This window comes from Jaculus jaculus, chromosome 12 (genome assembly GCF_020740685.1).
Source record: "Jaculus jaculus isolate mJacJac1 chromosome 12, mJacJac1.mat.Y.cur, whole genome shotgun sequence".
Classification (NCBI taxonomy): domain Eukaryota; kingdom Metazoa; phylum Chordata; class Mammalia; order Rodentia; family Dipodidae; genus Jaculus; species Jaculus jaculus.
Window position 1 is genome coordinate 16,136,292 of NC_059113.1, and position 511,482 is coordinate 16,647,773.

At 45.6% G+C, this 511,482-nt stretch overlaps 2 protein-coding genes and 2 pseudogenes across 2 annotated transcripts; 1 reads left to right on the forward strand and 3 right to left on the reverse strand.

Annotated features, from left to right (window-relative positions):
• Window positions 1-28,487: 28,487 nt before the first annotated feature.
• On the reverse strand, window positions 28,488-276,498 carry Ebf2 (EBF transcription factor 2). Its single transcript, XM_004665826.2, has 16 exons — window positions 276,354-276,498; window positions 273,732-273,888; window positions 272,575-272,638; window positions 272,243-272,298; window positions 271,602-271,675; window positions 265,171-265,239; window positions 97,982-98,063; window positions 78,179-78,296; window positions 76,326-76,456; window positions 75,498-75,624; window positions 50,883-50,971; window positions 49,290-49,355; window positions 49,023-49,200; window positions 45,433-45,618; window positions 36,106-36,273; window positions 28,488-31,217 (listed from the first exon to the last, which is right to left on the reverse strand). Exons 1-16 carry the CDS (start codon window positions 276,482-276,484, stop codon window positions 31,186-31,188), a joined length of 1,728 nt encoding a protein of 575 aa, XP_004665883.1. The 5' UTR covers window positions 276,485-276,498; the 3' UTR covers window positions 28,488-31,185.
• LOC123453664 lies at window positions 64,708-69,219 on the forward strand (annotated as a pseudogene).
• On the reverse strand, window positions 196,673-197,725 carry LOC105944591 (annotated as a pseudogene).
• A 136,033-nt stretch (window positions 276,499-412,531) lies between the features above and the next one.
• Window positions 412,532-413,245, reverse strand: LOC101594693 (spindlin-1-like). The gene has a single exon (XM_045131798.1). The coding sequence runs from the start codon at window positions 413,243-413,245 to the stop codon at window positions 412,532-412,534; it is 714 nt and encodes a 237-aa protein (XP_044987733.1).
• Window positions 413,246-511,482: the final 98,237 nt, after the last annotated feature.

Consider the following 511,482-nt stretch of genomic DNA (forward strand, 5'->3'; position numbering starts at 1 on the left):
TAATTTTTATTACAGGTTTCTGGGAGATTGTAGAAAATCTACTACTAGGGATTACGAAGAACAATTGGCAGAGCTCACAACACCATGGGAAGCAGCCATGTTCCAACTGAGAAACATCCATGTTCCAACCAGCCAAATTAGAGGAGCATTGTTGAACCCACAGTATTCAGAAGAGACTCCCCAGAAACCACATCTTAGAGATATGACGAAATTAACTTTAGAGTAAAGGCTACTTTATATTTCCTACTTACAACATTCAAACAAAGCTATAAACTGATTCACAAGCCATTGACCTGCCTTTCAGAACAAGACTCAACAGTCCTTAATGGAAGATAACAAAATGTAAATACTTCAGTACATTATATTTACAATATCCAAGATCCAATAAATAACTCATGAGCAAAACACAGACACTGAAATATATGACCCATAACCAGGAAAAAATTCTGTTAGTAGAGAAGGACTGGAAATTATAGATAGAATGGAATTAGGACTTCAAAACGGTTATTATAAAACATGTTCACACATTTAAAGGAAATTATGATGATAATAGGAAAAGGGAAGGCATAAAAAAGAATCAATTAAAAGGCTAAAGATATTTCTCAGTGGCTAAATGTGCTTGTTTGCAAAGCCTGACAGCCCTGACTCATTTACCCAGTGCCCACATAAAGCCAGAACGCACAAAGTGGCCCTTGCATCTGGAGTTTTACAGTGGCAGGAAACCCTGACATGCCAATAATCTCTCTCTCTCTCTCTTCCTGTCAAATAAATAAATATTTTTTAAAGAACCTATGAGAAATTTTAGAACTTAAAATGCATTATTTCAAATGGAAGAAGTCCTGATAGGCTCAGTATCACAATATAAGACTTGGCAATAAATTTGAAGGTGCAGTAACAAAACTATTTAAACTGAAAAATAGAGAGATAAAGTTAAAAAGAAAAGAACAGAGCTAAGAGGTTTGTGGGAGAATATCAAAACATCAGGTAACTGGATTGTCTTAAAGCTGTATTATTTTACTGGGAAAGATTTGAAGCTAAATAAATGGAGGAACATACAATATTTATTTAAAAAAAAACCTCACTCAATATTAGGAAGATATCCATTCTTCTCTAGTTAATAGATTTGATATAGAGGGATTTTGAGTAAAAATTAGTGTTTCTACTCTAAAATTTGTATAGGAAGACAAAAATAAAGTAGCCAAAACAATTTTGAAAAAGAAGAGTTAGAAAGCCGATTTCAAGACCTACTATAAAGCTTAGTGATTAAAACAGGTGGCATTGGCAAAGCGTGCATATGGAGACCAACCAATGAAACAAATTAAAAAAAAAAAAAGAGGTCTACATCAAACACATGCTCAAATGATTTTGACAAACTGTGAAAGTAATTTGATAAGGAAAATTTAGTCTTTTCAATAAAAGGTGCTAGAATAATGGCTATCCATGTAAGAAATAACATAAGTGAACCACTACTCTTATTTCAAAACACACAAAACAACTTGAAGCAGATCATATGAAATATAAATCTGTAGCTGTAAAAGTTCATAAAGTAAAAGAAAAGAAATCTCAGCAACACTGAAATAGACAAAGAACTTTTAGGATCCATAAAACACTGCCCATAAAGTTGAAATAGACTGGTAAATTAGGCCACCAAAATTAAAGACCATTACCCTCTTATATCAGTTACTTTTGCATTACTGTGAGCAACTGTCTGACCAGAAGCACCTTAGCGTAGAAAGGGGTTGTTTTGGCTTTCACAGGGTGGAGTCTGTCATGGAGAAGGCATGGCAAGTCCAATCAGACTGGAGGCAGAGGACAACCTGAAAATGGGATCAGACCCCAAAAATTTAAGGCCTGCCCCAAGTTGCCCACTCCGCCAGCAAGGCTTCAAGTTGTAAAGATACCCTAGACTTAAGTTTCATACCCTTTGCAGGATATGAGCCCTAAAAGTAAAACATCAAACTATTGACCTTAAGGAGAAAACTTGGGGAAAATAATTCTCCAGTATGTAAATAAAGATAAAGAGGTGTTGGGTTTCATACCAAAAGCACAACCCATAACAGGCAAAAGGAAACTTTAGATCCCATTAAGTTAATATTTTTTGTTCTGAGCATGAGGGGAAAGACAGACCAGGAGAAAATATTCGCAAACCACGTGTATAACAGAGGACTGCTAGTTAGAATATATAAAGAACTTTCAAAACGCAAAAGCAGAAAAGAACTGAAGTAAAAAAATGAGTAAAACCCATAAAGAGGTATTTTACTGGAAATGGCACTAATATGGAAACAAGAGCATGAAAGATATTCAACCTCATTAACAATTAGGGAAATGTAAATTAGCATCACAGTAAAAATCACTATATGCCTATTGTCAATGGATAAAATAAAAAATAAAATTTGGACACAAATGTTGACAATAATGTGGAGAAACTGGTTCTGTCATATATTACTACTTGGAGTACAAAATGATATAGCCACTCTTGAAACTGACTTGGCAGTTTCTTATGATACTGGACATATGATTACCATATAACTTAACAATTGTATGCCTGGGCATTTATCCCAGGAAAATGAAAACTCGTGTTAAAAAAAAAACACACCTTGTACATGAATTTTCATAGTAGTGTTATTCATAATAGTCCAAGCTGTAAGCAAACTACATGACTTTTAATGAGTGAACATTGAAACAAACATGTATAGAATACTACTAAGCCTTTAAAATTTTTTATTTGTCTTTATTTTTTATTATTATTTTTTTAAATTAATTTATTTATTTATTTGAGAGCGACAGACACAGAGAGAAAGACCGATAGAGGGAGAGAGAGAGAATGGGCGCGCCAGGGCTTCCAGCCTCTGCAAACGAACTCCAGACGCGTGCGCCCCCTTGTGCATCTGGCTAACATGGGACCTGGGGAACCGAGCCTCGAACCGGGGTCCTTAGGCTTCACAGGCAAGCGTACTAAGCATTTTAAATGAATGGACTATTGATGCTTGCATCCATTTCAATGAATCTCAGGGGAATTTTGAGAACTGGAAAAAAATATTCCCAAAGACGGGATACTTATGATCCGCTTATACAGCCTTGTCGACGTGACAAACTTACGTAGTTGGAGACTAGATTAGAGGTTGTCAGGCTCTGGGACAAGTGTGGGAGAAGGGAGGATGCTGGACAGGTGTGGCTCTCGAGAGGGCAACCCGTGCTCAGCTGGTCGTGGTAGATACACAAGCCCATACATGGGATCACATTGACCAACTGACACACAGGTTCCTACGGGTACACAGAATGGGAGATCTGGGGCAGATGACGTGTTACATCCATGTCCATTTCCTGGTTGTGATATCTTGTAGTTTTTTCTAGCCATTCACACTGAGAGAAGCTGAGTCAAGAGAACATGGGGTTTTTCCATACCATTTCTTCCAACTTCATCCTACAGTTGCTCCAGAATAAAAATTTTAATTAAAACACATTCCAGATCCTCCTGCCTCTGCCTCTTCAGCAATTCCCCTTCAATCAGCATGTGCCACCACAGCCAGCTGGAAGGTGGAAGAACCTTAACTTTAAAAGCATGGACTCTGGCCAGGAAAGCCTGGGCCAAGAATTGGGTTACCCCCCCACACACACACACACAGTGAGCTATTGGCCAGAGAGACCCATTGTGCTGGGTTGATTCAGGTGTCCCCTATAAACTTAAGTGTTCTGAATGCTAGGTTCCCAGTTGATGGAGATTTGGGAATTGATACCTCCGGGAGGAAGTGTATTGTTGGGGGCGGGCTTATGGGTGTTATAGCCAGTGTCCACTTGCCAGTGTTTGGCACACCCTCCTGTTCCTGTTGTCTACCTGGTGCTGGCCAGGAGGTGATATCCATCCTCTATTCATGCCATCATTTTCCCTTGACATCATGGAGCTTCTCCTTGAGTCTCTAAGCCAAAATAAACTCCTTTTTTTTCCCCAAAACCTGCTCTTGGTTGGGTGATTTCTGCCAGCAATGTGACAACAGTAACATTGGTAACTAAAGTGGTGTCATTGCTGCTTTAAACCATACTGAGTAGCTTTGGCCTTTAGAAACTGTTTAGCAGGAGGATGTGGATGAATTTGAAACCTTGGCCTAACAGATGCCTTGCAGTGCTGTAAGTACAGCTTGATGGACTATTCTGGTCAGAGTTGAAAGACCTGAATATGTATCTTAATTGGGTGGTACAGATTCAACAAAAACCATCAAACTGTACATTTTGGAAGGTGTATGTTAATACATACATCACAATTCATTTTACAAGCAAAACTGTTCTTGAATAGCACATGTAGTCTATAAACTAGAGAGCAAACTTAGGATGGTCTCCTAGACTAAGTAGAAGGATAAAGAAAGAAAAACAATGAGAGAGAGAAAAAAAAAACTATAATTATGAAGGACAGAATACAGATATCCAACACATAACAATTAATGTCCTGAAGAAGAGAACACATCAAAATGAAGGAGAAAATTATAACTCAAGATGAGGTAAGCTGCACATTATATAGTTAACAACAGGAGTTGGATAACTTCTCAATCTTGGAGAAAAAGAAACCATGATGCATCCATCAAACAGAGAACAAAGGAAATATCAAGGCACAAAACCCAGAACATAGAGTGTCTAACGTGAGACTAGGTATACCATTTATAATAATCATGAATCCTATGCATAAGAGAAAAAAACATCTTGGCCTTCTGAAATAGCAACAGATTAAACATGGATTTTTAATTTCTCTTTGATTTTAGCTGACATGGCTGAAGGGATGCAGACTGAAATGAAGTAAAGAAAACCCACGCCAGTCTAAAATGTTAGGAGAGGAAACAGTCCACCACAGACCATTAGCCACTATTTGATCACTGAGAGCCGAGAATCCCAGAGAGCAGAAACCATCTAAACTCCTAAAGTGGGCTGGAGAAATGGCTTAGCGGTTAAGGAGTTTGCCCGTGAAGCCTAAGGACGCATGTTCAACTCTCCAGAGCCCACATAAGCCAGATACATACAAAAGGTGACTCAAACGTAAGGTCACACATGCCCACTAGGTGGCGGAAGTGCGTGGAGTTTGATTGCAGTGGCTGACACCCTGCCAAGCCAATTCCTGCTCTCTCCCTCTCACTCTCCGATAATAACAATAATTGATAATAATAATAATAATAATAAATTCCTAAAGCTCTGGAGAATTTGTGCTAGGTCCCTAAGAATGGGTTCGAATTAAAGGTGATCACATGAGCACAACATTGTGATTTACTGCCAAGGGAAGCTTTCCAAGTGGCAGACAGAGGAGATTTCAGAGCCCACGAATAGTGCTTCTGCTTTTAGGGGTCCTGCGGGTGGAGGCACAGGCCGCAGCACAGGTGGAGCCATTCCCAATACAGGGAATTCAGTCACGGCTTTTGAGTGATAGACAGAGGAATTATCTCAGGAAAACCAGAAGCAGCCAGGAACATCCTGCCAAAAGTTAGTCCTTACGGGAAAATGGGTCCGTGCAACCTGTGAGAACAACCCTCTCAGGCCTTGATATAACTACTTAGTAAAAAAAAAAGAATGACACAAGCCTGGAAAAAAATCTCAAAACTGTAAAATCAAGCTAAGGAGTATCTCTCTGCCTTAAGCAACTGCATGTTCTCTTTCAAGGTACTGAGCTGTGAGCTCACATGTTGGTACCCTGCCCCAAAAGGTGATAGGACTAGACACGGGGACTTCGCAAGGTGATGAGGCCATGAGGGTGGGGCCCTTGTGAGTGGGATTAACGTCCTTATAAAAGATGCCCAAACCGGAGAAGTGGCTTAGCGGTTAAGCGCTTGCCTATGAAGCCTAAGGACCCTGGTTCAAGGCTCCATTCCCCAGTACCCACGTAAGCCAGATGTGGAAGAGGGCACACGCATCTGGAGTTCTTTTGCACTGGCTGGAGGCCCTGGCATGTCCATTTTCTCTTTCTTCCTCCCTCTGCCTCGTTCTCTCTCTGTCTGTCACGCTCAAATAAATAAATAAATAAAATAAACAAAATTTTAAAGGATGACCAAAGGAGTCCCTTGGCCAGTATCTGTGAGTCAGGCAGGGGTCTTCCTCAGACACAGAGTCTGCCAGCATGGTGGTCTTGGCCTTTGCCGCCTCTATAACTGTGAGAAAGAAATCCCTGTCATTTACAAACTTTGCAGTGTTTTATAATTTTTATAGCTTCCTGAATGGATCAAGACATATCTCACCCCAGAAATTACATAGACCACACCAAAAAAGATTTAAGGAAAAAAATAAAGAAATTAATAACTAGGTTATAAAGCGAAAATCCTCATTAGTTAAAAATTATAGAGCTGGGCATGGTGGAGCACACCTTGAATCCTAGCACTGGGAAGGCAGATGCAGGAGGATCACTGAGAGTTTAAGACCATCCTGAGACTACATACATAGTGAATTCCAGATCAGCTTGGGCCAAAGTGAGACACTACCTCAAAAAAAAAAAAAAAAAAAAAAAATTAGAAAGCACTCAAGTAATATATGAGTCAAAAATGCAAAATCCAAGTTAAGAATATTCTATCAGTTCAATGTTTTTAAAAAGTATTTATTTATTTATTTGCATATGTTTGTGAGAGAGAAAGAGAGTACGTATGGGCTGTCTAGGGACCCTGGCCACTGCAAACAAATTCCAGGCTCATGCACCACTTTGTGCATCTGGCTTTACATGGGTACTGGGGAATTGAACATGAGTTGGAATGCTTAACAAGTAAGCGCCTTTAACCACGGAGCCATTTCCCCAGCCCCTAGTTTTATGTTTAAGTACAAAAACTGAACAAATCCAACCGAATAGGAAGATATATGAAAAGAATCCTGATGAAGCACAAAGAATTGATGAGATGGATGAAAAGATCTCAGCAAAGGTGAGCCAGGTTAGTTTAGGGTTTTTATCTATAGACGGTAATGGTACCTTGCTGAGGTACATGGCTCAACTGAGTAAAAGCAGATTCCGTAACAGTGATAATTATTCCAGCTCCATAGAAGAGAATCACTTAAAACAATGGGATTGTGCAGTATTCCATAGTCAGAGATAAAATAAACACCGTTCGATGATTTCTAATACGTGAAATATAAGTGAATTTCACCTAACCAAGGAAACGTGTGGTTGGGAAGATGGCTTGGTCAGGAAAGTGTAGGCTGCACAGTAATGAGGAGCTGGGTTTGGGTCCCCAGAACCCAGGTAATTCCTGTACATGACAGTGGCACCTGTAATCCCAGAGCTGGGGACATGAGAGAGCTGATCCCTGGGGCAAGCCGGCTAGCTAGATGAATGACTGAGGAAGACGTCAAATAAGGAAGACACCTCTGGCCTCCACAGGCACCTGTGTGCACGCCTACACAAGTGCTCCTACATACATAAGAACACAGACCTACGCTGCACACACATCACACATACATGTATCTTCCAAGAAGAGAGTCATGGGGGCCTGGGGACATGGTCACTGGTTGAAGAAACTTTCTTGTAAAGTCTGCTGGCCTGGGGTTCAATTCCCAAGCCACCCTCGTAAGCCCAATACCCCCCCCACACACACACAAATGGCACAAGCATCTGGTGCTTGTTTGCAGTGGCAAGGGACCCTGGCGCACCCCTCCCAATACACGCACACAAATAAATCATTTTTTTTTTAAATGAAACATCGCCACTGAGCCATCCTCCAAAAGAACACTTATGAGAAAAAAAAGACAAAAGCAAACTTTGACATATTACTAGAGAATTAGTCATAAATGTAAGAATCAGTTCTTGGTGGGGGAGGTGGTGGAAATGTAGCCCATCAGCAAAAGTCTAACAGATATACTAAACTGGTTAAGAAAAAAAAAGCAACTGCATGTTATTTTATGCTAATCAAGTGGAAATTTTCAGTGCAATTTTCATTTATTCAGAAGAGTGTCAAGTAATAAAGCTGACACGTGATGAGATCAAAATTCAGGATCAGTAACAATCAGGAAAACACAAAAACAGACTGTCAGAGAATTATCTCCAAAAAAGCCCAAGCCCAGTTCTTTTGAGCAAGTTTTAAATTTTTTCAAGGAAAAAAATTATGAGCTAGAAAAACAATCAGATTATTCAAATTTATCCCACAACACTTACAAGAAAGTAAGCTGAGTGCTGATAAAAAATAATAATAATAAATAATAAACCAATCTTATTTTTCACTTGACTAGCCAATCAAGTCTAGATTATTTAACCAAAGCACACAGCACAGCCAGGAATGAAAACATGGTCTGGGATTCTGTCGCTGTCGTTTATGTTCGATATAGAATTACTCACAAGATTATCACACGCGATGCCAAAGTACAAGTGAGAATTTTCAATATAATTGCTGGGTTTTGATAAAAATTGTAAACAGAAATTTCTTGGCAACAAAGAAACCTTTCTTTACCAGATAAAGAACATTTATGGCAAATAGGATGATGTGACATTTACTGGGGAAAACCAAGATCTTGAAATCGTATCTTGCCACAGAACATGCCATCATTACATTTTTCAATATTTTCTTGGCACTCTTAGTCATAAGTATATCAAGAGAAAGAAATATGAAGTGAAAATGTTGGAAAGGAGAGAAGGCTTGTTTGCCTCGGAGGTGACAAGGATAACATCCTTGACAGGCTAGGATTTCGGAAACCAGACTCGAGCTTTCTGCTTTCAGCCCCTTCGCGCTGCTCCCGGAGGGGAAGAACACGTTTCCTTGTAGCTGCCTGAAGGAGGGAGTGGGAAAGGGTGACGTGTTAGCAATAACACAATGGAAAACTGGAAATAGCTCAAAAGATGTTTTACTTATACAGACACATCAGTAAACTCATATGTTAAAAAAAAAGTATTGAGCATATCCATGTAAGTATTAAGGGGGGGGGGGCAGTGCTGGAGAGATGGCTCAGCAGTTAAGGGCACTTGCTTGCAAGGCCTGACTGCCTGGGTTCAATTTCCCAGTATCCCTGAAAAGCCAGATATACACACTGACACATGCATCTGGAGTTCATTGCAGTAGCAGGAGGCCCTGCTCCCTCCCTCCCTCCCTCTCTCTCTCTCTGCTTAAAAATAACTATAAATTTAAACTATTAACAAGCTTATTTCTTTTTTATTGTTTTTAAAAATATTTATTGATTGCCAGGCATGGTGGCGCATGCCTTTAATCCCAGCACTCGAGAGGTAGAGGTAGGAGGATCACCATGAGTTCAAGGCCACCCTGAGACTACATAGTGAATTCCAGGTTAGTCTGAGCTAGCATGAAACCCTACCTCGAACCCCCCCCCCCAAAAAATATTTATTTATTTGTGGCAGAGAGAGAAAGGGAAAGAAGCAGAGAGACAGATGGGCACACCAGGGCCTCTAGCTGCTGCAAACGAACTCTAGACGCCTGTGCCACCTTGTGCATCTGGCTTACGTGGGTCCTGGGGAATCAAACCTGGGTCGTTTGGCTCTGCAGGCAAGTGCCTTAACTGCTAAGCCATCTCTCCAGTCCAACGAGGCTTATTCTTAGTTGCACCATTATAATTGATTGTATTTATTATTTATCGTGTGTATGTGTGTGCATGAGGTGTACACATGCGTCTGTGTCCCTGTGGAACCCCATGTGCTCACCTTCATGGGGTGAGCTCTCCTGCAGAGGCAAGTCAAATGCAGCACCCCACTCGGGGCAGAGTCTCAGGGCTCGCTTTCCCCTGCCTCTCCTGCTTCTGTGACTCCAGGGCCTCTGCTGTGACTGGGGTTATCATAGGCGTGTGTGGCGGCCACGCCCAGCTCTTTATGTGGGTTTTGGAGATTCAAACTCAGGACCCTTCAAGTCCTTATGCGCACTCAACCACTGAGCCATCTCTCTAGCTTTATTTGTTGGCTTCTTAAAAACAGTCTGTGTAAGCCGGGCGTGGCGGCGCACGCCTTTAATCCCAGCACTCGGGAGGCAGAGGTAGGAGGATCGCCGTGAGTTCGAGGCCACCCTGAGACTCCATAGTGAATTCCAGGTCTGCCTGGGTTAGAGTGAGACCCTACTTTGAAAAACAAAACAAAACAAAAAAACCAGTCTGTGTAGCTCAGACTGACCTCAAACTCACTATCCTCCTGTCGCAGCCTTCTGAGTGATTTCATTGCATGGGTGTGCCACCATGCCAGGCAGTTGTTTTATTTCTTTATGCTTTTCCGTAATTTCTAAATTTTTCCACGGTAGACGTGTATTACTTGTGTAGTCAAATAAATATTATTTTTCACAAACCAAAGCTAAATCGGGAATGGACAGGTGTTAAAATTGTAGCAGAGATGGGTATGGAGCATGCCTAAATTCCCAGCACTGAGAAGGGAAGGCGGGATGATCGGGAATTCAAACCCAGCCTGGGCTTCTTGGAGAGCCCCTGTCTCAAGAAGCCAAGGTCGGGGGTTGTAGCTCTGCGATGCAGCACACGCGTGTGTGCAGGAACGCCTGCGCGTGTGTGTATGTGGGTGTGAAGGGCGGAGGGTTATGTCCGGTGTCTTCCTCAGTCCCTCTCCAGCTTGTTTATTTCAGAAAGGGTCTCCCACTGAGCCTAGATCTCACTGGGTCACCTAGACCAGCCAGCCAGCAAGCCCAAGGTGGTCTCCCGTGTCCACTTCCCCAGTGCTGGGATTACACGGGCGTGCCACCACACCTGGTGTTTCTACGTGGGTGCTGGGGATCCAAACAAAGCACTTTACCCCCTGAGCCATCACCTGTCTTGGCAGGGCCATTTCTTAGGCCCTGGTGGGCAGAACTGTGCCTGCAGCTTTAATTCTACATGCCAAGCATCTCAGCAGTATTGTTGGCACCTATCCGTGGAGCACAGAGGTGTCTTTATGTCAGGCACAGGTCTGCGCGGTGTGTCGCGTGTTCCGGAGACCTTGCAGAGATTCTTCCTGTCCCTCTGCATTCTATCGGAGAGGAAGAACCCATGGAGGGATTAAACATTTCGTTGGATTCACGTGACTTGTTTCAGCCTTCAGGAGTCCACCCTGGTTCGGCTCTCAGTTTGTTAACTGGACAAGCCTCGGGTGTGATTTTTAGATTTTGTGGCTTCAGTCACAGGTTTTTTCTCCTTTCTCCAAATAACGGCCGGGCCTCTGGCAACACGAAGCGTGGGACTCTGAAAAAGTCATTTTACTTGGATAACTGCTCTGGCAGCTGGAGCGTTCTTGGGGTTCTGCATCTTGTGGAATATGAGACCAATACTGTAATAATCTTATGTGTTCTATTAACTCTTCGAGCTCTTTTTTGAAAAAAGATAGGGCTCCTGAGAGGCCAGGCAAGAGCCACACCCGTTCCCATGGAAGACGGACCTGGCCGCAGCTGCCCAAGACGTTAGACCAAGGCTCTCTGGTTGAGGCTGAGCAGGGCTGGAAATTGGGAAATGAAATTTTGGACATTCATTTCTTTGCATATCAAGTCACAGGAAAATAAAAACTTGAGTTGGACTTTAATTTCTTTGGACTTTTCCTCCTACATGTTAAGGAAATTTAACTTTGGATCGTAACTCTTTTGGATTTGAACTCGTTTGGACTTTTCCTAGAAGAGGATTTAAATTTTTGGACCTGTGTATCTCACTTGGAATTTCTAAATGGGAGTGAGTTTACATTCAAATTTGGATAATGTTATTGAGTATATTTAGATTGCTATTTAGCCACACTGTAGGATTTCTGAAGAGTATTATGTTAGACAATATGGCTGGTGACTTGGAAGTGGGAAGAGTAAGGCAGATTAGGGAAAACATTTGTGTGTTTATTTAGCTAAAATCCATTTAAAGTCTCTGAAGGTAAACCTTTTTTTTTTTTTTTTTTTTTTTTTTTTTTTTGGTATTTCAAGATAGGGTCTCACTCTGGCCCAGGCTGACCTGGAATTCACTCTGTAGTCTTAGGGTGGCCTCGAACTCTCAGTGATCCTCCTACCTCTGCCTCCCGAGGGCTAGGATTAAAGGCGTGCACCACCACGCCTGGCTTTTTTTTTCCCCTGAGGGTAAATTCTTAACTGTCCTTCCTGGATCTCAGAATGATTCTTTAAAGCAATAGTCTGAAAAAGGACAGGAAAGTTCTAGAAGGGAAAACATGCCAACCCCAGTGACTGAGGAGAACAGAGAGTTCAGATGATATTGGGAAATTCCTCCTCTCTTCCCTGGTTTGTCATGTGTTACCACACGAGGAGTCCCTGCCTGGGATACTCGCTTTATTCCTCAGTGCCGTCGAGCTTGTCTTGCAAAAGCCTTGGGTTTGCTGTCTGGCCCTGGACTCCTGGTCAGCTGTACTTTCATGGGTCATCCCTGGCAGCCATGGGACTGTGTCTGTTATGTTCCTATGTGGAGGATATCAATGTAATATCAATCACTGAGCTCACTGGCTGCTCCCCCCCATGCTCCCCAAGGTCTATGGTTAAAAAAAAAAAAAGCATGCCTTTAATCCCAGCACTTGGGAGGCAGAGGTAGGAGGATCACCATGAGTTTGAGGCCACCCTGAGACTACAGAGTGAATTCCAGGTCAGCCTGGGCCAAAGTGAAACCTTCCCTCGAATAACCAAAAAAAAAAAAAAAATCTTGATATAATAAGTCTTTAAAGATTAAACAATAGTTCAGTCTTCCCTCAAGCAATGTTGTATTCTAAGGGTAATGGATGGAGAAACATTTTGTAAATTGCTAATCCTTTAACATATTTTGGCCAGATCACATGGTTCTTCTAAAAGGAGCCTTGCCTACTTTGCAAATTGAAAGTTAACAGAGCTTGAGAACTGTGGAGACAGTCCATTCAGTACAGTGTACTTTGCCTCACAAGTTTGAGGACCTGAGTTTAATCTCCAGTCCTCACATGAGATGCTGGTTGTGGTCACACATGCCTGTAATTCCAGTGCTGGGGAAGCAGAGGCAGAGGGATCCCCGCGGTTCACTGGCCAGCCAGCCTAGCTTCTTTGGTGAGTTCCAGGTCACTAAGGGAGCCTGTCTCAAAAAAAGGTGGACGGTGTTCCTGGATTAACACCTAAGGTTGTCCTCTGGCTCCTACAAGTATACCCACGCCCTCACACATGTAGAAATGTGTATGCACGCCACACGTATATGCGCAGAAAAGTACAGATAAAAATCACAGCTCACCCTAGTGGATCGGTAGTGGGAATCCATCCCTTACTGACTTCCATGCTGGGCGCGTGAAATCATTTCTCACACTGGGCAGTCCTTGTTGAATTGGAATCACAGCTGTCCTTACAATGTTGAGAGGAAGTCCATGAGACATGCTGAAGGGTATGCTAACAGGATACGTGGAAATTTTAAAATAAATCCAGGAAAGGAGAGTGTTATTTATTTATATCACCTTAAACAAGGAGAGTTGTAAGCAAGGCTGGAACGGGGCAGAGGGTTACCCACTTCCTCTCTTCTAAGTTGATGTCTTCGCTTGTCAACTTCCCATTAGCTACTCTGTCACCGTGCCTCACAGCCCCAGCTGCTGGCTGAGCCCTGTCCACCAGGCAGAGATAATGAGCCGGTGTAACTTATATAACCTGGTCTGATTAGAGTCTCGGATCTTTGCACCTCAACAGCTGTGTGTTGGCACCAATGGAAATTTTTAACTCATCTGCCAATTCCCTGGTCGCCCAAATAAGTGGCTGAAGGAGTGGCTGCTGTATCATCGTTTATTAGGGTGGAATCTAGGTTCTGATAAGTCCTAATGCTGAAAATTAGCTCAGAGGAAACTGCCACGGTTGTGCTTGGTTCCCTGGCTGATGGGAACGTAGAGAATGTATTCAGGTGGGTGTTATTTCTTTTAATCCTGTAGCCAGTTCAGCACACAAATTACCTTAGAGCTATTTTTAAAAAATGTAATAGGACCAATACTTAGGAGAGCCAGGCGCAGTGTGAGGAGGTTCAGAAAGCGTCTATTATGGCTCTGCTTTCTCCGGCCCACAAAGCCTCTGGTGGTATTGAAAAGGCTCGGTCCTCATCTTGTCTGTGACTTCACACGTCGCCAGAGTCCTCAATGTGCTTGTGCAAGTGGCCTTAGGTAGGGAAGTCATTTCAGCCTGCAAAGATATGTTGAAATGAGACTTTCTTTTAAAAAAAATATTTTTATTTATTTATCTGTGAGCAGAGACAGACAGACAGACAGACAGTGTGGATGTGCCAGGGCCTCGTGATGCTGTATAAATGAACTCCAGATGTATACACGGCTTCGTGCATTTGGCTTTATGTGGATGGCTGGGGAATTGAACCCAGGCCAGCAAGCTTTGCAAGCAAGTGCTTTTAACTGCTAAACTATCCTTCCAGCCCTTGAAATGAGCCTGTTGCTATCAGCAAAGGCCTGGGTGTCACTGGCTTTTTAGACTGCAATTTACACAGCAAGGTCACCTCCAAGGCCCCATGTGGGTGATTTCTTTATTCTCTGTTTTGACACTGGGTTTTTCTTTTTGACCTCTTCATAGAAAGGCTTGGTAATGTATTTGCATGTCTCACACCCACCTGAGACAATTAAAAAAAAAAAAAAGAAAAGTTATTTTTAAAATTCATTCTAGAACTTTCCTTCTTGTTCATGATCATGGTACATGACTGACAGATGTATTCCAAATATGCTATGTTCCTACCTGGAATCAGGAGGGAGAGGAAAGATTGTGGAGTAAAGCTGTAAGATGCAGTTCTTGGTTTCTGTAGAGCTTACAAAATTCTTTCATTTCTTCCCCTGACCAGGGAAAGTTCTGTTTTTCTCTCCCAAGCTATTGCTCATTTTGGCCATGTCCTTCCATAACCTTTCCAAGTTCTCTCAATTCTTTCTTCACTTCCAAGGCCCAGCTTGAATCTAGTATAGGAAAATAATAATCTTATTTTAAAAGATTTTTAATTCAGAAAATATAACATCTTGCTTGTATTATTTTAAAATGCAAGTGGGAAATCAGGGGAATTAGAGGCTGGGTTAGGTTCTGGCTCTGTCACTGCCTGGCTCTTGACTTTGGCGATGTCCCCAACCTGTCTCAACCTCAGTTAAGTCCACTTGTAAAACATGGATAGCGACAGCTGATCACTGGCTTGGTAGATGCACTGGAAAGGGAATAGAAAAGAAAAGCTCTTGTGCTGATTTCCTTTTAAGTAAAATAAATAAATAAATATCCAAAGACTATTATCTTTTTCTAATTTAAAAAATATTTTGTTTTTATTTACTTATTTGTTTTTAAATTGCAAGAAGCCTTTCCTTTTCAAAAATAGCATCAGTGGGCTGGACAGATGGCTTAGCAGTTAAGGCGCTTGCCTGTGACGTCTAAGAATGCATGTTCAAATCTCTCCGTCTCACGTAGCCAGACGCACAGTGATGCAAGTGTGCAATGTCACACATGTGCACAAGAGGGCACATGCATCAGGAGTTCATTCACAGTGGCTGAAAGGACTTAGTGCACTCATCTCTCTTTCTCTCTCCCTCTTTCTCACTCTCTGTCTCTCTAAACTAAAATCATAAAAAAAATACCAGCAGTACACATAAGACTTTGTGTCACTTGGATTTGTCCTTCTAGCTCCCACAGACCTGGACTTCATGGCTCCCTGCCTCTTGGGACCTCCCATGGCTGTATGTCTGGAAGACTGTCCCATTGTGAGGCCCCAGGGCAGTGCTGTGCACCTGTACATTTCGAGCACGTTTCATGGCCTCTCAGCCTCAGCCTCCATTCACAACTATTCTCACAGCATCACTGTTTGTCCAGCATCAGCCTGTTTTACAGTGAATTGGGTCTGCTCAGAAAAAAAAAAAAAAAAAAAAAAAACAGGTAATATTCACACAGCCAAAATATGGAAACTTGAGCCAGGTGTGGTGGCATAAGCCTTTAATCCCAGCACTTGGGAGGCAGAGGTAGGAGGATCACTGTGAGTTCGAGGCCACCCTGAGACTGCAGAGCAAATTCCAGATCAGCCTGGATTATAGAACGACTCTTATCTTGAAAAATAAAACAACAATAACCATATATATATATATATATATATATATATATATATATATGTATGTATGTATATATATATATATTCACTTAAACAGGAATCTTGATCTTTTTTTAATGTGTGTGTATATGTGTTCATGTGTAGGTGGGTGTGTATGCATATTGGGTGACGGTGTGTGTGTACAGGTCAGAACACAACTACATGTGTCATTGTTCTCTGATGCTGTCTACCTTTTGGGAGAGACAGGGCCTCTCATTGGCCTAGATCTTTCCAATTAGCTTGGACTAGCTTGCTGGTGAGCCCCAGGGATCCACTTACCTCTGACCATCCTGTGTTGGGACTACAAGCCCAGGGCACGATGCCCTACATTCTACACATGGGTACTGAGGATGTGACTGGAGTCCTCATCTTGCAAGGCAAGCATTTTACAGACTCAACCTTCACCTCTGAAGCTTTGAACTCCAGTTACCCTCAGGCGGGCCAGGGAAATACCCACCGAGGGGAGGGCAGCCATTTGCAAGCCAAGGAGAGAGGCCTGGGGGACACCAACCCAGGCATCATTTTATTTTGGATAATGCTGTCTCCCTCTTCCTCGTCCCTCCTCCAGGGCTTTATGTATACTGGGCAAGCACTCTAGTTACAAGCTTCAGCCACAGCTTGGTCTACACACTATCTGGTGACAGCAGAATGGAGCTCCCTGGTCACCTAGTCCTGGGTTCTGTGTGTTTAGGGTTAGATCTTCACTGGCTCCTCCTTCTGCCCTGGAAGAGGAATGGGTGTCCCAAGTCCTTCAGGGTGTCCCTGGTACTCTTCTTCACAGGTTTTCTATGAGGCCTCAGGACACCATGGGGTAGGAAAAAGGGGAACCAAATGGGCCACCTAGACCTTCTGCTGAGCCTCAACCAGTTTTCTACTTGGACTTATCTTTTGTATGTCTTTTCCTTCTTTTTTCCTTAAAATGTTTCTGTTAAGATTTAATTGTGGGCTGGAGAGATGGCTTAGTGGTTAAGCGCTTGCCTGTGAAGCCAAAGGACCCCGGTTCGAGGCTCGGTTCCCCAGGTCCCACGTTAGCCAGATGCACAAGGGGGCGCATGCGTCTGGAGTTCGTTTGCAGTGGCTGGAGGCCCTGGCGCGCCCATTCTCTCTCTCTCCCTCTATCTGTCTTTCTCTCTATGTCTGTCGCTCTCAAATAAATAAATAAAAAATGAACAAAAAATATTTTTAAAAAAGATGTAATTGGCACACAATAAACTGCACATATTTAAAGCATGTACTTGGATAAGTTTTGACATTTGTAAACACCCATGAAACCACAACCTCCACTAAGGGACCAGGCACATCCATCACCCTGAGCGTGTCCCCAAGCCCCTCTGTCCCTTGCCTGCTTCCCTGGCTACCACTGATTTGCTTTCTGTCACCATAGGTTACTTCACAGGTTCTTGAGTTCTACATAAATGAAGTTGTATGGCCTGTAGTTTAATGTAGAAACAATAATTTATTCGGATATAATTTACACAAAAAATTATTTAAATGTATATATTTGTCAGTGTTCTCCAGAGAAATGGGACCAATAGTGTGTGTGTGTGTGTGTGTGTGTGTGTGTGTATGTGTAGAGAGAGAGAGAAATGATAAGCAGACACTGACAGATGTGTTTGTTGTAAGGAGATGGCTCCCACAATTTTGGGGACTGAAAAGTCTAAAATTTGTAGGATGGAGAAGTCAGCCAGCAATGGTGGCAGAAGTTGATCATAGAATCCTGAGGTTGAGTTTCTTTTTTCTCTGGAAACCTCAAATTTTGCTCATAAGGCTCCCCCACAACACACATTATTAAGGGTAAGCCCCTTCACTCAGAGTCAACTGATTGCATATGTTCACACATCTACAAATGCCCACAGCGCAACACACAGGCCAGTGTTGAGGTAAGTAGCTGGGCCCAGCGGCCCTGTCAGGGGGACTAGCCGTCAGTGACGTAGCCGGTAGGTTTTATCTGGTCACACTCCAGTACACCACTGTGACGCATCGTGGTTTGGGAGGAGCTCATCAGGGACCTGAACACTTCTCTTGGCTTTAGCTTGCTAAGCTTCTCTCTCTGTCTCAAAAAGAAGAAAGAGGGCTGGAGAGATGGCTTAGCGGTTAAGCGCTTGCCTGTGAAGCCTAAGGACCCCGGTTCGAGGCTCGGTTCCCCAGGTCCCACGTTAGCCAGATGCACAAGGGGGCGCACGCGTCTGGAGTTCGTTTGCAGAGGCTGGAAGCCCTGGCGCTCCCATTCTCTCTCTCCCCCTCTATCTGTCTTTCTCTCTGTGTCTGTCGCTCTCAAATAAAAAAAAAAAAGAAGAAGAAGAAAGAAAGAAAGAAAGAAAGGAAGGAAGGAAGGAAGGAAGGAAGGAAGGAAGGAAGGAAGGAAGGAAGGAAGGAAGGAAGGAAGCAACGATATCTGTCTCTAGCCTACATCTTCAACTCCTCCAGCCTAATACATCTCAGCAAAGGTGTTACAGGGTCACCTCCTGGTTACCTGCTACTTACCAATGCATTAGACATGAGAAACCACCACTCTTTAAAATCTGATGCTGCCATGACTCACATTCACCGATCTCTACTGGATGCACTGAGTCTTGCCCTTTTCTGTGTGTCTATAGGAGTCACTTCATTTTATTTTATTTCATTCTTATCATGATCCTAGGAGCTATGGAGGCATTGGCCCATTTCATGCAACAATTTCAGGAATTCCAAGAGCAGACACAACCCATCAATCAGTGGCCTGGGATTTGAAAACAGTCCTAACTTAGCATGGCTTGAATGTGGTGTGGAGAGCATCCCCAAATGTGCTGGAAGCTTCGTCCTCAGAGTGATGGTGTTAGGAAGGGACAGAAGCTCTAAGCGCTGGAGCCTGGCGTGAGGGAATCAGGTCACTGTATAGCTGCTCTCAAAACATATGACTGCAGGAGCTGGGGAGATGGCTTAGTGGATGACGTGTTCAGCACTCAAGCCCAAGCACCGGAGAGAGTTCAGTTCCCACACAGCAGGCAAATGTTTGAAGTTATGGTGAGCTTACACGGATGGTGGGATGGAGGGGCAGACCAATCAACAAAGAACAATAATAGCAGAAGGAGATCGAGAGAGAGAGAGAGAAAGAGAGAGAGAGAGAGAGAGAGAGAGAGAGGAGCAAATGAGGTGGAAAGACCAGGACCAACCCAAACATTGTCCTCTGACCTCCACCTATGTGCTATGTCACGTATGTACTTCTTCTCTCTCTTTCTTTCTCCTCTCTCTCTCTCTCACACACCCACGGACAAAACAAATAAATAAAATATTAATTTCAATTCCCACAAAACCCTCATTGATTTCCATAAGACTTAAGTGTCATAAAACCAGCAAGCCTGAGCCCTGGATCTTTCCAGCTTTTTGTCTCAGCATGTCATCTTTTCAACATGTGCTTTGTCCCTGTGATGTCGTCCAACACCAGGGATAAACAGAAGGGAATGCCCTATGTACAGTGCCAGCCTCCCAAACTGTGAGCTAAGTGCATTTCTTTTCTCCATGAAGTATCCAGCCTCAAGTAATGTGTAATAGTACCAGAAAAGGGACTGAAACATTGTTCTAAGTCCTTCCGCTACAGCCCAGCCACCTCTGGTGAATATGACTTGCCTGGCAAGCTTGAAAGGGACTAATTAGCATGATATGACCATTAACAAAACCTTGCCAAGGTTAATGCAGGGACCTTGACTGGGAAGTGGGACCACCTGGTATTTCAACTTACATTTGATAATAAAACATGAAGATTTTACATATATATATATGTACACATATATATACACTTGGCTGTTTTGGCTTTTGGTTTTAAAGTTTATATAGTTTTCTTTGCTGGAGCCCCTGGATTTTAGAGAGCTAGGTGAGTATGTGCTGGGAAAGCCTGCTTCCAGACATTCCCTCTTGTCTTTCTCTTGCCAACACAGCCTTCCAATAGGCAGCAGGCAGCCCATGCTTCCGTGTGACCTGGCGCATTTGCCTCGGGTTCTGCATCTCCTGTACTCCTTCCCTGCCTCCTCCAGCTGCTGCCCCTGCCACAGGCTCCTTCTCCTCTGCCATTGTGATGAATGTCCATGCAAGATTCCACATTACGCAGTCAGTTCCCGGGTGTTAGTGCCATCAATCATGTCTCCCGTGTTCCCACAAAGGAGCAGGCCCCTCTCCATTCCCCATTTCTGAATATATCCTACAGGATAGAATCTCACTGCTTCCCGCTTCTCTTTCATGTCTCCTTCCTGGGTGTAAGTCCTCTGACCATTTACCTAACTGAACTTTCCTTCAGCACAGGGCCCAGCTCTAAGCCAGCATGGATGGCCTTGCTAGAAAATCCTTCTGTTCATAGTTTGAACATCAAACCTATGCCCTGTCATCTTTTCAATTCACCTCTTCTGCTCTCATATTTCTACCTAAAAATAGCAGAAGACAGGAAGATAGTTCAGTTGATAAAGTGTTCCTCTTACGAGCATGAAGATCTGGGTTTGATCCTCAGAACATGCATACAAGTGCCTGGCAGGGGGCTGGAGGGATGGCTTAGTGGTTAAGGTGCTTGCCTGCAAAGCCAAAGGACCCAGGTTCGATTCCCCAGGACCCACATAAGTCAAATGCACAAGATGGTGGCGCATGCATCTGGAGTTCGTTTGCAGTGGCGGGAGGCCCTGGCATGTCCATTCTCTCTCTCTCTCTCTCTCTCTCTCTCTCTCTCTCTCTCTCTCTCTCTCTCTCAAATAAATAAATAAGTGAATAAATAAATAATATTTTTACGTGCCTGGCATGATGACATGTACCTGTAACCCTGGCACTGGGGAGGTGGGGGACAAGAGGATCCCTGGAGACCAACAAAGAAAACCATATGAACTTTAAAACAGAAGCACTGAAAGCACAAAACAAACAGAAATATATATAAAACTTCATGGTTTTGAAGAGCAATGGCAGCCAGTAGAACATAAGTAGTGAGAATCCAATGAGAGACCCCATCTAAAAAAAAAAAAAAAGATGATGGCCATCATTCCTGAGGAATGATACCAGACGTTGTCCCCTGGCCTCCACAAATGTGCACAAATATGCACGTGCACCTGCACACACATGTGCATACACACATGACCGTGTACACAGATTCACACACTTCTTTTTAAAAGCCAAGGGGCAAGCCAGGTGTGGTGGTGCACACCTTTAATCCCAGCACTCAGGAGACACAAGTAGGTGGATTCCCATGAGTTCGAGGCCACTCTGAGACTACATAGTAAATTCCAAGTCAGCCTGAGCTAGTATGAGACCCAACCTTGAAAAACAAAATAAAATAAGAAGCCAAAGGGCTGGACAGATGGCTTAGCAGTTAAGATATTTGCCAGCAAAGCCAAAGGACCTGTGTTCAATTTCCCAGTACCCATATAAAGCCAGATACATAAGATGGTGTATGTGTGTGTGTTTGGAGCTCATTTGCAGAGGCTGGAGGCCCTGCCACCCCATTCTCTCAATCTCTCTCTCTCTCTTAAATGAATAAAATATTTTAAGATTTAAAGAAGTCTAAATATGGGCTGGAGATTGCTTAGCAGTTAAGGTGTTGGCCTGCAGAACCAAAGGACCTTGGTTCCATTCCCCAGGACCAATGTAAGCCAGATGTACAAGCTGGTGCGTGTGTCTGGAGTTCATTTCCAGCAGCTGAATGCCCTGGCATGCGTGCGTGCTCTCTCTCTCTCTCTCATAAATAAAATAAAAAATTTTTTAAAAGCCAAAACAGTCCAGTAGAAAGGAGAATGACAAGAAGGATGGGAACCACCCATGCAAATTATCTCAGGCTCACAAACTCGGGGCCAGTGAAACACGAATCAATGCAAAAACAGCCAAACCTGATACAGGAGTGTTTCCCAGGGCTCCCGGAAAAAAAAAAAAAAAAAAAATCAATATGCCAACACTGCAAGAAGAGAGGGTCAGTTTTGTACAAGTTTATTATACACAAAGAGATGTCCACTTGGTTTTCCTGCAAAGCGAGGGGTAAGTTTCCCAGGAGAACTGGTTAATTTCCGTGTTCTTCTCTCAAACACTCAGTGAACTCAGGGAAGTGAGAGGTTCTAGGTCCTCCACTGGTTCAGCAGACTTCAAGACAGTCGAAATATGAACAGTTGCCTTACGTCGTCAAAAACTAGAAGGAGGACGTACCAGAGTGCGTGATGTGTGTGGCTGGTGCCATAGAAACCTATATTGGCTGATTCTAGTTATATTTATAGTTGTCATGTCACAAGTTCTGTTGGTCGGCTGACAAAATATGGTCACCTTGGCTACAGGTGAACCTGTGCAGTGTGGGGTCATTGTGGAGATAATATTTCTTGGATGGCGTCAAACGTGACTGAGTTCTACCAAACAGTGCACAAAATGAGTCATATGATTGAGAAGATACAGGTGGTTCTGCTAATAATTAGAAACACATTTCTATATTTCATAGGACCAAGGAAAGGAAAACATCACCAGGAGAATGTTACATATGGGGACAATTATTCAATAGGCCCTTGGCTGGGATTTGTGGATACAAACATAATTCAGAGGCAAAAATGAAATACTTGGAATAATACACTTTCATTGAAGCAGAGTTACAGAACCCAGAAATCAAGATTCTGCCAAGTCTCGATCGCTCAAGGAATGACGACCCAGTTGTTGATTACCAAGCTTTTCCTCCCTGTTCTCCATTCCCGAAGTCCAAGGGCTTCTCGAGTTTGAGAAATTTATTTGAAAATTAAGAATTTCACAGGAGTGAAAAATAAGAAGAGAAATCCATAAAAGGCCACCTTGTTTCTGAAGTTATATTATCATGGTGCTACAATGTGTACGAAACTCAAGGTCATGCCTTTATATATCCTTTTTTTCATAAAAAGTACCTTGAGCACCCCCCCAAGCCAAAAACAGGAATGCACAAGGTGACAAGGATCAAAAACCACAGAGTAATACATTCAACATTACCAACATTAATTCTCAGTGGTGGATGATGTCATTTTGCTGGACCACATGGAAATCTGACCTTATAGTGGAGTCAGAAAGCAGAACCAAGCATTACAGGTCAGCACTGGAGCTGGAAAAGAACCCATGCTCCTCTCCCAAGGGTTTCAGAGCTCTCTAACTTGAGAGGAACCGATTTCATCTGTGTGAAGTTGCTTTTTGTACTTGTCAGTATCCCAAGACTTCCAGTGTGAAACCAAAAAAAAAAAAAAAAAAAAAAAAGGATCATGGAATCCCCCGTTATCTGTAGATTTCAATTCAACAACTTTGGGCTTTCTTTCGTTGGTTCCTCGGGTCACTGGATAATAGTGGTTATCTCTACTAATTCCTCTCCAGAGAGGCCCGCCTACTTAACAAAGCGGGCTGTTGCATGATGAGCAGGCGCATTCCCCTTCCAAGACCCACGCTGATTACCTGATTACCGGGGTGACGGAACAACCCTATTAGAACCTTACTTTGTCAATGGGTCCACTTGAAAGAGCAGCCAGCTCATATATTGTGATGTAAATAGTATTCCCACATTCAGCATTTTTATCTTCTAAGTGCTTCGCATATACTGACTAATTAATAATCCTCTTTTCAGGGCTGCCAAGGAGTTGTAAGGACAGAGTGGTGGGTGGTTTTTCAGATAAACACATGTTAATTTTTATCCTAAGCTAGGGGGAAAGAAACAAAACAGAGAGAGCTGCACACTTGCTGTCTTTGCCATTTTGCCATTTGTTATTTTATTTAAATCTCACCCCCATCTTGGCAGGAAAGGGATCTTGGCATAGAGGTCTCCTTATCTCCATTTTGACAGATGGAAAGGTTGTGGTTCATAAATATAATTTCCTGATAATCAGCTTCAACGAGGGGTGGAGATGAGATTAGAACCCAGGTCTTCTGGCTCTCGATTCGCACACTCATTCTTCTGCTCCACAGTGCGGGGAGTGGAGGTCTAGAGTTCCCACGGTATTAGCCATGATTTTTATTGTTGGCAACAAGTGTTGTCGGCATTTAACAGCCATGACACTTCTCCTGGATGCAGCCCAGGCTCTGCAGCACTTACAGGTCTGTGAAGCTATTCTGCTCTGTTTGGAAATGGTAAGTGAGTTGCATTTGATAGCAGAAGTCGTTTTGTCTCAGTCCAAAGCAATTTTTCATCAGTTTAAGTTCTTGGGCTTGTGAAAATCTAGAATTGAAAATAATTGCTTGCTTTGTCCTCAAAAGTTCTAGCTATGGCATCAGATGTCCCAGTCTGTGATTTAAAAATGACTAATTTTCAATGGAAGAAAACATAGGCGGATGCTAGAACACAGCTCTTCTCTGCCTTTTCTACTCATTCACTCATAACTGGGACCATGGCTTCTGGGGCATGTGCCACTGCCACCCCGGTCCCCTAGATGCCAGAGCAGTACTTCCTGGGCACCTACTGTGCTAACCTAACTTTCCTAGGTCAATAGGCCAAGTCCAAAGAATGGTCCCATTGCTCTTCATTCCTTTGTCCATAAATCAACCAACTGGAGGATACCCTGTGCCCAACAGCTTCTCTCCTCAGCTCCAGGAAGATAGATCCCAGTAAAAAAAATAAAAGCTTATAGAGCAATTAACACCAAGAAGTTCCTCATCTTCAAATACGAAGACTCTTTTGGCCGGGGCAGCTGAAGCTGTGGAAGGACGATGCTAATTGACCTCAAGGCAGGGCCAGACATTGCAATTGGGCTTCTCTCAGAGATGAACCAGCTGGGCGTGGTGGTGCACACCTTTAATCCCAGCACTCAGGAGGCAGAGGGAGGAGGATCGCCATGAGTTCAAGGCCACCCTGAGACTACATAGTAAACTCCAGGTCAGCCTGGGCTAAAGTGAAATCCAACCTCAGGAAAAAAAAAAAAAAATCGAAACAAAAAGAGATGAACCAGAGAATGCTCGGTTTCATTGCTCTTCCCTCCTAGCTCTGGCAACAGTTAGGGGACGAGAAAGCTGGGATTCACATCAAGTCTGTGAGACCCCAAAAGTCCATGCTGAACTTATTGCTGTTGTTGAATTTACTGAGTCTCTATCACATGTAGGAGGTGTAGATATTCATTCAGTTGTTTCGGTTTTTATTGGATGCCTCTTGATTTCTATGAGCTGGGAATATAGCAATGAAGTAAATAGCACTACTATATATAATCTCCCCAAATTCAACCGTCACTGAGCTCATATTTTCTAAAGTACATACACATTTTCACTTAATGCAAATAGCTGCATGTTGTATATACAGTCAGTTACAAAAGGATGAGTGGATAGTGTATATATGTGTGTATATATATATGCATGTGAATAAGTAGTTACACAAATTATAAGCATTTGTGTGTTTAGTTATATATTGACATGGGTTTAGTTATATGTATATAGTTATACATACATACATTGTACGGTTATTAGGCATACACATATATGTGTCTGCATGTATAGTTACTATAAATGCACACTGTGTGTGCAATTTTTGTTGTGTATGTTTTGTATTTTAGAAAACTAGCATTCAGTGCAGTGATTTGCTCAAGATTACATAACTGAGGATGTGGCCCTCACATTCAAGTGCAGATCTCTGAATTCTGGCTGTTTTTCATTTTACTACAATCTTCTATTCATAAAATTTTTTAAAAGGAAAAAAGGGGGGAGGGCACAGAGTTTTTTATTCATAAGGGCACACCCACAATCACAGCACAGGGGAGGTAGAGGAAGTTGCATCCCTGGGTCTCCCTAGCCGCTCATTTAGTCGAATTAGTCTCAAAAAGAGATGGAAGGCGTTCCCTCTGGCCTCCACACATACACACTTGCACACATTACACAAACCCACACACATATGAATATGAATGCACACTCAAAGAAGTTTCCAGAAATGCTTGAAGACTTGACTCTGCCCAGTAAGAAGGAAGATAGATCCCAGTAAAAAAAAATAAAAGCTTATAGAGCAATTAACACCAAGAAGTTCCTCATCTTCAAATACGAAGACTCTTTTGGCTCTGTAGAGAGCAAGGCCGAGCTCTTGCAAGTACAGTGACCATGGGATCACCCCCGTTTATATCTGTGTCCACTTTGTTTTAAAGCTGCATGATTTTGGTAGTAAATTATAGGCTGGACTTACTAATACAGGAGGATTCCTAGAGAGGACAAAGAAAAGACAGGCATGGCTTCAGACATCACGACAGGGACACTAGAATGCAGTGAAAAGAACAAAACAAACTCCTGTGATTTCCTGAAGAACGTGTACTTCCAGAGACTTTATACCCAATCCAACAGCAAACTGGAAAAGAAACAGAGTAAACAATTTTTTTAATGTATGCCAACCAAAGAGTATCCAATTGTCCTTCTCTGTATTGAATAAGTTCATGAAGAACAGTCGGGACTGACTAGAAAAGGAGAGGGAAAAGGTCACCGTAGTGTCCAACTTAAAATCATTTCATTCCCCAACATGGTCCTTTTCTTCATACTCCAGTTCACGGTGCCACAAAATCTGACCATCTCCCTAGCAAGCTTGGCCTGCCCTACTTACCCCATGCTCCTCATTCCCACATCTGACTAGTTAGGAAAGTCCTTCCGACTGTGTGGATGACTCTCATATCCTTTCTCTACTTCCCATCTCTAGTGTGAGGCCTTAGCTGTGGGATGAGGGACTCTTGTCTGGACCTTGGCAAGAGTCTCCAGAGGTAATCACTAAGAATGTGATGCAAGTACACCAATCAGAATGAATGCCATCCAGAAACTTCTTTATGTCAGGATAGGACGTGGATCATGAAGTGAGGTGAATAGGTAGGAGTCCCTCTGTCTTGCAATCCTGATGTAACGTGTTTTTATACAAATATAAGGTTTCAGATGAAGACCGGGCGCGGCAGGGCACATCTTTAATCCCAGCACTCAGGAGGCAGAGGTAGGTAGATCACAATGCCACCCTGAGACTACTTAGTGAATTCCAGGTCACCCTACCTCAAAAAACAAAAACAACAGCAACAACAACAAAATAGAATTAAAATGAAAATTTTGCGAAGAATTTTTTTTTTAAAAAAAAAGGTTTTTCTGTAATATAAGTGGAAAGGCCATCCTGCTAAGACACCCAGATTCTCGGTCTAGAATTCATTCTGAATGATAGGATCCAATGTAGGAGAAGCTTCAAGGTCAAGGAGCAATGACACCTGACCTATAGGTGGACAACCAGAGAGCTCTTCCTCACTCCCCTCATGTTTGAGTTTCCTTTGTTTGAAAGTTAGAAGCAAATTACATTGTACTCACTTCACAACTTTTTATTACTTGAGTAACAAGATCATCTTTGAGAAGTAACTCTCAGTGTGATGTCATTGGTGGGAACTGGCTACCTTTCCCATGTGATAGAGCACAGCTGTCTCCAGCAGTCAGAAAGGAGACTCACTCTTTCAGCCCTTCCACAGGCATTGGTGAGAACTGGGGCACTGAGCTCAGCTCCACACTCGATGCTGACAACTATGCAGTCCCTGCACTTAGAAGCTTTCAGTTCCAAGTGAGGTCAGACAACTCACCGGGAAACAAACACAGGAACACATATGTTGACCAGGACACAAACAGAACTCAGAGATAGAGGATAAGTGGAGACTCCTGCATTGTGGGAAGTCTAAGATGGCCTCCCATGGAAGGTTGGGTAGGCACTGACCATGCCAAAAGCAAAGGGAAAAAGAGATAGTTGTCCCTAGAAAAGTCAAAAACCCAGTGGCTTTTCTACTTTATTGTTTAGAAACTCTTCATGCCCTTATATAAGGAAGCTATTTATGTGACATAAAGATATCTTTATCCTCAGAGTGGAATGTGAACCTGTATTTGAGTATTCTGGCTGAGACTCACAGGTAGGATTAAGTTCTCCTGAGTATGTTTTGTGAACTTCCTTTTATGTGTCTTTGATACTGTGCCCATCTGGGGCTCCTGCTACAGACTTCTACAGCATTCCTTGAAGGTATGGTCCAGACCAGCCTCCCTGGTGGAAACTTCACTGCCAACATTCTGTGAGGGCTCCAGACCTTCTCTCTCCCTATATGAGTTGTTCTCTGGTTATTTCTTTCCAGAGACACCTGTCTTGCTCCTTTCCCATGATTGGAGAATAGGCATTGAGTCTTTGGGCCTCCAATTCCTCAGACAGAGACTAATAGACCAACTGACAACAGCTACGTGAACAATTTCATACTGTGGTAGACTCCCTGGCTGCCACAGAATTCCCTGCATCTAACATCCACAGAGTATAGATTCTTTAAATTTGGGAGATTTTCTGAAAGAACTCGATAAGGTAAATACCAAAAATTGGCCTTACCTCATAGTCCCTCCCTCTTTTCTAGGTAAGTTCCTTGGCATACTTCCAGGTAGACAAACATTAACAGTAATTTCCCATAACCAGAGGAGAACTCAGAGACTAGTAGTCAAAAGGAGACCCCCCGCCAAGCTAAATTTCTCCCACTTAACAAAAGAAAGCAATGGTCACTTTTACAGTACAAAAATTTTATTTTTTTGTTAGGATAATTTAAAGTTTAAAACTGAAGTAGACATATTCATTTTACAAACAAGATATTCTTTCATAAGTAAGACCGTTAAAAACAGTAAACAAAAAAGCTGTCTTTACAAAAAGCTCTGTGCATAGCAACTTTATACTGTATATAACCGACAAAGCAAACAATAAAATGAAACTATACAGTTTGAAAATGAGACCTTGCTGTACAAAAGGTAGAGAAGAAAATGGTTTTTAAACCATGCATATTGAAATGTGCAAAGAAAAACTGGGAAGAATTTCAATGCTATAACAAAAGATGAGATAAATAATGTAGTAAATTGTTCCTTTAACTGGAAAAAAAAAATCTTACACAGCTCCTCTTACAAAGATAGGACAGAATTTTGTTATCACCTATAGAGATACTTGTATTCCAAGTGGCACAGGAATAACCTGGGACCGGAATGACCCAATAGCAATAGCTAAACAAGACAGAGTAACTTTGTTTTTAATTTATTAGTACACTAAAAATAATCCTTACACACATTTGTACAATTAAATAGGTCTGCTGCTGCCGAGGTTCTAGCTGAGTGGTCAAGGATGTCTGGGATTTAGTTACACACACTTTTCGGTGTGAAGCTATCGACAAACTCTACAGTCTTTCTGGAGACAGTATGGCGCTTGTTTTCATGCAGGAGCAAAATTCACAGGTTCTAAAAGCAACGCTACTTTAAAAAAAAAATCCTTATGTTGGATTGGCTCAAATCCAGGTATAAACATGCTTAATTTGGTTCTGCTTCCACTTTTGGATGGTAACATTTAGATTCTATGTGTTCCTTCCTTGTACCAGATTGTTCGCTGGGGAACTGTTTCCACGTGTGTTTCCATATATTTTGGCGCATTGAGCCCTGACCATGAAGGACTATCAGCAGTGATTATAAGCGTGCCAAGTTCCCAAAATCATGGATTCTCTTGTGCATAGAAAAAAATAGGGATTGTATTGGGTACTTCCAAATTAAGCTAAAGTCAGGTAAGAGAGCTGAAGGCTGGATGGGTGTGGGCATATATAGCAGTGGGGCAAGGAGGTCATGTAAATGGGCTCGGAAGCGCTGAAGATATCTGTCTGTGAGAGCTGCATCAATTTCTCATTTCAGATCCCTAACCAAGAAACCCAAGCTAAGTCTGTGGTGTCCATGTGTTAACAGGAGACTCTGGCCTGGGAAAAGATGACATCCCACCAGAAACCTGGATGTATCTCTGGGATCACACAGGCACTAAAGAGTCAACCACTATTAGCAGCTACTGCAAGATTTCCCCCCTAAGAACTAGGTACATAACTACAGGAAGCAAGCGCACTGGGCAACCACACTACCTAGAACACCCCTGCCCCTCATCCCTGAACCACCCACGGATCCAGATTTCCATGTCTTGGAACATAAGGAAGGAGGTTCAGGGATGTTTTCATTCCTCTTCCACATCTCGTTCCACTCTTCCTGGAAACAGTGGCAGGCAGGATACATATTTTTCCAAGAGAGTTTAATAGCATAAAAGGTGAAGGATTTGGACATTCGAAGACTGACTTTTAAGAGGCCAACAGAACCATCTTTCCCAAACTCTGTCTCGGGCCAGGCAATCGGGAGAGGCAGAGGGTGGCTCTGGCAAAGAACCCCAAAGGGCCCTTGGTCAGCTAAGACGTGAGGTTTTGGCTTGTCTTGAAGACACTTTTCCTTGGGATGCTCAAAGCTTGAGACACTGATGTGGGGACTCTCTGCGTTGTTCATGGAAGAATGCTGAAAAGCTGAGGAGAGGTATTAGAAACACTCTAGCAAGAGTGAACGCTGCAAGGGATCTACAGGCTATTTAGGAGGCAGAAAGGAGCTGGGAATGAAGTGATGAGTGGAGGTATTTGTGCATGGGCATTTATTTGCATCTTTTGTTTTTGCAATGGAATGTTTTGTAGGACTCTCCCTAAGTTATATGTTCTTGAGCATGGGTCAATAAAATGGTGGAAAAAGAAAGGGATGCAGGATGGGGGTAAGACTCTAATAAGTAACCATAGTAATAATCACACACCTTTAAAACTTGTTACTACATGTTTGCGTCATTTTCATTTTACATCAGGAAGAGAAGGTCCTCTCTTCCAAAAAAAGATCTTAAGTTCTACTTCTACTTACAATAAGTTACACGTTTATTTATTTAAATAATTGTAAAACATTTTAAAACTTTTTCCCTTTTTGTTTGTTTTTTTTTTTAAAGAGATTAAACTATAAGCAAACACACATACATTTCCTCATTCAATTCAGGTTTCCCGTTAAGAAAGTCTTCCATGCTGGTACCCTGTTTTGTTCAATTTTTTTTTCTGCATAAACTAAATTGGTATCTGAAAGGCTTCATAGAAAATAGAAACTTTCAACTTTTTTTTCCTACAAAGAAAAACAAATAGTATCCAAAATATTAAAGCATGAATTGTTTGCCAATTTTTTTCTTAAATATTTTACAAACCTAGGAAGGTGGTTTCATAATGTTCATAACAAAGAATTGCATTTCTGCTCTTAGCACTGACCATGTCAATGGCAATTTTTTTTTTTTGTCCTTGTCTCCAAGGGGGTCAGTTTGAGTGGCTACTGTCAGAGGTGCAGGAGAAACGTGAGACCAAGATGACGGCTCTCTGCCTTCCCAAGTCTGTCCATCGCGTCCACTGGGGGACACAACTCTCCCCAGAGAGTTCAGAGTGCTTCCTTCATTATTGGTCCATTGGAATAAGTAGTTCTGTGCTATAAGAAAGCAGTTCTTCCTTCACTTTACATCGGGGGTACCACAAGTCCCGTCATGGCTGTAAAGGAAGAGTGATATAGGAGTGAGAACTGGAGCCTTTTTATGGTAACGATGCTAACAGAGAGGAGGATGGGGTGATACGGTCCAGGGCATGATGCCCCGAGCTCATGGACAGGCCAGTTTTTTTTTCTCAGTTTGGCCCAAGAAACTGAAGCCTGAAGGAATCCCTGAAGCCAAATCTTGCTGCAGTTTTCCCTGAAACTTGGGAATAACATTTTGTTTTGCTTTATATGAATGGATAATCTAGGGGTAATAATAGGCACAAATATGCATACTGAGTTACAATATATGCATGCTATACTTTTCATTATTGGACTGAAACAATTTCCAGAGTATACTGTCCTAAAACACTTAGGTGTGACAGGAAGGGAAACTCCAGGTGAGGAGCTTGTGGACTTACTAGATACCGTTTCTTCCTTCCCTTCCCTTCCCTTCCCTTCCCTTCCCTTCCTTCCTTCCTTCCTTCCTTCCTTCCTTCCTTCCTTCCTTCCTTCCTTCCTTCCTTCCTTCCTTCCTTCCTTCCTTTCAAGTAGAAAGTTGTATGGATACATCATTTCCCTCCTACCTGTTCCGCTGAAAGCCCTCCAGACTTTACCAAAAAAAAAAAAAAGGCATGTGTGGGGGCACACTGGCTACAGTACACGTGTGGAAGTCAGAGAACACCCGTCAACATGCTGGTCCTCTCCTTAAATCGTCTTCTATGTACCTTCAGTCTCTATGCCCATTCTACCCTAAGTCAGATAGGGGCTTGCTTGCTTTAAGTAGCTCATTGCTACCTGGTGCTCCCTGCTCCTATGCACTTATCTACAGAGAAAGTAGAGTGAAGTTAGCTCCTACTGTGGGAGTCAGCCTGGGCCTCACGTCCCATCCAAGTGTAGCATTCATGCTCCTTCAGCTGGTCAAGAGGATGCTGACATCTATCCTAACAGAACCAGGGCCAAGGTTTTCCTCCAATGTGGGAAATAGAATGGCATGAGCCAAATGTGCAAAAAGTCACATGCATGACAAAATGTATGCCTTGGCCTTTGTCTGGGTCATGAAGAGCCCGGAGAATTTTCATATTTTTGGGAAAATAACAAAATCGTTCCCTTGTATCCAAACTTAAAACCATATCTCAAAATCTGATTTTGAAATATGGAATTGAAGAATTTCAATTGTCTATGTTACACTGAGGTCAATAAATAATATCATACAGGCATTTTGCTGAGCAGCACTTACTATACTTACAAGCAAGTGGACAAAATTCCTATTCTTTTTCTCTCTTCCTCCCTCCCTCCCTCCCGCCTCCTCTTTCCCCTCCTCCCCCTCTCTCCACCCCAGCTAGCGTAGTCCTCTTGGGCAAAATTGTCAGCCGTCTGTTTCCCTGCCCATACAGCCTTTATTGAATGTTTGTGAGATCTGGATTAAGGTCTTACACAGCTAGCAAAGCCTTAATTATTTTTGCCTGTATTACTATATATTGAATCGATGTAACTTTTCAATAAAGGCAGTTCAATTCTGGACACTCCCTGATGATTTGGAGATATAGCAACTCGAGTAATTATCCCAGAGTGTAGAAAGGTGGGTTTTTTTTTTTTTTTTTTTTTCCTAGAGGGAGCTGGAAAATGAATCAGACATACAGTGTATATAATATTATCTTGACAATCTATACTCTTGAGCTATAAATGTCTGATGAATGAGGCAGAGGGTTGGGCAAGAAGTGCAGTAGCCACAAGTCTTGGGTGGTAGAATCTTTGCTTATGTCCTCATCTTCCCCTTGTCTGTGTGGAACACTCTTGGCCCCTTCATTTTTCTGGGTCTCAGGGTTATCAAAGCAACACTGCCCTTAAAGATCAATTTCTCTTCATGACGGACATCACCTATACCCTTCTCCCTGGTCCTATACTCAATAGAGTGGGCTGGATCTCTGCCAGATGGTGACCTTGACTTTATCCTTGTGGAAAATGGAGCCAACAGACACAAAGGTAGACATGAGAGAGAGGGAGAGGAAGCATCTTCATGAGTGGTGGTGGAGGTGCCTAACTGCACTTGGATCGCCCAGTTTCCTTGCACCTTTGGAAATCGTTTTCACGGGCTGCAATGACAAGGATGTTTTCAGGCAGCGATGGGGTGAGTGAGTGAAACGCTAGCTTTGTCTCCTCCTGCCTTGCAACTCATGGCGCCTGCGCTGGGCATGGAATTTCCGTGCCCCTGGTAACAAACGACTTCAAGAGGAGGCAATGTGGTTTCTTCCTGACAGGCTCCGTGGGAAACTCTCTACCGTATTTCATTCACACGGATCAATTCACAAGGTTCTTTGAAGACAGCTGCCCACCTTCCTGTGTGACGAGCCAGGAAACTGAGGCTCAGAGATGATAATACTAGACAGATTAATGGGGCCAGGAAGAGCAGATCTTGAACTCCAACATACACCTGAAGTTCAGGTCTCATATCTGTCCCTCTGGGAACACTCGGAAGGGTCTCCTCAGAACTCGCCTTTCTGTCTCCACACACCACTTCCCAGTTTCAAAATTCTCTGCAATCCTTTTAAGGCTGCAACCTTAAATCAAGTATATCTCCTCCTCCCCCTCCTTTTCCTTTTGAAGGTTCACATCATCGGGGATATCTGAAAGGAATGGTAGCATTCAAAGAGGTTTGTGACTTCAGTGACTATAAATTTGAAGCTGGGGCTGGGGAGATGGCTTAGCGGTTAAGCGCTCGCCTGTGAAGCCTAAGGACCCCGGTTTGAGGATTGATTCCCCAGGACCCACGTTAGCCAGATGCACAAGGGGGCACACGTGTCTGGAGTTCGTTTGCAGTGGCTGGAGGCCCTGGCTCACCCAGTCTCTCTCTGTGTGTCCATCACTTTCAAATAAATAAATAAAAATAAACAAAAAAAATTAAAATGGAAGCTGGAGCCTATAGCCTATGTCCATGTGCAGACACAATCAAGGGCCCACGGCTCAGGCGTCCTGCCAACCTACACATCCTGAATGGCAGTGGCAGGGAGTGCGTGGCTGAGGACTCTGGAGAAGGATTTCTGGTATTTGTATTCCTTCTACTCCCACAAGGAATCTAAGACAGCACGTCACTCCTCGTGGTTGACACTAACATTACTTCGTTAACAGTGTAGGGCGCTTGGCAATGTAGCAAGAGGGAAGGTGGGCACTAAAAACTGTCCTTGGCTTGCCATAGTCCAAGAGCCAGCCTGGCTCAGCACTAAGTCTCTAGAGACACCAAGGATCTCTGGCAATTGGCTCTGCACCCCCAAATTCAGAGCATGTGTGTGAGAAGAGGTAGGGGAGTACTGGCAAGTCGAAGGAAGACCACTGCTCTCCCTTCAAGTGAAATAGGACATCATTTCTGAGCCACCAGAAATGGGAAAAGCACCTCCTGTCCTCCAGTCAGGCCAGGGCAGAGGAACAAGGCTCCTGCGTGCTTCATCTCCCCTCTCTGCCTTCACCCTGTGTTTGCCTATGAATGAAGCCACCACCAATGTGTCATCGCTGAAGCATGTGTGGGGACAGGGAGCTGCAACAAATATGTCGTACTGATCATTTCCTGGGCTGGAAACATGACCCTCATGGATTAAGTTTCAGCAATCCCCGAGAGATTGGACAGAGTGCAGCGGTGCCTGCTGAGAGACAGGGAAGGTGGAGGCTCTCAGCTACAGCCGGCAACGCTCCTCCACTGCTTAGACGTCTGGATGGGGAAACGAGGCCCATCAAATACACAGACGTTTCCCACCACCCACCACCCGGGCGGCAGAGTCCTAGCTGGCTTGTCTAGTTGAAAGAATGTTTCGCGGCTGTTCTGAGTTCAGGATTTACAGTGACATTTTTGACAGTTTCCCCCGTCGTCTCTGTCAATATGTCACAGGCCCGGAGGGGGAGAGTGCACAGGAACCTAACCTACCACCCAGCTTGTCTCAGTCATGCGCGTGGGTACCCGCAAGGGGTCTGGAACCTCCACCTGCTCATCAAGCCACCGAGAGTTGGCATCTCCAGGACAAAGCCCAGCCTGGCCTCCGTGGGAAGAGATCACTGAACCTTGCTCCTTTGGGTCTTATCCCACACCGCCTGTTGTGAACGTTTGCAACGGCAAGACATTGAGAAACGGCCAAAAGTGACGTGGGTCGCCCGTGGGCCATGGCACTCAGCAGGTTCCAATTTGCTCTTTTGCCATCCGCTGCCTCCCGTTCTCGATGGGATGATTGGATTCTCATGTACTCATCCTATTTGCGCTGCGTCATGTCATATTACATTTTAGGACACTGCTCAGAAGTGGGCTTGACGGGTGATATTAATTTTCGTTCTTAGAAGCAGTATGTCTTTTTTCCTCTTCCTTCCCTACCTAGGCCCTGATCACACACCTGCTACCAATTTGGCTCGCGTCCACTCAGAGTTCTCATAACTTGCTGGTTGTTCCCGGTGGATCGTTCCCTGTGCACCACAGGAACGAATGTGCAGGGCAGGAAGAAAGCCTGCTAGGGAACCGGGACGTGGCATCTGCAGGGGTGGGTGACCAGGCACCCTGGAGGAACAGGAGCACGGCCCTGAAGAAAGCGTCCTGTCCAAACACTTCTGGGTTGTACATATGACTCTACCACAGTGAGTTCCGTAACACCCAGCCTCCTGGCTTGTACTCCGCCACCCTCTTCCTGTCGAGTGCAGGACTAGCTCAGCCACAGCTGCCATTGGTGACCCATGAGGAAGGCGCTGCAGCATCCATCGGTTGACACATGATGAGGGCTATGGAATGAAGCTGTGCTATTTGCTGTACTTTGGAGGCCCCATAGCACCCAGATGTCTATCCGCTCTCTCCCCCCCACCCTTCTTAAAGACACACACACACACACACACACACACACACACACACACACACACACACGTGTTCCCTTTGCTTACCTCTGAACCCATTTCCATTACCACTGGAGCAGGCGGGTGAGGGGGAGCCTTGGGGCCTGATGACAGGGGCAAAGGCACTCTTCTGTTTGACAGCAGGAAAAACGGAAGAGGAAAATGGGAGGATGGAGGATGTGCTGGAAGATCCAACTGTGGGACTCGAAGACATGACTGGAAAACAGAAGGATCGTTCTCTTTAGAAAGAAGAGTTCTAGAAATGATTCTTTTAATATATACATTCTCCATGCTTTGAGAAATTTTGAATTTCCAGTCATTGGTCCAAATTCTAGGGATTTTTTTTTTTTTGTTTTAATGACGTCGAGGACCCACCATAATGAGCTCCATAGTGGCTGCCTAATCTCCCCTCCCACCAGCAATGTGTGTTTCCTTGTTTTCCACACCCGTGCCAGCGTGTGATATTTGTGTCCTTGATGATAGCCTTCCTGACTGGGTTGAGATGGAATCTCAGTGTAGTTTTGATTTGCATTTCCCCTGATGGGTAACGATGTTGAACACTTTTTTCATATGTTTACTGGCCATTTTTTGAGAACTCTCTGTTCTTGCATAAGCCCATTTATCAGTTGGGCTGTCTGAATATTATCATATTAAGCAAAACAAGTCAGACACAGAAAGGAAAATTGCTCATGTTTTCTTTCATTTGTCAGACCTCTACTTCTCTACATATATATGTATATTTACATGTATGTATATATAATATGTATATGCATATATACATATATATATGTGTGTGTATATATACGTATATATATGTGTGTATATATATGTATATATATATATATATGGCATATGGAAGGAAGTATGACCAAAATACATGATGCGCTTAAAATTGCTCATCTATACCAGCCCCAGTATCTCATATAAGGTTAATATAAAAGAAAGAAGACCAAAATAAAAACTTGAATGTACCAGTATTCCCCTGCCCAGTGGAAGAATAGACTTATAACAACTCTAATGTTAGAGGAAGGAAGGCAAGGCAGGAAGGCTGTTTGTCTTCCTGGCATGTCAGGAAAGGAAGATATCAACAGGCATGATGTCATTCATAGGTTTTCATCTTTATGGAAATTGCAAGAGAAAGCTCAGAGTGAGTATGCTTAAGGAAAAGAAAAATGAAACATCAAATCTATTCAACATGGAAGATCTCTCTTTTTTGTACCCTAGAAAGAAGTCCTATCTGAGGCTATCTGACTCTTGGAAACTTGCAGGGCCCACCCAAGAGGCTTGACGAGCTGGGTTAACATCTCTGCAAGGGCCATCTCAGTGGACTGCGTCCTCATTAAATGTAGGAGTTTATTAACATTTAGAAGATTACTCCCTCTCTGGACTTTTAGTGCTCCTGGGAAATAAAGCTGCAACTGAGCCTCCCCTGACATAATGTTTAGGGAAAAACACTAATATTAACAATATTAACATTAAAGTGACCATAAGGGGAGCCAAAAGCCAAGTGTGGTAGTTTCCAAGAAAAATAGATGCAATTGACACAATGAAGTGCCTTGCCTCTTCATGTAAGATATTTCAAGTTGCATCAGATAAGACATCATTTTATTTGCTGTTATACTTTCTCAAGAGGGGTGCATAAGACTTCACAAAAGGGGGAAAAGAGGAAAAAAATGCTAAGAACAAGGTGAATAGAAGATTAAATATTTTTGGCATGCTGAAGTATACGCTTCCCTTTCTTACTCTGTATATCCAATTACGTTTGGAAGCCTGATCACTCAATTGCACATGTATAAAGCAATCATCGACGGTACCCCCAGTATGATGTATTTTGCAGCAGAATAATAAACCAAGACGACCTCAAAGAGCTTTCTCAGAGGCTGGAAAGATGGTTCAGCAGTTAAAGGCACTTGTTTGCAAGGACTGACAACCCAGGTTCGCCTCCTCAGTACTAACATAAAGCCCGATGCCCTAGGTAGCAAAAGCATCTGGAGATCATTTGCAGCGTCAGGAGGCCCTGGCATGCTCTGTTTCTGTCCATGTCTCTCTCTCTCTCAAATAAATAAATAAAAGTATAGGAAACAAAAGAGCTATCTCTAAAACATACTTCTCCTTAGTCATCTGCTTTTAAAAGCTGTGTGGAAGAAAACCTCCAAGCACATCTCTGTCCTCCCTCAAAATAAATCAGAAGACATTGTAAAGGAGCATGGAATCAAGAATCACAGGTAATGCTTGAAAAAATTGGACCAATTCCCTGTAACAGGACAAGATGCAGCGCTGAGCACCGCATTGAGAGTAGATCTTGTTCATAGTTGCCAGCCACACCTCCTCTCTCAGCTTCAGTGCCATCAATTCAATAGAACAGCAACAGAAAACCCTCTTCCCTTCTTGAAGGTGCAGATTTACAAGCCAAGCAGAGGCTCAGGAGGCCCTGGTTCTGACGAAGGCCCAGTCTCACTCCATGACATCATCAATGCAAGCACCAAAATAATAGCCCCTGGGCTTCTGCAATAACGGCGGCTCTGCTCATACAGTATGATAGAGAAGGGTCTTACAATGCTGCCATTCACACACATGTACACACGCGCGTGTGCATGCACGCACACACACACACACACCATCCTATTTATGTCCAGGCCAAATCTCATTTTATTTATTTTTACAAACCCTTTTCCCCCAGTAACACATTCCCACTTCAGGGTGGCTTATATGCAGTTGCTTCTCCCTATAGAGGTTTTACAGTGACATAAAAGAAGTGGGCAGCGTTGAGTAAGTGCAGATGACTGTAAATACTTTTTGAAACTCTGTGCACACAGAAACTTTCATCAAATACAATTTAAAATTCAACGCAACTGAAACCGAAATCTTAAATGGAAGTTTGACTATTTCAGCCAAGATGGTTTCTAAGTCTGTATGTTTCAACGATGACAACCTTGCAGAAAATTTTGTTAAAAAACTTTTAACTTGTAAAAAGAAACAAAGATAAATTTTTTTAACTTGGAGAGATGGCTTAGCAGTTAAGACATGCAAAGCCCAAGGACCTGGGTTCAATTCCCTAGAACCTACATAAGCCAGATGCACAAAGTGGCACATGCCTCTGGAATTTGTTTCCAGTGGCTGGAGGCCCTAGAGTGCCCATTCTCTCTCTTTCTATTTAACCCCCCTCTACCAAATAAATAAATAAAAAATTTTAAATGTTTTAACTTGTAAGAAGAGTACGGGTCATATACATTAAAATTTATGATACAACCTTTATTAAAAAATAGTAAAGTGTAACTGGTATTTCTATGAGAAAATATAGAGAAAGATAAAACTGATAAATTTTTAAAAAGTCATGATAAATCTAAACATCCTAACAAACAAATAATTAAACAAATCCTTGGACTGGGGGGGTATTACAGGGTTCAGAAATGGACATGGGTATGTATATGAGAATTGATACTTAATAAAGGTGATATTTCATGTTGTATTGATGGGAAATAAATGCACAGAAAGAATATGCTCACCAGTGGGAGACTAAATCTAAATTTAGACTGTTTCCTCATGTTTAACAACAAAGTAAGTCTACGTGCATTATGGAGTTATTTGCAAAAATGAAATTATAAAAGTGGTAGCAGAAAAATTAGGGTGATATAATTTGTATAATCCTTTGAACCCCAAAACCAAAATAGAAGTTTGCAAGACTGACTTGCTACATGATAAAAAACATTCAGTAGCATAAGTTTTATAAGGTAATTAGGAATAGAAAAACCAGGCCAAAAAAAAAAAAAAAGAAAAACAGAAAAAAGAAAAAAGAAAAATGGCCAGGAGATATGAACAGCAGCATCCCAATTTATTAGTAGTAAAATGATAGTGAAAATAACAACAGAATATTATTTCTCACTTACTAAGCTGATAAACATAAAGGAAAACTTAACGGGGTAGGGAAACGTATACTCTCTCTTTTCTGAGGGGCAAGTCAATCTCTCTGGAAGGACTTAGGCAATGCATAGAGAAGTATGTTCAAATGGGTGTATTCTTTGACCCACTGATTTAATCTCTAGAAATTAATCCCAAAGAAATAGACACAAATGTGCCAAAGAAATATACACAAGGGTGTTTTTATAACAATTTAAAATTGAGAAATATATGACCCATAGCAGAGCAAACTATATTAAGTCCATGCAATAGGATGCTAGGAAAACCTTTAAATGATTGTTTAAGATGACTATTTAACATGTAACTATATCCCATCTCAGATAAAAAGCAGATTAAATAACAATTTGTGTATCAATACCACTTTACTTTAAAGAAGAAATGCATACAGCAAAACTGTGTATCTCTTGCCAGTGAGATGATGAATATTTTTTTAATTCCTCTTATTTTCCATATTTTCAGAATGTTCTACAATGAAAATGCCTTATTTTTGATGGAATAAAAAAGGGGAATCTCTATTTCATTGGTAAGAATTAACAGTATGCATTAGGACTTTCCTGAATGTCAGTTTTCTTCCTTAAGGTTCTATTGCCTGTAAACAAAGTTGTCAGATACTCCTTAGATAAAAGAAAATCAGAGACTAGTCAAGGGAGGGAGCGTGATAGCGTATGCCTTTAATCCCAGCACTTGGGAGGCAAAGATAGAATTTACATAGTAAATCCCAGGTCATCCTGAGCTAGAGTGAAACCCTACCTCTAAAAACAACAACAACAAAAAAAAAAAAAAGAAAGAAAGAAAGAAAGAAAGAAAGAAAGAAAGAAAGAAAGAAAGAAAGAAGGAAAGAGAAAAAGAAAAAATTGGAGAGTAATAAATCCTCAAATGATGGTAATGATGGTAATGAACTTTTTCAAAGCAAACGTCACTCTATTGCTTCTCCTCTCTCAGGACTCAGGTATGCATCACTGAAGGTTTCATGGAGTCTGTTTTGTTTCTATGCATAACCAGTAACTCATCCACCTTCTTTCTACCCTCCTTTCATTGATCTTATGCCACAATCTTATTAGTCTTGAGTAAACAGTGCATCCATCCATGACTGGAAATCTGTACTTTAAAAGTTTTATGGCTGGGCATGATGGTGCACACCTTTAATCCTAGCATTTAGGAGGCAGAAGTAAGAGGATCACGGGGACTTTGAGGCCACCCTGAGACTACATAATGAATTACAGGTCACCCTGGGCCAGAGTGAGACCCTACCTCGAAAAACCAAAAGAAAAAAAGTTAATCATGGTTGAACTGGGGATATAGCTCATTGGCAGAGTATTTGCTTATCACGCATGAGAGCCTAGGTTCTACCCACAGCACTGGCCCCTCCCCAAAAGATGAAAACTTAACAGTGGTTGTTGCTACATATAGATACAGCATGCCATTTTTCTTCTCATCTCCTTTTTTGCCTCGCATGCTTTTCAAAATGTTTACACTCGAAATGCTTATGATTGTAATAAGCTCTTATTTTCTTTACCCCAGAAAAATGTGATAGAAACGCATCAAAATATTTTTCACAGGGAGGGAATGTACTTTCTTTTAAAAACTATTTCCATATGTTATGCATTTTCTATAATAACCATTTAATGTTTTATAATAGCAAGTGTCTTAATATTTATTTCTGAAAATATAAAAATACTAAGGCCTGGGGCATAGTCTAAGAGTGTGTAAATGAGTAGATTGGATGACTGCCTCCATGGGTTCTGTTCCAAACTTTGGGTTGGCTTAGTGGCTACTCTGCTTAGAAAACAAGGTCCCCTTGGGTGTTGCAGGCTTGTCCAGCATACCCAGTTGGGGACAGTCGAGTTTAGTGCTTTAGGAAAGCAGATCACTCATGCTTCCAACTGAGAATTTCTCTGGACATCTATCTGTCCATGGACAGAGGCCAAAACCAAGGCAAGCACATCTGGCCGAGAAATCTATCTGGACATGGAGAGTTCAAGACAAACCACTTTTCTTTTCACAAGGATTGATTGGCCGGCCCAGCTGGAACCCATGGGCACAGGTCGGCCATTGCATCGAGCCGTGGCAGTTGCTGGCGCTGAGGGGGTCTGACAGCATTTCATTATAGCCCCCTATTGTCAGGGGCTTAGCATTCAGCCATGAAAACTCACACTGAGCCGGAACTTGGCACACACAGCTATCGCCAGGAAGTGGAGTTTGTATGTGAAATTGAAAAAACATCTGTTTGGCCATTTTTGAAGTCGTGTGAGAGCGAACGCAAGGAAGACTGAAGACTTGGGATACTCTGCACTGGTTGGAATGCAAGGCGGACTTCAGAGAGAGATTTGGCTCCTCGTGGCATCGTCCACCCACACCAGATTCATTTTAAAGTAAATAACGTGAGAAATCATAGAGCTGTGCTTTCAGACACAAGCAACTGGATTGACGAAATCTTTTCCCCCGGGCTTTAAAACATATTTCCCAGAGAAGTGAAGACCTTGCTGGTTAGAAATACAGGTCAGGTGCAAGTGTAATGAACTCCATTGGGCATTGGGGATTTTGATTGTGTTGGATACACTGTTTGGAATCCCATTCTCAGACCCTCCCTTCAAAATTGAAGGTGCAAAAAGGAAGGAGCAAGGAGGGAGAGCCTTTTAGCAGGCTGTATGCCTCTCTTCCTTTTCTGTATATACTAGCCATCCTGTTCTAATGGGCAGCTTAAAGACTCGGGGTGCTGTTGTTTTTCCTGTGGCAGTGGCTTTGAGTGACCACGCAGTGGAAAAAAAAAATTCCTCTCCTGGATGAATTATTGCCTATGAAACATTAAGCAAATAACATCCACTGGGCATTTCCATTCTCTCTCCCTTTTCTATGTTTTTTTCCCTAGCTCTACACTACATACTGTGTTATTTTAAAACATACAAAACAACAATCTCGTGTGTTCCACCTAAAACAGACATGAATGTATGAACGTACCCCATGAAACTAATGTTTCTGCAGATCAAAAGTTACCAGATAGAGGGAATTTCATAAACTTCAGAATACACTGTAAACGTGTTCAACATTTTATATTATTGAATAATTTTAAAAACGTGTCATTCTGAGTCTGGTGACAGGAGCTCAAGTCCCAATTTTGCTGTTTCATGGCTATGATCCTTTGAGTAACTCATTTAACACCTCCTTACCTCTTACAAGGGAAATTGGTAATATGAATATAATAATAATAATAATAACAACAACAACAACTATTATATCTGTGTCACAAAGTGGTTGAGAAGACTCTAGACTGGGCCATGATTTCTAATCTATAAAGCCAAAAGTTAATTGTTAATTACTTTTATTTTTCTTTCATCATTATTATGTGACATTATTTATCCAGTGGCTGTCTTCCTGCATGTCTCATGGGAACCATTAAAGGGGTGTCCTCTTTACCACACATGTCATGAGGAAGTGGGGCACAAATTTCCCCAAGGTCTCAGAAACAGAAGTGATCACATCTCTTCTCAGCGCCTTAAACCAGTAATTCACAGACATAAAAATTTCAGAAGAAACAGTGTTTCTTTACATTTTATAAAACTGGAACCAAATTAATGGTTTCCCTGCAGAGAATGGCACTGATGTTTTCCCTTGGATTCATCTAATTTTCCTAAACATATTTTTAAATATTTTGCTTGTTTATTTACTTGAGAGACAGAAAGAAGCATAGAGAGGGAGAGAATGGGCACTCCAGGGCCTCCAGACACTGCAAAGTAACTCCAGATGCATGTGCCACCTTGTGCATCTGGCTGATGTGGGTCCTGGAGAATGGAACCAGGATCCTTTGGCTTTGTGGGCAAATGCCTTAAATGCTAAGCTGTCTCTCCAGCCCGTATTTTTCCTAAACATATTTTTATCGTTTCCCTCAGTTTCCTATTAGTTTCTATCTTACACATTCATACTACCTATTGACTATTCTAATTTCCCCAAGACATTCTTGGAACAGAGTAAAAAAAAAAATAATAATAACAAAGGTAAAAAAATCAACGATAACTTATTTCCATAGAATCTGGGCCATCTGACAAGATACACACAGCGACAAAATTTCAATCATACAGACAGAAATGATATGGGCTCCTCTGCTACTTGGTGCTATGGGCCCGTCACAATGTATAATATTAATTGTGTGGCTTGAACACATAATTTGGAAATAACTCAGAATGCGTGTCCCCTGGGGAACCAACAGCTCAAAGGCTATGAGAGGCCACCTCTGGGACCTGTTGTTTCCTGAGCCATGGCTGACAGGGTTATGTGCTGTCCTTGACACGTCCTTGTTCTTGGCAAGAGGGAGCCACTCTGGGTGAAGAGAGGGCAAGCCGTGGGCCTTGCGACAATACCCAGCGTTTCAAGAACACTCTACTCAGTTACTCAGCATGTCCCCTGGCCTCAAGTATAAGAACACATGCTCTCCTGGGCTCCTGGGAGGATGGTGTAAGTTCCTAACTTAGCTCCCAAAGCAACCCAAAAGGGTTTTCACAACTTCCCAAGGCATCGGCCAGCTGCTGGGCCATAGATTAAGACGTTCTGTCTCCATACGTGACACTGTGACACCAGTCAACCTCCACCTCTCTGAAGGTGCCAAGGGGCAGAAAGAACCACCCCACAAAGTCCCAAAGAGCATGATGTGACAAAAGAACTGGAAGTCATCAGTGCTGTGCCTTTTATCACTCTGCTACATTCTAGCTATGTTATGGGGGGAAAGTTGAGTAACTTACTCCCTAACTTCTTTGTCTATAACCTCAGTCTCAGGGAGATATTCCAAAGGTGAAATGAAATATTGCCTAAGAAAATGCCTAACAAAGAATACATCTGCTATTAGCCAAAACGGATTCCTCTCTTCCACAGACACAAGCCACACACATTGTTGCCCTGTAACAAGGGATAATGGTTACTTTGTTGTTGCTAGAACAAAATACTGGAACAGAAGCAACTTGTGGAAGGAAAAGGGCTCAGTTCAGCTTACAACAGCCTCCACTGGAAGTTTTGTCATAGCGGAGAAGGCGTGGCAGGCTAAAACAGGAAGCCAGTATGGCCTTGGGTAGTCAAGAAAGCAGAAAGAAAAGAAGTGGAACCTGGGATCAACCTTCAAATCCCCCACCTCCACCCCAAGTGACCCACTTCCTCCAGCAAAGAAAGCTCCATCTATATTCTAGAACTTTCCAGGTAGCACCACCAGCCTGGAACCAAACATTTCAAACACATGAGCCTATGGCAGACATTTCCCATTCAAGCCACAACATAATGAGATCGGTTCATTCTATTTCCCCAGAAAGTCTTGAGTAAACTGGTGAGTCCGAGTCCAGATAAAAGAATAACAGGCAGGCAGGACATCTCATCAGAAAATGGGACTGTCCCTTCCAAGTCAGCTGTCATTTATAGAAAGCTCGCCAGTGAAATCCCAAGATGAGGAGGTTTGGATGGACGATGAGGGTCACTTACTTCCATACGGGGAGCCCGTAGGTGAGCCGTTCAGAAATCCTGGTGATCCTGGCACTCCCAGGTTGGCCATGGGGACATTGCTGTAACCGTTCATACTGTTACTGGAGGTGCTGTAATTAGACTGCTGGGGCGTGGAGCTGGAGGAGTACCCCCGCGGGGAGATGCTGCTTGTGTTTCGGATGTACCCTTGACAACAAAGAAACAGACCAGGTAAGTACAGCGCTGCCCACAGTTGAGCCACGTGGGCTGCAGTCATCATGTCGCCACCCCTGGGCAGCAGCAGGAAGTGGCAAGTTGTTTTCACCTTTTGTGTAATCTACATGTAATAACTGCACATTTCCGTGTGTACAATACAATATAATGACACATTTATACCATAGGCAGACATGAAAGGAAGGCAGCTGGCATATATGGCGCCTCAAACATTTATCATTTCTTGGTATTGGAAACATTCGGAATCTTCTGTCACAACTATTTGGAAAAATACAATAAGCTATTGTCAACAATTATCACCCGGCTGCGCTAGAGAACTCTGGAACTTACTCTTCCTGTCTAACCATATTTTAGTAGCTGTATTCTAGTCCTTTACTTCTTTTAATTTATTTGAGAGAGAGAAAGAGAATGAGCACACCAGGGTCTTCAGCTTGCTGCAAAGAAACTCCAGATACATGCGCCACCTTGCACATCTGGCTTAAGGGGATCCTGGAAAACTGAACCTGGGTCCTTTAACTTTGTAGGCAAGTACCTTAACTGCTAAGCCATCTCTCCAGCCCAAGTCCTTCACTTTTCATACCTTCCTCTTACTTCCCCATTTGGCTGAGGCCATGCCCCTGACATACCTTTCCTCCTTCTTTCTTTCTTTCTTTCTTTCTTTCTTTCTTTCTTTCTTTCTTTCTTTCTTTCTTTCTTTCTTTCCTTCCTTCCTTCCTTCCTTCCTTTCTTTTTTCTTTCTTCCTTCCTTCCTTTGTTTCTTCCTCCCTTTCTTTCTTCCTTCCTTCCTTCCTTTCTTCCTTCCTTCCTGTCTGTCTGCCTGTCTGTATTTTATTTCACGATTTGGAGACGTGATCTCACTATATTCGTGGTTGGAACTTGCTATGTAGTCCAGACAGCCCTGGAAATCGCAGTCCTCCTGAAGACCAGGACTACAGGTATGCACCGTCTCAGCATCTCTAGTTCATGCCACAGAGCTGTACACAGTGTCCCCCACGCTGCACCTCACCTGACCATGCAGTTCCGCAAGACCTGAATTGCTATCACTGAGAAAAGCATTCTGTGGTCAAGTAAAGCTGGACAGATGGTACTGGAGCCACTTCTTGAAGATTCACAAATTACAGACCTAAACATCTAATCTGATTTAACTTGACTAATCTAGTATTTCCCAAATTTAGCACACCCTAGCATCCTTTCTGAAGGTGTACGGGAGTCACCCTGGCAAGACCTCTGGGATTATCTACATTCTGCAGAATGGCTTCCCTATCTGGTACTGAAAACCTAATCAAAAGCTGAGAAGATCATAGACCCTAGTCGGAGTTGAGGGGAGCTACTATTGTTGTTTGATCAAATACATAGAATGTATTCATCAAATTGCCCCTAAAACATATATTATGTTTATGTCCATAGATTAGTGCTACTCTTACCACTGGCCAGAGAAGATTCTCTTTTTGCAAAAGGCAGTCGATACTGGGGAGACCTCAAAACTTGACAAAATGCTGAGAATAAGTGGCTATTGAGTGCTCAGTGCTAAAGGAGACATATCCACCATGCCATCCAAGGCTCAGGGAATCTCGTATGAAGGGAGCAGAAAGACTATAAGAGCCAGAGAGTGGAGAGGATGAAGTTGGGACACTCTACGCCAAATATGAAGTGATGGTCATATCTATGACCTCAAAGCTGATGTTGGCTGTCATAATCTCTCCCTAAGACCTGTACAACCTTGAACGCTTCAACACTTCCACGTGGATGACAAGAGGGGGCCAAAATCGATATCAAATAGAAGAAGGTCTAGTTAGAAATAAGATTGGAAAGAAGGAATTCGGTTGAATTGGTTGGGGACAAAAGAAGGTAATGGGAAGGGATGATGATCAAATTACAGCATATGCAAGTATGAAAATTCTAAGGAAAAAAAAAAGTTGGCACCATTCCCTATGTGGGGCTAGAGATTATTTTCAATCAAAAAATATTCATGGGTTCAGCTACCCATGTTCTTTGACCCAGCACTCGGAGGCATTAGCACCTGTGTGGGGGGCATGGGTCAAGGAGGGATGGGGAGTCTTCTCGTGTTTCCCAGAGCCTGGCACAGAGACCTTAGCAGTTCATGTAGCCCGAAATCAAGCACTGGGATAACCATCTCTAAAACTAGTTAGAGCTGGGGATACAGCTCAGGGCTAGAGGGCTTGTCTAGCATGTACAAGGCCCTGAGTTCAACCCCTAACACTCTAGCACTGTGTGTGAGTGTGTGTGTGTGCACACGTGTTTGTTAAATGTCAAACATGGTGGTGCACACTTGTAATTCTAGCATTTGGGAAGAAGAGGTAGGATATTATTGTACAAGTTCAAGGCCAGCTTGGGCTACATATTGAGTCTAAAGCCACAGTTTGGGGCTACATGGTTTGTCCCTATTCCAAAACATCCAAGCAGACAAACAAGTAACAACAACAAAAACCCCACAAAACTAGTTAGCAAACAGTCCAAATATATCAACAAATTAAAAAATTTAATATACTGTTCATGGGTCCCACGGCTAAAACAAATAAAAATAATAATATGTTCTACTACTCCTTTGTAAGAAGACCTCACCCTGGGCAAGAGAATTAGGAATTCTCTGGCCGTAGATGACTTAAATTAGAAATAAAAGTACCCTGAGGTTAAGGACATCATTAGGAAAATTTACTCTTTTCAGAAAAGATTTATGATAGATTTAGGCAAGGCATTTAACAATAAAATCAACGTATGGGAAAAAATCTTTGTACAATGTGCTTTACATGTAAAACTGCAGTAACTATATAAGTTCATTACACTGTAGTTATACAGGAAATAATATACCACAGAAGTTACCAAATAAAACTAAGGCATCTCTTCTCAGTCACCAAGGAGAGTTGAGTTTAATGAATAGAACTGGTGAAAGCCAGCTTCTTTTATTATCAACAATGCAAGACAAAACTTATCCAGTTACAATAGCCAATCTTTTGTTTTGTTTTGTTTATGTTTATGTTTTGTTTTTCTAGGTAGAGTCTCATTCTAGCTCAGGCTGACCTGGAATTCACTATGTAGTCTCTGGGTGGCCTCAAACTCACTGCAATCCTCCTACCTCTGCCTCCTGAGTGCTGGGGTTAAAAGCCAACATGCCCGGCACAATAGTCAATCTTATCATTGAATATGTCCACTCAAAAGGGCTTCTGCTTGGTACCTAGTGAACTCAAAATCTACCAATAAGCTACCATCATGTTAAAATAACCCAATCTGTGATGGTGTGGCTCATCTGGGGGCATGGTCTATTGGATGGTTTATGAATCACCCAACTTGTCTCATTCCAGCAAAGCCAACCTTTTGAACTGAGAAGCCATACTTGAATTCTATCAGAAAGGCCATACCTTGGTTATTTCCTTGTGTTGACTCTGAGATGCTGACCCCGAGCTGGCTGCCATAAGAGTTGATGCCCATCATGCCACTGTGGGCTGGGGAGCTGGAGAGAGCTGGAATCTGGCTGGGGTTCCTGGGGACACTGTACAGGGCTTCGGCAATGTCTGCAGCACGCTTCAAAATGATGTCCTAAGGGAACGCAGGTTGGGATGAGTGAGCATTGTATCTGGCATGAATAGCCATAGAACTCAATAGGGTATAAGATGTATATATCCAACCTGGTTATTGTGTGGTGTGCCATAAAGTGCTTCCACTAAGTCTGCAGCTCTTTTCAAAAGCATTTCCTGGAAAAGATGTCAGGGTGGAGTACAATCAAGGGTAAAACTCCAAATGGCAAACTAAAGAAAACTATAGATAAAAATTGAAAATATCATACATTCCCCCCCCCCGGCAAATATAAGTAATAAGCCAGGAGCTCCAATAGTAGATGTGACAGATAGAATATCATTATATTTAATTATGTATTATATATGTAATTGTGTATCAGTATGAAATCACTGTTATAAAATGGCTCCATGATAGTTTGTGCTACTCTAACAGCAAAACAATCAAAATGAGGGTGAAGTTGGTTAAAACTGGCAAGGTTCTGGATATTTTATTAAAAGCTACTTTCAGAATAGGGTTAAACCTGGTGTTCTTAATTAATCAAGCATTCTTTAAAATGATAGATAGACCTCAGTTTAGCTGCTTGCCAAGGACTTGTCCAGAGTACTGAAATTATCTTGGCAATGCCTTCTGTAAATTCTAATTCTAATAAAGATGAATTCTTTCAATAATATTTCCCCTTGTTCACTTTAACCAGAGAGAATTAGCAATCTCTAATCCCTCTCCTCTCGTTTTGTCTTTTCCACCTCCTGTTTTTTTTTTATAGCCTTTTAAATTGCTATTAACCTACTTTCCAAATATCATCTAATTTAATGGTGGGACTGGGATTTTTTCCAGAAGGAAAATCAAGGTGGGCTGTAGAAGCAAATGGCACTGCAATTTTACTCACAGTACAGAGTAGAGAACATGACATTTTATGATTTACATGTTTGAAGAGAAATATAAAATTTTTAAAAAAATGTAGCATTTTCCTTAGTGATAACTAATAAGTGGGCATATTTTTTAAATAAAGAAAGCCAACAACATAGGTCAGCCATATAGTGAAGTTGGTATAAGGAAGCTCATTCTTGAGTGATGTATTTCATAAAAATTTTATATGCATACATTTTATTATCTCTCTTTTAATAAAAGAGATTTGTTGTTGTTTTTTTGTTTTTCGAAGTAGGTTCTCACTCTGGCCCAGGCTGACCTGAACTTGACTATGTAGACTCAGGGTGGTCTCGAACTCACTGCGATCCTCCTACCTCTGCCTCCCAAGTGCTGGGATTAAAGGCGTGCCCCACCACGCCTGGATATCTCTCAATCCTTAAGTATATAGATAGGCCCTCAATGAATTCTTGATTTGGGAACAGCAGATCTCCTTAGTAAGAGTATATAAAATCATATTTAAACACAAAGAAGCAAAAACTTACATTTTAAAGTAATTATGCAAATATTTACTTTCATAAATCTGGCAATGTTTTATAAGCTGGATATTCTTGTAGTGTATCTGTTTTATAGGACCAAACTTCCAGATTTCATATTTCCACAGAGATAAAACATAATATATTTCATAGTTAGTGGAAACTTTATGTTCATTTTGTATTTAGAGCATAGCCAATTTCAAGGCTTAATTAATTTTAATGGGACTTAAATGGCTGGATTTGTCTGAATCTGATGAGAATCTACAGAAAGATTTCCACATGTCAATTTCCCATGTATTTTACCTTAGCTAATCTCTCAGGATCTCCTGGGTGTCTTGGGATCACTTTCTGCAGTCTCTGGAAGCCATAGTCTATGGTGGGCTCGTTTAATGCTGGAAGACAATACCCTCTCTTTGAGTATGTACCCAACCATAAAACAAGTCTTTCACAACTGTCAGAAAGGTTCTCATATTTTTTTTCAGATTTGATACATTATGATACAATTAGTTAAGGGGCTTTACTGCTAACATTGGTTAATTCACACATACTTTTGGAATTTATAGTAATTCTGTCTTACCATTAGAACAATAATTCAAGATTTCAAATAGTATTGCAATTATGCTATCATTTCTGCCTTAAGTACACACCATGAATCCTCTGATCATTCTAAAGTCATCACAATATTAGCAAACGGTATCTCAATTTTTTTAGTCTTGTATCAGTGCTGGGAATTGAACGCAGAGCTTTGTATACTCCAGGCAAACACTCTACCATTGAGCCACACCCTCCGCCTAACCATATCCCAGTTCTGTATGAAGATAATGAACTGCCTTTGTCATATTCCCCCTTTGCTCCATCCTCTCTTCTCTTTCCCAAGTAAGTCTTTTCGTCTATTCTAAATACTCATATTTCTTTTTTCCATTTTTTTGGGAGTCTTGCTCTAGCTCAGACTGACCCGGAATTCACTATGTAGTCTCAGGGTGGCCTTGAATTCACAGAGATCTTCCCTACCTCTGCCTCCCAAGCGCTGGGATCAAAGGCATGTACCACCAGGCCCGGCTTAAGTATTCATATTTCTTAGTCACAACAGTCCATGGGCAGGCACTCATTTTATCTCCCCACCATGTTCTCATGGAAGACAAGCCTGGCATGAATCAGGTACTTAGTGTATGGAATGATAAAATTAGCGAGTGAAGACATACTTCAGTATTTCTGCCATTTCAAAAAAGGTCTTCACAATTGGTTCTTTCTTCCTTTGCTTTATTTTCCCCTTTCTTTTATGTGTGTGTGTGTGTGTGTGTGTGCGTGCGTGCGTGCGTGCGTGTGTGTGTGTGTGTGTGTGTGTTTATGCCTCTGTGGCTCCCCATTTGCTTGCTTGCAGTGCGGCCACTCATCTGGGGTGACCTGTGCTATCATCCTTCTGGGAGCTTGCAGGGCTCTGACTGTTCTCGAGTCTCTGCCCCCCTACAGGACTGGGGTGACATGTGTAACGCGGGACCTGGAGATCTGAAGTCTAGGCCCTCACAGGCCCCTCCCTCTTGCTAGCGCAGGAAGCACACTTAACTACACAGCCATGTCTCCTGTCCCCCCTTGCCTTTAGTTTTAAAGTGTGTTGTTCAAATCTGATGATTTTAAAACTACTTCATGGTCAAAGTAAAGAGAAAGATATAAGAAAATAATTGCCTACATGCGGTTAGGCAATGACAGACACAAGAGGCTTCCCTTTTTATACATGTTTTTGAATATGTCACTGCTATGCTACCAAAATGACTCAACACAGAACTAGGGTTATCATCTTTGCTTCTATCTTCCCAGATTTAAACACACACGTACCTAAAATTATTCAGATGCATGTTATTTATGCTGTTACATAGCCTACTTTTTATCTACTTATCCATACTGTATATCATACCATTTCTCACAGGTTATTAAATATTCTTTTATACCAGTATTTTAAATTCCTGCATATTTTTCCATGACATGTTCTATAATTTATTTAAATGACTTCCTTAAATGGGCATTTAATGTGATCCTAATTTCTCACCATTATAAAAATCAAAGCAATAATTACCATTTATGCATAACTTTAATTATTTCAATCAGAAAATGCCAAGATTAGAATTACTAGACCAAAAAAAATATGATTTATATTTAAAGCTTTTTCACTCATACTGTCAAATCATTCCTTAAAAGAATATATGGATTTAAACTCCTTACAGCAACGCATATAGACATTGTAACCTATAATTCTTTACTCACAAGTGAGGTTGAAGATTTTTTTTTTCTTATATTTGTCATCGTTTCAATTTTCATTCCTTTGTGAGAGTTTAATGGTTTCTGTAATTCTTTTCTAGTGGACATTAGCCTTGTTTGCTTGTAGGAATAATATCATTTGGTTTGCATTCTCCATAGGCTCATGTGTTTGGACAACCTGTGCCCAAATGGTGGCACTATCTGGTGAGACTGTGGGGGCCTTTGGGATTGTGGCGTGACAGAAGTGAGCTTCTGGAGGAAGGGCTTAAAGGTGACACCCACTGTGGTTCCAACCCAAGCTCTCTGCTTTTTTTGCCTGCTGTTGTGATGTAACCAGCTGTCTTATGCTTCTGCCAAAGTAAAGTGCACCATGCTTCCCGGTCCATGGTGGATTTATAATCCCTGAAACTGTGAGCCAAAATAAATATCCTTTAAGTTGCTTCTGCCAGGAATTTTGTCAAAGTGACCAAAAAAAAAAAAAAAGTAGGAAACGTTACAGAGGATGTGGCAGATTAAGTATACATGTTGCAGTCACCACTAGCCTGAGAACCTCCTCCAGGGAGATGGCATAGACACTGAGGAGACTCAAAACTCATGGAAGCAGAAAAACAGAGGCTGCCGAGAGCTCAACTCTAACGGAGACTTATAACACACACTCCGAGGCCCAGGGAACATTGTGGAAGAGAGGGCAGAAAGAATGTAAGAGCCACAGGGTGGAAAGGTGTTTTCTGAGACATTCCCCCCCCCCACCCACACACACAAAGACCTACTGGTGCATTCCTGATGACCTCCCTGTGAATACCAATAAACCCCCTGAGGAGGGCCCTCAGTAGAATGAGGGTAGAGGAGAGAGAACATGAGTATAACCCAATGGAAATATGACCAGTATGCAAGAGGTACACACAATAAAGTTCTCAGTTTTAAGCAACTAATACGATTATATATTATTTTTAACATGTGTAATCATGTTGCATCCTCACATCTGTATTTGACCCTAAGTACTACTTAAAGACTACCCTAACTCCAAGATCTGTTAATTACACATACACACACACACACACACACACACACACACACACACAGAGAGAGAGAGAGAGAGAGAGAGAGAGAGAGAAATATACAATCATGTACCACACAGAGTTTCAAGTAATGACATACTTCATATACACTGAAATAGATACCATGTATTTAGGTGTGTAGTGGGGTAAGCCAGGCTTGTTTGGTGAGCATGCTTAGAGAGTCACACAGACAAAATCACCTAACTATGAATTTTCAGAATGCTGTACCATCATTATGTGACATGTGACTATATATGTATACAACACAGCATTACATACATACATGAATTCTATTTTGCAAGTGTGTGTGTGTCTGTGTGTGTACATGTGGGGTACACATGTATGCGTGTATATGCAGAGGCCAGAGGTTGATATCAGGTGTCTTCCTTTATCACTTTCCACTTTATTTACTGAAGCAGGGCATCTCAGTTGAACCCAGAGCTCATTAATTGAGGTAATCTAGCTAGCCAGTTTGCGCTGGAGATCCTATCCCGGCCTCCTGACTTCTGGGGTTACAGGCAGATCAGCACACCTATTTAGCATTCACATAGATATGGGGAGGGGGGTTCAAACTCTGCTCATTATGCTTATCCAGTGAACACTATCCACTGAGCCACTCCCTAGACCTCATACATGAAATTCTGAAAGTATTTAACGTATTTAGATTTTGTTTTGCTGTGTAACTTGACAGGATTTAGACTCATCATAGAAATAGATCTCTGGGTATATCTAGGAGGGATTTTCTAGGTGCTAAGAGCTACCCTAAGTGTGTGGGGGGGTGTCATTCTATAGGCCGGGGTTCTGGATAGTATACAAAAGACAGAGCCAGCTGAACACAGGCATTCATCTCTGTCTGCTCCGTGACTGTGAGCTAAATGCGACGCCCCGACTCAGGTTCCTCCCGCTGCGTCTTCCCCACTGTGATGGACTGACCATATCCTCAACCTATGAGCGACATAAACCCTTCTTTCCTTAAGTTGCTTTTGTGAGGCGTTTTGTCACAGCAATGAGAAAGATAACTAACATGCCACATTTGTTTGTTTCTGTTTCCTTGAACACACCCCCTAATATATTCTGGGGTGAGAGGCAGCGAGACACCTGCTGTCAGAACACACACAAGAATAGCTGTGTGCACAACTGGAATCTCCCTGCCCTCGGAGCGGCTGTGGCACACAGTGATAGTGATGAAAATTCTTATTACCATCGGTGCAGTGCATGGCAGGGTCGCCACATCATGGGAATTCTGCAAGCCCTTTTCAACCTTTGCTCTTTGCCCCTCTTTGCCATGCTCGTGTTATCTGCACTTTAAATGCAGTCGCAGGTGGTACTGGACAGGAGCGGAACCCTGACTTCTCAAACCTCAAAACTGCTCTAACCATTTCTGCTCCAGGGGTACAGGGCTGGAGGCATGCAGTGTAGAACTTGCTTAGGCCGCCTGGCTCAGTCCCTGAGAAGAGAAAAGGCATCACTTGCTAGTAGCCAGCCAATACAACAGCTGTCTGATGCTGTGGGGCAAACACACGTGCAAGAAAATTCCACAAAACCACCCATAGCTTGTCTTTTGTGAGCTACGCAGTGTTGTTCTCCAAAGTGAAGGTTTTCTCGGATGGAGAGAACTGGAGAATTATAGACGTAGGCATGCTCACAACACGCTGGATGCAAATGAAAGTAATTCCCCAGGTAAGGCCTGACCTCTCCCAGACTCCACTTCTGCCCTGTCCCTTCCTCTCCCTCGGCATGGTCAGCTCCCGCGGAAGGCGTACACTGCCACTCTAGAGAGCACAGTGGTCCCTGCCACTAATCTCTTCTTTCTGGCTCTCTGTACAGCTCACAGAGAATGTGAGGAAGCTGGAATCCACTCAGCACAAGAAGCAGAAGGCACATGACAGTCCCTCTGTGATAGAATATATCAGACCTTTGTTCGCAATTTTCTCCTGTAACTGAAAACCACCAGCACACCAGTCTGAGGCATCTTCCCTCTGCACAGCTGCCAGCCCCCGACTTAGAACGAACATGGCATCGTGACCACAGTAGGTGAGCAAGTCACATTCTAAACTAAACAAGTAGATTAGGTCCCATGGTCTACTTGTTACGCTGATTGTTTTTGGTAGGTCTTTGCATATACAGTGAGACAGAACATGTTGCATCCGGAGGAGACAGGATAGAGTGACACAGTGTTATTATGAGTGTTGACAGGGAATAATCACTCACACATGCATGCACATTCACACGCACACACACACATGCACATACATGTCATTTAATGCAGTGCATGTTTGAAGTAGAAATCATAAGATCAAACCCACTTCAGGCTATGTTCAGTCTGCACCAAACCATAGAATATCTGCCTTCCATGTATCAAAGTTGAGTTGGACAACTTTTACATTGGTTGTCTTCTCTAGAATCAACTTCGCCTCAAATCCCAACTCCCCCCTCCTTACTCCCCCCCCCGACCTCCCTGGGTGTTCTCTGGCTTTGGTGGCCTGGGGTGAACCAAGCTAACCTCAATTAGCTAATGAGGTGCCCAAGAACCAGCACCAAGACTGTCTCGAAGGACCAGCCAGGTCATTAACCGCCATCATCCGTGTAAATTTACAACCTTGCCTACCACATGGAGAGCAGGATGCTGTGAAGTACTGCCAACCCCCTGGCTGACAGAGACAGACAGAGAAATAAATGCTGGCAAGACAAAAACAGAGTAAATTAAAAATATGCCTCAATCTATAGGCTCTATTTATCTATGCCTTTCTTTAGTAATATAACATTAAGGTAAAAGGTCATATCCCCACTGAAATATAATTTATATTTACCTTTTATTAAATAATTGTGGCATGGCATGAAGTTAAATATTACAGAAGCTAATCAAGGGGGAATTCAATAGAGAAGTCTCCGGCATGAGAATTCCGTCTTTGCTATACATAGAATGTCTTAATCCTCCGGTGGGAGTCATTCGGGTTTGCTTAAGGAGTTTAATAATACACATTTCAACTGCCACAGAATCTAAATCCCATTAGGATCAGCCTTGAAAAACTTTCATCAATACCTTGAGATTTCATAATATTTCTCCTGAGAGCTCACATCTGATGTGTCATTTCTCATTTTGATGGTGAGTATAATATATGAGCTTACTAACTTGCATATCTTGAGCCCAACAAATAGCTATAACTATAAGCAATGTGTGAAGCATTTCTTTTTTAAGTAAATAGTATTATTTAACTAAAAATATCTGCTTGGGAACCACTCATTTAACAAACAAAAAGCTAGCTGGTACTCAGTACTAGTTTTCCCACAGGACTGATGAGACATAAAAATTCTATAGGGGTTTTTATTTATTGTTTTATTATTTTCCAAAGAGGAAATTCCGGGAAGAGATAAGGCTTGCCCAAGATTACACATCTGCTTCCATTGGCTGGATTATAGGGGAAAAAAAGAGGTGCTTGTTGATGCTCTGGTCAGTCCCCATCAGCAGAACACTGTTATTGCCGGAAGTTATTTATACCTGCTCACTACCAGTGAAAGTTACAAAGATGGCAACCTCGAGACATGATGGTGTGTGTGTGTACAGATGGGTATGCATTGTGTGCAGGCCTAAGGACAACCTTGGGCGTCATTCTTCAGGCACAGTCCCCCTTTTTTTTGAGACAGTATCTCTCATTGACCTGGCTCACCAATTAGACTATATCAACATGATAGTATGCCACAGGGATCCGCCTCCTGGAGCTGGGATGAGAAGTGCAGGCCACCACACCAGCTTCTTTTTCTTGTTGTTGTTGTTGTTGTTTGGTGTGTTTATGTGTGTGATATGTGTGCATGTGTATGCATATTCATATGTGTGTGGGCATAGTGTGTGCAAGTAAGTGTGGGGGGTGTATATAGGTGAGAGGCTGACATCCGGGTCTTCCTCAGTTGTTCTCCACATTATTCAGGGAGTATCACTGAACCAAAAGCTCATCAATTTGGCTGAAATAGCTCAACAGTGAGCCACATGGAGTCCCTGACTCCATGTCGTTAATGCCGGGATCACAGGCAGGTGCCACCATGCCTATCAGCTTATGTGGGTGCTGGGGACCAGAACTCAAGTCCTCATCTTTGTCTGTGAGATTTAGCCATCCCTCCAGCCTCACACTTGCATTTTGATCGAGACTTGCACGTGTGGAATTCTCCACTCCTATTCTCATATTCATGATCAAGGAGGTGTAGATTTTGGAGCATTTTGCAATTCAGGCCTGTGCGTTAGGACTGCTCACGCTGTATGAAGCCAGCATGTTATAATGCTCCTGAGGTGAGGTGGAGATGCACTCAGCCTGTCAGGGGATCTGCCCTAGGTATTGACAGTGACCAGTGATGCCACCTTCATCCAATCACTGGTCCAGGTGGAGCTGTGCGGGACTTCTCTACAGACACACGTTTGGTTGAACTGTCCTCAAAGACTTGCTCTACAAATGAATGAATCTTCTTTAACGGAAGATAATATGTCCTCCAGAGTGAAGATGTTGCCAGTTTTTGTTCGTTTATTTGTTTGATTTCTATGCTTGATACTTTGACTTGCCAAAATTTTCCTTCTTTTCTCTCCTTTCTCTTACCCCTCATTTCCTTTCCCTCCCCTTCCTTCTTCTCTTCCCTTCACTTTCCTTTTCTTCCCTCCCTCCCTCATCCCTCAGTGGGTCCCTCACTCCCTTCCTGCCTACTTAATGATTCTAAGGCTCTTACCCATTTGTAGCAGGAACATTCTCCTCTGAGAGAGGCAGAAGTGGCAAGGACTGAAGTCACAGACTGCTGAATTACATTGACTTCACCTTGGTGACACTTTCCTCTCTCCTTATACCCCCCTGGATTCCATGTAGCCAACGTGTGGCATAGCCAATTAGAAAACAGAAGGAATGAAGATAACACAGGAGCCCATGCTTGAGAGGTGGCACCTGTCTTTGTAGACACAAGAACATGAGGAGAGAACCAAAGGTGCACATGCGAAAGATTAGACCAAAGCCTTTGATATTTAATTTTAAATGAAATATTAACTTAATATTTAATTACACATTGGTTTCAAGAAAACCCATGGCCTCAAGACAGATTGTTTGAAGAAGGGAGTAATATACACAGTTAAGGAGGCAACTGTAAAAATTAAAGATAAATTTCAAGGGTACACCTAAATGCCACAACGCAGCAATTATGATCCGTGCCTGTTCTCCGTGGTGTGTGCTCAGACTATCATAGTCAAGAGCATCCGTCCATTAAGGAGCTGGGTGAGGTCGTGGCTTCCTACCCTGGGGATGATGGTGGGGAGGACGTTAGCCTTTCTGCTCAGTTGAAGATGTTATCTGCCTGTAAACCTACAGGAGATCCAATGATCTAACCTGTTTCTAGTTTGAAGAGGGAACAGCTATATTCTAGTTGTTTTTTGATATCTGAGTTGGGTTTTTTTTTTTTAACTAAAATTCAGATTCATTTCCTCAATGGGAATCATCCCCCGTGATAATGTTAGGGGGAGAAATGAACAGATTCAAGGTGGATGAGTTACTGACATTTGAAATCCTGTTTTCACATCTGTGTGATAAATCCTTTTGGAGGGGAGACCCTGGGCTTCATGCAGAAACTTGAGGAGCAGGCTGAGTGGGATTTGATTGGAGGATTTGTGGGGTAATGCAGGTCACCTATTTCTCCTCCTGGCTGCTGCCTCTGAATATTTTATCCCAAATAATGTACAGGGGTGATTAATCAACACTTTGAGGCTTTGCTGAAGTTAAAGATAGGAAGTGTGTAAGGGAAGAGGTTTAATTAACGTGATTTCTTTGGCTTTCCAGCCCAGCTGTCACTGTCCACTTCTAAATTTAACTGCACAGCTTGTAGAACATCTGCACACATCTGGGCCAGCTAGGACTGTCTATCTTCTGTTCCTTCGGTACTCCCTTGACCCCCACCCACCATCACCACCTGCAAAGTCCATGTTCACAGAATGCCTCACCTTCTTTATTCCCTGAACAGTACTAATTCCTAATCTGGGCTGAGAGACTGAAGACATGATGTGGTGGGTCGTTCAAGAAGAATCCACATTTTACAGAAAAGACTCACACAAAGACCACTGCCGGTCATAGAGCAATGAGGGAGGAAGTCATGGAGACAGGTCACATCCACAACACGTCTTATCTTCATGTCAGATGCTTACCAAAGTGAATTCTCTGTCTACGTAAATATCTATATGCATCATTGTCTTTGTATGTACAACTTTATCATCGCTATAAAGTCTCTCTCTCCCTCCCTCTCTCTCTCTCTCTCTCTCTCTCTCTTTCTCTCAGTTTTTAGAAGTAGGGCCTTACTCTAGCCCAGGCTGACCTGGAATTCGCTATGTAGTTTCAGGGTGGCCTTGAATTCACAGCAGTCCTCCTGCCTCGGCCTCCTGAGTGGTGGTATTAAAGGCGTACACCACCACACCTGTCTGTATTTCTCTCTTTTTAGGTTAGAAAAGCTGTGCAAAAAAAAACGAAAAAAGGTATAGGATTTTCTCAAAAGTGGGGATGCAAATCTCAGCCTCTTTACTGAGTCACTGCGTCTTTTACTACCCCCCACCCCCCAACGTCACCCTCCAGTCTGCTGCCTGAAATCCAATATCCAAATAGCATAGTACTGGGAAATGTGGTCAAGGGCTGAAGTGTGGAACGACAGAGCTTGGATTGAATCAATTTGGTGACCATGGGCAGGTGACTTAATTTGTCTCTGCAACAGGATTCTCACCTATGACGCTGAGATAATACTAAAAACGTCATCATAGGGAGAGGTGGTGACTATGGAAGTTCTTAGGACGGGTGTGTCTTCATGTGCTCGGCAGATAACAGCTGTGATTACCGAATGGCTATGTCCAATTTGTTATCGTGTGTGTGTGTGTGTGTGTGTGTGTGTGTGTACTTAAGTGTAGGCAATTTTGGTGACGGTGTTTATTTGAAGGAAAGCTCTTTATTCACCACTGTGTATGCTAGGTGTGTCGGCCTACGAGTTTTTGGGGATTCTCTTGTCTCCACCCCTCGTCTCACCGTAAGATCACTGGTATCACAGACATGTGCTACCACGTCCAGCTCTACGAAGGTTCTGGGGGTCTGAGCTCAGGTTTACACACAGCAAGTGCTCTAGCTACTGAGCCGTCTCCCCAACGCCCATTTTGTTTCTCCCAGGTTCTGTTGTATGATAGAGTTTATCAGAGACATAACTTGTCATCAGGTATGCAGCCCAGATTCTGCAAAGTCCACAGGTGGAACCATGAAAAAAAAAAAAAAAAAAAGGATGTTCTTGTTCTCCTGGTCCACGACCACCTCTGTCAGTTTGCGCATCCCGCTCTGCACTGGGATCTGTAGGAGGGCGCTAGATGACAGTCAGGTGGGACAGTGCTTCGGCTCCCAAATGCTGTGGTCTGCATTCTCTCCTAAGGGGCTTCCTCAAGTCAAGGACAGCTGAGAACTCACTGCCCTGCCAACCGCTATGACCACACTGGTTGCATGATGACCTTTCCTCACTGCCAGTTTTCTGTGGAAAAGTTTTCTACAGCAGCTAAGGAGAGCCCTCCTCCTCCTCTTCCTCTTTCTCCTCTCTCAGCCTCAGCTGGCGCATCGCCTCCAGGTTTTCAAACTACGCAAAGGCAATTGGACTCTTCTGATGTGCTGGGTCCCGTGTGGCCCTCTCCTCTCTGCAGCAGCAAGACGGGTGTTAGTAAACCGTGGATGAGGGAAAAAAACAGACACGCAGAGCCACATTTGTGAAGAAAGCGTGTTGTTTTTCCGAGCCCTGATGTTGTTGATGCTGGACGTGGCAACAGCCACCACGGGGAGCTGATTAGTGAGTTCTACTCAACAAGAGCAGGTGCATTCTAACCAATTCAGCTCCGTCATGGGGGAACGTCCCTGAACCACCAGCAGCTAGACGACGGGCCACAGGTGTGTGTGGAAGGGTGCGGGTAAAGGAGAAGAGATATGCTGAAGCCTCCCTCCCTGCCTTTGGAGTTTTAAATTCCCATCTAGAAAGTGCCGCTTAGGAGTGAACAGTACTGTTGTGCTCTGTGATGAAATGCCTTCATCTCCTAAGAGAACCCTGGCAATTCCCCGGAGCCACAAGCAACAGCTTCCAGAGTAGAACTCAGGTCTCCACAACTCATTTCTTTAAAAAAAAAAAAAAATACATGTTTTCAGGCTGGGTAGATAATGCAGTCGGCAAAATGATTGTCACACAGCATGAGGACCTGAGCTCAGATAAAAGAGCTACATAGAAATGCTAGGCATAGGGCTGGAAAGATGGCTTAGCGATTAAGCACTTGTCTGTGAAGCCTGAGGACCCCGGTTCGAGGCTTGATTCCCCAGGACTCACGTTAGCCAAATACACAAGGGGGTGCATGCATCTGGAATTCATTTGCGGTGGCTGGAGGCCCTGGCATGCCCATTCTCTCTCTCTCTCTCTCTGCCTCTTTCTCTCTCTGTCTGTCGCTCTCAAATAAATAAATAAAAATAAACAAAAAAAAAAATGCTAGGTATAGTAGCCTGAGCCTGTAATTCCACCTCTGGGGAGATGGAGACAGGAGGTTCCCCAGGGCTTGCTGGCCAACTAGTCTAGCTGAATTGATGAGGACCAGGTTCAGTGAGAGAGCCAGTGTCAAGAAATAAAGCTGAGAGCAACCGAGAAAGGTACCTGACATTGACCTCTGGCCTTCAAATGCATGTGTGCACACCTCCATGCACACGCACATGCACACACACACACACACATGCACATACCAGTGCCCACATACACACAAACGTGTGCATACAGACTCCCAAGCTCCAGCAGGGCATGCTTTGACATGTCTGCAATGGCTGTGTGCAGGTTTCCTCATGATTAGTCAAATTAGGAACGGGCTTATGGGTAACAGTATAATTAGTATCCAAGTTTTAAAGACAATGGGACTCAAGGAGAAAAGGACAAACAAGTGGTCAATGTCCCCGCAGTGTCCAGAGCAGCCCAGGTCATTGACCCACTGCATCCCCTCTCAGATTCACTCTCTTCCCACCAAAGCTCTCTGCGTTTCAATCTTTTCTTTTGTACCGCAGTCCTGACTCTGTGTGTGTGTGTATGTGTGTGTTACTATTGGAGCTGAGTCTAGACTTAGAGTGACCACAAGAACCATTCCACAGTGAAGCCCCCCAGATATGGGACTGGAGTTGTGAGGTGGTCAGAGAGTGTGGCCCACAATACGCACCCCAGTCCTCAGAGGCCAAGTCAACTAGAAACCCAAGAGGCCTTTATCCACCTCCCCATGGGAAAAGGCCACAACTCTGTGGGCCAGCTACAGTCAGGAGTTGGGTCTAGGTAGAGGATTGTTGTGTTCTGTCACTGGAAGGAGCCCGTGGCTTTCTGATTGTCAGGCTGAGATGAAATCAACACATTGTCAACAATGTCACTGCAGTGGGAAAGACTGGAACCACCCATCCGTTTCCTGCGGGGCCTGGGACTCGCCATGCATGACATCAGCTTCTTTTCTTTTGACCTCATGGCAGAAATTCCTCTAGATATGGCCAGCTCCCTGAGCTGTCCTAGGCAGTGTTGGCATTTCTGGTTTCTTCTCTGAGAAAGAGGAACCTCCCAGGACCCGCCCTTTCCACTCCTGCCTCTCTATGCTCTTTCCTCTCAGAGGGGCCTTCTGGAGCGAGAGACCTTCATACCTGAACACCGCCCATTGTTCTTCTAAGTCCTCATTAAAATTATTTAATTTACTACAGGGATGGAGGAGAGATGGTTTAGCGGTTAAGGCACTTGCCTGGGAAGCCTAACAACCCAGTTTTGATTCCCCAGTACCCACATAAAGCCAGTCACAAAACGGTGCATGCATCTGGAGTTCGTTTGTAATGGCAAGAGGCCCTGGCATTCATTCGTCCATTTTCTCTCTCTTTCTCTCTCTCTACCCTTACAAATGAATAAATAAATAAAAATTAAAAATAATCCAATTCACTACAAAGTAATAGAAACAAATAACCAACAAGCATTTCAGCTCCAACATCCAATATCACAATTGTTTGCATTTTGGTACAACTGTTCAGTTTTCATATGTGTAAAGGTTAGATCATACCAAGCATACTGTTTTCAAGGGTTTTTTTTTTTTAAATAACAACATTATTTTGTATTCTTTGAAATGGGGTCTTATTATGTAGCCCATGCTGGTCTGGAATTCATGACCCTCCTGTCTCAACTTCCAGAGTATAGGGTGTAGGCATGCACCATTATACCCATCTATTGATATTTAGTGTCTTTTTTTTAACAGGGTCTTGTATTATTCAAGCCAGCCTCAAACTCAATATGTAGCCAAAGATGACCTTGAACTCCTAATCTGCCTACCTCTACCTCCCACATGCTTGGATTACAGGTGTATACCACCATGTCCCAGCAAGCTATATCTAGGTTTTTAAAAAACTTATATCACACGAGTCTTTCATGCTAATAAACTGTCATTGATGGCATTATTCCTTATTAAAAAGAGTAAAGATGTTTCATTATTTAATACATCCCCTACTGGACATCAAGGATGCTTTAAATTTTTCACAGAAATAAAAAGCTCTCCAATGAACAGCCTAGGGTAAATTCAATGATTTCCTTATCAGACATTCCTGACAGTAGACTGGCTGGGTCACAAGGCATGCAGATTTTTAAGAACAGAACCACCCAGGAATTCTTCTTTAACCATCTACCTTCCTACAGGGGTGAGGTAGAAAGTTCTAGCCTTTTGATATGGCCCAGTGGATAAAGCACTGGTCACATGAGCTGGAAGACCAAAGTTTGCATCCCCAGCACCTATGAAATGCCAGTGTGGCATGTTGACCTATGAAGGCAGAGACAGGAGCAATCGAGATAGTTACATCAGCCAAATCAGAAAGCTCTGGGCTCAAGTAAGAGATGCTAACTCAGGAAATAAAGGGAAGAACAATTGAGGAAGATACCTGACACCAACCGCTGGCCACCACACACACGTGTACCTATCCCTGCACACATGCACCCACATATATACGAACATGCATGCCAACCCCCCCAAAACACACACACCCACACACACACCCCACCCCACCCCACACACACACACACACACACGTCCAGCCTTCTAGTTTTACCAACCTGGATATTTTCATTTATTAAAAAAAAAAAAAAAAAGCCTGAGATGGGCATGGTGGTGCATACCTTTAATCCCAGCACTTGAGAGGCTAAGCTATAAAGATCACCATGAGTTAAAGGTCTGCCTGGCCTACAGAATCAATTCCAGGTCAGCCTGGGATGGAGTGATAGCCTGCTTCAAAAAACAAAATATTGGGGCTGGAGAGATGGCTTAGTGATTAAGGCATTTGCCTGCAAAGCCAAAGGATCCTGGTTTGACTCTCCAGGACCCATGTAAGCCAGATGCACAAGGGGGTGCACGTGTCTGGAGTTTGTTTGCAGTGGCTGAAGGCCCTGGTGTGCCCCCCCACTCTCCCCCTCCCTCTCAAATAAATAAATAAAATATATTTTTTTAAAAATTGCCAACTTGATAAGGAAAGATGACAGTACTCTTGTGGCCTTAGTTTTCATTTGTATGATTCTTAATATGATTGGAATTTTACATGTTTAGCATTTAACTATATTTATTCTAATTATTTCCAATGATCTTTGCTATCTTTCTTCTGTGTATTGGTCTTTTTATCCTTAGTATGCAGTATATCTAACATTCACCTCTTTATCCACATTGCATAACAGAGAAGTTTACCATAGGATCATGCAATGAAGTTTTGCTTAACAAATAAATAAGTCCTCTTGTACCTAAGATAATGCGTCCTCCAGAGTAAAGATGTTCTCAGCTTGTTTGTTTGTTTATGCTTGATACTTTGGCTTGCCAAAATTTTCCCTCCCTTCCAGTTCCTTCCTTTCCCCTTTCTTCTCCACCCCCACTCCTCTTCCCTCCCTTCCTTTGCCCCCCCCCCCACTTCTGTGGTGGCTGTGAATGTAAATGTCCCCATAGCCTCATGCATTTAAAAAAAAATTTTTGTTTATTTTATTTATTGGAGAGTGACAGACAGAGAGAGAAAGAGGCAGATAGACAGAAAGAGAGAGAATGGGCGCGCCAGGACCTCCAGACACTGTCAATGAACTCCAAACACGTGCGCCCCCTTGTGCATCTGGCTAACGTGGGTCCTGGGGAATCAAGCCTCGAACTGGGGTCCTTAGGCTTCGCAAGCAAGTGCTTAACCGTTAAGCCATCTCTCCAGCCCCTCACATATTTTTGATTAAGCCTCCTGCTAAAGTCCTCAGCAGGCAGAGCCCTGCTGGAGGAGAGTGTCACTGGGGGCAGATCTGGAGTGTAGCCTGCTGTGTGTTCAGAATGAGCTAGTGCTTGCCGGTGATGGATGTGTGATGAAGTGGGCAACCTTCTTCTACCACAGTGAAGCTATCCCTGGAATCTGTAAGCCTAAAATACACCCTTTTCCTCTATTAGCTGCTTCTGGTCAGATGTTTGTCCTAGCAAAGAGAAGAGAACTGCCACGCCTTCCCTTCTGTTTTGTTTCGGCCCTACCAAGGATTGGACCCAGGACCTCGCACATGTGACACGAGTCTTCTGCCACCAAGCTATGTCTCCAGACCCCCAATTTTCCTTTGACACCATCCCATCTTTTAAAAAAAATTGTTTATTTTTATTTACTGATTTGAGACAGACAGACATACAGAGAGAGAGAGAGAAAAGCAGAGAGAAAGAGAGAGAGAGAGAATGGGCACACCAGGACCTCCAGCCACTGCAAACGAACTCCAGACACAAGCGTCACCTTGTGCATCTGGCTTACGTGGGTCCTGGGGAACCAAACTGGGATCCTTTGGCTTTGCAGGCAAATGCTTTAACTGCTAAGCCATCTCTCCAGCCCACACTCCCATCACTCCCATCTTTTTTGCTTGGTGGTCTCTTTTCATTGTCAAGGTGAGCAAGGATCAAGGGATAATTAGTTTTCTGGATAATCTTGAAACATCTGTATTTTAACAGTATTTAGTTTGAAGATATTTCAAGTTACATGAAATGAATCTTTTCTTCTCATTAAGTCTTAACTAGTTGGCCCCATACATTGTTGCCAACCTTTTTCATCTTTCCATACCGACCTGAGAAAGCCTCCTCACCACGCTCACGCTGAAGTCCAACACACTCACTATGTGCAGAAACAGTTTAGTTTTAGATTTTTCTCTTCTGTTGCATGACATTTCTACATGTTTCTGCAAGACCCCATATTCTTTTAATTATCGAAACTTAAAAATAGTTTTAATGTCTGCAAGGGCAAGGCCCTCTCATTTTTCAAAATCAGGGCCTCTATTTTAACACCTTTCCAGGTGAACTTTGTAAAGTTTCCTCGAACATGTTGTTGGTATTTTGTTTGGCATTGTATTAAATTTATTCATTAATCGACATCTTTACAATATTAAATCTTCCCACCTCTCCGCCAGCTGGAAGTATTTTGTCCTTCCTTTGAACTCCCCTAGCACTTTATACCTTTTAAAAAAATGCACTTTCTAACTTTGCCCACCCAATTTTTCAACCCTGAAACTTGAGTATTGTCCCCATCCCTCCTCTCCCCAGCCTTCACCCCATCCAATCAATCAGCAAGCCTGTCATTGCTACCTCCTAAATTTCGTCCACTTCTGCCTGTCCCCACCATGAACACTCTCGTCCAAGCTGCTGTCATTGCAGGTCTGGGCCACCATCCTGGCCTCCATCTGACCCCTCAGCACCCACAATAACTCGAAAGCCATCATCCATGCCGCTGCCAAAAGGGACCTTTAAATGCAGATCTGATCATGACAATATTCCCCACAGCACTTGAGTAAGAGCTAAGGAAAGGGGCTGAAGAGATGGCTTAGCGGTTAAGGCACTTGCCTGCAAAGCCAAAGGATCCGGGTTCACTTTCCCAGGACCCACGTTAGCCAAATGCACAAGAGGGCGCATCCGTCTGGAGTTTGTTTGCAGTGGCTGGAAGCCCTGGTGCGCTCATTCTCTCTCCCCCTCTCTCTGCTTCTCTTTTTCTCAAATAAATAAATAAATAGAGCTGAGGAAATAGTTCTGAACGAGGCCTGGCCCCCACACTTTCTTCCAGCTTTCACTCTAACTCTTAAATGTTTGCCTTCTGCCTCGTTCGTTCGTAGGGACAGTCAATAAAACTTGCTCTTTTCCACCCCAGGGCCTTTGAATGTATTGTCTTGTCTGTTTAGACTGTTGTAAGTTCTCCCTGTCACCTAACTTTAACAAGATCCAGTTCTAGCTTGGAGGCGCACAACTTGAATCCCGGCTCCCAGGAGGCTGAGGAAGAAGGACAGCTGTGGGTTTGGAACATCCTGGGGTTACAGAGTGAGTTCCAGGTCAACCTGGACTAGAGTGAGACCCTGCCTCTGAAAGAAAAATAAACAACATAATAAAAGGAAAGAGATGCTGAACTCCCTCGTCAGGGACGCTTTTCCTGTCTCAGCCTCCTCTTTCTCCTCTCCCTGAGCATTCCAGCCCCTACCTCGGTATTTCCGTCCCAAGCTGGCTGCTGCACAGCGTGTGCTACAGACGTTTCAGCAGGATGCACCATAACTCCTGTGTAAAAAGTCTACCAAACTAGCGCCCAAGGGAACTAAGGCCAAGAGTAGAAAGAAAAAGAACAAAGAGAAGAGAAAATGAGAGGAGGATGAAGAACATCAATTTGATATTGTTGGAATCTGGTGGACTGTGTCCAACTTCCATGAAATGTCAGGAAGCACTGCCATTGAGATGGGTGAAGGAACCTACGTTATACACTTGACAGAGGTCTCCAGGACCACCACATAAAGCAGCCAATGAGGGTCTGGGACCTCCAGAGCAGTTGACTGTGTCAGACTGTCTGACTCCTGCACTGACATCTGGCTGTGGAAAGTATCTTGGTATAAGCTCAGGTGGACTCATTGTTGAGTCCTTCAGATGCAACTGGGCCAAGAGAACAAAGGTATTCCACGATGGGAATGTGGCTTTGCTGGCCTCAGGTAGCTGCTTTATTGGATGTAATGAAGCAGGAGATGCAGAAGCAGAGAGTGAAATAGCAAGAGGAAACAGAAATAATAAAGATCAGGTCCTGGGCAAAGAGAGAAGCCCAGAAAAAAAAAAAAAAAAGATGACAGCTCAGAAGACAAAGGAAATATAAAACAGTGTAAAATTAATTATGCAAAGAAATTTTAAGAGCTTCTAAGACCGAGAACTTAAAATAAGTAAAGATGCCAGTAAAATTCTTTAAAAAACTCAGAAAGATGAATTTTTACACAAGATGCTTCTGGACAGGAAAGGCAGAAAAGCCGACAGATACTGCAAATGACTGGCATTTCTGAGCTCCTGTGATTTTGCTGAATGAAAGTATTCGGGACAAGTGCAATAAAAAATTAATTTAAAAAATCAATTTTTTCCAGAACTTTGCAGACTGTGGCAGGAAGATCCAAGGTCCAATGCCAGTTTGGATTACATATCCAGACTTTATGTTTAAATAAGTAAATGAGGGCTGAGGAGATGCCTCAGTGTATAAAGCACTACTTCATAGAGGAAAACCAGAGTTCAGAACTCCAGCACCCAGTCAAATGCTGGGAGGACATGATGCTATACTTATAATCCTAGCATTGGGAGACAGACACAAGGGACCCCCGACACAAGCTGTTCACTATAGACTAGCCAAATCAGTGATCTCTGGGTTCAAGTGAGATTGCTTCAGTAAATAATATGGGGCATAATCAAGGAAGAGGCCTGAGATCAACCTCTGGCTTCCACATGCATTTGCACTCACATGCATACAAAACACATATACATATGTCCACATATGCATGTCCATGCGTACCACACACACACATGCATATACAAAACAAAAGAAAGAAAGAAAAGGGAAAAAATTAAAATAATAGGCAGGCATGGTGGAGCATACCTTTAATCCCAGTATTTGGGAAGCAGAGGTAGGAGAATTGTTGCAAGTTCAAGACCAACCTGGGACTACATAGTGAATTCCAAGTTAGCCTGGGCTAGAGTGAGACCCTGCCTTGGATAATATAATAATGATAATTCTCTTAGCACATAATAGTTGTCCTATTTGCAATTCCTTGCTCAAGTCAATGGCCATGATGAGGACATTAATGACAATAAAAGTTGTCTGAGAACACATATTAAGCAGTGAGATGCTGGTCACTCTCTGTCCCCTCCATCCCGAGTGCCTTACCTGCTAAGGTACGTTAAACTTGACTTCCCCAGCCTGTGAGAACAGGCAGTTAAGTCTCCAGGAACCGGGTAAGGGGTCCAGTGACACGCACTAGCTTGAAGTCACCATGGCAAAGAACATTTGCATGATGAAAAGTAGGAAATGCTGCAAACCACACTTGTTTGGAAACATCTTTTCCTGGACTGTCACTTGATCAGTCTTTACCAGTTTGTCATTGTCTGCACACACAGTCACTGTACCCTGTCTCAGCTCTGTGAAGTATATATCCCCTTATATAAGACAGGGAAAGGATATCATGTGCATGTGTGCATGCAGGTGCACGTGTGTGTGAGTGCACAGGTATACGTGTGCATGTAAGGGCCAAAGGATAACCCTAGGTGTCATTCCTCAAGAGCCCATCCACCTTTTTATTTTCGGAGACGGGGCCTGGAACTTACTAAGTGGGCTAGGCTGACAAGGAAGCAAGTCCCTGGGGATCCTCCTATCTCTGCTTCCTAAGCATTGGGATTGCAGTCACATGCTGCCACGCCTAATTTTTTTTTTTTTTTTTTTTGAGGTAGGGTTTCACTCTAGCCCAGGCTGACCCGGATTTCATTATGTAGTCTCAGGGCGGCCTCAAACTGACAGTGATCCTCCTACCCCTACCTCCCAAGTGCTGGGATTAAAGGCATGAGCCACCACGCCCGGCTCCTAACATATTTTTTTTTTTACATAAGTTTTAGGGATTCAACCCAGATCCTCATGCTTGTAAGGCAATCATTTACCACCTGAGCTCTCTCCCCAGCCTAGGTGGGGAAAGGAGTTCTTCAGAGAGTAAGACAAGCTGTGAGCCCTGGCTTGCCGATGCCACAGTATGAGCAGGCCACCCTTAGGTCACAGCGTCTCTGAAGGTAAGGCTCTACAGCTCTGGTAAGTCGCCAGGATCTCTGGCATGTAGCACTGTGTTTAGCATTATATGCCTGCTCCATGTATACGTTAGTCATGAGGAAGTCAGGCATGTCTCAGCATGTCAATAACCACAGAGCACATGTTTCAGCACATAAGACGGGGGGATATTTGCTGACACTGACATGAAGCCAAGGCAGCACCATAGCTGTGATCTCACAGCTACATGGGTTTCTCCTTCGGTGGGCACCATGTTTCCAAGCGCTGTAGACCTACAACTGGAAAGTTCCTGCCTTGCTTTCACATGTCCCTGTTTTGTTAACCTCCTGTAGGAATCCAGGAAACAGATTCCCCCAAATTGGTCACTCTCTGCTACAGATTCCAACAGAACTTTTTGTATGAGATGTAGCCTAACGGTTGTGATTCAAAAGCAGCCATCTTCTCTTGGAGACGGCTAGGGTGCTGAGGAATCCTGGTATTACTGGTTTTGTTCTGGAACATAATTTTGAGCATAGATTCATTTAATGAATGTGCACTTCTGGAGATTCAGAGATTCGGCTCAATTGGTCTGAGGACCAGCACAGGCATTCGTGACTAAAAGCACAGCCAATAGTGGGAAGCTCGAGGAAGGAAACACACACACACAACACTTGGCTCCAAGTATCAACAGTCCCCTGAGAATTGAGAACATTTCTAACTTCAGGACAGAGCTGGAGATTGGCTGCAATGTGCTTGATATAAAACCCACCAGTATCCTTCCAGGCCAGACCCACCATCCATATCCTGTGAACCTGGGTGAATTATCAGAGATGCGATGTGTGGTGGTTTGAATGGATGTCTCCCAATAGATTAGGTTTTTGTAAAACTTTAGATCTCCAGCCTCCTGGCTAGAGGAGGTGTTACTGTGGGCAGATCCCAGAGTCCAGCTCTAAGGTGTGGGGGCAGACCCCAACTCCAATCTAAAAACATGCAGAAAGCTTGACTTCTGCCATTGTGGAGTTCCTGGAGGGTGTTTGCTTGTGTTGGTGGCAGTAGATTTTGTTTTTTTTTCTCTCTCCATGGACCTGTGAAAGGGGGCCAGCCTCTTCGGCCATTATGGAAATTCCTTGCTAGCTGTAAATTTCAAATAAATTCTTTCCTTCCATGAACTGTGTCTGGTCTGGAGGTTCATCCTAGCATGTGAGGCTGCCTGCTACACCATGTATGTGGAAAGTATCCTGGAGTGACACCTGACTTCAGAGGCTGCCCACATTTCCACGTTCCCCTTATCCCAGCTGCTCCTTCTCAGTGTCCTGCAGAGTCCTCCTCAACACCCTCACTGACATGGTAATGCTCCCAAGGGACTATCTTCAGCCCCCCACATCCTGCAGCCACACTCCTATCTACGGTGATCTCTTGCCCTGCAGCTGTCTCTCCTATCTCAATGTTCCCAGACTCAGCCTCCCCTTCCCCTGTCTACATTCTCTCCCCACTTCCTACCACACTCTCCCTGTAGGCTCCACTCGACCACACTGACATCCTTTCTGCTTCCCACCTGTTGGCCCATCACCTTGATGGGTTCTCTGCTGGTGACAACCCACCACACTGACAGAGCTATGGACTTCTTGGCGAAGCTCCAGCAGACACTGGCTACTCGCCATCGATGAGGGCTACCAGGTGGTAGGAAAGCCCTGTAAGTGGATCGCAGAAGAGAGGTGGAGGTAAGGAGGAAGGGAGGAGGTTTCCATGGCTTGTTCTTTCCCAGGAGGGGGCTTTGCTATAGATCCCTTCCTCAGAGTGGCCTCCTGCAGCCCTACCGGAGCCCCCTCAATCTCCTTTAGTTGCTTATCGTTATCTGAAATCATACCATTCATTGCCTTCCCCATCTGCCTCATCTTCTAGATTGTTCACTCAGGCTGGAGGGATAGCTCAGCGGTTAAGGCATTTGCCTGCAAAGCCAAAAAACCCAGGTTCGATTCCCCAGGACCCCACGTTAGCCAGATGCACTAGGGGACGCATGTGTCTGGAGTTCGTTTGCAGTGGATGGCGGCCCTGATGTGCCCATTGTCTCACTCTCTCTCTCTCTCTCCCTCTTTCTCTGTTAAATAAATAAGACACTTGCCTGCAAAGCCTATGGACCCACACTGGATTCCCCAGGACCCATGTAAACCTGATGTACATGGTGGTGCATCCATCTGGCATTCATCTGCAGTGGCTAGAGGTCCTGGCATGGCCATTCTCTCTCCCTCTCTCTTTCTCTATCTCATAAATAAATAAAGACAAGTTACAGGATCAGCAAGAGACTCTGGCTCTAAATAAGGACATTCAGAAGAGCAGTGAAACCTGGCTTTCCACTCTGGCTACTCTAGACTGGGGCCCAAGGGCACATCCATGTGCAGACACCACATCTACACATGAGAAAAAAAAAACAAAATCCCTAAAAGATAAAAAAGATAAATAAATAAATATATAAGACACTGAGTTAAGCTGGGCATGGTGGCGCATGCCTTTAATCCCAGCACTCGGGAGGCAGAGGTAGGAGGATCGCCGTGAGTTCAAGGCCACCCTGATACTCCGTAGTGAATTCCAGGTCAGCCTGGGCTAGAGTGAGACCCTACCTCGAAAAACCAAAAAAAAAAAAAAAAAAAAAGACACTGAGTTATTTTCACATCAGGAGAGAAGTTTCAAAGGCAAAATTTTAAATGACTATACCTTAAAAACTATCTTTAACTTGTGGCTAACTCATACCCAGCCAGGCACGCATACTTTAACAAGAGGAGACTGGATCTGTATGAGAGAATACATTATACACAAGGTAACAATGTCAACATTGGTGACATGCCTGAGATAACTCTTGGTTTGCCCATTTCTCTATATTTCTGATCTTCCGTTTAAAAGAATAATGTTGTGGCTGGGTTTTCAATTGTTTCCTCAGGTCAGGCACTTGTTTTGCCTAAGGTAACACCTTGCAGTCACTCTCTTTTGCAAAGGGACCCTCCATGTCTTGGAAAAGTAAGTCCAAACACCCTCAAGAAGGTTTCCCTTTCCTTCATTAAACAACATTAGAGTAAAATGCACATAAGAGAAAAACTACCATTTTGACCATTTTAAGGGAACAGTACACAGTGTTGAATACACATTTACATTCTCCTACAACCAATCTCCAGAAACTCTGCATCCATTAAACACTAGTGACTCACGCCTCCCTCTCCAGCCACCCACGGTACCGGCCGCTCAGCTTTCTGTGTGTACAAATGGGACGCCCCTGGTGCCATGCAAAGCTTTTAAGCTGTTGTACGGGTTTCCCGTGCTAAGGATCTGCTCTAAGTTCTACAAGGTACACTCCCTGCTGACCCAGGCTGGCATCCTTCCGCACGCTGCCGTCCTCACCTCATGGTGTTGCCTGGTACATGTATGGATTTCCCAATAAGGACTTCCTCTTCCTTCTCTTCACCTACCCACATCGTCCCCATCATTAAAGGAGGCCTTCAATGTCCATCTCCTCCCCCTCCTCGGTCCCCGCAACTCATCCACTTCTCTAGTCCACAGGGAGCTCTCTTCCAGAAACTCAGCCCTTTCAGTGGGAACTTCTTATGTTTTAAATCTAAACACGCTCCATCTATGCTGTACAAAAGGTCACTTGCCCCTCCCAAGTTTCTAAGCCTTCAGGTAAGGAAGAGACCGCGTCTTATGAGTCATATATATCTCCCACTTAGAAAAAGCAGGTTTCTATCTGAGGAAGATACTGCAAAGTAGACGTCGAATAAATATCGGATGATTTGATGATTTTTTAGAAAAACTTTTATAAGATTTTAAAATACTTTGCATCATGCTACAACATAGCTGGGCAGCTTTCTCATATGGGTAACGTGTATGGTATGCAAACATATGCACATGTGACCCTCTGTATGTGGGCAGGTGTGCACGTGTGGGCATACGGAGGTCAACATCAGGGATGGGCCTCTACCACTCCCCACTTTATTCTTGGAGACAAAGTCTCTCACGAAACTAGAGCTCATTGACTTGGCTAGACTAGCTAACCAGTGAGCCCCAACAATTCCGTCTCTGCCTCCCAAGTGCTGGCATTGCAGATGTACACCGGCATAATCCAGGGCGCTGGGGATCCGAACTCAAGTTCTCATGCATGGCGAACGCTTCACCCACTGAGCCATTTCTCCACTCCCTGGCCAACTTGCTTGAGTCGAGAAAATTTATTGATAACCCACAACTTTGTCTGATAATTTTCATCTGATTGCTGGAATGAAAGCCTATCGCAGCGTGGTCCCAGCAGAGAGAAGTCTGTAGGGGTGAGCTCCCGAAACTACCTAACACAGCCATGGTCAGACCATGCAGAAGTTGCTTAGTACTTAGAATTGCATCTCTACTTCTTCATTCGATGCCTGTCGCTCAGCCCGGGTTTTTCCCATACTACCAGGAAGACCTAGAAAAATTTGTTTTCTTATAGAGATATTGGTAAGTGGGGCAGAGGTGAGTCAGGAACCTGCTGCCCTGGGCATCATTTTCTCACTTACCTGTGTAGATGAACCTTCCCGGGGCTCCCTTGCAGAACTGTTTGGATTTGTAAGATAATGTCACTTCCACTACTCCAGGGATGTGCCGGGGAGGGGTCTGCACCCTGATGGCATGTGGGGTGATTAGCTGAGGAGTGAAAAAGCATGGAAAAGCCATCACTACATCAGCCACTAACCAGGACACTGCTTAGGGCCTCCCGCAGGATAGCGCTGTGACCGTTTCCAGGCCCAGCTCAGCACTGTTACTTATCTTTTTGTAGCATGTTTAGCTGTTTGCTGATTATAAATTATAACTAAAACATGTCCAATTGAGAAAACTTGGAAATTGCAAACAAAAAAAATATGCAAAGAAGTATAACATTGCATAACCCAGAGACAACCATTATCAAGATTTGGTGTACTTCCAGGACATTTCTATGGCTGTGCGTCACAGAATTAGATTATGCACAGGCACTGGTATCCTGATTTTTTTTCCCACTTAGCATCATAACATAAGCATATCCCTTCTCCAGTATCATTAGAATTTTTCCAAAACATAATTTTCAATGGGGGAGGGATATCCTATCCCCCCCCATCACCGTCCCCTTCCATTCTCCTATAATCCAACAGGCTTTAATTTTTCACAATACTGCAATGGATATTGTCTTTTTAGGGAATCTACCCCCTAAGTGGTCACCACATCCATGTTCTGATACCCTGAGTGTCTGATCCATAGTAGGTGGGCAGCACAATGAGTTTGGGCTGCTGCTGCCGCGGAAGTTATTGGTTTCCTCAAGTCAAAACAGTTGGGCCAAAGGGAGGCTGAGGAAGCAAACTGCCTTGGCTTACCTCGCTCCACACAAGCATGGTGCCAAACACCACCTGCAGACCATCGAAGAAGTTGTCGCCAATGATGATGACCATGGCTCCTCCCGTGGTCCACCCTTCGCTTGGACTGATGGCTTTGATGCAAGGTGTAGCTAAGGAGACAAGAAAAATCCAGTCAGTTCTCTGTCTTTTGAGGGCTGAAGTTTGGGGTATGTTGGTCATTCCGAAAAGTTCAAGGTAAGCTATGTTGACTTGCCATCCTTCCCTAATTGGTTGTTGGTTTTAACCAGGTCATTAAAGTCTAATGAGTTGACCATTGTGTATGAGAAAGCAAAACACTTAGCTAATTGTGCAAAGGGTGTTTTTAAAACTCTGATGTGTTTGCCCATATTTTTGTAAGTTGATCACACTAGAAAAGTGTAAATCCCTTTTCTCTCCCCACCTCCTCCGCTCCACGATGTTAAGATTTACAAGGCTGGTTAATGTGCTCAGAGAGAAGGAGGAAACAGAATCTGCTGTAGTTGAAGGGTTTGCTTGACTATCAAGAGACAATCTCTAATCACTCTCCTAGTCTTGTAGGAATGGTTTTTTCGCCCTTCTTCCATATGTTCAAGGCCTCTGGACTTTACATCCCGACAGGAACCCAATATGGTGTTCAGGCCATAACTAAAGTCAATCCATCACTCCATTTCCAAAGTTGACAGGGTCAAAGGTGGAGGAGAACTTTGGCAGGACTCCAAAAACACGAGCCCCCTTTGAACAGCCAGTCAATCACATCCAATCAGTCAAAAGAAACTCGAGGGGCTCTGAGCCCTGAACTCCAAGACTTTCCTCTTCCCTTTCAGTGCCCACTGTGGGAGAATTAACACCACTCCAAATTCTTTACCGATTCAATCATTTTCTTTCAGTTCATTAATTCCTATTTAAAATGATATAAGATCCATTTTAAGGGCTGAGTTGGGAAAGAGGCTGGTGGGCAACATAATAACTAAACATAGTGAAAAACATAGCTGCGTTCAACCATTCGTTCTGTATTATAAGTTCTTTGTACACTGGTGATTTGGGGAGTCAGGATGGAAGGGGAGAAAGTAAGCTGAAATTCACTTAGGTTTGTCAGTTACATTCATCGATATACTTTAATTTTTTTGGACAAGTTGAAGTTTAACAGTTACCAGTATTTTTAATTACTTTAATGCACTTGGAAAAGTACCCAGAGCAGCTCATGATTTCTTCTTGTCCAAGCAAACAAAAATCAATTAGTGTCAGTTTCATTCTGCACATTGTTTTGTTTTGCCCACAATCTGTTTAAGGGCACATCTGACACTTATTCATACACGTCTGGCACTGTAATGTGCCTGTTTAACTAAGATGTCATAAGCCTTCTTTTGCCTGAAATGCCCGTCTAGCTAAAAGGAAAACACAGAGCTGAACGGAAGAAACTGGAAGGTGTAGGGACCTGAGCGCTGAAAGGGGCTGATGATGGGACAGGCTACACTCAGTGCTTGCTTGTAGCTTGTAGCTTATAGCTGACAACCCACAAGGAGCTGGGGTCTAGCTCAGTGGACAGAACGCTTGTCTGGCATGCTGGAAGCCCTGAGTTTGATCCCCAACATAGCATAGACCAGGCGTGGTGGTGCACACCTGTAATCTACTTAGGAGGTAGAGGTAAGAGGATTGGGATTTCAAGGTCACCCTCAACCACATACAGAGTTTGAATCCAACTTCAAGACCCTGTAGAAGAAGAGGAGAAGGAAGAGCCCACATGGAATTGGGTACTTTTTTCGCCTTGGCTCTAAGACATATATCTAGAATTCAAGTAAGGAAGATTCTGGAGAACTTCAGTGGTCTGCCCTGCTCAGTCCCAATAGCCCTACCTTCAGATGGATCGAGTCTTCTTGCTCTCCGTCCATGCTTGGAGTTATTATGAACAAACATGTTGTCAGAAACGGCCAGCACATGCCCATCCACATTGACTGTTGTTGACAACACAACCTGGGTTTAGAACAAAGGACAGGGAAGCACTGGGGTTAGTGTCACACAAAGTAGTAAACGTAGCAGGATTCCCTTGGGCCACATTTCCACAGGACAAGAGATGGACAGAATAGGGCTTTGCAATGACCCATATTCTTAACAGCTCAGCAGGCTGGGACTACAGAACTTTATGGAGCCAAAGAGGCAGCCCTTGGCCCATAGGCTGTCATGTACATGTGTCCAAACTTTGCACACGTCACGACGCAGGGATATGGCCCTCTGTGTGCTGGTTCCAGAAACACTTTTCTCTAACAAAGGCTCAGGCCATGGTCGCCATCAGGACTGTGCCAGCTGGGAGGTCCCTTTCCAAACTTGGGAACAGGATCTTGTGCTTTATGTGCGGCCTAACGTCACTGGATGCTGGGCTTCTGGGTGCTGGCTGATCAATTGTCTCTGTGTCTCTGGTGGTGTCCCTGTTCATTCCGGAGCAGTGGCAAACAATGCTCTGGTTACCGCTGATGTCCCCGGCACTCCGTGTGGAAGACGCAGAAGTCTTAATGCGTAAGAAGGACAGGGATGGCCATGGGGTATTGAAGCGCCAGGAACTAGAATCAACCAAGTTCTAATCCCGGGCTGCTGCTTCCTACCATAAACTGTGGACAAGTGACTGAACATGTTTAACTCTTTTCAATCTGTAAGGCATAAAGAGTGCTGCCTGCCTCGCAGTCCTGAGTGAGAAAAGCAGGTTAACATGGGTGAAGTTTTCTGCAGAGCACTCAAGACCGGCCAACTTCAGATGGTTCCTGTCCTCCTGGCTTCGGCCCTGCCTTGCTTGGCCAGTGAGTAATGTGGACGACATTATCCAGCAAGCTTCTTCTATGGTGTAAGCTCGGGAGAAGAGTGCTGGTGAGGAAAACACGGGCGCTAGGTAACAATAGCTAGAAGGCATGGCCACTGCCTGTCGTGGGCCACTGCCATGGTAGGGACGCATACAGCGGGCAGGATGCCAGCAGCATGGAACTGGGCTCCACCGCCTCCTACAGGCCAGAGTACGGGCGGGGCTCAAGGGCAGAGAGTAAAGACAGGCAGATGAGAGCCCACCTGGCCAAACCTGCCACCTGCCACCCACGGACTTGTTGCAAGAAGAACCTCCCAGATGGAAGGCTCCTTCTCGGCTTGTGTCAGTTATGTATGGCATTAAAATAAATAGATAAATGAACTTATTACTTACATGCTCATGTGAACAGACTTTTGAGCATGGGTGTTGACTGGTCACATCACAAGGAGTCACGCTTTAAAATGACTCTCCTGGGCTGGAGAGATGGCTTAGCGGTTAAGCGCTTGCCTGTGAAGCCTAAGGACCCCGGTTCGAGGCTCGATTCCCCAGGACCCACGTTAGCCAGATGCACAAAGAGGCGCATGCATCTGGAGTGCGTTTGCAGCGGCTGGAGGCCCTGGCGAGCCCATTCTCTCTCTCTCTATCGATCTGCCTCTTTCTCTCTGTGTCTGTCGCTCTCAAAGAAATAAATGAAAATGAACAACAAAAACGTTTTTAAAAAAAGTTTAAAATGACTCTCCTGTCTGCGCCCCAGGTGCAATTTGTTGATATCCTACATGTAATAGTTCTGTCTCCCCTTCCTCACTTAGTCTACGAAGAAATGACTTGTCCTTGCTGATATCTTAACATAAAAGAACTCAATGTCATTTTTAAAATTTATTTTATTATTATATTTTTATTATTATGAATACGTTCAAGCAAACCAAATAGAGTAGCAAAATGAATCTCTAGAATCCATCCTTCAAGGTTTGTCAGGATATCCGTTCTCTCTTTATTTACACCACTGTGCTCTCCCTCTCGTTCTTTCACACTCTCTCTCTCTCTCTCTCTCTCTCTTCACTTCTATTCTATGAAGGTGATGATCACCACAGATTTGGAGGTGGTTAAGATAAAATATGCTTGCACTGAAATACATGAAACTGAGCTATGTAATCTATGCCCCTCTCGTGATATGAAATAATTCATCCCTCCAGAAAATTACTTTGTGACCCTTCCCCTTCAGTCATAATCCCCCAAGTAATGCTTTTCTGTTTCTTTTATTTTGCCCAACGGAGAGTTGTGGATGGTATCTTGAACATTTTATAAATGATTTGTGATGTAATAGGTTTGAGGGAATCCCTAAGACCCATGAGTCCACAAATTATTTCAGACCGCCTCGCTCCATGGGTGTTATGTAGCATATGTGAAATGTGACATGGACATAAGTGGGTTTCAATCATTTCACTCAACAGATACTCATTGAGTTCTGACTACAAGTCAGGTATGACAGACCCTGGGGACTCAAAGAATAAACTTAAAGGAACCTCAGTTGTCATTCAGAAAATTATCACCCATATAATTGCTCACAATTCATGGATGTGGCCTGTCTAGCCTTGGGGTCTGTTTCCAATTGTGTCCATGTTAACATGCGAAAGTCTGAGGAAAAAAAAAAAAATCCTTCTAGATAGTCCCTATCATGTGGCGGCAACAATAAAACAGAGACATCCATCACTCTAGGGAACTCACCAGGCATAAGTTCTTATCAGAGTGTCCTTGGCAAATACAAGAGCCCAACCCAGTCAAAGGGACACACGGCACCAGCTATAGGGATTCTCATCTGTGGACACACTCCCTCTAAAAATAGTAAGATAGATGGAAGAAAAAAATAGCGGGGCATCAGGCCCCTCTTACAAAGTTACAAAAGGAGCTTAAAGTCATGACTGTTGTTTTCTGGAAAAACAAAATTAAAAGTCCCAAACAATGAGAGGATGCTTTGGGCTTTTACCCCTAATGAGCACTCAGAGAAAGTCAGACCCATCCAAGGATCACACGGACAGACGGAGCAGTCTCTCAGAAGCCACATTAATTCATTCCACAAGCTTTCTGTCACACTGTCCATTAATGCTCCTCTTGCATTCCTGCCACGAAATATGGAGTTTTCACGAGCCAGCAGATTTCATCATTGTCCATTTGGGTGGAGTGAGACTTAGTTCCAAAGCGAACATTTCCCAAATGACATACCCTTGGTTGTTCAGATGCACTTCATTATTTCCTATTAACAATGGAAATAAATTTTAATCTTTCACTGGCTAGCGCTGGCCTCTCATGACAGCAAGGGAATTAACCTGAATTATTTCAGTGTCTGCAAAATTTATTACAAGATTTTAAATTATGTCCAAATGTATGTGTGTGAGTTTGTATAGATAGATAGACAGATAGATATGAGGCAAGTTCCAGTTTTTCATATTCCAAATATCTTAGGCTGTGAGGTGATTCGAAGAGCTCCCAACTAAGCCAGATTTGCAAGATGTGGTGTATTTTATTCCCAAATTCCACCACATGAAATCAGAGACGGGTTCTTGTTTCTATCTGTAGAAACTCACTCCTGGAGCTGGCTTCTCTGTCTGGCCCCTCTCCTTCTGGAAGGGTGGACCGCATCATGGAGGCGAAGATCTATTTGGTTCAGTCAAAGCTTCGAATTTAACTTCCCTCACTGTTTTCTGATGAATGATGACAACAGGGACACTATTCTATTCGGAGAAGTTAAAATTTCTGGATGTTTTAAGACGAAAGGAAGTGGGATGTGCATTCCAACATCATTTCACTCCCAGGCCTTCCCCTTCCACAAGCCAACTTCTTTCCCCTAGTGAGTATTTCCTGGGTCATGAAGGCTGACCCTTTCCATCTGGAATCAATCAGTCAACCCCTGACAACTTCCTGAAACACCTCACTCCATTTCCTGTTCTCTCCCCCTTCTCGCTTTCCCCTGGTTTCTTTCACTCTCCAAAACTGCAGGCCACAGCGGCTTAATGTTAGAGGGTCAGGCACAGTTAGACTCCGAAAAACTACACAAGAACACCTTTGACCTTCAAAAATCTTTACATCTTAGCTAAACAAATCAAGGTCAACATTTCTTACCATTACCTTAACTGTTTGTATGCATCTTTACCAGAGCGCTTTCTGTGCATGTAACCACCAAACCACTTGTTCTCCTAAAATCATAAACAGATCTGCTTTAAAAGAAGGGAATTTGGGGCAGATAAAACATGCCATTTGGAGGCACCTTAAACTAAAAATCAGCAGTATGATAACAACCACATGAACAAGAGTCCACACAAAAAAAGTTTCTCGGCCTTACTCGCGTCTGCTGTCACCCAAATGTGAGACCTCATCTTACAGCTCTCCTGGCACTGCCATTGAGCTGGCACAGCCCTGAAGAATGCCAATTAGGAATACAGATGTCCGTAATTTGTGAAGGATAGACCCTGGCTTTTTCTGCTCACGGTACTGACAACTTTTATTTATTTCTCACAGCTGACATATCTGTATTTCAGCTCAAAACTCTGCTGCAGACCTGAGTGTGAAGCCATGGTAGATGATGGCCCTCCTCCATGGACACCTTCCAAAGCAATAAGCCATTCATTCATCACCCCACACCCTGGAGCCAGGGTGCCAAGAAAGAAGCTGGGATCCCAAGAGAGTGTTTGCATTTTCTTCGAGTGAAAGTGGTTATTTGCTTTTTGCTATTCCTTATGTTGACCGTGGTCTCTGATTTTAGACGAGGCTAACTCAGTGAGCGTAGACCTAACAGACAGTGAGTGACAGCTATAGGTTTCACTGTGAGCCACTCAACTCCAAGACAGTGTTGGCATCAAGAGCAATGCAGGCAAAATGCTGGTATCACCCCTTGCAAGAGGAAGTTTTAAGAATGGAACCTACAAATAGGTTAGCAGTTTGCTAAAAGTACTTATGAAAACTGGTTGGCTTTCCCAAATTCTAGTTTGCTTTTCATTACCCAAAACGTCTCTCTTGTCACACTCTAATAATTTATACAAAGCAGGAGCTGAGTTGTAAAATGTTCTTTCCTGCTCATAAAAGGCCACTGTGGGAGTCACCCTTAGGTGGGCACATCCGTTACTCTGCCTGTACAGTCAATTTTCCAATAGAGAAGTGATTACTTTGCTATCAAGATGATAACACGTGGCACACAGACCTTCAGATGACTCATTGCTACCCATGGGTTATTTTTTGAGCCTCGCTCTGAGATGCCTTTGGCTTTTTTGGAACACTGCATGTTTGTGGTTGGTTTCATTTATCCATCCCAAAGTTCTAACTGGGCTCTTTAGTTGAGTTACTTGAAGTCAGAGAAATGGCCAGCTAGGGCCTCTCTTCCCAGCCAGCCTTTCTCCACTCATACCCAGGTCTTCCTCCAAAGACCCTGAGTCCTACACAAAAAGGATAAAGGAAAAAGAGAAATCAGAATGAAAAGATGGGTAGGATCACTAAATGATCTGCTCTCCAAAACAAACAACCATTCTGTTTTCTGCATTCAGTAGAGTGTAAGCACACTGATTAGAACCTCCTCACCCTCAAGGCTCACAGGTCTTGCTCTAAAATCACTCCAAATTCTGCCATCAGTCAGACATGTTGCTGCATTTCAGGGAGGGCCATACACCTCCAAGCTCAATGTGGGGCCCGAGCAAAGCCCTGACACATAGCATTTATAACACACTCAGTGTTGAGGACTCTCTGATACCATACTTAGGAACATGCGTACATGCAGCTAAATAAAATGGTCTTGAAAATTCCTGTTATTTTGCCAAGTATGGAAAAAAATTCTTTATGACATTTTACATCTGGAAATGGAATTAAATTCATGATGTGCCTTTCCCTTATAACTGTTCGGTTGCTATATATGTTATTTCAGCTTTCCCAAAGCATAACTGCTATGTGGGATTTTATTTTCCACCTGTGGAAGGAGGAAAGAGACATAGAGACCATTAAAGTGGGAGAAAATCAAGACAGACTTCTGGCTATGCTGGACAACGTAGTTGTGAGTCCACATTGGGAGAAGAAATACGCGTTGGCTTTCTTATGCACTGGTTAATTCCCACAATTGACAAGGAGAATCTAATGAAACAACCTTACCTAAGTCTTGATTGATTCAGACCAGGCTAAGAACAAACAAATTGGCTACCGCAATTTGTTTCTGCCTACCACTTTAGTCTTGGCACACGTTTTATTTTCAAACCAGATTCAAGCCCATATTCTTCTCTGTTACTGGACCCCAGAGTCTCCAAAATTACCTTTAAACACCTCCCCCACAAGTATGGATTTTTGTTATTTAAAAAAAAAAGAATTCCCAGAATTCTTAGCGAGAGATGTTGTTTCACATTCTCTAAAGCTAAAGTTTCTGTTAGTAAGTGAAGTATTAAGCCCCAACTAGGGAAATCTAAGATTGGCCACCACAGAAATACACAGGGGGTTGTTCTGTGATTGTTCACACCAAAACCATGGCAGTGATGGCAACTTCTTAGAAGACACTTGGAGAACCAACGAGGCGGTCCTGTGTCTCGACCATCACCGGGTTGTTCTTGTGCATCACAGGCACCAGTGGACACACTTCAAGCAGCCTACCACGCAGGGGTGGGGGTACAATGAGCATGAGGCATAACCAGCCAGTTACTGTGTGCTGGGGGACCCTCAGAGACTGGACTATGTGGCCACAAGACACTCAGGAGCCCAGGGGGCAGAACAGTCAACCTGACCAGTAGTCGGTGAGAGACATTTTCCTGAAGAATTAGAAAAATGGACTTATATAAGCGAAGTGACTGAGGAAATTACTCTGGCATTTTATCAAAAGAAAAGTTAGCGCAACAGACATCTTTTAGGGTTTAATTTTTAAAAATCCAATCGAATGTGCATATAAATAAAGTGTCAAAGTTTTTTTTTTTCTTTTCTTTTTCTTTTTAAGCCACCTTTTCATGTCCCCTGAGAGCCTGAAGTTTATTCCGCTGCTTTATAAGTCTGGATCTCCCTTCATCTCAAGGGCAATAGACTCCAGCGGTTCCCACCCCTCCCTCACTTTCTCACATCACACCCATGGCTTTCCCCATCCAAAGTGAATGCCAAGAAGGACGTAATAGTTAAGGGCAGTGTTTTATTAGCAAAGGTGTGGGGAGCCCCAGGACAGCCATGCAATGCACTCACTGAAGTTTTTTGCTCTGAGTCCACCATTCTCTCCCACCACATTCTTTCCCCAAGGACCTCATAAGTCACCTGTCGTCCATCAAACATCAGAGGTGAATAACCCTGATAAGCGGTTGAGGATCCCCACTTGCAGAACCATGCTTTGTGTGTTAGAAAGCTCCGTATATGGTTGTGCTGAAACGGAACCCCTGGCTAGGGCTAAGTGCTCAAATGTGGGTCCTCTGAGACAGTCGACTTTTAGAATTTGTCTTCAACCATCTTACCTGAAAGTTATTTAGGGAACTAGCCACTTGTGGGTGTGCTCCCTTTTCTACTACGAAGAACTTAAAACCCACGAAAATGTGAGTCAGTCAAAATTTCAGGACTGAAAAGATGGCTCAAGGGTTAAAGCACTTGCTTAAAAAGACAAATCACCAGGGGTGGGGGGAGTTGATTCCCCGGTACCCACATAAAGCCAGATGCATAAAGTGGAACATGCATCTGGAGTCATTTGCTGTGGCTAGAAGCTCTGGTCTCTCTCCTCTTGCAAATAAATAAATAAAAAATATGTTTAAAGGGCTGGGTAGATGGCTTAGCTGTTCAGGTGCTTGCCTTGGAAGCCGAAGTCCCTCTGTTCGATTCCCCAGGACCCACGTGAGCCAGATGCACAAGGGGCCACATGAGTCTGGAGTTCGTTTGCAGTGGCTGGAGGTCCTGGTGCACCCATTCTCTCTTTTTCTCTAACTACCTCTTTATCTCTCTCTCTCTCTCTTTCTCTCTCTCTCTCTCTCTCTCTCTTTCTCAAACAAATACATAAAATATATTTTTAAAAACTATAAAAAATATGTTTTAAAAACTTGCATCCACCTGATTCTTGGCCTCACTGATGACACCAGAAGTCCGGAATGGGAGGACAGAAGGTTCCCCCAGCAGCAGCAGCTTGGAGCAGAAAGCATCGTATTGCAGGAAATATCCTCAGCCTCCCAGAGGGCTTCGGGCTCCACAGAGGCCATTCCCTGAGGTACCCGGTTTGCTTTGTGACCAGATCATGGACTCACTCCATGACCAGAGAGGCCCGAAGCCAAGGGACGTTCACTATCTGCTCTCGACTGTGGCCCGGTAGCACGGTGGCTCTCAGATGGAATAAGAGGGGAGCTCACAGAGCAGATGGGGGGTTCTCAGACCCAGAGGTTGGAACTGAAGAAGCCTGAAGGCAGCTGGGGCTGTATTAAACTCCTGCCATTTGGAGTCAATTTAAACTCTCGTTTCCCTCTTCAGCAGTGTGAGAGAAACATTCAACATTTTTTTTTTATTTAAGGAAAATGGATGGTGGTGCCATTAAAAAAGTTTTATGTAAGAGCTGGGGGGTTTAAAAAAATTATAAGGGGTTGTTGGATGGATCTTGGCCCCACTCCAAGACATGAGTAGCGGTGCCCTTTGCTCCGACTTCATTCAGTCAAACAGACGAACGGCGAACGCCCGGCTGTGTGCCCGGGAGACTCTGTCGGAGTTGTCAACTGCGCCGTCCCCGTGTGCGGCTGTGGCGCTGGGCACAAGACCCCTCCCACTGTGCAGCTGTGCTGGGCCTGTCAGCCAGTCCTCACGAGGTTGACCTGTGTGTCCCCGGCTCCATCCTCTCCACTCCCATCCACTTCTTCTCACCTCCTCAGGGGTCTGGCAGACCTGCCGGCCATGCCCTCACCAAGCACCAGCCGTGCCCTCAGTCCCTGTGAGTCCTATCAAGATGCTGGTCTAGTTTGCTTAGAAAACCTGCTGGCCCAGGTTCAGTTCCCCAGCACCCACATAAAGTCAGATGCACAAAGTGACACATGAACCTGGAGTTTGTTTCAAACAACCAAAGGCCTTTGTGCACTGTGACTAATACGCTCATGCACCCATTCTTATTCCTCTCTCTCTGATTGAAAATAAATAAAAATGTTTGGTTAAAAAAAAAAAACAAAAACGTGCTGGGGACTGGAGAGATGGCTTAGCAGCTAAGGTGCTTGCCTATGAAGCTGAAGGACTCATGTTTGAATCTCCAGGTCCCACGTAAGCCAGATGCACAAGGGGGCGCACGCATCTGGAGTTTGTTTGCAGTGGCCGAAAGCCTAGGCGCGCCCATTTTCTCCCTCTCCCTCTGTATCAAATAAATAAATAAAATATATGTTTTTAAAAAGATGTCACGTGTGGTAGCACATGTTTGTAATGCCAGAGCTGGGGGGAGGGGGCAGGCGTCAAAGACAGGAAGTTCAAAAATATAAGGTGGAGATTAACTAGGGAAGACACCTGATATTGACCTCTGGCTTCCACATGTGCATAAACACACACAAAGCCACACACACTCACGCATGCACACCTATGCGCACAACCTTGGATGCACATACGCAGCTATACCACACATATGCACGTGAATTAATAAAAAGAAGAAGAAACTCATATGCCCTCTTCTGTATGTGCTGCTAACATTTCTTGAGGTCAATAAGGGTTTAATTTTCATGAGGATACTCTGCCTAATATAACTATTCCAGTTAAAAAAAATGACCATTTGGGGGCTAGAGAGATGGCTTAGTGATTAAGGCACTTGCCTAGGAAGCCTAAGGACCCAGGGTCAAGTCCCCAGTACCCATGTATGCTGGATGTGCATGGCGGTGCATGAGTCTGGAGTTCATCTGCAGTGGCTAGAAGCCCTGGTGTGCCCATTCTCTCTATCTGCCTCCCTCCCTTTCTCTCTCTCACTCTCAAATAAATAAATAATAATAAAGGAAAAAGAGGGCTGGAGAGATTGCTTAATGGTTAAGGCACTTGCCTGAGAAGCCTAAGAACCCCGGTTTGATTCCCCAGTACTCATGTAAGCCAGATGCACATGGTGGCACATGCATCTGGAGTTCGTCTACAGTGGATGGAGGTCTTAGCACACCCATTTTCTCCCTCTCCCCCCTCCCTCCTCCTTCTCTCTCCCTTTCTCTTTCAAATAAACTTTAAAAAAAAAAAAAAGAAAAAAGAAGGCTGGAGAGATGGCTTCGCAGTTAAGGTGCTTCCCTTAAGCTTAAGGTCCCATGTTCCACTCTCCAGATCCCACATAAGCCAGACACACACTGCAAGTGAGCAAGGTCTCCCATGCACACAAGGTGGCACAAGCATCTGAAGTTCAATTACAGTGGCTGGAGTCCCTGACACACCAATTTTCTCTCTCTCTCTCATAAAAAAAAAAAAGGTTAAATAAAATGAATAAGTTAAGGAGTGATTTCAAGACACCGGAGTTTATCCTAATCAAGCCAGCTCCATGTTGGAATGCAGGGCTTCAATAAAGACTCTTTGGATGTGGGACATGGTTCAAAGCCACCAGTGCCAGAAGGGCTGGATGTCCAAGCTGGTGCTGCCCTTGGATGGGAAACACCCCGGCCCTCCACAGTGATCATGCCCGTACAGCCCTTTTGAGGAAGCGGGTGCCCAGTGCTGAGTGACAGGTCAGCTGAGTTACAGACAATGCCATGGAAAGCTCTGGATATGGCTGCGAAGGGCACCCACACTTACAAGCATTATCATAGTGGGTGCTAAGTGCCAACTACACCGTGCAGGGTTGCAACTGTCTCAGGGCGAATTCCTTGAGGATCTCAGAGAAGCAGGCCTATGCTTGGGAAGTCACTGGTGCAGCCTGTTCCTTGTGCCTCCCACTGGGAAGAAAGTGGCACCCAGGGCGGAGGTTGTTCCTGCCTTGCTTGGACTTATTCTCTAGAACCTGCCCGGGGCCTGGCTAGGAGAGCACAGCATGCTCTGTGGAAGCGAAGGAGGACTGATTGATTGGATGAACACATGTAGGATTTCTCTATGATCTACACCAGACCTAGCCAGCCTCTTAATGACACTGAATTGGCAACAGTGAACCAATGGCCACTGGACTTTAATTTTATTAAATATTTTATTTATTTATTTATTTGAGAGAGAGAGAGAGAGAGAGAGAGAGAATGGGCGTGCCAGGGCCTCTAGCCACTGCCAACGAACTCCACCTTGTGCATCTGGCTTATGTGGGTCCTGGAGAGTCGACCCTGGGTCCTTTGGCTTTGTAGGCAAATGCCTTAACCATGAAGTCACCTCTCCAGCCCCGGAACTCTAAAATTTAAATGTGGCTGAGGTAGAAGCATTGCCATGAGTTCAAGGTCAACCAGGGCTACAGACAGAGTTCAATCTAAGCCTGGACTGCAGCGACTGAAAAAGGAATAATAGGGGCTGGAGAAATGGCACAGTGATTAAAGCACTTGCCTGTAAAGCCTAACAACCCAGGTTCGATTCCCTAGTACTCACATAGAGCCAGATGCACAAAGTGGAGCATGCATCTGGAGTTTGTTTGCAGTGGCTAGAGGCTCTGGTGTGTCCATTCTCTCTGTCTCTCTTCTATCTCTCTCTGCTTGCAAATAAATACATAAAAATATTTTTTATTATATTTTAATATTTTGTTCATTTTTATTTATTTGAGAATAACAGAGAGAGAGAGACAGAGAGAGAGAGAGAGAGAGAATGGGCATGCCAGGGCCTCCAGCCACTGCAAACGAACTCCAGACATGAGCACCCCCTTGAGCATCTGGCTAACGTGGGTCCTGAAGAATCAAGCCTCAAACCGGGGTCCTTAGCCTTCACAGGCAATCACTTAACAACTAAGCCATCTCTCCAGCCCCATAAAAATATTTTTAAAAGTAAAAATAAACAAGGCTGGGCATGGTGGCATACGCCTTTAACCCCAGCACTTGGAAGGCAGAGGTAGGAGGACTACTCTGAGTTTGAGGCCACCCTGAGAGCACATACTGAATTCCAGGTCAGCCTGGGCTGGACGGAAACCCTACCTCCAAAAAACAAAATACACAAATACAATAAATTTGAATGTGGGAAGTGGCAATGTGCTCGTCTTTCCTTTTTCCAGGATGACTTTCTTCTGGATTTTATAACTGCCTGGTTTTGATCCACATGGCAGAGAAATGAAGAATAAAGCTTATTGTGACTTGATGGGCCTGTCAGCTCACAGTAGATGCAAACGGCTCTTTTTTTCCACTGACCTGTTGATTTTGGTGTTTCCCTCACTGTCCCATTTCAAGGAAAGAAGTGAATTTTTACATGTACTGTGTGTGGATTCAGAATCTTCAAAGGTCTCCTTCCTGCCTTCTTTTTTCTTTCTCTCGTAAAAGTCCAGTGAATCACAGTTTGTTGAGCCCTACAGAGTGTCTAGATTGTGCTACATACGCAGTGAGAAATACAGAAAGGAAGAAGACATAGGAATGACTCAGGCAGCTTGTGTTCTATTGGGTGCTGGTGAGTAGAGAGATCTACAGAGAGAGGCGCGCGGCCCGGCAGGCAAAGGAGCTGACAGCCCTGCTGGAAGCGAGAAACTGCCCAGGGAGGTGACACACGGGTGTGGCCCTGGAGCATGACAGGGAGCCCCAAGTTAGAAAGTGGTGAAAGATTCATATAAGTGTGGGAAGTTTCCAAAGTGGGACTGCAAACAAAGGGACATGTGTAGATTTGTGGAAACTTTGAGAGGTGGGTGGAGTGGAAGATGTGCCTGGGACGGAAGATCCAGAAAGTGGTCTTATCAGCTTTGCCTTTTAAAGTCTGAACTTTGTGTCCACAGTCAGAAGTCAATCCGTGACATGGTTGCTTTCGGTATTTATTTTGTACATGTGTGTGTGTACACGTGTGAGCTCCAGGGTCTCTTGCAGCTGCACATGAACTTTTACATGGGTGCTGCGGGAATTGAACCCAGGCGGACACGGTTTGCAAGCAAACACCTTTAACTGCTGAGCCATCTCCCCAGCTCCCCATGACATGGTATTTTGTTTTGTTTCGGTTTTTGTTTCAAGGTGGGATGTCACCCTAGCCCAGGTTGACCTGGAACTCACTCTGTAGTCCCAGGGTGGCCTCTAACTCATGGCGAACTCCTCCCTCTTGTGACATCTTTTAAAAGTTCTCTTGGGAGCTGGAGAGATGGCTTAGCAGTTAAGGTGTTTGCCTGCAAAGCCAAAGGATCCCGGTTCAACTCTCCAGGACCCATGTAAGCCAGATGCACAAGAGGATGCATGCATCTGGAGTTTATTTGCAGTGGCTGAAGGCCCTGGCATGCCCATTCTCTCTGCTTCTCTCTCTCTCTCTCTCTCAAATAAATAAAACAAAAAGTTTAAAAAGTCTTTACAAAAAATAAAAGATCTCTTGATACTAGAGCTGAGGAGAGAGTAAACAAAGGAGAAGAGGGAGGGATCACAACACTCCACGAGAGAGAGAGAGAGAGAGAGAGAGAGAGAGAGAGAGAAAGGGGGGGGAGAGAGAGAGATGGGTTTAAGAGACACTTAGAGGGAGCTGGAGAGATGGATCAGCAGTCAAGGCCTTTGCCTGCAAAGCCTAATGACCCAGGTTTGATTCCCCAGTACCTACATAAAGCCCAATACACAAAGTAGTACATGCAACTGGAGTTCGTTTGCAATGGCTAGAGGCCCTAGTGTGTTCTCTTTCGATATCTCCTATATCTCTATGTCTCTGATTGCAAACAAGTAATTTTTTTTAAATGACACTTTGCCAATGAAAGAGGAGGAAGTGAATATGGAAGTAAATGCTGAGCCCTGTTTGAACGTGAGCTCATTCATTCTCTGAGGGAAGATGCCAAGGCAGGCAGCAAAGTTTATGTCTACAGCTCTGGAGAAGGCAAAGTCTGAGGCTATGTAGCCAAGAGTCACCTGGAAACAGGTGGCATTTGAAATCAAGAGAATGGATGAGAGATCAGGGTGAGGATAGAGCACCACCATCAGAGATTAACTTACATTGAAGGTGCCCATGTGGGCTTAAGTCATCAATTTCTTTAGATCAAGGGCCTGACCCTAAGTCATGTTTCAAGTGTTCGGGGGAGCCCCCAAAATTTTAAGCAGAGCTTTATATAAATATACTTTCATGTTGGGACAGAGATTATCGCTTTTATCAGATTGTCAGGGATTTTAGTAAAAAAAAAATGTGTTAGGACTCATGTGTTTCAATCAAGTTTTATGTCTCATGATGATTGAATTTGAGCAGCACAGAAAAGAAGATTAGGCAGAAGGTATAGCTCAGTGGTAGAGGGCTGACATCGCATGTGCAAGGCCCTGGGTTCAATCCCCAGCACTGAAACAAAACAAATAATAATAAGAATAAAACTTCACAAAAGGAAATTAGTTCTGGCTCAGAAGCAAACTTGATATAATGATTTTAGGTCTCGCTTGACTGGTCCTGAAGAAAGGAGTCCAGGATCTCCCATTCTTTTTTATTTTTTTTTAGTATATGCGCTGCCGAAGCGAGCACAATCTCCCATTCTTGAGAGAAGAGTCCATGACTTTGTTAGAAATGTTTGTGTTCAAATCTTCACAAAGGCACCCTCCACATCTAACATGTGTTTGATTGTTTAACAAAAGTAATCAAGTGAAGGAACTGTGTGGTCCACAATGATCACCCTTGTCGCTATGATGGAGGTGCATATTCCAGGGGTTCCTAGGGTCACCTTTTCTGTCAGTTGTTCCCCCTGCCAACATCGGGACCTATGGTCTCTGATTTTTTGTGTCATGTTTGAAATTTGATCTAACTTTCTTAGCTGGCCATTATAACATAAAGCCTAAGTTGAGAGGGAGAAAAAGAAGCAGAGAGAGAGTCAGAGAGAGAATGGGTGCACCAGGGCCTACAACTACTGCAAACAAACTCCAAACGCGTGTGCCCCCTTGTGCATCTGGCTTACGCGGGTCCTGGAGAATCAAACCTAGGTCCTTTGGCTTTGCAGTCAAGTGCCTTAGCCATCAAGCACTCCCTGAGGACAAGCCTTTCTTCTTAACAACCCTCTGTGTGTGGAAGAGCTTTGTTGGAGAACAAAGTTATTGTGCATGTTCGTGGTGTGTGTAGGCACAGTTTATGAACATGTGGGCAGATGTGCTCTCCCCTTGGAAGCCATATAGAATGTCTGGTGTCTTCCTCTATCATTCTTCTACTTGTTTCCTTGAGACGGATTCTCTCACTGAACTTGGAGTTGCTGTTTTCCATCAGGCTGGCTAACCAGGGAGGCCCCAGTCGACACCTACCCACACATACCCGCACACCCACCGACACACACATGCACGCACAGGACTGGAGTCACAGGCATGTATACACGAGTGTTAGGGATCAAACTCAAGCCTTCATGCTTGTGCGACAGGTGCTTTGACCCGCTGAGCCATCTCCTCAGCTCAGGTTATCCTCTTAAGAAAATCTGAGTACATTTAAAAAGTTACCAATCCAGGCTGTGGGGACAGATCATCGATCAGTGAAAGGCACTGGCTTGCAAAGCCTGATAACTTGGGCTCAATTCCCCAGTACCCATGTAAAGCCAGATGCACAAAGTGGCACATATGTCAGGAGTTCATTTGCGGTGGCTCATATAAATAAATAAAAATTTTTGATGTTGTTGTTTTCTCAAGGTAGGGTCTCGCTCTAGCCCAGGCTGACCTGGAATTCACTACATAGTCTCAGAGTGGCCTCGCTCACATCAATCCTCTTACCTCTGCCTCCTGAGTGCTAATAAAATAGCTAATAAATTTTTTTTTTAATTACCAAATCACACCTATGAAAAAGCACCAATATCACAAGTATATAATGATATAATAAAAGACAACCCAATTTAAAAAAAAATGAGTAAGCCATGATGGTACAACACATACCTTTAATCCCAGTACTTGGGAGGCAGATGTAGGAGGATCACTGTGAGTTCAAGGTCAGCCTGAGACTACATAGTGATGTCAGCCTGGGCTAGAGCAAGACCCAACCTCAAAAAAAAAAAAAAAAAAAAAAAAAGAAAGAAAGAAAGAAAGAAAGAAAAGGAAAGGAAAAGAAAAAGAAATGAGAGAAGGATTTGAAGGGAAAGTTCTCAAAAGGAGCCATAGAAATCATCAAGAAGTGTTTGAGAAGATGTTCGTCTCGTGATCTTCAGTCACCAATGAGTGACAAACCAAACCAAGAGTGAGATGCCACTTATACCCATAGGATGGCTAGTTTAAAAACAACAACAACAACAGAAAATAAGTGTTGACAAGGAATTATAGAAACTGGCATCTTCACACATGACTGGTAGAAATCTAAACTGGTGTAGCCACTGTGAAAAACTGTTTGGCAGTTCCTCAAAAAGTTAAAGATAGAGTTACCCTATGATCCAGAAAGTCTACTCTGAGTTTTGTTCCCGGGAGAATTAAAAACATATGCCTCCAAAAACAACTTGTTCACAAATATCACAGAAGCATTGCTTCTAATTGCCAGAAGGTGGAAAACACATGAGTGTTCATAAACTAAATAATGGGTGAACAAAATGTAGTATGTATAATAAGGTAATGTCATGTAGTGTGTAATTCCATACAGTGCAGTATCACTCAGCTATAAAAGGAAGAGATGCAACAACAGAAATGAACCTTGACAATATTATGCTAAGTGAAAGACCCCATACATCATGTAGGCTTTAATTTATATGAAATTTCCAGAATAGGCAACCCACAGAGACAGAGAGTAGATCAGTAATAACTGGGCAGAAACAGGACTTGAGAAGGAGGGGTTCATTTGTGGGTGATGAAAGTGTTCTGGAATCAGATGGGCTGATGTTAGCATGACACCGTAAATAGACTGAAAGCCACTGAGCTGTTCACTTTAGAGTAGGTACAATGGAGAACTGTATGTTCTATGACGTTTTCATCAGCTTCAATAGAAAAAAAAAAAAAAAACCTCCAAGGAGCTGGAGAGATGACTCAGCAGTTAAAAGCATTTGCCTGCAAAGCCTGATGGTCTGGGTTCGATTCTGCAGCAACCATGTAAGGCCAGATGCACAAAGTAGTGCACGTGTCTGGAGCTGGTTTGTAGTAGCTGCAGGCCCTGGCACACCCACAGTCATCCTCTCTCTCTCTCTCTCTCTCTCTCTCTCTATCTCTATCTCTCCTTCTCTCTGCCTTTCTCTCTCTCAAATAAATAAATAAAAATAATTTTTTTTTTTTTTATCTATTTGAGAGTGACATAGAGAGAAAGAGGCAGAGAAAGAGAGAGAGAGAGAGAATGATAATGGGCGTGCCAGGGCTTCTAGCCACTGCAAATGAACTCCAGGTGCATGCGCCCCCTTGTGCATCTGGCTAACGTGGGTCCTGGGGAAGAGAGCCTCGAACCAGGGTCCTTAGGCTTCATAGGCAAGCGCTGAACCACTAAGCCATCTCTCCAGCCCCAGTAAAAATAGTTTTAAAATACTGCAGAACGAAATTGCCAGGTGAGGTCAGGAGAGCCCTAGAAATAACAGGATATGAAAATTCACAAAATTTTTACAACTCTTTATCTATGGAAATACGAAATATGTTCACCTAGGATGAGGGTTCCCCATCACTCTGATAACAGTATTTATTCTAAGCCAGTTAAACACAGACGCAAGGAAAGCCTCACTTAACAAAGACCAGAGACAATGTCAGCATGTACTTGCTTTGCGAATGCTCTAAAACGTGCGCCAAGCCATTCTAGTAGAAACTCTTTGACTCTTACGGGGAGGTGGAGAGGGGAGAATAAGGATCCAATCTACTTGCTCCTTTTCCCTGCCTGTGTTTCTTCCAGAAATGGAGCTAGGGGCTGTGGAGAGGTGGCTCAGTGGTCCAAGGGGCTTGCTTACAAAGCCTGAGGGCCCAAGTTTGCTTCCCCAACGGCCCCGTAAAGCCAGATGCACAAAGTGGCGCCTGTGTCTGGAATTCACTTGCAGTGGCAGAACCCTCTCTGTGTGTGTGCCTCCTCTCTCTCTCAATATGTAAGTTTTAAAAAGAAACCAAGCTAGAGCTTTGCTCATGGGACGCTTCGGGATTCTGTTAAACTGCATCTTCTTTGGTCGAAATGATTTGACTTGGTATTTGGAACACTGGGCACCCTGGGTGAAGGGCGCCCCGGGGAGGCCAGCTGCGTCTCTGTTCCTCCTATCGAAACACACGGGGGAGGGGGGACTTCAGCCGCCTCCGGGGAGCCTGATTGGAGGGTGAAGTACTGTAACTTTAACACCGCATTCCTGGTCATAGTGAAATCACTTGATAACCATGATGTCGTGCTTTTTTTAATTAGAGAATTTGTGTGTGTGTGTGTGTGTGGGTGGGTGTGTAAATTAACTCACACTAACCTCATGCATATACTGTTAGCTCTCTTTCCTTTGCTTCACTTTGATTTCCTTGCTTCTCTTTCCTTTCCCGACCTGTCCTATGTCCTTTTCATTCTCTCCTTTTCCCTTTCCTCTTTCCTTTCCTACCTCATCTTATTCCTCTTCCCTGCCTCTTCGGATATCTTTCCCATTTTTGTCTATCTTTTTCATTGTTGCTTATGGAACCCAGCCAGAGCCTCGGAAGCCAGTCAACTGCTTTAGCACCGAGCGACACTCAGTGCCCTGTTAGGTCTTCAGTGGCTCTGTCCCTAAGCAACCTTCTGTGGAGGACCACACCGCAGATAAGGGACTCTGTACTGAAACCCCTGTGAAGTCCATTATAAAGTGAGCAGGTGCCACTCCTTGATTCAAAGTGACTGTGGCCGGGCGTGGTAGCGCACGTGCTTTTAACCCCAGCACTCGGGAGGCAGAGGTAGGAGGATCACCATGAGTTCAAGGCCACCCTGAGTCTACATAGTGAATTCCAGGTCAGCCTGGGCTAGAGTGAAACCCTCCCTCAAAAAACAAAAAAGCAAACAAACAAACAAAGTGACGGTGAATTTCAAGACCACACCCAAGCATGTGCTAGCAGCTAAATCGAGCTGCACACATCCACAATCTGACGATGTTTGATGACAGATTCTCCCAGCTCTGTCACCTTCTTTTTGGGAACGGGGACAAGTTGTTTAACTTCTAGAACCTTCCGTCCCCTGCCGTATGAGGCTAGCCATCCTTCAGCCTTGCTGAGGAATTTTCTAAGTCTTAAGCTTGACTAGCATTGTTTAATACATTTGATATTTTCCTATGGCGGCGGGGGGATGGTGCCCATAGTCAGGGTGGGCATAAGTGGCAGAAGAGACATTTGTTGAGTTAAATGTGGGACCTTCAGAGCCTCGGGATGGGGGCCTAGCTCTCTTGACTTGCTCCAACCCTACACACTCTGCCTTGGTCTGTGTGTTTATTAGCTCGTCTCCTCAGCACGTCAGTGGCAGGGGTGATGAAACCAGTGGCAGATTTAACTGCCAGGCAGCTGGGTCACTGTCCCGTGGGTCTTGTTGTCATGCTGTGGTCTTAAAGTGACCACGGCTGCTTGGGCTGCTGTCTTCCAGCAGGCTCGAAGGGAGACCACGGAATAGTTAACCAGTGGGAAAGGAAGGCCGGAGCTGCTGCTTGCCAGAAACACAGGGAAGCAGCTTTGAAAAATCCCAAGGTGACTGGATATCAAGAACACAGCTCCTGCTGTGGGCAGCTGTGTGTGCAAGGGGCAGCCTGAGGGCTTAAAAATCAAATCTCCCTCGTGGTTTTGCTAGTTGAGGTGAAAGAAAAAAAAATACATCCCTAACCAGTACAAAATGAAGAAACCCCAATCTTGATGGAAGAGGGTTATCATTGACAGTTATCTTTTGTATTGCCTGCAATATCCACAAGTGATGGTTTTAAGAGGAAGAGAGAGAGAGAGAGAGAGAGAGAGAGAGAGAGCGCACAAATAAACAGAGTGAGTTATTTAACACAAGAAACCTACAGGCCCCTTACCTGAAACCGTCTCATATCCCTGGGGTTGCCTGCTGTTTTCAAACAGTTCTGATTGCACTTGAGGAAAAATTTTAAAAAGAATCTGTGAAGAGAAAGCAATGTGTTACTTTTTTTTTCAGTAAACATTTTTAACGGAGACTATATCTGCATTCTATTAGATTTGATTTGAAAAAAAAAAAGGTGATTGTATTTCAGGTCTGGGGAATTTCAAGCAGCCCTGGCTGTGAAGGAACATTGCTGACCCTTTGCAATTTACAAATTTGGATGTTTTCGATCGCAAGCTCAGAGCGCCTTTCTCCATCACTGTGGGGGACTGTTAAGTGGTTCACAAGCTGGGCTCTGGTTTGCACTCGGGGCCTGGAGTTCTACAGAATTTTGACTGCATTAAAAAAGGGGGCGGGCTTTAAATGCAGCAGTGACCCCTTCTGTAAAAAAAGTATTGCTCTGGGGTTAAAAAAGGAGAGAGAGATAGAGACAGGACTTGATTCAGGATCCCAGGACTCCTTAGGCATGCAGCTCTCTGCCGGCCACACACACCTTCATGGTCACATCTGAAGGTGGCCCTCATGTTTTCACCCAAGATATACAAAACCAGGAAATAGTATTCATGTATCCAAAGATTAAGTCTGCTGAGCAGGAATGCATTGGGTTTTTATGATTAATAACGATGTGAATGACCTTTCAGATCATCTAGAGATTATCCAGAAATATACAAATCACAGTCTGCAGATATTGTTTGTAAGCCATAGTTCCTTCAATGATCGATCTAATTTTAAAACTGTGCATCTTAAATCCGGCAACTACATCAACCAAGAAACATGGAGAAAGCAGCCGTTGCTACAGTTCACCCTGTTCCTATTTTAAAATTTTTGTTTCAAAATACAGTAAGTTTTTCATTTATTTCACTTGCAGAGTCCTTTTCAAAAAAAAAAAAAAAAAAAAACACAGCTTTTGCAGTGTTAAAGTCCCAGGTGAGCTAGGCCTATTTCCCTTTCTGTTACTATGACAACGAAATTTTACCGCAGTCCCAAAGTCCCTTCAGAACTCTCACATCCATGGCTTGAATTAGAACTTTAAAGGAAAAGATATACATTTTTCCCCAGGATTTACCAACAAAAATAAGTAGAAATTCGACGATGCTTCCAAAAAAAAAAATTTCTATTTTAAAGCATTCATTGGTAAGCTGCTCTCGCTGTGACCTTCTGTTTATTTTTATTTATTTTGTAACCATCACACAAAAGAATTTGAAAGCACTCCAATTAATGGTATGTGTCACTTAAAAAAAAAAAAAAAAAACCTGATGAGACGATAAACAGCAACAAAGGACGGGTAAGGAGAATTGACTGCTATCTGCTCTGTATCTTAGGCAAATAAAAATATTTGGTAACATAATCCTGACCCAGTCTATGAATGAGATTGGCTGTGAATTTAGAAATAATAGCTAAATATTTTCCCATTGTTTAACATCTGCTTTGCACTCGTTTCTTGCCATCTTTTATGGGGTGCATGGGAGGTCAGGCGTGTTGTGGTCTTGATCGGAGTCCCCTCGGATAAAGGAGAGGAAACCCTGCTTCCCACAGTGTGCAAAATTCACAACCTACTACAGCCCTCAAAAGCGAGCGAAGACGCCTGCCTGCGGTTAAGCGGAGTGTTCTATTTGGGCTAAGAAGCAGAATCACGCATTTTCCTTCTAGAAAGGAAAGCATTGCTCTGTTTGGACAAACACGAGCCAGCTACAGCTACTTACGCACCCAGGACTACTCTGAAGATACGCTGAGCACTCACACCAGCTCCTGTCCCACACTTTTCTCGTTCTCCCCCCAAGTCTGCCCCAAACACCCCCAGCAGCAATTCACATAAACCAAGGCGAGTGCTTCGTCTCCTTGACTCCTCAATTTTTTGGAAAGTTTTCTTCTCAACCACTGGTCTCTTTATAATGCATGCTATGTGCTACGCTTCCCTCTGCTCCCCACCCACCCCACAGAGGATCTGGTGAAAACATTAGTGTTCGGGAAGGCATTATTACGTGAATGGTGTGGTAGGTGAAAAAGTGCAAAAGAGATAAAATGTTTACATAAAATCAAATTGATTTAGGGTAACGTGGAGTCTGGTGAAAGGCTTTATTCATTTTAAATTAGGACCTTTAACAGTTCTTTGGATGGAAAACACACAGTTTTGACTCTTTTGCTTATCTAGGGGCCGCGTTTGTAACCTGCACGGACCCCTGCACGGGAACGATTTAGCATGTGACTCATAGGGGGAAAAGGAGAGAAAGAGGGGAGGAAAGAAAGGAAAAGGAAGGGAGAGAGGGAGAGAGAGGAAGAAGAAAGAGACTGGGAAATAAAGAGAGAGGGAAAGCAATAGAGAAAAGGGGGAATAAAAAGAAAGGGAGAGGGAGAAAGAGAAGAGGAGCAAAAGGGAGAATTGTAGGGAGAGAGAGAGAACAAGAAAGAGAAAGAGGGCTGGAGAAGATGGCTTAGCGGTTAAGCGCTTGCTTATGAAACCTAAGGACCCTGGTTCAAAGCTCGATTTCCCAAGACCCACATTGGCCAGATGTACAAGGGAGCACATGTGTCTGGAGTTCGTTTGCAGTGGCTGGAAGCCCTGGTGTGCCCATTCTCTCTGCCCTTCTCTCTGCCCTTCTCTCTGTGTCTGTCGCTCTCAAAGAAATAAGTTAAAAATGAACAAAAATATTTTTTAAAAAGAAAGAGAAAGAGGGGAGAAAGGCAAGAAGGAAGAGGGAGGAGATCTTGCATTACATAATAAAAATATGTCACCATTACTTCCAAATGGTTGGCACCAAAAGTTATGGTCTGGGTGACTTTACACATGGATTTAAAAATTAGATAAGAAATTCTAGGACCTACTGACATCTCTGAGTTTCTTTCCATGTTTTTACTGATGTCTTCAATCACACACACACACACACACACACACACACACACACACACACACACTTAACCCAACCACTCTTCTCAAGGTCTTGGTATAAAACCCTGTACTATCCACACATCGATCAGCCACAGGGTACCTCACAAGGAATGAATTCTCTTGGAATCCCTCGGGTCTCTATCACTCCAAAGCCAGAGGAGCCTGGAAAATGTCAGCTCTCTCCACTCAGAAACAGAAAACCCAAATGAATTACAAGATTTGGACCAAATGTGCAGATTCTCATCAGGATGGGAGTGATTTCCACCTTCTCCAAACAACATTGACAACATAAATATTATAACCAGTTGGCCAGGCTTCTGACTGCATTCCTGGGGACTGGGCCCTACAACAGGTATGTGTGTATGGTGGTGGGGGTGGGTGGGGATCTTTGGTTTATGGATAATAGATATGGAGAGGGGGGATCAAACCCTCAAATTTCACTGAAGTCGCTAGGTCACCAAGGCAGTATGAGGTACCCTACAAATATGCACTGAAGTATGCTAGCCTTCACTCTGTTACCTCACTTATCTGGGCCTCAGTTTCTTCAACTGTGAAAAGACAGGCTTAAGCAGATTGATTACTCCAGAGTTCATTTCTACGTCAATATTCTATGATTGCAAAGAAAAACAGGCAAAGCTGAAATCCCTCCAGGAAGGGTTACTTTGAGGGAAGAGCCTGCTAAAGACAAATGTAGAAAAGGAAACAAAAACACAAAGTGGCTGGGGAGACGGCTCAGCATTAAGGCCACTTGCTTGTAAAGCCTGCTGGCCCAGATTTGATTCCCCAGTACCCACACCAGATGCACAAAGTGGCACATGTGTATGAAGTTTGTTTGCAATGGCAGGAGGTCCTGACTGGTGTTCTCTCTCTTTCTCTCTCTCTCTCTTTTTCTCTCCCCTCAAACAAATAAATACTTTTTTTTTTCCCAAAAACACTCACCCTCCCCTGCCAAAAAACACTCTGCAAAATCTACATGGAGATGTGGGTCAGGATGCACACATCTCCCTCGCAATTAGAATCTTTTTCTATGCTTCATGGGTAGAAGAAGGTGTGTGAGGAAGACCACAGTTCTGGGGCGAGTGGCTGAAGGAGGGGGTGCACTGAGCGGAGAAGAACCTGCCCTCCTTATCTTCGAAGGTTATAGACACCAACTCCTGTATATTCCTATCTAGTCATGCCTATGATACACTTTCATTTATAAACTGGGCACAATGAGAGATAACTAGCCATTAACAAAATATAATGACCATAACAATAGAGGGTGGTAAAAGTCATCTCAAACTTACAGGCTGTTCATTTCTGGAAGCTTCCATTTCATATCTTAGGGCTATGGCTGATTGAAGCCTAGCGAAGCGAAAGCCTGGAAAGGGGGACTATCGTGTGCTGCCCTTGGTACCCAAGGCCTCATCTAATTCCCACAACTCAAGCGGCAAGTCAGCCTGCAGGTGGAAAAGGGAAGACTTCAAAAATTCAAACATGTGCCAGTCGCCACTGTAGAGGACACAGGATCGGAACCTGAATCTTTCTGACAACAGCGCCAGCTGCTTCCCGCGGCCAGTGCTACCACGGAAACCACTGGAGTGCATACTTGGAAGGGTCAGCTTTATGCTAGGTAAATGGCATCTCAGCGAAGCTCCTAATTTCCTCCCAAAGTGGTCTAAACGTGGACAAGGACAAAACAAAGAGAAACAAACAAAAAAATAAATAAATAAAAGAAAGAAAGCTCTGGCTTCTTGAAAAGCATGACCATCTGCGAAGGCAGCGTGAGGTCAGAGACAGTCACGGAGCAGTACACGCATGATATTGAAAGCTTGTGCTGGGGCTGGAGAGATGGCTTAGTGGTTAAGCGCTCGCCTGTGAAGCCTATGGACCCTGGTTCGAGGCTAGGTTCCCCAGGTCCCACGTTAGCCAGATGCACAAGGGGGCGCACGCGTCTGGAGTTCGTTTGCAGAGGCTGGAAGCCCTGGCGCGCCCATTCTCTCTCTCTCCCTCTATCTGTCCTTCTCTCTGTGTCTGTCGCTCTCAAATAAATAAATAAAAAAATTTAAAAAAAAAAAAAAAAAGCTTGTGCTGATTTCATTTCTACATTCTTTTAATCAGTGCATGCTCTGTGCGCTTTGGATGTCTCAAAGGTTCAAACATGGTGGTGAAGTTCTTGACTTCATGGAGCACACAACCAAGCTCCTCAAGATACATTTTGCAGGAGTCTGAACTGACCTAGAAACTCCTGGGCTGAATAAGATACCGGCACGTCACATGGTAAACCAAGCCTTGTGTGCTATTATACAAACCTAAATAAAGTTTAATTTATAAAGTAGGCACCATAAAAGATTAACACTCTCTATTAAAAAAATGGAAGAACTGTAACAATACACAATAACAATAATGCAAGTTGTTTAAAACTTATGATAAATTTATCCTTCCCCTTTCCACCTCTAGAATATCAGAATATTCTACATTGTTCAAGAAATAATGAAATTACGGGCTGAGCAGATTGCTCAGTGATTAAAAGTGCTTGCTTACAAAGCCTGCAAACCCAGATTCAATTCCCCAATGTCCACATAAAGCCAGATGCACAAAGTGGCATCTGCATCTGGAGTTTGTTTCCAACAACAAGAGGACTTGCCATGCCCATTCCTTCTCTCCCCCCCTCTCTATATATATGCATATATATATATATATATACACATAAATATTATAAAATATGTTATGATATATAATATATTATTATATAATATTATATTTTATTATATATATATATATATAATTTGTGTGTGTGTGAGAGAGAGAGAGGAAGTGACTGTCAGGACATGGCTGAGGCATGTCCTGCACCATCTTGAATAAAATGTGAGTTTGAAATTAGATGTATAATTCGGTTGTGAGGTTAAAGTCCAGTGGTAGGAACAGGAGTACCTTGAAATCACAAAAAGGGCAACTACCTAATATTCTAGACTCTAGAATTATGACCAGTGGTTTGACTATAATAACACCCAATACCTTATTTCCCAGTATTTATGAAAGAGAACATTTAAATTGTCTCCAATTTTAAATCTAGGCTATAATCTCATTTTAAAACTTTTAGTGCAAAGAAAAACTTCTTCAGGCAAGCACTATGGAAGGATTCAAAGAGTCCAAGAAAAGTGTGGACAGAGATGCTCATTGAAGACAATGAACTCGGCAGTAGTAACAGCTACCATATATGGAACCTACACCATGTAAAATAATGTGCAAACTATCCTTCACTTGAAAACTTGCTCCCTTAAAACAAACAAACAAACAATAAACATCATTTCTTATACTCTAGAAAACTTCTGTTATAACATCTTACGCAACACATACTCTGCAAGATCCAATAGCAATGATGCTATATCTTGTCCACTTTTATCTACCATGATGGTCACTTAAGCAGGTGAGATCTCTAACGGTTGAGCTAAACATCCACTCGCTACAGCGTCACAAACCTTGGAGGTACTTAAAGGTCTGCATCCATTGATTTTTAAAGAAGACACCTTTCATCTGGATTAGCTATTAAACCTTTTTTCAGAGTCCAGTAAATCAAACTACAATTGACTTTGCCCATGCATGATTCTAAAACGATGATAGCTTTTTTCCCTTAAAGCACTCTCAAATCATTTTAGTTATCAAATTTAGGGGTGATTACACTGGAACCCTGAGTTCTGCTGGAAAGGAATGGCATGCATCCCTCTTCTCTTGGGATCTGTCAATAAATTCACATCTTCGGGGCATTGGGACATCCAAGAACTGGCATCGGTGTGAACAGCTATGCTGGATAAACACATTGTTTCGCTCCATGTCCCTCAAGGCAGTGAGAAAAACCCTGTGGAGCTGGCTTCCACTTGTGACCAGTAAAAAACACAAGTGCTCTGGTCTTAATCAATATCTTAGCTTTTCTGAACCTTCCAACAGCAGCAAGGACACACTTGCTTTCTGCAAACAGAATCCAAACTCAGGCATCAGAAAGCTCCAGCCTTGGCCTGAAGACAAAATACCCTTGAGAAATCTGATCAGTACTTGATCACTGAGGTGTCTACTACGCAGGCTGGAAAAGGCCATGAAGCTTTTAAGGGCCCAGTGAACAATGTCACAAGAGTCCCTGGAATTCCAGGGTCCCAAAGGGTACTTGTTACCTCCTAAAGTAATCAGTCAATGAAGCATCGGAGATGTTGGCATCTGAGATCTGCTTGGCAAGATGACAATGGCCAGCCCACAGGACCAAGAAGACCCCTGGATAAAGTATATGATCTAAAAGTTTGGGTCGACTGACTTCTTTATGTTTAAATCAAATATATACAGACCTGAGTGGTCACCTGACAATGCCAGTAGCTGTAAGGGCAGAGTGGACCTGAAGCCAACCTCTTAAGAATTCTGAGGAATGACTGTATTCACTTTTGTAAGCTGATGTTCTATCTACCCCATTTATATTTTTTCATGTGTGTATGTGTGTGTGGAATAAGTGTGTGGTGTGTGGTGTATGCATGTGTGTGTGCAGTTGCGTGCATCCATATGAGTGCATGTGAAGGCCAGAGGTGAACAGCAGGTGTCCTTCTCTTAACACCTCTCTTTGAGGCAGGGTCTCTCCCTCAGCCTAGAGCTGCTGTCTCAGTGAGACCTTCTAGTCTCCAGTCACCACACATAAACTGGGATTTCAAACATGTGTGGCTGACCAGGAATTTCCCCCCAGTCTCAGGGTAGCCTTGAACTCATGGTTGATCTTTCTACCTCTGCCTCCCAAGTGCTGGGACATGACCAGCTTTTTACATAGGTTCTAGGGAGTTGAACTGGGCAGTCTCTGGCTCTCATGCTCAGTAAGCAAGCATTCATCAGCTGCTAAGCCACCTCCCTAACCCTCCATTGATATCTTTAAAACTTAATCTGTAAATATAAATACATGAGCAGAGAGGAATAGGGTCTCCATTCTCCTCAGGTGTCCCTAAGAAAAAGATACACTTACTCATTGAATTGTTTCCATGAAAGGTCTTTGGGATTCAAGAATTTACATGTAACAGAAAATTTTAAAGCAGCCAATTTTCTGACTTCTAACCAAACTCAATCTCCCAAACTCCTTGTGGCTAATAGTATATGATAATGTAACAACAACAATAATAATCGTGGCCCAGTTCTTGGACTCATGTTATATTATTTACATGCATGATTTCATTCAATCCTCCTAACTTGGAAGAGGCCCATTAAAGTTTCCATTTTGCAGAAGAGCCAAGACCATCCCAGAGGTCGTTAAATTATTCTCCCAAGGTGAAGAGGCTACTAAGTGGGGGGCCTAGGAGCCCACCGGAGCGAGCTTGGCCAAGCTTCTCTTGCAGGAAAGAGAGAACGCAACTTCCAAACTTTAGGGACGAAAGCCTCGCCCATCTCTGTGTGGATCGTGACATTTCTTTCTTCTACCTCTGGAAGGGTGTGTGAGTTTAGCTCTCACCTTGCAAATCAAGCAAACAAAAACATCTATCATTTCTCGCGGGGACCTCAGGCTCTAAACATCCCGTGTCTACACTGGGTCAGGGGTGGCGGGGAGGGGCGTATGGAGGAACTTGGCAACTTTTATCAGACATGCAGAAGGCAAGACTTCTAAAGTACCCAAGTAGTCCAAACAAATTATAGCCCCTTGCCTGTGAAAAAATAGAGACTGTTCAGTAGATGAGAAGAGACAGGGGCCCCCGTGCTCGCCAAACTGTAAGGAGTTTTAAAAAAGAGAGAGAGAGAGAGATCACACTTGACACGGGAAGCACAGTTTGAGAGCCAGGTCACCCAAGTTAAAATTTGGAAGTGTCACTGAAGGGAAAGCAAAGGATCTACTATGGTGGAGATTTTTGAAGAGACCAAATACCACATTAAAACAGCAAAGAATGCCACTATTAACTATGGCAGCTAATGGGACATCCCCACCAAGCCAGTTCCACATGTTTTCAAGGCCTCTTCTGTTATCATTGTGATTATTGTTGCTCAATATTTATCATAAATATTAGTGACCTTCCAAGGCCAGTATTAGTTATCCATGTAAAGTGTTTTGGTTAATACCTAGCAGATAATAAGTTATCATCTTCACCTTTTACTAGACATATTTAAACATTTTCATGTATTCATTTGAAAGCAGAGAGAAATAGAGGAGAGACAAAGATAGAAAGAATAGGCACACCAGGCCCTCCCGCCATTGCAAATGAACTGCAGAGGCGCACAACACTGTGCATCTGGCTTTACGTGGGTCCTGGGGAATCGAACTCGGGTTGTTAGGTTCTGCAGGCAAATGCCTTAGCTGAGCCATCTCTCCATCCCCCTTACTAGACATATTTATGTTCCCCTGCTCTATACTACACTTTCCTTTCTCTTATAGAAATGTGTGTGTGTGTGTGTGTGTGTGGCATTTGCATGTGCATGTGCAGATGTGTGTGCCTGTGTGCATATGTGTAAAGACCAGACAATATCGGGTGTCGTCTGGTACTGCTCCTGTGCCTTATCTCCTTGAGAAAGGGTTTCTCATCAAACCTGGACTTAGCTGGTTTTTGGCTACACTGGCCGACCAGCGAGCCTTAACCATCATCCTGCCTCCACCTACCTCTGTGGTGGGATCTGAACTCAGAGTTGTGGTCTAACCCAGGGAGCCATCTCCCAAGGACTTCTCCCACTATATTTTTAAATGGCCTACTTTGTAAACAAAATCATTCTGGAGGAATTTGACACTAATAAAATCTGATCTTCTCAGGACAGGTTATTGCTCCAATATTAATATATACTCAATGTGAGCAACTTCCCTTGATTGTTAGGAAGAGATATTAAAAAGAAAGAAGAGCGTGTAATTAGTCCATTCCCACGGGTTACCGGGAGGAAAACAACAGCCAAAAGATGGTAGCACAATGTTCTATGCACCCTGAATTCTGGTCAGAAAAAGACCGCAGAGCCACGTACACAGGGTGCTAGCTCCTACCTGGAAACAGGCCCGCAGGATCATTTTCTGCTGCTTGTTCACCCCGTGGCAAGCTCCTGGAGGTAGCTTTTCAGTACTGCGGTTGAGCTTCCCAAGTAGGGCCTGTGGTATTTGTTTAAGCGCCAGGAGGAAGCAGGTCCCTCCACTGTGTGAGTCTAGTCAGTGTCAATGGACGTCATTCCAAAGCCTTTTCCTGAGTCCTTCTGCAGGGGACGCGACCCTCACCACCAGTGGTGAATAGCTGACAGGCAAACAGCTCCTTCGATTCTCCACTGATTTCTGACCTGAAGGACCTGGGCTTTTGTATGGGGACGTTATAGTTCCTTCTATATCCAGACACATCTTAGCGCCCCTGAATTCCATTACCTGGCACCACGAGGCTCTGGGGAAAAAAAATCTCTGAGGAAACGTTCTTGTTTTTGCACTCAGATGAAAATCTGACACCATTAATGAAAATAATCACAGAACTCTTTGGGCTTGAATTGGAATGGAAGCCAATGCTGAAAGCGTGTTTGTCATTTTAATTATTTCCCCAAAATGTCTTGGGGACATGTTCAGGTTCATTTTTCCCTTCAGTTTTCAAACCAGATCTTTCTTTGCCATTCTCTTCCTTCCCCTCTTCCCATCCGGAAAAGGATACAAGGCCCAGCGAAACCAAATCCCTCTAGACTTCGCTCGCACACAGGAATGTCTGGGCGAGACTTTGGAGCATGAGACTATAAAACTCCTTCCCTGCCTAGTACGATGACTCCTCAGCAAAGAAGAGAAGTGACGTTACCAGGCAGCCATCTACTTAATGGGCCCTTGCTGCCCTGTCCGCTCAGACCCAGTCCTCCTCAATCCTGTTCCCTGCCCCCCCCACCCCCCGGCAAAGCTCATCTATGCTAGGCTGAGCAGTGAGCACCAATTACACCAAGAGCCCTTTGCTGCCGCCTGGTCCGCTGGTTTTACTGTTTTGCCAGATGGTTGAGGCCAATGTGTAAAACTCTCTACCCTACCATTAATTCATAACTCAGTAATAACTTTCCCACGACTCCGGGAAATTGAAATGAAGTGCACATGTGGATATTTGGAAAGGGAATCAAGGTTGGACAGCTATTTTACACCTGCCAGGCTAGATATTGCTGAGCAAAAAAAAAAAAAAAATTAAAAGAGAGAGAGAGAGAGAGAGACCTATTTCCACAGGCTGCAATGTTCCTTTCCCAGAACCAGTGACAGAGCAGCAGATACACACTCCTGGAGAAAGTGACGACAAAGTTCAGAGCCGGTGTGATTCCGACCGTTGCTTCCTCTCTGTGGTTCCCTCTCCGTTTATACCTATTGCACCTGTGGTTCACTACTAATGACCTTGAACCCCAGCGTCTGCGTAACATTACAGTCTGATGACACATTCCTAGATTAGCAGATATGAGTGCCTTCTCTTGCCAAGACAGGACACCATCCAATGTTTGTTAGCATCATTAAACTAAAACTGACTTTTCACCTGCTCCCATACCATATGCAGCTGCAAATTTTTAAATTAAACTATGAAGCCATGCATAAATTTACATATATTACGGACTAGCCTCTCCATTTAACATGCAAATGTACTCCAATGTTTCAGAACACCTTCTGTCGCTAATTAATTTGCTGAATTATAATTAGACTAATCCTGCATAATTAATAAGCACAGATTTTTTTTTAATTTGTAAGCAGCTTGAGGAGATCATTCACTTCCTTCTATAAACTGCTAAGTAAGTGTTAAAAAAAAATCTGGAAAGAACATGTGTGAAAAGGTATGTTTGATGTTGCATACAAACTCCAGCTAGCGTGGAAGATACAGAAGTCAGTGTTGATAATGGTACATATTTGAAGCCAACACTCAAACAATCAAAAAACTCACATTTGGAGGACAGGGACTAATTCTCCCTTTGTCTCCTTGTATATAGTGTCTTAGTCTCTGCTTTCTATCCGTCGGATCTTCCAAGATCACAGAGGCGGGAAAGGATTAAAGTAACCGTATGTTGTATTAGGAGAGATAATGATATTAACACTCCACTGTATATCAAAACACTCTGTGCATGCTGGGGGCTTATAAGCCTCTTTGATGGTATTTGGAATCATTTTCATTTTGGCTGCCAAAAGCACCCGAGATCCATCTAGTGGAAACAATTAAGTTCTATTAGCACTGTATCCATTCAGTAATGATTACTATGAAGGGCCCCTCTTTAATGATGGAGAGTAGATCCTCCAAAACAAAAAAGCAAAAGATGAGTGTGTGCACTAGGAAAATGTGAAGCTGTAGTGTTTTTGTAGCCAAGCATGAAATGTAATCAGGGTATAAGTAGATGACTTGTAAGAAAAGTTGGTGCAAGGCAAGAATGGGGAAGGTCCAATAGTCAGACAAGTTGAGAAGACTCTAGGTAGACAACATGGGAAATGTATGTTCAGGCACGCAGGCGTTAATAACCCTTCAGAGAGGAGAAGAAAGTAATTGTAGAGAAAGTGCAGAGCTCTTCCAGTCAGTGAAATCACTAATACCAATAACCAAAAAATTGTTCAGCCAAAAGAAAAGGACAGAACCAGCTGAAGTATGCCTGGCTTTTTATCACTGTGCTTTAAGTTTTGGGTTTTTTTAATATAATGAAGGTATCATGGGAAATGTCTTTTTTTTTTTTTTAAATTACATATCTTTTTTTTTTTAATTTTTATTTTTTTATTTATTTGAGAGCAACAGACACAGAGAGAAAGACAGATAGAGGGAGAGAGAGAATGGGCGCGCCAGGGCTTCCAGCCTCTGCAAACGAACTCCAGACGCGTGCGCCCCCTTGTGCATCTGGCTAACGTGGGACCTGGGGAACTGAGCCTCGAACCGGGGTCCTTAGGCTTCACAGGCAAGCGCTTAACCACTAAGCCATCTCTCCAGCCCGGGAAATGTCTTTTTAAAGAAAGATATTTTATTTATTTATTTGAGAGATAGAAAGAGGGAGAGAGAGAGAATGGGCACAACAGGGCATCCAGCCACTGCAGACAAACTTCAGACGCATGTGCATCCCCTTGTGTATCTGGCTTATGTGGATCCTGGAAAATCGAACTGGGGTTCTTTGGCTTTGCAGGCAAATGCCTTAACTGCTGAGCCATCTCTCCAGCCCAGAAATGTCTTTGTAAGAGAGACAATCTTCCCAGGTTTGTTGAAAAATACACCTTCTCAGTACCAAAAAGACAACTTCTGTGTGGGAGCCTGTGTTTTTGTTTGACAGAAGTATGATATAAAACTAGTTTGGGAGTTAACAAGAAACAAAAAATCAGCACCTCCCCTATGGGCCAAAGCAGGGAGCTGGAGCCATGGCCAGGCCTGCTCTGAGGAGCCAGCTCCTCCTTCCTGGATAAGCACTCCCTCCTGAGGCCTTCTCCCCTTATCTGGAAGGAGAACTCCAGACAGCTATCTCATGGGGCTCTTGCAACAACTAACTCGAATGGTGGGGGTGGCGTGGGGGGGCAGTTTGGAAGCACCCTGAAAAAGCCATGTAACAATTCTTATGAGCTAAGCAGTATGGATGGTTTGGAAACATGAGGAATTTGTCTAAGCCATACGTTAGCCCTTGATGCTGGGTCTCATCTGAGGAGATGAAATGACCAGAAAGATGTTCCAAAAGCTTCTTTTGTACAGGGTGGAGGGGGATGTTTTCTGTCTTTACTATTTCTCTGGAAGGAGCACGGCAATAATCATGCATTAGATCGTTACATCTTTAATAATGTCTTAACCTTTCATGAAAATTCATCTAACAGCTGGGCGTGGTGGCGTACACCAAGTCCCAGCACTTGGGAGGCAGAGGTAGGAGGATCACCATGAGTTCGAGGCCACCCTGAGACTCCATAGTGAATTCCAGGTCAGCCTGAGCTAGAGTGAGACCCTATCTCAAAAACAACAACAAAAAAAAAAAAAAAAATGAAGAAGAAAACTTATTTAATATGTGGAACTTTTTTTTTTTTTTTCAGATTTCTAGTATCCTAAGTGGAAGACTACAATGTCTAATTTCTCTGTAGTCTAAACAGTGAGAGTATTGGTTACTCAAAAGCTTACTGGTTAAACTGACAAGGTAAATGTCCCTAGGCTTTCTCCTATGAAGTGTTAGCCTGGCCCTTCCTGAACTTTCTGGAAGAGAGCTGAATGGTGAAAAGAGCCAGAGGGATCACCCAATAAAATCCCATCGATCGATGGGTGAACCAGTAGTTTTATTTAGGGAATTTTTTTGGCACTAATCTTTGCCTACCCAATTTAAAATTATGTCCTTGCACGAGAGAATTGAGGGGAAGCCATTGTGACCATGTGGCATTGGCTTTTGAGCCACTCCTGTCATCTTATTAGAGAGAAAGAGAAACCTTGTGACATTTAAATGCTCAGGTGCAAAACTGTTCATTAAAGTCATAACGTTGGCCCAATATGTTTCTCCCTAATATGCACATTCCAGGAAAGTTCTCTAATTTTATGCTTTGGCAGGAAGATTCCATCCATGAATACTGCTTCTCACTTATTCCTGTTATTCATCCTCTCTCCCTCCTTCTTTTCCTCCTTTCCCCCTTTCTCTCTCCTTCTCTTCCCCCTTTAGTTCTCAAACTCAAGTGACGTATTTATTGCTTTTTAAGTGCTACCTAAACTTGGTGGGTGGGGGTGGCAAGAAAGTGGGGAGTGAAGAAACCAGAGCGACAATAGCCACTCTCCACAATCTCTGACAAATGTGACAGCGTGCCCATTTAAGCCAGAAAGACCCACATCCACAGCTAAGGTGACCTTCATGCCAAAGCAAAGGAGAAGGAAAGAATGTGTGCCCTGACAGGTAGCAGGTGGTACATATGGAATTATCATTGGCTATTAACACCAGGTCGGGTATCATATTAACCACCTTCAGGCTACATTTGCCAAACCCACATAAGAAAAAGTATAAAACCATGTATTTCAACATTCTATCACTCCCTGAGCAAAACAGATTTTCTTCTATTACTTAGAGTTAGCCAGCTTTCATTATAAATTTTGAACTTTTTTTTTTCTTAAAGAAGAACTAAACCGAGATGATATAAAAGAGAAACTAGGACAAAAATCAGGTCAGGAATTTGATACAAAAAGCCTTTAGATAAGGCTGATAAGATTCTTAGTGTTGTCAGTTTTGCACACCATGACCACATCAGTCTAAGCTGACCCCACCCCTATGCCTGTGTGAGATGCATTTAGTTTCAATTTGGTTTTGTTCAGACTTTATTATTTCTAGAGCCTCCAGGAAATATGCAGGAACCATCATCTTTGGGAGATTTCTAGATCTTAGTGCCAAAGCCAGAAACTTTCCCTATACCATCTTTTATTCAATTATCTTGTAAAATATTTTTATTTATTTATTTGCAAGCAGAGAGACAGAGAGAGTGAGGGAGAGCTAGGGAGAGAGAATAGGTATGCCAGGGCCTCTAGTTGCTGCAAACAAACTGCAAACATCTGTGTCACCTTGTGCACCTGGCTTAGGTGGGTACTGGAGTATCAGACTTGGGTGATTAGGCTTTGCAGACAACCACCTTAGCCACAGAGCCATCTCTCCTGCCCTTATTCAGTTATTTTAGTTGAATACAAAATAATGGGTTTCACTGTGACATTTTCATTTGTATCCATATATATGATTATATTTTGTTTTCCTTTGCTCCCGACCACCCTCTCCTTTCTCCCTCTCCCCTTGTTAGTCTCCTTTCCTTTTCCCCTCATATGGTCGCTCCTTCCTTTTTTTAAAAAAATGTTTTTTGTCTTTATTTATTTATTTGAGAGTGACAGACAGAGAGAGAAAGAGAGAAAGAGGCAGAGAGAGAGAGAGAGAGAGAGAGAGAGAGAGAGAGAGAGAGAATGGACGTGCCAGGGCTTTCAGCCACTGCAAACAAACTCCAGATATGTGCACCCCCTTGTGCATCTGGCTAACGTGGGTCCTGGGGAATCGAGCCTTGAACTGGGGTCCTTAGGCTTCACAGGCAAGTGCTCAACCACTAAGCCATCTCTCCAGCTCCCTCCTTCATCTTTTATGTCATGTATATTCCACAACCCATGCTTATCTCCTTTACTCTCTTCAGATCACTTCCCACCCTCTGTCTCACAATTCCCTTTCTACTTTCATAACATACACACACACATAAAATATAAAATTTTTAAATTATTTTCTGTGTGTAATGTGCATATACATGTCTACGTAGGTGCTCATGTATGTGCACGTATGTGTGCACAGGTGTGCATGTGAAGACCACAGGTGCCTCCTCTATCATTTCTCCCCCCTTGTGTTTAGGAGATAGGGTCTCCTTCTGAACTTGGAACTCGCTGATTTAGCCAGAAATCCTCTCATCTATGCCTCCCCAGGACAAGAATCGTAGGCACATACCACCATGCCTGGCTTTGACATGCGACCTGGAGATGCGGGTTCAGGGTTACCGCTTGTGCATTATTCACTGAGAAACTTCCCCAGCCCTGTGCCACACTTTTGTATGATGTATAAAACGATTTCACTCTACGCCAATGCTAGTCTTTTTCAGAGACTACCAATAACTTAAAATTCATTTCTCCCCGAAGTGAATGTCCAGAATTACTTCTTTCATTTTCTCTTTTTCAAACTGAGGTTCAGGCTCAAGAGATGGCTTAGCAATTGCGGAGCTTGCCTGTGAAGCCTAAGGACCCAGTTTTAACTCCCTAGAGCTCACGTAAGCAAGACACACGAGGTGACATGCACACAAGATGGTGCGTGCAGCTGGAGTTTGACTGCAGTGGCTAGAGGCCCTGGCACACCAGTTATCGCCCTCTCTCTTTCTACTGCTCACTCTCAGAAAAAAATAAAATAAAAAATAAAAAACTGGGGCTGGAGGGATGGCTTAGTGGTTAAGCGCTTGCCTGTGAAGCCTAAGGACCCCGGTTCGAGGCTCGGTTCCCCAAGTCCCACGTTAGCCAGATGCACAAGGGGGCGCACGCGTCTGGAGTTCGTTTGCAGAGGCTGGAAGCCCTGGCATGCCCATTCTCTCTCTCTCTCCCTCTATCTGTCTTTCTCTCTGTGTCTGTCGCTCTCAAATAAATAAATTTTAAAAAAAATAAATAAATAAAAATAAATAAATAAAAAACTGAGTTTCATTGGCTGGAAAGATGGCTCTGTGGTTAAAGGTTCTTGTTTGCAAAACCTAGCAGCCTGGGTTCAACCCCCAAGCACTTATGTAAGGCAAGATGCAAAGTGGTACCTGCATCGGTGATCCCAAAATGCCCATGACAATGGGAGGGGAACCAGGAGAATCCAAAGCTCTCGGGCCAGACTCATTTGCAGTAGCAAAGAAGTAGGAACGCAGACCCCACTGGCCTCTACATTCATGCCATGGCACATGTGCTGATACACACACACACACACACACAAACACACACAAACTATTGCCAGGCATGGTGGCACACACCTTTAATCCCAGCACTCGGGAGGCAGAGGTAGGAGGATCGCCATGAGTTCGAGGCCACCCTGAGACTCCATAGTGAATTCCAGGTCAGCCTGGTCTAGAGTGAAACCTTACCTCAAAAAAGCAAAAACTAAATAAAAACCTATGTTTTTAAAAGAAATGAGACTCCAGCAGAGCCCCATGAGGAAATTGGAGCCCAGCACGACCCGGGCTCCTACTTGGAGACCATCTCTGAGCACTTCTTCTGGACTCTTCTAAATCTCTAATCTTCCTTGCCTTACCATGCCATATTGTCGCTCTAGGACAGAGGGAGACTCAACTACCTTATTCCAAAATTGGAGGCCAGGCAAAGCACTCCCATCTTCTTTGAGTCAGTGAGGTTTCTTAGCCCAGGACCAAAGAAAGGCTAAATATGGACGGCGTGGGTTCCTAGACTTCCCAAGCCAGCTCCAATTTGCTGACTACAGGAACCTGAATATCATATTAATGTTTCTAAAATCCTTCACCAAGCACAGCACAAACTCTAACTTCCTAAATAACTTCTAAATTGATAAAGTCTTTGCTTGTTTTGGTTTGGTCTGGTTTGGTTTTGGCTTTGTCTTTTTGAACCTGGTTTTATATTACAAGATGCTTTTTAAATTCGGACCACTTCTAAAGATTTTAGGTATTTATTCCTACCTCCATTAAATGAGATCGACCCCTGAAGCCTGGTGCATTCGAGCATGCTTGTGCATCATATGTCGCCTTGACTCAAAAGAAAAAAGAAAAAGAAACCTTTGTGTGTGTGCGGGGTGGGTGGGGGGGAATAATGTAGGCACTTAGATATCTATACAGAACAGAAACTTTGAAATAGTTTAGTTACCCACTGCCTTTTCCAGATCAGACTTCTATATTGAATCAAAATACATACATACATGCATGCATACTCACACACACTGACAGTCTCCCTCTCTCTCTCTCTCTCTCTCTCTCTCTCTCACACACACACACACACACACACACACACCAAAACTAGGAAGTTACATCTAGTTCCCAGAACTCTGTTAAGACTTTTGGCATCACTGTTGGCTTTTCTCACCCTCCAAAACTGCCTTTGGAAGAAGCGTCCATAAACCAAGGGACAATCTTAACTTACTTTGGGGTAGAGAGGAGATTTAAATAAATGACTCTGTTTTTAATTAATACAGAAGTGGCTCCTGAATTAGCCACTTGCCCTGTACACAACAATCTGAAAAAGTTGGGTTTACCCACAGCCACCTTCTGGGCCATGCAGTTTGCAGTTGAGGCCATGCTTTCTCCGTGTGTTATGCATGATGGAATATGACCATTAAAGAAAAAAATTCTTTCCCTTGGGGAGTCTGTGGATGACCTGGAAGTAAAACATCTCAGCCCTTCACTGCAAGGCCAAAGAGCCGGCTCTGTGTTCTCAGGGAGCAGTGCATGGAGCCTGGAAGCATGGGAAAAAAAAAAAAAAGGTCTCTGCTCCCTCGGGAAGAAGAGCTAGCTCGGCCGTGCTGGGAGAGAAGCCACGCTGAGCCAGTGTCCTCTGCTGACTTGGACACCAGGGACCTGACATCAGGCTTTCCCTACAAACCCATCAGCAGGATTGCCACTCCCAGAAATGGTTCAGGAATGGCTTGGGCCCAACACCGTGACAAGGAAATCATCTTATCTCATGCATGAGTCAGAATTTATCGGCTGCTCAGTTGACCTAAAAGGAAGCTCTCACTCTACCATTCCTCCTGGTGGAAGCCTGCCTGGAAACCGGACCGAACCTAAATATGCAGACTCTCCTTCTTCTTTCCTTTCTTCCTGCTTTCTTTTTTCTTTTCCTCTTCCTTTTTCTTTCCTCTCCTCTCCTTTCCTGTCCTGTCTTGCCAGACCTTAGCATGCCAAGGTCATCACAAGAAAGTCACACTGAGCAAACAGCTGGTAACATAACATACTCACTTCAGGTCTCTCTCTCTCTTCCTCCGTGTGTGTGTGTGTGTGTGTGTGTGTGTGTGTGTGTGTCTGTCTGTCTGTCTGTCTGTGTATCAGAGAGAGAGAGAGGGAAAGACAGAGAGACAGATCCTACAATGATCAAAAGATACTCTTGTCACTCTGTTTTGTTGGACAAGGTCCCAGGGGATGGAGGGAGCATTAAAATCAACTTTGGTAATTAAACTGAAAATTTCAGTCCTGGTGCCCACACCTATAATTCCAGCAGCTGGGAGGCTGAGACAGGAAGATTGTAAGTTTACAGCAAACCTGGGCTACATAGCAAGGCTCTGTTTCAACAACAATAGTAATAACTGAAAAGTCCAGTGAAGTGTAGGCAATTACCATTCACAATTTGTCCTCATCTCTAAATTTATAATTCCATTAGGAGTACACTCTAACTTTTGGCTAGCCAAGATTATCATAGCCAGTGCTTTTATTGGTAATCAAAACAAGGCACATAGAGTTTTATATTATAGTTTTCTTTTTTTAATCAAGACAGAACTTTGCCATGTGAATATATTGCATATTGATCACATTCCCATCGGGTTATAGTCTTATGTTCTCTCTCTCCCTCACCCCCATTCCATGGATGGGCCCTCCTCACTGAGGTTATCAGTCATCACTGTGGGGTCATGAATGCACCAGCCAATCTCAGTAAAGGCCACAGGGCCTCAGAATACTCCCTCCCAACCTGTGGCTCATATATTCTTTCTGCCCCTATTATTCTTTTTAATGCATGTGGTTCGTGTGTGCATAGCATGTACATGTGTTCATATATGTCCATGTGCACATGCTGACTACTCACAGCAATAAATGTGATATACAGGCCATGCAACCCAATGGCCAAAAATAAAACAAATGGAAAGTCGGGAGATTCTGTTCAATCACCGCCTAAATTCCCCACAATATTGTCACCTCTCTGTCCCTCACCAGCACACACTCACCCCTCATGCTCGCTCCCTCTAAAATTGGGTAATGCCTCCGAGAGATGCTGGGAGAATTACTTAAGAGCTTTGGGGACAACTTAAGACACCTTCTACAACTTTCTAGTGAAATAGCAAATCCTGCTAATGTTCTTACCATGCCTCAGCCTTGTGTAAATGACCATGACACAGTTAGTCAATTGTCTTCCACTCAGACACAGCAAAGCCACCCTTTCTCTTGAGATTCAGTAGGTGACCCTCCACCTAAGGGGCTGTGTTTATTTCCAGAGAATAAATGACACAGTTCAGAGTAGCTAAGTCATGAGTTAAGGAGGGATCAATGCTTACACCATGGGCTAAACCCAGTGCTGATGATATCAGGAAGGAATCTGTGTTCCCTACTCAGCTGTAAAACAAACGGGGAATTCTGTGTGTGGAGTCTGAAACATCACTCAAAACACTAAATCAATTTAATGTCAATAATTGCCAGATATATGCTAGATTAAATGAAGCAATGCAGATAGCTTTGTTCCCAAAGAAAACACGGCCAAATGGCTTTCACGAGCATGACTAATTCCTAAGTTCTGTGGTTCCATAATCAGCTGTCTAAGCTTCAGTTTGGACTCTTGTAATATACAATTTGGCATGGAACATTACAAGTCCGGCAAAGCTTCTTTGTGCCTTTAATACACATGCTGAATATCAGAGCCACAAGGTGACATTTAAACCACCAGTATGGACTACAACTTCGCCCATTGGGACTCCAAAACACACCAGACACATGGAAAATAAGGGTCTTGCTCTGAGATATGGGCTGAGGATTTCCCAGACCCCTTTTAGAATGATTTGGACACACCTGTTTTGGCCTTGGGGGGACAATCTAAACAGTGGTTCCAAGACCCCGTCTGCTTTCATGGCTCTGTAACCTGGATCACTTTCTAGAGTTCTGACTACAGGACCAGACAGGGCCCTACATTGCAGAAGGCCCCAGAGAGTCGTTCCCTTTTTAGGAATTCTGATATCTCCCCTTATAACTCTTTCCATTTAAAAAAGTTATACTTCTGATAAATTTTATTCCTAAACTGGCCTGTGAATTTCAGAAATTCTCTCAGGTTCTTATAACTAAGAAAGAGTGGCTTTTTCAGAAAACCAGAGGTGGGGTGTAGGAAATGAGCTGAGGGAAGTCATCAGAGTGAACAACGGGCATGAAAACTGGTGAATTGTTGGCGAACTGGGCTTCACCAAGAACTTGGGGTACATCACAGCCTATCTACATGTGGATCAGAGAGGTGGCAAAGCATTTGCAACCTTTCCAGGGGTCCCAAGAACATCCTTACTGGCCAACCGCCTGGTGCTCTCACTCCCAAATCATTTCCCTCCCCTCCCATCTCACCATTACATCATTTCCCACCTGTGGGAACACACTTCCTCAACTACTGCATGCATGAGTATGCATGCATGTGTGTGTACACGCGTGTGTCCCCTGCCAGAAACATAGATCAGTGCTCCAGGGCAGTCAAGCTCCAGATAAGGACTTTCAGAGGCCTTGCAGGAGCCTCAGGTCAGAAAAGCTGCTGCTGGGTCACAATGAGCTGAGGAGCCCCCAAGTCTCTGTCACTTATCCATGTGCTTCCTTGAGATGTCTTCTCATTAATCCTGGATCTGCTGTTTCCACAAGCCCCAGAAATTCTGTAGAAATTTCTGATCCACAGACCGTATGTGGCCACGCCCAGCTGCTTACACGGGTGCTGGGAAGGCAAACTCGGGGTATACATGCTATTTCATAAGGCTGGTATTTAGGAGACAACATGTCCAGCTCAGGAAGTCTTGTCTCATCACCACCTTGGTTCTATATACTTTCTAAGTTTGCTAAGAAATACCTAATTGTTGCTTGGGTAGAGCACTGATCAAGTACGTCTCTTTGCTCTAATGAGAGGGAAAACTCATATCTTTCTGTCTTTCTACCTCATCTGTGACAAAGTGGACATAGCTTTTTCTTAAATCTTCTCTGGATTGGATCACAGCTCTACAGAGGTTTCCATTAGCCAAAAATCAGCATGCATCTGCCCTTCTCCAGCTCTCGCCTTGATTCTTGCACATGTTCCACTCTCTTAAGTCCAGAAAACTGACACCTGAATCACAAAGACGTGAGTCTGCTCCACACTCCTAGACTATTTCCTAGAAGATTTTACCACCCTTCAACTTAAGATGCCATGGACGGACGAGATCTGAGCAGAGGATCTCCAAGAGAGAAGATTATCTCTTGGATGATGATAGATATCTAGACAAGCTTTTAGGGCCAGAAAAAATAAAGGACTTAGACTTTGCAGAAGAGGCAGAGGTAAGAACCAAAGGATGGGGAGGAGTGCTGTGGAATGTTGTCCTTCCAGATGCAAAGCAGCTGCTGTTACTTGTATAATACCTAGATAATATTAGGTCCCTCAAAATGTTGTCATGGGTGATGGAAGAAGACCAAAATATACATACACACACACACACACACACACACACACACACACACATATATATATATATCAAACTATAAGAAGGACTAGTTGGAAAGAAAAACTAAGACAAATTGTTTTTGAACAATGTCATAATGAATGAGACTAAATCTCTGCATGCCAATGAAAAAAAAATAAAAATACACTTTAAAAAAATGTACAAGAGGGACTAGTTGGAAAGAAGGAGTTTGTTGGAAAGGGGATGTGGAATAAGAAAATAATGGGAAGCAACTATATCAAAATACATTAGCACAAAAATTACCAATAGAAAAGTATGTTTAGGGCCAGGCATGGTGGTGGCACACCTTTAATGCCAGCATTCAGAAGGCAGAGTTAAGAGGATCGCCGTGAGTTCTAGGCTAACTTGGAACTACAGAGGGGTGGGGGGGAGTGTACAAAGGCTGATTTTTTGTTTTGGGTTTTTTTTGGGGGGTGACATTGTTGTTTCTTTGGGGGGTTGTTGTTTTGTTTTTGTTTCTTGAGGTAAGGTCCTGCTCTATCCCTGGCAGACCTGGAATTCACTATATAGTGTTAGGGTGGCCTCAAATTCATAGCAATCCTTCTACTTCTGCCTCCCAAGTGTTGGGATTAAAGGTATGTACTACCATGCCCAGCAAAAAAGTTTTTTTAAAGAGTTTATAATGCTGGGATTTAGGGACTGAAAAAGATTTCAAGACAGATGGTCAATCTGCTGAGTCAACTCAGCCAAGGGATGAGATCCAGGGACTGGGTTTAATGCCAAGCTCTGAAGGAATGCTGTAGGTGTGGCTAACATCAGTGATTGGCTGATACCAAGTCACTCTCACTAACATGGGGAAGTGGTGACAGTCATAAAGAGAGAGAGAGTTCACAAGGTATTGCTATTTCTTAGCCCAGCCAGCCCAGTGTATCAAGTTCTGTATTTTCTTTTCCTTTTTTCATAAATTCCCTACTTTTCTAGAAAGGTTATATCACTGTGATAAGAAAGCCTTATCCAGCCGGGCGTGGTGGCGCACGCCTTTAATCCCAGCACTTGGGAGGCAGAGGTAGGAGGATCGCCATGAGTTCAAGGCCACCCTGAGACTACAGAGTTAATTCCAGGTTAGCCTGGACAAGAGTGAGACCCTACCTCGAAAAACCAAAAAAAAAAAAAAAAAAAAAAAAAAAAAAGAAAGCCTTATCCAGATAAAACATGACCTCCACTGATATCAGTGAGTAACGCCAAGAATGGTTTCCCACATTGAATAAAAATGGACACATAAGGAATATGCTCATCCTATAAGGAACAAGGCTCACCCTCCCCCTCTTGTCCACACATCTAACAGAGAAACGGTCAGAAACGGGTTTCCCCTAATTAGTAGGGGAAAGAGAAAGTGGCTAGAATCGGGAAGAACTAAATGTTTATCTTCATGGAAAAGCTCAAGTACTGCAGATTTCTAGAACATTCACTCTGCTTTCTTGGGCTGCTAGGCATCCAAGATGTTCTCACTGGACTGGCACCTGCTGCAGAAAGGAACCCCTCATGGATGCTTGGTCTTGATAACCAAAGAGTCGTATCTGGGTTGGCTTTGAAGAGAACAGGAGAACCTATGGCGACCTCTCAAGGCTTCCACCTGACATCACTACAGAGACGGGAGGGAGAAAGAGACCAGAAGACTTGCTCCTCTTCCAGAAAGATCACTTTGGCTTGGCCAAGCTACAAAGAGACAGGAAGCATTCCCTCCTTTCTGAGATGTGTCCTGTACATGGGACGCCCCTACTAGGCAGCGTGCTTGTGAAAAGGAAATAAAACCTCTTGTTAAGCGTCAGTAACGCACCTCTACATCAAGGCCTAACGAGCGGTAACTATGACTGTTATATTAGTGTGATTAGTTTGCAATGACTTGTGCAGAGAGGGGTTGGCTATAAGGTACAATGCCAATGCCTACGGAGTGTTGGCCAGCGTGATCTACTTGCATTCATGGAGATTTCTATTTTGTGGATATGAGGGAAGTAGGTAAGGAGAAGCGAAGAACTTATACCATTTCACACAGCTATCAGACGGTGGAGCTGGGATATGTTTAACCAACTTCTATTAGAAAGGAAAAGACATGGGCGCAATTTCTTAATTCCTGAAGCATTCTGTACCACTCTACAGTGAGTGAGAGTCCAAGGTATAATGTTCACTAAGAGCTAACACTCACTGAGGCTTTCTTTTTTTTCTTTTTCTTTTTTATTTTTTCTTTTTTTTTTTTTTTTTGAGGTAGGGTCTCACTCTAGCCCAGGCTGACCTGGAATTCACTATGGAGTCTCAGGATAGCCTTGAACTCATGGCAATCCTCCTACCTCTGCCTCCCAAGTGCTGGGATTAAAGGCGTGTGCCACCATGCCCGGCTCACTGAGGCTTTCTATTGAGAATCACCTATGTTTCCAAGCTTCTCTGGTTTAAGTATATATTAACTCTGGGCCTCTGTCCCTTTCTACTGAATACTTTCTCTTTTCCTGCCTTTGAATTTTGGTTAAGTCCTAGACCTCTATCACAATTACACAAATGCCTTCTGTTGTATAAGTCTTGGTTCTTTGGCCCACAGTGACTCTCCCGGGGCGCCTGCACCCTCTCATGAGGAGGATCCCTGCCCTCCCATGAGCAGCAAGCTTGTTCTCCCATGCACCCTGTCCACCTCCAAGCTCCTGGGCCTTTCAGGTCTGGATAACCAGAGAGAAATGATGGCATCCTGGCAGAAAGGGCTCAAGAGAGAAGAAAGTGAGGAAACGTAAGGACAGAATAGGAGAAGAGCAGTGGAGAAAGAAAATGGAGGGGTTAGGGTTTGGGTATGGCTAAGGGTGTCCCCCAAAGAGCCGTGTGTTGAAAGCAGTGGTGTTAAGAGGTGGTGGGACCTTTAAGAGGTGAGGCCTAGTGAGACATTCTTAGTTTACTGGAGACATAGACATGCCCTTGGAAAGGCTTGAGGCTATTCCCATGGGACCCTGGTCAAATGCCCTGAGAGGATTGTTAAAAAAAAATTCCTAGTCCCAGGCTTGGGGACATGGCTCAGTGGTCAAGGTGCTTGCCAGCAAAGCCTAACAACTGGGCTCAGTTCCCCAGTACACACATAAAGCCAGAGTCACAAAGTGACACATGCACTGGGAGTTGATTTGCAGCAACTAAAAGGCCCTGGCACCTCCCTCTCTCTCGTTCCTTGCAAACAAAACAAATTAATTAATTTTTTTTAAAAAGAAGCCTAGTCCCAGCCTAGACATCCTCTGGCTTCCTGTCATGTCCTCTCCTGCCGTGGTCACATCTGGCCAAAGAGGCCCTTACCACGGTCCAGTAAATGCCAGCACCATGATCTTCAACACCCTAAAGCACAAATTAAATCAACTTCTTTATTTGAGAGAAAGACCAGAGAGGGAGAAAAAAAAAAAAAAAAAAAGAATGGGCGCCCGAGGACTTCTAGCCACTGCAAATGAACTCCAGACTTATGTACCATCTTGCGTATCTGGCTTACATGGGTACTGGGTCCTTAAGCTTTGCAAGCAAGAGTCTTAACTGCTAAGTCATCTCTGTAGTCCAACTTCTTTTTTTTTGTAGGTTTTTTTTTTTTTTTTTTTTTTCGAGGTATGGTCTCACTCTAGCCCAGGCTGACCTGGAATTCTCTACAGAGTTTCAGGTTGGCCTCGAACTCATGGCAATCCTCCTACCTCTACCTCCCAAGTGCTGGGATTGAAGGCATGCGCCACCACGCCAGGCTCAACTTCTTTTTTTTAATAAGCTTTGAGTACTTTGTTATAGTCACAGAGAAGAAAGTGAACAGGAATAGTCTTCATGCAGCTGAGATATGAAAGAGGTGGGCAACAAAATAAGAAAACAAATCCAAGGAATTCTCTTGCTGTCAGTGGTCTTTGGAAGATACAGAGAAAAATGACCATTACTTTAGGGTATTTTTACCTACTGAGGTACAGACATATAGGCTTTGGGTTGTATTCAGATTCCATTTCCAAGGCTCACCCAGGATCATACCTCCTTCCAGAATGGACTATTTTGGGAATTTAATCTGACAATGACTTACTTTGTCTCAAATAGTATATAATAAATAGTTCTGGGACACCCAAACTAATGGCTTTGTGACTTTAAGGAAGTTATTGAAACTCTCTGAGCCTCACTAACAATATCATGTAAGATGCATGTAAGACAAAATGTAGGAAAGTGTGTCTGTCACTAACCAGAAAGTGCTCCATAAGTGTTACCAAGGCCCAGTGCCTTGCAAGACTCAATCAAATCTTATCATTCACTCTGGACAGATTCCTTAAAAGTTTGCTCATTTAGTTGAGAAAGTGACAGTTATATGATTCAAGTGACATCCAAAAAAAAAAAAAAAAAACCACTCATCCTTGTAACAGCCTCATCCAAGGGATTTTTAAGATTATAATTTAGTAATTTAGTTGCAATGTAATTGTTTTGTTGTTTTTGTAATGCTGGAGATGAAACCCAAGGCTTCACATATATGAGGCAAGCACCCGGCCCAAGAAAACCTCTCCCTACTACTCAGTGAGATTCACTCCGATTGGGAAATTGAGCTTAGCACCAAGAACAGAGGATGTTAGGCTAAGGAAATGGCTTAGCAGTTAAGGCATTTGCCTGCAAAGCCTAAGGACCCTGGTTCAATTCCCCAGGACCCACGTAAGCCAGATGCACAAAGGGGTGCATGTGTCTGGAGTTCGTTTGCAGTGGCTGGAGGCCCTGGATTGCCCATTTTCTCTTTCTCTCTTCCTCTTTCTCTCTCAAATAAATAAATAATAAAATATTTTTAAAGGGATGTCATCCTGGACGCCTACACATCGGAAGATGGGAATCCCAGATTCTAAACAGAGGGGGAATGCCACCTCCACTTCCCAGGCTCCAGATCCTGTAATCTTAGCATTTGGGAGGCTAAGGTAGAAGGATCAAGAGTTCAAGGCCAGCCTTACCTATATATGGAGTTCAAGATTAGCCTGGGAGGAAGAAGAGAAGGAGAAGGAGGAATGGAGGAGCAGGAGGCAGAAAGAGAAAGATGGAGAGATGGAAAGAAAATAGGCACAAAGGAATGAAGGGAGAGAGAAAGAAAAGAAAAGAAAAGAAAAGAAAAGAAAAGAAAAGAAAAGAAAAGAAAAGAAAAGAAAAGAAAAGAAAAGAAAAGAAAAGAAAAGAAAGGAAGATAAGAATAAAGAAGAGGGCTGGAAGGATGGCTTAGTGGTTAAGCGCTTGCCTGTGAAGCCTAAGGGGACCCCGGTTCGAGGCTTGATTCCCCAGGACCCACATTAGCCAGATGCACAAGGGGGCGCACGCGTCTGGAATTCGTTTGTGGTGGCTGGAGGCCCTGGCGCGCCCATTCTCTCCCTGTCTCTCTCTTTCTCTGTCACTCTTAAATAAATAAATAAAAATGAACAAAAAAATTAAAAAAAAAGAATAAAGAAGAAAAGGAAGGAAAGAAGGAAGGAAGGGAGGAAGAAAGAAAGAAAGAAAGAAAGAAAGAGAGAAAGAATGATTATTACCACTGACCAATGAGAACTTCAGGAAGTACCTCCAAGCTGACGTGTTCTCATAAAAACGAAAAGGACTTGAAGTTGAATAGAGTTGAAAGCAAATGAAACTTCAAACTAAATTTTTATTGAAATTCTCTCCATTGTCAACCGACATTTTCAATTTTCATTTCCCTGCCTCAGCCCATTTTGCCATAGAAACTTGGATGTTTTCATTGAGCGGTGGCCAGCAGTCTAGAGGGGCATACTATAAATTTGGAAAAATAAATAAATGCTTCAGAACTTCCACTTGAAAAACCACAGCTAAAAATGAAATCAAATCTGACCCACCCCTTTTATTTCAAATTGTGGGAACAGATTCAGTCTCCCTCAATTTTTAAGCCTATAGTAAGTTTTACATAAGCACCTTGGAGATCAATGCCTCGGCCCACTGGAAAGTGGGTGTGGAACATTTGACTCAGCCAGCAAGGTTTGGACAACTTGAACCAAAAGGTACCATCCTCCTGCCTCAAGTTCCTGAATAAACAAGGGTGCTTAAAAATTAGAAAGGGAAAAAATGGTTCATAGACATAGAAAGAATAATTCACTCCAAATAGCTCCTTTGATGAATGTGGACAAAAGAATAAAATTTGTCACCCAGGTAATATTAACATCAATATTTTGTCCAGCTACATTCTTTCCAATTTAAAAACAGTTCAATATTCCTTTTACCTTCAAGTAGCAACACTTAATAAACAGTGATGGATGGTTTTTATTTTTGTTCGCATTTCAGTCTTCTGTGCTTCTGTTACAAGGGGACTATTTTGCTTGGGGGAAATGTAGATCTCCGGTCTTTCTTGCAATGACGTGTATCCCTCAAGGAAAGACGGCCATATTTAATTCATAACCCCCACCGGCTACACAAACATACAACTTCCCATCAATTAGGCAACACAGAGATGCCGTTAAAAATCAATGAGCTTATTATTAAATATATTTTTTTCATGTAGCAATAATAGTTATCGCTACACTATTGTTCTAACTGCAATGTCAGCTGTTCAGACGGCTTTCGAAGAATTTGATTGGCTTTGATCTGGCTAGCAAGACATTCTGTGAAATGGGGGATCCGAGTGCAGCTGCCCTTGTCTTCTGCCATATTTAGAAGCCATCAAGAGAAGGGCAGGGAAGGCATGCTGTGTGATGGCACAGAGCCCGGATTGGAGGCAGAAGACCTAGGTTCTAATCCCAGCTCTGCACATAGCTAGCTGTGTGACTTTAGGTAAGTTCCTTCATCCTGAGGCTGAGCTTCCTCATTTATTCAAAACAAAAGGATTTTCTGACATGATCACAAAGGGCCCTTCCGTGCCCAGATCTAAGATTCTCTAATGACTTTTGCTTTTCTACCGAAAGATGCTGGCAGAAATTCATGCAATTCGGTAACTCTCCCTGGTTCCTTTTCAAGACTCTCCTGTTTTTGTTTTTGTTTTTTTTGTTATTTGGTTTTTTTTTTTTTATTTTTCTTTTTTAAACCAGGGGAGGAAGCAGAGCTAGAGAATACCACTGAATCTAAAACACACAGCTAACCGATCCAAAACCCAAATCTGCCCAGATTTGTGTTTTCATTCTCGTTGTGTGTGTTTATTAGAAATAATTTTGATATTTTGACACATGCCACGACTGTGGGAGCCTCCTGCCTACAAACAGAGATATTAAAATCGTGCCAGCACATGCAAAGGTTAAAAACAACATCACACCGATTTTGGCAACTACATCCGGCGCTGTCTGGCCGCAGCTGATCTGAACTGAGTCCCCCATAATTACGGGAGAAGGTGGAACAGGTTTGCTGCTAATTGGAAAATTCAGCAAACGGCAGCACTGAAGTAAATTGACAGTCGTTAGAATATTAGCAAAATGAGAATACTGATTAGTAAAAAGCTCAGATGTAGACTCTTTTTTTTTTTTTTTTTTACTGCCAGAATCTACTGGCAAATTGATAATAAAAGCTGAACTTAATAATAACAGCTGTTATTTGACCTGGTAATTTTTTTTTTAATCTGTTGCTGTTCCCAGACCAATAACACATAAAGAAGGTTTGTATCCACTGTTGCAAAATTATTTTTGAATCCCAAAAGGTAGATTCCGACACAGGGAAAGCAAACCATGTTTAAAGGGGCAGCCATCAATATTGGGGCTCCGATAGAAGGACCCTGCTTTGAAAGCTGGGGTGCTGTTTCATCCCCCTCTAACAGGTCCACATGTGGGAGGGCTACTGTGTCCTTTTTAGAACTAGGTCTGGATTCTATTTTTGGTTTGCTCTAAAGCTGTGACTGTTGAAAATGTCAACGTTAACTTATTTTTCATTTTAAACTGACAGGGAGGAGCGCAGGGTGTTGGCAGAAGTTGCACCTTTTATCAGCGCGGAGCCGTTCCTGCTTCCATTTTCCCATCACTGCGGCGGAGAAATACAGATGGGAAGGGACTGGGAGGGGACATATTAATTAGAAGTATGCTGAGAGCCCACAGAGAAGGGCCTCAGCCTTCCCCACACATACGGCCATACTACATCAGTAAGGTGACTATGCCCGGGGGGGGGGCTTCCATCTCAGAGTCTTCTGGTGCGATGCAAGTGGGGGAGGGGTGGAAGTTGGGGCAACCTTTCTAGCTGCGTGGCAAAATGGATCAAAAGCTTTAGCAGGGCCTATAGCTGTGGGCCCAGGAATTCTGCCTCATAGAGGTATTTCGAAGAAAGACTCATTCACGTGCCCAAAGTGTTACCTACAAAAGATGTTCTTGGCAACATTGCTTGCAATAAGCAAAGGGGCAACTGTATTGGTCCTGAAGTGGATCCTCATGGGGTCACAAAGGAACGCTACGTAAGCTCTTGTAGGGTTCGTAAGGTGAGAGCTATGAAACTGAAAAACAGGTTAGAACGATTTAAACAAATACAAGCTGGGCATGGCAGTGCGTGACTTTAATTCCAGCCCCCAGGAGCTGAGGTAGGAGGGCTGCCATGAGTTCAAGGCCAGATTAATCTATAGACTAAGTTCTAGTCTGCCGGAGCAGAATGAGACCCCTCCTTAAAAAGAAAAGAAAGAGGGGCTGGAGAGACGGCTTAGCGGTTAAGCGCTTGCCTGTGAAGCCTAAGGACCCCGGTTCGAGGCTTGGTTCCCCAGGACCCACGTTAGCCAGATGCACATGGGGACGCATGCATCTGGAGTTCGATTGCAGTGGCTGGAGGCCCTGGCAACGCCCATTCTCTCCCTCTCTCTCTCTGCCTCTTTCTCTCTCTCTGTCACTCTCAAATAAATAAACAATAAAAAAAATTTAAAAAAGAAAAGAAAAAGAATACAAAATGGTAAACATAGGATAACCACACCCTTTTTTTGTATGGGGTGAACAACCATTGTTTGTGTCATAAAATTCACAGAAATTATTTTTAGAGATAAAATCTATGCAGTGGGGTGGGGACAGGGAGGGGAGAGGAGATCTTCCTGTCTCCACCTCCCCAGAACTGGGATTATAGGCGCTTGCCACCCTGTCTGGTTTTTATATGGGCGCTGAGGATTTGAACTTGGCTCCTGATGCTTATGCAAAAAGCACTCTGCTCACCAAGCTGTCTCCGCAGCTCTCTCTCTTTTTCTCAAAATTAAGTTTGTAGGGCTGGAGAGATGGCTCAGCAGTTAAGGCGCTTGCTTGCCTGTGAAACCTAAGGACCCAGGTTTGGGACCCCAGAACCCACATAAGCCAGACGTACATGGTAGTGCAAGTGTCTGGAGTTCACTTGCAGCAGCTAGAGGTCCTGGCATGCCCCTTTTTTCTCTTGCTCTATCTAATAATTTTTTTTAATTAAGGTTTTTTTAATTTAATTGTCTCTACCCATTAGCAATTAAACAATCTAAAATGAAATAAAAAATTCTTAAAAAAAATCTATGCAGCATTTTGGCTGTTATCACTGGAAATCTCAGTCTGTAGTACTGAGAACAGCAGTTGTCCCCAAGGGCCAGAGACTTCTTCCATCTAAAGTTCTGTACCTTATGGGATGTGGGCTCACCTTCTGTTGGGAAAAAAAAAAAAAAGCTAGAAAATCTTAAAACTCTAGTGAAAACTTGCTGGAACGTACAGTGAATGTACATACATGCGTATGCATTCACACACACATACACACACACCCCACCTTTCTTTTAGATATCTATTTTCTGAGAACATAGGTCAACCACACTTCAGGCCCCTAGAGAGCCTCTTTGCCTTTTATGGCTTTCAACTTCATTCTCTATAATTCTGCCATTTTCTTTCTTCCTGAATAGGATAACACACATAAATTGGTTCTGAATGGGTGTAACGGGGAGTCATTGCTGTTTTGGAAGTTTGACTATTCACCTGCATCTGGATCCACAGCCCGGGACCTGACGAAATGGGCCCTGTCCGCCTACTCCCACAGGTCAGGTTCCTTCCTCACTCCGCGCGGGGCCCCGTTTGCAGAGCTCCGCGTGCTTAACGGAGGCAGCGGAACGCTGTGGCCTCTACTTAGTGCAACGACACTCTGGGTACTTGAGCAGCCGCCAAGAAGTTGAGCTGTAACATTTCAGAGCTGGCCACAGAGCACGCGCGTGTTTTGCTGGAGCAACGAGGGATGCCTTGCGTGTCCCATCAGGTCTGCTCTTTTTTAAAAAAAGAAAAATCTTATTAATATCCTATGGCACCATTGCCAAAAACATAAAATTCCGAAGTTAAATCCCCAAAGTGTTAGCGCCGCCAGCACTTCTCCGGCCAGGCTTTGCTCGGGGGCTGGAAACGAACACAGTTGCTCCTAGCGCGGGGACAAAAACCCATCCCACTGGCTTCAGTCACAGGGCCAAGCGACTCTCAAGCTGTTTCCTACCAGGAGTGTGGGTGGGCAGTGGGCAGGGTCCCAACGCGGCAACTAGACGCAATTGACTGTAACCCAGAATTTTTTTTTTTTTTAAGTAGCTCCTTTGGATGGTGGTACCCAGACCCTCCACCCTCCTAACAGTTACACATCAGGAAAACAAAGCAATGTGGAGGGGGAGGAGGGTGTAGCTGCAGCCAGTTTGTGCCAAATACAGTTAAGGGTGGAGAGGGAGGTGGGATTGGAAAGGGGGGGGAGAAAAATCAAGTCACTTTCAATCAAGTGTCACACCTTTAAATAGTGGTTAAATCTTTGCATTATTCCGCTCATCCTTTTACAACATGGGGTTCCCTTAGAGAATTCCCTGTTTACACTGGGAATTCCTCCAGGGCCGCATCAATAAAGCTGAACAGATGTCGGGGTGGAATGCCAGCGGCGGTGGCTGTTGTCAGGGGTACTGGGGAGGCAGGCGCAGAACAATGAACGCCGGCGTCTGCTACACAAAGCCCTTGCGCGTGGGTCAGGTTCTGCCAGTGCGTAGAGATTCCACCCTACCCTTTGTCTGGGCACATTGCCTTTCTTGTTTCTCGATGACAAGGGTTGACACATGTCACCCGGCCCTATCAGGAGTGGTATTTGTTTGCCACTTGCATATGCACCAGTGTTTCTGGCCTCCTTGCCTCTCTCTCTCCTGAATGCATGGAACCGAGCTGAAATTCTCTAGCCCCGAATCTACGATTTCATTATGCACTTTGAGTGGAGAGTGGGATGTAGATGTCCTTCTTTTTAATTAAAAACATGATTGATGAGACTTAACTGACAGTAGGAAATGCAATTTAAATATTCCTTAAAGAGGCACCAACCCTGTTTGTGCGGAGGACCTTGCATTCCCTTCCAAAACTGTGACCAGCAGGAGAGAGGAAATTAAAATAAAAGCCCGTTCAAGTCGGTTCGGAGGCTGCAGAAGGGTGGTAATGTTAGACAGCAACTGCAGCCCTGTAACCAGAAACTTCTGCACATTAGGAGCTTATGTGAGGTGTTACTCTGTAATGGGAATGTTGAGTGTGATGAAACGCAGCCGATGAGAGGAACATGGTATGAAATCCTAGGGAAGTCCAAGCGGCTAATTCACTACGTTCTTGTAGGTGATAAACTACTTCCACCAGACCTCAGACCAAGACTCTCTCCATTTCTCTAGATCCGTAAAGTGGTTTGCCCCTCATGTCTCTGTAGTTGAGTTGCTTGTTTTGGACCGGACAAAAGCTGTACCTTTAAGGCAGAAAAGAGTGTGTTTGCTACTTTTTTTTTTTTTTTGAAAGGTCTATTCAGATTCACTCCCTCAGTGACTGCTAAGTTACTAGAGAAAATACTTCAGACCACAGAATATAGTAATGCACAAATCACATGGTCAAGGACAGGAGCTAGTTTCTCTAACGGCAGGGTCCTTCCTGCTGGTATTTTCAGTCTAGAAATAATGAATGAAGTTTGAACCTTGGTCTCTATCAAATACTGACACAACAGTGGTTTAAGATTTATTTTTAAAGTAGACGGTTCTCTTAGCATCCATTGACAAGAGGGTTGTGCTTTTTTTTTCTTGCTGCAGGATGTTTTGTTTTGTTTTCCATGGAAATACTCATTTTCTGAGAAATGACAACTTAGAATTAAAAAAAGGAATGCTAACTGTATGTATAAGAATAGCCTTGTTTATGCCAGGGAGTCTCACCAAGAGCATAAACTTCGTATGTGCTCTGTGCCTAAAGGTTTTATTCTAGGATTTCAAATGCCCTTAAAGAGCAAGAGATCCCACATATGCAATTCTTTCCTCCTTAACACCTAATTAAAGGCTGATATAAAGAAAAGGCTTTTATTGAAATTCTTGGATTAGAGGAAAAGGGCTACAATTGGAGCTGATTTTTTGGGTAAGTATTTAACTAGCAAAGGTTAATTAGAATTGTAGCAATGAGATGTAAAATAACAGATCCTGGTCAATTGATTAATGAGGTGTCAGGAAGTATAAAGATTCATCTTTGGGAGAAATATATTAAAAATGAAATATTTTACAAACCCATGAAGTCTTCTCTTTTACTTTTAAAGAGCTGTCAATGTTTTTCTGTTAATAATCATGTATAGGAAATGAACTCCCCTAACACTCACTCTCTCTCTCTCTCTCTCTCTCTCTCTCTCTCTCTCAAGCAAAATCAGCATTCAAATGTTACCTTCTACCTGAAAATCTCCCTTGACACCCACAAAAATGAGCCAAGACTCTGCAAGAGACCAAGTCATTAGTTCTGCCTCCTCCTTCCTCCTGTATCATTAGAGTCAGATTAGTTTCAAGAATAAGTCACTGCAAAATTGTGAATTATTATAATAGGGCATTTAAAAATGCCCATCCATTCACCTATTCCATGTCAATTTCACCATCAGCACGGATGCATCACCACCAGCGTGGGTGCCGCACGGAAGAAAAAGTGTCACAACTGTTTTTTCTTCCTTATTTGCTCCCATCAAGCAAGTATGTCTTCCTACTTGTGGCATAGATGCTCCTTGTCACAATAAACCATCATAGATTGTGTTTATATATGTCCTTTGGTTATGTCACAACAGTTTGGCATTCTGAGCGGCTCTACCACTGTGTACATTAAATAGTCATGTAGTTACATTAAACAGTAGGGAGTTCACACTTCACAAGCGCTCAGTGTTTTAAAACAGATGTGGGCTGTCTGTTGTCAGACGCCAGTGAAAAAGCTTAGAAGGATCTTGATGGGAACACGATTTCCAAGTGACTAAGGGATCCCCAAATTTCTCACTGAACTTCCTTTATACCCCCACATTCAATGGTGTCAGTGAGAGAAAATAAGAGAATAGGAAGAGAAAAGAGAGATGGAGAAGAAGCCAGAACTTTTATGTCTTACAGCACAGAGATCTGAGGGGGGAAAAAAAAAGAATTCAGAATTCGGAATAGTTTGTGGCAAGGAATATTTTGAGCGGGGTGGGCTTGCTGGGGTATCGTGGGATTTACTGACAGGAGAATTTTTGACAGTTGATGGACAGATGAATTCCGTCATGGAAGCGTTAGTCGAAAGCGGCAAGGCCAGATGGAAACTCACAGCTTGTCTTTAATATTAATTTTCTTTTTTTTTTTCAAGAGATCAGAATTCCCTAATTCCCTAAAATGTTTCAATGCATCTTGAGGTATTATTTTTCTGATGCTTTTCTCCACCTACTCTTAGTAAGAGTGATCCTTTGTGTTGATTTATTTTTCCTCCAGTACTCTGAAAAACTAAAAGCATACATTTTTCTCATTTTCTTTTCCTTCCCTTGTTTTTCCTCTATTTTTTTTTAGTGGGGGGGGGGGGCTGTTCTTATACAGTTGTTAAAATTCATCCTCCATTTACAGCAAATATAGAAGATAACTACCAAACCTTATAAGCACTAAATTTAAATATGAGAAATGTAGCAAGAACAATTGTGACTTTGAGATGTGGCAGGTCACTGGTGGGGGTAATAAAATTTTCTTTGTGGCTAAATGAAAGGCATAATGCCAGTGCTTGCAGAAGGATGGGTGGTGGGACTGTTGTTTTAAGGTGTCTTCCTGACTGTAAGATGAAGTCACCCACTGTGCTCATGGGTCAGTAAGGACAGGCAACGGGGCTACAACGCAAAGACCAGAGTTGGAGTGTTAGCCTTGCCTGTTAGTCACTACAGCTTTCTGAGACCTGATTTCCTTATATAATATGGTTGGTTTGAGGAGAAGGACAGTGAGTCCTAAAAGATCTTTACTTCTCCCTCTAGGATGTTCTAGAAATTTCTACATGACAAGCAGACTGACCACATCAAGATGGCAAGGGTTGCTGCTCTTCTTCCCCTTACTGCTTCTTCAGAGACTTGGCCATCTCTTCATGGGCTCCCAGGCAGTGGGACAGTAACCCACCTTTCAGTCTCACCTTTTCCCTGCTGTTCCACATCAACACAACGGCTGGCCACTGCACATTTTTCTGTATGGATGACCCCACTCTTAAGGCAAAAAGGCAAAAAATGTGGCTGGAGAGATGGCTTAGCGGTTAAGATGCTTGCCTGCAAAGCAAAAGGACCCAGGTTCGATTCTCCAGGTCCAACGTAAGCCAGATGCACATGGTGGCACATGCATCTGGAGTACATATGCAGTGGCTAGAGGCCCTGGTGTGCCTATTCTCACTCTCTCCCCACCCTCTGTCTCTAATAAATAAATAAATAAATCTTTTTTTTTTTCCAAAGGCAAAAAACAGCCGGGTGTGGTGGCAAACACCTTTAATCCCAGTACTCGGGAGGCAGAGGTAAGAGAATTGCCATGAGTAGTCTCAGGCCACCCTGAGACTACATGTGAATTCCAGGTCAGCCTGGGCCAGAATGAGACCCTACCTCGAAAAAAAAAAAGGAAAGAAAAGAAAACACACAAAATAAATCAGTGACATGATGCCATTTCATATTCTAACCAACAATGCTCAAATTTCTCTAACATTTCTATCTCTGATCTGTAGCTGCCTCCTTTCTTTGATATCATTGGGTTCATTCAGGTTGAAAGCATTGCTTTAAAACCCAGAAATATGTCCTCTATGCCTCTGTGTTAACGATTTTTTTCTCATCTTGTTCAAGTTTAATGTACAAATGTTAGCACATGACAGTTTTCCCCAGTTTTCTGACAGATCACTTTGGTTACACATTTGGGTGTTTGTATATGTACTGTGTGAACACGTGTGCATATCCACAGTTGTGTGTTAATGAGTTATTCTGCTTCAGCCAGAGAAACCTTTCACCATTATTGTAATGAAAACATTTAACTAAACCAAGGACTCCAGTGCAAAGCAATGGCCCTTGTTTGTTTGCTGGTTAAGTAAATCGGAAGCTTCCCACGTTAGTGGACAGCCCCCTTCCTTGTGGCTCAGGATGGTTACTGGCAGCCAGGAAACCTGAGAGCAGTAGCCTCTCCTCATACGGTGGCATAACCTACTCCCAGTGCACCCCAGGATCAGTCACCTCACTGTTGTTCTTTGTCCTTATCTGTGGGGCACAGAGAAGATGATTAATCCAGACAGTGAAGAAATTGATATGGGAGTCCCACCCATAGTTTTAGATGGCCCATGTTCCAGGAAACAGAAATAAACTCAGATGGCTAGTATTTACCACTATGAAGACCTGACTCAATTCAGGGAAGACCTATGACACCATCCCACTGCTCAAGGTCAAAGTCACTGTGTTGGAGGACATCATTCCCATCATCTTCATAACTGACTGTCTTCAAGGCTGCCCGAAAGGACTTCCAGGGGACTGAGCAGCTCAGACTGTACGATGTTGAAATTTTTTTCTATTCATTAGTATACATATAAAATACACATAATAAATAAATATGAAATAGATGATGAACATATCAATATGACCATAATTATATATTATCATATGCAAATATATGTATATGTCCATAGATACATGCATATAATATACATGATGATTGGATGCCCCACAGATTACCCGTGGAGTGCTTCTCAAAAGCATTCAGAAATATCACCATGAAAGAACAAATTATTAAAACTGGGCTGGGGGGGCACATGGCTGAAATTCTAGCACTTGGAATGTAGACACAGAAGGAGCAGGAATTCAAGGCCAACCTCAAGTACACAGGAAGATGGAAGGTAGCCTAGGCTACACGGGGTCCTATCTTAAACAAACAAAAAGGTCTCGAAAAGAATTTCAGAAAAAATATCTGGGAACCTTTGCATTGCCCCTGAAGTTGATGGCAAGACTGGGGTTAGCAGTGACTTATGCCTAAGGGGGTATTTTTCAAAGACTTTTATCAGCCCTCTAGCTGCACATTTTACTGATGTGGAAATGGAGAGAAGCAAGATCAGGGCTGGGCCTTTGGGGAGGATCCATCCCAAACCTGCTCCCTCATTCCTTTAGCATCGTCTTTCTGGAGGTCTCTCAACGCTTCTCTGTTGGTCATACTCCCGTCCACATCATCCTAGGGGTACATTGTGTCACTAGTCCTAAAGGCTCACTGATTACCAAAGATGGACGGCCATCTCTGTGATCGGGTCCTTCCACCCTTCACTTTACGAAAAGGGAAGCCAATGCTGGCAGATGTAATTCTAGTTGGACCATCTAAAATGAAAAGCTTGATTTATGCTTGACTCCTCAAAGACCTTAAAATAGGCAACCCTTCCATTTCATTAGGCAAGTCATGATTTAAACCAGGTGAGTCCAAGAATGATTTCATTCACTGCTTTTTCCAGGTCCCTCGCGAGGAGAGGCATGCATAGATGGAGAGAGACCCCCCAGCCACCAGTGGCTCCGCCCGCCCCCACCCACAGTAGACCAGTAAATATTTAAATGCTAGCAAGGCTCACAGCATAGATTATTTTTCCCGTGTACCAAACAACTTCATCCTAAAAGAAATATTTCACTCGGCAAGATCTAATAACAATTGTGAGGACAGTTTAGCTTGCTCTGTATGTACTCTGTGTCTAGAACACTTTTTCAAGCTTTATTTCATGAGTTACTTGATGGGGTGTGACTCGAAACCTCACGGGTATAAAGAGTGGAGGATAGTAAGTGACAGGAGTGGAGGCCACCCCTCCCCAGCTCCAGGCACCTCTCCTCCTCAATGATACTACGAAGCTAGATGGCCACCGGTGTCCCCAAAGCACAGATGTCCCCTCCTGTCTGCTCGCTTTTCTCATCTGACATTGTTGGAGGGAAACGGGGCATAACACAGAGAAAGCAAAGGAGTCTTCGACGAAGAGAAGCAGCAGCCCAAGCCATACTTCCCCATCTTCCCTCGGTGCTGTAATGCATTAAGGAACGTTAAAAACTCAACCCAGGTCGATAAGGATCCAGCAGCCATCTCGGGCCACTGGCACGTCAGAGCACCCGAACCACGTTCTCCTCGTGCTGGTGAGCCTTCTTCCCACCCACTCTCACCAAACCACTGTTGATAACACCTGAAGTATTTATTATCCGTTTTCGCTGTGGAGATGGTCCAGGGTCTGCTTCTTTATTCAGCACACATTTCCTTGGGTACCTATTGCCACTAGAGTGCTAGAGGCTGGAGACGGAAAGGCACAACGCTCCCGTCCTCAAGGGACTCGCGGGACAGTGGAGGACATGAACACTGGAGAGAAAATTGTAAGAGGATGTTCTGAGAACCACCACCTCGTGCCCACAGCGCACTAGGAACACGTACGAGAAACAATGAAGTCCTCCTGGGTCGCCGAAAGGGTGTCAGAGCACACCTTCCAGTTTGAAAACACATTTACAAGCCCCCCTCCAGCGACCTGCATTGTAATGAAGCCTTTTCCTAGTGGAATTTGGTATGTGTCTTAAAGAAAGAAATCTTGTAAATCAGCGCCTTTCTTACCGAATGCACAGTGCAGTTGCCTGCAGCCCAATGCTTGGCCCACTGTGGGCCCCACCATCTTCGGGGTGAATGGCGTCCAAAGAGAAAGTGCTGCCAGAAAAACCCAGACGAACTGGACAGCTGCCCCACTGTGTGGTTAAATACCGGTTGGCGTAACCTTTTAAAGATGTTTTGTATTTACATTGGTGGCAGATTGTTTGGACACATTCATAATTCAATGTGTTGAAAACTGCTAACTGTAAGCACATCCACTTTGGAATGCTGATCGCTCGCTTGCATTATGAATGGGCTGAGCACCAGGTCTGGGGACGTCAGTGCAAGTCCATTTCACTACTCAGCTGTCACTCTGAGCGCTCACTCCACGCCGGTGCAGAGACACGAGGCAACGGGACACTGCAAACAACTGGTCTTCCCGTCTGCCCTCACACACTTCAGTCCTAAGCAATGGAGAAGGGTTCTTCCAGATGTTCACCACGTCCTAGTGCCTGACATGAGTGTGCGTGTGCATAGACGGGTGTACACACACCCCATTTATTTATTGTGCAAACGTCATATGTGATATACGACATGGGATATATAGAATAAATATGACTCCATATATGTTTGGGGGGTTAATAAATTCACTATGATATTAATGAATCATGGGGACTCCTTTCCCAATGCTCTAGATTTGGGCAACAGTTCCAACATAGAAAATGCACCTTCAGGGCTGGAGAGATGGCTTAGCGGTTAAGCGCTTGCCTGTGAAGCCTAAGGACCCCGGTTCGAGGCTCGGTTCCCCAGGTCCCACGTTAGCCAGATGCACAAGGGGGCGCATACGTCTGGAGTTCGTTTGCAGAGGCTGGAAGCCCTGGCACGCCCATTCTCTCTCTCTCCCTCTATCCTTTCTGTCTTTCTCTCTCTGTCTGTCACTCTCAAATAAATAAATAAATAATTTAAAAAAAGAAAATGCACTTTTAGGGCTGGGGGATGGCTCAGTGGTTAAGGCACTTGCCTGACCCAGGTTCAATTCTCCAGTACCCACATAAAGCCAGATGCACACTGGCACACGTGTCTGGAGTTTGTTTGCAGTGGCTAGAGGCCCTGGTGAGCCCATTCTCTCTTTCTCTCCTCTCTCTCTTTCTTGCAAATAAATAAAAGTATTAACCAAAAAAAAAAAAAAGAACACCTCTTCCCTCTGTCTTCTTTCTTGTATCATCACACTCCTCACTCCTACCATGAATTCTCCTTCTTCTTCCATAGCTGAGCTCGGTTACCCAGAAGTCCCTGGTCCTGGGTGGAGAGATGCTCTCACTCCAAAGCCTTGAGGCTGCAGAACCTTGAAACCATGCAGTTTCCTCAAATCCCGAAACCATGCAGTTTCTGTCCTCTTCCCTTGGCTGGGAGAGCATTTTTCCAGTACTCAGGTCTGTCTTGCCTTTTACAGTCGTTAGCAAATGGACACAGGCCCCACGGGGCCTTACGCCCTCCCCCATCCCACCCCGCCAGGCCTTTTAGAGAGGCTCCATGGGGATTCATTGCTGCCTAAGGGTCACCCAGAGCAGAGTCATCCCCACCCCCTCACCCCTTCCTCAGGAAGCCTCAGAGCTAGAGATACAGAAGTCACTCTAGAGATGGGCAGAAGTCACTCTAGAGACGGTCAGGAAAAGGCTTTTTTCTGCCTTGACCAGAAGCCAAAATTGGAGACTCGGCACATCTCTCCTACCTCGGTGATTCAGTGAGGAGCTGGAGGCAAGCGGGAGGAACAATGGCTGGGGGAGTTAGCCACCCCTGGGCCCAGGCTGCCTGGTCACCTCTCAGCCCAGGGCCTGGTTCCTGTGTGATGTTTCCACCCTCCACACTCTCCCACTGCCCACAGAGCACTGCGGCAGGCCCCGGGCTAGAGGACATGTGCTTCGTAGGTATTCAGTGTGTTGTGCCTCTGAGAAGAACCCATGGGACAACCGGTCACCTTCCTGCCACGCTTCACAGGGCTCTTTCCTGTCCAGTCTGCAACACCTGACTCAACTCCGTAGAGTCCAAGGGGAACCAGCAGTCAAATGTGTTTGTTACTTTTATGGGATAAAATTACCCAACTAGAAAAGATTTCTGAGGCCATTGGGTTAGAATTGAACCACCTCTTCTTCAAAGTAGAGGCTCCATTTCTTTTTCTGTCCCATAGTGCGTTAGTTTCAGGATGACAGTTTCCTGTCCTTTCAGACAGAAACTATGGGTTTCAGTGAGAAGCAGGACAACCCCAAACAATACAATTCTTTTCCTGATAATCCCAGATGACTCGGCAACACCAATGAAAGGATTTTATTTTGATCTAGAACATTCTCCACTTCCCAATTCCTCACTGGAATTAGACAAAACAGCCCAAAGGCTCTTTCTTTTAGTCTTTTAGTAAAAGACTGTCTGAAAGATGAAATCTAAAAAGATGTTATCTCCATTAAAACTGCAGCCCCGGGCTGGAGAGATGGCTTAGCGGTTGAGCACTTGCCTGTGAAGCCTAAGGACCCCGGTTCAAGGCTCGGTTCCCCAGGTCCCACGTTAGCCAGATGCACAAGGGGGCGCACGCGTCTGGAGTTCGTTTGCAGTGGCTGGAAGCCCTGGCGCACCCATTCTCTCTCTCTCCCTCTATCTGTCTTTCTCTCTGTCTGTCACTCTCAAATAAATAAATAAATAATGAACAAAAAATATAAAGAAAAAAAACCTGCAGCCCCTCTGCTGTTGCTCAAGTTATCCTAAGCACCTGTAATTAATGGGGCTCATACTGGGGACGCCATAGAGATTAAAAACAGAAGAAGGCAGCAAGCAGCATCTGAGCTCTTGACGGAGCCAAAAGCTCAGCTAAGAATAAGAGACAAGATGACCAGGAGCTAGAAATAAGTTACCAAACAGGGTTCTAACGTGGCACTCTGTGAGCGATCCTTCTCACCTCGACCCAAGAGCACGCACTGCGCACAGCGTAAGGCTCTGCACACTGCCTGGTTTGCCGCCACTACTCCTTCTCCTGACGAGATGAGCGTGCTTATAAGCCGAGGTCAAAGTGTACATCTGGAACGCCCCCCCCCCTTTGTAATTTTTTTAATGAGAGAGAGAATGGGCATGCCAGCGCCTCCAGCCACTGCAACCGAACTCCAGACATGTGTGCCACCTTGCACACGTGTGCAGCCTTGTGCGCTTGTACCACCTTGTACATCTGGCTTACGTGGGATCTGGAGAGTTGAGCATGGGTCCATAGGCTTCAAAGGCAAGAATCTTAACTGCTCAGCCATCTCTCCAGTCCTAATCCCCCGCCCTTTGAATCCAGCACAGGACCTCGGATGTGGTCCGCGTTTAGGAACCCACACTCGTGGATGTTCAGTGAAGTGGTCTATTTAGCAAAGCATCAAGGTAGCCTGGTCTGACAGGACAGGACACAGGTACTCAGAGCAGCTTTTTAAAACATGCCTGACCCCTCTGGGCTTCAAGGTTCTCAAAAGTATAACAAAGCAATGAAGTGGACTGTGAGACCAGTGGGTTTGCTGGTTTTGCTCAGTGATGCCAGTCGCAACTGCTGTGTTGTCTATCCTGGACTCATCTACCCAAGCTTCATCTTCCCTCACTTCTATGACCTGGACAATGGTTCCTTCTCCTGGTTTCAGGGTCTGCATGATTCCAAAGGCTCTCCTTTGGTAGCTGCCTGGTTTGTAGATATTCCAATGCCGTGGCCACCCGCCTCCCAACTCTGAACCCTATATGGATATCTGGCTTCACATAAGATCCTATTCGACTATTCATTCCAGATATACATGATAGATCGGGCCAGAGAGATTCGAATATCTCTTCCCCTCTGCAACTGTGTGGGTCGCTGGACTCAGAAGCAGCTGAACGAATGGAGCCATTAAAGGTATTTCCCTCTACTTTGTTTTCCCTGCAGTTTCTTCTTCAGATTTTCACCTCCATGAAGCTTCTTGTGCCACATGACTGGAAAAGCAGAAAAAGTCCACCCAAGCTTGTCAGTACTCGGGGGGAGTCTCTGGACCCAAATATCAATGCGTAGTAAGAGGCAAGTGTTTCGTATGTAGAATCAACTGTTTCTCTTCCTGCCCCCACTTCATGCCCTTTTCAGCTTGATCAAGGGTATGGCAAGAGCCTGTGGAGTTTGATACTGCTAATGCAATCCACTGAGGTCCCTTAACAATGGGTCTATAACTGGAATTATGACCCCCCCCCCAAAAAAAATGTAGTGTTAGAAAGAAGGTAATTTTGATTTCAGCTCTGTTAAATTTTTTATGCAGCTAGGGGGTAACTAAACTGATTGTAGGGGAAGTGAATTCATATTTCTGATGCTATATAAAGATTTAGGAGTCCCAAATCTACTAAAGTGCCTTTCTTTCACCCAAAGGTTGGAGAGCCTTGACTATTAATAAATTATGCTGGCATGTGGTATCAAAATCCACAAGGGCTTGCAACTGTAAGGGCTGCCCAAGGGGACAGAGCAGCTGCCACCCCAGTGACCTGTCTGTCAAAGGACCAGCAAGTCTTCGTGCCCCCAAACCACCTCTCGCTGGCCAGCAGGATGGGAAGTGCTACCGCCACAAGTAACCTTTCTGACAAGACTTCCTCGGCCACCAGGATCTCCTGCTGAACTGTGCACACCTATAATCTCAGTGCTTGGGAGGCTGAAACAGGAGGATCATGAGTTCAAGGCCAGCCTGGGCTACATCATGCTATCCTATCTCAAAAAAAAAAAAGTAGCAAAATGTATCTGCTCACAACTCAAACTCCTATGCCTTCATTATCACCATTGAATCTGAAAGAATGCAACAACTAAGGAAGAAGTGTTTTGGGGAGTGAGCCTCACGATTTGATTAAGTCCAGGAGTTAAGTACATGATCAAGCCCAGTGTGTATGTACACACCTGGAGAACAGCAGCTGTACCTTACTCATGATCAAACGCCTGGTATGGCCTTTCACACCTTATCTAAATATGGTGGCTGAGAGAGAAGCAACTGGAAGAAAGAAAGAAGGAAAGAAAGAAAGAAAGAGTTCGCCGGGCGTGGTGGCGCACGCCTTTAATCCCAGCACTCGGGAGGCAGAGGTAGGAGGATCGCTGTGAGTTCAAGGCCACCCTGAGACTACATAGTGAATTCCAGGTCAGCCTGGACCAGAGTGAGACCCTACCTCGAAAAACAAAAAAAAAAGAAAAAGAAAGAAAGGAAGGAAGGAAGGAAGGAAGGAAGGAAGGAAGGAAGGAAGGAAGGAAGGAAGGAAAAGGGAAGGGAAAGGAAAGGAAAGGAAAGGAAAGGAAAGGAAAGGAAAGGAAAGGAAAGGAAAGGAAAAGAAAAGAAAAGAAAAGAAAAGAAAAGAAAAGAAAAGAAAAGAAAAGAAAAGAAAAGAAAAGAAAAGAGAGAAAAAAGAAAAAAGGAAGGAAGGAAGGAAGGAAGAAAATCAGAGAGGCGCCAAAGCCATCTCAGCTTCCCCAACAGTCTTCTGAGATGCCCTGGGTGAGGGAAAACTGCAATGCTACTACCAGAACAGATGTCATCTCCTGGACTCTACAGCAACGGCATCATTTCTCTTCCTTTCACCCAAGCATCCTGTGTCCATCCCCCAAAGTGGCTACACTCCTCCACTGAGCGGCGTCACCCACTACCCGTTGTGCACAGGTTGCGTGTGTGTCCCTAGACACTCTGTGTGTTGCAATGTAGTAATCGTTGTACTAGGTAACTAAGGTGTGAGAGGTGGGGCCTTTGGGAGCTGATTAGGATAAGATCCTCAAGATGGAGCCTCACCACTAGATAGCAGGGGCTGCATAAGGAAAGAGAAAGAGGGGCTGCCAAGACGGCTTAGTGGTTAAGGTGCTTTCTGGCAAAGCCAAAGGACCCAGGTGTCATTTCCCAGTACCCACATAAGGCCAGATGCACAAGGTGGTACATGTTTCTGGAGTGGCTAGAGGCCCTGATGTGCCCATTCTCTCTCAACCTCTCTCTCTCTCTCTCCCTCCCTCCCTCCCTCCCTCCCTCTCCTTTTCTCTCTTTCAAATAAATGAATAATTTAAAATAAGAAAAGAAAATAAAAGAGAAAGATCCCCTTTCTCTCACCATGTGGTATGTGGTGCCCTGCACCCCCACAGGACTCTGCCAAAGCGGCCACCATCGGGGCATCTCTGAAATGAACCAGAACCATGAACCTCTTTTCCTTATAAGGTTACTCAGTTGTGGGTATTTTGTTATAGTCACAAAAAGTTTGGCCCTGGGCTGGAGAGATGGCTTAGCGGTTAAGCGCTTGCCTGTGAAGCCTAAGGACCCCGGTTCGAGGCTCGGTTCCCCAGGTCCCACGTTAGCCAGATGCACAAGGGGGCGCACGCGTCTGGAGTTCGTTTGCAGTGGCTGGAAGCCCTGGCGCGCCCATTCTCCCTCTCTCCCTCTATCTGTCTTTCTCTCTGTGTCTGTCACTCTCAAATAAATAAATAAAAAATGAACAAAAAATATTAAAAAAAAAAGTTTGGCCCTGATAACTCAGAATTCCTCCTCTGTCTCACTTTCACATTCAACCAAACTCTGGTAATAATGCCCCAGAATATCCTTCAAGCTCATCATCTACTCTGAAGCTCCCCGTGCTGCTTTGTTCTGGCCTGATGGCTGCCAGTGTGGCCCCAAGCTACCTGCCCCGCCCGCAGGTTCTGTCTTCTAAATCCTACCAGAGATTTCCGCACCCCGGCCCGACTCAAGGACGAGTTCAGTCAGGTTTCACACCCACCAAAAAGCCCTTAACTCCACACCCGACACCACCGCCCTCAGAACAGAGTCCTTTGACCATCTGGCTGTTCCCGCTTTCCACCCGCAGTGCCCTGTGTCCTCTGTCAGTCCAGTGGACACTTCTGCACTGTGATACGCTTCCCTTCTTCAGTGCACGTCACTGTACCTTCCATCTGGTACACTATGACCTTCTTCTTCTTTTTTTTTTAATTTTTTATTTATTTATTTGAGAGCGACAGACATAGAGAGAAAGACAGATAGAGGGAGAGAGAGAGAATGGGCGCGCCAGGGCTTCCAGCCACTGCAAACGAACTCCAGACGCGTGCGCCCCCTTGTGCATCTGGCTAACGTGGGACCTGGGGAACTGAGCCTCGAACCGGGGTCCTTAGGCTTCACAGGCAAGCGCTTAACCGCTAAGCCATCTCTCCAGCCCCACTATGACCTTCTTAATCCCTCTTCATCTCTCACCCACTCTGTGTGACCCCCTGAGGAAAGAAAACAAACACAAAAAACTCACACATTCCACTCCCTCCCCCTCAAACATGATGGCCTCTCTTCCTGTGAATTTGACAAAGACCAATAACCCACATGGTCTGTCAGGGGTGCTTTCCTCAGTATATCTCAGGACACTAACAGGCCATGGTGTCCTCAGAACGGTCTTGTCACACAGATGACACACAGGAAATGAACGTGAGAGATGCCAGAACATTCTCCTGAAGGGCCTGGTCAGCCAAGCACTCCTACGTCCCCAGAGCCGTTCTACGTGTCTCTTCCACATTGGACATGGGTGTTCCTCGTGTCCTTCAGGAGCAAGCATTCTGTATGACTTGGTTGCCCCCTGGCCTGACTAGAAGAAGCAAAGATGACAACCTGCAATGTCTCCCTTGACCATCCCACCCCCAATCAAGAGTTCTGTGGGTGGATATAAACTCCCACTTGTATTTCTCGAGAGTGGGTGGTGTCACCCTGGGGTGTGAGCAAGTTCTGTGACTCACGAAGGTAAGCTGCAAGGAGTAGCCTCGGATACGAAAGCCCTTTCCAGATACCCTCTGCTCCAGAGGAAGCAAACTGGCGCCTTGCTTCACCCTCCCAAGTTACAATGTCTTGTGAGGGATGGGCCCAGAGTCCCACTGTAATTATGCCCTGTTTGACTAGGAAATGGAATTCCTGATCGTATTCCTAAATCTCCCACGGAAGCGACATTTATAACTACATTAGAAAGGAAATGCACTTTGCTGTGTGCCTTCACTCAAGATAATTGGACAGGGATAACGTTGTTGAGGGGCCTGAGGCCCTTCCCAAAATGACAGAACAGAGCCTTGACTCATAAAGTAAAGGAAATCGTGGTTCCCTCCTTCAGCCTCTGAACACAAGGGAAATAAACGGAGCCTTAACTGAAAGATGAATACGTCTCTCAGAACCCCCGGGTTTTGGAACCCTGGGAGGCCTCGGTCTGATCTGACAGTGGTTGACTGCTCAGCTGTCCCCTGCCTATAAAACGAGGCCAGAGACACTGATGCCTTAGCTCAGACTCCAACTATGGCTGCAAACCTTCAGCAAACTAGGGCTTCTGACAAGTCATCCAGGGATCCCAGGATGCACCCAATGCATGCGCTATAAAAATAATGACAAGCTGGGCGTGGCAGCACACACCTTTAATCCCAGCACTCGAGAAGCAGAGGTAGGAGGATTGCCAGGAGCTCGAGGCCATCCCGAGACTACACAGTGACTTCTGGGCCAGTTTGGGCCAGAGCAAGACCCTCAAAAAAGCGAAATGGCCAGGTGTGGTGGCTCACTCCTTTAATCCCAGCACTCAGGAGCCAAAGGTAGCAGGATGGCCATAAGTTTGAGGCCACCCTGAGACTACATAGTGAATTCCAGGTCAGCCTGGGCTATAGTGAGGCCCTACCTCAAAAAACCAAAAAGAAAATAAAAAGCAAACTAACAATAGCAAGCTTTCCACAAACATGCTTTGCTACTTTTCAAATGCTGACCGTCCTCATCCTTATCATTATCACCATTCATGATGCCATTTATGGAGGGCTAACCAAATGCCCAATCCTTTCCAGGCAGCATAGGCACACCAGCTTCTTTAATCCCCACCATTCCAGTGAGCTGTGCTGCCACGATTGCTTCCACTGTATAACTGAGAAAACGGGTGCAAATGGCCAAGGAGCTCCACGTCTGTATGATACTTTCTCCTCCACTCCCAACTAACAGCTACTAAAAAGCACCCTCACAAACATGCCAGGGGGCTGGAGAGATGGTTTAGCGGTTAACACACTTCTCTGTGAAGGCCAAGGACCCAGATTGGATTCTCCAGTCCTCACCTAAGCCAGATGCACAAGGTGGCACATGTGTCTGGAGTTCATTTGCAGTACCTAGATGCCCTGGTGTGCCTGTTCTCTCCCTCCCTCCCTCCCTCCCTCCCTCTCTCTCTCTCTCTCTCTCAAATAAATAAAATGTTTTTAAAAAAGAAAAAAAAACATGTCAGGAGATAGATGATAGATAGTTGGACAGATAGACACACAGATAGATGGTAGAAATGATATAAGTATATACATAAACATAGACAGCTGGATAAAGAATGGACAGATGAATGATAGAGAGATAGAGAGATGATAGATAGATAGATAGATAGATAGATAGATAGATAGATAGATAGATAGATAGAGCTATAGGTAGAAGATAGATAGAAAGACACATGGTAGTAGAGATTGGATGAACAGACAGACAGATGGTAGATAGAGATAGATAAGTGGTAGGTAAGTAGGTAGGTATAAAGATAGATAGATGGGGGCTGGGAGATGGCTTAGCAGTTAAGGCGTTTGCCTGCAAAGCCAAAGGATCCAGTTCTACTCTCCAGGACCCACATAAGCACATGCAACTGGGCGCATGCAACTGGAGTTCATGTGCAGTGGCTGGAGGCCCTGGTGTGCCCATTCTCTCTCTTTTTCTATCTCTCTTTCTCTCTGCCCCTTTCTCTCTCTCAAATAAATAAATAAAATATAAAAAATTATAAAAGATAGATAGATAGATGATAGATAGATAGAAAGATAGATAGATAGATAGACAGACAGACAGACAGAAAGACAGACAGACAGATAGATGGATGATAGATCTAAAATGTAACGGGCCGGTGTGGTGGCGCACGCCTTTAATCCCAGCACTCGGGAAGCAAAGGTAGGAGGATCACCATGAGTTCAAGGCAACCCTGAGACTACATAGTGAATTCCAGGTCAGCCTGACACAGAGTGAGACCCTACCTTGAAAAAAAAAAAGTAACAGGCATCCTCAGTTTTGGGAAAATGAAACGAGTTCAGAGGCTAACCTCTAATTGGGATAAGAAGGTTTCCAAACCTCAGGCCCTGATAAAGCATCCTGCCTGCTGATGCCTACAGCTCAGAGAGTCCCTCAGGCTATCAAGGGGGCCCCCCTCCTCATGAATTACTGTTGAAATGTAAGTGCCCCCAAGAATGGCAATATACCGCATCACGACCTTAGTATAGTAAGGCTTCCAGATCATTCACTCACTGTCAGAAAATGTACTTGGAAATGAGGAGGGGCCATGAGAGAGAAAGGAGAGGAGGGGTGAGGAGCGGTCACTCTGGGGGGCACCCAGGCAAGTTGGCAGTGGTCTTGGCCTATTTCACAGTTTTGCCTAGAGCTGGCCTGGGGGCATTCATCAGTACCACACAGGATGATGGTTTTGGTGAAATATGTTGTATCACTTAGGGACCACATCATTGTTTCTAGAAATATTAACTGCATCATCTTTCGAAATAATAAAGCACCAATAATCATGAAGCCAAGAAGACATGGGCTTTTAATTAAGGAAGATGATCCCATATATTTGGTCAGTCTAGCATAGCTTAATGAACATCATCTGAAGACCAGTGTTGGTAAAGGATAGCCCCTAATCAGAGCAGCTGGAGTGAGCCTTCCAGCCAGATGTTTTCTCTCTCTCTCTCTCTCTCTCCCTCTCTCTCTCTCTCTCTCTATTTGTTTGTTTTTGTTTTTGTTTTTTGAGGTAGGGTCTCACTGGCCCAGGCTGACCTGGAATTCACTACGCAGTCTCAGGGTGGCCTTGAACTCATGGAGATCCTCCTACCTCTGCCTCCCAAGTGCTGGGGTTAAAGGCGAGCGCTACCACGCCCGGCTTGTTTTCTCTTTTGTTGCTGACTTATGAACACTGTGCTCACTAGTTCCAGGGGGGTTGGTAAAAAAAATCCCTCTTTTCTTTTCTTTTTATTTATTTATTATATGTGTGTGTGTGTGTTCATTTGTGCGCAGGAGCACATGGGTGTGGAAGCTAGAGGTCAACATCAGGTATCTTCCACATCACTCTTCATCTTATTTCTTGAGATGTCTCTCACTGAACCTGAAGTTCGCTGATTTGGCCAAACTAGCTGGCTAGCGAGCTCCAGAAACCCCCCTATCTCTGTCCACCCAGTGCTGGGATGACAGGGGCACATTGCTGCAGCCAGGTTTTGTGGAGTGCTGGAGGTCACAGCCGGGACCTCATGCCTCTGGGGACAAGCACTTTGCCAGCTGAGGCGTCTTCCCAGCCCCAGTATTGCTCTTCTTTAAACTTCCTCCGCGGCCTTTCAAATTCCATCCTCTCCTAAAGCGAGATGGTTGCCCTCAGTGGCAGCCACCCACATGGGATGTGCATAGTTTTAAAAGAATGATAGAAATGGGGGCTAGAGAGAGATGACTCAGCAGTGAAAGGCGCTTGGTTCATGAGCCTTGAGTGCAATTCCCCAGCACATGCAAAGCTAGACACAGAATGGAACACAGGTCCGTAATTCCAACATGCCTATAGCAATGAGAAATAAGGCCCGGAGAAGCCTGAAGCTCTTGGACCAGCTAGACATCCCATCTCAAAAGAAGGTGGAACCCCAAAGTTGTCCTCTGACCTGCACGTGTGTGCCATGTGTCCATATACGCCCATGCACACTGAAAAGAATTACAGATATGTACAATTAAATGGCAGAGAACCCTAGCAGCACCCACATAAAGGACGGGTCTGCAACACACAAGGCCTCAGACTACCTGTTTCCTACCTGTTTCCATGTTCTAGAGAGTTCCAGGTAACTAAGGCAGTGAGCACCACACAGTTGACCCTGAACAGCCCCATCGGTCCATTGCTGCTTCTAGATGCTAATTGAGTAACAAGACAAAGACTTAGACGGGGAAATGGAAACCCAGAAATCTGTGTCTCACCAGGGAACAATGGGTTAAAGTCTGTGAAACCATCGACCCAGGTCAAAGATGTCACCATAATTGTCCCTTCTCTGCCTCAGGCATGTACCCATAGTCCAAGGGCTTGGGCAACCTCCAGGCAGTCTTAATGCCTTGGTGCTCCAAATAATGCTAGAAATACATAGTTCCCAGGCCAACAAAGCTGCTCATGAATGAGGCCAAACTTGTACAATTTTAACACAAATTGACTTTTTTAAGGTTTTATTTATTCATATGAGATGAGAGTCAGAGAGAGAGAGAGAATGGGCGCGCCAGGGCCTCCGGCCACTGCAGACGAACTCCAGATGTGTGTGCCCCCTTGTGCATCTGGCTTACATGGGTCCTGGGGAATCTAACCTCAAACCGGGGTCCTTAGGCTTCACAGACAAGAGCTTAACTGCTGAGACATCTCTCTAGCCCCATAAATTGGTTTTCTTTTTTTGTTTAAAAAAAGCAAAGACTCTTGTGCAATTCAAAATGAAATGAAAATAGAATTATTATTTTCTTCACCATTTTGTTACCTGAGCTGGGGGTTTTTTGGTCCAAGACAAAGTGGTGTTGATGGATATTTTAAAGAAAAATAAAATAAAACTCTCTACCTAGGTATCTGACAATTTTAGAAATGAATTTTTCCAGGCAATTAAGTTATCTGGTAATTTGATATCACCATCTTATGTCACTATATAGAACACATGTTGAAATGACACACAGCCTCATTTTCATTTATAGTTTTTCACAATGCAGTGCTCATAAGAAGATGTTGGATGGACAGTGCCAGAGATTAGAATCTTCACCGCCCTGCCGGCTGAAGGAAAGACTGAGAAGGACTCGCATGAGCTGGTGTCCCTGCCTGTCCAGCTGCAAGGAAAAGCACGAGCTGCCTCCCCTACACACAGCCCTTTATTCTCTGCTCCAAAACGCAGGCTGGCCCACCCAGCAGGACAGGCTACATGAGGCCACCACTGGACAGAATCCACCCCCTCCCTTCCCAATAGCCACCTGGTATTTCTATGATGTCTCTGTCCAAAAAATTTTTAAGTGCAGCCCAAGTCATGCAACTCAATTCTCCAACCATCATAGACAAGCACAGATCTCCAAGAACCCAGAAATTTATTGGGGAGCCAAGAGGATGGGTCCTCTTAGCTAGAGAGAAGGTAAGGAGGGCTTTCCTTCTCTGTAGAAACCATAGTATTACTTTCTGCCAAGAGAAGGAGATTAAGGACTCCTTTTAGTTCCATATGTTTCTCAAAGCAAAGGAAAGCACTTTGTGCTGACCCCTTTAGTACATGAACAAAGGCTGGATGTGGTGGCGCACGCCTTTAATCCCAGCACCCACTCAGGAGGCAGAAGTAGGAGGTTTGCCATGAGTTCAAGGTCACCCTGAGACTACACAGTGAATTCCAGGTCAGCCTGAGCTACAGTGAGACCCTACCTCAAAAAAACAATAATAATAACAATAACAATAATAATACATGAACAAGCAGAGGCGCAGAAAGGATTTGCAATGGCTTCAGAGGTGGCCTGGAAGTGGAAAAAGTCAAGGTCTAGATTAACATCCAATGCTAAGAAGAGATGACACCTGTTAAAAACCAGACTGGAGAGATTGCCTAGTGGTTAAGGCACTTGCCTGCAAAGCCAAAGGACCAAGGTTCAACTCCCCAGAACCCATGTAAGCCATATGTACAAGGTGGTGCATACATCTGGAGTTTGTTTGCAAGGTCTGAAGGCCCTGGAGTGCCCATTCTCTCTGCCTCTCTCTCTCAAATAAATAAAATAAATGATTCTTTTAAAATCATTTTTAGGGATGGAGAGATGGCTCATGATTAAGGCATCTGCCTGCAAAGCCTAATGACCTGGGTTCAATTCCCTAGTACCCACGTAAAGTCAGATGCACAAGGTGATGCATGCATCTGAAGTTCATTTGAGGTAGCTATGGGCCCTTGGGCGCACCCATTCTGTCTTTCTCTCTTTATCGCTCTCTCTCTCTCTCTCTCCTCTTTCTCTCCTTGCAAATCAATAAATAAAATAAAAATCAGTCAGGCATGGTGGCGCGCTCCTTTAATCCCAGCACTCGGGAGACAGAGGTAAGAGGATCGCCGTGAGCTCAAGGCCATCCTGAGACTACACAGTGAATCCCAGGTCAGCCTGAGCCAGAGCGTGACTGTTCCTCAGAAACCACCACCCCCCCAAAAAAAAAATCATTTTGAATATGAACACTTCAAGAGTAAGAAGGTTCTAAAAGCACAAGACAGCAGGCCAGCACCAACCAGCACCAAGGTCCATCCTGGGTTGGGGGGTGGGTGCAAAGTGCCTGAGAACTTCCAGGACTATTATAGATTGTCAGGCTTCTGGATCGTCCCAGCTTGCCACACTTAACGCTTTTCTTGCAGGCTTTGCTGATCCCCACACATGCCCGCCACGCCCAGAGTCCTCCATTTGCCTTCCATTGCGCCAATGCTCTGCTTTATTAAACCCCCGAGTGAACATCCACCTCTCCCACACAGCTCTTTTGGCCCTGTCCACCTCATGCTGCTCTTTCCTTTTTAATTTCCTTGGTTTTTAATTCCATGTGTCACGTGACAGAGCTCTGTTCTGCAGAAGCCTTTGGAGGTTTTCCTTCTCATTCTGTAAGTGGGAGGTTCTTCCCCACACACACACCTACCCCTGCCCCGTTATGCCTTCAAGCCCTGGAAGGCTGGGAATTGTCTTACATTTCTTCTGCATCCACTAGAGGCAAACTTCACACCTTACTTGGGATGTTAGGAGAACTTCACAGAGACCAGCTACACCAGTTGCAGACAGAGAATCGGATTGTGAAAGACAACAAGCTTCCCTAAGCCCCACAGCCTTATCAAGCCTTGCCCCAGGCCCACCTGGCACCGTATGTGCCTCAATGTGTTGCATATACTGCAGCAGACTTTCTTAATGTAGTGACTAGGCTGTGGCCACATTGACTACACCCATGGTGTCCAGCCGCCATACTGCCAGCTCCTGCAGAATTCAGTTGGATTATCATCATATCCTCAGTGGTTTCCATAGGCACCCAGTGAGGGTTGGAGTAAAAGTAAACATGGTTTTCCTTGAAATATTAATAAAGATACTTGCTGGTTTTAATTGGATTCCTGAGACTTAGTCAGGGGAGGAAAAGGAAACCTGCTCAGCCCTGGACTAGCTGTGGAATCACAATAAGGATGGCTGGTTCCTGGCAGGGGAAATGCATTCCCGTTCACCGTCCATCATGTGTCACTCCGCCGAGGAGCAAAGGCATTGAATCCGAAACCAGGGCAACTGACTTGGGAGTCTGATACGTCCCGTCTCCATGTCACTACGAGCAAGATATTGCTCAGAGCTTTTGATTCCCCGTCCGTGATACGAGAGAGAGTTCCCGGGCTGTGGAGACCCCCTTCAGACTCAGTGCCTACAATCCCAGGCCCACTCAGTGGGCATTACTCCACACAGGTGAATGACAGTTCCTAGGCAGGGGACATCCCACAGGACTGGACCCTCAGACCCCTACTGTCCTGCGGGTGGACAGTGTGGCAGACAGAGCCTGAGTCCTCTTCAACAGCTTGGACACTGAGCCTCCTGGAGGATGCACGTTAGGGTGTGCCACAGACAGATGGGATGCCGACTTGAGACCTCTTCAAGGTGGAGACCTTTTGCTTTTATTTTTTTTTTTATAAACCACTGTCAAGGTGTATTAGTATCTCTTCATTTAAACAAGCTCCTTAGCTTTGGTACATGGATCTGGGGCTCAAAAAAAAAAAAAAAGTAGAATAAATAATCTATCATGCTAGCAACATAATTATAAGAACATATGTTAGCGCCAACGAGCTGTCTTCTAGTCGAAGGGGGTGTGTGGGAGAACAAGATGACAGCAGAGCCTCAAAATAGTTCAGGCGGAGGAAGAGTGTTAACGGGCTATGTGGGAGCCCGAACCTGCTCCCTGAGCCAGGGTTCTGGAGCGCAAGGCATCCCAGCATCCTGGAGCATGCCCCTGGGTGTTTCCTGGAGCTATGTGGTTGCCTGGGGGGTGGGGGGCCGGGCAGCATGGTGCTGTCAATGCCACCTTAGGCAGCAGGGAGCAGCCTGTCAGCACTTCTGCCCATGCAGATGCTGAGGCACTCAGAGATGGCACCTGCTGGGCCAAAGATCCTCGGTGGCCAGGATGAGGTTCTCGTCAGTCCTCAGCCACACTGGAGAAAGAAAATCTATCAGCATATTAACATGGCCTTAGGTGACATATATACACAGAGAAAATACCATGGGCCTTCGGTCGCCTCCCCTCCAAGATCTCCATCGTTATTAAAACTGTCGACACCCTGCAAGGTTCTTAGCCAGAGCACCTCCACAAAGACTCCAAAGTCGCCCCACCACCCATCCTGGGGCCCTACAGGGCTCTGCTCCACCTTCCTCCCTCCACACAGATGGGGTCCCCTAGCTACTGCTGTCATAGTACCCCAAAATTCCAGAGGAGCCTTAGAGTCCTTGCACTTTTATATTTTTTGTTTATAGGGTCTCACTCTAGCCCAGGCTGACCTGGAATTCACTAGGCAGTCTCAGGGTGGCCTCGAACTCTCGGAGATCCTCCTACCTCTGCTTCCCAAGTGCTGGGATTAAAGGCGTGCACCACCACGCCTGGTTCCTTGCACTTTTAAATATGAGATGACTGTCGTCCCACATGGATGGCTTCCCAGAGGTGGAGCAGCAGCCCACCTGCTCCTCACAGTGACTGTGGAGGGACAGAGTCCTGGTGGGGGTGGGGTCTCTGCTGTGAGGACACACACGAGTCACCCCAGGAACCGAGCTTCAGGGCACTGGGGGATCACAAAAAGCTCACAGAAGAGGGGACCATTCTCCTAACGTACTGTGGGGAGGCCAGCATTAAGGACAGGTCACACGCAGTCCCTGTTGCCAAGGCTATCTGAAGAGATCTGGTGTGCGCTCCAGAAAATGAATTCCGGGGATACAGAAGGACCTGGAGAAAGGAAAGCAACTGGAACTTCATTATATCCACACGGTGGAAGAGGGGAATCTACATTATTGGAAGTCTCTCTGTCAGAGACGGAGAAGTTTCAGGGACATATTGAGAGTTCGCTGAGCATTTTGTGAGACACTAAGAATTTGGTTCAGAGACTCAAAAAAATTAAGAACCTAGGGACTGGGTAGATAACTCAGTTGTTAAATTGCTTGCCTTGCAAGCATAAGCACTTGAGTTCAATCCCCAACACCACTGCTAGGGGTCAAAAAGTCAGGTTTAATGGATGTGCTTGAAATCCCAGGGCTGGAGAGGCAGAGACAAGCAGATCCCTGGGGCGTGCTGACCAGGCAACCTAACTGGCCAGGCAGTCGGCCTTCTTGGAAACTTGTAAGCCAATGAGAAGGCCCTGTCTCACAAAAGATGGGCAGTGCCTGAGGAGCACCTGACGCTGTCTTTTGGCTGGCACACATGTGAGCACACACACACACACACACACACACACACACACACACTTAAGGCTACAAGAGATTTAATAAAGATTGACTGCTCTGTTTACCAAAATATGTACTTCTGTGTCTAGAAACACAAAAGTGAAAACAGATTTTCATGAAAATATAGTTTCAAATATTATCTTAACATATGTCTATATTTGTATATAGCCTATTGATGTTTGCACAAGAGAAAGAAATAAAAGGGGAGAGGGAAAAAGAGGAAAAGATCTGGGAGGGTGGGTCAAGTGCTTGGACCTTCCAACCGTGTGAAACACAAGCCACGTTCAAGGGTGTTTCCACGTAGGTTGGCATCTAAGCCGGAGCCCTTTAGAAACTCTCCTTCCGGCTCTGTGCAAACACTTCTTCCTGTGTTTGATGACACACGTATAGAATTAAGGTGCTCATGTACACACACCTCCAAACACAATGCCACATGTTCAACATGTCGTGACCAGGGCTCTAACATGAGTGGGGAGCCAGTGCATCTGTCCCAGGATCATCAGAGAGAGAAGAAGAAGAAGAGACAGAGCTCTTACAGGGCAGATGACATGCTGTGACAAGGGTGTTTTAATGGTCACCCACTCTCCAAGTCTCAGTTAATTTCTACTCTTCAGTGCTAACATTTAAACAGCATTCTCTCCCAAGACGACACACAGTGAGACTTGAATGTAGTCCAGACTATTATGTCAACAGCGCTGATATAGAAAACATGACATTTGTGCTTATCCCCAAGGAGACGCTGCTCATCAAGAGGAGGAAACCAGATTGACGAATCACCCACGGCCGAGCGCTTACTGATATCCATATTGATCCGCTAGAGATGCTTGGCAAGAGCCAACCTAACACCGCGCCTTACACTGCTTTCCAAGTGTCGGATGGAGCCACAGCAGCACTCACTTCTAGTCTTTGCAAGGAAAATGGTAGTGCAGGGCTGGAGAGATGGCTTAGCTGTTAAGGCACATGCCTGCAAGGCCAAAGGACCCAGGTTCGATTCCCTAGGACCCAGGTAAACCAGATGCACAAGGGGGTGCATGCATCTGGAGTTCATTTGCAGTGGCTGGAGGCCCTGACATGCCCATTCTCTCTCCCTCCCTCCCTCCCTCTCTCTCTTTCTCTCTCTCTCTCTCTCTCTCAAATAAGTAAAATACATTTTTTAAAATGTAAAAAAAAAAAAAAATAGCAGTGTGATTTTTGCATCCAACTGCCTTCCTGCCTCATGACATCCTGCCTCTTTGCCAAAACTACTATTGCCTCAAGAACAAATCTTTCTGCTCCGTAGATGAGGCAGAAGACAGTGCGTTGCCAAAGATAACGAACCCAAGGTATTTATATAGCACTTCCAAACTTGCTTCCTCACAAACAAAGATGGCTCTAAAATGCATTGGGTGGTGGTTGTTAGTCCCAATGGGAAAAATGAGACCCCCCCCCAACATCAACGGACCGGCAAAGTGACTGTATCAGGTTTCACACCTCCTAGTTCAGAACTGGAAGTTTCCACACCTCTACCAGCATGTCCTCACCATTCTGCTTCCTCCTCTCTTATCTCTACTGCCTGAGGCATCCAGGAGGAGGCTACGGAGAGACAGATCAATGAGTCAACTACGTGTGTGTCACAAGCATGAGGATCTGAGTTTAGCTTCAGTGCCCATGCAAATGCCAGGCGTGGTTGTATGTGTCTGTCATCCCAAGTTAGGGAGGTGGAGACAGTCAGATCCTTGGAGCTCTCTGATCAAACAATCTAGACTAGTCAATGAGCTCCAAATTTGAGAGAACCTCAAAAGTAGATAGATGGCATTTGGGACGAGGACTCCTAAGGTTGTCCTCTGGTCTCCACATGCATATGTACACACATATGCACATACATCTGCACACACATGACAATATTTGCAAAAAAAAAAAAAAAAAACACAGGGCTGGAGAGATGGCTTAGCAGTCAAGGCACTTGCCTGTGAAGCTTAAGGATCCAGGTTCGATTCTCCAGGTCTCACATAAGTCAGATACACAAAGGGCCACATGCATTTGGAGTTCATTTGCAGTGGCTAGAGGCCCTGGTGTGCCCATTCTCTCTCTCTTCCTCTGTCTCTAATAAATAAATAAAAATCTTTTTAAAATTAAAAAAAAAAAGAAAAACATAGAAAGAGGAGCAATGGCAGAGGCGAAATCCAGCCTTCCTCTTAGGTCAGCCCGGGGAGTGGCAGCGATCTTGTTCTGTTCTGTCTGCTTCTACCCAAGGGCAGTCCAAACTAGCAATGCCACTGTTACATTGGGGGAGGGGGGCACAGGGGCAGAACCCAAATAGCCAGGCTTTTTTTTTTCCCCAGTCAGTAGAAAGGGTGGCCTTGCCAGACCCCTGAGTCGCCTGCCTTCTCCTGACACCCCCTGACAGTCACGATCTGAGTTCTCCAAGGTATTTCTGACCAGAGAACCGAGCAGGTCCCAAGCCTCCCATCAGAAACAGCCCAGGCTGCCCAGAGCAGGGAAAAGGTGAAAGTAAATAAACCTTAATCTCTCCCGTAGATTGGAACAATCTGAACCAACCTGTAATTTCATCCAGACCTGCAGGGCGAAAAATTCTAAAGCCTTGCTTGAACATAAATGTCCCCTCCACTCATTACAATTTCCCCGGCACTCCTTCTTCCTGCCCCCATCCCCATCTGCACTTTATTCAATGAACACATCTGCATTCCTTCTCTCTCTCTTTTTTTGGCCAGAAACTCTATACAACCTTATCACTGACACCTCTCTGCAGTTTCAAATTCCAACTTTGTGCCAAATCCCTATTTCCTGCTGCTTAATTTCCATTCATTTACTCTTGTTTTTGCTTCTTCTGCCATTCCCAGCATGGACCAGCTCCAGCCCAGCTTCTTGTAATTTTTTGAGGAAGGCTCCCCATTGAGTGCTATTGGAATCTGAGCCTCCGCTCCATGCCAGTGGCTCTCCATTGTTTATACTAACCTAACGACGGTTGCCAGTAGGCCTGCTTCTTGCTCTTTCTTTGTCTCGCTCCCTGAGTGTGTATACTAAGGCCCAAGAGAACTTCTCCCCACATATGGTGACCCAGTAGGTCTAGTTTTGTTATTGCTTCAGTCGGCTCTAAAGTAGCCTCTCTCCATTTTGGTTTCAAGGGGAAAAATAAAATTGAATCTGGAAGCTTTGTTTACCCTATTCATGTGTGTGTGTGTGTGTGTGTGTGTGTGTGTGTGTGTGTGTGTGTGTATTTGAGAGATAGAGAAAAAAAAGGCAGAGAGAGAATGGGGTACAGGGCCTCTAACCACTGCAACTGAGCTCTAGAAGCAAGCACCACTTTGTGCATCTGGCTTTACGGGGGTACTGAGGAATCAAACCCAGGCCATCAGACTTCGCAAGCAAGCACCTTTAACCGCTGAGCCATCTCTCCAGCCCTGATGACCCTACTCTTGATGGCCTGGCCTGAGTCCATGCTGAACTGCTGTCAGGGCCAGGTCTTTGGGAGCCTCATCAGGTGGGGCTCAAAGAGAGGATAGCAGGGTGGGAATGGGGGTCCTATGAGGCGGTGTGCTGAAGGTGAGCTTGGGGGGAGAAGGAAGAATACCACTTGGTATTTCTTGGGCTCAGTGAAGTTTTCCATGTGTCAGATGGTCCATAAAGCCAGGATCAACTGAGAGTGCATTCTCTGGTTGCCAAAGGGAGGACCTATTCATGGGGAAAATATCCTTTTATAAGCAAATCAACTGCAGTATGAGAGGCAACTGCCATCTTCCTATAGTGGGATTGGGTCTAGAGAATCTGGGGAGGTCTTGGTTTTGGGTTTTTGTAATAATTAACTAATAATTCATTAATAATTAATTCATTAATTTAGAGACAGAGTTTCATGTAGCCTAGGCTGACCAGATGAGTATGATTTTGAATCCCTGATCCTCCTGCCTCTACCTCCCCAGTGTTGGGAATACAGGTTTAAGCAGTGCTGCAGATCAAACCTAGCATTCTGGGCAAGCCCTCTACCAACTGCACTACATTCTCAATGCCAGTTTTGACCTTGTCTTGGCAAAGTGCATCACTCAGCTACCTGCTCTAGCCTTCACACTACAGCCAAGTCTACGATCGCTGCCAGTCTCTCCGCCCGAGGCCCTGACGTGTGTGTTCCCCCAGCTCTGTCCCTCATCCTATTCTGCCGGGTTTCACTCCCTAAGGTCTGCATCTCCATAATCCCATCTAAAACATGGCATCCAAAATGGAAGACAGGGCTGGAGAGGTGGCTTAGCAGCTAAGGTGTTTGCCTGTGAAGCCAAAGGACCCAGGTTTGATTCCCCAGGAGCCATGTAAGCCAGATGCACAAGGTAGAGAATGCATCTGGAGTTCATTTACAGTAGCTGAAGGCCCTGGCACACCCATTCTCTCATATTCTCTCTCCCTCTCTCTCTCCCTTTTTCCATCTCTCTCTCAAACAAATAAAATAAAATAAAATTATAAGAAGATTAAACATCAAAATGGGCAGGCAAAGAAAGAGTTGACAAGAGGGATGCCTCCAAAGCAAACATCATAAGAGGCAAGAGAAGAAAATCGCCAACTGCCACCAAAACTGAACGGTCCTTTACACAGTCCTTTCTTTCTCTCCTTCCACTGTCTGAGGCAAACCCTACATGTTGCCCATGGAGCTGCCTCCTCAGAATTGTGCCATCCTGAGATTCATTTCTGGCCACCAGACCTTTGGCTCCCAGCCCTAAGTTCTCCCAGGCTGTGTTCCTTCTCTGAATCTGCCTTCCAAGCATCTTGTACACAGGAGGGCACTTTCACTGCACAGAGTTCCCCAATATACCCTCCTTTCCCAGGTTGCACCGTAGCTACCCATTCCATTGTAGACAAGCCAGCAGTTTTCTTATGTAGTTTCAGAAGTCAAATGTGAAATGTGCCGCAAAAACATAATTTTGCATTGATTCCCTTCATTCAGATTTTCAAGAGCAAATCCATTCTTCCAATACAGCAGATTTCACTCATGTCCTCTTGATCCAAAAGCGTCCAGCAGTCTTTACAATAGTCCATTTTACACTTGTGTCATATGAAAGATCTCAATGTATTTCACTGAGGCAAATTTTTTAAAACTGCAATGGGGGCTGGAGAGATGGCTCAGCATTTAAGGCACTTGACTGCCAAACCTTAACACCTGGGTTGGATTCCCCAGAACCCACATAAAGCCAGATGCACAAAGTGGAACATGTGTCTGGAGTTCATTTGCAGTGGCTGGAAGCCCTGATATGCCCAACCTCTCTCCTTCTCTCTCTCTCTCTCTCTCTCTCTCTCCTTGAAAATCAATTTTAAAAAATTTTAACTGCACACATGTTGCCTGTGTGCATCTGGTTAGCTTGTCTCAAGAAAAGTACGGATGTTTAGTAGTACTGCCCTAGTCCACAGATGAGGAAACAATAGGTTGGGACACGCACAGGGGCTACCTTAAGGTACAACACGCCCAAGTCACGCAAGTCCAAGTATGCTTGCTTTTCCTGGTCTTGGGCAAAGGGCGCCCTTAACCCCATCTGTTCTATAAAGCAATGATGGCCAAGTGTCTATGGATGGAAAGAGCAGGGAGCCCTTCATGTCACCCAGAGACTGAGCATCAGCCCCCGCCTTGCCTCTAGCCACTGCTGTCACATTCAGCCCTGGCCACACAGGGAATAGTGCCACATCTGGCCACACCTGCGCTCCTGCATGAACGAAAGTCTGCCACCAGCAGGCAGTCTATTTCCAAAGAAGTGGAATGCCAGCTGGCAAAATCCACTGCCTTGTGGGACCCACAGTGAATCACTGCACAGGGTTGAAGCATAGAGCCCCCACAACCAGTTTATGAAGCGGGCAGGGCTGCCTATCCGTGGTTCCAAGAACAGGAGGTGAAGCAAAACCACTGCCTTTGAAAATAAACTTCACGTGCAAGATACTCAACAGAGGACACTGCAAGCCTTATAATTGGCCAGCCAGGCCAAATGAGCCAGTGGGTGCAATAGTGGCACCTCTGTCATGGTGGAAACCAACTGCCCTCTAATTGGACTGGAGGCCCGCTCCAAGGGAGGGAATACATCCCTGATACTGAAAACTTAAAACAGGGGTAGTCATGAGCCCTAGGGGTGTAACATCTGCTGATGTCTGGATTAGTGTATATACTATGCTTATCAAACTGCCCAGTAAGCACTTCTCTTAATATTCATACCCTTATATTAATGCTACTCTCACTTTGGATAGAGAATCTTCTCTTTTCAGATGGCAGTGACCTTGGGACAACTCAGAAGGTATCATGGAGCTGGAAAGAAGTGACTAGAGTACCGAGTAACATCTCGATCACACCTTCCAAGGCTCAGGGACTAATGCAGAAGAGGTGGCAGAAAGAATGTAAGAGCCAAAGGAAGGGTTGGACCCCTTACCACGTGCTCCCTTCAGACAAAAAATTGGCCTTGATATCCATGACCTCATAAGTGCCTGACCCTACCTACACAAGACCATCGTAAGAGGAGGGAAGGATCATGGCATCCAAACACAGGAGAGACTTATTGAGCTGGGGCAAGGAGAAGGGAATTTCAAAGGGGAAAAGAGGGGAGGGGGGTATTACCATGGGATATTTTTTATCATCATGGAAAATGTTTAATAAAATTGAGGGAAAAAAAAAGAAAGAAAATAAGCTTCACGTGCAAATGAACAAGCGATGGCTGTCACGTTTTTCTGCTTTGCTATATGGGACACTTAAAGACATTGCTCACGCGAGATGGGTTGATGGAATAAGAAACGGTCTTTTGAAAATGGTTTTTCTCTGGGCTGGGAACATAGTTCAGTAGGTGGAGTGCTGGGCTCAGTCCCCAACATAGCACAAAATGGATGCGGTGGCCCAAGCCTGTCTGGTGTCCCAGCACTTGTGAGACAGAGGTGGGAGGATCAGGAATCCAAGGTCATCCTGAGGTATGTGAGGGCAATCTGAGCTACAGAGACTCTGTCTAAAAATGCAAAAGAAAAACACGTCTACTCATTGTCCCTTTTCCTTCACACCACCTGGATGGCAGTCACACTCCTAGATCAGGGAACCACTCCACTGGCTCCTTTTGTTATTTACAATGTTCTTGAAGGTTCTGCTAAGAGGTGCACTTGCTGGGATGGTCAGAATTTTTTCTAGAAAAATCATTTATAGAGTCTTTAGAAGGCTAGAATATGCTGTCATTCGGTCTACTTAAAAGGTATCTCCCATTTCTTCCAATTCTCCTGTTTAAGACTCTTAAAACTAGGTGAGGAGATTGGAGAGATGGCTTAGCACTTAAGGCCTATGAAGCCTAAGGACCCATGCTCAACTCTCCAGATCCCACATAAGCCAGACACACAAGATTATGCCTGTGAAAGGTTGCACATGCTCACAAGGTGGTACACACATATGGAGTTTGATTGCAGTGGTTGGAGGCCCTGGTACACCAATTTTCTCCTTTCTCTTTCTCTCTCTCTCTCTCTCTCTCTCTATCTATCTCTATCCATTTATCTATCTCATAAAAAAAGAAAAAGAGGTGCCAGGCGTGGTGGCGCACGCCTTTAATCCCAGCACTCGGGAGGCAGAGGTAGGAGGATCGCCATGAGTTCAAGGCCACCCTGAGACTACAGAGTTAATTCCAGGTCAGCCTGGACCAGAGTGAGACCCTACCCCCCCCCCAAAAAAATAAGAAAAAAAAAGAAAAAGAGGGGCCTGGAGAGATGGCTTAGCGATTAAGGTGTTTGCCTGCAAAGCCAAAGGATCCCAGTTTGATTGTCCAGGACCCACGTAAGCCAGATGCACAAGGTGGCACGCGTAGCTGGAGTTCGTTTGCAGTGGCTAGAGGCCCTGATGTGCCCATTCTCTTTCTCTCTCTTTCTCTCTCTCTCATAAAATAAATATGCTAAAAATATTTTTAATTAAAAAAGAAAAAAGTAGGTAAAGATAATGTTACCATTATACACATATGTATAAATCTATAAATATGCACATTTATATGTGCACAAAAGTGTTAAGTGTGTGTGTGTTCATAAGTACTTGTATGAACTGATAAGAAAACATGATCCCAAACTCTAACTTCATTTTATGCATGGCACATGTTAGGAAAGCGATATGCACAGTCACCTTTAACGTAATGATGTTTTGGTCAATGGCACACAACATATTCGGTGGTGTTCCTTGGTATACAGCCTGGCGCCATCATTTCACTCTTCATCTGCATCAGTTCATTGAAAATGTGAAGAAAAAGTTGGGGTGCCTATGAAAATCTTGGATGATCTGGTATGTAAAGATCCGCTTATTGGCTGTTTGATTTTTATGTGAGCTTGAAATTTTCCACAACAGAAAGTTTAAGAGATAGGAATTCAATTTCCCTGGCATAATTAAGATAAATCTTATAATTTGATGTTTATGGGACATGTCAGTTAATCAACAACACAGAAACAGCACTTCATTATGTGGCTTTCCTAAACTGCTCCAAAGAAGTTTTTATCAGAAAAGAATAATGAGTCTTTTTGCCAAGGGCCCATTCACTGGAGGTGCAAATAACTAAAAATAGATGGAATGGGAGTCAAGGAGTGTTGTATCATTTTTTAGATAAAGAATGAAGTTTCCACAATTCTTATAAAGTTAAAAGCTCATTTCTAAAATTGTCTTTCTGAGGATTAAGGCCTTTCCAAACTGTCCTTAGAATATTCATAAAGAGAAATAACTTTTTTCAAGGTTGCTGTACTATGACTTCAATGCAATGACAATTAATAAAGACTAATCATTTACCTTTTGTACTAAAAAAATAGTTTGCAAGCAGGGCATAGTAGCACCTGCCTTTAATCCCAGCACTCAGGAGGCAGAGATAGAAGGATCATTGTGAGCTCAAGGCTACCCTGAGACTACATAGTGAATTCCAGGTCAGCCTGAGCTAGAGTGAGTAGAGTAAGACCCTAACTTGAAAAAAAAAAAAAAGTTTGTAAGGGTTGAAGAGATGGCTTAGTTGCTTAATGGTTAAGGCTCTTGCCAGCAAAACCAAAGGACCCAGGTTCAATTCCCCAGGACCCATGTAAGCCAGATGCACAAGGTGGCGCATATATCTGGAGTTTGTTTGCAGGGCTAGAAGCCCTGGCATGCCATGCCCATTCTCTCTCTCTCACTCTTTCTCTCTCTCTCTCTCTCTCTCTCTCTCTCTCACACACACACACACACACACACATTCTCTTTGTCAAATAAATAAAATAAAATATTTTTTAAAAATAGTTTGTAAGCATATACTAAAATGCCCTTCATAAATTATAATTTTAGCATGTTTTATGGAATTATATAAAGAGAAAATCTTGGGCTAGAGAGATGGCTTAGCGGTTAAGCGCTTGCCTGTGAAGACTAAGGATCCCAGTTTGAGGCTTGTTTCCCCAGGACCCACGTTAGCCAGATGCACAAGAGGGCGCATGTGTCTGGAATTCGTTTGCAGTGGCTGGAGGCCCTGGCATGCCCATTCTCTCACTCTCTCTCTATCTGCCTCTTTCTCTCTCTGTCTGTCACTTTCAAATAAATAAATTAAAATCAAACAAAAAAAAAAATCTTTAAGCCACGTCATGTTTTCTATAAGTCTAGAATGTTCTTTCACTCATTGCCCAGTTGATCTGGACATAAGGAATAGCAACAGTTCACTGGAATAGCCATATATAAATCTGAAGGGCGATGAAGGCAGGGTGGGGGAGGCATGTGCATTCTGAAAGCCAAACACAAATTACACTTGTTTACATCTCTGCTCACACACATACTGTGAGTTAATATGTTCCTACGCAAGAAGGGGGGGGGGGGAAGAAAGAAAGAGGGCTAGAGAGATGGCTTAGTGGTTAAGATGCTTGCCTGCAGAGGCAAAGGACACAGGGTCAGTTCCCCAGGACCCACGTAAGCCAGATGCACAAGGTGGCGCATGTGTCTGGAGTTCAACTGCAGCAGCTGAAGGCCCTGGCATGCCCATTCTCTCTATCTGCCTCTCTCTCTTTCTCTCTCTCTCTCTCTTTCTCTCTCCCCCTCTCAAATAATTAATATAAAATAATTTTTAAAAATTTGAAAGAAGAGAAAAGAAAGCACCTGAATCTCTATTTAAAACCCTATCCAAGATCCATTTCCTTGAGCAGAGGGTATCCACACTGGTGGCTCTCTACATGCCCATTGTCTGTGGACCCAGTTGTGAAAGGGCTGTTTTGGGTAACAAGTAAGCCCCAGGATAATAACCCTCCAGCAGCAAGAACCACTGGCCCCAATGTAAATAAGCCAAGTCCCAAGAGATGGCAACTCCTTTGGATCAATTTCCAATATATCTGGATCTAACCTCTGAACCTCAAAACCATCCATGACATAGAACACCACACACTTTCTGGGATCCACATAGCCTGATCAAAATTTAAAAAGAAAAAAAAAACCCTGCAAGTGTGTGACATAAACATGTTTTCCTCAGCTAACAAGCTTCTCCGTTCACCAGAAGCCAAAAATTTTAAGTGGCTCTTAAACAAAGACAGCTCAACGAAGAATAATGATGTCAAATCCAAGCCACAGTTTCGTGGTGTGAACACAAAATGTGCAGGACCCAAGTTCAAAATGATTTACAGACGGTTTGATCAGAGTCAGATGTAACATGGTGTCTTGCTGGAGACAGGCCAGCGGCTATCAATCCAAATCTGCTACAAGCTGTGTCATTAGTCAGAATCAATACATTATGGAGACAATTTTCTCCTTTGTCTCTCAGCCCCGGGAATTCTCTGCGTTGAGCTTCATCACTCGATCTCAAGGCACTCACGTTACAAAGTGGCTGTCAGGAATCACAGCCACCACTCCCTCGCGTGGGCCTCTGTGAGAAAGGGCCAAGGCGAAGTTTCAGGAATAAATCCAATTAGATATGGAGGTCTCAGCATAACAAGTCCAGGACCTTATTGGCAGGTTTATTTCAAACTTAGGTAGTTTGTTCCTGCTTATTTACACCCGTTTGATGGGCATGACTTCTGACTCGCAGGTGTTAAAGTAACAATGCCACAAAGTGTTTCATGGCAGACTTATCACGGGTGCTTAACTCACCCCCTTGGCTAGGCCTAAAAGGGGGAAAATCACTCGGGATCAAGATAAGGCACACTATAGTTTTACTTCTCTTTGATACCATATTTCCTCCTGGGACTAACTTGGTATATGACACAGCCCTATACTCACCTATAAGATCTTCATGTACCTGGCCCTCACCAGACCTTAAGAATGACCACAGTGTCTGGAAGATGTGACCAGTTGGCTTGACAAGATCCTTCCCAACTGTCCACCATGGTGACGGCACTTTTTGAGTCACGAATGTCATTGGAGTATTTTACACAGTGGCTTCAGTGCTATCCTTGTAGGATCTTCTAAAACCCTCTTAGGATAGGATAGAGATAGGAATGCCAGGCTGGAGAAATGGTTCAGTGGGTAATAGAGTGCTTGCCTCACAAGCACGAAGACCTGAGTTCAAATCTCCAGCATCCATGTAAAATCTGGGCAGGGCATTGTACACCCATAACCCCAGCTCTGCGCAGATCAAGACCGAGGGGTGCCCAGGCTTGCTGGCCAACTAGTCCAGATGAATTGGTGAGCCTGGGTACAGTGATGGGAACATCCCCCAAAACAAGGTGGAGGTGGACTGAGGAAGAAACCAGCCATTGGCCTCCACACGCATGGACACACGTGGGTGCATGCTCCCATACACACATGTGTACACACGCTACACATATACACGTGCAAAAAAAGGATAAAAGTAAAAAAGAGAATAGAAGTGAAAATACAGAAAAATGTAAAAATAATAATAGTGAAGGTCTCATTTTCTTATTCCTTCAAGCTCTTCCTAAAGAAAAATTCTCCATTCCCTCCCTTGTGTTACTCTAACACATGATATTTTTCCAGCTCACTGGTATTTCATAAACACCATTTGTTGTCATGTGGTTAAATTAAAACTGAGGATATCAAACATCAAACAGTATGTTAATGTCAAGTACGCTTGAATAAATAGTAAGAGTTCAACTGAATGGAATATGTGGATTGCTAGCTAATTAAGCAAGAAGCAGGTGTGAAAAAAATCTAATTTAGGCAATTTTTTATAATTAATAATGTTTACTTGTAGTACCCTTCTAATGGGGCTCCAGTTTAGCCTCTTGTGAATTGCTAGGAGTTTACTCCAGTATTTTAAAATTATAATTGAATGGAGAATTTTACGTGATATCAGGTTTCTTTTCCAACTGAGGAAGTGCTGTCTACATGGAAGGTTCGTCAAAGTACTTTGTATCAGTAGGATCAATTAGCAAATTATCCCAGCAATTAAAGCTTAAAATACACACACACACACACACACACACACACACACACACACACATCCTGACTCCTGAAAGGTCTCCTAAACCCTCCTCACCCCAAGCATGAACAGAGGTGCAAGTGAACTTGGATGAACCGACTCAAATGAAGATATTGTATTCAAAACAATCACTGGAAGTGGATGGTGAGGGCTTTGGTGGACGTCTGCAAGGAGCAATGACACAGAACATTCTGCTACAATTAGAAACAAAAATATTAAGATCCTTTCTAAACTGTCCAGGCGAGTTGCACATGACCAATCAATTAATCCAAGTATACATTTAAGCTTGGTTTGCTTTCCAAGAAGCCAAATGGACGCTGAGGAGGAGAACATGGTTGCAGATGTGCAAGTGGACCTGGACTATTTCATGGACATGACATATCTACTGTATTTAATTAAAAGAAGAATGTATGAGAACAATGTCTCATTCTCAATCCAGGCCGAGGGACCAAAGCAGGACTGGATTAGATAGGACAACTGTAATCTCTAGAGAATGGCCCCCATTTAATGGGAGCGCCACATGTTTGATATGGAGGGAAGTAAGTGGGTGTCCTGGACACAGTCCACTATTCATCATAATACCACAGCCCTGTTCATTCCCAGAGAGGAGACTTGAAACCATGAAACCATATGTAGAATATTAAAAATCATTTAACGTTAAAATGCACATTAAGAAGGCATGCACTCTGGACAAGGCTGTGGTCCACGGGTGCCCTGAAAAAAATTCCAGTCCAGAAGATAATGTCTGTAAAGGTAAACAGGGTTTTTCGCACAGATGCTTCTGTGGGCATGCACACATCACACACACTCACACACACACTCACACACCACAGAATGTCATCGAGATTCACACCTCCTCTCTGCAATACTGCCTTTTATCACTCTGGTTTCCTTACCAATTTCTATAACAAGGCCATTATCAATAATTGATGGAACTGTATACCAAGAATATGAGCACATTAATTTATAATTAAAGATGAGAAACACCAGTTCCTCTCCTACCACCAATCATTTGGTATTAAAGCATATGTATACACACACACACACACACACACACACACACACACACACATGCATACACATGTGGCAGATAAAAATTTTTTTCTCAGAGTCAATAACCTCACTAGGTTTTCATGGTCTTTCATTGCCACTGAATTAATCACAGCCCTGCCCCTAACCACATGGAATTTTATTTCCCATAAGAGCAATGTTTACTTGGGTTTACTTGTTGGAACTCCCAGCACTTATTCAGTCTATAAAGATTTGGTGTAACATATTTTGCTAAGCAGCATTAAACGCGCTCACTGCGTACAGCGTGGCCTGTATGCAGATCCTCTGCGCTTTGATCGCACCTCGCCCGCTAACAAGGGCCAGGCGGAGTCCAGCTCCAGTAATGCACAGAAATGCTAACAAGGCTGGAGACTGGGAGCCCTATTTATTTTCTCAGTTGCCAGAAATAATATACGAAGAGAAGAGTGAATGCAAAAAACTTAAGCACGCACCCAGGGAAGAACTCGACTTTGTTAACCGCCAGCAGGAGACGATAGACCTCGGAGTTGATGCCCGCCTTGCTGGATCTTTCTATGCCAACTAAATGCACAGGAGGACACTTGCGGGCATTGCAGTCCCTGCTGAAAGGGGACCCTACCCCACCCACACATTCATCAAAGGACCCTAAAATCTAACCCTGTGCTGATTGCCTGTCCCTCAGAGTAGAGGACCAGAAAGGCCTTTCTGATCAAGTGAAATGGAAGGCAACGGTGTTCAGCACCTGACCAAGACAGCTGGCCGTGACCACCTCTAACAGCATATTAGCAGCGTGTCCTGTGCTCGGTGACACTGACTACGGTGGCCCGGGTGCTCTGTGGACATGGGGGTAGAAGAGTGTGTCTCCTCCCTAAATGATCAATGGGGAGGGATTGTAACTGTGCCAAGTGGGAGAAGCTGCACAGAAATGAGGGCGGGTGACTTGGAGCCATTCCTGCCATAGGTACACATTCTAGTCTGCTCCAGGTGTGGCTGGCTCTTTCTCAAAGGGAAAGATGGCTTTGGCCCAAGGCTTGGGCCTCAGGGACAGCAACACATTTCCAAGCCAGAGAAGGGCTTCAGGGCCTCGAGTACCTTCTCTGGAGTCACTTGCAGCTGTTTCTGGCCTCAAGGAGTTAGGAAAGGAAGGGAACAGTGTGGCCACATAGTAAAGGGGGCCGTCTTCTTCCTTACTGTCCCCGTTCCATCCAGGAGCCTGTCCTAGGAGTCTCTGGGACCTGAAGGAGTCCTATCCACACTTCTGCAAACAGCAGCAAGTACATCTTCAGGGAGTTTCCAGAAGGGCAATGGGCCCTGTGGACTACCAGGAGACTCTAGTCCATTCCACCAAGCTCAAGCAGGAGTTTCTTAACAGTTTATGCACAAGCCTGCATTCCTTCTTAAAATCCCCATGAGGAGTAGACTTGGCCATCTGAGGAAAGACAAAAACCCATTCGGCTCCAACCCACTGCTTCGACCTTCTTGTCCCTTAGCTGATAAGAGCGTCACTGACCCAAGGCAAAAAAAAAAAAAAAAAAAAAGTGACCTCAAGCCTGCCTCCCCAGATCCCGACAAGCCGGCGGACCTGCACTGTAGCAAGCCTGGAACCTCCCTGCCACACGGTGGCCGTGGCCGGGGGGGGGCTCTGCGTGGGGTTAGAGTGCGCCTGTGTGAGAATGCCTGTGGAGGCAAGAGCACAATTTTGAGTGCTGTTCCTCAGGTGCCAAGCAGCCTTTCCTTATTTTTTTTTTTTATTTTGTTTTGTTTTTCAAGGTAGGGTCTTGCTCTAGCCCACGCTGGCCTGGAATTCACTACATAGTCTCAGGTTGGCCTCAAACTCATGGCAATTCTCCTACTTCTGCCTCCCGAGTGCTAGGATTAAAGGTGTGCACCACCATGCCCTGCCAACATTTTTTTTTTTTGCACACCCGCGCACGCATGTGTGTGATGTATGCTCATGTATGTGCCCCAGTGGTTCCCCGTGCCCTAGCCTGTGGCAGGGTGCACTTATTTGCAGTGGCCAGAGTGGAATGCCACATCACCCTTCTGCCAGTTCTTGAGCCACATTCTCTTCAGGATCCCGGAACTGGCCAGGGATTTTTTAGTTCTGTTTTGTCTTGTCTTTGGAGGTTTGTTTTCAAGCTCAGCAATTTGGCAATCTCTGCTCCCCTTACAGGACTAGGGTCACCGATGTGCACGGCTATGCCCAGCTGTTTAGATGAGCCACGTCAGTGGTCTCTCAGGCCCTCACGCTTCTATAGAGAGGACTTGTAACCACTGAGCCATCTCTCCAACCCTGAGGTACTGTCTGCAGAGCATGCAGCTGCAGGAGCTGAGGAGAAAGGGACTAATGAACAAGCTTCCATGGTGATGCAAGGCGCTGCAGATGGGCTGCATGTTTGGGAAGTCAAATCTCCCATTAATGGCTCACACAGCATGTTGCTAAGCGCGAGCTGCCATTGGGCGGAGGCTGAGAAGGAAGCAGTGATTGATACATGTTGCTTACATCTCTGCTGAAGACGGAAGACAGAGGCAAGAGGTCTTAAGTCTCCTGTACAGGTACAGGGGAGAGCGATTTCTCGGGGGGAGCACAAGCGCGTCAGTGTGTATATGATGCTGTGGCAGATTAGTTTCCCTTACACAGTCTCTGTGAGACGCAGGAAGACAGCTGTTCGGACTGACGCTCTGGAGTCAGAATGTTTGGGTCAAGTTCACGTGCATCTACTCACTAATGGAGACAGATTTCTTGACCTCTCTCAGCCTCAGTACATGCATATGTGATATAACGACAGTCATAAAACCTGCCACAGAGCCTAGTCATTGTGGAGATTAAATAAGAGCTGGGGAATCGGGCTCAGTGGTAGAGCACTTGCCTAGCATGTGTGAGGTCTTGGCTTCAACTCCCAGCACTTAACAGTAACACCAAAGGAGAAATGAAGCGGCCTGTAGCTAGCAAAGCACTAAACAGTGCCTGGAACACACAGTGCACACGGGAGCACGCACGTGCACACACACACACACAATGTACGTGCATTTAGTGGGCACTTAAAATATGCAACCCAACTGAAAACACTGGGACAAAACTTTTCAAAAGCTGCTGAAAGACACTCAGTGAGACATCTCTATCACACCCTCCGCGGCTCAATAATCATCGCAGAAGGGGTGGAAAAAATGTAAGAGGACTGGAGAGGTGGCTTAGCAGTTAAGGCACTTGCCTGCGAAGACTCACGACTCATGTTCGACTCTCCAGGTCCCACATAAGCCAGACACACAGTGATGCAAGCACACAAGGTCACGCATGCGCACAAGGGGGCGCATACATCTGGAGTTCAATTGCAGAGGCTGGAGGCCCTGGTGAGCCAATTCTCTCTCTCTTTCTCCCTCTCTCCCTCCCCCCACCTCTCACACACACACACACACAATTTTTTTTAAAGTGGTCTATTGGACTTGCCTCAAACAAAAAAATAAGTAACAGCCAAAAGAAGGGGAGGAACACTTTGTATTACTGTCTTCCAGACACAACGTGGCCGTTGCATTCATGACCTCAAAGTGACTTACGCTACTTACCCAATATGATAGGAGGGGGAGATGATGACACCAAAATAGCAGAGAGAGATAGCCAGGTGTGGTGGCGCACGCCTTTAATCCCAGCACTTGGGAGGCAGAAGTAGGAGGATCGCTGTGAGTTCGAGGCCACCCTAAGGCTACAGAGTGGATTCCAGGTCAGCCTGGGCTATAGCAAGACCCTATCTTGGAAAAATAAATAAATAAAAGAGAGAGGAAAAGGGATTCTGTGAAGAGAAGATTTGGGAAGGGGAAAAGAGAGGGTGGTGGGAAGGGATTATGATCAGGGTGTACGTATTGTCTATATATTCAGAGGTTGTCAAAGGTTTTAAAAGGTGCTAAAAGAGAGGCTGTCGTTGGTACTTTTTCTGTATTGCAGTGGGCTCTTGAATGAAAGTCAGGGCACTTACTAGACATGAGAGAGTCTTAGTGGCTCGTGGCTCAGCCATTTTACTTTTGAGGATCTCCCTCAAAGGAAGAAAATTTGTACACCCAGATTCATAGAAGCACTTTCACAAGAGCCAAGCGGCGAAGGGTCCACTGACAAATGAAAGAATAAAGAAACTGTGGCGAAACCATACAGTGGGCCATCATTTGGCCTTTAGAAAGGAAGGAGGGAAAGGAGTCAGGGAGAGGCTCTCGCCGCCCGGGCATGAGTTCCCAAGGTTGGAACCTCAGTACCTAACTGAAAAGCCAGGCCCGGTGGCAGGTGTTTGTAATCCCAGCCGCACCTCACAGGCGAAAAGGGAGGCAGAAACAAAAGAACCCACCAGAAGCTTAGGGGCCAACTAGCCTGGCAGAAGAAAAAAAAAAACAGTAGTGAATGAGAGAAACCCTGTCTCAAAGGAGGTGGAAGGTCAAAACCAATAGCCTAAAAGTGGTCCTCTGACCTCTACATGCAAGCTGTGGCCATGGCATGGACACATGAACGCATCCACATTCCCCCCCCCCTCTCTCTCTGTCACACACACATACACACAAATAATAAATAAAGGAAGGAAATTTTGATATGCTCCTACATGGACGAACCTTGAGACCATTATGCTAAATGGAATAAGTAACCTTGAGAGGACAAATACTTCTGACACTGGGATATTGGAAGGCTTCCAGTGCCTACAGAAGTCAAATTCACAGATGCACAGAATAAAGTCATTACCAGAGACGAGTGAGAAGAGAAGTGAGAGCTCTTGTTTAATGGGTGGAGGATTCTGGATGTGCCAGTGATGGTTGCAAAACTGTGAGCATGCCTAACAATATTGAACGGTATGATTCAAGATGGTTAGGAGGGCAAATTTTATGGTATGCATGTTTAACCACAAAGAAAGAAGAAATTTAAAAATAAGTCTATAGCCTAACCCTGATGTGCCTGATGTCCTCTGATCTCAGGTGGTTAGGATAGTTGGGACGGAAAAGTTTAAGGATAAAAAGAATCTCAAAAAAAACAAAAACAAAAAAGTCAGGATTACAGAAAAATCACACAAAAGGGCCCATTACAAATAGAGATTAGCAGCCACCGCTCTCAAGATTCCCCCTGTATCAGAGATTTCTCCTCCTGTCCACATCAATCACCTGCTTCAGAAAATGGAGGTGAAGAAGCCTCTTGTCTCCACTGGCTTCTACTTCTGAAAACAGGAGCTGGGCCACTGCTCCCTACAAGCTCCTGGGCTTCTGCCGCCCACAGGAAGCACGGTGCAGCCTCTGTGAGCCTCTGTTCTTTTCCTTCTTTGTGTTTCTTGAGACAAAGTCTCATGTCACCCAGGTTGGCCTCTAACTTGCTAATGTAGCCAAAAAATAATCTTGAACTTCTGGTCCTCCTACCTCTACCTCCCAATAACTGAGACTCCGGGTGTGTATCACCACCCCTAGTTTATGCAGTGCTGGCGATGGGATCCAGGGCTTCGTGGGTGCCAGCTGGGCATTCTGTCAGCTGAGCTATATCCCCAAGCCCTAGATACCTGGGAGGATGCTCTCTGTGGAGACAGCAGCAGAACAAAGAGCAGGTTCAGTCAGTGTGTTTGCTCAACCTCTGAGAGTGCACACTCGTGTGCCCCCGCCCTGCCATGCTCCCGTCCACACTGGTCCCACCCACTAGGCACTTGTGAGGTGGGGTGGCTGGAAGCGTGGGTTTGGGGACCCGATGGAACTGGGTTGCTGGGTAACTGCAGCAAAGAATGCCATCTCTCCTGTCACCTACTCCCTCATCTAGAAAACACAAGTGACAAACATTGCCTATTTCTCAGGGCTGTGGTAAGCTCTATGAGATGATGTATGAAGCGGGCTTCGTCCAGCCTTTGATACCCGGCAAATGTTGACCACTGTTACTTATCAGGCACAGGACAGACCTGCAGAAGCAGCTTGTGTTGGCCCTACAGTCAGCAAGGACTCATCAGCCACAGCGATGTGGTTAAGATGACAAGGCATCCTCCATGTCATGGCTTCTGACTCCCACCCCTTCCTGGCCTACTTAGGAAGGGACGGGTCCTTCTGACACATCCCACCCCACTGAAGCAAGTGTAGTGAGTGAACTAGAGAGGCAAGTCTATCTGCAGGCTCTAGTTTCCAGGTAAACCAGGAAGCTGCCACTGGATTGGTTGCTGAGTTTCCCATCCTGCAGTGGTACCCAGGAAGATATGCACACGTCTGTCCCCTGCTCCTCCATTCGGCCCGACAGGAGCCCTCATCTGCTCCGCCTTCTGGGACAGCCTGTCGGTCTCGGAGCCTGGCGCAGAAGCAGGTGTGGGCATATTTTAAGCTCCAGCAAATAACTTTAATTGAGCTCTCCTTAGACATATGAACCCACAGAGCAGGGTTTTTTTTTCCCCCTTTTCTAATAAAAAAAAAAGACCCACAACAAACCAGATGGGTCTCGGTCTCTCCCAGACGCCCCCTCCCCACTCTTCAGGCTCTCCTAATAAATCTTTTAACTCTAAAGAAATTACTCCTCTTGAAGTGGGGGTCTATAATTTGGTGACATGAGTATAGCCATGCTGTTTCTGTCGTCTGGTATGTGGGTCAGAAGAATTCAAGATGCAGAAATGAGGCCTGCTGGTGCTGGCCTGGTTGGTGCATGTATCCCTCCACCTCTGGAACTTTCCTGCCCCTGGACCTGCTTCCCTTAGCTTTGCACAGTTCTGTTGGGTTAGAAGTGCGGCCTCACCCCGGAGAAAGTTCCCTTCTCCTGGGGTCCTCACAACATCGCCAGCTCACCTGGGAGAATCCGTCGGCCCAGAATCCCCTCCACCCAAACCCAGCTTCATTCTTCCCCGTGGGTCCAGGAAAGCTGATGGAAAAGGGGGGCCGGTGCCTTCTGTCACCAGTGACAAATAACCCCACAGATAGGTGGGCAGAGGAAGATGGAAGTAGGAACAAAAAAGAAAAAGGACAATGTGAATGGATTCCAGACCTCAAGAACAGCCCAGGGCAAGAACGATGCCACACGCTCTGGGTTCTAATTTATGAGCACTGACTTTTGGTAGGAGGGCCCAAAAGGAGTCATTTACAACAGAAATTATTGCAGGGAAATGTTGGTTGGTATATTAAATCACCCACTAATATTGATAGGTTAATGCCTGTCACACTTACTTAAGGGTCATGGAGGAAAAAAAAAAAAAAAGAACTTTATCTTGGGCTCGTTACCAGCTAAGTATAATGATAGATACACCTTTTTATGTTTTCCACTTGTCCTCGAGCAAAGGCTGCTGTATTATTTATGATTTTCTGAGTCACCGGCTATAGCCTGCATCTGGATTTTAAAAGGTTGATTTGCAAAAACACAAAACCAGGGCACCCGTCTAGGAGGCTGGTGGGATTCGGCCTGCCGGTGCACAGAGGCCCCTTGGAGGACCCGCGGCCGTGCGCTCGGTCGGCCAGGCGCCTCGGGCTGCCGGGGCCAGATGGCGACGGCGTATTGTTCCCTTTCGGGTGACAGCCCTGCTGTGGCAAATAAAGTTAAATCAAAAGGTTAGGGCTCTGCAAGGGGTGCTAAGGCTGGCTCCAGCTGACAAGGGCCAAGGATCCCCAGCAGTGAGTGTGTGGATGGGCAGCGCCTGCTCCCAGGAAGGACCTGGGCTGCAAGTGTAAAAGAGGCCCGTTCTGGTCAACAGAGGAGATGCAGGCCTGGACTCCTGCAGGCTGGCTGACTGACAACCAATCCAGACGGCCATCCTCTCCTGCACTGGGCCTGGGAAATACCAAACCTAAGCACACCCCTGGCCTGTCAGAGAGCAGAGACTGTAGGAAGCCACCTCTCCTTGGGTCTCGGTGAAAAAAAGCCACCTCTGACTTGCCCCAACCACCAATAAGAAGCCTGAGGAGCCAGGCGTGGTGGCGCACACCTTTAATCCCAGCAGAGGTAGGAGGATCACGGTGAGTTCGAGGCCACCCTGAGGCTACATAGTGAATTCCAGGTCAGCCTGGGCCAGAGTGAGACCCTACCTCGAAAAACCAAAGGAAAATAAAAAGAAGTAGTAGTCTGGGGTGTAGAGAGGTGATTTGGTGTCATCTGGAGAGTATGGCATGGTTTGGAGGCACCACATGCGACAGAAGTTTTTGTTTAAACGTCTTCTTCCTAAGACATGTTGGAGCTGCCTGGCAGTTCCAAACTGGTTCCTGTCCTTAACCCTCCAAGGCCCTGGCACTCCCACCGCACCCCTCACAGAGACTGCGCGGGCCTCAACCACAAGCTCCTGTGTTCCTTTGCACTGGGTTTCCAAAGTGCAGCATTCACCCATGAGGCCATTTCCAGGCCTAGCGTAGTTAGGCATCAACAGAGCATTTGTTATTTACCTGGGAGAGCCAGGCCAGCCTTCCGTGCCAATTGGTCTCCCAGGTAAACAGGAACGTGGACAGACTTTTAAAAACTAAATAAAAGGTAAATAGTCAGATATGTAGTAGGGGATCTTAAGGTGGAGAGTCCATCTTTTCAGCTAAATACTTTTTTTGTCCCTGCCTGGGTTTCATCCCCTGAATGAAACATTACTTCTGCCCCCTTTCTGTCCTTCCTAGGCCTTGCTCCTGTGGCCCTATTTACAGGGAGAAACTTTTCCTTCCACCAAACCAGGTTGGTGTGAGTACACGGTTAACTAATGCCTTCATTTCCCTTTGCACAGTGGCTTAGGAGCAGGTGATATTTCCAAAGGTTTGTGAAATCATTGAAAACAGTGTAGCTTGTGTAAAATGTGACCAGCATTTCAGTTAAAAGTGATTTAAGCAATAAAAAAGCAACTCTGAAATCTAATTTTTATCCTCAACTCTGAAGTTGTCTTACCCCCTTGGAACTAGTGTATGTTTTTCTTCCCTCCCGCCCTCCTTTCCTCCCTCACTCCCTTCCTTCTTTCCCTCCTTCCTTTTTCCCTCCCTCCCTCTTTCTTTCTTTCTTCAATTCAAAGACAGGATCTCACGAAGCCCAGGCTGGCCTCAAAGTCCCTATGTAGCAGAAGATAACCTTGAACTCTTGATTCCCCCCCCCCCCCGCCCGCTGCCTCTTTCTCCCCAATGTTGGGATTTCAGGCTTGCACCACCCTGCTGGCTTAGGGTAAGTTTTTCACTTCTGTTAGAAAAACCTTTGGGAAGATCTCAATTCATTTCCCACGAAGGTAGAGTCTAGGGGCCACAGAGCTGGCTGTGACAGTGCCGACGGAAACTACTCTAGATATGAAAATCCTCACCCGCAAATAAAAACTCTGGTTTTCACAAAGAAGGTCACTGAATGATGTGTTTCAAGTCACAGATAGAGTGGGTAAAATCCAGGCCAAGAGCCAGATCCCAAGACGCCAACTCCAGTGCTCTGGTCAGCATCCCCCACCCACTTCCCGTCACCCTGCTGAAGATATGAACAGCCAGTGACTCCCCTCTGCAGTCTTGATTGTCCCCAGAAGCAGGATCAGTAGTAAGTTTGGTGGAAGTCCAAGGCAGCCCCTATATTTGCTCGGACTATTGACAGGGGGAAATCCAAGATTTCCTAGTAAACACATCCTTCACCATCCCCCGACTTGTTTGGGAAAATCCTACTTAGATGTGAGGTAGTGGCTACAGCTAAAAAAAAAATTAAAAATTAAAAAACTGCCGGGCATGGTGGCACACGCCTTTAATCCTAGCACTCGGGAGGCAGAGGTAGATAGATCATCACTGTGAGTTCGAGGCCACCCTGAGACTTCATAGTGAATTCCAGGTCAGCTTTGACTAGAGAGAGACCCTACCTCAAAAAAAAAAAAGACTGAGTAAACTATCAGTTTGAACACTTACTGGCATGAAGATTAAACACAGCACAGAAAATTAGAATTTCACTACTCAATTAAGTGATAGCATGCACAATAGAATCAATTTATTTTCCAATTTCGACAATATACAAATATGTCAACAGTAGAGAACCTAGGGCTGGAGCCTCAAAGTGAGGAGGAGGCCTGGCTGCCCAGCCCCCCCCCCCCGCACACGCGCACGCACACGCACACACGCTCACACGTGCACGCATGCACGACTCCCCTCTAGCTGAAAAAAATAGTTTTCCAAGAACTGCGTTTTTTTTGTGTGACAGTTGTGCGTTGTGAGGTCCAGGGAGACTCCCCACTTTCCACACTCAGCACTTGGAGGGTCGCGGGGTCAAGGCACCAGTATTCCCCGCAGATCCTCGACAGTTCATCCAGAGCAAGCGAGCTCCTGACTCCTCTACCTTTCTTGTTACTGAGCTGACATCCATTTCTCAAATAAAGTGTCGCTCTTATTGTTTTTCCAGAAGAAATACAAAACAAAAACGAAACCCAAATCTGAGAGGCTACCCAATCAAGCAGCTCAGAGGCTCAGCTCTAAATCCCCCTTCTTAAACACCATACACCCCAGCTAGGAAAAAAAAAAAAAAATGAAAGGAAAGCAAACTTCGCACTCCATGCTCACAAGCTTCCGTTAACCCACAAACTACTGCGCTGCGAAATCCGTCCTCCACTCAAGACGGTGAGCCGGGACTACAGGGGAAAATGAAAGAAACAATACATGTTTCAAATTTTACAGCAATTTGCATCATGCAAAACTGAAAGGGCCTCAGAGGCTTCATTCGCCATGAAGTTTAGTTGGTAGGGAGTCAGCCGTCTCGGGCAAACACACCACAGGCTTACAGCGCTTTGCAGGCAAGCCTTTGGAAACAGTATCTAACCAGTTTCTCGCCACTTCTGTCTGCAAATACCTCCTGATTAAATAACATGACACGGTGAAATAGACATCCAAGCACTTCTAAGCTGAGTAATACCCTTTTGCGGGTTATTAATATACTGTTGTTACACATTAGCATTATTAAATAAAATATTCAACACGCAGAGTCCCCCTTTTATTTCTAGCTTTAAAATTTACGCTGGGAGAAATTGTTTTTTTAAAGTACACAAGATTCTTAAAATCATCTTACCTTTTTCTTGCCTACCCCCAAAACTGCAAGGTTATGATAAATGAGTTCTTAATTTCCCAAACAACATTTAAAGCCAAAAATAAATAAAGTTTTCATTTCCACCGTAACTTGACAGATCCTAAGTCAAAAACTGGCATTGTGTACATAATTACTGAGAAGGATCAACGTGCAGAAAATTGGGGCCCATCTGAAATTCTGTCTCAACAAAGCTGGACACTAGTGATGAGCTCAGGGTCTGCACTGCTGCTGAAGGCAAGTTAGAAATGACATCTAAAGGGTGAACAGCTGGGACCAAAATCACACTGCGGTGCTCATCTTCATGAGTAACTTCGAGGGTCCCCAGACCAATGCCAATCACTTCCAACATGACGCCTTCTACAGAAGCAGTCAAAGTTGCCATATCCTCAGCCCGGGGTGTTTTCTAGCATCAGTATGAATAAACCCTGTTAACGTTAAAATTAAAAAAAAACTCAGCTCTCGCATTATGCATTTTATGAACAGGAATTAAAATGCCTTCATTGCTTTTAAAGGATGTGGTTAAAATGATTAAATTATTATTGAATCTAGGTCTCAAAAACCACTTGCAGCTTTTTTTTTTTTTTTTAACCATGTCCTGGCACATACTTTCCTGGGGATGTTTACAATTTTGCCCATTTGGTGAAAGGTCCAAGAGATGGTTATTAAGCATGGCTCAACTGGGAAGCTCTTTTGCTTCCAGAATATTCTGTAGACCCCTACAGAACCCAGCCACCTTCCTCCATCTCAGAATTACTCATAATGTTCTGGGCAAAACCTTAGGAAAATGACACAGAGTTAGGGTTGGCTGCCAAGAGACAATATATTTCAAATGAAGACTAATAATATTTGGAAACCATTTCCTGTACTTCTTCTCTACTTATTTGTTAATCTGATAGGGTTTCCAGGGTTTGGAAGGTCCATGCATTTTGTATTCTAAAGAGATTAGGGGCTTCCTGGTGGTGGGGGGGAATCAATTTACTTTTTCTAGACTGAATCTTACTCATTCAATGTTCAAGGTCTTTTAACCCTTCTAAGTAAACATAGATGTGCATATATTAGTGACACTTGTTTTGAGAGAGAAGCGGCGAGAGAGGAAAGAGGGAGTTAGTTTTTCTCCTGTAAATATGGACCCTTAAGCCTCTAAATGATTTGCCAAACTGAATCGGATAATAAAGGGTTTAAACTTTGCCACTTTGGGGTTAATGTGAAAGGCTTGTCAACATCAGATTGTTTAGACATTAGAAGGAACGCGCTGTGCGCCTCCCTTTAAACCCCGCGTTCACTGGCGTTGCTGCTCCCAGTGAATTTACCCAGCTGTAAGTGATTCCAGATGCGCAGCAGTGACAAGCTTCAGTCTCAGGGTACTTATTCATTTCACATTAAAATCTCATGTTCCCAGGTCTGAGCTGTTATCTGACTGAGATCTGATTAGGGAATACAGCAAAGAGGCTTTTCCAAACCCCGAGCCTGCCCTCATCCCCTGGCCCCGGATCTCCAGGAGGCATGGGCTGAGCGTAGGGCAGGGGCTGCGAGCTATCACTTTAATCCACATCATACCCCCCAGGAGTCAGGGCCCATGCCAAATACTTCCACATCGCCTATCTCGTTCAATCCTACACGGAGCTCCAGTCATCCTCGGCCTCACAGAGCCTAATTCCTCAATCCAATACAAGCAAGGGGTCGTGCCTGCGAGTTTGTATTTCAGCTTACACAGCACCCCACAGGCAGAGAGAGGGGTGCCTGCTAAATGCATGATGAGTGGTGACTGACTAGGCAGGCCCATAAGCCCTTTAATTCCCTCTCTTGTCCTGAAGTATGTCTGGATCATGACAGACAGACAAGGCGAATGGAAGAGCAAGGGAAGAAGAGAAGAGCCAGAAAGGAAGTAGAGAAACATGGTAGAGCACTTAATTCCACCAAGCTACTCGCACAAGCCTTTGTTTCCTCCCGTACAAAGGCAGTATGGTCCCCTCTCAACCACGGCATGAGCAGGGCTCCTTCCCAGTCAGTCTTAACTTCCTTACCTGCAGTGCCAAAACACAGATGCTATTGGCTGGTGGTTTCTTCTATGGCACATATCAAAGACACATTTTTTTTTTCTAGCATCACAACTATAAAGTGGGTTGGGAATGGAGGACAGAGACTAACGATAATGAAGCAGATGTGAGAGAATGGAACCTTCATGGTGCCCACTGGAGGGAACAGTCAGATGCGTTATCAGTTTATTATTTTCCTCTCTAGCCAGCCTTTTTGTTGTTGTTGTTGTCTGCACTGGGCTGTACTGTGATTCTTCTTCCCTACCTCGTTGTCACTTTGAAAAGGTAGATAGCACCATGAACCCCCAGCTGATCGACTGTGGTCACAGGCTGCTAGGCAGCCCCAGAGCCCGTCAGAAGCTCCTGTCACCAAGATCATCACACTGGAAGCCCCAGAAAACATGCACTGAATACTTCAGCCCCCTCTCCACGTGCTCCATCTTCCCCCCACCGCCCCCCCCCCCCACCGAAGAACAGAAAAGAATCACTCAAACCTCACACTGGAAAGGGAGAGGGTTAACAAGGCAAGGAAACCCCCAAACCCACCTTGGGGGGCTTGAGTAAAGGGCCAGCCAGCCAACCACATGGAAGGAGAGCAGTGGCATTTGGCTTGGCGGTGGGCAGATTTTCTTTTACGACTGCTACATGCCTATCTTTCTCCCCAAGCAATTACCGTGCTGTTTCCCATCAAGATGGCTGTTAGCAGTGGATCTCCAAGTCACCGCGAGTAAATCAAGGATGCTATTGGCAGCTGTCTTGGAGAGTGGCCTGCACAATCACCCTGGCTAGTCCATGATGGCAATGAGGGACACCCTAACAATGGTCTACCCTGAGATATTTCTTGCTGCTAAAGAAAATAGGAAGATGGCCTCTGGGTGCCCCACATGGGTAAAAGAAGAGAGATACACTGTGACTTCTCACTGCAACATGAACACGCTTACAAAATGTGGCTTCTGGGCTGGAAAGACAGTTTAGTGGTTAAGGCATTTGCCTGCAAAGCCAAAGGACCCAGGTTTGATTCCCCAGGACGCGTGTAAGCTGGATGCGCATCTACAGTTTGCAGTGGCTAGAGGCCCTGGCATGCCCATTCTCTCTGTGTGTCTATCTGCCTTTTTCCTTCTCTCTCTCTCTCTCTCTCTCTCTCTCTCTCTCTCAAATAAATAAATAAATAAATTTTAATGTGAGTCTCTCCACTCTTGCCCAAGGAAACATGCCCACATCACCCTCCCCCAGCACATGGTGTGGCAGAAGGCTATCCTTACAGTTAATTAGTAGTAACACAAAGGGGTGAATCCGTGCACAACGAAAACTTGTAAAAGTGAACGTTGGAGGCTCACGTTAGAAACAGAGGGCAAACGGGTCCGACACAGGCACGTTCCGCCCTACAACGTGCAGTGGCTTCTGGCTGCAGCTCAAGCTGCCATGCAACACGGTTCAGCATCTGGGGACATAGAGTGCTTTCCAAATACTGCCACCCATTTTCATGTTCAGGGACCCACACCTACATTTAAGAATATCCACAGAAAGAGACCTTTGATGAGGAGCTGCAGAGATGGCTCCACAGTTAAAGGATCTTGCTTGCAAAGTCTGACAGCCTATGTTTAGTTTTGCAGTACCCAAGTAAAGCCAGATGCACAAAGTGGTACATGCATCTAGAGTTTGGCTGCAATAGCAAGAGGCTACGGCATACCCATTCTCCCTCTCTCTCTCTCTCTCTCTCTCTCTCTCTCTCTCTCTCTCTCTCTCTTTCTCTCTTATTCTCACTCTCACTATTGCTCTCTCTTCCATCTCTTTCACAAGTAAATAATATTTAAAATAAAATAAAGAATTCCTCAAAAAAAAATCTTTGATAAGAGTCCTGTGTAATTGCACAAATCTCTGCTCACTTTGCTATTGTAAAACTCAGGTTTCACAAAAGCCATCGCTGTACCAGCAAGTTGCTATATGGCTCACAAATGAAAAAAAAAAAAAATGTGTGTAGGGGTTGGGGAGGAAAAACGAAAATAAATAAATAAACCTTCCTTCCATGACAGTGTTTGGGAGTGAAATGAGAGTAAATGATTTGGGAACCGTGCCAGGGGTGTGTGGAGGCCAGGTGGGCTGTGTCCTCAGAGGGCAGCATGTCCCCATGCAGTATAGGCTCTGTGTACCAGCTGCAGCCCAGAGCCCTGCCCCCCAGCCGCTGAGTCTCAGCGCGTCATGCCACACAGCACTCAGACCAGGAGCCGGCTGGGGCGCGCTGCGTAATAATTTTAAAAGCCCATTTCCCTGTCCGAGGGGGAAGCAGGTGGAGAGCAGCGCCCCTGAAGGGTAGACCCTCTGAAAGGCCCCACAGGCGAGGCTCCAGAAAAAGAGCCGGGAAAAAGCTGGCATGGCTCCCAAGCTTTCCAACTGACCTTCTCCCTTGATCTGGGACTTAATGCCTCCAAACCAAACTAATTCCAAAAGTCACCTTCTCAACTTCTCTCCACAATTAAAAAAAAAAAAAAAGAAAGAAAGCTCAGGTACAGCCTCCCCTTGCAGCCCTTCTGACGTCCTTAGCAGCTCAAATTAAATCTGAATGGTTCGTCTCTTTTTATTATAGATGGGCCATATGTCACTAAAATAAAAACCCAGCTGAAATCCCAGTACAGATAAAGGGCATGGAAAACTGTTCCGGCCACAAAATAGGGACCCTGTTTAAATCTTATTAAACAATAACACCCACCCAGCTCGCCCCTCCCCCTCCCCGCTTTGGACTAAAATCAGGAAGGAAATTGTGGTTAAATCATCTCACAGTTTGGCAAAAAGTTCTAACTCTGAAAAATGAAAAGAAAAAAAAAAACAAAAACTTTGCTCTGCTCTGGACTCACACAGGCTAATAAAAAGCAGGACTGTATTGCTTCGCACTGTAGCTGTGAAATGTGCAGCAATGAAATACAGACTCTGACTGTCTTCGTCCCTGGAGTCCTGCCCCTCAGACCACCAGAAAGCGAATGGTGGGGGTGGGGTGCACGGTCCCCTTGTCCACAGTGAGTCTTGTGTGTTGCTTTGTGTTGGTTTGCATTTTTGTTGTCAGGACTGACTATCTCTTTTTCTTAAGGAAGTTGCCAAGGTTATGATTAAACCCAGCAAGACACAGGTGAAGGGTGGCTGCTCAAAGAAGCGAGTCTTCTCCAAACATCCCACGCACACTTGCGCTCACAGAAGCATATGGATGGCCTCAGTGGTGTGAGAGAGAGAAAGAAGAGAGGAGAGATAGAGGAGGGAAGGAAGCAAAGAAGGACGGGGGGAGCAAAAGAGAGAGAAAGAAGAAAAGAAAAAGGAAGAGAGAAAGATCAAAAAGAACACAGCATTTCCATTTCACAAGGTCCCCCAAGTGGTCTCCATGACTCCTCCTCCACCATCAAAAATTCATAAAGGGGATCAGCATTCCTCACCGAATGGATCCCAGTGGCACCATAGACCTTGTTGGGGAGAGAGGCAATAAATATCAAATTATACACCTCATGGGAAGAGAGCAATGAACCCTGGGCTTTGAGGCCTCCACATGGTCCCTGGGGGCACTGGCTCCAGACTCCAGGTCCAGCCCAGAAAAGAAATGGGTCAAGTGTGTCAATTTCTAGACCGATGACCTTTGACTTGCTTAATGACAGTTGGAGGCCACCACAAAAAAAAAAAAAAAAAAGAATGTCACATGCCTTGGAGGGAGGAAGTGGGGGCGGGGTGTTGGGGGGCACAAGAGAGCTTGTAACAGCAGCACTGTGGTAGGGAATGGTCCTCTTTACACCCCTGTGACTCTTAGTGGTCCTTGGAAAGCTGTGACTCCATCACTCATGCAAAGTCAGGGGCAGAGAACTTGAACTACAGAATATGCTGGTTCCCAGCTTCCGGAGTCCCTCAACTTCCGTCCCAAACTCGGAACCCCATGTCCTTTGGTTCCACCTGCAAGCCCGCTCTTGCCCTGCTCCAACCTGGAAGCTTCCTTCCTCTGCCCTCCCAATGGCTGTCACCTGTGGCTGTCGCCCCTGCCTTCTGACCAGCCACGCACTGTGTGGCCTTCATGCTTTGTCTTGGCATGGGCACATGTTTGTCTTTCTACTTTGTGGTGGGGGTGGGGGGTGGAGCATCCAATCCAAGGGCCCCCACCTGCTGGGTAAGTAGGCATCCGTCCCCCTGAGGGACACCCCCAGCCCTTACTTCTAACTTGCAAGCAGCGAGAGTGACCTCGATCTTCTCCACCACCACCCGGTCCTAGTCCGCCTTGCTCGTCCTCCAAGAGCCCAGAGTGCTAGATCAAAATGCTGTGGTTGGGGGCTGGAGAGATGGCTTAGCGGTTAAGCGCTTGCCTGTGAAGCCTAAGGACCCCGGTTCGAGGCTTGGCTCCCCAGGTCCCACGTTAGCCAGATGCACAAGGGGGCGCACGCGTCTGGAGTTCGTTTGCAGAGGCTGGCGGCCCTGGCGCGCTCATTCTGTCTCTCTCTCTGCCTCTTTCTCTCTCTGTCTGTCACTCTCAAATAAATAAATAAAGTAAAATATTTTTTTTTTAAATGCTGTGGTTGGTGCTGATTTTTCTGCAAGGCAGACCCAAAAAAGGCCGGGTTCAAAGAGGAAATGGAAGAAGCCATGAAAGTCGGGGAAAAGAATGAACACAAGTAGTCACGCGGCTTCTGAACCTCCCCATGGAAAGCTACGCACGCACAGCTCTTGCCGCCGCCAACGTGACGCGTGCATAGGGACAAGTTCCCGTCACCTTCACCTTAAAATGAAGAATCGGGATTTAAATGTTCAAACTACTGTCACTGACAAATGCAAATTAAGAATCTCACAATTTCTTAATACAGTGGAATGGGTTTTTCTATGGACCAGACACTCAGGGAAAGCCTCTTAGAACTCCTGGACCAAGCTTTTCAAAAATACTTGGCCACAGTCCCCCAGAGGGAGGACTCCGCCGTCCCAGCCCCTCGTCTTATATATAAATCTGACCCAATTAGGGGTGAGTGTGGATGGCATTTTTAGCTCTGTGCTCTCAGACACCTGGGCTCACATTCTCGTTTGGGCTTCAAACACAGTGGAAACTCAGCTTTCCCATAGTCTAACTTTCTGAACTCTGTTGCCAATTCCGTGAGCTATTCCCTCAGACATGTGCTAAATAGCAAGTGGTGAGCAATCTTCCTAGAACACCCACACTGAGCTCTTCCTACGCAGGGTTCCCAGAGCGCCGGCTGGGTGGGGCCATCCTAGCTCACTCAGCACCTCCCGGGGCAGGCTCCTATCCAGTTAGTGTGGCCCCCTCTTTCTCCTCACCTCTGCTCTTCCTCCCTGCCTCTGACCCTCCACCAGAAAATGGCCTTTGGAAGTGAAATGTGAGGCTCTGTTCATCCCCAGGGGAACAGTCTGAAAGCCAGACTTCATGGGGGGGGGGACACTAAAACTATTGGGGGGCTGTGTGTCCCTCATCCATCTATGTTTACGCCACCCTCCAAGACCACTAAGTTCCCCTGATGACCCCTAACCTTTTGGGAGGGGCAACAGCCTCTGTTGCATGATTGTTCTAGCACCTTCCTTCCCTCTCTCCCCTGTGTGGAGAAAAATATATATATATCCCTATCTTCATTTTAAATCTGAAGTTGATTTAAATTCGTTTGGTTTCCAGAATACAAAACTCTCATCAACATAAAGAGAAACAAACACATACACACAAAATATTTTATGTTTATATGTTATAATACATATGGTCTTCTATATATACTTAAAATATTATATATAAACATATAATTACAGCAACGTAATATACTGTCTTTATGTCTTATTATATTTATATGTTGCTAATATGCCTGTCAATAAAATAAGTAAGATAAGCCGGGCGTGGTGGTGCACGCCTTTAATCCCAGCACTCGGGAGGCAGAGGTAGGAGGATCACTGAGAGTTCGAGCCCACCCTGAGACTATAGAGCGAATTTCAGGTCAGCCTGAGCCAGAGTGAGACCCTACCTTGAAAAAAAAAAAGTAAGATATTCTTGATTCTATGGTGCAAAAAAAGCAAGGAGCTCAAAAACAGTTTGGTAGCTTCTCACAAGTCCCCACTACATTCTCTTTTTTTTTTTGTTTTGTTTTGTTTGGTTGGTTGGTTTTTCGAGGTAGGGCCTCACTCTAGCCCAGGTTGACCTGGAATTCACTATGGTGTCTCAGGGTGGCCTCGAACTCAAGGCAATCCTCCTACCTCTGTCTCCCGAGCGCTGGGATTAAAGGCGTGCATCACATTGCCCGGCAACAAGTCCCCACTACATTCTGTTGATGAATCCCCACTCTAAGGTTCACACCCCAAGTTTTCCATAGGCACAAGTATGATCACTGTGGCATTTTTAAAAGGGAAAACAGCGAGACCCTTATCATGCCAAGAATACCATTGAAATGGCTGGCTCAGCAGAAAAGCAGTCAGCCATTTTAAAAAGGGTCAAGAAACTGGGGCTCTGCTGGGCATGGTGGCGCACGCCTTTAATCCCAGCACTCGGGAGGCAAAGGTAGGAGGATCCCTGTGAGTTCGAGGCCACTCTGAGACTCCATAGTGAATTCCAGGTCAGCCTGGGCTAGACTGAGACCCTACCTCAAAAAACCAAAAATTAAGAAAAGAAATTGGGGCTCAGCAGATGAGGTGCTTCCAGTGCAAGCATGACTACTTGAGTTCGCAACCATAGCCGGATGCTGTAGCAGGTGTCTGTAGTCCCAGCCATACCTACTGCCAAGAAATAGGAGAACCTGCCAGAAACGTGTACGGCCAGTTAGCCCAGCAAAAGCAGCAGTGAACGAGAGGCCCTGCCTGAATACAGGAGGATGGTGAAAACCAATGCCCAAAAGTTGCCCTTGGACCTCCATACATGTTCCAAGGCCTGCATACATCCACACTCACACATACATGCACTCATCACGCATACACAATACACACGTACCATACCACATAAAAGGGGGTAATGGGGCTGGAGAAATGGCTTAGTGGTTAAAGTGCTTGCCTGTGAACCCAAAGGACCCAGGTTTGATTCCCCAGTACCCTCCTAAGCCAGATGCATTAAGATGGCACATACATCTGGAGCTCATTGCAGTGGTAGAGACCCTGAAGTGCCTGTTCTCTCTCTCCCCCTCTCTCTCTCTCTCTTTCTCAAATAAATAAATAAAATATATAAAAGGGGGGTTAATGGTAGAATTGGAAAATAGGCACAGTTGAATGTGAAACTTAAAATAACAGAAAACAAAAATCATGTGTGCTCTAACACATGTAAAATAGTCCTACAGAAAAATACAGAGGGAGCCGGGTGTGGTGGCACACGCCTTTGATCCCAGCACTTGGCAGGCAGAAGTAAGAGGATCGCCAGGAGTTCAAGGCCACCCTGAGACTGCATAGTGAATTCCAGGTAAGCCTAGGCCACAGTGAGACCCTACCTCGAAAAACAAAAAGAAAATGAAACATACAGAGGGGTTGGGTAGGCACCAGTTCTGGCCGTACTCCTGTGGGGCACATCAGAGAGTGTGTTCTGTTTGATGCATAGAATACTAGGGAGAACCAGGACACGTCCACACATCAAGAAGAGCCAGGCGACTCTGCACCATGAGACAGGCCATCTCCATCCCATCTGCGGGGCTCAGAACTCATTCCAGGGGGAGCAGTGACACGAGTACTGCTCTCACAGCTAGCCTGACAACCAGTTCCAGAGAGACGACGACAGACACTGTGATCACCCAAACCTCATCAGAACAGAGGTCCAGAGACTACAGAGAAGCAACACTAAATCAGATCTCTCTCTTGCCTGCCAAGGCTTAGGGAACTTTGCAGAAGAAGGAGCGGAATGATCGTAAGAGCCTCGGGGTGGGTGAGAATAGCCTGAGGTACTATATCCCCCTAGACTGACTGAGACCTCTTGGCCCCCCCCCACAACCCAACCAAAGAAGACCCTCAGCAGAACTGGGGCATGGGTGAGGGGGTCTAAGAGTACAATCATTTTATAGAAAATCAATAAATAATAAAAAAAATTAAACTTCACATAAAATTATAATTTACTTATACAATTTGGCAAAAAGAACTGAGCATGCACTTTCAAATGAAATGACATGATTTTTAAAGAAAAAATACAGAGGAAGTGGGAAACAGTCAAAGAACATTTAGGCCAAGCTACCAAAAGTTACTGCGATTTTTTTTTTCTCCCTCTTTCTCTTTTACAGACATTTCTTCTGTTTGATCATTTCAAGATTGAAGGATTTAAATGCAAGTCCCCTGACTCAGTAAGACCCCTATTCTGTTTTCTTCCAAGTCCCCCTCTGTGACTCAACATGCCCCCAGGAAGCTGCAAAGCAAGGAAAGCCAGCTCCAACTCCAGAGTTCACCCCACACTGATGTTAAGCCTGGGCTATAGATATCCCCGCTTGCAGAGAGGGCTTCTGAATTATGCATACTGCCAGGGCGTGCCCACGGGGGCCTGCAGTCAGGCTGAGACGCCAGAGCTGCAGGTATGACGAAGGTTATCCTCCTTCGTATGAAGGTCAATGCATAAACTCCAAACTTTGCCTTGTGAGTTTTATCCTCTGTTATTGGGGTTGTTTAAAAGATAACTTTTCAAAGGCTGGAGAGATGGCTTAGCAGTTAAGGCATTTGCCTGCAAAGCCTAAGGACCTCAGTTCGGTTCCCCAGAACCCACATAAGCCAGATGCACAAGGCAGCCCATGAAGTTTGTTTGCAGTGGCTGGAGGCCCTGGTGTGGCCAATCTCCCATTTTCTTTCTCTCTCTCTCCCTCTCTCTCTCTCTCTCTCTCTCTCTCTCTCTCTCTCTCTCTTTCTCTCCCCCTCCCTCCCTCGCTCTCGCTCCCTCCCTTAAATAAATAAATTTTTAAAGAAATTTTAAAAGGTAAGCTGGGCATGGTGTCACACACCTTTAATCCTAGCACTAGGGAGGCAGAGGTAGGAGGATTGCTGTGAGTTTGAGGCCACCCTGAGACTACATAGTTAATTCTAGGTCAGCCTGGACCAGAGTGAGACCCTACCTCAAAAAAACAAAAATAAATAAATAAATAAATAAAAAGGTAAGTTTTCAATTATCGCTTTAAAAAACAAACTGTCCGGCTGGAGAGATGACTTAGCAGTTAAAGACTGGAGTTCAATTCCCCAGTATCCACATAAGCCAAATACACAAGGTGGTGCATGCATCTGGAGTTGGTTTGCAATAGTTAGAGGACCTGATGTGCTCATTCTCTCTTTCTCTCTCTCTCTCAAATAAATAAAGTATTTTAAAACAATGAAATTTCACCTTTTAAATATTTTATTTTTATTTATTTATTTAACAGAGAGAGAGAGTAGCAGACAGAGAAAGAGAGAGAATGAGCACTCCAGGCGCTACAAAAAAAACTCCAGACATGTGCGCTACCTTTGTGCATCTGGCTTAAGTGGGTTCTGGGGAATCACACCTGGGTCCTTTGGCTTTGCGAGCAAGGGCCTTAAACACTAAGTCGCCTCTCCAGCCCTGTCACATTTCTTCAATGGGGAATACATGGTTTCCACATTGGCCATACTGGTTATATTAAATTCTCTCCTCCAAACGTTGGGTGCCAAGGTCAGTGAGGATGAAAGGAAGGTAACCTTTATGTGCTTGCATGTGTATGTGGGTGTACACTGGAATCCAAATAAATTGTTTCTGGTATGAGAAGAAGGAGAGCTGGATCCCCTAGATTCGTAAAGACCATGAGAACATAAGCCCTTCCCAGCCACAGCAGCCAAGGCTGGTTCACGGGACAAACCGTCAGGTCTGGGTGGCTGCCAGCTTTCCACACAGTTGCACCGGCCACATAATTGGAAGTGTATGTAACTAGACCTTCAGATCCATGCATGCCAACATCTACATACCTGGGAAATATCAGTGCAACCCGTTACCCCGATTTCACCTCAAAGCCCCAGTTTTCAGTAGATAAAATTTACCCACGGTTCCTTGCTGGCTATGTTTTGGGAACAACTTGTAGCTCCTTCTTCCCATAGAGCTTGTTAAAGAGTTTTACAGAAGGAGCTCAGAACTGCTGCTACCCTTCCTGGGTGTTCACAAAGATTCTTATCCACCCACCTCCCTTAAACTGAGAAACTTCTCGAAAAACTCAGCTTCTGCCAAAAAGAAAAAAAAAAAAAAAAAATCATGGCCAAGCCAAAGGTACCCTTTTTGCTGCCTCCAGAAGATCTCATGGATAATAACTCTACTCTTAAAGGAGACAGGGGAATTGTTGATCTTTGAAAAGTGATAGACCGGAGTGTGGCCAAGCCTACGCTGCAGCTGGGGTGGGGGAAACCTGCCAAGCAGAGAGCTCCCCTATCCACCTCAAGGCTCCAGAGAATTCTGGAAGTCCTCCAGGGCTCTGCGGCAGATCCCCTCTTCACTCCTCTGCCCACACTAGGTACAGGACACCCTTCAGAATCAGCTGGTGCCTTCTCTGAAGGGCTCGGTGGCCGCATAATAAATCCCCCATGCCTCACCTGACGTGGAGTGAAACTACATGCCATCAGTACCTTCATGTGGGACGCCCACAAGGAAAACGATCTGGGGGCTGCAAGGGTTTCCAGAATCACCTTGGCCCAAATAAAACAGCCAGGCACACACTTGAGAAGCCAAACTTCTGGGCAGAAGAAATGGATATCATGCTACCAATTACGAGCTGAGTGACTCTGGATAAGTCATTTAACTTCTCTGGGCTTCGGTTTCTTCCTGTATAAAACAACTATATAGTAGAGGTCATGCTCAAGTTGCTGACGACCCTCAAAAGGCTATTTATTCTTGGTTCAGCCAGGAAGAGGACAACTTTAGATGTCATTTTCTCTCAGGAGCACCATTCACTCATTTTTATTATTTTTTGTTGTTCATTTGTCTGTCTGTCTATCTGTCTGTTTGTTTGTTTTTGAGGCAGGGTCTCTTCATAGCCTGCAGCTGGAAAATTAGGCTAACTGCCAGGGAATCCTCCTCTTTCCTCAGCACTGGGGTTACAAGGATGCACCGTCACATCCAGCCTTTTTCTGAGGGGCTTAGGGATCGAATTTAGGTCCTCCTCCTTGCAAAACAGACACTTTACTGTCTGAGCTATCTCCCCAGTCCGTCTTTTCATTTTTCATTTGAAGACCAGGTCTCAAGATGCCCAGGCAGGCACTGAACTTACGATGGCCCTGCCTCGGCCTCCAGAGTAGCTGGGTTTACAGGCTTACGCCACTAGGCCAAGCCCTATGCACGTTCCATTCCCAGCTCCCTTGTGGATTTTCATTTTTGTTGTTTTTGTTTTTGAGGCAGGTGCTCACTCTATCCCAGGCTGCCCTTGAACTCATAGCGACCCTCTTTACCTCGGTTCTCCGGGTGCTGGAATTTAAAGGTGTGCTTCACCATGCACCATGCCCCTGGCTCCCAGCTCCCTTGTGAAGCCTTTTTCTACCACTAGTGAAGTCTGCTCAAACTCCCATCCCTCAGATATGTGGCCTTTGGAAACAATGCCACATGTGAAACCACATCACTTGAATTAACTGTCCTAAGATTGCCATCCTAACTAGATTACAACTCTCCAAAGACAAGGACCACAGGACTGCGCCTGCAGGTTTGGCGCATATACTATGGCCTAGATTTACCCGCTTCCCAGTCAGTATTCCTTGCTTGAGGCATGGCTGTGTGAAGATTCATTTGAACTTAATGGATTGCACCCTGGTCATCTGATAACTGATTCTCCTGTCAACCTGTTTCCAAAATCTTTTCCTATTCACCCATTTTCTTCATGCAATACACGAACAAAAGCCGAAATTTCCTTCTGCCATGTATATGCATGTGCATGTATGTTTGGGTGCGTGTTACATATTGTACATGCATGTAGAAGTCACAGGAGAACCTTGGTGTCAACCTCAAGAACACTGGCCACCTTTTCTGAGACAGGGTTTCTTGTTGGCTTGGAGCTCACCAATTAGGCTGGACTGACTGGCTGGTGAGCCCCAGGGATCCACCTGTCTCTGCCTTCCCAGTAGAACTGGGGTCACAGGCCCATACCACCATGCCCGGCGTTTACATGAGTTCTGGAGATTTGACCTCAGGTCCTCATACTTGCAAGGTAACCACTTTAACCACTGAGCTATCCCTCCCCAACTCCCAAAAATCCCTAAAATTGTCTTCTTTGGTGTTTGGATGGCATGTGGGTTTATGATTCATCACCTCACTGCCCATGCTCTGTAAACCACACACTACATGGCACAGAAGATTCAGAGACTGGAGTGGAATCTGAGCGGGCTCAAAGCCAAGGGTGTTATGTTTCTCAAAGCAACTGAAATCTTGAGTTAAATAAGAATCACAAACAATCCGGATGTGGATCAAAGCTCTGGCAAGCCAACGTGGCCTCCCCCACATCTTACCTATCAGCTCCATGGTCTTTCTCTGACACCCACGAGGGGCTGCTGGGCATGGCCCAATGACCTCCACTCCAGATCTACCCTGGAATTCAATGAGACATCCAGGATAACTCACAGCTACCTCTTAGCAGAGGAGGAAGTTAGAGGCTGAGCTGGGGCAAGGACGCGGACAGCGGTGGTGTGGGAATTTCATTTGCTGAAGACTTCTGATCACTGGGCAGTCTAAGCTACAGGAGACATGCCTCGTGATATGGATGTAAACATCATAGGCAAACTAAAGTTTTACAACAAGTCAAAAGTCTACATTGAGGGCTGGAGAGATGGTGAAGCAGCTAAGGTACTTGTCTATGAAGCTAAGGACCCAGGTTCAATTCCCCAGTGCTTACATAAGCCAGATGCACAAGGTGGTCCACACATCTGGAGTATTGTTTTGTTTTGTTTTCTGCAGTAGCTGGAGGCACTGGTATGCCCATTTTCTTTCTCTCTTCTTGCCTCTTCATCTCTCTCTCTCTCAAATGAATTAATTAAATATTTTTAAAGCCTGGCATGGGGGGTACACACCTTTAATCCCAGCACTCACACGGGAGGCAGAGGTAGGAGGATTGCTATGACTTCAAGGCCACCCTGAGACCACATAGTGAGTTCCAGGTCAGCTTAGGCTAAAGTAAGACCCCACCTCAAAATATACATATATATATATATATATATATATATATATATATATATATATATATATAAAACATAAGAATCACAATCACATATATAAATGTGTGCGTGTGTATATATAGAGACCCTGATCTTAGGGTCTGCTGACTTGAGCTTAGGGTAACAGCCATGTGTCAACAGACTCAATTATCACAGAGGCAGGCCATGGTAATATACTAGTGCTAATAATAATACCTTGATGACACCTACAAGTTGCTAAGGTGTTTTTCCCCATGATACAGGGAATCTTATAAATCTCTGAATTATTACATAACACAGGGAGCTCCTGAGGACAGCTTGTGACTGTACAAGATCACACAAGTTCACATGTAAGTCTGTTCTGAGTCCTCATGTCTCTATGGACATGAAGGTGCACGAAGGAGCATTTTCAGACTGCTGAAACTTACTTCCAGGATGCCATGAGGTACGTGGAGATGTTATGCTTGGGGCAAAAACAAGAGGCCAGAGTGGCACCATCTCAGCTTTCAGCCCATCCATAGATGGTTAGCTCCTACACGGAGTCATTTCTGTGCCACCGACATTATGCCAAGTTACAGAAACAGAAAAGGTGGTATGCATGACCCACCAAGTTGGAGTGAGCAGTCAAGGGGGATGCCTTGTACATTTTCGAGAGGTTTTTTGTTGTTGTTGTTAGCGGTGGTGGTGATGGTTCGTTTGTGACAGGCTCTCAGTTGCCCAGGATGACCTCAAACTCATTGCGTAGGTGAGGATGGCCTTGAACTCCTGGTCCTCCTGTGTGCTGGGATTGCAGGCACACACCACAACACCCAGCTGCTTTATTTTACAAGACACCTTCTCCACCAGCTGGGGAAATGGTTCAGGCAGTTCAGTGCTTGCCTGCCCAGCATAAGGGTCTCAGTTTGATGCCCAGTATGCACATAAAATGTCAACATGGTGGTGCATGACTGTAATCCCAGCGCCGGGGAGGTAGAAACAGGAGAATCCCCTGGAGCAAACGAAATGAAGAACATTTCTGAAAATAACACCCAAGGTTGTCCTCTGGCATCCATGTGTACACGTGTACCCATACACGCATGAACACACAAAATACATGCACGTATACCCACATGCATATTGCACACGTTTTAGTTAAATTTACCAGTGTTTCATTTATTAATTTATTTATTTGAGAGCAACAGACACAGAGAGAGAGAAAGAATAGGAACGCCAGGGCTTCCAGCCACTGCAGACAAAGTCCAGACATGTGCGCCCCCTTGTGCATCTGGCTAACGTGGGTCCTGGGGAATCGAACTTTGAACCAAGGTCCTTAGGCTTCACAGGCAAGCACTTAACTGCTAAGCCATCTCTCCAGCCCAAATTTACCAGTTGTTTAATTAGGGTCTTAGTAAGAGACTGAGAACACCAATTTGTGAGGATAAACTCCATTCGTTTATTAGAGCAAAAACCAACCATGGGTAGCCCTGGAGCTGCGGAACAACTTTGGTCTTTGGCGAAATTTGTGAGTGCCCAGCTTTCTAACGGACCTTGCTCTGGTCTGTCATCTTCTGAGTTTTGTTATTGTTGTTTGTTTGTTTTGTTTAGTTTTTTGAGGTAGGGTCTCTCTCTAGTCCAGGCTGATCTGGAATTCGCTATGTAGTCTCAGGGTGGCCTTGAACTCATGGTGACCCTCCTACCTCTGCCTCCCAAGTGCTGGGATTAAAGGTGTGTGCCACCACGCCCAACCCTGCGCTGTGACCTCGTGTTTCTCCTCCTCCGAGTCAAAGACCTCACCCTCCTGGTGCCCGGGCCTCTACAGCTGCTTGAAGTGAGACCAGTGAGGTGTTTAGAAATTTTGACATTGCTGATACCAGTTTTTGTGGAGGTGGCGATGACAAGCTTCTGGTGCGTTCTACGCAGAGAAACTCGATTGAGAGAGAGGGGTCCAGGCACAAGGAGCAAGCCAGTGCCCTGCAGTTTCAGGACCACCACGCTCTCGCCGGGTGGCATCCCGTGAGGATGACGGATCCCCAGGAGTGACGCTGGCCCGCAGCCTTCTCACGTGCTGCCCGAAGGGGTAGCAGCCATGGCTCAACAGCTTCCGTGGCACGTCTTCAGTAGGATGATACCTGGGCATTTTGTGAAGCTTACCCACCTGGGTACCACCGTTCTTGTCACCACCAACTGGTGGTGTGACGGTAACAAGAACCTTTTTGCTTTTCTTCCTTTCCACCTTGGATTTGGCAGCCGGGTGCTTCCCCCATCCCGAGTCTCGGAAGTGCACAGCTGATCGGGAGACCCACCCATTCCTCTCACCAGGGCGGGGTTCCGGCCGCAGTGGGGTCCCTTTCTTTGCTTGTCAACCCCAGGACCCCCTTTCTAGCCTTGCCTGTGGCATCAGCCTCTTGACTGCAGGTTTCTTGTCCTCAGTGTCCCGTCTCAGCCTTCTCTCCACCATCTTGCAAAAGGGGAAAGAGCCACACACACACGCACGTGTGCACACACACACACACATACACACTTTGTAAAAAGCATTTTGTCCGATGCCCAGCCCTCAGGCAGCACAAGCCATCTACTCTACGTATCTCCATTTTGCAGATGAGGAATATAAGGTTCAAAAGTGCTTTGCCCAGAACCCTGTGATGAAATAATCACCAAGCAAGTGTTCCCACACAGTACTCCAGTCTATGATCACGGCTCCTTCTGAGAGATGACGCTGGGTCTATGGACCAGGACTAAACCAGACCGAACTAACAGAATGGGATCATTGGGTCGTGTTCTGTGCCGTATCCAATAATGAAGCCAACCTGAGACACAGAGAAAGTCCTTTGTGCTTAGAATGCAATAGCCCAGGCTCTGCCTATTGCAAGTGAACTATATTCAAGTTCGTTCAAGTGCTACCCTCTTTAGGAGTCATGGGGTCCAGTAAAATAAGGATGATGGCAGCCCCTGCTACAGGTGACAAACGTTGTTTGTGGTGTGTGTGAAGATGCTTTGCAGACAGAAAAGAGAATGTGGTGGCTTGGATGTAAAATGTCCCCCAGAGGCTCAAGGACTTGTGATTAAGCCCACTACCCAGTCTCCACAGGGAGAAGCATTTGGCAGATGGAGCCTTGCTAAAGTGTGGGGCTGGGGCCAGACCTTGAGGCTTACCAACCCAGCCCTGCTGAGTACGGAATGCTGACTCACTCTGACGCTACCTCCTTCCTGCTGCTGTGACAACATATGATGTCCCAGCTGCCTGCTCCACCATGCTTTCCCCTCCATGAGGAAACGTCCCCTTGAAAATGTAAGTTGAGGGCTGGAGAGATGGCTCAGCGGTTAAGTCACTTGCCTGTGAAGCCTATGGACCCGTGTTCAATCTCCCAGAGTCCACATAAGGTGCACAAGGTGGTGCATGCATCTGGAGTTCATTTGCAGTGGCTACAGGTCCTGGCATGCTATTCCCTCCCTCCCTCCCTCCCCTTTTTAAAAAGGAAAGAAAATGTGAGATGATATAACCCTTTCCTCCCATAAGCTGCTTCTGGTCTGGTCAGGTGTTTCAACCCTGCAATGGGAAGGTAACTGCTACAGGGAAAAATGGGCTCAAGGACCACATTCACGAGGTAGGATGGAGTGGAATGGAGGCAGAACCTCTGCTGAGTCCCCACAGGTTAAAAAGAAAACTCTGAGTACAAACAGAGTGCCACATTCCAGAGGGTGTCACTATGCCCACGTGGAATGCAGGGTGAGATTTGGGCTTGTAATGTGGTCAATTGTGGATTGCAGAGATCTATGTGAGAGAAAAACGCATGAAAAAGGTGCTGAGGAGATGGCTCTGAGGCTGCTTGCAAAGCCTGCCAGCCTGGGTCAGGTTCCCCAGCACCCACATAAGGTTAGATGCTAAGGGGCATGCGTGTGACATGCGCGCAGCACATGAAAATAAACGGGTAAATACCAGCGTTCTAAAAGGAAACAACGCTCGGGAAGAGCAAGACCTCCGCTATTCTGCTCTAAATACGCAAACACAATTCGCCATGCACATCAGTTGGTGGGCCAGAGGTGACGTCCTCACACAGTCATTTCGATAAGCGTTGCAGACACCGCAGACCTGACGCTGTTTGGCCTCCTGGGTCTGAAGTACTTGGGAATGAAACCCATTCAGACGCGGGACCCTGTCAATGACTTCCAGAGAAGCCTGTCCACACCTCCCCGCAGCTTACAGGACCCTCTGTGCACCCCATGTACATAACAAAGGGGGGGGGAGGCTCTCTGCCACAAGCCACTTTGGGTGCCCTTTCTGGGTGCTGGGCTGGCAGGTGACTCACCCTCAGATCACAAGCCGAAACATGCCCTGAGCCATGGGGCACACTGCCCAGGACGCCTTCCTCAGAGGGCTCCTGGCCTTCCTTTCTGCCAGCTGGCTTGGCCTGGGGCGGGGGGTGGGGGTCATCGTCTAGAGCTGAGAGCTGCGTGTGGCGTAGCAGGGGGATCCCAAGCCTGGCAGCTCTCTCCTGCCATCTCCTCATGGCAGAAGGTTGTGGATGAGGAGAGATGCCCAGGTCAGTGCTCTGGGCAGACACACCCGCACACACACATAACTAATAGATCCAGTTCTACCATAACACCTATTTTCCCTATGTTTAAAATGTCATATGTAGGGCTGGAAAGACGGCTTAACGGTTAAGGCGTTTGCCTGCAAAGCCAAAGGATCCCAATTCCACTCACCAGGACCCACGTAAGCCAGATGCACAAGGGGGGCGTGTGCATCTGGAGTTCATCTGCAGTGGCTAGAGGCCCTGGCATGTCCATTCTCTCTCTTTCTCTCTCTCTATCTCTCTCCCTTTCTATCAAATAAATAAATAATTTAATATATATATATATATTAAATGTCATATGTATAGTCAAACCTGTGGAACAGGCCTGTAATCCTATATACTTGGGAGTCTAAGGCAGGAGGATCCCAAGTTCAATTTAGTGAGACTATCTCAATATTAAAAGTTTAGAAAGTGATGGGGGTATAGCTCAGTGATAGAGCACTTTATAGCATGCATGAAGCCCTGTATTCACTCTCCAGAGCAGCAAAAAATAAAAATAAAAATAGGGGCTGGGCCTTTAATCCCAGTACTTGGGAGGCAGAGGTAGGAGGATCACCGTGAATTTGAGGCCACCTTGAGACTACATAGTGAAATCCAGGTCAGCCTGAGCTAGAGTGAGACCCACCTCAGAAAAAAGAAAAAGAAAAAGAAAAAAAAAATAGGGCTGGAGAGATTGCTTAGTGGTTAAGGTGTTTGCCAACAAAGCCTGATGAACTGGGTTCAATGCCCCAATCCCCATATAAAGCCAGATGCACAAAGTGGCATGCATGTGTCTGGAGATTGTTTGCAGTGACTGAAGGCCCTGGCATGCCCATTCGATCTGTCTCCTCTTCTGTCTTTCTCTCTCTCTCCTTGCAAATAAATAAATAAATAAAAATTAAATAATTAAAATATATATAACTATTTATTTACATTGTTGTACTGAATAATATAGAAAGGTCTGTAAGGGGAACTGATTGATCTAATATATAACAAGATTATATTGTTTACAAACAGAAAGCTTGGGGCTGGGGATACAGCCCCAACTGGTAGTGTCTAGCATTTTTGTTCAATCTCCAGCACGCCACAAACTGGATGTGATGGCACTCGCTTGTAATCGCAGCATTTGGGAGGTGGAAGCAAGAGGATCAGAAGTTCAAAGTTATCCTCCAATATATGGTAAGTACAAGGGCAGCCTGGGCTACATAAGACCCTGTCAAATAAAATGAAATAAAACAAATAAACAAAAAAAAAAAACAAAGAAAGAAAGAAAGTTTAAGATGCACAGTATTGAATCTAAACCAAGAGCACTCCTCTATGTCACTGGAAACGAAAAAAAAAGGTCAGGTTGAGGGCTGGAGAGATGGCTTAGTGGTTAAGGCACTTGCCTGTGAAGCCAAAGGACTCAGGTTCAATTCCCCAGGACCCACATAAGCCAGATGCACAAGGTGGAGCATGAGTCTGGAGTTCATTTGCTGCAGCTAGAGGCCCTGAAGTGCCCGTCCTCTCTCTGTCTGTCTGTCTCTCTCTCTCTCTCTCCTTTCCTCCCTCCCTCTTTTTCTCTGTCAAATAAATAAATAAAAATAAAAAATATATATATTTAAATCAGATTGAGTTAGTTCTGAGCCTAGCTTTCATGTCAGGATTCCCAAAGATTGCACTGTAAGAAAATAGTCTCAGTCTCTCTCTCTCTCTCTCTCTCTCTCTCTCTCTCCTTTCCTGACAAAAAAAAAACCTCTGCATTTTCAGACCAAGCAAAAAGACCGGGGTTGTCCTTACCACCGCAACAAACTGGCCTGGAAATATTAAATTGACTCAGCCCATGTTTTATTGGACGCAGCTTTACAACTCTGAGTTTACAAAACTCAGCCAGACAGCACCAGGCTTCAGCATCACCTTTGACTAACTAGCCCACATCGTTCCCATATGCTACAAGATGCTGCTGGGGCCAGCTCGGTACCTTGTAATTATAAACACACGGCTTTCAGCTCTTCTGTGTACCCTTCCCAGGCAGAACGGAAATATGTCACTTAAATTAGCACTTGGAGTGCAGAGTGGGTGCCAAATTTGGGTTAGCACAAACAGGGTAAATAAAACAGCACCAAATTAAAATGGTAAAATAAACTTCTTTCTGCTCCAGTGGAAACTGTTAAGTCCTAGCTGAATGGCAGTTAATGGGTCTGGGAACAGGACAGCTTGCACACTGTAGCTCTTGGCGTTTCAGGACGGTTTTCTCATCCAAGGACCTCAAAGTAATTTCTTGCAAAACTCAAGTCGTGTGAAAAAATTTTTTTTAAAAAAAGAGAGAGAGAGAGGTAGATGTTATTTCTTCGGCAAACTCTTTTGCCATCCTATGTCTTCATCATTCCCTTCCGATGATTCAGGGTGCGGTGTATGCTGATCCTTGTGTCACTCATGAGGAATGGGAGAGGTTTTTAGAGGAGTAAATGAAGGCGCATTGGTGTGACGTGACTTGGCAAAAGCCGCAGAGCTAGAAAACAGGGCACGACGCAGTCAGATAAGCTCTCGTCGGAACGATCTCAGCTATCACTTACTGAGTGCCTGCAGTTTGCCAGGAGCTGAACCGAGAGCCTCTTACACACTCCCTCACTTTCTTCCCAGCCCCAGCCTGTGAGCTAGGAATGCTGCTCTCCACCTATAACCATGGAATCATGGAACCAGGGGTTTTCTTTATTTTTTTTAAATATGTATTTGCCTATTTATTTATTTGCAATCAGAGAGAAAGAGATAGAGAGGAGACAGACAGAGAGAATGGGTGAGCCAGGCCTCCAGCCACTGCAAATGAACCCCAGATGCACGCACCTCACTGCTGTATTCAATCTGGCTTGATGCGGGTACCGGGGAATAGAACCCGGATTGTTAGGCTTTGCAGGTTACATGCGTAACCAGTGAGCCATCTCTCCAGCCCTAACTGGGCATTTTCTAGACATAAATAAGGAAGGGAGCAGAACCCAGAGAAGAGAAAAAGCAAGAGTTCTCAGCAACCTTCAACAACCACTGGCACTGAGCACCCGCAGAGGCCAACAGAAGCGCTATGGGTGCAAACGCCTGTCTCCACACATCTTTACAGCACTCAGCCGCGGGGAAGAAACCCTTCAGGCAAGGAGAATACTCCCAGCCGGCTCCATTTTGCATAGTTCCAGAACAGGCCAAGCGGACTTACAGGACAACAGAGATGCCTGGAAGGGTGAGTGGAGACAGGGGTTGATGGAGAAGGGAAGGGAGGGGGACTTTTCTGAAGTGCCTGGGACATTCTCCATAGGGCCAGGGGTTTGGGTTACCTGAGGTGTTTATCTATCAAAACCCTTACTTAGCTGGGCATGGGGGCACTTGGGAGGCAGAGGTAGGAGGATCGTCATGAGTTCGAGGCCAGCCTGAAACTACAGAGTGAATTCCAGGTCAACCTGGACTAGAGTGAGACACTACCTTGAAAAAAGAAAAAATAATAATAAATCTCGGGCTGAGCATAGTGGCACATGCTTTTAATCCCAGCACTCAGGAGGGTTGGAGGATCACTGTGAGTTCAAGCCCAGCATGGGACTACAGAGTGAATTCCAGGTCAGCCTGGGCTAGAGTGAGACCCTACCTGGAAAAAAAATCTCATCACACTTTGAAGATGTAAGCAGTTCATTTGATTAAGTTTTACTTTAAAAGCAAAACAGACTCAACAGATACTGAGTTCAAGTTCATGACGCGAATGTTGGAGTTGTTGTTAGGGAAATGTGCTGGTGACTAACACCCAAAACTTTCTTGGGAATCCCAAAAAGTATTATGGGCTGAGCATGGTGGCGCATGCCATTAATCTCAGCACTCAGAAGCAGAGGCAGCAGTATTGCCGTGAGTTCAAGGCTAGCCTGAGACTACATAGTGAATTCCAGGTCAGCCTGGGCTAGAGTGAGACCCTACCTTGATGATAGATAGATAGATAGATAGATAGATAGATAGATAGATAGATAGATAGATAATGAGATGAATGAGTGCTGCTCTCCTTTTGTTTAGAGAAATTTCTCTTTATAGATGGTAGTGACTTGGGAGACTGAAAACTCCTCAAAGTGCTCAGAAGAAAAGTCAGCTGAATGTTAGCACTAAATAAGACATTTCCATGACACCCTCCAAGGCACAGAGACTGCTGTGGAAGAAATGGTGGAAAGAATGTCAGAGACAAAGGACCATTTGGCATGCCTTGGGATGCTGTCTTCATGACACAAAGAGGTAGGGCATACATGACATCACATGACATGACAGCAGCTGTCATTACCTGCACCAGGCCTACATGGTATTGGGCCTATCAATATGTTGTCATGGATGATGGAGGAGGGGGAAAGACATCAAAACAGAAGAGGGACGAGTGGGAAAGAAGGCGTTACTCAGTGGATGGAGTTGGCGAGGGAGAACAAAGGACAGTGGTGGGCGGGGATTTTGATTAGGGTACAGGATGCTTGTCAATAAATTTACTTTTAGAACTTGAAAGCAAACAATTGGGTCAGAAAAACAAATGGACAAGCTCTTCGATATAATGTGAAGTCTTTACGAAATAAACTATGATGGGAGAGCAGAGAGACAGATGATAGTGTGAATTGGCAGAGTGTTCACACTGGAACCTGGGTGGGAAGCACATGGCGGTGATGCCCTCTAATGCTGCGCATTTCAGTATTTTCATGACAAATTCTGGGAACCAACAGAAGGACAAGGATTATACACAGAACAAGGAGGGAAAATAAATAAACAAAACAGAGGGGTAACAGGAAGCTTGTGAACAGAAGTCTAGGAAAAGAAGGGAGGAAGGAAGGTGAATTAGAAGATGCTAGAATAAATGAACAGAAATCACAAGAACAAGGTTGTTGCAGTCAGGTCTGCATTGCTGGCAGAAATAACCCAACCAAGAGCAGCTTGTAGGGGAAAAGGGTTTATTTTGGCTTATATGCTCGAGACAAAGCTCCGTGATGGCAGGGGAAATGATGGCATGAGCAGAGGGTGGACGTCACCCACTAACCAACATCAGGTGGACAACAGGAATAGGAGAGTGTGCCAAACACTGGCAAGGGGAAACTGGCTATAACATCCATCAGCCTGCCCCCCAAAATACACTGCCTCTAGTAGGCAATAATTCTCAAATCTCCATTAGCTGGGAACCTAGCATTCAGAACACCTACTTTATGGGGGATACTTGAATCAAACCACCACATTATGCCCCTGTCCCCATATCCATACATGATATAAAATACAATGCATTCAGTATAACTTTAAGAGTCCCCATAGTTTTCATCAATCCTATGTTCAAACATCTCCATAATCCAAAAAGTCTTTTAAGTGCGCCATAATACAAAAAAAAAAAAAAGTCCTCCCAAAAAAACCCATGATGGCACAGAATAAACATTCACACGCAGAAGATGACATTGAGCAGCAAAGAAATATTCAACCAATACAAGATTTAAAACAACCAGGGCAGGGCTGGAGAGATGGTTTAGTGGTTAAGCACTTGCCTATGAAACCTGAGGACCCCAGTTCAAGGCTCAATTCCCTAGGACCCACATTAGCCAGATGCACAAGGGGGTACATGCATCTGGAGTTTGTTTGCAGTGGCTGGAAGGGCCCATTCTCTCTCTGTGTGTGTGTCTGTCTGTCTCTGTCTGTCTGTCTGTCTCTCTCTCTCTCTCTCTCTCTCTCTCTCTCTTCCTCCCTCCTTCTCTCTGTCACTCTCAAATAAATAAAATAAAAACAAACAACAACAACAAAAAACCAAGCCGGGCGTGGTGACGCACGCCTTTAATCCCAGCACTCAGGAGGCAGAGGTAGGAGGATCGCTGTGAGTTCGAGGCCACCCTGAGACTCCATAGTGAATTCCAGATCAGCCTGGGCTAGAGTGAAACCCTACCTCGAACAACCAAATAAATAAATAAATAAACAACCAGGGCAAACATCAAACTCTGTAGCTCCAAGCCCAACAACTCTAGCCAGTGATAAATCTCTAAGTGCGATAATTCTAACCAGCAACAAGTCTCTGACATTCCAATTCCGCCCCTCCAGCTAGGCTACTCACAGTCCTGAAAAGCTTCATCTTGGGCTGGCAGCTTTTCTTTGCAGCCATCTCATGGTCCCAGCATCTCCACTGGGTCTCAACTGCAACCCACAGTTCAACCTCACAGCTCCTTTGGGTCTCCATGCAGGCATCCAGCAAACCTGCTTCACACTGCCCATGGCCATTTCCCAAACACAAGACTCTGTTACAAATTCAATGACCCTCTCTCTCCTGCATTTCTTATACTCCATAATACCAGATGGGGTGCCAAATTGTTAATCTAGGAGGGAATAAAGCAGACTTTGAGGAACGGGACACTCCTTCAGCATTCAGACCCCTTCAAAGGAGTCTACATTCTTCCTGTTGTCCCAGTGCAGGTCAGCTGACCAATCTCAATGGCTGTAATCTCTAATATATTTACAGCTGAGCAAGCAGCAGTTTCAGCCCAAAGATTTCTTTCTGTGCCATATCCCTCTGCACACACCAGTCCATTTATACACCCTGCAATCCTGCACAAGTTCTCAGAACATAAGCATAACAGCAAGCCTCTCACATAAACTGCTTCTAGCCCAGTCCAGGCAAAGCTCTTTCTCACCCTCACAAGCCAAACTTCACAGTCCATATTTCTTACTGCATTCAGGTCTTTCAACTCTGACCAGAATAGTCCATCAAGCTGTACTTACAGCACTGAAAGGCGTCTCATAAGCCAAAGTTTCAAATCCTTCCACATTCCTCTTGAAAATCAGTTCCAAAAGGCCAAAACCACACAGTCAGGTGTCTAGCAGCAAATGACACCACTCCTCGGTACTAATATTACTGTTGCAGTCAGGTTCATATTGCTGGCAGAAATCACCTGACCAAGAGCTTGTGGAGGGAAAAGGGGGTTTATTCTGGCTTACAGACTCGAGGGGAAGCTCCACGATTCAGGGAAAATGATGGCATGAGCAGAGGTTCGATATCAACTCCTGGCCAAAATCAGGTGGACAACAGCAACAGGAGAGTATGCCAAACACTGGCAAGGGGAAACTGTCTTATAATACCCATAAGCCTGCCCCCAACAATACACTGCCTCCAGGAGGCGTTAATTCCCAAATCTCTGTTAGCTGGGAACCCAGCATTCAGAACACCTAAATTTATGGGGGATACCTGAATCAAACCACCTCAGAGGTATAAGAAGGGAAAGAAAACTAAGATGCATTTGCTGTAACAAATGGGCAAAGTGGACTGGAGAGATTGCTTTGTGGTTAAGGCACTTGCCTGCAAAGCCAAAGGACCACAGTCCAATTCCCCAGGACCCACGTAAACCAGATGCGCAAAGTGGCACATGCATTTGAAGTTAGTTTGCAGTGGCTACAGGCCCTGGGGTGCCCATTCTCTCCCTTTCCCCCCCCCTCAAATAAATAAAATATTTTTAAAAAAAGAAATGGGCAGAGTAATGGCAGGTGATATGAAAGGTATTGTGGTTTGATTCAGGTGTCCCCCATAAACTTAGGTGTTCTGAATGCTAGGTTCCCAGCTGATGGAGATTTGGGAATTAATACATCGTGGAGGCGGTGTATTGCTGGGAGTGGGCTTCTGGGTCTTATAGCCAGTGTTCCCTTGCCAGTGTTTGGCACACCCTCCTGTTCTTTTTGTCCACCTTATGTCGGCCAGGGGGTGATGTCCACGCTCATGCCATCGTTTCCCCCTACCATCATGGAGCTTCCCCCTCAAGCCTGTAAGCCAAAATAAATCTCTTTTTTCCCACAAGCTGCTATTGGTTGGGTGACTTCTACCAGCAATGAGAACCTGAGCGCAGCAAAAGGTAAGAAAGGAGAGGCATGCGCTGCTGGTGTGTGCAGCCTGAGGACAATGTCTGCCCAAACCCCCAGCTCAGAGGAGCTGCACTGTGAATTGTACAGCCTGCCCCTCCTCTTCCCCTGGGTGCTGAGCTTGCCAGGATCTACACAGAGGAAGAATGGGAAAAAGAGCCCACTGCCTGTGTTCCAAAGCCAATGATCCTTCCAGCTAGAGACACCACGGTGGCCCGGGATGACTGTCAACCTTTCTTGTTTAGCCACCTCTAAACAGAAATCCCATATTTGAAAAATTACACAAAATGTGGTAGGTAGAAATGAAGCATTATGATATATGTTTTTAAACACTGCAAAAGCCCAGCCACTGTGGCTTCGCTATGAAATGTCTTCTGAGGGCTCATGTGTTGAAGGCCTCTAAATACCACACCCAGAGGTAGGGCTTTGGGCAAGTAATTCGATCCCGATGGCTGTGACCCAATCCATGGATTAATCCACTGGTAGATTTATAATCCAATATCGTGTTTGGGCAATGGTAGAAATGAGGTAAGGCCTCATTGGAGGACATAGGTGACTGGTGGCATGCTTTTGAAGGGTGTGTTTTGACTCCAGCCCCTTCCTCTCTGGTTCTGTCCATTTCCTGGAAGCAGCCCTGCCCCACCATGACGTTCTGCCTCAGCACAGCATAAAAAAAAAAAACAAAAACACAGAGCCAGGCAAGCAGAGACCAAAACCTCCGAAACAGTGATCCAAAATAAATCATTCTTCTAAGGTGAGTTTCTCTCATGCATTCCATCACAGTGGATGAAAACACACTGTCATACCAGGTTTTAGGACACCTCTTCCCTATCAGCCCCTATGTCATTTCTCTCACCTTACTACATGACCCAAAGGGAGAGTAAAGCCAATTAAGTATGCCTAATAGTATATATAATGTGACCCAACTTAAACACAAATGTTGAATTACTCAAGGATGAACAGCTACGATGAAAAATTGGGGTTAGTCCATTCAAAAACAAGGAAGCTCACTGCAATCATAATATATATGTACATATGTACATATACATACACACACATATATAAATATATATACATATACATAATGTATCTTAAGGGCAGGCATGATGGCACATGCCTTTAATCCCAGCATTCAGGAGCCAAAGTAAGAGGAGCACTGTGAATTCAAGGCCGGCCTGGGACTGCTTCCAGGTAAGCATGGCCTAGGCTAAGAGCCCATCTCAAAAAAAAAAAAAAAAAAAAAGTATCTCAAATCACAAACCCCTTAATTATTCTCCTCATTGTGCTTGGCAATGCCCTGTCTTGAGCTATCCACCCCCACCCAAAGTGCTTTCTGAGCAGAGCTAAGGAAAGGATGGTGGCGTGCTTTCTAGAAACACAGAGCAGAAGGACCGAGCAGTGCCACGAAAGACGCCTACAAAATGTCCAGGGAATCTTTCCCCAAGCCAACGAGATGGATGCTGACATTACAAGTTCATTGTGTTCCAGGAATAATCAATGAAATGCAAATCAAGGCCTTAGGAGAGTTTTCTACTTGAGCAGCAAATACTAGAACGTCCCAGCTCTAAATCGTTTTAAGTAGGAAAGGGTACGACCCAAGAGTTTTATCAGCCAATATTTAGTAAGAAGAGACCTCAGAAAAAAAGGCTCTTAGGTATTCAAAGTTTCAGAAAATATATCAACTATGTGCCCTTTAGACATGATTATTAAAGATGAACTCCAACTCTGAAAAATTAACACAAAGTGAAAACCTCAAAGGTGGAGACGTTGGAATGTGAAGGGGCCAGTGAGGGAGAGAGGGAACCATCAAAAGAGAAGTAAGCTTAACAGCATAAGTGCGGCTGTATAATATAATCACATATGTTCACATCAACCACTCAAAAGCAAAAGCATATGCTGGAAATTGATACATAACTCCATTCCTCTGGACACAGACGCATCTGCACATGTGTGGTGTGTGTCTTCACGTGTCCATCTTCACATGGGTGTGGGTGTGTGTGTGTGCAGGTGCACAGGCATGTGTGTGGTCTTGCATTGTGGAGACCAGAGCTGACGCCGGGTGTGTTCCTTGATCACTCTCCATCTTCGTTACTGTGGCCGCATCTCTCACTTGAGCCCAGAGCCCATCAGTTCAGCTAGCCAAGCTGCCCCCGGGATCCCCTGTCTCTGGCACCTGAGTGCTGGGATTAAAAGGGGGCACCACCTCATGCCTGACTCTTACGTGGGTGCTGAGGATCCAAACTCAGGTCCTCAAGCTCTTATGGCAAGCAATCTACCAGCTGAGCCACCTCCCTACCCCTTGCTAAATGTACTATTTTAAAAGACTTTTGAAGCTGGGTGTGGTGGCGCACGCCTTTAATCCCAGCACTTGGGAGGCAGAGGTAAGAGGATCGCTGAGAGTTCAAGGCCACCCTGAGACTACATAGTGAATTCCAGGTCAGCCTGAGCTAGACTAAGATACTATCTTTAAAAAACAAACAAACAAACAAACAAAAAACAGACTTTTGAAGAGACATCAGAGGCTGAGAGATGGATGATATGAAGGCAAAATTGTACAAAATAATTTATATCAAATAAACAGAAAAATACATTTCATGCATGACTAGCAACATAGGCTAAGAATAGTTTTTAAATTTGAACTGAGAGTCAAATGTAAAGATAAGTCCATCCTAAAGTATTTGAAATTAAAAGAAAATCATAATGTCTGTTTACAAAAAAAAAAAAAAACAGGTAAGGAAAATGGCAAACAAATTTTTAAAAACACTCAAAATAGAACAAGGTGATTGATGCCTATGTAAAAATGTCAACCATAATAATGAATGCAAATAATTTAAATTTTCCTATTAAAAGGGAGTGGATAGGGGCTGGAGAGATTGCTCAGTGGTTAAGGAACTTTCCTGAAAAGTCTAAGGACCCAGGTTTGATTCCCCAGTACCCACATAAAGCCAGATAGTCAAGGTGGTGAGGTGGTGTATGCATCCAGAGTTCATTTGCAGTGGCTAAAAGCCCAGGATTGCCCATTCTCATATTCCCCCCCCCACTCTCTCTTTCTCTCTCACTTGTTGTGTCTTAAATAAGTAATAAAATATTTTTAAAGAGAGTAAATATTCACATTGGATCAAGACTAGATATAACTTTATAGAATTTAAAAGAACAAAACACTCATAAAACTGAGCATGGCAGGCCATACCTAGAGTCTCAACAGAGGCAAGAGGAACACGTGTTCAAGGTCATCTCCTGCTCTTTAATGAGCTTCAGGCTAGCCTGGGATAAACAAAATCCCGTTTCAAAAAAAATAAAAACAGGGCTGGAGAGATGGCTTAGTGTTCAAAGTGTTTGCCTGCAAAGCCAAAGGAACCAGGTTCGATTCCCCAGGACCCACATCAGCCAGATGCCTAAGGGGGTGCACGCATCTGGAGTTCATTTGCAGTGGCTGGAGGCCTTAGTATGCCCATTCTCTCACTCTCTCTCCCTCTTTCTCTGTCAAATAAATAAATTAATTAAATAATAAAAACAATACACTCAGATAACTCTACAAGTTGATTAAAAATTATTGAATCATATCCTGGTAATGGTTATATAAATTTTATAGTATGAAAACTATATTATCCTAAAATCATTTAGAAAAAATGTACACTCAAACATTAGGGAAAAAAAAAAAGATTTACAGGGCTGGAGAGATGCCTTAGCAGTTAAGGCACTTGCCTGCAAAGCCTAAGGATCCAGGTTTGATTCTCTAGGTCCCACATAAGCCAGATTTACATGGTGGCACATGCATTTGGAGTTCATTTGCAGTGGCTAAAGGTCCTGACACACCCATTCTCATATTCTATCTATCTATCTATCTATCTTCCTCTCTCTGTCTCTAATAAATAAATAAACATATTTTTAAAAAACAAAGATGTACAAAGAATTGTGAGGTAAATCTAAACAAAAACTGAGCAGAGATCACAGAACCAATGATCTAGCTAACTCATGAGACAACATAAAGTGAAAGGCGAAAGGCACTGAGTTAGGTAAGAAAAATAATCTTTTATCAATTTGAATATATTTTTTCAGGACCCCAATTAACAAATATTACTCAAGCCACATATTCTAACCAAAATGCAATAATTAAAGGCAGCCTCTTTCATTTGAACAAATGAAGTTAACAAACCACTCACTGAGAAATGAAACTTATAACTTAAGTACTTACACACAAAGAATTTAAAATATGACATATGGATATGTAAGGCCAAACTGTACACAGAGGTAAATGTAAAGCCAAATGATTTTTGTCTTCTTTTATCGAGTGTATGCGTGTGTGGTATGGCATGCGTTTGTACATGCATGTGTATATGCATGTTATTATATATGGGGGCACATGTCGGGGAGTGCATGCACGTGTGTGTGTGTGTGTGTGTGTGTGTGTATGCATGCACACAAGCATGAGGAGGCCAGAGGTTGATGTCACGTACCTTTCACAACCTCTCTCCAACTTATTTTTTGGGGATAGTGCCTCTCACTGAACCTAGAGCTCACCAAGTGGGCTGGATTACTAGATTGCAGAAGCCAGCGAGGCCCACATCCCCAGATCTGGGATTACAGGCACTCACCACCACAGCTGGTTTTCCTTGTGGGTTCTGGGGATCTAAACTCAGGTCCCCATCATTGCTAGGCAAGTACAGTACTGACTGAGCCATTTCTTCAGCACCAAAATGATTTCTTTAGCTGAAAAACCAAAACAGACTGAGGGTTCAGCAGCTAAAGTACTTGCATGCAAAGCCTGCTAGCCTGGGTTCCGTTGCGAAGGCACTACATACGCTGGACACAAAGTCGTGCAGTCTGGGGTTCATCTACAGTGGCCAGAAACCCTGACTGACACACACAGAAGATAAATAATCTTTTTAGAAAGACTAAAAATAAACTAAGGATCCAGTAAAAGAGAGTTCATGGTGAAATAAACCAATAGAAAGTAGGAAGGTGGAGTTAACGTGGTAAAAAGTGAACATAATTCAAACCATCGCTAAGTAGAACTGATAAACTGATTTAAATAAACATAGCTATTTAAATAATATCCAAATATAAACATACAGAACTCCCAGCAAGAAGAGGAGAATGGAGCTAGAAGAGACCACAAAAGTGTAACCCTTACTGGGAATGAGGAACAGTAGACATTTAACCACAGCGAAAGTGCGGGTTTTTATCAACTGTGTGATAACAAGTACAGACATGTTGACTCAGTCTACCATTTCTATAAAAATACTGCCTTTTTAGAAGAAAACATCAAGGAGCAGAATGTGTAAACAGACCAATAGTGGTTACAAAACTGAAAATGTTTGATTTGGCATGTTGTGAGCAGTTCAGAGAAAACTCAGGAGTCTGTGGGGATGGGTCACGACAAAATCCTGAAAACTGAGCAGCTGGGGTATAATGTGGAGGCTGTGGGGTGCAGCTCACACTCCCTGCCCGCCCCCTGCTAAAACACACACTAGTCCTCATTGTGTGCTGGGGTGGGTAGGTCCAGATAACCTATGCCCTTTCAGATTATCACAGTGCTTATGTCCTCTGAAAAAAAATTCTGATCCAGGACTGGAGGGATGGCTTAGTGGTTAAGTCACTTGCCAGCAAAGCCAAAGGACTCAGGTTCAGTTCCCAAGTACCCACGTGAAGCCAGATACACACGGTGGCATGTGTCCAGAGTTTGTTTGCAGTGGCTAGAGGCCCTGGCACGCCCCCATTCTCTCTCTCTCTCTTTTTCTCTCCCTCCCTCCATCGAGCTTTCTCTCTCTCAAGCAAGTAAATAAATAAATATCCTATTAAAAAATTCTAATCTATAGCTGGGCATGGTGGTCCACATGTTTAATCCCAGCACTCGGGATTCAGAGGTAGGAGGATTGCCATGAGTTCGAGGCCACCCTGAGAATACAGAGTGAATTCCAAGTCAGCCTGGATTAGAGTAAGACCCTATCTCGAAAAAAAACCAAAAAATCCTAATCCAGGGCTTGGGAGATGTCTTAGTGGTTAAAGCATTTGCCTACAAAGCCTGAGAATCCTGGTTCGACTCTCCAGGACCCACGTAAGCCAGATGCACAAGGGGGCGCATACATCTGGAGTTCATTCGCAGTGGCTGGAGGCCCTGCCATTCCCATTCTCTCCCTCTCTCTCTCCCCCCTCCTCTCTCCCCCCCCTTTCTCTCTCTCAAACAAATTTTAAAATATATACTTAAAAATTCTAATCCAGGGGCTGGAGAGATGGCTTAGCAGTTAAGTGCTTGCCTGTGAAGCCTAAGGACCCCGGTTCGAGGCTCAACTACCCAGGACCCATGTTAGCCAGATGCACAAGGGGGTGCAATGCATCTGGAGTTCCTTTGCAGTGGCTGGAGGCCCTGGCGCGCCCATTCTCTCTCTCTGTTTGCCTCTTTCTCTCTCTGTCTGTTGCTCTCAAATAAATAAATAAACAATAAAAAATTTAAAAAAAAAATTCTAATCCAACAGACCAGTTTTAACATCTTCCTCTGACATAGGGCATGTAATGGAGATTTCAAAGCAGAGTCTGGGAGCCTGAGGTCTAGTCCTGCTCTGCCATTTACTTTCATACTCTCTTAGAGAACAGAGTTTCTCTCTCTCTCTCTCTCTCTGTCTCTCTCTCTCTCTTTCTCTCCCTCCCTCCCTCCCCGCCCCCCCCTCAATTCAAACATTCCGATTCCACAGAGCTAGTTTTCAAACAAACCTAAACGATGACCAGCAGCGTTGGTACCCAGCACAGTGCACTCTTCTGGGATGGTTCATCTGAATTGACAATTGAGAATTGCCTAGGACATTACAGAAGCACACCTCTGGGGCTGGCAGTGGTAGTATTTCCAGAAACAATTGGACTGTGCGCATCCTGACCTAACGAACACACTGATCCCTGGAAAGATCCATCACAGGATAGTGTCATTGGCAGGTGGTGAGGGGTGGGGTTGGGGTCTAGTTAGAGGAAGCAGGTGGCTAGGGGACATGCCCCTGGGTTAGACCTTACTCCTAGCTTCTTCCCGTATCCCCCTTTCTTGGTTTCCTATCCCCCGTGGGGTGAACTGCCCTTCTTCAACATGACGGACTAATACCTCTGAAACCTTGGGCTCAGATAAACCTGGCCCCCTTTAAATTGTTCTCTCAGGTATTTTGGTGACAGCTATGCAAAATTAGCTTCACACATAGTTACACTTTCTTCCCCATTCTCTTCACCACCTTGGCCGTGCACTAAGGGCGAGACACACATCTCCTCTTGCACAGGTTTACCATGTCATGACGGAGGGAGACGCAGTTTACAGCGTCAGACAGTGGTCGAGAAGGAAGCAGAAGTAAAACATGAGTTTTCTTGTCTTATTTCTAGCCGCATACACACAAGGAAAAGGAATGTCCAGTCTCAAAGGAAACCTGGACAACATAAAGAAAACATCAGAAGATGATTTTTTTTTTTTTTTTTTTTTGGTTTTTCGAGGTAGGGTCTCACTCTGGTCCAGGCTGACCTGGAATTAACTCTGTAGTCTCAGGGTGGCCTTGAACTCATGGCGATCCTCCTACCTCTGCCTCCCAAGTGCTAGGATTAAAGGCATGCGCCACCACGCCCGGCAGAAGATGATTTTTAGGTGGCCAAATTATTGCCATGATTTAAAAGATCACTGTATAGCAATTTAGCCAGATGATTCCATGTGAACTCCTGTTGGAGATGTTCTGCTTTCTTCCCATTTATTGGTAGCACTTTCTGGGTTGTGTTTCAGACTGTCATTTAATGTCATTTTATGACTCCCCGGTTGTAAGTGTCTGAGTATTACCAGGGCTTAGAGATTTACAGCCTATTTTAAACTCAGATAATGATGGTTAATTTGTTATTGGCTGTGTAAAGGTTAACAAAGAAATAACTCAAATTATCATCTCAGGGATAACACATTACAAGAGGGCAATTAAGCGCAGTACCTGGCATTACACAAAAGATTGATATCTCGTTACAAGAGAGCAGATGAGTTCAGATTTCACAATATGAGAAATACAGTCGTCACCACCATTGCTCACTGAATAAACAAATAGGTAGCCCCACTTATCAGAGCCACTGAGTGAGAGTGACTCACAAGAGGAGTAGGAAAAAAAGTACTTTTCAAGAAAATAGAAGGTTGACATGCAGCCCATTTCTGGTAGAAGAGCCCGGCATCTTGGGATCCAAGAGAAAATCGCATTGGTGTTACCACAGAAAAAGATTAGATTCTTCTCAGCTATAAACAAAGCGTGCTAATGGGCAAGCAAAACGAACATGTATCCGGCAGGTCCTCAAGAAGATGAATCAAAATAAATAAGAGCTTCCAAGCCAGAGTGTTATTGAATGGTCTCTGGAATAAAAAATGAAACACAATCTCTTGAAGTAATCATTTGTCCACTTTCGTCTCCTCAAGACACCTTTCCATGCCATGGATTTTGGTGCCAATGAAAATATAAATAAGTTATACTTTTCCCCCAAACTCATCACATAAAAATATATTTGAATTTCTCAGACCCTGATTTCTGGATTCAGCTAATAAATACAGAATATCTTATAAGAGCCTCATCTGACTATTTGTCTCCCACAAAGAGACCTCTCACTTCCCCTATATCCATCTTCTCTGTTTCCTGTCTTCCCTCGGCAGTTAGCGGTTCACATCTGGGTTTATTTTAATGTTCTCACTCTGGATCTCAGCGTCCCTTCCATCTTCCTTGTCCAGTGCCACTCTCCCGAGGTTCTTTCCCATGAGAGGCCCTCCTCTCCCTTCTTCCCACTGCCCTGCTCAGTCTACCCACCCACCATATGTTTTGGTGATTCTGTATTTCTTCCTCTTTCTCTTCTCTGCTTACCCTTCACTAAATTCTTCTAGTCCCATCTGGATGGCTCAAGACCCTTCTCCATTTGGACCTGGACATCCAAACAAAGTCTCTGACATGAAGTTCCCCAGTTCACCCCTCAAAACTAACTGTGGCACCAGCAACCTGAACTCAACAGGTCCACCTACCATGGTACAAATCTCTCCTATGCAGGCCAGGAAAACCACACAAATCACAAGGTCACTGCCCAGTGGATTTCCAGAATCCTGGCACCTCCTGTAATATAATCAAGTCAGAGGCTAGCCTTTGGAGAACTTACATCAAATCATACTCTCCCTGTGGTTTGGGGACAGGCTCAGCCTGTCTATCCTCAAAAGGACAAACAGAGGCGGTGCATGTAGCACGTTGCCAGCCATCCTGCATGGTGTTGAGAGTTGGGAAGACAGACAGACAGACAGATGAGGTCCTTCTTGTCTCTGTGCCTATGGCAGGAAAGCCAAGAGTAGCAATACAAGAACATACCATGTGAGGAAAAATAAGACCAATGCAGTAAGTAGCCTTAGTTGACGCATAAATAACTACACTACTCATTTGTTCCCTTAATCAACTGGCTGTACCTTGGTTCTATAACCTCTAATGAATTAAAGTGCTAGTATTTCATAAGGATGTGTACATTCTAGCAGTCTTGAATGCCACACCAGGGAGCCAAGCCCAGATGACACTGTCACACAGAAACACCTGGGATTGAGGGATAAAGCATTAGTCAAACAAACTAACCTTGAGCCTTTGGCACTGAAATATCAACAAAAGGATAAAATACACTGGCAAATTGCTCTTCCCCATGGATTTGAGCCAGGCATGTGTTCTTTAGCCAACACCAATCAACAGGCAGAGAAGCAACTGTAAAAGTGACAGCCAGCCAAGGGGCTAGCCCAATTAAAAAAAAAAACCTCAATGTTATAGGGCTATGCCGTCATGGTGTGGAAAGTATTGGACAAATTCAAACAGGAATGGAAGGCTAGAGTGAAATTCATGTCTCTCAACCCTGACTGCTAACATGCACCTCAGATATAATGCTAACTTTAGATATGATTTCTATCACGAGAAGTAACCTTATGGCATTGGATTTAGTTAATAAAATGCATTAAGCTGTCACTCTATGAGTGTTGAATGCATATGCACTTCTGAGCACTGGGCTTAGCAAGTCAAGTTGGCCTTCCAAAAGGCCCTTGCTTACTGAGAGCTCACCAACTAGGAAGGGAAGGGAAGGGAAGGGAAGGGAAGGGAAGGGAAGGGAAGGGAAGGGAAGGGAAGGGAAGGGAAGGGAAGGGAAGGGAAGGGAAGGGAAGGGAAGGGAAGGGAAGGGAAGGGAAAGGGAAAGGGAAAGGGAAAGGGAAAGGGAAAGGGAAAGGGAAAGGGAAAGGGAAAGGGAAAGGGAAAGGGAAAGGGAAAGGGAAAGGGAAGGGGGAAGGGGAAGGGAAGGGGGAAGGGGAAGGGAAGGGAAGGGGGAAGGGGAAGGGAAGAGGAAAGGGAAGGGAAGAGGAAAGGGAAGAGGGAAGGGAAGGGAAGGGAAGGAAAAGGGGAAGGGGAAGGGAAGAAGAAAGGGAAGGGGAAGGTAAGAAGAAAGGGAAGGGAAGGGAAGGGAAGGGAAGGGAAGGGAAGGGAAGGGAAGGGAAGGGAAGGGAAGGGAAGGGAAGGGAAGGGAAGGGAAGGGAAGGGAAGGGGAAGGGGAAGGGGAAGGGGAAAGGAAGGGAACCACAGGACCACAGTTAACAAGGCTGGCTCCAACACTCCAAAAAAGAACTTTTATGGACTGGTAGGAAGAGGAGAAGGAAGGATGGAGGAAAGAGGAAGGAAAAGAGGGTGAAAAAAATATCCACCACACGATCTAGAAGAATAGATCTCTACTTATTTACCAAATTTTACTAATGGTTAGTCCCAGCAAGTGGGCTTATTTTTTTTCTCTTATAATATTGATAATACTGAACAATCTTTCTCCACTAAATATGGAGTATTATAAAGAAAGTATGTCTCACTGGACATGGTGGTGCACACCTTTAATCCCAGCACTCGGGAGGCAGAGATAGGACGATCACTGTGAGTTCGAGGCCAGCCTGAGACTCCATAGTGAATTCCAGGTCAGCCTGAACTATAGTGAGACCCTACCTCAGAAAAAAAAAAAAAAGTATGTCTCATGAAAAATAATTATATACATGTATGAAAATGGATGTCAAAATGGAACAAATAAGTAAAAAGTTTTTAAAGTATGTTTGGGCATGGCAGTAAACACCTGTAATGCCAGCACTTGGGAGTTAGAGGCAGGAAGATCAGGAGTTCGAGGTCACCCTCAGCTATACAGGAGAAGTTTGAGAACAGTCTGGGACACCTGAGATTCTATCTCAATAGGGAAACAAAAAGTTAGGTACTTATTTCCCCTCCTCTTTACATACTCCCCAAGTGGTCCCCCAGATACTAGTGATGCTATGTATATGAAGATGCCAGAAATGAGGAGGAAAGTCTAAAGAGAATACATATGTGGAAATCACTGGGACATAGCCATTGGGACCATGGTACCACCAGACTTTAGCAGCAAGTTCCAGCCTCCACGTAAAGCCAGATGTTCTAGAGAGAGCAGCTGGAATCCCAACATGCCAAAGACGAGAAGAGACATAGAAAGAATCAGACAGAAGCTTATGGACCGGTTAACCTGGTGAACAGGGATGAACAACAAAGACTATCTCAAACAAGATGGAAGGTGAAGACCAACACTGAAAATTTGTCCTCACGCCGGGCATGGTGGCGCACGCCTTGAATCCCAGCCCTCGGGAGGCAGAGGTAGGAGGATCTCTGTGAGTTCAAGGCCACCCTGAGACTACAGAGTGAATTCCAGGTCTGCCTGGGCTGGAGTGAGACCCTACCTCGAAAACAAATAAACAAAAGAAGAATTGTCCTCCACATGTACGCTGTGGTACACGTGCCCTCACGCACACACAGGAATGCGCACACACATGGACACTCAGATACAGAGGAGGGACATGTGAAGGAACTTCTCTGAGACAGAAAAGGAGGGACAGGACCTCGTGCCTGCAGGCTGAGTAAAAACAAAACATCCTGAGCCAGGAGCCAACTGGTCTCCCTGTACCTGAGCCTCTTGGTCCCTGTGCCTGAGGCCACTGAAAGACCCTGGCTGGGCCGCCCTGTTCAGAAGCGAGGGCTGCCTGGGAGTTGTGCTTTGATTCTGACACTCTGCTCTTGGATGAGGGTGTGAGGGGCAAATTACTGATGAACTACTTTGTCATCAGTCATGGTATGGCTGACACACTACCATCAGGCCCGCTGAGAGGCAGACACACCAGTCCATGAGCGCCCTTTGTAGCACAGACGTGTGCCGCGTCTTAGGAGAGGTGTGTAAATTGCCCGCAGCCCAGTTCCTGGGGCAGGAAGGCCTGGGCCTGAGCGCTTCCCTCTCTCCTCTCCCCTTTGTGTTCTGTCTCCCCACGGCCCAAGCCTCAAAGCCAGCTGTGCACCTCAGAGAGAACATTAACAGTCGGAGGCTCTGGCTTGGAGTAAATATTGCAGGATTGAAATGCAGAGGGAATTAGACTCCCTTTCCTTACAGGCTTTTGCAGCGCTGGGTGAGAAATAAATAATGAGGGTAATAATGGGTCCTATTCTTCCCGGCTGCATCTCTCCCCTTGGGTGAGGCACATCTCTACAGTCAATGTGGAGGCTTGTGGTTACAGAGTCAGTGTCGAAGCCAGGCTCGAGCAGGCAAGCAGGTGGACCGGGCAGTGCCCAGACTGGTCTCATCTAGGAAGGGCTACATCTCCTGCCTTGCTGGGCAAAGAAGAAGCCCCCCAAAAAGAGCAATCCCCTGACTGGTCTGGGGGAAAGAGCATGCTCCTGGCCTGCACCCCCAAGTGATTATCCCAAATTGCTTCAGTACGTTTGCCCTGGGAATGTTTGGGGCAGAATTGGAGCTGGCAGTGTTTGTGCAACAATTTCCATGGACACACGGGTGACAGTTTATCTTTGGACCCCCAGCTGATCTGAAGGCAGATTTATTGAAAAGTGATCAGATGCTTGTAGGTGCTTTGGAAGAGGAACTGAATGTCCACATCAACTTCTCCCCCAACCCTACGTCATCCTCGCTGTTCAGTCACTTCCAGAATTCTTCTACAATTCAACGTTTCTGGTTTCTCCAAAGCCCTCTCCCAAATAAGAAGATACAGGGTGCTCACTGTCCCTACTATGGGAGTCATGTGGCAGAGAAATAACTTGTCACTGTAACTTCTGGAAAGAAATCTGGTATTGGGAGCAGGAAGGCTGCCACTGAGGCTTCTGTGAGGAGCCTGGGTGGGAGGAGACCCTCTCCCCGGCCGAGGCAGGCTCAGAGGAGCATTGGAAGTTGGGTAAAAAGCTTCCCTCAGTGTTTGGCTAAGGAGCCTTATGAAATCTGGACACTGGGCTGTCCTTCCAGGTGGGCAAGTGACTTTCCCTGTCTCCAAGCAGGAATGAAACCCCAGAGCAGGTGATGGTCAGGTTTGCTGTGTGCCCTATCCAAGTAGGGTCAAGGTTATTGAACCTCCCCACTGAGTTCTCGAATCCTCTCATCTGAACCATGACATCTCTGCCTGAAAAAAATCATCTCCCTGGCAAGGCACCAAGAGAACAATTAGGGATTAACCCAAGTGTTCACTCTTGCCATCAAGAGCTTGGGCTCCCAGGGGACCAGGGTTTATACCAAAGCTCTTTGTCTCCGAAACTCCCTCATCTGTGTTTTCCATCTCATTGGTCCTCCCACTGTGTGGAGGACTTTCACATCTAGGTATCATTTAGTGGCTGAATTAATGTCTTCCCCAAGTCAGAAGACCCTAGGACAATGCTAACATGGTTTCTAAAAAGTAGACATCAACCATTCACAGGTAGCTTACTGTTACTCTGATTCCAGTCAGGCATGGTGACATGCCTGTGACCCAAGTTTAGGAGATGGAGGCAGAGGATGGAGAGTTCAAAGCCAACCTTGGGCTACATAGCAAGCTCAAGACCAGCCAGAGCTCTAGAATAAAACTAAGAATCAAAAAAATAAGGGCTAAAGTAGAGAGATGGCTTACTGGTTAAGGTGCTTGCCTGCAAAGCCAAAGGACCCAGGTTCAATTCCCCAGAACCCCATAAGCCAGATGCACAAGGTGGCATGTGAGTCTGGAGTTTGTTTGCAGCAGCTGGAGGACCTGGCACACCCATTCTTTCATTCTCTCTCTCTCTCTATCTCTAAGTAAAAATAAATTTAAAAAATAAGGGCTGGCGAGATTGCATAGTGGTTAAGGCATTTACATGCAAAGTCTAAGGCAAGGTTTGATTCCCCAGTACCCACGTAAGCCAGATGCACAAAGTGGTGCATGCATCTAGAGTTGATATGCAATGTCACGAAGCTCTGGTGCACCCACATTCCCCCCCCCCGTCTCTCTCTCATACATAAATACAATGTTTAAAAATAAATAAATAAACCCCCTGTAGATTGGCCTTTCCTGGGACAACCCCATCAAACAACTGGTCTCTAAACTAGTTACATTTGGGTAAAATATTGTAAGCAAAATAAAGAGGGTAGAAATTAATCATGATTTGTGTTGATACCCAGAGGACAATTTTTTACTTCAACTATTGAGGTAAGCCAAGAATCAAAGTGGTCCTCAATAGGATGCTGTCTACCAAAACTTATCATTTGAAACACGTCATTAAACATAAAAAAAAAAAAACCAGAAAAGAAAAGCCAGGCATGGTTGGCGCACACCTTTAATCCCAGCACTCAGGAGGCAGAGGTAGGAGGATCACCGTGTGTTCAAAGCCACCCTGAGACTGCATAGTAAATTCCAGGTCAGCCTGGACTAAAGTGAGACCCTACCTCAAAAACAAAACAAAACAAAACACTAAATTGCTAGACATCCCAAATTGTAACTTCATAACCGGTGCTTAGAGGTGGGTGTTATGGTTCAAACAATTCCTACCTCCCCCCCCCCCCGCCATGGTACAGTCATAAAGAGGAAACAGAATTATCATCAAGTTCTTGTTTATCTGGAATAATGGGATCCATATACAACAGTCCCATGAGGTTGGCAGTATTCCTTTGAGGTCGACAAGAGACATGAAGACTGTAATTGAGACACAGAGAAGAACCACCTGCCCAGAAATACAAGTTCAATGGCAGATATCAAATTAAGGTGCAAGATTTTCTTTTCTCCCTCTGTGCTAAGCCACAGAGAAGTCTACGGAACACTGCTACAAAGCTCGATGGATGTGAGCGAACAGCTGGGCTGGTTTTTTTTTTTTTTATGAGCCATGTATTCTATATTGATGTCCACAGCAACAACTCTATTAGGAGCAAGAGTGTCTCGTGTTTTCTTAATGCGTGCTTTGATATAATGGAAAACGATACCAGGAAGGACTCACGCTCGAAAGTCATCCCTCCAGAATATAAGTCTCTCCCAAAATAGCCACAGTTCACTTTACTGTTTTAAATGACCGAGGGCTCCATGTGGCATGTCTCCACTGACGTTCTGATTTTTCCTTCTAGCACAAGAAAACAAAAGATTCCCTTTCACAAAGGGTTAAACATCCTTGCTGAGAGATTAATCCAGAGTGGGAAGAAAAAGTGAAAACAAACATTCTAAGGCAGGTCACCAAGAAGCTTTGTCAGGTGATCTTTCTTTGAAACATTAGCTGGAAGGATATTAGCATGGAAGTAAAGTAGAAAAGAAAAAACGGTCAGAGCCGCCATGGATATAGACTATTTTATTTTCTCTGCTTCCTGCCCACACACATGTGGCACATTTTGCACAGAACAGGTTGAGCAACCCTAATCTACAAGACTGAAGCCTGAAGTGGTCCAAAACCCAAAAGTTTTTGAACACTGACAGAACACCAGTCGAAAAGTTTTAGGTTTGAGAGACTGGAAGGATGGCTTAGCGGTTAAGGCATTGGCCTGCAAACCCAAAGGACCCAGGTTAGATTCCCCAGGACCCACATTAGCCAGCTGCACAAGGGGGCACTCGCATCTGGAGTTTGTTTGCAATGGCTGGAGTCCCTGGCATACCCATTCTCTCTCTCTCTCTCTCTCTCTCTCTCCCTTTCCCTCTTTCTCTGTCAAATAAATAAATAAAATATTTTAAAAAGTTTTAGGTTTGAGAGTCTATCAGAATTTAAATTTTCAGAATAGGAATGCTCAACTAAGTAAGGTCTGTATGTATAATCCAAAATCCAAGTAACTCTGAAATCTGAAACACTTCTGATCCCAAGAGGTTTGTATAGATGATAATAAGCTGGAGAGATGGCTCAGCAGTTAAAGGCGCTTGCCTGCAAAGCCTAATGATCAGGTTTGATTACCCAGTACCCACGTGAGACCAGATGCACAAAGTGACACATGCATCTAAGAGTTTTACAGAAGCAAGAGGCCTTGGCTTGCCCATACCCTTCTCTCTCTCTCTCTCTCTCTCTCTCTCTCTCTCTCTCTCTCATAAATAAATAAAAATATAAAAATAAGGGCTAGAAGGCTTAGTGGTTAAAGCACTTGCCTACAAAGGTAATGACCCAAGTTCAATTCCCCAGTACCCACTTAAAGCCAGATGCACAACAAGGTGGCACATGCATCTGGAGTTCATTTGAAGTGGCTGGAGGCCCTGGTGTGCCCATTCTTCTGTCTTTCTCTCTTCGATCTCTCTTGCTTACAAATAAATAAGTAAAAATATTTATTCAGCCAGGTATGGTGAAGCCTTTAATCTTAGCACTCAGGAGGCAGAGGTAGGAGGATCATGATGAAGTCGAGGCCACCCTGAGACTACATAGTGAATTCCAAATCAACCTGGGCTGGAGAGAGGCCCTACCTGGAAAAACTTAAAAGTAAAAACAAAAAGGAAAAGGAAACCTGTGGTAATCGATATGTATTCTATAGTGTATGTGTAGGATATTTGTGTCCATGAATGTGCATGGTGTATGCACACGTGTGTACAAGTGTGTGCGCCCTGGGTGAATGTGTAAGGAGGACAGTATCAGTATCCTCCTCCGGCACTGTTTAGCCTTCTTTCCTGGAGGCAGCGTCTCTCACTGAACTTGGAGCTCATGCCATTTTTCCATTAGACCGGCTAACCAGCAAACCCTGGCCACCTGCCTATCCCTGTCCTCCTCAGCCCTGGGGTTACAGGTATATGTGGCTACACCTGGCTTTCTACGTGGGTGCTGGAGATCAGATCCAGGTCCTCGTGTCTGCAGAGCAAATGCTCTCACCACTGAACCATTCTGAGCCCCGAGTCTTCCAGATCACCACATTATTTTTCTATGACGAAAAACAACTTCCAAACTTCCAAAATTCTGGCTTGCTCTGGGCTGGTATGGTTCAGCTTGATGGAGACAGGGTCTCACTGGGCAGCCCCAGACCGACCTTACATGTCTGCTTCTCCTGCCTCAGTCTCCCCAGTGCTGGGGTTCGGGGCATGCACCACCCAGCTTCCATCACGTGTCTCAGTGGCTAAATAAAACTAATTCACTTGCTGGGGCATCGTTTGCTGAGTCACTGTGCCCTCTTGTGAACTGGTTAAGGGACTCAAGTCTTTGCTATCTAGATATCTAGGAACACCTTGGTGAAAGTAGCCTTTGTGGTTCCTGCTTTACTGTTCCCTACAAACTCATGTTGAACCAGACAGCCTCACACAGACCTGCTGATGAGAACGCCACACTGCACAATGTGCTTTGTTTCTGGGGTTCCGGCTCCTCGCTGGTGCCCAGCAGGAGGTATTTCGGAGCAAACCTTGGAAGCCCATTAGCAAGGCTGATGTTGGCATTTGTAAAATAGGGCCTGCTGCCAAGCCCCTGATGCCCCAGTTTTAAAGGACTGGAAGTATTTTTTTTTTATTTTATTTATTTATTTGAGAGAGAGGGAGGGAAAAAGGCAGACAGAGAGACGGGGATGGGGGGTGGAGAATGGATGTGCCGGTCACTGCAAATGAACTCTAGAAGCATGCGTCACCTTGTACATGTGGCTTACATGGATCCTAGGGAATCGAACCGAGGTCCTTTGACTTTGCAGGCAAATGCCTTAACCACTAAGCCATCTCTCCAGCCCTGGTAGTAAAATTTGAACTTCTGCCTGTGTCTCCTCAGAACTAGTCATGTCCTTTCCCTTCAGAGGTCGTGGAACACTGCAAAGGGAACAGAGCAGGATCCACTCCGTGGCTGCCATCAGCAAGCCTGTGCCTGGTCATTATATGGTCACCTGTGTGTGAGAGTAATAGGAATGCTGCCTTCAGAGCAGGGTTAATACACACATTTTTTCTTTTACCTAGAGACAGCTAGAGCTCTCCTGCATCGTTGGAGCCACATTTCTTCAATGATCTCCTGATGTCGTATTAATTACTATTAAGTACTATTATTATTGCTTATGAATATGTGTAATAGGTACAATATCGTGTGTGTGTGGTATATGTACACGTGTGTGCAGATGTGGTGTCCTACACATGCAGACAATGGAGAATGTCAGGGGTCCTTCTTCGCTGCCCTCCCCCGACTTGTTTCCCTGCAGACAAAGTCTCTCTACTGACTTTGGAGCTTGCCATTTTCAGGAGCCCCAACAACTCTCGGTTCTCTGGTCTCTGCTCCCCACAGGACTGGAGTCACAGGAGTATGTGGCTACACCCAGCCTTTTATGTAGGTCTTGGGGCTCCTTAAGACCTCATCCTTGTGCAGGAAGCACGCTTACCCGCCCACCCATCCCCCAGACCTTTTTATTTATCTCTGAGGTATGGCCTCACATAGTGCACCTTGCTGGGTAGCCGAGGACGACCTTTAACTTCTGATCCTCCTGCCTCGACCCGCGCGCGGAGGTTATAGGTGGACACAGCACTCTCAGTGCCGAGGACCGAACCAGGGCTTCGTGCACGCCAGACAACTGAACTAGATGCCCAGCCCTCATCCCTGATATCTTTTCTTTAAGACTTTTTTTAAATTTTCATTTTTATTTACTTATTAGAGACAGAGAGAGGGAGATTGTGTGTGAGAATGGACATGCCATGGCTCTAGCCACTGCAAGTGAACTCCAGATGCATGTGCCACCATGTGCATCTGGCTTACGTGGGACCTGGAGAATCGAACCTGGGTCCTTAGGATTCACAGGCATGTGCCTTAACCACTTAGCCATCTCTCCAGCCCTCATCCCTGATATCTGCAGTGATGAAGCCAACAGGGAGAGCCCAGCCTCCGGAGGGCCCCGAGGACACCAGACTCTGTGCTCTGCCTTCCACATTGCCTAACTTCATAACCTTGACCAAGGCCCTGAGCACCTGCTGTGTGGTCTCTGATACTCTCCGTTCCCCCAAAAAGTGACTCACTTTGCTGTCACTTTCCTTTGGGAAACCAGAGATGTGATTTAAGTCACCCCATGTTCCTATGCCACCATGTACTATTTGTCCCTCATTTGAGTTGCATTTTGAAAATTATCGAATCCAAGGCCCATTTAAAAAAAAAAAATCAAAAGCAATGACATAACAAAATAGATGGAAACTAAAAGACAAGAAAACAGAAGCGCAACTTCACACTACTACAGAAAGGTTAGTCTGAGACTGGAGCAACCTACAAGTCAGTAAGACTGACACACAGAGCCGAAGTGAGCTTTCAAACCAGAGTGGTAGTCAGGTTGCAATATGAGATTGTGCTGGGGTTCTGGGTCTGACTCATATCTTGTCCCCTAAAACAATCATCATTGTCCCATACAAGTGCAACTTTTGTGTACACACACACACACACACACACCATGGGGAAGTCGCTCTCAGTCATACACCTAAGTCCAGCCTGGTATAGCTTGGAACACACAGCATCACAAGGTCTCCCTAAAAAAAAAAAAAAAAAAAAAATATTTGACCAGATATACCAGTAGTTTTCCCTGAAAAAGAAGACATCACTACATAGTTTCCAAGTGAAATAGTTTTAAATGTCCTACATTTGGGCTATTCACAGAGGCTAATATTTGAATGCACTTGGGAGACTGTGTCCCCAATTCCAAAGCAATCATTCTGACCGACAGGGCCTGGGAGATCTTCGAGGTCAATATTAGCTTTCACCAAGAGCACACAAGATAGACTGACGTGACACCCGGATGTGGCTCTATTTTTACCATGCAGTATTTACAGCATGCAGCCTCTCCTGTGATCCAAGCACAAAACCTACCCTCAAGACGTTTACAGGAAATCACGTCTAGAATGTCTACATGGCTGCAGTTTCTTCTCATTGCTGCATTCTCTCTTTTTTTCCATTTGAGCAGTAAAGCAACAAAACCCACCCTGCCTTTATCACTGTGAAAATCTCAGCTGAGACGGACCTGTGGAGGTCATGTTCCATGGCCATTAAGTTAATGTTCCAGCTACTGTTTAAGAGCAAGAAGCCAGCCTGCTGGTGCCACTGAGATAGACTCAGGGCTATTGAGCACCCAGTGGGGTATATGGCCCCTCAACCAACTTGGTTAGCCAACAGAATAACCCACTGAGATAAATTAATGAGTAATGTGCTGAAGTCAGTATATGCAATCACAATTTGAATTTTTATTCTATTTTTTTATTTTTATTTTTATTTTATTTTTTTCTTCTTACATGAAATTTTTTTAAACTAATAACAGCTCTTTGATTTTTATAACATTTTATTGACATTCTCCATACATATACACAATATACCTAGATCATAATGCCCTCCCACCACCCTGCTTTGTCCCCCTTCACTGAACTCCTCCTTCTTTCAAACTAGTCCATTTTTTAAAATATTTATTTAATATTTATTTATTTCAAGAAGAGAGAGAGAGAGATAAAAGGAAGAGAGTCAGACATAAAGAATGGGCGCACCAGGGCCTCCAGTCACTGTCAACAAACTCCAGATGCATGTGCCACTTGTGCATCTGGCTTTATGTGGGTCCTGGGGAATCAAACCTGGTTTGTTAGGCTTTGCAGGCAAGTGCCTTAACCACTGAGCCATCTCTCCAGCCCTTCTACTTTGATGTTATTTTCTTTTTGCCCTCATATTGCCTCGCATGAAATTTTAACACCAGTATTAAATCAGCAACAATTTATCAGTTGTGTTTTTCATATCCCAGGCATTTGTTTTCTTAGAAACTAAACAGAAAATGGGATGGGGCTGGGTGTGGTGGTACATGCCTTTAATCCTAGCACTTGGGAGGCAGAGGTAGGAGGATCGCCATGAGCTTGAGGCCACCCTGAGACTCCATAGTGAATTCCAGGTCAGCCTGGGCTAGAGTGCGACCCTACTTCTAAAAAAGAAGAAGAGGAGGAGGAGGAAGAAGAAGAAAAGAAAAAGAAAACGGGATGAGGAGTTAATCTGCATGGGAATGCACGGTATGGTGGCCATCTCTAGAATAATAAAGTTATCCAGTTGGTTTTCTAAAGCCCACAAAATAAAATATAAAAACAATAACCACACACACTATCTGTGGACAAAACTAACTGTGGCTCCAAAGCAGCTAACTCAAAAAGTTTGTAATCTTTTATGTAGTACGTTTAAAAACTGAAAACAAATTTTTGATTGCTTATATATTCTGAAGTGCTTCCTGACTACATATCCTCAGAAGTCCCAAGAGCTTTCCCTGGACACATGGAAAATCTCAAGTTGAGCCATTTTTTTAAGTTATCCATGAGTGAAAGGGAATGGGAGGAGATCGAGTAGGAGGTTGGATTTGTCATAAAAGAAGAGGGGGGAAAAGTTATTTTGCTCTTCTTTCCCTTTTTCTTTGGGTTACTTCACAACAGCTCAACATATTTTGCCCAAAGTATTTATTTTCGAAAAGAAAAGAATCACCTTTGTGCTGAAGCCAAGTATGAGCATATGCCATACACCGCTCAAGCGAGCACCAGGGAATTGATCTATGCGTAACCGTAAAACTAGCATTACCAGACACAAATCAGCTCACACATCATGATGAATAACTGTCAGAGTCATAAAGCAAGCATGTACTTAGTATCCACCATCCAGAAAAAAAAAAATTAATTTATTTTAAAGCATTTAACAGAGAAAGAATCATGTCAAAGGTAGGCATCACTGAAATACACACACAGCAAAAAAAAAAATAAATAAATACTTGGGATACTGGCCATTTTGCTACTTCCATCGGGAATTGTCAAAGAAATACTGCCCCCAAATTAAAAGTTTCCGAGATCTTCTGCAAACAGCACCCAATGTGATATCTAGTAGAGTCTAGCCATCGGGTGCCAATAACGGCTAGGGGCAGAGAGGTATAGAAATTCTAGAAGGCTTGGATGCCGAAGAGTTGAACAAGTTAAGTAGTGGGTAAAAAAAGACGAAAGCGTTTTCCAGGGAAACACCCCACTCAGAAATTTAGTTACTGGCTTCATCTCATGAACGTCACGTAAGTATGCGAGGAGAATGGACTTCCTGAGCCAAGTGGGAAAACATGCATTTAAAGGACAAGAAGCGAAGCCAGGAAGAACATGGAATGGCCGTTTCACCGGACACCCCCACTGCAGATACCGCTGGCCCAGACTCCCACGAAATAGACAGAAAATGCATCCGAGATACCGCCTTTCCAGGAAGGGAAGAAACTCATGCTTTTATAAATAAACTCGTCTCAGAGATAGGCCACGTATCAGAAAGAAAAGTAAGGGGAAGGAGTCTGGGGTCCAGGAGCCCCCCACCCCCCGCCCCGTCTCCTAGGACCGCCGTTACAGAAGAGGAAGGAAAACCGAATGGTAGCATTATATGGCCATGGCAAATCTTGCCCCCTCTTCTTCCTGATAGAACTTTGTGAATATGTTTAAGAGAGTGCGTGCTGTTATTGGTCTAATGAGCTAACTCTGAAATCTGAGCTAAAGACAGCTCCCTAGTGGCTACTGGCTGTTCCACAAACCAAAAGGAAACTTCTTTCAGGGGCCCATCAGGGCGAACCATTGCTGACAGCTTGGAACGGTACAACACACAGATTTATTTCACAGACAGCCACAGACAGGAATTTAGCACCCTGTGCTGGCCTCCTGCTTAGTGGAGAAGGTGTTAAAATGCAACCATGCAGAGCTCTCCCTTGAACAAAACCCAGTAGCAACTAATCAAGCGGTCACCCGTTCCCTGCAGAAAATACCCGGCTAGTGCTCTTGAGCTCTGGGAGTCTGACAGCTGCTGCCTGGCCGCCGCGCTGCGGCTGGAGAGCCGCCTCTGAAAGCTCTAAATATTTTGTGTGACCCTTCAACTTACAAATTAATTGATTTATAAACAACGGCAAACGTTATTTATTTATTTATGACATCTTGGAATGCTTCCTGCGGGTCTGAGGGCACTGTGCTGCCGAGAGCACCGGCTGATGGCTGCAGACAAGGTGTTTCTACCCTCTGCACCCAGCACGGCCACCAGGGGACCTTGGCGGGCTTCATCTGCCCATTCCCAAAACCTATGGGTACGTGGGTGCGATGAGCATGTCTCCTTGGAGTTCCATGTGTGTGCAGCTTGTGTATCCATGTACTGTGTGCGCACGTACATGCATGTCTCCATACGTGTTCCTAAGAGCACTGCTGTCTTCTGACCAGCAAAACATTCACTCCCTCCACTGCTCAGAACTGTAGGCAAGCGTTCAAAGTGTTGATCAACTGAGTTCTTTTTGGAAACTACATTTATCAGAGCAATTAAAGTGACGGGGGGCCCAGGGAGCGGGCTCAGTGGTTAAAGGCACTTGCTTGTAATGACTGTCAGCCCGGGTTGAATTCTCCAGAACCCACGTAAAGCCACACACAAAATGGCACACGAACCTGGTGCTTATTTGCAGCAGCAAGAGACCCCAGAGCGCACACTTGCGGATGTGTGCATGCGTCCACACACGCGTGTGCACACGTCCACACACACGTGCGCACACACACACACACAAATAAATTAAAATTTTTTTTGAATGATGGAATTGACAGCTCAAGAACTCCGAGTTGTTCCCAAGGAAAGGCATACAGTTCATCTGATGCTGCCAATCTCACTCTCCCACAAGCTCCAGGGTCTCATGTGTAGGTTCCCTTTAAGAAACAACCCACTTGTTCTAGTAAAAGGAAGAGGAAGAGGAGGAAGAAAAGCAACAATTTCCCTTCAGGTGTCTTTTGTTTCAAGCATTCACCTTAAAAGCTGACTACCCCAGCACTCGGAAGGCTGAGGCATGAATATGACAAGTTGAAGGCCAGCCTGGGCTACCTGGAAAGACCCTGTGAATAAATAAATTAAATAAACAGACAAATAAGTGCTGTCCTCATCTACCAAAGTCCCCACACATGCCTCCCTGAAGGTCACTTCTCACCACCCCTATTTCATAAAATTTGACAACAGTAAACATTCATCTAACATTCCTCTGTTTGATACTATAATCACATCCATAGGCAGCAATGCCAAAGACAGACATTTCTGCTAAGACCATGCTCAGCCAATAAGCCCGCCAGCAAGTCTTTGGTAAGTGGACACGTACGTAAGCATGGGACACCCATTCACAAGACCCTGACCAGAACCAAGCTCTCATTTGCTGTCCCCACACCGGAGTGCCTTCCTGGTAGGATTCTCCAGCCTAGCAGTAGTCTTGAGCGATTTTATTTTCTTTTCCTTTAACAATGCTTTCTCCTATTCCAGAAATCTGAGAGGCCAGAAGCACTGTAACATCAGCGATAGGCGGATGCCTAGACAAGGGTCCTTCTCAGAGCCCCCCCCCCCCCGCCCTTCAGGGGATTACTCTGTCCCACTGAACTATGGGAACTTCACAATGGGAACCCAAGAGAGCCGAAGCTTCAGAAACGGGAAGTGAGGAAAGAGAATTCATCACTTTAGCAAGCCAAAACCGTGCCCTGTTCCAACCGAGCAGGGAGCTCAGGCCCTGTTTATTTTTCCACTTCTTGTACATCTCTGCAAGGGTATCGTTTTCCTAGAGGTCTTGGGTCACCGACTCTGCTTAAAGGAATGAGATTTTCATTTTATCCCTGGAGTTAAAGGTAGGCAGCAGTGGGGGTGGAAAGAGGGAGCTACATGTAAACTACTCCAGACAGATGATCTATAGGCAGTTGCCCTGGTACATATATGTATGTGTATGTATGTGTGTGTGTGTGTGTGTGTATATATATATATGTATATATATATATATATATATGTATATATATATATGTATATATATATATATATGTATATATACACACATATATATATACATATAGGCATATATATGTGTATATATATATATGTACATATATTCATGCTAAAGTTCATATTATCCCTACTAGTGTAGGGAACATCAGGATATGTATATGTTAATACATATGAAATAGGAAAATAGGAAATATTATACAAAAAATGCAATCAAAGATAAATAACTTAAGGGGCTGGGGAGATGGTTCAGCAGTTAAAGGTGCTTGTTTACAAAGTCAGCCAGCCTGGGTTCAATTCTCCACCTGCCCACATAAAGCCAGATGAACATTCATTTGCAGCAGGAAGAGATCCTGCCCACTACACACACACGCGCGCACGCACACACACGCACACACGCACACACACACACACACAAACGTGCATATAAATAAATAATTTTAAAAATTAGGGCTGGAGAGATGGATTAGTGGTTAAGGCTCTTGCCTGCAAAGCCAAAGGATCCAGGTTCAATTCCCCAGGACACACATAAGCCAGATGCACAAGGGGGCGCACGCATCTGGAGTGCATTTGCAGTGGCTGGAGGTCTTGGCATGCCCATTCTCTCTCTCTCTCTCTCTCTCTCTCTCTCTCTCTCTCTCTCTCTCTCTCATAAACAAAAAATAAAAAGAAAATATTTTTTGAAAAATTTAAAATAGCACCCAGTTACACCTTCCTCTTGGGTATGACCTCTACCTTCCTTCCCTTCAACTCTATCTATAATCTAATAAACGTCTAAACTTTAAAAAACAAAAACATAAATGATGAAAAAAGTAACTAACTTAAAATGGCTGAAGAACTTTCTTTGCAATAAATTAAAAGGCTTTATGGCTATTAAGCCTCTCTCTTTCCTTGTCTCTTCCCACACTGAATATTCCCTAGGTGAAACAGACCACTACATTCCTACTGGACTCATATTCCCACATGAAGGTTATTAAGATGAGCCCTGGGCCAAGATGAGAAGACAACGTTAACATGTCCACTAACAGGCACAGTCACCTGTCTTCGGGATTTTAAGTCTGTAGGTATGCTCTGTCTTTGAGACATTTCCCACATTTGGGGCGTTTGCCAGATTTCAAACAGGTGGTCCTGGTGAGACACACGGAGAGGAAAGGCAGTCCTGGCCTCCTTGCCCACAGTGCGCTGTGTCTGCGCAGAGCATTCCTCTGCCTCTGACCTTTTCCAAAAAGCTCTGCACAGTCTTCCATGCGCCGGCATTCTGTTATGCACTCATAACGTTTAGCCTGTGTCTTGGACATTATTCTAGATGATGAAGTTAAGCCTATGAACAGAATGACAAAACTCTAGGCATTCCTACAGCCTTATAGTGAGAGCTGGGAGCCGGGGACGGGCGGGGGGAGTCGGAGCTCAGACAACAAACAAATTATTAATACAAGCAGCATGTTACTTGGTTTAAAAAAAAAAGTATTACAAAAATTAAGCGAAGAGGTGAGTTGGAAAGTCCTTGATCAGAGCTTGGTTCTGGTCAGGGTCCTTTGAATGGGTGACATGGAAGCAAAGACCCAAAGGATATTTGGCCAAAAATTCAGTCTAAAACACACAGTCTTCCCGCTGGTGTTGACCATTCTAATCACAGGCAGCAGCAGGACAGCTGCACTTCTCCACATTTTTCTTCCAGACCAGATCATGCTTGCTTGCTACACTCTTTTCTGCTTTTTTTTTTCCTTTTTTTTTTTATTGCTCTGTATGTATGATGTACGTGTGGGCATGGTGTGGAGGTCAGAGGACAACTGGGGGGAGGGGTCCTCACCTTCCACCTTGTTTGGGGCACAGTCTCGCTCACAGCTGCATCCACTCGTCTAGCTAGCCCTCAAGCCATCCGGAGATTCTCCTGTCTCTGCCTCCCTGCTCACCATAGGCACACTGGGATCACCAAATCCTTCATCCAGCTTTACATGGGAGCTGAGGATCCAGAGTCAGATCCTCCATTACACAGCAAGGGCTTGCTCCCCGCCCCAGTCCCCAAGCCATGTCCCTAGCCTCTTGCTGCTTTTCTCACTCCCCTCGCACCATGAGTCCTTGCTGTCTTACACACGGGTCCTGACATTGCTCTAAGTTATATCGGCTATGTCTCCACTCTGTGAATCATGTCAAGGAGGAAACATCACGGTGGTGGGGAAGCAGTGGATGGGATGCCATGGGGACTTTGGAAGTCTGTCTTTCCCTCCAGCCAGCTACTTACTCTGTGGTCCTTGTCAGAGCAGAGCTTTCAGAGTCTTCCCAGTCAGCTCTTGGATTCATCACTCCAGACACCCCACCCCCTCCCAACACACATCCACAAATAACAAACAGATGTGCTCCAGTTAGAGTGAGTCCCTGGTTTTCTGATCCACTCTGCCTAAAATTATATTTTGACTCACTATTAAAAAAAAAGTCAAGTTGAGTCACAAGATGGGTCCTCACAATCTTGTATCCCACGTAAAAAGAAAACCTTGTCGATATGAAATCAGACAGTGTAAAATTCCCTCCCTGAGGAATCTACCATTATTACATCCCCATCAATCATGGTGTTGTTTCCCCAACAACTGTATCAGAGGCAGCATCCGTATATTGTTATGTCCCCCTCCCGGTTCAGCGGTCTCTTTCCTTTATACCCTGGAATTAGGAGACATGACAAATAATCATAGCCTTTTCACAGAGAGAGAGAGAGAGAGACTCAAAAGATTGAAAAGTCCTCAACCATTTCTAGTAATTATCAACTCTCAAAATTCCAGGTCTAGCTGGGCATGGTGGCACACGCCTTTAATCCCAGCACTCCGGAAGCAGAGGTAGGAGAGTCACTGTGCATTTGAGATCAACCTAAGACTACATAACAAATTCCAGCTCAGCCTGGGCTAGAGTAAGACCCTACCTTGAAAAGAAAAAAAAAATCCAGGACTTGAATATTACATGAAATGGAATGTGACCTATATGCTTACAGATGACCTATTCATATAGACTTATAAGAATGTTCTATGAATGTGGCATAGTATATATGGGCAAACATTATATATACAACATAACATGCAATAGGAGAATATGGCATTGAATGGCATATAACTTAAATCTTAACTGATCAAAGATCAGCGTCCATTCAGGATATTTCCATTTAATGACAGGCTAGTTCCCTCCAACCCACATTATGGGTTAACTACAGATAGTACCTGACATTGTTCTGGGTACCCCAGAATTTAATCAATATATCCACCCAAGGGTTCAGTAAAACCTCTGCCCTCTGACTTGACTTTTCCTTAGTAGAGATTTTTAGGTCAGTTTCTTCCATGCTCCCCATGGGGATTAAAAAAGAACAACATCAGGCGTCAACTAACATGGAGGTGTTGACTGAGTTTTGAGGTTGCCTTTTCTTCTTCACCTTCCATGATCAGGGAGGAAACATCTATGTCCCCCACCCTCACGCATATACATATGATGAGAAGTTGACTTGGAGGGCTTCCATTTCCCCTAACAGTTCCCCTTTGTCCTTGCCCTCGATACCCCAAAGCAAGTGAAGGGAAGACCTGGCCTTGGCCCCTGCATGGGGAAAAGGCTTGCCATACATTCACCTCGTGCACCTCATTTATAATCTTCTGTAAATTTGCCCAAAAGTCATGAACTACATTATACTAATTCTTATAGGTTGACATATTTCCCTGATCTTTCATGGGCCACATGGGGAAACAGTTTTCTCCTGATCTGAATGAAGAAGAAAAACAGTAATCCTAATCACCGTTTGCCCTTAGTGGCTTCCCTAAACAAATCTGGAAAAGCGCTTAAAGGCTTGGGAATAACCATGACCCTGCCTGATGCACTGTAATAACCCTACCTAATTATACTGATATAAAAACTAATTGGAAAGATAGCAAATGTCAGGGTAAGATGCAAATCGTAGGGTGTTAATTGCTGAACAGGTGCTGGAATAGAATTAAATGAGCATTCTGATTAAAAGAGTGCAGGAAACAAATGTGGACCCCCGATACAAACTTGGCCACGTGACTCCTCCAGCAGTTCATTCTGCCAAGAAAAGGTCATGCCGACAGGACCTCTGCTTTGGGATGGGTGGGCCAAGAAAACAGGACTAGTCACAGAAGTAAAAAAAAAAAAAAAAAAGAAAGAAAAAAGAAAAGAAAAGAAAAGAAAAAAAATCCAGTGACAAGCTCAACATGACTTCCAGAACTGATTGCGAAGTTTGAGTATCACAGACATGTGTCTTTAGAGTCCTTAATAACCCAGGTAAGTCTGAATAGAATCCACAACACATCAGGGCTCACCTCTGTCAGCCCCTACCCTGCCACCTTTAGCCAGGAGCTGTCATGGTACCACTGCCTCACAGTACTATGTAATGAGTACTTCCAGGTGTTCACCACCCATATTGGGGTGACCAAGTCATTGGCTAATTAATTGAATCAATAGTATCACTTGCCTTCAACAATATTAGGGTCAAATGACAGCAATGGCATGGAGGGGAGTGACATGGAGAATAAATCTAAGGCGATATTTCACTGTTAAAAACTAGCACTCTGGGCTGGAGAGATGGCTTAGCGGTTAAGCGCTTGCCTGTGAAGCCTAAGGACCCCGGTTCGAGGCTCAGTTCCCAGGTCCCACGTTAGCCAGATGCACAAGGGGGCGCACGCATCTGGAGTTCGTTTGCAGAGGCTGGAAGCCCAGGCGCGCCCATTCTCTCTCTGTCCCTCTATCTGTCTTTCTCTCTGTGTCTGTCGCTCTCAAATAAATAAATAAATAATTTTTTAAAAAAACTTAATAAAAAAAAAAAAACAGCACTCTTCCTTCCCCTCCTGCCCCCCACAGCCTCTTTTTTGACACAGGGGCTCACTCTACATTAGACTAACCCAGAATTGACTTTGCAGCCCAAGCTGTCCTCAAATTTGTAGCGATCCTCCTATGTTGACCTCACAAGCGCTCCCAAGACACAACGTGGATGGAAGGCATAAACCCCCATGCCCAGTGAGAAAGCCCATCACGCTGGTTGCAAATGGTACTTGTTGCTACTTCACGTGTACTTGTTGAAGGAACAGAGAGAAAGGAGGTTTCCTCCCGGGTCTGGAATACCAGGGAAGAAGGCAGTCTCCCAAGTTCCAGTGACTTGGTCAAGTCCCAGGTCAACGGTATTGCAGTTCTTGACATGTCTAGGGTGACATTTCCACCCCTCCACCACTAGGGCTTCCATTCTCAAGAGGGGAGAGAGCCTGAGGGCACTGGCTGTAGGTGGAGGCTTGAATGATACTCGAGGCTCAGGCTTGATCCAGCCTCAATCGGCCCCCACGGCAGAAAATGTGCTCTATATTACAGTGCTAATATTTTTTTCCCAGCACACTACCTCAAATAACCTAGAAGGGAATTATTCCATTTCCAGATAGAAGGCTGCCACTTAATGTTCTTTCTTTGCTCCCAATGGTTTGCAGGTCTTTGAGATTTATGATTTCAGAAACCTAACCTGTCTCTTTAGTCCAGGGAGAGGGAAGCAGCTCAATTTCGCTGTGTTCTATAAATGCTCTCCAACCCCCTGCCCCCGAGTAGAACAGCAATTCATTTACTCTGCGCGGTCCACCTGGGGGTCTACGCATGGTGCAGCCTACTCATTTGGGTCTTGGTGACATAGACTAGGTGGGTTAGAGGACAGTTAGCACCAAAGTGAGGTCTTCTGACTCAACCTATGGTCTCTGACGTTAGGGTAGAGCTGATTTCTTTCACTCATTTATTCATTCCTATTTTGCACTTGACCAATTTGGCCTCAATCGATACTAAACAAAAATAGAATCTTACAATGGTTATGCACATTAGACCATTTCAACTGCAAAGAAAAACTGTCCAAATGCTTTAAGAGGGAAATGTGGGCTGCAGGAGGCACGGGTGAGATTTCATCTTGTTTATTTGTGCTTTTATAAAGATGCTGAGAGCGATAATAAAACAGGACGGGAAGTAGAAATTTTGCGCTCCAGCACTGAAATGGGTGGGTAGAATCTCCTCACTCCTCTTTGATCTCAAGAACTCTTGCTCACTCTCTCTTTAAGGAACAAAAATAAACTGTCTCTTGAGTAATAAAGTCAAGACACTTGCCAGTAAAAATTGGTTAAGGTCATCACTTCTGAAGGTCAAACGAGTTTTAGACAAGATGTCATGTGGGATCACCATTCAGCACATTTAGTTAAATGGTTAAAAATAATAAAAAATAATGACAGTGGTGGAGTTATTTTTTTAAGGCACAGAAGTCAGAGAGAAAATGAGAGAACCAGATGTCTAGAAGGAATGCTGGGAAATGCTTAAGAGAAAGATTTCTCCCACCCCAAACAAAAGCTTCCCCAAGGATCTTTAGAGAGTCACTGTCAGTATCCAATCCATGTAACATCGTCTCTTTGTGTTCTGCTGTGAGGTTTTCTTATTTATTTATTTTATATTAACAAAGAAGACGCAATAGGGAAAACTTTTTTTTTCCCCCTGAAGGATGGCAATTCAGGCTGACCCTGAAGCTCACGTTTTCCCTAGATCCCTTAGCATGGCCTTGTTTAAAGATCCAAAAGACACCAGAAGTTGTAGTGGGCTGATCTTACTTCAGAACAGAAAGAGACCAGCCTACCACGCTGGGTTTTTCTGCAAATGGGGAGAAGATACCAGAGTCTATCCAGGTTCCACAGGATGAGCGCTGCTTTTTATAAAACATAACACAAACAGGTCACAGCCAAGGGGTTGTTACGAGATGCAAATGAGCCCTCAAGGGAGCCTGCTATGGCTCCGAAAACAAGCCCAGAGTCCACCCTGACTGCCTGGCCTGGGTTCCAGGTCATGTCGCCTCCTTTCACAGGGCCAAGTGGGCAGCCAGACCTGGTCCTTTTATGCTCTGTTTGCTTTTATAGGCCACAGCTCACCCACAGAACCAAAAATTCTCCAGTGCGAAGGGATGCTGCAAACCTCCAGTGAGACCCCGGCAGGACTGAAGTTCCAAGGATTGCTCCTTGCCAGTGACAATTAAAACAATCTGAGACTGTTCCTCAAAGACAAATGCACTCTTTCTCTGTTGTTGTATAACAGGGGTGTAAACGCCAGCCAATCTCTTTTGGCACCCAGCGCTGTAAGAAGTGACTTCCCCGTGCCACCTCTCGACAAAAACGCCCTCAATGAGCGTCCTCCAAGGACCAGCTTTGAAAGGGGGTTTTGCGTATCAGGTTAACGCATGCACTTGGCACAGCCCAACTTTCACACCAACGCTCTGGGGTGCGGGGTGATAAGCGCCAGGTTCTGTTTGTTAACGATAAGGCAATTATTTCTTTGGTACTTCATAGAGGGGGAAAAAAAAAAATCTTACAGCAAAGATTCAAACAAGGATCCCTAGAGAGACAACGGGAACTCGTAGGTTGGAAAAGTTTTTTTTTTTTTTCTTTATTCTTTCACAGAAGCAAACACATGAGCCATTGAGACGAGCAGAACAAGGAAGGTGAAGTTGTCCACCAGCACAGCATCAGCTGCACCCAGACAAGTCCTCAGTGACTTGGTGAGGGAAGACTGGCAGAGAGAGGGAGTAGAGCTAGAAAAGCCCATACACAATGGGTGGGAAAGAAAAGAGGAAGGCAAATAGAAAAGAGTGAGGAGCAAGCAGAACTACAGAGCAGAAAGGGCAGAGAGGGAAGAAAGGAGAGAACAAGGTGTGTGGTCCATAGCACTTCCTGTGTGTTTGCAGACTAAAGAGGGCCACGACCTTGACTGAGTAAACGCTTCGGGGGTTTTTTTGTTTTGTTTTTTTTTCACTGACTCCTAACCAAAATGTAGCATTTCCTTCCATCTTAAATATAAACCAGTCACCATAGTGGGTAAGGATCAATGGGTCCACAGCACAAAACATTAAAAAGTGAAAAATTCGGGGCCAGGAAGACGACTCAGTGGTTAAAGGCACTTGCTTGCAAAGCCGGCTGGCCCAAGTTCAATTCCCCAGTACCCTCAGAAGGCCCAGATTCACAAAGTGGCACATGCATCTGGAGTTTGTTTATAGTGGAGTCTGGTGTGCCCATTCTCGATCTTTCTCACTCCATTCTCTTTTTCTCTCCCTTTCTCAGCTTGCAAATAAATAAAATAAAAATATTTAGAGCACGCCTTTAAGCCCAGCACTTGGGAAGCAGAGGTATGAGAATTGCCGTGAGTTCCAGGCCACTCTGAGACAACATATGAATTCAGGTCAGCCTGAGCTAGAGTGAGACTCTATCTTAAAAAAAAAAAAAAAAAAAAAAAAAGCCAGGCGTGGTGGCACACGCCTTTAATCCCAGCACTTGGGAGGCAGAGGTAGGAGGATCGCCATGAGTTCGAGGCCACCCTGAGACTACATAATGAATTCCAGGTCACCCTGAGCTAGAGTGAGACCCTACCTCAAAAACCAAAAAAAAAAAAAAAGAAGAAGCCCAACGTGAAGAGCCGGAAATACTGGAAGGAGGTGGCATTCTCTCACCTTGCAGGCCACAAGATGTAGCCTACAAGATGTAGCCTCTCAGAGGAGAGGCGCGGGTGATTTTCAGCTGGGGGGGAGGATTCTCATGTACTTCGTCTGTTAGAATTTCTTTCTCTAGGCCAGGCTTTCCTAACTTTCCCTGGATACTACTTTAGGTGACAAATACCAGGGAGCTTTCAGGAACCATTTCTCAAGGTCATCACATTGATTAAGAGCGGAGAGTTAGGCTTCATAAGTCAGGTGTAGCATGACCACTTTGCTCAACTTACAAAACTGAACAAAATGGTAAGTGGTGATATCCCAAAGATGTGTGTCTTTGGAGTCCGATTTTTAGTTTCTTATGAGGGAAAAAGTATGTGGGGAAAAAAAAAAAATTAAGATACTCGGGCTGGAGAAGATGGCTTAGCGGTTAAGGCATTTGCCTGCAAAGCCGAAGGACTCCAGTTCAATTCCCCAAGTCCCACGTAAGCCAGATGCACAAGGTGGCACGTGCATCTGGAGATTGTTTGCAGTGGCTAGAGGCCCTGGCCCACCCACTCACGCATTCTCTCTCTCCCCCTCTGTCTCTCTCTCTCTCTCTCAAATAAATAAAATATATTTTTTAAAAAGTAAGATGCCCCTCCATAGATGGGATGGGTCTTAGTCAAAACAACTGCTCGTTTGCCTCAGAACAACATCAGAGAATCTCCATTCCACTGAAGTACAAGCCCTGCTGTGGAGGTGGGCTGCCATCCTCAAATCAGGGGTCCACCGGCTTGTGGCTTCCGGGCTAAGTGGCTGGATCTGCCCATGTACAGACACCACGGGGAACAGCTAAGGCCACTTTGGGAGATCCAGACCAACGTGCCCACATCACAGGACTGCCTCCCTGCACAGACGTAGAGACCGTGAAACACGTCAGCCCCTTCTCTCCTGCTTTCCAGACGCACATGCTTTTCTGCAACACTGGGCTGTGCTTTGGAAGTTTCTCAGCCAAAGCTATCTCCATCTCTGTGAGGCAATGGAAGCTTTGTGCCTTGTCTTGGGGCCTTCTTTTCTTTTTGTATGCTGCATAAAGTTGGAAATCTTTGTAATACATCACACTCAAAGGCACTTGCTTTAATAGCAGTGGAGAAACGAGGAAGCGGCTGCTGTAACGTTTGGAGAAGTTGAAGCACTCACATATAGGCAGGCGCCAGCCATCGGGGAAAGGAAGGGTCCCCCACACAGACAAATCTCTTCATTGCCTATGTCACGTACTTGCCCTGCTCATGATGGGGATTAGACTATTGCTTTAAAAACACCAAAGCCGGGCTGGAGAGATGGCTTAGCGGTTAAGGCACTTGCCTGCAAAGCCTAAGGACCCTGGTTCGAGGCTCAATTCCCCAGGACCCACGTTAGCCAGATGCACAAGGAGGTGCACGCGTTTGAAATTTGTTTGCAGTGGCTGGAGGCCCTGGCACGCCCATTCTCTCTCTGTCTCCTCTTTCTCTAGTTGTAATAACTAAAAATAAAAATAAAAAAAAAAACACCACCAAAGCCACCATACAAGTAGAAGATGATTGCTTCCTGTCGTGACCAAAGATTAAACACAGTGCACACTTAATGAACCCATCCCTCCCCAGGGAAGAAGCGTTATGAACAATAAAGTCCCTGTGGACTTCCACTGTTGGGGTTTAGGGGTCTCGTTATGGGCTCACTGATCCAATACAATTGACAAGCCCAATGGCCAGCTTTGGAAGTGAAAATCACCCACTTGGAGTTATAATCGGGCCACCTCCAGTGAAGCCGGCATTGTCATGTCACCTGGAACACAAGTCGGAAAGGGAGGACACACGACAGTACAAGATAACCAATGTCTGAGTGGGAATTAAGGTTAGACACCCCACCAGCCGTGCGGCACACTTGGGGAGACAGCAAAGGGAGTCCCTCAAACAGAAGGCAGGAAGCCAGAAGAGAGGAGAAGGGGCTGGAGAGATGGCTTAGCAATTAAGGTGTTTGCCTACAAAGCCAAAGGATCTCAGTTCAACTCTTCAGGACCCACGTGAACCAGATGCACAAGGGGGCGCACACATCTGGAGTTTGTTTGCAGTGGCTGGAGGCCCTGGCACGCCCACTCTCTCTCTCCTTCTCTCTCTCTGTCTGCCTCTTTCTCTCTCTCAAATAAATAAAATATTTTTTTAATAAAAAAGAAGAAAGGAGAACAAAAGAGAGGTGAGCGAAGACGAGCTTGGTGCTGCAAGGGAAGTAGAAGGATGACTTTATATCTGCCGCACGTTCGTTCATCCGTCTGGGTCGAATCTACATGACATCAAATACTGGAAGTCAGATTTTTTTTTTAGTTCACTGAATTATCTAGGTATCTGTCGAAAGGGTGAATACTCTTCTCGTGTGACTCAACATCTGGCTGATAAAGTACGCTCACCACCCTGCGCTCGGCGGGCATCAAGCGGACGGCTTGCGCATGTCAAATGGCAGTCACGTCTGGCTCTCGTTCAAACGGCAGCCAGGACCAAGAGGGGAGCGTGGAACTTCTCTGCCTCTTGCTCTGTGCAATTTATCACTGGAGCTTAAACAATCCCACATGTTCAAAGCACCGAGGAAGGAGACCCGGGGAATGCCGAACAAAGGCTTTTTAGGAAGTCCTAAGGCCCCGAGAGCGGGAGGTAGGCAGGGGGACACTAAGCAAAAGCAATCCAGGGGAGGTGACAAGTCCATAAAGCAGGGTCTAGACAGCATGAGACCAAGGCACCAAGAGGTGACAAATAAAAGGAGAGGAGACCAACGTGGGGGCAGGGAAGGAAAGTGCCTAGAAGAAAGGGGGTTACTGCAGATGGCTTCCAAGCAGGCTTTCTGCTCATCCATCTACCTGTCAGGTGAGTCTCCTGGGTGTGCCACCTTCCAGGTACATCCCAAGGCAAAGGTGCAGCCCACACACAGCAGTGAAGACCCAGTGAAAGAAAGGACCCCCACAAGTGCTGGTTGCTATGGGGCCAAGCAGGTTTCAGCTGCCCCTCAGGCCTGCTGACCCAGCCTGACTCTCCTACTCTTCAGAAAGAGAAAGAAAAAAAATAATAAATCAGGTAGGATTACTGTATAAAATACATGATGCCCAATTCATTCTGAATTTTATTAAACGAGTCATTTTCAGTACAAGTCTATCCCAAATATTATGTGAGACAGACTTATAGTGAAAAAGAACTCTATCTAAAATTTAAACCTAACTGGGATATACTTATAATACTAAAGAAAAAAGTGTTTATCTAATATTTTTTCAATGTTTCGTTTATTTGAGAGAGAGAGAAAGAGAACAGGCACACCCGGGCCTCTAGCCACTGCAAAGGAACTCCAGATGCATGCACTACCTTGTGCAACAGGCTTTACATGGGTTCTGGGGAATCAAACCTGAGTCCTTTTGCCTTGTAGGCAAGCACCTTAATCGCTAAGCCATCTCTCCAGCTCTCTCTAATATTTTCTACCTAGGTTTCTTGTTTTTTCTTTGCAACTCTAGATTCAATGTGAGGGAAGAGAAGAATGAATGAATGAATAAGTGAATGAATGTCAGAAGGGGAGTCAAACCAATTCTGATGCCAGGTTTTGCTCTAAGCCTTCTTCTACTGCAAGAACGCACAGCGCCACGAACCTGCCTCGCGGCACATGCGCAGGAGGTGGTGGCATCCTTGCCCCTCAGTCCCAGAGGAGGCTTTCGGTTCAGCAACAACTTCTATGGGAACCCTACTGCTGTTTTGCTGGCATGGACCACCCCCATTTTCCTCCCTGGGGTTGGAGACTTTGTCCCTAATCCAAGATGAGTCTTTGACCTACCACAAAGCTCAGGGACTAGCAGTCTCCAGGTGGGGCTTCTCCTCTGCACTGTGGGACGGCAGCCCCAGCGGGCAGGGTCTAGTTAACAAGTCAGGGGTGCAGCTTTGAAGGAACTGAGGAAGCGCCCTGGCAATGGGGCAGCAAAAGCTCAGCTCAGCCCCATGGAGTCCCGCCGGGGGCTTCGGGAGAGGGCCCGCGCGTGAGGAGCAGCGTTCACAGATACGGCCCCTGCTTCCTCGCGCCACATCTTGGGAATTCCTCTTGGATTTGATGTGGGTTTTTTGTTTGCTTGTTTGTTTTTACGTGTGTGGTGTGCATACATGCGTGTACGTGTGTTCCTATGTGTGAGAGGGCACATGCACGTGTGTGCCTACGTAGAGGCCAGAGGTTGACATCAGGCGTCTTCCTCCATCACTCTTCCTCTCTTTTTTTTTTTTTTTCTTTTTTTTCTTTTTTTGAGGCAGGGCCTCTCACTGAAACTGGAGCTCACTGACTCAGTAAGACTAACTAGCTATCGAGTGCCCTGTCTCTACCCACCCAGGATTATAGACACATGCTGCCTCCCCTGACTTTTGTTTTTTTCTGTTTTGGTTTTCTGAGGTAGGGTCTCACTCTGGCTCAGGCTGACCTGGAATTCACTGTGTAGCCTCAGGGTGGCCTCGAACTCACGGTGATCCTCCTACCTCTGGCCTACCACCACGTGCTGGGATTAAAGGCGTGCGCCACCACACCCGACCTCGCCTAACTTTTACGTGAGTGCTGGGGATTCAAACTCCAGTGCTCACACTTGCATGGCCAGTGCTTTCCCTACTGAGCTATCTTATCTAGTTAGCCTGTGAGTTCTCTTCTGAAAAAAAGCCTTTGAACCACATTGACCTTATAAGATAGAAGTGGTATCCCCTAAGTGTTGGCCTCAACCCAATGGTCTCATCCCTGCCAATGCCTCGATTCTGTCACCACGTCCGTGGGATGAGGATTCCCTTCCTTGCCTCCTCCTCCAGAGCTCTGTTGTAAGGGAGTAGCTATCACGTTTCTCCCCAGCTCGGGCTCCCTGCTTGTCACTGAGGAGTGGGACAGGAAGGTGTGCCTAAACTAGAAATTTTAAGACAAACCCTTCCTGAAGAATAATTGTTTGCTTGATGAGACCCGGACAGTTTGTAGACATGGGTTGAGGTTGGCAAACAAGCATCCAAGCTCTTGTCTCGTCTCTGCCTCCCTTTCTGATTAATGAACACCCAGCTGCAACTCCAGATCCCTGTGAAGAACAGAACCAAAGGGAACAATCCCTCCAAAATTTTCATCAGCAAGCACAAGGTCTCTTAAGTCCTAGTGGGTTGAACCCTAAGGCTGCAAGTCATGTGCATAACTTTCTTCTCATCTGCTTGGTATGTGTGTCTCATTACCCAACCATGTGGCCTGTTAGTCACTTGGCTGGGTCAAAAATAGGCCCAGTGCTGGGGAGATGGCTCAGTGGATACAGCACTCACCACTTAGGCCTCAGTGCCCAAATGCAAACCACAAGCCCGATGTTTAAAGGGGGAAAAAGCCAGGTGTGGCACACGCCTTTAATCCCAGCACATGGGAGGCAGAGATAGGAGGATCGCCGTGAGTTTGAGGCCAACCTGAGACTCCACTGTGAATTCCAGGTCATCCTGAGCTAGAGTGAAACCTTACCTCAGGAAAAAAAAAAAAAAAAAAAAAGCCAGAAGCTATGGAGCTGTGGGGGGCTCCTATAATCCCAGCATGCTGACAGGGAGGTGGAGACACGGAGAGCACCCCAAAGAATACAGCAAAGCAAGATCAGGAGAGAGAAACTCGGCTTCAAATGAGATGGAAAATCCAGGACCAACCCAAAGGTTAAACTCCACACGCATGCCAGGGCATATGAACAGCGGGACTCTTAACACAAACATGCACATACACACATCTATACACACAATGATAATAATTGGCAATAATGATCAGGCCCAAAAGGACTTATTTAGCCCCATTGACCCAAATATAAAAACTATTTTTAAAAAGCCAGGTGTGGTTGCACATGCCTTTAATCCCAGCACTCGGGAGACAGAGGTAAGAGGATTGCCATGAGTTTGAGGCCATTCTCAGACTACATAGTAAATTCGAGGTCAGCCTGGGCTAGGGCTACACTCTACCTCAAAAAAAAAAAAAAAAAAGAAATGTAAATGGTTGGAAGTTCTAGAAGTTCGTTATGGGTAAGTATATGGGCTTACAACATTTTTGTGTATTTACATGTGTGTGTATAGCATGGATGTGTGTACGCATGTTCATGTATATGGGTATCTGTGAATATTCATGTGCATATGGATGCCAGTGGTCAATGCCAAATGACTCCTATTACTATCCATCTTATTTATTTTTTTAATATTTTATTTTTATTTATTTGAGAGAGAGAAATTGGCAGAGAGAGAGAGAGAGAGATAATGGGCATGCCAGGGCCTCCAGCCGCTGCAAACAAACTTCAGACGTTTGCGCCCCCTTGTGCGTGTGGCTGACGTGGGTCCTGGAGAATCGAACCTGGGACCTTTGACTTCATAGGCAAGCGTCGTAACCGCTAAGCCATCTCTCCAGCCCCACCTTATTTATTGAAACAGTCAGTTACTGAACCTGGAGCTCACCAATTCAGCTAGTCTTGCGGCCAGTTTGCCCTGTCCCCACCTCCTGAAGGCTGGGGTGAGGTGACAGGCCTGTGCCACTTCTGTGTGAGCGCCAGGGATGCAGGCTCATGGGCCCTCACGCTTGTTCAGCGAGTGCTGCACCGACAACCATGTCCCAAGCCCCACTCTTTCGTTGTTTTTGTTTTTCAAGGCAGGGCCTCACTCTAGCCTCGCCTGACTTGGACTTCACTAGATAGTCTCAGGTGGCCTCGAACTCATGGCAATACTCATATGTAGGCCTCCCAAGTACTGGGATGAAAGGTGTGCACCCACACACCTAATTTAAATGTTATTTTTGTCTTGAGTACTTAATATAGTAGTAACGTTACTGGTTAATAAGTATAGCTAGAAACAAAAATTTGATGGCTTCTCACTTTTTTGGGTTGTTTTTTTTTTTTTTTTTCCCCCGAGGTGGACACACATTTTATTTATCTTTGAATTTCACGGCTCTGCAAACTACATTCAACGAAGTAGATGCTTTTCTAGAAATCGGGTTTTTTAATTTTTTTTTTTTTTATAAGAGAGAGAACGGGTGCACCAGAGTCTTCACTGCTGCAAAGGAACTCCAGACACATGCGCCACCTTGTGCATCTGGCTTACATGGGTCCTGGGGAATTGAACCTGGTTCCTTTGGTTTTGCAGGCAAGCGCCTTAACTGCTGAGCAATCATTCCAGCCCCCTACTTTTGTTTGATGGTAGTGGGAACTGTGACTCCTTCCCCCACGTTCCTCCCCCAACACCTACACCACGCCAAATCTTTTTTTTTTTTTTTTTGGTTTTTTGAGGTAGGGTCTCACTCTGGTCCAGGCTGATCTGGAATTAACTCTGTAGTCTCAGGGTGGCCTCGAACTCATGGCGATCCTCCTACCTCTGCCTCCCGAGTGCTGGGATTAAAGGCGTGCACCACCACGCCCAGCTGTTCGTCAAATCTTTTGCTGGTGTTTCCCCAGGCCTCGAACATGCTAAGCAAGCACTCCCACTGGGCTTTCTTCCCAGCCTTCTCCACCATCATCCTTCTGAGCTCCATGACTTTTTTTCCACCCCAAAGCCAGCTAGCGTTAGAGAGGAGATACATTTTCTAGAAACAGATAACCTATCTCTTTGGGGGCAGACAGCGCCATTTTGGGACTCTGTTCTCCTCTTGACTCACCCACTTCTTGGGAAATCTTCTATCAGGTCACATCACAGATTTTCTAAGGAAGAATCTGGAACCTGGAGCAAAACACGATCTGTACCGAGTGACCTCTCATATCCGGAAGGCCCTCTGCCTTCACTGGAAATTGATGTGGGAACTTGGGCAAATCCTTTGAAAGGAAGAAGGCTAGTAAGGAATCGGTGATTGGATTAGCTCCTCTTTTCTGAAGAATTACGTACAAATGACCTGAATGCTAGCTTGGAATCTCTGCCGTCTCGCAGACATCCAGGCTACTAAAAAATTCACAGATGGCCAGATGGCGTAACAGCAGCTCTTTGCAAAGGATCGGAGCTTCCGAGTGAACAAAGGGGACGTGTACTCTGGGGGACGAGCAGTAACACCGGCAGAAGCTTTGCAGGGGTGGAGGTGTTGGGGGAGGGGATAGGGGCTGCAGAGGCAGGAAATCGACCTTTCACCTCCAGTGACTGTCACTGGAGGATCTGGCAAGGAAACAAACCTCACCCTCTATTAATAGGTCCCTCTCTTCTGCCCCTCCCCATTGCCCAATCTACTCTCTCTCCAAACGAGGACCTGAATGTGAAACCACGTGGCTCAACGTCCTTTATCTCTTCCGTTGTCAAGAAAATAATCCTGGAACTCCGGAGGCTGAGGCAGGAGGATCACCGTGAGACTAATTCTAGGTCAGCCTGGAGTGCAGTGACACCCTACTTCTAAAAGAAATAAAAGAAAGAACGAGAGAGAGAAAAAGCGAAAGAACAAAAGACAGAAAGTGAGAGAGAGAGAGAGGAAAAGGGAGGGAGGGAAGGAAGGAAGAAAGAAAATAAATGTCCAAGTACTTTTCCATGGATGTAGAACATCCCCCAAATATGTTTCCAAATATTCTTACTGAAGTCCCTTTACACATATGTACCTCTAAACCTATGAGTGGATTCAGGGAGCACCTTCCTTCTCACAGGGCTTTTCCTACACACGTTCCTCCTGGACTGCCCTTTCACATCAAGTCTGTATAAGCCAGTTACCATCACCCCACATCCACTCTTTCAAGGTGGGCATCACCTCCACCCTTCAGACGTCCTGCAGTTTTCCACCTCTGGCTCTCTTGAGGCACTTGCCTTCTCTCTATTGCATCATTGTGTCTCTGCCTTTATTTTTCTACCTAAATAACCAACTCTGGAAGGGAGAGCAGTGTGGGTGGTCAGCCTTCCTATTAAGAGTATTTGGGGGGTTGCAGAGATGGCTTAGCGGTTAAGCGCTTGCCAGTGAATCCTAAGGACCTGGGTTCGAGGCTCAATTCCCCAGGACCCACGTTAGCCAGATGCACAAGGGGGCACATGTGTCTAGAGTTCGATTGCAGTGGCTGGAAGCTCTGGAGTGCCTATTCTCTCCCTATCTCTCACTCTCTCTCTCTCTCTCTCTCTCTCTCTCTCTCTCTCCCCCTCTTTTTCTATCTGTCACTCTCAAACAAATAAAAACAACATGTTTAAAGAGTATTTTGTAAAGTCTGTGATGTAATGGACCCTCAAGAAGTATTTCCTGAACAAGTAAAGATTCATTCTACTTTACAATCCTAGATATACATACTTGGAATTATTTCATACTAATCTCTCACCAGGGGTAAGATGACTGAGCAGCTGTTAAATGTGTGTGGTTATAGGACAGTCCCTCTATGAACTGGCAAACGACTCTGCGAGCCTTGGTAGTCAGAAATTAATCTGCCAATTAATACTGAATATCTGTAACATCCAAACCACTACGCAGACAATGCTATGAAGGTGATAATTGCTATGGTTTTTTGCATGAGTATATGTAGTGGTGGGTGTGTTTCCACATGTGGGAGAGCACATGTGTGCACATGTATGTGGGGGCAAGAAGTCCATGTCGCGTGTCTTCCTCAATCGTTCTCCACTTTACTTCTTGAGACAAGCTCTCTCACTGAACTTGGAGCTCCCTAATTTGGCTAGACTAGCTAACCAGCAAACCTCAGTGATCGTTCTGTCTCTGCCTCTCTTGCATTGGGATTGCAAGCATGGGCCACCGAGCTGGGCTTTTACATAGTATCTGAACTCAGGTCCTCATGCTTAGATGGCAAGGACTTTACCAATGAGGCCATCTTTCCAGCCTCTGCTATTGATTTTTTTAAAATATTTTATTTATTTATATAACAGAGGCAGAAAGAGGGAAGGAGGGAGAGAAAGAATGGGTGTGCCAGAGCCTTCTGCCACTGCAAATGAAGTCCAGACACATGTGCCACCTTGTGCATCTGACTTACGTGAGTCCTGGGGAATCAAACCTGGGCTCTTTGGCTTTGCAGCCAAGCACCTTAACTGCTAAGTCATCTCTCCAGCCCTGCTGTGATGGTTTGATTCAGGTGTCCCCCATAAACTTAGGTGTTCTGAATGCTAGGTCCCCAGCGGATGGCAATTTGGAATTAAAGCCTCCTGGAGACAGTGTATTGTTGGAGGCAGGCTTATGGGTGTTACAGCAGCTCCCTCTTGCCAGTGTTTGGCACACTCTCCTGTGGCTGTTGTCCACCTGATGTTGGCTGGGAGGTGATGTTCACCCTTTCTGTTCATGCTATCATTTTCCCTGCCATCATGGAGCATCTCCTCGAAACCATAAGCCAAAATAAACCTTTTTTCCTACAAGCTGCTCTTGGTCGAGTGATTGCTGCCAGCAATGCAAACCTGACTGCCACACCTGCTATTGCTTTCTAAAAGCATTAAGGACTGGGGATGTAGCTCAGTAGCAAAAGGAGTTGCCTTGGGGACAGAGAGATAGCTCAGAGGTTAAGGCCCTTACCTGCAAAACCTAATGACCCAGGTTTGATCCCCCAGTTATGATGTAAAGCCAGATGTACAAAATGGAGCCTGTGTCTGGAGTTCACTTGCAGTGAACTTGCATGGCATGCCATTCTCTCTGTCTGTGTCTCTTCTATCACTCTCTGCTTGTAAATAGATTTAAAAAAAATTTTAAAGGGGGGAATAACTTAGCATGTGCCAGGTCTAGGTCCAACCTCTAGCAGTATGCACTCAGAGGCATTTATTCGGTCATGTATCATGTGGGCACCTTAATTTTATTTAACACAAAAACTCAAAGAGTGGGGCTGGAGAGATGACTTGGTGGTTGAAGCCACTTGTTTGCAAGGCCTGCCAGCCAAGGTTCAGTTCCCCAGCAGCCATGTAAAGCTACATGCACGAAGAGGCACACATGTCTGGAGTGCAGGGCAGGAGGCCCCATCATGCCCATACGCTCTCTTTCTCCCCCCCCCCCAATTAATTTATCTATTTATTAAAAACTCAAAAAGAAAGGCAGTATAATTAACACCATCAAATAATTTGTACTGGAACTGAGTCTCAAATGACCTATTGTAGCTAATATCTAAGAATTACAATGCAGGGAGCTGGGAAAGTAAGATAAACACAAATGGGTTATAAGACAATAATTGATATTCATACATCCAATCAAAACCAGGTCTATGTGAAACATGTCAAGTGGAAAGACCATAGTTGTAAGAATTCATACAGCTGGACTGAAGAGATGACTCAGTTATTATGTATGCTTCCGCACACACATGAGGGCCTGGGGGGGAACCTGAGCCCAGTTCAAATCTCCAGAACCCACATTAACTAGCATTAAATAGCTGGGTGTGGTCAAACATGCCTATTACCCCAGTGCCATGCATGGAGAGCAGAGATCAGAAATTACCAGAGCTTATGAAAACATGGAAAGCTCTGGCACACGTAGAGACCCAGCTTAAACAAGAATGAGTGGAAGAATAGATGACACAGGACACCCGACTTTCTGCTCTGGCCGCCATAGGTGAGTGCACCCCACCACAAGTGAGCCACAAGGGACATGGGGTGTCACAAGGGAACATATATGTGCAGACATCCCACACAAACAAAAAATTAAATCACTAAGATGGAAGAATTGGACCTGGGTTTTTTTTAGGTTTTTTACTTTTTTATTTTTGGTTTTTCAAGTTAGGGTCTCACTCTAGCTCAGGCTGACCTGGACTTCACTATGGAGTCTCAGGGTGGCCTCGAACTCACGGTGATCCTCCTACCTCTGCCTCCCGAGTGCTAGGATTAAAAGCGTGTGCCACCAGGCCCGGCACAGACCTAGGTTTTTAAAAAAGGACAGGACTTGTATTAACTGAGAACTTGGGGTGGATATTGCAGGTAGAAATGTTATGTCAAAGGAAGAAACAATAAAAACTTGGGTAATAGACCAGTGACTTCATGGAGGAAAAAAAAAAGGCAATGAATGTAGGCAGTCAGGACCTATCTACCATCCACTCACCTTAGAGCACGTTTAAGTTTGTGTGTCCATATTTGTGTGGTGAGGGAAGTGACATGCTAATGACAGCAGGAAGCAGGCCGGTGCTGTGCCCTGCTGGACCTCCCCCGTCAGGAATTCACAGACACTTGCTTCATAGTTGAACACACAGGACCAACTAGGTGAATGAACGAGGGGATGAACCCATGCGTAGATGACTAAGACCGTTGTCAAGGACACGAAAGCGCTAGTGAGAAGCAGGTCAGCTAAGCGGGATGAACACAGATCTGAAAACTGGCCCCATGGTAGATGGTGCAGCTCAGGCATGAAGTAGATGCTCAGCATCTGGGAGGCCCTGGGTTCACGCCCCGCACACGCACGAACAAATCAACACCAAAAATAACGAACCGAGGGCTGGAGAGATGACTCGGTGGTTAAGGCGCTTGCCCGTGAAGCCTAAGAACCCAGGTTTGATTCTCCAGCTCCCATGTAAGCCAGATGCACATGGTGGCACACATGTCTGGAGTTCATTTGCAGTGGCTAGAGGCCCTGGCAGGTCCATCCCCCCCCCCATAAATAAATAAATAAAAATTAGCTGGGCATGGTGGCGCACGCCTTTAATCCCAGCACTCAGGAGGCACAGGTAGGAGGATCACCATGAGTTCGAGGCCACCCTGAGACTCCATAGTGAATTCCAGGACAGCCTGAGCAAGAGTGAGACCCCACCTTGGAAAAACCAAAAAAACTAAAATAAAATTAAAACTTTAAAGATAAATAAATAAATAACCCATAACAACATAAGCTTGTAACACTGCCTGGGAGAGCCTTTTTTTTTTTTTTTTTTTTTTTTTTTGAGACAGGGCCTCATGTAATCCAGGCTGGCCTTGAACTCATTATGCAGCTGAAGATAACCTTAAACTTCTGATCCTACTGCTCCCCTTCCTGAGTGCTGGGATTACCGGCATGCACCACCACCCCCTGTCTTATGTAGTGCTGGGGATGGAACCAAGACATTCATGCACGCAAAGCAGGCAGTCTACCAACAGAGCCAAGTCTCCAGCCTCAAAAGACATTGTCCTGAAGGAAAGTTTGTCTCTTTATCTTCTCCTTTTCATCTCAAGCTGTTATCCAGTAAAGAGCCTCAACCCACAGTGACATTTCTTTTCTAGACTTGAAGTAACAGGGTCCCTCCCCCCACAACCTGTAGCTGCCTGAAATGGCTTCCCTAAGAAACAAAAGGAAAGCGTGAAAGAACTAAACGTAGGATAGATTATTGGTACATTTTTAGTAAGAAAAGTCGAAATCCCCTCTAATGAATGAAATTTTCACATATCTCCCCTCACCCCAAAAAATAGCCCAAGACTAGGCTTCTGTGACATCTACCCAACGTTGGGATCCCCTACTCTGGAGATGGAGGCACTGGCCAGAAAAGGTATACATATTAATGGTCCCTATAAATCATTGATAGGCAAAGATAGTGAATTAGCATACTGAACACTCAAATATGGGTTCTCAACTGAAAGAAAATTAGACTTGGAAGATGATATAAAGATCACCCATTAATGGGCTGGAGAGATGGCTTAGCAGTTAAGCACTTGCCTGTGAAGCCTAAGGAACCTGGTTCGAGGCTCAGTTCCCCAGGTCCCACGTTAGCCAGATGCACAAGGGGGCGCACGCGTCTGGAGTTCGTTTGCAGAGGCTGGAAGCCCTGGCGCGCCCATTCTCTCTCTCTCCCTCTATCTGTCTTTCTCTCTGTGTCTGTCGCTCTCAAATAAAAAAATAAATAATTAAAAAAAACAAAGATCACCCATTAAGCCAATGTATTTCATTTTATTGATGGGAAACTGAGGCTCACCGAGGCAGCTCATGGCCTCTGTAAATTTAAAGATTTTATTTTTATTTATTTATTTATTTATTTATTTATTTGAGACAGAGAGAGGGAGAGAAAGAGAGAGAATAGGCACACCAGGGCCTCCAGCCACTACAAACAAACTCCAGACGCATGAGCCCCCTTGTGCATCTGGCTAATGTTGGACCTGGAGAAGCGAACTGGGATCCTTTGACTTCTCAGGCATGCGCCTTAACTGCTAAGCCATCTCTCCAGCCACTCTGTAAATTTAAATAGCTGGTTAATAACTGATTTGGGGCCCAGTTTCAGAACTGAACCCTGAGCCCTTCTGTTGTCAAGTTGCTGTACTGAAAATTGACATGGCACCAAACCTGCAACACGGCTGCATGTCAAACACCCTCAGATAACATGTCACTAACCAGAAATGGCCACTGCATCCCTGTTCTCCCTCCACTGCTCCCCCCAATCATGCCTAGTTTTTCTATCTTCAGCAGCTCTGAAGTCTAGGAAGTGTTTCCTTCTACTCTGCCAAAATATTTCTCCCTGTGACTTCTACCAGTTGACTAAATTTCAATTTCATCAATGAAATTGGCTATGTGACCTTGGCTGAGTTATCTAACTCCTTAAAACTGATTTTTTTTTTTCCCTCTGCATAAAATTGAAAATATTTATTTGTTTGTTTTTCGAGGTAGGGTCTCACTCTAGCATAGGCTGACCTGGAATTCACTCTGTATTCTCAGAATGGCCTTGAACTCATGGAGATCCTCCTACCTCTGCCTCCCGAGTGCTGAGGTTAAAGGCGTGCACCACCACACCCGTCTTAAAATTAAGATCTTCTTTTTATCAACCAGGGAAGAAGAATTAATGTTACTTAATTAGTACAAATTGCTTTGCACAATATCCAGCTCCCAATGAGTGCAACTTAACATGAGAGAAATGGTTATGCTCGGAGGAGTGGCATACTAATCTACCTGGCTTGCCCACATCTAGGGCAAAGAAAAGAGAGGTTGCAACCTGGACACTTGTCTAGGTGACCCAGGACTGCAGACACAAATCTATAACTCAAATACAGTGATTATCCACAATGAAAAGGACAATGGGATAGCAAGCAGAATAAGAAATGGATTCATGGGGCTAGAGAGATGGCTTAGCGGTTAAGGCGTTTGCCGGCAAAGCCAAAGGACCTCAGTTCAATTCCCCAGGACCCATGTAAGCCAGATGTACAAGGGGGCACATGCATCTGGAGTTCGTTTGCAGTGGCTGGTGGCCCTGGCATGCCCATTCTCTCTCTCCCTCTCTCTGCCTCTTTCTCTCTCTCTCTCTCTCTCTCAAATAAATACATAACAGTAAAGTTTTTTAAAAAAGAAATGGATTTCCATAAGATGGAAGAGATTCACTTGATAAATTAACACAGACAAAAGCTCCCACACCTGAGATGGATGTGATATTCTCAAACATGCATATGCAATAAGAGTTTCCCAGCCCGGCCCACAGTGATGTTGTAGACATTCCTGTCCCACAAACAGTAGTGGACAGAAGAAACGTAGCACACGCCAAAGAGAGGAGTAAGGGGCTGGAGAGATGGCTGAGCAGTTAAGGCGTTTGCCTGCAAAGCCTAATGACAAGAGCTTGATTCCCCAGTACCCACATAAACCCAGATGCACAAAGTGACACTTGCATCTGGAATTGGTTTACAGTGGCTAGTGGGCGAGGAGTACCCATTCTCTTTGTGCCTCTTCTAGCTCTCTCTCTGTTTGCAAGTAAGTTTATACATATATACATATATATATGTATAAATTTATATATGTGTGTATATATATGTATATGTATAAATTTATATATGTGTATATATATGTATATATGTGTGTGTATATATATATGTACTTTATAAATTTATATGTGTGTGTATATATATATATTATATATATATATATGTATACATTTATATATGTGTGTATACATATATATGTATGTGTGTATGTGTGTGTGTGTGTGTGTGTGTATACAGGAATGGAATAAAACACTAGGGGCAGCCAGGTGTGGTGGCGCACGCCTTTAATCCCAGCACTTGGGAGGCAGAGGTAGGAGGATCACCATGAGTTCAAGGCCACCCTGAGACTACATAGTGAATTCCATGTCAGCCTGGACCGGACCAGAATGAGACCCTACCTCGAAAAAAAAAAAACAAAACACTAGGGGCTAGGGAAATGATTCCATGGCTTAAAAGCACTTGCTGAGCAAGGCTGACCACCCAGATTTAGAACCCCAGAACACACATAAAGCCAGATGTAAGTAACTCTCACATCTGTAATCCTAACATGCCTATAGCAATGGGAGGCAGAGCCAGGAGAATCCCTAAGCTCATGGGACCAGCTAGTCTGGCATTTACAGATGCAAACAACAAGAGAAACCCTGATTTAAACAAGGCAGGAGGAGAGGACTGACGTCCGGAGATTGATTGGCCTCCGACCACCACACATGTGCTGTGATACAGACACACCACACACACACACACACACACACACACACAGGAAGAAGGAGGAGAAGGACAGCAGAGGACACAGGGTCCAAGCATGCACTGCCAAGGAAGAGAACAGGCTACAAAGCAGTCAAAGACAGGATGTGGCTGTCCTAGGAAGCAGGAAAGAACCAGTGAGAAGCCTGGAACAGAACTGAGAGCAGCTGGTGACGGTGCCCACCAGGATGGCAGAGGAGAAAACTTCAATGAAACACACCCACGGTGATGGCCGTTACCAAAAAGAGAGAGAGAGGTAACAGAAAATCACAATTACTGGTTAGGATATAAAGGAATTGCAAGTCATGTCTGTGTGCTGTTGAGGAGGATATGGTTTCTCAAGAAGTTCAAAAGGGCCGGAGAGATGGCTAAGTGGTTACGGCACTTGCCCGCAAAGCCAAAGGACCCAGGTTCAATTCCACAGGACCCACATAAAGCCAGATGCCCAAGGTGGCGCATGCATCTGGAGTTTGTTTGCAGTAGCTGAAGGCCCTGGTGTGCTCTCTCACTCTCTCTCTCTCCCTATCTCTCTCTCTTTCTCTCTCTCTCCCCCTCCCCAACTCTCTGTTGTTAAATAAATAAATAAATAAATTTTTTAAAGTTGCACATAGAGTTACCATGTGATCCAGCCACTTCACCTTTGGGTTCGGTCTCAAGCAAAATGCAAAGCAAGAACTCAAACAGATATTTGCATGCCCATGTTCAACGCCTTGGTTCTAATAGCACAAAGGTCCAAACAGCCCAGGTTGATGAACAAAACATGGTAGTCTATACCCACAGTGAAATATTACTCATCTTTAAAAAGGAAATTCTTATGCATGCAACAACATGGAGACACCTTGAAGATATAAGCCAGCTGCAGAATAGCAGAGTGTGTGATCCCATGTACGTGTGATTCATAGAAACAGGAAGTACGATGGTGGGTGCCAAGGGCAGGGAGTAGGAGGAAGTGGGAAGTTGTTTAATGGATACGGAGCTCCTACATGGTACGGTCAAACGGTGTTCTTTGGATGGATTTCAATGAAATTAACACAACAATCTAGTTAGCATCACTAAACTGCAAACTTTATGGTAAATTTTATGTTATATATAGTTTACCACAATTTTTAAAAATGTATGAAAAGGAAAGAAACTAGAAAGACTCCTTGTGGGCCATTAAACCCCAGATATTTTTAGAGGAAACCTTTTAAATTCCAATCATTCTATTGTTTATTTGACTTTTTTAAAATGTTTGTTTATACATTTGCAAGCAGAGAAACAGAGAAGACAGCAGAGAATGGGTGCATCAGGACTTCCAGCCACTGCAAACTAACTCCAGATACATGTGGCACTTTGTGCATCTGAATTTATGGGGGACTGAAGAATGAAACCCAGGTCATTAGGCTTTGCAGGAAGGGCCTTAACCACTGAGCAATCTCTCCAGCCCAAGTTTGACTTTTTTTTTTTATTTGAGAGCGACAGACACAGAGAGAAAGACAGATAGAGGGAGAGAGAGAGAATGGGCACGCCAGGGCTTCCAGCCTCTGCAAACGAACTCCAGACGCGTGCGCCCCCTTGTGCATCTGGCTAACGTGGAACCTGGGGAACCAAGCCTTGAACCGGGGTCCTTAGGCTTCACAGGCAAGCGCTTAACTGCTAAGCCATCTCTCCAGCCCTCATTTGACTTTTTGAAAAAGGAAATACAGCAAAAAAAAAAAAAAAAAAAAGTAGGGCTAGAAAGATGGCTTAACAGTTAAGGCTCTGGTCTGCAAAACCAAAGGACTCAGGTTCGACTCCCCAGGACCCACATAAGCCAGATGCACAAGATGGTCCATGCATCTGGAATTCGTTTGCAAAGGCTGAAGACCCTAGCGTGCCCATTCTCTCTCTTTCCCCCTCTCCCAGTCTCTCTCTCTCTCTCCCTCTCTCAAATAAACAAAGTAAAAATACGTTTTTTTAAAAGTACATCAGCACTTAAAATTATCCTCCTGAATAAAAAGATGATGAGATAAAATTAAAAGAGAGACTAATGGAGAGAGGGAGGGGATATGATGGAGAGCAGAGTTATGAAGGGGAAAGTGGGGGAGGGAAGGGAAATATCATGGTTTGTTATCTGTAAGTATAGAAGTTGTCAATAAAAAATATACATATTAAAAAATCCAATTATCCTCCTGGGCAAAGAGCCCAGAAATGAGTGAGAACAACGCTCCAGTCCAAAAGCCTGGGGTGTCCAGCACATGAGGAACAGGTCGGGTCTGTCCTTAGTGCAGAAAATACCCTGTAAGGCCACAGATATTCAAAAGAACATTTTGTCCTCCTCACCCACCTGATTTTTCATGAAACTTTTGAAAGACATAAGATGCCTTCTTCCTTTTCCCACACCAGAGAGACTATCCCTCAAATCCCTGTGCTGGGAGACACCAGGCTGTGCATAGCCTCAGAGTGTCAGCAGACATCCGGAAGACACTCCCAGGCTGAAGGAAGAGTCTGGAGAGCTCTGCCTGTAGCAAGTAGGGCTGGTCTAGGGCTTCCCTTGGAACCACAAATGGAAACCAGATTGAGACCCTTCATTTCTACGAATCATCACACAGATCTTCCCAGTCAAAATCTAACTGGAAAACCACAGGAAGGATTAGATGTCATTTTTTGTTTATTTGTTACTGTTGTGGCCTGAATGTGAAATGTCTCCACCCCCCGACAGGCTCGTGTGTTTGGTCCCCAGCTGGTGGTGGTGTTTTGGGGGGTAGTGGAACCCTCTAGACGTAGGGCGTCACCGACAGGTACATAAGGTGAAACTACAGAGCTACAGCTCCACCCAATTCCCCGATGAAGTCTCTCGACTTCCTGCTTTTCGGATGGGAGGGGAGAATCATGTCACAAGCAGCTGCCACTCACCCCAACTACCACAATAACACCCAAAGTCATGCCTTCTCTGTACACCCTCAAGCCATTAGTCAAAATAAATCTGTCCTCCTTGAAGTCATTTCTGTCAGGTGCCTGGTCAGCAGTGTAAAAGAAATATAGTTATGTTACGTTGCTATGTCACGACTTAGGTTATAATACTACGTTATGCTATGTATTATATTATATAGCATTTTGCTATGTTTTTCTACATAAGCACTTTGAAATTTTATGCTGAAATTCATGATCCTTATTCCTGCCTATAAATGTGTGTTTTCACTGCTGCAGATCCTTGACACAGCAGCAAGCTCTACTGGCCTACGTGTTGGCCTGACTTCTTTGGAGAAGAACATGGTTGCCCAAGAATTTGCAAATTGATGCTGAAAGGGGGATTGGGAAGATGGCTTAAGGGTTAAAGGTACTTGCTAGCAAAGTTTGATGACCCAGGTTCAATACTGAAATCACCCACATTAGTTGAACGGGAAAAGTAATGCAAGGGCTGGAGAGCTGGCTTAGCAGTTAAGGCACTTGCCTGGGAAGCCTAAGGACTCATGTGTACCTCTCCAGGTCCATGTAAGCCAGACGCATGAAGTGACACAAGCTCACACATGCACACAAGGTGGCACACGCGTCTGGAGTTGGATTGCAGTGACTGGAAGCCCTGGTGTGAAAATTCTCTCTCTCTCACTCTCTCACATAAAAAAGGCCAGTCCATTGACCTTGCCTCAAATAATAATAATAATAATCTCCTAATGGGAGATGCCCTACTGTAAAAGCCATTCATTTTCAATGCAGGAGACACAAGATGGAAAAAGCTATTTTTCCTATTTTGGGCAACCTGTTGGAAATGGTGTACCTGCAGACATGTGACCATGTGAAGTCCCTTCTCCTCATGTAATAACATGTTCACCTCATTCTTATCAAAAGCTCTAACTGACCATTGGTGATGAAAAAAAAAAAAAAAAGCATGTCTGAGTTGAGATTTTTTTTCCTCATTCCATTATATGTCTTTGATTCATAAAGAGGGAATCCTAGCCAAATCAATACTGTTTTGTTGCAGTTCTGAATTGGCTAAGGCAAAGGTCAAAGAGGACCTTGGAAGTGAAAAGATTGGGAACGTCACTCAAGCCTTCCCTACCCCCCACCCCACCACCACAAACATGTACGAATCCAAGGGGGTGGACAGCCTTTCCTTGAACCAGAGTGGGGTGTGCCTGTGCTGTGAAGAGACTCAAAAAGCTGGGCATGGTGACACATGCCTTTAATCCCAGCATTGGGAAGGCAGAGGTAGGAGGATCGCCAAGAGTTAAAGGCCACCCTCCAACTACATAGTGAACTCCAAGTCAGCCTGAACTAGAGTGAGACCCTACCTCAAGAAATCAAAGAGAGACAGAGAGAGACTCGAAGAGAGGTGGTATAAATTAACTACACCTGCTAAGGTTGGATGAGAAGGGGAGTAGGTAAATTAGCTGGTATTTGAGGGAGAAAAGCAAAAGTAGGGTGTTCTAGATTTACTCAGAGAAAACCTGAAATAGACTACGTTGCACCCATTTGGTCCTCCATAAGGGAATATGACACCTCCACATTGGCAGGCATTGAACTCCAGAGCCAGACCTCTAGATAATACAAGCCCCGCCTACCCTCATCCCTCAGAAAGCTGGCTCTAACCTTGCCTTGCTTCTGAGCATGAATGCAGCAAGACCAAGACACACCGAGCACACCCATGGGGGGTGAGGGCAGCAACACCAAGTTCTGACAGGGAAACGAGGCCTGCAAGCAACAGCCCTATAATACCTAAGAGAGCAAATACATATATCCATAACAAAATGGGGCTTCTTTTTGTGTATGTACCATGTGTGTGGGGGGTGTGTTCATGGGTATGTGGATACATGTATGTGTATGGGTGCTCTTGGATCCAGAGGGCAATGTCTGGTGGCTCCCTCTATCACTCACCACCTCATTTATTGATTGATTATTGATCCAGGGTCTCTCACTGAATTCAGAACTCATGGATTCATTTAGAATAGCTAGCTAGTTTGCCCTAGGGATCCACCTGTCCTGACCTCCTAAGTGCTGGGGTTGTAGGCACACGCCACTATGCCTGGCATTTACGCGGGCTCTGGGGAATCTGAATTTAGGCCCCTAATATTTGCATGCCAAGCACTTTACCAGCTGAGCCATTTCCTTACCTCCTGAAATGGGTTTTCTTAAGACCTAGCGTTAGCCAGCACCCTTTCACATGAAACTCCATAAAATGCAACAGGAGCACAATTTCCAGCCTCTTTGAAGAATGTAAGGCATTCTAGAACAAGCCATGGAGACGTCTAATATGCAAAATTTTTCTCCCCGTGGACATAAAAAGAGCAGCACGTTCGTGCACGGGCCATGTACCGCCACAAGCATGTTTGGGTTGATCCGTGGATGTGGGTTACTCGCAGCTCTTTAAAGTAGGAACTTGGGAAAGTACAGTGTCATTTGGGTGTGTGCTTCTGCACTGGAAGGTGCGGGATAGCACTGTGAAGCTCAGAAACGCTGCGCCAGCCGGTGTACGGGTGTTTTTCACAAGAAGAGACCAGGGAGCGTCCCTGAAAGGGGAACTAGGGTTAGAGGAAAAGACGATGTGAAGGAAAAGGAATGTGGTCTACATGCTGAGAAGGACAAGAACTGCATCAAGGCTGGTCTCATTTGATCCCAGTTCCCAAAGGATCCCAAGGGCATCCTGTGAAGGAAGGAAATGATGCCCTGTGCAGTCAGCGGAGAGGAGAGCACGCTGGGAGACTGTAATGTGACCGTGAAAGGAGCAGGAGTCTAGAAGTGAGGTTAACTGTGTTCTCGCGCCAGCTCTGTCCCACCAGCTGGGCAAGCCATGGCACCCCTCTGCAGCTCCAGGGTGTGTGTGTATGTGTGTGTGTGTGTGTGTGTGTGTGTGTGCCTTCCCTTTTCCCTCCCCCTCCCCCCGAAGTAGGGTCCTGCTCTAGCTCAGGCTGACCTGGAATTCCCTATGTAGTCTCAGGGTGGTCTTGAACTCTTGGCAATCCTCCTACCTCTGCCTCCCGAGTGCTGGGATTAAAGGCATGCACCACCATGCCCAGCAGCTCCATTTTTGTTTTTGTTTTTGTTTTGTTTATCATCTATAAAAATGAGCAAGGTGGGGCTGGAGAGATGGCTTAGCAGTTAAGGCGCGTGCTTACAAAGCCTGATGACCTGGGTGTGTGATTCCGCAGTACATGCACAGGGGTGCATTTGCAGCTGCAGGATGCCCTGGTAAGCCCATACTCCCACTCTCCCCCCCCCTTTCTCATTGCAAATAAATAAATAAGGAAGGTAAAAGACCTCAAACAGTCCTTATAGCAATATATTTAAGTTTGCATTTTCAAATATCAGAGAAGCCCTACACAGCTCCCTAAAATGGCAAAGGTACCAAATACACCCAGCAAACATTTTCCACTTGCCTATCATCTCCTCCTGGCATCTCGAGAACACTGCAAGCTGTTGTGGACATTTCTGTCACCTCTTGTGGCCTAGAGGGGCAGGGAACACCCTCCAGCCATCCCTTGACCACTGAAGAAGAGAGATGCCGAGTGTTTTGTCCAAGGTCAGGAGTTAGGACAGGATCAGAGCTCCAGCCTCCTCGATTTCTACAGCTATGCTATACTTTCCATGAAGAAAGCAAGCTGGCTTTCTGGGAAGAATGCCAAAGGTTCCATTCTCCCAACTGAGAATTCATTGGAATATTGGAATAACAACTTTGGAGACCGTGGGCTCTCCAATCCATTTCAGGACCTGGCTAGAAACATGAAAACCCAAAGAAAGAAGCAACGGGGAATTATTTCGTTTTTTAACGAAAGAGAAAAAATTAGGGGTGGGAATATGGGGTTTCTTAAAAAATTACATGATTGCTGGAAGTTAATTTGGTATTTCTTCATTGGCTTGTAAGTTCTGTCTCCAATCACAAAAACAGACAGCTGAGAATGCCTAAATCGCATTTCAGTGAATTAGCATCTTGTCCCAGAGAATCTTTCCCACTCTGGACTCAGTGTAGAAGCCAGAACATGCTCCTCTGTGGTAGGAAGGGATCTCCCTCAGTGATCACGCTCGCTTGTCAAGCCCCTTCACGGGAATCTGAGCAGATAGCATTCCAGCCCAGCAGCAATCACCAAGCACAGTTAAAAAAATAATAATAATAATATGCCACTGAACTTGGGGCACAATGCTTCTAGAGAAAAGATTAGGTCATACACTACCAGAGAGGGAAGAAGGGCTGCCCACACCTTCCTTTGTCATTCACACTCCTTACTGGGATGAAGTTTCTTCACTTGGAAAAGCATATGCCTATCAGCTTCAAGATGTATACTCTAACAGGAAGGTCTTGGCAGGTGTGGTGGTACAGGCCTTTAATCCTAGAGCTCTGGAGGCAGAGGTAGGATTGCCATGAGTTCAAGGCCAGCCTGAGACTACATAGAGAATTCTAGGCCAGCTTGGGCTACAGTGAGACCCTGCCTCGAAAAACCCTCCAGAAGTGAGGGGGGGAAGGACATCTTGAACACTAGCCTGTATCCCCAGAACTTGGTTGGGAAGCTGAGGCAGGAGGATTACAAGTTCAAGGCTGGCCTGTGTTATAAAACAAGATGAAAACAAGAAGAAGAAGAAGAAGAATATAAAATAAATTAACCAACAAGTGAATAAAAAAAACTAAAAGGAAAGTTCTAATTTCTTGAAAAGATTTAAAGCTGCATTGAGGAAACTCTGGTTGTATGAGCTCCTTGTTTTATAGAAAACATAAAACCAATCTTATAGCCGAGTCCTTGGAGATCAGTCCTCAGAGCTGAGGTTCACGCAGAAAAGAAGTCAAAACCAAACAACATGTAAGAAGTGCATGTTCGCCCTACCTGTCAATGATGACGGGATCTGAAGGAGTCTCATTTCTGTTCCCACAGCTCTTCTTCTCACAGCACCGACTGAGGGTGAGGAGGGAATCAAAAGAATAAGAGAAATTTGTGAAACTGAAAAAATACAGTAGCATATGACACAAGAACATTCGTGAAAGGGAATCTGTCCAAGGTGACCTCCTCACAACTATAAGCTGCTTGGGGCAAAATCAGTGACCATATTTTAATTTTTTTTTAATCTGAACCTGAAGGCAAAATGTACTTATTCAAATGCGCACCCTGAGACTCAGAAGCTGGTTAATTTCTTAAAATCTCAACTTTCCCAAGAGCCATATTTGTAACTGAGATACAGATGGTTGAATTTTAAGATCTACAAGGTCACTTCCAGGCTGGTGCTCCATTATTTTATAAAAGTATATTTTAGGTCTTTGTATCCCAATAAATAGTTTAAGATAGGGGAAAGAAAATGTGTAAAATAGTCCAAAAGTAGCTACCGATATTACTAGAAACCTTACTGACCTCCCAGCTTCCTCTGGTGAACTGAATGTCCTTCTAAGAATGTCTTCCTTCTCTCATTTCCAACATTTTCCAAATAAAAGGAGACCAGAAGTATGGTATACATCTTAACATAGAAAGGAAATGAGGCAGGAAGCTAGAAGATGGTAGCTCTAATAATTTTCATCAAGTTTGAAACAAAAATGGGACTTGAATACATGCAAGTTCCAAGTCCTGGAAACTCTCTGTCACCGGAAGTCTCCTTTGCAAAGTGCAAGGTGTCTGGAGAACAGCTGGCGGGATGCTGACAAGCTAAGAAGAATGCCTAGAGTCAGGACAACAGCAAGGAAGGACTCCAAACGACCTCAGCGCACACACACTGCAGCCCCAAGGTGTCTATCCAAGCTTCATAGACAAACGTGAGAAGAGCAAAGGAACCTGGGGACCCAACACCACACACACACACACACACACACACCCCAACTTCTGCCACAGGCTTCTGTGAACGCCATTCACTATCAAGTATAGTTGACTCAGCCTGTAGCCTTGACATAGCTTCTGAGAAAGTCAGGACCACCCCTCCCAGCTGGAGAAGATCTCTAATAAACGTGTGCATTGACCATCTGTGCATCGCTGCCTTCCTTGTGATGGCTCCCCTGTAACTCGGGGCTGGTGTAGCGCCACAGGGAAATGGCTGCCCTGGAAAGCAGGACTCCAGACATTTAACTCATGGCTACCTGACTTGTAGGAGTTAATCCTCGTTAACCCTTCTGAGCTCTGCCTCTGTGTTCCAGAAAATGAAAGCGTTAGTTGAGATCGCCTCCAGGCTGGTCTCTAGCTTGACGTCTAGGAAGGGATGGGATCCCATAAGCACCCTTTGCAAATGATGTTTGTATAAGAAGAGATGAGCAGTATGCCAGCAGAAGTCTAAGGGGCTCTGGCCCAGCTCATGCCGGGACTTGCTCGGTGACTGTCTACAGCCTCTGATCTTTCACAGGATTAAACACAAACGAACAAATCAACATTTCTAGAACTTTTTGATTCCACCACCCTTAGGGTTGTAAAACTAAAGGCCTGTTCATTAAATGGACATAATGACATTTTATGAAATTTATCAAGCTAGTAAAAAAAAAAAATTAACAAAAAAAGAAAAATTATCACAACTTTCCTAAAACCCAATGTTGGCCACTGGGACTTTCTGAAATAATATTTGACCTTTGAAATTATATTAGGTCTTAACTTTTAAAATTTCAATCTATCCCAAGACTAACACCAATAAAAATGCTGGCCAGCTGCACCTCAGCCTCCCAAAGCCTTTATCTCTCTCCTCCATGACTCCCTGCCCCCCACCCATTTCCCCAGCCCCTACATCTATGGCTCATGTCGATGAACTGCCCGTAGCTGCTCAGGCAATGCATCCAGAGCAGTCTCAAAAGACCCATGCGTGCTAGTTAACCCAAAGACCTCCAAGCTAGACTCTCCTTCCTTCAGCATCACTAGCTTGCCAACCTAACCCCAAGGAAGTGTGCAATGTGGGGTTCAATTTAATTACAACAGTACACACGGTGAGAATGTACCTATCTGTTTAGTAAGGGGAGGAAGGAAGCTGAGGAGGCCCAAAGTTAGCAAACTGGCTCAGCTGCATTCATCTGCTTTCCATGGGGATTTCCTCCAGAGAAAAAGAAAGACAGAGAAAAATGTCTGCCTGGTGCAATGTCACACAATGTGCATGTAGAGGAGCAACCCAGGGAAGGAAATGACATGCAAAGAAAAGTGCCAAGAAACTACAGAAGCCAGTCCTCTATTTCCACCAACAACACACTTAAATATGACCTCTCTGCTTGGCGGTTAAGGCGTTTGCCTGAAAAGTCAAAAGACCCAGGTTTGATTCCCCAGGACCCACGTTAGCCAGATGCACAAGGGGGCGCATGTGTCTGGAGTTCATTTGCAGTGGCTGGAGGCCCTTAGCGACCATTCATTTTCTCTCTCTCTCTCTCTCTCTCTCTCTCTCTCTCTCTCTCTCTCTCTCTGTCAAACAAATAAACAAATAAAAATAAAATATTAAAAAACATATGACCTCTAGTGTGACTGTCCAGCACAAAAAAATTATAGAGAGACACTTGGGTATTGAATAGGAAAAGTCTCAAAACAATAGCATTTGATTATATTTGTCATGTTTGAGTCCTTCTTAAAAATTTTTCTGGGTCAGCAGCACTAAGCAGGCAGTGGTAGGAGGATCACCAGAAGTTTGAGGCTAGCCTGGGCTACACATTGATTTATACAGGTCAGCCTGAGCTAGAGAGAGAGAGACTCTATGTCAAGAAAAAAAATTTTTTTTTTCTGGGTCTCTAAGTTAGCCAAAATAAGTTCTGTATATTTTTTTTAATTCTGGTGTTTTTCTTTTTTTAAAAAAAAAGGATCTCATGAAAAGATTTTATTCTTGTTTTTTAATTTGAATTCTTAAAGGACAGTCTGTCCTCAGGCTACCATTGTTAGTATCAGCCAAGGGAAGTAATGAACCCAAGACAGGTATGCACAACAAACAGTGTGAGCCCGTGACACCCTCTGAAACTACGTTCCCCATCACTCAGACACTAATTCGATCCTGTCTCCCCTTGCTCTATGAAGAAGGCCTGAGTGGGTTCAACTACTTAAGTTCAAAAGCTTGAAGGCTTATTTTCCAACAAATAAGTCTCTAAGTCTGAAGTTCCTGCAAAGAGTTTTGGTTTTGTTTTGTTGTTTGAGCTGACAATGACTATAAAGTAGGAAAAACAAAAACAAAATCAAAAGCAGAGGAAACTGAGTTGTCAATAGGTCAAATCTACCCCCCAGGGGCTGGGGGTGTTCCTTTGTTGCTAATGAGTGAAAGTGAAAGTTGTCCCTGTGTCCCTGCCTGGCTTGGTTTGGTTTATTTTATTCTACTACTTATTTGGAGAATTTTCTACTTGAAACACTCTGTTTGCTCACAGGCCTTGTCTTCCCTGTCTCCCCACGGAATCTTTGGAGAGAGTGAGAGAGAGAGAGAAAGAGAGGGAAACAAAGAAAAGAACAAGTTGGTGATGGGGGGAATGTGAGAAATCTCTATCACAATCTTTCATCTTACCTGCATTTTCAGAAAGAGGAAAAAAAATAGAAAGATAAACGATGGCTGGGGAAGAAAAACAAGAATAATAAAGACCTAGTCCTGGGCAGAGGGTGTCCAGTCAGCCAGACTCAAGCTTGAGATAAGCTAATGTGTCCCTCTCCTCTGTAAAATGGTTTTTAAAATTCAACCCTCAACTTTCAAAAATCTGTCTCTAATTTCAAACTCAAATAAGCGCACAGCATGGTGGCTTTTGTTTTGTTTTCTTCTCCCCAACTCCTCCCTGCGATTGCATAACAAAAGTGTCTAAATTCACACCATCTGGCCGATAAAGACACTGGCCCCACTGCCCGGCTGGCCCATCTGATTAGGGCCCTGTCTAGCCTGCGCCTTGTGGCGAAAAGTCACAGCTGTGGGGTTTGCTCGCGCTCAATACAGCTCTGTTATTAGCCAGCTGTAGGCCTTGAGACGACTTCTGTTCAAATTATAATATCTTTTAACCCTCTGAGCATTGAGGGCACAGGGGTGGCTGGCAGCAACGTAACACCTAGATATCTCTTTGCTAATAATTGGCAAAATGAACTGAGGAGGGGAAGAGGAGAGCTGAGACAAACTGGGGAAGGGAGAAAAAGTTACTGAATCCCCCCCCCCTTGCTTTGTTTCCCCCTCAAAGCTAAACACCAATTTATGAGCCTTTGACTAATGATTACAAAACATCAAACCATTTCCAGAAGAGCTAGGTATGCCAATCAACACCATACAACTGGATGTGTGTGCGCCAGTCATTGAGAACCGGGCACCTCCCCATTCATCTCCTCACCACTAACATTTCACGTGTGGGAAAAGGAGGTTCCCCCGTTGAAATAATCTGTACCTCTGAGAAGTTCCCTTCCAGATACACCCAGTGTTTTCCTACACACACACACACACACACACACACACACACACACACACACACATACACACTGCATACAGTCACCCATTGAGTGGTTCATTTATTTGCCCATAATTAATATTTGTTTGAAGTTCTAGTTTAGGGAGAAAATAGCGGCGCACAATTCCAGGTTTCCAATGCAGAGAAGTTACAGTACATTAAATTTTTATATTGTGTTACTAATGCAGACTAAACTAGAGGCTTTAAAAATTGATGCGGCTGCTTAAACAGCATAAAATGAGGAGGATTTGATTGGGCTTAAAAAATAAAAATGTCAGCCTTAACTACAGATGCATAGAGTGTGAAAGTATTATTTGAAATGATAGGTAGATACCATCCATTAGACAATGGGCTACTTTGGGGTTTTCTTCTCTTTTCTTAAGGGTTACATCTCCAAACAAAGACATTTAAAAGTGTGGCAAAGGATAAGCGATCTCTGTTTGACTAGCCAACCAAACCAAAGCATGCTGACTATGTAATCTAGGTGTTCCAGGCAAGTACATCTTGGAATCCTATTTTTTTTTTTTTCAGAACAAATCTATTGAGGTGCCCTGGCATAAATGGAATGGGTTTCTACCACTCAGGCCTTAGCCAAGCTATTCAAGCACATTGGAACCTCAGTCCACTTTGGTTGAGGCCACTGGCAGGCTTCAACTTTGCCTTGGCCAAACCTAAGCAAACATGTCTGATTGTTATGATTTCTTCCTGGCTGGCTTGAGGAGGGAGATAGGGCTTCAGGGAGCTGCCCATTAAAAAAAAAAGTCCGCACTAAATCAGATGGTCCATGAGGACCCAAAACTACCAGGTCTGAAGTAGGGAAAACACATACTCAAACCAGAACAGAGCAAGAAGAAACAAGGTTTTCCCCTTCAATTACAGTTTGGGTGGGGGGAATGTGTGTGTGGAATAGACTTGTACATATTTATAGTAAAATGAGTACATTCTTCCAGAGTCTCCTCCCTATGTATTCTCAGATTCATGGAGGTGTCATCAACACCCAGTCAGTCCTAACATAGCATACACTAGACACTCAAAAACACATTCATGGAAAGAATAAGTGTCTTCTCTCCCTTTCTTTTCTCTTTTTTCAACTGCTAAAGTAGAAGAAAGGAAGCAATGTACACAGCAAAATGGAACGAATCTGGACTGGGGAGATGGCTTAGTGGTTAAGGTGTCTGCCTGCAAAGCTAAAGGACCCAGGTTCAATTCCCCAGGACCCATGTAAGCCAGATGCACAAGGTGGTACATGTGTCTGGAGTCCATTTACAGAGGCTGAAGGCCCTGGTACACCAATTATCTCTCTCTCCCTCTCTCTTTCAAATAAATAAAATAAATAATTAAAAATAAAATGGAATGAATCTGACAGAAGGTAGATGGGAAAAGAGCAGTAATTCAAGTAGGCTTTGTTTCTCACAATATGACCCCCAGAATCAAACTTTCTGGGGTCACCAGACTTTCCAGGCTCAAGCCTCACCCTGTCCTTCTACCCACTGGTGAGAGGCATAGTCTTTTATCCCCTGGTTCCTGCTTGCCTAAGAAATGCCCCCCATGTGAATTTGCAAGTTCATAGGAGAAGCTACTTTGGGGGAAGTAAAGAAACGCGCTTGCATCAAGGACATGTCTAGGAGCTGAGGCAATCCAGGGCCACGAGCTGTTCCGCCCAAATAGAGTTGTTCACTCAGAACTTCAGGGCTCAGCAACAGCTGAGATTTTCCACCTTGTGGAAGAAAACTCCCTGCAATGCCAAGGGTGGGAGCTTGAATCTTCTGGGTTTGCATTCCCAGTCCTATGGGGTCAAGTCCACCAGGTACCTTTGCTCCTACCAATCAGCCACAGGTCTGGAAAGGGGGTGCTCAAGGACCACGGGGGCGCTGCCTGCCCAGCTCGGCCAACCAGATCCGATGAAAAGGTGCATCTTACCTGCACATCACCTCGTGGGTCAGCAGAACTCGGCACATCTCCGGATTCTTATTCTGCCCCTCATAAGCTATGGGCTGCCAGGAAGGGAGGCAGAAGCACAAAGAGGGAACTTCAGCACAAGCACAAAATCTGCTCCCCCTCACTGCCTAAGGAGGAGATCCCTACCACAAGTCAGAATCTGAATGGTGGTCTGTATTCCAACTGAAGAATTAATACAGAGTTGTATCCCCTTAGTTCTTACAAAGAATATTGGAGTGAGGGGGAGTTGAACCTCCCAATCATTGCTTTTTTCTTCTCATCCTCCCCCTTTTTCTTGCTCCCACAATCCCCCAAATCCCAAGCCAGATGAAACGGGACAATTAGAGAAAGTGATTTAAAAAAAAGAAAAAACTTTTCAAATGGAGAGAGGGAGCTGATAGGATGGAGCGGAGTTGAAGGGGGTAATGGAGGTGGGGAGGGAAATATCATGGTTTATTGCCTGTAAGTATAGAAGTTGTCAATAAAAAACTAAAATATATTTTTTTCAGGGTAAACCATAATGGAGACTGAAGTCTAATCTAAGAAGTCATGCAGGAAGTGGGAGGCCACGCACAGCCTGTGTGGGGGTGGCAGGACAAAGACAGCCCTCCCCCTGGGCTCACCTGCTTGGTGACTGAGTCTATGAGCCTGACATAGAGGTCCTGCTCCGTGCGGACACCTGTAGGGGTGGAGGACAGGCAGTAATCAAGGGATGGCAAAGCCCTTCTCCCACCCCAGTCCTGGCCCTGCCCTGGGGTCATGCCCCCAGCATCCAGTCCTGGCTTACAGGCATAGAGGCTAAGCCTCCCTGGAGTCAGACACCTTCCTTCAATGACCAGCCCCAACAAACCCCTCCCCAGTCCAGCCCAGAGGTGGCTGCTAAGGACCTTAGCAACTGTCCTGCCTTCGAAAGCTGAGTGTGTGCGCCAGCCCCCCCGCGCTGGTAAGGCCTTACCGTTGCTGTAAAGTAGCTGCAACTTGTAGTGAGTGCCATTGTTGGTCTTCTCGTTGCCTTGCTCCTGAAAAGACAGCAAATTCATTCCTTTGCTTTGCAGTCCTGGAAACTGGAAAGGATGCCACCCCCGAATGGCCCCTCTTGCCACCTGCAGCAAACTCCTGTACCGAGCCTGGGTCAAAGGGCTACAGCATTTCTCCTTCACTGGCCGCCTTGGGAAATTCGCCAAGGCTTACAACCACTTGACTCTCCCCAAACAATCATCTCTCACCCCTTAAAAATGTCCTCAGAAGTCGTCCTCTCTCTCCCCCCCACCCACCCCCACACTCAGTCATGACAGCCAGACACGGCTTCCATGCTGCCTTTAAACAGGCCCCACCCAACCCATCTGCCTCCCTCCGTCCTCTGCAAGCCCCTAGGCTTTTCTCCACAGAAGAATGAAGGGACCTGCCATTTGGAAGGGCAGCGCTGGGCAGTATTGGGCCAAAACCCTGGCATCCAGGCCCAGAGGTCAAGGACTGAGTTGCAAGTGCAAGACGGACCTTGAAAATATCCCAGAGTTCAAAACCCTTTCCTTTGATCACAAATATCCCTTAAAAAAAAAAAAAAAAAAAAAAAGCCCCTCGTTTTAAGACCAAATCCAGCTCCCTATATCCCAGGCTCCAGGTTGAAGGAGGCGCTGCCTTGAGCAGCTTGGGTGGGGGGGTGGGGGGCTTGTCTGGGAAGTTGGGTTGAGGCTGGGCTAGAGCATTCCCACCTCGTACCCATTCGGCCCTGGCTGGCAGGTGAGATAATAATAGTAAATAATAATAACTTGGGGAAGGGTAGATACCGCGTTGGACAGGCTTTTTAACTAGGGTCTAGTCCAAAGGAGATTTGCTCTGCGCTGCTAAAGACCCCCAAGCCTGGGTGCGCGCCGCCGACTGCGGTCCGGCAGCCTGCAGGAGTGGGGGGTTCCAGGAGTGCGGGGTTCGAGGAGGAGCGCTGAAAATCGAACGTTTTAGAGGCGCGCGAGGGGGGGAGCTGAGAAACCACAATTTATCATCCCTGATGATGCCAGTGTAAAAATGTCGCAAGTGACAGATGGAATCTTTAGTGCTTTGCAAGGAGGGAGCTATTAGGCCTGGGGTGGAGGGGGGGGTCAGGGGTCCGCTTACTTTGTCGTTCTCCACAAAGTCCACGAAGGCTGTGCGCTCTATTTCTACCGGCTGCCCCTGCCTGTCGTAGAGCGCCAGGACAAAATGAAAGAAGTTGGATTTCCTCAAGTTAGAGGGAGGCTGCTTCTCAAAGTGGGCACGGGACAGGGCGACCCCGCTGTGTGGGAAGAGACCAGAGGGAGACAGAACACAGGAGAAGACAGAGAGAAAAGACGCATTAGGCCGAGTTACTAACTTGGCGCCCCACCACATCGCAGAATGGCAAAGGCCCAAACTTAGGATCCACAGTTTTGAACCCGAGAGACCCTATATCAATTCTGATTAAGGAAGTGGAGCGTTTCTTAGGGAAGTCACAATAGCCACTGAGCTGAAGTCTGTGGCCAGGTTCCTGGGCCGGGTGATCTGGTCTCCACCAGGCTGTTGGCTATCGGGTCTTTACTGGAAACCGAAGGGCCAGGTCTGTTCCAAGATCCAGAGATCTTTCCAAGCCCCAGATGCCAGATTGTGTCCTGTCCCTGGCTCCATCCTTTCCTTCAGGTGACACCCCCAGAATGCGGTTTGGGAGGGGGGACCTGGCTTTAGGGGAATAAGCACCTCAATTTGCATTTGAACCAGAGACCCTTCAGGTTATCTTCTCGGAGTCACTCAACCCGGGTCACTGTCTATGACTAGCGGCCGCGAGGGAAGCCCTGAGCTCCAGTCTGGTCCTTGGGGCTTCTCACCCCACGGCTTCCTGAACTCTTTGGAAAACTTACATCCAGGACAGTGGCACGGCAGAACCCCCATTACAGTCACTGGGGATAGCGGGTCACTGTGGAGGACGTGACTTTGGGGAAATTCTCCCCCAAAGCCAAAATGTTAAGAGGCAGACTGCGTCCCCGACGTTGAGACCTGGGCGACCCGCGCTCTGTGCTTTCTTGGGCAGCCCCAAGTCCAAGCCGCTGAGCCCAGCAAAGCCGAGCTGGAGTCCCCCACCGCCACCACTTCCCACCAGAGGTGCCCTTCAGAGCCTTGCGTGTCGCCCTGCCTACCTCTCTGGCTACTGCTTAATTCAACATCAGAGCACACTGAACTGAAAACTTGGGGCGCAGGCGAGAGGCACAGATGGCGAGGGCTGCCCGGCGGCGCTGAGGTCTTGCTGACTCCTGTCCTTAGAACAAGCGCTTTCGCTCTTTGCAATGGTGTTAACATATTTGGCCAGAGTCCGCCCAACTCCCACTCTGGGTTCCAACTTTAGCAAAGTATTTGATTCCGGGGGGGAAAAAACAGGGTAGTGGCGGTGGCGTCTTTACGGAGCCAGGCTCAGGAATCGGCGCCGCGGGCCGCAGAGCCTACTAGAGGGTCCTAAGTTCTCTGCCTCGGTTTCCCGCAGGGCCGGGCCCCTGGACCGCCGCGCGCAGCCCGCATCTGCCGCGCGCCCTCCGGATGCCGCAGGGACCCTCGTGCGCCCCTGTTCCCGCGCACCGGCACCGCCGTCACCCCGGGCCTGTGACTTGCGCCTCTACTCCTTCGCGGGTGGCGACCCGTTCGCTCTACCCGGGACACCTGGAGATGTGACTCCTCTGGTAAAGGGGTGATGTCCAGACTTAAGGAGGATGGCTAGGCGCGCGGAGGGCCAGGAGACAAGTCGTGGAAGAAGTTTGCGGTTCTTTGAGAGTAACAAGGCTTTCTCTCGGAGACGGAGACGAGAAGGCCACAAATCCCCAGCTCAGAAGTGATGACGGGGCAAGGAGGACCGGGATGCCAACCTAGGGTACCACCTGGAGCTGTGTTTGCCATCGCAGCACAGCGATGCTCAGAAATAAAGTCAACTTTAGAAACCCGCACAATTGGAGGCTGGTCATCCCCGGGGCTGTTTGGCGACGGGTATCTCTTCCTCCGGCGACTTCAACTGTGGCTCCGTTTTTCCTCTTTTAATTTTTCTCCCCGTCTCTGGGCCACTCTTCCTGACCCCGCTGCCAGTCCCCCACATTCCTCGAGCTGCCAGTCGGTTCTCCCAGCCGCCTTGCCTTCTCCTCTCCCTCCCCCCCCCCCCCACACACACCCAGACCCCGGCAGCTGCTCGGTCCTCTCCGGCTCCTCTCGCCGCCGCCACCATCTGGCCGCTGGGCTCCGGGTCTCTCGGAGCCTTCGGGAAGATGCGGGAGCAGAGATGCTCGAAGGCGGGACGGGGAGACTTGGGAATGACCTGGGAAGCCGGTTCTGCTACTCCGCCCAGGCTTCCAGCTCCGGTCCTCGCGCGCCGCTGGGGGCCCAGGCCACCTCGCAGGGATAACCCCGCTGAGCTACGAGGCTCCGGTGGTACTTTATATATATATTAATTTGGGGAGGGGGTCTCAAACAGTGGGCCGTGGGGGAAGGATCGGAGGACAAGCACAAATGAACACACCCCAGCAGTTCAAAAACTCCAATGCTCGGCTGCGGGGTAACTGTCCCCCTGACCGCAGCGACCTGCCCGCCCGAGGGAGAAACCCCAGTGCGCATGGCCTGAGCGACAGATGGAGACAGAGAGAAAAGGAGAGAGATGCGGAGCAAGGGGCACGCGGGGAGATAGATACACACAGACAAGCGAGAGAGGGGGGGGGTTTCAAAGCATCACAACTTGTGCTGCGGTCTGGTTACCTCTGCGCCGCGACGTTGGCATCCACCACGCCGACGTTCCGGACCCAGGACCTGACCGAATCCATCTCGGCGCCCAGCGATTTCTCTTTCAGAGCTGGCCCTCTTCCTAAAGTATCCTGGATCCCAAACATTTAAAAAAAAAGTCTGATCCTGTCTCTACCGTCGCCTTAAAAAATGATAATAATAATAATAATAATAGAATGGCTTTTGACAACACCACAGTCCTGCCTTGTTTGCGACGCTGCCAATCAACCGTGTTCGCCGAAGCAATCCGAGCAGGGGACTCGAAGCGTCGAAGTTTGGTCTCGCTCGGAAAGAAGACAACCGGTCCTTGGCTTCGCGCGCAAGGTGCGCTGAGTGATGTCGTCAAAGTTTAGGGGAGGTTTTTGTTGTTGTTGTTTTGTTTTGTTTTGTTTTGTTTGTTTTGTTTTGTTTTGTTTTGTCCTCCCTCCGCAGGTTCAGATCTGCCGCCTCAGGGCCTCCACCCTAGGTCGCTCGCATCTTTCCAGCTGCAAGGCTGCTTCCAGAAAAGTGGTCACAATTTGGAAAGCATCACCTGTTCTGGGAGAAACAGGAGGAGATAGATAGCTGCCTAATCTCTCCCCTTTCCTCCCGGCTCCCCCTCCCTGCTCCTCCTCCCCACCGTTCCAATTTGGAAAAGAAAAAAAAAAATATATATATATATATATATATATAAATCCCCAACAGGATCAGTTGTAAAAGGAAGATCCCAAGCCGAGGGGAGGCGGTAGCAGCGAGCGCCGCGGAGCCGGGCTGCAGCCGAGCGCGGGCCCCATGAATGGTTACTCCAGCCCCCCGGCCGCCGGAGGCGGAGCCAAGGCCCGATAAGGAGCCTCATTTGCATGGGCGCTCGGGATTGGCCGACGCTGCGGCAGCCAGGCTGACGTCCTCCCGCGGCGCTCGCTACGCTCTGCGTGGCCGGGGAGTCCGGGAGGTGAAAGGGGACTGCCTGCTGCCCCCCGCGAGTCCTGGCCGGGACCCCGTGTGCCTGGCGTGCCTGGGATTTGGGGGCGGGGGGCAACCACCTCCCCTAACTCTACACTGACGCAGGGTTAACCCGACTCGGGCTCGGTGCGGGCGCGGGCGGGGAGCCCGGGAGCCTGGCCGGCCTCTGGGATGCGGGAGTTTGCAGCCTGCGGGGAAGGCAGATCCGTTTCCGGGGTCTGGACCTGTTGTGCGCGCTTTGCGCAGCGTGTGACCGCAGCAGGTTCCCGTGCAGAGAGGGCATCGGTCTCCTGTACGTCTCTCTCTCTCCTCTCCCTCTCCTAAGTGTCGCGGAGTGACGCGGGGACCTTGAGATTGTGTTGTGTGCGTTACAAGTTTTTGCAAGAAGAGCAGACTGGCCGGGCGTGGTGGCGCCCGCCTTTCGTTCCCTGCACTTGGGAGGCAGAGGTGTGGGATGATCGCCGTGAGTTCGAGGCCACCCTGAGACGACATAGTGAATTCCAGGTCATCCAGGGCTAGAGTGAGACCCTACCTCGGGGGCGGGGGGGTGGGGCGGGAAGAGGAAAGCGGGAGTGGGGCAAGGCTTACTGGGCAAATAAATAGTGTAGGGGGGAAAAAACAGTCGCCAGTGGCAGAGCTTTGGAAACTACTCCCGGGCCGGAGTGACATCCAAGCACATGACAGGGTGCTGACAGTTCCTGACAAGCCGAGTGGGATTGGACAGGCCCACTCCGGGGAACCCCCCCAGATTCCCTCTCCCCAGGTCCTGAGACCCCCGGGGAGGAGGTGCCGGCCAAGAGGCGCAGCGGAGAGCGAGGGAAACTATGTCCACTGCGGGCCGGTGGCCGGGAGGCGGCGGCAGCGCCCCGGGACGGCTGAAACTCTAGACGGCTTTGTAACTGCGTTGGGCAGCTCGCGGTGCCTATTAAAAAAAAAAAAAATCCTCCCGGCTGGGTGCTGTTTTCTTTCCTGTGCTTTTGTGTCCTGTCCTGCGCACAGATCTGCCTGCTGCAATCTAGAACGCCGGCGCGCGGACCGATTTGGAGACAATGAGCAAATCTGTACTCAAAGACCATCTGCCGTGGAGGCGACAATCAACCAACCGCTCCTCGCTAGGAGCGTCTGCGCCGGGAGCCGCGGGGCGCGCTGCGCACCGGGCACTGGCTGGCGAGCGCCCGGATTTCAATCGGGAGACCTTCTCCCTCTTAGGACTCGGATCTGTGCGTCAGCTGACCCGATGCCTCAGGTTCAGGTGAGCGCTCACAAATGAACTGCGACCGTTTGCCACTAGAGGACACGGCGCCTTGGCATCTCATTTTGCCTGGGTGAACAAGAAGCTTGAGCTTACAGAGAAGGCCACTCTCCAAAGAAAGGGACCCGAGAGCGTCACCTCACCCCCAAGGGGCAAACTGCGTGATTTCCAGACAGCGCGGGCGGGATCTCATCTCTCCCTCCAAGTGGGCTCTACTTGCAAAGACTGGCCGGAACAGCGCTGGTGGGGGAGTCAGGGTCGGGGTGCGGGTCCTCTCGGCACAGCCCCGTGTGGTGGGGACTGTGAGACTTTATTTGGTGGGAAAGGAGCCTCGGGGTTGCGTTGATCGTGTACCCCAACTCTAGGCCTCTAGCCTGGGATTTTTTTTTTCCTTGTTAAACTAGAAGGGTTAAGTGGAGCCTTGCAGGGCTGGTGGGTATCAGAAGGTAGAACGGCTGGGTTGTAAAAGCCAGAAGTAGTTGGGAAGAAAGAAGAGGAGGGTGGAGGGGAAATTGTAGGCATGAAACCTACTACTGTGTGTTTCAGCTTTGCGATTCTCTGTTATACACGCACTTCATGAATAATTTTGGCCCCTGGAAAAAAAAAAAACCTAAAAATCACCCAGAGTCTTCTACCTAGGCCTGCTCTCTTTTTTGTTGTTTTGTTGTTGTTGTTTGTTGATGTTTTTAAAATAAATCCCAGAAACTCAAGTAGCTTCTGCCCCTTCTCTTGCTCATCTGAGGTTTGCTTCTCCCCGGGCCAAAGATTCCTGCTTTTCAGTGGAGAAAAAGACGATGCGCTTCTAAGACGTGCAGACGAGGCTGGACTTTGGTTTGGTTTGTTTTTTTCCAAAGGCAACTTTGATGGGCTACACCTGCAAAACTGCCTAGGCCGCCCGCGGGCAGGCTGCCAGTCTGCAGTGGGCTCCAGCCGGACCCCTGGCTCTCTACCTCCAGGCTCGGATTGGCTTGGGTTAAAGGGCAGAGCCAAGGTCGCGGACGCCACTTTTCTCACCAGTAACAGCTGCTACCCACATCACGCCGTCGCCCACGGCGCCCCACCTCCTTCCTCCCGGGGGGCGAGTTCAGGGACCCTGGTGCCCCACTGGGAGGTGATCTTTGAGTGCGGAACTTGGACCGGGGTAGAGCACCCTCTCTTTGGCGGCTCAGGAAACTGGGGACCCTTGGCGGACGGACGAACTGCTCAAAGTCCCCAGCGAGGCTAGCCCGGAGGCTAGAAGTTCCCTCTCCAGGCTAAGATGGGGTTCCCCCAGGAGTGCGGAGGAGGAGGCGGAGGCGGCCCCGAGACCTGCAGGGCGGCGCTTGGGGAAACTAGGAGCCTGTGGGTCAACGGAGTTGGGTTTAATTACGTCTAGAGGTGTTGCGGGAACCGGTGGCGGCCGAGGGGCCCGCCCGCGTGGTGGGAATGGTGGTGGGTCAGGCTGGAGCGCTCGGCGGCGGTTGCTCCCGGAGGATTGCCCCCGTCTCCATCGCCTCCGGCTGCCCGGGAACAACGCTCTCCTCTCGTGGAACCTGCCACTCAGAACCTGCCCGCGGCCGCGCAGGAGCGGGGCTGGCGCGCTGCGCCTGGGCCCGGGGAAGCCCTGCCTGGCTGGGGTGCCGAGCCCGCGCGCTCTGCTCTGCCTCCGACTGGCGAGCTCCGTTTAGCCAGCCTCGAGGAAAATAAAATCAAGCACATCATCAGAACCTTCATGTATACAGATCCATTGGCACACACGGAGAGATATTCGTGGTACTGGCCTTCAGCCTTTTACCAGTCACTTCCATTGTTCGCCCTTGTAAAACACGGGACTTGGGGTAGCTTCTCGCTTGGGTTTTAATGCATCGGTACATGACCCCATCTCCGAATTGGTTTTAAGGCGCGTTTGCCCAGTATCTGATCCGGTCATCGTGATCGCTATGTCCTGTTTCTAAGTCAGCGGTTTGAAATTCGCCTTTAAAAAAAAAAAAAAAAAAAGTGTTCCCAGGGACATGTGCTCTTCCAAAGTGTCCCTAGGTGAATTTAGAAGTGTCAGCACACACACAGAGAGAGATACACACGCACCATCATCGTCATCTTCGCCTCCAGGCATGCACACATCCAAAGCGTCTGAGTGAAGGCAGCGGAGAAACACACTGTGCACTAGAACCTGGGAATTCGATGGACAGGGACAGTGTAAATTAAGAAGTGGTCCCCACAGCTTGTCTTTGGACCAACATTTTTTTTTTCCCCAATTTGAGCCGGTTGTTTTTATTTAAGCTGGAATCTTTCTATTCGTCCAACTGCCAATGCATGCCTTTTCTTTCTCTTAGATCGCTGCTGTATATTTAATCCACAACTCCCAAACCCACTCCAACTTGCAAGTTGGGCCTTTTTCTTCTGGAAATTAGATTTGCATATTCTACATGTGCAAATCCCTCGGAGAGGGCCGGGGAGATAAACTATTCATGAGGGTTGAACAACTGCCCCATAGGACTCTGTGATCCACACGCAATGGACTAGGACAGTCGGGTCAAAAGTGGACTGGTTCCGTGTTGTACTTTAGACTTCAGTGAGAACACTACAGAGATATTATTGGGTGGGGTGGAAAGTTTTGTAGACCTTTGATACAGTGCCTAAGGCAGCCAGATCACGGCAATGAATTTACCCAAAAAAAAGGCATGTTACACTCCACCTTAAAAAGTGCAAATTCCAGAAAATCTTATCCTCCTTACCCTCTTCTTCCTTCTTCCTTTCTTGCTCGCTACTTCGTCCCTTAGTCACCCCCAGGAGAAAAATGCTTCCTCCCCCTTCCCTCACTCTAAGGGCAAAGAACCAAGGAGCCCAGGTCCAAGCAAAACAGCAGAAAGATCCCGAGATGGATTCCCACGGCTGCATGGGGGCGGCTGCATCTGCGCTGGCGCTGGCCGTGCCATTGGTGGTGAGGGCACAGGTGGTCTCTGGCAGCTCGACCTCTAATGCCCAGACCCAATTGTCGTGGACTGCCATGCCAGATAAGTCCCTGCTTGGGGCCAAGCTGCAGTAAAACTGATGGGTGGCAGCCTCTTCCAGGATCCAGTGCAGGAAGGCGGTGGCATTTCTGCAGCGACAAGGGGACAAGTGGGCCAGTGTTAAAAGGCATTTTAGAGCAGGTCTGCACCCAAGGTAGGACTGAGAGGGAGGAATGAGCAAACAGATGCGGAGGGGGTACCCAGTTAATCTTGGGGTGCTAGGCACAGCCAACGCTTTTGCACCCTTGAATTTGAACACAGCCTTTACATGGGATTTATTTGCCCCATTTTACAGGTGAGCAAAATGAGTGTGGGAGATGGCAAGTGGGCAGCAACCCCCCCACACACTGGCCTTCCAATACTTCGCGATGGCCAGCAGAAGGCCTCCAACAGGAAAAAGTTAAAAGTGACTTTCCCTTCTCTTTCATTTTTCCAGTTTTCTCGGCTCCCTTTTGATTAGCAAGGAGCAGTTCGGAAGTATTCCCGGGCTCGGGGCAATCCCCGCCCCCTGCCAGCAGGCCGGGGAAAGCCCTCGGGACCTCCCAGCTCCTTCCTGGTTCCAGGCCGAGGTGTGAGCTATGTGTTGATTATTCATAGTTTTGCGGAGCGCAACTCTGCCACGTTTCACACGTACCCTCACGTACACACTGAGATACGCACTCGCCTGGCATGGCAGGCACACAGCACCCAGCATAGGCAGGGAGGCTGCCCCAAAGGATGGGCTTCCTCTGGTCCCCCTAGGGATGACAGAAGTCTCCCACAAGAAGCTTCCTTGGGCCACCTTTTACTCCAACTCCCCACTCCTTGGCTTTCAGATCCAACTTTCTTCCCAGGGGTGCACTTGTCTTCCTAATGCTCCCCCTGCAGGCATGTGGTGGGGGGAGAGAGTGAGGGAGTGAGGGAAAGAGAGGAGAGAAGCTACCATGACACCAGAGATCTCACACACACACCACCATCACCTCCATCCACACCACACACCTTGGGAAATAGGGAAGCGAAATGTGCAAACTGTATGGACTCCAGATGGCGTGGACTGGACTTTTGAAGGGGGGCTCTCCTCAAACTTCAACCAAGGCCTAGAAATTCCACTTCTGTCAAAGCAACCCCCACTATCATTTCTGCTCTGGTCCCTCACCTAGGGGCAGGGACCTTCAAGGCTGAACACCAACCCTCAGGGCCTGGCTGAACAACTCTGACCCGCTCTTAGCAGAGGTGACACACCGGGCCACTTCCACTGCGTTCCAGAAAGAGAGCAGAAGCGGGTCACAGGACTTGGCAGATAGAGCAGGGTTTAGGGCAATGCTGAATTTGTCACATAGGGGGTGCTGCGCAGCCGCGGAGAAACCTCTCACCCCAGGCCCTTTGCATAGGTCGGAACCAGGGCAAGTTTGCTGGCCTCAAGCATTCCCAGACCTCGAGGCCGCAGGATGGAGAAACCTGGAAGGAGCTTTGATGTCCTCAGACCCAGGTCAGCGTTTGACTTGATCTGACTCCTCTCCTGGTGTGGACGCCCTGAGCTTGGTCAGGAGACAGCTTGGGACAGAAGCATCTGGCACCTACTAGTTATTCGGTGCATGTATCCTTCCCATCTGCTCTGCTCCTGGTGGCATTTGTTCTCTGTAGACACTGGGTCCTTGTGAATTCTCGAGTCTCTCCTGGGGACGTTTTCTATCTCCCTGGCCTGCGAGCTCTGGAAGCAGAAGTTCTGACCCGCTTCTTGGGCTGGTGTGAGGTCCGGTTCACCCAGTGGCCTTTCTCTGTCTCGTTTCTCCCCCCCCCCCCACTCCCGAACTCGTCTCTGGGGAGGAGGGAGATGGGGTGCCAGGGACGCGGTCTGGTTTGGAGGTGACAGCAGGGGACTGGGAGAAAGAACCAATTCAATACGTACTATCTGTACATTATCTATAATGTGTCGGGCACAGGGTCCCATCTCGGAAAGTGCTTTGGAATTTGGTGTCCGCAGATGGACCGAGCCAGTGGCACGTCTCTTGGCAGGGACGTGACATCCCCAGCGCACAGGGACTGAGCGCGAAGGCGCTCTGGGCTGCAGACCCGGGACCTGCTGGGATCTGGCTGCTCTCCAGGGAATCGCAGGAGACCCGCACGCAGCTCTACAAAGGTCCTTCCTTCCGTGTTGTGATCTCTGAGGACGACAAACCCCACTTACAGAGCGCGAGGAGGAAGAGACGGGGCTCTCCCATAGCTCCTGGCCGGGTCTCCCGAGACCAGCGCCCGCCCGGGAGCTGCGCTGTCCTCGCTGCGCGTGGTCAACGAAGTCGGGGACCGTGGGGACGCTGAAGCCTTGAGAACCCGAGGAGGGCGAGCACACAGGCTACAGGAAGGTGAGTGGGAGTCAGAGAGTTTGCAATGGTCCTTCCTTCCCATAGAACTAAAGTTCACTAGAACCCCCTTTTATTACACTTTCTGTGCAAAGGTAGTGTGTGCTTATAGCAGAATTATGTCAACACCAAAAATAAAAATAGCATTGCCATGAGTGACTACTGCAAAGATTTGAGTAGACTGTCTACAAATCTTTCTTTATAAAATATTTTTAAAATATTTTCTTTATTAGTTTGTGGGAAAGAAAGAATGGGCGTGCCAGGGCCTCTAGCCACTGCAAACGCAGTCCAGACGCATGAGCCACCTTGTGCAGCTGCCTTAGGTGGGTACCTGGGAATGGAAGGTGGGTCCTTAGGCTTCACAGGCAAGCACCCGAACGGCTAAGCCATCTCTCCAGCCCCTTAACATACTTTTCTTTATTATTTACTTGCAAACAGAGAGAGAAGAGAGTGAGAGAAATGTAAAGATAGTGTATGGGTGCACCAAGGCCTTCGGCCACTGCAAATGAACCCCAGACGCATGTGTCATTTTGTGCATCTGCCTGTATGTGGGTACTGGGGAATCGAACCCTGCCAGCAGGCTTTGAAAGCAAGTGTCTTTAACCACTGTGCCATGTCTCCAGACCCCAATCTTTCTCTTGTGTACATTTCTTTCACTGTAAGTGGGAGTATAACTTATGTACTGATTTGTAACATTTTGGCTCACTCAAATATTCAGTATTTTCCTACAGTAACAATTAATTTTGGCATGCCTTTCACTATTCATAGTGTGCATCATTTAACCGTTCTGTTGAACATTTCCTTTGTTTCTGATTCTCACCATTATAAATAACACTGCGACGGGCATCGTTACGCCTGTAACTTTCCACACAACTACCATTCTTCCTTCAGAGAAAGTCCAAGATGCCAACTGCAGAATCAGAGTCTCCATACATTTTTCAGTACTGGCATAGCCTGACAATCTGGCCTCTTGATACACTAAATCCACACGCCCACAGTTGCCTTCTGCCCTCACTCTAAAGTCCTTCAGCCCTTGATTTTTCTTATTTCAAAAATTTGCCAATGTGACAGGCTGGAAATGTCCCTTGGTGGCTTCATTTGTATTTTATTTATGTTTTGTGAATTTCAAGTCAGAGAAAAGTATTTCTCATATTTTTTTGGTCTGTATACATCTTTGGGGCATTGCAATATTTGTTTTTATTCAGGATGATCTTATCAAATATTTCTGCAACTTTTGCCTTTAATTTCACTTGTGAACATTTTTTGTGGAAATGTATAGATGTATTTCATTTAGAATATCTTATTAAATTTTTTAATGATTTGCTTTTATTTATTTTTTATACACACACAGAGAGAGAGAGAGAAATAGGCATGCCAGGGCCTCTAGCCACTGCAAACAAACTCCAGATGCATGTGCCATCTTGTGCATCTGGCTTATGTGGGACCTGGAGAATAGAACCTGGATCCTTAGACTTCTCATGCAAGTGCCTTAACCACTAAGCCATCTCTCCAGCCCTAAAATATTTTTTAAATGGAGGTAACACAATAAGAGATTCAGGTGTTTAAGCAATAAGGACCTAGGGGTGTTGTCTCACATAGCAAGAGGCCCAGGTTAGCTTGGGTACCGCAAATCTTGGTTCTTTTGCTCTTTGCCCCACCAGCCTTTGCATACTGAGCTTTCATCTCATGAGCACAGTCTCTTTGGTGGTGTCTGGTGCAGCAACGACCACAGCACACATTGCACTCAGACAGCAAAGGGAACAGAGGCACCAGCAGCTCCTGTCACTTTGTGTAGCTAAACAAAGCCTTTCCCAGAAACACCCTTAGGTCTCCTTTGCTATGACTAAGTCACAGAGCCACCCACAGCCAGAGGGTGGCTGGTGAAGCAGTTACCCCATTTTTTGATTTCCTGCCACAGATGGGGATTAAACATTTATAATTGTTGGGCTGGGCATGGTGGTGCATGTCTTTAATCTCAGGCAGAGGTATGAGTATCGCCATGAGTTCTAGGCCACCCTGGGATTACATAGTGAATTCCAGGTCAGCCTGCACTAGAATGAGACCCTACCTCAAAACAAACAAACAAACAAAGAGAAAATGGCTGGAGAGTTGGCTTAGTGGTTAAACCACTTGCCTGGGAAGTCTAAGGACTTATGTTCGTCTCGCCAGGTCCCACATAAGCCAGACGCACGGTGACACCTGCATGCAAGGTCGCATATAAGCACAAGGGGGCGCATGCATTTGGAGTTTGAATGCAGTGGCTGTAGGCCCTGGTGCCAATTCCCTCCCTCTCTCTCTCTCCCTCTCTCTCTCCCCCCCCCCCCCTCTCTCTCTCTCTTTCTCTTGCTTTCTTGCATTAAAAGCAAAAAATGGGGCTGGAGAGATGGCTTAGCGGTTAAGCGCTTGCCTGTGAAGCCTAAGGACCCCGGTTCGAGGCTCGGTTCCCCAGGTCCCACGTTAGCCAGATGCACAAGGGGGCGCACACGTCTGGAGTTCGTTTGCAGAGGCTGGAAGCCCTGGCGCGCCCATTCTCTCTCTCTCCCTCTCTCTGTCCTTCTCTCTGTGTCTGTCGCTCTCAAATAAATAAATAAAAATTAAAAAAAAAAAAGAATGGCATTAAAAACAAAAATAGAATGGCAGCTGGTGTGGGAAGCCCATCGACATCAAGTACACAGTCAAACCTTGAAAGCGTACATAGTTAAAATCCACCCATGCTTCCCTTACGATGTCCTTCTTTTGTGCTCACAGGTAATCCTTCCCCACGACAAGATACATTAAATAGTAACCTATGGATTTTTTTTCAAATTAGGGTTTCACTCTAGCTCAGGCTGACCTGGAACTCACTCTGTAGTCCCAGGCTGGCCTCCAAGGGGTGGTCACCCTCCTACCTCTGTCTCTCTAGTGGTGAAATTAAGGGCAGTGCTGCCTTGCCAGGAAGTAACCTATGATTTTTGATGATTTTTCTTTTACTTTTCAATTTTTTGTCATAAATATATACTTTTTTTATAGTTTTTATTACACTTCTAACATTAAGCACCAAATTTTAGAAAGCTAAAATAAAACAGAACTTTACTTATGATGCATAAAAATATTTAATTCAGGCTGGAGAGATGACTTAGACATTAAGGCACTAATCTGTGAAGTCCAAAGACCCTGGTTCAACTCCCCAGAACTCATGTAAGCCAGATGCACATAGTGGCATATGCATCTGAAGTTTGTTTGTAGCTGCTAGAGACCCTGGTGTCTCCATTCTCTCTCACCCCATAAATAAATATTTTAAATTTTTAATTGATTCATTTTTCAAAATGTATTTGATATTCATATACCAATTATATGTCTTCTTGAATTTATTTTGATTTATGTTAAGAGGTGGGAATCAAACTTTTGTCATTAAGTTTTTAGTTGCACCAATAACATTAAAATAACCTGTGAGGGCTGAAGAGATGGCTTAGCAGTTACGGCACTTGACTGCAAAGCCAAAGGACCCAGGTTTGATTTCCTAGGGCCCATGTAAACCAGATGCACAAGATGGCGCATGCATCCAGAGTTTGCTTCTCACTCTCTTTCTCTCTCCCCCTCCCTCTTTCTAATAAATAAATAAAAATAAAATATTTTAAAACAACCTATAAATTTCCCTCAAATGTGAACTCTCACTATATATCTATTTATTAATCTTACCATTTAAGTATTGAGATTTTATTTCTCTTTTTTAAATATTCTATTTTTATTTATTTAACCACTCATCCATCTCTCCAGCTCAAGTACTGAGATTTTTAAGTGAGAATTGGCAATTTGTGATTAATTTAAAAGCTAAAGAAGTCACATGTTCCTCAGTTTCATACACTTTCTACTGTGTCCTACAGTACAACCTCATAGAATTTCTTATATAAGTTCAGGAAAAATTTTATTTAAATTAGTAAATTATTGCTAGGTACTTTGTGAGTATTTTTTAAATATTTTATATATTTTAGACAGAGAGAGAGAGACTGGGCAGGCTCCAGGGTATCCTGCTACTGCACATGAACTCCAAATGCATTTGCCACTTTTGCACATCTGACTTTGCAGGAGTCCTGGGGAATTCAACCCAGGCTGTCAGGCTTTGCAAGCACTTAGCCATCTCTCCAGCCCCATTAGTATATTTTTATGATATTTCATAGCTAACTATTGCTAAAACATAGGGAAGTTGTGTTTATTATGCATTCAGTCATCCTATTTAGCACATATTAGTTGTAGTTTTAGATGATTTAGTTAGACTTTTCAAATAGACAATGTAAAATACTAAGTGATAACTTGGCCTTTTTCTTTTCAATAAACATACCTGATTTATTTTATTCTTGCTTTATTTCATTGGCTAAGATCTCTAATACACTGGCAAACTAGAAGCATTAAAGATAAACCTGTCTTCTAGCTGAGTATTACAGGTATTTTTTATTGTGCCATTACCATTGGTGTCATATCGTATTAAATAAAGATTTCTCTTAAGTGATGAAGATGTTTCTCACAAATAGGTGTTGAATTATGCCAAAGACATTTTTAGCTCTTTTTAGGATGATTATAAGGATTTCTTCTTTCATTGTAATTATATTAAATACATTAACTAATATTAAATATCCTTTCACTTGCATAGTAAACCCAAAGCAGGCTGGAAAGATGGCTCAGTGCTTAAGGCACTTGCTTGCAATGCCTAATTACCTGGGTTCAATTCCCTCATACCTGCATAAAGCCAGATGCACAAAGTACAGGCCCTGGAGTACATACCCATTCCCTCTCTCTCTCTTTCTCTCACTCTCTCTCTTTCTCCCTCCCTCCCTCTTTCCCTCTCTCTCCTTGCAAATAAATAAATAAAATAAGAATAAGCTCAAAGTGATGAAATGTGTACTCATTCATTGTAAATTTCTCAGCCCTTTACACTGCAAGGGGCATGATGATGAACCACCCCAAGCCCGTGCCCTTGTGATGGTTACATTCAATGGGAAGATGATTGATCTACAATATTAGCTTGTTAAATCTGGCTTTGCAAATATAATATGCCATATATTAGATCTCTTAACACCCAGAATTTATTCCCCCTCCTGATGCTTCTTCCCTGGAGGTAGACATTGTTATCCTGGTTTTTATTCTTAAGGACCCTGCCTTGAGTTTGTCTTCCAAACTCCAACAATGATGCAGACTCCACACATCCTAGGGGTTTTTTTGTTTGTTTGTTTGTTTGTTTGTTTTTTGAGATAGGGTCTCATTGTATCCCAGGCTGACCTGGAATTCACTACGTAATCTCAGGGTGGCCTTGACCTCTCGGCGATCCTCCTATCTCTGTCTCCTGGGTGGTGGGATTAATAAAGGCATGTGCCACCATACCCAGCAACTCATTTCTTTTATTTAATTATTTTTTCCTTTTGGTTTTTTGCGAGAGGGTCTCACTCTAGCCCAGGCTGGCCTGGAACGCACTATGTAGTCTCAGGGTGGGTGGCCTTGAACTCACAGCAATCCTCCTACCTCTACCTCCCAAATGCTGGGATTAGAGGTGTGAGCCACCACACCAGGCCACAGTTCCTTTTTTAACAGGTGAATGTTGAGTGTTCAGCATTGGCTGAGACACCTCTATCACCCCCTCCAAGGCTCAGGGAACCTTGTAGAAGAAGGATGGGGGAAAAAAGTGGGGGGGGATAGGGAGGAGAGCTGTGGAATGCTGTCTTCTGGGCAGGACATGGCTCTTGCATTCATGAGCTCACAGAAGCTATGGCCACCCGCACAAGACATGGACAATACTGGGCCCATCAACATTCTGGATGATGGAGGAAGGGATGAGGCTCCACCCCCTTTTGAGAAGTTATTGGTTGGTAAGAGTTGCTGGGGTGGGGGAGGGAAACGTTCTTCAGTGATGTAACCTCTGGGTAGTTTCATGTGCTCTGCTAAATAGCCCTCCACCCATGCTCATGAAAGCAACCCTAATTCAATTCAGTGGGTCTCAGAGAGAGGAAGAGCAAGAAAAAGAAAGAGAGAGGGTAGAAGAGGAACTAGCCAGGAAGAAGGGGGGAGAGAAAGTAATGGGAGGAGATTATGATTAAAATACATTATATAGATGTAAAATAAATGAAGGAAAAAAATAAAATCTCTTTCTGTGTACAAAGTTTGGAATGATTTATATTTCTGGTGCACAATCCAAAGCAGCATGTCAGGTTTAGTTTAAATACTATTGAATCTATAGTTTCTCTGATTTAACAAAACTTTCCCATAAGACATAGAGTATTTGCTAAATTATCTAATTTATTTGATGGTTATCAACTTATTCAGATTCTGGATCCCCTGTTGTGTGAGTTTGGGTAGCTAATTTTTCTCATAGAAAATTATATCATAAATCTTTCAAGATTACAGTGTAACTGTAGCTGATTTTCTGGTATATTTTCAAGTTTTGCATCTGAAATAATTCTTGTGTCTACTATTGGACATTTGCATTTTGTGTTGTGTTTTGCTCTTATTCCTCCAGACAGTATTACCTATTTCCCATCAACGGTGCAGCAAAAGCTTCGTATTATCTGATTTTCTAAATTTGGCCAATCTGATGAGAATAAGGATATGGTTCACTGTTATGGGGTGTGGTTTGTTTGGCTTTGCTTTGATTTTTTGTTGTTTGGAGGTTTGATTTCTATTGTTTTTTTGTTTTTTTTTTTGGTAGGGTCTCACTCTAGCCCAGACTGACCTGGAATTCACTATGGAGTCTCAGGATGGCCTCGAACTCACGGCCATCCTCCTACCTCTGCCTCCCATGTGCTGGGACTAAAGGTGTGCGCCACCATGCCCAGCTGGGTTTTTGGTTTTTTGCTTGTTTGTTTCTTTCTTTTTGTTGCTGTTGTTTGTTTGTTTTGTTTTTAGAGGTAGGGTCTCACTCTAGCCCAGGTTGACCTGGACTTCACTATGTAGTCTCAGGGTGGCCTTGAACTTATGGTGATCCTTCTACCTCTGCCTCCCAAGTGCTGGGATTAAAGGCATGTGCCACCAGGCCCGGTCTTCTATTTGTTTGTTTTTGCTTGGTTTGCTTTTTGTTTTAAATCTCTCTCTCTCTCTCTTTCTCTACCCCCCCCCCGTGTGTGTGGGTGTGGGTGGGTGGGTGTATGTGTGTATACCAGGGCCCCTTGCCACTGCAAATGACACTGCACTCTTTGCAAGCACGCACCTTTAACCATGCTGCCATCTTCCCAGCCCCTGGTTTGGTTTCTGATGACCACTTTGCAGCTATCGTTGACCTGGCACTCACTACATAGACCAGGTCTCCGACTTGCAGCAACTTCTTTCCCCAGCCTCTCACGTGCTGGTATTAAAGGCTTGAGCCACCTGCACCTGGCTAGCTGTTGTTTTAATGTACATTTCTTTGGAAGCATTTTTGCATCTATATTTTAGCCATTCTGCTCCCTTTCAGGTCGCCACTTTGTCGCAACACCACTCATTTTTCCACTGGGATTTCAGCCAAGAGCATTGTTGTTACTGATTTTACAGGCACTGCTGTTGAAATCACTGGGTCAAAGGCGTAGCTTGTATGTTTAGTTGTTGGTTCTAGATTGTAAGAACATCATTCTTTTTTAAAAAATATTTTATTTGGGCTAGAGAGATGGCTTAGTGGCTAAGGTGCTTACCTGCAAAGCCAAAGAATCCAGGTTCAATTCCCCAGGACCCATGTAAACTAGATGCACAAGGTGGCGCATGTGTCTGGCATTCATTTCCAGTGGCTGTTGGCCCTGGAGCACTCATCCTGTATCTGCCTGTCTCCCCAAACCCTCAAATAAATGGAAAAAAATTAAAATATTAAAATAAAAATATTTTTAAATATTTAATTTATTGGCAAGGAGAAAGATAATGGGCATACCCCGGCCTCCTGCCACTGCAAACAAACTCCAGACACATAAGCCACTTTGTGCATCTGGCTTTGCATGATTACTGGGGAATCCAACTCAAGCTATCAGGCTTCTCAAGAAAGTACTTTAAACTACTAAGACATCTCTCCAGCCCAAGAACATCATTTTTAATCTGTCATGTGTTCATAACTTTATCAGGGCTGTCCTTTTATACTACAATTTCATCCCATTTTTTAAAAGTTTATTATTTATTTATTTGAAAGAGAGAGAAAGAGGCTGATAGGGAGGGAGAATGGATGTGCCAGGGTCTCCAGCCACTGCAAAAGAACTCCAGATACGTGTGCCACCTTGTGCATCTGGCTTACCTGGGATCTGGGGAAACAAACCTGAGTCCTTTGGCTTTGCAGGCAAGTGCCTTAACCACTAAGCAATCCCTCCAATGTCCATCCCATTTTTAACTTTAGAATCGTATTGTACCTAAAGACTGTGAAGAAATGTCCCACACTTTTATAATATCTTTGTCCTTTATGTTCATGTGCTCAGTTCCATTCACTTGATATTAACTTGTGATATGGTCTAAAGTAGTGGACAAGTTGTTTGTCTCCAGTATATGAACTGATGTGACTATTACATCACAAATGTTTTATAACATGGTAAGAAAGAAAATTATTTCAAACATTTTTTGAGACAGACCTTTTGGAGTATAATTGAGAACTTTTTTCCCTATAAAACAATAAGCATTTTTTTTTGGTTAGGAGTCTGATGACACTAACTATATTTCTTCATTGTATTATTCATTTATTTATTTACTTATGTGAGTGAGTGTGTATGTGTGTGTGCGCACACATGCGCACCAGGGTAGCTTGCCACTGCAAACAAAGCCCATCCAGCTTTATGTGGGTATCTGGGGAATTAAACCCAGGCCAGCAGATTTTGCAAGTACCTTTAACCACTTAGCCATCTCTCCAGCCCCTCCTTGTATTTTTCTATACATTTCTTCCAGAAGAAATATTTTTGAATGACTAATGCAGAACTCTTTTCCTGGTCCACCTGGGCTAGAATGAGACCCTATCTCAAAAAAAAAAAAAATCTTTTTACAGAATGTGTAAGTGGTTAGCTCTCAGTGTTTTCTCTACACTTACAGAGTCAACCACTGTTCAAAAGTTATTGAACAGGGGGGGCTGAAGAGATAGCTTAGCAGTTACGGTGTTTGTCTGCAAAGTCTAAGGAACCTGGTTTGATTCTCCAGGACCAATGTAAGCCAGATGCACAAGATGGCACATGCATCTGGAGTTCATTTGCAGTGGCTGGAGGCCCTCACATGCCCATTCTCTCCCTCCCTCCCTCTTTCTCTCTCAAATAAATAAATATATTTTTTAAAAGTTGTTGAACAGGGCTGGGGAGATGGCTTAGCAGTTAAGGCACTTGCCTTTGAAGCCTAAGGACCCAGGTTTGAGTCCCCAGTACCCAAGAAAACCAGATGCACAAGGGAGTGCATGCATCTGGAGTTAATTTTCAGTGGCTGAAAGCCGTGGAGCACCCATTCTTTCCTCTATCTAATTCTTCCTTTCTCTCTCCCTCCCTCTCTAAAATATGTATTTTTTAAAGTTGAGTTGGTGTGGTGGCATACGCCTTTAATCCCAGCATTTGGGAAGCAGAGGTAGGAGGATCACCGTGAGTTCAAAGCCACTCTGAGAATACAGGGTGAATTCCAGGTCACCTGGGCTACAGTGAGACCCTACCTCAAAAAACCAAAAATAAATAAATAAATAAATAAATAAATAAAGTTGTTGAGCAATGCTTTTTCCAGTAGCTCTGCACTGGTCCATCAGATATCTTTCTCTTTCTTTTTTTAAAAAATATTTTATTTTTATTTATTTATTTGACAGAGAAAAGGGGAGAGAGAAAAAGAGAAAGAGAGAGAGGGAGAGAATGGGCACACCAGGGCCTCCAGCCACTGCAAACAAACTCCAGACACATGAGTCTAACGTGAGTCCTGGGGAATCAAACCTGGGTCCTTTGGCTTTGCAGGCAAATGCCTTAACCACTAAGCCATCCCTCCAGCCTAGATCTCTTTCTCTTCTAATGCCAGTTTTCTACCTTAGTACTCTGCAAACCCATGTTTGCTGTTCCTGCAGAGGAGAGTCAATCTGAGCATCCACTGTGAGCTATGGAACATCTTTGTGCTGCCTTCCTTATCTTCACGGACACAATAAGATAAGGAAAGATGAGAGTGATACTTTCTTCTGGCGATGGGAATGGATGTTCGTGCAGATCCTTCAGGCTTTGATGAAGAAATAGGAAAAACATTCAGAAATTGTGCTATTGTGTTGTTTTCTTTTTCTGAGAAATCATTCTAGAGCTCAGCTGGAAGCCCCCTCCCTGTCATCTGGCTGTCATATTGCTGAAAATTGCTATGCATCATGCCTTGGGAGAAAATCATCAACAATCTTAACCAGCAGTGGGCCCTGAAAGCTACAGAATTGACCAGCCTGCTATGATGTGCCCATTAGTGCAATAGTGGCATATCTGTTATGGGTGTAACCAATAACTCTCTGCCAGGATTTGAGGCCCACTCCATGGGACAGAATCCATGTCTCATACTGAAAACCTAGGCAGAAAAGCTTGTGGCTGGGAAGGTCATAAGCTCTAAGGGGAAGACTGTTGTTTGGCCGCCAAATTGCCCTCTAAATGTTTGTGTTTATTCTCATACTTTAGCGCTGCCCTCGTTTTTGGTTCGAAAAGCTGCTCTCTTCAAATGATGATGACTACTAGGAAGACGCAAAACTTATCCCAGTGCCGAGACACAAGAAGTGCGAGTTAAGTGTGTAGCACTAAACAAGGCGTCTCTTCTATCACACCCCATGAGGCTCAGAGACCATTGAGAAAGAGGTGGTGGAAAGAATGTAAGAGCCAAAGGATTCAGAGGAGTGTTTTAGAATGCCGCCTTCCAGACACAAAGTGGTACTTGCCTTGATGAACTCACAACAGCTGTCATTATCTGCGTAACATTGGGCCCATCAACACGTTCTCATGGAGGATGGAGGACAGCAAATCATCATAATAGCAACAACAACATCAAAATAGCAGGGGTGGGGGATAGTTGGAAAGAAGAAAGGATTCTGTGAAAGGAGATGGTAGAGGAGGAACCAAGGAGGATGGCGGGGAGGGACTATGATCAGGGCATATTGTGTGTATGTATGGAGGTTGTCAATAAGGAAATTTTGAAGCCAGGCATGGTGGCACACACCTTTAATACCAGCACTTGGGAGGTAGAGGTAGGAGGATCACCGTGAGTTCAAGACTACCCTGAGACTGCCATATCAATTCTAGGTCAGCCTGGCCTAGAGCGAGACCCTGAATCAAAAAGAAAGAAAGAAAGAAAGAAAGAAAGAAAGAAAGAAAGAAAGAAAGAAAGAAAGAAAGAAGGAAGGAAGGAAGGAAGGAAGGAAGGAAGGAAGGAAGGAAGGAAGGAAGGAAGGAAGGAAGGAAGGAAGGAAGGAAAGAAAGAAGGAAAGAAAGAAGGAAACAAAGAAAGAAACAAAGAAAGAAACAAAGAAAGAAACAAAGAAAGAAAGAAAGAAATTTTGAAAAGAAATACTGTATGTTTTGCCTTTTTAGATTTTAGCTTCAGAGCTTTATGAGGGTAAAGAAAGCTGTCAGAGCTCCAGACAGCCATGCTATAGAACTTCACCTCCATGTCTGAAAGTTGATTTTCATGGTGACTCAATGTGAAGCAGGCATTCGCCTTTTATTTTTATTTTTTCGAGGTAGAGTCTCGTTCTAAACCAGGCTGACCTGTAGTTAACTATGTAGTTTCAGGGTGGCCTCAAACTCATGGCAACCTCCTACCTCTGCCTTCCAAGTGCTGGGATTAAAGTCGTGTGCCACCACGCCTGGCTGCATTCGCTTTTCATTTAGACCTCCCTGCCCTGATTTGGGCCAACTTCTGCAGTGCCCACACCATGTTAGAATCCCCAGACTCTTATCCCAAGCATTGTTAACAGTCCTCCATTCTGAAAGCATCTCACCCATTTCATGGCTCAGATCCACAAACAGAGTTGAAAGCATCCCGTCACCCGTAGTCTCATGGGTAACTTCCACCAGCTCCAAGGTAGCTTTTCATCTGCAGAAAACGTATGAAATGAATGCCAAGGAAACACCTGTTTAGGCAGACCCTTCCCTCACCCCAGTTGCACCTGTAACATATCTTAGAGAAATTCCTTGGGGTTTATTGCAGGTGAATGGCACTTTTCTCTGGTTTCCAGCAATAATGGTTATTTTTATTAGAATATTCTTTTGCAATTTCAATTGGAATCTGGAGCATGGGCTCAGAAGATTGGAATCTCTTATTCAAGTCTGTGTTCCCAACACCTAGTAAAAATGTAATAAGTGTAAGGAACATGCATGTGATGGAGAAAGGATGAATTAGCAAGATGATCACATAATTTACAGTCTAAACCGGGGTCCTTTGGCAAATTAAAGTGGGTACTGGCTATATGAGTCACAAGAACAATAGAAGTAAAACGGGACTGTTCCCAGAAAATCAGGATACATGATCAGTCTACCTATACATAAAGGAAATAAGAAAGAAAGGGGAGAGGTTGTGGGTGAATGAATGCTAGGGGAACTAATATTCCTGAGTTGGCTGGGAAACCAACCCTGAGACGGAGACTGGCAAATGGAAGCTTATTGAGTAATAAATGGAGTAGGAGAAGCAAGATCAGGCGGAGGGTGAAGTTGACTGTGGTGGGCCACAGGAAGCTCCAAAAGTGGGACAGCCCCATTTTCCAAATCAAGGTAAGGAAGCTGTGTGTGTGTACCCCACAGCAAGTGTCATCAACGTAAGCTGAACACGAGAAAGTGTTCTGACCTTGGATAAAAAAAAGCTTCATGGAGGTCAGTTCTCTTGAGGGGCTGCAGTTACAGGCTCTTCAACAGACGGTCACTGGGGGAATGAAAACTTGGGTCTCATAAAAGGGGTCAGGATTGCTGACCACAGTGCCTACTTGCCTTTGTACCACTGATCACCTCCCATGGAACAAAAGTTTGCCCCCATCTGGGAAATCTGCAAGGTTTTGAATAGGTTATTTATTTATTAAATATTTCATTTTTATTTATTCGAGAGAGAAATATGCTGGTAGAGAGAGACAGAGAAAGAAAGAGTGAGTGGGCACACTAGAGCCTCCAGCCACTGCAAACAAACTCCAGACGCATGTGCCCCCTTGTGCATCTGTCTTTATGGTGGGTCTTGGGGAATCGAACCTGGATTCTTTGGCTCTCAGACAAGCACCCTAACTGCTAAGCCATCCCTCCAGCCCTTGAATAGTTTATTTTTCTGAGGGACACTTTCAAAAAAGGTCAGTGGGACAAAAGATAGCCCTACCACAACAGCGAGTCTCAAGATCACACAGCTAACAGTCCTCTGCCTTGTCCTCTACAGGCCATTCTTCCTGCGCCCTGCAAGAGCCTCGCTGCTGACCACGGAGAGAAAGGGGAGTCTGGTAACGATGCTCACCAATGATTGATGCTGAACTCTTCCGGGTGCCATCAGATTTGGACAGGCTATAAGAGCTTGTCCCACCGGATCCCCCAAGAGCCAAGTTAAGGACCAGCCTACTCACAACAGCAGAATCGCCTCCCCCGGCCAGAAGGCCGAGCCCTGTCCTCAGCTGTTGGCCTCTTCGAACAAGGAGTCCAAAATAGCCAACCATAGCTCAAAGTTTGTAGGAGCCCCTGCCGTATCCCCTGGTGGAAAGACTCCTCCTTGGGGGGAGCTGTTGTGCCGCTGCGTCCATCTGCGATTTGCACCACGTGCCATGCTGGTTCATCTGTGAACCGCACGTGAGTCTTTCTCCTTTTTCCCCTGTTCCCCCATCGGAACCACCTAACCCCATCCAACCAGGGGTGGGAGCTCAGGAGAAGGCACTGAGGCTGGGTGGGGGTCCGGGGTCCGGGCCATGGACGACGCGGGCCACTTTCTGAGGCCTTCTGGCCCTGCTTGCGCGCAGCCCCGCGTGTAGCACCTTCCACCTCACAGCGTCAGGGTGGGACCTCCAGCCTGTGATCTGGTGGCTCAGAGGGGACTCAGCTCATCATAGGCAGTTCTCGGGGCTGGAGAGATGGCTCAAGCGTGAGGGCCTGAAGGTGCCTGAGACGGCTTGAGTTTGGGCCCCAGCACCCACACACATATCTGTTAAGCCCAGTCCTGTGAGGAGTGGAGACTGGAGAATCTCTGGGACTGGCGAGCGGCAAGTCCCAGCAGCAGCAAGGGACTCCACTGCAGGGAACAACAGGCGGTGAGGGAGGGAGGGGTCTCCCGGAGTTCTACTCCAGACACTGCAGACAAGCCCCGAAGGCGGCACTCCACGATGCACACGCACGCCTCACACATACCATACGTACAGGCCACACCACCATACTACACACACATAAACACCAAATTAAATTAAAGTTAAATTTTAAAATAAGCAGTCCTGGGCTGGAGAGATGGCTTAGCAGGTAAGGCGTTTGCCTGCAAAGCCAAAGGACCCAGGTTCGATTCCCCAGGAACCACATAAGCCAGATGCACAAAGTGGTACATGAATCTGGACTTTGTTTGCACTGGCTGGAGGCCCTGGCACACCAGTTTTCTCTCTCTCTCTCTCATAAATAAATAAAAATAAAAATAAATAAAAAACATATTTAATTTTAAAAGTAGGTGGTCTTGCCGCATTGTTACTTGAGATCTCAGTTGTTGAAGCACTGTGGGAGTTATTTTTGGCACATATTCTCCGTTGTAGATGACGCTGGCCTTGCTCCAGAGCTTGAAGGGTCTACACAGTGATTCTCCCATTAGAACATAAACACACCCCACACTGAAGATAGATCTAACGCCCTAGTCTGTTGCATAATCAGTCCCCAAGACCAGCGCTGTTTGACCCTGAGCATGGACCTGATGTAGAGCCTGTAACAGTTACCTAGTCATTACTGGGGTAAAGCACCCCACCAGAAGCAGCCTGTGAGAGAAAGGGGGTTTTGTCAGCTTACAGTTTCAAGAGGAAGCCTCATCACGATGGAGAAAGGACGGCAGAGCAGGCATCTGGTATGTCACATCTTGTCACAGCAGCAGCAAGAGTGACCTTGCTCTGAACACCAGGCAGACCCAAGGTCCACCTTCAGCGACACATTCACTTCAGCAAGGTTCAACAACCTTCCCAAATTGTCACCAGCTGGCTCCAACTATTCAATACCCGTGTGGCGTGAGAACGTTTCTCACTGAAACCACCTCAAGCCCCTTCCTGCTCCAGCCACTGGAAGAAGTGAATCTCCAGGTATGGAATGTGGTTCCTTCGTTTTTAAAAAACAAAATTCTGTTTATTTTTATTTCTTTGAGAGCAACAGACAGAGAGAGAGGAAGAGAAAGAGGCAGAGAGAGACAGAGAGACAGAGAGAATGGGTGCACCAGGACCTCTAGCCACTGTAAACAAATTCCAGATGCATTCACCACCTTGTGTATCTGGCTTATATGGGTCCTGGGGAATTGAGCCTCACACTGGAGTCCTTAGGTTCACAAGCAAGTGCTTAACCGCTAAGCCATCTCTCCACCCCTGTGGTTCCTTCTTAATGGTACAAGGTTCAAGTTGCAATAATTTGTCCTGGATTTTTGGGTTGGATTTCCCATTGGCTTTAGACCTCTTGGCCCTTAGAAACATGACCTTTGTGGCAGGTTCCCAAATCTTCCTTGGCTTGTCTTCCCACGTTCTAGAGCACATGAGTCATCCTTGCCACCTCCTGCTCCTCTGCTCTGGTTAGCATCATGTCACCGCCGCAGTGGATCAGGGTGATGACGGGAAGTGTGTCAAGGTTGCCCAGGCCCCTTCAGCGCAACCTACATTATGACAGAAGGGGAGGAATTCAGCCCCGCCCTGGGCACTACTGTAAATGTGCATACTGTCCATCTCATGTGATTTCCTCCTTTCTAGCAGACAATGGGAGAGAAAACACCCGACAGACTGAATGGTGACAAACCATGGCTGGACTACCTTAAACTGCAAAAGTGCCTCACTTCCACATTTCCACACACCCACACATACTTGGTACAGTAAATGTGACTGGGAGAGGTTGCTATGTTTTAAATGTTTGTTTGTTTGTTTGTTTGTGAGAGAGAGAGAGTGAAGGAGGCAAATAGAGAGAATGGGCATGCCAGGGCCTCTAGCAACTACAAACGAACTCCAGATGCGTGCACCTCCTGTGAATCTGACGTTACATGGGTACTGGGGAATCAAACTCAGACCTTGACTGCTAAGCCATCTCTCCAGCCCAGCATTTTAGTCTGATTGTGTACTGTCATCATGAAGAACTCACCCACTTTTTGTCGTTTCTTGCTTTGAATGGTTTTATTTATTTTTGAGCAGAGAAATGGAGTATAGGCTCTCCAGTGCCTCTAGACACTGCAAACAAACTCCATATGCATGGGGCATTTGGGGCACCTGGTTTTACATGGGTACTGGGGAATTAAACCTGGGCTGGCAGGCTTTGCAAGCAACTGCCTTTAACTGCTGGGCCATCTTCCCAGCTCCTGTCTGGTTTTATAAGAGCCAGGCAGAAGGGCTTCAGTGAGAATGCAATGAAGATCACCTTCCCCTAAGGTTGCTACTAATCTTTCCTTCCATCACCTGGATGTGATTTCATTTCTGATTTGCTCTCTTGACCAAAGGAAAGGAGCCCCGGTGCCAACACTCACACACACACACACACACACACACACACACACTCACACACACTCACACACACTCACACACACACACTCACTCACACACTCACACACACACACACACACACACACACAGGCCAAGGAAGCAATGCAGAGTTTCCTCCACTATCTAGTGTGTCTGCTCTGATAACACAATCACCACATGGATGGTGGTTGTGGTGGTTTGATTCAGGTGTTCCCCATAAACTTAGGTGTTCTGAATGCTAGGTTCCCAGGTGACGGAGATTTGGGAATTAATGCCTCCAGGAGGCAGTGTATTGGTGGGGGTGGGCGTATAAGTATTACAGCCAGTTTCCCCATGCCAGTGTTTGGCACACTTTCCTATTCCTGTTATCCACCTTATGTGGGCCAAGGGGTGATGTCCCCACCCTCTGCTCATGTCGTTGTTTTCCCCTGCCATCATGGAGCTTCCCCTCAAGCCTATAAGCCAAAATAAACCTCTTTCCCCCCCCCCCCCGCCAAGCTGCTCTTGGTTGGGTGATTTCTACCAGCAATGAGAACTTGGCTGCAACAGTGGCCATAGTGGACCAAACCTGGGGTATTTGAAGATGTTACCAGGCTCCCATGTGCCCTTTCTCCAGCAAGAGGGCCACGGTGACACTTCAGATGCCCAGTTATCCAAGTCAACTTGGAACCTGTTATCAAATACCTGCTGTCGCAGGCAGGTTTGCACTCCTGGCAGAAAACGCCCAACCCAGAGCAGCTTGTGGGAGGAAAGGGCTTATTTTGGCTTACAGATTCGAGGGGAAGCTCCATGATGGCAGAGGAAACTGGTGGCGTGATTAGAGGTGGCGTGAACATCACCCCATGTCCGACAGCAGATGGACAACAGTGACAGGAGAGTGTGCCAAACACTGGCAAGGGGAAGTTGGCTATGACACCCATAAGCCCGCTCCCAACAATACACCACCCCCAGGAGGCTTCAATTGTCAAACTACCACCAGCTGGGGACCTGAGTATTCAGAACACAGAAGTCTATGGAGACACCTGAATCAAACTACCACATCTCATCCAGAAGACATAGACTGTTCTGAGAAAATTGTCAGTGCCAGGGAAGGAATACCTTCCAATGAGTTGTTGGCCAGGGAGGTCCCTGATGCCCCCAAAACATCACAGGCTATTGCCGAGGCTCTTGGTTTCCCACCAGGAATAGATGGTAAGACCCTATTGCTGAAGACTCCACATGCGTGGGCTGCAAGGTCACTGAGAAATCCTGCTGGAGCTGAGCTGAAAACCTCCTCCATGTAGACCAGCTGACAGAAAGCTGGAAAAAGCCATGCTGCATGCAGTTCAATGGGAGAAAGAGAAATCACCAGTGAAGATACTCAACAACGGACACTGCAAGCCTTAAGTTTGGCCAGCCAGGCCAAATGAGCCAGTAGCGGTATGTCTATTATGGGGAAAACCAACTTCTCTCTAATTGGAGTGGAAGCCCACTCCACAGGAGGGAATACATCCCTGATACCGAAAACCCATGACAGGGGGAGTCACAAGCCTTAGGGGTGTGACACCTGCTGCTGTCTGGCTAAATGCATATACTATGCTCATCAAACTGTCTGGTGAACAATTCTCTTAAAGTTTATACCCACATATTAATGCTACTCTCACTTTTGGTTAGAAAAGCTTCTCTTTTCAGATGGTGGTGACCTCTGGGATGACTCAGAGGCACCATAGTGCTGAGAAGAAGTGACAGAGGAGTGCTCAGCACTGAAACATCTCTATCCCACCTTCCAAGGCTCAGGGTCTATTGTGGAAGAGTTGGCGGGAAGAATGTAAAAGCCAAGGGAAGGATAGGACTCTTTACAATGTGCTCTTCCCTATGCAAAATGGCCTGGATATCCATGACCTCACAGTGCCTGGCACTACCTACACAAGATAATAGGAGAAAAAGATGATGACATCAAAATAAAAGAGAGACTGACTGAGAGGGGAAGGAGATATGATAGAGAGTGGAGTTGTGAAGGGGAAAGTGAGAGAGAGGAGGGAATTATCATGGTTTATTGTCTATAATTATAAAGTTGTCAATAATAAAAAAGAAGAAATAAATAATAAGAAGAAACACAAAGTTGGGTGTGGTGGCACACACCTTTAATTCCAGCACTCAGGAGGAAGAGGGGGATTGCTGGAGTTTTCGGCCACCTGAGACTACAGAGTGAATTCCAGGTCAGCCTGGGCTAGAGTAAAACCCTATCTTGAAAAAACAATAACAACAACAAAAAAAAAAAAAAACAAAAACCCACATCTGCAAAGACCTGCATTGTCACCTTTACCCAGGGAACAGCTTCTTGGTAAATACACACACGTCCCTTCAGAAAATGACTCTGGCAGTGAGGACACACTTGTCACACAGCGCCACAGTGTCTGTTCAGAGGATCCTTCACAAGGAAGGTTCCACTGCTGGAAAGCGGCTCAGGTCTGGGTATGGAGCAAGGGCTCGTGGCTTTGTTCTTAGCCTCCCCCCTGTCTCTCCTTTGTTTCTATTCATCCTACAGATCAAGCCAAACGTTTCCTGGCTTGCTCACCTAATCTCATCCCTGCTGATTCCTGTGGCTACCTGGGGGATTTCAGGGCAGAGCAAGAAAAAGGCCGTGACCACTAGGTGGCAGAAGTATGTAATGAGCTGAATTTGGAGACACACACACACACACACGCACACGCACACGCACACGCACACGCACACGCTCGCCCGCCTATGACAAGATTGTCCCTCACAGGATGAGATCTATGAGAAACATCATCCGGAAGGGCTCCTCTGGCAAGAAGCCAGGAAAACTCCTGGGGACCAGGTTAAGGGATGGGGTGCTTGCACATATCCAGGTGATAGCACTTCGTCCTTGGGTGAGGAGTCTTTGGGTCGCAGAGCTCTAAATGACAGCAGTGGCCTCAAGGCTTGTAGACCCAGGGCTTAGTTTATTTTTGTCTTATAATTCACTTCCAAGCTGACTGTCAGCCTTTTGGGTGAGCGGCTTTCAGGAAATGAATGATTTTTTTGTTGTGTGTGTGATGTCAGGAGTCCCTCCGGATTCCACCCATAGCCCATAGCTGGGGTTCACGTCTCACAGCCACTCATGGTCTCTAAGGTATGAAATGCCCTTAGCAACAGTCATCTAATTCTGTGGTGCTTAAAATAAATACTGCCTTGCTTGTGATCAACTGAGTATTTGTGTCTCTGTGTGTCCATTTCACCCGGTGGGAGTTGAGGCTTTGAGGAGGGTTAGATGAAATTGTGAGGGTGGGGTCCTCATGCCTCTTGGTGGAATGGGGTTCAGCTCCTTTAAAGAGAGTCCTATCCAAGACCACCACCCGGTGTGGCTTCAGCATTCAGGTTAATAAACCAAGAGAGGAGCCTCTAGCCTCAAGGAGACATGAGAGCGTTGGGGAGATGGCTCGGCAGGTAAGGCACTTGCCACTCAAACCCGAGTCCATTATCTCTAGAATCCACACAAAGCCGGTGCCGTAGCCTGGTGCTGGCAGGGTGGGAGAGAAAGACAGGAGCAGCTTGAAGGGTTCGGCTAGCCCGGTGTACACAGCCGCCAGCAAGAGACCCTGTCTCAAGGTGGAAGGTGAGGACTGACCCCCAAGGTTATCCTCTAGCCACCATACATGCATGCCTACACACACGCGCGCACACACACACACACACACACACACACACACACACACGTTTCTTAAAAGGAAGTGAGAGCTGGGCGTGGTGGCACACGCCTTTAATCCCAGCACTCGGGATCGCCATGAGTTCGAGGCCACCCTGAGACTACATAGTGAATTCCAGGTCAGCCTGAGCTACAGTGAAACCTACCTTGGAAAAAAGAAAAGGAAGTGAGGAAGGAAGACCTTCCTACTCTTGTCTTCAGCTCTCTCTTGCCCAGACATGGGTGATCAGCGTTGCGCCCATGAGAGCTGTGCAGCGCGCTCCCGTCATGATCCTCTGCATTATCCACACGCGCTAAGCACAGGCTCTCCTGCTGAGCCACACTCCCAGCTCCAATGACACCAGTTAACAAATAAAAAGCTGGTTCTGGGCTGGAGAGATGGCTTAGCGGTTAAGCGCTTGCCTGTGAAGCCTAAGGACCCCAGTTCGAGGCTCGATTCCCCAGGACCCACGTTAGCCAGATGCACAAGGGGGCGCACGCGTCTGGAGTTCGTTCACAGTGGCTTGAGACCCTGGCGTGCCCACTCTCTCCCTCTCTCTCTATCTGCCTCTTTCTCTCTCTGTCTGTCGCTCTCAAATAAATAAACAAAAATTTTTTTTTAAAGCTGGTTCATTTAGAATGTGAGCAGGAACTAGAGAGGTGGCTTAGTGGTTAAGGCTCTTGCCTGAGAAGCCTAAGGACCCATATTTTATTCCCCACAACCCACATAAACCAGATGCACATGGTGGCACATGTGTATGGAGTTCGTTTGCAGTGGCTGTGCCCACTCTCTCTCTCTCTCTCTCTTTTCCTCTCTCTAGCTCTCTCTCTATCTCTCTCTCCCCATAAAAACTTTTTTAAAAATGTGAATGGGGGGGGGAGGTTGGAGAGATAGCTTAGCACTTAAGGTGCTTGGTTTAATTCCCAAGAACCCATGTAAGCCAGATGCACAAGGTGATACATGTGTATCGAGTTCATTTACAGTGGCTAGAGGCCCTGGCTCACCCATTCTCTCTCTCTCTCCCTCTTTCTATCTCTCTCTCCCTCTTCCTCCTTCTTTCTATCTCTCTCTCAAATAAATAAAATGTGAAAGGGGTAAAGGGGTATCTCAAGGAGAAGCAGAACAAGGCTTTAAAAATCAGGCTTGGGGCTGGAGAGATGGCGCAGCAGTTAAGGTGTTTGCTTGCAAAGCCTGATGACCTGGGTTCAATTCCCCAGAGCCCATGTAAAGCCAGACGCACAAAGTAGCCCATGCATCTGGAAGTTGCGTTGTAAGCCCTCCTGCCCTCCCTTTACCACATGCATCCTTTCCACCGCCTCTTCCGCAACGGTCCCTGAGTCTTGGAGGGTGTGACAGAGGTGTCTCACTCAGTGCTGAACACTCCGCTGTCACTTCTCAGCACTTTGGTGAGTTTTGAGTCACAAGTAGTTATTGCCATCTGAAAACAAGAAGCTTCTCTAGCCAAAAGTGAGAGTATGGGCTCAACTTTTGTCTCTAACAAATATTGCTCACATGGTGATTTATTTCATTTTGGACAGGATCTTCTGTAGCCCATGCCAGCCTTGAATTTGCTATATAGGCTAAGATGACTAAACTTTTTCTTTTTCTTTTTCTTTTTCTTTTTTTTTTTTTTTTGCTTCTGTGTGTGTCTGATGCTCTATGTGTGTGTGGAACATGTGCATGTACGGACCCCTGCACTTGTCTGTGGTAATGGCACACTCAGCTACGGAAACCAGAGCAGAATGTGAGGTGTCCCGCTCCGTCACCCTTCTGCCGGTTCTCTTTTGAACTGGAGTCTCTTAATGACCCCAAAGCTTGCTGTTTTCTTCCATGAGATCGGGTAATTTGTGGGTCTCTCTGCCTCCCTGTAGCTGTTAATGTGGGCTTTAGAGATTCAAACTCAAATGATCTTTCAGTCCTCCTCTGGGTCCTCATGCTTGCACAAAAAGGACTCTTAACCCCGCTGAGTCATCTCTCCAGCCCTGACTTTGAACTTTTGATCATCCAGTCTCTACCTCTCAAGTGCTGGAATTACAGGCATGTGCTGGGGCTTTAAACCTAGGGCCTCATGCATCCCAGGCGAGCACTAAGGAGACTACCAATATATCCCAGGGATTTTCCAAAGTTGATAAGGAAAGCCAGGATTTCCTCAAATTGCCTCCACTGATTGGGTTAAACAAGGACCAGTAGCCAAAAGAAACACTGTTTTGTTCCAGAATGGGTCAGAGAGAAGGACCCTCTTACAATAGCCATGAAATGTCTATATGGCTCACAACCTTTTGTCCAAGATGAAATAGAGAAAAGGCCCAGATATGTCTTACCCACAACTGAAAACTCGAGTCCTAGAAAGAAACATACTAATATTTCTCCTCCTCAGCTTACTACAGCAAGAGTATTGATTCTTGACAAGTCTTAACAACCAGAGGCTAGCCACACTGCCTTCAGAAATGTCAGCAGTGTGGTTCTTGAAGACATTTTGGACAGCTGATGCCCAAGTGTGGGTGTGGATGTGGGCTGGGATGGCAGTCATTCCATACATCCCTTGGCATTTATTTAACCAGTGTGAAAGAGCAGGAAGTCCAAAGAGATACTTAACTTAAAAGTTTATGGGCATGGTGGCAAATATCTTTAATTCCAGCACTCAAGAAGTGGAGGCAACCTAAATCTGAGCTGGAGAGATGGCTCAGCAGTTAAGGCATTTGCCTGAAAAGCCTGAAGACCTGGGTTCAATTCCCCAGTACCCACATATATCAGAAGTCCAAGGTATCCTCAGCTACATAGCAAGCTTTTGAGACCAACATGGGCTAGATGAAATCTTGTCTCAACAACAACAACAACAAAGTTGAATGGTTACATGCAGAAATGATAAAGATCAAGATGACAGGATGTTATGGACAGCAAGCTCACAATTCTGGATTTAATCTCCACCACATCTGGTAGCATTCTTTTCCTTCAGTATTGCTTATGACACTCCAAACCTTTCTGGTTAACTGCATATACAAAAGTCTGGGCAAGAAGCTCCAGGATGATGAAGACAAAGCCCTTCAGTGCATGTCCCATCAGCAATGATGTGTTCCCAGAAGAGAAGCAAATGGCAAGCACTTTGATATCTTATACCTATTGGGGGTAAATACTACATAAAGAACCTAAAGCTGGCTTGGCGTGGTGGCACACGCCTTTAATCCCAGCACTTGGGAGGCAGAAGTAAGAGGATTGCCATGAGTTCAAGGCCACCCTGAGACTACATAGTGAATTCCAGGTCAGCCTGGGCTAGAGTGAGACCTTACCTCGAAACCACCGCCCCCACAAAAAAAAAAAAACCTAAATCTGAAAGAGCAGGAAGTCCAAATAGATATTTAACTTAAAAGTTTATGGGCATGGTGGCAAACATCTTTAATCCCAGCACTCAAGAAGTGGAGGCAACCTAAATCTGGATCAGAGAGATGGCTCAGCAGTTAATACACTTGCCTATAAAGCATAACAACCAGGTCCAATTCCCCAGTACCCGTGTAAAGCCAGATGCACAAAGTGGTGCATGCATCTGGAGTTCATTTGCAGTGGCTGAAAGCCCTGGCATGCCCATTTTCTACCTCTCTGTTTGTTTCTCTTCTTTCTATCTCTCTCTGCTTGCAAATAAATAAATATTAAAAAAAAAAAAAAAACCTAAGTTGGGCTGGAGGGATTGCTTAGCAGTTAAGGCATTTGCCTGCAAAGCCCAAGGACCCAGGTTTGATTCCCCAAGACCCACATTAACCAGATGCACTAGGGTGTGCACAAGCCTGGAGTTCGTTTGCAGTGGCTGGAGGCCCTGGCATGCCCATTCTCTCTCTTTCCCTCTCTCTCGCTCTCTCTCCCTCCCTCTTTCTGTCAAATAAATATTTTTTTTAATTCAAAAAAAAGAACCTAAATCTTCCATACCTGATCCACAAGAGGGGCTGGAAGGTCAGAACAAGGAGGACCACTGGGAAAGCAGTAAAGCCATGTGGCTCAGTGTGGAGGCCATTGCCCATGTGTGGCTTTGAGCACTGGGGGCCAGCTACTGTGACTGAGAAATGGAGTTTTCAACATCATCTCAGTTTAATCAGTTTAAATTTAAACAACAAATGCTGTGAATGAGTGACTGTTGAGTGCTCAGCATTAAATGAGACTTCTCTACCATGCCCTCCAAGGCTCAGGGAATATTCCAGAGAGAGAGGGTAGAAAGAATGTAAGAGCCAGAAGATAAGGAGGAGTGCTTTGGACACCGTCTTACAGACAGGACAGCTGCCTTCATAAGCTCACAGTGAGTGACTGTCATTACCCATGCAAGCCCTGCGTAATATTGGCCCTGGGGACACTTCATTACAGGTGATGGAGGAGAACAACAAGAAAAAGACATTGAAATAGAAGAGGAAAGAATATAAACAGCTGGAAAGAAGAAGGGATTCAGTGAGAGGGTTGGGAGACCAAGGGAAGGAATGGAAGAGAATTATGATCAGAATACCTTATGTACATGTATGAAAATTGTCAATAAAATGTTTCAAAGAGGGCTGGAGAGATGGCTTAGTGGTTAAGCGCTTGCCTGTGAAGCCTAAGGACCCCAGTTCCAGGCTCAATTCCCCAGGACCCACGTTAGCCAGATGCACAAGGGGGCGCACACATCTGGAGTTCGTTTGCAGTGGCTGGAGGCCCTGGCGCGCCCATTCTTTCTCTCTCTCTGTCTCTTTCTCTCTCTGTCTGTCACTCTCGAATAAATAAATAAAAATAACAACAAAAAAAAATGTTTCAAAGAAATATTTAAGACTTCCGGTCAAGATGGTGGCGTAGGAACCATGCCAAAGCAGCCAAGGAGGGGGGAAAGCCAAAAAAAAGGGGGGGGGCTGGAGAGATGGCTTAGCGGTTAAGCGCTTGCCTGTGAAGCCTAAGGACCCCGGTTCGAGGCTCGATTCCCCAGGACCCACGTTAGCCAGATGCACAAGGGGGCGCACGCGTCTGGAGTTCGTTTGCAGAGGCTGGAAGCCCTGGCGCACCCAATTCTCTCTCTCTCTCTCTCTCTCTCTCTGCCTCGTTCTTTGTCTGTCACTCTCAAATAAATAAATAAAATAAAAACAAAATATATATATAAAAAAAAGAAAAAAACAGCAAAATCCACACTTTTACTAAAAAGTGAGGTATATAGGAAATTGAAATGGCAGCGGAGAAGCAGGAGAGATCCAGAGCATCCAGAGCCCACAGAGGCTGGCAGAAGCGGCTCTGGCAGCGGCGGCGCCAGGTCTGCGGGACCACAACCGCCAGGCTCAGCTTGAGCCGCAGGAAAAGAAATACTTCAATATACACATGCCTCTGAACCACGTTCCTGTGCAAGAAGAAAAATGACAGAACCAGCAAAATTGATCACATTTCTCAGGGCTTGGAGAGGTAGAGTTTCTCATCATTTCTTGATCCTTGGGCAGGAGGAGAGGGGGCAGACTCTGTATTTGAAGCAAGCATTTAAAAAAAAAGATAACTGAGGGCTGGAGAGATGGTTTAATGGTTAAGGCATTTTCCTGCAAAGCCAAAGGACCTTGGTTCGATTCCCCAGGACCCACATAAGCCAGATGCCCAAGGTGGCACATGCATCTGGAGTTTGTTTGCTGTGGCTGGAGGCCCTAGGGCGCCCATTCTCTCCCTCTTTCTCTCCATGAGTCTCTTTCTCAAATAAATTAATAAAATATTTTTAAAAAGATAACTGATTGCATTGGAATCATTAGGTAGTTGATGAGAGAAATGTGCCTCTCACTCACAATTTCTGACAACTAGCTCAGAGCTCTACCCACAATGTCTGTCTATTAACAATGGCAATAATATATTAATGGCATAATTAATACTGTGAGCTATGCACAAGAAAGCTCTCTGCAGCTGTTGTTGGGAACATCCCAACAGTTTGCATTTTTCTGGCACTCAAAGAAAGTGATACCACAGATAAGGCATATGGGGGTTAGGCTGGGGTACACCGTCTCCCTGAAGTGTGCTGTCTGAAACAACCCATTACACTCATTTACATTTTGTAATTAAGATGGGAATAAAACGCAGAGGAATCGGGAGGATGTTAAATGCTGATCTTGTATAGAGCTTCAAAACAGAGGCTGGGGTGTGGCCCAGTGGGTAGACTGCTTGCCTAACACGTGTGAAGCCCTGAGTTTGATCCCTGCCGTCCAATAAGCCAAGTGTGGTGGTAAACGTATATAATCACAGCACACTGGAGGTGTAAGAAAAAAATCAGGAGTTCAAGGTCCTCCTTGGCTACCTATTGAGTTCAAAGCCAACCTGGGGCTGCATGAAATCCTGTCTTAAAAAAAAAAAAAAGCGTGTGTGGGCAGGTGTAGCAGTCTGGAATAGGAACTGGACCTGAGGAGATAAACCCAGCGCACTCCACCCCGGCCCCAGCTGAAACCCAGAGGAACTGGGGAAATTAACAAGAGTGCTGCTTTCTCAGTGAATCTCGAATCAGCACAAGGGTGAAGGAGACAGATGCTGAGGACAGTCAACGCCTACCAAAACAGAGATCCAGAGGCTCATCACTGAAGTAGACTTAACAAGCTCCCAGCATGGCTCAGGGAATTTTGCAGAAGAGGGGGAAGAAAGATTGTCAGAGCCACAAGTTGGGACGTTTTGCACAGAGACATTGCCTCTCCCCCACCCCATAATGCATGACCCACAGTCCCCATGGGGTTGACCCGCATCCCCAACAAGGAAGGCCTCTTCAGAAAAGGGGCAGGGAGGAGGGAAAGGATGGTGCCAACATGTGATGTTTACATATATGGCGGTTTGATTCAGGTGTGCCCCATAAACTTAGGTGTTCTGAATGCTAGGTTCCCAGCTGATGGAGATTTGGGAATTAATGCCTCCTGGAGGCGGTGTATTGTTGGGGGCGGGCTTATGGGTGTGATAGCCAGTTTCCCCTTGCCAGTGTTTGGCACACTCTCCTGTTCCTTTAGTCCACCTGATGTTGGCCAGGGGGTGATGTCCACCCTCTGCTCATGCCATCGTTTTCCCCTGCCATCATGGAGCTTCCCTCTCGAGGCTGTAAGCCAAAACAAACCTCTTTTTCCCACAAGCTGCTCTTGGTTGGGTGATTTCTACCAGCAATGTGAACCTGAACTTACAATGGTTCTACACTATTCCTGATCAAACATTTTTAAAGGCGATCACTTCCAATTTTTTTATATCTACCTTTAAAGAAAAAATGTGGATACACTAATCAGTGGCAAAAATTTTAAACCACTTTTATAATTTAAAAATGCATGAGGGGACTTCCCAGTAAAATGGCAGCATACTAGCCACACCAAAGCAGCCTAGGGAGGGAAATAAGCAGAAACACAGTGAAATACACTCTTCTCCTGAGAAGTGAAGGTGTTTAAGGTATTATCAACCACAGCAGAGAAGCAGAAGAGACCAAGATCTTCCAGAAAGGACGAAACCGGCCAGAATCCCACGGAGGCGCCAATGAGCTCCAATCAGTGAGCCTGCCTGGCCAGCGGTGCAGCAAGGCAGGAGCAGAAACATTGGCCTCCTCGAAAGGGCAAGAAACCTGAAGGGGAGGACGCTAGAGGCCAGCCGAGCAGCTGCTGAAGGAGATTCAAACAGGACCAGCCAAGCAGCTCCAGTATGACTCCAAGCACCCTGCAAAGTCCCCCATCCCCTAACCGCCAGGGCCTTGAACATCCAGAGAACTCATTCACCCCCCAGCCACCTGGCACCGAGAGGGATCGAGGATGGGTGCACAGCAGTGGTGATATTGGAAGCCATCCAAAAGGGTAACAGGGCCTGCTTATCCAAAGCCAGATACATAGGCCTACATTGGAAGTGCTAATCTCTCTTTCCATGTCAGGAAAGGCTATGTATTGCCTTTAAATGATACATTCCTGGTTGCCTTTACCCTTCTCAAAGAAGCTATATTTTGATGTTGACTATCGTGGCCTTTAACATTTCCTGATTTTTTAAGGCCTCTGTCTTTTTTCTTAAGTCACTATTGGGGTCAGGAACTGACTGGCCCCAAGCCAACTTGGAACTGTTTTCAGACTAGAAATCTCAATCTCCCAGTTGACAGGATTAAGGGTGTGGGACAACACACACCCTCAGGGACTTTGGCTTTACTAGATTATCTGTTTAGTTTAATCCCCATGCTTGAATAAATACCCTGTGCTGGCTTTGATTGAATATCTATACTGCTTCATTTAATTTTAGAATTTGCCAGTAAGTTGCTCCACCCAGTCTACTACAACACTTGAACAGCAGGCAAACTCCACACCTAAGGTCACTTCTGCTGCTTCTCTTGGGAGTATAAAAGCTACACCTGGCACCTTAAACTCCTACACTGGAAATATATAGAGTCAGATTTATTAGGCTAAGAACACTGCAGATAATTAGGAAACACAAGCATCAAATTGACTCAAGATGCAAAAATCTCATCATTATAATAAAAAACACAAAAAAATCAAGACAATACAATACCACCAAAAATTATAAATCCATCAGAAATGACTTCCAATGAGACTCTTTAGATGAAATGCCTAACAAAAAATAATTTCAAAAACATGATTATGTTTCTACTCAAAGGAATCAAAGAAGAAAACCAAATCCTGAGGTGAAACCAAGAGAACACAGCAAACCAAATTAATGAAATAAGTAGGTCAATACAAAACATGAGTAAGAAAATGGAAATAATGAAAAAATACCAATCAGAAATGCTAGAAATGAAAAACAGAGTAAGTCAAATAGAAAACTCCATAGGAAGTCTCACCAATAGAATAGATCAAGGAGAGGACAGAATATCTAAACTAGAAGATCAGGTGACAGATCTGATACAGTCTAACAAACAGAAAGACAAACTAATAGGAAGGCATGAATAGGAATTTCAGGACATTTGGGAAACCATGAAGAGATCAAACATAAGAATTCAGGGAAGCCAGGCATGGTGGCGCACGCCTTTAATCCCAGCACTCGGGAGGCAGAGGTAGGAGGATCGCAGTGAGTTCGAGGCCACCCTGAGACTCCATAGTGAATTCCAGGTCAGCCTGGGCTAGAGTGAGACCCTACCTCGAAAAACAAAACAAACAAAAAAAAAAAAAAAAGAATTCAGGGCATAGTAGAAGGAAAAGAAATTCACTCCAAAGGCATAACAGGTATTTTCAACACCATCATAGAAGAAAACTTCCCCCAAGTAGGGAAAGTGATGCCAGTACAGATACAGAAAGCTTATAGAAGGCCAAACAGACAAAATCAGGAAAGAACTTCTTACCATCATATTATAATTAAACTACAAAACACACAAAGCAAAGAAAACATATTGAAAACAGCTAGAGAGAAAAATCAAGTCACATACAAAGGCAAGCCCATCAGGATCACAGTAGATTACTCAACACAAACCTTAAAAGCCAGAAGGGCTTGGAATGATGTATTCCAAGTTCTGAAAGATAACAACTGTCACCCAAGATTACTTTATCTTGCAAAACTAGCCATTCAAATAATTGGTTAAGTAAGGAGAGCCCACAACAAAAGCAGGCTAAAGGAATATATGAAGACCAAACCAGCTCTACAGAAAATACTTGAAAGGATCCTCCATGCTGAAGAGAAAGAAAAGCATACATATAAGGAACCTGGAAAAAACAAACCATACTCAAATAGTACTTAACACAAGAGAGCAAAGGTAAAACCAGAACTACAAAACAAGAAAAATGACAAAAATAAATATATACCTTTCAATAATAACTCAGTATCAGTGGTCTCAATGTTCCGACCAAAAGACAAAGGTTTTCAGACAGGGTTTAAAAGCAGGATCCTTCAATTTGTTACCTCCAAGAAACTCACCTTTCTACAAAAGATGGACACTATCTTAGGGTGAAAGGTTGGAAAATGGTGTTTCAAGCAAATGGGCCTAGAAAACAAGCAAGGGTCTCTATTCTAATATGGGACAACATTAGTTAGGAAAGATAAAGAAGGTCACTTTATGTTGATTAAAGGAACACTCCAACAGGAGGACATTATAATCCTAAACATACATGCACCTAACATGGGCTTCCCAATATCATCAAACACTATTAGGACTAAGTTCACAGACAATACCAAACACAGTTGTGTTGGGTGACTTCAACACCCCACTCTCATCAATAGACAGGTCATCCAGGCAAAAAAATAAACATAGAGACATCTGGATTAAATGAGGTCATAGAACAAATGGACATAACAGGTATCTACAGAACTTTTCACCCAAATGCTGCAGAATACACATTCTTTTCAGCAGCACATGGAGCATTCTCTAAAATAGACCATATAGTAGCAAACAAAGCAAATCTTAATACAGGAAGACTGAAATAATTCCCTGCACTCTATCTGATCACAATGTAACTAAACTACAAATCAATAACAAGAAAAGCTATAAAGCATACACAAAATCATGGAAATGAAACAATACATTACTAAATGATGAATGGGTCACTGAAAAAATCAAGAAGGAAATTAAAAATGCATGGGGAGAGACTGGAGAGATGGCTTAGTGGTTAAGGCATTTGTCTGCAAAGCCTAATGACCTGAGTTAGCTTCACCAGTACCATGTAAAACCACATGCACCAAGTGGTGGCATGCATCTCGAGTTTGTTTGCAGTGGCTAGAGGCCCTGGCACTCCCATTCTTCCTCTCCTTGAAAAAAAATATATATATATATATATATTTATTTATTTCTTTAAAATGCATGAAGGAGGCTGGAGAGATAGCTTAGCGGTTAAGCACTTGCCTGTGAAGCCTAAAGACCCCAGTTCGAGGCTCAACTCCCCAGGACCCACGTTAGCCAGATGCATAAGGGGGCACACGCATCTGGAGTTCGCCTGCAGTGGCTGGAGGCCCTGGCACGCCCATTCTCTCTCTCTCTCTGTACCTGCCTCTTTCTCTGTCTGTCACTCTCAAATAAATAAATAAAAATAATAAACAAAAAAATTTTAAACGCATGAAGGACTGGAGAGATGGTTCAGTGGCTAAAGACACTTATTTGCAAAGCTTGTTAGCAGGTTCAGCACCCAAGCACCTATGTAAAGCCAGAAGCAAAAAGTAGCTCAACCATCTGGCATTCGTTCTAGTGATGCAAAAGACACAGGTCTCTTAGTACATTCCAGAAAGGTCATACCTGATAGTCAACAGGATGTTAGGTCAGACACAGAGGTGGGCAATATGTGACTATTGAGGGGCTAAAGGTAGCCCACAGAAATTTGGCTCAGATCCCTCTCTCTGTGATCCCAGAAGTTCTGTCTGTTCATTCAGCCTTGTTGGAAATAGTACATCAGATACAACACTTTTCTGGAAAAATTGGTTCATACCATATACATGCACACATACACACACACACATAAACACAAATAAAAAATATTTTGAAAAAAAAAGTATGAGAGGGCTGGAGAGATAGCTCAGCATTTAAAGATACTTGCTTGCAAAGTCTGACGTCCTAGATTCAATTCCCCAGTACCCACATAGAGCCAGATACACAAAATGCCACATGAATCTGGAGTTCATATGTAGTGGCAAGAGGCCCTGGCATCTCATTCTCATTCTCTCCCCCTTTCTCCCAAGCTCGCTCTCTCTCTCTCTCTCTCTCTCTCTCTCTCGTCTTTCTCTGTTTACAAAGAAATAAAATATTTTTGAAAAAGAAGAAAACATATGTAAAAATCATGAGTTGGGATTATAATTTAAATAAACTCTGTTTAAGGAAACTAAAAGATCTTTCATCCATTAAAAAAAAAAAAAAAAAAAACAGACTCTAGGCTGGAGGGATTACTTAGTGGTTAAGGCTCTTGCCTGCAAAGCCAAAAGACCCAGGTTCAATTCCCCAGGACTCACATAAGCCAGATGCACAAGGCGGCACATACGACAGGAGTTCGTTTGCAGTGGCTGGAAGCCCAGGCACGCCCATTCTCTCTGTCACTGTCTCTCTCCTGCAAATAAACAAGTCAATTCATTAATTAAAAAATAAGTAGACTCTGCCCCAAGCTTGATCCTGCTCTCAAGATTTGCGTATACCTCCCAGCTGAGCGTTGCAGACCTCTGCACCAGACAGACAGTTGGGCAAAGGCTGTTATCACCACCTCAGTGAGCCTGCGGACGAGGAGTGTGGCGCATTGGCACAGGCCACCCTGTCCCTCTCTGCAGTCCTTGGTGAGGAACCCTTGGCACAATCAGCCCAGCTGTCTGTTCTATCGCCCACAGGACGAGCCTCCGCTGTGGGAAAGCCTCTCTTTCCCAGCTGTTTGAACCACTTAGCCTCAGACAATAGAGACTTCCATGGTAAGTTTATTAGGGATGTGCTAACTCTCTGAGATAGGTCAGTGCCATTAACCCCATTGTACAGAGGGGAAAACGGCCCTGGAGAGGTTAAATGCCACGCTTCAGGTCACCCAGCATGTGCATGCAGAGCTAATTAGCCCCAGCCTGGCTATTGGGCAAGGACACGGGTGGAATGTGAGGCAGGAAACTCGGACTTCTGGAAGCCAGGTTTGTGCCTAAGCAGCATCCGGAATCTCCATTGCTGTGTGATTCCCCACCCACCAATTCCCTCATGCTTCTCACCACTTGCCCTGCCTTCCTTTTGCCCCAGACATTATCTCAATGCAAAGCTGAAGATCAGACTACCCAAAGGTTAACATGAAGTCTTTGCCTTCTGATTATTTACATTTATGCCCATAGATTAGTGCTGCTCTCAACTTTGATTAGTAAAGCTTCTCTTTTTTAAAGATATTTATTTATTTATTTATTTATTTATTTATTTATTTATTTAAGAAAGAGAGAGAATGGGTGTGCCAGGGCATCTAGCCACTGCTAATGAACTCCAGATACATGCACCACCTTGTGCATCTAGCTTACGTGGGTCCTAAGAAATTGAACCTGGGTCCTTTGGCTTTATAGGCAAGCATCTTAACTTCTAAGCTATCTCTCTAGCCCGGTAAAGCTTCTCTTTTCAAGTGGTGGTGACTTCTGGGAAGATTCAAAACTTAACATTGTACTGAGAAAAAATAACAGTCGAGTGTTCAACACTAAATGAGACATCTGTATCACACCCTCCAAGGCTCAGTGAAAAAGGTGATAGAAAGAATGTAAGAGGGCTGGAGAGATAGATTAGTGGTTAAGGCACTGGGCTGTGAAGCCAAAGGACCTTGGTTCAAATCCCTAGGACCCACTTTAATCCAAATGCACGAGGTGGCACATGCATCTGGAATTCATTTGCAGTGGCTGGAAGCCCTGGCATGCCCATTCTCCTCCCTCTCTCTCACTCTCTCTTTAGCTCCCTCTTTCCCTTTCTCAAATAAAAATAAAGTACTTAAAAAGAGAAAAAAAAAAAGAGAAAGAAAGAGTCATAGGCAGGGCCCAGCAAGGTAGTGCATGCCTTAATCTCAGCACTCAGAAGGCTGAAATAGGAGGATCACTGTGAGCTTGAAGCTAGCCGGGAACTATAGAGTGAGTTCCAGGTCAGCCTGGGCTAGAGTGAGACCCTACCACACAGGGAAGAAAAAAGTGTGAGAGCCAAAGAGAAGCATGTTGTGGAACACTGTCTTCCAGACACAAGATGGTCATTGCATTCTTGACCTCACAGTAGCTGTTGTTACCTGCACAAGACCTGCATATTTGGCCCATCAACACGTTGTTGTGGATAACAGAGGATATTAAAAAAAAAAAAAAAAAAGCCAAGCTGGGTATGGTGGTGCATGCCTTTAATTCCAGCACTTGGGAGGCAGAGGTAGGAGGATTGCCATGAGTTCGAGGCTACCCTGAGACTCCATAGTGAATTCCAGGTCAGCCTGGGCGAGAGCGAGACCCTACCTCAAAAAAAATAAAGAAAAAAGAAAAGAAAAGAAAAGAAATCAAAATAAGAAGAGGAACTAGAAAAAAAAGATGGGTGGGGTCCAGTGGAGGGGAGATGGAAGGGCAAGGAAAAAGGAGGGTGAAAGGAGAGGGTAATGTAAATTTTTCAAAAAAGTTGGTGTGCCAGGGCCTCAGCCACTGTGATCAAATACCAGACGTGTGTGCCATCTAGTTGCTTTATTCACCTTTGGTGTGTCTGGTTTACATGGGATCTGGAGAGTCAAACATGGGTCCTTGGGCTTCGCAGGCAAGCACCTTAACCACTAAGCCATCTCTCTAGCCCTCAATAAAGTTTTTATTTTTAGTTAAAAAAAAAAAAGTTACTAAGCCGGGTGTGGTGGCGCACACCTTTAATCCCAGCACTCAGGAGGCAGAGGTAGGAGGGTCACCTTGAGTTCAAGGCCACCCTGAGACTACATAGTGAATTCCTGGTCAGCCTGGGCTAGAGTGAGACCCTACCTCGAAAAAGGGAAAAATGTTTTTAAAGTGGGCTGTCCCCCATTCTGACTTGGAGAGGCACCCCAGATGCATGTGCACACAGGGAAGTCTATGTGAGGACTCAGCAAGCAGGGAGCCCCTGGCAGCCATGGTGACAGGCCCTAACAGATACTCATCCTGCCCAAATCTTGGTCTTGGACTTGGTATGAGAAGCAGCCTATTAACTGTTCAAGTTTAGCTGGGCTGTGACCTACCCAGAACTCCCATAGTGGGGTGTTGCATTCAGTTCCACACTGCTGGGATGAACATCCAACCAGTCACATTTTATGGGAGGAAGGGATTTATTTTAGGCTTCTAGATCTAGGGGAGGTTCCATCAATGGTAGAAGAAGCTGGCTCCCTTTTGTAGATCCAAGCAGAGGGCTGGAGAGATGGATTAGCAGTTAAGGTGCTTGCGTACAAAGCCTAAGAATACATGTTTGAATCTCCAGGTCCCACACAGCCAGACTCACAGTGACACAAGCATGCAATGCTGCACATGTGCACAAGGGGGCGCGTGCACCTGGAGTTCATTCACAGTGGCTGAAAGGCCCTGGTGTTTCCATTCTCTCTCTCTTTCTTCTCTCTTTGCCTCTTTCTATGTCTCAAAAATAAAACAATAGATCCAAGCTGAGAGACATCGCCTCGCCAACAGACAACACAAGCAACCAAACTGCTCTGTCCATACTTTGGGCTGGAATTCAGATCCGCCCCCAAACACACCTTAGAGCTGGACTCCAGGGTCCACCCCCCCCCCATGACATCTCCTCCAGCTGGACAGCTGGAGACTCAAGTTACAAGTTTAATTTTAATAAAACACCTGAGTTTGCGGAGCCATATGTTTACACTATCGCAATTCAAACCAGCACGCATAAGGCTCTCAGGCATCATGAGCCAGGGTCCAAAGACAGACCACGGAGGACCTGGGCCATATTGTCTGGATTTTCCTAACTGCTGACAAAATGCACATAGAGCCCATCTGCAGCCCTTACCACTGACAGCAAGGGATGAGGGATGTCACACTGCTCTGTGGCAGACTTTTCTCTCCTTCTCCCTCCAGTATTCTGCACGGATATTGTGGTAGCTTGAATGGTTGTCCCCCCAATAAATTTAGTTTCATTAAAGCTTCTTGGATCTTGGGCTATGCGGTTAAGCGCTTGCCTGTGAAGCCTAAGGACCCCGGTTGGAGGCTCGATTCCCCAGGACCCACGTAAGCCAGATGCACAAGGGGGCGCACACATCTGGAGTTCGTTTGCAGTGGCTGGAGTCCCTGGCATGCCCATTCTCTCCCTATTTATCTGCCTCATCTGTTGCTCTGAAATAAATAAATAAAAATAAACAACAAAATTCTTTAAAAAAATAAAATAATAAGCTTCTTGGATCTCCAGCCTCCTGGCTAAAGGAGGCGTCGCTGTGGGAGCATCCTGGGGTCCAGCCCTGAGGTGTTACTAGGGGCAGATCTGAATCCCAGCCCAAGCTATGCAAAGTGTCAGTTCTGCCTGGGGTTCTGGTTGTTTTGCTCTATCTGCATGGACCTGTGAAAGGGGCCCCAACTTCTTCTGCCATTATGGAACATCCCCTGGATCTGTAAGCTTCAAATAAATTCCCTTCTTCCCATAACCGTGCCTGGTCTGGAGGTTCATTCCCAGCAACCTGAAGCTGACTGCAACAGGTACGGACCCAACAGGCTGATACCTGCTGGGAGGAAGGAAACAAATGGAATCCAGGCTGAGGCACTCAAGCTGGGGAAAAACAAAGACCAGACACCACAGAGCTCAGCTCAGAAGGCAGTAACATTCACCCACCCACCACACACACACACACACACACACACACACTGCCCACTACAGCACACGTTTCTGCCTGGCTCTTCCAGAGAGGTTGATGGCTGGCACCGTGGTGAGCATGTGCTGGTAACGGGGCGCCCTGGGAAGGAGCCCAGACCCTCGGCATGCTCTACAGAGCTTGTGAGCTTCATCTGCCAAAGGCAAGAGCCTTTGCCAAACCCAATTTGCCCTTGCCAGTTTCAGAGGTTGCCAAGCATATAGAGACGCAGGCTTCTCCTGTGGATCAAAAGGAACACACCGGGGCTGGAGAGATGGCCTGATGATCCTGGTTTGATTCCCCAGTACTCATGTAAAGCCAAATGCACAAAGTGGTACATACATCTGGAGTTCATTTGCAGCAGCTGGAGGTCCTGGCATGCTGTTCTCCCTCCTCCCCCGCCCCCCCGCCCCCCACCGCCATCTCTCTTCTCTTCTGTTTGCAAATAAATAAAAAATACATACATATATGTGTGTGTGTGTGTGTGTGTGTGTGTGTATTTTATTTTTTCTTCTTCTGAGGTAGGGTTTCACTCTGGCTCAGGCGGACCTGGAATTTACTATGTAGTCTCAGGATGGCCTCAGACTCTCCGTAATCCTCCTACCTCTGCCTCCTGAGTGCTGGGATTAAAGGCATGTGCCACCACCATGCCCAGCTAGAATATTTGTTTTTAAAAGGAGCACACTGGAGCTGGGTATGGTGATGCACACCTTTAATCTCAGCACTCGGAAGGCAAGGGTAGGAGGATCGCCATGAGTTCGAGGGCAGCCGGAGACTACATAGTGAATTCCAGGTCAGCCTGGCCTAGAGTGAGACCCTAATTTGACCAAAAAAAAAGGGGGGGCACGCACACTAGATGGGCACTTCAGCATTGCCCTATTCAGCACCGCCCACCTTTCCTCACTGTCCTGGGCTCTCTTCCTGAGAATGCCCCCTTTCAGCCAGTCTGTGCCCAGCCCTGTCTGGAGAAAGGCAGGCCGAACCCACACAACAGGCGTTTGCTCGCTCAGTGTGGGTCCTCACACGTTTCTCCCTCTGTGCACGCGCATCCTGGGTGCCTCTCATGAGGACACCAGTCAGATAGGGTGACTTCAGGTTCACCAAATCATCCGTTTCTAGACCCAATTTTAAATGGGAGGACAGGTTCCTGCGAATCTCGGCGGAAGATAGTTTGATTTCCACCGTGGTACCAAAGGTGTTGTCTTCCTTTTCCCAGACTCCCTTGCAGCAAAGGCCGGGCTCAGGATATGGGCTCTGCCAATCGGTGCTCAAGCCTGGACTCGGGGTCTGGAGCTCACGATGCAGCGCTGGGGCAGGCCATTCCAGCTCCCTTTGGAGGGCAGCAGCGGGAGTGGCCATCCAAGAGGGGAGGGGGCAATAGCCTTGATCTTGGGAAACTCAGCACAGGCGCACACAGCATTCTGCTGCTAGAAGTTTCCACAGTAAGGTTAGAGGTGGGTTTCGGCTGCTGGGCCTCCATTCTCCAGGCCTCGCTAGGACTGACAGCCTCCTCATATACCTTCTGGTAAGTTCATTTCCAGTTTATATTAATGAAAGCCCCTCCCTTCCTTCCTTCCTCCTCCTCTATTTTCCTTCCTTCCTGTGGTGGTTTGAATCAGATCCCCCCCCCCCGAAGGCGGAGCCTTGAAGGACAGGGTGTGTCACTGGGGTGCAGCTGGAGGTTTATTAACCCCTAGCTTGCCAGTGTTGCTTTGGCTCACGCTCCTGCTGCTGTTGTCCACCTGCTGGGGCAGAGGTGATGTCCAGCCTCTGCTCATGCCATGCTTTCCCCTGCCATCATGAAGCTTCCCCTCAAAACTATAAGCCAAAATAAAAAGACTTTCCTCCCAGGAGCTGCGCTGGGTCAGGTAGGTGCTTTGTCCCAGCAACGAGGGGTGCCTACATCACTTCCTTTCTCTTTGTTTTGTCGTGGCTGTTGCTGGGACATCCACTCCTTTCCGGTCAACTAGGAAACCCTTCCAGGTCCCGAAGGCTTCCTTGGAGGTACGTGGTTTCGTCTCTGAGGAACAACTTCATCTCCTGTTGTGTCCAGGTAGCTGAGCTGGTTTCTTCTCCTCCTGCATCCTCTGGTCCCTCCTGCTGCAGACTCTGCCAAGATGCAACCATTCTTTTTGCCAAGGTCAGCCCAGTGCTTCTCACCTCCAGTGACCATGACCTGGCAGTTCCCTGCCTTAGTGGGTTTTCTAAACTCCACCTCCTTCCCCTCGTGTCTGCACAGGATTCTGCTGACTGTGCTAAAGGGAGGCAAGTGAGCAAAACTATGCTTCCTCCAGCCCATTTCTCTTCAGCCTCACCCTGCTGTGTCCCCCAAACTTCCAAAAGTGAGCCACAGCCTCCGTCCTCTTTCTTACCACCCTTCCATTCTCCTCAGTTTCACCCCATCCTGGTTTGTTCTCCTGTTGTGGTTTGGGTAGAGCTCTCGCCAGGGTTCATGAGCCAGAGGTGTGTTGGGACCTTGCAGAGGCAGTTAGGTGACTGGGGTGCCGCTCTCAGAATGGGTTAATGTCCCTCTCCCAGAATGAGGTCTTACAAGAGCAAGAGAAGAGAAAGAGGGAGGGAGAGGAGAAAGAGGGGGAGGAGGAGGAAGAAGGGAAAGGAGGAGGAAGAAGGGAGGGGGGAAAGGAGTAGAAGAAGGAGGAATGAGAAGGAAGAGAGGGAGGCCAAGGGGGAACAGAGAGGCGGAGGAGAAGAAGAGAAGGAAAATGAGGATGGGAAAGGGAAGAGAAGAAGAGGAGGAGAGGAGGGGAGTGGAAGGAAGAAGTTATTGATCTGCCTGTGTTCCTTTTGGTGTCCAAAAGTTCAGACCTGGGCTGGAGAGATGGCTTAGCGGTTAAGAGCTTGCCTGTGAAGCCTAAGGACCCCGGTTCGAGGCTCGGTTCCCCAGGTCCCACGTTAGCCAGATGCACAAGGGGGCGCACGCGTCTGGAGTTCGTTTGCAGAGGCTGGAAGCCCTGGCGCGCCCATTCTCTCTCTCTCCTCTATCTGTCTTTCTCTCTGTGTCTGTCGCTCTCAAATAAATTAAAAAAAAAAAAGTTCAGACCTAGTGTCAGCAGAAGCAAGTTCAGTAATTATAAATACAGAACTGAACTTGAGACACAAAGTATCTTCGACGAGGGCTGGAGAGACGGCTCAGCGGTTAAGGTGCTTGCCTGAAAGCCTGACGGCCTGGGTTTGATTCCACAGTACCCATGCACAAATGTGGCTGCAGTTTGTTTGCAGAGGCAAGAGGCCCTGACATACCCACTCATTCTTCCTCTCTCTCTCTCTCTCTCTCTCTCTGTGTGTGTGTGTGTATGTGTGTGTATCTGCTTGCAAATTAATAAAAATATGTCTTTAACAGCTCATCTCTGCAAGATGGAAGCTAACTGTTGTAAGGTCAAAAAGGGTTAATAATATATTAACTGAATACACTTGTTCATTAAAGCATAACATCCAACTCTAGAAAGCTCTTCATAAAGTCTGCCGAGGAACTGGCAAATCAGCAAATCCTTTGAAACGGATGACCTGACAGGTGCTCACACCCTTTGAATATCTATGTCTCTCAGTTTAGTTTAGTTTTGTTTTGTTTTGTATTTTTTGTGTTTTTTAAATTTTTTTTTTTTTTTTTGGACAAGTGTCCCAGGATAATGAGAGGTGGTAATGGCCGGCAGGAGTGGGGAACGCTGGCTGAAATTCTCTAAGGCATGTTCATGAATTGTCTAGTATTTTGCAACGTCATAATTAACTCAAGGGCTGAAGAGATTGCTCAACGGTTAAAGCACTTGCTTACAAAGCCTAAGGACCCAGGTTTAATTCCCCAGCACCACCACCCCCACCCCTGCTTTCTCTCTCTCTCTCTCTCTCTCTCTCTCTCATAAATAAAAAGAAAAAAAGGAAACACAGGTAGGGGAAATTGGGGTCCCCCAGAGGGACAGTCCAATGTGGAATACTATCTTTAGGTGTAAAATCAGCTGGACCCAGTCAGGGGTTTCAGGAATTCCGCCAGGGGAACTCAGGAAGAGTCCTGCTCAGGCCTGGGACCAGGCTGCAGAGCTGACTCCGCTCTCGTCCTCAGAACTCACCCCTCCCCTCGAGAGTGGCCGCAATCTCTGTCTGCAATTCAAAAGCCCATAATCTAAAAATCTAAAAAATCTAAAAAGATTAAACGGGGCAGCATCAGTCATTTCTCCCTTGCTCTCTGTTTGGGGTGGGGGTGAGTGCGGGGGGGGGGGGAGCTAGCTCTGGGGTAGCAGAGACAGAACGGAATTATTCTGGAAGCGGATCAAGTATCTAGGTGAGGAATTAATAGGCCTTGTGTTAATTTGCCTCCGGGATATTGGATTGGTACCCAAATCTCTTTTTCTCTCTTTGCCAAGGCCTAGCACCGTTTGCCTGGGTTGGGGCGCCATCTAGTGGACGTGTCCACGTCTCTGGTTCTAACACCGCAGAGCGGAGCCCAAGGCGGCCTGCGCGCAGACGCCAAGTTTTCCAGCAGGTGCCCGGTGGATTGTAGCTAGAAAAAGCTGATCTGGTGCTTCTCTTTGAAACTCGGACGGCGCAGGTATGTATCGCAGACTATAAAGAGCTGCTCTCCTTAAAACTTCAGAGAGGAGGGTAGAAAGAGGACTCAGTGGATGATGCTCTTGTTGCCCCCCCCACACACCTCCTATTTTGGATCCCCAGAGCCCACGTCAGGCTGTATGCTGTAGCAGGAGCCAGTAACCCCAACACCACCCCCGGGAGGGAGGAGCAGAGACAGGAGGATCGCAGGAGCTCACAAGCCAGCTGGCCTGGCTTACACAGAGTCAAATAACAGAGACCTGCAAGGTCACACCTGAGATCACCCACTGACCTCCACACACAGGCTGTGGCACCAGTAATCGCACGCCCAGACACACACACACACACACACACACACACTACACGCACAAAATAATTATGTATAACTTCAACCCTAAGCCTCAGGGGAAGAAAATATCCCTGGCACAGCAGGTGCCAAGGTGCCAGGCAGAAGAGAGAGCTAGCTGGTGCAAAGCTGATCACCTTAAGACAGCAGCCCAGGATGGCCGCTGTCATGGATCAGTGGGCAGGGACGGCGCACTGCGTTCCCTTTCCTCCATCCAGGCTCCTGAATGACCCACAGTGCTGGCTCGCCACCAGGGACTGTTCACACACAGAAAGGGGGAGGCCCAGGGGGAGCTTCCTACAGGATACTGCCCTGAGCGCAGGTCACTTGGGAACACCCCAGACCACGTGATGTCAATCGAGCTGGGCAATTTTACCTTGAGCACTATGTAGCTCAGACTTTTTTAAAAAAAAAAAACCTCTGAAGCGCTCAGAGGAGGAGAGAGAACTTTTTGAGCGTCTCAAAAAGAAGAAGAGAAGAAAAAGAAAGTGACGTTTCTCACTTCATGTTTGCCTGATTATCTGGGTCTTACGGGGAAATTGATTGGAGGAGTTTTTGCCAAATGTTCCTGGCAGAACTGTATGTGAATAAGGATGGTCGTTCTTTAGGGGGACTGAGCAGCCTATAGAACCGTAAAGGAGTTTCATTTTAAACTTTTTTGTTTATATTTATTTATTTATTTGAAAGTGACAGAGAGAGAAAGAGGCAGATAGAGAATGGGCACGCCAGGGCCTCCAGCCACTGCAAACGAACTCCAGACGCCTGCATCCCTTTGTGCATCTGACTAACGTGGGTCCTGGGGAATCGAACCTTGAACTGGGATCCTTAAGCCATCTCTCCAGCCCTAAGAGTTTCATTTTTAAAAGGGGGGGTGGGACTGGGGAAATGGCTCAGTGGTTAAAGGCACTTGCTTAGAAAACCTGATGGTCTGGGTTTGATCTCCATTACCCATGTAAAGCCAAGTGCCAAAGTGGCACATGCATCTGGACTTAGTTTGCAGTGGCGAGAGGCCCTGGTGCGCGCATTGTGTGTAGCTCCCTCTCCATATCCCTGTCTCTCTCTCTTTCTCTCTCTCTCTCTCTCTCTCTGTGTTTGTGTGTGTGTGTGTGTGTGTGTGTGTGTGTGTGTGTGTGTCATTGCATGCAAATAAATAAACAAAATATGTTTTAAAAGTTTAGGAGTTAGATAGATAGCTTAGGGTTAAGGCACTTGCCTGCAAAGCCAAAGGACCCAGTTTCAATTCCCCAGGCCCCACATAAAGTCAAATATACAAGGTGGTGCTGCATCTGGAGTTTGTTTGCAATGGATAGAGGGCTTGGTGTACCTATTCTCTCTCTATTTGCTCCTCTCTCTCAAATAAATATTTTTTTTTAGTTTAAATGAGATAGAATTGTAAGCAACAGTGAGTATAAAGAGATGAGCAGGAGGCTGGGCGTGGTGGCGCACGTCTTCAATCCCAGCTCTCGGGAGGCAGAGGTGTGAGGATCGCCGTGAGTTCAAGAACACCCTGATCCTAAGGACTCGTATCACTACCTTAGAGATACTTGCTCAGCCATGTTTATTGCCACTCTACTCACAATAGCTGGGAAATGGAACCAGCCTAGATGTCCCTCAACTGATGAGTGGATAACGAAGATGTGGCATATTTATACAATGGAGTTCTACTCAGCCGTAAAGAAAAATGAAGTTATGAAATTTGCAGGGAGATGGATGGATCTGGAAAATATTATACTTAGTGAGGTAACCCAGGCCCAGAGAGCCAAATGTCACATGTTCTTTCTCATATGTGGATCCTAGCTACAAATGATTGGACTTCTATGGATAAGAATAAAACTCAGTAGCAGAGGCCAGTAAGCTAGAAAGGAGATATAAAGGGACTACAAAGGGAGGGAGGGAAGACTTAATAGGATGGTGTTGTATATATGTAAGTAGAAGAACAGATTAATGGGGGTAAAAAGGCCGAAGTGAAGTCAGGGAAAGAGATTGAGTAAAAGGTGGAAGGAAGGCTAATCAAAATGTAAGAGGATATAAATAAGTCATATGGAAACCTACTTTTTTGCACAATGGAAAGCCATAGATTGTTACTAGAAAATTTTCAGTGCCAGGGATGGGATACCTTCCAGTGAGTTGTTGGCCAGGCAGGACCCTGATATCCCCAAAACACTGATTATTCTCTATTTATGTTTCTGTTGTCATGTGACTGCTGTGGGTAGCCAGGGCTTTGTTTAGAACGACAATCAAAGCTGGTGTTCACTCAATGTAGATAAAATTCTAATCAAAAGTAAGAACTGTTTGCTAGTTTAGGGGTTTTGTTTTAATCATGGATTAACCTTTTTTGGGGTAGAGGGGTGTTTTCCAGTTAGGGTCTCACTGTAGGCCAGGCTGACCTGGATGGAATTCACTATGTAGTCTCAGGGTGGCCTCTAACTCATGGCGATCCTCCTGCCTCTGCCTCCTGAGTGCTGGTATTAAAGGCGTGCTCCACCATGCCCCGCAACTTTTTTTTATTACATACATATTTTATTTTATTTATTTGAGAGCGACAGACAGGGAGAGAAAGAGGCAGATAGAGAGAGAATGGGTGCGCTAGGGCTTCCAGCCACTGCAAACGAACTCCAGACGCATGCGCCCCCTTGTGCATCTGGCTAACATGGGTCCTGGGGAATCGAGCCTTGAACCGGGGTCCTGAGGCTCCACAGGCAAGCGCTTAACCGCTAAGCCATCCCTCCAGCCCGACATATATATTTTGTAAGGATACTTCATGCACTGGCACCATCATTTCCCTCCTCCCTGTCCCCATTCCACTGAGAGTCCTCTTCAGCAGGATGGCTGGAATTCACCACAGGGTTGTGGGTTTTGAATTGTGAGCACAGCAGTCAGTCACTGAGGGAGAGGCAGTGTCTCTGGATACAACCTACCAACCTGTGGCTCTTACTGTTCTTTCCGTCCCCTCTTCCACAACCTTCCCTGAGTCATGGTGGGTGTGTTTTAAGTTGGCTTCAGTGTTGAGCTCTCAAGCGCTTCTGGATTTCTGCTTTGGTAAGTGTTTAGTACCCCCAGCGGCTGTCTTGGGCACCCTGGTGCCAAGTCTCAGGCTCACCATGGCTTGTGTGCATCCTGGGGATTCGAACCAGGGTCCTTTGGCTTCAGAGTCAAATGCTGTACCTGCTAAGCCATTTCCAGGTTCCCATCAGGCTCACCATGGAAGCAGCCCTGGCGGATGTGCAGAAGGAGGTTTATCTCCTGGGTTCCTGTTACCTTTCACCCTCAGTGAGCCCTTTCCCTGGCTAACAGGCTTCCCTTCTCAGGTGTCTCTACTTGCCCCCAGTGGATTAACATTTTTTATGGATAATGTTTTCTGAATTGTTGAAACATTTAAAATAATCCTTGAATAATCTCTGTAACCTGAGGGTCCAGTTACTGAGAGCCATAGACGGAAAAACTCAAGATCTGCTCTCTAAACAACAACAACAAAAAAGATTTCACCTTTTCAGAATTTCAGTTATTCAGCAAAAGTCACTGACATGCATGGGTAACAAAAGAAAAGACCTACGTAGAAACACTAATATCATGAACCAAAATCAACTCCGGGAAGATTAAAAATTAAATGAAGAAAAGACCGAAACAGGGGAGGAGTAAACTAAGTTTCTTCAACTTGGTAAAGAACGTCTTCAAAAGAACATACAGTTGACGTCATATTGAGTCCTTCTACTAAAGTCAGGAACACAGTAACAATGTCTCCCTTAATCACTGTTTATCAACATCTTATTAGAAGTCTTTATCCCCTCCCACACACACACACAACCCTCCGAGGTAGGGTTTCCCCGTTAGCCCAGGCTGATGACCTGGAATTCACTATGTAGTCTCAGCCTGGCCTTAAAGTCACAGTGACCCTCCTACCTCTGCCTCCCCTAGCGCTGGGATTAAAAGGTGTGCACCACACCACACCCTGCTAAAAGTCTTTTCCAATGCAATAAGACAAGAAAAAAGGAAATAAAAGACTTGCTGTGGTTATCTCTGTAGAAAACCTGGAAGAATTAATAAAAAGCAAAAAACACCTGGAGGTAATAAATTCAAATCCCTTTCCACAGCCTGTGGGGGTATCCTGCTGAGTGAGGTCCACTCACTGACTACAGTGCATCGCCCAGCTTTCCGGCCAGAAGTTCTGGAACATGATGTCGGCTTGACCCATTTGCCTGTGCTTTGGCCATGATTTCCATTTCCCATGACTTTTCCCCAATTTGCTCTCAAGGCCTGTGTCCTGCTTGGCTATGTTCCCACAGCCTCTGTGATTACTCACCACTCATCCCCAGTCAAAGGTCACTGCGTCCTTGGTGAGAGAATGTCACACAGATGAGCACGTGGGGCTGCAGTGGAGCCTTCCGGCTGGGATCTCCAGTGCCAGACGTCATCCCCTGGATCGGACAGTCCCGTTTCGGTCCTTAGCAGAAGAAAACCTAATCTGACCATGAGTCCGAGACGTGCCTTGCACCACACGTCTGTGCTGGGTTGGGCGTCCTCCCTGAGGGGACTGGCGCTCCTCGGGAGCCCCCACACCAGCTCTGCTGTCTGCCCAGCTCTGCTCTACAGCACCCTCACATTACGCCAGCACCAGGCTGGAGAGGGTGCTCAGTGGTTAAAGGCACTTGCTTGCAAAGCCTGGTGGCTCAGGTTCCACCTCTCAGTACCCACATAAAGCCAGACGCAGAAAATGGTGCATGTGTCTGGAGTCCATCAGCAGTAGCAAGAGGCTCTGGTGTGTGCTCGCTCGCTTGCTCCCTCTCTCTCTCTCTCTCCCTCCTTGCAAATAATTTTTTAAAAAAACATTTTTTTTTTAGGGCTGGAGAGATGGCTTAGTGATTGAAGCACCTGCCTGCAAAGCCAAAGGACCCAGGTTCAATTCCTAGGACCCACGTAAGCCACATGCACAAGGTGGCACATGTGTCTGGAGTTCATTTGCAGTGGCTGGTGGCCCTGATGTGCCCATTCTCTCTCTCTCTCTCTCTCTCTCTCTCTCTCTCTCTCTCTCTCTCTCTCTTTCTCAAATAAATAACAATAAATATTTTTAAAAATATTTTTTAAATACGCTAGCACCATGATGGGGACGTTTAAGCAAGTGGTTTTTCTTCTTCGTGTAGGTCTGTGTTCGTGTCTGTGGGTGCAGGCACACGTGCGCCCCAGTGCTTGTGTGACGGTCAGAGGGCAGCCTTACACTTCAGTCCTCACCTTCAACCTTGTTGGAGACATGGCCTCTCCTGGTCCAGCTCTGGGTTCCCCTGGCTAGCATGGGCGCTTTCGGGTGATTCTCCTGTGTCCACCTCCCCAGTAAGTGTGCTGGGGTTACAGACACTGGCACTGCAGTATCTGGCTTTTATGTGGGTTCTGGGGATTCAAAGTCATGTGCTCCTACTTGCCAGGCAAGTGCTTGATCCACTAAGCCCCAGTCCTAAACAAGTGAGTTTTCCTTCACTCAATCTGAGTGATCCAGATGGTTCTCAACTTCGTACTTCTATCCAAGGACTAAATAAACAGATCCTCAGAAAGACCACTCAGTGTCGACAGAACTCTGGTGACTAGGCTGGGGAGATGGCTCAGCCATTAAAGGCACTTGCTTGCAAAGCCCGCCGGTCTGGGTTTGATTCCCCAGGACCCATGGAAAGCACAAAGTGGCACATGCCTCTGGTATTCATGTGCAGTAGCAAGAAAAGAGGCCCTGATGTGCCCATACTCTCTCTCTCTCTCCCTCTCTTATCTCTCATATAACTAAAGTGTGTGTGTGTGTATGTATGTGTGTGTGTGTGTGTGTGTGTGTGTAGAACTTGGTGACACTATTCATTTCAGTTTAGCCCAGAACATTAGCAAAAGAGCTTCATCCGCAGGGAGACACGACCACAGCGGAGCTGAGAGAAAATAAACACAGAGAGGATGGGACGCCACCCATTGCTGATACTGGAGATGCTGGGAATCCCACAAGAGCAAATTACTCTTCCAGACCGAGAAAGAGAGTAAAGATACCAAGCTATGTGTGTAAACTTGACTTGGTACATGGGGTGGGGGGGAGTGGGCATGCCAGGGCTTCTTGACACTGTAAACAGAGTACCAGACACTTGCGTCATCTTGTGGGTTAGGCCTTACATGAATGGTAGGGATTGAACCTGGGCCAGCAAACTTTGCCAACCAGTGTCTTTAACTGCTGAGCCGTCTCCCCAGTCCCCACTTAGTGCTTTAAAAAAAAAAAAAACATTTATTTTAGGCCGGGCGTGAAATGGCTTAGCGGTTAAGGCACTTACTTGCAAAGCCTAAGGACCCACGCTCTACTCTCCAGATCCCAGTAAGCCAGATGCACAAAGGTGAGGCAACCGCAAGGTCACACATGCCCACTAGGTGGCATAAGCATCTGGAGTTCAATATCAGTGGCTGAGGCCCTGGTGCACAAATTCTCTCTCTCTCTCTCTCTCTCTCTCTCTCTCTCTCTCTCTCTCCCTCTCCCTCTCTCTTGCTATTTCTGTCTAAAATAAAAATTTTAATTAAAAAAATATAATAACAAAGTAATATTAGTAATAACTGTTAGCACTCAGCACCATTCCCAGCACGTAACCAGAGCTCCATAGAGAGGTGATATTGAGCAAGCCAAGTACAGAAATGCCAGGGGACGGAGACAAGAGCCAGCCAGGACCACACAGGCCCCGAGGGACAGGGGAACAGCTCTTGCAGAGCAGAGACTGTGGCTTTCCGTTTCCTGTGTCTCTTACATGCCGCTTGGTGTCCAGCCTATCGTGCTTGTTGAGCAAGGGGACGCTGACTAATTCCAGTGGGCACGCGCTGGGCATGGCCAGGGAACAGCTGGGGCACCAAGGCCGGAGGGGGCAGACCCGAGAACTTCACTGGAACCTTCGGTGTACTGTGGCCCTGCCTTTTCAGAAGAGACCTGGAGGCCAGGAGGTGCGCTCAGGATGCCAGCCCCAGGATGCCAGCCGTGCCGTTTTCCCGGAGGGCTGGGTAGGGGCTGGAATGCTGGAGCGAGAACACACGGAGGTATGCCAGGCCTTGCCACTCGGGAGCCGGTGGCCGTTTCCAGGGAGCAGCCGTGTGGCGCTGAGTGATAAGGACGGGAAATTGAATGGTCATTGTGTGCTGGACTCTGTGAGCAACAAAGAGGGGTTTTCTGTAGAGTCCTTTGTCAGGCCAGGTGGTGGCGAAATCACGAGCGCAGAGCCGGTAAAGAACGCAGCTCTTGGGCTGGAGAGATGGCTTAGCAGTTAAGCTCTTGCCTGTGAAGCCTAAGGACCCCGGTTCGAGGCTCGGTTCCCCAGGTCCCACGTTAGCCAGATGCACAAGGGGGCGCACGCATCTGGAGTTCGTTTGCAGAGGCTGGAAGCACTGGCGCGCCTATTCTCTCTCTTTCCCTCTATGTGTCTTTCTCTCTATGTCTGTCGCTCTCAAAATAAATAAATAAAAAATAAACCAAAAAAAAAAAAAGAACGCAGCTCTTCCTTTCTTCCAAGTTCCTGGGTTCCTTGCGCCTTCCTCCCGCCTAACAACGCCCGGCTGTGAACACCAGCCCAAGGGTGAAAGCGCAGAACACCGCATCAGGGGCCTCAGGCTCTGGGTTCTCGACTCCACAGAGGCCCCCGGGCTCCTAAAAAGTTAGGCCCCTATCTGTACCTCGGTTTCCTTTGCCTGCAACCCCGAATTCACCATGTACCTAGCACCCCTCTCCCCTTGTCCCAGGGACAGTGTGAGCAGCCTCAGAGGTGCGCAGGGTCACACATGCGCAGTGGCGCAGCAAAGGACACCGTTGTTAAGCACAGGCGCTGCCCATTGCCTCGTGTGGACCTCACTTCCTGGGCGCTGTCATACTGAACCTTGCGCTCAGCCCAGCACGAGGTCCTGGCAGGATACCCCGCTCACAGGACATGCCCACTGCACATTGGTAGCTCCCCCAGATAGAAGATCTCTCTTCGCTGAGAAACTTGCACTCCCAGTGTGGGACTGGCTTGCTGATCCCCCCCAAGCTATTGGCTGACGCCTCCTCCAGCTTGGGCCTTGTGCATCTCATTTTCCCGACTCCACGCCTCTCTCCCTCTCACCCCCTAAAGGTACAATGAGTCCATCAGCCTGTGGTGACAGAGTTGAGAAGAAAGCTGCTACCCAGAGCTGAGGACCATTGCCTTCAAATACTGCCAACGGGGGCGAGGCTGGCAGTCACCCACTCGGGGTGATACATGGGCGTCAGGTCTGAGTGAGGCACTGCGCAAGCCCAGAGTCTGGGGGCTCTGCTGCCCCTAGACCACAGGCAGCTGTGGCCACAGTGACGAGACCTGGTGGTCTCCCATTGGTCTGGCACGCAAACCAAACCCACTGGCGCAAATTGTAAAACTGCTGGGGCCCGAATTGAGGGGAAACTGGCTCTTCCCTGGGACTTCACAGGTGACCAAATGGGCTTCAACTGTTAGCCCAGGTCAGCTCGGTGATGCCAGAATGCTTCTTTGATAACTTAAGCTCCATCCTAAGTCCACCCCTTCACTATAGTTTGTTCTTGGATACAGTTTGCTTCACTCTAAATGTTGGGAAGACAGAAAAGGGAGAAGACATTTTGAAATGTGCAGAATCTCACCCTCCTGTTGGATCCTGGACTTTCCCTTCGTCTCATTTTGTGGTTTTCCTGCCACTAAGGTTAGGTGCGTGTCAGGCTGGAGACGTAGCTCACTGGGTAGAGGGCTTGCCTAGCATGCACGGAGCCTGTGGTTCACTCCTAGCACTGAGGGCGTCGTGCTGTGGCCTGTAATCCCAGCACTCAACAGGCAGAGGCAAGAGAATCCAAAGTTCAAGATGCAACTTGGTTACAGGGCTGGGGAGATGGCTCAGTGGTTAAAAGCGCTTGCTTCCAAAGCCGGTCACCCAGGGAATGGGTTTCCCTAGTACCCGCGTAAAGACATAAAACAGTGCATGTGCAAGGTGGCGCGTGTGTTGTTTGTAGTGGCTGGAGGCCCTGGCGCACCCATTTTCTCTCTCTCAGCCTCTCTATCTTTCTGCTTCTTTCTCATACTCTCTCAAGTAAATAAATAAAGATAAAAATAAAATATTTTAAAATCATAATGCATGTGTCTGGAGTTCCTTTGCAGTGGCAAGAGATCCTGGTGTGCCCATAGGCACACAGATACACACACACACACACACACACACACACACACATATTCTCTCTCTCGGTAAATAATACTTTTAAAAAACGACAGTACCGGAGTGGTACTATTGTTAAACTGAGTGATCTTGCTTGATATATCATTACTGCCTCTTAGAACATAGATTTGGTCACTTTAAGAGCCCCTGCCACCCAAGGTGAAGACCAAGTGTGCCAGCAACAGCCAGGGAAGCCAAGGACATCTGAGACAGGACTTGGGTCCGAACTAGTGCCTTTCGGACTCCTGGGACCTCCTGGCTCCTAGCGTGTAGGCTCCCGCATGTGGCATAGAACATACCCCCCCCCCGCCAGGAACTCTATGAGAGTAAGAAAACTTCCTTTGTTCTCCCAAAGCCAAACCTCTCCTCCCCTACCACCTCTCTGGCTTCGGTGACTCCTTCACACAGCGTGACGTGCTAACTCTCCTAATCCAGTTTTAATTCCAAAAGGGTAATTCATCTCTGAGCCTCTCATCAACCCAGCCACGCTCTCCCTCCTTAATGTCTGTCATCCTAGAACATGCCCCACGGTTGGCAGGAAAGGTAGGCAGGAGGGCTGGGAACAGAAGCCCCCTGGCACCTGAGAGGAGTTGAAGCTGAGAACCACTAAGGAAAGGTCTAGAGCCAGCTGTGGTGGCACATGCCCGAAGGATATTGCTGAAGAGGCGGGGGCAAGAGGATCAGGAGTTCCAGGCCAGCCTGGGATTTAAAGAAAAAAAAAGAAGGTCTAGATCCTTAAGTTTCCTGTGCATGGAACAAGACGCAGGAGAAGGCATACGCCTGTGCACACAGCCACTTCTGGCCTTCTCTGGGAGTCTGTCACTGCCTGGACATTGTCATTGTCCTCATCTAGACCTTAGGCTGTGACTCTGCTATCACATTCTCAAGCCTTACTTTGTAAACTTTGGTCTTGTTCTGTGTTTATGTAATACAGGCATCATTAACTGCTCAGTGAATATGCTGATTATCGTGTGTGCGTGTGTGCGTGTGTGTGTGTGTGTGTGTGTTCCACTGAGCACAGTTCGTTGGGGGGCTGTTTGCAGGAGGGCAGGCCCCTTTCCAGTGTTTAAACCACTAAAGAAAATGACTCCTGGGATGGAGAGATGGCTTAGCGGTTAAGTGCTTGCCTGTGAAGCCTAAGGACATTGGTTCGAGGCTCAATTCCCCAGGACCCACGTTAGCCAGATGCACAAGGGGGCGCACGTGTCTGGAGTTTGTTTGCAGTGGCTGAAGTCCCTGGAGTGCCCATTCTCTCCCTCTCTCTCTCTCTCTCTCTCTCTCTCTCTGCCTCTTTCCCTCTGTGTCACTCTCAAATAAATAAATAAATAAAAATGAGCAAAAATAATAATAATAGAGGCATGAAGAAAAATGACTCCTCCTCCCCAGCAACCAGCTCCTCTCCCACCCATGATGGAATGTGGCCAGGCCCAGTCTTGTACACGTCACCACAGCTGCTGTGAGTGCATGAATGCAAAACCCACGCATGTCTGGAAGACAAACGTCCCACAGCGCTCCCTCCATTTTCTGGCGTGTACATTCTTTCTGCCCCCTCTTCCCAGGTGTTTCCTGAGCCCTGAGGGGATGATAAAGAGGTATGGCTTAAGGTTGAGCACTCAAACGTCACTTATTCTCGACACCATGGTGCTGAGAAGTGACAGAGGAGTGCTCGGCACTGAAACATCTCTATCACACCTTCCAAGGCTCAGGGTCCATTGTGGAAGAGGTGGCAGAAAGAATGTAAGAGCCTAAGGAAAGGTAGGATTCCTTACACTGCAATCATCCAAACAGAAATTGGCCTCAATATCCATGATCTCACAGTACCTAATACTACCTTCACAAGACCCTCATAATAGGAGAAAAAGATGATGACATCAAAATAAAAGAGAGGCTAATAGAGAGAGGGAGGAGATATTATGGAGTGTGGATTTGTGAAGGGGAAAGTGGGAATTATTATTATTATTGTCTATAAGTATGGAAGCTGTCAATAAAAAAAAAAAATTTAAGTCACTTCTTCTCAGCATTTTGACCAGTTGTGACCCTCTGCATTAACCAGTGCCCGCTGCAAAAGAAGCTTCTGGCAAAAGGCTTAGAATAGCACTAACCTGTGGGCATAAACATAAATATTTAGAAGAAAAAAAAATTTTACTTTTTGAAATAAAAATAAAATCACCCCAGATTTACCACTGCAACCTGAAGGCTACTGTTAGGAGTGTGCACGCCCGAACCCGGGGACAACAAGCCAGGGGACAGCACACTCCAGGAGCCCTGAGCCCAGGTAGCAGGATGTGTCATGTCACCCTCTCCCTGGGGAAGCCCTTCTTGGTTTCCACGTGATAGCCCCGTGGGCTCCTGAGGACACTAGCAATCTGGATCTAGGTTAGATGAAATTGTGAATACTTTCAACATATTATTTCATTATCAACTTACAGTGCTGAACGTGTTCGCTGAACAGTGGCATGAGAAAATTTAATTTGTGTCTGATGTGGCTCAGTAATGTTATCTATTTCCTACAAAGAGACTCACTAATGAGCTCATTAGCTGCTGTGCCACTGACGGGCTAGATGGCTTTATTGGACTCATAACTGGGATTTTACGTTGTTGTTTTACGAGTGTTTTAGGGCACTTCAAGTTTTCAGAATAAGACTATGAAGTTTTGGATAGCTAGGAAAATACTATTTTTCCCACTTCAAAGGGTAAGTCTCTCATGGTCTAAAAGATTTAGTCACTCCGGTTTCAAGAAAGATTTAGGTCCAGTGATCAAGGGGTATTTTTATTTATTTATTTATTTTTATTTATTTTATTTTATTTTTTTTTGGTTTTTCACGATAGGGTCTCACTCTAGCCCAGGCTGACCTGGAATTCACTATGGAGCCTCAGGGTGGCCTCGAACTCACAGCAATCCTCCTACCTCTGCCTCCCAAGTGCTGGGATTAAAGGCGTGCGCCACCACGCCTGGCCGATCAAGGGGTATTTCAAAGAGAGTTGGGAACATGTCTATTCTTCCTGGTCAGATGCATCCTTCATCCCTTCTTAAACTGCCCTTCCCAGCCCACGTAGGCGGCTGCACCACCAACTCCTGGGGGCTCTAGAGACTTATGACTGTCCACCTTGACCTCCAAAGACTGATCGCTGTGGCCAGTCCTTCTCCTGATGGGGAAGTGCATGATCTGGCCAGGAGTGTGAGAATGGAAAGACCACAGGTCAGTGAAACCTCAACAGAGCAGTGACGTAATTCGAGAGTGTGGAAAGGGAAAGACAGCCCTACACTCCCTAACTACCCTCTCTCTTTCATAGCACACACACACACACACACACACACACACACACACACACACACATGCTTTGCATGCATGTAGCAACTTAATTGCCAAATAACACCAAAGAAACAAACCAGCCCCCCAGTGTTGCGAGTCCTCCAAGGTCTCACCGCTGGTAAAGGTTACTGGGATCACAGGCACCATTTGTCGATGATACCTAAATGATCTCATCACTTCCTCATCAAAAGCGAATTTTCCAATATCTAATATAAGCCAAAACAGCCTTTCAATGAGGGACATCAAAGCTGGGCGTGGTGGCACATGCCTGTAAGCCCAGCACTGGGGTGTTAGAGGGAGGAGGATAAGGAGTTCAAGGTTATCCTCAGCTACATAGTGAGTTCAAAGCCAGCCTGGGATACATGGTACATGAGACCCTTTCTCAAAAGCAACAATTATTTGGGGGGGGGGGATTTTCAAGGTAGGGTCTTGATAGCTCAGGCTGACCTGGAATTCACTATGTAGTCTCAGGGTGGCCTTGAACTCACAGTGATCCTCCTACCTCTGCCTCCCAAGTGCTGGGATTAAAGGCATGTGCTACCACACCAGAAAAAAAAAAAAAATTCAGAGGGAAATCACATTAACCCAATACTATCTAGGTTTTTGGTTTTTTGTTGTTTTTTAATCAAATATCTGAGCTTAAAGCAAACCTGTAAACAAATTTGTTTGCTGGTTTGTTTTTTAAGACAATGTCTCAAGTAACCCAAACTGGCTGCCGACTTACTATGTAGCTAAGGATAACCTTGAACACTTGAATCTCCTGCCTCCACCTCCCAACACAGGGTCAGTATCATTTAAAAGTCATCCTTCAGGCTGGAGGGATGGCTTAGCTGTTAACGCATTTGCCTGCAAAGCCAAAGGACCCATGTTAGCCAGGTGCACAAGGGAGCGCATGCATCTGTTTGCAGTGGCTGGAGGCCCTGACACGCCCATTCTCTCCCTCTCTCTTTCTTTCTCTCTCTCATAAGTAAATAAATAAAAATAAAAGAGTTTTTAAGTTTTTAAAATATCTGAGGGGAAAATAAACAGAAGACTTTTGTGACATGTGCAAATCACGTAAAAATCCAAACACCATCATCTATAAATAAAGATCTGCTAGGATTCAGCCACGCACGTGTGTTTACACACTACCCAGGCCTTCTTTTGCATTACATGGTCAAAACTGAATATTTGCGGGCTGGAGAGATGGCTTAGCAGTTAAGCGCTTGCCTGTGAAGCCTAAGGACCCCGGTTCGAGGCTCGGTTCCCCAGGTCCCACGTTAGCCAGATGCACAAGGGGGCGCACGCGTCTGGAGTTTGTTTGCAGAGGCTGGAAGCCCTGGCGCGCCCATTCTCTCTCTCTCCCTCTATCTGTCTTTCTCTCTGTGTCTGTCGCTCTCAAATAAATAAATTTAAAAAAAAAAACTGAATATTTGCAACGGAGACCAGGTGGCCCTCAAAGCTGAAAATATTACTACCTGGTTCTTTCCAGAAAAGTTTGCTGGCCTCCTATGTTAACCTATTAAAATTAGCAACAACAAAAAATAAGAGTACTGTTTTCGTATGAATAGAACTATATAAACCAAGTAACACAGTGTCACTGAGCATAAACAATCCTAAGGCAGGAATCAGAAAATGATCGCTGTCTTGATTTTTCCTACAAAGAAGCTCAGAAACTGTGGCCACAAAAAAAAGAATGAAGTCAGAAAAAGATCACATATGTGGAAGAGAAAGGAAGGGAGGAGGGTACTTAATAGGTTGATATTGTATATATGTAAGTACAATGATTGTGATGGGGAGGTAATATGATGGAGAATGGAATTTCAAAGGAGAAAGTGTGGGGGGGAGGGAATTAACATGGAATTTTTTTTATAATCATGGAAAGTGCTAATAAAAATTAAAAAGAAAAAAGATCACATATGTGATACGATGATTTGGAAGTCATGGCCAGTGTATTCAGAGACGCCCATAAAGGTTAGCCCTGTCTTTTGTCTGTAACTGTAAATCTGTTCTCTGTGACTGATCAAGGGACGATGGTAATCTTCTCATCTACACACGTCCCAGGATATCTTCGAACCTAGCACTGTCTCCAAGGGGTGACATTTGTCCCTTTCTGATCAAATTATCTTTCAAGATTCTGGCCCCCTTCCACCCTCATCTGTCCTCCAGTATCATAGGACAAAACGTGCGTGGGAGAAGTCACAGGGGATCCACTTGTGGGCAAGTCCTTATGCAAGATTCACGGGCAAAGCTTCCTCCCAACTCCTCCGTCTTGGATCTGAGCAGGTGCCCTGGCACTGCCCTACCTCTACCTTGCTGGGAAGGGCGCTCTGAGTCATGATGCTGTTCTCCTTCACCCACTGACCCCACCTGTGCCCCAGGGTACAGGATGGCTGGGGTAGTCTTGCAGTGGGTGCCCTGGCTCTCAACCCAGCTACCTTCAGCATTCTACCAAGAACACTTCTGTGCTGCAGAGGAGCCCTGGAAACAGGTAAAGTTCCACCTCTCATCCATTCACGTAGTCTTTTGTCACCTACCCCCCACCCCCGTGGTGCCCTGGCAGGTGCAGCTAGTAACTGATACTGAACACTTCGTACCCAGAAAAGCAAGGAATAAGACCACTGCTCTGGAATGCTCCCGAAACCACCCAGGTGTTTGTAGCACCTCCCTCTTCCAGGGGAAGGAGCCAGGACACAGACCTCTTGATTATTTTCTCTCTCATCTTCCTCTCCCAAGGCAGGCAGGAGCACCCCTCCCTTATGAAGCAAACTTAGCTCTCTCTACACAGGGCACGTGTGTCTAAATGTCAGCTCAAACTCCCCCATGTGTAAAAGAAAATACATATTTTCTCTCTCCCTAACATCTGACTTTTGAAACTATTATTTCAATACAGAATCTACAAAGTCAGCTTGGAAAATCAAAATCCATCAATGACCTTCTTACTCCAGATATTCCCCACCTGTTACAGTCAGGTTCACATTGCTGGTAGAAATCACCCAACCAAGAGCAGCTTGTGGGAAAAAGAGGTCTATTTTGGCTTACAGGCTCGAGGGGGAAGCTCCATGATGGCAGGGAAAACATTGGCATGAGCAGAGGGTGGACATCACCCCCTGGCCAACATAAGGTGGACCACAGCAACAGGAGAGTGTGCCACACACTGGCTATAACACCCATAAGCCCACTCCCAACAATACGCTTCCTCCAGGAGGCGTTAATTCCCAAATCTCCATCAGCTGGGAAGCTAGCATTCAGCACACCTGAGTTTATGGGGGACACCTGAATCAAACTATCACACCACCTTACCCTACCTGAAGTCTATGACTTAGCTTTGATGGGGGAAGACTGTGGGGGTGCATGGTTCATAGGGGTATTGAAAACACATCAGTTCGGTATTTCATATTACTGTTCATGTTGCCTTTGCTAAGTGAAAATCCTTTAAACATTTTCATTCTTTAAATAAAAATATTCTGCCTCAGCAAAAACTCTTTAGACTCGGCTGTCGTATTAGTCTGGAAGGGTTGTCTTAGCAAAACCCCACATGGCTGAAGCAACAGACATTTGTTTGCTCCCGGTTCTTCAGGTAAGATAACAGCCTCTCCCAGGGCTGGAGAGATGGCTTAGTCATTAAGGTGCATGCCTGCCAAGCCTAAGGACCCAGGTGCAATTCTCCAGGTCCCACGTAAGCCAGAGGCACATGGTGGCACATGCGTCTGGAGTTCGTTTACAGTACCTAGAGGCCCTGGCGTGCCCATTCTCCCTCTCTCTCTCTCTCTCTCTCTCTCTCTCTCTCTCTCTCTCTTTCTCTCTCTCATAAATAAATAAATAAAGCCTCTTCCACAAGCCTAGAACAGGCAAGGATGCCGAGGTCTGGAAGCCAAGAAAATCCTGCTCACACGCAGATGCTTCCAGAAGGGCACTGTGGTGGTCAGGAGGGAAGGAGAGCCTCTCACAGGCAGCAGCTAGGGCTTGAAAGGAGGAGGATACGAATTTCTTTTCCAAATAGAAATGTCAGAAAGAAGGGAGCTAGTCCCCCACCACCTATCTACCTCAGACCTATAGAAGCAGAATCAATTCGTGAGGCTTCCTCTGGGCCCCGCCCCGCCCCCTGGGATCTACTGCTACATTTTGGCACCACAGCCGGGCCATCACCTAAGACAGAAAAGAGCTCAAGTAACGTTTGTTCCCTGCAGAATTGTTGAACACTGATTTTTAAGGTGTTCACCCATGGTGACTTCCAAGGTTATAGCTTCCCAGGAGAGAGCAACGGTGAGATTGGCCCCATTTTCCAAAAGACAGCATAATGGACTGCTATGAAGTGATGGATGTATTAGTTGGGAGTCGGAGGTGTTTTGTCTTCTGAAATCAATACCACCTTTTTTCTTTCTGATTGAATGGTTTCTTACAAGCTAAAATTTTGTCAGGGCTGGAGAGATGGCTGAGCGGTTAAGGGTGCTTGCTTTAAAGGCCTGACAGCCAGTGCCCATATAAAGTGCCCACATAAAGTGCCCACATAAAGCCACATGCACAACATGGCACATGCACCCTGTGTAGGTGCAGTGGCAGGAGTCCCTGGTGCACCCACTATTCTCTCTCTCTCTCTCTCTCTCTCTCTGTTTGCAAATAAAAATATATTTTAAATTATCAGAAGAGAGCCAGGCGTCATGGTGCATGCCTTTAATCCCAGCACTCGAGAGGCAGAGGTAGTAGGATCACCGTGCGTTCGAGACCACCCTGAGACTACATAGTTCCAGGTCAGCCTGAACCAGAGTGAGACCCTACCTCAAAAAAAATATTTTTAATGTACTCATGTCTTCTGATATATATATATATATGTTGGTTTTTTTATTTTGAGGTAGGGTCTCACTCTATCCCAGGCCAACCTGGAACTCACTCTATAGGCCCAGCCTGGCCTCCAACTCACAGTGATCCACCTCCCTCTGCCTTCTGAGTGCTGGGACTAAAGACATGCTCCACTATGCCAGGTTTAAGCACATTTTAAATACAAAAACACAATTCTTCCACTACTGAGCATTTCTGCAGCTTGTCATAGACCCAGCCAGCAATCACAAAGCTCTGCCTAATACTTTTGTTGTATTCACTTTTTTTTCTTTATTTATTTGAGAGAGAAAAATAGGGAGGGAGAGAGAATGGGCACGCCAAGGCCTCCAGCTGCTGCAAATATACTCCAGATGCATGTGCCCCCTTGTACATCTTTCTTACCTGTGTCCTGGGAGATTGAACCTCGGTCCTTTGGCTTTGCAGTTAAGGCACTTGTCTGCAAAGCCAAAGGACCCATTTTCCTTCCTCAATCCACACAGGCTGTTTATTCCTAAATGAAAACGGGCTGTTTCATAAATTACCCTTCTCGTCTTGTTTTATCCAATTCTTTGGTCAAGAGCAGATACAAACGCAGGGTTTGGAGTTCAAGGACTATTCCTGAGCTCCCAGCACCCCTTTACATAGATTTTGTCATTATAAAACTATAGTGGGGCATGGTGGTTGAAGGACTCCGGAAGCCGTAATAAGCCTCAGAATCATCAATAGGCCTAAATTTCTGCTTCCCGGCAAGGTCAGTTTCCTGATAAGGGGGAATGAACTGTCTGCACTATGCGTTCTTGTGGTCATAGATAAGTTTGCTTAAGATAAGTTTGCTTAAAGTTCCTCACATACACATAGCCAATCACAATAAAGGTTACCTAATCTGCTTGGAATCCCCCTAGCCCCTGCCCACCAGCTTTGCCCACCAGTGTCCTAGGCCTATCAGAAAAACACAAGTGCAGTTATTGCTTAAATCAACCAATCATGGAACCATTCTCCTACTTCTCCCTACTTCTTTGTTCAAATCCCTATAAAAAACCTGCCCCCCTGCTGCTCAGGGCTCTTGTACGGATCCACTGCCCTGGTGAAGTCAAGTGTCCAAGTTTAAGACCGAAATAAAGCTCTTTGCTGTTGCATACGTGTCTCTCAGTGGTCTTTGGGGACTCCGTGATCTGGGCATAACAGTGGTGTTTGAACAAAATGTCCCATGGTAACTTTATGTGTTTTGAATACTTGGTCCCCAGCTGGTGACCATTTGGGAAAATCGTGGGGTCTTTGAAAGGTGGAGCATTGACTGGGCAGTTGTGTCCTGGGGGCAAGCTTTAGGGTAACACTGCGGATCTCCAAAGCCCAGCGCTGGAACGTTCACTTCTGTCTATGTGGACACGTGTCTGTCTGCCGGTCAATGCTTTCCCCACCGTGAGGAAACTTCAACGAACCCTTTCCTTCCATAAACCGCCTGCGGTAGGATGTTTTGTCCAAATAATGAGATCACTGCCTCAGTGGTGCCTATGCGCCTGTAATCACAGTCCTTGGCAGGAGGCCGCGGCAGGAGGATCACAAGTTTGGAGGCCAGCTTGGGATACACTGCAAGAGCTTGTGGAAGGAAGAAAGGAAGGGAAAGAGGGAGGAAGAGAGGGAAGGAATGCTGATCTTGTGAAGTTTTCTTTATTCAGAAAATGAAGCTGGCCAGGCGTGGTGGCACGCGCCTTTAATCCCAGCACTGGGGAGGCAGAGAGGTAGGAGGATCGCTGGGAGTTCGAGGCCACCCTGAGACTCCATAGTGAATTCCAGGTCAGCCTGGGCTAGAACGAGACCCTATCTTGAAAAACCAAAAAAAAAAAAAGAAAAGAAAAGAAAAGAAAGCTGGCCCCAGCTCTGAAAATCAACAATACGTCCAGCAGGGCATGTGAGAGCCCTCTAAAATCATCCCTGGTGGTACTTGACTGAGCCACACCTTGCAGGATGTCTAGTATCACAGACCTGCCTCCTTGAACACCTCTTCATTGTGACAAAAAAATATATATAAATAAAAATGCTGGCGGGGTTCCAATGGCCTCGGGGAAAGCAGTGCCGCCCCTCTGGAGAGTTCGAGAGGCAGGAAGCGGAGCGAGAGCCTGGGAGGCGCCTGGGCTCTGGCCAAGGGCGTGCCTGCAGTCCTGCGGGCTGAGGGGCTCAGCAAAGGGATCAGCAGAAATCCAGATCTCGGAGGGGTGACGGATGGATCGACCTGGAAGCCAGAGAAAGCCAGGGGAGGAAGAAGGACGCATAAACCCGAACGTGAGATTTTTCACGATTTTTCTTCCAGTTCCGAAGCCCTGGCATCCTCGCTCCCAGATAGCAAAAGTCATTGCAGCCCCCCGCCAGACGGTGGGGCTAGAGAGCCGGGCGCGCTTCCAGCTGCCGCAGGACCGAATCATTAGCGAGCTCCTCACTATATATTCCCCCCATTTAATTCTAACTAGCTATTGCAGGCGAGAAAAATAAATCCAGACAGTTGCAAGCTCAATCAGAAATCACGCAAGGCAAGGCTTCCTAACCAAGCCGATGCAACTTCTCCTCGGTGCTGAGCAGTCTCCCGGGGCGCCTCCCCCGCGCCCTGCGCTCGGCGGGGTGCGGTCGGCTTCGCGGGGTGGGGGGGGGGGGGTCTGGCCGTCCTCGGATCTGCCGCCGCGCCCTCGCCCTGGGGCCGGCATCCCAGTGACACCCGCGATCAGCCCGCCCGGTGGCGTGATGTCAAGGGTTTAAGCACGCGGGAAGGCTCGTGCCTTCAATGCCAGCACACTGGGGAGGCTGAGGTGGGAGGAACATCATGAGTTCGAGACCAGCCTGGGCTTATAGAGTGAGTTTCAGGTCAGCCTAGGCTAGAATGAAACCCGCCCCCCCCCCCAAAAAAAATTAATTAATTAAATTAAAAAGAAAAAAAAGAAAGAACATGGAAAGCAGCGACTTCTTCAAAGATGTTGTCAGGCCCTGGTGCTTGTAACCTAACACCCGAACACCTGACAGCGGACCTCTTACAGAGCTGGGGTTTTTGTTGTTATTGCTGTTTGTTGGTTGGTTTTTTTGTTTGTTTGTTTGTTTGTTTGCCTCCTGTGATTTTGTGATGATAGTACTTGCAATCTCAGACCCAAAAACAGGACTGACTGTCCCTGTAGTTACCTTTTCTACCTCTACATGGAGGGCGGAGAACCCTCCAGAAATAGGTGCTTCCTGAGGCTGGGATTGGATTCAGCAGGACTCAGGTAAAAGTCAGAAGCACAAGGCGAGGCACGTGTCTGGATGATGTTGGCAGTGGCTATAGAGGCCCTGGCGCCCCCTTTCTCTCTGTTGTCTGTGGCCTGGGTTTGATTCTCCAGTATCCATGTAAAGCCAGATGTGCAAAGTGGTACATGCACCTGGAGTTCCTTTGCAGTGGCTGTTCTGTGTGTGTCACAAATAAATAAATAAAAATATTCTAAAATAATTTTAAAATATGAAATAGGCCAGGCATGGTGGCACACACATTTTTGTTTGTTTGTTTGTTTGTTTGTTTTGGTTTTTCTTTCTTTTCGAGGTAGGGTCTCTCTCTGGTCCAGGCTGACCTGAAATCAACTATGTTGTCTCAGGGCGGCCTCGAATTATGGAGATCCACCTACCTCTGCTCCTCTGGAGTTCTGGGATTAAAGGCGTGTCCCCTCTCCCCCCGTTTAGCACACACTAATCCCAGCACTTGGAAGGCAGGGATAGGAGGTCTGCAGAGGTAAAAGGACTGCTGTGAGTTTGAAGCCAGTCTTGGAATACAAAGTGAGTTCCAGGTCAGCCTGGGCTAGAGTGAGACCTTACCTTGAAACACACACACACACACACACACACACACACACACACACACACAAAGAGAGAGAGAGAGAGGTCCTGCCTCAGTAGAGGACCATTTAATGCCTCCTCCTGGACTCTTGTCTGGATCCCTGGCACCTTCCTGTTGTGTATCAGATGTTGGCAGAGAGAGAGAGGGGTAGGTCTTCCATGTCCTTTCAAACTTAGCCTAGTCCACACTGCAATTAATGTGATTAATTAGGGCAACAGCTTTGGGGGTGGCTCACACTTTCCCAGCATCTCATTGAGCCCTGACCTCACCTGGCCTGGCAGGTGCTTCTGTTAAGCCCCATTCTCCAGACGAGGGACTGGTAGGTCCAATTCGTCCACCCAGAGTGTGGCAGGACGGTCTTGCCCTCTCACCGAAGGGCACTGCCCTCAGACAGGGATGGCGGCGGTGCCTGTCATGAGATCCGAGTGAGTCCTCACACATTGGAGAGTGCGCTGCCAAAGGGCTAAAGCAGTTCCTTTAAATATAGCCAGATTCGTTCTCCCTCCCGAGTACTTAAATAACTTCACGCCCATGAGCTAGTTGAAGGCTTGCAAGACTCTCGCAGCAATTGTTGCTCTTCACACGTCAGCCAGGGTCCATGTTCTCTATAAGTCCATCAGGTCCCTGGACAGGGGAGGGAGATGGACAGGCCATCTAGGCATGGCCCAGACACGCTCATGTTCCCCATGGAGTCTTGGGCGCTAAGAGCAACCAGGAAAGGTACAAGATATACAGAAGCAGGTGCAGTTGGTCCAGACAGGCAAAGCGAGGCAGGTTCCCCAAGGCCACGGCAGGAGCGTGGACTATCAGAGTAAATCTTCGGGAGCTCCTGGGGCAGATGCCACGCACCTTGGGGCTCTTCCAAGAGAGGTCAAAGAGAGAGGGTCATCCCGTCCTTCATAGAAGGAGGCCCCCAAGAAGGCACGGTTCTTGAAGCAAAGAGCTTCTTACCACACACTGGGAGGCTGGCACCTGGATCTTGCCCTCGAGAACGGGGAACCACCCATTTCTGCTGCTTGTAAAATCCCCAGCCTCCCACGTCTTGTTAAAGCAGCCCACAGGGCAGGGGCTTACGGGTTGCTCCTCCACAGTGCTGCCCTGCGTTCCAGAAGCCTCTGGAGTACACTATGGACATGACGCCTTCTGCACAGCTTCCAGAGTTCAGGTGGGAATCGTGTCCAGGGGAAGAGTGTGGTTGATTCCATAGCTCTGGAGGAGCAACCCGTAACCCCTGCCCTCCAGCCCAGGGCCCAGAGAGAACTTGAGGCATGTGCAAAAGAGATGCAGAGCCTTTTTACTGCTTCTTCCAACATTTATTACTCTTTTTAAATTTATTTATTTGAAAGAGGAAAAGAGGTGGAGTGAAAGCAAGGGTAGAGGGAATGGGCGCACCAGGGCTTCCAGCCACTGCAAACAAACTCCAGACATGTGCACCCCCTTGTGCATCTGGCTAACATGGGTCCTGGGGAATTGAGCCTCAAACCAGGGTCCTTAGGCTTTGCAGGCATTTCTTCAGCCCCCTATATGTATTTTTTAAAAATATTTTTTTATTTATTTGTTTGACAGAGAAAGAGGGAGGGGGAGAGAGAGAGAGAATGGGTGTGCCAGGGCCTCCAGCCACTGCAAACAAACTCCAGATATGTGCACCCTCTTGTGCATCTGGGTAATGTTGGTCCTGGGGAATTGGTCCTTTGGCTTTACAGGCAAACGCCTTAACCGCTAAGCCATCCCTCCAGCCCTGTTTTTTTTTTTTTTAATTATTTATTTGCAATAGGAGACAGAGAGAAGAAGAAAAAAGAGGCAGATAACCAGGCATGGTGGTTCACACCTTTAATCCCAGCACTCGGGAGGCAGAGGTAGGAGGATTGCTGTGAGTTCGAGGCCACCCTGAGACTCCATACTGAATTCCAGGTCAGCTTGGGCTAGAGTGAAACCCTCCCTCAAAAAAAAAAAAAAGAAAGAAAGAAAAAGAAAAAGAAATAAAGAAAGGAAGAAAGTAGGAAAGAAAGAGAGAAAGAGAAGTGTTTAAACCCTGTTCCTTGGAGCTAGGGGGCTCCACAGGGAAGTGTATCTTTGGATGCCTTGGAGGATGAGAGGGTTGGAAAGCACACATCACTTGACCTCCCCCAGCTTAAAACGGGAGCCTCTCCTTGCATCTAATGCACAGGAAAATGTATCTCTGTCAGCCATGGACAACGTATATGCTGAGCTTCCAGGGAAGACTGCATGTGAGAAAACATCCCAAGCAAGGCCACTAGGGGGCGCACCCTTCAGATGAACCCATCCAACTTGAAGGCCACTGGGTTTTGCATCATTCCTCAGAGTCATACAAAGAATCAAGAAATCCCCATTCAAACAGGCTACCAGATGGGGTGCAGAGAGTGCTGGCATAGGTGGGGTTCCACGAGCCCACAGAAGACCAGAGCAGGGGAGGGGAGGGGAGGGGAGGGGAGGGAAAAGATCTGGCATCCAGGGAGGAGGGCTTTATGAAGAAGGTGTCTGGCAGCAGTGGAAACCTTTGGAGAGGGATGTGGTCAACCTTCAGGACCCTGTGCCACATTTTCTTCCCACTTCTTCAGTCCTCACAGTGCCAAGGGCTAAAGCCCAGCAGAACCACAGGGCAACAAATCTGCCTTTGTGGTCCTGTGATCAGCTGGTGAACAATAAGCTCTGAAGTTAGCGGAGGGCTGATTTGTAATGTTCTTACTGGGGTCAGCGGACATGGGGTCATGGAGAGGCGCACACGGGGCTCTTGTCGGCTCCAGCACTCCCCTGAGGCAACCCTAGGGCCAGCCTCCCAGCATGCAAGGCAGGACGGAAAGGAAAGAAGGGCGGACCAGGAAGAGCACCCCAACGCCTGCCACTACGCTTGCTACCCACGCTGCACCTGGTAATGCCAGGCCAATGGTGAGATGTCGGGACCAAAGGTGTCGGTGTCTGTGTGTTCACCCTGAATGTAACTGTCGCTTCCAGAACTAATGAAGAGCAGTTACTGTGGTGCTTTGATTCAAGTGTCCCCCATAAACTTAGGTGTTCTGAATGCTAAGTCCTCAGCTGAGGGAAGTTCTGCAACTGAAGCCTCCTGGAGGGAGTGTATTGTTGGGGGTGGGTTTATGGGTGTTATAGCCAGTTTCCCCTTGCCAGTGTTTGGCACACTCTCCTGTTGCTGTTGTCCACCTTACGTGGCCAAGGGGGTGATGTCCACCCTCTGCTCATGCCATTGTTTTCCCCTGCCATCATGGAGCTTCCCCCTTGAACCTATAAGCCAAAATAAACCCTTTTTTCCCCACAAGCTGCTCTTGGTCGGGTGACTTCTGCCAGCAATGCGAACCTGACTGCAACAGTTACCTAGAATAAGGATTCAACAGGCCAGTCATGTCAAAGAGAGAGGGGATGAGATGAGAGAGACAGAGAGAGGGCTAGAGAGAGAGAGAGAGAGAGAGTCTGTTCTAGCTAAGACTGGGAAAGTCTGCATTTCTCCCCACCCACAGAGACTGTGTCTCCAGAAGAGACTAGGCCAAGGCTGGAGTGATGGCTTAGCAGTTAAGGTGTTTGCCTATAAAGCCAAAGGGTCCAGGTTCAATTCCCCAGGACCCACGTTAGCTAGATGCACAAGGGGGCGCATGTGTCTGGAGTTCATCTGCAGTGGCTGGAAGCCCTGTTGTGCCCATTATCTCTCTCTCTCTCTCTCTCTCCCCCTCTCCCTCTTTCTCTGTCAAATAAATAAAAGTAAAAATAAATTTAAATGAAAAGACCAGGCCAGAAGCACGAGGCTAAGGACCCGGGAGGATGTTTCTCCAAACTCACCATCTGACAGCTCAAAGGCATCCTACAGCCAGCTAAGGGTGGATCCCATTGAGAGAGGAAAGGGTGGCCTGCCCAAAATGCCATTCCATTGAACAGCATCAGGCAAAGACCTCAGGGTCCTAGACATCACAATGTTCTCCTGCTGACAGAGGAGAGGCCACAGAGCCATTAAGCTACCCATGACTTGTGTGAGCCATCCTGGCTGAACCACTGCTGAGGAGACCGATTCCGAGAAATACAGGGCCAGGTCTGAGGACGGAAGTCACCGGTGGTTCTCTGGATAACCCGCGCTGTAAGACGGGAGCCCCGCTGAACTACCGGGCCACTGGACCTCAACCAGCGCTCCGCCAGCCGCCCCCCGCCCTCGTGCCAGGGTCTGAAGTTCTCTTTCTAAGATGGGGGAGAAACTGGTTCTACAAGTTCCTGTTATTGTATGAGAGCTTCTAAGGTCAAGTGCACAGAAGGTGGGGCAAGTGAGAAGGACTGTGCCCGACTCCACGTCATCTCCCCATCTGGGTCCCCACACCCATGCTCCAGGTGGCAATTGAGTCCAGGAGTACATGTCATGGATAGGGTATCAGGAAGCCGAGCCTGATACGTCAGCCATGGCATCAGGGCCAGGTGTACCTGCAGCTAGGAAGGCTGGTCCAGAGACCATCAGGTCCATGAGACGGCCCTGCAGCCAAAGACATGGTTACAAGGGAGCCGTCCTTTTCTTTCCCAACCTATTCCCACCTCAGCCATCCCCATTTTCCTCTTAGAATGATGCTCTGGTGAAAACGCAAATTTTCTCTTGACATTCCTCTTAAGATTTGAGGGAGCTGGGGAGATGGCTAAGTGGTTAAAGGCACTTACTTGCAAAGCCTTCTGGCCCACGTTTGATTCCCCAGTTCCCACATCAAGCCTGATGCCCAAGTGGCTCATGCATCTGGAGTTTGTTTGCAGTGGGAAGAGGTCCTGGCATGCCCCTTCTCTTCCTCTCTCTCTCTCTCTCCCTCTCCCTCCTTCCCTCTCTTTCTCTCTCTCTCTCTCTCCCCCTACCCCCCTCTCTCTGTCTCTTCTCATAAGTAAAATTTTAGAAAATATTATACTATGCTCATCAAACTGCCCAGTAAGCACTTCTCTTAATGTTCATACGTATATATTAATGCTACTCTCACTTTTGGTAGAGAACCTTCTCTTTTCAGATGGCAGTGACCTTGGGATGACTCAGAAGGCATCACGGTGCTGGGAAGAAGTGACAGGAGTGCTCAGCACTGCAATATCTCTATCACACCTTCCAAGGCTCAGGGTCTAATGCGGAAGAGGTGGCGGAAAGAATATAAGAGCCAAAGGAAGGGTAGGACTCCTTACAACATGCTCCTCCAGGCACAAAATGGCCTGGATATCCATGACCTCACAACGCCTGATACTACCTATACAACACCATCATAATAGGAGGAAAAGATGATAACATCAAAATAGAAGAGACTGATTGAGATAGGGAGAGGATATGATGGAGAATGGGGTTCCAAAGGGGAAAGTAGGGGGGGAGGGCATTACTATGGGATATTGTTTATAATCATGGAAGTTGTTAATTTAAAAAAATAATAAAACAAAACAAAACAAACAAAAAAAAAGATTTGAAGGTTGGAGAGATGGCTTGGCAATTAAGGCACTTGCCTGCAAAGCCTTACAACCTGAGTTTGATTCCCCAGTTCCCATGTAAAGCCAGATGCACCAAATGGTGCATGCATGTGGAGTTCGTTTGCAGCAGCTGGAGGCGCTCCCATGCCTATTCTCTGTCTGTCTCTTCACATAGATGTGTGATTTCCCAGCACCCGGGAAGCGCCATGAGTTTCAGGCCACCCTGAGACTTCCTAGTAAATTCCAGGTTAGCCTGGGCTAGAGGGAGTCCCTACCTTGAAATAAGAAAAATGATTTGAGGAGTATTTTAGCAGCGAACAATGCAGTTTCTCATAGGACATCAAGGGTGCTGTGCAGACATCCTATCAGAGGGCCGTTAAAGAGAATCAGGGCCCATGTCCTAGAACACAAAAGTCCAAGAGTAGGGTGCTGGGAATGCAGACAGGGGAAGTCCATCACCTTAACCGTTAGTATACAAGACAAAACCGTGCTATAAAGCAAAGTTATCCAAACAGGGTTTGGACATAAAGGAAGGACTGGGTTTGGGAAGACTTTCTTGGTGAATGAAACACTTGGCTCAAGCCTGAGCCCTTGAGTTCCCAAGTCCATTCCCCAGGCCCCCCATACAAAGCTAGAAGCTGTGGTGGGCTTCTGCAATCCCAGCACACTGAGAGGCAGAGGCAGGAGAATTTCCTGGACGCTTACAGTGACCACAGCCAAAGCAACACTCAGCAGCAGAGCGGGATCCAGAGAAACTGCCTCAAAGAAGGTAGAACCAGCCTGAAAGTTGACCTTTGACCCAACACTCGCGTGCATGTACACACACACACACACACACACACAACACACACCAAAATTAATTATATGTATATATATATATATATATATATATATATATATATATATATTGGTTTTTCGAGGTAGGGTCTCACTCCAAACCCAGGCTGACCCGGAATTCACTATGGAGTCTCAGGGTGGACTCGAACTCTCAGTGATCCTCCTACCTCTGCCTCCCGAGTACTGGGATTAAAGGCGTGTGCCACCATGCCCAGAATTTTGTTTTTATTATTTTTATTTATTTGCAAGCAGAGAGATAGAGAGAAAGAGAATGAGAGAAAATGTGCATGTCAGGGCCTCCTGCCACTGTGAATGAACTCAAGATGCATGCACCAATCAAACCCAGGTCATTAGGCTTTGCAGGTACACACCTTAGCCACTGAGCCATCTCTCCAGCCCTTTTTTTTTTTTTTTTTTTTTTTTTTTTTTTGAGGTGGGGACTCATTCTAGCCCAGGCTGACCTCAAACTTACTCTGTAGACCCAGGATGGCCTCAAACTGACAGCAATTCTCCCACCTCAGCCTCTCAAGTGCTGTAATTAAAGGTGTGTACCACCACACCCAGCGCCAGCCCTTTTCTCAAAAAACAATCATTATTTATTTCTTTGCAAGCAGAGAGAGACAAAGAGAGACAGACAAACAGAGGGAGAATTTTTATTTTTAGTGAAGGATTGGAATGCCATGGATCTGGCCAGAAGACAGAGAAATTACAAAATGGAGAGAGAAAAAAACCCTAAAAATCCAATTGAAATTAGTTCTGCATTCTGCTGGGAGAAGACAAATAACTACAGAAAATATAAACCAAATATAAAGCCTAAGTTTGCAAGCGCTGTAATAATGCAAAGGAAACAATGACTGGGTGAAGACTAGCAGCTACGAAGACCTGGCCAGAGGAAGCCCACAGCATGGAAAATTGTCTTCTTTCTTCTTATTTTGTTTTATCTTTATTTATTTATTTGAGAGCGAGCGGGGAGTGCGGGTGGGGGGGGTAGGAAGAGACAGATAGAATGGGCGCGCCAGGGCCTCCAGCCTCTGCAAACGAACTCCAGACGCGTGTGCCCCCTGGTGCATCTGGCTAACGTGGGACCTGGGGAGCCGAGCCTCAAACCGGGGTCCTTAGGCTTCACAGGCAAGCACTTAACCGCTAAGCCATCTCTCCAGCCCTGCATTTTGTTTTTTGAGATGGAGTCTCACTCTAGCCAAGGCTCACCTGGAATTCACTATGTAGTCTCAGGGTGGCCCCAAACCAATCCTCCTACCTCTGCTGGGATTAGCAAGGTCTCTCGCCTCGGTTCTTAACCTCCTACAAATTCCTCACGTGCAAACAGGATGATCATACCATCATGCCCTAGGATTGTCACAGAGCAATGCACCCAGAGCACTTGACACTTTCTTTGAGAAGTACCAACATTTCCAAAGGGCTTGCTGTGTACCCAGCAAAACTAATGACAAGAAACCACAGTGTGGTCTGGAGGGATGGCTTAGAGGTTAATGCACTTGCCAGCAAAGCCAAAGGACCCAGGTTTGATTCCCCAGTACCCACATAAAGCCAGATACACAAAGTGTTGCTTGCATCTGGAGTTAATTGCAGTGGCTAGCGTTCCTGCAATGCCCATTCTCTCTCCCTCCACCCCCCCCCATCTGCCTCTTTCTGTCTCTTTCTCAAATAAATAAATAAGATATTTTTTGAAAAAGAAACCACAGTGTAAGCACTATTGATAGAATTATGAATACCAAGAATGCAGAAAAAATTAAGTACCTGAAAGAAAGAGTTAACCTGAAAAGAAAGAAATTCATCTTTCTTCAACTCTCCCCAGAAAAATCACATGAAGAGCTAAAAGAATAAGTGTTATTTACTAGTTTTATGGAAATAGAATAGTTAGCCGGGTGTGGTGGCACACGCCTTTAATCCCAGCACTCGGGAAGCAGAGGTAGGAGGATCACCATGAGTTCAAGGCCACCCTGAGACTACAGAGTGAATTCCAGGTCAGCTAGAGTGAGACCCTTCTTCAAAAAACAAACCAACCAAACAAACAAACAAAAAAATAGAATAGTTAAAATTATTCACTCAGTGAAATTGCTTCTGTATATTAAACAGAGAGAGAAAGAGAGGAACAATCTCTGGTCTCTATCAACTTGGAAACTGTATTTTGGCCAGGCGTGGTGGCGCACACCTGTAATCCCAGCACTCGGGAGGCAGAGGCAAGAGGATCACCATGAGTTCAAAGCCACTCTGAGACTACATAATGAATTCCAGGTCAGCCTGGGGTAGAGCAAGACCCTACCTTGAAAAAAGAAAAAAAGTATATATGATGTTTAGACAAATATCTTTCTGTCACTGTTACAAAACGCATGACACATAAACCACTTAAAGAGGAAGAGTTTGCATTGCTTCATGGGTTCATCCTATGATCGACTGGCCAGACCAGCCCATCGTGGTGGGAGCTCACGGAAGTAGAATGACTCGCCTCATAGCACCCAGGAAGTAAAGAGGAGAAGGAAAGGAGGCAAGCCCTCCAGTGGCATGCCCACAATGGCCACTTCCTCCCACCAAGCCCATCCTCCTGAAGGTCTCTCACCTCTCCATCCTCCAAGCCTTCAACGTGCGGGCCTCTGCGGACACTTAAGATGCCAGCCATACAAGTACAGAAACCACGATACAGAACAGCAACAAAAAGAACTTCACCAAGGCCAGTGGTGTACATTAAAATCCATTATTCGGGGCTGGAGAAATGGCTTAGCGGTTAAGCGCTTGCCTGTGAAGCCTAAGGACCCCCGGTTCGAGGCTCGGTTCCCCAGGTCCCACGTTAGCCAGATGCACAAGGGGGCGCACGCGTCTGGAGTTCGTTTGCAGAGGCTGGAAGCCCTGGCGCACCCATTCTCTCTCTCTCTCCCTCTATCTGTCTTTCTCTCTGTGTCTGTTGCTCTCAAATAAATAAATAAATAATTTTTTAAAAAAGATCAAAATGATTTGAATCATCAGCTTTTGGAAAAAAAAAAATCCATTATTGGCCAGGCGTGGTGGCGCATGCTTTTAACCCCAGCACTCGGGAGGCAGAGGGAGGAGGATCACCGTGAGTTCGAGGCCACCCTGAGACTTCATAGTTAATTCCAGGTCAGCCGGAGCCAGATTGAGAGCCTACCTCTAGCTCCTTTGCAGTGGCAGGAGGCCCTAGCATGCCCATACTCACTCTCTTTCTGTCTGCCTGTTTATCTCAGTCTCCCTCAAATAAATAAATAAAACTTTTTGTTGTGTTTTGTTTTTCAAGATAGGGCGTCACTCTAGCTCAAGCTGACCTAGAATTCACTATGTCGTCTCAGGGTGGCCTCGAACTCACAGCAATCCTCCGACTTCCTACTCTCAGTCTGGCTTCAGTCAAGACAGTGAAAATTAGTCTAGGATTGCAAACGGGGAATTGTAGGAGTCCAGAATGTGTCACCCCAACGTATGAAGGACCGAAGACAGTTAAGGAAAAGCAGATGCCTAAGAGCAGAACAGGGATTTACAAATGCCAGAGATGTCCTGCCCGCCCCCCCTCCCCACACTCCCAGCACCAGGCAAGCAAACTGTAACCACGAGAGGTGGCTTCGGACCCCATGAGCCTAGAGACAGTGCTGGAACAATCTACACGAACAAACTTCACAGACTCGCCCTTAGATGCATGCCGTGAAATTCTATTGTCAATTTGATCAGATGAGTAATGCTTCTCGGGTTGGCTTGTGAGGGCTTTTCCTGGAAGGACTCAGGGAGGGAGGAAGATTCCAGAGTGGACGGGCCTTCTGTGGTGGACTGGGTATAAGGAAGGACATTTTGCCTGGCTGCCTGTGCCACTCACTGGTGCGTACACCTATCTACCCCGCGGCTGCCATCCTTCAGACACTGTGGCCCGGCTTGTGCAGCCTTCCAGCGTGGGCTCTCCAGGAATCTGCCAGGCCCTCGGTGCCAGTCTGGGACCGCGGAGGCATCTGGCCTTGTGGACACAGCAGCTGCCAGCCTCTCCTGCCTGCAGACAGCCACTGTTGTCAATGACTCTGGTCACTCCTCTTTATAACACATAATCATCCTGTCAGCTCTGTTCCTCTGGAGAACCCCGACTAACACAATTTGCCATCTATTTACTTCCAATAAGTTGCCTTCCCCAGAGACCCAGAGGCGCGGCCTTCCTTTGCCAGGTGACTCGAAATTTACTTTTCCTTGTTGAAGATGCCACTTAAGCAGGAAACCACAGTGACCTCCGTGAGAACGACTCATTCCCTGGGTGGCTCCCAACTACATGTGAAGTATGCATGTCCATGGACTCCTGCTTGGTCGTCTTCTTCTCCTTCTTCTTCTTCTTCTCCTCTTCCTCATCCTCCTCCTCCTTCTCCTTCTTCGAGGTAAAGTCTCACTGTAGCCCAGTCTGACCTGGAACTCACTCTGTAGCTCCAGACTGGCCTTGAACTCACTGTGATCCTCCTCCTACCTCTGCCTCCCAATTGCTGGGATTCAAGATGTGCCCCACCACACCCTACCTGGCATCCATCCCAATCTCTGATTACAGGGCCCCATCCAAGCTAGGAACTGGCAGCGGGCTCTCTTCTTGGCCTACAGAATGCAGTGCACAGAACCAGGTGGTTATGGAATCCTTGGGAAGTCTGAGGAAGCAGACAGAGGTCAGAGAACGCCGGCTGGGTTGTGGGGAGCTCTAGGCAGAAACTCCAGAAGCTGTCAAAGAATGGGTCGGTGTGTGAAGGGGGAGGACGGGTACTTGGCCAGCTCTGCTGTGAAGTGGCAGCCTGCCCACGTCTCTGCGGCTACCGGGGAACCTTCGGCTTTTCCAGTCCTTCCTCCTCCTCCTTCTTTTTTAATATTTTATTTATTTATTTATTTCGAGGGAGATATAAAGAGGCAGATAGAAAGTGAGAGAATGGGCGTGCCAAAGCCTCTAGCCATTGCAAATGAATTACAGACTCATATGCCACCTTCTGCATCTGGCGTTATATGGGTACTGAGGAATCAAACTTGGGTCCTTAGGCTTTGCAGGCAAGTGTCCTAACTGCTGAGCCACCGCTCCAGCCCTTGTACTGCCTTCTTAATCTCCCCCTGCCACCCGTACTTCTGGGAAGCCAACACTGGAAGCCTCATGACAAGGCATGCTGAGAAATAGGTGCTCAAAAGGAAGCAAGTAATAATGAACTAAAACAGACTTCCTAACTCAAAAGGAGAAAACAAATCATTAAAAAAAAAAATTTTTTTTTTTTTGTTACCTGCAGTGGTTATGTTGTGTGAAGTTGCCACAAACACTGAACTAGAAAATATAGAACCAGCCAGGTGTGGTGGCGCACGTCTTTCATCCCAGCCCTCAGGAGGCAGAGGTAGGAGGATCATCGTGAGTTCAAGGCCACCCTGAGACTGCATAGTGAATTCCAGGTCAGCCCAGGCTACCTCGAAAAACCAAAACATAAAATAGAAAATATAGAACCAGAGGTGTAAGATGCCTGGGAGCCTCTCGTCACATGTTTTCACCAACTGATCAGTACATAGCCTTGTTTTAGGTGTGTTTCTGCTTGAAAACAGACGATTTAACATATCACTGATTCATGATGAACAGGGTACTCGGTACTGCGGTGAATGGTGTGCCACATGAGAACAGGTGACATGACACTTGTTACATTTCCAATTTCCAGGACCCACTCATCAACAAAAATTTTACCAAAGTCCATAGGACCAATACATAGGAAGATTGGACCCCAAATGATTATAAGCACATCACAGACAATAACTAGATCAGGAAGTGTTCTGACTGGGGGTCCACATACCTTTCTAGAGCACATGGATCTCACACACACACACACACACACACACACACACACATACACGGCACACGGCTGAGGCTGCTGGATAAGTGCTTGGTGATTTCAAAAAAAAAAAAATCAGAGCCAGAAGTGGTAGCGCACGCCTTTAATCCCAGCACTCAGGAGGCAGAAGTAGGAGGATTGCCATGAGTTCAAGACCACCCTGAGACTCGATGGTGAATTCCAGGTCAGCCTGGGCTAGAGTGAGACCCTACCTCAAAAAACCAAAAAAAAAAAAAAAATCAGGGAGGGCATGATGGCAAATGCCTTTAATTCCAGCACTCAGGAGGCAGAGGTAGGAGGATCACTGGGAGTTAGAGGCAATTACCTGCAATTACATAGTGAATTCCAGATTTCTAGATCAGCCTGGGCTAGAGAGAGACCGTACCTCAAAAAAAAATTTTAAAAATTTAAAAAATTAGGCTAGGGAATATAGACTCTGATTATTCAGAAAGTAAGTGAAACCAATAAAGGAGATAAAAGTGAGAAAGATCCAGGTGTGGTAGTACATGCCTTTAATCCCAGCACCTGGGAGGCATAGGTAGGATTGCTGTGAGTTCAAAGCCATGTTGGGTCTACAGAGTGAGTTTCAGGTTAGCCTGGGCTAGAGTAAAACCCTTACCTTGAAAAAAGCAAACAAAAAAGTGGGGAGGAGGGCTGGAGAGATGGTTTAGCAGTTAAGGCCCTTGCCTATGAAGCCTACAGACCCATGTTCAATTCCCCAGTACCCACATAAGCCAGATGCACAAGGTGGTACGTGCATCTGGAGTTCATTTACAGTAGCTGGAGACCCTAGTGTGCCCATTCTCTCTCGCTCTCTCTCTCTCTGTCTCTCTCTGTCTCTCCCTCTCTCTCCAATAAATAAATAGGTAACACATTTTTGTTGTTGTTGTTGTTTTAAGGTAGGATCTCTCAGGCTGACATGGAATTCACTATGTAGTCTCAGGGTGGCCTCAAACTCACGGTGATCCTCCTACCTCTGCCTCCCAAGTGCTGGGATTAAAGGTGTGTGCCACCATTCCTAGCAATAAAACATTTTTTTTTTAAAGTGGAAAAGGTTTGAGACATTTTTATTTTTGTGTGACACAGTTTTTATTGATAACTTCCATAATTATAGACAATAAACCATGCTAATTCCCTTCCCTCTCCCACTTCCCCCCTCACAAATCCACTCTCCAGTGCAATTTTTATATGTATATGTAATGTTGTGGTCGAAGAAATTTAGCAAAAAACCAAGCCCAAGTAATACTCTAAAACAGTTTCTATTGTACAAGCTTTACCACGAGGACAGCATGACCTTGTGTCCCTCCCTACCTATACAGCTGCACCCCACTTATATGTTATCTGGTCAGTACAGCCATAGACACAAACACCCCTGAACACCACAGTTCCACATTCTTACTTTCTTATCACTGACTTATTGCTAACGAGCTTTCTGATTGTGTCCCAAAGTCATGTAATGTTAGAAACTTGTAACCCACAAATAATGCAAAGAATTCAAAGTGATGTCAGACTGCCTGCCATACCGTCTATAAAATCTCTGAGCTATCCGAGCTCAGGACTCAGACTTTGGAACTTATCCCCTTGAATCCATGTCAACATGTAAATGTTTCTGATTCCCCACGCCATCTCTGTGTGACTGTTTTCTGTAACAATGTATTTTACTTAGAAATCATTTATTTATTTGCAAGCACAGAGACGGGGGCATGGGGGTAATGGGTACACCAGGATCTCTAGCCACTGCAACGAACTCCAGACACAGATACATGTACTACCTTGTGCATCTGGTTTATGTGAATACTGGGGAATGAAACGTGAGTCCTTAGACTTCATAGGCAAGCACCCTAACTGCTAATCCAGATCTCCAGCCCATTGTAGTTTGATCACAATACTCTCTCATTACTTTCTCTTGTCCCCACCTCCCTGTACTCTTTCCACTAGACCCCTTCTTTTTCCCAATTTGTCCCTCTTCTGCTTTGATGTCTCTCTCTCTCTCTCGTGTGTATGTGCGTGTGTGTGTGTGTGTCCTACCGAGTTTAATTTGGGTTGCCTGCAGGAGTTTAGGTAAAGGATTATTTACCAGTGGCTACACCACTGCAGAAAACATTGAGACATCTTTCAATAGAAGTATATAAGACAAACTTGGGCTGCAGTACACTGAGAAATCAAGCTGGAAGTCATCCTAACTAGCTGCCATGATGCTGGAAAGAGCTATGCAGCCTGCTGGGGAGAAACGTCATCAATGGTCTTAACTAGCAGTGGACCATGCAAGCTTCACAGCTGGCCAGTCACAAATGTGCTAACTGGTATGATAGTGGCATGGGTGTTATGGGAGAAACCAACTGTTGTCTGATTGAATCTGAGTCCTGCTCCACAAAAGGAATTCCCACATGGCACTAAAAACCTAGTCAAAAGTCTGTGGCTGGTGAGGTTATGAGCCCTGGGGTAAGGGGAGGGACAACTCCTAATGGGTGTATTATGCCCACCAAACTGCCCGTATAGTAATGTTTCTCTCACTTGTGGTTAAAGAAGCTTCTTTTTCAGGTGTGGTGGCGCACGTCTTTAATCCCTGCACCCAGGAGGCAGAAGTAGGAGGATCGCCAGCACTTCAAGACCATCCTGAGACTACATAGTGAATGCCAAGTCAGCCTGGGTTAAAGCGAGACTCTATCTTGGAAAAAACAAAACAAACAAAAAGTTTCTTTTTTCAGATGGTGACCACTAGGGAGAGTCAGAGCTCATCAAAGTGCTGAGAAGAGAGAGTGGAGTGTTCTGCACTAAATGAGACATCTCCATCACACCCTCCAAGGCCACTGCAGAAGACGTGGCAGAAAGAATGTAAGAGCCCAAGGAAGGGGAAGAGTGTTTTGAAATACTGTCTTCCAGATACAAGTAGCTGTGGCCCTCATGACCTCACAGTGACTGATGGTACCTACACAAGCCCTACATAATGGGAGGGAAAAAACAATGGCATCAAAATGAAAAAGAGAAATGGCTTAGCAGTTAAGGCATTTGTCTGCAAAGCCAAAGGATGTAGGTTTGATTCCCCAGGACCCATGTAAGCCAGCTGCTCCAGATGGCACATGCAACTGGAATTTGTTTACAGTGGCTGGAGGCCCTGGTGTGCCCAGTCTCTATCTGCCTCTCTCTCTGCTTCTTTCTCTCTCTCTCTCTCTCAAATAAATATATAAATCAATAAAAATATTTTTAAAAGCCAGGCATAGTGGCACACACCTTTAATCCCAGCACTTGGGAGGCAAAGGTAGGTGGATTACTGAGAGTTTGAGTCCACCCTAAGACTACATAGTGAATTCCAGGTCAGCCTGAGCTAGAGTGAGACCCTATCTCGAAAAAAAAAAAAAAAAAATTAAAGAAGAACAAAATGAAAAAGAGACTTGTTGAAGGCCTGGAAAGATGATACAAATTAAGGCACTTGCCTATAAAGCCTAACAACCCAGGTTCAATTCCCTAGTACCCAAAATAAAGCCAGATACAATGACACATGCATCTGGAGTTAGTTTGCAGCAGCTGGAGGCCATGGCATGCCTATTCTCTTTCTCTTCTATCTCTCTCTGCTTGCAAATAAATAAGTTTTTTGTTTTTTTTTAAAAAGACTTAAAACAAAAAGACTTGTTGGAAAGGAGCGATTCATTTGAGAGGGAATAAAGGATGGGGCCCAAAGGCGGGTGGTGGAAGGGGATTATGATCATTGTATCTATATTATGTATATTATTATATATATGAACATTGTTAATAAAACATTGTTTTATTGAAAAAAAGGGGAGGGGTAGTGGTGCACGCCTTTAATCCCAGCACTTGGGAAGCAGAGAGGTAGGAGGATCACTGTGAGTTTGAGGTCACCCTGAGACTACATAGTGAATTCCAGGTCAACCTGGGCCAGAGTGAGACCCTACTTCAAAAAAAAAAAAAAAAAAACAAGGGCTGGGAAAATGACTCAGCAGTTAATTCCCCAGTACCCACATAAAGCCAGACTCAGAAAGTGGCACATGTGTTTGCAGTTTGTTTGCAGTGGCACCAGGCTCTGGTATGACCATACTTTTTCTCCCAAGTAAAATGAATAAATACATATTTTTTACAGTTAAAAAACATAGTCTTGCAGACATAAAATGGCCTGGATATCCATTACTTCACTGAAAATGCCCTGGCACTCGCTCGCTCTCTCTCTCTCTCTCTCTCTCTCTCTCTCTCTCTCTTTCTCTGTCTCTCTCTAAAAAAAAAAATCATAAGCAGTGTGAGAGTTCAGTGGAAATGCACAACAGGGTACAGTGAGTAGATGATGAGCTGGTACTGGAGTTCCCCAATTTGGCAGCTGATTCACAGGCATAAGACTGGCATATAAACATCTAAAAAATGTTCTACATCTCTAGCCATCAGGGAAATGCAGATTAAAACTATGTTGAGATTCCATCTCACTCCTGTCAGATTGGCTACCATCATGAAAACAAATGACCATAAATGCTGGTGAGGATGCGAAAAAAGAGGAACCTTTCTACACTGTTGGTGGGAATGCAATCTGGTCTAGCCATTGTGGAAATCAGTGTGGAGGTTCCTGAGACAGCTAAAAATAGATCTACCATATGACCCAGCTATAGCACTTCTAGGCATATATCCTAAGGACTCATCTCATTACCTTAGATATACTTGCTCAACCATGTTTATTGCCACTCTATTCGCAATAGCTAGGAAATGGAACCAGCCTAGATGTCCCTTAACTGATGAGTGGATAATAAAGATATGGCACATTTACACAATGGAGTTCTACTCAGTGGTAAAGAAAAATGAAATTCACAGGAAAATTAATGGATCTGGAAAGGATTATACTTACTGAGGTAACCCAGGCCCAGAAAGCCAAATATCACACGTTCTTTCTCATATGTGGATCCTAGCTGCAAATGATTAGCCTTCTATGTGAGTAGGAATAAAACTCCGTAGCAGAGGCCAGTAAGCTGGAAAGGGGATATAAAGGGAATAGAAAGGGAGGGAGGGGAGACTTAATAAGATGGTATTGTATATATGTAAGTAAAAAAACAGATTAATGGGGATGAAAAGGCCTAAGTGAGGTCAGGGGAAGAGACTGAATAAAGGAAAGGTGGAGGAAGGGCTAATCAAAATCTAAGGATATAAATAAGTCATATGGAAACCTACATTTTTGGACAATGAAACACTAAGAAGCCATAGATTGTTACTAGAAAATTTTCAGTGCCAGGAATGGGATACCTTCCAGTGAGTTGTTGTCCAGTGAGGTCCCTGATGCTCCCAAAACATTACAGGTCATTGCCAAGACTCTTGTTTCCCACCAGGAATAATGGTGTTGTAGTCGGGTTCACATTGCTGGCAGAAATCACCCAACCAAGAGCAACTTGGGAGGGGGGAGAGGTTTATTTTGGTTTACAGGCTCAAGGAGGAAGCTCCATGATGGCAGGGAAACAATGGCATGAGCAGAGGGTGGACATCACCCCCTGGCCAACATAAGATGGACAACAGCCACAGGAGAGTGTGCCCAACACTGGCATGGGGCAACTGGCTATAACACGCATAAGCCCGCCCCAACAATATACTGCCTCCAGCGGGCATTAATTCCCAAATCTCCATCAGCTGGGAACCTAGCATTCAGAACACCTGAGTTTATGGGGAACACCTGAGTCAAGCCACCACAGATGGTAAGACCCTATTGCTGAAGACTCCATATACTTGGGCTTCAAGGCCCACTGAGAAATCCTGCTAGAACTGAGTTGAAAACCTCCTCCATGTAGACCAGTTGACAGAAAGCTGAACAAAGCTACGTTGCATGTAGTTCAATGGGAGAGAGAGAAATCACCAATGGAGATACTCAACAGTGAACAGTGCAAGCCTTATACTTGGCCAGCCAGTCCAAATGAGCCAACAGGTGCAATAGTGGCATGTCTGTTATGGGGAAAACCCAACCACTCTCTAATTGCACTGGAGGCCCTCTCAATGGGAGGGAATACATCCCTGATACTGAAAACCTACAACAGGGGTAGTCACGAGCCCTAGGGGTGTAATGTCTGCTGGTGTCTGGCTAAGTGTATATACTATGCTTATCAAACTGCCCAGTAAGCACTTCTCCTAATGTTCATAGCCTTATATTAATGCTATTCTCACTTTTGGTAGAGAACCTTCTCTTTTCAGATGGCAGTGACCTTGGGAAGACTCAGAAGGCATCATGGTGCTGGAAAGAAGTGACAGGAGTGCTCAGCATTGCAATGACTCTATCACACCTTCCAAGGCTCAGGGTCTAATGCAGAAGAGGTGGCAGAAAGAATGTAAGAGCCAAAGGAAGGGTAGGACTCCATACATCTTCCTTCCAGACACAAAATGGCCTGGATATCCATGACCTCACAGTGCCTGACACTACCTACACAAGACCATCATAATAGGAGGAAAAAATCATGACATCAAAATAAAAGAGACTGAGAGGGGGAGGGCAGATGATGGAGAGTGGAATTTCAAAGGGGAAAGTGGGGTAAGGGAGGGAATTACCCCAGGATATTGTTTACAATCATGGATGTTGTTAATAAAAAAAAATTGAGGGCTGGAGAGATGGCTTAGCGGTTAAGCACTTGCCTGTGAAGCCTAAGGACCCCGGTTCGAGGCTCGGTTCCCCAGGTCCCACGTTAGCCAGATGCACAAGGAGGCGCACGCGTCTGGAGTTCGTTTGCAGAGGCTGGAAGCCCTGGCGCGCCCATTCTCTCTCTCTCCCTCTATCTGTCTTTCTCTCTGTGTCTGTCGCTCTCAAATAAATAAATAAATAAAAATTAAAAATATATATGTATTTTAAAAAAATTGAAAAGACAAAAATGAAAGACAAAAAAAAAAAAAAGAAGAAGAAAAGAAAGGCCAGGGCTGGAGAGATGGCTTAGCGGTTAAGGCGCTTGCCTACAAAGCCAAAGGACTTCCGTTCGAGTCCCCAGGACCTATGTAAACCAGATGCACAAGGGGGCGCATGCATCTGGAGTTCATTTGCAGTGGCCAGAGGCCCTAGGGTGCCCATTCTCTCTCCCTCTCTCTCTCTCTCTCTCTTTCTCTCTCTCTCTCTGCCTCTTTCCCTCTCTCTAATAAATAAATATGTCTACACAAAGACTTGAACATCGATGTTCATAGCAGCTCTATTTACAATGGCCAGAGCTTGGAAACAATCAGCAAATGTCTATCAGCAGGTAACTAATGTGAGCTACCTATATGATGCCACACAGCAATAAAGGAGTGAGCTGTTGGGAAATCAAACAGAGTTGAATCTCAACATAACCCTGCCCCAAGAGCAGACCAAAGGGGCAAACTGTAAGGTTCCATTAGGAATTATCTATTTATTTATTTAGGATTTTCGAGGTAGGGTCTCACTCTAGCTCAAGCTGACCTGGAATTCACTATGTAGTCTCAGGGTGGCCTTGAACTCATGACGATCCTCCTACTTCTGCCTCCCAAGTGCTGGGATTAAAGGTGTGTGCCACCATTTCGGCTCTGCCATTAGTAATAATGTTTTTTAAATCCTAGGGGTCCCGGGCATGGTGGTACACATCTTTAGTCCCAGCACTCGGGAGGCAGAGGTAGGAGGATTGCTGTAAGTTCGAGGCCACCCTGAGACTACATAGTGAATTCCAGGTCAGCCTGGGCTAGAGCAAAACCCTACCTTGAAAAACCAAAAAAAAAAAAAAAATGTGTGTACATGTATGTATGTATGTTTGTATCCTAGAGGGCTGGAGAGATGGCTTAACAGTTAAGACCCTTGCCTGTGAAGCTAAAGACCCAGGTTCAACTCCCCAGAACCTACATAAACCAGATGCACATGGTGGTGCATGTATCTGGCATTGGTTTGCAGTGGCTAGAAGCCCTGGCATGCCCATTCTCTCTTTAATAAATAAATAAAATAAAATATTAAATAATTTCTAAACCAGACATGGTAGTGCATTCCTTTAATCTCAGCACTTAGGAGGCAGAGGTAGGAGGATTGCCCTGAATTCAAGGCCACCTGAGACTACACAGTGAATTCCAGGTCAGCCTGGGCTAGAACAAGACCTTACCTCAAAAAAAAAAAAAAAATCCTAGAAAATGTTTTAGATATATAAGAAAGCTTGGTGTGTGTTGAGGGGTGATGGATATTTCCATTATTTTGATCATTATGATATTTTTCTTTTTATTTTTTGTGGTTTTTCAAGGTAGGGTCTCACTCTAGCCCAGGATGACTGGAATTCACTATGTAGTCTCAAGGTGGCCTCGAACTCATGGCGATCCTCCTGCCTCTGCCTCCCGAGTGCTGAGATTAAAGGTGTGTGCCACCATGCCTGGCAATGGTGATTTTTTTTTCTAAGCATTTATGTCAAAACCTATCCAAGTATACACTTTAAATGTACACAGCTCATTACCATGTCAATTTTTTGTTTGTTTGTTTTGGTTTTTTTGAGGTAGAATTTTGCTCTAATCCAGGTCAGCCTGGAATTCACTATGAAGTCTCAGGGTGGCCTTGTACTCACAGCAATCCTCCTGCCTGTGCCTCCTGAGTGCTGAGATTAAAGGCATGCGCCACCACTCCTGGCTACCATGTCAATTAAACCACAAATAAGCTGAGAAAATATAAGCAAATAAACAGGCAAATATAGTTTCATTCATAGATAGGTAGGTAGATAGATAGATAGATAGATAGATAGATAGATAGAACATAAAGATAGATGTATATGTTTACATACTAGGAATAACTAGTTGTAAAATATAATGGGAAAATATTTCATGCACCATACTGACAAAATACAACATAACCTGTAATAAAGTTGTCAGAGGTATGGTAGGCACTGTATGAAAAAGTCTATATAAACCAGGCGTGATGGCGCACACCTTTAATCCTGGCACATGGAAGGCAGAGGTAGAAGGATCACCATGAGTTCAAGGCCACCCTGAGACTCCATAGTGAATTCCAGGTCAGCCTGGGCTACAGTGAGACCCTACCTTGAAAAACCAGAAAAAAAAAAAAAAGTCTTTATAACAACTCAAATCGTTGACAATCTTTTGGAAAAATTAATTTGAATCAATGAACAAATACTGTATACGTCCAGATGGAGAACTGAATGGGGTAGGAGAGCCACGACATGCTAGGCCACAGAGATCTCTCACTCTGAGACAGAGACCCTCAGGCCTTCACTGCTAAGAACGTCGACCACCCAAGGCTCTTGGCAGTTTTCTTCAGGAGTCTCCCTCCAAGGGACACAACCACCTCTTCCACATTCAGCACCTCCTCTTCTGTGTAATTTGCACCTAATGACTGCTTGATACTGGAGAGGAAGGGTTGCAAAGCCCTGGTGTTATGGTCTGATGGGAAATGTCCCCCCCAACTAAGCCAGGCGTGGTGGCGCATCCCTTTAATGCCAGCACTCGGGAGGCAGAGGTAGGAGAATCGCCGTGAGTTCGCGGCCACCTTGAGACAACACAGTGAATCGACCTGGGTTAGAGTGAGACTCTACCTCGGAAAACCAAAAAAACAAAAACCTCCCCCACAGGCTCATGTTTTTGAACACTTGGTCCCCAGCTGGTGACCCCTATTTTGGAAGGTTGTGAAAACATTGGGATGTGAGGTTTCCCTATTGGCTATAGGCCATGGGGACGATGGTTTGAAGTTCATGACTCAGCCCTGATTCAAGTCTAGCTATCTGCTTCCCAGTCCTCCAAAGTGCAAACAAGTCCAGCGGCCAGCGCCTGCCTCCTTGGACTGACCCAGCCCCGCCACCACGCCCCCCCACCATGCCCGCGTGTCCCTCGGAAACGGTGAGCTCAGGTAGACTTCTCCCTTTAAATGCTGCCATCAGGCCCTTTGTCACTCAGAAAGGTAACAAAGAAACTTGGTCCCCTTGTCTCAGTCTGGACCAACCATGGAGATCCATACCAGCTCCAGAGCATCCCTTGGGGTCAGCTGCTTGTCAACCTGAGACTGAACTGCTTCCCTGCTCTGCCTCCTTCCTGCACACCCATGGGTGGCCATCCCCGGGGATCTCCCTCAAACACCTTCTGATGCAAACCTCCTTCGGAGTTCCACTTCCAGGGGAACGTGACTGTCACCAAAGGGTAAAGGCATCAATTACACCCAAATTAAAGTGTGCACTTCATGCAATTTCTCATCAGGATTACAGTGGAATAAAGTTTTATTGAGTGAAAAACAGTTAAGAAATGAGGGGTTGGCACATGAAGAAGGAAGTGGAACTTGAAATGCAAGAAATTAAGTTTTATTGGACGGCTTTAATAATTTAAATAGTGAGCTAATGGTATGGTGCTAGAAAAACAGTCAAGGAAACAGTAAACACCGTATGCACTCCAAGTAACCTCTGGCATGGTCTTATCTTTCCCCAGTGTTCTCTCTGCTTCCTTGAGCCTGTGCATGTGTGTGTATGGGCGTGGTGCAGTTATGTGTGTCCTGCACAAGTATGTGGAGGCCAGAGAACCTCCTAAGTTGTTATCCGAGGAACATTGTCCACCTTTTAAAAAAAAAATGTTTAACTTTATTTATTTATTTGAGAGTGACACACAGACAGAGAGAGAAGGTGAGAGAGAATGGGCACTCCAGGGCCTCCAGTCACTGCAAACAAACTCCAGACGCATGCACCACCTTGTGTATCTGGCTTATGTGGATCCTGGGGAATCGAACCTTGAACCGGGATCCTTACTCTTCACAAGCAAGCACTTAACTGCTAAGCCATCTGTCCAGCCCTTATTTTTATTTATTTGAGAGAGAGGGAAAGAATGGGTACTCCAGGGCCTCCAAACAAACTCCAGACATATGTGCCCCCTTGTGCCTCTGGCTTACATGGGACCTGGGTCATTTGGCTTCGCAGACAAACACCTTAACTGCTAAGCAATCTCTCCAGCCCCACCTTTTTATTTTTATGTATTTATTTATTATTTTTGTTTGTTTTGTTTTGTTTTTTTCAAGGTAGGGTTTTACTCTAACCCAGGCTGACCTGGAACTCACTATGTAGTCTCAGGGTGGCCTCAAACTCATGGTAATCCTCCTACCTCTACCTCCCAAGTACTGGGATTAAAGACTTGCACCTTTGTTTGTGTGTGTGTGTGTGTGTGTGTGTGTGTGTGTGTGTGTATATATATATATATATATATATATATATTTTTTTTTTTTTTTAATTTGAGAGTGACAGGTGGACAGACAGAGAAACAGGCAGATAGATAGAGAATAGGCAAGCAAACTCCAGAAGCATCTGCCCCCTTGTGTATCTGGCTTATGTGGATCCTAGGGAAACGAGCCTCAAACCGGGGTCCTTAGGACCCACAGTCAAGCACTTAACCACTAAGCCATCTCTCCAGCCCATGTCCACCTTTTCTGAGACAGTCCCTCATTGGCCCGGAGCTCACCATTTATGCTAGACTGAATAGCCAGTGAGCCACAGGGATCCTCCTGTTTCTGCCTCCCCAGTGCTGGGATTATAGGCACATACTACGACCCCCAGTGATTCCATGCGAGAACTGAGTATCAGACTCAGGTCCTCATGCTTGCAAGGGAAACACTTTACTCACTGGCTATATCTCTAGTCCTTCCTTGACTTTCATTTTATAATTAAAATTTTTTTAAAATTTATTTTATTTGAGAAAGAGATAAAGGCAGCCGGGCATGGTGGCACATGCCTTTAGTCCCAGCACTCGGGAGGCAGAGGTAGGAGGATTGCCATGAGTTCTAGGCCACCCTGAGACTCCATAGTGAATTCCAGGTCAGCCAGGGCTAGAGTGAGACCCTACCTCGAAAAATCAAAAATAAAAAAAAAAAAAGAGAGAGAGAGATAAAGGCAGATAGAAAGAGAGAGAATGAACATGCCAGGGCCCTTCAGACACTGCATACGGACGCCAGACGCATGTGCCACCTTATGCATTCTAGCTTACATGGGTCCTGGGGAATCAAACCTGGGTCCTTTGGCTTTGCTGGCAAGCGCCTTAACCACTAAGCCATCTCTCCAGCCGTATTCTATGCTATTTTATGAGAGAGCAAGAGAAAATTGATGTGCCAGGGCCTCCAGCCACTGCAATCAGATGCAGGCACTCCATTGTGTATGTGCGTGATATTGCACGTGCATCACTTTTTGTATCTGGCTTACATGGGATCTGGGGAGTCGAACATGGGCCCTTAAGCTTCACAGTCAAACACTTAACTGCTAAACCATCTCTTCAGCCCATCTTGGCTTTTTTTTTTTTTTTTTTTTTTTTGAGAGTGACAGAGAGAGAGAGAGAATGGGCATGCCAGGGCCTCCAGCCACTGTGAACGAACTCCAGACATGTGCACCCCCTTGTGCATCTGGCTAACATGGGTCCTGGGGAATCGAGCCTCGAACCAGTGTCCTTAGGCTTCACAGGCAAGCACCTAACCACTAAGCCATCTCTCCAACCCATTTTTTAAATTTATTTATTTTTTTTTATTTATTTTTTTTTAATTTTTATTTATTTATTTGAGAGCAACAGACACAGAGAGAAAGACAGATGGGGGGGAGAGAGAGAATGGGCGCACCAGGGCTTCCAGCCTCTGCAAACGAACTCCAGATGCGTGCGCCCCCTTGTGCATCTGGATAACGTGGGACCTGGGGAACCGAGCCTCAAACCGGGGTCCTTAGGCTTCACAGGCAAGCGCTTAACCGCTAAGCCATCTCTCCAGCCCTTAAATTTATTTTTATTTGTTTATTTTTATTTATTTATTTTGAGAGCAACAGAGAGAAAGAGGCAGAGAGAGAGAGAGAATGGGCACGCCAGGGCTTCCAGCCACTGCAGATGAACTCCAGATGTGTGTGCCCCCTTGTGCATCTGGCTAACGTGGGTCCTGGGGAATCGAGCCTCGAACCAGGGTCCTTAGGCTTCACAGGCACCCTCCTTGGCTTTTATAATCTTGTCTGAGCCCTAAGGACACTGGTGCCATAGTCAGTCCTTTTCCATGGGAACCAGCTATAATATTAGCATTCTTCAAAACTCCCAATAATGCTAAATAACATTTTTGTTTTGTTTTGCTTCTCATACTAAGATCATTGTTTACGTGTTAGGTTCGGGCCATTTTGTCACCTCTGTGCTACCACTCCTCATGCTCTGCCTGAGGGACCACCAGGCCTCTCTGGGCTTGGATAACTCACACGTGACCGGCCTTCCTGTCCACCTCGGGATCTGCTACTGTCTAAATCAGCGCAGTGTCCCCATGGGCAGCACTTCCCACTCGAGCCTCTCAGTTCCTCAGCCTCGCTCAGTAAGCTCCAATTCTCCTTCCCTCGTCACTCCATTCCCGAGGCCGCCGCCGTCCCCGTCCTCCTGGGAAACAGTCCTGCCTGGTGTAGCCGCCAGCTCCGACCGTTCCATCCACAGCACAACTCACTTCCAACCACCCACCCCCTGTGTTCTACATCCCCCCTCACTTCTCAGGATTCCCGGAAAGGCGCTTGAACCTCAAAGTGAATTAGACTCTCAAGCTCACCTGAGATTTTCTCCTTGCTTTGAACTTGAACCTATGTGGTTTACAACAACCTGAGCCCCCTCACCGCCCCCCCCCCCAGCCTCAATGTGGAATAGCTATGACTTTTTCAACCCAGCTGTACAACCCCCCTTTGGACTCACAAGCTTGTGCTTGGCTCCTTGCCACCCACCCAACTGTAATCTACCGAAGGGCATATTTCCCTAGGGCTGGAGGGATGGCTTAGTGGTTAAGGCATTTGCCTGCAAAGTCAAAGGACCCAGGTTCGATTCCTCAGGACCCATGTTAGCCAGATGCACAAGGGGGCGCACAGCATCTGGAGATCGTTTGTGGTGCCTGGAGGCCCTGGTGTGCCCATTCTCTCTCTCTCTCTCTCTTTCCCTCTTTCTCTATCAAATAAATAAAAATTGTATATATAAATGATTTCCCCAGGGAGGAGTTTCCTTGACACTTGCATCACAAAGTCAACCCGCTACTGGAGTAGCCAAGGTGCTCCATGCCCACTGCCTCTCCTCTATCTCTGGCTACTCCCTTCTCCATGCCTCATATCCCAACCAGAATAGTTTCTGTACTGGTTTTTCCTCCCCTCGGGAGTTTGTGTGTGATGGTCTCTTCATTTACAAGGCTCCCCACAATCACTTTATTCCCTCATTGGCACTAATGAAAATCTCCACGGTCCCTCGTACATACCCAAGGCATTTGGTGCTCTGCCTGGAAACCGGTTCAACGTCAGAGTTCACTACCAGCCTGGGAACACCTGGCACTCAGGGAATTGAGAGCAACGTGTTCCTGGTTGCATCATCCCAAACCCACCCCACAGCACAGGGGCACGAAGCGAGGCCAACGGGGCTGGCAAGATGAGAATACAACAAGAGAAACTCGTGACTTGGATTCCGACTAACTTGGACCCTAGCCCCTGTTCCATTCTTTTTATTTTCTTTCTTTTTTTTTTTATTTATTATTTATTTGAGAGTGACAGAGAGATAGAGAGAGAATGGGCACGCCAGGGCCTCCAGCCACTGCAAACGAACTCCAGACGCGTGCGCCCCCTTGTGCTTCTGGCTAACGTGGGTCCTGGGGAATCAAGCCTTGAACCGGAGTCCTTAGGCTTCACAGGCAAGCATTTAACCGCTAAGCCATCTCTCCAGCCCCCCTGTTCCATTCTTACTTGCTTAATGATCACAGGTGATTTTTTTTTAACCTTTCCGATACATATTTACTGTCACTGAAGGTAACCATAGGCATAACCGCTTTCCGGAATGGCTTTGGGGAGTAAACAAGGGAACAGTGTTACTGCATAAGACAGCTTCCACACATGCGCGGTGACAGCTCCGTAACATCTGGTTTCCCTCTGTCTCTCTTTTCTCCTCACTTCTATCCCTTGCCTCCCCATCCTTTACTTCTCTTTGTTCTCATCTCCTCCCCTTAACCCTCCCCAAGACTTAGGAAACAGCAACAGGAAGAAATAAAAAAGGCCTTGCTCAAAACCAACCATCACCAACTTCAAAGTGCTCCACTCCCAACCCATGATTCACCCAGCGCTAAACACACTGGTGCTCCACCTTAATAAATTGTTGGCCTTCTAGCTCAGCTGACAAGGAAAGGTCGCTAGAAACAAAAAAGAATGTGTTCATCTGGGTGTGTCCCACCATCTTCTTAATGAGGAGTCTAAGCGCTTCACTTAATGAGCCTTGAATGCAGGAAGTTTGGCGATTTCTATAGCCAAACCCAGCTCCATCCTCACAATTCACACAACACTGATGTGGCCATTGAAATATCATTGAACTATGTACCAGTGAAACATAGAATTTGAAATTATTACATTGATTCAAAGAAAGGAAATGGTCTGGAAACAGAAATTACCAAGTCACAAATTTCACCCAGATCCAAGCCTTGAGGGCCATTTTGTGTAGGAATGTGACTTTAAGTAAAGCCCTGCAGATTACATCCTTCAAGAGAGACAAGAATGATGCTGAAGACCTAATGGAGAATGCAAAGACAGTTAATACTGAAAGTGAACTAGAATAGCAAGGCACCAAGGACTCGCCACTCCCAGCCAGCTCTCATTTTCTGTGTTCTACATTGGACATAAAATTACAGCAATAATTTTAGCAGTTCTATAAGAAGTATAATCCAGTTTCCACTTTATGTACCAGAAAGCTGGGGCTCAGAGAAATTGAGTAACAAATCCAAAGAGTCAAATCAAAGTTCCAGATCTTGTCTGTCCAACCCCAAGACAGGTCTCTCCTAGTACACCAGGAAATCTCAAATTAAGAAGTCTTAAGTATCAAATTAAAAGTCTAATACAGAGCTGGATGTGGTGGTACACGCCTTTAATCCCAGCACTCGGAGGCAGAGGTAGGAGGATCGCCGTGAGTTCGAGGCCCCTCTGAGACTACATAGTGAATTCCATGTCAGCCTGGACTAGAGTGAAACCCTACCTCAAAAAACAACAAAAAAAAATGTCTAATACAGGACTGGAGAGATTGCTAAGGCATTTGCTGCAAAGCCAAAGGACCCAGGTTCAATTCCCCAGGACCCACGTAAGCCAGATGCACAGGGGACACGTGAACCTGGAGTTTGTTTGTAGTGGCTAAAGTCCCTGGCATGCCCATTCTCTGTCTGTTCCTCTCAACCCAATTTCAGATTTTAGATTCAACATTTATGAAGCACCTACTAAATGCTTCTATGTGGATTCAGGAGACATAAGAGAACTTGTGTATTTAATCTCATAATCTCACTTCATGACATCATATAAAGAAAACCTAACAATCTAGGGGAAAGATTCATAAAGAGGCATTGCATATCATCTATACAGGGATAGTTACAAATTAAAAAATAGGTATGGTGGCACATATCTGTAATTGCAACACTCAGGAGCAGAAGGCAAGAGGATCAGGAGTGCAAGGCTAGCCTTGGTTACATGGAAGTTTGAAACCAGCCTGAGCCACAGGAGACGCTGTCTGAAACAAAACACAAACTAGAAGGAACGAAGAGCTGGGTGTGGCCCACATCTTTAATCCCAGCACTCTGGCAGGCAGAGGTAGGAGGAAGAGGTAGAGGAAGTGAGATCCAGGCTACCCTGAGACTGCATTCCAGATCAGCCTGGGAATACAGTGAGACCCTCCCTGGAAAAAAAAAAAAAAAAGAATGAAAAAGAAGGAGGGGGGAGGGAGAGAGAGAAGGAGGAAGGAAAGGGAAGGACAAAAATAACCAATAAGCACTCAAGAGGAAGAGGTAGGTAGATCCATGAGAGTTCGAGGCCACCCTGAGACTACATAGTTAATTTCAGGTCAGCCTGGGCTACAGTAAGACCCTACCTCAATATATATATAATCTCCAATAAAAATAATTTAATTGAGAAAATTAAGGTTCATGTTTTCAAAGCCCTTTTCTATGACTGATAACATCTATTTTTCATAAGAACTCTAGATAAATAATAATATAATTCAATAGCAAATCTGAAATAGAAAGTGGTGGCATTCCCCTATGATACAGTATATGCAGAGGGAGGGGTTATTTGGCCTCATGGTTTAAGAAGGGATATGTCCACTGTGGCAAGGAAGGTGTGGCTGCAAGAATGTCAGTCAGGTGGCTGGTACATTATATCAGTCAGAAAGCAGAGAATAAGGGCTGGACAGATGGCTTAGCGGTAAGGCACTTGAATGCAAAGTCGAAGGACCCAGGTTCAATTTCCCAGAACCCACATAAACCAGAGGCGCATGCAGCCAGGCGTGGTGGCGCACGACTTTAATCCCAGCACTCCGGAGACAGAGGTAGGAGGATTGCCATGAGTTCAAGGCCACCCTGAGATGACAGAGTTAATTCCAGGTCAGCCTGGACCAGAGTGAGACCCTACCTCGAAAAAAAAAAAAAAAAAACTATGGCAGGAGAGGCCATGAGCCCTAGGAATGTAACACCTGCTCTTGTCTGGCTAAATGTATATACGATGCTCACCAAACTGCACTGTAAGCACTTTAATTAACATTTGCACCCATACATTAATGCCACTCTCACTGTTGGTTAGAGAAGCTTCTCTCTTCAGATGGCGGTGACCACTGGGATGACCCAAAAGGCACCATAGTGCTGAGAAGAAGTGACAGAGGAGTGCTCAGCACTGAAATATCTCTATCACACCTTCCAAGGTTCGGGGTCCATTGAGGAAGAAGTGGTGGAAAGAATGTAAGAGCCAAAGGAATGGGGGGACTGTGGACATGGAATGGGGGTGTAGTCTCAGGCTACCTGCTATTTGTTCCATGCCCTGTGCTAATCACAAAATTCTTATTGTTTGCATTGCAAAATAGGATTTGGGGGGGGTGGCTCTGGGGACTTTCCAGACCATTGTAAAAGAATGTGGTTTTGTTTCCTGGCCATTTTATATAATGTGTTTGGGGTTTTTTTTTTGCCTTATAAATTTATTAATAATTAAGATGGCACTGCTCTCCTCCTTATCAACTTGCTGTGGGGTACACTCGCCGGCTGGCTAATAAAGATTCTCCTTTTAAAATCCTTATTCCGGTGGTCTTCAACTTGATTTCTGGTCTGGGGCTCATTACAAAGGCATTTGCCTGCAAAAGCTAACCACCAGAGTTCCGTTCCCCAGCTCCCATGTAAAGCCAGATGCACAAAATGGTCGGTGCGTATGGAGTTTGTTTGCAGCTGCTGAAGATACTGGTTCACCCATTCTCTCTGTCTCTCCTCTCTCCCTTCCCCCCTCTGCTTACAAATAAAAAAGAAAACAATGTCAGCAATTGATTCTCAAATGATTCAGGGAAACAAGTTATTTGTATAGCATGTCCAACTTTTCAGTAAACTTGCTTCTGTTTAAAAAAAAAAGGCGTTGTGGCACATGCCTTTAATCCCAGCACTCGGGAGGCAGAGGTAGGAGGATCATTGTGAGTTCAAGGCTGAGACTACATAGCGAATTCCAGGTCAGCCTGGACTAGACTGAAATGCTACCTCGAAAAAAAAAATTAAAATTTAATTTAATTTAATTTTTAAAAAACTACATTCATACATTCATTCTATAACACTCTGGAGAGAAATGAAGGCAAGAGCCCCTCTGAACAGACACTGGCCCTGTGACAAGCATGTCCTCACTGCCAGAGTCGTTTTCTGAAGGGATGTGTGCGTATTTGCCAAGAAGCTGTTCCCTGGGTAAAGGTAACAACGCAGGTCTTTGCAGATTTATCTATTTATTTTATTTTATTTTGGTTTTTTGAGGTAGGGTCTCACTGTAACCCAGGCTGAGCTGGAATTCACTATATAGTCTCAGGCTGGCCTCGAACTCACAGCAATCCTCCTACCTCTGCTTTCCAAACGCTGGGATTAAAGGTGTGCGCCCCCACACTTGGCTTCTATTATCTATCTTTTAAGGTTTAATAAAATGAGCCAGGTGTGGATGTGCACACCTTTAAACACAGCACCCAGGAGGCTGTAAGTAGGATGACGCTGTCGGGAGCCACAGCTGCTCTTTGACCTTGGAAACTAAGGGTGTTCTCTTATCTCTTAATACAAAGGAGATCTTGTGATCTGCAGGTGTTCTTTGACCGTGGGAGCTAGGGTGATCTCTAATCTCCTAATCTCTTGATCCTAAAGCATTGTTTAGTATACAGCCTAGATAGAGTAAGCACCTGATTGTAAGACGTTGTTTATATTCAGCCTAGGTGGATTGGGCTCCAGATAGAGGGATTAACCCTGGTGAAACTGACCTTAGGCATGTAAACATTGTCAAAAAAAGTTCTATTTTCTATATATAAGCCATGTCTGCCTGAATAAATCTCGAGGCCTTGACAAACACCTAGCATGGTCTCCTTCTTGTGTCTGTTTGCCTTCTCCCATTCAGGTTAACTTCCCCTTGGGTCCTTGTTCAACTCCCCACTGGCTGAGGCAAATGGCGCCCAAGGTGAGGCTCGAGGTACGAAGAAAAACCTGAACGTCGCTCAAATGATTGGCCATTCATCTCCCTGAATTGCCGCCTTATTGGCAAGTGAAGATTCGCACTGAATCGCCGCCTCATTGGTGAGTAAAGATTCGCACAGTGATCACCACAGAAAATAACCCGCCTGTGATACAGATCCACTAAGGTAAGATAAGCGACAAATTCTAGGCAAACCATTTAAAGACTATTTAGTCAGATTTGCAAGACACAAGAATTGCGGGATTTCTTTGTTGCTCTTTGTAAACTTCTTTTCCTTCTTTTACTTTCGGTTGGTGCCATGGTGTGGAATTGCAACATAGTGACAGGGCAACTGAAGCCTCTTGGCCAGGGCTACCCTCTGGCATTGGCTGAAGGCCCCTAGCTCCCTGTGTGAATCCCGACGGCCCGTTCAAGTGTTGGCAAAGACCTCCTATCTAGCCTCTCTTCCAACCATCGAAACCAGTCACGCAATGGCCAATAAATATCCTTAGAGCGGCTGCCAGATTCGTAAACTTGTGGACAGGCTTGTATCAGGCCCATTGGGGAATCCCCCGTGCTGGTTCTCTGACCAGGAACGTTGCCCTCTGGTCTTACCGTTTCTCCTCTTTTCTTTCTATCATGGGACAGACCCTAAGTAAACAAGAACTTTTTATCCAGGGACTCAAACACTCCCCTGGACTTGTGGGGGGAAAGTTAAGAAAAAGGATCTTGTTTGCTTTTTCCTCTTCTTAGAAGATTTATGTCCATGGTTTCTCCAGGAAGGTACCATTGATGAAAATAGAGATTGTTTAAAGGACTATTACAGGACTTTTGGGCCTGAAAAAGTCCCAGTTCAGATCTTCTCCTATTGGAATTTAATAAATGACGTCCTCCAGGCTCACCAGTGCCAACCGGACATTTCAAAAGTTGTTAGGGCTGGAGAATTCTTTCTTAAAAATAACCTTAAACCTAGCCAGACCCCTCCCATTCATGAACTAACTCCCTGCCCTCAGGATCCCCGCATAGCTGCTGTGCCTGTGGCTGCAGCTGCAGTGGCTGCAGCTCCCTCCCCCGAGCCGCCCCACCCTCCAGGAGGACATTGTGGCGGAGGTGGCCCCCAGGCAAAGGCACTAGGTGGGACAAATGATCCCCCTTCACGGTGCCCCTCTGTCATTATTCCTATGCCCGAGAATGACCCACCTGCCCCAAATCCATTTATCCTATTCTCTCCAAATCTGCAGTTACCCTTCCCCCTAATACCCCTCTTTCCCCAGATGAGGGATCAGAGCTATAGGATGAGGCTGCCAAATATCATGACCCTCTTTGCCCCACCCCCAGGCACTTTTGGGTACACGGCCACCACCCTATAATATACCACTCCCTTTTTGTGCCCCGGTGCTTGACGTTCCCTCTGATCTAGAAGAAATAACTAGACAAGCCATTAATAAACTTTCCCGGGAGGCACGGTCTCTTAAAACGCTCCTCCAAGCCAAAAAGGAAAAGTCAAAATTAATCAATTACACAATCTTGATTTAGAAATACGCTCCCCCTTCACTCGCTCCATTCAGAAAACTAAAACCAAAAGTAAAGCTCTCCATGCCTTTCCTATAACTCGCTCCCAAGTTAAACCTATCGAAGGAAGATCTAATGAGGCTGAGCCGCAGGATCCACAAAGCCCAGAAGAGGGGGAGGGAGAATCTGAAACAAGGGAACCTGCTGGGTCAGAAAGCTCTGAGAATGAGGAGGGGATGAAACTTTACTAACTAAAACCCAGCGATATCACCGTCAAGTTTAAACACATAAAAGAGTTAAAAATGCAGTATCTTCATATGGTCCTATTGCTCCTTTTACTGTCTCGCTGTTAGAATCTCTAAGTGAAGACTCACTTACTGTTAATGATTGGGTGATGTTGGCTAAAGCTACTTTAAGTAGGGGTGATTTTCTTCTATGGAAAGCTGATTACACTGAGAGGTGCCAGGATGCTGTCCGCCGTAATTTGGAAGCTGGTGGTTCTTCCAAATCCTGGATGCTAAATAAACTTTTGGGCAACCACCCCTATGATACGAATGAAAAACAATCCAAATTTCCTCCAGGATTACTAACACAGATTCAACATGTGGCTCTCAAAGCCTGGAAGAGCCTTCCCTCTAGAGGGTCAGTGGTCACCTCTCTTGCTAAACTCAGACAGGGGCCACAAGAACCTTATAGTGACTTTATTGGCAGCCTTACAGAGGCCGCTGAATGCCTCATGGGAAAGGAGGAAACAGACAACGAATTTGTCAGACATCTTGCCTTTGAGAATGCTAACTCCACCTGCCAAGCGGCTATACACCCCCATCGCCATGGCAAAAATATTTCTGACTTTATCAAACTCTGTGCTGATGTAGACCCTACGTCCCACAACATTGGATTAGCCATAGGAGTGGCCCTTAAAGATTTTATCCTGGGGGACAAGCTCAGAACTTGTTTTAATTGCAAACAACCAGGTCATTTTTTCAGAGAATGCATGGCCCCTAAGGCTGAGCAGCCGCTCCGTCCTCTCTGTGCCTGCGATGCAAGAGAGGCAAGCATTGGGCCTCTGAATGCTACTCCAAAACAGATATACAGGGTAAGCCTCTACCCCAGAGGCAGGGAAACTTCTTACGGGGCCCACCCCAGAGCCTCAAGACCCATACTGGACAGAACCACGGGGTTGTCAGTGTCATCCCTCGATTGACTCAAAATGCAACATCTCTGCCCTCTCCCGGGCAACCACTGGCAGTGCAGGACTGGACCTCTGTTCCACCTCCAGAACAATATTAACACCAGAGGTGGGGACTCAGGTCCTCACTACAGGAGTTTTTGGTCTCTTGCCAAAAAACACTTTTGGCCTTACCTTGGGATGTGCCAGTTCAACCATTCAGGGCCTCACTATTTCTCCAGGAGTCATTGATAATGATTATACTGGAGAAATTAAACTCATGGCCACCGCCCTTCATGGCCCTATTACCAATCTTCCTGGCCAGCAGATTGCTCAGTTAATACTATTGCCCCTCAATGATAAAGCACCCTGCCAGAAACAAAAGAGAGGTCCCCATGGGTTTGAGTCATCAGACATTTACTGGGCACAAGAGGTCACTCAAGCAAGACCCCTTCTTAAACTAAAGTTAAAAGGAAAAATATTTAAGGGACTTATAGACACTGGTGCAGATGCCACAATTATTTCCAGTAAAAATTGGCCTGCATCTTGGCCCCTCACCACTTCCATGACTCATCTCAAAGGAATCAGACATGCCTCTAACCTCTTACAAAGTTCTGAAGTTATTCAGTGGGAGGATGAAGAAGGCAATCGAGGCACCATTCAGCCTTATGTGGTGGCAGGCCTGCCCATTAATCTCTGGGACAAGGATTGGGCAAACATTCACAGGGAATGAAAGAGCCAATACCAGTTACTATAAAGACTGATCGTGCTGGAATAGGCTATGAAAATTTATCCTAACAGCTGTTGACATGCCTGTACCCCATGCAGATAAAATATCTTGGAAAACAACAGAACCTGTTTGGACTGATCAATAGCCCTTAACTTCTGAAAAATTAGCTGCAGCTATGATGTTAGTGCAAGAACAACTTGCTGCATGCCATATTGAACCTACCACTTCTCCTTGGAATACTCCTATCTTTGTTATAAAGAAAAAGTCTGGAAAATGAAAACTGCTCCAGGACCTTAGAAAAATTATTAAGGCCATGGTACCCATGGGAGCCCTGCAACCAGGCCTCCCCACTCCAGTGGCAATTCCTGCAGGATATTGTAAAATCATTATTGACCTAAAGGATTGCTATTTTACAATTCCCTTACACCTGAGGATCGTCAACATTTTGCATTAAGTTTACTGTGGTAAATTTTAGAGGCCCTATGCCAAGATTCCAATGGAAAGTCTTGCCCCAAGGGATGGCCAATAGCCCTACGCTGTGTCAAAAATTTGTGGCCCAAGTTATAGATCCATTTAGACATAGATGGCCTTCCTTGTATATCATTCATTATATGGATGACATTCTCCTGGCCAGACCCGATCCCAATGAACCTAATTTGCTCTCAAGAGCTTTCTAGGGCCCTTACCGGAGCTGGTCTTCAGATAGCTCCTGATAAAATTCAATTAAAACCCCCTTATTTATTCTTAGGCTTTGAACTTGTTCATAACAAAATTCTTTCAAGAAAAATTCAACTTAGAACTAATCATCTAAAAACTTTAAATGATTTTCAAAAACTCATAAGAGATATCAATTTGCTCAGGCCTTATCTTTAGCTAACTACTGGAGAGCTTAAACCCTTGTTTGACATCCTCAAAGGAGACCCAGACCCTGCTTCCAGCCACTCATTAACAGTCCCTGCCCCAGAGGCTCTGAAGATAGTAGAGGCCGCAATTCTGAGTCAAAGGGTCACTTTTATCTCTTATGAGAAGCCTCTTCCCCTGGTCATTTGTGCCACTGACTTTACACCCACCGGGGTGTTCTGGCAGGAGGGGCCTCTCTTCTGGGTCCATTTACCCACCTCATCACCCAAAGTCCTTACCCCTTACACCTCATGGGTGGCAGAATTAATAAAAATTGGACATGATCAAAGCAGAAAAATATTTGGTAAAGACCTTGATAAAATCGTTCTACTCTATTCCACTACCCAAATCCAGTGGTTAATACAAAATGATGATGACTGGGCAATATCTTGCACCTCTTTTCAGGGATCCCTTGATAACCACTACCCTGCTGACAAGCTTCTCCAATTTCTGAGAACTCAACCATTTGTTTTTCCTACATTGACTTCTCCCCGACCCCTTCCCCACGACCCCCTAGTTCTCATTGATGGCTCCTCTAATGGAGTGGCAGCCTTCACTGTAGACAAACCACTTCCCTACAATCCCCATTCCACTCTGCTCAACTGTGGAACTTTTTGCTGTTTTACAAGTTTTTCAACAACTTCCAAATACCTCCTTTAATCTGTATACTGATAGTGCTTATATTGCTCAATCCACCCCCCTGTTAGAAACTGTGCCATATATAAAACACACCACAAACGCTACCCTCTGTTTTTCTCCATTCAACAATGCATACATTCTAGGCAACACCCTTTTTATATAGGCCATATTTGTGCTCATTCTGGACTCCCTGGGCCACTAGCCAAAGGCAATGCCATAACTGACAAAGCCACCCAGTTTTCCTTCCTTGTTAAGCTCGATCCTGTGGCCCAGGCCAAAGCAGCTCACTCTGTACATCACCTTAATGCTCAAACCTTGCGTCTTCTTTTTAAAATCACTAGGGAACAAACTCGCCTGATAGTCAAACAATGCACAAACTGTGTCAACCTCCTACCCATCCCCCACTTGGACGTAAACCCTAGAGGTTTAATTCCCAATGATGTCTGGCAAATGGATGTAACACATGTTCCCTCATTGGGTAATCTTAAGTACCTCCATGTTACTGTGGATACCTTTAGTGGATTTGTCTTTGCCAGTCTCCATGCTGGAGAAGCTTCAAAAAATGTCATTGCTCATGTGCTCAATTGCCTTGGTGTCATGGGAAAGCCCCAAATTATTAAAACTGATAATGGTCCTGGATATACTGGAATAAATTCCAAAATTTTTGTCATCAATTACAAATTAAACATATTACAGGCATATCATACAATCCCCAGGGTCAAGGAATGGTTGAGCGAGCCCATCAAACTATTAAACATACCCTCCAAAAATTAAAAACAGGGGATTAATATCCCATAAAGGGCTCCCCAAGAAACATCCTTCATCATACCTTGTTTGTCCTAAACTTTTTAACCCTTGACACTCAGGGAAATTCAGCTGCTGATCGCTTTTGGCACACAAACACAAAAAATACCTTCGCCAAAGCTATGTGGAAAGATCCATGGACTAACAAATGGAATGGACCTGACCCTGTATTAATATGGGGATGAGAATCTGTTTGTATTTTTTCACAGAAAGAAAATGGAGCCAGATGGTTGCCAGAACGTTTGGTCCGGTATGCAGACCACGAGATCAAACAAGAGGACACTGCTGATCCTGATAATATGGAGTCATCTACATCTTGCTTACAGTGACCTCTACTGGACCTATGTTCCCAACCCTCCTATATTACATCCGGTGACCGGGGAGAAAAAATAAATCATAGTTCTAGTCAATATCACTCGGTTGCTAAGTACGCCATCTAGTTAAAATATAAAATTACATCAAGTAATTATGAGTTCATATTCAGGGCATGGTCTAGGCATTCCACTATGCTTTTCTAAGACCAGTATAGTGGGATGTTTTGAATTAAAGGAAGAAACATTACTGTAAAGCATGTACAAGAGCAAGTACAAGGTACAAAGAAGATAAAGCAGGATCAAACAAGCAGAATTTCTATTTGGCTTCCCTATGGAAATCAAGTTACAGGAGATAGTCCACCAGAGGACTTTATTCCCTGTGAAGGAAATACACCTTGGTTCAATAACTCAATACATTGGTGCAAATGTGTAGGGAAAATTTTTATCAGGTATAATGTTTCTGGATCTACCAGATATGTTAAGGATTGGTCAAGATCAGCAGGTTCTATAGGGAGTAAAACTGAATGGGTTAATGACTGGGTTACTGGACTGTCATCAGGATTGTGGTGATCAGACAATGGACATCAGCAAACTTACATGTGGAAAATTGCTGCTGCTATGAGAGGTATCAAGGTTACATCTGCCAGCAATAATTCAAATAGTCTTCCGAAGGAAACTGTTATGGCCTGTGTTACACCACCTTATGCCCTGTTAGGCATAAGGTTAGGAAATGTGAATATTACTTGGTATCATGGGTCTGAAGGAATGTTTAATGTTACTTGTGATAATTGTAGTCTGTCCAATTGTGTTTCTCATAATTCTGAAACTGTAATGATTGTCAAACAACCTGCATTTACTATGATACCTGTTAATTTTTCAAAGCCTTGGTATTCTGACAAGGGTATTCAAATTCTAGAGGAGGTTAAAAATAGTTTAAGTAGACACAAGAGAGTTGTAGGTTTGATTATTGCTGGAATTGCTGCGTTTATTACATCATGAGCCTCTATTACTACTGCTGCTGTTGCTCTTACACAAGAAGTTCAAACTGCACACTTTGTTAATAATCTAGCTAAAAACGTTTCTGTTGCATTAGGAACTCAAGTAGCCATAGATAAGAAGTTAGAAGAAAAATAGATGCTTTGTTTGATGTAGTGACTTATTAAGGAGAGCAAATTCAAGGTATGAAGATCAGAGCTCGATTGGAATGCCATGCAGATTACCAATGAACCTGCACCACCTCTAAAACTTACAATGCTAGTTATGAAGATTGGGTAAAAGTCAAAATGCACTTAGGAGGAATTTGGTACCATGATAACATTTCGTTAGATTTAGTTAATTTACATTCAGAAATTCTAGCTATACAGAACAGTCATCTTGATTTTGATGCCACTAAGGCTGCTGATGAGTTACGTGCTGCAATTAAGTCTGTGTTGCCTGGTTGGGACTCTCTAAGTTCCTGGATAGGCAGCTTTGCAGCTGTGGGAGTTTGCCTTCTGCTTCTCTTATGCCTATTGCCTATTTTCTTCAAGTGTCTAATGAAGTCTATTGTGAATGTTCACACAGAGGTCCAAGGTGTGCACTATAGAACACATCCTTGGCTCCCTCAGACCTTATACTAATTCTCCCTGAATTTTATCCTGCTGGTAGCCAAAGATGGGTAAGATCGGGGGAGGAGGCATCCAACCTAAGACAGGGCACGTATTGAAGGATAATACATTTGTCCAATGACGGGTAAGGATGTTCTTCTGCCTCTGACAACCTAAGACAGGCACAGTCGCTTCTTTTAATAAACAAAGAAGGGGGAGATGTCAGGAGCCACAGCTGCTCTTTGACCTTGGGAGGTAGGGTGATCTCTAATCTCCTAATCGCTTGATCCTAAAGCATTGTTTAGTATACATCCTAGATAGAGTAAGCACCTGATTCTACAGCATTGTTTAGTATACAGCCTAGGCGGAGTGGGTGCCTGATAGAGGGATTAACATAGGACCATGGTGAAACTTACCCTAGGCATGTAAACATTGTCAAAAAAAAGTTCTATCTTCTATATATAAGCCATGTCTGCCTGAATACATCTCGAGGCCTTGACATACACCTAGCATGGTCTCCTTCTTGTGTCTGTTTGCCTTCTCCCATTCAGGTTAACTTCCTCTTGTGTCCTTGTTCAACACCCCGCTGGCCAGGGCAGATCACCATAATTTTGAGACCAGTTGGGACTAGCAAGAGTTCCAGGGTAGAGCTAGAGTGAGACTCTAACTTAGGGGGGAAAAAAAGATTCAATAAGCCAGATGTGGTGGCACACGCCTTTAACCCCAGCACCCAGGAGGCAGAGGGAGGAGAATCACAGGGAGTTCGAGGCCACCTTGAAGCTACATGAAAAAAATAAATAAATAAATAAAGTGTGTGTGGGGGGGGGGAGTACCCTGGAGAGATGGCTTAGCAGTGAAGGTGCTTGCCTGCAAAGTCAAAAGATCCCAGTTCAATTCTCCAGGACCCACGTAAGCCAAGGGGGCAGACACATGCACATGGGGGAGCATGTGTCTGGAGTTCATTTGCAGTGGCTGGTGCCTCCATTCTCTCTCTCCCCCCTCCCTCTTTCTCTCTCAAATAAATAAATAAAATATATTTTAAAAATAAATAAATAGGGCTGGAGAGATGGCTTAGCGGTTAAGCGCTTGCCTGTGAAGCCTAAGGACCCCGGTTCGAGGCTCGGTTCCCCAGGTCCCACGTTAGCCAGATGCACAAGGGGGCGCATGCGTCTGGAGTTCGTTTGCAGTGGCTGGAAGCCCTGGCGCGCCCATTCTCTCTCTCTTCCTCTATCTGTCTTTCTCTCTGTGTCTGTCATTCTCAAATAAATAAATAAAAAATTAAAAAAAAAAAAAAAAGAATTTACTTTTAAAAAAAAAAAAATAAATAAATAAATAAATAAAAATAAAGGGGGTACTGGAGAGATTTCTCAGTGGGTAAGGCACTTGTCTGCAGGGCCAAAGGACCAAGGTTCAATTCCCCAGGCCCAGGTCAACCAGATGCACAAGATGGTGCATGTGTCTGGAGTTCATTTGCAGTGGATGGAAGCCGCTTCATCTTCACAATCCAAGTCAGTAAAAACACACACGCTTGGGTGCTGTGGACTTTAACTCATGACCTTGAAAATCAGTTCCCCCTTAGCTTTGTGAGCTCTGACTTACATCTCCTTTCCCATTTGTTTCACATCAATTACATCCAGAACAATGTCAGGAAAGAACTCTGGAGAGGCCCCTGATATTATCAGTGGCGACAGGGAGCCAACCTGGGAGCCCATGGATGGATGGACCTGGTCCAAAAAGAAAGTACAGCCAGGCGCGGTGGCGCATGCCTTTAATCCCAGCACTTGGGAGGCAGCAGGATTGCTGTGAGTTCGAGGTCACCCTGAGACTATATAGTGAATTCCAGGTCAGCCTGGGCTAGAGGGAGACCCTACTTTGGGAAGAAAAAAGAAAAGAAGAGAGGAATGAAGAAAGTTATCACTTTTTTTTTTTTTTTTTTTTTTTTTTGGTTTTTCAAGGTAGAGTCTCACTGTATGTAGCCCAGGCTGACCTGGAATTCACTATGTAGTCTCAGGCTGGCCTTCAATACACAGGGATCCTCCTATCTCTGTCTCCCTTAGATGCTGGAAGTAAAGGCATATAACACTACACACAGCCTTATTTCTTCTTTAAACTGGGCTCTGAAGGATTAGTTCTGTATTAAGGAGATTTTTCAGACCAGGACACTAGCATTTACAAGTCTAAATGAGCCCCACCACCCCTGCATGCTTATTCTGTTGGTGTTGGTTTTGCCACAGGACCTAGGTTTAATTCTCCAAAATCTCAATAAGCCAGATGCATATGGTGATGCATGCATCCGGAATTTATTGGCAGTGGCTGTTTGCTCTGGGTGCCTATTCTCTCTCTCTCTCTCATAAATAAAGAAAAATATTTTTAAATCTATTTTTTAAATGTATTTATTTTTATTTGAGACAGAGAGAGAGAGAATGGGCATGCCAGGGCCTCTAGCCACTGCAAACAAACTCCAGACACATGTGCCACCTTGTGCATCTGGCTTACATGGGACCTGGAGAATCAATCCTGGGTCCTTAGGCTTTGCAGGCAAGTGCCTCAACCACTAAGCCATCTTTCTAGCCCTTTTTATTTATTTTTGACACAGAAAAAGAATGGGCATGCTAGGGCCTCCACCAGCTGCAAACGAACCAGATGCATGTGCTACCTTGTGAGTCTGGCTTACATAAGTCCTGGAGGATCTAACCTGGGTCCTTTGGCTTTGAAGGCAAGCACCTTAACTGCTAAGCCATCTCTCCAGCCCAAATATTTTTTAAAAATTAAAAAACAAAACTCCCACCAAAAATCATCACCCATCTTCTTAATGAATGAGCCAACTGTCTACCATCCCTTTGTCCAGAAGAGAAATGTGAGCTAAGGCAGCAAACCTTGGGGGCTGTGCAGGTCTATAGTTAGAGAATGCTTTGAGACTTGAAGATGAAAGATATCATAAAGTTGTAAGGGATCATTACTATATTAGAATTAAACAAATAACACAGTCAATTTTGAGGTCCAGATAGGATCACCTAGGTGGAGATTCGAGTCCTGTGGGAATGAGCTGCCTGGGAAATATCCAGGCAGAACCCACGACCGAAGATGGATGATGTGACGCTCGCCCAAACAAAACACACCCTCAGGCAAAGCAAATCAAAGACAAAATTATGAGGGAATTCCATTCCCCCCTCCCGCCATTCTCCTCTGCAAGATATTTCTGCCCTTTCTAGTCTATCCTGCAGGATTCTAATAAACCCATGTTAGACCCAAACACACAAAACTACCACCCCCACCCCCGATTGAAGACCACATTCATTCATCCAGCCACATTACTCAACAAACAGTGGACACCTCATCCTGGAAGACTGTTTAGGCCTCGTGACAGTAAGACATCTAAATAAATAATGACACATTAGACAACCATCTGCAATGCTCACAGAGTGCAGTGAGGTCAGGACAGAGGGAACTGCTAACTCTGGGAAGATCAATGAGAGCAGTGACGTTTAACCTTTATAAGTTTTTTTTAATTATTTATTTATTTATTTGAGAGTGACAGACACAGAGAGAAAGACAGATAGAGGGAGAGAGAGAGAATGGGCGCGCCAGGGCTTCCAGCCTCTGCAAACGAACTCCAGACGCGTGCGCCCCCTTGTGCATCTGGCTAACGTGGGACCTGAGGAACCGAGCCTCGAACCAAGGTCCTTAGGCTTCATAGGCAAGCACTTAACTGCTAAGCCATCTCTCCAGCCCTAAGTTTTTATTTTTAAGATTTATTTTTATTTATTAGAGACAGGGAGAGAGGAAGAGAGAGGGAGAAAGGGTATGCCAGGGCCTCTAGCCACTGTAAGCAAACTCCAGACCCATGTGCATCTGGCTTATGTGGGACCTGGAGAATTGCTTCGTAGGCATGTGCCTTAACCATTAAGCCATCTTTCCAGTCCCATTGAACCTTTTTGTGTTTGGTTTCTCTTTCTTTCTTGCTTGCTTGCTTTTTTTATTTTCTTTCTTTTTTCTTTCTTTCTTTCTTTCTTTCTTTCTTTCTTTCTTTCTTTCTTTCTTTCTTTCTTCCTTCCTTCCTTCCTTTCTTTATTTCTTTCTTTAACAGAGAAAGAGGGAGAGAATGGACACACCAGGACCTCCAGCCACTGCAGATGAACTCCAGATGCATGTGTCTCCTTGTGCATCTGGCTAACATGGTTCCTGGGGAATCGAACCTGGGTACTTTGGCTTTGCAGACAAACGCCTTAACTGCTAAGCCATCCCTCTAGCCCCTGTTTGGTTTTTTGAGGTAGGGTCTTGCTGTATCCCAGGCTGACCTAGAATTCACTATGCAGTCCCAGGCTGGCCTTAAACTCATGGCACTCCTCCTACTTCTGCTTCCTGAGTATTGGGACTAAAGGTATGTGCCACCACACTAGGCTAACCTGCCTCTTTTTAATTTTTCTTTTTTATTTATTTAACAGAGAGAGGGTTGAGGAATAATGAGTTGCCTCTGTAAATGAACTCCAGGTGCACACACCACTTTGTGTGTCTGGCTTTATGTGGGTACTAGGGAATCAAACCTGGCAGGCTTACAAGCAAGTATCTTTAACCATTGAGCCATCCCTCCTGTTGTGACCTTTCTCTTAAAGGATGAGTAGGTGAAATCAGAGGCGAAAGACATTCACATCAAGGGAATAACAGTACAACCCAGGTCACGACCTGGAGACAATTTACTTGCAGATAGAGAAGGTGAGTTTGGAGCCCTGTGTACTGCACCAGCGACCTTGAACTTGATCCTGTGATCCTTTGGATAGTCCACGGCTATAAATACATCATTCAGGGATGGAGGGATGGCTTAGTGGTTAAGGCACTTGCCTGCAAAGCCAAACCCAGGTTCAATTCCCTGGGACTCACGTTAGCCAGATGCACAAGGTAGCATATGCATCTGGAGTTCGTTGGCAGCTGCTGGAGGCCCTGGAGTGCCCATTCTCTCTCTTCCTGTTTCTGCCTCTTCCTCTCAAATAAGTAAAAATAAATAAGGAAATAAATAAAGGCTTTGCAGGCAAACGCCTTAACCGCTAAGCCATCTCTCCAGCCCTGCCTGTGTACTTTGAAGAGCAAGACTCCATGGGACATTTCAAGGGAGCTGTAAGTCTTAAAGTTCAGGGACAGATGACCACAGCAGACACAATGAAACCACAGCTGCATTCGGGTGGATGGAGAGAGCTGTGGTCCTAGGGGAGGGTTTTTGGGGGTCAAAGAGTAGCAGTGACTCAAATACACCAGGGAGCTGTACAGTGCAGCCCAGAGGCACGTGTCTTTTTGTGGGCTTGGGTGAATCACCCCTGGACCCGGGGGAATACAGTCAGATCTAGTGGATAAAGAGCCTACGTTCCAGCAACACTGTGGATTCCAACCTGGGGGCTGGATTTCCTAGCTGAGTCCATGCCATGATAGAAGTTCTCTTGGCTAACACTAGTACAATTCTCTGAAACTCCTTGGCTAGAGTTTATAGCTCATTAATCCCAGATCTGACCCTGTGGGGTTATTGACACTCTCGTCTTCTAATCATGCCGTCATATCCAGCTTCACATTGATGGGATGAACTTCAAAACCAGGCACAGTTTATGGGAGGCACAGGATTTATTGAAGCTTACAGATCCAGGGGATGTTCCATGATGGCGGAAGAAGCTGGACCCCTTTCACAGGACCACTCACTTTCTGTTTATTTATTTATCCATTTCATTAGACAGAGAAAGAGGTACAGAGAGAGAGAGAGAGAGAGAGAATGGGCACAGCAGGGCCTTCAGCCACTGCAAACAAATTCCAGATGCATGTGCCATCTTGTGCATCTGACTTACATGGGTACTGGGGAATCGAACCTGGGTCCTCTGGCCTGGCAGGCAAACACTTTAACCGCTAAGCCGTCTCTCCAGCCCAGGTTCACTCACTTTCATTGGTTGAGTCTATTTATGGTTCAGTAGGTATCAGTACCAATCAGTGACATATTCAATCAGCATAATAATGATTCAAAAGGTAAAGTCATGATGGGCAAAGCTTGTGTTTTATCTGAACTGTCCCCCACAGGTTCATGTTTTGAATGCTCAGTCCCTCCTTGTGGAGATGCTGTGAAGGCTGGGGAGCCATAGGAGGTGAGGCCTGGCTGTCACCTAGGGGTCTGGTCTTCTCAGTTTACTGTTGCACCATGTGAACAGCCTCACCGCTCGCTTCCACGACCTCACATGAAACCATCACCGTGCCTTCCCCACCATGATGGAGCAAAATCTGTCTGAAACCACAGGACATGGTGGCGCACACCTTTAATCCCAGCACTTGGGAGACTGAGGTAGGAGGATCACGGTGAGTTTGAGGCCATCCTGAGACTACATAGTGAATTCCTGGTCAGCCTGGGCTAGGGTGAGACCCTACCTCGAAAAACAAAATAAAACAACAACAGCAAAAAATGCTGAAACTATGAGTCCAAATATATCTCTCCTCCCTTAAGGTGTTTCCCAGTATTGTAGAAGTAATCAATACACCTTCTACTAATATCTTTAAAAAGAATTCTGGTTTTTTTGGAGCCGGGCGTGGTGGCTCACACCTTTAATCCCAGCACCTGGGAGGCAAATGTAGGAGGATTACCATGAGTTCAAGGCCACCCTGAGACTACATAGTGAATTCCAGGTCAGCCTGAGCTAGAGTTGGACACTACCTCGAAAAAAAATATCTGTTAGGATGAGGTGGTGGAAGATGGATCAGTGATTAAAGGCTCTTGCTTGCAAAGACTGCTAGCCCAGTTCAAGTCCCCAGTACCCATGAAAAGCCCAATGCACAAAGTGGCACATGCATATGGAGTGTATTTGCCATCGCAAGATGCCCTGGTACTCCCATTCTCTCTCTTTCTCTCTGTCTCTCTTCTTCTCTGCTTGCAAATAAATAAACAAAATATTTGTATAGGGGTACATTTAAAGCATCTAGCTTTTTCAAAAATATTTTATTCACCCATTATTTGCAAGCAGAGAAAAAAAACAAAGAGAGAGAAAACAGGTACACCAGGGTAACCAGCCATTGCAAAGAAATTGCACATGCATGCACCACTCTGTATATCTGGTTTTACATGGGTACTGTGGAATTGAACCCAGGTCATTAGGCTTTGCAGGCAAGTGCCTTAACTACTGAGCCATCTCTCCAGACCAGTGAAATATTTTTTGTAAAGAATTCTGTTTTAAGCCAGGTGTGGTGGTACACGCCTTTAATCCCAGCACTCGGGAGGCAGAGGTAGGAGGATTGCCATGAGTTCAAGGCCACCCTAAGATGACAGAGTTAATTCCAGGTCAGCCTGGACCAGAGTGAGACCCTACCTCGAAAAACCAAAAAAAAAAAAGTTTTAGCTCGATATGGTAGTTCACACCTGTTCATACCAACACTCAGGAGGCTGAGGCTATAGGAGTGACACAATTTTGAAGTTTATCAGGACTACACAGTGAGACCCAATGTGAGTTTAAGGCCAGTCTGGGAAGCTAGCCTGGGGCTACAAAGTGAATTCTAGGTCATCCTGGGCTAGAGGGAGAATCTTCCTTGAGAAAGAAAGAAAAAAACAGTAGAGAAAGAAAAGAGAAGAGAAATACATGATTTGAGGATTAAATGCAATTTTTCTTTTGTGCAGAACATTCCTTAAACAATTCCTTGAAGTAGTTCTTCAGAGTCTGGTCGAACAGAGAAGCTGCTCACTGTGCACAACAGTTACACGTGGGAGTGGAGGCAGAGCTTAGAAAAACAATGAGCCCAGCTTGTCTCTCACACGTGCCAAGGCTCAGGAGCACCTAGGCTCAGTGTGGCTGGCTCATGGCTCCCAGCCAGGCCTGAGTCTCTGAAGGCTTAACTGTCCCAGTATCCTCCAAGGCTCCTGGTTGGCAAGCTGGTGCTTGCTGGCAGTTGGGAAATCTCAGTCCCTTGCTACATGACCCTCTTCAGAGGGCTGGCTGAAACCCCTCACAATATTGTAGCCAGTTTCCCAGAAGGACAGATGTAAGAAATCATCTCATTATTCCCTAGCCTCAGAAGTCTCAAGTCATTTCCTATATAATATTTTATTATCGCCTAAAATCACCTCTCTGTGGACCCTGAGAAGACTGCACAGAGTCTGAAAAGTGACAGGAAGAATCACTAGGGTCTCCTCAGAGCCTGGTTCAGTTCACAGACATCAGTCCCTCAATGCTCCCAAGCCTACTTTGCTGGACTTGGCTTGCCCTTCACAATTAATTCAAACCCTCGTGGTGTGAAACAATGATCATCCCACCTTCAGAGGTCCAGAGTGGTGAATAAGGGGTGACTGAGAGGGCTGGCAGGGCTTTCCAGTTGTTGTGTCCAGAAGACTTAAAAGGAGAGAAACTCGCCAGGTGTGGTGGTGCACGCCTTTTATCCCAGCACTCGGGAGGCAGAGGTAGGAGGATCATCATGAGTTCAAGGCCACCCTGAAACTACATAATGAATTCCAGGTCAGCCTGACCTAGAGTGAAACCCTACCTTGAAAAGAAGAAAGGGGAAACACTCCTCTGTGCTCTCCCCATGTGCCATCCAGTTATGCCCTCACCCCACCTCAAAGTGCCACGGACCTACAGCTTCGTGAAGGAAACGTTTGAAGAGTGGAAGTCAAGGCTGGCTTGATACCTTATGGATGTCTGCCAATGGTCTAAAACAAACCAGAATGTCAGCCTCTTTGGTTGTTAATGGCTCTTTAGCCATTTCAAGTGCTAAGGAGATGTCCCTTGTAACCATCCCCAAAGGTCTCTACCCAAAGCCCCAGCACTATACATTGAACACAGAGATGCACAGTAAGCTCACCTTCAATGCTGTTGCCCAGTATTGTTCAGCCGCAAAAGTTGTAATGGACAGCTTCCAACTGTCATCCCTTACAGAGTCTACAACAATGTCCCCCGTGTTCACACTCTTCTGTTGTGACCCAGGTCCAATTGTCACAGGGACTTTGAGGTGACTCTTGCTGGAAAGGCACTAACTCTTCTTGGCAGCCTGCAGATGCCCAGTGTGTAATTAAAAGCTGAATAAAAGTCTAGCATCTCCTTCTCCATTGTGCGCCTGTCTCTTTTGCTACTCTAAACTTTAGTTCATACTGTTCAGGTCTGCATGCAGCCATGCTGAATCAACAAGAGCCAGGAATTACTCCCCCTCCCCCGAGGCTGAAGGCACAAGAGAAGAGTATCTACGTGCTTTACAGACTTGCAGGGACATCAAAATGAGAAAATTGCCAGCTATCAGCTTTCACAGCCCCCTATTCCAGAGTACCAGAGTGGCACTCACACATTTCCAGTTGCTACTCCAAACCTGGAGGGACTAATGCCATCTTTCTTTCTGACTTCTCAGTTTCTCTGAGTCACCTCCTGCAGTCTCCTTGGATTCCAAGAACAGCAGGTCCAATATATAAGCATCTCGCTACAGGAGTCTAAAGTAACAACCCACCTACCCACCAGAAGCAGCTTATCATGGGACAAGGCCCTGCCTGATCCCAATAGCCAGTAAATTCATGGCCTGACCAACATTGCCTGCTTTGACAACTATGTAAACCCTCAGCCCAGGCCTCCATTCCCCTTTCTGAGCATGTGCCTTTAACCACAGACCCATTTCTCAAGCTTCCATTTCCCTCTCTATAAAACCTCAAAGACAGCCAGGCGTGGTGGTGCACGCCTTTAATCCCAGCACTCAGGAGGCAGAGGTAGGAGAGGATCGCCATGAGTTTGAGGCCACCCTGAGACTACATAGTAAATTCCAGGTCAGCTGAGCTAGATCGAGACCCTACCTCAAAAAAAAAAAAAAAAAAAAAAAGAGAGAGAGAGAGAAGGGAATGGCCCCTCACCCTTGGACCTGCTTTACCTTTCCTACTAATCTGTGAAACTTATTGTAAATTCTATGCTTTGAGGAATGTAATTTAGAAAACGACAGGATTGAGCAGTCATGGTGGTACACACCTTTAATCCCAGCACTCAGGAGGCTGAGGTAAGAGGAGGCCAGCCTGGATCTACAGAGTGAATTCCAGGTCAGTCTAGGATAGTGAAACCCTGCCTTGAAAGAACTGAAAGAAGAAGAAGAGGGAAAGGAAAAAGCAGAGGAAGAAGAATGGAAGGAAGAAAAGAAAAAGAAAGCAATAAGATATAGGTAAAGTCAATGTAAAGATATCTAATCATGACTCTCTTGAGAAGCCTGTCCCACTGCTTAGGGGGCAGAGTGTGCTGTCCTTTGTCCTGTGTTTTTGTTTTGTTTTGTTTTGTTTTATGTTTTTCGAGGAAGGGTTTCACTCTAGCCCAGGCTGACCTGGAATTCACTATGTACTCCCCGAGTGGCCTCGAACTCACGGTGATCCTCCTACCTCTGCCTCCCAAGTACTGGCTTGGCTACATGAAATCCTCTCTCAAACTAGAAGAACAAATACAGCTGGGAAGATAATCCAACCAGCCTGCTTCCCACTGCCCATGGCCATTTCCAAAATACAAAACCTTGTCGCAAACTCAATGACCCTCTCTTTCCTGCATTTCTCATACTCTATAGTACCAGGTGGGGTGCCAATTTGTTAATACAGAAGGAATAAAGGAGACTGTGCAGAACAGGACACTCCTTCAGCATTCAGGTCCCTTCACAAATGTCTATATTCTTCCTGTTGTCCCAGTGCAGGTCAGCTGGCTCATTCTCAAAGGTTGCAATCTCACATACAATTGCAGCTAAATGGGGAGAAGTTTCAGCCCAAACATTTCATTTCTGTGCCATATCCCTCTACTCACATCAGTCCATTTCCACACAATGCAACCTATAAAAGTTCTCAGGACACAGGCGTAACAGCAAGCCTCTCACACAAACTGCTTCTAGACCAGTCCAAGCAAAGCTCTTTCCCATCCTCATAGGTCAAACCTCACAGTTCTTATTGTGTTCAGATCTTTCAACTCTGACTAGAATAGTCCATCAAGCTGTATTTACAGCACTGCAAGGCATCTCTTAGGCCATGATTTCAATTTCGTTCATATCCCCCTGCAAAGGAGTTCCCAAAGGCCAAAGCCACAAAGTCAGGTTTCAGAAACAATCCCACTCTTATGGCACCAATTTTACTATTGCAGTCAGCTTCACATTGGTGGCAGAAAACATCCAATCAAGAGCAGCTTATGGGGAAAGAAAAAGGGTAAAATGGTTATTTTGGCCTACAGACTTGAGGGGAAGCTCCATGATGGCAAGGGAAAGCAATGGCATGAGCATAGGGTGGACATCACCCCCTAGTCAACATAAGGTAGGCAATAGCAACAGAAGAGTGTGCCAAACACTAGCAAGAGGAAGCTGGCTATAACACCCATAAGCCTGCCCCAACAATGCATTGCCTACAGGAGGCTTTAATTCCAAAATTGTCACCAGCTGGGACTTAGCATCAGAACACCTAAATTTACGGGAGACACTTGAATCAAACCACCACACAGAGGTAGGAGGATCACTGTGAGTTTGAGGCCAGCCTGAGACTACATAGTGAATTCCAGGTCAGCCTGGGCTTAGAGGGAGACCCTACTTCGAAAAAAAAAAAAAAAATGGCGGGGGTGGGAACAAACAAAAGACTCATGTCATACATCTTAAACTATACATGACTATGTGTGTGCATGCAATGTGAATGTGCTCACGTGTGTGTATGGGGGCTTGTGTGTGTCATGGTGTGTGTGTGGAGTTCTAGGGAAATTTTGGGTGCTGATCCTTGCTTTTCACCCTTTTTGAGCCAGGGTCTCTCATTTTTCACCACTGCACTCACTAGGCTAGCTGGCTTGAAAGCTCCTGGGCCATCCTGTCTCCGCCTCTGTTCTTTCTCCAGGCACGCTGTGATTACAGACAGTGGTGTCACAGCATCCGGTGTGCAGGGGTTCTGAGGACCCAAAGGCAGGAGCTCATGCTTGCGTGACATCTCCCCAGCCCACCATATATGATTTTTACTTGCCAGTTATACCTCAATTAAGCTGGGAGGGGAGGATAGTGTTTCTTCTGCCTAAAGTAGCTTCCTCTGCTGCACCCCAAACCTCCCCATCTTTCAGTGATTGTTCCCATCCACAAGATACTGCCTTCTCTCTCTCCTTTCATGCTTCAAGACAGAACCATGGTTTTGTACATAATTACATCCTTGCCTTATTTACTTCTTGCTTTGTAGATGTCACCAAATAATTTGTGCTCATTAAGGGCTGACTGTGTCTGTAATGCTATCTCCGTATTAGGCTGGCCCATTCATTAACTCATCAGATAACTCAGTAACTCCTTCTTCTAGCATTGCTCAAGGCATTGAGATACAGGTGCTTAGGCAGCAAAAACAAACAGGAACCCTGCTCATACACTGTAGGAAGACAGATATCTTACAATTCAACATACAATTATGCCAGAGGGTCACCATGGAAAACAATAGCAAGATGAGTCCTCGAAACTAGAAGCGTGTTGGGCTGGAGGGATGGTTTAGCAGTTAAGGCATTTGCCTACAAAGCCAAAGGACCAAGGTTCGATTGCCCAGGACCCACAAAGGGGCGCACACATCTAGAGTTCGTTTGCAGTGGCTGAAGGCCCTGGCATGCCCATTCTTTCTCTCTGTGTGTGTCAAATAAGTAGATAAATAAAAATAAAATATTATAAAAGGGGGGTGTGGCTAGAGAGATGGCTTAGTGGTTAAGTCATTTGCCTAAAAAGCCAAAGAATCCCAGTTCAATTCTCCAGGAGACCCCATGTAAGCCAGATGCACAAGGGTGCAAATGCATCTGGAGTTCATTTGCAGTGGCTGGAGGCTCTGGCGTGCCCATTCTCTTCCTCTCTCTCTCTCTCTGCCTCTTTCTGTCATTCATATTAAAAAAAAAAAGGAAGGACCAAGTATGGTGGCTCATACCCTTAGTCCCAGCAGAGATAGGATTGCTATATGAATTTGAGGCCAGCCTAGGACTACAGTGAGACCTTACCTGAGGGGGGGTGAGGTGGCAATCTTGACACAGTCATCCACAAATGTGGATGAATCTTGAGGACATTGTGCTAAGTGAAATAAGATGTGTGATTCCATTTAGATGAGGTTCCTGGAGAAATAAATGATCCTCCTGCATGTGGTACTTAAAGCACACCCCTGGCGTGTTGGTCTGACTGTAAAATGTCTCCCATAGCCTCATGTGTTTGTGATTATGCCTCATGCTTAATCCCCCTCCCCCGCCTTTGGGAGGTGGATCCTTGCTGCAGGAGGTGTGTCACTCAGAGACAGCATCAATTAGTCCACCCCTACCAGGTGTTCACTAGCTAGCTCACTTTTGCTGCCACCTCCCACCTGGTGTGATAAGATGCAATGCCCAGTTCTGCTCTGCCATGTTTTCTCCATCATGGCGAAACTTCCCCTGGAAACCATAAGCCTGTGCTGCAATTCCCTTCTCATTGCTGGTGCAAAGCACCCAAGCAAAACAGCTGAGGAAAGAAAAAAAAATATTTTTGAGGTAGGGTCTCGCTGTAGTCCCAGCTCACCTGGAATTCACTCTGTAGTCTCAGGCTGGTCTTGAACTCACAGTGATCCTCCTACCTCTGCCTCCCATGTGCTGGGATTAAAGGCATGCGCCACCGCACCCAGTGAAAGGAAACATCTTTATTGTGGCTAACAGTCTCCAGGGGAAGCTTCATGGTGGCAAGGGAAAACAAGGCAGGAGCACAGGTTAGACGTCACCTCTGCCACAGCAGCTGGAAAATAGCAGTAAGCAAGGGAGCTGAACTCTGGCAAGGAGGAGCTGGCTATAAAATCCTTAAGCCTGCCCCCAGAAACACACCTCCTCCAGCAAGGCTCCACCTCCCAAACTGCCAATAGCTCCAGATCAAGCATTCAGAATATAAGAGTTTGTGAGGACATCTGATTTAGACCAAACCACCATAGCCTTCCATTAGCCCTTTCCTCTCACAAACTGATACTGGTTGGGTGCTCCAGCAACAAGGAAACAGCTACACCTGGAGACCGTCCTTCTGAGAGGCTCTGACTTGGATCCCTGTGGATGTTGTTGGCCCCAACCTACCACCTTAGTCTTCAGGATTACTAATCTGCTATTCATTTAAGGCTAGAAACTGAAGTCATTTGTTTTAGCATGGCCTTATCATCCTAAGACAATAAGTAATAAAGGCAAAGACATAGCCACAGGACCTGTATATTTCAAATGACTTTATAGACAAAAAAGACCCTGTTGAACACCCTAGAAAGCACAGAAATCACACTGCAAATGCCCCCATTCTCTGAATAGATACATGACAGCAGGCACAAGGCAGAAAATGAATTCTCTGGAAAACAGGAGCCTGGCATGAAACATGGCTCTCTTTTTAAAAAGTATTTTTAGAGAGAGAAAAAGTATGGACACACCAGGGCCTCTTGCCGCTGCAAAAGAACTCCACATGCATGTGCCACCCTGTGCCTCTGGCTTTCCATGGACACTGGGGAATTGCGGACAGGCTTGGCAAACAAGCACCTTTAACCACTAAGCCATGTCTCTAGTCACAGACCTCCTCAGCTTTTTTGTAGAGACAGGGTCTCATGTGGCCCAGGCTGGCCTCCAGTTCACAATATAGCACCACCTGAGCACTGAACTTCGTAAGCGTGCACCACCATGCCAAGTTGTTTTCTTGGGGGGGGAGGTTTGATTCAGGTGTCCCCCATAAACTTAGGTATTCTGAATGCTAGCCTCCCCAGCTGATGCCAATTGGAAATTAAAGCCTCCTGGAGGCAGTGTATTGTTGGGGGCGGGCTTATGGGTGTTATAGCCACTTTGCCCTTGCCAGTGTCTGGCACAGTCTCCTGTTACTGTTGTCCCCCTGATGTTGGCCAGGAAGTGATGTCCACTCTCTGATCATGCCATCATTTTCCGTGCCATCATGGAGCTTCCCCTCAAGTCTGTAAGCCAAAATAAACCTTTTTTTCTCCACAAGCTGCTCTTGGTTGGGTGATTTCTGCCAGCAATGCAAACCTGACTGCAACGGGGGGGGGGGGGGGGGGGGGGGGAGAGGAGTATTAAGTAGGGCTTATTTATTTATTTATTTATTTATTGGTTTTTCAAGGTAGGGTTTCACTCTAATCCAGGCTGACCTGGTAGTCTCAGGGTGGCCTCGAACTCTCAGAGATCCTCCTATCTCTGCCTCCTGAGTGCTGGAATTAAAGGTGTACACCACCACACCCATCCTTTTCCTTTTTTTTTTCTTCCTTAGGTAGGGTCTCACTCTACCCCAGACTGACCTAGAACTCACTCTATAGTCCCAGGCTGGTCTCGAACTCACAGTGAGCCTCCTGCCTCTGCCTCTAGGGTGCTGATATCAAAGGCAACACCACAGCTGACAGAGAGGCAGAGACAGAATGGGCCCCCAGGGCCTCCAGCTGCTGCAAACGAATGCCAGACTCGCGTGCCACGCTGTGCGTCTGGCTTTACGTGAGTACTAGAGACTCGAACTTGGGTCATTAGGCTTTTTTTTAAATTCTTTTGTTCATTTTTATTTATTTATTTGAGAATGAGAGAGAGAGAATGGGCGTGCCAGGGCCTCCAGCCACTGCAAACGAACTCCAGACGCGTGCGCCCCCTTGTGCATCTGGATAACATGGGTCCTGGGGAATTGAGCCTTGAACCTGGGTCCTCAGGCTTCACAGGCAAGCGCTTAACCGCTAAGCCATCTCTCCAGCCCAGGTCATTAGGCTTTGCAGGCAAGCACCTTAACCTCTGAACCCTCTTTCTAGCCCCCCATGTCCAGTTTTAGGCCATGGTTATTGACCCACCTTTCTATGTCCCTGAGTTGCCCCAACCCAAATTCTGAAAACCAAAGGAAGGGTAGGACTCCTTATAATGTGCTCCCCCAGACACAAAATGGCCTGGATATCCATGACCTCACAGTGCCTGACACTACCTACACAAGACCATCATAAGAGGAGGAAAAGATCATGACATCAGAATCAAAGAGAAACTGATTGAGAGGAGGAGGGGATATGATGGAGAGTGGAGTTGCAGAGGGGAAAGTGAGGGGTTAGGGAATTTTCATGGTTTATTGTTAATTATGGAAGTTGGCAATAAAAATAAAATGACAATTTTTTTTTAAAGTAATAGGTTCAAGCTGGCCATGATGGTTCACACCTTTAATCCCAACACCCAGGAGGCAGATGTAGGAGGATCAGTGTGAGTTCAAGGATACCCTGAGATCAGCCTGGGCCAGAATGAAACCCTGTGTTGAAAAACCAAAAGCCAAACAAACAAACAAAAACATAATGGGCTCTCTATCCTTTAATGGAATAAGTTACTCAGCTTTGTCTGGGTGGCAGAGGGGAGGGTGAGGAAGGGTCTCTCTGTAGCCCAGGCTGACCTGGAACTCACTATATAACCTCAGGCTGGCCTCAGACTCCTGGGGATCCTCCTACCTGTGCCTCCTGAGTGCTGGGATTGAAGGTGTGTCACACCACACCTGGCTTCTGCTCAGCTTTTTTGAGTCATGATCATTTCTTCAAAATGGTTACACTACACCTTACCCCAAAGGTATAATAAAAGAGTTGGTCAGGCCATTTAGGGGCTGAAGCAATCATAATAACACCCTGGATTTATTTAAGTTAAAAATTTCTTGAGTCAGTATCATACCTGCCAAGGCTTGGGGATTACTGCAGAAGAGGGTCAGGGAAGACTGTAAGAGCCAAAAGGTGGGTAACAATTTCTGGAGGCACAACTTCCCCCAGAGACAGATACCCTAATTACCCCACTATGAACACCAGGAACCCTACTGAGGAGCGCCAGCAGGGAAATGGGAACAAGGGAGAGGCATTAGACTACAACCTATATCAATATATAGGGAAGAGGATTGTCGTGAGTTCAAGGCCACCCTGAGACTACAAAGTGACTCCCAGGTCAGCCTGAGCTACAGTGAGATCCTACCTCAAAAAACAAAGCAAAACAAAAATTTACAAAATTACTCCTCCACAGTTGGACATGGTGGTACATGACTGTAACCCCAGCACTCAGAAGGCTGAGCTAAGAGGCTCACTATGAGGTCATGAGTTTGAGAACTCAAGACCTGCCTGGGCTACAGAGTGAGTTCCAAGTCAGCCTGGGCTAGAGGGAGACCCTGCCTCTACAAAAATAAATAGATTAGGTTAGGTAAACAGATGACTCCTCCCTATGTAAAGACTTACAGTTCTGCTGACCAGCATTGGTGTTGGGCTGAAGTGGAATCCAGCAGGATGGAGGGTGTAGTTTCTGCCAAGAGGTTTAACTCAGTTCAGCTACAGGGTCAGTAAGAGCCTATTTAAAACAGCTTTCACTCCAAGTCTTTGAGGGCATCTCATCCTTCCATCCTTACCCTGCCCTCCCCATGACCTGGAATTCTCTATGTACTCTCAGGGTGGCGTCGAACTCATGGCTATCCTCCTAATCCCATGAGCCACCACGCCTGGCTATTTTTTTTAATTTTTTGGTTTGTTTTGAGGTAGGATCTCACTCTAGCCCAGGCTGACCTAGAACTCACTATGTAGTCTCAGGGTGGCCTCAAATTCATGGCGGGGTTAAAGGTATGCGCCACTAACACCTGGCTTCCACATGTCATTTTATCAAGTGCTAAGACATTCCAGTGAGTAGACATTCTCATGGCCAGACTAAGGACACACCCAGGTCCCCTAGACTCTAACCTGGCACCTGTGTTTAGGTAAACTCTTACACTCCATCTTCTCTCTCAGCCCCCTCCCCCCACCTACCATTTGGAATTCCGACCTCAGTTTATAATGGGGTCTTAGGGGGTCCAGGAAAGTCTTTAACCCCAAACTCTAGGTTCATTTCTAATTTTGTTCATTTTTATTTATTTATTTGAGAACAACAGACAGACAGAGAAAGAGGCAGATAGTCAGAGAATGGGTGCGCCAGGGCCTCCAGCCACTGCAAACGAACTCCACATTCATGCGCCCCCTTTTGCATTTGGTTTACGTGGGACCTGGGGAATTGAGCTTCGAACCGGGGTCCTTAGGCTTCACAGACAAGTGATTAACCATGAAGCCATCTCTCCAGCCCTCATTTCTAATTTTAATCAAATAATTGAATAAAAAAGAAGGATAATTATTAAATATATTTACTTTTAAAAGACTTTTTATAAATTTTTTTATTGACAACTTCCATAATTGTAAACAATATCCCATGGTAATTCCCTCTGTCCCCTAAAGATTTAATTAAATTAATTACAGAGAGATGGAGAGCAAGAATGGGCATGCCAGGGACTCCAGCCACTGCAAATGAACTTCAGATGTACGTGCCACCATTGTGCATCTGGCTCACATGGGACCTGGAGAATCAAACCTGGGTCCTTACGCTTCACAGGCAAGTGCCCTAACCACTAAGCCATCTCTCCAGGCCAAATTATTACATTTAGTGAGGTAAGTACAGAGCCAAGGAAAGGCACCCATGTGGCTAGAGATCCCACGTGAAGGGCCTGGAAAAACTGCAGAAAGAGAAGAGAGAAAAGAAAGTTCAAGGAGCTCCTGCCATACGGGGACTGGAGAGATGGCTTAGCGGTTAAGCACTTGCCTGTGAAGCCTAAGGACCCTGGTTTGAGGCTCGATTCCCCAGGACCCACGTTAGCCAGATGCACAAGGGGGCGCATGCGTCTGGAGTTCGTTTGCAGAGGCTGGAGGCCCAGGTGCACCCATCCTCTCTCTATATATCTGCCTCTGCCTCTCTCTCATAGAAATAAATAGATTTTTTTTTTTAAATTAATCCCTGGAGGCCTCTCAATCAAGACACCAGGCCTAATCTAAAGACATGCTGAGGTGCTGGAGAGATGGCTTAGCAGTTAAGTGCTTGCCTGTGAAGCCTAAGGACCCCTGTTTGAGGTTCGATTCCCCTGGACCCACATAAGCCAGATGCACAAGATGGCACATGTATCTGGAGTTCATGTACAGTGGCTGGGGGTCCTGGTGTACCCATTCTCTCTCTGTCTCTCTCTTTCTGTCTGTAGCTCTCAAATAAATAAATAAAAATAAACAAAAGAACTCATGTGGAGTGTAAGGCCCAGGGGTCCTCCTTGCTGGGCCTGGGAAAAACCTCACCCACAGCTGGAAGCTCCCCAGTGGTCAGAGAGCCTGCCCTCCCCTTGCAAAGGTATTTATAACCTTATGGTGGTGGTGGACTGTCTTCCAGCTCAGGTGAACCAGAGGGCAGCTGGTTGGTTAGGGCTGGGGGCTGTCTCAGGAAGAGGCCAGCCCTGACACCAAGTTCTGAGGGCTGAACTTGACCAACCACCGTGCTTAAATCCTATGAAAGACCTCCCTCCCAGGAGGGGTCCTGGTTGTTTGTGGAGAACCAGATCTAGGGAACCAGGCAAGAGACAAGTCAGATCACCCTTGATTCCTAGCAAGTGCATATTCCCTGCCTTTTTTTTTTAAACTTCAGGGCTCCAGGCACCCTAACTGTACCCCCATCTCAAGTTCTGCAACAGGCTGAGATAAATGGCACCCTACAAAATGATGAAACCTTGACTTTGCCGCACAATAAATGTTTATTAGCTTTTCATGTTTAGTTTAGTTTAGTTTGTTTGTTTGGGATATGATCTCATGTGATCCAGATTGGCTTCAAATTCTAGGTGGCTAAAGATGACCTTGAACTCCTGATCCTCCTGCCTCCACTTTCCAAGAACTGGGATTACAGACATGCATCACAGCCAGTTCTCTTTTCAATCTTTTTTGTTGTTGTTGTTCAAGGCAGGGTCTCACTCTAGCCCAGCTGACCTGGAATTCACTATGCAGTCTCAGAGTGGACTTGAATTCACAGCAATCCTCCAACCTCTGCCTTCCAAGTACTGGGATCAAAGGTGCACATCACCACACCTGGCTCCTTTATTTTTAAGATTTGTCTTTTATTTATTTATGTATTAGAGACAGAAAGAGGAGAGAGAATGGGCATGCTGGGGCCTGTAGCCACTGCAAATGAACTCCAGACACATGTGCCACCATGTACGTCTGGTTTACGTGGGATCTGGAGAATCGAACCTGGGTCCTTTTGCTTTGCAGGCAATTGTCTTAACTGCTAAGCCATCTCTCCAACCCTGGCCTGGCTCTTTTAAATCTTTTGTTTTGAAGGTCCAAAGCCTTGTGTTCGGTATGAAAAGAAAGTACGGGCTGGAGAGATTGCTCAGTGGTTAGGTGAGTTTCCTACAAAAGAATGAAGGCCTGACGTGGTCTGAGACTACCAGGGCTCCCACATAAACACATGCACCTCTAGCCCTGGACCCCCAGGGAAGCAGACAGCAGAGAATCATCAAAGCCCAGAAACTCCAGAATCAATAAACAGAGATTCTGGCTCCAAGACCCTTGTCTACAAAGCCTAAGGACCCACGTAAAGCCAAATACACAAAAAGGCCAAGTGGACTAAGCCCGGCGTGGTGGCACACGCCTTTAATCCCAGCACTGGGGAGGCAGAGGTAGGAGGATCGCCATGAGTTCGAGGTCACCCTGAGACTCCATAGTGAGTTCCAGGTCAGCCTGGGCTAGAATGAGAACCTAAAACAAACAAACAAAAAAGTCCAAGTGGAAGAGCAATGGAGAGAGACACCCAGTGTTTTCTACTCTGACCACCTCAGGCCGGCCACTCCTCTGCCACAGGCAAGCATATGGGGCACCATGAGGGCACATATCCACGCAAACACCACATACACTACTCCATGCCACTTTACACACACAAAACAAAAACAAAAAGCAGCATTATTTCTCCATGTTCCAAGTATTTGCTGTATCTCAGGGATACTCTGTCGTCATCAAGGAATGAATATGAATGGTCCAAGTCTATTAGTCGCAGGAGCCCCCACGGTGTAGAGGGGGTCCCCTTTTCTTGGAGCTGCTTCCCCTGAGCAAAAAGAAACACCTCTGCTCTGCTGCCTGTGACTGTCAAAGGAGCCAGTTCGCAGGCTAGCTGTTCGATTTCAGGAATCGTGGTCAGTTGTTTGCTGCTCAAAGGATAATATTTTTTTTTTAATTTAATTTTTTTCCCGGTTTTTTGAGGTAGTGTCTTGTTCTAGCCCAGGCTGACCTGAAATTCACTCTGTAGTCTCAGGGTGACCTCAACTCACAGAGATCCTCCTACCTCTACCGCCCGAGTACTGGGATTAAAGGCGTGTGCCACCACACCCGGTTTTAATTTTATTTTTCTTTCTGATTTATTATTTATTTACTTATTAGAGACAGAGAGATGGGGAGAGAGAGGGCATGCCAGGGTCTCTAGCCACTACAAATGAGCTCCAGATGCATGTGCCTGGCTTACATGGGACCTGGAGAATCAAACCTGAGTCCTTAGGCTTCTCAGGCATGCACCTTAACCGCTAAGCAATCTCTCAAGCCCTCAAAGGGTAATTTTTTTTAATTTTTTTATTATTTATTTATTTGAAAGTGACAGAGAGAGAGAGAATGGGCACACCAGGACTTCCAGCCACTGCAGACGAACTCCAAACGCGTGCGCCCCCTTGTGCATCTGGCTAATGTGGGTCCTGGGGAATCAAGCCTCGGACCCAGGTCCTTAGGCTTCACAGGCAAGCGCTTAACCGCTAAGCCATCTCTCCAGCCCATCAAAGGTAATCTTAACGCTTGCTCTGTGCCCATGTGCAGAGAGGGAGAAGGGAAGACAGAGAGGCACGAGAAGAACAGAACGTGTGAGTGTAGAGGAGGAAGGATGATGCCATTTCATTTGGGCCTGGATGGAAACTACCTCAGGACGCGCGTCACAGCTCTGTTTGTCTTGGCTTAAGATGTGAAGACATGGATGACAGATTCTGCGTAGGGTGGAAGAAACTGAGGAAACAGCTATGTGCTTCTCGGGCGGGGGGTTGGGGGGACACGATGTGCTCGAGCCCACAATCTGCCTGCCTTAACCGCCCGTCCTCCTTCTCCTCCTTTGTCTCAGAACCCTAGGTGGTGGCCAAGCCGATTACTGCCTGCAGAAGGACTTCATTTCCCAGCCTGCCTTGCGAAGGAGGCCTTACCTAGAAGCTATGCTGTCACTCAACAGAGAGGAACTACGCTACCTGTTCTATTAACTGCAGATGCCAAGAGGAGAGACCATATTTGCCCAGAATGATCTAGACCAGTGTAGGAATTTACAGATAGATGTAATGTAACAGCTAGCGTACACGGTCGTGTCACTGAGGTCCATAACTTGGAATACATACTAGCACCCCAAACCTGGCTCGGAAGCAGAGATACCAGGCCTGCTCTCTAGGCCTTCCCCACCCTCTCCCACTGCCATCTTATTGGTGGGACATCTTGTCTTCTAGGGTCCTTTGAATGTGTTCGTGGAGCAGGGTGGTGTCCCTTCCAGATGACGCAATGTTTATTGGCACTCCACGGTGCCACCTGGCACTTCCTAGGCCAGGGGAACACAGGTGCGAGAGGCCAGCACCTGTCAGAGTCAGGTCCTTCCCCTCATTCTCCAATCCTTCCTGGCTCCTACCTATAGTCTCTCACTCCCCAAAGGCCTATTTTTACTTCTTTTTTTTCCAGTGATGGGTTCCCATGGCCTGTAGGGAAGAAAAAAAAAAAAAAAGACATTAGGATGAAATCCAAGCCCTCAGTAACACAAAACGGAGAATCCAGATTTTAGAGACAGATGGCTTCCCTTCCCACCCTGGGAATGAGAACAAATTCACCCAGGTTGACATGGTTCCAGCAGGGACGTGCGCTGCAGTAGCATTCCGACTCAACTCTGAAGGTGGAGAGCTCGCCTTGTGTGGTGGTTTGAGTCAGGTGTTCCCCATAAACTTAGGTGTTCTGAATGCTAGGTTCCCAGCTGATGGAGATTTGGGAATTAATGCCTCCTGGAGGAAGTGTATTGTTGGGGGCGGGCTTATGGGTATTAAAGCCAGTTTCCCCTTGCCAGTGTTTGGCACACCCTCCTGTTGCTGTGTACCATCTTCTGTTGGCCAGGGGGTGATGTCCACCCTCTGCTCATGCCATCGTTTTCCCCTGCCATTGTGGAGCTTCCCCTCGAGCCTGTAAACCAAAATAAATCTCTTTTTCCCAGAAGCTACTCATGGTTGGGTGATTTCTACCAGCAATGCGACCCAGACTGCAACACCTTGGATAACAAGGGATCGCTGCCACAGAGGGTGGGGAGACCTTTCCAGCAACGTGCGCCAGGCTCTGACAACTAAGCATTCTGGTGCTCCTGCTCCTCTCCTCATACCGTCATGGAATCTGGGATGGGCCATGTTTTATGAGTGAGAAAAATGGAAATCCTCAGAGTGATTTGGCTTTCCCAAGGTTAAGTTCATTTGGGGCCAGTCCGTGGGACTCCTACCCACTATGCTCTTGATCTTTTATATTCTTTAAGATTTTTATTTCCATTTATTTATTTATTAGAAACAGAGAGAGAGAGAGGGGCAGACAGAATGGTCATGCAGGGCCTCCAGCCACTGCAAATGAACTCCATATGTACGTGCCACCATGTGTATCTGACTTACGTGGGACCTGGAGAATCGAACCTGGGTCGCTAGGCTTCACAGGCATGCGCCTTAACCGCTAAGCCATCTCTCCAGCCCTCAATCTTTTATCTATTGCGCTAAGATCAAAGCAGATGCCTTCTCTTGGCTGGAAACATCTTCCTGCCTGCTGCCTGGTCATCAAACTCCCACTTTCCCCAAGGTCCCTCAAGTTGTATCAGTCATCTGGGGGGGGAGGGTGCAGGAGCAAGGCAAGGAGAGGCCTCCATGGACACCAACCCTGCAACACCTTGGTCATGGACTTTCAGCTTCCAAAACTGTGCAACAATGAATATCTGCCAGACGTGGTGGCGCACGCCTTTAATCCCAGCACTCCAGAGGCAGAGTTAGGAGGATCGCCGAGAGTTCGAGGCCACCCTGAGACTACATAATGAACTCCAGGTCAGCCTGGGTTAGAGCGAGACCCTACCTTGAAAAAAAAAACAAGAAAATGATTATCTGTTGTTTAAACCACCCAAGTGCCAAGTGATGGTTCTTTGTGACAGGGACACTGTCACTTCCCTGTTGCAGTAGCTTGAATGTAAAATGTCCCCCACAATCTCCTGTGTGTGTGATGATGCCCCATACTTGATCCCCAGGTGGTGGAGCCTTGCTAGAAGAGGTGTGTCTCTGGGGGCAAGCCTTGAGTGGCAAAGAAACCTCCTATCAAAGCTGTGGGCTGGAAATAAACCTATTCCTTCCATAAGCTGCCTCTGGTCAGGTGTTTTGTTCCAGCACCGAGAAGGTAACTGGTACAACTATCATCACTGCTCATCAGCGTCCTTACTTCCTGTTGTGCTTCCTGTCTGGCGTACCACCCAGCACCCGTCCCCAAATTCCCACTCAGTAGCCTATGAAGAGAGCTGGTTATACATAACACAGAAATGGGCGAACACTATAAAACCAAGTTTGTTTGTTTGTTTCTCCTAAGGAGCCAAATGTGAATCAACTGTCAGCACAGTACTGCCTTTAAAGTGCACAGGAGGGCTGGGAAGGTGGCTCAGCCATTGAAGATGCTTGCTTGCAAAGCCTGATGGCCTGCGTTTGGTTTCCCACATAAAGCAGATGCACAAACTGCTACGTGCATCTAGAATTCATTTGCGGCAAGAGGCCTTGGCTCGCCCATTCTTTGCCACTCTAGCCCAGGCTGACCTGAATTCATTATGTACTCTCAGGGTGACCTTGGAACTCACGGTGATCCTACCTCTGCCTCCCAAGAGCTGGGATTAAAGGCGTGGCCACCATGCGCAGTTTATATATGTTAATAAAACAAAGTACATAGTAGAAGACATAGGGAAAGAGGGGACGGAAGAAAGGGGAAGAAAGGCAAAAGTGGCTGCGGCCTGGGATCATAGCTCAGTGGTGAAGCGTTTGCCTAGTGTGCACAGGCTGTAGAGGCCAACCCCAGAACCACAAAGAAAGGATAAAAGGGGCTGGAGAGAGACTCAGCGATTAAAGTGCTTGCCTCTAAAGCCCAACAGCCTGAGTTTGATTCCCCAGTGCCTACATAAATCCAGATGCCTCTGGAGTTTATTTGCAGCAACTGGAGGCCCTGGCATGCCCGTTCTCTGCCTGGCATGGGAACACACACCTTTTTAATCCCAGCGCTCGGGAGGCAGAGGTAAGAGGATCGCCATGAGTTCAAGGCCACCCTGAGACTTACACAGTGAATTTCAGGTCAGCCCGGGCTGGAGCGAGACCCTACCTTCAAAAAAGATAAATAAATAAAAATAGGGATGGAGAAATGTCTCAGTGATTAAGGCACTTGCCTGTACAGCCTAAGGCCAGAGTTCAGTTCCCCAGTACCCACATAAAGCCGATGCACAATGTGGCTCATGTGTCTGGAGTTTGTTTGCAGTGGCCAGAAGCCCTGGCGTGCCCATTCTCCTTCTTTCTCATAGATAAATAAATAAAATATGTTTTAAAATAAATAAAACGAAAGAGGGCTAGAGAGATGGGTGGGTGGGTTGAGTGCATACCCCTGATACCATGCATTCAACCCCTGAATTCAAACCTCAACATTGCATCAACCTCAACTGGGGACCCTTCCTGGAATCGCAGTGGACCAAGACACTCGACAGTCCACTCAGGCAACCGCCATCAAGGACATGCAGCAAGAGACACACACACAGGGCAAAAAAAAAAAAAAAAAAAAGAGTAGTTAATGGCTTTATGTTTTCTTTCATTTTTTCACTTCAATGGACTGCTGGTTTCCTACCCAGCATCCGCCTCCAGTTCTTCATGACCAGCAAGCAACACCCTGACTTTCTTTAGGATAGGGTTGCCCTCCCCTAAAAATACTTGCCTACCCACACTCCCAGCTGGCAGGCATCGACTTCTCCGGCGTTTGAAACCTAAATTAGTTTTCGAGTGCTTTAATCTACACTCTTAGCTGAAAATGAAAGACCCTGCTTTGGGCAGTCACGTGTGAGCACCACAGACAGAAGCCATTCAAAAAGGTCGGGCAGGCCGGGCAGGATAGCGCGTGGCTTTAATCCCAGCACTCAGGAGGCAGAGGTAAGGATCGCTGAGTTTGAGACCAGCCTAGGACCACAGAGTGAATCCCAGGTCAGCCTGGGCTAGAGTGAGACCTTACCTTGGGGGGTGGGGGGGGGAAAAGCCAAACAAGGTGGCGCCTGCCTTTAATCCCAGCACTTTGGAGGTAGTGGCTGGAGGCTCATGAGTTCAAGGTCATCCTCAGCTACATAAAAGTTTAAGGATTCCTTGGGCTATATGAGATCCTGTCTCAAAAATCGAAAACAAAGAGCCAGGTGTGGTGGCGCACATGAGGCCACCCTGAAAACTTCATAGTGAATTCCAGGTCAGCCTGAGCTAGAGTGAGACTCTATCTCAAAACAAACAAACAAACAAACAAAAAATCCAAAACAAAGCCAGGCGCATGGTGGTACATGCCTTTAATCCTAGCGCTCAGGAAGCAAAGTTAGTAGGATTGCTGTGAGTTCGAGGCCAGCCTGGAACTACTGAGTGTCAGGTCAGTCTGGGCTGGAGTGGGACTATACCTCAGAAAAAAAAAAAAAAACAAATACAGAACAAGAGGGAAGTGATGACTCACCGCTTTAATTCTAACATTAGGAAGATCTCTGTGAGTTTTTTTTTTTTTAATTTATTTGAGAGCGACAGACACAGAGAGAAAGACAGATAGAGGGGGAGAGAGAATGGGCGCGCCAGGGCTTCCAGCCTCTGCAAACGAACTCCAGACGCGTGCCCCCTTGTGCATCTGGCTAACGTGGGACCTGGGGAACCGAGCCTCGAACTGGGGTCCTTAGGCTTCACAGGCAAGCGCTTAACCACTAAGCCATCTCTCCAGCTTTTTTTTTTTTTTTTTTTTTTTGAGAGCGACAGACACAGAGAGAAAGACAGATAGAGGGAGAGAGAGGATCTCTGTGAGTTTAAGGCCAACCTGGGCTACAGAGGGAGCTGCAGGTCAGCCTGGGTGAGAGTGAAGCCCTGCTTCAAACACCCACCCCCTGCCCCCCAAAAATTCCAAACAACAAACCTTTTAGGATTTTTTTCTTTTTTTTTTCTTTATGTCTAAAATTTATTCATTTAACAGTTGCAGGAATGGTTGGCAAAGTTCGCGATGACGTCTAGGATGTTTTCACCAAATCGTAGACATATATATGGAGGTCGTTATGAAACTTGATGAAATAGACGGAGGGTCTGGCTTCTACTTGGTGGATGACCATGCCAGTCCAGTTGGAGCCGTCTTCTTTGACATATTCTACTTTTTTGCCCACCAGGCTGTCCTCACCCTCTTCCGGGCCCCTTTCTGCTGGAGAACAATCACTGGGGTCAGGCATGACGCGCAGGTCGCCCGCCCTGTAGTCATCCAGGAGCGGGTACACGTACAAGACTGGGTCTTTCTCGTAGGTGATGTAGAACCACGTGGTCCTGCCGGGCACCTGCGCCAAGACCGTGCCCCTCCACTCATCCTGACAGCCGTCCTCGGTCTCGAACGTGTGCTCCACCGCCCTGCCCACGATCACGCGGGCCAAGCGCGCATCGCTGCTTCCAGGCCGGGCCACCCGGCCTGGGAGGACCCGGAGGGCGCACACCCTCTCGTCCTTGTTCAGCTCTAGTCCGTACACGCAGTCGCAGCCGTCGTATTTTATGAGGTACATGGAAGGGTTCACGCGCACCTGGTCCAGGACAGTGCCCCTCCACTTGGCCGCAGGGCCGGTGTCCGCTCTCCACCCATGCTGGATCCTGCAGCCTACCAAGGTGCCCCGGGGTCCAGACACAGGCTGGCGTCGCCCCGGACCTGTCCGACGTCTTCTGTGGCACGTCCTCTTCTTCACCATGACCTGTCTGCCCAGGAGCCCGGCTGCTTAGTCCATGAGGCTGATGGGGAGGCCTATAATAGGATTCCTGAGCTTGGAACTTGCTTCCCGCGCCACAGATGCACGGTTGGGGAGGGGACACGACAAAGACGATGCGTAAAAGGCACTCACTAGCGGCACAGCCACCCAGGCTGAAAGAGGGTTTTCTTGGCTTGTGTCCGGAGCAGGTGGATCCAGGGGAATTCGCTGGAAGAAGGGGAGGGGAGCCACGTAGACATTCGGAGACCCAGGCGCAGGAGGGCAATGCAAACTGCACTTATTTCCGGGTGCTTATATAGCCAGCGTGGCGCAGGCGCACAACATACAGTGCTGAGTCATGCTTGCATGCAGTGGTTACACAACAGAGCAAGTTTGCAGGCTGGGCCGGAAGTCTAGCCCATCACCATTCTTGTTTATGTTTCTTCTTTTTCTAATCTAATGGGCACACCAGGGCCTCCAGCCACTGCAAATGAACTCCAGAAGCATGCGCCACCTTGTGCATCTGGTTTTATGGGTCCTGGGGAATCGAACCTGGGTCCTTTGGCTTTTCAGACAAGTGCCTTGAACACTTCAGCCCCCATTACCATCTTAAACTTGTGCCTCTACACTCAGCCTCTTGGTGCTTGGATTAAAACGTTCTCCACCAAATCAAGCTTATCAAACCTTTGTGGGGTTTTTTGTTGTTGTCTTTTGTTTTGTTGTTGTTTTGTTCTTGGTTTCTGGTTGTTTTTTTGAGGTAGGGTCTCACTCTAGTTCAGGCTGACCTGGAATTTACTATGTAGTCTCAGGGTGGCCTTGAACTCATGACGATCCTCTTACCTCTGCCTCCTAAGTGCTGGGATTAAAGGCATGCACCACCACACCCAGCTCTTTGTTTCGTTTTGAAATTTTTCTCTGTTTTTCAAGGTAGTTTCACTCTATCCCAGGCTGACCTGGAATTCACTATGTAGTCTCATAGTGGCCTTAAACTCACAGTGCTCCTCCTACCTCTGCCTCCTGAGTGCTGGGATTAATGGTGTGCGCCACCACACCTGGATGGATGGATGGATGGATGGATGGATGGATGGATGGATGGATGGATGGATAGATAGATAGATAGATAGATAGATAGATAGATAGATAGATAGATAGATAGATAGATAGAGATAGATAGATATTTTATTTGCGAGCAGACGGCAAAAGAAGAGAATCAGAATGGGCACACCAGGGCCTCCAGCCACCGCAACCAACCAACCCAGGTCCTTAGGCTTTGCAGGCAAGCTTCTTAATCGCTGAGCCAGCTCTCCAAGCCCTAAATAAACCTTTTTAAACGAACAGTAAGATATGACAGAATATACATTAACTTATAAAGAGATGAAATTATGTCACTTAATGCTATTACAGAAGACCAAAGAAGGAACAAGGAGATGCCATTCGGTCCATCCGGGCAAAACTGAAAGATGGGTCTGAATCTTGTCTCTGCAAGATGGTTGCCAGCAACGTGCTCAGCAGGAACTCTGCGGCTTCCTCCCCGAGTCTGTGAACCAATCAGATCTGAGTCCTCCGTGAGTCTAAGCCAATCAGGTCTCTGATTGAGCCTGACGACAAGGCTCCACCTGCATGGATGTCTGGTCCTATAAAGGCGGTAACCCACACGGTCAGGCCCTCTTTTCCCCAGGGTCTCGCTTTGCTGCCATCTACCTGGAAGCAGGTAAATCTGGAACTTCCCTATTCCGCAGGGTAGAGGGCGGCGCAGTTCCTCAGCTTGGGTGATTTTCCATCTTGCCTTCTTTCTATCTTTGTGGTATCTTCTCCCTTAATCACATGCATGCATGGCTTTCCTCTAATCCCAAAGTCTATGTACCACGTGGGTATCCCTCCCCACTAACCTCTGGGTCTACTGCCTGTGTAATTTCTCCAAGTTTGGGGTAACTGTGGGTGAAAACTCACTCCTCATCTGAATCCCCTCTCTGTGTTGGCACACTCTTCTCCCTAGATCTCTCGCTGGCTCTTCTCTTCCTTTTGCCCCATGACCTGAACACTCACGTGAGTCTGTCCCCCCTTGCCAGCCCTGCTGGGAATAAGGGGAGAATATGTACGTTGCCTTGGGTACTTTTGAGGGTACGCTCTCGCTTTAATTGTATGTAAGATTTTATCTTTGACCTCTGAACCCTTAACTATTTTTTTTTCTTTAGGCTCTTCTCCGTGAACCTACCTCAGTCTCCTGTGTTCTGGGAGTGCGCCATCACACCAGGCAGAGAGAGAGAGAATGGGCACACCGCTCTCCTCATTGCAAATGAACTCCGGAAGCATGCGCCCCTGTGCATCTGGCTTTACCTAAGTACTGGGAAATCGAACTCAGGTTGTTAGGTTTTATTACTGGCAAGTGTCTTACCCTCTGAGCCATCACTCCAATCCTCCGCTTTTTCTTTTCTTTCTTTCTTTTTTTTTTTTGACAGCTTGCATACTTACAGACAATAAAATCATGAAAATTCCCTCCTGCTTTCCCTTTCACAAATCCACACTCTATCATATCCCCTCCCTTTCTCCATTAATCTCTCTCTTGTTTTGATGTCATCATCTGCTCCTCCGTATTATAAGGGTCTTGTGAAGGTAGCTCTCGGCACTGCGATGTCATGGATATCCGGGCCATTTTGTGTCTGGGCGATTGCTTTGTAAGGAGTCCTAACCTTGCTTTGGCTCTTCCATTTCTCGTGCCACCTCTTCCACAATGGACCCTGAGCTTTGGAAGGTGTGATAGAGATGTTTCAGTGCTGAGCACTCCTGTCACGTCTCAGTACGATGGTGCCTTTTGGGTCATCTCAATGGTCACTGCCATCTGGAAAGAGAAGCTTCTCTAACCAAAAGTGAGAGTAGCATTAATATGTGGGTGTGAATGTTAAGTAAAGTTCTTACAGGGCAGTTTGCTGAGCATAATATATGCATTTAGCCAGACAAAGAGCAGGCATTACTCTCCTAACGTTCATGACCTCTCCCACCATTGGTTTTTTTTTTTTTTTTTTTCGAGGTAGGGTCTCACTCTGGTCCAGGCTGACCTGGAATTAACTCTGTAGTCTCAGGGTGGCCTTGAACTCACGGCGATCCTCCTACCTCTGCCTCCCGAGTGCTTGGATTAAAGGTGTGAGCCACCACGCCCGGCTCACCATAGGTTTTTGATTAGATTAGTACCAGGCATGTATTACCTCCCATTAAGCAGGCCCCCAGTCCACTTGGACAGCAGTTGGTTTACCCCCACAACAGACAGGCCACTATCGCACCTATTCAGTCATTTGACCTCGCTGGCCAAATGTGAGGCTTGCATCTACAGGAAGTTTGTAGCTCAGCCCCAGCTTGATTTCTCAGTGGCCTTGCGGCCCGAGCCTGCCTCCACAATTTTTAATCCTCTCTGGTCTGTTATTTGAAGGGCATCTATGTCCCACGTGTGTATGGAGCGGCCCCAGACATCTGGCTTTACATGGGTACTGGGCAATCAAACCCAGGTCATTAGGCTTTGCAGCCAAGCACCCTAACAGCTAAGCCATTTCTCCTCTCTTTTAAATCTTAAAAAAAAAGGTTAAAATAAATAAAATTAAGATCTTGAAGCCTCAAAGGCGGTTCTTTATTCAAACTGGTCTATGTGTCCTGACTTCTATGAAGGTAAAACAGAAGAAAGTCTCCGTTTACATAGTATGGTTACAACATATATTCATAATCTCAAGGTTTTGTTTGCTAGTTCAAGAAAATCTAACCAGAGGACAATAACCAATGCTAATTTAATACACTGTCATTTGATCTCTTCGAAGCAGAAGACTTGCTTACTTGAACATGAAATCATTATTGCAGCCCTGTTGAAATCTGCACCTAATAAGTATCTAATGCAATTAATGCTGGAATTGGTTACAGAAAATTTCTTCATGGCACATTTACTCCCGAGCTCATGGGGAAGGAACTATTGCTGGGAAGGTGCGCTCAGCCTCATTACCCCCATGTCCAGTGGGTCCTCTGTGTGTATGCTCAGGTTCAGAGGATTTAACCGTTAAGCCATCTCTCCTGCCCAGATTTTTTTTTCTTCCAGATTTTAAAAAAAATTTAAAAGCGCACATGTGTGTGCACGTACATATGCATGTTTGTGTGTAGCATGTGAATGCTAGAGGTGTCAGGTGTCTTGTTTGTTACCATCTTTATTTTTGCAAGGTAGGGTCTCACTCTAGCCCAGGCTGACCTGAAATTCACTCTATAGTCTTAGGCTGGCGTCCAAGTCACAGTGATCCTCCTACTCTGTCTCCTGAGTGCTGTGATTAAAGGTATTTGTCCCATGCCCAGTTAATACATATTATTTATTTTATTCATTCATTTACTGGTGTTTTCTTTTTTTTAAGAATTCTTTTTTATTTATTTATTTGAGAGCGACAGACACAGAGAGAAAGACAGAGGGAGAGAGAGAATGGGTGCGCCAGGGCTTCCAGCCTCTGCAAATGAACTCCAGACGCGTGCGCCACCACGCCCGGCTCTTCATCTTAGTTTTTAAAACAAGGTTTCTCACTAAACATGGAACTTAACAATTCAGCCAGACCGGCCCGCCAGCAAGCCCCAGGGATCCCCCCCGTGCCTGCCTTCCGAGTGCGTTGCTTCTGGTCCACCATGCTGGGCTTTTCTGTGGATGCTAGAATTCTGAAGTCATTTCTAATGCTTGCCTAGCAAGCACTTTATGACTGAGCCATCTCCCCAGCCCAAGAATATTCTTTTTGTGTTTTGTTTTTGGGGTAGGGTCTCACTCTAGCTCAGGCTGACCTGGAATTCACTATGCATTCTCAGGATGGCTTCAAACTCAACGTCTTCCTACCTCTGCCTCCCGAGTGCTGGGATTAATGGTGTGTGCCACCACACCCAGCTAAGAATATTCTTTTTTTTTTAATATTTTTTTTTAATTTTTACTTATTTATTTATTTGAGACCGACAGACACAGAGAGAAAGACAGATAGAGGGAGAGAGAATGGGCGCGCCAGAGCTTCCAGCCTCTGCAAACGAACTCCAGACGCGTGCGCCCCCTTGTGCATCTGGCTAACGTGGGACCTGGGGAACCGAGCCTCGAACCGGGGTCCTTAGTCTTCACAGGCAAGCGCTTAACCGCTAAGCCATCTCTCCAGCCCCTTTTTTAATATTTTGTTTATTTTTATTTATTTGAGAGCAACAGACAGAGAAAGGGGCAGAGAGAGAATGGGCACGCCTCTAGCCGCTGCAAACGAACTCCAGACGCATGCGCCCCCTTGTGCATCTGGCTAACGTGGGTTCTGGGGAATCAAGCCTTGAACCGGGGTTCTTAGGCTTCACAGGCGAGCGCTTAACCACTAAACCATCTCTCCAGCCCAAGAATATTCTTTTTTTGGGGGGGGTTTCGAGGTAGGGTCTCACTCTAACCCAGGCTGACCTGGAATTCACTATGGAGTCTCAGGGTGGCCTCAAATTTATGGCAATCCTCCTACCTCTGCCTCCCGAGTGCTGGGATTAAAGGCGTGCGCCACCACACCCGGCTTCCAAGAATATTCTTTTTTTTTTTTTAATTTTTTTTTTGTTCATTTTTTATTTATTTATTTGAGAGCGACAGACATAGAGAGAAAGACAGATAGAGGGAGAGAGAGAGAGATTGAGAACGGGCACGCCAGGGCCTCCAGCCACTGCAAACGAACTCCAGACGCATGTGCCCCCTTGTGCATCTGGCTAACGTGGATCCTGGGGAACTGAGCCTCGAACCGGGGCCCTTAGGCTTCACAGGCAAGCGCTTAACCGCTAAGCCATCTCTCCAGCCCAAAACCTACTTGTTTTGACAGTGGAAAAACTCAGGAGCCATAGATTGTTGATAGAAAGCTTTCAGTGCCAGGGATGGAATCCCATCCAGTGAGTTGTAGGCCAGGGAGTCCCTGATGCCCCCAAAACATTACAGGCCATTGCCGAGGCCCTTGGTTTCCCACCAGGAATAGATGGTAAGACCCTATTACTGAAAACTCCACATACTTGGGCTGCAAGGCCACTGAGAAATCCTGCTGCAACTGAGCTGATAACTCCTCCATGTAGACCAGCTGGCAGAAAACTGGAAGAAGCCATTCTGCATGCAGTTCAATGGGAGAGAGAAATCACCAGTGAAGATACTCAACAGTGGACACTGCAAGCCTTATATTTGCCCAGCCAGGCCAAATGAGCCAATGGGGTCAATAGGGCCCCGTCTGTCATGGTAGAAACCAATTGCCCTCTAATTGGACTGAAGGCCTGCTCCACGGGAGGGAATACATCCCTGATATTGAAAACAGGGTAGTCATGAGCCCCAATAGTATAATGTCCACTGGTGTCTGGCTAAATGTATATACTATGCTCCTCAAACTGCCCAGTAAGCATTTCTCTTAATGCTCATACCCTTATATTAATGCTATTCTCACTTTTGGTAGAGAACCTTCTCTTTTCAGAGGGCAGTGACCTTGGGATGACTCAGAAGGCATCATGGTGCTGGGAAGAAGTGACAGGAGTGCTCAGCACTGCAATATCTCTGTCACACCTTCCAAGGCTTAGGGTCCATTGTGGAAGAGGTGGCAGGAAGAATGTAAGAGCCAAAGGAAGGGTAGGACTCCTTACAACGTGCTCCCTCCATCAGCCACAAAATGGCCTGGATATCCATGACCTCACAGTTCCTGACACTACCTACACAAGACTATCATAAGAGGAGGAAAAGATGATGACATCAAAATAAAAGAAAGACTGAGAGGGGGAGGGGATATGATGGAGAATGGAGTTTCAAAAGGAAAGTGGGGGGAGGGAGAGCATTACCATGAGATATTGTTTACAATCCTGGAAGTTGTTAATAAAACACAAAATCAGACAGGTGTAGTGTACATCTTTAATCCCAGTGCTTGGGAGGCAGAGGTAGGAGGATCGCCATGAGTTTGAGGCCACCCTGAGACTCCATAGTGAATTCCAGGTCAGACTGGGCTAGAGTGAGTCCCTCCCTCGAAAAACAAAACAAAAAAAAAGTCAGCATCCTTATTTTAAAAAATTAAAAGTAGGGCTGGAGAGATGGCTTAGCAGTTAAGGCATTTGCCTGCAGAGCCAAAGGACCTCAGTTTGATTCCCCAGGATCCTCATAAGCCAAATGCACAAGGGGACACGTGTCAGGAGTTTGTTTGCAGTAACTGGAGGCCCTGGTGCGCTCATTCTCTCTCTCTCTCTCAAATAAAAATTTTAAAACTAGCCAGCAGTGGGCTGGAGAGATGGCTTAGTGGTTAAGCGCTTGCCTGTGAAGCCTAAGGACCCCGGTTCGAGGCTCGGTTCCCCAGGTCCCATGTTAGCCAGACGCACAAGGGGGCGCACGCGTCTGGAGTTCGTTTGCAGAGGCTGGAAGCCCTAGCGCGCCCACTCTCTCTCTCCCTCTATCTTTCTTTCTCTCTGTGTCTGTCGCTCTCAAATAAATAAATAAAAATACTTTAAAACTAGCCAGCTGTGATCACGCACGCCTTTAATCCCAGCCCTTGGGAGGTAGGGGTAGGAGGATCACTTAAGAGTTCAAGGGTAGTCTGAAATTACATAATAAATTTCAGGTCAGCCTGGCCTAGAGTGAGACCCTACCTGAAAAAAACAAAAATCCTGAATGTCAAGACCCCTCTATAAAATGGCATGATAATTTGCATATGATTTAGATGCATCCTTCCTTTTTTTCAATTTTTTTTATTAATTCCATGATTATAAAAAATATCCTTCCATTTTTTTTAAATATTATTTAGTCGGGCGTGGTGGCGCACGCCTTTAATCCCAGCACTAGGGAGGCAGAGGTAGGAGGATCATCGTGAGTTTGAGGCCACCCTGAGACTACATATTGAATTCCAGGTCAGCCTGGACCAGAGTGAGATCCTACCTTGAAAAACAAACAAAAAAAAAAAATTATTTATTTGCAGCCAGAGATAGAGTTGAGAGACAGACAGCATGGGTGCTCCAGGGCCTCCAGCTGCTACAAACCACATTGTGCATCTGGCTGTGCATGGGTGCTGGGGAATCAAACCTAGGTTATTAGGTTTTGCAGACAAGTGCCTTAATCGCTGAGCCATCCACCCAGCCCCCATTTTTCCACTTTTGTTTTGTTTTGTTTTTTGACATATGGTCTCGCTCTATCCCAGGTCCACCTCCCTCAGCAGCCCCAGGCTGGCCTCTAACCCACAGCAGTCCCCCTACCTCAACCTCCCAAGTGCTGGGATTAAAGATGTGCAGCTACCCCGATGGACCCAAGGTTTACCCCCTGAAGAGAGCCACGCCTCCTCAATGAACAGCACAGATCTTGGGAACTAGGAAGCCCAGCAGCTGCACTGGATGGGAGGGGAGGGTTAGGGTGCCCTGTCCCTCCAGACCCCTTCCCAGCTGCACATTTAGAGCCAGCCCTAGAAAGCTGAGATTTGGGTCCAGGCCGGTGGGGCATCTCCCTCACCAGGAACGTTTCCCAGTTATCCCGCTATTTAGCCTTGCCCAGCACCACTGGGCAACAAGGCACTTTTTTTTTTTTCTTGTGACAGGAAAGCCATGACATTTGCACACCAAGGGGGTGGTGTCTGAGAGCCCAGGCAACATGGAGGTCACAGACTTCCCAGCATCTGCTCAGCACAACCCTGGCCATACCTTCAGCACCCTCACCAACAGCGTCATCTCTCGAAGTGTCTAGAGTCTGGTCCCTGCCTACTGTTTCTACTCTCCTAAAATGGACTATTCATAAAGATAAATGATTGTAAGGGCTTACTGGCCATCAAGCCAAACAATGGAATGGGCTATTTGCTTAATATTTTTATGAGCAAATGGACATGTGACCTTGTAGCTTGGTGCCAATTGCATTTCTATTTACTGGGAGACGGGAGACAATGAGAACATTTATCTCACTTAGTCACTGGTCACTCCTGCCCCCAAACCTCCCGGCCCTCTTCCCAAAAGAGATGAGAAAACGTTTTCATTATGCAAGTAGCTATTTTTAAAAATGATGTCATGGAGACTGAAATGCGACATTGTTCTAGTTTCAGAAGCACTCACTCAATGGTCTCTTTACTTGCTCCTTACTGCCACTTGTTCAGTAGGCACGAAGGAGCCACCTCGCCTCCTCCCGGTCAGCATCAGTGTTTGGCATCCAGAGGATTGTTTATGCTTTCTTTTTCATGCCCCGTAAATAATATATGTCTTGCATATCATATGTGCGTATAACAGTCATAACCATTTTTTAAATATATTTTATTTATTTGAGAGAGAGAGAGAGAGAGGCAGAGGGAAAGAATGGGCGTGTCAGGGCCTCCAGCCACTGCAAACAAACTCCAGATGCATGTGCTACCTTGTGCATCTGTCTTACGTGGGCACTGGGGAATCGAACCTGGGTCCTCTGTCCTGGCAGGCAAATGCCTTAACCGCCAAACCATCTCTCCAGCCTGCATAACCATTTTTTAGTGGAAGATTTCCATTATTTTTTAATTTTTTGTTTATTTTTATTTATTTATTTGAGAGCCACAGGCAGAGAGAAAGAGAGAGAATGGGCGCGCCAGGGCTTCCAGCCACTGCAAACGAACTCCAGACTCGTGTGTCCCCTTGTGTACCTGGCTAACATGGGTCCTGGGGAATCGAGCCTCGAACAGGGGTCTTTAGGCTTCACAGGCAAGCTCTTAACCATGAAGCCTTCTCTCCAATCCATAACCCATTTTTTATTTTATTTTGTTTTTTTTTTGTTGTTTTTTATTTTTTTTAATTTTTGTTAGCATTTTCCATGATTATAAAAAAATATCCCATGGTAATTCCCTCCCTCCCCCCCCACACTTCATAACCCATTTTTTAAAAAGCTTCAGATTGCTACCTTTTCAACTCCCAACTCAAAAGAACATTCCTGCCACATAAGTATTTACTATACAAGTAGACCCTGGCAGTCTGAGACTACATAGTGAATTCCAGTTCAGCCTGGATTAGAGTGAGACCCTACCAAAAAATATAAATAAATAAAGGGGGTACTGGAGAGATGGCTCAATGGTTAAAGTGCTTTCTGGCAAAGCCTAACAACCTGGGCTTGATTCCCAGTGTCCAGGTAGAGCGAGATGCACTAAGTGGCTCAAGAATCTGGGAGTCTGCGAGAGCCTGAGTTCAATCCCCAGAACACATTTAAAAGGTGGGCATGGCCATGCTTGCCCGTTAACCCATTCCTATGGGAGGCAAGACAAGAGACTTGCTGGGGCTCACTGGTCAGCCAATCTGACGGAAAATGGCAGCTCCCGGTTCAGTGAGACTCCATCGAAGAGCGAGAGAACACTAGATGTTCTCTGGATTCAGCGTGCGATTTGTGCCTGGGGCCCATCTGTACACATGCACACGCACACACACACACACGCATACACTAAACATACACATACACAAACACACGCATGCAAAAAAAAAAAAACCTCATAAATGTTGATCAATATTTGTTTTTGTGTAAGTGGAAACTTTGTGTGGACACATCATATGTTGGTCCCATCATTCCCCCCTCCCTGCCCCCCTCCGCGAGGGCCCTCCCCAGGAGGCTGGCTGCTATTCCCCATGTACTTGTAGTTATCAGCTGTGACAGCTGCAGTCTGTCACCATGGGCAGGGCCGTGTGTCTGGAATTGCTTCCCACCCCGTGGCTCTCCCATTCTGTCTGCCCGCTCTTCCGCAGACTTTGCTGAGCCGTGGTGGGTGGGCTTTAATTCTGCTCGGGTGTCGCGTTCTCAGCAGCTCTGGATTTCTGCACTGGTGGGTTCTGCGTGTCCTCAGCATCCGTCTGCATCACCCCGGCCCAGGCTGTCAGGCTTTCCATGGAAGGAAGCCGCGCTCTTGCTCATCTCGCCAGCTCCTCTGTGGTTTTTGTTGTTGTTTTGAGGTAGGGCTTCTGTGTAGCCCAGGCTGACCTGGAATTCACTATGTAGTCTCAGGGTGGCCTCGAACTCATGGCGATCATCCTACCACTGCCTCCCTAGTGCTGGGCTTAAAGGTGTGCGCCACCATGCCTGGCTCCTCGGTGGTTTTCAGAGGGGGGTATACAGGTAGGGTGACTGGACCCCTAATGGGAAAAAAATCTAAAAAGCAGGAAAGTTTACACTTGTTAGAAATCAAAGATGATCTGACTTCTTATCTCTTGTCTAGTCCCCTAGATCTGATTTTCCACAAACAACCACGTCCCCTCCTGGGACGGAGGTCTTTCATAGGATTTAAACATTGTGGTTGGTTGGTCAAGTTCAGCCTCCAGAACTTGGTGTCAGGGCTGGCCTCTTCCTGAGACAGCCCCTAGCCCTAACCAACCAGCTGTCCTTTTGGTTCACCTGAGCCGGAAGACAGCCCATCACCACTAAAAGGTTATCAATACCTTTGCAAGGGGAGGGCAGGCTCTATGACTACTTGGGGACTTCCAGCTGTGGGTGAGGTTTCCCTCAGCTGGGCCTGAGCTGGCTTGGCCCAGGCGCAGCTGAGAGGCCCCTTACTCTCCACACCGCCTCCTTTATTCCCTCCTGCTCCCCACATGGCAGGATCTCTTGAACTTTCCATTTTCTTTCCATGCTTTTTCCCCCCAGGCCCTCCATGTGAGCTCTTTAGCCATGTGGGTGCCTTTCCTTGGTTCTGTGCTTCCCTCAATAAACATAATCATTTAAAAATTGTCCTCCTCAGTCTTTTCCAGGTTGTTTGTTTTTTGGGTTTTTATTTGTTTGTTTTTCGAGGTAGGGTCTCACTCTGGCCCAGGCTGACCTGGACTTCGCTATGGAGTCTCAGGGTGGCCTCAAACTCACGGCAATCCTACTACCTCTACCTCTACCACCCGAGTGCTAGGATTAAAGGTATGTGCCACCACGCCCTGCTTGTTTTTTTTGTTTTCTTTTGTTTTGTTTTGTTTTGTTTTTTTGGTTTTTTTTTGAGGTAGGGTTTCACTGTAGCCCAGGCTGACCTGGAATTCACTATGTAGTCTCAGGGTGGCCTGGAACTCCTGGCGATCCTCCTACCTCTGCCTCCCAAGTGCTGGGATTAAAGGCGTACATCACCATGCCCAGCCCTACTTATATATATCTGAAAGTAGGGTCCCACTTTAATCCAGACATCCTTTAACCCAGACATCCATCAAATTCATTCTGTTGCCCCAGGCTGGCCTTGAACTCGTATGATCATTAACTCAGCCTCCCAAGTACTTGGATTAAAGGTATGTGCCTCCCACACTTGGCTCAATATATGTGTGTATTTGTATATATATGTATTGTTATTATTATTACTTTCAAGGTTAGAGTCTCACTTTAGGCTGACCTGGAATTCAGTATGTAATCTCAGGGTGACCTTGAACTCATGGCAATCCTCTCATTTCTTATTTTTATTTATTTATTTTAGAGTAACACACAGAGAAATAGGCAGAGAGAGAGAATGGGCATGCCAGGGCCTCCAGCCTCTGCAGACAAACTCCAGATGCATGCACCTCCTTGTGCATCTGGCTAACATGGGTCTTACGGAATTGAGCCTTGAACCGGGGTCCTTAGGCTTCACAGGCAAGCCCTTAACCACTAAGTCATCTCTCCGGCCCTCTGAAGCCCTTTTTTAAAGGGGCTGGAGAAATTGCTCAGTTGTTAAGTCACTTGCCTGCAAAACCTAACAACCTGAGTTTGACTCCCCAATATCTATATAAAAGTCAGATGGACAAAGTGGTGCATTTGTCTGGAGTTTGTTTGTAGTGGCTGGAGACCCTTTCACACCCATTCTCCCCTCTCTTGGCTTGCAAATAATTTTTTTTTTTTTTTTTGCTGGATATGGTAGCACACACTTTAATCCCAGCATTTATTTATTTATGGAGGGAAGAGAAGGGCCTCCAGCCACTACAACTGAATGAACTTCAGATGCATGCACCTTGTGCACCTGATTTACATGAATTCTGGGGAATTGAACCTGGATCCTTAGGTTTCTCAAGCAAGCACCTTAATGGCTAAGCCATCTCTTCAGTCCTACCTATATTTTTGTGTTGTTGGTTTTGGTTTTTTGAGGAAGCCTTTAACTCTAGCCCAGGCTGACCTGAAATTCACTATGTAGTTTCAGGGTGGCATTGATCTCACAGCAATTATCCTGCCTCTGCCTCCCAAGCGCTGGGGCTAAAGGTGTGTTCCACCATGCCTTTAATCCAAGTACTTGGGAGGCTGAGTTAATGATCATACGAGTTCAAGGCCAGCCTGGGGCAACAGAATGAATTTGATGGACGTCTGGGTTAAAGGACATCTGGATTAAAGTGGGACCCTACTTTCAGATACACACACACACACACACACACACACACACACATATTGGTGCAAGTGTCTGGGAATTGTTTGCTGTGGCAAGAAGCCCTGGCCGATCTACCACTAAAAGGTTATAAATACCATTGCAAGGGGAGGGCAGGCTCTTTGACCACTCGGAAACTTCCAGCTGTGGGTGAGTTTTTCCTGGGCCCTTACCCTCCACATGGGCTCCTTTATCTCCTCCAGCCTCCCACGTGGCAAGAGCTCCTCAAACTTTCCTTTCTGTTTTTCCATGCTTTTTTGTCCCAGGCTCTTCACTTGGGATCTTGAGCCATGCAGGTGCCTTTCTTTGGCTCTATACTTCCCTCAGTAAATGTAGTTTAATAATTATCCTTCACAGTCTTTTTTAAATTATTTTAATATATTTTATTTATTTGAGAGAGAGAGGGAACCTTCTTGGTCTTTTTTTTTTATTCAATTCTTTGATTAAAATTAAAAATGAACCTAAGATTTGAGGTTCAAGGATTTTTCTGGGCTCCTAGAGCCTCATTACATACCCACCACATGAGAGGTTTTCTGTAGCTCCCACTGTCCCTGTGTCTTTAACAACAGATACAAACCCCTTCCTATCAGCGTTTCTGAAATGGGAATTTGGGGATTCCTCACCAGTACACCATTCTACACCAACACACCAATAAATTTGGGGTATCCCCAGATTCTTAGGAATTTAAAAATGTGAAATCTACAGACCAGAGTGGAAGGATTGGAAAGACTTTACTACGTTAAGAGAAGAAAATACAGAGGTCAGGCCATGTGGAAGGCGGGGAAGGTAACGCCCACCCTGTGACCCAAATTGAGGTCTTTTATAGGTTCTGAATGGGGGGGAATGAGCCATGAGGCCAAGGTTTGGGGGCTGAGCTAACCAACCACAATGCCAGTTTCAGATTTAATCCTTCCAGGAATCTTGATTCTAGGACAAGGGAACTCCTTCCCAGGGAAGGACTCAGTTGTTTATGGAAAAAGCCGATGTAGGGAACTCCTTTTAGGCAAGAGATAAGGAAAGGCCAGATTTTCTCTGATCTCTAGCTGAGAGGAGACTGCCAGGACAGGCTCAATGACATTCCTGCTTTTGATTTTCTGAGCTCACCCCGCTCCATACCCACTGTTCTCAAATTAACAAGCATCCTCTGTACTTAAGTGTTTGAATGCCTGGAGTTATGGCTCGCCTCCGTAATCCCAGCACTCAGAGTGAGACCCTGCCTCAAGAGGTGGGGGGAATACTGCAGAAGTGGTGGCAAAAAGAATGTAAGAGCCGGGCTGGAGAGATAGCTGAGAGGTTAAGGTGTTTGAAGAGCCAAAAGAAGGGAAGGAGTGATTTGCAATACTGTCCTTCAGACACAAAGTGACCATGGTATCCGTGACCTCATAGTGGCTGATGTTACCTGCACAAGAATTGCATAAGAGGAAAAAATGATGAAATCAAAATAGAAAAGAGACAAGTTGGAAAAATGGATTTACTGGAAAGGGAGAAAAGGGAGGGTGTGGGAGGGGATTATGATAATGGAATATTGTCTAACACTTATATTTTTGGTTTTTGGTTCTTTAGTTTTTCAACAGTAGGGTCTGGAATATTGTCTATATGTTGGATTGTCAATAACAAAGTTAAAAACAACCAGTCAAAGCTGAGTGTGGTGGCACATGCCTTTCATCCCAGCACTTGGGAGGCAAAGGTAGGAGGAGGATTACTGTGAGTTCGAGGCCACCCTGAGACTACCTAGTGAATTCCAGGTCAGCCTGGACTAAAAGCGAGGCACTAACTCAAAAAACAAAAAAACAAAAAAACAAAAAAAAAAACAAAAAAACAATTGAAGAGCAACAGTGGTCCTCATGCACCTTCCTTATTTCCTTTCATTTCTAGAAGCCACCTGCTTCCCCTTATCTTCAAGGTACTCCACATGAGCCTTGGGGCTGCATGACCCAGAAAGGCTACCCTCCCTGGCTTCCAGAACTTTATATTTTTCCATTGCTGCTGCCGCCTCCAGCTGCTCCTTGGGCTGTGGGTTTCAGGGTTCCTCAGGATTTCCACTGGATCCCGCCTGTCTTCTTTCTCTCAAGAAGAGGTTAGGTAATGAAGAGGTTAGGTAGTTTTGGGTAACTAATCCCCAAAAGTAAAAAAGCAGAAATATCCTTAAATCTGACCTTGCAATCTCCACTATACCAGAGATCAAAGGAGGATCCCTCCTCTCCTTATCTCTTAACTAAAAGAATTCCCTAGATCGGTTTTTCCATAAACAACCTGAAGTCCTCCTTAGATGGAGTTCCCATTTGCTCGAATTTAGTTTTAAACATTGTGTCTGTTTTATTTATTTGAGACAGAGAATGAGAATGGGCACGCCAGGGCCTCCAGACACATGTGCCACCATGTGCATCTGGCTTATGTGGGACCTGGAGAATTGAACCTGGGTCCTTGGCTTCGCAGGCAAACTCCTTAACCACTAAGCCATCTCTCCAGCCCTATTTGCCAGAATTTAAATCTGATCCTGGCATTATGGTTGGTTCCTCTGAACTGGCGGTTTTCTAGTACAGCCCCCCGGGTGTCCTCACTCTACTTCCTCCCTGCTGATGGGAGGCCGGCCCTCCTGCCCCCACGAAACTTACCCTCAAAGCTGTAAGCTTTCCTTCCCTGAGCTGTTTCTGGCTGAGTATTTTTCCTATCATGAGACAGTAACTGATACACATGTGTCCTTCACAAATTGTCAGCCGTACCTCAAGGCGGGCAGGTCACACACCTGTAATGTTACTGAAGGAAAATAGGGGGAAGCTAGCTTTTTTCCTTGGAAAGCTAGCTTGTTGTTTGGTTGTTTTTGGTTTTTCAAGGTTGGGTCTCACACTGGCCCAGGCTGACCTGGAATTCACTATGTAGTTTCAGCGTGGCCTTGAATTCACATTGGTCCGCCTACTTCTGCCTCTGCGGAGATGAAAGGCATGCACCACCACGCCCACCTAACTTGATTTTTAAAAGATAACTTTCTCTTTATTTGAGAGATAAAGAAATAGATAGAAAGAATGGGTGCACCAGGGCCTTCAGCCATTCCAAACAAACTCCAGATGCATGTGCTACCTTGTGCATGTACTACCTGGCTTACATGAGCACTGGGGAATCAAACCTGGGTCCTTTGGCTTTGCAGGCAAGAACCGTAACCGCTAAGCCATCTCTCCATTGGGAAGCTAGTTTTTTTGTTTGTTTGTTTTGGTAGGGAGAGGGTTCGAGGTAGAGTCTCATTCTAAGCCAGGCTGACACGGAATTCACTGTGTTGTCTCAGGGTGGCCTCGAACTCACGGCGATCCTCCTACCTGTGCCTCCCGAGTGCTGGGATTAAAAGTGTGCACCACCACAGTTCCACATGCATTATTTTTCTCTAGTCTCCAAATCTCCCACGTTGCTCCCACCAACTTTAGACTTGCTACCTGTGTGCTTACTCAATATGGGGTAACCATGACTGTACCCCTCTTCTGCATTTCTCCTCTGAGAGTCTTGGGCTCTGCTTTGGTGTTCTCCCTCTTCAGGAAAGCACATGGCCGGGGCCGTGTACGTGCTTCAAGTGCGCCTGAGCTCTGTCCTCTGCTGCTGGCTTCTTGACTCTAGTCTCTCTAAAGGCCTCAGTGTCTCTCAGATGGACTATGCTGTGTTTCTCACACTAGAGTGTTTCCTACTTCCCACATGTTTAGCTTCCTTTCCTAGACCCCAATAATTTGTCCTTCTTTTTTTTTATATATTTTTTTGGTTTTTCGAGGTAGCGTATCACTCTAGCCCAGGCTGACCTGGAATTCACTCTGTATTTTCAGGGTGGCCTTGAACTCACAGTAATCCTCCTACCTGTCTCTCAAGTGCTGGGATTAAAGGCATGCACCACCACACCCAGCTAATTTGTCCTTCTTGAATCTGTCTTTATTATTATTATTATTATTTTTTTTTTTTTTTTTAGTTTCTCGAGGTAGGTTCTTGCTCTAGCCCAGGCTGACCTGGAAATCACTCGGTAGTCTCAGGGTGGCCTTGAACTCACAGCGATCCTCCTACGTCTGCCTCCCAAGGGCTAGGATTAAAGGCGTGTGCCACCAAACCTAAAGGTAGGACAGAACCCAAAACTTGGAGTTCATACATTCTGGAGGACAGGCTGGAGGGATGGCTTAGAGATTAAGGCGTTTGCCTGCAAAGCCAAAGGACCTAGGTTCAATTCCCCACAGCCCACATTAGCAAATGCACAAGGGGGCACATATGTCTGGAGTTTGTTTGCAGTGGCTGGAGGTCCTGGAGCGCCCATTCTTTCTCCCTCTTTCTTTGTCAAATAAATAAAAAATTTTAAATATATCTAAATTCTGGGGGTCTTCTGAACCAAAAATGCTGCATCACCAGCACTCAGAACACTGAAGCATTAAGATCTCTTTGAAGCTAGCCTGGGCTACGTAGTGAGCACCAGGTCAGCAAGAAATGCACAGGAACATTTTGTCTCAAAAATGCAAAATAACCGGGTGTGGTGGCATACGCCTTTAATCCCAGGTAGGAGGATCACCATGAGTTCAAGGCCACCCTGAGATTACAGAGTGAATTCCAGGTCAGCCTGGGCTACAGTGAGCCCCTACCTCAAAAAAAAAAAAGGCAAAATAGAGGGAAAGAGGGACCCCAGATGGTTCTGTTGCCTGCTCTAGTCCATGTGTAAACAAAGATCAGGAAGTACGCCCTCACCATGTATCAACTCTGATGTTGCCTTGATCTTGGACTTCCCAGCCTCCAGTACTGTGCAACTAAATAACCTTTTTGTTTGTTTCAAGATAGGGTCTCTCTACAGCCCAGGCTGGCCTGGAACTCACAGTGAGCCTCTACCTCTGCCTCCCAAGGGCTGGAATTAAAGGTGTGTACCACCACGCCCAGCCAAACTAAATTTCTGTTGTTTAAGAGCCAGTCTGTGGCTCCCGGCATACTTCCGAAACTCATTAGCATACATCCCTTTCCTGGATTAGTGCAAGGTCTCTCTGCTCCGGACCTCCCCTGACAAATCCATTCTTCACACTGCAGCGAGAAAGATTGTCCAAGAGGCGAATCTAATCATGTGATTTCCCCTGAGGGCCTTGCCTTACCCTTGGGCTGAAGTCCAAGGATCTAATTGGATTGCAAAGCCATTTAGGCTGTAAACTTGGTTTTCCTCTCCAGAGTCGACTCCCAACCTTACATTACCTTGGGTTCTAGAAACTGCTTTTCCAGAAGCTTCCATCCCCAGTGCATTCCTCCAAACCTCCTCACCTATCCATCCATCTCCCACTCGGCCTTTGGCTCTCTCCTTGGATGACATTGCCTCCTGCAAGAGTATCCAACTGCCCCCTCAATCTACAGTGGGTGTCTGCCCCAACTCAGTCGCTTAGAACCACACAAAGTGCTAAATTAAGATGGCTCGTAATTGCCTGTTTGTTTTCCTTCCTGCTTTAGATTGTAAAGGCCACCGAGCAATGAAAGGTTAAATGTGTATGTGCACAATATGAGTGGTTGCCCTTCCTCCTGACTGGCCTGTGACACTGAGCGCCTCTCCCAGCATTGTGGGTGAGCCTTTCCCAAGCTCTCCCTGACAGCACTTTGGGAGTGCTATCTAGTTACTATGTGGTCTTGGCAAAGTCATGTACACACTTTGGTATCCTTATCTAAAAAGTAAGCATACTCTGCTGGAGGGATGGCTGAGCTTGCCTGTGAAGCCTAAGGGCCCAGATTCGATTCCCCAGTACCCACAGAAGTTAGATGCACAAGGTGGCGCAAGCATCTGGAGGTCATTTACAATGGCTAGAGGCCCTACCATGCCCATTTTCTATCTGTCTCTCTCTCTCTTATTATTTTTTCAAGGTGGGTCTCCCTCTATCCCAGGCTGACCTGAAACTCACCATGTAATCTCAGGATGGCCTCAAGCTCAGGGTGATCCTCCTATCTTGCCTCCTGAGTGCCGGGATTAAAGGCGTGTGCCACCACGCCCGGCTTCCTCACAAACATATGTAACAAAGTAAGGATAATTTATAGATGTGGTGGCTATCTTCTGAACTCTTCACTACTTAAGATGAAAAGGCAAGAGGAAAAGAAAAGGCAGGAAGTCAAGGCCAGCCCCAGCTATATAGCAAATTAGAGGCCACCCTGGGCTATAGAAGACCTTATCTCAGGGGGAACAAAAAACAGGGCTGGGGAGATTACTCAGTGGTTAGTCACTTACTTGCAAAGCCTGAGGTACCCATGTAAAGCCCGATGTACAAAGGGGCACATGCATCTGAATTTGTTTGTAGAGGGAAGAGGCCCTGGTGTTTTCTTTCTCTCCTCAAAAATAAGTAAAATTTGGGCTGGAGAGTTGGCTTAGTGGTTAAGCGCTTGCCTATGAAGCCTGAGGACCCTGGTTTGAGGCTCAATTCCCCAGTATCCACATAAGCCAGATGCCCAAGGGGGCACATGCATCTGGAGTTTATTTGCAGTGGCTGGAAGCCTTGATACACCCATTCGCTCTCAATAAATAAGTAAAATTTGTTTTTAAAGTGGGGAAAATACATCAAGCTAACTGATGGATTCAGGTAGTTGGTGGAAAGCTAGTAACCCTGCTGTTCCCATTAACCCAGCCAACAGCCAGAGCACCGCAGCTGACTAAAGGCATAAGGGAATGCTGACCGAGCTGGGAACATACACCAGCAGAGGCGCAGCATCGGTGAGGACGTGGGGTCAGTCCTTAGCATTGTAGGAGAAAAAGAGAGTCCAGTTAAGAACAGTACATGGCCGGGCGTGGTGGCGCACGCCTATAATCCCAGCACTCGGGAGGCAGAGGTAGGAGGATCGCTGTGAGTTCAAGGCCAGCCTGAGACTACAGTGTGAATTCCAGGTCAGCCTAGGCTAAAGGGAGACCTTACCTCAAAAAAAAAAAAAAATAGTATTCATTGCTAATAAACGAATTATGGAACATATAATGGTTGTTTCCTCTTGGTGCCGTAATTTAGTGGAAATAATCTAATGGTCATAAGTGCCTTAGGGTTTCGGTAGGAATGTTGGTTTCCTCATCTCTGAAACTTAACCAATCTTCTGGGTCAGTGTTTTTATTTATTTGAGAGATAGAGAGAGAATGGGCATGCCAGGGCCTCTAGCGACTGCAAACGAACTCCAGACGCATGTGCCACCTTGTGTATTCTAGCTCATGTGGGTACTGGGGAATCAAACCTGGATCCTTAGGCTTCACAGGCAGGTGCTTTAATTGCTAAGCCATCTCTCCAGCCTTGGGTCAGTGTGCTGGAGGAATGGCTTAGTGGTTAAGGACCCAGGTTCTATTCCCCAGGACCCACATAAGCCAGACACACAAGGGAGCAAATGTGTCTGGAGTTCCTTTGCAATGGCAGGAGGCCCTGACGCACCCATTCTCTGTCTGTCTGTCTGTCCCCCCCCCCATCTCTCGCGCTCTCTCTCTCTCTCTCTCATAAAAAATAAATATATTTTTAAAAAAAGAATGAAGAACACGGACAGAAGGGTAAGCAGACTAATATTGAGAAAGAAAAAGACAAACTCCCTGCGGTAGGGAGAGGTCCCCATTAGGGTGGCCAATTAGTATTCTGGATGGAGATTTTCCGTACTGAAGATGAGTCTGTCTTTGCGCGTGGAAACTAGGTATTGAGTTGGGATGAACTTTGTTGGTTACATTGAAGTGTACCTAGAAGATTCTGATTGGTTAATAGGTCATGGGAACTCATGCAGGCTCAGACCCCGCCCACTGGAGGTGTGGGCAAGCGGCCAAGAAGTTCCAAGGAACAGGAAGAGCAGGGAAGTAAAAGGACTGAAGGGCAGGTGTGCAGTGATGAATCCGAGCTTTTTGGATTTTAGTTCCACCAATCCCTAACCAGGGCTTATAGATAGTTTGTCTTTTCTGGGCCTGACCCTCAAATTGCTGTCTAAAAATGAGACGACCTTGCTCCTAATCCCTATCAAAACCACTGTTATGGGCTGGAGAGATGGCTTAGTGGTTAAGGTGCTTGACTGAAAAACCTAAGGACCTAGGTTTGATTCCCCAGTACCCACATAAATCAGATGAGGGGGTGTCACAGGCATCTGGGAGTGGATTCCCTTTACAGTGGTTGGAGGCCCTGGCATGCCCATTCTTTCTCTTTATCTGCCTCTTTCTGTCTCTCTCTCAAGTAAATAATTTTTTAATATTTTATTTTTATTTAGTTGAGAGAAAAAGAGGCAGATAGATAGACAGAGCAAATGAGAATGGGTGTGCCAGGGCCTCCAGCCACTGCAAAGGACCGTCAGACGCATGTGCCACCTTGTGCATCGGGCTTATGTAGGTCCTGGGGAATCAAACATGGGTCCTTTGGATTTACAGGCAAGTGCCTTAACTGCTAAGCCACCTGTCCAGCCCTGAAATATTTTTTAAATTATTTTTTGTTTTCTTACATGGGCATATGGAGACACTGTATTGCATGAGCATGTGTATAAAAATCTAAAAGCACTGGGCGTGGTGGCACATGCCTTTAATCCTGGCACTTGGGAGGCAGGGAAGAAGGATCTTGCCATGAGTTCAAGACTACACTGAGACTGCATAGTGAATTCCAGGTCAGACTGAGCTAGAATGAGACACTACCTCAAAAAAACAAACAAGAAAAGATTATTCATTTACCCATTGGACAAGTACTCCTTATATATGTTTTAAAATATTTTTATTTATTTGAGAGAGATTGAGAATTGGCATGCCAGGGCCTCCAGCCATTGAAAACAAACTCCAGACGCATATGCCACCTTGTGCATCTGGCTTTACGTCGGTCCTAGAGATTTGAACCTGGGTTGTTGGGCTTTGCAGACAAGCACCTTAACCACTAAACTATTCCGCCAGATCAAGTATTCCTCATTTTTTTTAAAATTTTTTATTTATTTATTTGAGAGCGACAGACATAGAGAGAAAGACAGATAGAGGGAGAGAGAGAGAATGGGCACACCAAGGCTTCCACCCTCTGCAAACGAACTCCAGACGCGTGCGCCCCCTTGTGCATCTGGCTAACGTGGGACCTGGGGAACCGAGCCTCGAACCGGGGTCCTTAGGCTTCACAGGCAAGCGCTTAACCGCTAAGCCATCTCTCCAGCCCAAGTATTCCTCATTCTTTATGCCCCTCAAGTAAAAGACACACAGTACTGCTGCTTCCAAGCTAGGCAGGTCCTTACCCATTGTGCTGGGGTTCTGTACGCGACAGGCTCAGGAACCCAATTACTAGAGCTGATCAGTTCGACACCAGGAGGATTTTGCCAAATTAAACGGTTCGTTGTGCAAGCTCAAGTGATTTTTAGGAATGACAGATTAATTTTTGCTTCCTGAAAACAAATTTAAATTGATGAGATCTTAATGTATTCTCACTCCTGTTCAAGAGGGGCAGGGCTCCTTTAACACTTGAATCACACTGCCAATCAGAACCGTTAGCCAAGCTGTCAGATACTGACAATTCCCTGATTTTCTCCTATGGAAGAATCCTGTGCAGGTTCGGTGAGAGTATTTTCAGAGTCTAAGGGGAGTGGCCTGTTTCTCTCATAGTTGCCAATGACTTCCTGTTCAAACTCTTGGAAGTTAATTAGTCGAAAAGGATTTATTGAGTCTAAGATATCAGTACCACCTTGATGCTGAGTGGGAAAGGGGAATAGTGTTTCACTGAGGTGTTCATTCAACAGGTACTTACTGAACGGTGGTGGTGTTTGAAGCTCAAAATCATGAGGACACCCCTCCCCAGAACTGTCATTCTGCTTGGGGAAATAGACAATATCTAATGAATGATACCTTGCCAGACGTGATGGCTTTAATCCCAGCACTCAGGAGGCAGAGGTAGGAGGATCACTGAATTCAAGGACACCCTGAGACTACATAATGAATTCCAAGGCCAGCCTGGGGCTAGAGTGAGACCCTACCTCTGGGGAGGAAAAAAATAAAGAGGCCTGGAGAGATGACTTAGTGGTTGAGCGCTTGCCTGTGAAGCCTAAGGACCCCGGTTTGAGGCTCGATTCCCCAGGACCCACGTTAGCCAGATGCACAAGGGGTCGCACACGTCTGGAGTTCCTTTGCAGTGGCTGGAGGCCCTGGCACATCCATTATCTCTCTATCTGCCTCTTTCTCTGTCACTCTCAAATAAATAAATAAAAATGGACAGAAAGAAAGAAAGAAAGAAGAAATCTTAAGTGCTATGGTAAAGAAAGCTAAGTAGACTCTGAATAGTATTTTAATTTTTTTCCCACATTTGTCAGGGGTACACAAAGGCCTTTTGATTCTGCAAATGGATACCCTTCTGGTCTCATGTGGCTGGGGTGAACTCAGACAGTCTGGCTTTGCAAGCAAGCACCTTTAACCTTTGAGCCATCTTCTCAGCTCCTAAATATCAATTTAAAATAGGATACTCAGAACCGGGCATGGTGGCGCACACCTTTAATCACAGCTCTTGGGAGGCAGAGGTAGGAGGATAGCCATGAGTTCAAGGCCACCCTGAGACTCCATAGCGAATTCCAGGTCAGCCTGGGCTAGAGTGAGACCCTACCTCGAAAAACAAAAAAACAAAACAAAACAAAAGGATACTCAGGGTAGACATGTATGTTAGTTAATTTTCATTGCTGTGACAGAAAAACTGAGTGTAACAATTTAAAAGGAGGAAAGGAGCTGGAGAAATGGCTTAGCGGTTAAGCCTAAGGACCAGGTTCAATTCCCCAGAACCCACATAAGCACATGGTGGTGCACGCGTCTAGAGTTTGTTTGCAGTGGCTATCGGCCCTGGTGTGCCCATTTTCTCTCACTCACTCACTCAATCTCTCTCTCATAAATAAATAAAAATAAATGGAGCCGGGTGTGGTGGCTCATGCCTTTAGTCCCAGTACTTGGGAAGCAGAGGCGGATGGATCACCGGGAGTTAAAGGCCACACTGCGACTACGTAGTGAATTTCAGGTCAGCTTAATCTAGAGAGTGAGACCCTACCTTGAAAAAAATTTTTTATTTTTTATTTTTATTTTTATTTTATTTTTTTTGGTTTTTTGAGGTAGGGTCTCACTCTGGCTCAGGCTGACCTGGAATTCACTATGTAGTCTCAGGGTGGCCTCGAACTCACGGTGATCCACCTACTTCTGCCTCCCGAGTACTGGGATTAAAGGCGTGCGCCACCACGCCCGGCAAAAAAATTTTTTAAATAAATAAATAAAAGGAGGAAAGGGCTGGGGAGATGACTGAGCCAACTTGCAAGCTCACAGACTGAACCATGTTCCATCCTGCCCAGCACCCACATGTAGCCACTGCAAATGGACTCCAGATGCATGCGCCACTTTATGCATCTGGCTTATGTGGTTTCGACATCATAGGCAAACACCTCAACCACTGAGCCATCTCTCCAGCTCCATACAGGAGTTTTCTGGGTTTTTGTTTGTTGTGAGGTAGGGTTTCCCTCTAGCCCAGGCTAACCTGGAATTCACTATGCAGTCTCAGGGTAGCCTTGAACTCACAGAGATCATCCTACCTCTGCCTCTCAAGTGCTGGGATTAAAGACGTGCGCCACCACACCCAGCTCTCCTTAGTCTTTGGTGGGTGTGCAGGCATGGGAATGCCACAATGTGCATGTGAAGGTCAGGGGACAACCTCAGGCGATGAACCTCACTTTCTGCCTTGAGGCAAGGTCTCTCATTTTCCACTGCATACACCAGGTCAGCTGGCCTATGAGCTTCTAGGAATTCTCCTGTGTCCACTTCCTATTTCACCACAGAAGGGCTGGTCTTACACTCACTTCTGCATCTGGTTTTACATGGCTTCTGGGAATCCAAACTCGGGTGGTCATGCTTGTTTTTACCCATTGAACCATCTCCCCAGCCCCAAAGTCTTTTTGTTTGTGTTTGTGTTATTTATTGAGTTAATTAGTTAGTTATTTGAGTGTGTGCATAAGACACACACAGAGAGAGAAAGGGCATGCCAGAACCTTCAGCCACTGCAAATAAACTCCAGACATGTGTGCTCCCTTGTGCACATGTGTGAAATTGCACGCTTGTGTCACGGTGCACCTGGCTTACATGGGACCAGGAGATTCGAACATGAGTTCTTAGGTTTCATAGGCAAGTGCCTTAATTGCTAAGTCATCTCTCCAGCCCTGTGTTATTTTTGAAAACAGAGTCTCATGTAACCCAGGCTGGCATTGAACTCATTATGTAGCTGAGGCTGACTTTAAACTCTTGTTCCTCCTGTCCCTGCCTTGTGAGTACTGGGAGTCCAGGTGTGCATAAACACACGGCTGAGGGTATCTTGAAGAGGAGCTGGATAGAATCTGCACACTGGAGAGAAAAGATGAAAGACTAGGTGTAGAAACAGAGATGCCCCAGCAAGGCATGGAGATAGGGCTGACAGTATGTTCTAGAAAAATCCCCACCCAGAAAGCCCCACACTGACACTGAATTCAGCCTCTCACAAGGTGGGATGAGATGCTTTCCAAAACTGAACTAAAATTATCTTGTCTTTCACGCCCCCACCCAAACCCTGCCCAGCTCCCTGGAAGCTGTGCCAACCTTCACAAACATGGTCCACGCACATCTTTAGGAATAGAGCATGGGCTTAGCATCTATTTGATTGTAGTGTGCCGAGCTTCTCCCTATGGAAACATGAACTGGTAAATAGAAAGCGAAACACTGAATGACCATGTTTTTTTTTTTTTCCTCTCTCATCTCTGCAATGGCTTTGCTTGGAGCACTGAGCAAGAGATCTGAATGGGGCTGAAGAGACGCCTGAGTGGTTAAGGCACTTGCCTGCAAAGCCTTACAACCCAAGTCCAGTTTCCCAGCACCTACGTAAAGTCAGATGCACAAGGTGGTGCATACATCTGGAGTTCATTTGCAACAGCAAGAGGCCCTGGTGCACCCATACTGTCTTTGCCCCCCCCTTCTCTGCTTCCATATAAATAAATAAATAAAATTAGGTGGAGAACAACTGAGGAAGGCACTCAGCTTCAACTTCTGGCCTCCACACTCATGCATGCATGTACACACACAAAGATGCACACATAAACACACACACACATATACACATAAATAATCTTGAGGAGTGGTTCGAGGTAGATTTTCACTCTCAGGCTGACCTGGAATTCACTATGTAGTCTCAGGGTGGCCTTAAACTCATGGCAATCCACCTACCTCTGCCTCCCGAGTGCTGGAGCTAAAGGTATGCACCACCATGCCCGGCTAAATATTATTTTTTAAAAGAGAGAAAAAGCGAATAATGTTCTGTTGTCAGGAACAGCTCCTCCACAGCATAAATTCATAGAAGGAGTGCCCCACATTAGACTGTGAAATTCTGGCCTCCGTTCACAGGCAACCCAGTCATAGAAACTCAGGTGTGGGGCTGGACAGATGTTTCAGTGGTTAAGATGTTTGCCTGTAAAGCCTAATGACCCAGGTTCAATTCCCCAGTACTCACATAAAGCCAGATGTACAGATGTACAAGATGTACAAGGTGGCGCATGCATCTGGGTTTCTGTGGCAGTGCTCATTCTGTCTGTCTCTCTTCTATCTCTCTCTGCTTGCAAATAATTAAAGAAAGGAAAAATAAAGGAGGACTGGAGAGATAGCTCAGCAGTTAAGTAAGCACTTGCCTACAATGCCTAACGACCCAGGATCGTTTCCCCGATACCCACATAAAGCCAGATGCACAAAGGGCGTATGCATCTAGAGTTCGTTTGCAATGGCTAGAGTCCCTGGTGCACCCATTCTCCCCCTCCCTCTTTCTCTCTGTCTCTCTCTCTCTCTCTCTCCCTCTCTCTCCTTGCAAATAAATAAGAAGAAAGCTGGGTGTGAAGGTGGACCACTGCTCTGATACTATGTTTTCTCACCGTCTCATCATGAGAATCACACTCTGAAATCCTCTCACCTCCCTGTCCCGTCATCCTCTGTGATATTTAACCCCAGAAAGGTCGAGCAATTCATTTTGTCCCAGCCTGCAAGGTCCCTTGGCATAGCATAGCAGATCAGTGGGCCTTGAAATTCCTGACCACTAACATCGAATTGGCATGGAGACCATGCAGCAAGGTTACTGCGTGGTTCTAAAGTGAATTCCATTGTCTGTTTGGTTTGGCTTTGAGACAGGATCTTGCCATGTAGCCCTGGCCCAGAACTCACTTTGTAGACATAATGCCCTTCAGTTTGTGGAAATCCTCCTGTCTTTGCCTCTAGAATCCCGAGACTACAGGCATCTACCACCACACCTGGCTCTAATGTGACTTACGTCTTCACTGTCACAGAAACTGTGTCTTAATTTCTCCTCATGTCCTTCCATTCTCAGATGATAATCTCACTTTATCTCTTTTTTTTTTAAATTAATTATTTATTTATTTGAGAGCAACAGACACAGAGAGAAAGACAGATAGAGGGAGAGAGAGAGAATGGGCGCGCCAGGGCTTCCAGCCTCTGCAAACGAACTCCAGACGCGTGCGCCCCCTTGTGCATCTGGCTAACGTGGGACCTGGGGAACCGAGCCTCGAATCGGGGTCCTTAGGCTTCACAGGCAAGAGCTTAACCGCTAAGCCATCTCTCCAGCCCTCACTTTATCTCTTTATTTATTTATTTTCTTTGAGGTAGGGTCTTGCTCTAGACCAGGCTGACCTCAAATTCACTATGCAGTCTCAGGCTGGCCTCGAACTCACAGTGGTTTATTTTTGTATGTGTACATGTGTGTTGTGTGCATGCATCTGTGTATGCTTGTGTGTGAGCACACACATGCACGTGTGTGTGGAGGTTAGAAGTTGACATCAGGCCCCTTTCCTGACCATTCTTCCCTTTACTCATAGAGACAGGGTCTCACTGAACTCAGCGCTCACCAGTTCCGGTGGCCTAGCTAAGCCAGCCTGCCCCAGGACTCCTGTCTCTGCCTCTCACCAGCGGGGTAGCAGGTGGGTTACCACACCTGCCTGACATTTACATGGGTGCTGGGGTCCCACTTTCAGTCTTCACCCTTGCGCAGCAAGCACTTTAGCCACTAAACCATCTCCTTAGCTCTCATAATTAATTTTTACTTAGTTTTTAAACATAATGTGACAGTAACCCCAGCTCTGGGGAGGCAGAGGTAGGAGGATCACTGTGAGTTCAAGGCCAGCCTGGGACTACAGAGTGAATGCCAGGTCAGCCTGGGCTAGAGTGAGACCCTACCTCAAAAAAAAAAAAAAAAAAAAAAAAAACATATTTGTTTATTTACATGTATGGGAGATGGTTCCCCAGTTACAGGTGCTTGCTTGCAAAGCCTGAAGGACTGGGTTTGATTCTCCAGCACCCACATAAACCCAGATGCATAAAGTGGCACATGTGTCAGAAGTTCATCTGCGGTGACACCAGGGCCCGGCCTGCCCGTTCTCTTTTTCCCTTTCTTTTTCGTTCTTCCTTCCTTGTTTTTTTTTTTCAATGTTTTTACAGGTAGGGTTTGTTTGTTTGTTTTTAAAGGTAGGGTCTCACTCTAGCCCAGGCTAACCTGGAATTCACTTTGCAGACTCAGGGTGGCCTAGAACTCATGGTGATCTGAAGGACTCAGGGACCAGATGGACGCCATGACAGGCTTCAGAGTCCTCAGTAGGCCTAAGTTTCTGTTTCCCAGCAAGATCTAAGGGTGGGTTTAACAGTTACTGGAAATTGATTATGCCATACATTCCTGAAGTCATAAGTTCAATTCCCCTAGCTCCAGCCTGCCGACCTTGCCGTAAGGGTAGGCTTAACAGTTAAACTGATTATGCCATATATTCCTGAAGTCATGAGACATTCCTGTAGTCATAGATAAGCTTAATTCCTGTAGCTCCAGCCCGCCAACTTTGCCCGCCAAAATCCTAAACCAACCAGAAGAGTACAAGCGCAGTTACTGTTTAAATCAACCAATCATGTACCCGTCCCCTTCTATGTTCAAATCCACGTACCCATCCCCTTCTTCTATGTTCAAATCCCTATAAAACCTCTACCCTCCCTCTACTCGGGGCTCTTGTACAGATCCACTGCATTGGTGAAGTCAAGAGACCAAGCTTAAGCCCAAAATAAAGCTCCTTGCCCTTGCATACGTTTTTGGTTCTCCTTGGTGGTCACTGGGGATGCCGAGAACTGGGCAGAACAGATCCTCCTATGTCTGCCTCCCAAGTGCTGGGATTAAAGATGTGTACCACCACGCCCAGCTGGTTGGATGTTTGGTTCAAGCAACAAGAAGGTAACTACAAAAAGGTCCTAAATTCAATCCCCAGCACTGTGCGGAGAAAGAATAAATTGAACTGGATTGTTGCAGTCAGGTTTGCATTGCCGACAGAAATCACCTGACCAAGAGCAGCTTTGGGGAAAAAAGGTTTATTTTGGCTTACAGATTCGAGGGGAAGCTCCATGATAGCAGGAAAAAATGACGGCGTGAGCAGAGGGTGGACATCACCCCCGAGCCAATATAAGGTGGACAATAGCAACAGGTGAGTGTGCCAAACACTGGCAAGGGGAAACTGGCTATAACACCCATAAGCCCGCCCCCAACAATACGCTGCCTCCAGGAGGCATTAATTCCCAAATCTCCATCAGCAGGGAAACTAGCATTCAGAACACCTAAGTTTATGGGGGACACCTGAATCAAACCACCACATGGATAAAGGATGTATTGGAGTTTTGTGGTATTCTTGTAACTTTCCTTTAAGTTTGATACTATTTCTTTCTTTCTTTTTTAGTTTGAGATTATTTCAAATGCCACTTCCTAAGAGGTTTACCTAACTACCAAATCCAAAGGAGTTACCTAATACCATTTTCTCTCCTACTAACTTGTTCTTTTCATTTATAGAATGTGCCGTGCCGGGGAGCCATCCATACATGGGCACACAGGGCACCCTTCAAGGCTGTGCTCAATCGGTGACTCAGACATGACTAAATATGCCTGAAAGGTGAGCGGGGGTGGATCCCAGCAGGATGAGACACATGATGCCTCGCGTGCTGGTCCCTAGGACTAAGGCACACGCCATGAAACACCTTCAGTCCCAGCCGTTTTGGCATTAGGGTCACGGGAGAATGCTTAAGCAGGAAGTGTCAGTGGACAGAGCTCTAAAGTCAGTCTGTGATGGTTTATTCTGATCATCAAGCTAACAGGAGACAGAATCACTCGTGAGGTTCCATCTAGAGGAGGTTAGCCTCTGGGCGTGTCTGTGAGGGGATTATCTGGATTAGATTAGTTGAGGTGAGATCTTCACTGAAGACTGCACCCTTCAATGGAACAGGGTCCTGGAATATATAGAAAGGAGAGAGCTGGCCAAGCTGCAACATTCGTCACCTTTGGGTGACGGAGCCTTACAGGGGGTGGTGTGTCACTGGGAGAGGGCCTTGGGACGTCATGCTCGCTAGAGTTCACTCACTCTGATTCCTTCCTCTCTGTTGCTGTGACAAGGCGTGACACCCTCGCTGTCTGTTCTTGGCAGGCTTCCCTTGAAAACTGCAAACTGAGCCGAGCATAGCAGGACACGCCTTTGAACCCAGCACCTGGGAGGCTGAGGTAGGAGGATCACTGAGTTCAAGGCCAGCCTGAGACTAGAGTATCAGGTCAGCCTGGGCTAGAGAGAAATCCTATCCTGACAAAAAAAAAAAAAAAGAAAGAAAGAAAAAAAAAAGAAAAGAAAAAGACCTATAAACTGAAATAAACTCTTTTCTCCCTTAAGTTTCTTCTCATTGGATGTTTTGTCCCAGCATTGAGATGGTAATGACAGCGATGCATCTGCTTCCTCACCGTGAGGCTGAGTATCACCAGGGGTCTCAACCTCCTGTGACCATGCCTTCCTGCCACGGTGGGCTATACCCTGAAACAGTAAACTGAGATGAACCCTTCCTCCAGTTTAGTTATCTTTTTCCTGTGGAGGCAGGGTCTCACTCTAGTCCACGCTGACCTGGAGCCCAGGCCGGTCTCATAACAACCCTGCTACCTCAGCATCCAGAGACCCTGGGCGCTGGGGTTAAAGGTGTGCAATAGCGCCTTCCTCCTTTACACTGATTTTTGTCAGGTATTTTTTTTTAATTTTTTATATTTTATTTTTATTTATTTTTTTTTAATTTTCTTTCCCTGAAATAGATAGAAACTACTTCTTTTTTTTTTTTTTTATTTGAGAGAGACAGACACAGAGAGAAAGATAGATAGAGGGAGAGAGAGAGAATGGGCGCGCCAGGGCTTCCAGCCTCTGCAAACGAACTCCAGACGCGTGCGCCCCCTTGTGCATCTGGCTAACGTGGGACCTGGGGAACCGAGCCTCGAACCGGGGTCCTTAGGCTTCACAGGCAAGCGCTTAACTGCTAAGCCATCTCTCCAGCCCATTATTTTTATTTATTTTTTAGAGAGAATGGGCACGCCAGGGCCCTCAGCCACTGCAAACAAACTCCAGATGCATGTGTCTTCTTGTGCATCTGGCTTGCATAGGTCCTGGGGACTCGAACCTAGGTCCTTTGGGTTTGCAGACAAGTGCTTTAACTGCTAAGCTATCTCTCCAGCCCTTTATCTCAACAATGAGAAGGTAACTTATGCAGACTTTGAAGTTGAGGAACTCAACCCTACCCCACCTGTGTGTGGGCACACACACACACACACACACACACACACACACACACACACACAGCTGAGAGATCTGGCTGAGCAATGCATCAGCAGGGTCAAGGACAAGCGTTTGTACCAGGCAGCGGACCCGGCCTCAACAACGGTAGCAGGGCTGTAGAGACAAGAGCAGGAGCAGATGGACCTGATGGTCACTGTCCCTGCTTGGTGGACTTGGACATACTGATTCTTGAGTGATTAATTGGAAAAACAGAAGTGATGAAATCACAGTGTTGCATCTAGGCCACTGTCACAGATAACACTAACTTTAGGAGCAATTTAATAAAAGTTTGAGGGGGGGCTGGAGAGATGGCTTAGCAATTAAGGCATTTGCCTGCAGAGCCAAAGGACCTCAGTTTGATTCCCCAGGACCCACATAAGCCAAAGGCACAAGGTGGCACATGCATCTGGAGTTTGTTTGCGGTAGCTGGAGGCCATGGTGCACCCATTTTCTTTCATTCTCTCTCTCTCGCAAATAAATAAATAAAATATTTAAGAAAAAAATAAGTTTGAGAGACTTAGGCTTTAGTCGGGCATGGTAGTACATGCCTTTAATCTTAGCACTCAGGAGGGGTAAGAGGATTGCTGTGAGTTCAAGACCAGCCTGGGACTATGTAGTGAATTCCAGGTCAGCCTGGGCTAGAGTGAAACAATGCCTCGAAAAACCAAAAATAAATAAGTTTGAGAGGTTGGGAAGATGGTTCACTGGTTAAATATGCTTGCTTGCAAAGCCTGCCAACTTGAGTTCACTTCCCAACCGGCACACATTAGCCAGATGTAAAAAAGTACACAAATGTGTGGTATTTGTTTGCAGAAGCAAAAGGCCCTGATACACCCATACATACACACACACCCGTGCACACACAAATAAATAAATATTATAAAGTAAAAAATAAGAACTGGAGAGATGGTTTAGCTGTTAAAGCTCTTGCTTGCGAATCCTCTCTGCTCAGGTTCCAGTCTCCAACACCCATGTAAAGCTAGGCACATAAAGTGGTACAAGCATCTGGCTTTCATTTATAGAGAAAGGATACCCTAGTGTACCCATACACACATGTGCAAGTTAATAAACAAAAACATTGTAAAAAAAAAACCACAATAGGCTGGGCATGGTGGCACACACCTTTAATCCCAGCACTTGGGAGGCAGAGGTAGGAGGACTTCCATGAGTTCAAGGCCACCCTGAGACTACATAGTGAATTCCAGGTCAGCCTGGGCTAAAGAGAGAGACCTCACCTCAAAAACCCAATAAATGAATAAATAAATACCAGCCATGGTGGCAAATGCCTTTAGTTCTAGCACTTAGAAGGTTGAGGTAGGAAGATCACTATGAGTTCAAGGCTAGCTGGTTCCAGGTCAGCCTGGGGTAGCAAGAAACCCTACCTCAGAAAAATAAAGAAATACATTAATTAATTAAAATAAAAAATAAAGGTTTGATGCATTTAGGCATATTGTAAGTTCACCTTCTCTATGGCCTGGGTCTACCTTGGGTGCTAGCTACCAGTTAATCAGAGGACAAGGACCTAGATGGTGAGGAAGCAAGAGTAAGGAGCATAGAGCTATGTTGATGATAGCCGCTCGTTACCAGTTTCCCTTAGGTTAAAAACGTTCTTATCAGGGACTGGAGAGATGGCTTAGCGGTTAAGTGATGGCCTGTGAAGCCTAAGGACCCTGGTTCGAGGCTCAATTCCCCAGGACCCACATAAGCCATATGCACAAGGTGATGCATGTATGTGGAGTTTGCAGTGGCTGGAGGTCCTGGCCATGCCCATTCTCTATCTGCCTCTTTCTTCCTCTGTCACCCTCAAATAAATAAATAAAAATAAACAAAAAAAAATTTTTTTTAAGTTCTTATTTTTCCCAACAGGAACTGTGTATTTGCACATCATCTTTCCCCAAACCAGCACCTATTTACTGTGCACTTGTGCAAATGAACCTTTGCCCCAAAGATGTTTTCCTGTTCAAGTGTTTAGACTCCATTGTGAACCTGCTTCATTGCCATGTGTGATGAATCACAGGCTTTGTCTTGCTCAAGTATCAAGTAAGGAAGTCACATTAGAACAGAGCCCACGCACCTGAACATCTATAAATTCTTCTTCTTCATCTTTTTTTTTTTTTTTTCTGGTTTTTCAAGGCAGGGTCCCACTCTAGCTCAGGCTGACCTGGAATTCACTATGGAGTCTCAGGGTGGCCTCAAATTCATGGTGATCTTCCTACCTCTGCCTCCCTAGTGCTGGGATTAAAGAAAAGTGTGTGCCACCACGCCTGGCTAAGTTCTTCCTTAATTAGACACACAGAGCTCTTTTCTCAGCCAATGAGATTCTGGGTCTCAGAGTTATGTCTTAATCATCCAATAAATATGCCATAATCTAAGAGGATCAGATCCAGGTTTAGGTAGTTTAGCAGGTCCACTTTCAGATAAAAATACATAAAGTCAGGGGTTGGAGATCTGCTTCACCAGTTAAAGGCACTTGCTTGCACAGCCAGACTTCCCAGGGTTCTATTCCCCAGAACCCACATAAAGCCAGACGCACAAAGTACAGCTTGCATCTGGAACTCATGTGCAATGGCGAGATGCCCTGATGCACCCATTCTCCCCTCCCTCAAATAAATAAACAAAAATATATTTGTGGGCAGGAGGGATGGCTTAGAGGTTAAGGCATTTGACCGCAAATCCAACAGACCCAGCTTTGATTCCCCAGGACCCACATTAGCCAGATGCACGGGGTGACACATGCATTTGGAGTCATTTGCAGTGGCTGGAGGCCCTGGCATGCCCATTCTCTCTCTTTTTCTGTCAAATAAATAAATATTTGAAAAGTATGTATTTGTAAAAAATACACAAATCGAGCCAGGAGTGGTGGTGCACGCCTTTAATTCTAGCACTCGGGAGTCAGAGATAGAAGATCGTAGTGAGTTTGAAGCACCCTGAAACTACAGAGTTAATTCCAGTCCAGCCTTGCCTAAAGTGAGACCCTGCCTTGAGAAACCAATACATAAACAAATTTAATCAGGTCACGGTGGCACGCACCTGGGAGGCCTAGGTAGAAGAATCACCATGAGTTCAAGGCCAATCTAGGACTACAAAATAAGTTTCAGGTCAGCCTGGGCTAGAGCAAGACCCTACATCAAAAAACCCCTGTGTGTGTGTGTGTGTGTGTGTGTGTGTGTGTGTGTGTGTGTGTGTGTGTAGGTATGTATGTATGTCAGGCATGGTGACCCACACTTTAATCCCAACACTTGGGAGGCTGAAATAGGAGGATCCCTGTGCATTTGAGGTCAGCCTGGGCTAGAGTGAGACCCTACCACATAGGCTCTCTCTCTCTCTCTCTCTCTTTTTAACATATTTTATTTATTTATTTCAGAAAGAGAATGGGCCTGCCAGGGCCTCCAGCCACTGCAAATGAACTCCAGATGCAAGCGCCACCCTGTGCATCTGGCTTACAAGGGTCCTGGGGAATCAAACTAGGGTCCAATGGCTTTGTAAGCAAATGCCTTAACTGCTAAGCCAGCCCTCTTTTTAAAAACTGAATTAGCTGGGTGTGGTGGTGCACACCTTTAATCCCCGCACTTGGGAGGCAGAGGTAGGAGGATCATGGTGAGTTTGAAGCCACCCTGAGACTCCATAGTGAAGTCCAGGTTAGCCTGGGCTAGAGAGAGACCCTACCTCGAAAAAAACAAATAAATAAAAATTGAATTAATTTTTTTATTGAGAACTTACATAATTGCAGACAATAACCCATGGTAATTCCCTCCCTCCCCCCACTTTCCCCTTTGAAACTCCACTCTTCATAATATCCCTTCCCCCTCTTAATCAGTCTCTCTTTATTTTTAATTTTTTTTTCACAATTTTTATTAACATTTTCCATGACAGTCTCTCTTTTATTTATGTCACCATCTTTTCCTCCTATTATGATGGTCTTGTGTAGGTGTTGTCAGACACTGTGAGGTCATGGATATCCAGGTCATTTTGTGTGTGGAGGAGCACGTTGTAAGGAGTCCTACCCTTCCTTTAGCTCTTACATTGCTTCCACCATCTCTACTGCAATGGACCCTGAGCCTTGGAAAGTGTGATCGAGATATTGCAGTGCTGAGCACTCCTCTGTCACTCCTTCTCAGCACCATGATGCCTTTTGAGTCATCCCAAGGTCAACATCATCTGAAAAGAGAAGCTTCTCTAACCAAAAGTGAGAGTACCATTAACATATGGATATGAACATTAACAGAAGTGCTTACTGGGCAGTTTGGTGGGCATAGTATATACATTTAGCCAGACACCAGGAGACATTACACCCCTAGGGCTCATGACTACCCCTGTTGTAGGTTTTCAGTGTCAGGAATGTATTCCATCCCATGGAGTGGGCCTCCACTCAAATTACAGGGCAGTTGGTTTCCACCATGACAGATGTGCCACTATTGCACCCGTTGGCTCATTTGGCCTGGCTGGCCAAATATAAGGCTTGCAGTGTCCGCTGTTGGGTATCTTCACTGGTGATCTCTCTCTCCCATTGAACTGCATGCAGCATGGCTTCTTCCAACTTTCCATCAGCTGGTCTACATGGAGGAGGGTTTCAGCTCAGCTCCAGCAGCCTTCCTCAGTGGCCTCTGACTGCGCAGCCCAAGCACCGCATGGCCTCTCTTGAGCTGGCCTTGCTCACTACCTTCAGCTTTCCTTGCAGACGGTCCACACAGCTGCCTTTAGCTCCCAAGGTCTCCCAGATTCCCATCCATGTGGTCAGGTAGTCACGGCTACCACCCATTCTGTGGCACCAATTTTCTGTGGTAATCAGGTTTTTCGTTGCTGTGACAAAATGCCTGACAGAACAACTTAAAGAAAAGAATTATTTATTGTATCTCGAGGTCTCAGAAGGGTCTGTCCATGGTTAGCTGGCTCCATTTCTGGGGGCCCACAGCAAAGCAACATGGCAAAAGGAATATGTGGAGAATGTTGTTTACCTCATGGCAGGCAAGGAGAGAGAGCTGAGCATGGTGGCACATACCTTTATAAACCAAAAAACAAAAACCAGAGCTGGAGAGATGGTTTAGTGGTTAAGCACTTAACTGTGACGCCTAAGGACCCCGGTTCAAGGCTCGATTCCCCAGGACCCACATTAGCCAGATGCATAAGGGGATGCACACATCTGGAGTTTGTTTGCAGTGGCCAGAGGCCCTGGCATGCCCATTCTCTCTATCTCTCTCTTTATCTGCCTCTTTCTCTGTCTGTCGCTCTCAAATCAATAAATAAAAATAAACCAAAAATTAAATAAAAAAAAAAAAGAAAGAGATGAGTGAAACTTCAACCCTTCAACCAAGGGGCTGGAAAGATGAGTCAGTTCTTAAAGGTGCTTGCTTGCAAAATCTGTGACCTGTTTTTATTGTTTTTAAATATTTCTTTTTTAAAAATATTTTTTATTTATTTATTTGAGAGAGACAAAGAGAGAATGGGTGAGCCAGGGCATCCGGCTGCTGCATATGAACTCCAGACGCATGTACCACCTTGTACATCTGGCTTACATGGTCCTGGAGAGTCGAACCAGGATCCTTTGGTTTTGCAGGCAAATGCCTTAACCACTAAGCTATCTCTCCAGCCCAATATATATTTTTTTCCTTTTCAATTTTTTTTAATTAACCACTTCCATGATTATAAAAAATATGCCATGGTAATGCCCTCCCTACCCCCACTTTCCCTTTTGAAACTCCATTCTCCATCATATCTCCTCTCCATCTCAATCAGTCTCTCTTTTATTTTGATGTCATGATCTTTTCCTCCTATTATGATGGTCTTGTGTAGATAGTGTCAGGCACTGTGAGGTCATGGATGTCCAGGCCATTTTGTGTATGGGGGGAACATATTGTAAGGAGTCCTACCCTTCCTTTGGCTCTTACATTCTTTCCGCCACCTCTTTTGCAATAGACCCTGAGCCTTGGAAAGTGTGATAGAGATATTGCAGTGCTGAGCAATCCTTTGTCACTTCTTCTTAGCACCACGGTGCCTTCTGAGTCATCCCAAGGTCACTGCCATCTGAAAAGAGAAGATTCTCTACCAAAAGTAAGAGTAGCATTAACATAAGGGTATGAACATTAAGAGAAAGTGCTTACTGCAGCCCAATATTTCTTTTTTTGATTTATTTATTTGACAGAGAGAAAGAGGGAGGGAGGGAGAGAGAGAATGAGCATGCCAAATGCATGCGCCCCCTTGTGCACCTGGCTAATGTGGCTCCTGGGGAATCAAAGCTGGGTCCTTTGGCTTTGCAGGCAAATACCTTAACCACTAAGACATCCCTCCAGCCATGTGACCTGTTTTTGATTCCATAGTATCCATGTAACATCAGATGCCAAAGTGCTTAGATCTTGAGTTCATTTACAAGAGCAAGAGTCCCTGGCACACTCACGCATGCTTCTCTCTCTCTCTCTCTCATTTTCCCTCTCCCTCCCTCATAAATACAATATTTTTTGAAAAAAGAAATCCTTGGGCTGGAGAGATGGCTTAGTGGTTAAGCGCTTGCCTGTGAAGCCTAAGGATCCCTGTTCGAGGCTCAATTCCCTAGGACCCATGTTAGCCAGATGCACAAGGGGACACACACATCTGGAGTTTGTTTGCAGTGGCTGGAGGCCCTGGTGTGCCCATTCTCTCTCTCTCTATCTGCCTCTTTCTCTCTCTGTCTGTTGCTCTCAGACAAATAAATAAAAATAAACAAAATCTTTAAAAATAAATAAAAATAAAAGAAATCCTGGACTGGAGAGATGGCTCAGTGGTTAAGGATCTTGCCTGCAAAGCCTGAAGTCCTAGATTTGATACCTCAATACCCACAAAATGCCAGATGTACCAAGTGGCACATGTGTCTGGAGTTTGTTTGTAGTGGCAGGAGGCCATGTCACACCCATATTCACCCTGTCTCTCTCAAATAAATCAATTAAATAAAAGTATTTAAAATTTTAGTAAAATATATGGGCATGTACACAGAATATCCTAAGGCTTCAGCCTCTGCCTCCACCATACCCTGACAGAAGACTTAAAAATCTAAAATTTGAGAAAAAAAAAAAAAAAAAGAGAGAGAGAGAGAGGGCTAAGGAGATTTCTCAGTGGTTGAAGCACTTGCCTACAAAACCTAAAGACCTAGCCCGGCATGGTGGCACACACCTTTAATCCCAGCACTTGGGAGGCAGATCCTTGGGAGGATCGCCATGAGTTCGAGGCCACCCTGAGACTCCATAGTGAATTCCAGGTCAGCCTTGGCTAGAGTGAGACCCTACCTCAAAAAAAAACAAAAAAAGAGAAAAAAAAAAAAAAACTAACAACCTAAGTTTGATTCCCCAGAACCCATGAAAAGCCAGATGTACAAAGTGGCACATGTGTCTGGAATTCATTTGTAGTGGTGGAAGGCCTTGGCACACTCCTCCCTCTCCCTCTCTCTCTCTCTCTCTCTTTCTGCTTGCAGTTAGATAAATAAAATATTTTTTACAAAGGACTCAGTGAAGCTATAAGAGCCATAGCTAACACAATAGTTCTCATGCCCACTGAATTGTGTTATGATAATTAATGGCTTCTGTGTCTGTTTTCTGAGCTTCTTTTTTTTTAATTTTTTTTGTTTAATTTTTATTTATTTATTTGAGAGAGACAGACACAGAGAGAGAGAGAGAGAGAGAGAGAGAGAGGGAGGCAGAGAGAGGGAGAGAGAATGGGCGTGCCAGGGCCTCCAGCCACTGCAAACAAACTCCAGACGCTTGCGCCCCCTTGTTGCATCTGGCTAACGTGGGTCCTGGGGAATCGAGCCTTGAACCGGGGTCCTTAGGCTTCACAGGCAAGCGCTTAACTGCTAAGCCATCTCTCCAGCCCCATGAGCTTCTTTTTAAAAAGGACGAATATAAACCAGGTGTGATGGCACATGCCTTTAATCCCAGCACTTGGGGGAGGCAGAGGTAAGAGGATTGCTATGAGTTCGAGGCCACCCTGAGACTACATAATGAATTCCAGGTCAGCTTGAGCTAGAGTGAGACCCTTCTTCTAAAAATAAATAAATAAATAAATCATATATTTTTATTTATTTATTTGCAAGGAGAACAAGGAGGGGGGGTGAGGGAGATACAGATGAGCACACCAGGGCCTCCAGCCACTGGACATGGACTCCAGCTACTTTGTGCCTCTGACTCTACTTGGGTGCTGGGAATCAAACCCAGGCTGTTAGGCACTGCCTGCAAGAGCCTTAACCACTTAGCCATCTCTCCAGCCAAGCTAAAGAAACTTCACACCTCCACAGTGCTGGGCATAGAGAAAGCCTTCAGTCTATGATTATTGCCTGCTTAGAGAAAGATTTCACAATATCTTTCATTAATTAAGCTACACATACCCTTTGACCTAATTATTTTACTTCTAGGAACTTACCTTACCAATAAGATTGCACAAGTGTGCAAAAAGAGAAGTTTCAAAAAAATGAGATTTGGGGCTGGAGGGATGGCTCAACGGTTAAGGTGTTTGCCTGCAAAGCCAAAGGACCTAGGTCTGATTTCCCCAAGACCCACTTGAGACAGATGCACAAGGTGGCACATGTGTCTGGAATTCCTTTGCAGTGGCCAGAGGCCCTGGTGCACCCATTCTCTCTCTCCCTCTTTCTGTCAAGTAAGTAAATAAATAAAGAGAAAAATAAAATGAGAGCCGGGTGTGGTGGTGCATGAGTTTGAAGCCACCCTGAGACTACATACTGAGTTCCAGGTCAGCCTGAGCTAGAGTAAAACCCCTACCTCGAAAAACCAAAAAATGAAAATAAATAAAATGAGATTTGCGGGCTGGAGAGATGGCTTAGTGGGTAAGAAACTTGCCTGCAAAGCCTAAGAACTCATGTTCAAATCTCCAGGTCCCAAGCACGCACTGACATAAGCATACAATGTCACCCATGCACAAAAGGAGGCACATGCATCTGCAGTTTGTTTGCAATGGCTAAAGGCTCTGGCACACCCGTTCTCTCGATCTCTCTCAAAATAAATAATTTTTTACAAGGAGGGGGCAGGGCTGGAGAGAAGGCTTAATGGTTAAGGTGCTTGCCTATGAAGCCTAAGAACTAAGGTTTGATCCCCCAGGACCCACATAAGCCTGATGCGGAAGGGAGTACATGTGTCTGGAGTTCATTTGCAGTGGCAGGCAGTCCTGTCGCACCCATTCTCTCTATCGATCTGACTCTCTCTCCCCAAATAAGTAAATAAGTAGAATATTTTTTAAAAGGGGGTCTGGAGAGATGGCTCAGCAATTAAGGTGCTTGCCTGCAAAGCCTAATGACTGGGTTTGATTTTCTAGTACCCACATAAGCCAGATGCACAAGGTGGTGCATATGTCTGGAGTTCGTTTGCACTGGCTGGAAGCCTTGACATATCCATTCTCTCTCTCTCTTTCTCTCTTAAGTAAAGTAAATAAATAAAATATTTGTAAACATTCAAAAAATATCTGCCAGGCATGGTGGTCACATCTTTAATCCCAGCACTTGGGAGGCAGAGGTAGGAGGATCGCCATGAGTTCGAGGCCACCCTGAGACTACATAGTGAATTCCAGGTCAGCCTGAACTAGAGTGAAACCTTACCTTGAAAACCAAAATAAGATAAATAAGTAGAGGATGAGGATATAGCTCAGTGGCCTAGCCCACACAAGGCCCCGTTTCCGTCCCCAGCACTACAAGAAAATAATTAACATTAAAAATAACTTTTTTGATGTTATTTTTTTCTTTTTTGAAACAGGGTCTCATTCCAGCCCAGGCTGACCTGGAACTCACAAGAGATGGTGTGGACAGGGTCATCATGTTCCCCATCTGAGATTTAGTCTCAGGCTTGGCCTTCAACACACAGCAATCCTCCTACCTCTGCCTCCCAAGTGCTAGGATTAAAGGCATGTACCACCAAGTCCAGCCAATAATAGTAATTTTAAAATAAAATATATATCTGTTTAATTCTGCTCTGAGCTTGTCTGGGGTGCTTTCGCTAGCTTGACTATTACTTTCCTTCAGCAGGATGACGTGTAGGAGCTGTTTTCTCCTCCCTTGGTTAGAGTTCAAAGACCATAAGGAATAATTTCCAGAACACCAGGTTGCTGGGCAGGAGTCTCTGATGGTTCGTCAATGTCACTAAGGACCCCAGATGCATTTCTGATCCTATCACAAGTGTCGATTGAGGCTTGTTTCCCACGATCGGTCACCAACGCCATCTGATGCCCCCTTAGGAGAAAGCACACCCAGGCCAGAGCACAGGTGGGCGTGGAGAGAATGGGCTGCGCGGATGTCTCCGGGTTTCTCGCTCTATCCCAGGACTCAGCAGCTGTCCCAGAGCTGGCGCTGCATGACGGAGGGGTATCGGCCGCCGCGTGTGGTGGCGATTCATTTTCAGCTGTCATGGAAAATGTATCTGCACTTGAATGTCAGAGCCTGTATTCTTATTGTGATAGGTCTGCCATTCCCTCACCAAGGCTCTGTGCTTGCTCCCAGGATTTAAACAAACACGAAGCTTGAGGCTTGGATTCCAGTAGCAACTGCTGGCGAAAGGAAGAAAGAAAAGAAACAGAGAAAGAAGGAAGGAAAGAAAGGAAGGGAGGGAGGGAGGGAGGAAGGAAGAAAACGAATAATGGCCAGCTAGGCAGGTCTTGCTGGAGCCCTCCCCCACCTGCCTCCCTGTCCCGGCTGGAGAAAGCCCTGGCCACTTTCCTCTGACCCACACGTTGCCCAGCTCAACCCCAGTTAGCCCTGGGCCATCTGGCACGCAAAGTGTACTGGAAATCCCAGACAGCGCCAGGCGCCACAAGAGGAGAGTGGAGGTCATGATTCACTGGAGGAAAGAGAAGTTCTGGTGGCAGAAACAGGTGGCAATGAACACAGAGTCAAGATAAAGGCCCCGGGGGTCTCTAAGACGACCCCCCCTTACCATCTGGGTGTGAGTCAAGCAAACACGGGCCACAGTGAGCCCACTTTCATGCATTGCCACTTCTGAGTGACGGGGGTGAGGGCAGGGAAGGGACCTGGGGAAGGCAGGGCAGTAAAGACTGACTATTTTGTATTTCAATGCAATACCTATTTTTGCACAATCTGCCAGCAAATAAGATCAAAGAACCATTGGCTGGGGTTTTTGTTTTTTTTTTTCCAATCATACATTCCTTAAAGGAGCAAACTTTGAAATCTACTTGGTCTAAAATAACGGTTTCCTTTAAAAAGAAAATAAAAATAAAATAACGGTTTCCCAGAGGTGGGATTGATTTCTGTACCTTTCAAATCTTGGAACTAAAAAATTTGAGCGTGGTGGCGCACACCTTTAATCCCAGCACTCAGGAGGCAGAGGTAGGAGGATCACTGTAAATTCGAGTCCAGCCTGAGACTACATAGTGAATTTCCAGTCAGCCTGGGCAAGAGCAAGACCCTACTTCAAAAAACCTGTAGTGGGCTGGAGAGATGGTTTAGTAGTTAAGGTTTATGCCTGCAAAGCCTAAGGACCTAGGTTCGATTCTCCAGGTCCCATATAAGCCAGATGCACAAGGTGGCACATGCATCTGGAGTTGGTTTGCAGTGGCTGGTGGCCCTGACATGCCCGTCCTCACTCTCTCTCTCTGTCTCAAATAAATAAATAAATAAAACTAACCTGTCGTATGGCAAATTTCTTCCTCATTGAAAGGTGTAAACAATTAGTGCCAGCTTTATGAAGAGAGGCTGGGTCAACTCACAAGAGATGATGTGGGCAGCGTCGTCAGGTCCCCACCTGAGATCTAGGTGCCCCATACCAGCTGTATATTATAACACACGTGATTTCGTGACCTGGGGTGGGGGCAGGGCTAGGGTACGTAGAGAAGAAAAGATCTAGGAACAATGACTCCATGGAGGAGGTGTCTCTGGACCCTCCATGCTCTGTAAGTAAGCCCTCACCCCCAGGCTGAGGGAGGAGCACCCGTGGGGGTAACCCCGATATAGTGAGCCCTGCTGAGGTGCTGCTCTGTAGTCTCAACTTGGACAGGGACAAGGAGCTTCTGGAAGTGGCTTCTGGAAGCTGTCATTCAGGGTGGGATGAGACTTCATGGAGCGGCTGCTCTGCGGTCCTGAGGCTCTGTAAGTAAGCCCTCCTCCTGAGGCGGAGGGAGGAGCATCCAAGGAGTAACTGGCACAGGAATCTCCATCACCGTGGCTGCTTTGGGGGCCCCACGTTCCTATAAGTAACCCCTCTTTATGCTCTGTAAGTGACCCCCCCTCCCAATAAACTCACTGGTTCACAGAATTGGTATTGGTGTAATTGTACTTGGGTCATCTAAGCCCTGTTTGGGGTGAAGATGTGTTTTCACATCTCCCCAGGGGAAAAGTTTCCCCAGCAACAAACCAAAAAAAAAAAAAAAAAAAAAAGTTAAATAAGGTATTTTATTTTTGTTTTTTTCAAGGTAAGGTCTCACTCTAGTCCAGGCTGACCTGAAATTCACTATGTAGTCTCAGGGTGGCCTCGAACTCACAGCAATAAAGTTGGGATTAAAGGCGTGCACCCATCATGCCTGTGATTTTTTTTCTTTCTTTTTTTTTTGTGGGGGCTAGGAGGTGGTGTGGGCCTTTGTGGTGTGTCCCTATATCTTCATGTATTTGTCATTAAGCCTTGTATGTAATCCCCAGATGATGAAACTTTTGGGAGGTAGAACATTTCTGGAGGAGATGCGTCACTGGGGGCTGGTCTTGACAATGTCAACTAGCTGACTCATTTTTTCTCCCCTGAGGTAAGGTTCTCATTCCAGCTCTGGCTGATGCTTGGTAACTTGTCTTCTAAGATGAAAACATATGGTTGAATCTATAGTGATCTTGTGGAATCTATTGTCTTTTTATTTTATTTTATTTCTGGTTTTTCAAGGTAGGGTCTTACTCTAGCCCAGGCTGACATGGAATTCACTATGGAGTCTCAGGGTGGACTTGAACACACAGCAATCCTCCTACCTCTGCCTCCCAAGTGCTGGGATTAAAGACGTGCGCCACCATGTCCAGCTCTATAAGACCATTTTTGCAATAGGCATCGAGTCTGTCCATCTAGTCTGGTAGTCAGTCAGACAGGCTCAAGTACCTGCTACTTCCTTGCACTGTGACATCGGAAAGTTCTCTGACTTGGGCCAGGCCTTGAAAAAAAAAAAAAAAAAAAAAAAACCTTCATTTCTTTTATTTTTTTTTTTAATCTTTTAAAAATTATTTATTTACTTGCAAGCATAGAGAAACAGAGAGGAGAAAGACAGACATAGAGAGAAAGGGAATGGCATGCTGGATCCTCAGCCACTGCAAAGAAACTCCAAATGCATGTGCCACTTTGCATATCTGGCTTTATGTGTGTACTGGGGAATTGAACCCTAGTCATTAGGCTTTGGAGGCAAACACCATAACCAGTGAGCCATCTCTCCAGCTCCTTCATTTCTTTTTTCATATATATTGTTTTGTTTTGTTTTTGTTTTTCAAGGTAGGGTCTCACTCTAGCTCAGGCTGACCTGGAATTCACTATGGAGTCTCAGGGTGGCCTCGAACTCATGGTGATCCTCCTACCTCTGCCTCCCAAGTGCTGGGATTAAAGGCGTGCTCCACCACACCTGGATTTCTTTTTAAAATTTTTTATTTTTTTTATTTTTATTTATTTGAGAGCGACAGACACAGAGAGAAAGACATAGAGGGAGAGAGAGAGAATGGGCGCACCAGGGCTTCCAGCCTCTGCAAAGGAACTCCAGACGCGTGTGCCCCCTTGTGCATCTGGCAAACGTGGGACCTGGGGAAGCGAGCCTCGAACCGGGGTCCTTAGGCTTCACAGGCAGGCACTTAACCGCTAAGCCATCTCTCCAGCCCCCGGATTTCTTTTAAGTATTTTTTTAAATTTATTTTTTTTTTAATTTTATTTATTTATTTGAGAGCGACAGACACAGAGAGAAAGACAGATAGAGGGAGAGAGAGAGAATGGGCGCGCCAGGGCTACCAGCCTCTGCCAACGAACTCCAGATGTGTGCGCCCCCTTGTGCATCTGGCTAACGAGGGACCTGGGGAACCGAGCCTCGAACCGGGGTCCTTAGGCTTCACAGGCAAGTGCTTAACCGCTAAGCCATCTCTCCAGCCCCTGGATTTCTTTTAAATATTTTTTTAAATTTATTTTTGAGAGAGAATGGGCACACCAGGACCCTCAGCCCCTGCGAATGAGCTCTAGACACGTGCGCCCCCTTGTGTTCATGTGGGACATTGTGCACTTGTGTCACTGTGCACCTGGCTTCTATGGGACCTGGAGATTCGAACATGAGTTCTTAAGCTTTGCAGGCAAGCACCTGAACCACTAAGCCATCTCTCCATCCCTAAATATTTTTATGTACTTTTTTATTGGAGAGAGACAGAGAGAAAGAGGGGGAAATAATGAGGGAGTAAGGGCGCATCAGGGCCTCCTGCCACTGCAAACAAATTCCAGAAACATGTGCCACTTTGTCCACCTGGCTTCATGTGGATATTGGGGAATCAAACCCAGGTCATCAGGCTTTGCAAGCAAGCATCTCTAATGGCTGAGCCATCTCTTCAGCCCCCAAACTCCATTTATTTATTTATTTTATTTTATTTGTTTATTTATTATTGGTTTCTGTATACGGTGCATCCTCCCATGTGCCTGAACTCTTCCTCCCCTACCATTGCAAGGCTAATCCCGTCCCCTTCCCCACAGATGCTCAGGACTCAGTTTCCCTGGTATATCTCCCCAGGGTTCCTAACAGAACAGAGCAGCTCCTATACACTGCTGTGTGTATCTTTAATTCCACGTTCAGCAGCCGTGGTCACGTAGTGTTGGCATTGCCCATGGGATGGTCTTTATTCTGCACTGACTACAACGTTCCTGAGGGTAAGGTTATACCCTTTACCTCAGCCTAGAATAGTCCCTGGTGACTTAGAGGTTCTCTATGAAGATTTGACAATTGGATTGAGCCCTGGCCTCCTTGTCCCCGCTTGGATTCAAGTCACCGTGCAAGGCTCTAGAACTCTACTATCCTCAAGGAAGTTGTTCCAAGACCATTAAAAAAAAATACACATTCTGATTTTAAAAATAAAGGGTTTGTAGTTCCTTCCTAATTCTGTCTTGCGCAGGCTAATAATAAATTGAGTTGGCATTCCGTGGGTATATATCAACTGACAGTAGAGGGAGCCAAGCCAGGAACGGGTTAGGTGGCGGATAGGAATCTGCATGTGATTAAAAATAGGCCATGCGTCAGAGTGAAGAATTGAAAATTGAAAAACGTCAAATGACCAACAATTGGAAAATAGTTAAATGAATTCTGCAGATAGATGATAGGTCACATTGACCTTAAATTCATAAATATGAGCCAGACATGGTGGTACAAGCCTGTAATCCCAGCACTTTGGAGGTAGAACCAGGAGGATCAGGAGTTCAAGGTCATTGCTGGTGATATATAGTGACTTTGAAGATAGCATGGGCAGATGAGACCTTGTCTCAAGCAAACAAGCAAACATCTATAATCATGGAAAGGTGTATTTGAAATAACTCTACAAATAAAACTACAGCACAAATATAATGTGCAAACTGATTTTATACATGCAACAGTGGTTTTGCACAATCACAATACCAAGAAAGGTCATGTGATGGGACCATGTTAATGGTAGGTGATTTGTAGGGGTTTTTTGTTTGTTTGTTTTGTTTTTGTTTATAAGTTGGGTCTCACTCTAGCCTATGCCTACTTGGAGAACTGGCTCTGTAGTCCTAGGCAGGCTAACCTTGAACTCACAGTTATCCTCCTACCTCAACTTCCTGAGTGCTGGGATTAAGAGCATGCGCCACCACACCCGGCTTGTTTCTATACTTTCTAGACGACCTTTTGTAATTTGTTAGATGCTTATAATAAACTTTTTGGTGGGTGGGGGGGTTCAAGGTAGGGTCTCACTCTATTTCAAGCTGACCTGGAATTCACTATGTAGTCTCAGGCAGGCCTCGAACTCATGGTGATCCTCCTGCCTCTGCCTCCTAAGTGCTGGGATTAAAGGCGTGTGCCACCACACCCAGCTACTTATGATAAATTTAAAAGCATGCTGATCTGCGACGTGACCTGTTTGAGGTCATACGGCTAGGCAGGACCAGAACCAAGACCCAATCCCAGGTATCTGAGCACCAAACAGCCTCCTTTACCAGAAACCTGAGCAGGATGGACGCCAGGTTCTCTATGAAGCCACCGCAAGGCGTCCTGCACTAGGCAATGCTCAGATAACCTTTGCTCATGGGACAGGTGGATGGGTCAGCCAACAGTCTCCAGGGCTGTCTGTGGTCAGTCTTCACACCTGCTTCACTCCTTTACCCTTTCCTTCCACAAATATTTCATCCATTGATTTGTTCATTCAACAGTTAAGAATTAGAAAATTCCTGGCCAGGCATGGTGGCACACACCTTTAATCCCAGCACTCGAGGAGGCAGAGGTAGGAGGATCACCATGAGTTCGAGGCCTCCCTGAGACCACATAGTAAATTTTAGGTCAGCATGGGCTAGAGCAAGACTCCACCTTGAAAAACAAAACAAATAAATAAATAAATAAGGAATTAGAAAACCCCTAAATCAGGCATGAATAAATGTAAATCTTAGTCCTTAGGAAGTGAAGACAAGAGGATCAGGAGTTCAAGGCCAGCCTCAGCTACATAATGGGTCAAAAGGTAGGCTGGGCTTCCTGAGGTCTTCTTGAGGGAAATAAATAAACAAACAAGCAAATAAAGGCAGCTACTAATGGAAGAAGCTATGTTAGAAGCTTAAGAAATTATAAACTATAGCTGGGCATGTGGTGCATGCCTTTAACCCCAGCTCAGGAGGCAGAGGTAGAAGGATCACAGTGAGTTCAAGGCCACCCTTGAGACCACATAGTTACTTCCAGGTCAGGCTGGGCTAGTGCAAGACCCTACCTTGAAAGAAAATAAATAAATTATAGACTATAATATTCTTACCTTTGATACACTGATGATCTAATATAAAATTGGGCTGCATGTGGTGACCCACACCTTTAGTCCCAATACATGGGAGGCAAAATAGGAGAATCACTGAGAGCCTGAGGCCAGCCTAAACTACAGAGTGAGTTTTAGGTCAGCCTGGGTTAGAGTGAGCCCCTATTTCAACACCTCCCTCTTCCCCCACCCAAAAAAAACCTACAGAGGAAGGACTTCCTTAACAAAACCCCAGTAGCTCAGGAACTTAAGCAATCACTCAACCATTGAGATTTCATGAAGCTGAAAAGTTTTTTCATAAACATATCATAAGCAGAGCCAATAGATTACCCACAGAGTAGGAGAAAATTTTTGCTGGCTATACAACTGACAGAGGCCTAATTTCTAGAATCTACAAAGGACTCAAAAATCTAAACAATAAAAAAAAAAATCAAACAACCCACTCACAAAGTGGGGCAAAGAACTGGACAGGCAGTTCACAGAGGAAGAAATACAAATGGCAAACACCCACTTAAGAAAATGTTCAACATTCCTAATCATCAAGGAAATGCAGCTTAAAACAACTATGAGATTCCACCTTACCCTAGGAAAGACAGCAAACATTAAAAAATCTAATGACAACAAATGTTGGCGAGGATGCAGAGAAATAGGAACCTTCATTCACTGTTGGTGGGAACGTAAGCTGGTACAACCACTATGGAAAGCAATAAGTAAGACCCTACTGCTGAGGATACCATATGCTGTTGGTGCAGAACATGGAAGATCTGGCTGGAATCTGGAAGAGAGCCAGTCCCTAGACAGTTAGCTTGTCTAGTGTTAGAAAGTACTACATGAGCTACTGGGGGAAAGTGGCCAACATCTGTCCAAGCAACTTGAGGTCTAAGCTACTCAGAAGCAAACAACCTGTTGTGATGGTCACACAATTGCAATAGTGGCACACAGCCATGGTGGGTAACCAAGTACTCTTGGGTTGGCTAAGAGATCCACTCAGTGGACAAGAACCCATGGCTGGAACTGGGAAACAAGTCAGAATCATATCCAGATGATGAGTTTGCTTTCCACTATCAAGCTCCCACTAATCCTGGGCTACAAGAGGGCCTGTACCCATTAAATTCTCTCTAAACTAATAATGGTTATCCCATTTGACCTGGGCTGACTTGATTCTCCATTGGAGAATCTGCTTCTCTTTTTCAGACAGAAACGGGGCCTGAGGAGAGAAACGACCTATCGCACTTCACCAGGGCCCCGGCTGAAACCATAGAGGAACTGGGGAAATGAGCAAGAATGCTGCTTTCTCAGAGAACCTGATATCAGCACAAGGGTGAAGGGAGATAGACACTGAGGACACTCAGCACCTACAAACCAGAGATCCAGAGGCTCCTAAAATCCCATCACTGAAGTAGACTTAAAATGAACTGAATGTGGGCTGGAGAGATGGCTTAGTGGTTAAGTCATATGCCTGCGAAGCCTAAGGACCCAGGTTCGATTCCCCAGGACCCACGTAAGCCAGATGCACAAGGGGCACATGCATCTAGAGTTTGTTTGCAGTGGCTATAGGCCGTGGCGTGCCCATTCTCTCTCTGTCTCTCTTCTCTCCCTCTCTCTCCTTGCAAATAAATAAATAAAAATTAAAATGAACCAAACATGGCTCAGGGAATTTCACAGAAGAGGGGCTAGAAAGATTGCTAGAGCCATAAATTGGTTCAATTATGCACAGAGACATGAACTCTTCCCTATAACTGATGACTGCGACAGCTGCCCCCACAATGCATGGCCCACAATCCCCATGGGGATGACTGGCACCATGTGGGGAGAGTCCCTTTTGGAACGGGGGTGGGGATGACAGAAAGGGTGGTACCAACATGTGCTGTTCACATATTATGTCTACAACTAATAAAAAAAGGAAAAGAAGAAAAAAGCTACATGGAATCACATACATTCCTTTTTAAGATTTTATTTATTATTTATTTGAGGCAGAGAGAGAGCATCTGGTTTTCCATGAGCACTGGGGAACCAAACCTGGGTCCTTTGGCTATGCCAGCAAGCGCCAAAACTGCTAAGCCACCTCTCCAGCCTACCCACATTCTTTTCGGTGTGTGGGATATACGTGTGCATGTATGGTATAGGTATGTTTGAGCAACGAGCTGCCGTCTGTGCCCTGTGCACACGGGTGCAGAGAACAGAGAACACTGGGTGACCTATTCTATTACTCTGCCCTTTTATTTTCGTGAGATGAAATCTCTCCCTGAACCTAGAGCTACTGTTTCCCACCAGCCCACCCCACGTATTCTCCTATCTTAAGCCCCCTCCGCACTGGGCTTACAGGAACGTGCACTCACGCCAGCTTTCTGTTTGTTTGTTTTTTGAAGCAGGGTCTCACTCTAGCTCAGGCCGACCTGAAATTCACTATGTAGTCTCAGGGTGGCCGCAAATGCACTCTGATCCTCCTGCCTCTGCCTCCCGAGTGCTGGGACCGAAAGCATGTGCCACCACATATGGCACACACCAGCTTTTCATGTGGGTGCTGGGGATCAAGCTCGGGCCCTCATACCTACATAGCAAGTGCTTTTACCCACAGAGCCATCTCCCCAGTCCGTGTGTGTGTGTGTGTGTGTGTGTGTGTGTGTGTGTAAAAGCACTGTAATACCTGGCAGAAAATGAACAGAGATATAAAAAAGTGCTCTTAAGAGAGAGAGAGAGTTTAGTTGAAAGGATAGAGGCAAATTCCATGCAAATGTGGCATTTAGGCAAGTCCATGAAAGACAGGTACAACTTCACAAGAGGCGGTGGGGGAGGACGTTTCAAAGAAAAGCAAAGTTTGCAAAAAGTGAGGGGGCTGGAGACATGGCTTAGAGGTTGAGGCCTTTGCCTGCAAAGCCAAAGGATCCTGGTTCGACACTTCAGGACCCGCGTTAGCCACATGCACTAGGTGGCGCACGCATCTGGAGTTCATTTGCAATAGCTGGAGGCTCTGGCGCACCCATTCTCTCTCTCTCTCTCTCTCTCAAATAAATAAATATAGTATATTTGAAAAAAGTGAGGTTCTAAGATCATCTGTTTCCTGTTTTCTGGCTTTGCACTGAGGCTATTTCTGTCTTTGTCTAACCAGAGGAGGAGGCTCGCTTTAGTGATCACCCCTGCTCCAACGGTGCTCCGTCGATGGGAAAGGGTCACAGAACCCGTCTGTACTTTCTTCCTTTCAAAAACGAGGTAGGAAGTAGCCTCATTTCACAGGGAATGTGAAACAAAGGTGCAAGGAGAGAGCTCTCTTAAGGCCACAGGATGAGCTGTGCAAGGGAAGAAAATCCCTGGACCTGAGACTATGGGGGATCCCACTCCATGTCCTCCAAATTGGGGCTCCACACTGCCATTTGCTTTGGGGCCCAACCTGCTCCACAAACACCATCTCATTCTTCCCTGAGCCCTAGCAGAGTGGAGGCCTGGTCATAGCCTTCTCTTACAGAGACAAGCAAAAGTCCTCAGGGTTTCCTAGGCAGCTCACCTAACAGCAGGTGACCAGTATGAGATCAGGCCAATCTTTGACCCAAGAGCCATGTTCACTGTGGTTCTTATGTTGGGAGTGAAGGCTGGTCAGAGAGCTTGAAACCTGGGCCAGCCTAGATCTGAATTCTGACCCCAGCTCTACCTCTTACCTACTGTTGGACCTAAGGCTGTCACTCATTCAGCCTCTCTGAGTATCAGTTTATGCATCTATAAAATAAACACAAGCCTGTATCTATAACAGAAAAAGTTTTAAATCCTCAAAAAAAAAAAAAATGAAGTCAGAGAATACTCGCAAAATTACTAAAAGTAGGAGCTGGGAAGATGGCGTAGTAGTTAAAGGTGCTTGCTTGCTTACTTGTTTGCAAAACCTGCTGGCCCAGGTACAATTCCTCAGAACCTTTGTAAAGTCTGATGCAAAGCAGCACACGCAACTTTGATCCCAAAGTGCCCATGGCAGCATGACCAGAGCCAGGAGAACACGGAGCTTCAAGGCCAGCTAGTCTGGTTTTCTCGGGTGTGGTCTGGGAGTTCAATTACTGCACTAAGAGACGCTGTTCCTGTGTAGGCACCTCAAGGCTATCCTCTGATTTCAACACTAAATAAATGAAAATTTTAATTAAATGCATAATGTTTTAAACACTAAAAAATGATTATTTCAGGGAGGAAGGTAGAAATGGTTTCCTTCTGTTTGTACGTGATCCTTTTTCTTTTTTGGTTTTTTCGAGGTAGGGTCTCATTCTGGCTCAGGCTGACCTGGAATTCACCATGTAGTCTCAGGGTGGCCTCGAACTCACGGCAATCCTCCTACCTCTGCCTCCCAAGTGCTGGGATGAAAGGTGTGCGCTACCATACCCAGTTTATGATCCATTTTTAAAAGATATTTTATTTATTTATTTGAGAGATAAAGACAGATACAGACAGAGAGGGAATGGGCTCTCCAAGACCTCCAGCCACAGCAAATGAACTCCAGACTCAAGTGCCATCTTGGGCATCTGGTTTACGTGGGTTCTGGGGAATCAAACTTGAGTCCTTTGGCATTGCAGACAACAGGCCTTAACCTCTAAGCCACCTCTTCAGCCCTATTTTTTTGTTGTTGTTGTTGTTTTGTTTTTTGAGGTAGGGTCTCACTCTTGCTCAGACTGACCTGGAATTCACTATGTAGTGCCAGTGTAACCTCGAACTCACAGTGATCCTCCTACTTTTGTCTCCCAAGTGCTGGGACCACAGGCATGTTCCATCCGCAGAGCTGGCTTTGGTTCCGGGCACAACCACATACTTGCTCTGTGATACAAGAAAGTCACTTACCTTCTCTGAGCCTGTTTCCCCATCTACAAATCAAGATTTTAAAAAAGAGGGCTGGGACTGGAGAGATGGCTTAGCAGTTAAGACACTTACCTGCAAAGCCAAAGGACCCAGGTTCAATTCCCCAGGACCCATGTAAGCTAGATGCACAGGATGGCACATACATCTGGAGTTTGTTTGCAGTGGCTGGAGGCCATGACATGACCATTCTCTCTCTCTCAAAGAAGTAGTTTTTTAAAAAATTTAAAAAATAACAGGGCTGAGGCCTGGCATGGTAGCACACACTTAATACCAGCACTCAGGAGGCAGAGGTAGGAGGATCGTCATGAGTTTGAGGCCACCCCGGGACTACATAGTGAATTCCAGGATAGCCTGGGCTAGAGTGAGACCCTACCTCGAAAAAAAAAAAAAAAAAAACACAGCGCTGGAGGAGGGACGGCTTAGCAGTTAAGGCACTTGCCTGTGAAATCTAAGAATCCAGGTTCGATTCCCCAGCACCCATGTAAGCCAGATGCATATGGTGGTGCATGCAGCTGGAGTTTGTGTGCAATAGCTAGAGGCCCTGGGGCACCCAATCTCTCTGCCTCTAATAAATAAAACATAAAACAAAATTTAAAAGATTTTTAAAATCTTCATGAATGAGACAAATATTTGAGACCCAGCAGCTGGCACTGGACATTACACTAAGGAGGACATTAGAAATGGAAGCAGTCAGTCACCGTGTGCATCTCTGAGGCACCTGTGTTCCGGCTTTAGCGTGCAGATCACCCCTGCAGTGTCTACAGTTACACGTGAGATCTCCAATCTCCAGAAAGTATGCTTTGTGTGGGGGGGGGGGGCAGAATTTCCATGGTTTATTGTCTATAATTAAAGAAGTTGTCAATAAAAAATATATAAAGTAAAATAAGTGCAAAAATTATGCTTTGGAAAATACGTGTGTGTGTGTTGTTCAAGAGTGTATGAATGTTTGTATGTGTATGGGTCACACGTGTGCACAGGCATCCATGCACGTGGAGACCAGAAGTCGACATTTGGTGTCTTCCTCAATGATTCTACCTTTCTTTCGAGGCAGAGTCCCTCACTAAACGTAGAACTCACCAATCTGTCTAGACTAGCTAGCAAGAGCTACAATCCCTCTGTTTCCACGTCCCCAGTGCTGAGATTACAGACATGAAACGCCACGCTGGGCTTTCAAATGGATACAGAGGGTCCAATCTCAAGTCTTCAGGCTTGTACAGCAAGCATCTCCCCAGCCCCTGCTTTGGAAAATATCTTTAAGTGAGAGACTGGAGGGATAGCTTAGCTGTTGAGGCATTTGCCTACAAAGCCATAGCACCCAGGTTCAATTCCCCAGGACTCACGTTAGGCAGATGCATAAGGGGGCTCACGCGTCTGGAGTTCGTTTGCAGTGGCTGGAGGCCCTGGCACACCCGTTCCCCCTGCCCCCCTCTCTCTCTCCCTCTTTCTCTGTCAAATAAATAAACAAATAAAATATTCTTTTTTAAAAAAGAAAATAACTGAAATCAGTAAGAGCCAAGGAAAGCACCTAGGACCAGCTGAAGTGGTATCGCCTTTGGACCTATTCCATCACCAAGACAGGCTTGTGGAGCCCACATTCTTGTGGTCAGTGTTGGCTCCTGGCACTTCCCACATTGGCATTTTTCCTACTGCAGTCTTTGGTAGCAGATGTTTAAAGGGCCATAAACTCAGCAATGACAGATGGGAACGTGTTTGCTTTGTTGGTTCTGGTTAGAGGAGCCTTCCTGGACAGGGTCTGGCTGCATACTGCTCCTTGAACCAGGAATTCTGCACCACAGTGACCTTGACCGCTCTAGGTCCGCCAGCTTGTGACGCCCCTTCACCGCCAACAGGATTTTGCAGGTCTGCTTATTGTGGAGGGCTTGGTTTGTTTTTGTTTTTGTTTTCATGCACGCGTGTGTATGCCAGGGCCTCTTGTGGCTGCAAATGAATGCCAGACACTGGAGCCACTTTTTGTGCCCAGCTTACATGGGTGGCTTGGGAATTGAATCCTGGCCAGCAGGCCTTGCAAACAAGTGCTTTTAACGGCTTCCCAGCCGCTAGTTAGGTTTTTGAGACAGAGCCTCGCCATGTAGCCTTGGTTGGCTTGGCACTCATTATGTCACTCAGGCTGGCCTTGAACTTATGGTAATTCTCCTGCCTACGCATCCCAAGTACTAGAATTACAGACATGTGTCACCATGTCGATTTTTTGGGGGGTGGGATGGTTTGATTCAGGCATCCCTCATAAACTTCCGTGTTCTGAATGCTAGGTTTCTGGCTGATGAGAGATTTGGGAATTAACGCCACCTAGAGGCAGTGTATTGTTGGGGGTGGGCTTATGGGTATTATAGCCAGTTTCCCCTTGCCAGTGTCTGGTACACTCTCCTGCTGTGGTTGTCCATTGGGAGGTGATGTCCACCCTCTGCTCATGCCATCGTTTTCCCTTGCCATCGTGGAGCTTCCTCTCGAGCCTATAAACCAAAATAAACCCTTTTTCCCCACAAGCTCCTCTTGGTTTGGGTGATTCTCCCAGCAATGCAAACCTGACTGCAACAGGGGGGGTATCTTTTCCTTTAATGGGGGACACCGACATCAAGCTCAGACTTGTGAGGCTTAGATGAGACACCCTTCACGGTCTGGGTTTTACAACCTAAGGATGGTGAGCTGTCTGGGGGAAATATACCAAGGAACGGAGATCTGCAGATAGGTCTGCAGAATTGGCTTTTGTTTGTTTGTTTTGTTTTGTTTTTCCAGATAGGGTTTCATTCTAGCCCAGGCTGACCTGGAATTCCTTATGTAGTCTCAGGGTGGCCTCAAACTCAGGTGATCCATCTGCCTTTGCCTCCAGAGTGCTGGGATTAAAGGTCAGCCTGTGCTAGAGTGAGCTCCTACCTCTAAAAAGAAAAGAAACAAAGTGATGCATGCATCTGGAATTCATTTGTAGAGGCAAGAGGCCATGGTGTGTCCATTCTTTCTCTCATCAAATTATTTTTTAAAAAAATATTTATTAAGCTGGGTGTGGTGGTGCACACCTTTAATTCCAGCATTTGGGAGGCAGAGGTAGGAGGATTGCTGTGAGCCAGAGTGAGGGCTGATTGGTCTGGGCTAGGGGCTGGCTCAAGAAAAGACCAGCCATGAAGCCAAGTTTCAGGGCTGACTTTAATCAACCACAATGCCAGGATTAGATGTATTTTCTCTTAAAATTTGTGTTTATTTGCCTACTCTTGTCTGGATAAATGCATATATTACTCTAACCAAATCGCCCTGAAAGCACTACACTTAATGTTCATGCTACTCTCACTTCTGGTTAGAGAAGCCTCTCTTTTCAGGTGGCAATGACCACTGGGATGACCCAAAAGGCAACATAGTGCTGAGAAGAAGGGACGGAGGAGTGTCCAGCACTGAAACATCTCACACCCTCCAAGGCTCAGGGTCCATTGCAGGAGAGGTGGCAGAAAGAATGTAAGAGCCAAAGGAAGGGTACCATTCCTTACGTACAACTGTCTGGACAGAAATTGGTCTTGCTATACATAACCTTGCAGTGCCTAGCAATACCTACACAATACCTTCATAATAGGAGAAAAAGATGACATCAAATTAAAAGAGAGACTAATGGAGAGAGGGAGGGGATATGACGGAGAGCAGAGTTATGAAGGGGAAAGTGGAGGAGGGGAGGGAAATACCATGGTTTGTTGTAAGTATAGAAGTTGTCAATGAAAACTATATATTAAAAAAAAGAAAATTCTAAAAAAAATAAAATATTTTTGTTTATTTATTTACAAGGAGAGAGAGATAGGAAGAGAGAATGGGTTCACCAGGGCCTGAAGTTGCTACAAAGGAACTCCAGATGCATCGCTCACTGCATCTGGCTTTATATGGGTACTGGGGAACCAAACCGTGGTCATTAGGCTTTACAGGCAAGCACCTTAACCACTACACCATCCCTCCAGACCCAGGATTCAGATCTAAATTCTAAGAAAGGGGAACTCCCTCCCAAGAGGGGTTCAGGTTGTTTATGGAAAAACAGGTCTAAGGAGCTCCTGTAGGTTAGAAATGGGGAGAGGAGCGGAGAGATCCTTCTCTGATTTCTAGTCAAGTGGCGATTGTACTGGCCGACTTAAGGACATTTCTGCTTTTTCCTTTCGGGGCCCAGTCACCCTAAACTACGTATCAAAGCTGGAAGACTCTCTCTAACAACCTTACTTCCTTTTACTGGACCCTGTCTCCCAAAGGTCCCACTACCTCCAAGCTGGGGCCTAAGTGTTCGGTACACGGGCCATGGGGAATATTTAAGAACCAAACTATAGCAATGTTCTGGGTGAGTTTTGTCTTCTGGTTTACTGAGCGCTTACTGAGGATGCCTCAGGCTGTACTGCTTAGAATCCTCTGGCCTCCTCGAGAGAGAATTCATGAATCTGAGAAGTCAAGGGCTGGGCGTGGTGGCACACACCTTTAATCCCAGCACTTGGGAGGTAGAGATAGGAGTTCGAGGCCACCCTGAGACTACATTGTGACTTTTGGGTCAGCCTGGGCAAGAATGAGACCCTACTTCGAAAAAGAAAAGAAAAAAAAAAAAAAAAAAGAGGAAGGAAAAGAAGTCTAGGGACTAAGTGACCTGTTCAAGATCATTAATAATTGAGTTGAGATTCAGATTCAGGTGCTGCCGGGCGTGGTGGCGCACGCCTTTAATCCCAGCACTCGGGAGGCAGAGGTAGGAGGATCACCATGAGTTCAAGGCCACCCTGAGACTCCATAGTGAATTCCAGGTCAACCTGGGCTAGGGTGAGACTCTCTACCTCAAAAAAACAAAACAAACAAAAAAAAAAAACCGAATCAAATTCAGGTGCTATGAGCTTTTAGACACGCCCTCCTCTCCACTCCTAAACTTTTTCTTGTCTTGGAGCAAATCCACAGTCTGTAAGGCGGAGTTTCATTGAACTTAATGTAAGAACTGAAAACACGTTGATGGTCCATTTTCAATATGGAAAGGTGCCTTCCATACCAGTGGAGTTTAAGAAAGCCTTGCCTTGCTGTGATTTGCTTAGTGTCCGTGAATCTTAGCTTCTCCTATGTTAGCCTCCTGAGTGTTAGAATTAAAGGCATGAGCCACTATACCCAGCTGAGCCTTTTTTGTTGTTTTCAAGGTAGGGTCTCACTCCAGCCCAGGTCGACCTGGAGTTCACGATGTAGTCTCAAGGTCTCCTTGAACTCACGTGGATCCTCCTACCTCTGTGCTGGATTAAAGGCTTGTGCCACCATGCTCGGCTCCAGCTGACTCTTAAATCATAGGACAGAGATAAAACCTCTTGGGCTGGAAAGATGGCCCAGTGGTTAAGGAACATGGGTGCAAAGCCTAGCAACCCAAGTTCAATTCCCAGGACCCATGTGAAGCCAAATGCGCAAAGTGGTGCTTGCGTCTGGAGTTCATTTGCAGCGGCTGGTGGCCCTGCCACACCCATTCTAACTCTCTTCTCTCTCTCTGCTTGCAAATGAATAAATTAAAATATTAAAGAAAGGAAACTCTTGTTCTTAGAATGCAGAACCAAAGTTAAATTAAGCTGAACAAAGAAACTTAAGAAATTCAGGGGCTGGAGAGATAGCTTATCAGTTAAGGTGCGCATGCCTGCAAAACCTAAGGACCTAGGTTCGATTTTCCAGGACCCATGTGAGCCAGATGCACATCGTGGCTCATGCAACTGCATTTACAGTAGCTAGAGGCCCTAGAATGCCCATTCTCTCTCTTTCCCTCTCTAATAAATGAAAATAAAATCTTTGAAGAAAGAAAGAAAGAAAGAAAGAGAGAAAAAGAAATTCAGAACGAGGGTGATATTAGAAAACTGGAAAGATTGTACTTCTCAGAGTACCCAGGTAATGGGAAAAGCTAGCAGAGACCTGTACTCGGGACTGTGAAAGCTGCTTTCTGTGCTCAAGTGGACACACGACCATTTTGTTTTGGGTTGTGCCAGATTCTACAAAATTGTCAACAAAAGCGGCTCACTTGCGCTACTCAGACACCCTCAAACCCTCTGTTATGAGGTGGGAATCTTATTTGCCATATCGTTATCCCCAACCCTCCCTCAAGAAACCCCGGCAAACTCTTGTCTTCCCTAATGAGTCAGTTCAAGGGCTGAGGAGATGGATCAGTGGTGAAAGGCGCCTTCTTGCAAAGCCTGCCTGGCAGGGTGTGGTTCCTCAGTACCCACGTAAAGCCAGATGCACAAAAAGGGGCATATGTCAGAAGTTAGTTGCAGTGGCAAGAGGCCCTGACATGCCAATATTCATTCTGCAACCCCCTTGTAAATGAATAGAAAAAACAAACAAAAAAAATTTAAAACAAGATCTAGCTCAGAGTATGTGTTGCCTCACAACCTGAGCTGACACCCCCAAACCTGAAGTCGTGGCCCCTCTAGACACCACAATCCCGGCACTATGCATTTCCTCGAATTACAGACATGAAGGCTGGAGAGATGGCTTCGCAGTTAAGGCACTTGCCTGTAAAGCCTACAGACACAGGTTCAGTTCCCCAGTACCCACATAAACTGGTGGCACATGTGTCTGCTGTTTGTTTGCAGTGGCTGGAGGCCCTAGCATGCCCATTGCCTCTATCTGCCTCTTCCTCTCCCTCTCTCTCTCAAATAATTTTTTTTTTTTTTTTGGTTTTTCGAGGTAGGGTCTCTGGCTCAGGCTGACCTGGAATTCACTATGTGGTCTCAGGGTGGCCTCAAACTCTCGGAGATCCTCCTACCTCTGCCTCCCGAGTGCTGGGATTAAAGGCGTGCGCCACCACGCCCGGCTCAATAATAAATATTTTTAAAAATTAAAAAAAAAGATACAAACATGATTCCAGAAAGTATAGTCTTTCTGTTTTCTACTTCAACTGCTGGTTTAATTGTGCACCGTTCTCCCTTCACAGTGAGTAATGCCAGGGCAGCGTCCTGCCGTGCTGTGTGCCTTCCCAGAGCCTGGCCCTGGAGCAGAACCAGCCCTCGGCGTTTGCTTGCTGAATGAACAAACGGATTCATGTATAATGAGCAGCCACCAAAGCTACAAGAAATAACATCCCACCCACACCTCACGTCTTGGCATCTTGCACTCCCGTCCGTACCGCTGGGCCCAGCCAAGCAGCATTACATCAATTCAGCAAAGATTTATGGAGCTCCAGGGCAGAGTAGCAGCTGCTGGCATTTTGTATCTTAGCAGCAAGAACCCTGGGCAGGATTTCTTCTCTCTAAAAGGCGTGTGCTTATCAGCCCTTTGTTACAGGATTGAGGGGGGGGGGGGGCGCGGACGTCAAACAGCAAATGGATATGCAAATGTAGGTGACTGTTATTATTTTGTTATTATTATGTACAAGGTTCATGTGAGCCTCCAAGGAGCACTTATTGACGAGTAATCCACACCGACAAGACTCCTGCAACGGAAGGAGTCAGGACTTCAAATGAGTCAGAAAATAGTAAGAAAAGTCCAAAGACTAGATAGGTCCCAAGGAGGGAGGATGGTGAGGCGAGGGTCAAGACAGCCCTTTCATCTTGGGCCTCACGGGAGACCTGGGTGGGGAAGGAGGTAATGACAAGGTCCCCACTTGCAAGCTCTTGGGGTTTTTTTTGTTTTTGTTTTTGTTTTTGTTTTTTTTTTTTTTTTTGAGGTAGGGTCTCACTCTGGTCCAGGCTGACCTGGAATTAACTCTGTAGTCTTAGGGTGGCCTTGAACTCATGGCGATCCTCCTACCTCTGCCTCCCGAGTGCTGGGATTAAAGGCATGCGCCCCCACGCCCAGCCACTTGCAAGCTCTTTAGGGTCACACTGGCCCATTTGAAATACGTGGTATTTGAAGCAGAACACTTGTCCAGTGTGCAGTGAGGGGAGGCCTTGAAGCCTGGGCCCAGTGAAGACGCCTCCTCCAGAGAGGGGGTGCCCCCAAGCAAAGATAGGAATGAACTTGGAGTGCCTGAGAGACTTCCACAGCGCCCCGAGGGGAGGCACCTACCTGTGGCATCACCTTCTCTGCCCAGATCCCAGGCAAGCTACCTGCTGGGTGGGAACAGGAACCCAACTGGACACTATATTTGGACAAGAGCCCCAGGAGACATTTAGAAAAGGCTTGTGTGTTTGTTTTTTCAAGGCAGGGACTCGCTGTAAGCTAGGGAAGGCGGATAGAGAAAGCTGGCTTCTTTAAGGTAGTTTCTGTTAGAGATTGAGAACCAGGAGATGGCATTCCAAGTCACCTCACTCAGGCACAAGAATGGGAGCTCCTTTGTTGTTGGTGGTGTTGTTTGTTTGCTTGCTTGTTTTTTGTTTTTGTTTTTGTTTTTGTTTTTCGAGGTAGGGTCTCAGACTGACCTGGAATTCACTATGTAGTCTCTGGGTAGCCTAGAACTCTCTGCGATCCTCCTACCTCTGCCTTCCAAGTGCTGGGATTAAAGGTGTGCGCCACCATTCCCGGCAAGAACAGCACTCTTTTTTTTTTTTAATTATTTATTTATTTATTTGAGAGCGACAGACACAGAGAGAAAGACAGATAGAGGGAGAGAGAGAATGGGCGCGCCAGGGCTTCCAGCCTCTGCAAACGAACTCCATATGCGTGCGCCCCCTTGTGCATCTGGCTAACATGGGACCTGGGGAACCGAGCCTCGAACCGGGGTCCTTAGGCTTCACAGGCAAGCGTTTAACCGCTAAGCCATCTCTCCAGCCCAAGAACAGCACTCTTGGCAGAAATGGAACTCATGGGCTAAAGGCAAGACCTAGTGGTTAAGGCGCTTGTCCAAGGACCCAGGTTTGACTCCCCAGGACCTATGTAAACCACATGCACACGGTGGCACATGCGTCTGGAGTTCCTTTGCAGTGGCTAGAGGCCCTGGCATACCCATTCTTTCTATCTGCCTCTTTCTCTCTCTTCCTCTCTCTGAAAATAATTTTAAAAAAAAAAAAAGAGAAATGGAACTTGTGTCTGGTGGAAGATAATTTACAGCGGCGCCTGCTACCCACAGTCCACTGTGCTAGATGACCCAAGTGGACTGGCTCTGGAACCCCCCCTCCAAACCTACAGACCAATCAGGTCTTCCCCTTGCATATGAAGGCTCTCATCTGCTTCCTATCTTGCTTTTTTTCTCACTGTGGGATTCTCCTGGACCTGTGATGCTCAGACTCGTGAGTCTGGCTAAGTGAGGGAGAGCATGACGCTGTTGCTTGCTCTGGGGAGCTCTTCTGCTTGCCTCTGATGTATGGTTTGGGTAACATCACACTTTGATGACATGCATGATTCTCCTCTGGTCTGCGAATCTACCATGTGCGTATTTCCTTTACACTCCAGATCTGCCACGTGGGTGCGCTCACTAGCTCCAGGCCTGCTACCTGGGTAATTTCTTTTTTTATTAAATTTATTTTTATTTATTTATTTATTTTTTTTTTGAGGTAGGGCCTTACTGTATCTCAATCTGACCTGGAATTCACCATGTAGTCTCTGGGTGGCCTCGAACTCGTGGCGCTCCTCCTACCTCTGCCTCCCCAGCGCTGGGATTAAAGGCATGCCCACCCAGCCTGGGTAATTTCTTTAAACTCGGGGTAACCATGAGTATAACTCTTCATTACTCATCTCTCCTCTGAATTTCTTGGTCTCTGCTTTGATATTTTCCCCTTATTCTTCCTTGACCCTCTGTTATGAGCATGTAAGGACCAGCATATGGTCCAGGGACAGTTTAGATAAATAAGTTTGTTTTTCTTTGTGTGTGAGAGTAAAATTGCAAAGTCAACCTTTGTAAGCAAAAATCTAAGAAAAAAACTGAGTACAATGACATAGTAAGAGATTACCAGAAGGTGTGTGCAACCCTAGATAAGTAGTGGAAAATACAAAAAACCCAGCTGCTTAGCAGCCGTTGTCCCAATCCTCCCGACACTATGACTGACTGAACGGCTGCTCAGCGGTCCGGACTGAGACCTCCGCGAGACGCATCGCTGATCCGAATTCATCTGCCCGACACGCTGTCCGAACGACCGAGACGACTGAGACTTGCCTTGAAAACTGCGAACCGAGAGAAAGTCGGAGCACGGACCCCGCGTCGCCAGGTTGTGACGTCAGAAATCTCACAGACCGAGTCTCGCGTTGAGCCCAAGTCTCACTATATCAGGTTGTATACATTTTAGACTCACTAGAAATATTGTGTTAGTAGTGATGAATATAATTTGGATATATATTATATTAGCTATAATATTAGTTGTGATAGTTTGGACTTGCTTGTGTGTGACTTTCATCCCAGTAAACTCCTTTGCGAGTACACCAGCGTCTGAGTATTATTGACCTTCATGGGCGGAATCCTCTCAACCAATCACCTTTGAGAGTGCTCGCGACACCCTCACCATCTGCTCTCTTAACTTCCCTCCATGCGAACGCACAGGGCAGATGCCGTGTGCTTCCTTCCAAGTCTCCCTGCATATGTAAATAAGTTCCATCTTCCGCGTGCTCACAGCTCTAAGCTCTCCTAGAAAGCCTCAGTTTCCCTTAAGTGGGCTTTATGAACTCCCCTCCACGTGCTTGCAGCTCTACTCCAGTCTTTCCCTAAAAATCCCAATTTTTCTTAAAATGAACCTCATAAACTGTGCAGTGTGTTCCACATGAGAGTGTGTTTCCTGCTTCTCATGTGTTTATGACTCTGCTCCGGCCTTCCTTTTTAGAGCCCAATCTCCCTTAAAATAAACCCCACAGTTTGTGATTTCCCCCTTGTGGTGGTTTGAGTCACATGCCCCCATAAGTTTAGGTCTTCTGAATGCAGGTCTCCCCAGCTGACGGCAATTGGAAATTAAAGCCTCCTGGAGGCAGTGGATTGTTGGGGGCGGGCTTATGGGTGTTACAGCCAGCTTCCCCATGCCAGTGTTTGGCACACTCTCCTGTTGCTATTGTCTACCTTGTGTTGGTCAGGGGGTGATGTCCACCCTCTACTCATGCCATCGTTTTCCCTGCCATCACGGAGCTTCTCTCTTGAGCCTTTAAGGCAAAATAAACCTTGTTTTTCCCACAAGCTGCTCTTGGTTGGGTGATTTCTGCTAGGATTATAAACTGACTGCAACACTGGTTTTAATACCCATAAACTCACCCCCAACAATACACTGCCACCAGGAGACGTTTATTCTCAAATCTCCATCAGCTAGAAACCTGGCATTCAGAGCACCTAAGTTTATGGGGGACGCCTGAGTCAAACCACCACACCCTGAACTGAACTCCAAAATCCTGCATCAGAGGGGGATGGGGAAAGGGCAAAGGGAGGGGCAAAGTGAGAGGGGATTATGGTATATTGCCTATATGTATAGGCTATCAATAAAAGGTCACATATAGTTTGCTTTTGGTTTTTTGTGTTTTTTTTTTAATTTTTTTTATTTTTTATTTATTTATTTTATTTGAGAGCGACAGACACAGAGAGAAAGACAGATAGAGGGAGAGAGAGAGAATGGGTGCGCCAGGGCTTCCAGCCTCTGCAAACGAACTCCAGACGCGTGCTCCCCCTTGTGCATCTGGCTAACGTGGGACCTGGGGAACCGAGCCTCGAACCGGGGTCCTTAGGCTTCACAGGCAAGCGCTTAACCGCTAAGCCATCTCTCCAGCCCTGTTTTGTTTTTTTGAGGTAGGGCTTCACTCTGGCCCAGGCTGACCTGGAATTCACTATGTAGTGTGAGGCTGGCCTTGAACTCACGGCACTCCTTCTACCTCTGCCTCCTGAGTGCTGGGATTAAAGGTATGTGCCACCATACCAGCCTAGCCATCTCTTTTTAAAAAATATTTTATTTATTTGTTTGAAAGAGAGAGAGAATGGGGGCACCAGGGCTTCCAGCTACTGTAAACTAATTCGAGATGCATGGCACACCTTGTGCATCTGGTTCTGGGGAATCAAACCTGGGTCCTTAGGCTTTGCAGGCAAGTTCCTTAACCACTAAACCATTTCTCCAGCCTGAATCTTTTCTTTTCTTCTTCTTCTTTTTTTTTTTTTGAGGTAGGGTTTCACTCTAGCCCAGGCTGACCTGGAATTCACTATGTAGTCTCAGGGTGGTCTCAGACTCATGGCGATCCCTCTACCTCTGCCTCCCAAATGCTGGGATTAAAGGTGTGCATAACCACGCCTGACTTTTCTTTTCTTTTTTGAAATTATTTTTATTTATTTATTTGTAAGGAGAGACACACAGAGAGAGAGAGAGAGAGAATGGGCATGCCAGGGCCTCTAGGCACCGCAAACAAACTCCAAATACATGCGCCCCTTTGTGCATCTGGCTTTATGTGAGTACTGGGGAACTGAACTCAGGTCATTAGGTTTTGAGGCAAGCGCCTTAACCACTGAGCCATCTCTCCAGCCCATGAGTTGATTCTTTTGTGGACTGCCACAGAGAGACTGAATGTTGTAGAGATCATCAAAACCTGCTTGGAGGGTGGGGGTCAACATAACTGTTGGGCCAAGACCCAAGGAGTAGACAAACCCCCAAAGAGCAGCACAATACAGGCTTATATATATATTGGGAGTGTTGCACCCAGCTCTCAGGAAGGTGCAGGCTTGTGTCTGGCACTCCGCTGCACGTTAGGGTGTGTGCGCCACGGCATGTGTGTGGATGTTGGTCGCCATGTCTCAGATTTGTTGGAAGTCGTCTCTCTTATTCTTTGTTGCTGAATCCACCAGGCAAGCTGGCCTACAAACTTGCACGGACTCTCCTGTTTCAGCCTCCCATCTTGCCCCAGGAAGGCTTCGATTAGAGGTTTGTGCTAGCAAATCTGCTTTCCATGGGTTCTGGAGATTTGAACTCTGGTCCTCCTGCTTGCGCGACAAGCACTAAGCTACCTCCCAGGCTGGTATATTATTATTATTATTATTATTGCTTTTCTTTTTGGTTTTTCGAGGTAGGGTCTCACTCTGGCCCAGGCTGACCTGGAATTAACCATGTAGTCTAAGGGTGGCTTTGAACTACTCACGGCAATCCTACCTCTGCCTCCCAAGTGCTGGGGTTGAAGGTGTGCACCACCACACCTGGCTATTATTATTATTTTTCTTTGTTTGCTTCAAGGTAGGATCTCATTCTAGCATAGTCTGTCTTAGAACTCACTCTGTAGTCTCAGATTGTTCTCAAACTCTCAGTGATCCTCATACCTCACCCTCCTGAGTGCTGGGATTAAAGATATGCGCCACCACATCCAATGTAAAAATAATTTCATTGAGCTGGGAGTGGTGGCGCATGCCTTTAATCCCAGCACTTGGAAGGCAGAGGTAGGAGGATCACAGTGAATTCGAGGCCAGCCTGAGACTGCATAATGAATTCCAGGACAGCATGGGCTAAAGCAAGACTCTACCTTGAAAACCCTCCTCCCCCCCACACAAAATAATAATTTTATTGGGTTGGAGAGATGGCTTAGTTAAAGAGTTTGCCTGCAAAGCCTAAGGACCCAGGTTCAATTCCTCAGTACTCACATAAGCCAGATGCACAAGGTGGTACACGCATCTGGAGTTGTTTTGTAGTGGCTGGAGGCCCTGGCATGCCCATCCCCTCTCTCCAATCTGCCTCTTTCACTCACTCAAATGAAATATTTTAAAATTTTTTTCTGGTTTATTTTTATTTATTAGAGAGAGATAGAGAGTGAGAATGGGCATGCCAGACCCTCTAGCTACTGCAAACGAACTCCAGACTTATGTGGCACCATGTGCATCTGGCTTACATGGGACCTGGAGAATCAAACCTGAGTCCTTTAGGCTTCACAGGCAAGCAACTTAACCACAGAGCCATCTATCCAGCCCCCCTTTTTAAAAAATATTTGTATTTATTTATTTAAGAGAGCAAAGAAGAGTAAGGATGGGCCTCCTGCCTCTGCAAACAAATTCCAGACACGTGCACCCCCTTGTGCATCTGGCTTATGTGGGTCCTGGAGAGTCAAACCGGAATCCTTTGGCTTTGCAGGCAAATGCCTTAACTGCTAAGCCATCTCTCCAGCCCAACTTTTGTTTTTTTATTTACTTCTTGGTGAGAGAGAAAGAAGGAGATAGAGAAAGTGTACAGGCATTCCAGAATCTCTTGCTACTGCAAATGAACTTCAGACGCACGAGCAACTTTGTGGTCTGACTTTACGCAGGTACTGGGGAGTCAAATTTACATTGGCAGGCTTTGCAAGCAAGGGCCTTTAACCACTGAAGTTCCCAGCCCAACCTGGAACTTCTAATCCTCTTGCCTTCACCCTCTAAGTGCTGAGATTGCCGGCAGGGACTACCATGTCCAGGAGATTCTATTCAGTGCTTGTCAGCAGAGTTATCCAATGGCCCAGTCACATTTAACCCCTAGAATTGCTATATTTTCTGAATGTACTGCTGTGAAATGTTTACCCACTCACAATGCTCAGACATCCTTTCCAGAGGCCCATAAATGCACTGGATCTTTCTGCAAACACATTTTCTTCTAAATTCATTTTTTTTTCTTTTTCTTTTGTTTTGTTTAGTTTTGTTTTTTTTGAGGTAGGGTCTCACTCAAGCTCAGGATGACCTGGAATTCACTATGTAGTCTCAGGGTGGCTTCGAACTCATGACGATCCTCCTACCTCTGCCTCCCAAGTGCTGGGATTAAAGGCGTGCACCACCACACCCAGATAAATTCTTTTTTTTAATGAATTCGTGAATTTTTTTTTATAAATAAAATAATTAAAAAAAATTTTTAAATAAAATTTTTGAGAAAGAGGCAGATGTCCTTTAACTGATGAGTGGATAATGAAGATATGGCACATTTATACAATGGAGTTCTACTCAGAGGCAGATATATATGGAGAGAGGTTGAGAATGGCACCAGGGCCTTTACCCACTGCAAATGGACTCCAGATGCATGCGCCACCTTGTACATCTGGCTTTACGTGGGTCCTGGGTATTCAAACCTGGGTCCTTTGGCTTTGCAGGCAAGTGCCTTAACCCCTAAGCCACCTCTTCATTTTAAGAGCAGCTGCAAAGTGGTGGCGTGCAGGACCAGAACTCATAGAAGCTTCACCCTCGGTTTCTCTTGAGTAGCTTCAGCCAGTTTCCCCAGTTCCTTCTCTGTCTCCAGCTTGCTTCTATTCCTGCCTTGTATCTATGCAGGTATTTCCACCCACAGCACCTGTGAGTGCTTTGACACCAGGTCTGGGGAGCATTCCCACCTCGAAATTCTTCATCAGCTGTATGCAGCTCCCATTTACTGATCTCCTAATATTATCACTTAACTATTTAAAAAGTGACGAGAAAAGTCCGGCCTGGCGGCACACGTTTTTAATCCCAGCACTCAGAAGGCTGAGATAGGAGGTGTTTGCCTGCAAAGCCAAAGGACCCAGATTCAGTTCCCTTCTGTAATCCCATCATGCTGCTGCTGAAGAAGAGGTGGGAGGCAGAGAAAGGAGAATTTCCAGAAAGCTCTTTGTGAGCACAGCAAAGAGTTACAGCAGAAACCTTGCTTCAAATGAGGCGGAAAAGCGAGCAACCAAAAGCTCTCCTCTGATCTCTACACGCACGCTGTGGCAGGCTTGTGCTCACACTCACACTAACACTCACACTCACACACACATTCAAAAACCATAAAGATAACAATGATAACAACAATAACAAAAAATAAAAAAAGCAGGATTGGAGAGATGGATTAGCAATTAAGGTGCTTGTCTGTGAAGCCTAAGGACCCAGGTTCGATTCCCCAGGACACACAGAAGCCAGCTGCACAGGTGGCGCATGTGTCTGGAGTTTCTTTCTTTCTTTCTTTCTTTAGTTTATTTATTTATTTATTTGAGAATGACAGAGAGAAAGAGGCAGAAAGAGAGAGAGAATGGGCGGCCTCCAGCTACTGCAGACAAACTCCAGACGCATGCGCCCCATTGTGCATCTGGCTAACATGGGTCCTGGGGAATTGAGCCTCAAACCAGGTCCTTAGACTTCACAGGTAAGCGTTTAACTGCTAAGCCATCTCTCCATCCCTCTTTCTTTATTTTTATTGACAACTTCCATGATTGTAAACAATATCTCATTGTAATGCCCTCCCTCCCCCCACTTTCCCCTTTGAAACTCCACTCTCCATCATATCCCCTCCCCACCTCAATCAGTCTCTCTTTTGTTTTGATGTCATGATCTTTTCCTCCTATTACGATGGTCTTGTGTAGGTAGTGTCAGGCACTGAAGTCATGGATATCCAGGCCACTTTGTGTCTGGAGGAGCACGTTGTAAGGAGCCCTCCCCTTCCTTCCCTCTTCCACAATAGAGATATTGCAGTGCTGAGCACTCCTCTGTCACTTCTCAGCACCATGGTGCCCTCTGAGTCATCCCAAGGTCATTGCCATCTGAAAAGAGAAGGTTCTCTACCAAAAGTGAGAGTAGCATTAATATATGCTTATGAACATTAGGAGAAGTGCTTACTGGGCATTTTGGTGAGCATAGTATATACATTTAGCCAGACACCAACAGACTTTACAACCCTAGGGCTCATGACTACCCCTGTTGGAGGTTTATAGTATCAGGGATGTATTCCCTCCCATGGAGCGGGCCTCCAGTACTATTAGATATGTGGGATTCTTTTGCAGTGGTTAGAAGCCCTGGTGCAATGATTCTCTCTCTCACTCTCTTTCTGTCTGGTTCTTTCTCTATCACTCTCAAATAAATAAATAAGATATATATATATACACACATGAAGGTGCTTGCTGTTCAGTTCCCCATAAAGCCAGTTGCACAATGCAAAATAGGCCTCTGGAGGTTATTTATAAGCAAAAAAGGCCTTGGTGTGCCTATTCTTTCTGTCTGTCTCTCTGCAATATATATGTATATGTATGTATGTATGTATGTATATGTTTTCTGAGGCAGGGTCTCACTCTGGTCCAGGCTGATCTGGAATTAACTATGTAGTCTCAGAGTGGCCTCGAACTCTCTGTGATCCTCCTACCTCTGCCTCCCGAGTGCTGGGCATAAAGGCATGCGCCACCACACCCAGCTAAATAAATATATTTTTAAAATAAAAAAATAGGGGAAAAACATAGGGGCTGGAAAGATGACTTAATGGTTAAGGCACTTGCCTACAAAACCAAAGGACACAGGCTTAATTCCCCACAACCCACGTAAGCAAGACACACAAGGTGGCACATGCGTCTGGAGTTCATTTTCAGTGGCTGGAGGTCCTGGTGTGCCTATTCTCTCCTTATCTTCCTCTCTCTTTCTTTCTCTCTCTCTCTTTTTTTTTTTTTAAAGTGTTAATGCTGATGGGCTCACACCTTTATTTTATTTATTTATTTGAGAGCGTCAGTGTATTCCAGGTCAGCCTGAGCTAGAGCGAGAACCTATCTCAAAAAACAAAACAAGGGCTGGAGAGATGGCTTAGCGGTTAAGTGCTTGCCTGTGAAGCCTAAGAACCCCGGTTCGAGGCTCAGTTCCCCAGGACTCACGTTAGCCAGATGCACAAGGGGGCACACACATCTGGAGTTTGTTTTCAGTGGCTAGAGACCCTGGTGCGCCCATTCTCTCTCTCTCTCTCTCTGCCTCTTTCTCTCTCTGTCTGTTGCTCTCAAATTAATAAATAAATAAAACAGATATGGTGGTGCACGCCTTTAATCCCAGCACTTGGGAGGCAAAGGTAGGTGGATTGCCATGATTTCGAGGCCACCCTGAGACTACATAGTGAATTCCAGGCTAGCCTGGGCTAGAGTGAGACTCTACCTAGAACCCCTCACCAAAAAATAATAATAATTTAGAGCCAGACATGGTAGTGCACATCTTTAATCCCAATCCCAGTACTCAGGAACAGAGGTAGGAGGATCATGGTAGTCCAAGAACACCTTGAGATTACATAGTGAATTGTAGGTCAGCCTGGGCTAGAGTGAAACCCTACCTAGAAAAAACAAAACAGAAAGAAAGACCTGGGCATGGTGGCGCACGCCTTTAATCCCAGCACTCAGGAAGCAGAGGTAGGAGGATCACTGTGAGTTCGAGGCCACCCTGAGACTACATAGTTAATTCCAGGTCAGCCTGGACCAGAGTGAGACCCTACCTCGAAAAAAAAAAAAGAAAGAAAGAAAGAAAGAAGAAAAATAAAATAAAAATAATTACAAGTGAATAAATAAAAACTATTTTGTATGTAGCCAGGATGGAGAACCTCAGACCCAGATTACCTCTTAATATTCCATGTGGCAGCTGAAGAGTAAAGAAGTGACCTATCAAGGTGACAAAATTGACCAGTTGCCGTCTTAGCTCTAACAATGTTGCTTTCATTGTGCCGCCATGTATCTTTCAACCCTCACTATGTGTGTTTTTATGAGACTTTCTTCGTCTGTTAACAATTGGTTCTTGTTTTCAGTCCAAATTGTAGCCTGACAATTTGATTAATGAGTTATAGTATCTTTATTTATTTGCAAGCAGAGAAAGAGAGAGAGAGAGAGAGAGAGAGAGCCAAGAGACCAACAGAAAGAGAGAGAAAGAGAGTAAGAATGGACATTCTAAGGCCTCTAGCCACTACAAACTACTTTGTGCATCTGACTTTACATGGGTACTGGGCAACCGAACCTGGGGTCCTTTAGCTTTGCTGGCAAGCACTCTTTTTTTTTTTTATTTTTATTAACATTTTCCATGATTATAAAATATATCCCATGGTAATTCCCTCCCTCCCCACCCCCACACTTTACCTTTTTTTTTTTTTTTTTTTTGAGGCAAGGTCTCACTCTAGCCCAGGATGGCCTGGAATTCACTATGTAGTAGTCTCAGGGTGGCCTTGAACTCAGTGATCCTTCCACCTCTGTCTCCCAAGTGCTAGGATTAAAGACATGCGCCACCACACCCAGCTATTTATTTTACTTTCTAAAATATTTTATTTATTTATTTTATATGAGAAAGAGAAAAAGAAAGAGGCAGAGAGAATCAGTGCACCAGGGCCTCTACCCACTGCAAACAAACTCCAGACACATGTACTACCTTGTGCATCTTGCTTATGTGGGTACTGGAGAATCGAACCTGGGTCCTTAGGCTTCAAAGGTAAACACCTTAACCACTAAACCATCTCTCCAGTCCTACTTTTCATTTTTATTTTTTTTTATTTTTTGCTATGTGTTTTTTATGTGAGAGAGAGACAGAGACAAAGAGGCAGAGAGAGAGAATGAGTATGGGCATGCCAGGGCCTCCAATCATTTCAAGCAAACTCCAGACACGTGCCACTTCACGTACGTGGCTTTATGTGGGTACTGGGGAACACACTTGAACCTTCAGGCTTTGAAAGCAGGCGTCTTTATCTACTGAGCCACCTCTCCAGCCCAGTATCATGTTTTGGAGATAGGGTCTGGCTATGTAGCCCAGAACTTGTCACAAATTTGCAACCCCCTTGCTTCAGCCTCCTGGGTGCTTGGACCAAAAATATGTGCCACCACACTCAACAATTTTACAGCTTTTCAAAATAAATTGTTTTGAGGGCTGGAGAGATGGCTTAGCAGTTAAGGTGTTTGCCTGCAGAGCCTAAAGATCCTGGTTCAATTCTCCAGGACCCACGTAGGCCAGATGCATAAGGGGGCGCATGCATCTGGAGTTCATTCTCAGTGGCTGGAAGCCCTGCTGTGCCCATTCTCTCTTTCTAGCTCTACCTCTTTCTATCTCTCACATAAAAAAAAAAAAATAAATTTTTTTTAAAAAGTTGTTTGGGGCTGGAGAGATGGCTTAGCAGTTAAGGTGCTTGCCTGCTCAAACCAAGGCTTCCAAGTATGTAAGTTTAGTCCTAGCTTCTTGTGTCTTTCTTAGAGTTTGGTAAGAAGTACACAGCCTTCTCTGGGAATTAAAATAATATCATTTTCAACAACACTTCTCTTATTCTTTCATTTTACACCAAACCTGTCTGTACGGGAAATACCCTCCTATGAAATTTGACATAACTGACAGCTTCATTGTTCTACCGGAAAATAGCAGTAAGTAGGGACTTAGCAGGACCCCAGCACTTCACAGAACAATCGACTTATCAGAAAAGCAAAGCTCCTACCAGATTTCCTTTTAAAAGATTATTTATTTATGTATTTGAGAGAGAGAGAGAGAGAGAGAGAGAGAGAGAGAGAGAGAGAGAGAGAGAGAGAATGGGTTCACCAGGGCCTCTAGTCACTGCAAACGAACTGCAGCCACATGTATCCCTGTGCATCTGGCTTTACATGTGTACTGGGGAATTGAACTTGGGTCCTTGGGCTTTGCAGGTAAGCACCTTCACCACTAAGCCATCTCTCCAGTCCCCAGATTTCCTTTTGTGTTTAGTTCTGCTGTTTAAGCACAAAGCAATCAATATCCTGTATAACTGCCATACTGTAAAAAGCACAGAGGTCTTTTGAATGCATGTAAGCATATACTATCCTTGTTGGAAAAGGCAGAGTTGATCACTGACTTTCTTTTGTAAAGCTTGTTGTTGCTATTAGATGCCTGTTTTTTCTGCTGAGGATTGAACCAGAGGCCTTGCAAGCTAACCAGGCCCTCTACCACTGAGCTACATCCCTAGCCTTATAAAGGAAATATATATATAATAAGCATATATAATATAATATAATATAATATAATATAATATAATATAATATAATATAATATAATACTATATATAATGACTAAACCCAGGGCTTCACCCATGCTAGGCAAGCACTATAACATTGAGCTCTATCCTTTTTTTATAAAGCCAGGTGTTGTGGTACACACCTTTAATCCCAGCACTGGGGAGGCAGAGGTAGGAGGATCACTGTGAGTTCGAGGCCACCCTGAGACTACATAGTGAATTCCAGGTCAGCCTGGGCTAGAGTGAGACCCTACCTTGAAAAACAAAACAAAACAACAACAACAATAAAAAAGTATTCTTCCAGACACAAAATGGCCTGGATATCCATGACCTCACAGTGCCTGACACTACCTACACAAGACCATCATAAGAGGAGGAAAGAGCATGACATCAAAATAAAAGAGAGACTGACTGAGAGGGGGAGGGGATATGATGGAGAATGGAGTTTCACAGGGGAAAGTGGGGGGAGGGAGGGTATTACCATGGAATATTTTTATAATCATGAAAGTTGTTAATAAAAATTTGAAAAAAGCCCAAAAGTATTGATTGAGCTGGGGAGATGGCTCAGCTTGGTTAAAGACACTTGCTTGCAAAGCCTTGTTGGCCCTAGTTCAATTCCCCCGTACCTGCATAAAGACAGATGCACGAAGTGGTGCGTGTGTCTAGAATCCCGGCATGCCCATTCTCCACCCACCCTGCTGTCTCAGTCTCTATCTGCTTGCAAATACATAAATAAAAATTGTAAAGCTGGGCGTTGTGGTGCACACCTTTAATGACAGCACACGGGAGGCAGAGTAGGAGGACTGTCATGAGTTCAAGTCCCCCCCTGAGACTACATAGTGTATTCCAGGTCAGCCTGAGCTACAGCGAGAACCTATCTCAAAAAACAAAACAAAACAAAAAACCTTTTTAAAATGTTAAGTATTTATGTATGTATCTGTGTGTGCACACGTGTGCGTGAGGGGTCACAGGACAACTTCCAGGGGTCTGTATTCCACCTTCTTTGCTCTTGCAAACTGCCAGATTGCAAAGGAATGTCACACCAGCTAGCCTGCAAGCGTGGGATTCTCCTGGCTCCACGTCATAGGCGGCTACCCACAGGGATTGCACGGGCATGCATCACTTTGCATCTAGCTTTACATGGATGCTGGGAATTTGAGCCTCAGCTGGCAGGCTTTGTAAGGAAGTGCCTTTAACCACTGAACCATCTCCCCAACCCCTCATTGAGTTATATCCCTATCCAATATATATATATTTTTTAATTGGGCTGGGGAGATGGCTAGATAGCTCAGCTGCTAAATGCTCTTGTATGGACAGCCTAGCGGTGAGGTTCAATTCCCAGTACCCACATAAAGACAGACTCACAAAGTACCACATGCACCTGGAGTTCATTTGCTGCACCAGCATTCTCAATTTATCATAAATAAATTAAAATATTTTAAAATATTTATTTCTTTGAGAGAAAGAGACATAAAGAAAGAGAGAGAGGAAGAGTGCCAGGGCCTCCAGCCAGTGCAAATGAAGTCCAGATACATGCTCCACCATGTCCATCTGGGTTATTTGGGTACTGGGGAATAGAACCTGGGTCCTTAGGCTTCACAGACAAACACCTTAACCACTAAGCCACCTCTCCAGCCCTTGTTTTACTCTTTTATTTGGGGACAGATTCTCTCTAAATTACCCAGGCTATCTTTGAATTTGTTCTGTCAACCAGGCAGGTCTTGAACTTGGGATCCTCTTGACTCAGCCTCCTGAGTAGCTGGGATTATAGTCCTAGGCCGCCAGACTCAGCTTCAAAGGGAGGGTTTTTTTTGTTTTTGTTTTTTTTTTGCTTTTTTGCTTTTTATGTGTGTATGTGTGTGTGTTATTCTGGGTGTGTATTTGTGGCATATGCTCATATAGGTGCCCTCACAGAGCTCCAAACCATTACATGCAGTGTCCAGAACTGGGGGTCAGGTGTCCCACCCCACTGCCTTCCTGCCTGTTCTTATCTGAGCCAGGCTCTTACTGATCCTGAAGCTGCTGCTGTTGTTTTTCCCTAAGCTCAAGTGATAGCAGTTCCTAAGTCGCTGTCCACCACAGGAGCAGCGTGACAGGCAGGTGAGGCGTCCCCGCTGTCCACATGGGCGGTTCCATCTCAGGTAGTGTCAGGCTCTCATGCTTGCTCAAGAAGTGCACTTAGTCATTGGGCAGCCTCTCTACTCCTGTTTTGTATTTTCATTTTTTAAAGTTTTAAAAATATTTGTTTTATTTATTTATTTATTTATTTGCACTCAGAGAAAGAGCGAGAGAGAGAGAGAGAGAGAGAGAATGGGTACACCAGGGCCTCTAGCCACTGCAAATGAACTTCAGATGCATGTGTCATTTTGTGCATCTAGCTTTATATGGGTACTGGTGAATCAAATCCAGATCATTAGGCTTTGCAGGTAAGTGCCTTAATCACTGAGCCATCTCTAGCACTGAAGTTTTTTGTTTGTTTGTTTTTTTAATTTATATGCAAGGAGAGAGAGAATGTGAATGGGCACACCAGGGCCTCTAGCCACTGCAAATGAACTCTAGATTCCTCCTCCACCTTGTGCATCTGGCTTGATGTGGGTACTGGGGTATTCAACCCAGATCATCAGGCTTTACAGGCAAGCCCTTAACCTCTGAGCAATGTCGCCGCCAGCCCCCTCCCCCCCCCTTTTTTTTTTTTTGTCATTTTGTTCAGAGGTAGGATCTCACTCTAGCTCAGGCTGACCTGGAATTCACTAAGTAATCTCAGGGTGGCCTTGAACTCACAGCAATCCTCCTACTTCTACCTCCTGAGTGCTGGGATTAAAGGTGTGCACCACCACACCTGGCTTTTTATTTTTATTTATATATTGTTTTTTGAGGTAGACTCTCGCTCTAGCCCAGGCTGACCTGGAGTTCACTATGTAGTCTCAGGGTGGCCTTGAACTCATGGCAATCCTCCTACCTCTGCCTCCCGAGAGCTGGCATGAAAGGCGTGCGCCACCACACCCAGAGTTGTTTTATTTTTAATGCATGTGTGTGCATCTCCAGGCCAGATGACAACCTTTACTGTCATTCAGGACCACAGTCCACCATTTTGAGACAGGGTTTCATGGGCTCCAAGGGCTCACCAAATTAGGCTAGCCCATCTAGCCAGTGAGTCTTAAGGATCCTCCTGTTTCTGCCTCCCCAGCTGTGGGATTGCAGGCAGGTGCCACCACACCTGGCATTTTTACTTGGGTTCTGGGGATCAAAGTCTGGTCCTCATGCTTCTGAGGCAAGAATTCATTGACTGAGCTCTCGCTGCAGCCACAAAGGGAGAGGGAGAGAGAGAGCGTGTGTGTGTGTGTGTGAGTGTGTGTTGTATACATATGTGGAAGTTAGAAGAGAACGCTGGCTGTCCTCTTCCATTGCTCATCCACTTGTTTCCTTGAGAAAGAGTCTCTCATGAACCAGAACCGCTGTGTTTGGTTAGACTGGCTGACCAGCAAACCCCAGCCATTAAGCCATTATCCAATGTCCACTCCTCACAGGACGGGAGGGTATAGGCCTGCACGGCCATGCCCAGCTGTTTACATAGGTGCTGGGGTCTTGAGCTCAGGTCTTCATGCTAGCATGGCAAGACTCCTTACCTCCTGAGCCATCTCCCAGGCCCATGATGGTTTTTATTTTTTAAACAGGGCATGTTCCTGTTCTCCTTACCAAGCTATTCCTAATGTCACAGTTACCTGAGGCTGTGACATGTAATCGAGTCTAATTCTAGGTGATGACTAATCGTCAAACCTCTGCTTTCTTTCCCTCCCCATCCCATAGCTCCGAGTACCTGCTACCCCGAGAAGAAAAACAAAATTGGATTTCTTCGGGAAAGAAAGGTCCTTAAAACCATTCTCTTGGAATTTATCTCTATCCAGAACATGCTGACACAGAAGTGATAACTTTCTAAATTTAGAAGGTTCTTACTCAAATCAGAGAATACTCAAGTTGAGAGGAAAAACAGAGCTCACCCTCGCCTGTGACTTCACTTCGCAGTGGAGGAAATAGGAACCTACGGAGGTCAACTGGGTTGTCCAAGGCCACATGGGAAAGCATGCTGTCTTTTCTACGCAACTGGCTGGCGGGTATCTAGTAGGTTCCTCAGGACCATAAGCAGTGAGCCTGGGTGAGAATTCAATCTCCGGCCTATTCCCATCCCTCCATCCCAGCTCTCTCTCTCTCTCTCTCTCTCTCTCTCTCTCTCTCTCTCTCCCCCCCCCTCCCCCACTCTCTGCAGGACTTCAAGCTTCCACTCCCCAGAGGATTAGCACAAACAGTATGAAAAAAATAAAAATAAGATTCTCTCTGGGAGAAAGAGCCTCATTTGTCCTCAGTTCCTGGCAGAACTGAAGGACACCTGGAGGAAAGCCAAGGACATGACGGTGTCCTTCATAGATATGATGCCATTGCCCCGGAGCTTATGGGACCTCGGTTCCGAGTAACTTGGCAGATGGCCGTCCTGCAATCGTGCACCAGCCCGGGAATGAACATGGCAGAGGCTGGGCCTGGACACTCTGGCCACAGAAGACAGACCATGAGAGACCCGGCCAGGCCGGTCACGGTCCCAACCAACACCTCACCACTGCAGGGAACTGAACAGTAGCAACGACAAAAATGCAGCAGCTCTAGAATTTGACTTTTAAACAGTTAAACACGTGAACCTGTGTTATCTGTATTTCTTATTTATTTTCTATTCTTTTGCTATTTGAGGCCGGGTCGTACTCTAGCTCAGTATGACCTGGAACTCACTCTGTAGCCCAAACTGGCACGAATCTTTTCATCTCAGCCTCCCAAGTGCCATCAAACCCAGCTTGAAATGCACAAAATTTTAACAAGTTTTTTTTTTTTTTCCCTAAATCCCCATCTTTCTCAGCAAAAATCTGGCTCATGGCTTCCTGAATGTAAATGCTATTGCCGGATGTGCTGCTGTTTCCTACCCTGGGCTGAATCATCCTTCCCTGGATTTAGGATCAGCTAGAAGGGAGGCGTGCCTTTGTTCTCACTCAGAGAGCATATGGTGTCAAGTCTGCTTGCTGCAATGCCTCCCATCCACAAGGGACATCCGAGCATGCCACCCTCAAACTACCCTTCAGGACAGTCAGCAAGAGCCTCTGGGGACAGGGGAAACAGCTCCGTCGATAAAGAGTTTGCTGAGCAAGGGTGGGGACCTGAGTTCAGATGCCCAGGACCCGCATAAAGCTGTATAATGCATCTGCATCTGAGGCTGGAGAGATGGCTTAGCGGTTAAGGCACATGCCTGCAAAGAGTAAGGACCCAGGTTCGATTCTCCAGGTCCCACATTAAGCCAGATGCCCATGTTGGCTCATGCATCTGGAGTATTTTTGCAGTGGCTAGAGGCCCTGGCCTGCCCATTCTCTCTCTCTCTCTTTCTCTGTCATAAATAAATATATATCTCTGTATCTGTATAGTATCTAATCCCAGCATATCTAAAGCAAGAAGTGAGTGGGACACAAAAGGGACACAGGGGAATCATCCCAGACCCTCTCTGGCTAGCTAGCCTAGCAAAACACAGCAGAGAACAAGAGACCTGCCTCAAACGAGGCGGAGGTGAGAATCCACACCCAAGGGTATCTGAACTCCACACAGGCACTGTAGCACACATGCATCTATATTCACACAAATGAACACACACACACACACACACACACAAAGAGCCCTCTTCCCCAAACAGAAGCTTAACGCCTCAGCCCTGTTCCCCTCTGCGGCCATCCTCTGCGTATCTACCGCTCCGGGCTGGCTCTTTGAGCCAACCTAAAGGCACACAGTACTCTGGGTTTCTCCTGTTTGTTTAGACAGGATTTCATGTAGCCCAGGCTGGCTTTACAGGGTAGCTGAGGATAACCTGAAACTTGTGATCCTCTTGCCTTCCTTCCCCCCTCTCCCCAAGTGCTGGGATTACGGGCAAGCGCCCCCATGCCCAGTTTAAACTGTGCGATGCTGGGGACCAAACCCTGGGCCCCGAACATGCTAGGCAAGCGCGCTACCCACTGAGCCGCCTCCTCAGCCCAGATGCTCGTTAATTCCCCACTCAGGGTCAGGCAGCTGCCTTTCCCGGGTCTCATCTGAAAGAGGTCCGCCCTTCCGCGGCTCCCGGGGCGCCCTCTGAGCTGGAAAGGCGAAGGGAAACTCGTCTTCCATCTTGTGGCAGGAGATGAGTCACAGCCAAACAGGAAATTCTCCTCGCACAAGTCCTTGGGGTCCCGTGGGCAGGGCGTGGGGTATCGAGTGAGCCCTGGGAAGGGAGCTGTCGTCTCCTCTGGAGCTCTGAGAGCTGAACAATTGCGGGGGGCACGCAGGCCAGCGAGGTTAAGGCTGTTGGCACACACCTTGCCAGTGAGAATTGCCCCAGCTTGTTTGGAGGAAAGCTGAACTGCTTCCAAATAAGGAACGGGGGGGGGGGCAGATAAGGAAGCCACTGGCTTGGTGGCTTCACAAGGTGCGGGTCAGAGGTGTGACTTGAGGATGAAATGCGAGATCCCTTGAGTGGCAAGCCCAGCTCTAGGGAAGGTCTGACCTGGGGTGGGTTTCCAGGAAGGACCCTTGAATGCTGATGTTGGGGGGGGGGGCAGCCAGCTGTGGTCCATCACTGACTGCCAAGCCAAATCCACTGAAGTCGGTCTCGGGCCTAGTGTGGGTGCAGCTCTAAGCTCTTCAAGTCAGGTCTTCTCCTTTTTTTTTTTTTTTTTTAAATTTTTCTGTTTTATTTATTTATTTGAGAGGGACCGACAGAGAGAGAAAGAGGCTGATAGAGAAAGAAAGAGAATGGGTGCGCCAGGGCCTCCAGCCACTGCAAACGCACTCCAGACGCATGCGCCCCCTTGTGCATCTGGCTAACTGGGTCCTGGGGAATCGAGCCTCGAACCAGTATCCTTAGGCTTCACAGGCAAGTACTTAACCGCTAAGCCATCTCTCCAGCCCCCAAGTCAGGTCTTCTTATTGCAAAGAAGCACTAAAGGCAATGAGCATTTTTCTTTCTAAATCCACTCTGACTCCCCCAAACCTTACTGGAGGGAGAAAGCCACTGGATATATATATCAGGATTCTAAAATAACTAGCCCATGGGAATCAGACAGGGGTGTGTGTGTGTGTGTGTGTGCGTGTGTGTGTGTGTTAGGTGAGGCAGGGAAGCAGTCTTTGGTGTGTAGAGGGAGGAAAGCTTTCAACCAGCCCTTGATGTTTCTGTGCTTTGCAGACTATCAGCAGCCCAGGGAGAGGAGTGAGATTTTTGCATCTCAGGAAGACGTCAACGAGGAGCCAAGGAGCCAGGGTTCCAGCAGTCATTTAAAGAAGCAGTTAGAAAGGGAAGCTCAGAAGGAACCAAGTAATAAAAATATGCTGGGGCTTTTTAAACCGGGCGTAGCCACAGCATTAAATCCTTACTCTTCCACTCCTACTGGCTTTTCCCAGTGGCCTGCCCTTCCCCTCACCCCACCCAGACCCATTCAAAGCTCCCTTCCCTCCCTCCCGGGCCTCCCCCGCAGCGAAGGGAGGAAGGGACACATTCCCCGGCTTGAATGGAGCAGGCCTCTGTGCAGCTACTCAGCAGTGTTATCGCCGGAGCTGGCTTCCTCCTACCCAGCTCGCCTCCGCTGCACCCTGATGTCTAGAAAGCTCCATGCGAGGGGGCGGGGTAGAGGCCTGCGAGGCTCAGGTTCCTCCCCAGCGCAGGCAGCGAGCAGAGTGGCGGAGACTCCAGCCCCTAAGCCCCTCACACTACGCCTAGGTGGTGGGTGGGAAGATCTCAAGGGCCGTGGTCCTTAGGACCTGATTTTCCATGTCTGCATTCTCACCTCCTCTCGGTGTGACCTTGGGCTGTTAGCCAGCCTCCCTGAGCAACTGTTTCTTCTCCTTCTTCTCTTGCCCCTCCTCTCTCCCCTTCCTTGTTCTACTTCTTCTTCTTTTTTTTTTTTGGAATTTTTTTTTTTTTTTTTTTTTTTTGGTTTTTCAAGGTAGGGTCTCACTCTGGCTCAGGCTGACCTGGAATTCACTATGTAGTCTCAGGGTGATCTCGAACTCACGGCGATCCTCCTACCTCTGCCTCCCGAGTGCTGGGATTAAAGGCGTGCGCCACCACGCCTGGCTTTTTTTTGGAATTTTTGAGGTAGAGTCTTGCTCTGGCCTAGGCTGACTTGTGATTGGCACTCTGTGGTCCCAGGCTGGCCTTGGATTCACAGGGATCCAATCCTCCTACCTGAGTGCTGGGATTGGCAATTGTTTCTTCTTGTTCTGCTTCCGCTCCTTCCAATCTTCCTCCTTCTCGAGCTTCTTTTTATTTTATTTATTTTTTTCATAATTATTTATTTAGAGAGAATGGGCTCACCAAGGCCTCCAGCCAACAAACTCCAGATATATGCGTCACCTTGTGTATCTAGTTTACTTGGGTTCTGGGGAGTCAAACATGGGTCCTTAGGCTTCACGGGCAAGTGCCTTAACTGCTAAGCCATCTCTCCAGCCCCTTCTTCTTTTGAGGCAGGGAATCTCTCTAGCCCACACTGATCTGCAACTCACTCTGTAACCCAGGCTGGCCTGGAACTCATGCAGATCCTCCTGAAATAGGAATGTTGGGGTTCTTTGTCAATAGACCAATATGCCAACACACCAGTAAATTTAGAGTACCCTGGATTATTATTATTATTATTATTATTTGATTTTTCGGGTAGGGTCTCACTCTAGCTCAGGCTGATCTGGAATTCACTGTGTAGTCTCAGGGTGGTCTTGAATTCATGACGATCCTCCAACCTCTGCCTCCCAAGTGCTGGGATTAAAGGTGTGCACCATCGTGCCTGATTTACCAACTGCCTTTTTTTTTTTTTAATTTACTTTTTGAAAGAGAGAAAGAGGCAGAAAGAGAGAGAGAGAGAATTGGTGTGCCAGGGCCTCCATCCACTGCAAATAAACTAGATGCATGTGCCACCTTGTGTATCAGGCTTACATGGGTTCTGGGGAATCAAACCTTGGTCCTTGGACTTCACAGGCAAGTGCCTTAACCGGTAAGCCATCTCTCCAATCCCTAACTGCCTTTTTTGTTTGTTTGTTTGTTTGTTTGTTTGTTTGTTTTATTTTGTTTTGTTTTCTGAGGTAGGGTCTCCCTGTAGCACAGGCTGACCTGAAATTCACTATGTAGTCTCAGGGTGACCTCCAACTCACGGTGATCCTCCTACCTCTGCCCCCCAAGTGCTGGAATTAAAGGCGTGCGCCACCACGCCCGGCTCTAATTGCCATTCTTTTTTAAATGTTAACTTTGTAAAGCTTTACACAAGGCCTTCCAGACCTCATTCATTACTTACTATTTTCCTGCCTTACCACTTTCAAGATAAAAGATTAATATGTTCCTTCATTATTATTTTTTTCTGAATTGCTCAATGGAGCAACATCTTAGGAGGCAAGTGGCACAAATAAGCATAGTTGTGGATAACACCGTGTCGTTCTTCAGGCATGACACGGGCTGCCCTCAGGTAGATCCTGAGCAAAGCTGTGCCTGGACGTCACATGCACATGTCACAAAATACCACAGCAATCAGGGGGAAGGATGTGACTTTTTTTTCTCAATTTTTATTAACATTCCATGATTATAAAAAAATATCCCATGGTACTACCCTCCCCCCCCCCACTTTCCCCTTTGAAATTCCATTCTCCATCATATCCCCTCCCCCCTCTCAATCAGTCTCTCTTTTATTTTAATGTCATGATCTTTTCCTCCTATTATGATGGTCTTGTGTAGGTAGTGTCAGGCACTGTGAGGTCACGGATATCCAGGCTATTTAATGTCTGGAGGGAGCACGTTGTAAGGAGTCCTACCCTTCCTTTGGCTCTTAACATTCTTTCCGCCACCTCTTCCGCATTAGACCCTGAGCCTTGGAAGGTGTGATCGAGATGTTTGTTACTCATTACTCCAGTCACTTCTTTCCAGCACCATGATACCTTCTGAGCCATCCCAAGGTCACTGCCATCTGAAAAGAGAAGATTCTCTATACATGGCTTTTTTTTTTTTTTTTTTTTTTTTTTATTCAAGGACACTCTACTTTGGTGGTAGAGAGTAACACCTGCTAACTTTCACCACTTAAGTATGAAACCCCTATTTAGCAGGCTGGGATTGTTCAACAGATCTGCCTCTGCAGAGGGAGTATAACACACTTTTTATTCATTGATTTTGAGACAGAGTTCCGTGTAACCCTGGCGGCTTCAAGCTCACGTGTAGCTGAGGTTAGCTTTGAATTATCTACCAGGTTAGCCCTTGCCTCCACCTCTCCAGTGCTAAGATTATAAGAGTGTGTCAGAGTCTTTAGGGTGATGATCCAGGTGGGCCTTTGTACCAGCCCATTAGTCCTCTGTGACAAAACAAAAAATGAGCCAATGGGGCTGGGGAGATAAATTTTTAAAAATAAAGAAAAAGGCTATTTATTTACAAGCAAAGAGAGACAGACAGAGAGAATAGATATGCCAGGGCCTCCAGCCACTGCAAACAAACTCCAGATGCATGCACAACCTTGTGCATCTGGCTTACGTGGGTATTGGGGAATAGAACCTGGGTCATTGGGCTTTGTAGGCAAGCGCCTTAACCACTGAGACATCTTTCCACTCTTTGCTTATTTATTTTTGGCAGGTCTCATATATCCCAGGCTGGCCTTGAGCTCCCTGTGTCACTAAAAATGACTCTGAGCTTATGATCCACCTCTACCTCCCAAGTGCTAGGATTATAGGCATACACCATTATGTCCAGTTTTTTATTTTATTTATCTATTTATTTTTGAAATATTGTTTATTTATTTACTCATTTGAGATAGAGATAGATAGATGGAGAGAGAGAGAGAGAGAGAGAGAGGATGGGCATGCCAGGGCCGCTAGTCACGGCAAACTCCACATGCATGTGCCACCTTGTGCATCTAACTTTATTTGGGTGCTGGGGAATCAAACCTGGGTTCTTTGGCTTTGCTGACAAGTGCTTTAACGGCTAAGCCATCTCTCCAGTCCAATGTCCAGTTGTTGTTTTTTTTTAATATGATGCTGGGATTTCATGCTCTGCATGTGAGTGAATGTGTGTGTGCGTGTGTGTGTGTGTGTGTGTGTGTGTGTGTGTGTGTAATGTTAGGGATTGAACCCAGGGTTGGTATAACAGGCAAGTACTCCATAAACCTTTTTTTTCTTTATTTTTTATTTTTATTTTTATTTATTTGAGAGAGATAGAATGGGCCTGCCAGAGCCTCCAGCCACTACAAACAAACTCCAGACGCATGTGCCACCTTGTGCATCTAGCTAACATGGGTCCTGGAGAATTGAACAGAGGTCCTTTGGCTTTGCAAGCAAATGCCTTAACCACTAAGCAATCCATCCAGCCCTTTTCTCTATTTTTAAAAATATTTTATTTTATTTATTTGAGAGAGAGAAAGAGGCAGAGAGAGGGAGAGAGAAAGAGAGAGAGAGAATGGGTGCTCCAGGGCCTCTAACCACTGCAAGTGAACTCCAGATGAATGTGCCACCTTGTGCATCTGATTACATGGGTCCTGGAGAATCTTACCTGGGTCCTTTGGCTTTGCAGAAAAGTTCCTTAACTGCTAAGCCATCTCTCCAGCACCTTTCTTTATTCTTGATTTTTTTAAAAAAAGTGTAGTTTAGACATTGTCACTGAACATCAACTGGGCTGTGATATTTTGCGACACATCGGCAGTTTAGTAAACTTCTGACAGTCTTAGCATATTTCTTGTTTTTTTGTTGTTTTTTTTTTTAAATTTTTTAAAAATTTATTTATTTGAGAGTGACAGACACAGACAGAAAGACAGATAGAGGGAGAGAGAGAATGGGCACGCCAGGGCTTCCAGCCTCTGCAAACGAACTCCAGATGCGTGCGCCCCCTTGTGCATCTGGCTAACATGGGACCTGGGGAACCGAGCCTCGAACCGGGGTCCTTAGGCTTCACAGGCAAGCGCTTAACCGCTAATCCATCTCTCCAGCCCTATTTCTTGTTTTTTTTCAAGGGAAGATCTTGCTGTAGCCCGGGCTGACCTGGAATTCACTATGTACTCTCAGGGTGGCCTCGAACTTACGGCAGTCCTACCTCTGCCTCCCGAGTGCTGGGACTGAAGGCGTGCACCACCATGCCCAGCTAGTTTTAGCATGTTGCTGACACTTGCAAAAACGTGTCTAAGCCCCATGGGACAGTGAGGTGTCATGTTTTCCTTTCCATGCCCCCAGTGCTTTGTTCCTGTTACCGTGTGGCTTCTGGTGCCAACACAGGCGACAAGACCAGCTACGTCACTGCAAGGTCCCCAAGGGTGTTGTGTTGGGTGCTGCCCTCAGAGTCCTGGAGAGAGGCCTTGCAGTGAGTCGCTGCCAAAGCACAGACCTGACATGGAGTTGCAGAGAAAGTTAAGGATGTAACAACAAGATGCCAAAATGCCAAGCTTTGCCTGACCCAAAGGTCACCAAAAAAACTCCTAGTGCTTCCCATTCATTTTTAGGAACTGGAATGACCATGTAGTAACAGATAATTTGACTTTTAGCCTGAGTCCATGTCTCTGGAAAGGCCAGAGGTTCATCCAAAGGACATGTAAGTCAAGTCCCTCCTCTGTGGAGATCAAAAGCTGCCAAACAAGCCGGCCTGCAACCCCAGCATTCTGGAGGCAGAAGCAGAGTGATCAGGGCAGGTTCCCGTCCAGTTATGGCTACAATGGCAAAACCCTGTCTCAAAAAACAAACAAAACAAAACAAAACAAAACTGGCCGGGCGTGCTGGCTCGCTGCTGTCTCTTCTTGTTACTCTTCAGCTGAGCCGGCTAGAGGTGATTTATTGTGCACGCGTTGCACTTGGCCGCAGATGGGGACAGCAGAACGCCAGAGGCCCAGGTCAAAGCACCACCAGGGACCGTGTTGGTTGTAAGCAAGGCAGATCTCCAAAGGGCGATCTTGGCGATCATAGGGCGGTGAAGCACCAGACGCAGGGAGACAAAGTCGTGGGCGGCTCACAGCGCCCGCGCACACACTGCAGAGGCAGGAGGATCGCTGTAAGTTCGAGGCCACCCTGAGACTATATGGTGAATGCTAGGTCAGCCTGGGCTAGAGTGAGACTCTACCTCAAAAAAAAAAAAAAAAAAAAAAAAGAAAAAAGAAAAAAGAAGGGCTGGAGAGATGGCTTAGCGGTTAAGCGCTTGCCTGTGAAGCCTAAGGAACCCGGTTCGAGGCTCGGTTCCCCAGGTCCCACGTTAGCCAGATGCACAAGGGGGCGCACACGTCTGGAGTTCGTTTGCAGAGGCTGGAAGCCCTGGCGCGCCCATTATCTCTCTCTCCCTCTATCTGTCCTTCTCTCTGTGTCTGTCACTCTCAAATAAATAAATAAAAATTAAAAAAAAAAAAAAGAAGACCTGACATTTTTCTCTGCTTTTTGCATGTGTACACATGGGGTATACACACCAGCACACACATGTGCATATACACTATAAATATAATACACATGCACCCCCACAATAAAAACAGCTCAAGCTGACTATAAAACAGTAACCTGCATTTCACCAGCATCAGCCTTTGCCTCTACAAGCACAAGATTCCTTTAGCACCAAGAATAAAACCTGCGGGCTGGAGAGTTGGCTTAGCGGTTAAGCGCTTGCCTGTGAAGCCTAAGGATCCCGGTTCGAGGCTCGATTCCCCAGGACCCACGTTAGCCAGATGCACATGAGGACGCAAGCATCTGGAGTTCATTTGCAGTGGCTGGAGGCCCTGGTGCACCCATTCTCTCTCTCTTCTCTCCCTATCTGCCTCTTTCTCTGTCTGTCACTATCAAATAAATAAAAATAAAACCAAAAAAATTAAAAAAAAAAACAACCTGCTGCTTCACATGGCGCTCTGTGGACAGAATGGGTACCATTCACCCTACTTGATCAGGGCACCACGGATAATAAAAACAGGTGACATTGTGAACTGTACTTTGTTTATGAAGATTTTATTTATTTATTTGAGAGATAGAGAAAGAGAGAACGGGCGTGCCAGGGTCTCATTGCAAATGAACTCCAGACACATGCACCGCCTTGTGTATCTGGCTTTCATGTAGGTACTGGGGAATCAAACCTGTGTCCTTTGGCTTCCCAGGCAAGCGCCTTAGCCACTAAGCCATGTCTCCAGTCCCTGTAAACTGGACTTTATGTTCATTACCCTTCCATCACTATGACAAAATACCTGACAGAAAAAATAATTGAATCAAAAACATTTATTTTGGCTACCGGTGCTGGGGACTGCGCGGTGGGGTACAGGGAGGATGAAGGCAAGAGGGGACAGCAACAGCGTTCGCGTGGTGTCACACAGCTCAGGGCTGGCACCAGGGACAGTGGCCTATTTCCACTGGCCAGGCCCCACCTGCCAAGGGTTCCACAGTTTTCAAAATAACACCACAAACTGGGGACCAAGCACTGAAAATATGAGCACATAGGGAACATTTATTTTTTAAAATTTTATTTATTTATTTGAGAGAGTAAGAGAGGGAAAGAGGCAGACAGAGAGAGAGAGAGAGAGAGAGAGAATGGGTTCACCAGGGCCTCTAGCCACTGCAAACGAACTCCAGATGTGTGCGCCCCCCTGTGCATCTGGCTTACGTGGGTCCTGGGGAATTGAACCTGGGTCCTTTGGCTTTGCAGGCAAATGCCTTAACCTCTAAGCCATCTCTCCAGCCCAGCATTTCTGATTCAAGTGATACCGGTGCTTTTAGCCATACAACTGACTCACAGGGACTAACCTTACAAGGACAGTGTTATCAGGATATTGCTGTAGCAAACAAGTCATTTTGTATCATCTTTTTCTTTTCAGTAAATTACTGATTCCTAAAATTTTGGATTACAGACACTTCAAAAGTCTGAAAAAGATGAATTACCTTCTGCTCGGAAGGGATCACATTTATATGCCACACATACACATGCATATACACACGCACGTGCACACACATACACACACATGCATGCACTCGCACAGACATATGGAGCACGTATATATTTCACTGACCTCAATTTAAGATTCTCCTGCTATAGACATGAGCGAATTAGAAAAAGAAAGTTCTGGAATAGAGCTTCTTTCCAAAATGCTTTGAGGCTTGTCTCCATGGTGACAATTTCAAATGCCAAGTTCCAGGGCCACATCTTCAGATGAGGAACCTTGGGATCCAATTATTCTTGCTATTATTTTTAACTTTCCCTATTGCAGTACTTCTCAGCTTTTGGCCCATGTATTAGAATCACATATGGAGATTTTAAAAACTTCCAATGCCCAAACTACACACCGACACATTTAATCTGAATTTCTGGAGGGTGGAACCCAACCGCCATTAGTTTTTTTTTTTTTTTTTTTGTTGTTTGTTTGGTTGGTTTGGTTTGGTTTGGTTTTTGAGGTAGGGACTCCATCTAGCACAGGGTGCCCTGAAATTCACTATGTAGTCTCAGGGTGGCCTCGAACTCATGGGTGATCCTCCTACTTCTGCCTCCTCAATGCTGGGATTAAAGATTTGTGCCACCAACCCTGGTTCATCATTAGTATTTTATTTTATTTATTTATTATTACTATTTTTGTTTTTTTGAGGTAGGATCCTCACTCTAGCTCAGGCTGACCTAGAATTCACTATGTAATCTCAGGGTGGCCTCGAACTCATGGAGATCCTCCTACCTCTGGTTCCCGAGTGCTGGGATTAAAGACGTGTGCCACCATACCCTGCTTCATCATTAGTATTTTAAGTTCCCTATATGATTATGAAAATTCACTCAAGGTTGAGAAACACACCTGAACTCATTACTTGTCTCATTGCTATAGCCAAATGCCTGACCAAGGAGCAAGTTAAGGGAGGAAGGATTTATTTTAGCCCATGGTTTAAAAGAGTCCAGTCCATCAATGAGGACTGTTGGAGTTCATGGCCGTGGCAGTGTGGGATTGGGAGTCCTCACATCTTGCATGAGGAAGAAGCAGAAAGGGCTGGAGAGATGGCTTCGTTGTTTAAGGTGCTTGTCTGTGAAGCTTAGAACTCATGTACAAATCTCCAAGTCCCATGTAGGCCAGACACACATTGATGTAAGCACACAATGTCACATATGTGCACAAGGGAGGTACACATGCCTGGAGTTTGTTTTCAGTGGCTGAAGGCCCTGACATGCCCATTCTCATTCACTCTCTCTCTCTCTCTCTCAACTAACTAAAAATAAAATAAAATAAAATAAATAGCCAGGTAAGTTCCATGTCCAAAAGTTTTCACAACCTCCCAAAACTCTCCAGTAGCTGGGAACCACACAATGGCCCCAAACACATGAGTCTAAGGAGGAACAATTCACCTTTATTTATTTTTATTTATTTATTTATTTTGAGGTAGGCTGACCTGGAATTAGCCTCACGCTGGCCTCGAATTTATAGCAATCCTCTTACCTCAGTTTCCCAAATGCTGGGATTAAAGGTGTGTGTCATCATGCATGGCTCATTCATTTCACCTTTCATATTTATTTATTTATTTGAGAGAGAGAGAGAATGAACATGCCAGGGCCTCCAGCCACTGCAAATGAATTCCAGATGCATGCACCACCTTGTGCATCTGGCTTACGTGGGTCATGGGGAATTGAACCGAGGTCCTTTGCCTTTGCAGGCAAATGCTTTAACCACTCAGCCATCCCTGTAGCCCTCATTTCACCTTTAAACCACAACACTCTCCATCACAGAGATAAGAATTCAGCTGGCCTGGGCGTCCCAGCCCCTCACAACCTGGAGCTCTCGAAATTTTTCCTGTGTAGGTAGATCACATTCACCTTGAAGCTAATAATTGGCTTTCATCTCCTGCTACTTAGTATGTCACTAAGATGAGCATTGCTCAACTGCCACTTCAGAAAGCCTTCATTTAACTCAGAAGTTATGATGGGGAGAGAGAAGCGGGAGAACAAAAGAGCTCTTTTAGATTATTAAACCCCTTCCACCCTCGTGACTGTGCTTTACTGAGAGAGGCGACGACAAAGAGGAGGTGGGGCAAGAGAGCGAGGAGTCGACTTTGAAATGGTAGATGACTCAATGGAACCTGAATATGTGAAGACGAGCCGAGAGACAGAGCAGAAACAGCTAAGGAGGGATGGTCCTTTCCTCCAAGGAGGGGAAGACTGAGTAGGTGGGGGTGAGTAGGCACAAAAGAAAAGAAAAAGAGTTGTTTTCGGGCTGGAGAGATGGCTTAGCGGGTTAGCGCTTGCCTGTGAAGCCTAAGGACCCCGGTTCGAGGCTCGGTTCTCCAGGTCCCACGTTAGCCAGATGCACAAGGGGGCGCACGCGTCTGGAGTTCGTTTGCAGAGGCTGGAAGCCCTGGCGCGCCCATTCCCTCTCTCTCTCCCTCTATCTGTCTTTCTCTCTGTGTCTGTCGCTCTCAAATAAATAAATAAAATTAAAAAAAAAAAAAAAAGAGTTGTTTTCCAGTTAGAAGCAACCACTGAATTATCCCTAGCAGTTTTTCATTCATTTTACAGATGTGAAAAGAAGCCTAGTCCAGCGAGGTCCTCGCCTGAAGTCTCAGCTGCTGGGGGCATTCGGTAAAACCTGGTTTTTGGAGTTCAGTGTCCTCTCTCTTTGGTGACTGTGGCTCTTACCGCTGAGTTGCACCAGGGGAGCAGGGAAAACTACTGGAGCTTATGAATAAGGTGACCATAGCACACCCTAGCTTCTAAACCTACATGCCTTTAAAATATTTTATTTATTTGAAAAGCAAAGAGAGAGAAAGACAGTGTCAGGATCTCCTGCCACGACAAACGCACTCCAGACACTTGTGCCACATTGTGCAGGTGGCTTTATGTGGGTGCTAGGGAATTGAACCCTAGCCGCCAGACTTTACAAGGAAGTGACTTTAACCACTGAGCCAACCCTCTGGCTGAGGGTGAGGAGTTACCCATAGACTTAAAGGTAATAGGTCACTCATAGACTTAAGGGTGAGGGGTTACCCATACTATTAAGAGTAAGAGGTTACTCATAGACTTAAGGGTGAGGCGTTACCCATAGACTTCAGGGTAATAGACTACTCACAGAATGAGGGGTTACTCACCCTTAAGTGTGGACAACTCCAAGGCAGCTGCATCACCAAAAAGCCCACCCTAGGATAGGTGACAGCTCATGGAAGGTGAGTCCCTGGAGCTCATTGCCCAACACAAGGTCACTGGGCTATGCTAAGAGTCTCTCCCAGCAATTATTTATTGTTTCTGTAACCTTGCTGAGAAGCCTTGTGACGTTTCAGGAACTTCCTGAGACTTTGTGAGGTGTTCAAATTCCCAGTCTTGTTTCCTTCCTGAGCCTTAAAGAGCTTCAGAACTTCTTGAGTCTTTTTAAATTTTTTATCTTTTTTTAAAAAAATTTATTTGACAAAGAAAGAGGGAGAAAGAGAAAAATTTTTTTTAAATTTATTTATTTGAGAGTGACAGACACAGACAGAAAGACAGATAGAGGGAGAGAGAGAATGGTCACGCCAGGGCCTCCAGCCATTGCAAACAAACTCCAGATGCATGTGCCCCCTTGTGCATCTGGCTTGCATAGGTCCTGGGAGCATTGAACCTGGATCCTTTGGCTTTGCAGGCAAATGCCTTAACCACTAAGCCATCCCTCCAGCCCACTTCTCGAATCTTAATGAGCCTGTGTTTTAATTTGGAACAACTCACCCTCAGAAGACATTGCTGTACATCACTGTCTTCCAACTTCCTTGGAACTGTTCCTCTCTTCACCATGTTGTCTGAATATTAGTCTCCCACCCCAGACACAAAACAGATCTTCCCCTGCAGAGCTTGCTCTAGGCCACAAAGCTCTGTGACACAGGCTGCTAAGGTGTGCGGGTGGGGACCTGAGCCCCAGGGGAAGCTTGGGTCTGGAAAGGACTCTGCCAGGGACTGCTAGGGGGACTCGCAATAGCATCCTCATGTGACCTTCCAACAAAGCCACACATTTTTTTTTCTCTTGCAACTTGGTCGGGGCCTCGAACTTTGATGTGGTGGAGGAGGTTAGGCCGTGGAGGTGGCGCTCCAAATAGCATCCCCAGGGCGCTGCCTCATCTCATTTCCTTTGCTGGAAGCAAGTCGAAGTTTCACTTTTGTTACAGTTTTATTGCCTTCCAAATTAAGAAGTTATTAAATTTAATGTTTTATTGCCAAGCTACCGACATACCATGGCAGAGAGGTTTTCTGCAGGTCTATTAGGAGTAAACCGGATTTGATTCATTAAGCTTGCAATTTTCTTTTAAAGCCATTTTCAAATGTTCGTAGATACATTTATAACCTTTTTATTTGTGTGTGTGTCTTTTAAAGATGAGGAGGGGCTGGAGAGATGGCTCAGCAGTTAAGGTGCTTGTCTGCAAAGCCTAACCATCTGAGTTGGATTTCCCAGGACCCATGTAAAGCCAGATACACAAGTGGCACATGCATCTGGAGTTCCTTGCAGTGGCCAGAGACACTAGCATACTCATTCTCTCTCTCCTCTCTCTCTCCTCTCTCTCTCTCTCTCTCTCTGTTTGGAAATAAATAAATAAATTTTTTGGGCTGGAGAGGTGGCCTACTGGTTAAGGTACTTTCCTGCAAAGCCTAATGAACTGAGTTCAATTCCCCAGTACCCATGTAAAGCTAGATGCACAAAGTGGTATATGCCTCTGGAGTTGGTTTGCAGTGGCTTTATGCCCTGGCATGCCTATTCTCTCTATCTCCCTCTCTTTCTCTCTCTGTGCTTGCAAATAACTTTTTTTTTTTTTGTAAAGATGAGGAGTACAGTACAGCCATACCAGGACATACATGGGTCTATACCTGAGTTTACATGACTTGTTACTAAGGAATTGCTTTTTCTTTGGGTGTTTTACAAGGTAGGGGCTCACTCTAGCCCAGGCTGACCTGGAACTCTATAGCTCCAGGCTGGCCTCAAACCTCACCCACCCACCCAGCCAGTGCTGGAATTAAAGCCTAGTTTCACCATGGAATTTTTACTCTGCCAATTATACTTTTTGTTTCTTTGTTTTGTTTCTTCAAGGCAAGGTCTCCCTCTAGCCCAAGCTGACCTGGCACTGGCTCGGTAGTCCAGGTGCCATTAAATTCACAGACATCCTCTTACCTCAACCTCCTGAGTGCTGGGACTAAAGAAGTGTACTGCCACGCCCACCTGTACCAATTATAGCTTGGTTGTTTTATTTTTTGCAGTACTGGGGATTGAACCTAGGGCTTCACACACGTTAGGCAAACATTCTACTATGGTCCTATATCTCCAGATCCTTTTAATGTATTTTATTATTATTATTATTTGGTTTTTTGAGGTAGGGTCTCACTCTAGCCCAGGCTAATGTAGTTTATTTTTGTGTGCATACATGTGTCTGCATGTTCCTGTGTGTGTGTAGGTGTGCATGCATATACGTGTACATGTGTGTGTGGAGGCCAAAAGACAACCTCTGGTGTCATTTATCAGGTGCACCCCTCTTTTTTCTTGTGAGGTGTGTGTGTGTGTGCATGTGTGGGGTATGTACATGGGTGTGTAAATGCATGCATCTAGAGGAAGACACTAGGTATCTTCCTCTATTGCTCTTCTCTTTTCTCCCTGAGACAGAGTCTTCCCTTGAATCTGGAGCTTTCCATTTTTGGTTTGGATTGGTGCATGCCTTTAATCCCAACACTTGGGAGACATAGGAGGATTTCAGTGGGTTCGATGCCAGCCTGAAACTACAGAGCCTAGGTTAGAGTAAAACTCTACTTTGAAGAAAAAAACATAAGCCAAGATTAAAAGGTTATTTATTTTTTTAGTTTTTCAAGGTAGGGTCTTACTCTAGCCCAGGCTGACCTGGAATTCACTGAGTAGTCTCAGGGTGGCCTGGAACTCACAGCAATCCTCCTACCTCTGCCTCCGGAGTGCAGGAATTAAAGGCATGCACCACCACGCCCAGCTTTAAAAGGTTATTTTTTAGTTGGATAAGTGCACTGTGAGCTGTGTATCATCCTAAGAGGACTAAAGCAAGATGAACCACACTTGGATACAATGGGACGGTACTGAGTCATTAATATTACAGGATTTGTGGGTTCTTGAGTCCATCAAATCAAATCCAACAACTACTACAAATATGATTGATAAGTCTGCCAAAAGCTAGCCGGTGTGGTGGTACACGCCTTTAACCCTCGCACTGGGGAGACAGAGGAAGGAGGATCAGAGTGAGTTGAGGCCACCTGAGACTATATGGTGAATTCCAGGTCAGCCTGGCAAAAGCATATCAAAGGATTTAGTATTTGGGATAAATGCCACATGGCCAAGAACATGTAGAGACAAGCTGTTAGGGTTTGTGGAAGGATTGTTTTGTCGGTGCTGCCAATAAATCCAAAGGGAAGATAACCATGAAGCAGAGTCCATGGGGCCTTGGAAGAGCTGTTTGCTTACAGGAATTTCTCATGACTTGCTACAGAATGCCCTGAGCTAGATAGGAGTGAATAATGGCAAGACATAAGCAGCCTAATGCAGTGAGTGTTCAAAAGGAGGTCAAGGCTCAGAAACAATAGCTTCAAGTCCTAAAGCGTGTGATCAAACATTGGAACAAAATTGTAGACTTTTGAGAGAATATGGGAGCAAAATGGGTCTGGGCCGGGCATGGTGGCACATGCCTTAATCCTAGCACTTGGGAGGCAGAGGTAGGAGGATTGTTGTTGAGTTTGAGGCCACTTGAGACTATATAGTGAATTCCAGGTCAGCCTGGGTTAGAATGAAACCCTACCTCAAAAAATAAATAAAATAAAAAAGGGTCTGGAAGTGTAGTTAGAACCAGTAAGTAACAGCCTCTGACATGTTCACATTGACCTTTACCACAACTCAGAGATAACCTTTCGGTCAGGCATGGTGGCACATACCTTTAATCCCAGTAATCAGGCAGGTAGTTCGCTGTGAGTTCGAGGTCACCCTGAGACTACATAGTGAATTCCAGGTCAGCCTGGGCTAGAGAGTGAGACCCTACTTCAAAAACAAACAAGTAAATAAATAAATAAATAAAAGTTCAGGGTCATCCTCTGCTAAATAGTAGTAAGTTTGAGGCCAGCTTTAGGTCCATGAGACATGATCCCTCCCTGCCCAAGTTAAAATGTACTAATTAGGCCTGGTGACACAGCTCTTTAAGCCCAGCTACTCACCAGGCTGAGGTAGGAGGGTATAAAGCTTAAGGATGAGGTGAGGAGATGGTTTAGCAGCAGTTGTTTAAAGGCAGTTGTTTGCAAAGCCTGCTGGCATTGGTTCAATTCCCTAGCACCCACATAAAGACCAATGCAAAATGTGGCCTAGGCATCTGGTATTCCTTTGCAATGATCCAAACACACACACATGTGCTTTATGTGGGTCCTTTTTAATTATTGAGCCATCTCCAAAGCCCCTTAGTCTATGTTAAATATACCCCATTTGGAGAAACCTAAGTGATAAAGGAGAAAATAAAATCACACATTATGTTCCTGCCTGGAGACATTGTTGCGAATCCCTTGGCGTTTCCTTCCTGTCCTTTCCAACTTCATGTATTTGGCATTTATTGTACATACTGGGGTCATATTGTATATGCATTTTGTATCCTGTTTCTGAGACAGTGCAATTTCCTTTGTTTTTACTTGACTACATAAAACACCACCTGGAAGGTTCTCTACCATCTTTGTTATTTTTTTTTTTTTTTTTTTTGAGGTAGGGTCTCACTCTAGAGGAGGCTGACCTGGAATTCACTATGTAATCTCAGCGTGGCCTCAAACTCACTGTGATCCTCCTACCTCTGCCTTCTGAGTGTTGGAATTAAAGGCGTAAGCCACCACCCTCAACTCTTTGTTAAACTTTTTGTTTGTTTGTTTTCGAGGTAGAAGCATCCTATAAGGCATGCACCACCATGCCCTGGCTTTGTTAAACTTTTTCATGTGTAGGACATTGGTAATTGTTTAGTGGTTTGCTTATTTTGAACATCATAGTGAGAATTATTGTTACAGTGTTGACTCTGAAGAGTTAGGAAAAGTCACCTTCCAGCCTGTTTGTGGCTATGAGATATATATTTTCTGTGAAGCTCTGAATAACTGTTTCAGGTCAGAAAGCCATAGCTGTGGTGTGTTGACCAAAATTCAAGACCACGTTCATTTCTGCTTTTTCTTTTGTTTTGTTTTCTTTTTGTTTTTGATTTGGAGATGTGGTTTTGCTAGGCTGGCCTGAGGTTCAAGGTCATTCCATCAGAGCTTCTTCGGTGGTTGGGACTACAGGCGCTCCCTGTGGGAATCAAACCTGGCTCCTTAGGCTTTACAGGCAAATGCTGACCTGGTATTCACTGCGTAGTTTCAGGGTGGCCTTGAACTCATGACAGTCCTCCTATCTCTGCCTCCCAAGTGCTGGGATTAAAGATGTGAGCCACTATACCTGGTCAGAAGATAATTTCTTTCTTTCTTTTTTTCCACATTATTTCTTTAAAATATTTTATTTATTTATTTTTGGGTTTTTGAGGTAGGGTTTACTTTAGTCCAGGCTGATCTGGAATTCACTCTGTATTCTCAGGGTGGCCTGGAACTTACAGCGATCCTCCTATCTCTGCCTCCCCAGTGCTGTGATTAAAGGCGTGCACCACCATGCTCAGCTTGTTTAAATATTTTTATTTATTTATTTGACAGAGGAAGAGAGAGAGAGAAAGAATGGGCGTGCCAGGGCCTTCCGCCACTGCAAATGAACTCCAGACATGTGTGCCCCTTGTGCATCTGGCTAACATGGGTCCTGGAAATTGAGCCTGGGTCCTTTGGCTTTGAAGGCAAATGCCTTAACCATTAAGCAATCCCTCCATTTACTTATTTATTTTTATTTGAGAGTGACAGACAAACAAAGAGGCAGACAGACAGAGAGAGAGAGAGAGGGAGGGAGAGAGAATGGATGTGCCAGGGCCTGCAGCCATTACAAATGAACTCCAGATGCATGTACCACCTTGTGCATCTGGCTGACATGGATCCTGGAGAATTGAGCCTCAAAGCAGGGTCCTTAAGCTTCACAGGCAAGCATTTAATTGCCAAGCCATCTCTCCAGCTCCCCCCACATTTATTTGTTTTTTATTGACAACTACCATAATTTTAAAGCATATCCTGTGGTAATTCCT

What these genes read in the sequence shown, in the direction of transcription:
- Ebf2 (XM_004665826.2), bottom strand. Translation starts at nt 276,484, where the DNA reads ATGTTTGGGATCCAGGATACTTTAGGAAGAGGGCCAGCTCTGAAAGAG. An exon ending in GGGATATGAGACGGTTTCAG is followed by an intron (nt 78,297 to 97,981) that starts GTAAGGGGCCTG and finishes TTCTAAACCCAG; the next exon opens with GTTGTGTTGTCAACAACAGT. An exon ending in GCACACCACACAATAACCAG is followed by an intron (nt 49,201 to 49,289) that starts GTTGGATATATA and finishes GCGTTCCCTTAG; the next exon opens with GACATCATTTTGAAGCGTGC.
- LOC101594693 (XM_045131798.1), bottom strand. Translation starts at nt 413,245, where the DNA reads ATGGTGAAGAAGAGGACGTGCCACAGAAGACGTCGGACAGGTCCGGGG.